This window comes from Ambystoma mexicanum, chromosome 6p (assembly GCF_040938575.1).
Source record: "Ambystoma mexicanum isolate Mex_15411 chromosome 6p, UKY_AmexF1_1, whole genome shotgun sequence".
Lineage (NCBI taxonomy): Eukaryota > Metazoa > Chordata > Amphibia > Caudata > Ambystomatidae > Ambystoma > Ambystoma mexicanum.
In genome coordinates, this window is record NC_090935.1 from 1,549,623,730 (window position 1) to 1,550,200,445 (window position 576,716).

The window sequence follows — 576,716 nt, forward strand, 5'->3', positions numbered from 1 at the left end:
TCCAACTCCTTCCCATTCCAATCCTGATACCCTTCTGATAGCATGAGATGTGATATCTCAATGCCTCTAATACCAAACCTGAGATCCTACCTCTAACATGAAATGTGATATCCAACTCCTTCCTTTTCCAAACCTGAGACCCTTCCTACAGCATGAGATGTGTTAAGACGGATTTCTGAACTCTGTCCTGGTGGCGCAGAAGTTCAGAAGGCCAACCTAATTACTTGGAACAGGGTAACCTCTGGACGAGCCAGACCAATCAAGGTAGCGATCGCGGCGGTCAAGACTAGGTCTCAAGAGGGGTGAGGGTGACTGAAAGCCCGCAATGAGCACACAAAGCAAGAGCGCTTACAAACTACTCCAAACAGTTGTTATATCAAAAATAGATACACATTTATTTTAAGGCCTTTAAAATAATGACCGTAGCGAGAAAATCACAATATCACAATATTAAACCAACACATACCATATCAACACAATATATATACAAATACACAGTCGCAAGCGTTTAAAGCACGAAATATGTAGTCCACCTGAAAGGAAAGGAAAACAGGCAGTGCGATAACGCTTTAGACTCAGTTCGCCTTCAGAGGCACCTAACTAGCTGGAAGTCCGAGCCCTGCGAAGAGTGGAGCCTTGTGCTCAAAGTACCTGCCACGCCGGTGCCAACGGGCAAAAGGGGAAGCTCTTCGGAGGAAGTCAGGCAGTTCGGGTTAGTGCACAGCAGAAGGAGAACAGGTTCCGCAACTCAAGCGCAGCCTCCACAGCGGGCAGAAGCAGAGCGCGAGTACGGCCAAAAGGGTGCTGTTTTTACACAGCAGGGAAAGCAATGGGATACTGCAGGAGGGCGACCAGATCCTAGCTAAACTACTCACCGGTCCCCGAAGCAAGCAGACCCAGGCTTCTCCACGTTAGTTTCAGCAGCTGGCAGGTTCAGAAGAGCAGGGAACGCCTCGAAGTCGTGTAGAGCAAAAAGACGTCCCAATCGACGAAACCAGCACAGTTTGTTGCCGCAGCAGGACAACGGAGCGGCCGTGTGTATTCAAGCCAAATGTACACTCCTCCCTTCAGACTTGGGAACGCCAAGTGTACGAAGCGTGGGAGAGTGACAAGGACTCGAAATACAACACAACCTGGCGGCAGTTACAGAGCAGGACTCCCTTGTAAGCTGGTCAGTCAACTGGATGGCCCAGAGACACTTCCGAAGGCTTACTTGGAGGGGGTGATGAAGTCGCCGGGAATAGCTGTTCCTGCTATTCCAAAGGTCGAAGCACCAGTACAGACACTTCTGGTTCGATCCAAGGAGGAAAGGGTTTCACAGGACGACAGCAGTGCAAAGGAGGATTCCTTCAGCGGGTCACCAGCAATTCCTCGGTCCAGCCTCTTGGTTGCAGGATACTTGGCTCCTGTATTCCTTCGTTCGTGAGAACTCAGGAGATCAACATGGTAGTGGTGTTTCCAGCTCCCTCTTATCCACGGTTCCCTTCGCGCCAAAACGGAGGGGAGCCAATGGGAGATCCGCACATCAACACACATACCATACGTGGACCAATCACGGACCACGGTGGTCCCAGGCATTCACACCACCCCAGACTCTCTGGCACCCAGGATGTGTATTGGGACCAGACATCCCAGCCCACACCCTGGAGGCACACAAACGACATGTAGAAGCCCGCGAAAGCAACCACGTTTCGCGGGAAAGTACATGCCCAAATAAGGAAGGCCCCGGGTCGCCCGACCTGGGGAAGGTGAAGGGAGCAAGACGGTCAGTGGACAGGACAAAGGAGCCTTGTGGACTGGCCATTTTGGGAGCCAGGCCACCATTTTGGGTTCAGTGCGAAAAACGTGCTCAGAACGCCAAAAGGAGCTCAAAATAAACAAAACGATCGCTGCCACCATTCCAGTCCCTGAATGACTTGCACCGATCAAATACCATCCTAAAAGAGTATCTAGGGCCCGTAGAAGGCTAGAGACCCAAGAGAGCTGTAACTTAGCTTACAGTGCCCTCTTGTGTCATGTTGCACTAAAGCCGCAACATGATAAACGAAACTACGGGAAACAGCGTTCCCCGGTACTGAATGTCTTAAGGGCATGTCAGTTTCCCCGTAAGAAAAGGAGCGAAAGCCCAGAGAAGTGCGGCAGAAGGCTGTACTTCTCTGGCAAAGTCAAGAACAAGGTTAAAAACAATAGCAAAAAGTTTAGGGGTTGCTACATGGAAGGAAAATTCCCTACAATTACGAAATCTTTCCTAACACTCGCCCCTCCCAGACTATGGACAGGGGGAACTAATCCACCCCTGGATGTGTCTCTTGTTCAGGTCGGTTAAACATTCTGGACAACCCATCAGCATTGCTATGTTGGACACCTGGCCTATGCTTAATAGTGAAGTCGAAGCCTTGTAGACTTATGGACCACCTAAGCAACTTTGGATTCTCCCCCTTCATGTTCATTAGCCACTTTAACGGCTTATGGTCAGTCTGCACAGTGAAGTGGGTCCCATAGAGGTAGGGCCTCAGCTTCCTTAGGGCCCACACAACAGAGAAACATTCTTTCTCTACCGTGGACCATCTGAGCTCTCTGTCCTTAAGCTGGCGACTAATAAAACCGATAGGGTGTTCCTTACCCTTCTCATGTACTTGTGATAGTACAGCTCCTATCCCAGTGTCAGAGGCATCCGTCTGCACGATAAAAGGTCTTTGATAATCAGGGGCCCTGAGCACAGGGGCCTGGCACAAGGAGTCTTTTAAGCCATTGAAGGCCTTCTCACACTCGTCAGTCCAAGTTGCCTTCTTGGGTTTCTTCGGAGTTGTGAGGGCAGTCAGAGGAGCAGCTATGGTGCCATAGTCTGCCACAAAATTGCGATAATAACCCGTGAGTCCTAAGAAGGCTCTCACTTGGGTTTGCGTAGTGGGGGTAGGCCAGTCTTGTACTGCTTGTACTTTACTGGGTAGAGGCTGTATCCTCCCTCCACCTACTTCATGTCCAAGGTAAACCACTGAGCCTTGTCCAATCTGGCATTTACTAGCCTTTATGGTCAAGTGGGCTTTCTGAAGGGCCTGGAGCACAATCCTGAGGTGTTTCACATGGTCTTCCCAGGTGGCACTGAAAACTGCTATATCGTCTAGATATGCAAGACAGAATTCGTCCAACCCATTCAACACATGATTCACAAGCCTCTGGAAAGTGGCAGGTGCATTCTTCAACCCGAACGGCATTACCCGGAATTGGTAAAGGCCGTCTGGAGTAGAAAATGCTGTCTTCTCCTTGGCATGTTCTGCTAAAGCTATTTGCCAATAGCCAGCAGTGAGGTCAAACGTGCTGAGGTACTTGGAGGCACCCAACGTATCCACCAGCTCATCTGTTCGAGGCAAGGGGTGTGCATCTGTCTTGGTGACAGCATTCAGAGCCCTGTAATCCACGCAGAACCTCAATTCAGAAGTGCCTGCTTTTGGAACCAAAACCACAGGACTGGACCCAGGACTACTAGAGGGTTCAATCACCCCAAGGTCTAACATCTTGTTGACCTTGGTCTTAATATAAGACCGTACTTTATCTGACATCCTGTATCCCCTACTTTTGGTAGGTACACTGTCTCCTGTGTCAATGTTATGTTTGCACCAAGGTGTCAAACCAGGGGACTGTGAAAACAGGGGGGAAAACTGCCTAAGCAAACTTTTCACCTCAGCCTGCTGATCAGAAGTCAGGTGAGGGGCCACTCGGACACCCTCAACGGAGCCATCTGAAGGACCGCTTTGGAACAGGTCGGGGAGAGGTTCTGACTCCTCTTCCTCAACATCTGAAGCCAGTAGCAGTGCTGCGATTTCGACTCTTGGGACGAAAGCCTTCAGCCTATTCACGTGAAACACTTTTGGAGCCTGTCCAGGCCTTCCAAGGTCCACTAAATAGTTCACCTCACCCAGGGGCTCCACCACTGTGTAAGGGCCTGACCATTTGTCCTGTAAAGCGCGAGGCCTTATTGGATTCATGATCAGGACGTGCTGACCAGGTGTAAAGTTGATGAGGGAAGCTTTCTGGTCGTACCAATGTTTCACCAGCGCTTGCCCTGCCTTCAATTTATCACTAGCCAAGCCCATCAGAAGTACCATCCGTTTTCTGAGCCCTAGCACATAATCAACTACATTGGTAGTAACAGGGGGAGTGGGCATCTCCCATCCCTCTTTGACGATGGCTAAGGGTCCCCGTACGGGATGACCGAACAGAAGTTCGAAGGGGCTGAAGCCAACACCCTCCTGTGGTACCTCTCGGTAGGCAAACAGTAGGCATGGTAAAAGAAGATCCCATTTTCTTCTCTGGGGCTCCTCCAGAGCCCCAATCATGCTTTTTAACGTTCTGTTGAAACGTTCCACCAGACCATTGGTCTGGGGGTGGTATGCAGAAGAGAACTTGTAGGTGACCCCACATTCTTTCCACATAGCCTGCATATACTTCGACATAAAGTTGCTGCCACGATCTGACACAACTTCTTTAGGGAAGCCAACCCTAGTAAATATGCCGAGTAAAGCTTTTGCAACTGACTTGGCAGTTACAGTTTTCAATGGGATGGCCTCAGGATATCTGGTTGCATGGTCGACCAGCACCAGGATAAACCTATTGCCCGAGGATGTTTGCGGGTCAAGGGGACCAACGATGTCGATCCCTACCCTTTCAAATGGTACCCCCACAACTGGGAGCGGTACCAACGGAGCTTGGATTGTCGCGCCAACCTTACCAGACAACTGGCAGGAGGCACAACTCCTGCAGTGACTTTCTACTTGCACCCCCATCTTGGGCCAGTAGAAGTGCATGGATAACCTTTGCTTGGTCCTCTTCATACCAAGGTGACCAGCAAGGGGAACTTCATGCGCCAACTGCAGGAGGAAGGGCCTAACAGCAAGGGGAACCACCAACCTCCTATGGTCTCCTTCTGTAGACTCTGTGGGCTCACTATACAGGAGTCCACCTTCCCAATAAATCCTATGCTTCCCAGGAGGCTCACCCTCAAGCTGGGAGCAGGCCTGTCTCCTTAGGCCTTCCAGAGATGGGCACTCACGTTGGCCTTTACTGAATTCGTCCCTATCAGGACCTCCTTCAACTAACAAGTCTTTTAGTTCAGGATGATCGTTGGGGTCAAAAACTTCAGGCATCGCCACCTCCTCGTCAGGCCCGGGCGATTGACCAACTTCCTCCACCGCAGTGGTAGGCGAGCTCGGGGGAATATTCTCTTTCCCTCGTCTTGACTTGTAGACTCCCTTCGCCTTGGGTTTCCCCTTCGGCTGGGGCGGCGTATTGGACTTGGCCAATGCTGCCCGTGCTTGAGACCGTGTGTAGGGTCTTTCGGCAGTGTCTCCTACGAGCCCTAAAGCTCTGAGATCATTACCCAGCAAGACCTTTCCCGGGACGTTTCTCTGAATGCTCACTGGAATCCTGACTGCTGTACCATTTAAAGTAAGATTTACAGGGATCACGGGAAACATACGGAGGGGGCCGTCAGCAAACTTAGTGGGCATCAGAGTAGCTCTGGCAACTTCCTCTGAGTCTACCAAGGTAGAATCCACTACTGTTCGACTGCACCCACTATCCCTAAGAGCTGGAGTATCCACTCCATTGATCAGCACGCTGTCTTTAAAGTAGTGCTTGGTATTATCCGGAATCCTAGCATAAGCCTCTGCGACTTTAGGCTCCCAGGAACCCAGGGACACTAAAACTACCTCAGCCTCTATCCCGCTGGGAAATGAGTCTGAGGAGAAGGATGCTCCTGTAATCTCTTCTTCCTCGTAGGAGGAGAAGGCCAGATTAGCGGAGTGGACCCCCAAAGGTCTAACCTTACACCGGGGATCCCCCTTCACATGGTCAGTTGCTCCACAAGAAAAACAAGCCCCAGTGGGTCTGTTTACGTAGGGAGGCTTATTGTAACCAGAGTTCTGTTTCGGAGGCGAACCTCCACTACCCTGTGAGTTCTCTTGTGTCTTACCCTTGTTTTTCTTTTTGTGGCCCTTATGGGAAGAAGATTTAGCAGATTCCCCACCCTCCATATCTTTGGACTTTTCCCTTCCTCCTGCTTACCAGGATTTTTGTCCTTATGGGACACTCGATGTGACACCCATAAGTCTGCTGCAATGGCCAGCTTCTTAGGATCTATCTCCTTCGAATCGGCCAAATGCTGCTTAAGCTCCGGGGAAGAAGAAGCAAAAATGTGTTCCAGCATGACCAGATTGATCATGCCTTCGAAGGTAGAAGCCTTATAACCTTCGACCCAGCCAGTTAAGTTTTTCAAAGATTCAGCGACATAAGATACCCAAGTACCACCTTCCTTTTTCTTATACTCTCGAAAACGCTTTAAATATTGGGCCGGAGTCTTCCCAAACTTTAAAATGAGAGTTTGCTTTAACATTGCGAAATCAGCCCGCTCAGCCTTCGACATTTCCATAATGGCACTGCAGCCAGAATGGGGCAGTCTACTGAGCAACCAAGCAATCTTATCAGCATTGTCAACTTCTTGAACCTCGCATGCATACTCAAACGCATTCAGCCAGTCCATAATGTCATTCCTTTCTTCATACACACTGAGCAGATCTTTCGGAAACCGTGGATGAGAGGAAGCCCCAGAGCCATGTCCAGGACCCTTGGACCCATTTGCAACCTGAAGCTTGGCCAGTTCCAACTGGTGATCCCTGTCTTTCTGTTTTTCTGCCTGTTCGATTTTTAGTTTGGCTATGCTGAATTCAAGCTCCTGCTGCCTAAACCGCAGCTCTTGCTTCTTGAATTCAAGCATAGCCTCCCCATCAACACTGGCAGAGGAAACATTAGACATCACATCCTCCCTGTCCTCGTGGTCGCGATGGATCAGTGCAGCGGCAGAACCGTCGGTTCTACCAGTGAGAGCAGCCCCACCACCTTCTGCACTGTCCTCGGAAGTTATAGCGTCAAGCTGCGCTTCTTGCCACGCCACGATTCTCTGGATCATTTCCAATTTAGTGCCTTGAGAGGAAACACCTCTCTCCGCACACATCTTCTTCAATGTTTCTGATTTGGAAGCATTTAAAGTTAACAAGGTATTTGCTTCCATACTGTTTGATAGGACTATGGCCTTTTTAAAGTTATATTACAACAATTCACTACGTGTACTGTTTGGAATAACCTGAAATGCCTTAGTTCGAGCGCAACACTGGATACCTTCAGTCGTATCCCACCGCTGTACACCAATTTGTTAAGACGGATTTCTGAACTCTGTCCTGGTGGCGCAGAAGTTCAGAAGGCCAACCTAATTACTTGGAACAGGGTAACCTCTGGACAAGCCAGACCAATCAAGGTAGCGATCGCGGCGGTCAAGACTAGGTCTCAAGAGGGGTGAGGGTGACTGAAAGCCCGCAATGAGCACACAAAGCAAGAGCGCTTACAAACTACTCCAAACAGTTGTTATATCAAAAATAGATACACATTTATTTTAAGGCCTTTAAAATAATGACCGTAGCGAGAAAATCACAATATCACAATATTAAACCAACACATACCATATCAACACAATATATATACAAATACACAGTCGCAAGCGTTTAAAGCACGAAATATGTAGTCCACCTGAAAGGAAAGGAAAACAGGCAGTGCGATAACGCTTTAGACTCAGTTCGCCTTCAGAGGCACCTAACTAGATGGAAGTCCGAGCCCTGCGAAGAGTGGAGCCTTGTGCTCAAAGTACCTGCCACGCCGGTGCCAACGGGCAAAAGGGGAAGCTCTTCGGAGGAAGTCAGGCAGTTCGGGTTAGTGCACAGCAGAAGGAGAACAGGTTCCGCAACTCAAGCGCAGCCTCCACAGCGGGCAGAAGGAGAGCGCGAGTACGGCCAAAAGGGTGCTGTTTTTACACAGCAGGGAAAGCAATGGGATACTGCAGGAGGGCGACCAGATCCTAGCTAAACTACTCACCGGTCCCCGAAGCAAGCAGACCCAGGCTTCTCCACGTTAGTTTCAGCAGCTGGCAGGTTCAGAAGAGCAGGGAACGCCTCGAAGTCGTGTAGAGCAAAAAGACGTCCCAATCGACGAAACCAGCACAGTTTGTTGCCGCAGCAGGACAACGGAGCGGCCGTGTGTATTCAAGCCAAATGTATACTCCTCCCTTCAGACTTGGGAACGCCAAGTGTACGAAGCGTGGGAGAGTGACAAGGACTCGAAATACAACACAACCTGGCGGCAGTTACAGAGCAGGACTCCCTTGTAAGCTGGTCAGTCAACTGGATGGCCCAGAGACACTTCCGAAGGCTTACTTGGCAGGAGATGATGAAGTCGCCGGGAATAGCTGTTCCTGCTATTCCAAAGGTCGAAGCACCAGTACAGGCCTTCTGGTTCGATCCAAGGAGGAAAGGGTTTCACAGGACGACAGCAGTGCAAAGGAGGATTCCTTCAGCGGGTCACCAGCGATTCCTCGGTCCAGCCTCTTGGTTGCAGGATACTTGGCTCCTGTATTCCTTCGTTCGTGAGAACTCAGGAGATCGACATGGTAGTGGTGTTTCCAGCTCCCTCTTATCCATGGTTCCCTTCGCGCCAAAACGGAGGGGAGCCAATGGGAGATCCGCACATCAACACACATACCATACGTGGACCAATCACGGACCACGGTGGTCCCAGGCATTCACACCACCCCAGACTCTCTGGCACCCAGGATGTGTATTGGGACCAGACATCCCAGCCCACACCCTGGAGGCACACAAACGACATGTAGAAGCCCGCGAAAGCAACCACGTTTCGCGGGAAAGTACATGCCCAAATAAGGAAGGCCCCGGGTCGCCCGACCTGGGGAAGGTGAAGGGAGCAAGACGGTCAGTGGACAGGACAAAGGAGCCTCGTGGACTGGCCATTTTGGGAGCCAGGCCACCATTTTGGGTTCAGTGCGAAAAACGTGCTCAGAACGCCAAAAGGAGCTCAAAATAAACAAAACGATCGCTGCCACCATTCCAGTCCCTGAATGACTTGCACCGATCAAATACCATCCTAAAAGAGTATCTAGGGCCCGTAGAAGGCTAGAGACCCAAGAGAGCTGTAACTTAGCTTACAGTGCCCTCTTGTGTCATGTTGCACTAAAGCCGCAACATGATAAACGAAACTACGGGAAACAGCGTTCCCCGGTACTGACTGTCTTAAGGGCATGTCAGTTTCCCCGTAAGAAAAGGAGCGAAAGCCCAGAGAAGTGCGGCAGAAGGCTGTACTTCTCTGGCAAAGTCAAGAACAAGGTTAAAAACAATAGCAAAAAGTTTAGGGGTTGCCACATGGAAGGAAAATTCCCTACAATTACGAAATCTTTCCTAACAAGATGTGATATCCAAGTCCTTCCCATTCCAATCCTGAGACCCTTCCTATAACATGAGATGTGATATCCAACTCCTTCTATTCCAACCTGAGACCCTTCCTATAGCATGAGATGGGATATCCAACTCCTTCCAAATCCAATCCTGATACCCTTCCGATAGCATGAGATGTGATATCCCAATGCTTCTACAAAACCTGACACCCATACCATGGCATGAGATGTGATATCAAACTCCCGTCCTATACCATGAGACTTGATATCTCAATGCTTCTAATACCAAACCTGAGACCGGTCCAATAACATGAGATGTGATATCCAAATCCTTCCCCTTCCAAACCTTAGACCCTTCCTTTATCATGAGATGTGATATCCAAGTCCTTTCCATTCCATTCCTGAGACCCTTCCTATAGCATGAGATGTGATATCCAAGTCCTTCCCATTCCAATCCTGAGACCCTTCCTATAGCATGAGATGTGATATCTCAATGCTTCTAATACCAAACCTGAGACCCTTCCTATAACATGAGATGTGATATCCAAGTCCTTCCCATTCCAATCCTGAGACCCTTCCTATAGCATGAGATGTGATATCTCAATGCTTCTAATACCAAACCTGAGACCCTTCCTATAACATGAATTGTGATGTCCAAATCCTTCCCATTCCAATCCTTAGACCCTTCCGATAGCAGAGATGTGATATCTCAATGCTTATACCAAACCTAAGACCCTTCCGATAGCATGAGATGTGATATCTCAATGCTTCTAATACCAAACCTGAGATCCTTCCAATAACATGAGATATGATGTCCAAATCCCTCCCCTTCCAAACCTTAGACCATCCCTTTAGCATGAGATTTGATATCCAACTCCTTCCCATTCCAATCCTGAGACCCTTCTGATGGCATGAGATGTGATATCTCAATGCCTCTAAAACCAAACCTGAGATCCTACCTCTAACATGAAATGTGATATCCAACTCCTTCCCCTTCCAACCCTGAGAGCCTTCGTATAGAATGAGATGTGATATCCAAGTCCTTCCCATTCCAATCCTGAGACCCTTCCTATAACATGAGATGTGATATCCAACTCCTTCCCATTCCAATCATGAGACCCTTCCTATAGCTTGAGATGTGATATCCAACTCCTTCTCATTCCAATTCTGAGACCCGTCCTATACCATGAGACTTGATATCTCAATGCTTCAAATACCAAACCTGAGACCGGTCCTATAACATGAGATGTGATACCCAAATCCGTCCCCTTCCAAACCTTAGACCCTTCCTATAGCATGAGATGTGATATCTCATTGCTTCTAATACCAAACCTGAGACCCTTCCTATAACGAGATGGGATATCCAACTCCTTCCCATTCCAATCCTGAGACCCTTCAGATAGCAGAGATGTGATATCCAACTCCTTCCCATTCCAAACCTGAGACCCTTCCGATAGCATGAGATGTGATATCTCAATGCTTCTAAAACCAAACATGAGAACCATCCTATAACATGAGATGTGAAATCCAAATCCTTCCCTTTCCAAACCTGAGACCCTTCCTATAGCTTGAGATGAAATATCAAACTCCTTCCCATTCCAATCCTGAGATAGCTTGAGATGTGATATCCAACTCCATCCGATTCCAATCCTGAGACCCTTCCGATAGCATGAGATGTGATAGCTCAATGCTTCTAATATCAAAACTGAGACCCTCCCTATAGTATGAGATGTGAATTCTAAGTCCTCCCCATTCCTATCCTGAGACCCTTCCGATAGCAGAGATGTGATATCTCAATGCTTATACCAAACCTGATGACCCTTCCTATGGCATTAGATGTGATATCCAACTCCTTCCCATTCCAATCCTGAGTTCCTTCCTATAGCATGAGATGTGATATCTCAATGCTTCTATCAAACCTGATACCCTTCCTTTAGCATGAGATGTGATATTCAACTCCTTCCCATTCCAATCCTGAGACCCTTCGTATAACATGAAACGTGATATCCAACTCCTTCCCATTCCAATCCTGAGACTCCTCCTATAGCATGAGATGTGATATCTCAATGCTTCTAATACCAGACCTGGGACCGGTCCTATAACATGAGATATGATATCCAATTCCTTCCCATTCCAATCCTGAGACCCTTCCTATAACGAGATGTGATATCCAACTCCTTCCCATTCCAATTCTGAGACCCTTCCTATACCATGAGACTTGATATCTCAATGCTTCTAATACCAAACCTGAGACCTGTCCTATAACATGAGATGTGATATCCAAATCCTTCCCCTTCCAAACCTTAGACCCTTCCTTTATCATGAGATGTGATATCCAACTCCTTCCCATTCCAATCCTGAGACCCTTCCGATATCATGAGGTGTGATATCTCAATGCTTCTAATATCAAACTCGAGACCCTCACTATAGCATGAGATGTGATATCCAAGTCCTTCCCATTCCAATCCTGAGACCCTTCCTACAGCATGAGATGTGATGTCTCAATGCTTCTAATATCAAACCTGAGACCCTTCCTGTAACATGAGATGGGAATATCCAACTCCTTCCCATTATAATCCTGAGACCCTTCCGATAGCAAACATGTGATATCTCAATGCTTATACCAAACCTGAGATCCTTCCTATAACATGGGATGTGATATCCAACTCCTTCCCATTCCAATCCTGAGACACTTCCTATAGCATGAGATGTGATATCTCACTGCTTATACCAAACCTGAGACCCTTCCTATAGCATGAGATGTGATATCCAAGTCCTTCCCATTCCAATCCTGAGACACTTCCTATAGCATGAGATGTGATATCTCAATGCTTCTAATACCAAACCTGAGACCCTTCCTATGGCATGAGATGTCATATACAGATCCTTCCCATTCCAATCCTGAGACCCTTCCTATAGCATGAGATGTGATATCTCAATGCTTATACCAAACCTAAAACCCTTCCTATAGCATGAGATGTGATATCCAACTCCTTCCCATTCCAATCCTGAGACCCTTCCTATAGCATGAGATGTGATATCCAATGGCTCTAATATCAAACCTGAGATCCTTCCTCTAACATTAAATGTGATATCCAACTCCTTCCCTTTCCAAACCTGAGAGCCTACCTATAGCATGAGATGTGATATCCAAGTCCTTCCATTCCAATCCTTAGACCCTTCCTACAGCATGCAATATGATATCTCAATGATTCTAATAACAAACCTGAGACCCGTCCTATAACATGAGATATGATATCCAACTCCTTCCCATTCCAATCCTGAGACACTTCCGATAGCAGAGATGTGATATCTCAATGCTTCTAATACCAAACCTGAGACCAGTCCTATAACATGAGATGGGATATCCAACTCCTTCCCGTTCCAAACCTGAGACCCTTCCTATAGCATGAGATGTGATATCCAACTCCTTCCCATCCCAATCCTGAGACACTTCCGATTGCAGAGATTTGATATCTCAATGCTTATACCAAACCTGAGACTCTTCCTATAACATGAGATGTGATATCCAACTCCTTCCCGTTCCAAACCTGAGACCCTTCCTATAGCATGAGATGTGATATCCAACTCCTTCCCATTCCAATCCTGAGACCCTTATGATAGCATGAGATGTGATATCTCAATGCCTCTAATACCAAATCTGAGATTCTTCCGATAGCATGAGATGTGATATCTCAATGCTTCTTATACCAAACCTGAGATCCTTCCTATAACATGAGATGTGATATCCAAATCCTTCCCCTTCCAAACCTGAGACCCTCCCTTTAGCATGAGATGTGATATCCAACTCCTTCCCATTCCAACCTGAGACCCTTCCTATAGCATGAGATGGGATATCCAACTCCTTGGAATTCCAATCCTGATACCCTTCCGATAGCATGAGATTTGATATCCCAATGCTTATACCAAACCTGAGACCCATACTATGGCATGAGATGTGATATCAAACTCCTTCCCATTCCAATCCTGAGACCCTTCCTATAGCTTGAGATGTGATATCCAACTCCTTCCCATTCCAATTCTGAGACCCTTCCTATACCATGAGACTTGATATCTCAATGCTTCTAATACCAAACCTGAGACCCGTCCTATAACATGAGATGTGATATCCAAATCCTTCCCCTTCCAAACCTTAGACCCTTCCTTTATCATGAGATGTGATATCCAACTCCTTCCCATTCCAATCCTGAGACCCTTCCGATATCATGAGATGTGATATGTCAATGCTTCTAATATCAAACTCGAGACCCTCCCTATAGCATGAGATGTGATATCCAAGTCCTTCCCATTCCAATCCTGAGACCCTTCCTATAGCATGAGATGTGATGTCTCAATGCTTCTAATACCAAACCTGAGACCCTTCCTATAACATGAGATGGGAATATACAACTCCTTCCCATTCCAATCCTGAGACCCTTCCGATAGCAAACATGTGATATCTCAATGCTTATACCAAACCTGAGATCCTTCCTATAACATGAGATGTGATATCCAACTCCTTCCCATTCCAATCCTGAGACACGTCCTATAGCATGAGATGTGATATCTCACTGCTTATACCAAACCTGAGACCCTTCCTATAGCATGAGATGTGATATCCAACTCCTTCCCATTCCAATCCTGAGACCCTTCTGATAGCTTGAGATGTGATATCTCAATGCTTCTAATATCAATACTGAGACCCTCCCTATAGCATGAGATGTGATATCTAAGTCCTTCCCATTCCAATCCTGAGACCCTTACGATAGCAGAGATGTGATATCTCAATGCTTATACCAAACCTGAGACCCTTCCTATAGCATGAGATGTGATATCCAACTCCTTCTCATTCCAATCCTGAGACCCTTCCTATAGCATGATATGTGAAATCTCAATGCTTCTACCAAAACTGAGACCCTTCCTTTAGCATGAGATGTGATATCCAACTCCTTCCCATTCCAATCCTGAGACCAGTCCTATAGCATGAGATGTGATATCTCAATGCTTCTAATACCAAACCTGAGATCCTTCCTATAACATGAGATGTGATATCCAACTCCTTCCCATTCCAATCCTGAGACCCTTCCTATAGCATGAGATGTGATATCTCAATGCTTCTAATACCAAACCTGAGATCCTTCCGATAGCATGAGATGTGATATCTCAATGCTTCTAATACCAAACCTGAGATACTTCCTATAACATGAGATGTGATATCCAAATCCTTCCCCTTCCGAACCTGAGACCCTCCCTTTAGCATGAGATGTGATATCTCAATGCTTATACCAAACCTGAGACCCTTCCTATAGCATGAGATGTGATATCCAACTCCTTCCCATTCCAATCCTGAGACCCTTCCTATAGCATGATATGTGAAATCTCAATGCTTCTACCAAAACTGAGACCCTTCTTTTAGCATGAGATGTGATATCCAACTCCTTCCCATTCCAATCCTGAGACCAGTCCTATAGCATGAGATGTGATATCTCAATGCTTCTAATGCCAAACCTGAGATCCTTCCTATAACATGAGATGTGATATCCAACTCCTTCCCATTCCAATCCTGAGACCCTTCCTATAGCATGAGATGTGATATCTCAATGCTTCTAATACCAAACCTGAGATCCTTCCGATAGCATGAGATGTGATATCTCAATGCTTCTAATACCAAACCTGAGATACTTCCTATAACATGAGATGTGATATCCAAATCCTTCCCCTTCCGAACCTGAGACCCTCCCTTTAGCATGAGATGTGATATCCAACTCCTTCTCGTTCCAATCCTGATACCCTTCTGATAGCATGAGATGTGATATCTCAATGCCTCTAATACCAAACCTGAGATCCTACCTCTAACATGAAATGTGATATCCAACTCCTTCCCTTTCCAAACCTGAGAGCCTTCCTACAGCATGAGATGTGATATCCAAGTCCTTCCCATTCCAATCCTGAGACCCTTCCTATAACATGAGATGTCATATCCAACTCCTTCCCATTCCAACCTGATACCCTTCCTATAGCATGAGATGGGATATCCAACTCCTTCCAAATCCAATCCTGATACCCTTCCGATAGCATGAGATGTGATATCCCAATGCTTCTACAAAACCTGATACCCATACCATGGCATGAGATGTGATATCAAACTCCCGTCCCATACCATGAGACTTGATATCTCAATGCTTCTAATACCAAACCTGAGACCGGTCCAATAACATGAGATGTGATATCCAAATCCTTCCCCTTCCAAACCTTAGACCCTTCCTTTATCATGAGATGTGATATCCAAGTCCTTCCCATTCCATTCCTGAGACCCTTCCTATAGCATGAGATGTGATATCTCAATGCTTCTAATACCAAACCTGAGACCCTTCCTATAACATGAGATGTGATATCCAAGTCCTTCCCATTTCAATCCTGAGACCCTTCCTATAGCATGAGATGTGATATCTCAATGCTTCTAATACCAAACCTGAGACCCTTCCTATAACATGAATTCTGATATCCAAGTCCTTCCCATTCCAATCCTGAGACCCTTCCAATAGCAGAGATGTGATATCTCAATGCTTCTAATATCAAACCTGAGACCTGTCCTATAACATGAGATGGGATATCCAACTCCTTCCCGTTCCAAACCTGATACCCTTCCTATAGCATGAGATGTGATATCCAATTCCTTCCCATCCCAATCCTGAGACACCTCCGATAGCAGAGATGTGATATCTCAATGCTTATACCAAACCTGAGACTCTTCCTATAACATGAGATGTGATATCTAACTCCTTTCCGTTCCAAACCTGAGACCCTTCCTATAGCATGAGATGTGATATCCAACTCCTTCCCGTTCCAAACCTGATACCCTTCCTATAGCATGAGATGTGATATCCAATTCCTTCCCATCCCAATCCTGAGACACCTCCGATAGCAGAGATGTGATATCTCAATGCTTATACCAAACCTGAGACTCTTCCTATAACATGAGATGTGATATCTAACTCCTTTCCGTTCCAATCCTGAGACCCTTCCTATAGAATGAGATGTGATATCTCAATGCTTATACCAAATCTGAGACCCTTCCTATAGCATGAGATGTGATATCCAACTCCTTCCCATTCCAATCCTGAGACCCTTCCTATAGCATGAGATGTGATATCTCAATGCTTCTAATACCAAACCTGAGATCCTTCCTATAACAAGAGATGTGATATCCAACTCCTTCCCATTCCAATCCTGAGACCCTTATGATAGCATGAGATGTGATATCTCAATGCCTCTAATACCAAACCTGAGATACTTCCGATAGCATGAGATGTGATATCTCAATGCTTCTAATACCAAACCTGAGATCCTTCCTATAACATGAGATGTGATTTCCAAATCCTTCCCCTTCCAAACCTGAGACCCTCCCTTTAGCATGAGATGTGATATACAATTCCTTCCCATTCCAATCCTGAGACCCTTCCTATAGCATGATATGTGAAATCTCAATGCTTCTACCAAAACTGAGACCCTTCCTTTAGCATGAGATGTGATATCCAACTCCTTCCCATTCCAATCTTGAGACCAGTCCTATAGCATGAGATGTGATATCTCAATGCTTCTAATACCAAACCTGAGATCCTTCCTATAACATGAGATGTGATATCCAACTCCTTCCCATTCCAATCCTGAGACCCTTCCTATAGCATGAGATGTGATATCTCAATGCTTCTAATACCAAACCTGAGATCCTTCCGATAGCATGAGATGTGATATCTCAATGCTTCTAATACCAAACCTGAGATACTTCCTATAACATGAGATGTGATATCCAAATCCTTCCCCTTCCGAACCTGAGACCCTCCCTTTAGCATGAGATGTGATATCCAACTCCGTCTCATTCCAATCCTGATACCCTTCTGATAGCATGAGATGTGATATCTCAATGCCTCTAATACCAAACCTGAGATCCTACCTCTAACATGAAATGTGATATCCAACTCCTTCCCTTTCCAAACCTGAGAGCCTTCCTACAGCATGAGATGTGATATCCAAGTCCTTCCCATTCCAATCCTGAGGCCCTTCCTATAACATGAGATGTCATATCCAACTCCTTCCCATTCCAACCTGATACCCTTCCTATAGCATGAGATGGGATATCCAACTCCTTCCAAATCCAATCCTGATACCCTTCCGATAGCATGAGATGTGATATCCCAATGCTTCTACAAAACCTGATACCCATACCATGGCATGAGATGTGATATCAAACTCCCATCCCATACCATGAGACTTGATATCTCAATGCTTCTAATACCAAACCTGAGACCGGTCCAATAACATGAGATGTGATATCCAAATCCTTCCCCTTCCAAACGTTAGACCCTTCCTTTATCATGAGATGTGATATCCAAGTCCTTCCCATTCCATTCCTGAGACCCTTCCTATAGCATGAGATGTGATATCTCAATGCTTATACCAAATCTGAGACCCTTCCTATAGCATGAGATGTGATATCCACCTCCTTCCCATTCCAATCCTGAGACCCTTCCTATAGCATGAGATGTGATATCTCAATGCTTCTAATACCAAACCTGAGATCCTTCCTATAACATGAGATGTGATATCCAACTCCTTCCCATTCCAATCCTGAGACCCTTATGATAGCATGAGATGTGATATCTCAATGCCTCTAATACCAAACCTGAGATACTTCCGATAGCATGAGATGTGATATCTCAATGCCTCTAATACCAAACCTGAGATCCTACCTCTAACATGAAATGTGATATCCATCTCCTTCCCTTTCCAAACCTGAGACCCTGCCTATAGCATGAGATGTGATATTCAAGTCCTTCCCATTCCAATCCTGAGACCCTTCCTATAGCATGTAATGTGATACCTCAATACTTATACCAAACCTGAGACCCTTCCTATGGCATGAGATGTCATATACAACTCCTTCCCATTCCAATCCTGAGACCCTTCCTATAGCATGAGATCTGATATCTCAATGCTTATACCAAACCTGAGACCCTTCCTATAGCATGAGATGTGATATCCAACTTCTTCCCATTCCAATCCTAAGACCCTTCCTATAACATGAGATGTGATGTCTCAATGCTTCTAATACCAATCCTGAGATCTTTCCTATAATATGAGATGTGATATCCAACTCCTTCCCATTCCAATCCTGAGACCCTTCCTATAGCATGAGATGTGATATCTCAATGCTTATACCAAACCTGAGACCCTTCCTATAGCTTGAGATGTGATATCGAACTCCTTAACATTCCAATCCCGAGACCCTTCCTATAGCATGAGATGTGATATCTCAAGGCCTCTAATACCAAACCTGAGATCCTTCCTCTAACATGAAATGTGATATCCAACTCCTTCCCCTTCCAAACCTGAGAGCCTTCCTATAGCATGAGATATGATATCCAAGTCCTTCCCATTCCAATCCTGAGACCCTTCCTATAACATGAAATGTGATATCCAACTCCTTCCCATTCCAACCTGAGACCCTTCCTATAGCATGAGATGGGCTATCCAACTCCTTCCAAATCCAATACTGATACCCTTCCAATAGCATGAGATGTGATATCCCAATGCTTCTACCAAACCTGAGACCCATACTATGGCATAAGATGTGATATCAAACGCCTTCCCATTCCAATCCTGAGACCCTTCCTATAGCTTGAGATGTGATATCCAACTCCTTCCCATTCCAATTCTGAGACCCTACCTATACCATGAGACTTGATATCTCAATGCTTCTAATACCAAACCTGAGACCCGTCCTATAACATGAGATGTGATATCCAAATCCTTCCCCTTCCAAACCTTAGACCCTTCCTTTATCATGAGATGTGATATCCAACTCCTTCCCATTCCAATCCTGAGACCCTTCCGATATCATGAGATTTGTTATCTCAATGCTTCTAATATCAAACTTGAGACCCTCCCTATAGCATGAGATGTGACATCCAAGCCCTCCCCATTCCAATCCTGAGACCCTTCCTATAGCATGAGATGTGATATCTCAATGCTTCTAATACCAAACCTGAGACCCTTCCTATAACATGAGATGGGATATCCAACTCCTTCCCATTCCAATCCTGAGACCCTTCCGATAGCAGAGATGTGATATCTCAATGCGTATACCAACCTGAGACCCTTCCTATAACATGAGATGTGATATCCAACTCCTTCCCATTCCAAACCTGAGACCCTTCCTATAGCATATGTGATATCCAACTCCTTCCAATTCCAAACATGAGACCCTTCCCATAGCAAGAATGTAATATCCAACTCCTTCCCATTCTAATCCTGAGACCATTCCTATAGCATGAGATGTGATATCTCAATGCTTCTAATACCAAACCTGAGATCCTTCCTATGACATGAGATGTGCTATCCAATTCCTTCCCATTCCAAACCTGAGACCCTTCCTACAGCATGCGATGTGATATCTCAATGCTTCTAATACCAAACCTGAGACCAGTCCTATAACATGAGATGGGATATCCAACTCCTTCCCGTTCCAATCCTGAGACACTTCCGATTGCAGAGATTTGATATCTCAATGCTTATACCAAACCTGAGACTCTTCCTATAACATGAGATGTGATATCCAACTCCTTCCCGTTCAAAACCTGAGACCCTTCCTATAGCATGAGATGTGATATCCAAATCCTTCCCATCCCAATCCTGAGACACTTCCAATTGCAGAGATGTGATATCTCAATGCTTATACCAAACCTGAGACTCTTCCTATAACACGAGATGTGATATCCAACTCCTTCCCGTTCCAAACCTGAGACCCTTCCTATAGCATGAGATGTGATATCCAACTCCTTCCCATTCCAATCCTGAGACCCTTCCAATAGCATGAGATGTGATATCTCAATGCCTCTAATACCAAACCTGAGATCCTTCCTATAACATGTGATGTGATATTCAAATCCTTCCCCTTCCAAACCTGAGACCCTCCCTTTAGCATGGGATGTGATATACAACTCCTTCCCATTCCAATCCTGAGACCCTTCTGATAGCATGAGATGTGATATCTCAATGCCTCTAATACCAAACCTGAGATCCTACCTCTAACATGAAATGTGATATCCATCTCCTTCCCTTTCCAGACCTGAGACCCTGCCTATAGCATGAGCTGTGATATCCAAGTCCTTCCCATTCCAATCCTGAGACCCTTCCTATAGCATGTGATGTGATATCTCAATGCGTATACCAAACCTGAGACCCTTCTTATGGCATGAGATGTCATATACAACTCCTTCCCATTCCAATCCTGGGACCCTTCCTATAGCATGAGATGTGATATCTCAATGCTTATACCAAACCTGAGACCCTTCCTATAGCATGAGATGTGATATCTCAAGGCCTCTAATACCAAACCTGAGATCCTTCCTCTAACATGAGATGTGATATCCAACTCCTACCCATTCCAATCCTGAGACCCTTCCTATAGCAAGAGATGTGATATCCAAATCCTTCCAATTCCAATCCTGAGACCCTTCCTATAACAAGAGATGTGATATCCAACTCCTTCCCATTCCAACCTGAGACACTTCCTATAGCATGAGAAGGGATATCCAACTCCTCCGCAATCCAATCCGGAGACCCTTCCGATAGCAGAGATGTGATATCTCAATGCTTATACCAAACCTGAGACCCTTCCTATGGCATGATATGTGATATCCAACTCCTTGCCATTCAAATCCTGAGACCCTTTTATAGCATGGGAAGGGATATCCAACTCCTTCCCAATCCAATCCTGAGACCCTTCCGATAGCAGAGATGTGATATCTCAACGCTTCTACCAAACCTGAGACCCTTCCTTTAGCATGAGATGTGATATCCAAATCCTTCGCATTCCAATCCTGAGACCCTTCCTATAGCATGAGATGTGATATCTCAATGGTTCTAATACCAAACCTGAGATCCTTCCTATAACATGAGATGTGATATCCAATTCCTTCCCATTCCAAACCTGAGACCCTTCCTATAACATGAAATGTGATGTCTCAAGGCCTCTAATACCAAACCTGAGATCCTTCCTCTAACATGAAATGTGATATCCAACTCCTTCCCATTCCAAACCTGAGACCCTTCCTATAACATGAAATGTGATATCCAACTCCATCCCATTCCAACCTGAGACCTTTCCTATAGCATGAGATGGGATATCCAACTCCTTCCAAATCCAATACTGATACCATTCCGATAGCATGAGATGTGATATCCCAATGCTTCTACCAAATCTGAGACCCATACTATGGCATGAGATGGGAATATCCAACTCCTTCCCATTCCAATCCTGAGACCCTTCCGATAGCAAACATGTGATATCTCAATGCTTATACCAAACCTGAGATCCTTCCTATAACATGAGATGTGATATCCAACTCCTTCCCATTCCAATCCTGAGACACTTCCTATAGCATGAGATGTGATATCTCACTGCTTATACCAAACCTGAGACCCTTCCTATAACATGAGATGTGATATCCAACTCCTTCCCATTCCAATCCTGAGACCCTTCCTATAGCATGAGATGTGATATCTCAATGCTTCTAATATCAAACTTGAGACCCTCCCTATAGCATGAGATGTGATATCCAAGTCCTTCCCATTCCAATCTTGAGACACTTCCTATAGCATGAGATGTGATATCTCAATGCTTCTAATACCAAACCTGAGACTCTTCCTATAACATGAGATGGGATATCCAACTCCTTCCCATTGCAATCCTGAGACCCTTCCGATAGCAGAGATGTGATATCTCAATGCTTATACCAAACCTGGGACCCTTCCTACGGCATGAGATGTCATATACAACTCCTTCCCATTCCAATCCTGAGACCCTTCCTATAGCATGAGATGTGATATCTCAATGCTTATACCAAACCTGAGACCCTTCCTATGGCATGAGATGTCATATACAGATCCTTCCCATTCCAATCCTGAGACCCTTCCTATAGCATGAGATGTGATATCTCAATGCTTATACCAAACCTAAAACCCTTCCTATAGCATGAGATGTGATATCCAACTCCTTCCCATTCCAATCCTGAGACCATTCCTATAGCATGAGATGTGATATCCAATGGCTCTAATATCAAACCTGAGATCCTTCCTCTAACATTAAATGTGATATCCAACTCCTTCCCTTTCCAAACCTGAGAGCCTACCTAGAGCATGAGATGTGATATCCAAGTCCTTCCCATTTCAATCCTTAGACCCTTCCTACAGCATGCAATATGATATCTCAATGATTCTAATAACAAACCTGAGACCCGTCCTATAACATGAGATGTGATATCCAACTCCTTCCCATTCCAATCCTGAGACACTTCCGATAGCAGAGATGTGATATCTCAATGCTTCTAATACCAAACCTGAGACCAGTCCTATAACATGAGATGGGATATCCAACTCCTTCCCGTTCCAAACCTGAGACCCTTCCTATAGCATGAGATGTGATATCCAACTCCTTCCCATCCCAATCCTGAGACACTTCCGATTGCAGAGATTTGATATCTCAATGCTTATACCAAACCTGAGACTCTTCCTATAACATGAGATGTGATATCCAACTCCTTCCCATTCCAAACCTGAGACCCTTCCTATAGCATGAGATGTGATATCCAACTCCTTCCCATTCCAATCCTGAGACCCTTATGATAGCATGAGATGTGATATCTCAATGCCTCTAATACCAAATCTGAGATTCTTCCGATAGCATGAGATGTGATATCCAAATCCTTCCCCTTCCAAACCTGAGACCCTCCCTTTAGCATGAGATGTGATATCCAACTCCTTCCCATTCCAACCTGAGACCCTTCCTATAGCATGAGATGGGATATCCAACTCCTTGGAATTCCAATCCTGATACCCTTCCGATAGCATGAGATTTGATATCCCAATGCTTATACCAAACCTGAGACCCATACTATGGCATGAGATGTGATATCAAACTCCTTCCCATTCTAATCCTGAAATCCTGAGACCCTTCCTATAGCTTGAGATGTGATATCCAACTCCTTCCCATTCCAATTCTGAGACCCTTCCTATACCATGAGACTTGATATCTCAATGCTTCTAATACCAAACCTGAGTCCTGTCCTATAACATGAGATGTGATAGCCAAATCCTTCCCCTTCCAAACCTTAGACCCTTCCTTTATCATGAGATGTGATATCCAACTCCTTCCCATTCCAATCCTGAGACCCTTCCGATATCATGAGATGTGATATCTCAATGCTTCTAATATCAAACTCGAGACCCTCCCTATAGCATGAGATGTGATATCCAAGTCCTTCCCATTCCAATCCTGAGACCCTTCCTATAGCATGAGATGTGATGTCTCAATGCTTCTAATACCAAACCTGAGACCCTTCCTATAACATGAGATGGGAATATCCAACTCCTTCCCATTATAATCCTGAGACCCTTCCGATAGCAAACATGTGATATCTCAATGCTTATACCAAACCTGAGATCCTTCCTATAACATGAGATGTGATATCCAACTCCTTCCCATTCCAATCCTGAGACACTTCCTATAGCATGAGATGTGATATCTCACTGCTTATACCAAACCTGAGACCCTTCCTATAGCATGAGATGTGATATCCAAGTCCTTCCCATTCCAATCCTGAGACACTTCCTATAGCATGAGATGTGATATCTCAATGCTTCTAATACCAAATCTGAGACTCTTCCTATAACATGAGATGGGATATCCAACTCCTTCCCATTACAATCCTGAGACCCTTCCGAAAGCAGAGATGTGATATCTCAATGCTTATACCAAACCTGAGACCCTTCCTATGGCATGAGATGTGATATCTCAATGCTTATACCAATCCTAAAACCCTTCCTATAGCATGAGATGTGATATCCAACTCCTTCCCATTCCAATCCTGAGACCCTTCCTATAGCATGAGATGTGATATCCAATGGCTCTAATATCAAACCTGAGATCCTTCCTCTAACATTAAATGTGATATCCAACTCCTTCTCTTTCCAAACCTGAGAGCCTACCTATAGCATGAGATGTGATATCCAAGTCCTTCCATTCCAATCCTTAGACCCTTCCTACAGCATGCAATATGATATCTCAATGATTCTAATAACAAACCTGAGACCCGTCCTATAACATGAGATGTGATATCCAACTCAATCCCATTCCAATCCTGAGACACTTCCGATAGCAGAGATGTGATATCTCAATGCTTCTAATACCAAACCTGAGACCAGTCCTATAACATGAGATGGGATATCCAACTCCTTCCCGTTCCAAACCTGAGACCCTTCCTATAGCATGAGATGTGATATCCAACTCCTTCCCATCCCAATCCTGAGACACTTCCGATTGCAGAGATTTGATATCTCAATGCTTATACCAAACCTGAGACTCTTCCTATAACATGAGATGTGATATCCAACTCCTTCCCGTTCCAAACCTGAGACCCTTCCTATAGCATGAGATGTGATATCCAACTCCTTCCCATTCCAATCCTGAGACCCTTATGATAGCATGAGATGTGATATCTCAATGCCTCTAATACCAAATCTGAGATTCTTCCGATAGCATGAGATGTGATATCTCAATGCTTCTTATACCAAACCTGAGATCCTTCCTATAACATGAGATGTGATATCCAAATCCTTCCCCTTCCAAACTTGAGACCCTCCCTTTAGCATGAGATGTGATATCCAACTCCTTCCCATTCCAACCTGAGACCCTTCCTATAGCATGAGATGGGATATCCAACTCCTTGGAATTCCAATCCTGATACCCTTCCGATAGCATGAGATTTGATATCCCAATGCTTATACCAAACCTGAGACCCATACTATGGCATGAGATGTGATATCAAACTCCTTCCCATTCCAATCCTGAGACCCTTCCTATAGCTTGAGATGTGATATCCAACTCCTTCCCATTCCAATTCTGAGACCCTTCCTATACCATGAGACTTGATATCTCAATGCTTCTAATACCAAACCTGAGACCCGTCCTATAACATGAGATGTGATATCCAAATCCTTCCCCTTCCAAACCTTAGACCCTTCCTTTATCATGAGATGTGATATCCAACTCCTTCCCATTCCAATCCTGAGACCCTTCCGATATCATGAGATGTGATATCTCAATGCTTCTAATATCAAACTCGAGACCCTCCCTATAGCATGAGATGTGATATCCAAGTCCTTCCCATTCCAATCCTGAGACCCTTCCTATAGCATGAGATGTGATGTCTCAATGCTTCTAATACCAAACCTGAGACCCTTCCTATAACATGAGATGGGAATATCCAACTCCTTCCCATTCCAATCCTGAGACCCTTCCGATAGCAAACATGTGATATCTCAATGCTTATACCAAACCTGAGATCCTTCCTATAACATGAGATGTGATATCCAACTCCTTCCCATTCCAATCCTGAGACACTTCCTATAGCATGAGATGTGATATCTCACTGCTTATACCAAACCTGAGACCCTTCCTATAACATGAGATGTGATATCCAACTCCTTCCCATTCCAATCCTGAGACCCTTCCTATAGCATGAGATGTGATATCTCAATGCTTCTAATATCAAACTTGAGACCCTCCCTATAGCATGAGATGTGATATCCAAGTCCTTCCCATTCCAATCTTGAGACACTTCCTATAGCATGAGATGTGATATCTCAATGCTTCTAATACCAAACCTGAGACTCTTCCTATAACATGAGATGGGATATCCAACTCCTTCCCATTGCAATCCTGAGACCCTTCCGATAGCAGAGATGTGATATCTCAATGCTTATACCAAACCTGGGACCCTTCCTACGGCATGAGATGTCATATACAACTCCTTCCCATTCCAATCCTGAGACCCTTCCTATAGCATGAGATGTGATATCTCAATGCTTATACCAAACCTGAGACCCTTCCTATAGCATGAGATGTGATATCCAACTCCTTCCCATTCCAATCCTGAGACCCTTCCTATAGCATGAGATGTGATGTCTCAATGCTTCTAATACCAAACCTGAGATCCTTCCTATAACATGAGATGTGAAATCCAACTCCTTCCATTCCAATCCTGAGACCCTTCCTATAGCATGAGATGTGATATCTCAATGCTTATACTAAACCTGAGACCCTTCCTATAGCATGAGATGTGATATCCAATGGCTCTAATATCAAACCTGAGATCCTTCCTCTAACATTAAATGTGATATCCAACTCCTTCCCTTTCCAAACCTGAGAGCCTACCTATAGCATGAGATGTGATATCCAAGTCCTTCCATTCCAATCCTTAGACCCTTCCTACAGCATGCAATATGATATCTCAATGATTCTAATAACAAACCTGAGACCTGTCCTATAACATGAGATGTGATATCCAACTCAATCCCATTCCAATCCTGAGACACTTCCGATAGCAGAGATGTGATATCTCAATGCTTCTAATACCAAACCTGAGACCAGTCCTATAACATGAGATGGGATATCCAACTCCTTCCCGTTCCAAACCTGAGACCCTTCCTATAGCATGAGATGTGATATCCAACTCCTTCCCATCCCAATCCTGAGACACTTCCGATTGCAGAGATTTGATATCTCAATGCTTATACCAAACCTGAGACTCTTCCTATAACATGAGATGTGATATCCAACTCCTTCCCGTTCCAAACCTGAGACCCTTCCTATAGCATGAGATGTGATATCCAACTCCTTCCCATTCCAATCCTGAGACCCTTATGATAGCATGAGATGTGATATCTCAATGCCTCTAATACCAAATCTGAGATTCTTCCGATAGCATGAGATGTGATATCTCAATGCTTCTTATACCAAACCTGAGATCCTTCCTATAACATGAGATGTGATATCCAAATCCTTCCCCTTCCAAACCTGAGACCCTCCCTTTAGCATGAGATGTGATATCCAACTCCTTCCCATTCCAACCTGAGACCCTTCCTATAGCATGAGATGGGATATCCAACTCCTTGGAATTCCAATCCTGATACCCTTCCGATAGCATGAGATTTGATATCCCAATGCTTATACCAAACCTGAGACCCATACTATGGCATGAGATGTGATATCAAACTCCTTCCCATTCCAATCCTGAGACCCTTCCTATAGCTTGAGATGTGATATCCAACTCCTTCCCATTCCAATTCTGAGACCCTTCCTATACCATGAGACTTGATATCTCAATGCTTCTAATACCAAACCTGAGACCCGTCCTATAACATGAGATGTGATATCCAAATCCTTCCCCTTCCAAACCTTAGACCCTTCCTTTATCATGAGATGTGATATCCAACTCCTTCCCATTCCAATCCTGAGACCCTTCCGATATCATGAGATGTGATATCTCAATGCTTCTAATATCAAACTCGAGACCCTCCCTATAGCATGAGATGTGATATCCAAGTCCTTCCCATTCCAATCCTGAGACCCTTCCTATAGCATGAGATGTGATGTCTCAATGCTTCTAATACCAAACCTGAGACCCTTCCTATAACATGAGATGGGAATATCCAACTCCTTCCCATTCCAATCCTGAGACCCTTCCGATAGCAAACATGTGATATCTCAATGCTTATACCAAACCTGAGATCCTTCCTATAACATGAGATGTGATATCCAACTCCTTCCCATTCCAATCCTGAGACACTTCCTATAGCATGAGATGTGATATCTCACTGCTTATACCAAACCTGAGACCCTTCCTATAACATGAGATGTGATATCCAACTCCTTCCCATTCCAATCCTGAGACCCTTCCTATAGCATGAGATGTGATATCTCAATGCTTCTAATATCAAACTTGAGACCCTCCCTATAGCATGAGATGTGATATCCAAGTCCTTCCCATTCCAATCTTGAGACACTTCCTATAGCATGAGATGTGATATCTCAATGCTTCTAATACCAAACCTGAGACTCTTCCTATAACATGAGATGGGATATCCAACTCCTTCCCATTGCAATCCTGAGACCCTTCCGATAGCAGAGATGTGATATCTCAATGCTTATACCAAACCTGGGACCCTTCCTACGGCATGAGATGTCATATACAACTCCTTCCCATTCCAATCCTGAGACCCTTCCTATAGCATGAGATGTGATATCTCAATGCTTATACCAAACCTGAGACCCTTCCTATAGCATGAGATGTGATATCCAACTCCTTCCCATTCCAATCCTGAGACCCTTCCTATAGCATGAGATGTGATGTCTCAATGCTTCTAATACCAAACCTGAGATCCTTCCTATAACATGAGATGTGAAATCCAACTCCTTCCATTCCAATCCTGAGACCCTTCCTATAGCATGAGATGTGATATCTCAATGCTTATACTAAACCTGAGACCCTTCCTTTAGCATGAGATGTGATATCCAACTCCTTCCGATTCCAATCCTGAGACCCTTCCTATAGCATGAGATGTGATATCTCATTGCCTCTAATACCAAACCTGAGATCCTTCCTCTAACATGAAATGTGATATCCAACTCCTTCCCTTTCCAAACCTGAGAGCCTATCCATAGCATGAGATGTGATATCCAAGTCCTTCCCATTCCAATCCTTAGACCCTTCCTACAGCATGCAATAACACTACTCACTTCAGACCTGGGAACGCCAAGTGTACGAATCATGTGAGAGTGACAAGGACTTGATATACTACACAACCTGGCGGCGGTTACAGAGCAAGACTCCTGTGTAGGCTGGTCAGTCTGCTGGATGGCCCAGAGACGCTTCCGAAGGCTTACTAGCAGGAGATGGTGAAAATGCCGAGAATAGCTGTCCCCGCTATTCCAAGGGTCGAAGTACCAGTACAGGCCTTCTGGTTCGATCAAAGGTGAAAAGGGTTTCACAAGGCGACAGCAGTGCAGCGGAGCAGTCCTTCAGCGGGTCACCAGCATTTCCTCGGTTCAGCCTCTTGGTTGCAGGATACTTGGCTCCTGTATTCCTTCGTTCGTGAGAACTCAGGAGATTGACATGGTAGTGGTGTTTCCAGCCCCCTCTTATCCATGGTTCCCTTCGCGCCAAAACGGAGGGGACCCAATGGGAGATCCGCTCATCAACACTCACACCATTCGTGGACCTATCACGGACCACGGTGGTCCCAGGCATTCACACCACCCTAGACTCTCTGGCACCCAGGATGTGTATTGGGACCAGACATCCCAGCCCACATCCTGGAGGCACACACAAGACATGTAGAAGCCTGCGAAAGCATCTGTGTTTCGCGGGAAAGCACATGCCCAAATAAGGAAGGCCCCACGTCGGCTCGACCTGGGGAAGGTGAAGGGAGCAAGACGGTCAGCGGACAGGACAAAGGAGCCTCGTGGTCTGGCCATTTTGGGATCTAGGCCACCATTTTGGGTTAAGCGCGAGAAACGCGCTTAGCACGCCAAAAGGATCTCAAAACACAAGAAACGATCGCTGCCACCATTCCCGTCCGTGAATCACTTGCACCGATCAGTTACAATCCTGAAAGAGTATCTAGGGCCTGTAGAAGGCTAGAGACCCAAGAGAGCAGTAACTTAGTTTACAGTGCCCTCTTGGGTCATGTTGCACGAAAGCTGCAACATGATACAAGAAACTACGGAAACCAGCGTTTCCTGGTACTGACTGTCTTAAGGGCATGACAGTTTCCCCGTAAGAAATGAGCGAAAGCCCAGAGGAGTGCGGCAGAAGGCTGCACTTCTCGGGCAAAGTCGAGAACAAGGTGAAAAACAACAGCAAAAAGTTTAGGGGTTGCCACATGGAAGGAAAATTACCTACAATTACGAAATCTTTCCTAACACTCGCCCCTCCCAGACTATGGACAGGGGGAACTAATCCACCCCTGGATGAGTCTCTTGTTCAGGTCGGTTAAACATTCTCCACAACCCATCAGCATTGCTATGTTGGACACCTGGCCTATGCTCAATAGTGAAGTCGAAGCCTTGTAGACTTATGGACCACCTAAGCAACTTTGGATTCTCCCCCTTCATGTTTATTAGCCACTTTAAGGGCTTATGGTCAGTTTGCACAGTGAAGTGGGTCCCATAGAGGTAGGGCCTCAGCTTCCTTAGGGCCCACACAACAGAGAAACATTCTTTCTCTACCGTGGACCATCTGAGCTCTCTGTCCTTAAACTGGCGACTAATAAAACCAATAGGGTGTTCCTTACCCTTCTCATCTACTTGCGATAGTACAGCTCCTATCCCAGTGTCAGAGGCGTCCGTCTGCACGATAAAAGGTCTTTGATAATCAGGGGCCCTGAGGACAGGGGCCTGGCACAAGGAGTCTTTTAAGCCATTGAAGGCCTTCTCACACTCGTCGGTCCAAGTTACCTTCTTGGGTTTCTTCAGAGTTGTGAGGGCAGTCAGAGGGGCAGCTATGGTGCCATAGTCTGCCACAAAATTGCGGTAATACCCCGTGAGTCCTAAGAAGGCTAGCACTTGGGTTTGTGTAGTGGGGGTAGGCCAGTCTTGTACTGCTTGTACTTTACTGGGTAGAGGCTGTATCCTCCCTCCACCTACTTCATGTCCAAGGTAAAACACTGAGCCTTGTCCAATCTGGCGTTTACTAGCCTTTATGGTCAAGTGTGCTTTCTGAAGAGCCTGGAGCACAATCCCGAGGTGTTTCACATGGTCAGGTGGCACTGAAAACTGCTATATCGTCCAGATATGCAAGACAGAATTCGTCCAACCCATTCAAAACATGATGCACAAGCCTCTGGAAAGTGGCAGGTGCATTCTTCAACCCGAACGGCATTACCCGGAATTGGTAAAGGCCGTCTGGAGTAGAAAACGCTGTCTTCTCCTTGGCATGTTCTGCTAAAGCTATTTGCCAATAGCCAGCAGTGAGGTCAAACGTGCTGAGGTACTTGGAGGCACCCAAAGTATCCACCAGCTCATCTGTTCGAGGCAAGGGGTGTGCATCTGTCTTGGTGACAGCATTCAGAGCCCTGTAATCCACACAGAACCTCAATTCAGAAGTGCCTGCCTTTGGAACGAAAACCACAGGGCTGGACCAAGGACTACTAGAGGGTTCAATCACCCCAAGGTCTAACATCTTGTTGACCTCGGTCTTAATATAAGACCGTACTTTGTCTGACATCCTGTATCCCCTACTTTTGGTAGGTACTGTAGGGTATTTTGTGGAGATTTGGGGCCTGACGGTATTTTATTACCGCCGAAAAATAACTTAGCAATAATCACTCTTTGTATTCAGATTTGGCCATGTGCAACAATAATACAATGGACATGCATTATTTCAGCACCCAGACCTGCATATTTGGTATACGTGGTTGGTGGTATTTTGGTGAGCATAATTCCCTTGTTTTATTTGTGGCCCCAATGTCCAGAATCCCTTATCTTCGCTTAGATTTTTCGTGTGATCACTAGAGAGACCTCAGACCTGCATTCTAGAGATACCACAATTTCCAGTGATAGTGTTGGTGCGCCACCATGGGCAAACTCACTGACTTATTTACGACAGAGAGCTATATGTGGTAGTCTTGTGGTAATTTCCACTACCTTATATACGGTAGGGAGCTATGTTCAGAGAGTCTCTCTTCCCGTTGGCTCATGTACCTCCAACAAGTTATACTACAGTCACTCACAATTATTCATACTGATTCTGACATACACACATCTGTCTTAAAATGACCATTGCACTGTTTAAAAATCTCCCCACATCATTGGCATTGTAATGGTAAATAGAAAATAAACCACCCGTCTGTTTTCAAATATTTTCTGTATTATAAAAGTTGCATTTAGACATGATCTCATTCTTTACAGCAATAAAATGGAACAATCAAAGCATTTTCAATGACACACTGCAATTATAGTGGCGGAGAACAGAACTTAAATTGCAACATTAGCACTTGATTAAGACACGCACGGGACTTTCATTTTTCTACACTGACTGCATACTTTCGTGCACACACACAGCTCCCCCAGTTAGGTAATTACCTTATCTGTTCAGAGGCTTCTCTCTGTGAATGTGGCTCTCTTGGCTTAATTCCAGCAAAAAGGAACGCTTGCCTTCTCAAACCGGGGTCATTGCCTGGAATTCTCAGCTTTTTCAGATAGGACTGCCTCTGCCAGTGGAAAGGTAATTCTTTCAGCTTTCCCCAGTCTCGACTGCAGCAGGACACCCCCACAGCCAGGTCTTCTCCCCAGTAGTGCAGAAAGATGTCTGCCTGTCTTTTTCCCTGCTACTGCCCACTAAAACTTTCCTCTCAGCCCTCTTTATGACGTGTTCCAATGAAATCCATCATCTCTCATCCTCCTACTCTTCAACAATAGCTTCGCTTATACATTTGCAATTGTTGCAAATCTGACTTCCTTCCTCCTGCAGTTACTGTGCACAACAACACGGATAATCAGGCAGAGAAGAGAGGAAAAAAAAATCTGCACACTCATTTAACTGGTTTTCAAAGTATGCCTAATTCTGCAGTAGAGAACACATTTTATTAGTGAGTTATATTAAAATAAGGTTTTATTAGTCGGGTTAATGGTTAATATGTTAGCTGTTAATTTTCAAATGTGTCTCTAGCAATATAGGCATTTCAGGTGAAAAATAGTGTGCATTTTTAAATGAACACGTGTGCTTTTAACTGTAAAAATAGATTTGCATCTTATATGTTAAAATCGTTTTTGACTGAATAGTCTGTCTTTCCTTGTTAATCTGCTAACCCATATAGCAATGCACCGCACCCTTGTGGTGGTGCTGCAAAAAAAAAAATGCTACTTGTGCAGTAGTGCTGTACTCTGTGCTGTAACATGCCAAATATCCTTACATATACCCTCCTTTTGTTTTTAGAACTTGGCTATAATCCAAGCCAATCTCTAAAAACAACTTGTTCTTTTTTTTTTTATACAATATATCAATCCAACAAAATGAATATTCATATGCATCAATGAAAATTTGCAATCAATATTTCATCTGAGTCCATAAGTCCATAAAATGTTCCACATTTGCCTTCTCAGTGGAAGTGGCATTACTTTAAGTTTAAATTTTCCAAGTCAATTAAAAACAATGAAATAAAACAACTAACTAAAACAAATAAGTAATATAACAAGTTAAAATAAATAATTAAAATAATAAATACGTGGAACTTCATATGCCAGAACTTTTGTTTTGTCTCTTTTGGTATGTCCCGACCAGCGATGTTATTCGGTTCATTCGAGTACTCTTTCATCTTGGCAATCTTGAATCCACAGTAGTCATCTCTTTTGGCATTCCGGTTATTTTGTCTTCACCTCCACCTGGAGGCAGGCATCTTTTGGTCTTCATCCAGGGGACTCCAGGACTCCATCGTCTCCCGTGGCCTCTGATCCCGGAACCTCCGATCAAATAATGTTAATTGTCTAAATCAAAATAGAAAATAAACAGATTAAGTACATAGCACAATACTAACTTCATCCTTTTGCCATACCTTACTCATTAGAGTACTTGTGAAATGACTTCCTCTGTCTGACTCAATTCTTTGTGGCAACCCAAACCTTGAGAACACATGGTTCACCAGCAATGTGGCTGCTGTTTGCGCACTACAATCTGGTGCAGGAATGCACTCAATCCACTTTGACATCAAACATACCACACTCAAAATATAACGGTGTCCCCTGCTCGACCTTTTTAAAGGACCTACATAGTCTATTTGCAAATCTGACCATGGGAGAGTTAGGCCTCTTTTCATCAATGGTGCTCTATGCATTGGTGAAGCAGGTTTAAATTGGGCGCATACTAGACATCCTCTAGTATATAATTCCACATCTTGGGACATATGTGGCCAGTAAGCATAATCTTTTAATATTTCTAATGTCTTTTGTGAACCCCTATGGCCTGCAGTTATGGCATCATGTGCATGGTGTAGCATTAGTCCTCTGAATGAAAGGGGTACTACCCACTGTATTTGCCCTGTTATGGACTCTCTAATCATGAGCCCATCCTGTAATCTAATTCGTGTTTTGTTCTTTAATAACACCCTCAACTCTTCTTTTCCCATGCAATCTTTTTCTGTTAAAGGATTTTGTTCAGGATCTATCAAATGATTATAATAGATTCCCAAAATTTGATCATTTTTTTGTGCCTCAATCAAATCTTGGTCTGGCGTGTCATGACTCCACTGCACCACCGGTTGATCTACCTCCTTTGGTGCTTTAGAACGTGTGACTGCATCAATTTGTATTTCACCCATTAAATAATCAATAGGTAGCAATTCTCCCATCACAGCCCCAATCTTAGCCAGATGGTCTGCCTTATCATTTCCCTCCTTATCCTCTCCTGGTGTTTTTAAATGCCCACGAATTTTTCTCCAGTATATTGTTAAATTATTTTCTGACGCCAATTTGTCTATGGCTTGTATCATTTTTCCATGTTTAAGTGGCTTTTTGTTGTATGTAACCATGCCTCTTGCTTTCCAACCAGGCAAATACTCCACAAAGCTATTCCGTGCATAGTCAGAATCAGTCACCAGGACAATTTCACTGAACTTTTTATCAACTGCAGTAGCAATTGCTTTATAGATGGCTGCCAATTCCGCCACCTGACTGCTCCTATCTCCAATCCTCATCCCTATACTAGGAACGCCTTCACATTTCAACCAGACATTTCCTATTCCTGCCACTAATTGTTTATTACTGTCATTTTCAATGTGAAAAGCACAACCATCCACATATACAGTTGGCAAATCCTTGCATGTTTTTTCATCAAAAGCTTTGTGTGGTGATTGTTCAAATTCCTGTAAACTAGCTTCCACATCCATTTCATTTGTTATTTGTTCAGCTGCACAGTCATGTAAATCAGCTAACCCTTGAGCAATTGGGCTCTTTTTATTTTGTCCATATCTTACTTCTACGGGAAAACCTTGTAATGCCAGTGTCCATGAAGTGATTCTGGATTGCGCTAGATTGCCTGATCTAATTCTTTTACTCTCTAAAAATTGCAAAGGTTGATGATTTGTTTCAATAATCACCTTTTCTCCCTGAACAATGGGGCGGAAATGTTGTAGCGCCCACACAGTGGTTAATAGGGCCTTTTCGCATTCATTAAATTTCATTTCAACTTGGGAAAATGCCTTACTTGCATATGCAATGGTTTTGTGATTCAAATCGTGTTTTTGTGATAACACTGCTGACATACAATGTTCAGAAAAGCCTATTTCTATAAAGAAATCCCTGTCCTTTATGGGGTATGCTAAACATGGTGCCTTTACAAGACATTCCTTCAATCTAGCCACTGCATCAGATTGCTCTCTTTCCCATCTCCAGGGAGTATTTAGTTTAAGCAGTTTAGTCAATGGTTGAGTGATTTCTGCATAATTCTCAATGAACTTTCTGTTATAGCCTGTCATCCCTAATAAACTTTTTACTCCTTTCACATTTTTAGGATCTTTTAATCTTTGTATGGCCTCTATTTTCTTCCTTTGTGGATTTAGCCCATGTTCAGTCACTTCATGCCCTAGAAAGTTCACTTTTTTCTTGCACCATTGTGCTTTTTGCAAAGATACTTTGGCGCCTGCTTTCTGCAATTGGCCAAGCACATGTCTTATTTCATCAAAATGGCTTTTAAGGTTTTCATTTTTTATCAAGACATCATCCACATAAACTATTGTCCCTCTTTCCGCTGCATCCGGCATGGCCTTTCTCAAAAATATGCCAAATTCACTCCCACTATTGATGTACCCGAACGGAGCTCTAAGCCAGGCATATTGAGTCCTGTCAAATGTAAAGGAAAATAGGTGTTGTATCTCCTCTGCCAATGGCACACACCAATATCCAGATGTGAGATCTAATGTGGTAAATACATTTGAACCATGTATCTGAGCTAGGCCCTGATCAATGAATGGTAGTGGCCATCTAGATACTGGTACTCTTTTATTTAACTCTCTTAAGTCTGCACACAGCCGCCATTGACCATTTGGCTTTAACACACCTAAAATAGGCGTATTGGATGTGCTATGAATGGGCCTAATTATTCCCCGTGATTCCAAATTTTTAATAATCTCTGCCAATGATTCTAAACATGCCAGCGGTAGTCTATACTGGCGTACAAACACTGGATTTCTGCTACAACCTTCTGGTAGTGTGGCCACATGTAAATCAGTTAAACCACAATCATAAGCATCTTTTGCAAATACATCCTTAAACTCCATAAATATTTCCCTCAGATTGCGTCGATCCTCATCGCTGTTACATGCATCCGCTAAGGAGATCTGCTCTTCTACCATTCTGGAAAATTCTGGAAACTCTTCTGGTAAAGGAATCTCAGCGCTTTCCTCTAACTGTGTGGCTGTGTCTTTTTGTAGAGCTGCCACTTTCAAATATTTTGGCATATCAGCTTCCACTTCAATGGGCTGATTTCCTGTTTCATTTTCATTTAAATTAAATATTATGCAATCCTCTTGATGGCAGCACACTGTCTCATTTGAATCATAAGGATACACAGAGTGAATTTTAAATATTCCTTTGGGCTGAGAGTCCAGGTGTTCTGGCAACTCGCCCTTGGCATCTACATATTTTTCAGGAATATTCCCAATCACCATGTTATTTAAATCTGCCGTATAATGTGATTTTTGTATGGCCATTCCTAATGGGGAGTTTTCCTCTAAATGAACGTCCTGACAACCTTTATTATTTACCATGATTTTTACGGATCCCTCACCAATGTCTACCAATGGAATGTATTCATAATCCAGGCCTTGCTGTTTTATGGATTCATTCAGGCATACAAATGCATCATAGCCTTTCATCTGCTGTCCATTTTTGCATTTCAGTGTTATTGCAAACTGTTTTGTAAATGCAGGAACAATAGTATTTTTCCTCATTTGTAATTCGACTGCATAAGGAACTAGTTGTGCACAATGATAAGCCCTTCTTTTGTCTTCAAATTCAGGCGCCCATGTAAAATTCATTTTGTGCTCCACTCACTATCCATACATTATGGTAAATTGTTTTCTGCCCAATGCTAATTTTAAGCATGCATCTGCCTGTAATTCGGTTTTCAAAATCTGGACTGTCCAACCCAGAAACATATTGGTTTTTAATCCTAAATTTCGGGATTTCTTCCCTCTCCATAATTTTTTGCAACAATTTCTCATTAATGAAACTCCTTTCATGTTCAAGCGCTAAAGTGGCTTTTATTGTTTTAAGATAATCATTTATACCAACGTGAACCCATGGTTGCTCATCTTCCATGTGTATCTCTGCCAGAGTGGTAATGTGTTTTTCTGAATCTGTTTTAGGAACAATATTCTGTTTGCATGTATTCTCTTTTAAGTAGAAACGTAATGTGTACTCATCTATGGCAGTCTGCCAATCTTTCCTTGGGTCCAAGTATATTTGTACAGGTAGTTTTTCATTGTCGCTCTGATCTTTGTCTTGACACATTAATATAACAGTGACACTAGGTATGCAGCTATTCTGGAGATATACCTCCACAGCATCATTTGTTTTGGCAACGGTGTGACATTCTTTTATATTGCTGTTTTGTGATTTTAGTTTCTTAGGCCTCAATGGTTTTTTGGTTAAGGACCACAGCACTCCATTCACCCCATCTATGAGAGGAGACAATCTTTTCAGGCAATCTGTCCCCATCAGAAATGGAATTTCACAAATAGATGTGATCAATACCTCTTGTTTCATTCTGTGCTTTCCTATTTTTATGTCAACCTCAGTTACACCTATGATGGGCACCTCCTCCCCATTAAAGTTATGCACTGGGCCTTGATTTGCCTTCACTGTGATCTGACTCTGGGGAGTTCTCCCTTCATTGATACTCTTTACCAGCTCCTTGGACATAATTGTGGCCTGTGCGCCAGTGTCAATCATAGCGAAGGTGTGGCATCTTTCTTCTACAGTGATGGGTGCATAATATCTGTCCTCAACTTCCTCTAATACACATAAGAAATGTGAATTCTTACTGATTTCAGGGCTCACCTTTCTCAGGTCTTTTTTACTTCTGGCTAAGCACATTGGTAAATGAAAAGACATTTTTCCCTCCTTTTTACCCATTTCTGTGCGAGATATTTTATTCATTTCTCCATGTTCAGAGGTTTTTTGGAGTGTGGCCACCGTTCGCCCATCCATCTGGGTAACATCAGAGGCCACATTACAACCTTCCAACTGAACATGTGTAACAACATCATTCAGCAATTTGTCATTTTTTAATTCTGTGCATTTGTGATCATTTAGTGTAATACCAGCCCTTTCAGCCTCTTCAAAAATATGTGGCTCAAAGAATTTTTCAGGTGATTGACTTGTACCCTCCTTGTGAGTATTTCCTTTTTCTGTCTGTGTTTGGTCATTGTTTTTCTTGCCCAGGGAAGGAGCTATGGCATCCCCACTTACTCCCTGTTCACTGGTATTCCCCATGCATGAGTCATTTTTCTTAAATCTGTCCCTTTGTTCTTTTGGAATTCCTAATGTTTCTTTTTCATTTGTGCAAATCTTTACTGTTTTATTTAGCTCTAAGTTAAACCGTACCTCTTTTTTAGAAGTATTTGATTTGTTCACAATTTCATTTACTGGTACTTTCATTTTTAATCCATTAGACATCTCAGAGTCGTTATGCAAAATTATATCAGAGCAATCTGTCATTTTGGCACTGCAGTTATCATGAGTACTTAGTCACTTTTCGGAAGCCCCCCGGTCATTGCTATGGCCATCAGCCCCCTCTTTGGAAGGTTGTTTTTGCGCTGTATAGAGCTTTCCTATTTGCTCAGCTAACATTTTCACTTGGGCCTCAAGGCACTGGAACCTTTCCATCTCTCTAGGATCCTCTTTCTGTGGCCTAGGTCGATATTGGTTGTTTTCCCCCTGATTGGATCTATTCTGATACCTCTCAGGTGATTGATACCGGTTGGGATGGTTTCTGAACTCTTGATTCATTTGTGGAGGGGAGCGGGTTGCACCCATCCTTTGATTATAGTCCCCTGGTGGGGAATCATTGTACTGGCGTGGACTGTAGTTCACGTTTTGCCTCATGTCCTGTCTCTCGGATTGTGGGTACTGGCCCCTATGTTGATTTCCATTATCAGTAAATCGATCCACATATCGGGGCCTATCCTGATTACCATATATCATGGTGTTGGGATCAAACCTACTCTGTGTCCCCAATGACTGGTAGGGACCATCGTTTCTTTGATCTTGATTTTGTCTCTGGTTATTATTCATACCTGCCATATCAGACCGGTATCTTACCCGGGGTCTATCTCCTAAATATCTAGGGCTGATGTAGCTCTCTCTATTACTAGGATCATGTGATTGGAACATTGGTACAGGAAATGGCGATCTTTGTTGATTACCCCTTTGTTCAGGTGTCACATTATTTTTACCTTGGCTTTGAGCAGACTCAAGGGACATTTTGGCTGACCTGATTTCCATTACTGTGGCTGAGGGTTCTTTAGATTTAGGCCTAGTATCTTTCATTTTATCACTTTCTCTACCCTGACAATAGAGTACCTCATATAGCTTGGTGCTTTGATGTACAATCCATTCAAGGGACTTGTCACGGTCAAATTCACGGACCAATTGGGATATGATGTCTTTCTGTAGCCCATAGAAGTATGCGGTTTTAAACTCATTGGAATTTGAGTCAAAAGATACATCAAAGCGAGAGAATGCTCTTTTCAAGTCTTGTAAAAATTGGCGAGGTGATGTATTAGGTCCAGCAGTAATAGTGTACGCGACTTTCTTTGCCTCCTGCAATGACTGAAAAGGAGAAAAATGACGCCTAATTTCTTTTTCAAACTCCAGCCATGTCATATTCTGCTGTTCATTTAATCCCCTTATGATGCTGGCCGTCGGGGCATCTAAAGTTAAATGAAAATATTGTCTGTACTGTTCCTTAGGTATCTGGAGCGCTTTAAAAATGTCATGCACCGCTTCTAAGTGATCCTCAATGCAGCATTCACCTCCCTTTTTAAATGGTTTGATCAGGGCTTTAATGGATTTCATTATTTTTATGGGGCTACTTGTTGCAATGCATGGAATTGCACTATTTTGTGATTCAATCCTGTTTTCAGGTGTATGAGATTGTTGGCTGCCCCCAATGGGAGTATCAAATCCCCCAAGGGCGCTGCAACCAAGTTCAGTCACCGGTCCTGTCACTGGGGCACTAGCTCTTTGGGCAGAGCTAGAATTCACCTCCACTCCATTGAATGTGGTACCCTGCCGCCTCTCCTGGGACCTGGGAATGCACATTTGCTGTTCTAAGTCCTTACACTTTTTAAGGAGTCTGTTGGCTTCATCATGCAAATAATTATTTTCATCACTCATTTTATTAATTGCCTCCTGCATATCGCACATTTGCATTTGGCATTCATTGAACTCTTTACTTCTCTTGTCTCTTTCTTGGATCATTTTAATCATTTCTTGTTCTACACTCTGGAGATCACCTTCTTTTTCGCAATGTTCTTTTTGTAAAATCTGCATTTCTGAAACAACCTCATCTTTATCCTGCCTAATGTGATCCACTAAGGCTTTTAAGTGTGTCAATTCTTGCTCACTATCTTCAAATTGTTTCTTGCTTTTGGATAACTGAGTATCAAAGTCTCTGCATTTTAATTGCATGTCTTTTTGGCATACATCCAATTCTGCTCTCAACATTTCCTGATTTTTACTTGCCCCATCTAATTCAGTCTTTAACCTGTTAATTAGCTGAGTATCATTCTCTTGCATTCGCAGGGACTTGTTTAAAATAAACCATATTTTGCCGCATAGCCGTATTAAACAGTCTTTCTCTGCACTTTTATCGGCTGCATTCAATAATCTTGTAAGGCAGACCTGAATTATGCTGCCTTCTGCAAAAATATTGTCTAGTTTTTCTTTCTGCACCTCACCCTGAATGCGGTTACTCCATTCTAAGGTACTGTTCAAAGACCAATTCCCATGTGCATATAACTTTGCCTCTAAATATTGCACTAGATCTGAGAATGTGGTTTCCCTTTGTGACATTCTGAAATTCGTTTTTAGTGGCACACTGCTATTATAAAATGGGTTCCCTTTAATGTGCAAATGGCAGTGTGAGACACGCTTGCCACGCCCAGTAGGTACTCTATGATCACTTTCCCGGCCTGCAACGCACCATAAATATGTAGGGTATTTTGTGGAGATTTGGGGCCTGACGGTATTTTATTACCGCCGAAAAATAACTTAGCAATAATCACTCTTTGTATTCAGATTTGGCCATGTGCAACAATAATACAATGGACATGCATTATTTCAGCACCCAGACCTGCATATTTGGTATACGTGGTTGGTGGTATTTTGGTGAGCATAATTCCCTTGTTTTATTTGTGGCCCCAATGTCCAGAATCCCTTATCTTCGCTTAGATTTTTCGTGTGATCACTAGAGAGACCTCAGACCTGCATTCTAGAGATACCACAATTTCCAGTGATAGTGTTGGTGCGCCACCATGGGCAAACTCACTGACTTATTTACGACAGAGAGCTATATGTGGTAGTCTTGTGGTAATTTCCACTACCTTATATACGGTAGGGAGCTATGTTCAGAGAGTCTCTCTTCCCGTTGGCTCATGTACCTCCAACAAGTTATACTACAGTCACTCACAATTATTCATACTGATTCTGACATACACACATCTGTCTTAAAATGACCATTGCACTGTTTAAAAATCTCCCCACATCATTGGCATTGTAATGGTAAATAGAAAATAAACCACCCGTCTGTTTTCAAATATTTTCTGTATTATAAAAGTTGCATTTAGACATGATCTCATTCTTTACAGCAATAAAATGGAACAATCAAAGCATTTTCAATGACACACTGCAATTATAGTGGCGGAGAACAGAACTTAAATTGCAACATTAGCACTTGATTAAGACACGCACGGGACTTTCATTTTTCTACACTGACTGCATACTTTCGTGCACACACACAGCTCCCCCAGTTAGGTAATTACCTTATCTGTTCAGAGGCTTCTCTCTGTGAATGTGGCTCTCTTGGCTTAATTCCAGCAAAAAGGAACGCTTGCCTTCTCAAACCGGGGTCATTGCCTGGAATTCTCAGCTTTTTCAGATAGGACTGCCTCTGCCAGTGGAAAGGTAATTCTTTCAGCTTTCCCCAGTCTCGACTGCAGCAGGACACCCCCACAGCCAGGTCTTCTCCCCAGTAGTGCAGAAAGATGTCTGCCTGTCTTTTTCCCTGCTACTGCCCACTAAAACTTTCCTCTCAGCCCTCTTTATGACGTGTTCCAATGAAATCCATCATCTCTCATCCTCCTACTCTTCAACAATAGCTTCGCTTATACATTTGCAATTGTTGCAAATCTGACTTCCTTCCTCCTGCAGTTACTGTGCACAACAACACGGATAATCAGGCAGAGAAGAGAGGAAAAAAAAATCTGCACACTCATTTAACTGGTTTTCAAAGTATGCCTAATTCTGCAGTAGAGAACACATTTTATTAGTGAGTTATATTAAAATAAGGTTTTATTAGTCGGGTTAATGGTTAATATGTTAGCTGTTAATTTTCAAATGTGTCTCTAGCAATATAGGCATTTCAGGTGAAAAATAGTGTGCATTTTTAAATGAACACGTGTGCTTTTAACTGTAAAAATAGATTTGCATCTTATATGTTAAAATCGTTTTTGACTGAATAGTCTGTCTTTCCTTGTTAATCTGCTAACCCATATAGCAATGCACCGCACCCTTGTGGTGGTGCTGCAAAAAAAAAAATGCTACTTGTGCAGTAGTGCTGTACTCTGTGCTGTAACATGCCAAATATCCTTACAGTACACTGTCTCCTGTGTCTATGTTATGTTTGCACCAAGGTGTCAAACCAGGCGACTGTGAAAACAGGGGGGAAAACTGCCTAAGCAAACTTTTCACCTCAGCCTGCTGATCAGAAGTCAGGTGAGGGGCCACTCGGACACCCTCAAAGGAGCTATCTGAAGGACCGCTTTGGAACAGGTCGGGGAGAGGTTCAGACTCCTCTTCCTCAACATCTGAAGCCAGTAACAGTGCTGCGATTTCGACTCTTGGGACGAAAGCCTTCAGCCTATTCACGTGAAACACTTTTGGAGCCTGTCCAGGCCTTCCAAGGTCTACTAAATAGTTAACCTCACCCAGGGGCTCCACCACTGTGTAAGGGCCTGACCATTTGTCCTGTAAAGCTCAAGGCCTTATGGGATTCATGATCAGGACTTGCTGACCAGGTGTAAAGTTGATGAGGGAAGCTTTCTGGTCGTACCAATGTTTCACCAGCGCTTGTACTGCCTTCAATTTATCACTAGCCAAGCCCATCAGAAGTACCATCCGTTTTCTGAGCCCTAGCACATAATCAACTACGTTGGTAGTAACAGGGGGAGTGGGCATCTCCCATCCCTCTTTGACTATGGCTAAGGGTCCCCGTACAGGATGACCAAACAGAAGTTTGAAGGGGCTGAAGCCAACACCCTCCTGTGGTACCTCTCGGTAGGCAAACAGTAAGCATGGTAAAAGAAGATCCCATTGTCTTCTCTGAAGCTTCTCCAGAGCCCCAATCATGCTTTTTAACATTCTGTTGAAACGTTCCACCAGACCATTGGTCTGGGGGTGGTATGCAGAAGAGAACTTGTAGGTGACCCCACATTCTTTCCACATAGCCTGCATATACTTCGACATAAAGTTGCTGCCACGATCTGACACAACTTCTTTAGGGAAGCCAACCCTAGTAAATATGCCAAGTAAAGCTTTTGCAACTGATTTGGCAGTTACAGTTTTCAATGGGATGGCCTCAGGATATCTGGTTGCATGGTCGACCAGCACCAGGATAAACCTATTGCCCGAGGATGTTTGCGGGTCAAGGGGACCAACGATGTCGATCCCTACCCTTTCAAATGGTACCCCCACAACTGGGAGCGGTACCAACGGAGCTTGGATTGTCGAGCCAACCTTACCAGATAACTGGCAGGAGGCACAACTCCTGCAGTGACTTTCTACTTGCACCCCCATCTTGGGCCAGTAGAAGTGCATGGATAACCTTTGCTTGGTCCTCTTAATACCAAGGTGACCAGCAAGGAGCACTTCATGCGCCAACTGCAGGAGGAAGGGCCTAACAGCAAGGGGAACCACCAACCTCCTATGGTCTCCTTCTGTAGACTCTGTGGGCTCACTATACAGGAGTCCACCTTCCCAATAAATCCTATGCGTCCCAGGAGGTTCACCCTCAAGCTGGGAGCAGGCCTGTCTCCTTAGGCCTTCCAGAGATGGGCACTCACGTTGGCCTTTACTGAATTCGTCCCTATCAGGACCTCCTTCAACTAACAAGTCTTTTAGTTCAGGATGGTCGTTGGGGTCAAATACTTCAGGCATCGCCACCTCCTCCTCAGGCCCGGGCGATTGACCAACTTCCTCCACCGCAGTGGTAGGCGAGCTCGGGGGAATATTCTCTTTCCCTCGTCTTGACTTGTTGACTCCTTTCGCCTTGGGTTTCCCCTTCGGCTGGGGCGGCGTATTGGTCTTGGCCAATGCTGCCCGTGCTTGAGACCGTGTGTAGGGTCTTTCGGCAGTGTCTCCTACGAGCCCTAAAGCTCTGAGATCATTACCTAACAAGACCTTTCCCGGGACGTTTCTCTGAATGCTCACTGGAATCCTGACTGCTGTACCATTTAAAGTAAGATTTACAGGTATTACTGGGAACATACGGAGTGGGCCGTCATCCAACTTAGTGGGCATCAGAGTAGCTCTGGCAACTTCCTCTGAGTCTACCAAGGTAGAATCCACTACAGTTCGACTGCACCCACTATCCCTAAGAGCTGGAGTATCTACTCCATTGATCAGCACACTGTCTTTAAAGTAGTGCTTGGTATTATCTGGAATCCTAGCATAAGCCTCTGCGACTTTAGGCTCCCAGGAACCCAGGGAAACTAAAACTACCTCAGCCTCTATCCCGCTGGGAAATGAGTCTGAGGAGAAGGATGCTCCTGTAATCTCTTCTTCCTCGTAGGAGGAGAAGGCCAGATTAGCGGAGTGGACCCCCAAAGGTCTAACCTTACACCGGGGATCCCCCTTCACGTGGTCAGTTGCTCCACAAGCAAAACAAGATCCATTGGGTCTGTTTACATAGGGAGGCTTATTGTAACCAGAGTTCTGTTTCGGAGGCTGACCTCCACTACCCTGTGAGTTCTCTTGTGTCTTACCCTTATTTTTCTTTTTGTGGCCCTTTTGAGAAGAAGATTTATCAGATTCTCCACCCTCCTTATCTTTGGACTTTTTCCCTTCCTCCTGCTTACCAGGATGAGTTTTGTCCTTATGGGACACTCGATGTGACACCCATAAGTCTGCTGCAATGGCCAGCTTCTTAGGATCTATCTCCTTCGAATCGGCCAAATGCTGCTTAAGCTCCGGGGAAGAAGATGCAAAAATGTGTTCCAGCATGACAAGATTTATCATGCCTTCGAAGGTAGAAACCTTATAACCTTCGACCCAGCCAGTTAAGTTTTTCAAAGATTCAGTGACATAAGATACCCAAGTACCACCTTCCTTTTTCTTATACTCTATGAATCGTTTCAAATATTGGGCCGGAGTCTTCCCAAACTTTAAAATGAGAGTTTGCTTTAACATTGCGAAATCAGCTCGCTCAGCCTTCGACATTTCCATAATGGCACTACAGCCAGAATGGGGCAGTCTGCTGAGTAACCAGGCAATCTTATCAGCATTGTCAACTTGTTGAACTTCGCATGCATACTCAAACGCATTCAGCCAGTCCATAATGTCATTCCTTTCCTCATACACACTGACCAGATCTTTCGGAAACCGTGGATGAGAGGAGGCCCCAGACCCATGTCCAGGACCCTTGGACCCATTTGCAACCTGAAGCTTGGCCAGTTCCAACTGGTGATCCCTGTCTTTCTGTTTTTCTGACTGTTCGATTTTTAGTTTGGCTATGCTGAATTCAAGCTCCTTCTGCCTAAACCGCAGCTCTTGCTTCTTGAATTCAAGCATAGCCTCCCCATCAACACTGGCAGAGGAAACATTAGACATCTCATCCTCCCTGTCCTCGTGGTCGCGGGGATCAGTGCAGCGGCAGAACCCTCGGTTCTACCAGTGAGAGCAGCCCCACCTCCTTCCGCACTGTCCTCAGAAGTTATAGCGTCAAGCTGCGCTTCTTGCCACGCCACGATTCTTTGGATCATATCCAATTTCGTGCCTTGAGAGGAAACACCTCTCTCCGCACACATCTTTTTCAATGTTTCTGATTTGGAAGCATTTAAAGTTAACAAGGTATTTGTTTCCATACTGTTAGATAGGACTATGGCCTTTTTAAAGTTATACTACAACAATTCACTACGTGTCCTGGTAGGAATAACTTGAAATGCCTTAGTTCGTGCGCAACACTGGATACCTTCAGTGGTATCCCACCGCTGTACACCAATTTCTTAAGATGGATTTCTGAACTCTGTCCTGGTGGCACAGAAGTTCAGGAGGCCAACCTAATTACTTGGAACAGGGTAACCTCTGGACAAGCCAGACCAATCAAGGTAGCGATCGCGGCGGTCAAGACTAGGTCTCAAGAGGGGTGAGGGTGACTGAAAGCCTGCAATGAGCACACAAAGCAAGGACACTTACAAACTACTCCAAACAGGTGCTATATTAAAAATATATACACATTTATTCCAAGGCCTTTAAAACAATGACCGTAGCGAGAAATCACAATACAACTCTAGTAAACCAACACATACCATACCAATACAATATATACACAAATACAAACAAGTCTCAAGCGTTAGATGCACGAAATTTGCAGTCCACCTAAAAGGGAAGGAAAACAGGCAGTGCGAAATAATGCTTAGACCCAGTCCGCCTTCAGAGGCACCTAACTAAAAGGAAGTCCGAGCCCTACGAAGAGTGGAGCCTTGTGCTCAAAAGTACCTGCACACGCTGGTGCCAACGGGCAAAAGGGGAGTCTCTTCGAGGGAGATCAGGCAGTTCAGTTTAGTGCACAAACGAAGAAGAACAGTGTTCCGCGACTCAAGCGCAGCCTCCACTGTGGGCAGAAGCAGAGCGCGAGTACGGAAAGGCGTGCTGTTTTGACACAGCGGGGAAAAGCTATGGGCTCCTGCAGGAGGGCGCCCAGTTCCTAGCTATGCTACTCACCGGTCCCCGATGCAAGCAGACCCAGGCTTCTCCGCGTCAGTTTCAGTCGCTGGCAGGTTCAGAAGAGCAGGGGACGTCTCGTCGTCGTGTTGAGTCTGCAGCAGCAGAGTTGAGTAAAAGACGTCCCAAACGAAGGAACCCGCACAGTTTGTTACCACAGCAGGGCAACGGAGCGGCCGTGTGTATCTGAGCCAAATGTACACTACTCACTTCAGACCTGGGAACGCCAAGTGTACGAATCGTGTGAGAGTGACAAGGACTCGATATACTACACAACCTGGTGGCAGTTACAGAGCAAGACTCCTGTGTAGGCTGGTCAGTCTGCTGGATGGCCCAGAGACGCTTCCGAAGGCTTACTAGCAGGAGCTGGTGAAGATGCCGAGAATAGCTGTCCCCGCTATTCCAAGGGTCGAAGTACTAGTACAGGCCTTCTGGTTCGATCAAAGGTGAAAAGGGTTTCACAAGGCGACAGCAGTGCAGAGGAGCAGTCCTTCAGCTGGTCACCAGCGATTCCTCGGTTCAGCCTCTTGGTTGCAGGATACTTGGCTCCTGTATTCCTTCGTTCGTGAGAACTCAGGAGATCGACATGGTAGTGGTGTTTCCAGCCCCCTCTTATCCATGGTTCCCTTCGCGCCAAAACGGTGGGTACCCAATGGGAGATCCGCTCATCAACACTCACACCATTCGTGGACCTATCACGGACCACGGTGGTCCCAGGCATTCACACAGGACCAGACATCCCAGCCCACATCCTGGAGGCACACACAAGACATGTAGAAGCCCGCGAAAGCATCCGTGTTTCGCGGGAAAGTACATGCCCAAATAAGGAAGGCCCCGGGTCGGCTCGACCTGGGGAAGGTGAAGGGAGCAAGACGGTCAGCGGACAGGACAAAGGAGCCTCGTGGTCTGGCCATTTTGGGAGCCAGGCCACCATTTTGGGTTAAGTGCGAGAAACGCGCTTAGAACGCCAAAAGGAGCTCAAAACACAAGAAACGATCGCTGCCACCATTCCCGTCCGTGAATCACTTGCACCGATCAGTTACAATCCTGAAAGAGTATCTAGGGCCTGTAGAAGGCTAGAATCCCAAGAGAGCAGTAACTTAGCTTACAGTGCCCTCTTGTGTCATGTTGCACGAAAGCCGCAACATGATAAAAGAAACTACGGAAAACAGCGTTTCCCGGTACTGACTGTCTTAAGGCCATGTCAGTTTCCCCGTAGGAAAGGAGCGAAAGCCCAGAGGAGTGCGGCAGAAGGCTGCACTTCTCTGGCAAAGTCGAGAACAAGGTGAAAAACAACAGCAAAAAGTTTAGGGGTTGCCACATGGAAGGAAAATTACCTACAATTACGAAATCTTTCCTAACAGATATCACATCTCATGTTATAGGAAGAGTCTCAGGTTTGGTATAAGCATTGAGATATCACATCTCTGCAATCGGAAGTGTCTCAGGATTGGGATGGGAAGGAGTTGGATATCCCATCTCATGTTATAGGACGGGTCTCAGGATTGTTATTAGAATCATTGAGATATCATATATATTGCATGCTGTAGGAAGGGTCTAAGGATTGGAATGGGAAGGACTTGGATATTACATCTCATGCTATGGATAGGCTCTCAGGTTTGGAAAGGGAAGGAGTTGGATATCACATTTCATGTTAGAGGAAGGATCTCAGGTTTGGTATTAGAGGCATTGAGATATCACATCTCATGCTATAGGAAGGGTCTCAGGATTGGAATGGGAAGGAGCTGGATATCACATCTCATGCTATAGGAAGGGTCTCAGGTTTGGTATAAGCATTGAGATATCACATCTCATGCTATAGGAAGGGTCCCAGGATTGGAATGGAAGGAGTTGGATATCACATCTCATGTTAAACGAAGGATCTCAGGTTTGGTATTAGAAGCATTGAGACATCACGTCTCATGTTATAGGAAGGGTCTCAGGATTGGAATGGGAAGGAGTTGGATATCACATCTCATGATATAGGAAGGGTCTCAGGTTTGGTATAAGCATTGAGATATCACATCTCATGCTATCGGAAGGGTCTCAGGATTGGAATGGGAAGGAGTTGTATATGACATCTCAAGCCATAGGAAGGGTCTCAGGTTTGGTATAAGCTTTGAGATATCACATCTCTGCTATCGGAAGGGTCTCAGGATTGGAATGGGAAGGAGTTGGATATCCCATCTCATGTTATAGGAAGAGTCTCAGGTTTGGTATTAGAAGCATTGAGATATCACATCTCATGCTATAGGAAGTGTCTCAGGATTGGAATGGGAATGACTTGGATATCACATCTCATGCTATAGGGAGGGTCTCAAGTTTGATATTAGAATCATTGAGATATCACATCTTATGCTATAGGAAGGGTCTCAGGATTGGAATGGGAAGGAGTAGGATATCACATCTCATGCTATAGGAAGGATCTCAGGTTTGGTATAAGCACTGAGATATCACATCTCTTCTATCGGAAGGGTCTCAGGATTGGAATGGGAAGGAGTTGGATATTCCCATCTCATGTTATAGGAAGGGTCTCAGGTTTGGTATTAGAAGCATTGAGATATCACATCTCATGCTATAGGAAGGGTCTCAGGATTGGAATGGGAAGGACTTGGATAATCCATCTCATGCTATAGGGAGAGTCTCAAGTTTGATATTAGAAGCATTGAGATATCACATCTCACAATATCGGAAGGGTCTCAGGATTGGAATGGGAAGGAGTTGGATATCACATCTCATGATAAAGGAAGGGTCTAAGGTTTGGAAGGGGAAGGATTTGGATATCACATCTCATGTTATAGGACGGGTCTCAGGTTTGGTATTAGAAGCACTGAGATATCAAGTCTTATGGTATAGGAAGGGTCTCAGAATTGGAATGAGAAGGAGTTGGATATCACATCTCAAGCTATAGGAAGGGTCTCAGGATTGGAATGGGAAGGAGTTTGATATCACATCTCATGCAATAGTATGGGTCTCAGGTTTGGTATAAGCATTGGGATATCACATCTCATGCTATCGGAAGGGTATCAGGATTGGATTTGGAAGGAGCTGGATATCCCATCTCATGCTATAGGAAGGGTCTCAGGTTGGAATGGGAAGGAGTTGGATATCACATCTCATGTTATAGGAAGGGTCTCAGGATTGGAATGGGAAGGACTTGGATATCACATCTCATGCTATAGGAAGGCTCTCAGGTTTGGAAGGGGAAAGAGTTGGATATCACATTTCATGTTAGAGGTAGGATCTCAGGTTTGGTATTAGAGGCATTGAGATATCACATTTCATGCTATCAGAAGGGTCTCAGGATTGGAATGGGAAGGAGTTGGATATCACATCTCATGCTAAAGGGAGGGTCTCAGGTTTGGAAGGGGAAGGATTTGGATATCACATCTCATGTTATAGGAAGGATCTCAGGTTTGGTATTAGAAGCATTGAGATATCACATCTCATGCTATCGGAAGGATCTCAGGTTTGGTATTAGAAGCATTGAGATATCACATCTCATGCTATCAGAATGGTCTCAGGATTGGAATCGGAAGGAGTTGGATATCACATCTCATGCTAAAGGGAGGGTCTCAGGTTTGGAAGGGGAAGGATTTGGATATCACATCTCATGTTATCAGAAGGATCTCAGGTTTGGTATTAGAAGTATTGAGATATCACATCTCATGCTATAGGAAGGGTCTCAGGATTGGAATGGGAAGGAGTTGGATATCACATCTCAAGCTATAGGAAGGGTCTCAGGTTTGGTATAAGCATTGAGATATCACATCACATGCTATAGGAAGGGCCTCAGGATTGGAATGGGAAGGAGTTGGATATCACATCTCATGTAATAGGAAAGATCTCAGGTTTGGTATTAGAAGCATTGAGACATCACATCTCATGTTATTGGAAGGGTCTCAGGATTGGAATGGGAAGGACTTGGATATCACATCTCATGCTATGGATAGGCTCTCAGGTTTGGAAAGGGAAGGAGTTGGATATCACATTTCATGTTAGAGGAAGGATCTCAGGTTTGGTATTAGAGGCATTGAGATATCACATCTCATGCTATAGGAAGGGTCTCAGGATTGGAATGGGAAGGAGTTGGATATCACATCTCATGCTATAGGAAGGGTCTCAGGTTTGGTATAAGCATTGAGATATCACATCTCATGCTATAGGAAGGGTCTCAGGATTGGAATGGAAGGAGTTGGATATCACATCTCATGTTAAACGAAGGATCTCAGGTTTGGTATTAGAAGCATTGAGACATCACATCTCATGCTATAGGAAGGGTCTCAGGATTGGAATGGGAAGGAGTTGGATATCACATCTCATGCTATACGAAGGGTCTCAGGTTTGGTATAAGCATTGAGATATCACATCTCATGCTATCGGAAGGGTCTCAGGATTGGAATGGGAAGGAGTTGTATATGACATCTCAAGCCATAGGAAGGGTCTCAGGTTTGGTATAAGCTTTGAGATATCACATCTCTGCTATCGGAAGGGTCTCAGGATTGGAATGGGAAGGAGTTGGATATCCCATCTCATGTTATAGGAAGAGTCTCAGGTTTGGTATTAGAAGCATTGAGATATCACATCTCATGCTATAGGAAGTGTCTCAGGATTGGAATGGGAATGACTTGGATATCACATCTCATGCTATAGGGAGGGTCTCAAGTTTGATATTAGAATCATTGAGATATCACATCTTATGCTATAGGAAGGGTCTCAGGATTGGAATGGGAAGGAGTAGGATATCACATCTCATGCTATAGGAAGGATCTCAGGTTTGGTATAAGCATTGAGATATCACATCTCTTCTATCGGAAGGGTCTCAGGATTGGAATGGGAAGGAGTTGGATATTCCCATCTCATGTTATAGGAAGGGTCTCAGGTTTGGTATTAGAAGCATTGAGATATCACATCTCATGCTATAGGAAGGGTGTCAGGATTGGAATGCGAAGGACTTGGATAATCCATCTCATGCTATAGGGAGGGTCTCAAGTTTGATATTAGAAGCATTGAGATATCACATCTCACCATATCGGAAGGGTCTCAGGATTGGAATGGGAAGGAGTTGGATATCACATCTCATGATAAAGGAAGGGTCTAAGGTTTGGAAGGGGAAGGATTTGGATATCACATCTCATGTTATAGGACGGGTCTCAGGTTTGGTATTAGAAGCACTGAGATATCAAGTCTTATGGTATAGGAAGGGTCTCAGAATTGGAATGAGAAGGAGTTGGATATCACATCTCAAGCTATAGGAAGGGTCTCAGGATTGGAATGGGAAGGAGTTTGATATCACATCTCATGCAATAGTATGGGTCTCAGGTTTGGTATAAGCATTGGGATATCACATCTCATGCTATCGGAAGGGTATCAGGATTGGATTTGGAAGGAGCTGGATATCCCATCTCATGCTATAGGAAGGGTCTCAGGTTGGAATGGGAAGGAGTTGGATATCACATCTCATGTTATAGGAAGGGTCTCAGGATTGGAATGGGAAGGACTTGGATATCACATCTCATGCTATAGGAAGGATCTCAGGTTTGGAAGGGGAAAGAGTTGGATATCACATTTCATGTTAGAGGTAGGATCTCAGGTTTGGTATTAGAGGCATTGAGATATCACATCTCATGCTATCAGAAGGGTCTCAGGATTGGAATGGGAAGGAGTTGGATATCACATCTCATGCTAAAGGGAGGGTCTCAGGTTTGGAAGGGGAAGGATTTGGATATCACATCTCATGTTATAGGAAGGATCTTAGGTTTGGTATTAGAAGCATTGAGATATCACATCTCATGCTATCGGAAGGATCTCAGGTTTGGTATTAGAAGCATTGAGATATCACATCTCATGCTATCAGAATGGTCCAGGATTGGAATCGGAAGGAGTTGGATATCACATCTCATGCTAAAGGGAGGGTCTCAGGTTTGGAAGGGGAAGGATTTGGATATCACATCTCATGTTATCAGAAGGATCTCAGGTTTGGTATTAGAAGTATTGAGATATCACATCTCATGCTATAGGAAGGGTCTCAGGATTGGAATGAGAAGGAGTTGGATATCACATCTCAAGCTATAGGAAGGGTCTCAGGTTTGGTATAAGCATTGGGATATCACATCACATGCTATAGGAAGGGCCTCAGGATTGGAATGGGAAGGAGTTGGATATCACACCTCATGTTATAGGAAAAATCTCAGGTTTGGTATTAGAAGCATTGAGACAACACATCTCATGTTATTGGAAGGGTCTCAGGATTGGAATGGGAAGAAGTTGGATATCATATCTCATGCTATAGGAAGAGTCTCAGGTTTGGTATAAGCATTGAGATATCACATCTCATGATATAGGAAGGGCTCAGGATTGGAATGGGAAGGAGTTGTATATGACATCTCATGCCATAGGAAGGGTCTCAGGTTTGGTATAAGCATTGAGATATCACATCACATGCTATAGGAAGGGTCTCAGGATTGGAATGGGAAGGACTTGGATATCACATCTCATGTTATAGGAAGGATCTCAGGTTTGGTATAAGAAGCATTGAGATATCACATCTCATGCTATCGGAAGAATCTCAGATTTGGTATTAGAGGCATTGAGATATCACATCTCATGCTATCATAAGGGTCTCAGGATTGGAATGGGAAGGAGTTGGATATCACATCTCATGCTATAGGAAGGATCTCAGGTTTGGAACGGGAAGGAGTTGGATATCACATCTCATGTTATAGGAAGAGTCTCACATTTGGTATAAGCATTGAGATATCACATCTCTGCAATCGGAAGTGTCTCAGGATTGGGATGGGAAGGAGTTGGATATCACATCTCATGCTATAGGAAGGGTCTCAGGTTTGGAACGGGAAGGAGTTGGATATCCCATCTCATGTTATAGGACTGGTCTCAGGTTTGGTATTAGAAGCATTGAGATATCACATCACATGCTGTAGGAAGGGTCTCAGGTTTGGAATGGGAAGGAATTGGATATCACATCTCATGTTATAGGAAGGGTCTCAGGTTTGGTATAAGCATTGAGATATCACATCTCTGCTATCGGAAGTGTCTCAGGATTGGAATGGGAAGGAGTTGGATATCACATCTCATGTTATAGGACGGGTCTCAGGTTTGTTATTAGAATCATTGAGATATCATATTGCATGCTGTAGGAAGGGTCTAAGGATTGGAATGGGAAGGACTTGGATATCACATCTCATGCTATAGGTAGGCTCTCAGGTTTGGAAAGGGAAGGAGTTGGATATCACATTTCATGTTAGAGGAAGGATCTCAGGTTTGGTATTAGAGCCATTGGATATCACATCTCATGCTATAGGAAGGGTCTCAGAATTGGAATGGGAAGGAGTTGGATATCACATCTCATGCTATAGGAAGGGTTTTAGGTTTGGTATAAGCATTGAGATATCACATCTCATGCTATAGGAAGGGTCTCAGGATTGGAATGGGAAGGATCTGTATATGACATCTCATGCCATAGGAAGGGTCTCAGGTTTGGTATAAGCATTGAGATATCACATCTCTGCTTTCGGAAGGGTCTCAGGATTGGAATGGGAAGGAGTTGGATATCCCATCTCATGTTATAGGAAGAATCTCAGGTTTGGTATTAGAAGCATTGAGATATCACATCTCATGCTATAGGAAGTGTCTCAGGATTGGAATGGGAAGGACTTGGATATCACATCTCATGCTATAGGGAGGGTCTCAAGTTTGATATTAGAAGCATTGAGATATCACATCTCATGCTATAGGAAGGGTCTCAGTATTGGAATGGGAAGGAGTTGGATATCACATCTCATGCTATAGGAAGGGTCTCAGGTTTGGTATAAGCATTGAGATATCACATCTCTGCTATCGGAAGGGTCTCAGGATTGGAATGGGAAGGAGTTGGATATTCCCATCTCATGTTATAGGAAGGGTCTATCAGGTCTTAGCATGAGACTCTTCCTATAACATGAGATGTGATATCCAACTCCTTCCCATTCCAATCCTGAGACCCTTCCGATAGCTTGAGATGTGATATCTCAATGCTTCTAATATCAATACTGAGACCCTCCCTATAGCATGAGATGTGATATCTAAGTCCTTCCCATTCCAATCCTGAGACCCTTCCGATAGCAGAGATGTGATATCTCAATGCTTATACCAAACCTGAGACCCTTCCTATAGCATGAGATGTGATATCCAACTCCTTCCCATTCCAATCCTGAGACCCTTCCTATAGCATGATATGTGAAATCTCAATGCTTCTACCAAAACTGAGACCCTTCCTTTAGCATGAGATGTGATATCCAACTCCTTCCCATTCCAATCCTGAGACCAGTCCTATAGCATGAGATGTGCTATCTCAATGCTTCTAATACCAAACCTGAGATCCTTCCTATAACATGAGATGTGATATCTAACTCCTTCCCATTCCAATCCTGAGACCCTTCCTATAGCATGAGATGTGATATCTCAATGCTTCTAATACCAAACCTGAGATCCTTCAGATAGCATGAGATATGATATCTCAATGCTTCTAATACCAAACCTGAGATCCTTCCTATAACATGAGATGTGATATCCAAATCCTTCCCCTTCCGAACCTGAGACCCTCCCTTTAGCATGAGATGTGATATCCAACTCCTTCCCATTCCAATCCTGATACCCTTCTGATAGCATGAGATGTGATATCTCAATGCCTCGAATAGCAAACCTGAGATCCTACCTCTAACATGAAATGTGATATCCAACTCCTTCCCTTTCCAAACCTGAGAGCCTTTCTACAGCATGAGATGTGATATCCAAGTCCTTCCCATTCCAATCCTGAGACCCTTCCTATAACATGAGATGTCATATCCAACTCCTTCCCATTCCAACCTGAGACCCTTCCTATAGCATGAGATGGGATATCCAACTCCTTCCAAATCCAATACTGATACCCTTCCGATAGCATGAGATGTGATATCCCAATGCTTCTACAAAACCTGAGACCCATACCATGGCATGAGATGTGATATCAAACTCCCGTCCTATACCATGAGACTTGATATCTCAATGCTTCTAATACCAAACCTGAGACCGGTCCAATAACATGAGATGTGATATCCAAATCCTTCCCCTTCCAAACCTTAGACCCTTCCTTTATCATGAGATGTGATATCCAAGTCCTTCCCATTCCATTCCTGAGACCCTTCCTATAGCATGAGATGTGATATCTCAATGCTTCTAATACCAAACCTGAGACCCTTCCTATAACATGAGATGTGATATCCAAGTCCTTCCCATTTCAATCCTGAGACCCTTCCTATAGCATGAGATGTGATATCTCAATGCTTCTAATACCAAACCTGAGACCCTTCCTATAACATGAATTCTGATATCCAAGTCCTTCCCATTCCAATCCTGAGACCCTTCCAATAGCAGAGATGTGATATCTCAATGCTTCTAATATCAAACCTGAGACCTGTCCTATAACATGAGATGGGATATCCAACTCCTTCCCGTTCCAAACCTGATACCCTTCCTATAGCATGAGATGTGATATCCAATTCCTTCCCATCCCAATCCTGAGACACCTCCGATAGCAGAGATGTGATATCTCAATGCTTATACCAAACCTGAGACTCTTCCTATAACATGAGATGTGATATCTAACTCCTTCCCGTTCCAAACCTGAGACCCTTCCTATAGCATGAGATGTGATATCCAACTCCTTCCCATTCCAATCCTGAGACCCTTCCTATAGCATGAGATGTGATATCTCAATTCTTATACCAAATCTGAGACCCTTCCTATAGCATAAGATGTGATATCCAACTCCTTCCCATTCCAATACTGAGACCCTTCCTATAGCATGAGATGTGATATCTCAATGCTTCTAATACCAAACCTGAGATCCTTCCTATAACATGAGATGTGATATCCAACTCCTTCCCATTCCAATCCTGAGACCCTTATGATAGCATGAGATGTGATATCTCAATGCCTCTAATACCAAACCTGAGATACTTCCGATAGCATGAGATGTGATATCTCAATGCTTTTAATACCAAACCTGAGATCCTTCCTATAACATGAGATGTGATTTCCAAATCCTTCCCCTTCCAAACCTGAGACCCTCCCTTTAGCATGAGATGTGATATACAACTCCATCCCATTCCAATCCTGAGACCCTTCTGATAGCATGAGATGTGATATCTCAATGCCTCTAATACCAAACCTGAGATCCTACCTCTAACATGAAATGTGATATCCATCTCCTTCCCTTTCCAAACCTGAGACCCTGCCTATAGCATGAGATGTGATATTCAAGTCCTTCCCATTCCAATCCTGAGACCCTTCCTATAGCATGTGATGTGATATCTCAATGCGTATACCAAACCTGAGACCCTTCCTATGGCATGAGATGTCATATACAACTCCTTCCCATTCCAATCCTAAGACCCTTCCTATAACATGAGATGTGATGTCTCAATGCTTCTAATACCAAACCTGAGATCTTTCCTATAACATGAGATGTGATATCCAACTCCTTCCCATTCCAATCCTGAGACCCTTCCTATAGCATGAGATGTGATATCTCAATGCTTATACCAAACCTGAGACCCTTCCTATAGCTTGAGATGTGATATCCAACTCCTTCCCATTCCAATCCTGAGACCCTTCCTATAGCATGAGATGTGATATCTTAAGGCCTCTAATACCAAACCTGAGATCCTTCCTCTAACATGAGATGTGATATCCAACTCCTTCCCATTCCAATCCTGAGACCCTTCCGATAGCTTGAGATGTGATATCTCAATGCTTCTAATATCAATACTGAGACCCTCCCTATAGCATGAGATGTGATATCTAAGTCCTTCCCATTCCAATCCTGAGACCCTTCCGATAGCAGAGATGTTATATCTCAATGCTTATACCAAACCTGAGACCCTTCCTATAGCATGAGATATGATATCCAACTCCTTCCCATTCCAATCCTGAGACCCTTCCTATAGCATGATATGTGAAATCTCAATGCTTCTACCAAAACTGAGACCCTTCCTTTAGCATGAGATGTGATATCCAACTCCTTCCCATTCCAATCCTGAGACCAGTCCTATAGCATGAGATGTGATATCTCAATGCTTCTAATACCAAACCTGAGATCCTTCCTATAACATGAGATGTGATATCCAACTCCTTCCCATTCCAATCCTGAGACCCTTCCTATAGCATGACATGTGATATCTCAATGCTTCTAATACCAAACCTGAGATCCTTCCGATAGCATGAGATGTGATATCTCAATGCTTCTAATACCAAACCTGAGATCCTTCCTATAACATGAGATGTGATATCCAAATCCTTCCCCTTCCAAACCTGAGACCCTCCGTTTAGCATGAGATGTGATATCCAACTCCTTCCCATTCCAATCCTGATACCCTTCTGATAGAATGAGATGTGATATCTCAATGCCTCTAATACCAAACCTGAGATCCTACCTCTAACATGAAATGTGATATCCAACTCCTTCCCTTTCCAAACCTGAGAGCCTTCCTACAGCATGAGATGTGATATCCAAGTCCTTCCCATTCCAATCCTGAGACCCTTCCTATAACATGAGATGTCATATCCAACTCCTTCCCATTCCAACCTGAGACCCTTCCTATAGCATGAGATGGGATATCCAACTCCTTCTTATGCCAAACCTGAGACCCTTCCTATGGCATGAGATGGGATATCCAACTCCTTGCCATTCAAATCCTGAGACCCTCCCTATAACAAGAGATGTCATATCCAACTCCTTCCCATTCCAAACCTGAGACCCTTCCTTTAGCATGAGATGTAATATCCAAATCCTTCACATTCCAATCCGGAGACCCTTCCTATAGCATGAGATGTGATATCTCAATATTTCTAATACCAAACATGAGATCCTTCCTATAACATGAGATGTGATATCCAACTCCTTCCCATTCCAAACCTGAGACCCTTCCGATAGCATGAGATGTGATATCTCAATGCTTCAAAAACCAAACATGAGAACCATCCTAAAACATGAGATGTGAAATCCAAATCCTTCCCTTCCCAAACCTGAGACTCTTCCTATAGCATGAGATGTGATATCTCAATGCTTCTACCAAACCTGAAACCCTTCCTATAGCATGAGTTGTGATATCCAACTCCTTCCCATTCCAATCCTGAGACACTTCCTATAGCATGAGATGTGATATCACAATGCTTCTAATACCAAACCTGAGACCCGTCCTATAACATGAAATGTGATATCCATCTCCTTCCCTTTCCAAACCTGAGACCCTGCCTATAGCATGAGATGTGATATTCAAGTCCTTCTCATTCCAATCCTGAGACCCTTCCTATAGCATGTGATGTGATATCTCAATGCGTATAGCAAACCTGAGACCCTTCCTATGGCATGAGATGTCATATACAACTCCTTCCCATTCCAATCCTAAGACCCTTCCTATAACATGAGATGTGATGTCTCAATGCTTCTAATACCAAACCTGAGATCTTTCCTATAACATGAGATGTGATATCCAACTCCTTCCCATTCCAATCCTGAGACCCTTCCTATAGCATGAGATGTGATATCTCAAGGCCTCTAACACCAAACCTGAGATCCTTCCTCTAACATGAAATGTGATATCCAACTCCTTTCCCTTCCTAACCTGAGACCCTTCCTATAGCATGAGATGTGATATCCAACTCCTTCCCATTCCAATCCTGAGACCCTTCTGATAGCTTGAGATGTGATATCTCAATGCTTCTAATATCAATACTGAGACCCTCCCTATAGCATGAGATGTGATATCTAAGTCCTTCCCATTCCAATCCTGAGACCCTTCCGATAGCAGAGATGTGATATCTCAATGCTTATACCAAACCTGAGACCCTTCCTATAGCATGAGATATGATATCCAACTCCTTCCCATTCCAATCCTGAGACCCTTCCTATAGCATGATATGTGAAATCTCAATGCTTCTACCAAAACTGAGACCCTTCCTTTAGCATGAGATGTGATATCCAACTCCTTCCCATTCCAATCCTGAGACCAGTCCTATAGCATGAGATTTGATATCTCAATGCTTCTAATACCAAACCTGAGATCCTTCCTATAACATGAGATGTGATATCCAACTCCTTCCCATTCCAATCCTGAGACCCTTCCTATAGCATGACATGTGATATCTCAATGCTTCTAATACCAAACCTGAGATCCTTCTGATAGCATGAGATGTGATATCTCAATGCTTCTAATACCAAACCTGAGATCCTTCCTATAACATGAGATGTGATATCCAAATCCTTCCCCTTCCGAACCTGAGACCCTCCGTTTAGCTTGAGATGTGATATCCAACTCCTTCCCATTCCAATCCTGATACCCTTCTGATAGAATGAGATGTGATATCTCAATGCCTCTAATACCAAACCTGAGATCCTACCTCTAACATGAAATGTGATATCCAACTCCTTCCCTTTCCAAACCTGAGAGCCTTCCTACAGCATGAAATGTGATATCCAAGTCCTTCCCATTCCAATCCTGAGACCCTTCCTATAACATGAGATGTCATATCCAACTCCTTCCCATTCCAACCTGAGACCCTTCCTATAGCATGAGATGGGATATCCAACTCCTTCTTATGCCAAACCTGAGACCCTTCCTATGGCATGAGATGGGATATCCAACTCCTTCCCAATCCAATCCTGAGACCCTTCCGATAGCAGAGATGTGATATCTCAACGCTTCTACCAAACCTGAGACCCTTCCTATAACATGAGATGTGATATCCAATTCCTTCCCATTCCAAACCTGAGACCCTTCCTATTGGATGAGATGTGATATCCAACTCCTTCCCATTCCAACCCTGAGACCCTTCCTATACCATGAGATGTGATATCTCAATGCTTCTAATACCAAACCTGGGTCCCGTCCTATAACATGAGATATGATATCCAAATCCTTCCCCTTCCAAACCTGAGACCCTTCCTTTAGCATGAGATGTGATATCCAAATACTTCCCATTCCAATCCTAAAACCCTTCCTATAGCATGAGATGTGATATCTCAATGTTTCTAATAAAAAACCTGAGACCCTTCCTATAGCAAGAGATGCGATATCCAAATCCTTCCCATTCCAATCCTGAGACCCTTCCTATAACATGAGATGTGATATCCAACTCCTTCCCATTCCAACCTGAGACCCTTCCTATAGCATGAGAAGGGATATCCAACTCCTTCCCAATCCAATCCTGAGACCCTTCCGATAGCAGAGATGTGATATCTCAATGCTTATACCAAACCTGAGACCCTTCCTATGGCATGAGATGTGATATCCAACTCCTTGCCATTCAAATCCTGAGACCCTCCCTATAACAAGAGATGTCATATCCAACTCCTTCCCATTCCAAACCTGAGACCCTTCCTTTAGCATGAGATGTAATATCCAAGTCCTTCACATTCCAATCCGGAGACCCTTCCTATAGCATGAGATGTGATATCTCAATGCTTCTAATACCAAACATGAGATCCTTCCTATAACATGAGATGTGATATCCAACTCCTTCCCATTCCAAACCTGAGACCCTTCCGATAGCATGAGATGTGATATCTCAATGCTTCAAAAACCAAACATGAGAACCATCCTATAACATGAGATGTGAAATCCAAATCCTTCCCTTCCCAAACCTGAGACTCTTCCTATAGCATGAGATGTGATATCTCAATGCTTCTACCAAACCTGAAACCCTTCCTATAGCATGAGATGTGATATCCAACTCCTTCCCATTCCAATCCTGAGACACTTCCTATAGCATGAGATGTGATATCACAATGCTTCTAATACCAAACCTGAGACCCGTCCTATAACATGAGATGTGATATCCAAATCCTTCCCCTTCCAAACCTTAGACCCTTCCTTTATCATGAGATGTGATATCGAAGTCCTTCCCATTCCATTCCTGAGACCCTTCCTATAGCATGAGATGTGATATCTCAATGCTTCTAATACCAAACCTGAGACCCTTCCTATAACATGAGATGTGATATCCAAGTCCTTCCCATTCCAATCCTGAGACCCTTCCTATAGCATGAGATGTGATATCCTAGTCCTTCCCATTCCAATCCTGAGACCCTTCCGATAGCAGAGATGTGATATCTCAATGCTTATACCAAACCTGAGACCCTTCCTATGGCATGAGATGTCATATACAACTCCTTCCCATTCCAATCCTGAGACCCTTCCTATAGCATGAGATGTGATATCTCAATGCTTATACCAAACCTGAGACCCTTCCTATAGCATGAGATGTGATATCCAACTCCTTCCCATTCCAATCCTGATACCCATCCTATAACATGAGATGTGATGTCTCAATGCTTCTAATACCAAACATGAGATCCTTCCTATGGCATGAGATGTCATATAAAACTCCTTCCCATTCCATTCCTGAGACCCTTCCTATAGCATGAGATATGATATCCAACTCCTTCCCATTCCAATCCTGAGACCCTTCCTATAGCATGAGATGTGATATCTCAATGCTTCTAATACCAATCCTGAGATCCTTCCTATAACATGAGATGTGATATCCAAATCCTTCCCCTTCCAAACCTGAGACCCTCCCTTTAGCATGAGGCCTCAGGTTTGGTATTAGAAGCATTGAGATATCACATCTCATGCTATAGGAAGGGTCTCAGGATTGGAATGGGAAGGACTTGGATGTCACATCTCATGCTATAGGGAGGGTCTCAAGTTTGATATTAGAAGCATTGAGATAACAAATCTCATGATATCGGAAGGGTCTCAGGATTGGAATGGGAAGGAGTTGGATATCACATCTCATGATAAAGGAAGGGTCTAAGGTTTGGAAGGGGAAGGATTTGGATATCACATCTCATGTTATAGGACGGGTCTCAGGTTTGGTATTAGAAGCATTGAGATATCAAGTCTCATGGTATAAGAAGGGTCTCAGAATTGGAATGGGAAGGAGTTGGATATCACACCTCAAGCTATAGGAAGCGTCTCAGGATTGGAATGGGAAGGAGTTTGATATCACATCTCATGCCATAGTATGGTTCTCAGGTTTGGTAGAAGCATTGGGATATCACATCTCATGCTATCGGAAGGGTATCAGTATTGGATTTGGAAGGAGTTGGATATCCCATCTCATGCTATAGGAAGGGTCTCAGGTTGGAATGGGAAGGAGGAGTTGGATATCATATCTCATGCTATAGGAAGGTTCTCAGGTTTGGAAGGGGAAGGAGTTGGATATCACATTTCATGTTAGAGGAAGGATCTCAGGTTTGGTATTAGAGGCCTTGAGATATCACATCTCATGCTATCGGAAGGGTCTCAGGATTGGAATGGGAAGGAGTTGGATATCACATCTCAAGCTATAGGAAGGGTCTCAGGTTTGGTATAAGCATTGAGATATCACATCTCATGCTATAGGAAGGGTCTCTGGATTGGAATGGGAAGAAGTTGGATATCACATCTCATGCTATAGGAAGGGTTTCAGGTTTGGTATAAGCATTGAGATATCACATCTCATGCTAAAGGAAGGGTCTCAGGATTGGAATGGGAAGGAGTTGTATATGACATCTCAGGCCATAGGAAGGGTCTCAGGTTTGGTATAAGCATTGAGATATCACATCTCTGCTATCGGAAGCGGCTCAGGATTGGAATGGGAAGGAGTTGGATATCCCATCTCATGTTATAGTAAGAGTCTCTGGTTTGGTATTAGAATCATTGAGATATCACATCGCATGCTGTAGGAAGGGTCTAAGAATTGGAATGGGATGGACTTGGATATCACATCTCATGCTATAGGTAGGCTCTCAGGTTTGGTATAAGCATTGAGATATCACATCTCATGCTATAGGAAGGGTTTCAGGATTGGAATGGGAAGGATTTGGATATCACATCTCATGCTATAGGAAGGGTCTCAGATTTGGTATAAGCATTGAGATATCACATCTCATGCTAAAGGAAGGGTCTCAGGATTGGAATGGGAAGGAGTTGTATATGACATCTCAGGCCATAGGAAGGGTCTCAGGTTTGGTATAAGCATTGAGATATCACATCTCTGCTATCGGAAGGGTCTCAGGATTGGAATGGGAAGGAGTTGGATATCCCATCTCATGTTATAGGAAGGGTCTCAGGTTTGGTATTAGAAGCATAGAGATATCACATCTCATGCTATAGGAAGGGTCTCAGGATTGGAATGGGAAGGACTTGGATGTCACATCTCATGCTTCCTATGACATGAGATGTGATATCCAATTCCTTCCCATTCCAAACCTGAGACCCTTCCTACAACATGCAATGTGATATCTCAATGCCTCTAATACCAAACCTGAGACCAGTCCTATAACATGAGATGGGATATCCAACTCCTTCCCGTTCCAAACCTGAGACCCTTCCTATAGCATGAGATGTGATATCTCAATGCTTCTAATGCCAAACCTGAGATCCTTCCGATAGCATGAGATGTGATATCTCAATGCTTCTAATACCAAACTTGAGATCCTTCCGATAGCATGAGATGTGATATCTCAATGCTTCTAATACCAATCCTGAGATCCTTCCTATAACATGAGATGTGATATCCAAATCCTTCCCCTTCCAAACCTGAGACCCTCCCTTTAGCATGAGGCCTCAGGTTTGGTATTAGAAGCATTGAGATATCACATCTCATGCTATAGGAAGGGTCTCAGGATTGGAATGGGAAGGACTTGGATGTCACATCTCATGCTATAGGGAGGGTCTCAAGTTTGATATTAGAAGCATTGAGATAACAAATCTCATGATATCGGAAGGGTCTCAGGATTGGAATGGGAAGGAGTTGGATATCACATCTCATGATAAAGGAAGGGTCTAAGGTTTGGAAGGGGAAGGATTTGGATATCACATCTCATGTTATAGGACGGGTCTCAGGTTTGGTATTAGAAGCATTGAGATATCAAGTCTCATGGTATAAGAAGGGTCTCAGAATTGGAATGGGAAGGAGTTGGATATCACACCTCAAGCTATAGGAAGCGTCTCAGGATTGGAATGGGAAGGAGTTTGATATCACATCTCATGCCATAGTATGGTTCTCAGGTTTGGTAGAAGCATTGGGATATCACATCTCATGCTATCGGAAGGGTATCAGTATTGGATTTGGAAGGAGTTGGATATCCCATCTCATGCTATAGGAAGGGTCTCAGGTTGGAATGGGAAGGAGTTGGATATCATATCTCATGCTATAGGAAGGTTCTCAGGTTTGGAAGGGGAAGGAGTTGGATATCACATTTCATGTTAGAGGAAGGATCTCAGGTTTGGTATTAGAGGCCTTGAGATATCACATCTCATGCTATCGGAAGGGTCTCAGGATTGGAATGGGAAGGAGTTGGATATCACATCTCAAGCTATAGGAAGGGTCTCAGGTTTGGTATAAGCATTGAGATATCACATCTCATGCTATAGGAAGGGTCTCTGGATTGGAATGGGAAGAAGTTGGATATCACATCTCATGCTATAGGAAGGGTCTCAGGTTTGGTATAAGCATTGAGATATCACATCTCATGCTATAGGAAGGGTCTCAGGATTGGAATGGGAAGGAGTTGTATATGACATCTCATGCCATAGGAAGGGTCTCATGTTTGGTATAAGCATTGAGATATCACATCACATGCTATAGGAAGGGTCTCAGGATTGGAATGGGAAGGACTTGGATATCACATCTCATGCTATAGGCAGGGTCTCAGGTTTGGAAAGGAAAGGAGATGGATATCACATTTCATGTTAGAGGTAGGATCTCAGGTTTGGTATTAGAGGCATTGAGATATCACATCTCATGCTATCAGAAGGGTCTCAGGATTGGAATGGGAAGGAGTTGGATATCACATCTCATGCTAAAGGGAGGGTCTCAGGTTTGGAAGGGGAAGGATTTGGAAATCACATTTCATATTATAGGAAGGATCTCAGGTTTGGTATTAGAAGCATTGAGATATCACATCTCATGCTATCGGAAGGATCTCAGGTTTGGTATAAGAGGCATTGAGATATCACATCTCATGCTATCATAAGGGTCTCAGGATTGGAATGGGAAGGAGTTGGATATCGCATCTCATGTTATAGGAAGGATCTCAGGTTTGGAATTAGAAGCATTGAGACATCACATCTCATGCTATAGGAAGGGTCTCAGGATTAGAATGGGAAGGAGTTGGATATCACATCTCATGCTATAGGAAGGGTCTCAGATTTGGTATAAGCATTGAGATATCACATCTCATGCTATAGGAAGGGTCTCAGGATTGGAATGGGAAGGAGTTGTATATGACATCTCATGCTAAAGGGAGGGTCTCAGGTTTGGAAGGGGAAGGATTTGGAAATCACATCTCATGTTATAGGAAGGATCTCAGGTTTGGTATTAGAAGCATTGAGATATCACATCTCATGCTATCGGAAGTATCTCAGGTTTGGTATTAGAGGCATTGAGATATCACATCTCATGCTATCATAAGGGTCTCAGGATTGGAATGGGAAGGAGTTGGATATCACATCTCTTGTTATAGGAAGGATCTCAGGTTTGGTATTAGAAGCATTGAGATATCACATCTCATGCTATAGGAAGGGTCTCAGGATTGGAATGGGAAGGAGTTGGATATCACATCTCATGCTATAGGAAGGGTCTCAGATTTGGTATAAGCATTGAGATATCACATCTCATGCTATAGGAAGAGTCTCAGGATTGGAATGGGAAGGAGTTGGATATCACATCTCATGCTATAGGAAGGGTCTCAGGTTTGGAAAGGGAAGGAGTTAGATATCACATCTCATGTTATAGGAAGAGTCTCAGGTTTGTTATAAGCATTGAGATATCACATCTCTGCTATCGGAGGTGTCTCAGGATTGGGATGGGAAGGAATTGGATATCACATCTCATGCTATAGGAAGGGTATCAGGTTTGGAACGGGAAGGAGTTGGATATCCCATCTCATGTTATAGGACAGGTCTCAGGTTTGATATTAGAAGCATTAGATATCACATCTCTGCTATTGGAAGGGTCTCAGGATTGGAATGGGAAGGACTTGGATATCAGAATTCATGTTATAGGAAGGGTCTCAGGTTTGGTATTAGAAGCATTGAGATATCACATCTCATGCTATAGGAAGGGTCTCAGGATTGAAATGGGAAGGACTTGGATATCACATCTCATGCTATAGGAAGGGTCTCAGGTTTAGTATAAGCATTGAGATATCACATCTCATGCTATAGGAAGGGTCTCAGGATTGGAATGGGAAGGATATGTATATGACATCTCATGCCATAGGAAGGGTCTCAGGTTTGGTATAAGCATTGAGATATCACATCTCTGCTTTTGGAAGGGTCTCAGGATTGGAATCGGAAGGAGTTGGATATCCCATCTCATGTTATAGGAAGTGTCTCAGGATTGGAATGGGAAGGAATTGGATATCACATCTCATGCTATAGGGAGGGTCTCAAGTTTGATATTAGAAGCATTGAGATATCACATCTCATGCTATAGGAAGGGTCTCAGGATTGGAATGGAAGGAGTTGGATATCACATCTCATGTTATAGGAAGGATCTCAGGTTTGGTATTAGAAGCATTGAGACATCACATCTCATGCTATAGGAAGGGTCTCAGGATTGTAATGGGAAGGAGTTGGATATCACATCTCATGCTATATGAAGGGTCTCAGGTTTGGTATAAGCATTCAGATATCACATGTCATGCTATAGGAAGGGTCTCAGGATTGGAATGGGAAGGAGTTGTATATGACATCTCATGCCGTAGGAAGGGTCTCAGGTTTGGTATAAGCATTGAGATATCACATCTCTGCTATCGGAAGGGTCTCAGGATTGGAATGGGAAGGAGTTGGATATCCCATCTCATGTTATAGGACGGGTCTCAGGTTTGTTATTAGAATCATTGAGATATCATATTGCATGCTATAGGAAGTGTCTAAGGATTGGAATTGGAAGGACTTGGATATCACATCTCATGCTATAGGAAGGGTCTCAGGATTGGAATGGGAAGGAGTTGGATATCACATTTCATGTTAGAGGAAGGATCTCAGGTTTGGTATTAGAGGCATTGAGATATCACATCTCATGCTATAGGAAGGGTCTCAGGATTGGAATGGGAAGGAGTTAGATATCACATCTCATGCTATAGGAAGGGTCTCAGGTTTGGTATAAGCATTGAGATATCACATCTCATGCTATAGGAAGGGTCTCAGGATTGGAATGGGAAGGATATGTATATGACATTTCATGCCATAGGAAGGGTCTCAGGTTTGGTATAAGCATTGAGATATCACATCTATGCTTTTGGAAGGGTCTCAGGATTGGAATGGGAAGGAGTTGGATATCCCATCTAATGTTATAGGAAGAGTCTCAGGTTTGGTATTAGAAGCATTGAGATATCACATCTCATGCTATAGGAAGTGTCTCAGGATTGGAATGGGAAGGACTTGGATATCACATCTCACGCTATAGGGAGGGTCTCAAGTTTGATATTAGAAGCATTGAGATATCATATCTCATGCTATAGGAAGGGTCTCAGGATTGGAATGGAAGGAGTTGGATATCACATCTCATGTTTTAGGAAGGATCTCAGGTTTGGTATTAGAAGCATTGAGACATCACATCTCATGCTATAGGAAGGGTCTCAGGATTGGAATGGGAAGGAGTTGGATATCACATCTCATGCTATATGAAGGGTCTCAGGTTTGGTATAAGCATTGAGATATCACATCTCATGCTATAGGAAGGGTCTCAGGATTGGAATGGGAAGGAGTTGTATATGACATCTCATGCCGTAGGAAGGGTCTCAGGTTTGGTATAAGCATTGAGATATCACATCTCTGCTATCGTAAGGGTCTCAGGATTGGAATGGGAAGGAGTTGGATATCCCATCTCATGTTATAGGAAGAGTCTCAGGTTTGGTATTAGAAGCATTGAGATATCACATCTCATGCTATAGGAAGGGTCTCAGGATTGGAATGGGAAGCTGTTGGATATCACATCTCATGCTATAGGAAGGGTCTCAGGTTTGGTATAAGCATTGAGATATCACATCTCAAGCTATAGGAAGGGTCTCAGGATTGGAATGGGAAGGAGTTGGCTATCACATCTCATGTTATATGAAGGATCTCAGGTTTGGTATTAGAAGCATTGAGACATCACATCTCATGCTATAGGAAGGGTCTCAGGATTGGAATGGGAAGGAGTTGTATATGACATCTCATGCCGTAGGAAGGGTCTCAGGTTTGGTATAAGCATTGAGATATCACATCTCTGCTATCGGAAGGGTCTCAGGATTGGAATGGGAAGGAGTTGGATATCCCATCTCATGTTATAGGAAGGGTCTCATGATTGGAATGGGAAGGACTTGGATATCACATCTCATGCTATAGGAAGGCTCTTAGGTTTGGAAGGGGAAAGAGTTGGATATCACATTTCATGTTAGAGGTAGGATCTCAGGTTTGGTATTAGAGGCATTGAGATATCACATCTCATGCTATCAGAAGGGTCTCAGGATTGGAATGGGAAGGAGTTGGATATCACATCTCATGCTAAAGGGAGGGTCTCAGGTTTGGAAGGGGAAGGATTTGGATATCACATCTCATGTTATAGGAAGGATCTCAAGTTTGGTATTAGAAGCATTGAGATATCACATCTCATGCTATCAGAAGGGTCTCAGGATAGGAATGGGAAGGAGTTGGATATCACATCTCATGCTAAAGGGAGGGTCTCAGGTTTGGAAGGGGAAGGATTTGGATATCACATCTCATGTTATCGGAAGGATCTCAGGTTTGGTATTAGAAGTATTGAGATATCACATCTCATGCTATAGGAAGGGTCTCAGGATTGGAATGGGAACGAGTTGGATATCACATCTCATGCTAAAGGAAGGGTCTCAGGTTTGGTAGAAGCATTGAGATATCACATCTCATGCTATAGGAAGGGTCTCAGGATTGGAATGGGAAGGAGTTGTATATGACATCTCATGCCGTAGGAAGGGTCTCGGGTTTGGTATAAGCATTGAGATATCACATCTATGCTATCGGAAGGGTCTCAGGATTGGAATGGGAAGGAGTTGGATATCCCATCTCATGTTATAGGAAGGGTCTCATGATTGGAATGGGAAGGACTTGGATATCACATCTCATGCTATAGGAAGGCTCTTAGGTTTGGAAGGGGAAAGAGTTGGATATCACATTTCATGTTAGAGGTAGGATCTCAGGTTTGGTATTAGAGGCATTGAGATATCACATCTCATGCTATCAGAAGGGTCTCAGGATTGGAATGGGAAGGAGTTGGATATCACATCTCATGCTAAAGGGAGGGTCTCAGGTTTGGAAGGGGAAGGATTTGGATATCACATCTCATGTTATAGGAAGGATCTCAAGTTTGGTATTAGAAGCATTGAGATATCACATCTCATGCTATCAGAAAGGTCTCAGAATAGGAATGGGAAGGAGTTGGATATCACATCTCATGCTAAAGGGAGGGTCTCAGGTTTGGAAGGGGAAGGATTTGGATATCACATCTCATGTTATCGGAAGGATCTCAGGTTTGGTATTAGAAGTATTGAGATATCACATCTCATGCTATAGGAAGGGTCTCAGGATTGGAATGGGAACGAGTTGGATATCACATCTCATGCTAAAGGAAGGGTCTCAGGTTTGGTAGAAGCATTGAGATATCACATCTCATGCTATAGGAAGGGTCTCAGGATTGGAATGGGAAGGACTTAGATATCACATATCATGCTATAGGGAGGGTCTCAGTTTTGATATTAGAAGCATTGAGATATCACATCTCATGCTATCGGAAGTGTCTCAGGATTGGAATGGGAAGGAGCTGGATATCACATCTCATGCTAAAGGAAGGGTCTCAGGTTTGGAACGGGAAGGAGTTGGATATCACATCTCATGTTATAGGAAGGGTCTCAGGTTGGTATAAGCATTGATATATCACATCTCTGCTATCGGAAGTGTCTCAGGATTGGAATGGGAAGGAGTTGGATATCCCATCTCATGTTATAGGACGGGTCTCAGGTTTGTTATTAGAATCATTGAGATATCATATTGCATGCTGTAGGAAGGGTCTAAGGATTGGAATGGGAAGGACTTGGATATCACATCTCATGCTATAGATAGGCTCTCAGGTTTGGAAAGGGAAGGAGTTGGATATCACATTTCATGTTAGAGGAAGGATCTCAGGTTTGGTATTAGAGGCATTGAGATATCACATCTCATGCTATAGGAAGGGTCTCAGGTTGGAATGGGAAGGAGTTGGATATCCCATCTCATGTTATAGGAAGGGTCTCATGATTGGAATAGGAAGGACTTGGATATCACATCTCATGCTATAGGAAGGCTCTTAGGTTTGGAAGGGGAAAGAGTTGGATATCACATTTCATGTTAGAGGTAGGATCTCAGGTTTGGTATTAGAGGCATTGAGATATCACATCTCATGCTATCAGAAGGGTCTCAGGATTGGAATGGGAAGGAGTTGGATATCACATCTCATGCAAAGGGAGGGTCTCAGGTTTGGAAGGGGAAGGATTTGGATATCACATCTCATGTTATAGGAAGGATCTCAAGTTTGGTATTAGAAGCATTGAGATATCACATCTCATGCTATCAGAAGGGTCTCAGGATAGGAATGGGAAGGAGTTGGATATCACATCTCATGCTAAAGGGAGGGTCTCAGGTTTGGAAGGGGAAGGATTTGGATATCACATCTCATGTTATCGGAAGGATCTCAGGTTTGGTATTAGAAGTATTGAGATATCACATCTCATGCTATAGGAAGGGTCTCAGGATTGGAATGGGAACGAGTTGGATATCACATCTCATGCTAAAGGAAGGGTCTCAGGTTTGGTAGAAGCATTGAGATATCACATCTCATGCTATAGGAAGGGTCTCAGGATTGGAATGGGAAGGAGTTGTATATGACATCTCATGCCGTAGGAAGGGTCTCGGGTTTGGTATAAGCATTGAGATATCACATCTCTGCTATCGGAAGGGTCTCAGGATTAGAATGGGAAGGAGTTGGATATCCCATCTCATGTTATAGGAAGGGTCTCGTGATTGGAATGGGAAGGACTTGGATATCACATCTCATGCTATAGGAAGGCTCTTAGGTTTGGAAGGGGAAAGAGTTGGATATCACATTTCATGTTAGAGGTAGGATCTCAGGTTTGGTATTAGAGGCATTGAGATATCACATCTCATGCTATCAGAAGGGTCTCAGGATTGGAATGGGAAGGAGTTGGATATCACATCTCATGCTAAAGGGAGGGTCTCAGGTTTGGAAGGGGAAGGATTTGGATATCACATCTCATGTTATAGGAAGGATCTCAAGTTTGGTATTAGAAGCATTGAGATATCACATCTCATGCTATCAGAAGGGTCTCAGGATAGGAATGGGAAGGAGTTGGATATCACATCTCATGCTAAAGGGAGGGTCTCAGGTTTGGAAGGGGAAGGATTTGGATATCACATCTCATGTTATCGGAAGGATCTCAGGTTTGGTATTAGAAGTATTGAGATATCACATCTCATGCTATAGGAAGGGTCTCAGGATTGGAATGGGAACGAGTTGGATATCACATCTCATGCTAAAGGAAGGGTCTCAGGTTTGGTAGAAGCATTGAGATATCACATCTCATGCTATAGGAAGTGTCTCAGGATTGGAATGGGAAGGAGCTGGATATCACATCTCATGCTAAAGGAAGGGTCTCAGGTTTGGTATAAGCATTGAGATATCACATCTCATGCTAAAGGGAGGGTCTCAGGTTCGGAAGGGGAAGGATTTGGATATCACATCTCATGTTATAGGAAGTATCTCAGGTTTGGTATTAGAAGCATTGAGATATCACATCTCATGCTATCGGAAGGATCTCAGGTTTGGTATTAGAAGCATTGAGATATCACATCTCATGCTATAGGAAGGGTCTCAGGATTGGAATGGGAAGGAGTTGGATATCACATCTCATGTTATAGGAAGGATCTCAGGTTTGGTATTAGAAGCATTGAGATATCACATCTCATGCTATAGGACTGGTCTCAGGATTGGAATGGGAAGGAGTTGGATATCACATCTCATGCTAAAGGAAGGGTCTCAGTTTTGGTAGAAGCATTGAGATTTCACATATCATGCTATAGGAAGGGTCTCAGGATTGGAATGAGAAGGAGTTGGATATCACATCTCATGCAATAGGAAGGGTCTCAGGTTTGGTATAAGCATTGAGATATCACATCTCTGCTATCGTAAGGGTCTCAGGATTGGAATGGGAAGGACTTAGATATCACATCTCATGCTATAGGGAGGGTCTCAGTATTGATATTAGAAGCATTGAGATATCACATCTCAAGCTATCGGAAGGGTCTCAGGATTGGAATGGGAAGGAGTTGGATATCACATCTCATGCTATAGGAAGGGTCTCAGGTTTGGTATAAGCAGTGAGATATCACATCTCATGCTATAGGAAGTGTCTCAGGATTGGAATGGGAAGGAGTTGGATATCACATCTCATGTTATAGGAAGGATCTCAGGTTTGGTATAAGCATTGAGATATCACATGTTTGCTATCGGAAGGGTCTCAGGATTGGAATGGGAAGGAGTTGTATATTCCCATCTCATGTTATAGGAAGGGTCTCAGGTTTGGTATTAGAAGCATTGAGACATCACATCTCATGCTATAGGAAGGGTCTCAGGATTGGAATGGGAAGGACTTGGATATCACATCTCATGCTATAGGGAGGGTCTCGAGTTTGATATTAGAAGCATTGACATATCACATCTCATGATATCGGAAGGGTCTCAGGATTGGAATGGGAAGGAGTTGGATATCACATCTCATGATAAAGGAAGGGTCTAAGGTTTGGAAGGGGAAGGATTTGGATATCACATCTCATGTTATAGGACGGGTCTCAGGTTTGGTATTAGAAGCATTGAGATATCAAGTCTCATGGTATAGGAAGGGTCTCAGAATTGGAATGGGAAGGAGTTGGATATCACATCTCAAGCTATAGGAAGGGTCTCAGGATTGGAATGGGAAGGAGTTTGATATCACATCTCATGCCATAGTATGGGTCTCAGGTTTGGTATAAGCATTGGGATATCAAATCTGATGCTATCGGAAGGGTATCAGGATTGGAATTCCAAGGAGTTGGATATCCCATCTCATGCTATAGGAAGGGTCTCAGGTTGGAATGGGAAGGAGTTGGATATCACATCTCATGCTAAAGGGAGGGTCTCAGGTTTGGAAGGGGAAGGATTTGGATATCACATCTCATGTTATAGGAAGGATCTCAGGTTTGGTATAAGAAGCATTGAGATATCACATCTCATGCTATCGGAAGAATCTCAGATTTGGTATTAGAGGCATTGAGATATCACATCTCATGCTATCATAAGGGTCTCAGGATTGGAATGGGAAGGAGTTGGATATCACATCTCATGCTATAGGAAGGGTCTCAGGTTTGGAACGGGAAGGAGTTGGATATCACATCTCATGTTATAGGAAGAGTCTCAGGTTTGGTATAAGCATTGAGATATCAAATCTCTGCAATCGGAAGTGTCTCAGGATTGGGATGGGAAGGAGTTGGATATCACATCTCATGCTATAGGAAGGGTCTCAGGTTTGGAACGGGAAGGAGTTGGATATCCCATCTCATGTTATAGGACTGGTCTCAGGTTTGGTATTAGAAGCATTGAGATATCACATCTCTGCTATCGGAAGTGTCTCAGGATTGGAATGGGAAGGAGTTGGATATCATATCTCATGTTATAGGACGGGTCTCAGGTTTGTTATTAGAATCATTGAGATATCATATTGCATGCTGTAGGAAGGGTCTAAGGATTGGAATGGAAGGACTTGGATATCACATCTCATGCTATAGGTAGGCTCTCAGGTTTGGAAAGGGAAGGAGTTGGATATCACATTTAATGTTAGAGGAAGGATCTCAGGTTTGATATTAGAGCCATTGGATATCACATCTCATGCTATAGGAAGGGTCTCAGGATTGGAATGGGAAGGAGTTGGATATCACATCTCATGCTATAGGAAGGGTTTTAGGTTTGGTATAAGCATTGAGATATCACATCTCATGCTATAGGAAGGGTCTCAGGATTGGAATGGGAAGGATCTGTATATGACATCTCATGCCATAGGAAGGGTCTCAGGTTTGGTATTAGAAGCATTGAGATATCACATCTCATGCTATAGGAAGTGTCTCAGGATTGGAATGGGAAGGACTTGGATATCACATCTCATGCTATAGGAAGGGTCTCAGGTTTGGTATAAGCAGTGAGATATCACATCTCATGCTATAGGAAGTGTCTCAGGATTGGAATGGGAAGGAGTTGGATATCACATCCCATGTTATAGGAAGGATCTCAGGTTTGGTATAAGCATTGAGATATCACATGTTTGCTATCAGAAGGGTCTCAGGATTATAATGGGAAGGAGTTGGATATTCCCATCTCATGTTACAGGAAGGGTCTCAGGTTTGATATTAGAAGCATTGAGACATCACATCTCATGCTGTAGGAAGGGTCTCAGGATTGGAATGGGAAGGACTTGGATATCACATCTCATGCTATAGTGAGGGTCTCGAGTTTGATATTAGAAGCATTGAGATATCACACCTCATGATATCGGAAGGGTCTCAGGATTGGAATGGGAAGGAGTTGGATATCACATCTCATGATAAAGGAAGGGTCTAAGGTTTGGAAGGGGAAGGATTTGGATATCACATCTCATGTTATAGGACAGGTCTCAGGTTTGGTATTAGAAGCATTGAGATATCAAGTCTCATGGTATAGGAAGGGTCTCAGAATTGGAATGGGAAGGAGTTGGATATCACATCTCGTTATAGGAAGGGTCTCAGGATTGGAATGGGAAGGAATTGGGTATCATATCTCATGTTATAGGACCGGTCCCAGGTCTGGTATTAGAAGCATTGAGATATCACATCTCATGCTATAGGAGGAGTCTCAGGATTGGAATGGGAAGGAGTTGGATATCACGTTTCATGTTATACGAAGGGTCTCAGGATTGGAATGGGAAGGAGTTGAATATCACATCTCATGCTAAAGGAAGGGTATCAGGTTTGATAGAAGCATTGAGATATCACATCTCATGCTATAGGAAGGAACTCAGGATTGGAATGGGAAGGAGTTGGATATCACATCTAATGCCATAGGAAGGGTCATCAGGTTTGGTATAAGCATTGAGATATCACATCTCTGCTATCGGAAGGGTCTCAGGATAGGAATAGGGAGGACTTAGAATTCACATCTCATACTATAGGGAGGGTCTCAGTTTTGATATTAGAAGCATTGAGCTATCACATCTCATGCTATCGGAAGGGTCTCAGGATTGGAATCGGATGGAGTTGGATATCACATCTCAAGCTATCTCAGGATTGGAATGGGAAGGAGTTTGATATTTCATCTCAAGCTATAGGAAGGGTCTCAGGTTTGGAAAGGGAAGGATTTGGATTTCACATCTCATGTTATAGGATGGTTCTCATGTTTGGTTTTAGAAGCATTGAGATATCACATCTCATGCTATCGGAAGGGTCTCAGGTTTGGAATGGGAAGGAGTTGGATATCACATCTCTGCTATCTGAAGGGTCTCAGGATTGGAATGGGAAGGAGTTGGATATCCCATCTCGTTATAGGAAGGGTCTCAGGTTTGGTATTAGAAGCAATGAGATATCACATCTCATGCTATAGGAAGGGTCTAAGGTTTGGAAGGGGACGGATTTGGGTATCACATCTCATGTTATAGGACCGGTCTCAGGTTTGGTATTTGAAGCATTGAGATATCAAGTCTCATGGTATAGGACGGGTCTCAGAATTGGAATGAGAAGGAGTTGGATATCACATCTCAAGCTATAGGAAGGGTCTCATGATTGGAATGGGAAGGAGTTGGATATCACATCTCATGTTATAGGAAGGGTCTCAGGATTGGAATGGGAAGGACTTGGATATCACATCTCATTCTATACGAAGGCTCTCAGGGTTGGAAGGGGAAGGAGTTGGATATCACATTTCATGTTAGAGGTAGGATCTCAGGTTTGGTTTTAGAGGCATTGAGATATCACATCTCATGCCATCAGAAGGGTCTCAGGATTGGAATGGGAAGGAGTTGGATATCAAATCTCATGCTAAAGGGATGGTCTAAGGTTTGGAAGGGGAGGGATTTGGACATCATATCTCATGTTATTGGAAGGATCTCAGGTTTGGTATTAGAAGCATTGAGATATCACATCTCATGCTATCGGAAGGGTCTTAGGTTTGGTATAAGCATTGAGATATCACATCTCTGCTATCGGAAGGGTCTCAGGATTGGAATGGGAAGGATTTGGACATCACAATTCATGTTATAGGAAGGGTCTCAGGTTTGGTATTAGAAGCATTGAGATATCACATCTCATGCTATAGGAAGGGTCTCAGGATTGGAATGGGAAGGACTTGGATATCACATCTCATGTTATAGGAAGGGTCTCAGGTTTGGTATTAGAAGCATTGAGATATCACATCTCATGCTATAGGAAGGGTCTCAGGATTGGAATGGGAAGGACTTGGATATCACATCTCATGCTATAGGAAGGGTCTCAGGAATGGAATGGAAAGGACTTGGACATCACATCTCATGATAAAGGAAGGGTCTAAGGTTTGGAAGGGGAAGGATTTGGATATCACATCTCATGTTATTGGACCGGTCTCAGGTTTGGTATTAGAAGCATTGAGATATCAAGTCTCATGGTATAGGACGGGAGTTTGATATCACATCTCATGCCATGGTATGGGTGTCAGGTTTTGTAGAAGCATTGGGATATCACATCTCATGCTATCGGAAGGGTATCAGGATTGGATTTGGAAGGAGTTGGATATCCCATCTCATGCTATAGGAAGGGTCTCAGGTTGGAATAGAAGGAGTTGGATATCACATCTCATGTTATAGGAAGGGTCTCAGGATTGGAATGGGAAGGACTTGGATATCACATCTTGTTAGGAAAGATTTCGTAATTGTAGGGAATTTTCCTTCCATGTGGCAACCCCTAAACTTTTTGCTATTGTTTTTAACCTTGTTCTTGACTTTGCCAGAGAAGTACAGCCTTCTGCCGCACTTCTCTGGGCTTTCGCTCCTTTTCTTACGGGGAAACTGACATGCCCTTAAGACAGTCAGTACCGGGGAACGCTGTTTCCCGTAGTTTCGTTTATCATGTTGCGGCTTTAGTGCAACATGACACAAGAGGGCACTGTAAGCTAAGTTACAGCTCTCTTGGGTCTCTAGCCTTCTACGGGCCCTAGATACTCTTTTAGGATGGTATTTGATCGGTGCAAGTCATTCAGGGACTGGAATGGTGGCAGCGATCGTTTTGTTTATTTTGAGCTCCTTTTGGCGTTCTGAGCACGTTTTTCGCACTGAACCCAAAATGGTGGCCTGGCTCCCAAAATGGCCAGTCCACGAGGCTCCTTTGTCCTGTCCACTGACCGTCTTGCTCCCTTCACCTTCCCCAGGTCGGGCGACCCGGGGCCTTCCTTATTTGGGCATGTACTTTCCCGCGAAACGTGGTTGCTTTCGCGGGCTTCTACATGTCGTTTGTGTGCCTCCAGGGTGTGGGCTGGGATGTCTGGTCCCAATACACATCCTGGGTGCCAGAGAGTCTGGGGTGGTGTGAATGCCTGGGACCACCGTGGTCCGTGATTGGTCCACGTATGGTATGTGTGTTGATGTGCGGATCTCCCATTGGCTCCCCTCCGTTTTGGCGCGAAGGGAACCGTGGATAAGAGGGAGCTGGAAACACCACTACCATGTCGATCTCCTGAGTTCTCACGAACGAAGGAATACAGGAGCCAAGTATCCTGCAACCAAGAGGCTGGACCGAGGAATCGCTGGTGACCCGCTGAAGGAATCCTCCTTTGCACTGCTGTCGTCCTGTGAAACCCTTTCCTCCTTGGATCGAACCAGAAGGCCTGTACTGGTGCTTCGACCTTTGGAATTGCAGGAACAGCTATTCCCGGCGACTTCATCATCTCCTGCCAAGTAAGCCTTCGGAAGTGTCTCTGGGCCATCCAGTTGACTGACCAGCTTACAAGGGAGTCCTGCTCTGTAACTGCCGCCAGGTTGTGTTGTATTTCGAGTCCTTGTCACTCTCCCACGCTTCGTACACTTGGCGTTCCCAAGTCTGAAGGGAGGAGTGTACATTTGGCTTGAATACACACGGCCGCTCCGTTGTCCTGCTGCGGCAACAAACTGTGCTGGTTTCGTCGATTGGGACGTCTTTTTGCTCTACACGACTTCGAGGCGTTCCCTGCTCTTCTGAACCTGCCAGCTGCTGAAACTAACGTGGAGAAGCCTGGGTCTGCTTGCTTCGGGGACCGGTGAGTAGTTTAGCTAGGATCTGGTCGCCCTCCTGCAGTATCCCATTGCTTTCCCTGCTGTGTAAAAACAGCACCCTTTTGGCCGTACTCGCGCTCTGCTTCTGCCCGCTGTGGAGGCTGCGCTTGAGTTGCGGAACCTGTTCTCCTTCTGCTGTGCACTAACCCGAACTGCCTGACTTCCTCCGAAGAGCTTCCCCTTTTGCCCGTTGGCACCGGCGTGGCAGGTACTTTGAGCACGAGGCTCCACTCTTCGCAGGGCTCGGACTTCCATCTAGTTAGGTGCCTCTGAAGGCGAACTGAGTCTAAAGCGTTATCGCACTGCCTGTTTTCCTTTCCTTTCAGGTGGACTACATATTTCGTGCTTTAAACGCTTGCGACTGTGTATTTGTATATATATTGTGTTGATATGGTATGTGTTGGTTTAATATTGTGATATTGTGATTTTCTCGCTACGGTCATTATTTTAAAGGCCTTAAAATAAATGTGTATCTATTTTTGATATAACAACTGTTTGGAGTAGTTTGTAAGCGCTCTTGCTTTGTGTGCTCATTGCGGGCTTTCAGTCACCCTCACCCCTCTTGAGACCTAGTCTTGACCGCCGCGATCGCTACCTTGATTGGTCTGGCTTGTCCAGAGGTTACCCTGTTCCAAGTAATTAGGTTGGCCTTCTGAACTTCTGCGCCACCAGGACAGAGTTCAGAAATCCGTCTTAACAAATTGGTGTACAGCGGTGGGATACGACTGAAGGTATCCAGTGTTGCGCTCGAACTAAGGCATTTCAGGTTATTCCAAACAGTACACGTAGTGAATTGTTGTAATATAACTTTAAAAAGGCCATAGTCCTATCAAACAGTATGGAAGCAAATACCTTGTTAACTTTAAATGCTTCCAAATCAGAAACATTGAAGAAGATGTGTGCGGAGAGAGGTGTTTCCTCTCAAGGCACTAAATTGGAAATGATCCAGAGAATCGTGGCGTGGCAAGAAGCGCAGCTTGACGCTATAACTTCCGAGGACAGTGCAGAAGGTGGTGGGGCTGCTCTCACTGGTAGAACCGACAGTTCTGCCGCTGCACTGATCCATCGCGACCACGAGGACAGGGAGGATGTGATGTCTAATGTTTCCTCTGCCAGTGTTGATGGGGAGGCTATGCTTGAATTCAAGAAGCAAGAGCTGCGGTTTAGGCAGCAGGAGCTTGAATTCAGCATAGCCAAACTAAAAATCGAACAGGCAGAAAAACAGAAAGACAGGGATCACCAGTTGGAACTGGCCAAGCTTCAGGTTGCAAATGGGTCCAAGGGTCCTGGACATGGCTCTGGGGCTTCCTCTCATCCACGGTTTCCGAAAGATCTGCTCAGTGTGTATGAAGAAAGGAATGACATTATGGACTGGCTGAATGCGTTTGAGTATGCATGCGAGGTTCAAGAAGTTGACAATGCTGATAAGATTGCTTGGTTGCTCAGTAGACTGCCCCATTCTGGCTGCAGTGCCATTATGGAAATGTCGAAGGCTGAGCGGGCTGATTTCGCAATGTTAAAGCAAACTCTCATTTTAAAGTTTGGGAAGACTCCGGCCCAATATTTAAAGCGTTTTCGAGAGTATAAGAAAAAGGAAGGTGGTACTTGGGTATCTTATGTCGCTGAATCTTTGAAAAACTTAACTGGCTGGGTCGAAGGTTATAAGGCTTCTACCTTCGAAGGCATGATCAATCTGGTCATGCTGGAACACATTTTTGCTTCTTCTTCCCCGGAGCTTAAGCAGCATTTGGCCGATTCGAAGGAGATAGATCCTAAGAAGCTGGCCATTGCAGCAGACTTATGGGTGTCACATCGAGTGTCCCATAAGGACAAAAATCCTGGTAAGCAGGAGGAAGGGAAAAGTCCAAAGATATGGAGGGTGGGGAATCTGCTAAATCTTCTTCCCATAAGGGCCACAAAAAGAAAAACAAGGGTAAGACACAAGAGAACTCACAGGGTAGTGGAGGTTCGCCTCCGAAACAGAACTCTGGTTACAATAAGCCTCCCTACGTAAACAGACCCACTGGGGCTTGTTTTTCTTGTGGAGCAACTGACCATGTGAAGGGGGATCCCCGGTGTAAGGTTAGACCTTTGGGGGTCCACTCCGCTAATCTGGCCTTCTCCTCCTACGAGGAAGAAGAGATTACAGGAGCATCCTTCTCCTCAGACTCATTTCCCAGCGGGATAGAGGCTGAGGTAGTTTTAGTGTCCCTGGGTTCCTGGGAGCCTAAAGTCGCAGAGGCTTATGCTAGGATTCCGGATAATACCAAGCACTACTTTAAAGACAGCGTGCTGATCAATGGAGTGGATACTCCAGCTCTTAGGGATAGTGGGTGCAGTCGAACAGTAGTGGATTCTACCTTGGTAGACTCAGAGGAAGTTGCCAGAGCTACTCTGATGCCCACTAAGTTTGCTGACGGCCCCCTCCGTATGTTTCCCGTGATCCCTGTAAATCTTACTTTAAATGGTACAGCAGTCAGGATTCCAGTGAGCATTCAGAGAAACGTCCCGGGAAAGGTCTTGCTGGGTAATGATCTCAGAGCTTTAGGGCTCGTAGGAGACACTGCCGAAAGACCCTACACACGGTCTCAAGCACGGGCAGCATTGGCCAAGTCCAATACGCCGCCCCAGCCGAAGGGGAAACCCAAGGCGAAGGGAGTCTACAAGTCAAGACGAGGGAAAGAGAATATTCCCCCGAGCTCGCCTACCACTGCGGTGGAGGAAGTTGGTCAATCGCCCGGGCCTGACGAGGAGGTGGCGATGCCTGAAGTTTTTGACCCCAACGATCATCCTGAACTAAAAGACTTGTTAGTTGAAGGAGGTCCTGATAGGGACGAATTCAGTAAAGGCCAACGTGAGTGCCCATCTCTGGAAGGCCTAAGGAGACAGGCCTGCTCCCAGCTTGAGGGTGAGCCTCCTGGGAAGCATAGGATTTATTGGGAAGGTGGACTCCTGTATAGTGAGCCCACAGAGTCTACAGAAGGAGACCATAGGAGGTTGGTGGTTCCCCTTGCTGTTAGGCCCTTCCTCCTGCAGTTGGCGCATGAAGTTCCCCTTGCTGGTCACCTTGGTATGAAGAGGACCAAGCAAAGGTTATCCATGCACTTCTACTGGCCCAAGATGGGGGTGCAAGTAGAAAGTCACTGCAGGAGTTGTGCCTCCTGCCAGTTGTCTGGTAAGGTTGGCGCGACAATCCAAGCTCCGTTGGTACCGCTCCCAGTTGTGGGGGTACCATTTGAAAGGGTAGGGATCGACATCGTTGGTCCCCTTGACCCGCAAACATCCTCGGGCAATAGGTTTATCCTGGTGCTGGTCGACCATGCAACCAGATATCCTGAGGCCATCCCATTGAAAACTGTAACTGCCAAGTCAGTTGCAAAAGCTTTACTCGGCATATTTACTAGGGTTGGCTTCCCTAAAGAAGTTGTGTCAGATCGTGGCAGCAACTTTATGTCGAAGTATATGCAGGCTATGTGGAAAGAATGTGGGGTCACCTACAAGTTCTCTTCTGCATACCACCCCCAGACCAATGGTCTGGTGGAACGTTTCAACAGAACGTTAAAAAGCATGATTGGGGCTCTGGAGGAGCCCCAGAGAAGAAAATGGGATCTTCTTTTACCATGCCTACTGTTTGCCTACCGAGAGGTACCACAGGAGGGTGTTGGCTTCAGCCCCTTCGAACTTCTGTTCGGTCATCCCGTACGGGGACCCTTAGCCATCGTCAAAGAGGGATGGGAGATGCCCACTCCCCCTGTTACTACCAATGTAGTTGATTATGTGCTAGGGCTCAGAAAACGGATGGTACTTCTGATGGGCTTGGCTAGTGATAAATTGAAGGCAGGGCAAGCGCTGGTGAAACATTGGTACGACCAGAAAGCTTCCCTCATCAACTTTACACCTGGTCAGCACGTCCTGATCATGAATCCAATAAGGCCTCGCGCTTTACAGGACAAATGGTCAGGCCCTTACACAGTGGTGGAGCCCCTGGGTGAGGTGAACTATTTAGTGGACCTTGGAAGGCCTGGACAGGCTCCAAAAGTGTTTCACGTGAATAGGCTGAAGGCTTTCGTCCCAAGAGTCGAAATCGCAGCACTGCTACTGGCTTCAGATGTTGAGGAAGAGGAGTCAGAACCTCTCCACGACCTGTTCCAAAGCGGTCCTTCAGATGGCTCCGTTGAGGGTGTCCGAGTGGCCCCTCACCTGACTTCTGATCAGCAGGCTGAGGTGAAAAGTTTGCTTAGGCAGTTTTCCCCCCTGTTTTCACAGTCCCCTGGTTTGACACCTTGGTGCAAACATAACATTGACACAGGAGACAGTGTACCTACCAAAAGTAGGGGATACAGGATGTCAGATAAAGTACGGTTTTATATTAAGACCAAGGTCAACAAGATGTTAGACCTTGGGGTGATTGAACCCTCTAGTAGTCCTGGGTCCAGTCCTGTGGTTTTGGTTCCAAAAGCAGGCACTTCTGAATTGAGGTTCTGCGTGGATTACAGGGCTCTGAATGCTGTCACCAAGACAGATGCACACCCCTTGCCTCGAACAGATGAGCTGGTGGATACGTTGGGTGCCTCCAAGTACCTCAGCACGTTTGACCTCACTGCTGGCTATTGGCAAATAGCTTTAGCAGAACATGCCAAGGAGAAGACAGCATTTTCTACTCCAGACGGCCTTTACCAATTCCGGGTAATGCCGTTCGGGTTGAAGAATGCACCTGCCACTTTCCAGAGGCTTGTGAATCATGTGTTGAATGGGTTGGACGAATTCTGTCTTGCATATCTAGACGATATAGCAGTTTTCAGTGCCACCTGGGAAGACCATGTGAAACACCTCAGGATTGTGCTCCAGGCCCTTCAGAAAGCCCACTTGACCATAAAGGCTAGTAAATGCCAGATTGGACAAGGCTCAGTGGTTTACCTTGGACATGAAGTAGGTGGAGGGAGGATACAGCCTCTACCCAGTAAAGTACAAGCAGTACAAGACTGGCCTACCCCCACTACGCAAACCCAAGTGAGAGCCTTCTTAGGACTCACGGGTTATTATCGCAATTTTGTGGCAGACTATGGCACCATAGCTGCTCCTCTGACTGCCCTCACAACTCCGAAGAAACCCAAGAAGGCAACTTGAACTGACGAGTGTGAGAAGGCCTTCAATGGCTTAAAAGACTCCTTGTGCCAGGCCCCTGTGCTCAGGGCCCCTGATTATCAAAGACCTTTTATCGTGCAGACGGATGCCTCTGACACTGGGATAGGAGCTGTACTATCACAAGTACATGAGAAGGGTAAGGAACACCCTATCGGTTTTATTAGTCACCAGCTTAAGGACAGAGAGCTCAGATGGTCCACGGTAGAGAAAGAATGTTTCTCTGTTGTGTGGGCCCTAAGGAAGCTGAGGCCCTACCTCTATGGGACCCACTTCACTGTGCAGACTGACCATAAGCCGTTAAAGTGGCTAATGAACATGAAGGGGGAGAATCCAAAGTTGCTTAGGTGGTCCATAAGTCTACAAGGCTTCGACTTCACTATTGAGCATAGGCCAGGTGTCCAAAATAGCAATGCTGATGGGTTGTCCAGAATGTTTAACCGACCTGAGCAAGAGACTCATCCAGGGGTGGATTAGTTCCCCCTGTCCATAGTCTGGGAGGGGCGAGTGTTAGGAAAGATTTCGTAATTGTAGGGAATTTTCCTTCCATGTAGCAACCCCTAAACTTTTTGCTATTGTTTTTAACCTTGTTCTTGACTTTGCCAGAGAAGTACAGCCTTCTGCCGCACTTCTCTGGGCTTTCGCTCCTTTTCTTACGGGGAAACTGACATGCCCTTAAGACATTCAGTACCGGGGAACGCTGTTTCCCGTAGTTTCGTTTATCATGTTGCGGCTTTAGTGCAACATGACACAAGAGGGCACTGTAAGCTAAGTTACAGCTCTCTTGGGTCTCTAGCCTTCTACGGGCCCTAGATACTCTTTTAGGATGGTATTTGATCGGTGCAAGTCATTCAGGGACTGGAATGGTGGCAGCGATCGTTTTGTTTATTTTGAGCTCCTTTTGGCGTTCTGAGCACGTTTTTCGCACTGAACCCAAAATGGTGGCCTGGCTCCCAAAATGGCCAGTCCACAAGGCTCCTTTGTCCTGTCCACTGACCGTCTTGCTCCCTTCACCTTCCCCAGGTCGGGCGACCCGGGGCCTTCCTTATTTGGGCATGTACTTTCCCGCGAAACGTGGTTGCTTTCGCGGGCTTCTACATGTCGTTTGTGTGCCTCCAGGGTGTGGGCTGGGATGTCTGGTCCCAATACACATCCTGGGTGCCAGAGAGTCTGGGGTGGTGTGAATGCCTGGGACCACCGTGGTCCGTGATTGGTCCACGTATGGTATGTGTGTTGATGTGCGGATCTCCCATTGGCTCCCCTCCGTTTTGGCGCGAAGGGAACCGTGGATAAGAGGGAGCTGGAAACACCACTACCATGTCGATCTCCTGAGTTCTCACGAACGAAGGAATACAGGAGCCAAGTATCCTGCAACCAAGAGGCTGGACCGAGGAATTGCTGGTGACCCGCTGAAGGAATCCTCCTTTGCACTGCTGTCGTCCTGTGAAACCCTTTCCTCCTTGGATCGAACCAGAAGTGTCTGTACTGGTGCTTCGACCTTTGGAATAGCAGGAACAGCTATTCCGGCGACTTCATCACCCCCTCCAAGTAAGCCTTCGGAAGTGTCTCTGGGCCATCCAGTTGACTGACCAGCTTACAAGGGAGTCCTGCTCTGTAACTGCCGCCAGGTTGTGTTGTATTTCGAGTCCTTGTCACTCTCCCACGCTTCGTACACTTGGCGTTCCCAAGTCTGAAGGGAGGAGTGTACATTTGGCTTGAATACACACGGCCGCTCCGTTGTCCTGCTGCGGCAACAAACTGTGCTGGTTTCGTCGATTGGGACGTCTTTTTGCTCTACACGACTTCGAGGCGTTCCCTGCTCTTCTGAACCTGCCAGCTGCTGAAACTAACGTGGAGAAGCCTGGGTCTGCTTGCTTCGGGGACCGGTGAGTAGTTTAGCTAGGATCTGGTCGCCCTCCTGCAGTATCCCATTGCTTTCCCTGCTGTGTAAAAACAGCACCCTTTTGGCCGTACTCGCGCTCTGCTTCTGCCCGCTGTGGAGGCTGCGCTTGAGTTGCGGAACCTGTTCTCCTTCTGCTGTGCACTAACCCGAACTGCCTGACTTCCTCCGAAGAGCTTCCCCTTTTGCCCGTTGGCACCGGCGTGGCAGGTACTTTGAGCACAAGGCTCCACTCTTCGCAGGGCTCGGACTTCCAGCTAGTTAGGTGCCTCTGAAGGCGAACTGAGTCTAAAGCGTTATCGCACTGCCTGTTTTCCTTTCCTTTCAGGTGGACTACATATTTCGTGCTTTAAACGCTTGCGACTGTGTATTTGTATATATATTGTGTTGATATGGTATGTGTTGGTTTAATATTGTGATATTGTGATTTTCTCGCTACGGTCATTATTTTAAAGGCCTTAAAATAAATGTGTATCTATTTTTGATATAACAACTGTTTGGAGTAGTTTGTAAGCGCTCTTGCTTTGTGTGCTCATTGCGGGCTTTCAGTCACCCTCACCCCTCTTGAGACCTAGTCTTGACCGCCGCGATCGCTACCTTGATTGGTCTGGCTCGTCCAGAGGTTACCCTGTTCCAAGTAATTAGGTTGGCCTTCTGAACTTCTGCGCCACCAGGACAGAGTTCAGAAATCCGTCTTAACACATCTCATGCTGTAGGAAGGGTCTCAGGTTTGGAAAAGGAAGGAGTTGGATATCACATTTCATGTTAGAGGTAGGATCTCAGGTTTGGTATTAGAGGCATTGAGATATCACATCTCATGCTATCAGAAGGGTATCAGGATTGGAATGGGAAGGAGTTGGATATCACATCTCATGCTAAAGGGAGGGTCTCAGGTTTGGAATGGGAAGGATTTGGATATCACATCTCATGTTATAGGAAGGACCTTAGGTTTGGTATTAGAAGCATTGAGATATCACATCTCATGCTATAGGAAGGGTCTCGGGATTGGAATGGGAAGGAGTTGGATATCACATCTCATGTTATAGGAAGGATCTCAGGTTTGGTATTAGAAACATTGAGATATAACATCTCATGCTATAGGAAGGGTCTCAGGATTGGAATGGGAAGGAGTTGGATATCACATCTCATGCTATGGGAAGGGTCTCAGGTTTGGTATTAGAAGCATTGTGATATCACATCTCATGCTATAGGAAGGGTTTCAGGTTTGGTAGAAGCATTGAGATATCACATCTCATGCTATAGGAAGAGTCTCAGGTTTGGGAAGGGAAGGATTTGGATTTCACATCTCATGTTATAGGATGGTTCTCATGTTTGGTTTTTGAAGCATTGAGATATCACATCTCATGCTATCGGAAGGGTCTCAGGTTTGGAATGGGAAGGAGTTGGATATCACATCTCATGTTATAGGAAGGGTCTCAGGTTTGGAATGGGAAGGAGTTGGATATGACATCTCTTGTTATAGGGAGGGTCTCAGGATTTGAATGGTAAGGAGTTGGATATCACATCTCATGCTATAGGAAGGGTCTCAGGCTGGAATGGGAAGGAGTTGGATATCACATCTCATGTTATATACAGGAAGGGTCTCAGGATTGGAATGGGAAGGATTTGGATATCACATCTCTTGCTATAGGAAGGGTCTCAGGTTTTTTATTAGAAACATTGAGATATCACATCTCATGCTATAGGAAGGGTTTTAGGATTGGAATGGGAAGTATTTGGATATCACATCTCATGCTAAAGGAAGGGTCTCAGGTCTGGAATGGGAAGGAATTGGATATCACATCTCATGTTATAGGAAGGGTCTCAGGTTTTTTATTAGAAACATTGAGATATCACATCTCATGTTATAGGACGGTTCCCAGGTTTGGTATTAGAAGCATTGAGATATCACATCTCATGGTATAGGAAGGGTCTCAGGGTTGGAATGGGAAGGAGTTGGATATCACATCTCATCCAATAGGAAGGGTCTCAGGTTTGGAATGGGAAGGAATTGGATATCACATCTCATGTTATAGGAAGGATCTCAGGTTTGGTATTAGAAGCATTGAGATATCACATCTCATGCTATAGGAAGGGTATCAGGATTGGAATGTGAAGGATTTGGATATCACATCTCATGCTAAAGGAAGGGTCTCAGGATTGGAATGGGAAGGACTTGGATATCACATCTCATGCTATAGGGAGGGTCTCAAGTTTGATATTAGAAGCTTTGAGATATCACATCTCATGATATCGGAAGGGTCTCAGGATTGGAATGGGAATGAGTTGGATATCACATCTCATGATAAAGGAAGGGTCTAAGGTTTGGAAGGGGAAGGATTTGGATATCACATCTCATGTTATATTACGGGTCTCAGGTTTGGTATTAGAAGCATTGAGATATCAAGTCTCATAGTATAGGAAGGGTCTCAGAATTGGAATGGGAAGGAGTTGGATATCCCATCTCATGTTATAGGAAGAGTCTCGGGTTTGGTATTAGAATCATTGAGATATCACATCGCATGCTGTAGGGAGGGTCTAAGGATTGGAATGGGATGGACTTGGATATCACATCTCATGTTATAGGTAGGCTCTCAGGTTTGGTATAAGCATTGAGATATCACATCTCATGCTATAGGAAGGGTCTCAGAATTGGAATGGGAAGGAGTTGGATATCACATCTCAAGCTATAGGAAGGATCTCAGTATTGAAATGGGAAGGACTTGGATATCACATCTCATGCTATAGGAAGGCTCTCAGGTTTGGAAGGGGAAAGAGTTGGATATCTCATTTCATGTTAGAGGTAGGATCTCAGGTTTGGTATTAGAGGCATTGAGATATCACATCTCATGCTATCAGAAGGGTCTCAGGAATGGAATGGGAAGGAGTTAGATATCACATCTCATGCTAAAGGGAGGGTCTCAGGTTTGGAAGGGGAAGGATTTGGATATCACATCTCATGTTATAGGAAGGATCTCAGGTTTGGTATTAGAAGCATTGAGATATCACATCTCATGCTATCGGAAGGATCTCAGGTTTGGTATTAGAAGCATTGAGATATCACATCTCATGCTATCAGAAGAGTCTCAGGATTGGAATAGGAAGGAGTTGGATATCACATTTCATGCTAAAGGGAGGGTCTCAGGTTTGGAAGGGGAAGGATTTGGATATCACATCTCATGTTATCGGAAGGATCTCACGTTTGGTATTAGAAGTATTGAGATATCATATCTCATGCTATAGGAAGGGTCTCAGGATTGGAATGGGAAGGAGTTGGATATCACATCTCATGCTATAGGGAGGGTCTCAGGATTGGAATGGGAAGGACTTAGATATCACATATCATGCTATAGGGAGGGTCTCAACCTGAGACCCTTCCTATAACATGAGATGGGAATATCCAACTCCTTCCCATTCCAATCTTGAGACCCTTCCGATAGCAGAGATGTGATATCTCAATGCTTATACCAAACCTGAGATCCTTCCTATAACATGAGATGTGATATCCAACTCCTTCCCATTCCAATCCTGAGACACTTCCTATAGCATGAGATGTGATATCTCACTGCTTATACCAAACCTGAGACCCTTCCCATAGCTGGAGATGTGATATCCAACTCCTTCCCATTCCAATCCTCAGACCCTTCCTATAGCATGAGATGTGATATCTCAATGCTTCTAATGTCAAACTTGAGACCCTACCTATAGCATGAGATGTGATATCCAAGTCCTTCCCATTCCAATCCTGAGACACTTCCTATAGCATGAGATGTGATATCTCAATGCTTCTAATACCAAACCTGAGACTCTTCCTATAACATGAGATGGGATATCCAACTCCTTCCCATTCCAATCCTGAGACCCTTTTGATAGCAGAGATGTGATATCTCAATGTTTATACCAAACCTGAGACCCTTCCTACGGCATGAGATGTCATATTCAACTCCTTCCCATTCCAATCCTGAGACCCTTCCTATAGCATGAGATTTGATATCCAACTCCTTCCCATTCCAATCCTGAGACCCTTCCTATAGCATGAGATGTGATGTCTCAATGCTTCTAATACCAAACCTGAGATCCTTCCTATAACATGAGATGTGATATCCAACTCCTTCCATTCCAATCCTGAGACCCTTCCTATAGCATGAGATGTGATATCTCAATGCTTATACCAAACCTGAGACCCTTCCTATAGCATGAGATGTGATATCCAACTCCTTCCCATTCCAATCATGAGACCCTTCCTATAGCATGAGATGTGATATCTCAATGCTTCTAATACCAAACCTGAGATCCTTCCTATAACATGAGATGTGATATCCAAATCCTTCCCCTTCCAAACCTGAGACCCTCCCTTTAGCATGAGATGTGATATCTAACTCCTTCCCATTCCATTCCTGAGACCCTTCTGATAGCATGAGATGTGATATCTCAATGCCTCTAATACCAAACCTGAGATCCTACCTCTAACATGAAATGAGATATCCAACTCTTTCCCCTTCCAAACCTGAGAGCCTTCCTATAGCATGAGATGTGATATCCAAGTCCTTCCCATTTCAATACTGAGACCCTTCCTATAGCTTGAGATGTGATATCCAACCTCTTCCCATTCCAATTCTGAGACCCTTCCTATAGCATGAGATGTGCTATCCAAGTCCTTCCCATTTCAATACTGAGACCCTTCCTATAGCTTGAGATGTGATATCCAAGTCCATCCCATTCCAATCCTTAGACCCTTCCTACAGCATGCGATGTGATATCTCAATGATTCTAATACCAAACCAGAGACTCTTCCTATAACATGAGATGGGATATCCAACTCCTTCCCATTCCAATTCTGAGACCCTTCCTATACTATGAGACTTGATATCTCAATGCTTCTAATACCAAACCTGAGACCCGTAATATAACATGAGATGTGATATCCAAATCCTTCCCCTTCCAAACCTTAGACCCTTCCTTTATCATGAGATGTGATATCCAACTCATTCCCATTCCAATCCTGAGACCCTTCCGATATCATGAGATGTGATATCTCAAAGCTTCTAATATCAAACTTGAGACCCTCCCTATAGCATGAGATGTGATATCCAAGTCCTTCCCATTCCAATCCTGAGACCCTTCCTATAGCATGAGATGTGATATCTCAATGCTTCTAATACCAAACCTGAGACCCTTCCTATAACATGAGATGGGAATATCCAACTCCTTCCCATTCCAATCTTGAGACCCTTCCGATAGCAGAGATGTGATATCTCAATGCTTATACCAAACCTGAGATCCTTCCTATAACATGAGATGTGATATCCAACTCCTTCCCATTCCAATCCTGAGACACTTCCTATAGCATGAGATGTGATATCTCACTGCTTATACCAAACCTGAGACCCTTCCCATAGCAGGAGATGTGATATCCAACTCATTCCCATTCCAATCCTCAGACCCTTCCTATAGCATGAGATGTGATATCTCAATGCTTCTAATGTCAAACTTGAGACCCTACCTATAGCATGAGATGTGATATCCAAGTCCTTCCCATTCCAATCCTGAGACACTTCCTATAGCATGAGATGTGATATCTCAATGCTTCTAATACCAAACCTGAGACTCTTCCTATAACATGAGATGGGATATCCAACTCCTTCCCATTCCAATCCTGAGACCCTTTTGATAGCAGAGATGTGATATCTCAATGTTTATACCAAACCTGAGACCCTTCCTACGGCATGAGATGTCATATTCAACTCCTTCCCATTCCAATCCTGAGACCCTTCCTATAGCATGAGATTTGATATCCAACTCCTTCCCATTCCAATCCTGAGACCCTTCCTATAGCATGAGATGTGATGTCTCAATGCTTCTAATACCAAACCTGAGATCCTTCCTATAACATGAGATGTGATATCCAACTCCTTCCATTCCAATCCTGAGACCCTTCCTATAGCATGAGATGTGATATCTCAATGCTTATACCAAACCTGAGACCCTTCCTATAGCATGAGATGTGATATCCAACTCCTTCCCATTCCAATCATGAGACCCTTCCTATAGCATGAGATGTGATATCTCAATGCTTCTAATACCAAACCTGAGATCCTTCCTCTAACATGAAATGTGAGATCCAACTCCTTCCCTTTCCAAACCTAAGAGCCTATCTATAGCATGAGATGTGATATCCAAGTCCTTCACATTCCAACCCTTAGACCCTTCCTACAGCATGCAATATGATATATCAATGATTCTAATAACAAACCTGAGACCTGTCCTATAACATGAGATGGGATATCCAACTCCTTCCCATTCCAATCCTGAGACACTTCCGATAGCAGAGATGTGATATCTCAATGTTTATACCAAACCTGAGACCCTTCCTATAACATGAGATGTGATATCCAACTCCTTCCCGTTCCAAACCTGAGACCCTTCCTTTAGCATGAGATGTGATATCCAGCTCCTTCCCATTCCAATCCTGAGACACTTCCGATAGCATGAGATGTGATATCTCAATGCTTCTAATATCAAAACTGAGACCCTCCCTATAGCATGATATGTGATATCTAAGTCCTTCCCATTCCAATCCTGAGACCCTTCCTATAGCATGAGATGTGATATCTCAATGCTTCTACCAAACCTGAGACCCTTCCTTTAGCATGAGATGTAATATCCAACTCCTTCCCATTCCAATCCTGAGACCCTTCCTATAGCATGAGATGTGATATCTCAATACTTCTAATACCAAACCTGAGATCCATCCTATAACATCAGATGTGATATCCAACTCCTTCCCTTTCCAAACCTGAGAGCCGTTCTATAGCATGAGATGTGATATCCAGGTCCTTCCCATTCCAATCCTTAGACCCTTCCTACAGCATGCAATATGATATCTCAATGATTCTAATAGCAAACCTGAGACCCGTCCTATAGCATGAGATATGATATCCAAGTCCTTCCCATTCCAATCCTGAGACCCTTCCTATAACATGAAATTTGATATCCAACTCCTTCCCATTCCAACCTGAGACCCTTCCTATAGCATGAGATGGGATATCCAACTTCTTCCAAATCCAATACTGATACCCTTCCGATAGCATGAGATGTGATATCCCAATGCTTCTACCAAACCTGAGACCCATACTATGGCATGAGATGTGATATCAAACTCCTTCCCATTCCAATCCTGAGACCCTTCCTATAGCTTGAGGTGTGATATCCAACTCCTTCCCATTCCAATTCTGAGACCCTTCTTATACCATGAGACTTGATATCTCAATGCTTCTAATATTAAACCTGAGACCCGTCCTATAACATGAGATGTGATATCCAAATCCTTCCCCTTCCAAACCTTAGACCCTTCCTTTATCATGAGATGTGATATCCAACTCCTTCCCATTCCAATCCTGAGACCCTTCCGATATCATGAGATTTGTTATCTCAATGCTTCTAATATCAAACTTGAGACCCTCCCTATAGCATGAGATGTGACATCCAAGTCCTTCCCATTCCAATCCTGAGACCCTTCCTATAGCATGAGATGTGATATTTCTATGCTTCTAATACCAAACCTGAGACCCTTCCTATAACATGAGATGGGATATCCAACTCCTTCCCATTCCAATCCTGAGACCTTTCCGATAGCAGAGATGTGATATCTCAATGCTTATACCAAACCTGAGAACCTTCCTATGGCCTGAGATGTCATATACAACTCCTTCCCATTCCAATCCTGAGACCCTTACTTTAGCATGAGATGTGATATCTCAATGCTTATACCAAATCTGAGACCCTTCCTATAGCATGAGATGTGATATCCAATTCCTTCCCATTCCAATCCTGAGACCCTTCCTATAGCATGAGATGTGATATCTCAATGCTTATACCAAACCTGAGAGCCTACCTATAACATGAGATGTGATATCCAAGTCCATCCCATTCCAATCCTTAGACCCTTCCTACAGCATGCGATGTGATATCTCAATGATTCTAATACCAAACCAGAGACTCTTCCTATAACATGAGATGGGATATCCAACTCCTTCCCATTCCAATCCTGAGCCGCGTCCGATAGCAGAGATGTGATATCTCAATGCTTATACCAAACCTGAGACCCTTCCTATAACATGAGATGTGATATCCAACTCCTTCCCGTTCCAAACCTGAGACACTAACTATAGCATATGTGATATCCAACTCCTTCCCATTCCAAACATGAGACCCTTCCTATAGCAAGAAAGTAATATCCAACTCCTACCCATTCCAATCCTGAGACCCTTCCTATAGCAAGAGATGTGATATCCAAATCCTTCCCATTCCAATCCTGAGACCCTTCCTATAACATGAGATGTGATATCCAACTCCTTCCCATTCCAATCCTGAGACACTTCCTATAGCATGAGATGTGATATCTCAATGCTTCTAATACCAAACCTGAGACTCTTCCTATAACATGAGATGGGATATCCAACTCCTTCCCATTCCAATCCTGAGACCCTTTTGATAGCAGAGATGTGATATCTCAATGTTTATACCAAACCTGAGACCCTTCCTACGGCATGAGATGTCATATTCAACTCCATCCCATTCCAATCCTGAGACGCTTCCTATAGCATGAGATTTGATATCCAACTCCTTCCCATTCCAATCCTGAGACCCTTCCTATAGCATGAGATGTGATGTCTCAATGCTTCTAATACCAAACCTGAGATCCTTCCTATAACATGAGATGTGATATCCAACTCCTTCCATTCCAATCCTGAGACCCTTCCTATAGCATGAGATGTGATATCTCAATGCTTATACCAAACCTGAGACCCTTCCTATAGCATGAGATGTGATATCCAACTCCTTCCCATTCCAATCCTGAGACCCTTCCTATAGCATGAGATGTGATATCTCAATGCTTCTAATACCAAACCTGAGATCCTTCCTCTAACATGAAATGTGAGATCCAACTCCTTCCCTTTCCAAACCTAAGAGCCTATCTATAGCATGAGATGTGATATCCAAGTCCTTCACATTCCAACCCTTAGACCCTTCCTACAGCATGCAATATGATATCTCAATGATTCTAATAACAAACCTGAGACCCGTCCTATAACATGAGATGGGATATCCAACTCCTTCCCATTCCAATCCTGAGACACTTCCGATAGCAGAGATGTGATATCTCAATGTTTATACCAAACCTGAGACCCTTCCTATAACATGAGATGTGATATCCAACTCCTTCCCGTTCCAAACCTGACACCCTTCCTTTAGCATGAGATGTGATATCCAGCTCCTTCCCATTCCAATCCTGAGACACTTCCGATAGCATGAGATGTGATATCTCAATGCTTCTAATATCAAAACTGAGACCCTCCCTATAGCATGATATGTGATATCTAAGTCCTTCCCATTCCAATCCTGAGACCCTTCCTATAGCATGAGATGTGATATCTCAATGCTTCTACCAAACCTGAGACCCTTCCTTTAGCATGAGATGTGATATCCAACTCCTTCCCATTCCCATCCTGAAACCCTTCCTATAGCATGAGATGTGATATCTCAATACTTCTAATACCAAACCTGAGATCCTTCCGATAACATGAGATGTGATATCTCAATACTTCTAATACCAAACCTGAGATCCATCCTATAACATGAGATGTGATATCCAACTCCTTCCCTTTCCAAACCTGAGAGCCGTTCTATAGCATGAGATGTGATATCCAGGTCCTTCCCATTCCAATCCTTAACCCTTCCTACAGCATGCAATATGATATCTCAATGATTCTAATAACAAACCTGAGACCCGTCCTATAGCATGAGATATGATATCCAAGTCCTTCCCATTCCAATCCTGAGACCCTTCCTATAACATGAAATGTGATATCCAACTCCTTCCCATTCCAACCTGAGACCCTTCCTATAGCATGAGATGGGATATCCAACTTCTTCCAAATCCAATACTGATACCCTTCCGATAGCATGAGATGTGATATCCCAATGCTTCTACCAAACCTGAGACCCATACTATGGCATGAGATGTGATATCAAACTCCTTCCCATTCCAATCCTGAGACCCTTCCTATAGCTTGAGGTGTGATATCCAACTCCTTCCCATTCCAATTCTGAGACCCTTCTTATACCATGAGACTTGATATCTCAATGCTTCTAATATTAAACCTGAGACCTGTCCTATAACATGAGATGTGATATCCAAATCCTTCCCCTTCCAAACCTTAGACCCTTCCTTTATCATGAGATGTGATATCCAACTCCTTCCCATTCCAATCCTGAGACCCTTCCGATATCATGAGATTTGTTATCTCAATGCTTCTAATATCAAACTTGAGACCCTCCCTATAGCATGAGATGTGACATCCAAGTCCTTCCCATTCCAATCCTGAGACCCTTCCTATAGCATGAGATGTGATATCTCTATGCTTCTAATACCAAACCTGAGACCCTTCCTATAACATGAGATGGGATATCCAACTCCTTCCCATTCCAATCCTGAGACCTTTCCGATAGCAGAGATGTGATATCTCAATGCTTATACCAAACCTGAGAACCTTCCTATGGCCTGAGATGTCATATACAACTCCTTCCCATTCCAATCCTGAGACCCTTCCTTTAGCATGAGATGTGATATCTCAATGCTTATACCAAATCTGAGACCCTTCCTATAGCATGAGATGTGATATCCAATTCCTTCCCATTCCAATCCTGAGACCCTTCCTATAGCATGAGATGTGATATCTCAATGCTTATACCAAACCTGAGAGCCTACCTATAACATGAGATGTGATATCCAAGTCTATCCCATTCCAATCCTTAGACCCTTCCTACAGCATGCGATGTGATATCTCAATAATTCTAATACCAAACCAGAGACTCTTCCTATAACATGAGATGGGATATCCAACTCCTTCCCATTCCAATCCTGAGCCGCTTCCGATAGCAGAGATGTGATATCTCAATGCTTATACCAAACCTGAGACCCTTCCTATAACATGAGATGTGATATCCAACTCCTTCCCGTTCCAAACCTGAGACACTAACTATAGCATATGTGATATCCAACTCCTTCCCATTCCAAACATGAGACCCTTCCTATAGCAAGAAAGTAATATCCAACTCCTACCCATTCCAATCCTGAGACCCTTCCTATAGCAAGAGATGTGATATCCAAATCCTTCCCATTCCAATCCTGAGACCCTTCCTATAACATGAGATGTGATATCCAACTCCTTCCCATTCCAACCTGAGACATTTCCTATATCATGAGAAGGGATATCCAACTCCTTCCCAATCCAATCCTGAGACCCTTCCGATAGCAGAGATGTGATATCTCAATGCTTATACCAAACCTGAGACCCTTCCTATGGCATGAGATGTGATATCCAACTCCTTGCCATTCAAATCCTGAGACCCTTCCTATAGCATGAGAAGGGATATCCAACTCCTTCCCAATCCAATCCTGAGACCCTTCCGATAGCAGCGACGTGATATCTCAATGCTTCTACCAAACCTGAGACGCTTCCTTTAGCATGAGATGTGATATCCAAATCCTTCACATTCCAATCCTGAGACCCTTCCTATAGCATGAGATGTGATATCTCAATGCTTCTAATACCAAACCTGAGATCCTTCCTATAACATGAGATGTGATATCCAATTCCTTCCCATTCCAAACCTGAGACCCTTCCTATTGGATGAGATGTGATATCCAACTCCTTCCCATTCCAACCTTGAGACCCTTCCTATAGCATGAGATGTGATGTCTCAATGCTTCTAATACCAAACCTGAGATCCTTCCTATAACATGAGATGTGATATCCAACTCCTTCTATTCCAATCCTGAGACCCGTCCTATAGCATGAGATGTGATATCTCAAGGCTTATACCAAACCTGAGACCCTTCCTATAGCATGAGATGTGATATCCAACTGCTTCCCATTCCAATCCTGAGACCCTTCCTATAGCATGCAATATGATATCTCAATGATTCTAATAACAAACCTGAGACCCGTCCTATAGCATGAGATATGATATCCAAGTCCTTCCCATTCCAATCCTGAGACCCTTCCTATAACATGAAATGTGATATCCAACTCCTTCCCATTCCAACCTGAGACCCTTCCTATAGCATGAGATGGGATATCCAACTTCTTCCAAATCCAATACTGATACCCTTCCGATAGCATGAGATGTGATATCCCAATGCTTCTACCAAACCTGAGACCCATACTATGGCATGAGATGTGATATCAAACTCCTTCCCATTCCAATCCTGAGACCCTTCCTATAGCTTGAGGTGTGATATCCAACTCCTTCCCATTCCAATTCTGAGACCCTTCTTATACCATGAGACTTGATATCTCAATGCTTCTAATATTAAACCTGAAACCCGTCCTATAACATGAGATGTGATATCCAAATCCTTCCCCTTCCAAACCTTAGACCCTTCCTTTATCATGAGATGTGATATCCAACTCCTTCCCATTCCAATCCTGAGACCCTTCCGATATCATGAGATTTGTTATCTCAATGCTTCTAATATCAAACTTGAGACCCTCCCTATAGCATGAGATGTGACATCCAAGTCCTTCCCATTCCAATCCTGAGACCCTTCCTATAGCATGAGATGTGATATCTCTATGCTTCTAATACCAAACCTGAGACCCTTCCAATAACATGAGATGGGATATCCAACTCCTTCCCATTCCAATCCTGAGACCTTTCCGATAGCAGAGATGTGATATCTCAATGCTTATACCAAACCTGAGAACCTTCCTATGGCCTGAGATGTCATATACAACTCCTTCCCATTCCAATCCTGAGACCCTTCCTTTAGCATGAGATGTGATATCTCAATGCTTATACCAAATCTGAGACCCTTCCTATAGCATGAGATGTGATATCCAATTCCTTCCCATTCCAATCCTGAGACCCTTCCTATAGCATGAGATGTGATATCTCAATGCTTATACCAAACCTGAGAGCCTACCTATAACATGAGATGTGATATCCAAGTCTATCCCATTCCAATCCTTAGACCCTTCCTACAGCATGCGATGTGATATCTCAATAATTCTAATACCAAACCAGAGACTCTTCCTATAACATGAGATGGGATATCCAACTCCTTCCCATTCCAATCCTGAGCCGCTTCCGATAGCAGAGATGTGATATCTCAATGCTTATACCAAACCTGAGACCCTTCCTATAACATGAGATGTGATATCCAACTCCTTCCCGTTCCAAACCTGAGACACTAACTATAGCATATGTGATATCCAACTCCTTCCCATTCCAAACATGAGACCCTTCCTATAGCAAGAAAGTAATATCCAACTCCTACCCATTCCAATCCTGAGACCCTTCCTATAGCAAGAGATGTGATATCCAAATCCTTCCCATTCCAATCCTGAGACCCTTCCTATAACATGAGATGTGATATCCAACTCCTTCCCATTCCAACCTGAGAAACTTCCTATAGCATGAGAAGGGATATCCAACTCCTTCCCAATCCAATCCTGAGACCCTTCCGATAGCAGAGATGTGATATCTCAATGCTTATACCAAACCTGAGACCCTTCCTATGGCATGAGATGTGATATCCAACTCCTTGCCATTCAAATCCTGAGACCCTTCCTATAGCATGAGAAGGGATATCCAACTCCTTCCCAATCCAATCCTGAGACCCTTCCGATAGCAGCGACGTGATATCTCAATGCTTCTACCAAACCTGAGACCCTTCCTTTAGCATGAGATGTGATATCCAAATCCTTCACATTCCAATCCTGAGACCCTTCCTATAGCATGAGATGTGATATCTCAATGCTTCTAATACCAAACCTGAGATCCTTCCTATAACATGAGATGTGATATCCAATTCCTTCCCATTCCAAACCTGAGACCCTTCCTATTGGATGACATGTGATATCCAACTCCTTCCCATTCCAACCTTGAGACCCTTCCTATAGCATGAGATGTGATGTCTCAATGCTTCTAATACCAAACCTGAGATCCTTCCTATAACATGAGATGTGATATCCAACTCCTTCTATTCCAATCCTGAGACCCGTCCTATAGCATGAGATGTGATATCTCAAGGCTTATACCAAACCTGAGACCCTTCCTATAGCATGAGATGTGATATCCAACTGCTTCCCATTCCAATCCTGAGACCCTTCCTATAGCATGCAATATGATATCTCAATGATTCTAATAACAAACCTGAGACCCGTCCTATAGCATGAGATATGATATCCAAGTCCTTCGCATTCCAATCCTGAGACCCTTCCTATAACATGAAATGTGATATCCAACTCCTTCCCATTCCAACCTGAGACCATTCCTATAACATGAGATGGGATATCCAACTTCTTCCAAATCCAATACTGATACCCTTCCGATAGCATGAGATGTGATATCCCAATGCTTCTACCAAACCTGAGACCCATACTATGGCATGAGATGTGATATCAAACTCCTTCCCATTCCAATCCTGAGACCCTTCCTATAGCTTGAGGTGTGATATCCAACTCCTTCCCATTCCAATTCTGAGACCCTTCTTATACCATGAGACTTGATATCTCAATGCTTCTAATATTAAACCTGAGACCCGTCCTATAACATGAGATGTGATATCCAAATCCTTCCCCTTCCAAACCTTAGACCCTTCCTTTATCATGAGATGTGATATCCAACTCCTTCCCATTCCAATCCTGAGACCCTTCCGATATCATGAGATTTGTTATCTCAATGCTTCTAATATCAAACTTGAGACCCTCCCTATAGCATGAGATGTGACATCCAAGTCCTTCCCATTCCAATCCTGAGACCCTTCCTATAGCATGAGATGTGATATCTCTATGCTTCTAATACCAAACCTGAGACCCTTCCTATAACATGAGATGGGATATCCAACTCCTTCCCATTCCAATCCTGAGACCTTTCCGATAGCAGAGATGTGATATCTCAATGCTTATACCAAACCTGAGAACCTTCCTATGGCCTGAGATGTCATATACAACTCCTTCCCATTCCAATCCTGAGACCCTTCCTTAGCATGAGATGTGATATCTCAATGCTTATACCAAATCTGAGACCCTTCCTATAGCATGAGATGTGATATCCAATTCCTTCCCATTCCAATCCTGAGACCCTTCCTATAGCATGAGATGTGATATCTCAATGCTTATACCAAACCTGAGAGCCTACCTATAACATGAGATGTGATATCCAAGTCTATCCCATTCCAATCCTTAGACCCTTCCTACAGCATGCGATGTGATATCTCAATAATTCTAATACCAAACCAGAGACTCTTCCTATAACATGAGATGGGATATCCAACTCCTTCCCATTCCAATCCTGAGCCGCTTCCGATAGCAGAGATGTGATATCTCAATGCTTATACCAAACCTGAGACCCTTCCTATAACATGAGATGTGATATCCAACTCCTTCCCGTTCCAAACCTGAGACACTAACTATAGCATATGTGATATCCAACTCCTTCCCATTCCAAACATGAGACCCTTCCTATAGCAAGAAAGTAATATCCAACTCCTACCCATTCCAATCCTGAGACCCTTCCTATAGCAAGAGATGTGATATCCAAATCCTTCCCATTCCAATCCTGAGACCCTTCCTATAACATGAGATGTGATATCCAACTCCTTCCCATTCCAACCTGAGACACTTCCTATAGCATGAGAAGGGATATCCAACTCCTTCCCAATCCAATCCTGAGACCCTTCCGATAGCAGAGATGTGATATCTCAATGCTTATACCAAACCTGAGTCCCTTCCTATGGCATGAGATGTGATATCCAACTCCTTGCCATTCAAATCCTGAGACCCCTCCTATAGCATGAGAAGGGATATCCAACTCCTTCCCAATCCAATCCTGAGACCCTTCCGATAGCAGCGACGTGATATCTCAATGCTTCTACCAAACCTGAGACCCTTCCTTTAGCATGAGATGTGATATCCAAATCCTTCACATTCCAATCCTGAGACCCTTCCTATAGCATGAGATGTGATATCTCAATGCTTCTAATACCAAACCTGAGATCCTTCCTATAACATGAGATGTGATATCGAATTCCTTCCCATTCCAAACCTGAGACCCTTCCTATTGGATGAGATGTGATATCCAACTCCTTCCCATTCCAACCTTGAGACCCTTCCTATAGCATGAGATGTGATGTCTCAATGCTTCTAATACCAAACCTGAGATCCTTCCTATAACATGAGATGTGATATCCAACTCCTTCCATTCCAATCCTGAGACCCGTCCTATAGCATGAGATGTGATATCTCAAGGCTTATACCAAACCTGAGACCCTTCCTATAGCATGAGATGTGATATCCAACTGCTTCCCATTCCAATCCTGAGACCCTTCCTATAGCATGAGATGTGATATCTCAATGCTTCTAATAGCAAACCTGAGATCCTTCCTCTAACATGAAATGTGATATCCAACTCCTTCCCTTTCCAAACCTAAGAGCCTATCTGTAGCATGAGATGTGATATCCAAGTCCTTCACATTCCAACCCTTAGACCCTTCCTACAGCATGCAATATGATATCTCAATGATTCTAATAACAAACCTGAGACCCGTCCTATAACATGAGATGGGATATCCAACTCCTTCCCATTCCAATCCTGAGACACTTCCGATAGCAGAGATGTGATATCTCAATGCTTATACCAAACCTGAGACCCTTCCTATAACATGAGATGTGATATCCAAATCCTTCCCGTTCCAAACCTGAGACCCTTCCTTTAGCATGAGATGTGATATCCAGCTCCTTCCCATTCCAATCCTGAGACACTTCCGATAGCATGAGATGTGATATCTCAATGCTTCTAATATCAAAACTGAGACCCTCCCTATAGCATGATATGTGATATCTAAGTCCTTCCCATTCCAATCCTGAGACCCTCCCTATAGCATGAGATGTGATATCCAACTCCTTCCCATTCCAATCCTGAGACCCTTCCTATAGCATGAGATATGATATCTCAATACTTCTAATACCAAACGTGAGATCCTTCCGATAACATGAGATGTGATATCCAAATCCTTCCCCTTCCAAACCTGAGACCCTCCCTTTAGCATGAAATGTGATATCCAACTCCTTCCTATTCCAATCCTGAGACTCTTCTGATAGCATGAGATGTGATATCTCAATGCTTCTAATACCAAACCTGAGATCCTTCCGATAGCATGAGATGTGATATCCAACTGCTTCCCATTCCAATCCTGAGACCCTTCCTATAGCATGAGATGTGATATCTCAATGCTTCTAATACCAAACCTGAGATCCTTCCTCTAACATGAAATGTGATATCCAACTCCTTCCCATTCCAACCTTGAGACCCTTCCTATAGCATGAGATGTGATGTCTCAATGCTTCTAATACCAAACCTGAGATCCTTCCTATAACATGAGATGTGATATCCAACTCCTTCCATTCCAATCCTGAGACCCGTCCTATAGCATGAGATGTGATATCTCAAGGCTTATACCAAACCTGAGACCCTTCCTATAGCATGAGATGTGATATCCAACTGCTTCCCATTCCAATCCTGAGACCCTTCCTATAGCATGAGATGTGATATCTCAATGCTTCTAATACCAAACCTGAGATCCTTCCTCTAACATGAAATGTGATATCCAACTCCTTCCCTTTCCAAACCTAAGAGCCTATCTATAGCATGAGATGTGATATCCAAGTCCTTCACATTCCAACCCTTAGACCCTTCCTACAGCATGCAATATGATATCTCAATGATTCTAATAACAAACCTGAGACCCGTCCTATAACATGAGATGGGATATCCAACTCCTTCCCATTCCAATCCTAAGACACTTCCGATAGCAGAGATGTGATATCTCAATGCTTATACCAAACCTGAGACCCTTCCTATAACATGAGATGTGATATCCAAATCCTTCCCGTTCCAAACCTGAGACCCTTCCTTTAGCATGAGATGTGATATCCAGCTCATTCCCATTCCAATCCTGAGACACTTCCGATAGCATGAGATGTGATATCTCAATGCTTCTAATATCAAAACTGAGACCCTCCCTATAGCATGATATGTGATATCTAAGTCCTTCCCATTCCAATCCTGAGACCCTCCCTATAGCATGAGATGTGATATCCAACTCCTTCCCATTCCAATCCTGAGACCCTTCCTATAGCATGAGATATGATATCTCAATACTTCTAATACCAAACGTGAGATCCTTCCGATAACATGAGATGTGATATCCAAATCCTTCCCCTTCCAAACCTGAGACCCTCCCTTTAGCATGAAATGTGATATCCAACTCCTTCCTATTCCAATCCTGAGACTCTTCTGATAGCATGAGATGTGATATCTCAATGCTTCTAATACCAAACCTGAGATCCTTCCGATAGCATGAGATGTGATATCTCAATGCTTCTAATACCAAACCTGAGATCCTTCCTATAACATGAGATGTGATATCCAAATCCTTCCCCTTCCAAACCTGAGACCCTCCCTTTAGCATGAGATGTGATATCTAACTCCTTCCCATTCCATTCCTGAGACCCTTCTGATAGCATGAGATGTGATATCTCAATGCCTCTAATACCAAACTTGAGATCCTACCTCTAACATGAAATGAGATATCCAACTCTTTCCCCTTCCAAACCTGAGAGCCTTCCTATAGCATGAGATGTGATATCCAAGTCCTTCCCATTCCAATACTGAGACCCTTCCTATAGCTTGAGATGTGATATCCAACTCCTTCCCATTCCAATTCTGAGACCCTTCCTATAGCATGAGATGTGATATATCAATGCTTATACCAAACCTGAGAGCCTACCTATAACATGAGATGTGATATCCAAGTCCATCCCATTCCAATCCTTAGACCCTTCCTACAGCATGCGATGTGATATCTCAATGATTCTAATACCAAACCAGAGACTCTTCCTATAACATGAGATGGGATATCCAACTCCTTCCCATTCCAATTCTGAGACCCTTCCTATACTATGAGACTTGATATCTCAATGCTTCTAATACCAAACCTGAGACCCGTAATATAACATGAGATGTGATATCCAAATCCTTCCCCTTCCAAACCTTAGACCCTTCCTTTATCATGAGATGTGATATCCAACTCCTTCCCATTCCAATCCTGAGACCCTTCCGATATCATGAGATGTGATATCTCAAAGCTTCTAATATCAAACTTGAGACCCTCCCTATAGCATGAGATGTGATATCCAAGTCCTTCCCATTCCAATCCTGAGACCCTTCCTATAGCATGAGATGTGATATCTCAATGCTTCTAATACCAAACCTGAGACCCTTCCTATAACATGAGATGGGAATATCCAACTCCTTCCCATTCCAATCTTGAGACCCTTCCGATAGCAGAGATGTGATATCTCAATGCTTATACCAAACATGAGATCCTTCCTATAACATGAGATGTGATATCCAACTCCTTCCCATTCCAATCCTGAGACACTTCCTATAGCATGAGATGTGATATCTCACTGCTTATACCAAACCTGAGACCCTTCCCATAGCAGGAGATGTGATATCCAACTCCTTCCCATTCCAATCCTCAGACCCTTCCTATAGCATGAGATGTGATATCTCAATGCTTCTAATGTCAAACTTGAGACCCTACCTATAGAATGAGATGTGATATCCAAGTCCTTCCCATTCCAATCCTGAGACACTTCCTATAGCATGAGATGTGATATCTCAATGCTTCTAATACCAAACTTGAGACTCTTCCTATAACATGAGATGGGATATCCAACTCCTTCCCATTCCAATCCTGAGACCCTTTTGATAGCAGAGATGTGATATCTCAATGTTTATACCAAACCTGAGACCCTTCCTACGGCATGAGATGTCATATTCAACTCCTTCCCATTCCAATCCTGAGACCCTTCCTATAGCATGAGATTTGATATCCAACTCCTTCCCATTCCAATCCTGAGACCCTTCCTATAGCATGAGATGTGATATTTCTATGCTTCTAATACCAAACCTGAGACCCTTCCTATAACATGAGATGGGATATCCAACTCCTTCCCATTCCAATCCTGAGACCTTTCCGATAGCAGAGATGTGATATCTCAATGCTTATACCAAACCTGAGAACCTTCCTATGGCCTGAGATGTCATATACAACTCCTTCCCATTCCAATCCTGAGACCCTTCCTTTAGCATGAGATGTGATATCTCAATGCTTATCCCAAATCTGAGACCCTTCCTATAGCATGAGATGTGATATCCAATTCCTTCCCATTCCAATCCTGAGACCCTTCCTATAGCATGAGATGTGATATCTCAATGCTTATACCAAACCTGAGAGCCTACCTATAACATGAGATGTGATATCCAAGTCCATCCCATTCCAATCCTTAGACCCTTCCTACAGCATGCGATGTGATATCTCAATGATTCTAATACCAAACCAGAGACTCTTCCTATAACATGAGATGTGATATCCAACTCCTTCCATTCCAATCCTGAGACCCGTCCTATAGCATGAGATGTGATATCTCAAGGCTTATACCAAACCTGAGACCCTTCCTATAGCATGAGATGTGATATCCAACTGCTTCCCATTCCAATCCTGAGACCCTTCCTATAGCATGAGATGTGATATCTCAATGCTTCTAATACCAAACCTGAGATCCTTCCTCTAACATGAAATGTGATATCCAACTCCTTCCCTTTCCAAACCTAAGAGCCTATCTGTAGCATGAGATGTGATATCCAAGTCCTTCACATTCCAACCCTTAGACCCTTCCTACAGCATGCAATATGATATCTCAATGATTCTAATAACAAACCTGAGACCCGTCCTATAACATGAGATGGGATATCCAACTCCTTCCCATTCCAATCCTGAGACACTTCCGATAGCAGAGATGTGATATCTCAATGCTTATACCAAACCTGAGACCCTTCCTATAACATGAGATGTGATATCCAAATCCTTCCCGTTCCAAACCTGAGACCCTTCCTTTAGCATGAGATGTGATATCCAGCTCCTTCCCATTCCAATCCTGAGACACTTCCGATAGCATGAGATGTGATATCTCAATGCTTCTAATATCAAAACTGAGACCCTCCCTATAGCATGATATGTGATATCTAAGTCCTTCCCATTCCAATCCTGAGACCCTCCCTATAGCATGAGATGTGATATCCAACTCCTTCCCATTCCAATCCTGAGACCCTTCCTATAGCATGAGATATGATATCTCAATACTTCTAATACCAAACGTGAGATCCTTCCGATAACATGAGATGTGATATCCAAATCCTTCCCCTTCCAAACCTGAGACCCTCCCTTTAGCATGAAATGTGATATCCAACTCCTTCCTATTCCAATCCTGAGACTCTTCTGATAGCATGAGATGTGATATCTCAATGCTTCTAATACCAAACCTGAGATCCTTCCGATAGCATGAGATGTGATATCCAACTGCTTCCCATTCCAATCCTGAGACCCTTCCTATAGCATGAGATGTGATATCTCAATGCTTCTAATACCAAACCTGAGATCCTTCCTCTAACATGAAATGTGATATCCAACTCCTTCCCATTCCAACCTTGAGACCCTTCCTATAGCATGAGATGTGATGTCTCAATGCTTCTAATACCAAACCTGAGATCCTTCCTATAACATGAGATGTGATATCCAACTCCTTCCATTCCAATCCTGAGACCCGTCCTATAGCATGAGATGTGATATCTCAAGGCTTATACCAAACCTGAGACCCTTCCTATAGCATGAGATGTGATATCCAACTGCTTCCCATTCCAATCCTGAGACCCTTCCTATAGCATGAGATGTGATATCTCAATGCTTCTAATACCAAACCTGAGATCCTTCCTCTAACATGAAATGTGATATCCAACTCCTTCCCTTTCCAAACCTAAGAGCCTATCTATAGCATGAGATGTGATATCCAAGTCCTTCACATTCCAACCCTTAGACCCTTCCTACAGCATGCAATATGATATCTCAATGATTCTAATAACAAACCTGAGACCCGTCCTATAACATGAGATGGGATATCCAACTCCTTCCCATTCCAATCCTAAGACACTTCCGATAGCAGAGATGTGATATCTCAATGCTTATACCAAACCTGAGACCCTTCCTATAACATGAGATGTGATATCCAAATCCTTCCCGTTCCAAACCTGAGACCCTTCCTTTAGCATGAGATGTGATATCCAGCTCATTCCCATTCCAATCCTGAGACACTTCCGATAGCATGAGATGTGATATCTCAATGCTTCTAATATCAAAACTGAGACCCTCCCTATAGCATGATATGTGATATCTAAGTCCTTCCCATTCCAATCCTGAGACCCTCCCTATAGCATGAGATGTGATATCCAACTCCTTCCCATTCCAATCCTGAGACCCTTCCTATAGCATGAGATATGATATCTCAATACTTCTAATACCAAACGTGAGATCCTTCCGATAACATGAGATGTGATATCCAAATCCTTCCCCTTCCAAACCTGAGACCCTCCCTTTAGCATGAAATGTGATATCCAACTCCTTCCTATTCCAATCCTGAGACTCTTCTGATAGCATGAGATGTGATATCTCAATGCTTCTAATACCAAACCTGAGATCCTTCCGATAGCATGAGATGTGATATCTCAATGCTTCTAATACCAAACCTGAGATCCTTCCTATAACATGAGATGTGATATCCAAATCCTTCCCCTTCCAAACCTGAGACCCTCCCTTTAGCATGAGATGTGATATCTAACTCCTTCCCATTCCATTCCTGAGACCCTTCTGATAGCATGAGATGTGATATCTCAATGCCTCTAATACCAAACTTGAGATCCTACCTCTAACATGAAATGAGATATCCAACTCTTTCCCCTTCCAAACCTGAGAGCCTTCCTATAGCATGAGATGTGATATCCAAGTCCTTCCCATTCCAATACTGAGACCCTTCCTATAGCTTGAGATGTGATATCCAACTCCTTCCCATTCCAATTCTGAGACCCTTCCTATAGCATGAGATGTGATATATCAATGCTTATACCAAACCTGAGAGCCTACCTATAACATGAGATGTGATATCCAAGTCCATCCCATTCCAATCCTTAGACCCTTCCTACAGCATGCGATGTGATATCTCAATGATTCTAATACCAAACCAGAGACTCTTCCTATAACATGAGATGGGATATCCAACTCCTTCCCATTCCAATTCTGAGACCCTTCCTATACTATGAGACTTGATATCTCAATGCTTCTAATACCAAACCTGAGACCCGTAATATAACATGAGATGTGATATCCAAATCCTTCCCCTTCCAAACCTTAGACCCTTCCTTTATCATGAGATGTGATATCCAACTCCTTCCCATTCCAATCCTGAGACCCTTCCGATATCATGAGATGTGATATCTCAAAGCTTCTAATATCAAACTTGAGACCCTCCCTATAGCATGAGATGTGATATCCAAGTCCTTCCCATTCCAATCCTGAGACCCTTCCTATAGCATGAGATGTGATATCTCAATGCTTCTAATACCAAACCTGAGACCCTTCCTATAACATGAGATGGGAATATCCAACTCCTTCCCATTCCAATCTTGAGACCCTTCCGATAGCAGAGATGTGATATCTCAATGCTTATACCAAACATGAGATCCTTCCTATAACATGAGATGTGATATCCAACTCCTTCCCATTCCAATCCTGAGACACTTCCTATAGCATGAGATGTGATATCTCACTGCTTATACCAAACCTGAGACCCTTCCCATAGCAGGAGATGTGATATCCAACTCCTTCCCATTCCAATCCTCAGACCCTTCCTATAGCATGAGATGTGATATCTCAATGCTTCTAATGTCAAACTTGAGACCCTACCTATAGAATGAGATGTGATATCCAAGTCCTTCCCATTCCAATCCTGAGACACTTCCTATAGCATGAGATGTGATATCTCAATGCTTCTAATACCAAACTTGAGACTCTTCCTATAACATGAGATGGGATATCCAACTCCTTCCCATTCCAATCCTGAGACCCTTTTGATAGCAGAGATGTGATATCTCAATGTTTATACCAAACCTGAGACCCTTCCTACGGCATGAGATGTCATATTCAACTCCTTCCCATTCCAATCCTGAGACCCTTCCTATAGCATGAGATTTGATATCCAACTCCTTCCCATTCCAATCCTGAGACCCTTCCTATAGCATGAGATGTGATATTTCTATGCTTCTAATACCAAACCTGAGACCCTTCCTATAACATGAGATGGGATATCCAACTCCTTCCCATTCCAATCCTGAGACCTTTCCGATAGCAGAGATGTGATATCTCAATGCTTATACCAAACCTGAGAACCTTCCTATGGCCTGAGATGTCATATACAACTCCTTCCCATTCCAATCCTGAGACCCTTCCTTTAGCATGAGATGTGATATCTCAATGCTTATCCCAAATCTGAGACCCTTCCTATAGCATGAGATGTGATATCCAATTCCTTCCCATTCCAATCCTGAGACCCTTCCTATAGCATGAGATGTGATATCTCAATGCTTATACCAAACCTGAGAGCCTACCTATAACATGAGATGTGATATCCAAGTCCATCCCATTCCAATCCTTAGACCCTTCCTACAGCATGCGATGTGATATCTCAATGATTCTAATACCAAACCAGAGACTCTTCCTATAACATGAGATGGGATATCCAACTCCTTCCCATTCCAATCCTGAGCCGCTTCCGATAGCAGAGATGTGATATCTCAATGCTTATACCAAACCTGAGACCCTTCCTATAACATGAGATGTGATATCCAACTCCTTCCCGTTCCAAACCTGAGACACTAACTATAGCATATGTGATATCCAACTTCTTCCCATTCCAAACATGAGACCCTTCCTATAGCAAGAAAGTAATATCCAACTCCTACCCATTCCAATCCTGAGACCCTTCCTATAGCAAGAGATGTGATATCCAAATCCTTCCCATTCCAATCCTGAGACCCTTCCTATAACATGAGATGTGATATCCAACTCCTTCCCATTCCAATCCTGAGACACTTCCTATAGCATGAGATGTGATATCTCAATGCTTCTAATACCAAACCTGAGACTCTTCCTATAACATGAGATGGGATATCCAACTCCTTCCCATTCCAATCCTGAGACCCTTTTGATAGCAGAGATGTGATATCTCAATGTTTATACCAAACCTGAGACCCTTCCTACGGCATGAGATGTCATATTCAACTCCTTCCCATTCCAATCCTGAGACGCTTCCTATAGCATGAGATTTGATATCCAACTCCTTCCCATTCCAATCCTGAGACCCTTCCTATAGCATGAGATGTGATGTCTCAATGCTTCTAATACCAAACCTGAGATCCTTCCTATAACATGAGATGTGATATCCAACTCCTTCCATTCCAATCCTGAGACCCTTCCTATAGCATGAGATGTGATATCTCAATGCTTATACCAAACCTGAGACCCTTCCTATAGCATGAGATGTGATATCCAACTCCTTCCCATTCCAATCCTGAGACCCTTCCTATAGCATGAGATGTGATATCTCAATGCTTCTAATACCAAACCTGAGATCCTTCCTCTAACATGAAATGTGAGATCCAACTCCTTCCCTTTCCAAACCTAAGAGCCTATCTATAGCATGAGATGTGATATCCAAGTCCTTCACATTCCAACCCTTAGACCCTTCCAACAGCATGCAATATGATATCTCAATGATTCTAATAACAAACCTGAGACCCGTCCTATAACATGAGATGGGATATCCAACTCCTTCCCATTCCAATCCTGAGACACTTCCGATAGCAGAGATGTGATATCTCAATGTTTATACCAAACCTGAGACCCTTCCTATAACATGAGATGTGATATCCAACTCCTTCCCGTTCCAAACCTGACACCCTTCCTTTAGCATGAGATGTGATATCCAACTCCTTCCCATTCCAATCCTGAAACCCTTCCTATAGCATGAGATGTGATATCTCAATACTTCTAATACCAAACCTGAGATCCTTCCGATAATATGAGATGTGATATCTCAATACTTCTAATACCAAACCTGAGATCCATCCTATAACATGAGATGTGATATCCAACTCCTTCCCTTTCCAAACCTGAGAGCCGTTCTATAGCATGAGATGTGTTATCCAGGTCCTTCCCATTCCAATCCTTAACCCTTCCTACAGCATGCAATATGATATCTCAATGATTCTAATAACAAACCTGAGACCCGTCCTATAGCATGAGATATGATATCCAAGTCCTTCCCATTCCAATCCTGAGACCCTTCCTATAACATGAAATGTGATATCCAACTCCTTCCCATTCCAACCTGAGACCCTTCCTATAGCATGAGATGGGATATCCAACTTCTTCCAAATCCAATACTGATACCCTTCCGATAGCATGAGATGTGATATCCCAATGCTTCTACCAAACCTGAGACCCATACTATGGCATGAGATGTGATATCAAACTCCTTCCCATTCCAATCCTGAGACCCTTCCTATAGCTTGAGGTGTGATATCCAACTCCTTCCCATTCCAATTCTGAGACCCTTCTTATACCATGAGACTTGATATCTCAATGCTTCTAATATTAAACCTGAGACCCGTCCTATAACATGAGATGTGATATCCAAATCCTTCCCCTTCCAAACCTTAGACCCTTCCTTTATCATGAGATGTGATATCCAACTCCTTCCCATTCCAATCCTGAGACCCTTCCGATATCATGAGATTTGTTATCTCAATGCTTCTAATATCAAACTTGAGACCCTCCCTATAGCATGAGATGTGACATCCAAGTCCTTCCCATTCCAATCCTGAGACCCTTCCTATAGCATGAGATGTGATATCTCTATGCTTCTAATACCAAACCTGAGACCCTTCCTATAACATGAGATGGGATATCCAACTCCTTCCCATTCCAATCCTGAGACCTTTCCGATAGCAGAGATGTGATATCTCAATGCTTATACCAAACCTGAGAACCTTCCTATGGCCTGAGATGTCATATACAACTCCTTCCCATTCCAATCCTGAGACCCTTCCTTTAGCATGAGATGTGATATCTCAATGCTTATACCAAATCTGAGACCCTTCCTATAGCATGAGATGTGATATCCAATTCCTTCCCATTCCAATCCTGAGACCCTTCCTATAGCATGAGATGTGATATCTCAATGCTTATACCAAACCTGAGAGCCTACCTATAACATGAGATGTGATATCCAAGTCTATCCCATTCCAATCCTTAGACCCTTCCTACAGCATGCGATGTGATATCTCAATAATTCTAATACCAAACCAGAGACTCTTCCTATAACATGAGATGGGATATCCAACTCCTTCCCATTCCAATCCTGAGCCGCTTCCGATAGCAGAGATGTGATATCTCAATGCTTATACCAAACCTGAGACCCTTCCTATAACATGAGATGTGATATCCAACTCCTTCCCGTTCCAAACCCGAGACACTAACTATAGCATATGTGATATCCAACTCCTTCCCATTCCAAACATGAGACCCTTCCTATAGCAAGAAAGTAATATCCAACTCCTACCCATTCCAATCCTGAGACCCTTCCTATAGCAAGAGATGTGATATCCAAATCCTTCCCATTCCAATCCTGAGACCCTTCCTATAACATGAGATGTGATATCCAACTCCTTCCCATTCCAACCTGAGACACTTCCTATAGCATGAGAAGGGATATCCAACTCCTTCCCAATCCAATCCTGAGACCCTTCCGATAGCAGAGATGTGATATCTCAATGCTTATACCAAACCTGAGACCCTTCCTATGGCATGAGATGTGATATCCAACTCCTTGCCATTCAAATCCTGAGACCCTTCCTATAGCATGAGAAGGGATATCCAACTCCTTCCCAATCCAATCCTGAGACCCTTCCGATAGCAGCGACGTGATATCTCAATGCTTCTACCAAACCTGAGACCCTTCCTTTAGCATGAGATGTGATATCCAAATCCTTCACATTCCAATCCTGAGACCCTTCCTATAGCATGAGATGTGATATCTCAATGCTTCTAATACCAAACCTGAGATCCTTCCTATAACATGAGATGTGATATCCAATTCCTTCCCATTCCAAACCTGAGACCCTTCCTATTGGATGAGATGTGATATCCAACTCCTTCCCATTCCAACCTTGAGACCCTTCCTATAGCATGAGATGTGATGTCTCAATGCTTCTAATACCAAACCTGAGATCCTTCCTATAACATGAGATGTGATATCCAACTCCTTCTATTCCAATCCTGAGACCCGTCCTATAGCATGAGATGTGATATCTCAAGGCTTATACCAAACCTGAGACCCTTCCTATAGCATGAGATGTGATATCCAACTGCTTCCCATTCCAATCCTGAGACCCTTCCTATAGCATGCAATATGATATCTCAATGATTCTAATAACAAACCTGAGACCCGTCCTATAGCATGAGATATGATATCCAAGTCCTTCCCATTCCAATCCTGAGACCCTTCCTATAACATGAAATGTGATATCCAACTCCTTCCCATTCCAACCTGAGACCCTTCCTATAGCATGAGATGGGATATCCAACTTCTTCCAAATCCAATACTGATACCCTTCCGATAGCATGAGATGTGATATCCCAATGCTTCTACCAAACCTGAGACCCATACTATGGCATGAGATGTGATATCAAACTCCTTCCCATTCCAATCCTGAGACCCTTCCTATAGCTTGAGGTGTGATATCCAACTCCTTCCCATTCCAATTCTGAGACCCTTCTTATACCATGAGACTTGATATCTCAATGCTTCTAATATTAAACCTGAGACCCGTCCTATAACATGAGATGTGATATCCAAATCCTTCCCCTTCCAAACCTTAGACCCTTCCTTTATCATGAGATGTGATATCCAACTCCTTCCCATTCCAATCCTGAGACCCTTCCGATATCATGAGATTTGTTATCTCAATGCTTCTAATATCAAACTTGAGACCCTCCCTATAGCATGAGATGTGACATCCAAGTCCTTCCCATTCCAATCCTGAGACCCTTCCTATAGCATGAGATGTGATATCTCTATGCTTCTAATACCAAACCTGAGACCCTTCCAATAACATGAGATGGGATATCCAACTCCTTCCCATTCCAATCCTGAGACCTTTCCGATAGCAGAGATGTGATATCTCAATGCTTATACCAAACCTGAGAACCTTCCTATGGCCTGAGATGTCATATACAACTCCTTCCCATTCCAATCCTGAGACCCTTCCTTTAGCATGAGATGTGATATCTCAATGCTTATACCAAATCTGAGACCCTTCCTATAGCATGAGATGTGATATCCAATTCCTTCCCATTCCAATCCTGAGACCCTTCCTATAGCATGAGATGTGATATCTCAATGCTTATACCAAACCTGAGAGCCTACCTATAACATGAGATGTGATATCCAAGTCTATCCCATTCCAATCCTTAGACCCTTCCGACAGCATGCGATGTGATATCTCAATAATTCTAATACCAAACCAGAGACTCTTCCTATAACATGAGATGGGATATCCAACTCCTTCCCATTCCAATCCTGAGCCGCTTCCGATAGCAGAGATGTGATATCTCAATGCTTATACCAAACCTGAGACCCTTCCTATAACATGAGATGTGATATCCAACTCCTTCCCGTTCCAAACCTGAGACACTAACTATAGCATATGTGATATCCAACTCCTTCCCATTCCAAACATGAGACCCTTCCTATAGCAAGAAAGTAATATCCAACTCCTACCCATTCCAATCCTGAGACCCTTCCTATAGCAAGAGATGTGATATCCAAATCCTTCCCATTCCAATCCTGAGACCCTTCCTATAACATGAGATGTGATATCCAACTCCTTCCCATTCCAACCTGAGACACTTCCTATAGCATGAGAAGGGATATCCAACTCCTTCCCAATCCAATCCTGAGACCCTTCCGATAGCAGAGATGTGATATCTCAATGCTTATACCAAACCTGAGACCCTTCCTATGGCATGAGATGTGATATCCAACTCCTTGCCATTCAAATCCTGAGACCCTTCCTATAGCATGAGAAGGGATATCCAACTCCTTCCCAGTCCAATCCTGAGACCCTTCCGATAGCAGCGACGTGATATCTCAATGCTTCTACCAAACCTGAGACCCTTCCTTTAGCATGAGATGTGATATCCAAATCCTTCACATTCCAATCCTGAGACCCTTCCTATAGCATGAGATGTGATATCTCAATGCTTCTAATACCAAACCTGAGATCCTTCCTATAACATGAGATGTGATATCCAATTCCTTCCCATTCCAAACCTGAGACCCTTCCTATTGGATGACATGTGATATCCAACTCCTTCCCATTCCAACCTTGATACCCTTCCTATAGCATGAGATGTGATGTCTCAATGCTTCTAATACCAAACCTGAGATCCTTCCTATAACATGAGATGTGATATCCAACTCCTTCTATTCCAATCCTGAGACCCGTCCTGTAGCATGAGATGTGATATCTCAAGGCTTATACCAAACCTGAGACCCTTCCTATAGCATGAGATGTGATATCCAACTGCTTCCCATTCCAATCCTGAGACCCTTCCTATAGCATGCAATATGATATCTCAATGATTCTAATAACAAACCTGAGACCCGTCCTATAGCATGAGATATGATATCCAAGTCCTTCGCATTCCAATCCTGAGACCCTTCCTATAACATGAAATGTGATATCCAACTCCTTCCCATTCCAACCTGAGACCATTCCTATAACATGAGATGGGATATCCAACTTCTTCCAAATCCAATACTGATACCCTTCCGATAGCATGAGATGTGATATCCCAATGCTTCTACCAAACCTGAGACCCATACTATGGCATGAGATGTGATATCAAACTCCTTCCCATTCCAATCCTGAGACCCTTCCTATAGCTTGAGGTGTGATATCCAACTCCTTCCCATTCCAATTCTGAGACCCTTCTTATACCATGAGACTTGATATCTCAATGCTTCTAATATTAAACCTGAGACCCGTCCTATAACATGAGATGTGATATCCAAATCCTTCCCCTTCCAAACCTTAGACCCTTCCTTTATCATGAGATGTGATATCCAACTCCTTCCCATTCCAATCCTGAGACCCTTCCGATATCATGAGATTTGTTATCTCAATGCTTCTAATATCAAACTTGAGACCCTCCCTATAGCATGAGATGTGACATCCAAGTCCTTCCCATTCCAATCCTGAGACCCTTCCTATAGCATGAGATGTGATATCTCTATGCTTCTAATACCAAACCTGAGACCCTTCCTATAACATGAGATGGGATATCCAACTCCTTCCCATTCCAATCCTGAGACCTTTCCGATAGCAGAGATGTGATATCTCAATGCTTATACCAAACCTGAGAACCTTCCTATGGCCTGAGATGTCATATACAACTCCTTCCCATTCCAATCCTGAGACCCTTCCTTTAGCATGAGATGTGATATCTCAATGCTTATACCAAATCTGAGACCCTTCCTATAGCATGAGATGTGATATCCAATTCCTTCCCATTCCAATCCTGAGACCCTTCCTATAGCATGAGATGTGATATCTCAATGCTTATACCAAACCTGAGAGCCTACCTATAACATGAGATGTGATATCCAAGTCTATCCCATTCCAATCCTTAGACCCTTCCTACAGCATGCGATGTGATATCTCAAAAATTCTAATACCAAACCAGAGACTCTTCCTATAACATGAGATGGGATATCCAACTCCTTCCCATTCCAATCCTGAGCCGCTTCCGATAGCAGAGATGTGATATCTCAATGCTTATACCAAACCTGAGACCCTTCCTATAACATGAGATGTGATATCCAACTCCTTCCCGTTCCAAACCTGAGACACTAACTATAGCATATGTGATATCCAACTCCTTCCCATTCCAAACATGAGACCCTTCCTATAGCAAGAAAGTAATATCCAACTCCTACCCATTCCAATCCTGAGACCCTTCCTATAGCAAGAGATGTGATATCCAAATCCTTCCCATTCCAATCCTGAGACCCTTCCTATAACATGAGATGTGATATCCAACTCCTTCCCATTCCAACCTGAGACACTTCCTATAGCATGAGAAGGGATATCCAACTCCTTCCCAATCCAATCCTGAGACCCTTCCGATAGCAGAGATGTGATATCTCAATGCTTATACCAAACCTGAGTCCCTTCCTATGGCATGAGATGTGATATCCAACTCCTTGCCATTCAAATCCTGAGACCCTTCCTATAGCATGAGAAGGGATATCCAACTCCTTCCCAATCCAATCCTGAGACCCTTCCGATAGCAGCGACGTGATATCTCAATGCTTCTACCAAACCTGAGACCCTTCCTTTAGCATGAGATGTGATATCCAAATCCTTCACATTCCAATCCTGAGACCCTTCCTATAGCATGAGATGTGATATCTCAATGCTTCTAATACCAAACCTGAGATCCTTCCTATAACATGAGATGTGATATCGAATTCCTTCCCATTCCAAACCTGAGACCCTTCCTATTGGATGAGATGTGATATCCAACTCCTTCCCATTCCAACCTTGAGACCCTTCCTATAGCATGAGATGTGATGTCTCAATGCTTCTAATACCAAACCTGAGATCCTTCCTATAACATGAGATGTGATATCCAACTCCTTCCATTCCAATCCTGAGACCCGTCCTATAGCATGAGATGTGATATCTCAAGGCTTATACCAAACCTGAGACCAATCCTATAGCATGAGATGTGATATCCAACTGCTTCCCATTCCAATCCTGAGACCCTTCCTATAGCATGAGATGTGATATCTCAATGCTTCTAATACCAAACCTGAGATCCTTCCTCTAACATGAAATGTGATATCCAACTCCTTCCCTTTCCAAACCTAAGAGCCTATCTATAGCATGAGATGTGATATCCAAGTCCTTCACATTCCAACCCTTAGACCCTTCCTACAGCATGCAATATGATATCTCAATGATTCTAATAACAAACCTGAGACCCGTCCTATAACATGAGATGGGATATCCAACTCCTTCCCATTCCAATCCTGAGACACTTCCGATAGCAGAGATGTGATATCTCAATGCTTATACCAAACCTGAGACCCTTCCTATAACATGAGATGTGATATCCAAATCCTTCCCGTTCCAAACCTGAGACCCTTCCTTTAGCATGAGATGAGATATCCAGCTCCTTCCCATTCCAATCCTGAGACACTTCCGATAGCATGAGATGTGATATCTCAATGCTTCTAATATCAAAACTGAGACCCTCCCTATAGCATGATATGTGATATCTAAGTCCTTCCCATTCCAATCCTGAGACCCTCCCTATAGCATGAGATGTGATATCCAAATCCTTCCCATTCCAATCCTGAGACCCTTCCTATAGCATGAGATATGATATCTCAATACTTCTAATACCAAACGTGAGATCCTTCCGATAACATGAGATGTGATATCCAAATCCTTCCCCTTCCAAACCTGAGACCCTCCCTTTAGCATGAAATGTGATATCCAACTCCTTCCTATTCCAATCCTGAGACTCTTCTGATAGCATGAGATGTGATATCTCAATGCTTCTAATACCAAACCTGAGATCCTTCCGATAGCATGAGATGTGATATCCAACTGCTTCCCATTCCAATCCTGAGACCCTTCCTATAGCATGAGATGTGATATCTCAATGCTTCTAATACCAAACCTGAGATCCTTCCTCTAACATGAAATGTGATATCCAACTCCTTCCCATTCCAACCTTGAGACCCTTCCTATAGCATGAGATGTGATGTCTCAATGCTTCTAATACCAAACCTGAGATCCTTCCTATAACATGAGATGTGATATCCAACTCCTTCCATTCCAATCCTGAGACCCGTCCTATAGCATGAGATGTGATATCTCAAGGCTTATACCAAACCTGAGACCCTTCCTATAGCATGAGATGTGATATCCAACTGCTTCCCATTCCAATCCTGAGACCCTTCCTATAGCATGAGATGTGATATCTCAATGCTTCTAATACCAAACCTGAGATCCTTCCTCTAACATGAAATGTGATATCCAACTCCTTCCCTTTCCAAACCTAAGAGCCTATCTATAGCATGAGATGTGATATCCAAGTCCTTCACATTCCAACCCTTAGACCCTTCCTACAGCATGCAATATGATATCTCAATGATTCTAATAACAAACCTGAGACCCGTCCTATAACATGAGATGGGATATCCAACTCCTTCCCATTCCAATCCTGAGACACTTCCGATAGCAGAGATGTGATATCTCAATGCTTATACCAAACCTGAGACCCTTCCTATAACATGAGATGTGATATCCAAATCCTTCCCGTTCCAAACCTGAGACCCTTCCTTTAGCATGAGATGTGATATCCAGCTCCTTCCCATTCCAATCCTGAGACACTTCCGATAGCATGAGATGTGATATCTCAATGCTTCTAATATCAAAACTGAGACCCTCCCTATAGCATGATATGTGATATCTAAGTCCTTCCCATTCCAATCCTGAGACCCTCCCTATAGCATGAGATGTGATATCCAACTCCTTCCCATTCCAATCCTGAGACCCTTCCTATAGCATGAGATATGATATCTCAATACTTCTAATACCAAACGTGAGATCCTTCCGATAACATGAGATGTGATATCCAAATCCTTCCCCTTCCAAACCTGAGACCCTCCCTTTAGCATGAAATGTGATATCCAACTCCTTCCTATTCCAATCCTGAGACTCTTCTGATAGCATGAGATGTGATATCTCAATGCTTCTAATACCAAATCTGAGATCCTTCCGATAGCATGAGATGTGATATCTCAATGCTTCTAATACCAAACCTGAGATCCTTCCTATAACATGAGATGTGATATCCAAATCCTTCCCCTTCCAAACCTGAGACCCTCCCTTTAGCATGAGATGTGATATCTAACTCCTTCCCATTCCATTCCTGAGACCCTTCTGATAGCATGAGATGTGATATCTCAATGCCTCTAATACCAAACCTGAGATCCTACCTCTAACATGAAATGAGATATCCAACTCTTTCCCCTTCCAAACCTGAGAGCCTTCCTATAGCATGAGATGTGATATCCAAGTCCTTCCCATTCCAATACTGAGACCCTTCCTATAGCTTGAGATGTGATATCCAACTCCTTCCCATTCCAATTCTGAGACCCTTCCTATAGCATGAGATGTGATATCTCAATGCTTATACCAAACCTGAGAGCCTACCTATAACATGAGATGTGATATCCAAGTCCATCCCATTCCAATCCTTAGACCCTTCCTACAGCATGCGATGTGATATCTCAATGATTCTAATACCAAACCAGAGACTCTTCCTATAACATGAGATGGGATATCCAACTCCTTCCCATTCCAATTCTGACACCCTTCCTATACTATGAGACTTGATATCTCAATGCTTCTAATACCAAACCTGAGACCCGTAATATAACATGAGATGTGATATCCAAATCCTTCCCCTTCCAAACCTTAGACCCTTCCTTTATCATGAGATGTGATATCCAACTCCTTCCCATTCCAATCCTGAGACCCTTCCGATATCATGAGATGTGATATCTCAAAGCTTCTAATATCAAACTTGAGACCCTCCCTATAGCATGAGATGTGATATCCAAGTCCTTCCCATTCCAATCCTGAGACCCTTCCTATAGCATGAGATGTGATATCTCAATGCTTCTAATACCAAACCTGAGACCCTTCCTATAACATGAGATGGGAATATCCAACTCCTTCCCATTCCAATCTTGAGACCCTTCCGATAGCAGAGATGTGATATCTCAATGCTTATACCAAACCTGAGATCCTTCCTATAACATGAGATGTGATATCCAACTCCTTCCCATTCCAATCCTGAGACCCTTCCTTTAGCATGAGATGTGATATCTCACTGCTTATACCAAACCTGAGACCCTTCCCATAGCAGGAGATGTGATATCCAACTCCTTCCCATTCCAATCCTCAGACCCTTCCTGTAGCATGAGATGTGATATCTCAATGCTTCTAATGTCAAACTTGAGACCCTACCTATAGAATGAGATGTGATATCCAAGTCCTTCCCATTCCAATCCTGAGACACTTCCTATAGCATGAGATGTGATATCTCAATGCTTCTAATACCAAACTTGAGACTCTTCCTATAACATGAGATGGGATATCCAACTCCTTCCCATTCCAATCCTGAGACCCTTTTGATAGCAGAGATGTGATATCTCAATGTTTATACCAAACCTGAGACCCTTCCTACGGCATGAGATGTCATATTCAACTCCTTCCCATTCCAATCCTGAGACCCTTCCTATAGCATGAGATTTGATATCCAACTCCTTCCCATTCCAATCCTGAGACCCTTCCTATAGCATGAGATGTGATGTCTCAATGCTTCTAATACCAAACCTGAGATCCTTCCTATAACATGAGATCTGATATCCAACTCCTTCCATTCCAATCCTGAGACCCTTCCTATAGCATGAGATGTGATATCTCAATGCTTATACCAAACCTGAGACCCTTCCTATAGCATGAGATGTGATATCCAACTCCTTCCCATTCCAATCCTGAGACCCTTCCTATAGCATGAGATGTGATATCTCAATGCTTCTAATACCAAACCTGAGACCCGTCCTATAACATGAGATGGGATATCCAACTCCTTCCCATTCCAATCCTGAGACACTTCCGATAGCAGAGATGTGATATCTCAATGTTTATACCAAACCTGAGACCCTTCCTATAACATGAGATGTGATATCCAACTCCTTCCCGTTCCAAACCTGAGACCCTTCCTTTAGCATGAGATGTGATATCCAGCTCCTTCCCATTCCAATCCTGAGACACTTCCGATAGCATGAGATGTGATATCTCAATGCTTCTACCAAACCTGAGACCCTTCTTTAGCATGAGATGTGATATCCAACTCCTTCCCATTCCAATCCTGAGACCCTTCCTATAGCATGAGATGTGATATCTCAATACTTCTAATACCAAACCTGAGATCCTTCCGATAACATGAGATGTGATATCTCAATACTTCTAATACCAAACCTGAGATCCATCCTATAACATGAGATGTGATATCCAACTCCTTCCCTTTCCAAACCTGAGAGCTGTTCTATAGCATGAGATGTGATAACCAGGTCCTTCCCATTCCAATCCTTAGACCCTTCCTACAGCATGCAATATGATATCTCAATGATTCTAATAACAAACCTGAGACCCGTCCTATAGCATGAGATATGATATCCAAGTCCTTCCCATTCCAATCCTGAGACCCTTCCTATAACACGAAATGTGATATCCAACTCCTTCCCATTCCAACCTGAGACCCTTCCTATAGCATGAGATGGGATATCCAACTTCTTCCAAATCCAATACTGATACCCTTCCGATAGCATGAGATGTGATATCCCAATGCTTCTACCAAACCTGAGACCCATACTATGGCATGAGATGTGATATCAAACTCCTTCCCATTCCAATCCTGAGACCCTTCCTATAGCTTGAGGTGTGATATCCAAATCCTTCCCATTCCAATTCTGAGACCCTTCTTATACCATGAGACTTGATATCTCAATGCTTCTAATATTAAACCTGAGACCCGTCCTATAACATGAGATGTGATATCCAAATCCTTCCCCTTCCAAACCTTAGACCCTTCCTTTATCATGAGATGTGATATCCAACTCCTTCCCATTCCAATCCTGAGACCCTTCCGATATCATGAGATTTGTTATCTCAATGCTTCTAATATCAAACTTGAGACCCTACCTATAGCATGAGATGTGACATCCAAGTCCTTCCCATTCCAATCCTGAGACCCTTCCTATAGCATGAGATGTGATATCTCTATGCTTCTAATACCAAACCTGAGACCCTTCCTATAACATGAGATGGGATATCCAACTCCTTCCCATTCCAATCCTGAGACCTTTCCGATAGCAGAGATGTGATATCTCAATGCTTATACCAAACCTGAGAACCTTCCTATGGCCTGAGATGTCATATACAACTCCTTCCCATTCCAATCCTGAGACCCTTCCTTTAGCATGAGATGTGATATCTCAATGCTTATACCAAATCTGAGACCCTTCCTATAGCATGAGATGTGATATCCAATTCCTTCCCATTCCAATCCTGTGACCCTTCCTATAGCATGAGATGTGATATCTCAATGCTTATAGCAAACCTGAGAGCCTACCTATAACATGAGATGTGATATCCAAGTCCATCCCATTCCAATCCTGAGACTCTTCTGATAGCATGAGATGTGATATCTCAATGCTTCTAATACCAAACCTGAGATCCTTCCGATAGCATGAGATGTGATATCTCAATGCTTCTAATACCAAACCTGAGATCCTTCCTATAACATGAGATGTGATATCCAAATCCTTCCCCTTCCAAACCTGAGACCCTCCCTTTAGCATGAGATGTGATATCTAACTCCTTCCCATTCCCATTCCATTCCTGAGACCCTTCTGATAGCATGAGATGTGATATCTCAATGCCTCTAATACCAAACCTGAGATCCTACCTCTAACATGAAATGAGATATCCAACTCTTTCCCCTTCCAAACCTGAGAGCCTTCCTATAGCATGAGATGTGATATCCAAGTCCTTCCCATTCCAATACTGAGACCCTTCCTATAGCTTGAGATGTGGTATCCAACTCCTTCCCATTCCAATTCTGAGACCCTTCCTATAGCATGAGATGTGATATCTCAATGCTTATACCAAACCTGAGAGCCTACCTATAGCATGAGATGTGATATCCAAGTCCATCCCATTCCAATCCTTAGACCCTTCCTACAGCATGCGATGTGATATCTCAATGATTCTAATACCAAACCAGAGACTCTTCCTATAACATGAGATGGGATATCCAACTCCTTCCCATTCCAATTCTGAGACCCTTCCTATACTATGAGACTTGATATCTCAATGCTTCTAATACCAAACCTGAGACCCGTAATATAACATGAGATGTGATATCCAAATCCTTCCCCTTCCAAACCTTAGACCCTTCCTTTATCATGAGATGTGATATCCAACTCCTTCCCATTCCAATCCTGAGACCCTTCCGATATCATGAGATGTGATATCTCAAAGCTTCTAATATCAAACTTGAGACCCTCCCTATAGCATGAGATGTGATATCCAAGTCCTTCCCATTCCAATCCTGAGACCCTTCCTATAGCATGAGATGTGATATCTCAATGCTTCTAATACCAAACCTGAGACCCTTCCTATAACATGAGATGGGAATATCCAACTCCTTCCCATTCCAATCTTCAGACCCTTCCGATAGCAGAGATGTGATATCTCAATGCTTATACCACACCTGAGATCCTTCCTATAACATGAGATGTGATATCCAACTCCTTCCCATTCCAATCCTGAGACACTTCCTATAGCATGAGATGTGATATCTCACTGCTTATACCATACCTGAGACCCTTCCCATAGCAGATGTGATATCCAACTCCTTCCCATTCCAATCCTCAGACCCTTCCTATAGCATGAGATGTGATATCTCAATGCTTCTAATGTCAAACTTGAGACCCTACCTATAGCAGGAGATGTGATATCCAAGTCCTTCCCATTCCAATCCTGAGACACTTCCTATAGCATGAGATGTGATATCTCAATGCTTCTAATACCAAACCTGAGACTCTTCCTATAACATGAGATGGGATATCCAACTCCTTCCAATTCCAATCCTGAGACCCTTTTGATAGCAGAGATGTGATATCTCAATGTTTATACCAAACCTGAGACCCTTCCTACGGCATGAGATGTCATATTCAACTCCTACCCATTCCAATCCTGAGACCCTTCCTATAGCATGAGATTTGATATCCAACTCCTTCCCATTCCAATCCTGAGACCCTTCCTATAGCATGAGATGTGATGTCTCAATGCCTCTAATACCAAACCTGAGATCCTTCCTATAACATGAGATGTGATATCCAACTCCTTCCATTCCAATCCTGAGACCCTTCCTATAGCATGAGATGTGATATATCAATGCTTATACCAAACCTGAGACCCTTCCAATAGCATGAGATGTGATATCCAACTCCTTCCCATTCCAATCCTGAGACCCTTCCTATAGCCTGAGATGTGATATCCAATTCCTTCCCATTCCAATCCTGAGACCCTTCCTATAGCATGAGATGTGATATCTCAATGCTTATACCAAACCTGAGAGCCTACCTATAACATGAGATGTGATATCCAAGTCCATCCCATTCCAATCCTTAGACCCTTCCTACATCATGCGATGTGATATCTCAATGATTCTAATACCAAACCAGAGACTCTTCCTATAACATGAGATGGGATATCCAACTCCTTCCCATTCCAATCCTGAGCCGCTTCCGATAGCAGAGATGTGATATCTCAATGCTTATACCAAACCTGAGACCCTTCCTATAACATGAGATGTGATATCCAACTCCTTCCCGTTCCAAACCTGAGACACTAACTATAGCATATGTGATATCCAACTCCTTCCCATTCCAAACATGAGACCCTTCCTATAGCAAGAAAGTAATATCCAACTCCTACCCATTCCAATCCTGAGACCCTTCCTATAGCAAGAGATGTGATATCCAAATCCTTCCCATTCCAATCCTGAGACCCTTCCTATAACATGAGATGTGATATCCAACTCCTTCCCATTCCAACCTGAGACACTTCCTATAGCATGAGAAGGGATATCCAACTCCTTCCCAATCCAATCCTGAGACCCTTCCGATAGCAGAGATGTGATATCTCAATGCTTATACCAAACCTGAGAACCTTCCTATGGCATGAGATGTGATATCCAACTCCTTGCCATTCAAATCCTGAGACCCTTCCTATAGCATGAGAAGGGATATCCAACTCCTTCCCAATCCAATCCTGAGACCCTTCCGATAGCAGCGACGTGATATCTCAATGCTTCTACCAAACCTGAGACCCTTCCTTTAGCATGAGATGTGATATCCAAATCCTTCACATTCCAATCCTGAGACCCTTCCTATAGCATGAGATGTGATATCTCAATGCTTCTAATACCAAACCTGAGATCCTTCCTATAACATGAGATGTGATATCCAATTCCTTCCCATTCCAAACCTGAGACCCTTCCTATTGGATGAGATGTGATATCCAACTCCTTCCCATTCCAACCCTGAGACCCTTCCTATAGCATGAGATGTGATGTCTCAATGCTTCTAATACCAAACCTGAGATCCTTCCTATAACATGAGATGTGATATCCAACTCCTTCCATTCCAATCCTGAGACCCGTCCTATAGCATGAGATGTGATATCTCAATGCTTATACCAAACCTGAGACCCTTCCTATAGCATGAGATGTGATATCCAACTGCTTCCCATTCCAATCCTGAGACCCTTCCTATAGCATGAGATGTGATATCTCAATGCTTCTAATACCAAACCTGAGATCCTTCCTCTAACATGAAATATGATATCCAACTCCTTCCCTTTCCAAACCTAAGAGCCTATCTATAGCATGAGATGTGATATCCAAGTCCTTCACATTCCAACCCTTAGACCCTTCCTACAGCATGCAATATGATATCTCAATGATTCTAATAACAAACCTGAGACCCGTCCTATAACATGAGATGGGATATCCAACTCCTTCCCATTCCAATCCTGAGACACTTCCGATAGCAGAGATGTGATATCTCAATGCTTATACCAAACCTGAGACCCTTCCTATAACATGAGATGTGATATCCAAATCCTTCTCGTTCCAAACCTGAGACCCTTCCTTTAGCATGAGATGTTATATCCAGCTCCTTCCCATTCCAATCCTGAGACACTTCCGATAGCATGAGATGTGATATCTCAATGCTTCTAATATCAAAACTGAGACCCTCCCTATAGCATGATATGTGATATCTAAGTCCTTCCCATTCCAATCCTGAGACCCTCCCTATATCATGAGATGTGATATCCAACTCCTTCCCATTCCAATCCTGAGACCCTTCCTATAGCATGAGATATGATATCTCAATACTTCTAATACCAAACGTGAGATCCTTCCGATAACATGAGATGTGATATCCAAATCCTTCCCCTTCCAAACCTGAGACCCTCCCTTTAGCATGAAATGTGATATCCAACTCCTTCCTATTCCAATCCAGAGACTCTTCTGATAGCATGAGATGTGATATCTCAATGCTTCTAATACCAAACCTGAGATCCTTCCGATAGCATGAGATGTGATATCTCAATGCTTCTAATACCAAACCTGAGATCCTTCCTATAACATGAGATGTGATATCCAAATCCTTCCCCTTCCAAACCTGAGACCCTCCCTTTAGCATGAGATGTGATATCTAACTCCTTCCCATTCCATTCCTGAGACCCTTCTGATAGCATGAGATGTGATATCTCAATGTCATAATACCAAACCTGAGATCCTACCTCTAACATGAAATGAGATATCCAACTCTTTCCCCTTCCAAACCTGAGAGCCTTCCTATAGCATGAGATGTGATATCCAAGTCCTTCCCATTCCAATACTGAGACCCTTCCTATAGCTTGAGATGTGATATCCAACTCCTTACCATTCCAATTCTGAGACCCTTCCTACAGCATGCGATGTGAATATCTCAATGATTCTAATACCAAACCAGAGACTCTTCCTATAACATGAGATGGGATATCCAACTCCTTCCCATTCCAATTCTGAGACCCTTCCTATACTATGAGACTTGATATCTCAATGCTTCTAATACCAAACCTGAGACCCGTAATATAACATGAGATGTGATATCCAAATCCTTCCCCTTCCAAACCTTAGACCCGTCCTTTATCATGAGATGTGATATCCAACTCCTTCCCATTCCAATCCTGAGACCCTTCCGATATCATGAGATGTGATATCTCAAAGCTTCTAATATCAAACTTGAGACCCTCCCTATAGCATGAGATGTGATAACCAAGTCCTTCCCATTCCAATCCTGAGACCCTTCCTATAGCATGAGATGTGATATCTCAATGCTTCTAATACCAAACCTGAGACCCTTCCTATAACATGAGATGGGAATATCCAACTCCTTCCCATTCCAATCTTGAGACCCTTCCGATAGCAGAGATGTGATATCTCAATGCTTATACCACACCTGAGATCCTTCCTATAACATGAGATGTGATATCCAACTCCTTCCCATTCCAATCCTGAGACACTTCCTATAGCATGAGATGTGATATCTCACTGCTTATACCAAACCTGAGACCCTTCCCATAGCAGGAGATGTGATATCCAACTCCTTCCCATTCCAATCCTCAGACCCTTCCTATAGCATGAGATGTGATATCTCAATGCTTCTAATGTCAAACTTGAGACCCTACCTATAGGATGAGATGTGATATCCAAGTCCTTCCCATTCCAATCCTGAGACACTTCCTATAGCATGAGATGTGATATCTCAATGCTTCTAATACCAAACCTGAGACTCTTCCTATAACATGAGATGGGATATCCAACTCCTTCCAATTCCAATCCTGAGACCCTTTTGATAGCAGAGATGTGATATCTCAATGTGTATACCAAACCTGAGACCCTTCCTACGGCATGAGATGTCATATTCAACTCCTTCCCATTCCAATCCTGAGACCCTTCCTATAGCATGAGATTTGATATCCAACTCCTTCCCATTCCAATCCTGAGACCCTTCCTATAGCATGAGATGTGATGTCTCAATGCTTCTAATACCAAACCTGAGATCCTTCCTATAACATGAGATGTGATATCCAACTCCTTCCATTCCAATCCTGAGACCCTTCCTATAGCATGAGATGTGATATCTCAATGCTTATACCAAACCTGAGACCCTTCCTATAGCATGAGATGTGATATCCAACTCCTTCCCATTCCAATCCTGAGACCCTTCCTATAGCCTGAGATGTGATATCCAATTCCTTCCCATTCCAATCCTGAGACCCTTCCTATAGCATGAGATGTGATATCTCAATGCTTATACCAAACCTGAGAGCCTACCTATAACATGAGATGTGATATCCAAGTCCATCCCATTCCAATCCTTAGACCCTTCCTACAGCATGCGATGTGATATCTCAATGATTCTAATACCAAACCAGAGACTCTTCCTATAACATGAGATGGGATATCCAACTCCTTCCCATTCCAATCCTGAGCCGCTTCTGATAGCAGAGATGTGATATCTCAATGCTTATACCAAACCTGAGACCCTTCCTATAACATGAGATGTGATATCCAACTCCTTCCCGTTCCAAACCTGAGACACTAACTATAGCATATGTGATATCCAACTCCTTCCCATTCCAAACATGAGACCCTTCCTATAGCAAGAAAATAATATCCAACTCCTACCCATTCCAATACTGAGACCCTTCCTATAGCAAGAGATGTGATATCCAAATCCTTCCCATTCCAATCCTGAGACCCTTCCTATAACATGAGATGTGATATCCAACTCCTTCCCATTCCAACCTGAGACACTTCCTATAGCATGAGAAGGGATATCCAACTCCTTCCCAATCCAATCCTGAGACCCTTTCGATAGCAGAGATGTGATATCTCAATGCTTATACCAAACCTGAGACCCTTCCTATGGCATGAGATGTGATATCCAACTCCTTGCCATTCAAATCCTGAGACCCTTCCTATAGCATGAGAAGGGATATCCAACTCCTTCCCAATCCAATCCTGAGACCCTTCCGATAGCAGCGACGTGATATCTCAATGCTTCTACCAAACCTGAGACCCTTCCTTTAGCATGAGATGTGATATCCAAATCCTTCACATTCCAATCCTGAGACCCTTCCTATAGCATGAGATGTGATATCTCAATGCTTCTAATACCAAACCTGAGATCCTTCCTATAACATGAGATGTGATATCCAATTCCTTCCCATTCCAAACCTGAGACCCTTCCTATTGGATGAGATGTGATAACCAACTCCTTCCCATTCCAACCCTGAGACCCTTCCTATAGCATGAGATGTGATGTCTCAATGCTTCTAATACCAAACCTGAGATCCTTCCTATAACATGAGATGTGATATCCAACTCCTTCCATTCCAATCCTGAGACCCGTCCTATAGCATGAGATGTGATATCTCAATGCTTATACCAAACCTGAGACCCTTCCTATAGCATGAGATGTCATATCCAACTGCTTCCCATTCCAATCCTGAGACCCTTCCTATAGCATGAGATGTGATATCTCAATGCTTCTAATACCAAACCTGAGATCCTTCCTCTAACATGAAATGTGATATCCAACTCCTTCCCTTTCCAAACCTAAGAGCCTATCTATAGCATGAGATGTGATATCCAAGTCCTTCACATTCCAACCCTTAGACCCTTCCTACAGCATGCAATATGATATCTCAATGATTCTAATAACAAACCTGAGACCCGTCCTATAACATGAGATGGGATATCCAACTCCTTCCCATTCCAATCCTGAGACACTTCCGATAGCAGAGATGTGATATCTCAATGCTTATACCAAACCTGAGACCCTTCCTATAACATGAGATGTGATATCCAAATCCTTCTTGTTCCAAACCTGAGACCCTTCCTTTAGCATGAGATGTGATATCCAGCTCCTTCCCATTCCAATCCTGAGACACTTCCGATAGCATGAGATGTGATATCTCAATGCTTCTAATATCAAAACTGAGACCCTCCCTATAGCATGATATGTGATATCTAAGTCCTTCCCATTCCAATCCTGAGACCCTCCCTATAGCATGAGATGTGATATCCAACTCCTTCCCATTCCAATCCTGAGACCCTTCCTATAGCATGAGATATGATATCTCAATACTTCTAATACCAAACGTGAGATCCTTCCGATAACATGAGATGTGATATCCAAATCCTTCCCCTTCCAAACCTGAGACCCTCCCTTTAGCATGAAATGTGATATCCAACTCCTTCCTATTCCAATCCTGAGACTCTTCTGATAGCATGAGATGTGATATCTCAATGCTTCTAATACCAAACCTGAGATCCTTCCGATAGCATGAGATGTGATATCTCAATGCTTCTAATACCAAACCTGAGATCCTTCCTATAACATGAGATGTGATATCCAAATCCTTCCCCTTCCAAACCTGAGACCCTCCCTTTAGCATGAGATGTGATATCTAACTCCTTCCCATTCCATTCCTGAGACCCTTCTGATAGCATGAGATGTGATATCTCAATGCCTCTAATACCAAACCTGAGATCCTACCTCTAACATGAAATGAGATATCCAACTCTTTCCCCTTCCAAACCTGAGAGCCTTCCTATAGCATGAGATGTGATATCCAAGTCCTTCCCATTCCAATACTGAGACCCTTCCTATAGCTTGAGATGTGATATCCAACTCCTTCCCATTCCAATTCTGAGACCCTTCCTATAGCATGAGATGTGATATCTCAATGCTTATACCAAACCTGAGAGCCTACCTATAGCATGAGATGTGATATCCAAGTCCATCCCATTCCAATCCTTAGACCCTTCCTACAGCATGCGATGTGAATATCTCAATGATTCTAATACCAAACCAGAGACTCTTCCTATAACATGAGATGGGATATCCAACTCCTTCCCATTCCAATTCTGAGACCCTTCCTATACTATGAGACTTGATATCTCAATGCTTCTAATACCAAACCTGAGACCCATAATATAACATGAGATGTGATATCCAAATCCTTCCCCTTCCAAACCTTATACCCTTCCTTTATCATGAGATGTGATATCCAACTCCTTCCCATTCCAATCCTGAGACCCTTCCGATATCATGAGATGTGATATCTCAAAGCTTCTAATATCAAACTTGAGACCCTCCCTATAGCATGAGATGTGATATCCAAGTCCTTCCCATTCCAATCCTGAGACCCTTCCTATAGCATGAGATGTGATATCTCAATGCTTCTAATACCAAACCTGAGACCCTTCCTATAACATGAGATGGGAATATCCAACTCCTTCCCATTCCAATCTTGAGACCCTTCCGATAGCAGAGATGTGATATCTCAATGCTTATACCACACCTGAGATCCTTCCTATAACATGAGATGTGATATCCAACTCCTTCCCATTCCAATCCTGAGACACTTCCTATAGCATGAGATGTGATATCTCACTGCTTATACCAAACCTGAGACCCTTCCCATAGCAGGAGATGTGATATCCAACTCCTTCCCATTCCAATCCTCAGACCCTTCCTATAGCATGAGATGTGATATCTCAATGCTTCTAATGTCAAACTTGAGACCCTACATATAGCATGAGATGTGATATCCAAGTCCTTCCCATTCCAATCCTGAGACACTTCCTATAGCATGAGATGTGATATCTCAATGCTTCTAATACCAAACCTGAGACTCTTCCTATAACATGAGATGTGATATCCAACTCCTTCCATTCCAATCCTGAGATCCTTCCTATAGCATGAGATGTGATATATCAATGCTTATACCAAACCTGAGAGCCTACCTATAACATGAGATGTGATATCCAAGTCCATCCCATTCCAATCCTTAGACCCTTCCTACAGCATGCGATGTGATATCCAACTCCTTCCCATTCCAATCCTGAGACCCTTCCTATAGCCTGAGATGTGATATCCAATTCCTTCCCATTCCAATCCTGAGACCCTTCCTATAGCATGAGATGTGATATCTCAATGCTTATACCAAACCTGAGAGCCTACCTATAACATGAGATGTGATATCCAAGTCCATCCCATTCCAATCCTTAGACCCTTCCTACAGCATGCAATGTGATATCTCAATGATTCTAATACCAAACCAGAGACTCTTCCTATAACATGAGATGGGATATCCAACTCCTTCCCATTCCAATCCTGAGCCGCTTCCGATAGCAGAGATGTGATATCTCAATGCTTATACCAAACCTGAGACCCTTCCTATAACATGAGATGTGATATCCAACTCCTTCCCGTTCCAAACCTGAGACACTAACTATAGCATATGTGATATCCAACTCCTTCCCATTCCAAACATGAGACCCTTCCTATAGCAAGAAAGTAATATCCAACTCCTACCCATTCCAATCCTGAGACCCTTCCTATAGCAAGAGATGTGATATCCAAAACCTTCCCATTCCAATCCTGAGACCCTTCCTATAACATGAGATGTGATATCCAACTTCTTCCCATTCCAACCTGAGACACTTCCTATAGCATGAGAAGGGATATCCAACTCCTTCCCAATCCAAACCTGAGACCCTTCCTATGGCATGAGATGTGATATCCAACTCCTTGCCATTCAAATCCTGAGACCCTTCCTATAGCATGAGAAGGGATATCCAACTCCTTCCGAATCCAATCCTGAGACCCTTCCGATAGCAGCGACGTGATATCTCAATGCTTCTACCAAACCTGAGACCCTTCCTTTAGCATGAGATGTGATATCCAAATCCTTCACATTCCAATCCTGAGACCCTTCCTATAGCATGAGATGTGATATCTCAATGCTTCTAATACCAAACCTGAGATCCTTCCTATAACATGAGATGTGATATCCAATTCCTTCCCATTCCAAACCTGAGACCCTTCCTATTGGATGAGATGTGATATCCAACTCCTTCCCATTCCAACCCTGAGACCCTTCCTATAGCATGAGATGTGATGTCTCAATGCTTCTAATACCAAACCTGAGATCCTTCCTATAACATGAGATGTGATATCCAACTCCTTCCATTCCAATCCTGAGACCCGTCCTATAGCATGAGATGTGATATCTCAATGCTTATACCAAACCTGAGACCCTTCCTATAGCATGAGATGTGATATCCAACTGCTTCCCATTCCAATCCTGAGACCCTTCCTATAGCATGAGATGTGATATCTCAATGCTTCTAATACCAAACCTGAGATCCTTCCTCTAACATGAAATGTGATATCCAACTCCTTCCCTTTCCAAACCTAAGAGCCTATCTATAGCATGAGATGTGATATCCAAGTCCTTCACATTCCAACCCTTAGACCCTTCCTACAGCATGCAATATGATATCTCAATGATTCTAATAACAAACCTGAGACCCGTCCTATAACATGAGATGGGATATCCAACTCCTTCCCATTCCAATCCTGAGACACTTCCGATAGCAGAGATGTGATATCTCAATGCTTATACCAAACCTGAGACCCTTCCTATAACATGAGATGTGATATCCAAATCCTTCTCGTTCCAAACCTGAGACCCTTCCTTTAGCATGAGATGTGATATCCAGCTCCTTCCCATTCCAATCCTGAGACACTTCCGATAGCATGAGATGTGATATCTCAATGCTTCTAATATCAAAACTGAGACCCTCCCTATAGCATGATATGTGATATCTAAGTCCTTCCCATTCCAATCCTGAGACCCTCCTTATATCATGAGATGTGATATCCAACTCCTTTCCATTCCAATCCTGAGACCCTTCCTATAGCATGAGATATGATATCTCAATACTTCTAATACCAAACGTGAGATCCTTCCGATAACATGAGATGTGATATCCAAATCCTTCCCCTTCCAAACCTGAGACCCTCCCTTTAGCATGAAATGTGATATCCAACTCCTTCCTATTCCAATCCTGAGACTCTTCTGATAGCATGAGATGTGATATCTCAATGCTTCTAATACCAAACCTGAGATCCTTCCGATAGCGAGATGTGATATCTCAATGCTTCTAATACCAAACCTGAGATCCTTCCTATAACATGAGATGTGATATCCAAATCCTTCCCCTTCCAAACCTGAGACCCTCCCTTTAGCATGAGATGTGATATCTAACTCCTTCCCATTCCATTCCTGAGACCCTTCTGATAGCATGAGATGTGATATCTCAATGCCTCTAATACCAAACCTGAGATCCTACCTCTAACATGAAATGAGATATCCAACTCTTTCCCCTTCCAAACCTGAGAGCCTTCCTATAGCATGAGATGTGATATCCAAGTCCTTCCCATTCCAATACTGAGACCCTTCCTATAGCTTGAGATGTGATATCCAACTCCTTCCCATTCCAATTCTGAGACCCTTCCTATAGCATGAGATGTGATATCTCAATGCTTATACCAAACCTGAGAGCCTACCTATAGCATGAGATGTGATATCCAAGTCCATCCCATTCCAATCCTTAGACCCTTCCTACAGCATGCGATGTGAATATCTCAATGATTCTAATACCAAACCAGAGACTCTTCCTATAACATGAGATGGGATATCCAACTCCTTCCCATTCCAATTCTGAGACCCTTCCTATACTATGAGACTTGATATCTCAATGCTTCTAATACCAAACCTGAGACCCGTAATATAACATGAGATGTGATATCCAAATCCTTCCCCTTCCAAACCTTAGACCCGTCCTTTATCATGAGATGTGATATCCAACTCCTTCCCATTCCAATCCTGAGACCCTTCCGATATCATGAGATGTGATATCTCAATGCTTCTAATACCAAACCTGAGACCCTTCCTATAACATGAGATGGGAATATCCAACTCCTTCCCATTCCAATCTTGAGACCCTTCCGATAGCAGAGATGTGATATCTCAATGCTTATACCACACCTGAGATCCTTCCTATAACATGAGATGTGATATCCAACTCCTTCCCATTCCAATCCTGAGACACTTCCTATAGCATGAGATGTGATATCTCACTGCTTATACCAAACCTGAGACCCTTCCCATAGCAGGAGATGTGATATCCAACTCCTTCCCATTCCAATCCTCAGACCCTTCCTATAGCATGAGATGTGATATCTCAATGCTTCTAATGTCAAACTTGAGACCCTACCTATAGCATGAGATGTGATATCCAAGTCCTTCCCATTCCAATCCTGAGACACTTCCTATAGCATGAGATGTGATATCTCAATGCTTCTAATACCAAACCTGAGACTCTTCCTATAACATGAGATGGGATATCCAACTCCTTCCAATTCCAATCCTGAGACCCTTTTGATAGCAGAGATGTGATATCTCAATGTTTATACCAAACCTGAGACCCTTCCTACGGCATGAGATGTCATATTCAACTCCTTCCCATTCCAATCATGAGACCCTTCCTATAGCATGAGATTTGATATCCAACTCCTTCCCATTCCAATCCTGAGACCCTTCCTATAGCATGAGATGTGATGTCTCAATGCTTCTAATACCAAACCTGAGATCCTTCCTATAACATGAGATGTGATATCCAACTCCTTCCATTCCAATCCTGAGACCCTTCCTATAGCATGAGATGTGATATCTCAATGCTTATACCAAACCTGAGACCCTTCCTATAGCATGAGATGTGATATCCAACTCCTTCCCATTCCAATCCTGAGAACCTTCCTATAGCCTGAGATGTGATATCCAATTCCTTCCCATTCCAATCCTGAGACCCTTCCTATAGCATGAGATGTGATATCTCAATGCTTATACCAAACCTGAGAGCCTACCTATAACATGAGATGTGATATCCAAGTCCATCCCATTCCAATCCTTAGACCCTTCCTACAGCATGCGATGTGATATCTCAATGATTCTAATACCAAACCAGAGACTCTTCCTATAACATGAGATGGGATATCCAACTCCTTCCCATTCCAATCCTGAGCCGCTTCCGATAGCAGAGATGTGATATCTCAATGCTTATACCAAACCTGAGACCCTTCCTATAACATGAGATGTGATATCCAACTCCTTCCCGTTCCAAACCTGAGACACTAACTATAGCATATGTGATATCCAACTCCTTCCCATTCCAAACACGAGACCCTTCCTATAGCAAGAAAGTAATATCCAACTCCTACCCATTCCAATCCTGAGACCCTTCCTATAGCAAGAGATGTGATATCCAAATCCTTCCCATTCCAATCCTGAGACCCTTCCTATAACATGAGATGTGATATCCAACTCCTTCCCATTCCAATCCTGAGACACTTCCTATAGCATGAGATGTGATATCTCGATGCTTCTAATACCAAACCTGAGACTCTTCCTATAACATGAGATGGGATATCCAACTCCTTCCCATTCCAATCCTGAGACCCTTTTGATAGCAGAGATGTGATATCTCAATGTTTATACCAAACCTGAGACCCTTCCTACGGCATGAGATGTCATATTCAACTCCTTCCCATTCCAATCCTGAGACGCTTCCTATAGCATGAGATTTAATATCCAACTCCTTCCCATTCCAATCCTGAGACCCTTCCTATAGCATGAGATGTGATGTCTCAATGCTTCTAATACCAAACCTGAGATCCTTCCTATAACATGAGATGTGATATCCAACTCCTTCCATTCCAATCCTGAGACCCTTCCTATAGCATGAGATGTGATATCTCAATGCTTATACCAAACCTGAGACCCTTCCTATAGCATGAGATGTGATATCCAACTCCTTCCCATTCCAATCCTGAGACCCTTCCTATAGCATGAGATGTGATATCTCAATGCTTCTAATACCAAACCTGAGATCCTTCCTCTAACATGAAATGTGAGATCCAACTCCTTCCCTTTCCAAACCTAAGAGCCTATCTATAGCATGAGATGTGATATCCAAGTCCTTCACATTCCAACCCTTAGACCCTTCCTACAGCATGCAATATGATATCTCAATGATTCTAATAACAAACCTGAGACCCGTCCTATAACATGAGATGGGATATCCAACTCCTTCCCATTCCAATCCTGAGACACTTCCGATAGCAGAGATGTGATATCTCAATGTTTATACCAAACCTGAGACCCTTCCTATAACATGAGATGTGATATCCAACTCCTTCCCGTTCCAAACCTGACACCCTTCCTTTAGCATGAGATGTGATATCCAGCTCCTTCCCATTCCAATCCTGAGACACTTCCGATAGCATGAGATGTGATATCTCAATGCTTCTAATATCAAAACTGAGACCCTCCCTATAGCATGATATGTGATATCTAAGTCCTTCCCATTCCAATCCTGAGACCCTTCCTATAGCATGAGATGTGATATCTCAATGCTTCTACCAAACCTGAGACCCTTCCTTTAGCATGAGATGTGATATCCAACTCCTTCCCATTCCAATCCTGAAACCCTTCCTATAGCATGAGATGTGATATCTCAATACTTCTAATACCAAACCTGAGATCCTTCCGATAACATGAGATGTGATATCTCAATACTTCTAATACCAAACCTGAGATCCATCCTATAACATGAGATGTGATATCCAACTCCTTCCCTTTCCAAACCTGAGAGCCGTTCTATAGCATGAGATGTGATATCCAGGTCCTTCCCATTCCAATCCTTAACCCTTCCTACAGCATGCAATATGATATCTCAATGATTCTAATAACAAACCTGAGACCCGTCCTATAGCATGAGATATGATATCCAAGTCCTTCCCATTCCAATCCTGAGACCCTTCCTATAACATGAAATGTGATATCCAACTCCTTCCCATTCCAACCTGAGACCCTTCCTATAGCATGAGATGGGATATCCAACTTCTTCCAAATCCAATACTGATACCCTTCCGATAGCATGAGATGTGATATCCCAATGCTTCTACCAAACCTGAGACCCATACTATGGCATGAGATGTGATATCAAACTCCTTCCCATTCCAATCCTGAGACCCTTCCTATAGCTTGAGGTGTGATATCCAACTCCTTCCCATTCCAATTCTGAGACCCTTCTTATACCATGAGACTTGATATCTCAATGCTTCTAATATTAAACCTGAGACCCGTCCTATAACATGAGATGTGATATCCAAATCCTTCCCCTTCCAAACCATAGACCCTTCCTTTATCATGAGATGTGATATCCAACTCCTTCCCATTCCAATCCTGAGACCCTTCCGATATCATGAGATTTGTTATCTCAATGCTTCTAATATCAAACTTGAGACCCTCCCTATAGCATGAGATGTGACATCCAAGTCCTTCCCATTCCAATCCTGAGACCCTTCCTATAGCATGAGATGTGATATCTCTATGCTTCTAATACCAAACCTGAGACCCTTCCTATAACATGAGATGGGATATCCAACTCCTTCCCATTCCAATCCTGAGACCTTTCCGATAGCAGAGATGTGATATCTCAATGCTTATACCAAACCTGAGAACCTTCCTATGGCCTGAGATGTCATATACAACTCCTTCCCATTCCAATCCTGAGACCCTTCCTTTAGCATGAGATGTGATATCTCAATGCTTATACCAAATCTGAGACCCTTCCTATAGCATGAGATGTGATATCCAATTCCTTCCCATTCCAATCCTGAGACCCTTCCTATAGCATGAGATGTGATATCTCAATGCTTATACCAAACCTGAGAGCCTACCTATAACATGAGATGTGATATCCAAGTCTATCCCATTCCAATCCTTAGACCCTTCCTACAGCATGCGATGTGATATCTCAATAATTCTAATACCAAACCAGAGACTCTTCCTATAACATGAGATGGGATATCCAACTCCTTCCCATTCCAATCCTGAGCCGCTTCCGATAGCAGAGATGTGATATCTCAATGCTTATACCAAACCTGAGACCCTTCCTATAACATGAGATGTGATATCCAACTCCTTCCCGTTCCAAACCTGAGACACTAACTATAGCATATGTGATATCCAACTCCTTCCCATTCCAAACATGAGACCCTTCCTATAGCAAGAAAGTAATATCCAACTCCTACCCATTCCAATCCTGAGACCCTTCCTATAGCAAGAGATGTGATATCCAAATCCTTCCCATTCCAATCCTGAGGCCCTTCCTATAACATGAGATGTGATATCCAACTCCTTCCCATTCCAACCTGAGACACTTCCTATAGCATGAGAAGGGATATCCAACTCCTTCCCAATCCAATCCTGAGACCCTTCCGATAGCAGAGATGTGATATCTCAATGCTTATACCAAACCTGAGACCCTTCCTATGGCATGAGATGTGATATCCAACTCCTTGCCATTCAAATCCTGAGACCCTTCCTATAGCATGAGAAGGGATATCCAACTCCTTCCCAATCCAATCCTGAGACCCTTCCGATAGCAGCGACGTGATATCTCAATGCTTCTACCAAACCTGAGACCCTTCCTTTAGCATGAGATGTGATATCCAAATCCTTCACATTCCAATCCTGAGACCCTTCCTATAGCATGAGATGTGATATCTCAATGCTTCTAATACCAAACCTGAGATCCTTCCTATAACATGAGATGTGATATCCAATTCCTTCCCATTCCAAACCTGAGACCCTTCCTATTGGATGAGATGTGATATCCAACTCCTTCCCATTCCAACCTTGAGACCCTTCCTATAGCATGAGATGTGATGTCTCAATGCTTCTAATACCAAACCTGAGATCCTTCCTATAACATGAGATGTGATATCCAACTCCTTCTATTCCAATCCTGAGACCCGTCTATAGCATGAGATGTGATATCTCAAGGCTTATACCAAACCTGAGACCCTTCCTATAGCATGAGATGTGATATCCAACTGCTTCCCATTCCAATCCTGAGACCCTTCCTATAGCATGCAATATGATATCTCAATGATTCTAATAACAAACCTGAGACCCGTCCTATAGCATGAGATATGATATCCAAGTCCTTCCCATTCCAATCCTGAGACCCTTCCTATAACATGAAATGTGATATCCAACTCCTTCCCATTCCAACCTGAGACCCTTCCTATAGCATGAGATGGGATATCCAACTTCTTCCAAATCCAATACTGATACCCTTCCGATAGCATGAGATGTGATATCCCAATGCTTCTACCAAACCTGAGACCCATACTATGGCATGAGATGTGATATCAAACTCCTTCCCATTCCAATCCTGAGACCCTTCCTATAGCTTGAGGTGTGATATCCAACTCCTTCCCATTCCAATTCTGAGACCCTTCTTATACCATGAGACTTGATATCTCAATGCTTCTAATATTAAACCTGAGACCCGTCCTATAACATGAGATGTGATATCCAAATCCTTCCCCTTCCAAACCTTAGACCCTTCCTTTATCATGAGATGTGATATCCAACTCCTTCCCATTCCAATCCTGAGACCCTTCCGATATCATGAGATTTGTTATCTCAATGCTTCTAATATCAAACTTGAGACCCTCCCTATAGCATGAGATGTGACATCCAAGTCCTTCCCATTCCAATCCTGAGACCCTTCCTATAGCATGAGATGTGATATCTCTATGCTTCTAATACCAAACCTGAGACCCTTCCTATAACATGAGATGGGATATCCAACTCCTTCCCATTCCAATCCTGAGACCTTTCCGATAGCAGAGATGTGATATCTCAATGCTTATACCAAACCTGAGAACCTTCCTATGGCCTGAGATGTCATATACAACTCCTTCCCATTCCAATCCTGAGACCCTTCCTTTAGCATGAGATGTGATATCTCAATGCTTATACCAAATCTGAGACCCTTCCTATAGCATGAGATGTGATATCCAATTCCTTCCCATTCCAATCCTGAGACCCTTCCTATAGCATGAGATGTGATATCTCAATGCTTATACCAAACCTGAGAGCCTACCTATAACATGAGATGTGATATCCAAGTCTATCCCATTCCAATCCTTAGACCCTTCCTACAGCATGCGATGTGATATCTCAATAATTCTAATACCAAACCAGAGACTCTTCCTATAACATGAGATGGGATATCCAACTCCTTCCCATTCCAATCCTGAGCCGCTTCCGATAGCAGAGATGTGATATCTCAATGCTTATACCAAACCTGAGACCCTTCCTATAACATGAGATGTGATATCCAACTCCTTCCCGTTCCAAACCTGAGACACTAACTATAGCATATGTGATATCCAACTCCTTCCCATTCCAAACATGAGACCCTTCCTATAGCAAGAAAGTAATATCCAACTCCTACCCATTCCAATCCTGAGACCCTTCCTATAGCAAGAGATGTGATATCCAAATCCTTCCCATTCCAATCCTGAGACCCTTCCTATAACATGAGATGTGATATCCAACTCCTTCCCATTCCAACCTGAGACACTTCCTATAGCATGAGAAGGGATATCCAACTCCTTCCCAATCCAATCCTGAGACCCTTCCGATAGCAGAGATGTGATATCTCAATGCTTATACCAAACCTGAGACCCTTCCTATGGCATGAGATGTGATATCCAACTCCTTGCCATTCAAATCCTGAGACCCTTCCTATAGCATGAGAAGGGATATCCAACTCCTTCCCAATCCAATCCTGAGACCCTTCCGATAGCAGCGACGTGATATCTCAATGCTTCTACCAAACCTGAGACCCTTCCTTTAGCATGAGATGTGATATCCAAATCCTTCACATTCCAATCCTGAGACCCTTCCTATAGCATGAGATGTGATATCTCAATGCTTCTAATACCAAACCTGAGATCCTTCCTATAACATGAGATGTGATATCCAATTCCTTCCCATTTCAAACCTGAGACCCTTCCTATTGGATGAGATTTGATATCCAACTCCTTCCCATTCCAACCTTGAGACCCTTCCTATAGCATGAGATGTGATGTCTCAATGCTTCTAATACCAAACCTGAGATCCTTCCTATAACATGAGATGTGATATCCAACTCCTTCTATTCCAATCCTGAGACCCGTCCTATAGCATGAGATGTGATATCTCAAGGCTTATACCAAACCTGAGACCCTTCCTATAGCATGAGATGTGATATCCAACTGCTTCCCATTCCAATCCTGAGACCCTTCCTATAGCATGCAAAATGATATCTCAATGATTCTAATAACAAACCTGAGACCCGTCCTATAGCATGAGATATGATATCCAAGTCCTTCGCATTCCAATCCTGAGACCCTTCCTATAACATGAAATGTGATATCCAACTCCTTCCCATTCCAACCTGAGACCATTCCTATAACATGAGATGGGATATCCAACTTCTTCCAAATCCAATACTGATACCCTTCCGATAGCATGAGATGTGATATCCCAATGCTTCTACCAAACCTGAGACCCATACTATGGCATGAGATGTGATATCAAACTCCTTCCCATTCCAATCCTGAGACCCTTCCTATAGCTTGAGGTGTGATATCCAACTCCTTCCCATTCCAATTCTGAGACCCTTCTTATACCATGAGACTTGATATCTCAATGCTTCTAATATTAAACCTGAGACCCGTCCTATAACATGAGATGTGATATCCAAATCCTTCCCCTTCCAAACCTTAGACCCTTCCTTTATCATGAGATGTGATATCCAACTCCTTCCCATTCCAATCCTGAGACCCTTCCGATATCATGAGATTTGTTATCTCAATGCTTCTAATATCAAACTTGAGACCCTCCCTATAGCATGAGATGTGACATCCAAGTCCTTCCCATTCCAATCCTGAGACCCTTCCTATAGCATGAGATGTGATATCTCTATGCTTCTAATACCAAACCTGAGACCCTTCCTATAACATGAGATGGGATATCCAACTCCTTCCCATTCCAATCCTGAGACCTTTCCGATAGCAGAGATGTGATATCTCAATGCTTATACCAAACCTGAGAACCTTCCTATGGCCTGAGATGTCATATACAACTCCTTCCCATTCCAATCCTGAGACCCTTCCTTTAGCATGAGATGTGATATCTCAATGCTTATACCAAATCTGAGACCCTTCCTATAGCATGAGATGTGATATCCAATTCCTTCCCATTCCAATCCTGAGACCCTTCCTATAGCATGAGATGTGATATCTCAATGCTTATACCAAACCTGAGAGCCTACCTATAACATGAGATGTGATATCCAAGTCTATCCCATTCCAATCCTTAGACCCTTCCTACAGCATGCGATGTGATATCTCAATAATTCTAATACCAAACCAGAGACTCTTCCTATAACATGAGATGGGATATCCAACTCCTTCCCATTCCAATCCTGAGCCGCTTCCGATAGCAGAGATGTGATATCTCAATGCTTATACCAAACCTGAGACCCTTCCTATAACATGAGATGTGATATCCAACTCCTTCCCGTTCCAAACCTGAGACACTAACTATAGCATATGTGATATCCAACTCCTTCCCATTCCAAACATGAGACCCTTCCTATAGCAAGAAAGTAATATCCAACTCCTACCCATTCCAATCCTGAGACCCTTCCTATAGCAAGAGATGTGATATCCAACTCCTTCCCATTCCAACCTGAGACACTTCCTATAGCATGAGAAGGGATATCCAACTCCTTCCCAATCCAATCCTGAGACCCTTCCGATAGCAGAGATGTGATATCTCAATGCTTATACCAAACCTGAGACCCTTCCTATGGCATGAGATGTGATATCCAACTCCTTGCCATTCAAATCCTGAGACCCTTCCTATAGCATGAGAAGGGATATCCAACTCCTTCCCAATCCAATCCTGAGACCCTTCCGATAGCAGCGACGTGATATCTCAATGCTTCTACCAAACCTGAGACCCTTCCTTTAGCATGAGATGTGATATCCAAATCCTTCACATTCCAATCCTGAGACCCTTCCTATAGCATGAGATGTGATATCTCAATGCTTCTAATACCAAACCTGAGATCCTTCCTATAACATGAGATGTGATATCCAATTCCTTCCCATTTCAAACCTGAGACCCTTCCTATTGGATGAGATTTGATATCCAACTCCTTCCCATTCCAACCTTGAGACCCTTCCTATAGCATGAGATGTGATGTCTCAATGCTTCTAATACCAAACCTGAGATCCTTCCTATAACATGAGATGTGATATCCAACTCCTTCTATTCCAATCCTGAGACCCGTCCTATAGCATGAGATGTGATATCTCAAGGCTTATACCAAACCTGAGACCCTTCCTATAGCATGAGATGTGATATCCAACTGCTTCCCATTCCAATCCTGAGACCCTTCCTATAGCATGCAAAATGATATCTCAATGATTCTAATAACAAACCTGAGACCCGTCCTATAGCATGAGATATGATATCCAAGTCCTTCGCATTCCAATCCTGAGACCCTTCCTATAACATGAAATGTGATATCCAACTCCTTCCCATTCCAACCTGAGACCATTCCTATAACATGAGATGGGATATCCAACTTCTTCCAAATCCAATACTGATACCCTTCCGATAGCATGAGATGTGATATCCCAATGCTTCTACCAAACCTGAGACCCATACTATGGCATGAGATGTGATATCAAACTCCTTCCCATTCCAATCCTGAGACCCTTCCTATAGCTTGAGGTGTGATATCCAACTCCTTCCCATTCCAATTCTGAGACCCTTCTTATACCATGAGACTTGATATCTCAATGCTTCTAATATTAAACCTGAGACCCGTCCTATAACATGAGATGTGATATCCAAATCCTTCCCCTTCCAAACCTTAGACCCTTCCTTTATCATGAGATGTGATATCCAACTCCTTCCCATTCCAATCCTGAGACCCTTCCGATATCATGAGATTTGTTATCTCAATGCTTCTAATATCAAACTTGAGACCCTCCCTATAGCATGAGATGTGACATCCAAGTCCTTCCCATTCCAATCCTGAGACCCTTCCTATAGCATGAGATGTGATATCTCTATGCTTCTAATACCAAACCTGAGACCCTTCCTATAACATGAGATGGGATATCCAACTCCTTCCCATTCCAATCCTGAGACCTTTCCGATAGCAGAGATGTGATATCTCAATGCTTATACCAAACCTGAGAACCTTCCTATGGCCTGAGATGTCATATACAACTCCTTCCCATTCCAATCCTGAGACCCTTCCTTTAGCATGAGATGTGATATCTCAATGCTTATACCAAATCTGAGACCCTTCCTATAGCATGAGATGTGATATCCAATTCCTTCCCATTCCAATCCTGAGACCCTTCCTATAGCATGAGATGTGATATCTCAATGCTTATACCAAACCTGAGAGCCTACCTATAACATGAGATGTGATATCCAAGTCTATCCCATTCCAATCCTTAGACCCTTCCTACAGCATGCGATGTGATATCTCAATAATTCTAATACCAAACCAGAGACTCTTCCTATAACATGAGATGGGATATCCAACTCCTTCCCATTCCAATCCTGAGCCGCTTCCGATAGCAGAGATGTGATATCTCAATGCTTATACCAAACCTGAGACCCTTCCTATAACATGAGATGTGATATCCAACTCCTTCCCGTTCCAAACCTGAGACACTAACTATAGCATATGTGATATCCAACTCCTTCCCATTCCAAACATGAGACCCTTCCTATAGCAAGAAAGTAATATCCAACTCCTACCCATTCCAATCCTGAGACCCTTCCTATAGCAAGAGATGTGATATCCAACTCCTTCCCATTCCAACCTGAGACACTTCCTATAGCATGAGAAGGGATATCCAACTCCTTCCCAATCCAATCCTGAGACCCTTCCGATAGCAGAGATGTGATATCTCAATGCTTATACCAAACCTGAGACCCTTCCTATGGCATGAGATGTGATATCCAACTCCTTGCCATTCAAATCCTGAGACCCTTCCTATAGCATGAGAAGGGATATCCAACTCCTTCCCAATCCAATCCTGAGACCCTTCCGATAGCAGCGACGTGATATCTCAATGCTTCTACCAAACCTGAGACCCTTCCTTTAGCATGAGATGTGATATCCAAATCCTTCACATTCCAATCCTGAGACCCTTCCTATAGCATGAGATGTGATATCTCAATGCTTCTAATACCAAACCTGAGATCCTTCCTATAACATGAGATGTGATATCCAATTCCTTCCCATTTCAAACCTGAGACCCTTCCTATTGGATGAGATTTGATATCCAACTCCTTCCCATTCCAACCTTGAGACCCTTCCTATAGCATGAGATGTGATGTCTCAATGCTTCTAATACCAAACCTGAGATCCTTCCTATAACATGAGATGTGATATCCAACTCCTTCTATTCCAATCCTGAGACCCGTCCTATAGCATGAGATGTGATATCTCAAGGCTTATACCAAACCTGAGACCCTTCCTATAGCATGAGATGTGATATCCAACTGCTTCCCATTCCAATCCTGAGACCCTTCCTATAGCATGCAAAATGATATCTCAATGATTCTAATAACAAACCTGAGACCCGTCCTATAGCATGAGATATGATATCCAAGTCCTTCGCATTCCAATCCTGAGACCCTTCCTATAACATGAAATGTGATATCCAACTCCTTCCCATTCCAACCTGAGACCATTCCTATAACATGAGATGGGATATCCAACTTCTTCCAAATCCAATACTGATACCCTTCCGATAGCATGAGATGTGATATCCCAATGCTTCTACCAAACCTGAGACCCATACTATGGCATGAGATGTGATATCAAACTCCTTCCCATTCCAATCCTGAGACCCTTCCTATAGCTTGAGGTGTGATATCCAACTCCTTCCCATTCCAATTCTGAGACCCTTCTTATACCATGAGACTTGATATCTCAATGCTTCTAATATTAAACCTGAGACCCGTCCTATAACATGAGATGTGATATCCAAATCCTTCCCCTTCCAAACCTTAGACCCTTCCTTTATCATGAGATGTGATATCCAACTCCTTCCCATTCCAATCCTGAGACCCTTCCGATATCATGAGATTTGTTATCTCAATGCTTCTAATATCAAACTTGAGACCCTCCCTATAGCATGAGATGTGACATCCAAGTCCTTCCCATTCCAATCCTGAGACCCTTCCTATAGCATGAGATGTGATATCTCTATGCTTCTAATACCAAACCTGAGACCCTTCCTATAACATGAGATGGGATATCCAACTCCTTCCCATTCCAATCCTGAGACCTTTCCGATAGCAGAGATGTGATATCTCAATGCTTATACCAAACCTGAGAACCTTCCTATGGCCTGAGATGTCATATACAACTCCTTCCCATTCCAATCCTGAGACCCTTCCTTTAGCATGAGATGTGATATCTCAATGCTTATACCAAATCTGAGACCCTTCCTATAGCATGAGATGTGATATCCAATTCCTTCCCATTCCAATCCTGAGACCCTTCCTATAGCATGAGATGTGATATCTCAATGCTTATACCAAACCTGAGAGCCTACCTATAACATGAGATGTGATATCCAAGTCTATCCCATTCCAATCCTTAGACCCTTCCTACAGCATGCGATGTGATATCTCAATAATTCTAATACCAAACCAGAGACTCTTCCTATAACATGAGATGGGATATCCAACTCCTTCCCATTCCAATCCTGAGCCGCTTCCGATAGCAGAGATGTGATATCTCAATGCTTATACCAAACCTGAGACCCTTCCTATAACATGAGATGTGATATCCAACTCCTTCCCGTTCCAAACCTGAGACACTAACTATAGCATATGTGATATCCAACTCCTTCCCATTCCAAACATGAGACCCTTCCTATAGCAAGAAAGTAATATCCAACTCCTACCCATTCCAATCCTGAGACCCTTCCTATAGCAAGAGATGTGATATCCAAATCCTTCCCATTCCAATCCTGAGACCCTTCCTATAACATGAGATGTGATATCCAACTCCTTCCCATTCCAACCTGAGACACTTCCTATAGCATGAGAAGGGATATCCAACTCCTTCCCAATCCAATCCTGAGACCCTTCCGATAGCAGAGATGTGATATCTCAATGCTTATACCAAACCTGAGTCCCTTCCTATGGCATGAGATGTGATATCCAACTCCTTGCCATTCAAATCCTGAGACCCTTCCTATAGCATGAGAAGGGATATCCAACTCCTTCCCAATCCAATCCTGAGACCCTTCCGATAGCAGCGACGTGATATCTCAATGCTTCTACCAAACCTGAGACCCTTCCTTTAGCATGAGATGTGATATCCAAATCCTTCACATTCCAATCCTGAGACCCTTCCTATAGCATGAGATGTGATATCTCAATGCTTCTAATACCAAACCTGAGATCCGTCCTATAACATGAGATGTGATATCCAATTCCTTCCCATTCCAAACCTGAGACCCTTCCTATTGGATGAGATGTGATATCCAACTCCTTCCCATTCCAACCTTGAGACCCTTCCTATAGCATGAGATGTGATGTCTCAATGCTTCTAATACCAAACCTGAGATCCTTCCTATAACATGAGATGTGATATCCAACTCCTTCCATTCCAATCCTGAGACCCGTCCTATAGCATGAGATGTGATATCTCAAGGCTTATACCAAACCTGAGACCCTTCCTATAGCATGAGATGTGATATCCAACTGCTTCCCATTCCAATCCTGAGACCCTTCCTATAGCATGAGATGTGATATCTCAATGCTTCTAATACCAAACCTGAGATCCTTCCTCTAACATGAAATGTGATATCCAACTCCTTCCCTTTCCAAACCTAAGAGCCTATCTATAGCATGAGATGTGATATCCAAGTCCTTCACATTCCAACCCTTAGACCCTTCCTACAGCATGCAATATGATATCTCAATGATTCTAATAACAAACCTGAGACCCGTCCTATAACATGAGATGGGATATCCAACTCCTTCCCATTCCAATCCTGAGACACTTCCGATAGCAGAGATGTGATATCTCAATGCTTATACCAAACCTGAGACCCTTCCCATAACATGAGATGTGATATCCAAATCCTTCCCGTTCCAAACCTGAGACCCTTCCTTTAGCATGAGATGTGATATCCAGCTCCTTCCCATTCCAATCCTGAGACACTTCCGATAGCATGAGATGTGATATCTCAATGCTTCTAATATCAAAACTGAGACCCTCCCTATAGCATGATATGTGATATCTAAGTCCTTACCATTCCAATCCTGAGACCCTCCCTATAGCATGAGATGTGATATCCAACTCCTTCCCATTCCAATCCTGAGACCCTTCCTATAGCATGAGATATGATATCTCAATACTTCTAATACCAAACGTGAGATCCTTCCGATAACATGAGATGTGATATCCAAATCCTTCCCCTTCCAAACCTGAGACCCTCCCTTTAGCATGAAATGTGATATCCAGCTCCTTCCTATTCCAATCCTGAGACTCTTCTGATAGCATGAGATGTGATATCTCAATGCTTCTAATACCAAACCTGAGATCCTTCCGATAGCATGAGATGTGATATCTCAATGCTTCTAATACCAAACCTGAGATCCTTCCTATAACATGAGATGTGATATCCAAATCCTTCCCCTTCCAAACCTGAGACCCTCCCTTTAGCATGAGATGTGATATCTAACTCCTTCCCATTCCATTCCTGAGACCCTTCTGATAGCATGAGATGTGATATCTCAATGCCTCTAATACCAAACCTGAGATCCTACCTCTAACATGAAATGAGATATCCAACTCTTTCCCCTTCCAAACCTGAGAGCCTTCCTATAGCATGAGATGGGATATCCAAGTCCTTCCCATTCCAATACTGAGACCCTTCCTATAGCTTGAGATGTGATATCCAACTCCTTCCCATTCCAATTCTGAGACCCTTCCTATAGCATGAGATGTGATATCTCAATGCTTATACCAAACCTGAGAGCCTACCTATAACATGAGATGTGATATCCAAGTCCATCCCATTCCAATCCTTAGACCCTTCCTACAGCATGCGATGTGATATCTCAATGATTCTAATACCAAACCAGAGACTCTTCCTATAACATGAGATGGGATATCCAACTCCTTCCCATTCCAATTCTGAGACCCTTCCTATACTATGAGACTTGATATCTCAATGCTTCTAATACCAAACCTGAGACCCGTAATATAACATGAGATGTGATATCCAAATCCTTCCCCTTCCAAACCTTAGACCCTTCCTTTATCATGAGATGTGATATCCAACTCCTTCCCATTCCAATCCTGAGACCCTTCCGATATCATGAGATGTGATATCTCAAAGCTTCTAATATCAAACTTGAGACCCTCCCTATAGCATGAGATGTGATATCCAAGTCCTTCCCATTCCAATCCTGAGACCCTTCCTATAGCATGAGATGTGATATCTCAATGCTTCTAATACCAAACCTGAGACCCTTCCTATAACATGAGATGGGAATATCCAACTCCTTCCCATTCCAATCTTGAGACCCTTCCGATAGCAGAGATGTGATATCTCAATGCTTATACCAAACCTGAGATCCTTCCTATAACATGAGATGTGATATCCAACTCCTTCCCATTCCAATCCTGAGACACTTCCTATAGCATGAGATGTGATATCTCATTGCTTATACCAAACCTGAGACCCTTCCCATAGCAGGAGATGTGATATCCAACTCCTTCCCATTCCAATCCTCAGACCCTTCCTATAGCATGAGATGTGATATCTCAATGCTTCTAATGTCAAACTTGAGACCCTACCTATAGAATGAGATGTGATATCCAAGTCCTTCCCATTCCAATCCTGAGACACTTCCTATAGCATGAGATGTGATATCTCAATGCTTCTAATACCAAACTTGAGACTCTTCCTATAACATGAGATGGGATATCCAACTCCTTCCCATTCCAATCCTGAGACCCTTTTGATAGCAGAGATGTGATATCTCAATGTTTATACCAAACCTGAGACCCTTCCTACGGCATGAGATGTCATATTCAACTCCTTCCCATTCCAATCCTGAGACCCTTCCTATAGCATGAGATTTGATATCCAACTCCTTCCCATTCCAATCCTGAGACCCTTCCTATAGCATGAGATGTGATGTCTCAATGCTTCTAATACCAAACCTGAGTACCTTCCTATAACATGAGATCTGATATCCAACTCCTTCCATTCCAATCCTGAGACCCTTCCTATAGCATGAGATGTGATATCTCAATGCTTATACCAAACCTGAGACCCTTCCTATAGCATGAGATGTGATATCCAACTCCTTCCCATTCCAATCCTGAGACCCTTCCTATAGCATGAGATGTGATATCTCAATGCTTCTAATACCAAACCTGAGATCCTTCCTCTAACATGAAATGTGAGATCCAACTCCTTCCCTTTCCAAACCTAAGAGCCTATCTATAGCATGAGATGTGATATCCAAGTCCTTCACATTCCAACCCTTAGACCCTTCCTACAGCATGCAATATGATATCTCAATGATTCCAATAACAAACCTGAGACCCGTCCTATAACATGAGATGGGATATCCAACTCCTTCCCATTCCAATCCTGAGACACTTCCGATAGCAGAGATGTGATATCTCAATGTTTATACCAAACCTGAGACCCTTCCTATAACATGAGATGTGATATCCAACTCCTTCCCGTTCCAAACCTGAGACCCTTCCTTTAGCATGAGATGTGATATCCAGCTCCTTCCCATTCCAATCCTGAGACACTTCCGATAGCATGAGATGTGATATCTCAATGCTTCTACCAAACCTGAGACCCTTCCTTTAGCATGAGATGTGATATCCAACTCCTTCCCATTCCAATCCTGAGACCCTTCCTATAGCATGAGATGTGATATCTCAATACTTCTAATACCAAACCTGAGATCCTTCCGATAACATGAGATGTGATATCTCAATACTTCTAATACCAAACCTGAGATCCATCCTATAACATGAGATGTGATATCCAACTCCTTCCCTTTCCAAACCTGAGAGCCGTTCTATAGCATGAGATGTGATAACCAGGTCCTTCCCATTCCAATCCTTAGACCCTTCCTACAGCATGCAATATGATATCTCAATGATTCTAATAACAAACCTGAGACCCGTCCTATAGCATGAGATATGATATCCAAGTCCTTCCCATTCCAATCCTGAGACCCTTCCTATAACACGAAATGTGATATCCAACTCCTTCCCATTCCAACCTGAGACCCTTCCTATAGCATGAGATGGGATATCCAACTTCTTCCAAATCCAATACTGATACCCTTCCGATAGCATGAGATGTGATATCCCAATGCTTCTACCAAACCTGAGACCCATACTATGGCATGAGATGTGATATCAAACTCCTTCCCATTCCAATCCTGAGACCCTTCCTATAGCTTGAGGTGTGATATCCAACTCCTTCCCATTCCAATTCTGAGACCCTTCTTATACCATGAGACTTGATATCTCAATGCTTCTAATATTAAACCTGAGACCCGTCCTATAACATGAGATGTGATATCCAAATCCTTCCCCTTCCAAACCTTAGACCCTTCCTTTATCATGAGATGTGATATCCAACTCCTTCCCATTCCAATCCTGAGACCCTTCCGATATCATGAGATTTGTTATCTCAATGCTTCTAATATCAAACTTGAGACCCTACCTATAGCATGAGATGTGACATCCAAGTCCTTCCCATTCCAATCCTGAGACCCTTCCTATAGCATGAGATGTGATATCTCTATGCTTCTAATACCAAACCTGAGACCCTTCCTATAACATGAGATTGGATATCCAACTCCTTCCCATTCCAATCCTGAGACCTTTCCGATAGCAGAGATGTGATATCTCAATGCTTATACCAAACCTGAGAACCTTCCTATGGCCTGAGATGTCATATACAACTCCTTCCCATTCCAATCCTGAGACCCTTCCTTTAGCATGAGATGTGATATCTCAATGCTTATACCAAATCTGAGACCCTTCCTATAGCATGAGATGTGATATCCAATTCCTTCCCATTCCAATCCTGTGACCCTTCCTATAGCATGAGATGTGATATCTCAATGCTTATAGCAAACCTGAGAGCCTACCTATAACATGAGATGTGATATCCAAGTCCATCCCATTCCAATCCTTAGACCCTTCCTACAGCATGCGATGTGATATCTCAATGATTCTAATACCAAACCAGAGACTCTTCCTATAACATGAGATGGGATATCCAACTCCTTCCCATTCCAATCCTGAGCCGCTTCCGATAGCAGAGATGTGATATCTCAATGCTTATACCAAACCTGAGACCATTCCTATAACATGAGATGTGATATCCAACTCCTTCCCGTTCCAAACCTGAGACACTAACTATAGCATATGTGATATCCAACTCCTTCCCATTCCAAACATGAGACCCTTCCTATAGCAAGAAAGTAATATCCAACTCCTACCCATTCCAATCCTGAGACCCTTCCTATAGCAAGAGATGTGATATCCAAATCCTTCCCATTCCAATCCTGAGACCCTTCCTATAACATGAGATGTGATATCCAACTCCTTCCCATTCCAACCTGAGACACTTCCTATAGCATGAGAAGGGATATCCAACTCATTCCCAATCCAATCCTGAGACCCTTCCAATAGCAGAGATGTGATATCTCAATGCTTCTACCAAACCTGAGACCCTTCCTTTAGCATGAGATGTGATATCCAAATCCTTCACATTCCAATCCTGAGACCCTTCCTATAGCATGAGATGTGATATCTCAATGCTTCTAATACCAAACCTGAGATCCTTCCTATAACATGAGATGTGATATCCAATTCCTTCCCATTCCAAACCTGAGACCCTTCCTATTGGATGAGATGTGATATCCAACTCCTTCCCATTCCAACCCTGAGACCCTTCCTATAGCATGAGATGTGATGTCTCAATGCTTCTAATACCAAACCTGAGATCCTTCCTATAACATGAGATGTGATATCCAACTCCTTCCATTCCAATCCTGAGACCCGTCCTATAGCATGAGATGTGATATCTCAATGCTTATACCAAACCTGAGACCCTTCCTATAGCATGAGATGTGATATCCAACTGCTTCCCATTCCAATCCTGAGACCCTTCCTATAGCATGAGATGTGATATCTCAATGCTTCTAATACCAAACCTGAGATCCTTCCTCTAACATGAAATGTGATATCCAACTCCTTCCCTTTCCAAACCTAAGAGCCTATCTATAGCATGAGATGTGATATCCAAGTCCTTCACATTCCAACCCTTAGACCCTTCTACAGCATGCAATATGATATCTCAATGATTCTAATAACAAACCTGAGACCCGTCCTATAACATGAGATGGGATATCCAACTCCTTCCCATTCCAATCCTGAGACACTTCCGATAGCAGAGATGTGATATCTCAATGCTTATACCAAACCTGAGACCCTTCCTATAACATGAGATGTGATATCCAAATCCTTCCCGTTCCAAACCTGAGACCCTTCCTTTAGCATGAGATGTGATATCCAGCTCCTTCCCATTCCAATCCTGAGACACTTCCGATAGCATGAGATGTGATATCTCAATGCTTCTAATATCAAAACTGAGACCCTCCCTATAGCATGATATGTGATATCTAAGTCCTTCCCATTCCAATCCCGAGACCCTCCCTATAGCATGAGATGTGATATCCAACTCCTTCCCATTCCAATCCTGAGACCCTTCCTATAGCATGAGATGTGATATCTCAATGCTTCTACCAAACCTGAGACCCTTCCTTTAGCATGAGATGTGATATACAACTCCTTCCCATTCCAATCCTGAGACCCTTCCTATAGCATGAGATGTGATATCTCAATACTTCTAATACCAAACCTGAGATCCTTCCGATAACATGAGATGTGATATCTCAATACTTCTAATACCAAACCTGAGATCCATCCTATAACATGAGATGTGATATCCAACTCCTTCCCTTTCCAAACCTGAGAGCCGTTCTATAGCATGAGATGTGATAACCAGGTCCTTCCCATTCCAATCCTTAGACCCTTCCTACAGCATGCAATATGATATCTCAATGATTCTAATAACAAACCTGAGACCCGTCCTATAGCATGAGATATGATATCCAAGTCCTTCCCATTCCAATCCTGAGACCCTTCCTATAACACGAAATGTGATATCCAACTCCTTCCCATTCCAACCTGAGACCCTTCCTATAGCATGAGATGGGATATCCAACTTCTTCCAAATCCAATACTGATACCCTTCCGATAGCATGAGATGTGATATCCCAATGCTTCTACCAAACCTGAGACCCATACTATGGCATGAGATGTGATATCAAACTCCTTCCCATTCCAATCCTGAGACCCTTCCTATAGCTTGAGGTGTGATATCCAACTCCTTCCCATTCCAATTCTGAGACCCTTCTTATACCATGAGACTTGATATCTCAATGCTTCTAATATTAAACCTGAGACCCGTCCTATAACATGAGATGTGATATCCAAATCCTTCCCCTTCCAAACCTTAGACCCTTCCTTTATCATGAGATGTGATATCCAACTCCTTCCCATTCCAATCCTGAGACCCTTCCGATATCATGAGATTTGTTATCTCAATGCTTCTAATATCAAACTTGAGACCCTACCTATAGCATGAGATGTGACATCCAAGTCCTTCCCATTCCAATCCTGAGACCCTTCCTATAGCATGAGATGTGATATCTCTATGCTTCTAATACCAAACCTGAGACCCTTCCTATAACATGAGATGGGATATCCAACTCCTTCCCATTCCAATCCTGAGACCTTTCCGATAGCAGAGATGTGATATCTCAATGCTTATACCAAACCTGAGAACCTTCCTATGGCCTGAGATGTCATATACAACTCCTTCCCATTCCAATCCTGAGACCCTTCCTTTAGCATGAGATGTGATATCTCAATACTTATACCAAATCTGAGACCCTTCCTATAGCATGAGATGTGATATCCAATTCCTTCCCATTCCAATCCTGTGACCCTTCCTATAGCATGAGATGTGATATCTCAATGCTTATAGCAAACCTGAGAGCCTACCTATAACATGAGATGTGATATCCAAGTCCATCCCATTCCAATCCTTAGACCCTTCCTACAGCATGCTATGTGATATCTCAATGATTCTAATACCAAACCAGAGACTCTTCCTATAACATGAGATGGGATATCCAACTCCTTCCCATTCCAATCCTGAGCCGCTTCCGATAGCAGAGATGTGATACCTCAATGCTTATACCAAACCTGAGACCCTTCCTATAACATGAGATGTGATATCCAACTCCTTCCCGTTCCAAACCTGAGACCCTTCCTATAGCAAGAAAGTAATATCCAACTCCTACCCATTCCAATCCTGAGACCCTTCCTATAGCAAGAGATGTGATATCCAAATCCTTCCCATTCCAATCCTGAGACCCTTCCTATAACATGAGATGTGATATCCAACTCCTTCCCATTCCAACCTGAGACACTTCCTATAGCATGAGAAGGGATATCCAACTCCTTCCCAATCCAATCCTGAGACCCTTCCGATAGCAGAGATGTGATATCTCAATGCTTATACCAAACCTGAGACCCTTCCTATGGCATGAGATGTGATATCCAACTCCTTGCCATTCAAATCCTGAGACCCTTCCTATAGCATGAGAAGGGATATCCAACTCCTTCCCAATCCAATCCTGAGACCCTTCCGATAGCAGCGACGTGATATCTCAATGCTTCTACCAAACCTGAGACCCTTCCTTTAGCATGAGATGTGATATCCAAATCCTTCACATTCCAATCCTGAGACCCTTCCTATAGCATGAGATGTGATATCTCAATGCTTCTAATACCAAACCTGAGATCCTTCCTATAACATGAGATGTGATATCCAATTCCTTCCCATTCCAAACCTGAGACCCTTCCTATTGGATGAGATGTGATATCCAACTCCTTCCCATTCCAACCCTGAGACCCTTCCTATAGCATGAGATGTGATGTCTCAATGCTTCTAATACCAAACCTGAGATCCTTCCTATAACATGAGATGTGATATCCAACTCCTTCCATTCCAATCCTGAGACCCGTCCTATAGCATGAGATGTGATATCTCAATGCTTATACCAAACCTGAGACCCTTCCTATAGCATGAGATGTGATATCCAACTGCTTCCCATTCCAATCCTGAGACCCTTCCTATAGCATGAGATGTGATATCTCAATGCTTCTAATACCAAACCTGAGATCCTTCCTCTAACATGAAATGTGATATCCAACTCCTTCCCTTTCCAAACCTAAGAGCCTATCTATAGCATGAGATGTGATATCCAAGTCCTTCACATTCCAACCCTTAGACCCTTCCTACAGCATGCAATATGATATCTCAATGATTCTAATAACAAACCTGAGACCCGTCCTATAACATGAGATGGGATATCCAACTCCTTCCCATTCCAATCCTGAGACACTTCCGATAGCAGAGATGTGATATCTCAATGCTTATACCAAACCTGAGACCCTTCCTATAACATGAGATGTGATATCCAAATCCTTCCCGTTCCAAACCTGAGACCCTTCCTTTAGCATGAGATGTGATATCCAGCTCCTTCCCATTCCAATCCTGAGACACTTCCGATAGCATGAGATGTGATATCTCAATGCTTCTAATATCAAAACTGAGACCCTCCCTATAGCATGATATGTGATATCTAAGTCCTTCCCATTCCAATCCTGAGACCCTCCCTATAGCATGAGATGTGATATCCAACTCCTTCCCATTCCAATCCTGAGACCCTTCCTATAGCATGAGATATGATATCTCAATACTTCTAATACCAAACGTGAGATCCTTCCGATAACATGAGATGTGATATCCAAATCCTTCCCCTTCCAAACCTGAGACCCTCCCTTTAGCATGAAATGTGATATCCAACTCCTTCCTATTCCAATCCTGAGACTCTTCTGATAGCATGAGATGTGATATCTCAATGCTTCTAATACCAAACCTGAGATCCTTCCGATAGCATGAGATGTGATATCTCAATGCTTCTAATACCAAACCTGAGATCCTTCCTATAACATGAGATGTGATATCCAAATCCTTCCCCTTCCAAACCTGAGACCCTCCCTTTAGCATGAGATGTGATATCTAACTCCTTCCCATTCCATTCCTGAGACCCTTCTGATAGCATGAGATGTGATATCTCAATGCCTCTAATACCAAACCTGAGATCCTACCTCTAACATGAAATGAGATATCCAACTCTTTCCCCTTCCAAACCTGAGAGCCTTCCTATAGCATGAGATGTGATATCCAAGTCCTTCCCATTCCAATACTGAGACCCTTCCTATAGCTTGAGATGTGATATCCAACTCCTTCCCATTCCAATTCTGAGACCCTTCCTATAGCATGAGATGTGATATCTCAATGCTTATACCAAACCTGAGAGCCTACCTATAGCATGAGATGTGATATCCAAGTCCATCCCATTCCAATCCTTAGACCCTTCCTACAGCATGCGATGTGATATCTCAATGATTCTAATACCAAACCAGAGACTCTTCCTATAACATGAGATGGGATATCCAACTCCTTCCCATTCCAATTCTGAGACCCTTCCTATACTATGAGACTTGATATCTCAATGCTTCTAATACCAAACCTGAGACCCGTAATATAACATGAGATGTGATATCCAAATCCTTCCCCTTCCAAACCTTAGACCCTTCCTTTATCATGAGATGTGATATCCAACTCCTTCCCATTCCAATCCTGAGACCCTTCCGATATCATGAGATGTGATATCTCAAAGCTTCTAATATCAAACTTGAGACCCTCCCTATAGCATGAGATGTGATATCCAAGTCCTTCCCATTCCAATCCTGAGACCCTTCCTATAGCATGAGATGTGATATCTCAATGCTTCTAATACCAAACCTGAGACCCTTCCTATAACATGAGATGGGAATATCCAACTCCTTCCCATTCCAATCTTCAGACCCTTCCGATAGCAGAGATGTGATATCTCAATGCTTATACCACACCTGAGATCCTTCCTATAACATGAGATGTGATATCCAACTCCTTCCCATTCCAATCCTGAGACACTTCCTATAGCATGAGATGTGATATCTCACTGCTTATACCATACCTGAGACCCTTCCCATAGCAGATGTGATATCCAACTCCTTCCCATTCCAATCCTCAGACCCTTCCTATAGCATGAGATGTGATATCTCAATGCTTCTAATGTCAAACATGAGACCCTACCTATAGCAGGAGATGTGATATCCAAGTCCTTCCCATTCCAATCCTGAGACACTTCCTATAGCATGAGATGTGATATCTCAATGCTTCTAATACCAAACCTGAGACACTTCCTATAACATGAGATGGGATATCCAACTCCTTCCAATTCCAATCCTGAGACCCTTTTGATAGCAGAGATGTGATATCTCAATGTTTATACCAAACCTGAGACCCTTCCTACGGCATGAGATGTCATATTCAACTCCTACCCATTCCAATCCTGAGACCCTTCCTATAGCATGAGATTTGATATCCAACTCCTTCCCATTCCAATCCTGAGACCCTTCCTATAGCATGAGATGTGATGTCTCAATGCTTCTAATACCAAACCTGAGATCCTTCCTATAACATGAGATGTGATATCCAACTCCTTCCATTCCAATCCTGAGACCCTTCCTATAGCATGAGATGTGATATATCAATGCTTATACCAAACCTGAGACCCTTCCTATAGCATGAGATGTGATATCCAACTCCTTCCCATTCCAATCCTGAGACCCTTCCTATAGCCTGAGATGTGATATCCAATTCCTTCCCATTCCAATCCTGAGACCCTTCCTATAGCATGAGATGTGATATCTCAATGCTTATACCAAACCTGAGAGCCTACCTATAACATGAGATGTGATATCCAAGTCCATCCCATTCCAATCCTTAGACCCTTCCTACAGCATGCGATGTGATATCTCAATGATTCTAATACCAAACCAGAGACTCTTCCTATAACATGAGATGGGATATCCAACTCCTTCCCATTCCAATCCTGAGCCGCTTCCGATAGCAGAGATGTGATATCTCAATGCTTATACCAAACCTGAGACCCTTCCTATAACATGAGATGTGATATCCAACTCCTTCCCGTTCCAAACCTGAGACACTAACTATAGCATATGTGATATCCAACTCCTTCCCATTCCAAACATGAGACCCTTCCTATAGCAAGAAAGTAATATCCAACTCCTACCCATTCCAATCCTGAGACCCTTCCTATAGCAAGAGATGTGATATCCAAATCCTTCCCATTCCAATCCTGAGACCCTTCCTATAACATGAGATGTGATATCCAACTCCTTCCCATTCCAACCTGAGACACTTCCTATAGCATGAGAAGGGATATCCAACTCCTTCCCAATCCAATCCTGAGACCCTTCCGATAGCAGAGATGTGATATCTCAATGCTTATACCAAACCTGAGACCCTTCCTATGGCATGAGATGTGATATCCAACTCCTTGCCATTCAAATCCTGAGACCCTTCCTATAGCATGAGAAGGGATATCCAACTCCTTCCCAATCCAATCCTGAGACCCTTCCGATAGCAGCGACGTGATATCTCAATGCTTCTACCAAACCTGAGACCCTTCCTTTAGCATGAGATGTGATATCCAAATCCTTCACATTCCAATCCTGAGACCCTTCCTATAGCATGAGATGTGATATCTCAATGCTTCTAATACCAAACCTGAGATCCTTCCTATAACATGAGATGTGATATCCAATTCCTTCCCATTCCAAACCTGAGACCCTTCCTATTGGATGAGATGTGATATCCAACTCCTTCCCATTCCAACCCTGAGACCCGACCCTTCCTATAGCATGAGATGTGATGTCTCAATGCTTCTAATACCAAACCTGAGATCCTTCCTATAACATGAGATGTGATATCCAACTCCTTCCATTCCAATCCTGAGACCCGTCCTATAGCATGAGATGTGATATCTCAATGCTTATACCAAACCTGAGACCCTTCCTATAGCATGAGATGTGATATCCAACTGCTTCCCATTCCAATCCTGAGACCCTTCCTATAGCATGAGATGTGATATCTAAATGCTTCTAATACCAAACCTGAGATCCTTCCTCTAACATGAAATATGATATCCAACTCCTTCCCTTTCCAAACCTAAGAGCCTATCTATAGCATGAGATGTGATATCCAAGTCCTTCACATTCCAACCCTTAGACCCTTCCTACAGCATGCAATATGATATCTCAATGATTCTAATAACAAACCTGAGACCCGTCCTATAACATGAGATGGGATATCCAACTCGTTCCCATTCCAATCCTGAGACACTTCCGATAGCAGAGATGTGATATCTCAATGCTTATACCAAACCTGAGACCCTCCCTATAGCATGATATGTGATATCTAAGTCCTTCCCATTCCAATCCTGAGACCCTCCCTATATCATGAGATGTGATATCCAACTCCTTCCCATTCCAATCCTGAGACCCTTCCTATAGCATGAGATATGATATCTCAATACTTCTAATACAAAACGTGAGATCCTTCCGATAACATGAGATGTGATATCCAAATCCTTCCCCTTCCAAACCTGAGACCCTCCCTTTAGCATGAAATGTGATATCCAACTCCTTCCTATTCCAATCCTGAGACTCTTCTGATAGCATGAGATGTGATATCTCAATGCTTCTAATACCAAACCTGAGATCCTTCCGATAGCATGAGATGTGATATCTCAATGCTTCTAATACCAAACCTGAGATCCTTCCTATAACATGAGATGTGATATCCAAATCCTTCCCCTTCCAAACCTGAGACCCTCCCTTTAGCATGAGATGTGATATCTAACTCCTTCCCATTCCATTCCTGAGACCCTTCTGATAGCATGAGATGTGATATCTCAATGCCTCTAATACCAAACCTGAGATCCTACCTCTAACATGAAATGAGATATCCAACTCTTTCCCCTTCCAAACCTGAGAGCCTTCCTATAGCATGAGATGTGATATCCAAGTCCTTCCCATTCCAATACTGAGACCCTTCCTATAGCTTGAGATGTGATATCCAACTCCTTCCCATTCCAATTCTGAGACCCTTCCTACAGCATGCGATGTGAATATCTCAATGATTCTAATACCAAACCAGAGACTCTTCCTATAACATGAGATGGGATATCCAACTCCTTCCCATTCCAATTCTGAGACCCTTCCTATACTATGAGACTTGATATCTCAATGCTTCTAATACCAAACCTGAGACCCGTAATATAACATGAGATGTGATATCCAAATCCTTCCCCTTCCAAACCTTAGACCCGTCCTTTATCATGAGATGTGATATCCAACTCCTTCCCATTCCAATCCTGAGACCCTTCCGATATCATGAGATGTGATATCTCAAAGCTTCTAATATCAAACTTGAGACCCTCCCTATAGCATGAGATGTGATAACCAAGTCCTTCCCATTCCAATCCTGAGACCCTTCCTATAGCATGAGATGTGATATCTCAATGCTTCTAATACCAAACCTGAGACCCTTCCTATAACATGAGATGGGAATATCCAACTCCTTCCCATTCCAATCTTGAGACCCTTCCGATAGCAGAGATGTGATATCTCAATGCTTATACCACACCTGAGATCCTTCCTATAACATGAGATGTGATATCCAACTCCTTCCCATTCCAATCCTGAGACACTTCCTATAGCATGAGATGTGATATCTCACTGCTTATACCAAACCTGAGACCCTTCCCATAGCAGGAGATGTGATATCCAACTCCTTCCCATTCCAATCCTCAGACCCTTCCTATAGCATGAGATGTGATATCTCAATGCTTCTAATGTCAAACTTGAGACCCTACCTATAGGATGAGATGTGATATCCAAGTCCTTCCCATTCCAATCCTGAGACACTTCCTATAGCATGAGATGTGATATCTCAATGCTTCTAATACCAAACCTGAGACTCTTCCTATAACATGAGATGGGATATCCAACTCCTTCCAATTCCAATCCTGAGACCCTTTTGATAGCAGAGATGTGATATCTCAATGTTTATACCAAACCTGAGACCCTTCCTACGGCATGAGATGTCATATTCAACTCCTTCCCATTCCAATCCTGAGACCCTTCCTATAGCATGAGATTTGATATCCAACTCCTTCCCATTCCAATCCTGAGACCCTTCCTATAGCATGAGATGTGATGTCTCAATGCTTCTAATACCAAACCTGAGATCCTTCCTATAACATGAGATGTGATATCCAACTCCTTCCATTCCAATCCTGAGACCCTTCCTATAGCATGAGATGTGATATCTCAATGCTTATACCAAACCTGAGACCCTTCCTATAGCATGAGATGTGATATCCAACTCCTTCCCATTCCAATCCTGAGACCCTTCCTATAGCCTGAGATGTGATATCCAATTCCTTCCCATTCCAATCCTGAGACCCTTCCTATAGCATGAGATGTGATATCTCAATGCTTATACCAAACCTGAGAGCCTACCTATAACATGAGATGTGATATCCAAGTCCATCCCATTCCAATCCTTAGACCCTTCCTACAGCATGCGATGTGATATCTCAATGATTCTAATACCAAACCAGAGACTCTTCCTATAACATGAGATGGGATATCCAACTCCTTCCCATTCCAATCCTGAGCCGCTTCTGATAGCAGAGATGTGATATCTCAATGCTTATACCAAACCTGAGACCCTTCCTATAACATGAGATGTGATATCCAACTCCTTCCCGTTCCAAACCTGAGACACTAACTATAGCATATGTGATATCCAACTCCTTCCCATTCCAAACATGAGACCCTTCCTATAGCAAGAAAATAATATCCAACTCCTACCCATTCCAATCCTGAGACCCTTCCTATAGCAAGAGATGTGATATCCAAATCCTTCCCATTCCAATCCTGAGACCCTTCCTATAACATGAGATGTGATATCCAACTCCTTCCCATTCCAACCTGAGACACTTCCTATAGCATGAGAAGGGATATCCAACTCCTTCCCAATCCAATCCTGAGACCCTTCCGATAGCAGAGATGTGATATCTCAATGCTTATACCAAACCTGAGACCCTTCCTATGGCATGAGATGTGATATCCAACTCCTTGCCATTCAAATCCTGAGACCCTTCCTATAGCATGAGAAGGGATATCCAACTCCTTCCCAATCCAATCCTGATCCTGAGACCCTTCCGATAGCAGTGACGTGATATCTCAATGCTTCTACCAAACCTGAGACCCTTCCTTTAGCATGAGATGTGATATCCAAATCCTTCACATTCCAATCCTGAGACCCTTCCTATAGCATGAGATGTGATATCTCAATGCTTCTAATACCAAACCTGAGATCCTTCCTATAACATGAGATGTGATATCCAATTCCTTCCCATTCCAAACCTGAGACCCTTCCTATTGGGTGAGATGTGATAACCAACTCCTTCCCATTCCAACCCTCAGACCCTTCCTATAGCATGAGATGTGATGTCTCAATGCTTCTAATACCAAACCTGAGATCCTTCCTATAACATGAGATGTGATATCCAACTCCTTCCATTCCAATCCTGAGACCCGTCCTATAGCATGAGATGTGATATCTCAATGCTTATACCAAACCTGAGACCCTTCCTATAGCATGAGATGTCATATCCAACTGCTTCCCATTCCAATCCTGAGACCCTTCCTATAGCATGAGATGTGATATCTCAATGCTTCTAATACCAAACCTGAGATCCTTCCTCTAACATGAAATGTGATATCCAACACCTTCCCTTTCCAAACCTAAGAGCCTATCTATAGCATGAGATGTGATATCCAAGTCCTTCACATTCCAACCCTTAGACCCTTCCTACAGCATGCAATATGATATCTCAATGATTCTAATAACAAACCTGAGACCCGTCCTATAACATGAGATGGGATATCCAACTCCTTCCCATTCCAATCCTGAGACACTTCCGATAGCAGAGATGTGATATCTCAATGCTTATACCAAACCTGAGACCCTTCCTATAACATGAGATGTGATATCCAAATCCTTCTCGTTCCAAACCTGAGACCCTTCCTTTAGCATGAGATGTGATATCCAGCTCCTTCCCATTCCAATCCTGAGACACTTCCGATAGCATGAGATGTGATATCTCAATGCTTCTAATATCAAAACTGAGACCCTCCCTATAGCATGATATGTGATATCTAAGTCCTTCCCATTCCAATCCTGAGACCCTCCCTATAGCATGAGATGTGATATCCAACTCCTTCCCATTCCAATCCTGAGACCCTTCCTATAGCATGAGATATGATATCTCAATACTTCTAATACCAAACGTGAGATCCTTCCGATAACATGAGATGTGATATCCAAATCCTTCCCCTTCCAAACCTGAGACCCTCCCTTTAGCATGAAATGTGATATCCAACTCCTTCCTATTCCAATCCTGAGACTCTTCTGATAGCATGAGATGTGATATCTCAATGCTTCTAATACCAAACCTGAGATCCTTCCGATAGCATGAGATGTGATATCTCAACGCTTCTAATACCAAACCTGAGATCCTTCCTATAACATGAGATGTGATATCCAAATCCTTCCCCTTCCAAACCTGAGACCCTCCCTTTAGCATGAGACGTGATATCTAACTCCTTCCCATTCCATTCCTGAGACCCTTCTGATAGCATGAGATGTGATATCTCAATGCCTCTAATACCAAACCTGAGATCCTACCTCTAACATGAAATGAGATATCCAACTCTTTCCCCTTCCAAACCTGAGAGCCTTCCTATAGCATGAGATGTGATATCCAAGTCCTTCCCATTCCAATACTGAGACCCTTCCTATAGCTTGAGATGTGATATCCAACTCCTTCCCATTCCAATTCTGAGACCCTTCCTATAGCATGAGATGTGATATCTCAATGCTTATACCAAACCTGAGAGCCTACCTATAGCATGAGATGTGATATCCAAGTCCATCCCATTCCAATCCTTAGACCCTTCCTACAGCATGCGATGTGAATATCTCAATGATTCTAATACCAAACCAGAGACTCTTCCTATAACATGAGATGGGATATCCAACTCCTTCCCATTCCAATTCTGAGACCCTTCCTATACTATGAGACTTGATATCTCAATGCTTCTAATACCAAACCTGAGACCCATAATATAACATGAGATGTGATATCCAAATCCTTCCCCTTCCAAACCTTAGACCCTTCCTTTATCATGAGATGTGATATCCAACTCCTTCCCATTCCAATCCTGAGACCCTTCCGATATCATGAGATGTGATATCTCAAAGCTTCTAATATCAAACTTGAGACCCTCCCTATAGCATGAGATGTGATATCCAAGTCCTTCCCATTCCAATCCTGAGACCCTTCCTATAGCATGAGATGTGATATCTCAATGCTTGTAATACCAAACCTGAGACCCTTCCTATAACATGAGATGGGAATATCCAACTCCTTCCCATTCCAATCTTGAGACCCTTCCGATAGCAGAGATGTGATATCTCAATGCTTATACCACACCTGAGATCCTTCCTATAACATGAGATGTGATATCCAACTCCTTCCCATTCCAATCCTGAGACACTTCCTATAGCATGAGATGTGATATCTCACTGCTTATACCAAACCTGAGACCCTTCCCATAGCAGGAGATGTGATATCCAACTCCTTCCCATTCCAATCCTCAGACCCTTCCTATAGCATGAGATGTGATATCTCAATGCTTCTAATGTCAAACTTGAGACCCTACATATAGCATGAGATGTGATATCCAAGTCCTTCCCATTCCAATCCTGAGACACTTCCTATAGCATGAGATGTGATATCTCAATGCTTCTAATACCAAACCTGAGACTCTTCCTATAACATGAGATGGGATATCCAACTCCTTCCAATTCCAATCCTGAGACCCTTTTGATAGCAGAGATGTGATATCTCAATGTTTATACCAAACCTGAGACCCTTCCTACGGCATGAGATGTCATATTCAACTCCTTCCCATTCCAATCCTGAGACCCGTCCTATAGCATGAGATTTGATATCCAACTCCTTCCCATTCCAATCCTGAGACCCTTCCTATAGCATGAGATGTGATGTCTCAATGCTTCTAATACCAAACCTGAGATCCTTCCTATAACATGAGATGTGATATCCAACTCCTTCCATTCCAATCCTGAGATCCTTCCTATAGCATGAGATGTGATATATCAATGCTTATACCAAACCTGAGACCCTTCCTATAGCATGAGATGTGATATCCAACTCCTTCCCATTCCAATCCTGAGACCCTTCCTATAGCCTGAGATGTGATATCCAATTCCTTCCCATTCCAATCCTGAGACCCTTCCTATAGCATGAGATGTGATATCTCAATGCTTATACCAAACCTGAGAGCCTACCTATAACATGAGATGTGATATCCAAGTCCATCCCATTCCAATCCTTAGACCCTTCCTACAGCATGCGATGTGATATCTCAATGATTCTAATACCAAACCAGAGACTCTTCCTATAACATGAGATGGGATATCCAACTCCTTCCCATTCCAATCCTGAGCCGCTTCCGATAGCAGAGATGTGATATCTCAATGCTTATACCAAACCTGAGACCCTTCCTATAACATAAGATGTGATATCCAACTCCTTCCCGTTCCAAACCTGAGACACTAACTATAGCATATGTGATATCCAACTCCTTCCCATTCCAAACATGAGACCCTTCCTATAGCAAGAAAGTAATATCCAACTCCTACCCATTCCAATCCTGAGACCCTTCCTATAGCAAGAGATGTGATATCCAAATCCTTCCCATTCCAATCCTGAGACCCTTCCTATAACATGAGATGTGATATCCAACTTCTTCCCATTCCAACCTGAGACACTTCCTATAGCATGAGAAGGGATATCCAACTCCTTCCCAATCCAAACCTGAGACCCTTCCTATGGCATGAGATGTGATATCCAACTCCTTGCCATTCAAATCCTGAGACCCTTCCTATAGCATGAGAAGGGATATGCAACTCCTTCCCAATCCAATCCTGAGACCCTTCCGATAGCAGCGACGTGATATCTCAATGCTTCTACCAAACCTGAGATCCTTCCTATAACATGAGATGTGATATCCAATTCCTTCCCATTCCAAACCTGAGACCCTTCCTATTGGATGAGATGTGATATCCAACTCCTTCCCATTCCAACCCTGAGACCCTTCCTATAGCATGAGATGTGATGTCTCAATGCTTCTAATACCAAACCTGAGATCCTTCCTATAACATGAGATGTGATAACCAACTCCTTCCATTCCAATCCTGAGACCCGTCCTATAGCATGAGATGTGATATCTCAATGCTTATACCAAACCTGAGACCCTTCCTATAGCATGAGATGTGATATCCAACTGCTTCCCATTCCAATCCTGAGACCCTTCCTATAGCATGAGATGTGATATCTCAATGCTTCTAATACCAAACCTGAGATCCTTCCTCTAACATGAAATGTGATATCCAACTCCTTCCCTTTCCAAACCTAAGAGCCTATCTATAGCATGAGATGTGATATCCAAGTCCTTCACATTCCAACCCTTAGACCCTTCCTACAGCATGCAATATGATATCTCAATGATTCTAATAACAAACCTGAGACCCGTCCTATAACATGAGATGGGACATCCAACTCCTTCCCATTCCAATCCTGAAACACTTCCGATAGCAGAGATGTGATATCTCAATGCTTATACCAAACCTGAGACCCTTCCTATAACATGAGATGTGATATCCAAAATCTTCTCGTTCCAAACCTGAGACCCTTCCTTTAGCATGAGATGTGATATCCAGCTCCTTCCCATTCCAATCCTGAGACACTTCCGATAGCATGAGATGTGATATCTCAATGCTTCTAATATCAAAACTGAGACCCTCCCTATAGCATGATATGTGATATCTAAGTCCTTCCCATTCCAATCCTGAGACCCTCCCTATATCATGAGATGTGATATCCAACTCCTTCCCATTCCAATCCTGAGACCCTTCCTATAGCATGAGATATGATATCTCAATACTTCTAATACCAAACGTGAGATCCTTCCGATAACATGAGATGTGATATCCAAATCCTTCCCCTTCCAAACCTGAGACCCTCCCTTTAGCATGAAATGTGATATCCAACTCCTTCCTATTCCAATCCTGAGACTCTTCTGATAGCATGAGATGTGATATCTCAATGCTTCTAATACCAAACCTGAGATCCTTCCGATAGCGAGATGTGATATCTCAATGCTTCTAATACCAAACCTGAGATCCTTCCTATAACATGAGATGTGATATCCAAATCCTTCCCCTTCCAAACCTGAGACCCTCCCTTTAGCATGAGATGTGATATCTAACTCCTTCCCATTCCATTCCTGAGACCCTTCTGATAGCATGAGATGTGATATCTCAATGCCTCTAATACCAAACCTGAGATCCTACCTCTAACATGAAATGAGATATCCAACTCTTTCCCCTTCCAAACCTGAGAGCCTTCCTATAGCATGAGATGTGATATCCAAGTCCTTCCCATTCCAATACTGAGACCCTTCCTATAGCTTGAGATGTGATATCCAACTCCTTCCCATTCCAATTCTGAGACCCTTCCTATAGCATGAGATGTGATATCTCAATGCTTATACCAAACCTGAGAGCCTACCTATAGCATGAGATGTGATATCCAAGTCCATCCCATTCCAATCCTTAGACCCTTCCTACAGCATGCGATGTGAATATCTCAATGATTCTAATACCAAACCAGAGACTCTTCCTATAACATATGGGATATCCAACTCCTTCCCATTCCAATTCTGAGACCCTTCCTATACTATGAGACTTGATATCTCAATGCTTCTAATACCAAACCTGAGACCCGTAATATAACATGAGATGTGATATCCAAATCCTTCCCCTTCCAAACCTTAGACCCGTCCTTTATCATGAGATGTGATATCCAACTCCTTCCCATTCCAATCCTGAGACCCTTCCGATATCATGAGATGTGATATCTCAAAGCTTCTAATATCAAACTTGAGACCCTCCCTATAGCATGAGATGTGATATCCAAGTCCTTCCCATTCCAATCCTGAGACCCTTCCTATAGCATGAGATGTGATATCTCAATGCTTCTAATACCAAACCTGAGACCCTTCCTATAACATGAGATGGGAATATCCAACTCCTTCCCATTCCAATCTTGAGACCCTTCCGATAGCAGAAATGTGATATCTCAATGCTTATACCACACCTGAGATCCTTCCTATAACATGAGATGTGATATCCAACTCCTTCCCATTCCAATCCTGAGACACTTCCTATAGCATGAGATGTGATATCTCACTGCTTATACCAAACCTGAGACCCTTCCCATAGCAGGAGATGTGATATCCAACTCCTTCCCATTCCAATCCTCAGACCCTTCCTATAGCATGAGATGTGATATCTCAATGCTTCTAATGTCAAACTTGAGACCCTACCTATAGCATGAGATGTAATATCCAAGTCCTTCCCATTCCAATCCTGAGACACTTCCTATAGCATGAGATGTGATATCTCAATGCTTCTAATACCAAACCTGAGACTCTTCCTATAACATGAGATGGGATATCCAACTCCTTCCAATTCCAATCCTGAGACCCTTTTGATAGCAGAGATGTGATATCTCAATGTTTATACCAAACCTGAGACCCTTCCTACGGCATGAGATGTCATATTCAACTCCTTCCCATTCCAATCCTGAGACCCTTCCTATAGCATGAGATTTGATATCCAACTCCTTCCCATTCCAATCCTGAGACCCTTCCTATAGCATGAGATGTGATGTCTCAATGCTTCTAATACCAAACCTGAGATCCTTCCTATAACATGAGATGTGATATCCAACTCCTTCCATTCCAATCCTGAGACCCTTCCTATAGCATGAGATGTGATATCTCAATGCTTATACCAAACCTGAGACCCTTCCTATAGCATGAGATGTGATATCCAACTCCTTCCCATTCCAATCCTGAGACCCTTCCTATAGCCTGAGATGTGATATCTAATTCCTTCCCATTCCAATCCTGAGACCCTTCCTATAGCATGAGATGTGATATCTCAATGCTTATACCAAACCTGAGAGCCTACCTATAACATGAGATGTGATATCCAAGTCCATCCCATTCCAATCCTTAGACCCTTCCTACAGCATGCGATGTGATATCTCAATGATTCTAATACCAAACCAGAGACTCTTCCTATAACATGAGATGGGATATCCAACTCCTTCCCATTCCAATCCTGAGCCGCTTCCGATAGCAGAGATGTGATATCTCAATGCTTATACCAAACCTGAGACCCTTCCTATAACATGAGATGTGATATCCAACTCCTTCCCGTTCCAAACCTGAGACACTAACTATAGCATATGTGATATCCAACTCCTTCCCATTCCAAACATGAGACCCTTCCTATAGCAAGAAAGTAATATCCAACTCCTACCCATTCCAATCCTGAGACCCTTCCTATAGCAAGAGATGTGATATCCAAATCCTTCCCATTCCAATCCTGAGACCCTTCCTATAACATGAGAGGTGATATCCAACTCCTTCCCATTCCAACCTGAGAAACTTCCTATAGCATGAGAAGGGATATCCAACTCCTTCCCAATCCAATCCTGAGACCCTTCCGATAGCAGAGATGTGATATCTCAATGCTTATACCAAACCTGAGACCCTTCCTATGGCATGAGATGTGATATCCAACTCCTTGTCATTCAAATCCTGAGACCCTTCCTATAGCATGAGAAGGGATATCCAACTCCTTCCCAATCCAATCCTGAGACCCTTCCGATAGCAGCGACGTGATATCTCAATGCTTCTACCAAACCTGAGACCCTTCCTTTAGCATGAGATGTGATATCCAAATCCTTCACATTCCAATCCTGAGACCCTTCCTATAGCATGAGATGTGATATCTCAATGCTTCTAATACCAAACCTGAGATCCTTCCTATAACATGAGATGTGATATCCAATTCCTTCCCATTCCAAACCTGAGACCCTTCCTATTGGATGAGATGTGATATCCAACTCCTTCCTATTCCAACCCTGACACCCTTCCTATAGCATGAGATGTGATGTCTCAATGCTTCTAATACCAAACCTGAGATCCTTCCTATAACATGAGATGTGATATCCAACTCCTTCCATTCCAATCCTGAGACCCGTCCTATAGCATGAGATGTGATATCTCAATGCTTATACCAAACCTGAGACCCTTCCTATAGCATGAGATGTCATATCCAACTGCTTCCCATTCCAATCCTGAGGCCCTTCCTATAGCATGAGATGTGATATCTCAATGCTTCTAATACCAAACCTGAGATCCTTCCTCTAACATGAAATGTGATATCCAACTCCTTCCCTTTCCAAACCTAAGAGCCTATCTATAGCATGAGATGTGATATCCAAGTCCATCACATTCCAACCCTTAGACCCTTCCTACAGCATGCAATATGATATCTCAATGATTCTAATAACAAACCTGAGACCCGTCCTATAACATGAGATGGGATATCCAACTCCTTCCCATTCCAATCCTGAGACACTTCCGATAGCAGAGATGTGATATCTCAATGCTTATACCAAACCTGAGACCCTTCCTATAACATGAGATGTGATATCCAAATCCTTCTCGTTCCAAACCTGAGACCCTTCCTTTAGCATGAGATGTGATATCCAGCTCCTTCCCATTCCAATCCTGAGACACTTCCGATAGCATGAGATGTGATATCTCAATGCTTCTAATATCAAAACTGAGACCCTCCCTATAGCATGATATGTGATATCTAAGTCCTTCCCATTCCAATCCTGAGACCCTCCCTATAGCATGAGATGTGATATCCAACTCCTTCCCATTCCAATCCTGAGACCCTTCCTATAGCATGAGATATGATATCTCAATACTTCTAATACCAAACGTGAGATCCTTCCGATAACATGAGATGTGATATCCAAATCCTTCCCCGTCCAAACCTGAGACCCTCCCTTTAGCATGAAATGTGATATCCAACTCCTTCCTATTCCAATCCTGAGACTCTTCTGATAGCATGAGATGCGATATCTCAATGCTTCTAATACCAAACCTGAGATCCTTCCGATAGCATGAGATGTGATATCTCAATGCTTCTAATACCAAACCTGAGATCCTTCCTATAACATGAGATGTGATATCCAAATCCTTCCCCTTCCAAACCTGAGACCCTCCTTTTAGCATGAGATGTGATATCTAACTCCTTCCCATTCCATTCCTGAGACCCTTCTGATAGCATGAGATGTGATATCTCAATGCCTCTAATACCAAACCTGAGATCCTACCTCTAACATGAAATGAGATATCCAACTCTTTCCCCTTCCAAACCTGAGAGCCTTCCTATAGCATGAGATGTGATATCCAAGTCCTTCCCATTCCAATACTGAGACCCTTCCTATAGCTTGAGATGTGATATCCAACTCCTTCCCATTCCAATTCTGAGACCCTTCCTATAGCATGAGATGTGATATCTCAATGCTTATACCAAACCTGAGAGCCTACCTATAGCATGAGATGTGATATCCAAGTCCATCCCATTCCAATCCTTAGACCCTTCCTACAGCATGCGATGTGAATATCTCAATGATTCTAATACCAAACCAGAGACTCTTCCTATAACATGAGATGGGATATCCAACTCCTTCCCATTCCAATTCTGAGACCCTTCCTATACTATGAGACTTGATTTCTCAATGCTTCTAATACCAAACCTGAGACCCGTAATATAACATGAGATGTGATATCCAAATCCTTCCCCTTCCAAACCTTAGACCCTTCCTTTATCATGAGATGTGATATCCAACTCCTTCCCATTCCAATCCTGAGACCCTTCCGATATCATGAGATGTGATATCTCAATGCTTCTAATATCAAACTTGAGACCCTCCCTATAGCATGAGATGTGATATCCAAGTCCTTCCCATTCCAATCCTGAGACCCTTCCTATAGCATGAGATGTGATATCTCAATGCTTCTAATACCAAACCTGAGACCGTTCCTATAACATGAGATGGGAATATCCAACTCCTTCCCATTCCAATATTGAGACCCTTCCGATAGCAGAAATGTGATATCTCAATGCTTATACCACACCTGAGATCCTTCCTATAACATGAGATGTGATATCCAACTCCTTCCCATTCCAATCCTGAGACACTTCCTATAGCATGAGATGTGATATCTCACTGCTTATACCAAACCTGAGACCCTTCCCATAGCAGGAGATGTGATATCCAACTCCTTCCCATTCCAATCCTCAGACCCTTCCTATAGCATGAGATGTGATATCTCAATGCTTCTAATGTCAAACTTGAGACCCTACCTATAGCATGAGATGTGATATCCAAGTCCTTCCCATTCCAATCCTGAGACACTTCCTATAGCATGAGATGTGATACCTCAATGCTTCTAATACCAAACCTGAGACTCTTCCTATAACATGAGATGGGATATCCAACTCCTTCCAATTCCAATCCTGAGACCCTTTTGATAGCAGAGATGTGATATCTCAATGTTTATACCAAACCTGAGACCCTTCCTACGGCATGAGATGTCATATTCAACTCCTTCCCATTCCAATCCTGAGACCCTTCCTATAGCATGAGATTTGATATCCAACTCCTTCCCATTCCAATCCTGAGACCCTTCCTATAGCATGAGATGTGATGTCTCAATGCTTCTAATACCAAACCTGAGATCCTTCCTATAACATGAGATGTGATATCCAACTCATTCCATTCCAATCCTGAGACCCTTCCTATAGCATGAGATGTGATATCTCAATGCTTATACCAAACCTGAGACCCTTCCTATAGCATGAGATGTGATATCCAACTCCTTCCCATTCCAATCCTGAGACCCTTCCTATAGCCTGAGATGTGATATCCAATTCCTTCCCATTCCAATCCTGAGACCCTTCCTATAGCATGAGATGTGATATCTCAATGCTTATACCAAACCTGAGAGCCTACCTATAATATGAGATGTGATATCCAAGTCCATCCCATTCCAATCCTAGACCCTTCCTACAGCATGCGATGTGATATCTCAATGATTCTAATACCAAACCAGAGACTCTTCCTATAACATGAGATGGGATATCCAACTCCTTCCCATTCCAATCCTGAGCCGCTTCCGATAGCAGAGATGTGATATCTCAATGCTTATACCAAACCTGAGACCCTTCCTATAACATGAGATGTGATATCCAACTCCTTCCCGTTCCAAACCTGAGACACTAACTATAGCATATGTGATATCCAACTCCTTCCCATTCCAAACATGAGACCCTTCCTATAGCAAGAAAGTAATATCCAACTCCTACCCATTCCAATCCTGAGACCCTTCCTATAGCAAGAGATGTGATATCCAAATCCTTCCCATTCCAATCCTGAGACCCTTCCTATAACATGAGATGTGATATCCAACTCCTTCCCATTCCAACCTGAGACACTTCCTATAGCATGAGAAGGGATATCCAACTCCTTCCCAATCCAATCCTGAGACCCTTCCGATAGCAGAGATGTGATATCTCAATGCTTATACCAAACCTGAGACCCTTCCTATGGCATGAGATGTGATATCCAACTCCTTGCCATTCAAATCCTGAGACCCTTCCTATAGCATGAGAAGGGATATCCAACTCCTTCCCAATCCAATCCTGAGACCCTTCCGATAGCAGCGACGTGATATCTCAATGCTTCTACCAAACCTGAGACCCTTCCTTTAGCATGAGATGTGATATCCAAATCCTTCACATTCCAATCCTGAGACCCTTCCTATAGCATGAGATGTGATATCTCAATGCTTCTAATACCAAACCTGAGATCCTTCCTATAACATGAGATGTGATATCCAATTCCTTCCCATTCCAAACCTGAGACCCTTCCTATTGGATGAGATGTGATATCCAACTCCTTCCCATTCCAACCCTGAGACCCTTCCTATAGCATGAGATGTGATGTCTCAATGCTTCTAATACCAAACCTGAGATCCTTCCTATAACATGAGATGTGATATCCAACTCCTTCCATTCCAATCCTGAGACCCGTCCTATAGCATGAGATGTGATATCTCAATGCTTATACCAAACCTGAGACCCTTTCTATAGCATATGTCATATCCAACTGCTTCCCATTCCAATCCTGAGACCCTTCCTATAGCATAAGATGTGATATCTCAATGCTTCTAATACCAAACCTGAGATCCTTCCTCTAACATGAAATGTGATATCCAACTCCTTCCCTTTCCAAACCTAAGAGCCTATCTATAGCATGAGATGTGATATCCAAGTCCTTCACATTCCAACCCTTAGACCCTTCCTACAGCATGCAATATGATATCTCAATGATTCTAATAACAAACCTGAGACCCGTCCTATAACATGAGATGGGATATCCAACTCCTTCCCATTCCAATCCTGAGACACTTCCGATAGCAGAGATGTGATATCTCAATGCTTATACCAAACCTGAGACCCTTCCTATAACATGAGATGTGATATCCAAATCCTTCTCGTTCCAAACCTGAGACCCTTCCTTTAGCATGAGATGTGATATCCAGCTCCTTCCCATTCCAATCCTGAGACACTTCCGATAGCATGAGATGTGATATCTCAATGCTTCTAATATCAAAACTGAGACCCTCCCTATAGCATGATATGTGATATCTAAGTCCTTCCCATTCCAATCCTGAGACCCTCCCTATAGCATGAGATGTGATATCCAACTCCCTCCCATTCCAATCCTGAGACCCTTCCTATAGCATGAGATATGATATCTCAATACTTCTAATACCAAACGTGAGATCCTTCCGATAACATGAGATGTGATATCCAAATCCTTCCCCTTCCAAACCTGAGACCCTCCCTTTAGCATGAAATGTGATATCCAACTCCTTCCTATTCCAATCCTGAGACTCTTCTGATAGCATGAGATGTGATATCTCAATGCTTCTAATACCAAACCTGAGATCCTTCCGATAGCATGAGATGTGATATCTCAATGCTTCTAATACCAAACCTGAGATCCTTCCTATAACATGAGATGTGATATCCAAATCCTTCCCCTTCCAAACCTGAGACCCCCCCTTTAGCATGAGATGTGATATCTAACTCCTTCCCATTCCATTCCTGAGACCCTTCTGATAGCATGAGATGTGATATCTCAATACCTCTAATACCAAACCTGAGATCCTACCTCTAACATGAAATGAGATATCCAACTCTTTCCCCTTCCAAACCTGAGAGCCTTCCTATAGCATGAGATGTGATATCCAAGTCCTTCCCATTCCAATACTGAGACCCTTCCTATAGCTTGAGATGTGATATCCAACTCCTTCCCATTCCAATTCTGAGACCCTTCCTATAGCATGAGATGTGATATTTCAATGCTTATACCAAACCTGAGAGCCTACCTATAGCATGAGATGTGATATCCAAGTCCATCCCATTCCTATCCTTAGACCCTTCCTACAGCATGCGATGTGAATATCTCAATGATTCTAATACCAAACCAGAGACTCTTCCTATAACATGAGATGGGATATCCAACTCCTTCCCATTCCAATTATGAGACCCTTCCTATACTATGAGACTTGATATCTCAATGCTTCTAATACCAAACCTGAGACCCGTAATATAACATGAGATGTGATATCCAAATCCTTCCCCTTCCAAACCTTAGACCCTTCCTTTATCATGAGATGTGATATCCAACTCCTTCCCATTCCAATCCTGAGACCCTTCCGATATCATGAGATGTGATATCTCAAAGCTTCTAATATCAAACTTGAGACCCTCCCTATAGCATGAGATGGGATATCCAACTCCTTCCAATTCCAATCCTGAGACCCTTTTGATAGCAGAGATGTGATATCTCAATGTTTATACCAAACCTGAGACCCTTCCTACGGCATGAGATGTCATATTCAACTCCTTCCCATTCCAATCCTGAGACCCTTCCTATAGCATGAGATGTGATGTCTCAATGCTTCTAATACCAAACCTGAGATCCTTCCTATAACATGAGATGTGATATCCAACTCCTTCCATTCCAATCCTGAGACCCTTCCTATAGCATGAGATGTGATATCTCAATGCTTATACCAAACCTGAGATCCTTCCTCTAACATGAAATGTGATATCCAACTCCTTCACTTTCCAAACCTGAGAGCCTATCTATAGCATGAGATGTGATATCCAAGTCCTTCCCATTCCAATCCTTAGACCCTTCCTACAGCATGCAATATGATATCTCAATGATTCTAATAAAAAACCTGAGACCCGTCCTATAACATGAGATGGGATATCCAACTCCTTCCCATTCCAATCCTGAGACACGTCCGATAGCAGAGATGTGATATCTCAATGTTTATACCAAACCTGAGACCCTTCCTATAACATGAGATGTGATATCCAACTCCTTCCCGTTCCAAACCTGAGACCCTTCCTTTAGCATGAGATGTGATATCCAGCTCCTTCCCATTCCAATCCTGAGACACTTCTGATAGCATAAGATGTGATATCTCAATGCTTCTAATATCAAAACTGAGACCCTCCCTATAGCATATGTGATATCTAAGTCCTTCCCATTCCAATCCTGAGACCCTTCCTATAGCATGAGATGTGATATCTCAATGCTTCTACCAAACCTGAGACCCTTCCTTTAGCATGAGATGTGATATCCAACTCCTTCCCATTCCAATCCTGAGACCCTTCCTATAGCATGAGATGTGATATCTCAATACTTCTAATACCAAACCTGAGATCCTTCCGATAACATGAGATGTGATATCTCAATACTTCTAATACCAAACCTGAGATCCATCCTATAACATGAGATGTGATATCCAAATCCTTCCCCTTCCAAACCTGAGACCCTCCCTTTAGCATGAGATGTGATATCCAACTCCTTCCCATTCCAATCCTGAGACCCTTCTGATAGCATAAGATATGATATCTCAATGCTTCTATACCAAACCTGAGATCCTTCTGATAGCATGAGATGTGATATCTCAATGCTTCTAATACCAAACCTGAGATCCTACCTCTAACATGAAATGTGATATCCAACTCTTTCCCCTTGCAAACCTGAGAGCCTTCCTATAGCATGAGATGTGATATCCAAGTCCTTCCCATTCCAATCCTGAGACCCTTCCTATAACATGAGATGTGATATCCAACTCCTTCCCATTCCAACCTGAGACCCTTCCTATAGCATGAGATGGGATATCCAACTCCTTCCAAATCCAATCCCGATACCCTTCCGATAGCATGAGATGTGATATCCCAATGCTTCTACCAAACCTGAGACCCATATTATGGCATGAGATGTGATATCAAACTCCTTCCCATTCTAATCCTGAGACCCTTCCTATACCATGAGACTTGATATCTCAATGCTTCTAATACCAAACCTGAGACCCGTCCTATAACATGAGATGTGATATCCAAATCCTTCCCCTTCCAAACCTTAGACCCTTCCTTTATCATGAGATGTGATATCCAACTCCTTCCCATTCCAATCTTGAGACCCTTCCGATATCATGAAATGTGATATCTCAATGCTTCTATCAAACTTGAGACCCTCCCTATAGCATGAGATGTGATATCCAAGTCCTTCCCATTCCAATCCTGAGACCCTTCCTATAGCATGAGATGTGATATCTCAATGCTTCTAATACCAAACCTGAGACCCTTCCTATAACATGAGATGGGAATATCCAACTCCTTCCCATTCCAATCCTTAGACCCTTCCTACAGCATGCAATATGATATCTCAATGATTTTAATAAAAAACCTGAGACCCGTCCTATAACATGAGATGGGATATCCAACTCCTTCCCATTCCAATCCTGAGACACTTCCGATGGTAGAGATGTGATATCTCAATGTTTATACCAAACCTGAGACCTTTCCTATAACATGAGATGTGATATCCAACTCCTTCCCATTCCAATCCTGAGACCCTTCCTATAGCATGAGATGTGATATCCAACTCCATCCCATTCCAATCCTGAGACCCTTCTGATAGCATAAGATATGATATCTCAATGCTTCTATACCAAACCTGAGATCCTTCTGATAGCATATGTGATATCTCAATGCTTCTAATACCAAACCTGAGATCCTACATCTAACATGAAATGTGATATCCAACTCTTTCCCCTTGCAAACCTGAGAGCCTTCCTATAGCATGAGATGTGATATCCAAGTCCTTCCCATTCCAATCCTGAGACCCTTCCTATAACATGAGATGTGATATCCAACTCCTTCCCATTCCAACCTGAGACCCTTCCTATAGCATGAGATGGGATATCCAACTCCTTCCAAATCCAATCCCGATACCCTTCCGATAGCATGAGATGTGATATCCCAATGCTTCTACCAAACCTGAGACCCATATTATGGCATGAGATGTGATATCAAACTCCTTCCCATTCTAATCCTGAGACCCTTCCTATACCATGAGACTTGATATCTCAATGCTTCTAATACCAAACCTGAGACCCGTCCTATAACATGAGATGTGATATCCAAATCCTTCCCCTTCCAAACCTTAGACCCTTCCTTTATCATGAGATGTGATATCCAACTCCTTCCCATTCCAATCTTGAGACCCTTCCGATATCATGAAATGTGATATCTCAATGCTTCTATCAAACTTGAGACCCTCCCTATAGCATGAGATGTGATATCCAAGTCCTTCCCATTCCAATCCTGAGACCCTTCCTATAGCATGAGATGTGATATCTCAATGCTTCTAATACCAAACCTGAGACCCTTCCTATAACATGAGATGGGAATATCCAACTCCTTCCCATTCCAATCCTTAGACCCTTCCTACAGCATGCAATATGATATCTCAATGATTTTAATAAAAAACCTGAGACCCGTCCTATAACATGAGATGGGATATCCAACTCCTTCCCATTCCAATCCTGAGACACTTCCGATGGTAGAGATGTGATATCTCAATGTTTATACCAAACCTGAGACCTTTCCTATAACATGAGATGTGATATCCAACTCCTTCCCATTCCAATCCTGAGACCCTTCCTATAGCATGAGATGTGATATCCAACTCCATCCCATTCCAATCCTGAGACCCTTCTGATAGCATAAGATATGATATCTCAATGCTTCTATACCAAACCTGAGATCCTTCTGATAGCATATGTGATATCTCAATGCTTCTAATACCAAACCTGAGATCCTACATCTAACATGAAATGTGATATCCAACTCTTTCCCCTTGCAAACCTGAGAGCCTTCCTATAGCATGAGATGTGATATCCAAGTCCTTCCCATTCCAATCCTGAGACCCTTCCTATAACATGAGATGTGATATCCAACTCCTTCCCATTCCAACCTGAGACCCTTCCTATAGCATGAGATGGGATATCCAACTCCTTCCAAATCCAATCCCGATACCCTTCCGATAGCATGAGATGTGATATCCCAATGCTTCTACCAAACCTGAGACCCATATTATGGCATGAGATGTGATATCAAACTCCTTCCCATTCTAATCCTGAGACCCTTCCTATACCATGAGACTTGATATCTCAATGCTTCTAATACCAAACCTGAGACCCGTCCTATAACATGAGATGTGATATCCAAATCCTTCCCCTTCCAAACCTTAGACCCTTCCTTTATCATGAGATGTGATATCCAACTCCTTCCCATTCCAATCTTGAGACCCTTCCGATATCATGAAATGTGATATCTCAATGCTTCTATCAAACTTGAGACCCTCCCTATAGCATGAGATGTGATATCCAAGTCCTTCCCATTCCAATCCTGAGACCCTTCCTATAGCATGAGATGTGATATCTCAATGCTTCTAATACCAAACCTGAGACCCTTCCTATAACATGAGATGGGAATATCCAACTCCTTCCCATTCCAATCCTTAGACCCTTCCTACAGCATGCAATATGATATCTCAATGATTTTAATAAAAAACCTGAGACCCGTCCTATAACATGAGATGGGATATCCAACTCCTTCCCATTCCAATCCTGAGACACTTCCGATGGTAGAAATGTGATATCTCAATGTTTATACCAAACCTGAGACCTTTCCTATAACATGAGATGTGATATCCAACTCCTTCCCATTCCAATCCTGAGACCCTTCCTATAGCATGAGATGTGATATCCAACTCCATCCCATTCCAATCCTGAGACCCTTCTGATAGCATAAGATATATCTCAATGCTTCTATACCAAACCTGAGATCCTTCTGATAGCATATGTGATATCTCAATGCTTCTAATACCAAACCTGAGATCCTACATCTAACATGAAATGTGATATCCAACTCTTTCCCCTTGCAAACCTGAGAGCCTTCCTATAGCATGAGATGTGATATCCAAGTCCTTACCATTCCAATCCTGAGACCCTTCCTATAACATGAGATGTGATATCCAACTCCTTCCCATTCCAACCTGAGACCCTTCCTATAGCATGAGATGGGATATCCAACTCCTTCCAAATCCAATCCCGATACCCTTCCGATAGCATGAGATGTGATATCCCAATGCTTCTACCAAACCTGAGACCCATATTATGGCATGAGATGTGATATCAAACTCCTTCCCATTCTAATCCTGAGACCCTTCATATACCATGAGACTTGATATCTCAATGCTTCTAATACCAAACCTGAGACCCGTCCTATAACATGAGATGTGATATCCAAATCCTTCCCCTTCCAAACCTTAGACCCTTCCTTTATCATGAGATGTGATATCCAACTCCTTCCCATTCCAATCTTGAGACCCTTCCGATATCATGAAATGTGATATCTCAATGCTTCTATCAAACTTGAGACCCTCCCTATAGCATGAGATGTGATATCCAAGTCCTTCCCATTCCAATCCTGAGACCCTTCCTATAGCATGAGATGTGATATCTCAATGCTTCTAATACCAAACCTGAGACCCTTCCTATAACATGAGATGGGAATATCCAACTCCTTCCCATTCCAATCCTTAGACCCTTCCTACAGCATGCAATATGATATCTCAATGATTTTAATAAAAAACCTGAGACCCGTCCTATAACATGAGATGGGATATCCAACTCCTTCCCATTCCAATCCTGAGACACTTCCGATGGTAGAGATGTGATATCTCAATGTTTATACCAAACCTGAGACCTTTCCTATAACATGAGATGTGATATCCAACTCCTTCCCATTCCAATTCTGAGACCCTTCCTATAGCATGAGATGTGATATCCAACTCCATCCCATTCCAATCCTGAGACCCTTCTGATAGCATAAGATATGATATCTCAATGCTTCTATACCAAACCTGAGATCCTTCTGATAGCATATGTGATATCTCAATGCTTCTAATACCAAACCTGAGATCCTACATCTAACATGAAATGTGATATCCAACTCTTTCCCCTTGCAAACCTGAGAGCCTTCCTATAGCATGAGATGTGATATCCAAGTCCTTCCCATTCCAATCCTGAGACCCTTCCTATAACATGAGATGTGATATCCAACTCCTTCCCATTCCAACCTGAGACCCTTCCTATAGCATGAGATGGGATATCCAACTCCTTCCAAATCCAATCCCGATACCCTTCCGATAGCATGAGATGTGATATCCCAATGCTTCTACCAAACCTGAGACCCATATTATGGCATGAGATGTGATATCAAACTCCTTCCCATTCTAATCCTGAGACCCTTCCTATACCATGAGACTTGATATCTCAATGCTTCTAATACCAAACCTGAGACCCGTCCTATAACATGAGATGTGATATCCAAATCCTTCCCCTTCCAAACCTTAGACCCTTCCTTTATCATGAGATGTGATATCCAACTCCTTCCCATTCCAATCTTGAGACCCTTCCGATATCATGAAATGTGATATCTCAATGCTTCTATCAAACTTGAGACCCTCCCTATAGCATGAGATGTGATATCCAAGTCCTTCCCATTCCAATCCTGAGACCCTTCCTATAGCATGAGATGTGATATCTCAATGCTTCTAATACCAAACCTGAGACCCTTCCTATAACATGAGATGGGAATATCCAACTCCTTCCCATTCCAATCCTTAGACCCTTCCTACAGCATGCAATATGATATCTCAATGATTTTAATAAAAAACCTGAGACCCGTCCTATAACATGAGATGGGATATCCAACTCCTTCCCATTCCAATCCTGAGACACTTCCGATGGTAGAGATGTGATATCTCAATGTTTATACCAAACCTGAGACCCTTCCTATAACATGAGATGTGATATCCAACTCCTTCCCATTCCAATCCTGAGACCCTTCCTATAGCATGAGATGTGATATCCAACTCCATCCCATTCCAATCCTGAGACCCTTCCTATAGCATGAGATGTGATGTCTCAATGCTTCTAATACCAAACCTGAGATCCTTCCTTTAACATGAGATGTGATATCCAACTCCTTCCATTCCAATCCTTAGACCCTTCCTACAGCATGCAATATGATATCTCAATGATTTTAATAAAAAACCTGAGACCCGTCCTATAACATGAGATGGGATATCCAACTCCTTCCCATTCCAATCCTGAGACACTTCCGATAGCAGAGATGTGATATCTCAATGTTTATACCAAACCCGAGACCCTTCCTATAACATGAGATGTGATATCCAACTCCTTCCCGTTCCAAACCTGAGACCCTTCCTTTAGCATGAGATGTGATATCCAGCTCCTTCCCATTCCAATCCTGAGACACTTCCGATAGCATGAGATGTGATATCTCAAGGCTTCTAATATCAAAACTGAGACCCTCTCTATAGCATGATATGTGATATCTAAGTCCTTCCCATTCCAATCCTGAGACCCTATAGCATGAGATGTGATATCTCAATGCTTATCCTTGATTCCTGTAGTAAATTGATTTCCTTTGCAGGCCGACTCCTGTCACGAATGCCTTGTCTGCATGCATTCTCCCCTGGCCATTCGCTCACCGTGGCTATTTGCCTACCCCCTTCCTCTCTCAGTGGATGGACTTCTCCATCCTTGCCTCCTACCACTCAACTCCGCCTACTTGGAGAATTCAACATGAACCTGTATGCTTCCTGACCTGGACTTTTACGAGATCTGCAACTCTTCATGTCGCTGGCCCTACACACTGCAGGGAATACTCGGGATTTTCAGATCTCAGACCTCCCCCTCTGTAACCCTCTCAACAATCCTCTCCCGTGGTGATCAAGTTCTCATCTCCAAAGAAGGCTAACTGCCAGCTATTCCTCCTCAGAGGAGTTCTCCCTTTCTGTCCCTGCTCCCTGCACAGTTTCGCGTTGCAAACACTCGCTTTCCAGCTCTCTGGTTTAGACGCTTTTCCTTCTCAGAGGCCTTCTTCCTTTCTGCCCTTTTCGCGTTGCAAGTACTCGCTTCCCAGCTCTCTGGTTTAGACGCGTGTTCCCTGCCTTCTCTCCTCTTCCCGCTGCCTTCAAATCAAAAAATGAGCTCCAAAAGATACACAGTGCTCAGAATGCTCTATAACACCCATTATTCAACATATAGCCGTAACCCGCTAGACGTATTGAAACGTGCTGTAAACTAGCAAAAACAGCTAGAAAATGTACTTTCCTCGCGTTTTTGTAAATGCTAATTCTGATGGGTTCCCATGTATGTACTGTCCGTGCGTTTGTTGTCGAATCCTGAAGTTTTTAACCACTGTTCTCCCATACAAGGGGGGGGTCAACGTCTACTGCTGTTCACAGGCTGAATGTATACGGCTGAAATCTTCAAGGCATTATCAGCTTTCCTGACTGTTTTGGAACGTGTATTTGCCATCTGTTAATGCAGTCGCCCTGTGTTCATCGTCCCTTCTACTTCACAGGCTGCACTCCCCTGGTGATCACATTCTCCTCTCCAGAGCAGGCTGACTACCAGCTGCTCCTCCTCATAGGCGTTCATCCTTTCTGTCCCTGCTCCCTGCACCGTTCCGCGTTGCATGTACTCGCTTCCCAGCTCTCTGGTTTAGATGCGTGTTCCCTGCCTTCTCTCCTCTTCCTACAGCCTTCCAATGAGCTCCACAAGATAGTGTTCAGAATGCTTTATAACCCCATTATTCAACATATAGCTGTAACCCGCTAGACGTATTGAAACGTGCTAAAAACGAGCAGAAACAGCTCGAAAATATACTTTTCTCGCGTTTTGGTAAATGCGAATTCTGGTGGATTCCCATTTTGTACTCTGTTCGTGCGTTTGTTCAGTCGAATGCTGGTCTTTTGAACCACTCTTCTCCCATACAAAGGAGGGTCAAAATGTGTTGTTCACAGGCTGAATTTATACTGCTGAAATGCTCGCTTCCCTGCTCTCTGGTTTAGATGCGTGTTCCCTGCCTTCTCTCCTCTTCCTACAGCCTTCCAATGAGCTCCACTAGATAGTGTTCAGAATGCTTTATAACCCCATTATTCAACATATAGCTGTAACCCGCTAGACGTATTGAAACGTGCTAAAAACTAGCAAAAATAGCTAGAAAATGTACTTCCCTCGCGTTTTTGTAAAGGCGAATTCTGGTGGGTTCCCATGTTGTATGTACTGTCCGTGCGTTTGTTGTCGAATCCTGATGTTTTTAACCACTGTTCTCCCATACAGGGGGGGGGGGGGCGGTCAACGTCTACTGCTGTTCACAGGCTGAATGTATACGGCTGAAATCTTCAAGCCATTATCAGCTTTCCTGACTGTTTTGGAACGTGTATTTGCCATCTGTTAAAGCAGTCACCCTGTGTTCATCGTCCCTTCTACTTCACAGGCTGCACTCCCCTGGTGATCACATTCTCCTCTCCAGAGCAGGCTGACTACCAGCTGCTCCTCCTCATAGGCGTTCATCCTTTCTGTCCCTGCTCCCTGCACCGTTCCGCGTTGTATGTACTCGCTTCCCAGCTCTCTGGTTTAGATGCGTGTTCCCTGCCTTCTCTCCTCTTCCTACAGCCTTCCAATGAGCTCCACAAGATAGTGTTCAGAATGCTTCATAACCCCATTATTCAACATATAGCTGTAACCCGCTAGACGTATTGAAACGTGCTAAAAACGAGCAGAAACAGCTCGAAAATGTACTCTGCTCGCGTTTTGGTAAATGCGAATTCTGATGGATTCCCATTTTGTACTCTGTTCGTGCGTTTGTTCAGTCGAATCCTGGTCTTTTGAACCACTCTTCTCCCATACAAAGGAGGGTCAAAATGTGTTGTTCACAGGCTGAATTTATACTGCTGAAATGCTCGCTTCCCTGCTCTCTGGTTTAGACGCGTGTACCCTGCATTTACCAAAACGCGAGGGAAGTACATTTTCTAGCTGTTTTTGCTAGTTTTTAGCACGTTTCAATACGTCTAGCGGGTTACAGCTATATGTTGAATAATGGGTGTTATAAAGCATTCTGAACACTATCTTGTGGAGCAAATTGGAAGGCTGTAGCAAGAGGAGAGAAGGCAGGGAACACGCATCTCAACCAGAGAGCTGGGACGCGAGTACATGCAACGCGAAACGGTGCAGGGAGCAGGGACAGAAAGGATGAACACCTATGAGGAGGAGCAGCTGGTAGTTAGCCTGCAAAGGAGAAAGAATGTGATGACTAGGGGAGTGCAGCCTGTAAACTAGAAGGAACGATGAACAAAGGGCGACTGCATTAACAGATGGCAAATACACGTTCCAAAACAGTCAGGAAAGCTGATAATGCCTTGAAGATTTCAGCCGTATACATTCAGCCTGTGAACAGCAGATGTTGACCCCCCCCCTCCCTAGTATGGGAGAACAGTGGTTAAAAACTTCAGGATTCGACACAAAGGCACGGACACAGTACATACAACATGGGAACCCACCAGAATTCGCCTTTACAAAAACGCGAGGGAAGTACATTTTCTAGCTATTTTTGCTAGTTTTTAGCACGTTTCAATACGTCTAGCGGGTTACAGCTATATGTTGAATAATGGGTGTTATAAAGCATTCTGAACACTATCTTGTGGAGCAAATTGGAAGGCTGTAGCAAGAGGAGAGAAGGCAGGGAACACGCATCTCAACCAGAGAGCTGGGACGCGAGTACATGCAACGCGAAACGGTGCAGGGAGCAGGGACAGAAAGGATGAACACTTATGAGGAGGAGCAGCTGGTAGTTAGCCTGCAAAGGAGAGAAGAATGTGATCACTAGGGGAGTGCAGCCTGTAAACTAGAAGGAACGATGAACAAAGGGCGACTGCATTAACAGATGGCAAATACACGTTCCAAAACAGTCAGGAAAGCTGATAATGCCTTGAAGATTTCAGCCGTATACATTCAGCCTGTGAACAGCAGATGTTGACCCCCCCTCCCTAGTATGGGAGAACAGTGGTTAAAAACTTCAGGATTCGACACAAAGGCACGGACACAGTACATACAACATGGGAACCCACCAGAATTCGCCTTTACAAAAACGCGAGGGAAGTACATTTTCTAGCTATTTTTGTAGTTTTTAGCACGTTTCAATACGTCTAGCGGGTTACAGCTATATGTTGAATAATGGGGTTATAAAGCATTCTGAACACTATCTAGTGGAGCTCATAGGAAGGCTGTAGGAAGAGGAGAGAAGGCAGGGAACACGCATCTAAACCAGAGAGCAGGGAAGCGAGCATTTCAGCAGTATAAATTCAGCCTGTGAACAACACATTTTGACCCTCCTTTGTATGGGAGAAGAGTGGTTCAAAAGACCAGCATTCGACTGAACAAACGCACGAACAGAGTACAAAATGGGAATCCACCAGAATTCGCATTTACCAAAACGCGAGAAAAGTATATTTTCGAGCTGTTTCTGCTCGTTTTTAGCACGTTTCAATACGTCTAGCGGGTTACAGCTATATGTTGAATAATGGGGTTATAAAGCATTCTGAACACTATCTTGTGGAGCTCATTGGAAGGCTGTAGGAAGAGGAGAGAAGGCAGGGAACACGCATCTAAACCAGAGAGCTGGGAAGCGAGTACATGCAACGCGGAACGGTGCAGGGAGCAGGGACAGAAAGGATGAACGCCGTATACATTCAGCCTGTGAACAGCAGTAGACGTTGACCCCCCCCCCCCCCTTGTATGGGAGAACAGTGGTTAAAAACATCAGGATTGGACAACAAACGCACGGACAGTACATACATGGGAACCCATCAGAATTAGCATTTACAAAAACGCGAGGAAAGTACATTTTCTAGCTGTTTTTGCTAGTTTACAGCACGTTTCAATACGTCTAGCGGATTGCGGCTATATGTTGAATAATGGGTGTTATAGAGCATTCTGAGCACTGTGTATCTTTTGGAGCTCATTTTTTGATTTGAAGGCAGCGGGAAGAGGAGAGAAGGCAGGGAACACGCGTCTAAACCAGAGAGCTGGGAAGCGAGTACTTGCAACGCGAAAAGGGCAGAAAGGAAGAAGGCCTCTGAGAAGGAAAAGCGTCTAAACCAGAGAGCAGGAAAGCGAGTGTTTGCAACGCGAAACTGTGCAGGGAGCGGGGAAAGAAAGGGAGAACTCCTCTGAGGAGGAATAGCTGGCAGTTAGCCTTCTTTGGAGATGAGAACTTGATCACCACGGGAGAGGATTGTTGAGAGGTTTACAGAGGGGGAGGTCTGAGATCAGAAAATCCCGAGTATTCCCTGCAGTGTGTAGGGCCAGCGACATGAGGAGTTGCAGATCTCGTAAAAGTCCAGGTCAGGAAGCATACAGGTTCATGTTGAATTCTCCAAGTAGGCGGAGTTGAGTGGTAGGAGGCAAGGATGGAGAAGTCCATCCACTGAGAGAGGAAGGGGGTAGGCAAATAGCCACGGTGAGCGAATGGCCAGGGGAGAATGCATGCAGACAAGGCATTCGTGACAGGAGTCGGCCTGCAAAGGAAATCAATTTACTACAGGAATCAAGGATAAGCATTGAGATATCACATCTCATGCTATAGGGTCTCAGGATTGGAATGGGAAGGACTTAGATATCACATATCATGCTATAGAGAGGGTCTCAGTTTTGATATTAGAAGCCTTGAGATATCACATCTCATGCTATCGGAAGTGTCTCAGGATTGGAATGGGAAGGAGCTGGATATCACATCTCATGCTAAAGGAAGGGTCTCAGGTTTGGAACGGGAAGGAGTTGGATATCACATCTCATGTTATAGGAAGGGTCTCGGGTTTGGTATAAACATTGAGATATCACATCTCTGCTATCGGAAGTGTCTCAGGATTGGAATGGGAAGGAGTTGGATATCCCATCTCATGTTATAGGACGGGTCTCAGGTTTTTTATTAAAATCATTGAGATATCATATTGCATGCTGTAGGAAGGGTCTAAGGATTGGAATGGAAGGAGTTGGATATCACATCTCATGTTAAAGGAAGGATCTCAGGTTTGGTATTAGAAGCATTGAGACATCACATCTCATGCTATAGGAAGGGTCTCAGGATTGGAATGGGATGGAGTTGGATATCACATCTCATGCTATAGGAAGGGTCTCAGGATTGGAATGGGAAGGAGTTGGATATCACATCTCATGTTATAGGAAGGGTCTCAGGTTTGGTATAAACATTGAGATATCACATCTCTACCATCGGAAGTGTCTCAGGATTGGAATGGGAAGGAGTTGGATATCCCATCTCATGTTATAGGACGGGTCTCAGGTTTTTTATTAAAATCATTGAGATATCATATTGCATGCTGTAGGAAGGGTCTAAGGATTGGAATGGAAGGAGTTGGATATCACATCTCATGTTAAAGGAAGGATCTCAGGTTTGGTATTAGAATCATTGAGACATCACATCTCATGCTATAGGAAGGGTCTCAGGATTGGAATGGGATGGAGTTGGATATCACATCTCATGCTATAGGAAGGGTCTCAGGATTGGAATGGGAAGGAGTTGGATATCACATCTCATGTTATAGGAAGGGTCTCAGGTTTGGTATAAACATTGAGATATCACATCTCTACCATCGGAAGTGTCTCAGGATTGGAATGGGAAGGAGTTGGATATCCCATCTCATGTTATAGGACGGGTCTCAGGTTTTTTATTAAAATCATTGAGATATCATATTGCATGCTGTAGGAAGGGTCTAAGGATTGGAATGGGAAGGAGTTGGATATTCCCATCTCATGCTATAGGAAGGGTCTCAGGATTGGAATGGGAAGGACTTGGATATCACATCTCATGCTATAGGGAGGGTCTCAAGTTTGATAGAAGCATTGAGATATCACATTTCATGATATCGGAAGGGTCTCAAGATTGGAATGGGAAGGAGTTGGATATCACATCTCATGATAAAGGAAGGGTCTAAGGTTTGGAAGGGGAAGGATTTGGATATCACATCTCATGTTATAGGACGGGTCTCAGGTTTGGTATTAGAAGCATTGAGATATCAAGTCTCATGGTATAGGAAGGGTCTCAGGATTAGAATGGGAAGGAGTTTGATATCACATCTCATGCCATAATATGGGTCTCAGGTTTGGTAGAAGCATTGGGATATCACATCTCATGCTATCGGAAGGGTATCGGGATTGGATTTGGAAGGAGTTGGATATCCCATCTCATGCTATAGGAAGGGTCTCAGGTTGGAATGGGAAGGAGTTGGATATCACATCTCATGTTATAGGAAGGGTCTCAGGATTGGAATGGGAAGGACTTGGATATCACATCTCATGCTATAGGAAGGCTCTCAGGTTTGCAAGGGGAAAGAGTTGGATATCACATTTCATGTTAGAGGTAGGATCTCAGGTTTGGTATTAGAAGCATTGAGATATCACATCTCATGCTATCAGAAGGATCTCAGGTTTGGTATAGAAGCATTGAGATATCATATCTTATGCTATCAGAAGGGTCTCAGGATTGGAATGGGAAGGAGTTGGATATCACATCTCATGCTAAAGGGAGGGTCTCAGGTTTGGAAGGGGAAGGATTTGGATATCACATCTCATGTTATAGGATGGATCTCAGGTTTGGTATTAGAAGTATTGAGATATCACATCTCATGTTATCGGAAGGATCTCAGGTTTGGTATTAGAAGTAATGAGATATCACATCTCATGCTATAGGAAGGGTCTCAGGATTGGAATGGGAAGGAGTTGGATATCACATCTCATGCTAAAGGAAGGGTCTCAGGTTTGGTAGAAGCATTGAGATATCACATCTCATGCTATAGGAAGGGTCTCAGGATTGGAATGGGAAGGACTTAGATATCACATATGCTATAGGGAGGGTCTCAGTTTTGATATTAGAAGCATTGAGATATCACATCTTATGCTATCAGAAGTGTCTCAGGATTGGAATGGGAAGGAGCTGGATATCACATCTCATGCTAAAGGAAGGGTCTCAGGTTTGGAACGGGAAGGAGTTGGATATCACATCTCATGTTATAGGAAGGGTCTCAGGTTTGGTATAAACATTGAGATATCACATCTCTGCTATCGGACGTGTCTCAGGATTGGAATGGGAAGGAGTTGGATATCCCATCTCATGTTATAGGACGGGTCTCAGGTTTTTTATTAGAATCATTGAGATATCATATTGCATGCTGTAGGAAGGGTCTAAGGATTGGAATGGGAAGGACTTGGATATCACATCTCATGCTATAGATAGGCTCTCAGGTTTGGAAAGTGAAGGAGTTGGATATCACATTTCATGTTAGAGGAAGGATCTCAGGTTTGGTATTAGAGGCATTGAGATATCACATCTCATGCTATAGGAAGGGTCTCAGGATTGGAATGGGAAGGAGTTGGATATCACATCTCATGCTATAGGAAGGGTCTCAGGTTTGGTATAAGCATTGAGATATCACATCTCATGCTATAGGAAGGGTCTCAGGATTGGAATGGAAGGAGTTGGATATCACATCTCATGTTATAGGAAGGATCTCAGGTTTGGTATTAGAAGCATTGAGACATCACATCTCATGCTATAGGAAGGGTCTCAGGATTGGAATGGGAAGGAGTTGAATATGACATCTCATGCCGTAGGAAGGGTCTCAGGTTTGGTATAAACATTGAGATATCACATCTCTGCTATCAAAAGGGTCTCAGGATTGGAATTGGAAGGAGTTGGATATCCCATCTCATGTTATAGGAAGAGTCTCAGGTTTGGTATTAGAAGCATTGAGATATCACATCTCATGCTATAGGAAGTGTCTCAGGATTGGAATGGGAAGGACTTGGATATCACATCTCATGCTATAGGTAGGGTCTCAAGTTTGACATTAGAAGCATTGAGATATCACATCTCATGCTATAGGAAGGGTCTGAGGATTGGAATGGGAAGGAGTTGGATATCACATCTCCTGCTATGGGAAGGGTCTCAGGTTTGGAACGGGAAGGAGTTGGATATCACATCTCATGTTATAGGAAGGGTCTCGGGTTTGGTATAAACATTGAGATATCACATCTCTGCTATCGGAAGTGTCTCAGGATTGGAATGGGAAGGAGTTGGATATCCCATCTCATGTTATAGGACGGGTCTCAGGTTTTTTATTAAAATCATTGAGATATCATATTGCATGCTGTAGGAAGGGTCTAAGGATTGGAATGGAAGGAGTTGGATATCACATCTCATGTTAAAGGAAGGATCTCAGGTGTGGTATAAGCATTGAGATATCACATCTCTGCTATCGGAAGGGTCTCAAGATTGGAATGGGAAGGAGTTGGATATTCCCATCTCATGTTATAGGAAGGGTCTCAGGTTTGGTATTAGAAGCATTGAGATATCACATCTCATGCTATAGGAAGGGTCTCAGGATTGGAATGGGAAGGACTTGGATATCACATCTCATGCTATAGGGAGGGTCTCAAGTTTGATATTAGAAGCTTTGAGATATCACATCTCATGATATCGGAAGGGTCTCAGGATTGGAATGGGAAGGAGTTGGATATCACATCTCATGATAAAGGAAGGGTCTAAGGTTTTGAAGGGGAAGGATTTGGATATCACATCTCATGTTATATTACGGGTCTCAGGTTTGGTATTAGAAGCATTGAGATATCAAGTCTCATAGTATAGGAAGGGTCTCATAATTGGAATGGGAAGGAGTTGGATATCCCATCTCATGTTATAGGAAGAGTCTCTGGTTTGGTATTAGAATCATTGAGATATTCACATCGCATGCTGTAGGAAGGGTCTAAGGATTGGAATGGGATGGACTTGGATATCACATCTCATGCTATAGGTAGGCTCTCAGGTTTGGTATAAGCATTGAGATATCACATCTCATGCTATAGGAAGGGTCTCAGGATTGGAATGGGAAGGAATTGGATATCACATCTCAGGCTATAGGAAGGGTCTCAGGATTGGAATGGGAAGGAGTTGGATATCACATCTCATGCTATAGGAAGGGTCTCAGGTTTGGTATAAGCATTGAGATATCACATCTCATGCTATAGGAAGGGTCTCAGGATTGGAATGGAAGGAGTTGGATATCACATCTCATGTTATAGGAAGGATCTCAGGTTTGGTATTAGAAGCATTGAGACATCACATCTCATGCTATAGGAAGGGTCTCAGGATTGGAATGGGAAGGAGTTGGATATCAAATCTCATGCTATAGGAAGGGTCTCAGGATTGGAATGGGAAGAATTGAATATGACATCTCATGCCGTAGGAAGGGTCTCAGGTTTGGTATAAACATTGAGATATCACATGTCTGCTATCAAAAGGGTCTCAGGATTGGAATTGGAAGGAGTTGGATATCCCATCTCATGTTATAGGAAGAGTCTCAGGTTTGGTATTAGAAGCATTGAGATATCACATCTCATGCTATAGGAAGTGTCTCAGGATTGGAATGGGAAGGACTTGGATATCACATCTCATGCTATAGGTAGGGTCTCAAGTTTGACATTAGAAGCATTGAGATATCACATCTCATGCTATAGGAAGGGTCTGAGGATTGGAATGGGAAGGAGTTGGATATCACATCTCCTGCTATGGGAAGGGTCTCAGGTTTGGTATAAGCAGTGAGATATCACATCTCATGCTATAGGAAGTGTCTCAGGATTGGAATGGGAAGGAGTTGGATATCACATCTCATGTTATAGGAAGGATCTCAGGTGTGGTATAAGCATTGAGATATCACATCTCTGCTATCGGAAGGGTCTCAAGATTGGAATGGGAAGGAGTTGGATATTCGCATCTCATGTTATAGGAAGGGTCTCAGGTTTGGTATTAGAAGCATTGAGATATCACATCTCATGCTATAGGAAGGGTCTCAGGATTGGCATGGGAAGGACTTGGATGTCACATCTCATGCTATAGGGAGGGTCTCAAGTTTGATATTAGAAGCTTTGAGATATCACATCTCATGATATCGGAAGGGTGTCAGGATTGGAATGGGAAGGAGTTGGATATCACATCTCATGATAAAGGACGGGTCTAAGGTTTGGAAGGGGAAGGATTTGGATATCACATCTCATGTTATATTACGGGTCTCAGGTTTGGTATTAGAAGCATTGAGATATCAAGTCTCATAGTATAGGAAGGGTCTCAGAATTGGAATGGGAAGGAGTTGGATATCCCATCTCATGTTATAGGAAGAGTCTCTGGTTTGGTATTAGAATCATTGAGATATTCACATCGCATGCTGTAGGAAGGGTCTAAGGATTGGAATGGGATGGACTTGGATATCACATCTCATGCTATAGGTAGGCTCTCAGGTTTGGTATAAGCATTGAGATATCACATCTCATGCTATAGGAAGGGTCTCAGAATTGGAATGGGAAGGAGTTGGATATCACATCTCAAGCTATAGGAAGGGTCTCAGTATTGGAATGGGAAGGACTTGGATATCACATCTCATGCTATAGGAAGGCTCTCAGGTTTGGAAGGGGAAAGAGTTGGATATCTCATTTCATGTTAGAGGTAGGATCTCAGGTTTGGTATTAGAGGCATTGAGATATCACATCTCATGCTATCCGAAGGGTCTCAGGAATGGAATGGGAAGGAGTTAGATATCACATCTCATGCTAAAGGGAGGGTCTCAGGTTTGGAAGGGGAAGGATTTGGATATCACATCTCATGTTATAGGAAGGATCTCAGGTTTGGTATTAGAAGCATTGAGATATCACATCTCATGCTATCGGAAGGATCTCAGGTTTGGTATTAGAAGCATTGAGATATCACATCTCATGCTATCAGAAGAGTCTCAGGATTGGAATAGGAAGGAGTTGGATATCACATTTCATGCTAAAGGGAGGGTCTCAGGTTTGGAAGGGGAAGGATTTGGATATCAAATCTCATGTTATCGGAAGGATCTCACGTTTGGTATTAGAAGTATTGAGATATCATATCTCATGCTATAGGAAGGGTCTCAGGATTGGAATGGGAAGGAGTTGGATATCACATCTCATGATATAGGGAGGGTCTCAGGATTGGAATGGGAAGGACTTAGATATCACATATCATGCTATAGGGAGGGTCTCAGTTTTGATATTAGAAGCATTGAGATATCACATCTCATGCTATCGGAAGTGTCTCAGGATTGGAATGGGAAGGAGCTGGATATCACATCTCATGCTAAAGGAAAGGTCTCAGGTTTGGAACGAGAAGGATTTGGATATCACATCTCATGTTATAGGAAGGGTCTCAAGTTTGGTATAAGCATTGAGATATCACATCTCTGCTATCGGAAGTATCTCAGGATTGGAATGGGAAGGAGTTGGATATCCCATCTCATGTTATAGGACGGGTCTCAGGTTTGTTATTAGAATCATTGAGATATCATATTGCATGCTGTGGGAAGGGTCTAAGGGTTGGAATGTGAAGGACTTGGATATCACATCTCATGCTATAGATAGGCTCTTAGGTTTGGAAAGGGAAGGAGTTGGATATCACATTTCATGTTAGAGGAAGGATCTCAGGTTTGGTATTAGAAGCATTGAGATATCACATCTCATGCTATAGGAAGGGTCTCAGGATTGGAATGGGAAGCAGTTGGATATCACATCTCATGCTATAGGAAGGGTCTCAGGTTTGGTATAAGCATTGAGATATCACATCTCATGCTATAGGACGGGTCTCAGGATTGGAATGGAAGGAGTTGGATATCACATCTCATGTTATAGGAAGGATCTCAGGTTTGGTATTAGAAGCATTGAGACATCACATCTCATGCTATAGGAAGGGTCTCAGGGTTGGAATGGGAAGGAGTTGGATATCACATCTCATCCAATAGGAAGGGTCTCAGGTTTGGAATGGGAAGGAATTGGATATCACATCTCATGTTATAGGAAGGATCTCAGGTTTGGTATTAGAAGCATTGAGATATCACATCTCATGCTATAGGAAGGGTCTCAGGATTGGAATGTGAAGGATTTGGATATCACATCTCATGCTAAAGGAAGGGTCTCAGGTTTGGTAGAAGCATTGAGATATCACGTCGCTGCTATCGGAAGGGTCTCAGGATTGGATTGGGAAGGAGTTGGATATCCCTTCTCATGCTATAGGAAGGGTCTCAGGATTTGAATGGCAAGGAGTTGGATATCACATCTCATGCCATAGGAAGGGTCTCAGGTTTGGTATAAGCATTGAGATATCACATCTCTGCTATCGGAAGGGTCTCAGGATTGGATTGGGAAGGAGTTGGATATCCCTTCTCATGCTATAGGAAGGGTCTCAGGATTTGAATGGCAAGGAGTTGGATATCACATCTCATGCCATAGGAAGGGTCTCAGGTTTGGTATAAGCATTGAGATATCACATCTCTGCTATCGGAAGGGTCTCAGGATTGGATTGGGAAGGAGTTGGATATCCCTTCTCATGCTATAGGAAGTGTCTCAGGTTGGAATGGGAAGAAGTTGGATATCACATCTCATGTTATAGGAAGGGTCTCAGGATTGGAATGGGAAGGATTTGGATATCACATCTCTTGCTATAGGAAGGGTCTCAGGATTGGAATGGGTAGGAGTTGGATATTACTTTCTTGCTATAGGAAGGGTCTCATGTTTGGAATGGGAAGGAGTTGGATATCACATATGCTATAGTTAGTGTCTCAGGTTTGGAACGGGAAGGAGTTGGATATCACATCTCATGTTATAGGAAGGGTCTCAGGTTTGGTATAAGCATTGAGATATCACATCTCTGCTATCGGAAGCGGCTCAGGATTGGAATGGGAAGAAGTTGGATATCCCATCTCATGTTATAGGAAGAGTCTCTGGTTTGGTATTAGAATCATTGAGATATCACATCGCATGCTGTAGGAAGGGTCTAAGGATTGGAATGGGATGGACTTGGATATCACATCTCATGTTATAGGTAGGCTCTCAGGTTTGGTTTAAGCATTGAGATATCACATCTCATGCTATAGGAAGGATCTCAGGATTGGAATGGAAGGAGTTGGATATCACATCTCATGTTATAGGAAGGATCTCAGGTTTGGTATTAGAAGCATTGAGACATCACATCTCTGCTATCGGAAGCGGCTCAGGATTGGAATGGGAAGAAGTTGGATATCCCATCTCATGTTATAGGAAGAGTCTCTGGTTTGGTATTAGAATCATTGAGATATCACATCGCATGCTGTAGGAAGGGTCTAAGGATTGGAATGGGATGGACTTGGATATCACATCTCATGTTATAGGTAGGCTCTCAGGTTTGGTTTAAGCATTGAGATATCACATCTCATGCTATAGTAAGGGTCTCAGGATTGGAATGGGAAGGAATTGGATATCACATCTCAGGCTATAGGAAGGGTCTCAGGATTGGAATGGGAAGGAGTTGGATATCACATCTCATGCTATAGGAAGGGTCTCAGGTTTGGTATAAGCATTGATATATCACATCTCATGCTATAGGAAGGATCTCAGGATTGGAATGGAAGGAGTTGGATATCACATCTCATGTTATAGGAAGGATCTCAGGTTTGGTATTAGAAGCATTGAGACATCACATCGCATGCTATAGGAAGGGTCTCAGGTTTGGAATGGGAAGGAGTTGGATATCAAATCTCATGCTATAGGAAGGGTCTCAGGATTGGAATGGGAAGGGGTTGAATATGACATCTCATGCCGTAGGAAGGGTCTCAGGTTTGGTATAAACATTGAGATATCACATCTCTGCTATCAAAAGGGTCTCAGGATTGGAATTGGAAGGAGTTGGATATCCCATCTCATGTTATAGGAAGAGTCTCAGGTTTGGTATTAGAAGCATTGAGATATCACATCTCATGCTATAGGAAGTGTCTCAGGATTGGAATGGGAAGGACTTGGATATCACATCTCATGCTATATGTAGGGTCTCAAGTTTGACATTAGAAGCATTGAGATATCACATCTCATGCTATAGGAAGGGTCTGAGGATTGGAATGGGAAGGAGTTGGATATCACATCTCCTGCTATGGGAAGGGTCTCAGGTTTGGTATAAGCAGTGAGATATCACATCTCATGCTATAGGAAGTGTCTCAGGATTGGAATGGGAAGGAGTTGGATATCACATCCCATGTTATAGGAAGGGTCTCAGGTTTGGTATAAGCATTGAGATATCACATCTCTGCTATCGGAAGCGGCTCAGGATTGGAATGGGAAGGAGTTGGATATCCCATCTCATGTTATAGGAAGAGTCTCTGGTTTGGTATTAGAATCATTGAGATATCACATCGCATGCTGTAGGAAGGGTCTAAGGATTGGAATGGGATGGACTTGGATATCACATCTCATGTTATAGGTAGGCTCTCAGGTTTGGTATAAGCATTGAGATATCACATCTCATGCTATAGGAAGGGTCTCAGGATTGGAATGGGAAGGAATTGGATATCACATCTCAGGCTATAGGAAGGGTCTCAGGATTGGAATGGGAAGGAGTTGGATATCACATCTCATGCTATAGGAAGGGTCTCAGGTTTGGTATAAGCATTGATATATCACATCTCATGCTATAGGAAGGATCTCAGGATTGGAATGGAAGGAGTTGGATATCACATCTCATGTTATAGGAAGGATCTCAGGTTTGGTATTAGAAGCATTGAGACATCACATATCATGCTATAGGAAGGGTCTCAGGATTGGAATGGGAAGGAGTTGGATATCAAATCTCATGCTATAGGAAGGGTCTCAGGATTGGAATGGGAAGGGGTTGAATATGACATCTCATGCCGTAGGAAGGGTCTCAGGTTTGGTATAAACATTGAGATATCACATCTCTGCTATCAAAAGGGTCTCAGGATTGGAATTGGAAGGAGTTGGATATCCCATCTCATGTTATAGGAAGAGTCTCAGGTTTGGTATTAGAAGCATTGAGATATCACATCTCATGCTATAGGAAGTGTCTCAGGATTGGAATGGGAAGGACTTGGATATCACATCTCATGCTATATGTAGGGTCTCAAGTTTGACATTAGAAGCATTGAGATATCACATCTCATGCTATAGGAAGGGTCTGAGGATTGGAATGGGAAGGAGTTGGATATCACATCTCCTGCTATGGGAAGGGTCTCAGGTTTGGTATAAGCAGTGAGATATCACATCTCATGCTATAGGAAGTGTCTCAGGATTGGAATGGGAAGGAGTTGGATATCACATCTCATGTTATAGGAAGGATCTCAGGTGTGGTATAAGCATTGAGATATCACATCTCTGCTATCGGAAGGGTCTCAAGATTGGAATGGGAAGGAGTTGGATATTCCCATCTCATGTTATAGGAAGGGTCTCAGGTTTGGTATTAGAAGCATTGAGATATCACATCTCATGCTATAGGAAGGGTCTCAGGATTGGAATGGGAAGGACTTGGATATCACATCTCATGCTATAGGGAGGGTCTCAAGTTTGATATTAGAAGCTTTGAGATATCACATCTCATGATATCGGAAGGGTCTCAGGATTGGAATGGGAAGGAGTTGGATATCACATCTCATGATAAAGGAAGGGTCTAAGGTTTGGAAGGGGAAGGATTTGGATATCACATCTCATGTTATATTACGGGTCTCAGGTTTGGTATTAGAAGCATTGAGATATCACATCTCATGCTATAGGAAGGGTCTCAGGATTGGAATGGGAAGCAGTTGGATATCACATCTCATGCTATAGGAAGGGTCTCAGGTTTGGTATAAGCATTGAGATATCACATCTCATGCTATAGGACGGGTCTCAGGATTGGAATGGAAGGAGTTGGATATCACATCTCATGTTATAGGAAGGATCTCAGGTTTGGTATTAGAAGCATTGAGACATCACATCTCATGCTATAGGAAGGGTCTCAGGGTTGGAATGGGAAGGAGTTGGATATCACATCTCATCCAATAGGAAGGGTCTCAGGTTTGGAATGGGAAGGAATTGGATATCACATCTCATGTTATAGGAAGGATCTCAGGTTTGGTATTAGAAGCATTGAGATATCACATCTCATGCTATAGGAAGGGTCTCAGGATTGGAATGTGAAGGATTTGGATATCACATCTCATGCTAAAGGAAGGGTCTCAGGTTTGGTAGAAGCATTGAGATATCACGTCGCTGCTATCGGAAGGGTCTCAGGATTGGATTGGGAAGGAGTTGGATATCCCTTCTCATGCTATAGGAAGGGTCTCAGGATTTGAATGGCAAGGAGTTGGATATCACATCTCATGCCATAGGAAGGGTCTCAGGTTTGGTATAAGCATTGAGATATCACATCTCTGCTATCGGAAGGGTCTCAGGATTGGATTGGGAAGGAGTTGGATATCCCTTCTCATGCTATAGGAAGGGTCTCAGGATTTGAATGGCAAGGAGTTGGATATCACATCTCATGCCATAGGAAGGGTCTCAGGTTTGGTATAAGCATTGAGATATCACATCTCTGCTATCGGAAGGGTCTCAGGATTGGATTGGGAAGGAGTTGGATATCCCTTCTCATGCTATAGGAAGTGTCTCAGGTTGGAATGGGAAGAAGTTGGATATCACATCTCATGTTATAGGAAGGGTCTCAGGATTGGAATGGGAAGGATTTGGATATCACATCTCTTGCTATAGGAAGGGTCTCAGGATTGGAATGGGTAGGAGTTGGATATTACTTTCTTGCTATAGGAAGGGTCTCATGTTTGGAATGGGAAGGAGTTGGATATCACATATGCTATAGTTAGTGTCTCAGGTTTGGAACGGGAAGGAGTTGGATATCACATCTCATGTTATAGGAAGGGTCTCAGGTTTGGTATAAGCATTGAGATATCACATCTCTGCTATCGGAAGCGGCTCAGGATTGGAATGGGAAGGAGTTGGATATCCCATCTCATGTTATAGGAAGAGTCTCTGGTTTGGTATTAGAATCATTGAGATATCACATCGCATGCTGTAGGAAGGGTCTAAGGATTGGAATGGGATGGACTTGGATATCACATCTCATGTTATAGGTAGGCTCTCAGGTTTGGTTTAAGCATTGAGATATCACATCTCATGCTATAGTAAGGGTCTCAGGATTGGAATGGGAAGGAATTGGATATCACATCTCAGGCTATAGGAAGGGTCTCAGGATTGGAATGGGAAGGAGTTGGATATCACATCTCATGCTATAGGAAGGGTCTCAGGTTTGGTATAAGCATTGATATATCACATCTCATGCTATAGGAAGGATCTCAGGATTGGAATGGAAGGAGTTGGATATCACATCTCATGTTATAGGAAGGATCTCAGGTTTGGTATTAGAAGCATTGAGACATCACATCGCATGCTATAGGAAGGGTCTCAGGATTGGAATGGGAAGGAGTTGGATATCAAATCTCATGCTATAGGAAGGGTCTCAGGATTGGAATGGGAAGGGGTTGAATATGACATCTCATGCCGTAGGAAGGGTCTCAGGTTTGGTATAAACATTGAGATATCACATCTCTGCTATCAAAAGGGTCTCAGGATTGGAATTGGAAGGAGTTGGATATCCCATCTCATGTTATAGGAAGAGTCTCAGGTTTGGTATTAGAAGCATTGAGATATCACATCTCATGCTATAGGAAGTGTCTCAGGATTGGAATGGGAAGGACTTGGATATCACATCTCATGCTATATGTAGGGTCTCAAGTTTGACATTAGAAGCATTGAGATATCACATCTCATGCTATAGGAAGGGTCTGAGGATTGGAATGGGAAGGAGTTGGATATCACATCTCCTGCTATGGGAAGGGTCTCAGGTTTGGTATAAGCAGTGAGATATCACATCTCATGCTATAGGAAGTGTCTCAGGATTGTAATGGGAAGGAGTTGGATATCACATCTCATGTTATAGGAAGGGTCTCAGGTTTGGTATAAGCATTGAGATATCACATCTCTGCTATCGGAAGCGGCTCAGGATTGGAATGGGAAGGAGTTGGATATCCCATCTCATGTTATAGGAAGAGTCTCTGGTTTGGTATTAGAATCATTGAGATATCACATCGCATGCTGTAGGAAGGGTCTAAGGATTGGAATGGGATGGACTTGGATATCACATCTCATGTTATAGGTAGGCTCTCAGGTTTGGTATAAGCATTGAGATATCACATCTCATGCTATAGGAAGGGTCTCAGGATTGGAATGGGAAGGAATTGGATATCACATCTCAGGCTATAGGAAGGGTCTCAGGATTGGAATGGGAAGGAGTTGGATATCACATCTCATGCTATAGGAAGGGTCTCAGGTTTGGTATAAGCATTGATATATCACATCTCATGCTATAGGAAGGATCTCAGGATTGGAATGGAAGGAGTTGGATATCACATCTCATGTTATAGGAAGGATCTCAGGTTTGGTATTAGAAGCATTGAGACATCACATCTCATGCTATAGGAAGGGTCTCAGGATTGGAATGGGAAGGAGTTGGATATCAAATCTCATGCTATAGGAAGGGTCTCAGGATTGGAATGGGAAGGGGTTGAATATGACATCTCATGCCGTAGGAAGGGTCTCAGGTTTGGTATAAACATTGAGATATCACATCTCTGCTATCAAAAGGGTCTCAGGATTGGAATTGGAAGGAGTTGGATATCCCATCTCATGTTATAGGAAGAGTCTCAGGTTTGGTATTAGAAGCATTGAGATATCACATCTCATGCTATAGGAAGTGTCTCAGGATTGGAATGGGAAGGACTTGGATATCACATCTCATGCTATATGTAGGGTCTCAAGTTTGACATTAGAAGCATTGAGATATCACATCTCATGCTATAGGAAGGGTCTGAGGATTGGAATGGGAAGGAGTTGGATATCACATCTCCTGCTATGGGAAGGGTCTCAGGTTTGGTATAAGCAGTGAGATATCACATCTCATGCTATAGGAAGTGTCTCAGGATTGGAATGGGAAGGAGTTGGATATCACATCTCATGTTATAGGAAGGATCTCAGGTTTGGTATTAGAAGCATTGAGATATCACATCTCATGCTATAGGAAGGGTCTCAGGATTGGAATGGGAAGGACTTGGATATCACATCTCATGCTATAGGGAGGGTCTCAAGTTTGATATTAGAAGCTTTGAGATATCACATCTCATGATATCGGAAGGGTCTCAGGATTGGAATGGGAAGGAGTTGGATATCACATCTCATGATAAAGGAAGGGTCTAAGGTTTGGAAGGGGAAGGATTTGGATATCACATCTCATGTTATATTACGGGTCTCAGGTTTGGTATTAGAAGCATTGAGATATCAAGTCTCATAGTATAGGAAGGGTCTCAGAATTGGAATGGGAAGGAGTTGGATATCCCATCTCATGTTATAGGAAGAGTCTCTGGTTTGGTATTAGAATCATTGAGATATTCACATCGCATGCTGTAGGAAGGGTCTAAGGATTGGAATGGGATGGACTTGGATATCACATCTCATGCTATAGGTAGGCTCTCAGGTTTGGTATAAGCATTGAGATATCACATCTCATGCTATAGGAAGGGTCTCAGAATTGGAATGGGAAGGAGTTGGATATCACATCTCAAGCTATAGGAAGGGTCTCAGTATTGGAATGGGAAGGACTTGGATATCACATCTCATGCTATAGGAAGGCTCTCAGGTTTGGAAGGGGAAAGAGTTGGATATCTCATTTCATGTTAGAGGTAGGATCTCAGGTTTGGTATTAGAGGCATTGAGATATCACATCTCATGCTATCAGAAGGGTCTCAGGAATGGAATGGGAAGGAGTTAGATATCACATCTCATGCTAAAGGGAGGGTCTCAGGTTTGGAAGGGGAAGGATTTGGATATCACATCTCATGTTATAGGAAGGATCTCAGGTTTGGTATTAGAAGCATTGAGATATCACATCTCATGCTATCGGAAGGATCTCAGGTTTGGTATTAGAAGCATTGAGATATCACATCTCATGCTATCAGAAGAGTCTCAGGATTGGAATAGGAAGGAGTTGGATATCACATTTCATGCTAAAGGGAGGGTCTCAGGTTTGGAAGGGGAAGGATTTGGATATCACATCTCATGTTATCGGAAGGATCTCACGTTTGGTATTAGAAGTATTGAGATATCATATCTCATGCTATAGGAAGGGTCTCAGGATTGGAATGGGAAGGAGTTGGATATCACATCTCATGCTATAGGGAGGGTCTCAGGATTGGAATGGGAAGGACTTAGATATCACATATCATGTTATAGGAAGGGTCTCAGGTTTGGTATAAGCATTGAGACATCACATCTCTGCTATCGGAAGCGGCTCAGGATTGGAATGGGAAGGAGTTGGATATCCCATCTCATGTTATAGGAAGAGTCTCTGGTTTGGTATTAGAATCATTGAGATATCACATCGCATGCTGTAGGAAGGGTCTAAGGATTGGAATGGGATGGACTTGGATATCACATCTCATGTTATAGGTAGGCTCTCAGGTTTGGTATAAGCATTGAGATATCACATCTCATGCTATAGGAAGGGTCTCAGGATTGGAATGGGAAGGAATTGGATATCACATCTCAGGCTATAGGAAGGGTCTCAGGATTGGAATGGGAAGGAGTTGGATATCACATCTCATGCTATAGGAAGGGTCTCAGGTTTGGTATAAGCATTGATATATCACATCTCATGCTATAGGAAGGATCTCAGGATTGGAATGGAAGGAGTTGGATATCACATCTCATGTTATAGGAAGGATCTCAGGTTTGGTATTAGAAGCATTGAGACATCACATCTCATGCTATAGGAAGGGTCTCAGGATTGGAATGGGAAGGAGTTGGATATCAAATCTCATGCTATAGGAAGGGTCTCAGGATTGGAATGGGAAGGGGTTGAATATGACATCTCATGCCGTAGGAAGGGTCTCAGGTTTGGTATAAACATTGAGATATCACATCTCTGCTATCAAAAGGGTCTCAGGATTGGAATTGGAAGGAGTTGGATATCCCATCTCATGTTATAGGAAGAGTCTCAGGTTTGGTATTAGAAGCATTGAGATATCACATCTCATGCTATAGGAAGTGTCTCAGGATTGGAATGGGAAGGACTTGGATATCACATCTCATGCTATATGTAGGGTCTCAAGTTTGACATTAGAAGCATTGAGATATCACATCTCATGCTATAGGAAGGGTCTGAGGATTGGAATGGGAAGGAGTTGGATATCACATCTCCTGCTATGGGAAGGGTCTCAGGTTTGGTATAAGCAGTGAGATATCACATCTCATGCTATAGGAAGTGTCTCAGGATTGGAATGGGAAGGAGTTGGATATCACATCTCATGTTATAGGAAGGATCTCAGGTGTGGTATAAGCATTGAGATATCACATCTCTGCTATCGGAAGGGTCTCAAGATTGGAATGGGAAGGAGTTGGATATTCCCATCTCATGTTATAGGAAGGGTCTCAGGTTTGGTATTAGAAGCATTGAGATATCACATCTCATGCTATAGGAAGGGTCTCAGGATTGGAATGGGAAGGACTTGGATATCACATCTCATGCTATAGGGAGGGTCTCAAGTTTGATATTAGAAGCTTTGAGATATCACATCTCATGATATCGGAAGGGTCTCAGGATTGGAATGGGAAGGAGTTGGATATCACATCTCATGATAAAGGAAGGGTCTAAGGTTTGGAAGGGGAAGGATTTGGATATCACATCTCATGTTATATTACGGGTCTCAGGTTTGGTATTAGAAGCATTGAGATATCAAGTCTCATAGTATAGGAAGGGTCTCAGAATTGGAATGGGAAGGAGTTGGATATCCCATCTCATGTTATAGGAAGAGTCTCTGGTTTGGTATTAGAATCATTGAGATATTCACATCGCATGCTGTAGGAAGGGTCTAAGGATTGGAATGGGATGGACTTGGATATCACATCTCATGCTATAGGTAGGCTCTCAGGTTTGGTATAAGCATTGAGATATCACATCTCATGCTATAGGAAGGGTCTCAGAATTGGAATGGGAAGGAGTTGGATATCACATCTCAAGCTATAGGAAGGGTCTCAGTATTGGAATGGGAAGGACTTGGATATCACATCTCATGCTATAGGAAGGCTCTCAGGTTTGGAAGGGGAAAGAGTTGGATATCTCATTTCATGTTAGAGGTAGGATCTCAGGTTTGGTATTAGAGGCATTGAGATATCACATCTCATGCTATCAGAAGGGTCTCAGGAATGGAATGGGAAGGAGTTAGATATCACATCTCATGCTAAAGGGAGGGTCTCAGGTTTGGAAGGGGAAGGATTTGGATATCACATCTCATGTTATAGGAAGGATCTCAGGTTTGGTATTAGAAGCATTGAGATATCACATCTCATGCTATCGGAAGGATCTCAGGTTTGGTATTAGAAGCATTGAGATATCACATCTCATGCTATCAGAAGAGTCTCAGGATTGGAATAGGAAGGAGTTGGATATCACATTTCATGCTAAAGGGAGGGTCTCAGGTTTGGAAGGGGAAGGATTTGGATATCACATCTCATGTTATCGGAAGGATCTCACGTTTGGTATTAGAAGTATTGAGATATCATATCTCATGCTATAGGAAGGGTCTCAGGATTGGAATGGGAAGGAGTTGGATATCACATCTCATGCTATAGGGAGGGTCTCAGGATTGGAATGGGAAGGACTTAGATATCACATATCATGCTATAGGGAGGGTCTCAGTTTTGATATTAGAAGCATTGAGATATCACATCTCATGCTATCGGAAGTGTCTCAGGATTGGAATGGGAAGGAGCTGGATATCACATCTCATGCTAAAGGAAGGGTCTCAGGTTTGGAACGAGAAGGATTTGGATATCACATCTCATGTTATAGGAAGGGTCTCAGGTTTGGTATAAGCATTGAGATATCACATCTCTGCTATCGGAAGTGTCTCAGGATTGGAATGGGAAGGAGTTGGATATCCCATCTCATGTTATAGGAAGGGTCTCAGGTTTGTTATTAGAATCATTGAGATATCATATTGCATGCTGTAGGAAGGGTCTAAGGGTTGGAATGTGAAGGACTTGGATATCACATCTCATGCTATAGATAGGCTCTTAGGTTTGGAAAGGGAAGGAGTTGGATATCACATTTCATGTTAGAGGAAGGATCTCAGGTTTGGTATTAGAAGCATTGAGATATCACATCTCATGCTATAGGAAGGGTCTCAGGATTGGAATGGGAAGCAGTTGGATATGATATCTCATGCTATAGGAAGGGTCTCAGGTTTGGTATAAGCATTGAGATATCACATCTCATGCTATAGGACGGGTCTCAGGATTGGAATGGAAGGAGTTGGATATCACATCTCATGTTATAGGAAGGATCTCAGGTTTGGTATTAGAAGCATTGAGACATCACATCTCATGCTATAGGAAGGGTCTCAGGGTTGGAATGGGAAGGAGTTGGTTATCACATCTCATCCAATAGGAAGGGTCTCAGGTTTGGAATGGGAAGGAATTGGATATCACATCTCATGTTATAGGAAGGATCTCAGGTTTGGTATTAGAAGCATTGAGATATCACATCTCATGCTATAGGAAGGGTCTCAGGATTGGAATGTGAAGGATTTGGATATCACATCTCATGCTAAAGGAAGGGTCTCAGGTTTGGTAGAAGCATTGAGATATCACGTCGCTGCTATCGGAAGGGTCTCAGGATTGGATTGGGAAGGAGTTGGATATCCCTTCTCATGCTATAGGAAGGGTCTCAGGATTTGAATGGCAAGGAGTTGGATATCACATCTCATGCCATAGGAAGGGTCTCAGGTTTGGTATAAGCATTGAGATATCACATCTCTGCTATCGGAAGGGTCTCAGGATTGGATTGGGAAGGAGTTGGATATCCCTTCTCATGCTATAGGAAGTGTCTCAGGTTGGAATGGGAAGGAGTTGGATATCACATCTCATGTTATAGGAAGGGTCTCAGGATTGGAATGGGAAGGATTTGGATATCACATCTCTTGCTATAGGAAGGGTCTCAGGATTGGAATGGGTAGGAGTTGGATATTATTTTCTTGCTATAGGAAGGGTCTCATGTTTGGAATGGGAAGGAGTTGGATATCACATATGCTATAGTTAGTGTCTCAGGTTTGGAACGGGAAGGAGTTGGATATCACATCTCATGTTATAGGAAGGGTCTCAGGTTTGGTATAAGCATTGAGATATCACATCTCTGCTATCAGAAGCGGCTCAGGATTGGAATGGGAAGGAGTTGGATATCCCATCTCATGTTATAGGAAGAGTCTCTGGTTTGGTATTAGAATCATTGAGATATCACATCGCATGCTGTAGGAAGGGTCTAAGGATTGGAATGGGATGGACTTGGATATCACATCTCATGTTATAGGTAGGCTCTCAGGTTTGGTATAAGCATTGAGATATCACATCTCATGCTATAGGAAGGGTCTCAGGATTGGAATGGGAAGGAATTGGATATCACATCTCAGGCTATAGGAAGGGTCTCAGGATTGGAATGGGAAGGAGTTGGATATCACATCTCATGCTATAGGAAGGGTCTCAGGTTTGGTATAAGCATTGAGATATCACATCTCATGCTATAGGAAGGGTCTCAGGATTGGAATGGAAGGAGTTGGATATCACATCTCATGTTATAGGAAGGATCTCAGGTTTGGTATTAGAAGCATTGAGACATCACATCTCATGCTATAGGAAGGGTCTCAGGATTGGAATGGGAAGGAGTTGGATATCCCATCTCATGTTATAGGAAGAGTCTCTGGTTTGGTATTAGAATCATTGAGATATCACATCGCATGCTGTAGGAAGGGTCTAAGGATTGGAATGGGATGGACTTGGATATCACATCTCATGTTATAGGTAGGCTCTCAGGTTTGGTATAAGCATTGAGATATCACATCTCATGCTATAGGAAGGGTCTCAGGATTGGAATGGGAAGGAATTGGATATCACATCTCAGGCTATAGGAAGGGTCTCAGGATTGGAATGGGAAGGAGTTGGATATCACATCTCATGCTATAGGAAGGGTCTCAGGTTTGGTATAAGCATTGAGATATCACATCTCATGCTATAGGAAGGGTCTCAGGATTGGAATGGAAGGAGTTGGATATCACATCTCATGTTATAGGAAGGATCTCAGGTTTGGTATTAGAAGCATTGAGACATCACATCTCATGCTATAGGAAGGGTCTCAGGATTGGAATGGGAAGGAGTTGGATATCAAATCCCATGCTATAGGAAGGGTCTCAGGATTGGAATGGGAAGGAGTTGAATATGACATCTCATGCCGTAGGAAGGGTCTCAGGTTTGGTATAAACATTGAGATATCACATCTCTGCTATCAAAAGGGTCTCAGGATTGGAATTGGAAGGAGTTGGATATCCCATCTCATGTTATAGGAAGAGTCTCAGGTTTGGTATTAGAAGCATTGAGATATCACATCTCATGCTATAGGAAGTGTCTCAGGATTGGAATGGGAAGGACTTGGATATCACATCTCATGCTATAGGTAGGGTCTCAAGTTTGACATTAGAAGCATTGAGATATCACATCTCATGCTATAGGAAGGGTCTGAGGATTGGAATGGGAAGGAGTTGGATATCACATCTCCTGCTATGGGAAGGGTCTCAGGTTTGGTATAAGCAGTGAGATATCACATCTCATGCTATAGGAAGTGTCTCAGGATTGGAATGGGAAGGAGTTGGATATCACATCTCATGTTATAGGAAGGATCTCAGGTGTGGTATAAGCATTGAGATATCACATCTCTGCTATCGGAAGGGTCTCAAGATTGGAATGGGAAGGAGTTGGATATTCCCATCTCATGTTATAGGAAGGGTCTCAGGTTTGGTATTAGAAGCATTGAGATATCACATCTCATGCTATAGGAAGGGTCTCAGGATTGGAATGGGAAGGACTTGGATATCACATCTCATGCTATAGGGAGGGTCTCAAGTTTGATATTAGAAGCTTTGAGATATCACATCTCATGATATCGGAAGGGTCTCAGGATTGGAATGGGAAGGAGTTGGATATCACATCTCATGATAAAGGACGGGTCTAAGGTTTGGAAGGGGAAGGATTTGGATATCACATCTCATGTTATATTACGGGTCTCAGGTTTGGTATTAGAAGCATTGAGATATCAAGTCTCATAGTATAGGAAGGGTCTCAGAATTGGAATGGGAAGGAGTTGGATATCCCATCTCATGTTATAGGAAGAGTCTCTGGTTTGGTATTAGAATCATTGAGATATTCACATCGCATGCTGTAGGAAGGGTCTAAGGATTGGAATGGGATGGACTTGGATATCACATCTCATGCTATAGGTAGGCTCTCAGGTTTGGTATAAGCATTGAGATATCACATCTCATGCTATAGGAAGGGTCTCAGAATTGGAATGGGAAGGAGTTGGATATCACATCTCAAGCTATAGGAAGGGTCTCAGTATTGGAATGGGAAGGACCTGGATATCACATCTCATGCTATAGGAAGGCTCTCAGGTTTGGAAGGGGAAAGAGTTGGATATCTCATTTCATGTTAGAGGTAGGATCTCAGGTTTGGTATTAGAGGCATTGAGATATCACATCTCATGCTATCAGAAGGGTCTCAGGAATGGAATGGGAAGGAGTTAGATATCACATCTCATGCTAAAGGGAGGGTCTCAGGTTTGGAAGGGGAAGGATTTGGATATCACATCTCATGTTATAGGAAGGATCTCAGGTTTGGTATTAGAAGCATTGAGATATCACATCTCATGCTATCGGAAGGATCTCAGGTTTGGTATTAGAAGCATTGAGATATCACATCTCATGCTATCAGAAGAGTCTCAGGATTGGAATAGTAACATGTTACTGACCCTTCCTATAGCTTGAGATGTGATATCCAACTCCTTCCCTTTCCAATCCTGAGACCCTTCCTATAGCATGAGATGTGATATCTCAATGCTTCTAATACCAAACCTGAGATCCTTCCTATAACATGAGATGTGATATCCAAATCCTTCCACTTCCAAACCTGAGACCCTCCCTTTAGCATGAGATGTGATATCCGACTCCTTCCCATTCCAATCCTGAGACCCTTCTGATAGCATGAGATGTGATATCTCAATGCCTATAATACCAAACCTGAGATCCTTCCGATAGCATGAGATGTGATATCTCAATGCTTCTAATACCAAACCTGAGATCCTTCCTATAACATGAAATGTGATATCCAAATCCTTCCAAATCCAATCCTGATACCCTTCCGATAGCATGAGATGTGATATCCCAATGCTTCTACAAAACCTGAAACCCATACATGGCATGAGATTTGATATCAAACTCCTTCCCATTCCAATCCTGAGACACTTCCTATAGCATGAGATGTGATATCTCAATGCTTCTAATACCAAACCTGAGACTCTTCCTATAACATGAGATGGGATATCCAACTCCTTCCCATTCCAATCCTGAGACCCTTCCGATAGCAGAGATGTGATATCTCAATGCTTATACCAAACCTGAGACCCTTCCTATGGCATGAGATGTCATATACAACTCCTTCCCATTCCAATCCTGAGACCCTTCCTATAGCATGAGATGTGATATCTCAATGCTTATACCAAACCTGAGACCCATACATGGCATGAGATGTGATATCAAACTCCTTCCCATTCCAATCCTGAGACCATTCCTATAGCATGAGATGTGATATCTCAATGCTTCTAATACCAAACCTGAGACTCTTCCTATAACATGAGATGGGATATCCAACTCCTTCCCATTCCAATCCTGAGACCCTTCCGATAGCAGAGATGTGATATCTCAATGCTTATACCAATCCTGAGACCCTTCCTATAGCATGAGATGTGATGTCTCAATGCTTCTAATACCAAACCTGAGATCCTTCCTATAACATCAGATGTGATATCCAACTCCTTCCCATTCCAATCCTGAGACCCTTCCTATAGCATGAGATGTGATATCTCAATGTTCTTACCAAACCTGAGACCCTTCCTATAGCATGAGATGTGATATCCAACTCCTTCCCATTCCAATCCTGAGACCCTTCCTATAGCATTAGATGTGATATCTCAATGCCTCTAATACCAAATCTGAGATGCTTCCTCTAACATGAAATGTGATATCCAACTCCTTCCCTTTCCAAACCTGAGAGCCTACCTATAGCATGAGATGTGATATCCAAGACCTTCCCATTCCAATCCTTAGACCCTTCCTACAGCATACAATATGATATCTCAATGATTCTAATAACAAACCTGAGACCCGTCCTATAACATGAGATGTGATATCCAACTCCTGCCCATTCCAATCCTGAGACACTTCCGATAGCAGAGATGTGATATCTCAATGCTTATTCCAAACCTGAGACCCTTCCTATAGCATGAGATGTGATATCCAACTCCTTCCCGTTCCAAACCTGAGACCCTTCCTATAGCATATGTGATATCCAACTCCTTCCCATTCCAAACATGAGACCCTCCCTATAGCATGATATGTGATATCTAAGTCCTTCCCATTCCAATCCTGAGACCCTTCCTATAGCATGAGATGTGATATCTGAATGCCTCTAATACCAAACCTGAAATCCTTCCTCTAACATGAAATGTCATATCCAACTCCTTCCCTTTCCAAACCTGAGAGCCTACCTATAGCATGAGATGTGATATCCAAGACCTTCCCATTCCAATCCTTAGACCCTTCCTACAGCATACAATATGATATCTCAATGATTCTAATAACAAACCTGAGACCCGTCCTATAACATGAGATGTGATATCCAACTCCTTCCCATTCCAATCCTGAGACACTTCCGATAGCAGAGATGTGATATCTCAATGCTTATTCCAAACCTGAGACCCTTCCTATAGCATGAGATGTGATATCCAACTTCTTCCCGTTCCAAACCTGAGACCCTTCCTATAGCATATGTGATATCCAACTCCTTCCCATTCCAAACATGAGACCCTTCCTATAGCAAGAATGTAATATCCAACTCCTTCCCATTCCAATCCTGAGACCCTTCCTACAGCATGCGATGTGATATCTCAATGCTTCTAATACCAAACCTGAGACCCGTCCTATAACATGAGATGGGATATCCAACTCCTTCCCGTTCCAAACCTGAGACCCTTCCTATAGCATGAGATGTGATATCCAACTCCTTCCCATCCCAATCCTGAGACACTTCCGATTGCAGAGATGTGATATCTCAATGCTTATACCAAACCTGAGACTCTTCCTATAACATGAGATGTGATATCCAACTCCTTCCCGTTCCAAACCTGAGACCCTTCCTGTAGCATAAGATGTGATATCCAACTCCTTCCCATTCCAATCCTTAGACCCTTCCGATAGCATGAGATGTGATATCTCAATGCTTCTAATACCAAACCTGAGATCCTTCCTATAACATGAGATGTGATATCCAAATCCTTCCCCTTCCAAACCTGAGACCCTCCCTTTAGCATGAGATGTGATATCCAACTCCTTCCCATTCCAATCCTGAGACCCTTCTGATAGCATGAGATGTGATATCTCAATGCCTCTAATACCAAACCTGAGATCCTACCTCTAACATGAAATATGATATCCAACTCCTTCCCTTTCCAAACCTGAGATCCTGCCTATAGCATGAGATGTGATATCCAAGTCCTTCCCATTCCAATCCTGAGACCCTTCCTATAGCATGAGATGTGATATCTCAATGCTTATACCAAACCTGAGACCCTTCCTATGGCTTGAGATGCCATATACAACTCCTTCCCATTCCAATCCTGAGACCCTGCTTATAGCATGAGATGTGATATCTCAATGCTTCTAATACCAAACCTGAGATCTTTCCTATAACATGAGATGTGATATCCAACTCCTTCCCATTCCAATCCTGAGACCATTCCTATAGCATGAGATGTGATATCTCAATGCTTATACCAAACCTGAGACAGTTCCTATAGCTTGAGATGTGATATCCAACTCCTTCCCCTTCCAAACCTGAGAGCCTTCCTATAGCATGAGATATGATATCCAAGTCCTTTCCATTCCAATCCTGAGACCCTTCCTATAACATGAGATGTGATATCCAACTCCTTCCCATTCCAACCTGAAACCCTTCCTATAGCATGAGATGGGATATCCAACTCCTTCCAAATTCAATCCTGATACCCTTCCGATAGCATGAGATGTGATATCCCAATGCTTCTACCAAACCTGAGACCCATACTATGGCATGAGATGTGATATCAAACTCCTTCCCATTCCAACCTGAGACCCTTCCTATAGCATGAGATGGGATATCCAACTCCTTCCAAATCCAATCCTGAAATCCTTCCGATAGCATGAGATGTGATATCCCAATGCTTCTACCAAACCTGAGACCCATACTATGACATGAGATGTGATATCCAACTCCTTCCCATTCCAATTCTGAGACTCTTCTGATAGCATGAGATGTGATATCTCAATGCCTCTAATACCAAACCTGAGATCCTGCCTCTAACATGAAATGTGATATCCAACTATTTCCCGTTGCAAACCTGAGAGCCTTCCTATAGCATGAGATGTGATATCCAAGTCCTTCCCATTCCAATCCTGAGACCCTTCCTATAACATGAGATGGGATATCCAACTCCTTCCAAATCCAATCCTGATACCCTTCCGATAGCATGAGATGTGATATCCCAATGCTTCTACCAAACCTGAGACCCATACTATGGCATGAGATGTGATATCAAACTCCTTCCCATTCCAATCCTGTGACCCTTCCTATAGCTTGAGATGTGATATCCAACTCCTTCCCATTCCAATTCTGAGACCCTTCCTATACAATGAGACTTGATATCTCAATGCTTCTAATACCAAACCTGAGACCCGTCCTATAACATGAGATGTGATATCCAAATCCTTCCCCTTCCAAACCTTAGACCCTTCCTTTATCATGAGATGTGATATCCAACTCCTTCCCATTCCAATCCTGAGACTCTTCCTATAGCATGAGATGTGATATCTCAATGCTTCTAATACCAAACCTGAGACCCTTCCTATAACATGAGATGGGAATATCCAACTCCTTCCCATTCCAATCCTGAGACCCTTCCGATAGCAGAGATGTGATATCTCAATGCTTATACCAAACCTGAGATCCTTCCTATAACATGAGATGTGATATCCAACTCCTTCCCATTCCAATCCTGAGACAATTCCTATAGCATGAGATATTATATCTCACTGCTTATACCAAACCTGAGACCCTTCCTATAGCATGAGATGTGATATCCAACTCCTTCCCATTCCAATCCTGAGACCCTTATGATAGCATGAAATGTGATATCTCAATGCCTCTAATACCAAACCTGAGATCCTTCCTATAACATGAGATGTGATATCCAAATCCTTCCCCTTCCAAACCTGAGACCCTCCCTTTAGCATGAGATGTGATATCCAACTCCTTTCCATTCCAATCCTGAGACCCTTCTGATAGCATGAGATGTGATATCTCAATGCCTCTAATACCAAACCTGATATCCTACCTCTAACATGAAATGTGATATCCAACTCCTTCCCTTTCCAAACCTGAGACCCTGCCTATAGCATGAGATGTGATATCCAAGTCCTTCCCATTCCAATCCTGAGACCCTTCCTATAGCATGTGATGTGATATCTCAATGCTTATACCAAACCTGAGACCCTTCCTATGGCATGAGATGTCATATACAACTCCTTCCCATTCCAATCCTGAGACCCTTCCTATAGCATGTGATGTGATATCTCAATGCTTATACCAAACCTGAGACCCTTCCTATAGCTTGAGATGTGATATCCAACTCCTTCCCATTCCAATCCTGAGACCCTTCCGATAGCATGAGATGTGATATCTCAATACTTCTAATACCAAACCTGAGATCCTTCCGATAACATGAGATGTGATATCCAAATCCTTCCCCTTCCAAACCTGAGACCCTCCCTTTAGCATGAGATGTGATATCCAACTCCTTCCCATTCCAATCCTGAGACCCTTCTGATAGCATGAGATGTGATATCTCAATGCTTCTAATACCAAACCTGAGATCCTTCCGATAGCATGAGATGTGATATCTCAATGCTTCTAATACCAAACCTGAGCTCCTTCTTATAACATGAGATGTGATATCCAAATCCTTCCCCTTCCAAACCTGAGACCCTCCCTTTAGCATGAGATGTGATATCCAACTCCTTCCCATTCCAATCCTGAGACCCTTCTGATAGCATGAGATGTGATATCTCAATGCCTCTAATACCAAACCTGAGATCCTACCTCTAACATGAAATGTGATATCCAACTCTTTCCCCTTCCAAACCTGAGAGCCTTCCTATAGCATGAGATTTGATATCCAACTCCTTCCCGTTCCAAACCTGAGACCCTTCCTATAGCATGAGATGTGATATCCAACTCCTTCCCATCCCAATCCTGAGACATTTCCGATTGCAGAGATGTGATATCTCAATGCTTATACCAAACCTGAGACTCTTCCTATAACATGAGATGTGATATCCAACTCCTTCCCGTTCCAAACCTGAGACCCTTCCTATAGCATGAGATGTGATTTCCAACTCCTTCCCATTCCAATCCTGAGACCCTTCCGATAGCATGAGATGTGATATCTCAATGCTTCTAATACCAAACCTGAGATCCTTCCTATAACATGTGATGTGATATCCAAATTCTTCCCCTTCCAAACCTGAGACCCTCCCTTTAGCATGAGATGTGATATCCAACTCCTTCCCATTCCAATCCTGAGACCCTTATGATAGCATGAGATGTGATATCTCAATGCCTCTAATACCAAACCTGAGATCCTTCCTATAACATGAGATGTGATATCCAAATCCTTTCCCTTCCAAACCTGAGACCCTCCCTTTAGCATGAGATGTGATATCCAACTCCTTCCCATTCCAATCCTGAGACCCTTCTGATAGCATGAGATGTGATATCTCAATGCCTCTAATACCAAACCTGATATCCTACCTCTAACATGAAATGTGATATCCAACTCCTTCCCTTTCCAAACCTGAGACCCTGCCTATAGCATGAGATGTGATATCCAAGTCCTTCCCATTCCAATCCTGAGACCCTTCCTATAGCATGTGATGTGATATCTCAATGCTTATGCCAAACCTGAGACCCTTCCTATGACATGAGATGTCATATACAACACCTTCCCATTCCAATCCTGAGACCCTTCCTATAGCATGTGATGTGATATCTCAATGCTTATACCAAACCTGAGACCCTTTCTATAGCTTGAGATTTGATATCCAACTCCTTCCCATTCCAATCCTGAGACCCTTCCTATAGCATGAGATGTGATATCTCAATACTTCTAATACCAAACCTGAGATCCTTCCGATAACATGAGATGTGATATCCAAATCCTTCCCCTTCCAAACCTGAGACCCTCCCTTTAGCATGAGATGTGATATCCAACTCCTTCCCATTCCAATCCTGAGACCCTTCTGATAGCATGAGATGTGATATCTCAATGCTTCTAATACCAAACCTGAGATCCTTCTGATAGCATGAGATGTGATATCTCAATGCTTCTAATACCAAACCTGAGCTCCTTCTTATAACATGAGATGTGATATCCAAATCCTTCCCCTTCCAAACCTGAGACCCTCCCTTTAGCATAAGATGTGATATCCAACTCCTTCCCATTCCAATCCTGAGACCCTTCTGATAGCATGAGATGTGATATCTCAATGCCTCCAATACCAAACCTGAGATCCTACCTCTAACATGAAATGTGATATCCAACTCTTTCCCCTTCCAAACCTGAGAGCCTTCCTATAGCATGAGATGTGATATCCAAGTCCTTCCCATTCCAATCCCGAGACCCTTCCTATAACATGAGATGTGATATCCAACTCCTTCCCATTCCAACCTGAGACCCTTTCTATAGCATGAGATGGGATATCCAACTCCTTCCAAATCCAATCCTGATACCCTTCCGATAGCATGAGATGTGATATCCCAATGCTTATACCAAACCTGAGACCCATATTATGGCATGAGATGTGATATCAAACTCCTTCCCATTCCAATCCTGAGACCCTTCCTATAGCTTGAGATGTGATATCCAACTCCTTCCAATTCCAATTCTGAGACCCTTCCTATACCATGAGACTTGATATCTCAATGCTTCTAATACCAAACCTGAGACCCGCCCTATAACATGAGATGTGATATCCAAATCCTTCCCCTTCCAAACCTTAGACCCTTACTTTATCATGAGATGTGATATCCAACTCCTTCCCATTCCAATCCTGAGACCCTTCCGATATCATGAGATGTGATATCTCAATGCTTCTAATATCAAACTTGAGACCCTCCCTATAGCATGAGATGTGATATCCAAGTCCTTCCCATTCCAATCCTGAGACCCTTCCTATAGCATGAGATGTGATGTCTCAATGCTTCTAATACCAAACCTGAGACCCTTCCTATAACATGAGATGGGAATATCCAACTCCTTCCCATTCCAATCCTGAGACCCTTCCGATAGCAGAGATGTGATATCTCAATGCTTATACCAAACCTGAGATCCTTCCTATAACATGAGATGTGATATCCAACTCCTTCCCATTCCAATCATGAGACACTTCCTATAGCATGAGATGTGATATCTCACTGCTTATACCAAACCTGAGACCTTTCCTATAGCATGAGATGTGATATCCAACTCCTTCCCATTCCAATCCTGAGACCCTTCCTATAGCATGAGATGTGATATCTCAATGCTTCTAATATCAAACGTGAGACCCTCCCTATAGCATGAGATGTGATATCCAAGTCCTTCCGATTCCAATCCTGAGACACTTCCTATAGCATGAGATGTGATATCTCAATGCTTTAATACCAAACCTGAGACTCTTCCTATAACATGAGATGGGATATCCAACTCCTTCCCATTCCAATCCTGAGACCTTTCCGATAGCAGAGATGTGATATCTCAATGCTTATACTAAACCTGAGACCCTTCCTACGGCATGAGATGTCATATACAACTCCTTCCCATTCTAATCCTGAGACCCTTCCTATAGCATGAGATGTGATATCTCAATGCTTATACAAAACCAGAGACCCTTCCTATAGCATGAGATGTGATATCCAACTCCTTCCCATTCCAATCCTGAGACCCTTCCTATAGCATGAGATGTGATGTCTCAATGCTTCTAATACCAAACCTGAGATCCTTCCTATAACATGAGATGTGATATCCAACTCCTTCCATTCCAATCCTGAGACGCTTCCTATAGCATGAGATGTGATATCTCAATGCCTCTAATACCAAACCTGAGATCCTTCCTCTAACATGAAATGTGATATCCAACTCCTTCCCTTTCCAAACCTGAGAGCCTATCCATAGCATGAGATGTGATATCCAAGTCCTTCCCATTCCAATCCTTAGACCCTTCCTACAGCATGCAATATGATATCTCAATGATTCTAATAACAATCCTGAGACCCGTCCTATAACATGAGATGGGATATCCAACTCCTTCCCATTCCAATCCTGAGACACTTCCGATAGCAGAGATGTGATATCTCAATGCTTATACCAAACCTGAGACCCTTCCTATAACATGAGATCGGCTATCCAACTCCTTCCCGTTCCAAACCTGAGACCCTTCCTTTAGCATGAGATGTGATATCCAGCTCCTTCCCATTCCAATCCTGAGACACTTCCGATAGCATGAGATGTGATATCTCAATGCTTCTAATATCAAAACTGAGACCCTCCCTATAGCATGATATGTGATATCTAAGTCCTTCCCATTCCAATCCTGAGACCCTTCCTATAGCATGAGATGTGATATCTCAATGCTTCTACCAAACCTGAGACCCTTCCTTTAGCATGAGATGTGATATCCAACTCCTTCCCATTCCAATCCTGAGACCCTTCATATAGCATGAGATGTGATATCTCAATACTTCTAATACCAAACCTGAGATCCTTCCGATAACATGAGATGTGATATCCAAATCCTTCCCCTTCCAAACCTGAGACCCTCCCTTTAGCATGAGATGTGATATCCAACTCCTTCCCATTCCAATCCTGAGAACCTTCTGATAGCATGAGATGTGATATCTCAATGCTTCTAATACCAAACCTGAGATCCTTCCGATAGCATGAGATGTGATATCTCAATGCTTCTAATACCAAACCTGAGATCCTTCCTATAACATGAGATGTGATATCCAAATCCTTCCCCTTCCAAACCTGAGACCCTCCCTTTAGCATGAGATGTGATATCTCATTGCCTCTAATACCAAACCTGAGATCCTACCTCTAACATGAAATGTGATATCCAACTCTTTCCCCTTCCAAACCTGAGAGCCTTCCTATAGCATGAGATGTGATATCCAAGTCCTTCCCATTCCAATCCTGAGACCCTTCCTATAACATGAGATGTGAAATCCAACTCCTTCCCATTCCAACCTGAGACCCTTCCTATAGCATGAGATGTGATATCTCAATGCCTCTAATACCAAACCTGAGATCCTTCCTCTAACATGAAATGTGATATCCAACTCCTTCCCTTTCCAAACCTGAGAGCCTATCTATAGCATGAGATGTGATATCCAAGTCCTTCCCATTCCAATCCTTAGACCCTTCCTACAGCATGCAATATGATATCTCAATGATTCTAATAACAAACCTGAGACCCGTCCTATAACATGAGATGGGATATCCAACTCCTTCCCATTCCAATCCTGAGACACTTCCTATAGCAGAGATGTGATATCTCAATGCTTATACCAAACCTGAGACCCTTCCTATAACATGAGATGTGATATCCAACTCCTTCCCGTTCCAAACCTGAGACCCTTCCTTTAGCATGAGATGTGATATCCAGCTCCTTCCCATTCCAAACCTGAGACACTTCCGATAGCATGAGATGTGATATCTCAATGCTTCTAATATCAAAACTGAGACCCTCCCTATAGCATGATATGTGATATCTAAGTCCTTCCCATTCCAATCCTGAGACCCTTCCTATAGCATGAGATGTGATATATCAATGCTTCTACCAAACCTGAGACCCTTCCTTTAGCATGAGATGTGATATCCAACTCCTTCCCATTCCAATCCTGAGACCCTTCCTATAGCATGAGATGTGATATCTCAATACTTCTAATACCAAACCTGAGATCCTTCCGATAACATGAGATGTGATATCCAAATCCTTCCCCTTCCAAACCGGGAACCCTCCCTTTAGTATGAGATGTGATATCCAACTCCTTCCCATTCCAATCCTGAGACCATTCTGATAGCAGGAGATGTGATATCTCAATGCTTCTAATACCAAACCTGAGATCCTTCCTATAACATGAGATGTGATATCCAAATCCTTCCCCTTCCAAACCTGAGACCGTCCCTTTAGCATGAGATGTGATATCCAACTCCTTCCCATTCCAATCCTGAGACCCTTCTGATAGCATGAGATGTGATATCTCAATGCCTCTAATACCAAACCTGAGATCCTACCTCTAACATGAAATGTGATATCCAACTCTTTCCCCTTCCAAACCTGAGAGCCTTCCTATAGCATGAGATGTGATATCCAAGTCCTTCCCATTCCAATCATGAGACCCTTCCTATAACATGAGATGGGATATCCAACTCCTTCCCATTCCAATCCTGAGACCCTTCCTATAGCAGAGATGTGATATCTCAATGCTTATACCAAACCTGAGACCCTTCCTACGGCATGAGATGTCATATACAACTCCTTCCCATTCCAATCCTGAGACCCTTCCTATAGCATGAGATGTGATGTCTCAATGCTTCTAATACCAAACCTGAGATCCTTCCTATAACATGAGATGTGATATCCAACTCCTTCCCATTCCAATCCTGAGACCCTTCCTATAGCATGAGATGTGATATCCAATGCTTATACCAAACCTGAGACCCTTCCTATAGCATGAGATGTGATATCCAACTCCTTCCCATTCCAATCCTGAGACCCTTCCTATAGCATGAGATGTGATATCCAACGCCTTCCCTTTCCAAACCTGAGAGCCTACCTATAGCATGAGATGTGATATCCAAGTCCTTCCCATTCCAATCCTTAGACCCTTCCTACAGCATGCAATATGATATCTCAATGATTCTAATAACAAACCTGAGACCCATCCTATAACATGAGATGGGATATCCAACTTCTTCCCATTCCAATCCTGAGACACTTCCGATAGCAGAGATGTGATATCTCAATCCTTATATCAAACCTGAGACGCTTCCTACAACATGAGATGTGATATCCAACTCCTTCCCGTTCCAAACCTGAGACCCTTCCTATACCATATGTGATATCCAACTCCTTCCCATTCCAAACATGAGACCCTTCCTATAGCAAGAATGTAATATCCAACTCCTTCCCATTCCAATCCTGAGACCATTCCTATAGCATGAGATGTGATATCTCAATGCTTCTAATACCAAACCTGAGATCCTTCTTATGACATGAGATGTGATATCCAATTCCTTCCCATTCCAAACCTGAGACCCTTCCTACAACATGCAATGTGATATCTCAATGCTTCTAATACCAAACCTGAGACCAGTCCTATAACATGAGATGGGATATCCAACTCCTTCCCGTTCCAAACCTGAGACCCTTGCTATAGCATGAGATGTGATATCTCAATGCTTCTAATGCCAAACCTGAGATCCTTCCGATAGCATGAGATGTGATATCTCAATGCTTCTAATACCAAACTTGAGATCCTTCCGATAGCATGAGATGTGATATCTCAATGCTTCTAATACCAATCCTGAGATCCTTCCTATAACATGAGATGTGATATCCAAATCCTTCCCCTTCCAAACCTGAGACCCTCCCTTTAGCATGAGTTCTCAGGTTTGGTATTAGAAGCATTGAGATATCACATCTCATGCTATAGGAAGGGTCTCAGGATTGGAATGGGAAGGACTTGGATCTCACATCTCATGCTATAGGGAGGGTCTCAAGTTTGATATTAGAAGCATTGAGATAACAAATCTCATGATATCGGAAGGGTCTCAGGATTGGAATGGGAAGGAGTTGGATATCACATCTCATGATAAAGGAAGGGTCTAAGGTTTGGAAGGGGAAGGATTTGGATATCACATCTCATGTTATAGGACGGGTCTCAGGTTTGGTATTAGAAGCATTGAGATATCAAGTCTCATGGTATAAGAAGGGTCTCAGAATTGGAATGGGAAGGAGTTGGATATCACATCTCAAGCTATAGGAAGCGTCTCAGGATTGGAATGGGAAGGAGTTTGATATCACATCTCATGCCATAGTATGGTTCTCAGGTTTGGTAGAAGCATTGGGATATCACATCTCATGCTATCGGAAGGGTATCAGTATTGGATTTGGAAGGAGTTGGATATCCCATCTCATGCTATAAGAAGGGTCTCAGGTTGGAATGGGAAGGAGTTGGATATCATATCTCATGCTATAGGAAGGTTCTCAGGTTTGGAAAGGGAAGGAGTTGGATATCACATTTCATGTTAGAGGAAGGATCTCAGGTTTGGTATTAGAGGCCTTGAGATATCACATCTCATGCTATCGGAAGGGTCTCAGGATTGGAATGGGAAGGAGTTGGATATCACATCTCAAGCTATAGGAAGGGTCTCAGGTTTGGTATAAGCATTGAGATATCACATCTCATGCTATAGGAAGGGTCTCTGGATTGGAATGGGAAGAAGTTGGATATCACATCTCATGCTATAGGAAGGGTCTCAGGTTTGGTATAAGCATTGAGATATCACATCTCATGCTATAGGAAGGGTCTCAGGATTGGAATGGGAAGGAGTTGTACATGACATCTCATGCCATAGGAAGGGTCTCAGGTTTGGTATAAACATTGAGATATCACATCACATGCTATAGGAAGGGTCTCAGGATTGGAATGGGAAGGACTTGGATATCACATCTCATGCTATAGGCAGGGTCTCAGGTTTGGAAAGGGAAGGAGATGGATATCACATTTCATGTTAGAGGTAGGATCTCAGGTTTGGTATTAGAGGCATTGAGATATCACATCTCATGCTATCAGAAGGGTCTCAGGATTGGAATGGGAAGGAGTTGGATATCACATCTCATGCTAAAGGGAGGGTCTCAGGTTTGGAAGGGGAAGGATTTGGAAATCACATCTCATATTATAGGAAGGATCTCAGGTTTGGTATTAGAAGCATTGAGATATCACATCTCATGCTATCGGAAGGATCTCAGGTTTGGTATAAGAGGCATTGAGATATCACATCTCATGCTATCATAAGGGTCTCAGGATTGGAATGGGAAGGAGTTGGATATCACATCTCATGTTATAGGAAGGATCTCAGGTTTGGTATTAGAAGCATTGAGACATCACATCTCATGCTATAGGAATGGTCTCAGGATTGGAATGGGAAGGAGTTGGATATCACATCTCATGCTATAGGAAGGGTCTCAGATTTGGTATAAGGATTGAGATATCACATCTCATGCTATAGGAAGGGTCTCAGGATTGGAATGGGAAGGAGTTGTATATGACATCTCAGGCCATAGGAAGGGTCTCAGGTTTGATATAAGAATTGAGATATCACATCTCTGCTATCGGAAGGGTCTCATGATTGGAATGGGAAGGAGTTGGATATCCCATCTGAGTTGGATATCCCATCTCATGTTATAGGAAGGGTCTCAGGTTTGGTATTAGAAGCATTGAGATATCACATCTCATGCTATAGGAAGGGTCTCAGGATTGGAATGGGGAGGACTTGGATGTCACATCTCATGCTATAGGGAGGGTCTCAAGTTTGATATTAGAAGCATTGAGATAACAAATCTCATGATATCGGAAGGGTCTCAGGATTGGAATGGGAAGGAGTTGGATATCACATCTCATGATAAAGGAAGGGTCTAAGGTTTGGAAGGGGAAGGATTTGGATATCACATCTCATGTTATAGGACGGGTCTCAGGTTTGGTATTAGAAGCATTGAGATATCAAGTCTCATGGTATAGGAAGGGTCTCAGAATTGGAATGGGAAGAAATTGGATATCACATCTCAAGCTATAGGAAGGGTCTCAGGATTGGAATGGGAAGGAGTTTGATATCACATCTCATGCCATAGTATGGGTCTCAGATTTGGTAGAAGCATTGGGATATCACATCTCATGCTATCGGAATGGTATCAGTATTGGATTTGGAAGGAGTTGGATATCCCATCTCATGCTATAGGAAAGGTCTCAGGTTGGAATGGGATGGAGTTGGATATCACATTTCATGTTATAGGAAGGGTCTCAGGTTTGGAATGGGAAGGAGTTGGATATCACATTTCATGTTAGAGGAAGGATCTCAGGTTTGGTATTAGAGGCCTTGAGATATCACATTTCATGTTATAGGAAGGGTCTCAGGTTTGGAATGGGAAGGAATTGGATATCACATCTCATGTTATAGGAAGGATCTCAGGTTTGGTATTAGAACCATTGAGATATCACATCTCATGCTATAGGAAGGGTCTCAGGATTGGAATGCGAAGGATTTGGATATCACATCTCATGCTAAAGGAAGGGTCTCAGGTTTGGTAGAAGCGTTGAGATATCACATCTCTGCTATCGGAAGGGTCTCAGGATTGGATTGGGAAGGAGTTGGATATCCCTTCCCATGCTATAAAAGGGTCTCAGGATTTGAATGGCAAGGAGTTGGATATCACATATCATGCCATAGGAAGGGTCTCAGGTTTGGTATAAGCATTGAGATATCACATCTCTGCTATCGGAAGGGTCTCCGGATTGGATTGCGAAGGAGTTGGATATCCCTTCTCATGCTATAGGAAGTGTCTCAGGTTGGAATGGGAAGGAGTTGGATATCACATCTCATGTTATAGGAAGGGTCTCAGGATTGGAATGGGAAGGATTTGGATATCACATCTCTTGCTATAGGAAGGGTCTCAGGATTGGAATGGGTAAGAGTTGGATATTACATTCTTGCTATAGGAAGGGTCTCATGTTTGGAATGGAAGGAGTTGGATATCACATATGCTATAGGAAGTGTCTCAGGTTTGGAACGGGAAGGAGTTGGATATCACATCTCATGTTAGAGGAAGGATCTCAGGTTTGGTATTAGAGGCCTTGAGATATCACATCTCATGCTATAGGAAGGGTCTCAGGTTTGGTATAAGCATTGAGATATCACATCTCATGCTATAGGAAGGGTCCCAGGATTGGAATGGGAAGGAGTTGTATATGACATCTCATGCCATAAGAAGGGTCTCAGGTTTGGTATAAGCATTGAGATATCACATCACATGCTATAGGAAGGGTCTCAGGATTGGAATGGGAAGGAATTGGATATCACAGCTCATGCTATAGGCAGGGTCTCAGGTTTGGAAAGGGAAGGAGATGGATATCACATTTCATGTTAGAGGTAGGATCTCAGGTTTGGTATTAGAGGCATTGAGATATCACATCTCATGCTATCAGAAGGGTCTCAGGATTGGAATGGGAAGGAGTTGTATATCACATCTCATGCTAAAGGGAGGGTCTCAGGTTTGGAAGGGGAAGGATTTGAATATCACATCACATGTTATAGGAAGGATCTCAGGTTTGGTATTAGAGGCATTGAGATATCACATCTCATGCTATCGGAAGGGTCTCAGGATTGGAATGGGAAGGAGTTGGATATCACATCTCATGCTATAGGAAGGGTCTCAGGTTTGGAACGGGAAGGAGTTGGATATCACATCTCGTGTTATAGGAAGAGTCTCAGGTTTGGTATAAGCATTGAGATATCACATCTCTGCAATTGGAAGTGTCTCAGGATTGGGATGGGAAGGATTTGGATATCACATCTCATGCTATAGGAAGGGTCTCAGGTTTGGAACGGGAAGGAGTTGGATATCACATCTCATGCTATAGGAAGGGTCTCAGGTTTGGAACGGGAAGGAGTTGGATATCACATCTCGTGTTATAGGAAGAGTCTCAGGTTTGGTATAAGCATTGAGATATCAAATCTCTGCAATCGGAAGTGTCTCAGGATTGGAACGGGAAGGAGTTGGATATCCCATCTCATGTTATAGGACTGGTCTCAGGGATGGTATTAGAAGCATTGAGATATCACATCGCATGCTGTAGGAAGGGTCTCAGGTTTGGAATGGGAAGGAATTGGATATCACATCTCATGTCATAGGAAGGATCTCAGGTTTGGTATTAGAAGCATTGAGATATCACATCTCATGCTATAGGAATGGTCTCAGGATTGGAATGGGAAGGAGTTGGATATTACATTCTTGCTATGGGAAGGGTCTCATGTTTGGAATTGGAAGGAGTTGGATATCACATATGCTATAGGAAGGGTCTCAGGTTTGGAATGGGAAGGAGTTGGATATCACATCTCATGTTATAGGAAGGGTCTCAGGTTGGTATACGCATTGAGATATCACATCTCTGCTATCGGAAGGGTCTCAGGATTGGAATGGGAAGGAGTTGGATATCCCATCTCATGTTATAGGACGGGTCTCAGGTTTGGTATTAGAAGCATTGAGATATCACATCTCATGCTATAGGAAGGGTCTCAGGATTGGAATGGGGAGGACTTGGATGTCACATCTCTTGCTATAGGGAGGGTCTCAAGTTTGATATTAGAAGCATTGAGATAACAAATCTCATGATATCGGAAGGGTCTCAGGATTGGAATGGGAAGGAGTTGGATATCACATCTCATGATAAAGGAAGGGTCTAAGGTTTGGAAGGGGAAGGATTTGGATATCACATCTCATGTTATAGGACGGGTCTCAGGTTTGGTATTAGAAGCATTGAGATATCAAGTCTCATGGTATAGGAAGGGTCTCAGAATTGGAATGGGAAGGAGTTGGATATCACATCTCAAGCTATAGGAAGGGTCTCAGGATTGGAATGGGAAGGCGTTTGATATCACATCTTATGCCATAGTATGGGTCTCAGGTTTGGTAGAAGCATTGGGATATCACATCTCATGCTATTGGAAGGGTATCAGTATTGGATTTGGAAGGAGTTGGATATCCCATCTCATGCTATAGGAAGGGTCTCAGGTTGGAATGGGAAGGAGTTGGATTTCACATTTCATGTTATAGGAAGGGTCTCAGGATTGGAATGGGAAGGACTTGGATATCATATCTCATGCTATAGGAAGGCTCTCAGGTTTGGAAGGGGAAGGAGTTGGATATCACATTTCATGTTAGAGGAAGGATCTCAGGTTTGGTATTAGAGGCCTTGAGATATCACATCTCATGCTATAGGAAGGGTCTCGGGATTGGAATGGGAAGGAGTTCGATATCACATCTCAAGCTATAGGAAGGGTCTCAGGTTTGGTATAAGCATTGAGATATCACATCTCATGCTATAGGAAGGGTCTCAGGATTGGAATGGGAAGGAGTTGGATATCACATCTCATATTATAGGAAAGATCTCAGGTTTGGTATTAGAAGCATTGAGACATCACATCTCATGTTATAGGAAGGGTCTTAGGATTGGAATGGGAAGAAGTTGGATATCACATCTCATGCTATAGGAAGGGTCTCAGGTTTGGTATAAGCATTGAGATATCACATCTCATGCTATAGGAAGGGTCCCAGGATTGGAATGGGAAGGAGTTGTATATGACATCTCATGCCATAAGAAGGGTCTCAGGTTTGGTATAAGCATTGAGATATCACATCACATGCTATAGGAAGGGTCTCAGGATTGGAATGGGAAGGAATTGGATATCACAGCTCATGCTATAGGCAGGGTCTCAGGTTTGGAAAGGGAAGGAGATGGATATCACATTTCATGTTAGAGGTAGGATCTCAGGTTTGGTATTAGAGGCATTGAGATATCACATCTCATGCTATCAGAAGGGTCTCAGGATTGGAATGGGAAGGAGTTGTATATCACATCTCATGCTAAAGGGAGGGTCTCAGGTTTGGAAGGGGAAGGATTTGAATATCACATCACATGTTATAGGAAGGATCTCAGGTTTGGTATTAGAGGCATTGAGATATCACATCTCATGCTATCGGAAGGGTCTCAGGATTGGAATGGGAAGGAGTTGGATATCACATCTCATGCTATAGGAAGGGTCTCAGGTTTGGAACGGGAAGGAGTTGGATATCACATCTCGTGTTATAGGAAGAGTCTCAGGTTTGGTATAAGCATTGAGATATCACATCTCTGCAATTGGAAGTGTCTCAGGATTGGGATGGGAAGGATTTGGATATCACATCTCATGCTATAGGAAGGGTCTCAGGTTTGGAACGGGAAGGAGTTGGATATCACATCTCATGCTATAGGAAGGGTCTCAGGTTTGGAACGGGAAGGAGTTGGATATCACATCTCGTGTTATAGGAAGAGTCTCAGGTTTGGTATAAGCATTGAGATATCAAATCTCTGCAATCGGAAGTGTCTCAGGATTGGAACGGGAAGGAGTTGGATATCCCATCTCATGTTATAGGACTGGTCTCAGGGTTGGTATTAGAAGCATTGAGATATCACATCGCATGCTGTAGGAAGGGTCTCAGGTTTGGAATGGGAAGGAATTGGATATCACATCTCATGTCATAGGAAGGATCTCAGGTTTGGTATTAGAAGCATTGAGATATCACATCTCATGCTATAGGAATGGTCTCAGGATTGGAATGGGAAGGAGTTGGATATTACATTCTTGCTATGGGAAGGGTCTCATGTTTGGAATTGGAAGGAGTTGGATATCACATATGCTATAGGAAGGGTCTCAGGTTTGGAATGGGAAGGAGTTGGATATCACATCTCATGTTATAGGAAGGGTCTCAGGTTGGTATACGCATTGAGATATCACATCTCTGCTATCGGAAGGGTCTCAGGATTGGAATGGGAAGGAGTTGGATATCCCATCTCATGTTATAGGACGGGTCTCAGGTTTGGTATTAGAAGCATTGAGATATCACATCTCATGCTATAGGAAGGGTCTCAGGATTGGAATGGGGAGGACTTGGATGTCACATCTCTTGCTATAGGGAGGGTCTCAAGTTTGATATTAGAAGCATTGAGATAACAAATCTCATGATATCGGAAGGGTCTCAGGATTGGAATGGGAAGGAGTTGGATATCACATCTCATGATAAAGGAAGGGTCTAAGGTTTGGAAGGGGAAGGATTTGGATATCACATCTCATGTTATAGGACGGGTCTCAGGTTTGGTATTAGAAGCATTGAGATATCAAGTCTCATGGTATAGGAAGGGTCTCAGAATTGGAATGGGAAGGAGTTGGATATCACATCTCAAGCTATAGGAAGGGTCTCAGGATTGGAATGGGAAGGCGTTTGATATCACATCTTATGCCATAGTATGGGTCTCAGGTTTGGTAGAAGCATTGGGATATCACATCTCATGCTATTGGAAGGGTATCAGTATTGGATTTGGAAGGAGTTGGATATCCCATCTCATGCTATAGGAAGGGTCTCAGGTTGGAATGGGAAGGAGTTGGATTTCACATTTCATGTTATAGGAAGGGTCTCAGGATTGGAATGGGAAGGACTTGGATATCATATCTCATGCTATAGGAAGGCTCTCAGGTTTGGAAGGGGAAGGAGTTGGATATCACATTTCATGTTAGAGGAAGGATCTCAGGTTTGGTATTAGAGGCCTTGAGATATCACATCTCATGCTATAGGAAGGGTCTCGGGATTGGAATGGGAAGGAGTTCGATATCACATCTCAAGCTATAGGAAGGGTCTCAGGTTTGGTATAAGCATTGAGATATCACATCTCATGCTATAGGAAGGGTCTCAGGATTGGAATGGGAAGGAGTTGGATATCACATCTCATATTATAGGAAAGATCTCAGGTTTGGTATTAGAAGCATTGAGACATCACATCTCATGTTATAGGAAGGGTCTTAGGATTGGAATGGGAAGAAGTTGGATATCACATCTCATGCTATAGGAAGGGTCTCAGGTTTGGTATAAGCATTGAGATATCACATCTCATGCTATAGGAAGGGTCTCAGGATTGGAATGGGAAGGAGTTGTATATGACATCTCATGCCATAGGAAGGGTCTCAGGTTTGGTATAAGTATTGAGATATCACATCACATGCTATAGGAAGGGTCTCAGGATTGGAATGGGAAGGACTTGAATATCACATCTCATGCTATAGGCAGGGTCTCAGGTTTGGAAAGGGAAGGAGATGGATATCACATTTCATGTTAGAGGTAGGATCTCAGGTTTGGTATTAGAGGCATTGAGATATCACATCTCATGCTATCAGAAGGGTCTCAGGATTGGAATGGGAAGGAGTTGGATATCACATCTCATGCTAAAGGGAGGGTCTCAGGTTCGGAAGGGGAAGGATTTGGATATCACATCTCATGTTATAGGAAGGATCTCAGGTTTGGTATTAGAAGCATTGAGATATCACATCTCATGCTATCGAAAGGATCTCAGGTTTGGTATTAGAAGCATTGAGATATCACATCTCATGCTATAGGAAGGGTCTCAGGATTGGAAAGGGAAGGAGTTGGATATCACATCTCATGATAAAGGAAGGGTCTAAGGTTTGGAAGGGGAAGGGTTTGGATATCACATCTCATGTTATAGGACAGGTCTCAGGTTTGGTATTAGAAGCATTGAGATATCAAGTCTCATGGTATAGGAGGGGTCTCAGAATTGGAATGGGAAGGAGTTGGATATCACATCTCATGTTATAGGAAGGGTCTCAGGTTTGGTATAAACATTGAGATATCACATCTCTACCATCGGAAGTGTCTCAGGATTGGAATGGGAAGGAGTTGGATATCCCATCTCATGTTATAGGACGGGTCTCAGGTTTTTTATTAAAATCATTGAGATATCATATTGCATGCTGTAGGAAGGGTCTAAGGATTGGAATGGGAAGGAGTTGGATATTCCCATCTCATGTTATAGGAAGGGTCTCAGGTTTGGTATTAGAAGCATTGAGATATCACATCTCATGCTATAGGAAGGGTCTCAGGATTGGAATGGGAAGGACTTGGATATCACATCTCATGCTATAGGGAGGGTCTCAAGTTTGATAGAAGCATTGAGATATCACATTTCATGATATCGGAAGGGTCTCAAGATTGGAATGGGAAGGAGTTGGATATCACATCTCATGATAAAGGAAGGGTCTAAGGTTTGGAAGGGGAAGGATTTGGATATCACATCTCATGTTATAGGACGGGTCTCAGGTTTGGTATTAGAAGCATTGAGATATCAAGTCTCATGGTATAGGAAGGGTCTCAGGATTAGAATGGGAAGGAGTTTGATATCACATCTCATGCCATAATATGGGTCTCAGGTTTGGTAGAAGCATTGGGATATCACATCTCATGCTATCGGAAGGGTATCGGGATTGGATTTGGAAGGAGTTGGATATCCCATCTCATGCTATAGGAAGGGTCTCAGGTTGGAATGGGAAGGAGTTGGATATCACATCTCATAGGAAGGGTCTCAGGATTGGAATGGGAAGGACTTGGATATCACATCTCATGCTATAGGAAGGCTCTCAGGTTTGCAAGGGGAAAGAGTTGGATATCACATTTCATGTTAGAGGTAGGATCTCAGGTTTGGTATTAGAAGCATTGAGATATCACATCTCATGCTATCAGAAGGATCTCAGGTTTGGTATAGAAGCATTGAGATATCATATCTTATGCTATCAGAAGGGTCTCAGGATTGGAATGGGATGGAGTTGGATATCACATCTCCTGCTATAGGAAGGGTCTCAGGATTGGAATGGGAAGGAGTTGTATATCACATCTCATGTTATAGGAAGGGTCTCAGGTTTGGTATAAACATTGAGATATCACATCTCTACCATCGGAAGTGTCTCAGGATTGGAATGGGAAGGAGTTGGATATCCCATCTCATGTTATAGGACGGGTCTCAGGTTTTTCATTAAAATCATTGAGATATCATATTGCATGCTGTAGGAAGGGTCTAAGGATTGGAATGGGAAGGAGTTGGATATTCCCATCTCATGTTATAGTAAGGGTCTCAGGTTTGGTATTAGAAGCATTGAGATATCACATCTCATGCTATAGGAAGGGTCTCAGGATTGGAATGGGAAGGACTTGGATATCACATCTCATGCTATAGGGAGGGTCTCAAGTTTGATAGAAGCATTGAGATATCACATTTCATGATATCGGAAGGGTCTCAAGATTGGAATGGGAAGGAGTTGGATATCACATCTCATGATAAAGGAAGGGTCTAAGGTTTTGAAGGGGAAGGATTTGGATATCACATCTCATGTTATAGGACGGGTCTCAGGTTTGGTATTAGAAGCATTGAGATATCAAGTCTCATGGTATAGGAAGGGTCTCAGGATTAGAATGGGAAGGAGTTTGATATCACATCTCATGCCATAATATGGGTCTCAGGTTTGGTAGAAGCATTGGGATATCACATCTCATGCTATCGGAAGGGTATCGGGATTGGATTTGGAAGGAGTTGGATATCCCATCTCATGCTATAGGAAGGGTCTCAGGTTGGAATGGGAAGGAGTTGGATATCACATCTCATGTTATAGGAAGGGTCTCAGGATTGGAATGGGAAGGACTTGGATATCACATCTCATGCTATAGGAAGGCTCTCAGGTTTGCAAGGGGAAAGAGTTGGATATCACATTTCATGTTAGAGGTAGGATCTCAGGTTTGGTATTAGAAGCATTGAGATATCACATCTCATGCTATCAGAAGGATCTCAGGTTTGGTATAGAAGCATTGAGATATCATATCTTATGCTATCAGAAGGGTCTCAGGATTGGAATGGGAAGGAGTTGGATATCACATCTCATGCTAAAGGGAGGGTCTCAGGTTTGGAAGGGGAAGGATTTGGATATCACATCTCATGTTATAGGATGGATCTCAGGTTTGGTATTAGAAGTATTGAGATATCACATCTCATGTTATCGGAAGGATCTCAGGTTTGGTATTAGAAGTATTGAGATATCACATCTCATGCTATAGGAAGGGTCTCAGGATTGGAATGGGAAGGAGTTGGATATCACATCTCATGCTAAAGGAAGGGTCTCAGGTTTGGTAGAAGCATTGAGATATCACATCTCATGCTATAGGAAGGGTCTCAGGATTGGAATGGGAAGGACTTAGATATCACATATGCTATAGGGAGGGTCTCAGTTTTGATATTAGAAGCATTGAGATATCACATCTTATGCTATCAGAAGTGTCTCAGGATTGGAATGGGAAGGAGCTGGATGTCACATCTCATGCTAAAGGAAGGGTCTCAGGTTTGGAACGGGAAGGAGTTGGATATCACATCTCATGTTATAGGAAGGGTCTCAGGTTTGGTATAAACATTGAGATATCACATCTCTGCTATCAGACGTGTCTCAGGATTGGAATGGGAAGGAGTTGGATATCCCATCTCATGTTATAGGACGGGTCTCAGGTTTTTTATTAGAATCATTGAGATATCATATTGCATGCTGTAGGAAGGGTCTAAGGATTGGAATGGGAAGGACTTGGATATCACATCTCATGCTATAGATAGGCTCTCAGGTTTGGAAAGTGAAGGAGTTGGATATCACATTTCATGTTAGAGGAAGGATCTCAGGTTTGGTATTAGAGGCATTGAGATATCACATCTCATGCTATAGGAAGGGTCTCAGGATTGGAATGGGAAGGAGTTGGATATCACATCTCATGCTATAGGAAGGGTCTCAGGTTTGGTATAAGCATTGAGATATCACATCTCATGCTATAGGAAGGGTCTCAGGATTGGAATGGAAGGAGTTGGATATCACATCTCATGTTATAGGAAGGATCTCAGGTTTGGTATTAGAAGCATTGAGACATCTCATCTCATGCTATAGGAAGGGTCTCAGGATTGGAATGGGAAGGAGTTGAATATGACATCTCATGCCGTAGGAAGGGTCTCAGGTTTGGTATAAACATTGAGATATCACATCTCTGCTATCAAAAGGGTCTCAGGATTGGAATTGGAAGGAGTTGGATATCCCATCTCATGTTATAGGAAGAGTCTCAGGTTTGGTATTAGAAGCATTGAGATATCACATCTCATGCTATAGGAAGTGTCTCAGGATTGGAATGGGAAGGACTTGGATATCACATCTCATGCTATAGGTAGGGTCTCAAGTTTGACATTAGAAGCATTGAGATATCACATCTCATGCTATAGGAAGGGTCTGAGGATTGGAATGGGAAGGAGTTGGATATCACATCTCCTGCTATGGGAAGGGTCTCAGGTTTGGTATAAGCAGTGAGATATCACATCTCATGCTATAGGAAGTGTCTCAGGATTGGAATGGGAAGGAGTTGGATATCACATCTCATGTTATAGGAAGGATCTCAGGTGTGGTATAAGCATTGAGATATCACATCTCTGCTATCGGAAGGGTCTCAAGATTGGAATGGGAAGGAGTTGGATATTCCCATCTCATGTTATAGGAAGGGTCTCAGGTTTGGTATTAGAAGCATTGAGATATCACATCTCATGCTATAGGAAGGGTCTCAGGATTGGAATGGGAAGGACTTGGATATCACATCTCATGCTATAGGGAGGGTCTCAAGTTTGATATTAGAAGCTTTGAGATATCACATCTCATGATATCGGAAGGGTCTCAGGATTGGAATGGGAAGGAGTTGGATATCACATCTCATGATAAAGGAAGGGTCTAAGGTTTGGAAGGGGAAGGATTTGGATATCACATCTCATGTTATATTACGGGTCTCAGGTTTGGTATTAGAAGCATTGAGATATCAAGTCTCATAGTATAGGAAGGGTCTCATAATTGGAATGGGAAGGAGTTGGATATCCCATCTCATGTTATAGGAAGAGTCTCTGGTTTGGTATTAGAATCATTGAGATATTCACATCGCATGCTGTAGGAAGGGTCTAAGGATTGGAATGGGATGGACTTGGATATCACATCTCATGCTATAGGTAGGCTCTCAGGTTTGGTATAAGCATTGAGATATCACATCTCATGCTATAGGAAGGGTCTCAGAATTGGAATGGGAAGGAGTTGGATATCACATCTCAAGCTATAGGAAGGGTCTCAGTATTGGAATGGGAAGGACTTGGATATCACATCTCATGCTATAGGAAGGCTCTCAGGTTTGGAAGGGGAAAGAGTTGGATATCTCATTTCATGTTAGAGGTATGATCTCAGGTTTGGTATTAGAGGCATTGAGATATCACATCTCATGCTATCAGAAGGGTCTCAGGAATGGAATGGGAAGGAGTTAGATATCACATCTCATGCTAAAGGGGGGGTCTCAGGTTTGGAAGGGGAAGGATTTGGATATCACATCTCATGTTATAGGAAGGATCTCAGGTTTGGTATTAGAAGCATTGAGATATCACATCTCATGCTATCGGAAGGATCTCAGGTTTGGTATTAGAAGCATTGAGATATCACATCTCATGCTATCAGAAGAGTCTCAGGATTGGAATAGGAAGGAGTTGGATATCACATTTCATGCTAAAGGGAGGGTCTCAGGTTTGGAAGGGGAAGGATTTGGATATCACATCTCATGTTATCGGAAGGATCTCACGTTTGGTATTAGAAGTATTGAGATATCATATCTCATGCTATAGGAAGGGTCTCAGGATTGGAATGGGAAGGAGTTGGATATCACATCTCATGCTATAGGGAGGGTCTCAGGATTGGAATGGGAAGGACTTAGATATCACATATCATGCTATAGGGAGGGTCTCAGTTTTGATATTAGAAGCATTGAGATATCACATCTCATGCTATCGGAAGTGTCTCAGGATTGGAATGGGAAGGAGCTGGATATCACATCTCATGCTAAAAGGAAGGGTCTCAGGTTTGGAACGAGAAGGATTTGGATATCACATCTCATGTTATAGGAAGGGTCTCAGGTTTGGTATAAGCATTGAGATATCACATCTCTGCTATCGGAAGTGTCTCAGGATTGGAATGGGAAGGAGTTGGATATCCCATCTCATGTTATAGGACGGGTCTCAGGTTTGTTATTAGAATCATTGAGATATCATATTGCATGCTGTAGGAAGGGTCTAAGGGTTGGAATGTGAAGGACTTGGATATCACATCTCATGCTATAGATAGGCTCTTAGGTTTGGAAAGGGAAGGAGTTGGATATCACATTTCATGTTAGAGGAAGGATCTCAGGTTTGGTATTAGAAGCATTGAGATATCACATCTTATGCTATAGGAAGGGTCTCAGGATTGGAATGGGAAGCAGTTGGATATGACATATGCTATAGGAAGGGTCTCAGGTTTGGTATAAGCATTGAGATATCACATCTCATGCTATAGGACGGGTCTCAGGATTGGAATGGAAGGAGTTGGATATCACATCTCATGTTATAGGAAGGATCTCAGGTTTGGTATTAGAAGCATTGAGACATCACATCTCATGCTATAGGAAGGGTCTCAGGGTTGGAATGGGAAGGAGTTGGATATCACATCTCATCCAATAGGAAGGGTCTCAGGTTTGGAATGGGAAGGAATTGGATATCACATCTCATGTTATAGGAAGGATCTCAGGTTTGGTATTAGAAGCATTGAGATATCACATCTCATGCTATAGGAAGGGTCTCAGGATTGGAATGTGAAGGATTTGGATATCACATCTCATGCTAAAGGAAGGGTCTCAGGTTTGGTAGAAGCATTGAGATATCACGTCGCTGCTATCGGAAGGGTCTCAGGATTGGATTGGGAAGGAGTTGGATATCCCTTCTCATGCTATAGGAAGGGTCTCAGGATTTGAATGGCAAGGAGTTGGATATCACATCTCATGCCATAGGAATGGTCTCAGGTTTGGTATAAGCATTGAGATATCACATCTCTGCTATCGGAAGGGTCTCAGGATTGGATTGGGAAGGAGTTGGATATCCCTTCTCATGCTATAGGAAGTGTCTCAGGTTGGAATGGGAAGGAGTTGGATATCACATCTCATGTTATAGGAAGGGTCTCAGGATTGGAATGGGAAGGATTTGGATATCACATCTCTTGCTATAGGAAGGGTCTCAGGATTGGAATGGGTAGGAGTTGGATATTACTTTCTTGCTATAGGAAGGGTCTCATGTTTGGAATGGGAAGGAGTTGGATATCACATATGCTATAGTTAGTGTCTCAGGTTTGGAACGGGAAGGAGTTGGATATCACATCTCATGTTATAGGAAGGGTCTCAGGTTTGGTATAAGCATTGAGATATCACATCTCTGCTATCGGAAGCGGCTCAGGATTGGAATGGGAAGGAGTTGGATATCCCATCTCATGTTATAGGAAGAGTCTCTGGTTTGGTATTAGAATCATTGAGATATCACATCGCATGCTGTAGGAAGGGTCTAAGGATTGGAATGGGATGGACTTGGATATCACATCTCATATTATAGGTAGGCTCTCAGGTTTGGTATAAGCATTGAGATATCACATCTCATGCTATAGGAAGGGTCTCAGGATTGGAATGGGAAGGAATTGGATATCACATCTCAGGCTATAGGAAGGGTCTCAGGATTGGAATGGGAAGGAGTTGGATATCACATCTCATGCTATAGGAAGGGTCTCAGGTTTGGTATAAGCATTGAGATATCACATCTCATGCTATAGGAAGGGTCTCAGGATTGGAATGGAAGGAGTTGGATATCACATCTCATGTTATAGGAAGGATCTCAGGTTTGGTATTAGAAGCATTGAGACATCACATCTCATGCTATAGGAAGGGTCTCAGGATTGGAATGGGAAGGAGTTGGATATCAAATCTCATGCTATAGGAAGGGTCTCAGGATTGGAATGGGAAGGAGTTGAATATGACATCTCATGCCGTAGGAAGGGTCTCAGGTTTGGTATAAACATTGAGATATCACATCTCTGCTATCAAAAGGGTCTCAGGATTGGAATTGGAAGGAGTTGGATATCCCATCTCATGTTATAGGAAGAGTCTCAGGTTTGGTATTAGAAGCATTGAGATATCACATCTCATGCTATAGGAAGTGTCTCAGGATTGGAATGGGAAGGACCTGGATGTCACATCTCATGCTATAGGTAGGGTCTCAAGTTTGACATTAGAAGCATTGAGATATCACATCTCATGCTATAGGAAGGGTCTGAGGATTGGAATGGGAAGGAGTTGGATATCACATCTCCTGCTATGGGAAGGGTCTCAGGTTTGGTATAAGCAGTGAGATATCACATCTCATGCTATATGAAGTGTCTCAGGATTGGAATGGGAAGGAGTTGGATATCACATCTCATGTTATAGGAAGGATCTCAGGTGTGGTATAAGCATTGAGATATCACATCTCTGCTATCGGAAGGGTCTCAAGATTGGAATGGGAAGGAGTTGGATATTCCCATCTCATGTTATAGGAACGGTCTCAGGTTTGGTATTAGAAGCATTGAGATATCACATCTCATGCTATAGGAAGGGTCTCAGGATTGGAATGGGAAGGACTTGGATATCACATCTCATGCTATAGGGAGGGTCTCAAGTTTGATATTAGAAGCTTTGAGATATCACATCTCATGATATCGGAAGGGTCTCAGGATTGGAATGGGAAGGAGTTGGATATCACATCTCATGATAAAGGAAGGGTCTAAGGTTTGGAAGGGGAAGGATTTGGATATCACATCTCATGTTATATTACGGGTCTCAGGTTTGGTATTAGAAGCATTGAGATATCAAGTCTCATAGTATAGGAAGGGTCTCAGAATTGGAATGGGAAGGAGTTGGATATCCCATCTCATGTTATAGGAAGAGTCTCTGGTTTGGTATTAGAATCATTGAGATATTCACATCGCATGCTGTAGGAAGGGTCTAAGGATTGGAATGGGATGGACTTGGATATCACATCTCATGCTATAGGTAGGCTCTCAGGTTTGGTATAAGCATTGAGATATCACATCTCATGCTATAGGAAGGGTCTCAGAATTGGAATGGGAAGGAGTTGGATATCACATCTCAAGCTATAGGAAGGGTCTCAGTATTGGAATGGGAAGGACTTGGATATCACATCTCATGCTATAGGAAGGCTCTCAGGTTTGGAAGGGGAAAGAGTTGGATATCTCATTTCATGTTAGAGGTAGGATCTCAGGTTTGGTATTAGAGGCATTGAGATATCACATCTCATGCTATCAGAAGGGTCTCAGGAATGGAATGGGAAGGAGTTAGATATCACATCTCATGCTAAAGGGAGGGTCTCAGGTTTGGAAGGGGAAGGATTTGGATATCACATCTCATGTTATAGGAAGGATCTCAGGTTTGGTATTAGAAGCATTGAGATATCACATCTCATGCTATCGGAAGGATCTCAGGTTTGGTATTAGAAGCATTGAGATATCACATCTCATGCTATCGGAAGAGTCTCAGGATTGGAATAGGAAGGAGTTGGATATCACATTTCATGCTAAAGGGAGGGTCTCAGGTTTGGAAGGGGAAGGATTTGGATATCACATCTCATGTTATCGGAAGGATCTCACGTTTGGTATTAGAAGTATTGAGATATCATATCTCATGCTATAGGAAGGGTCTCAGGATTGGAATGGGAAGGAGTTAGATATCACATCTCATGCTATAGGGAGGGTCTCAGGATTGGAATGGGAAGGACTTAGATATCACATATCATGCTATAGGGAGGGTCTCAGTTTTGATATTAGAAGCATTGAGATATCACATCTCATGCTATCGGAAGTGTCTCAGGATTGGAATGGGAAGGAGCTGGATATCACATCTCATGCTAAAGGAAGGGTCTCAGGTTTGGAACGAGAAGGATTTGGATATCACATCTCATGTTATAGGAAGGGTCTCAGGTTTGGTATAAGCATTGAGATATCACATCTCTGCTATCGGAAGTGTCTCAGGATTGGAATGGGAAGGAGTTGGATATCCCATCTCATGTTATAGGACGGGTCTCAGGTTTGTTATTAGAATCATTGAGATATCATATTGCATGCTGTAGGAAGGGTCTAAGGGTTGGAATGTGAAGGACTTGGATATCACATCTCATGCTATAGATAGGCTCTTAGGTTTGGAAAGGGAAGGAGTTGGATTTCACATTTCATGTTAGAGGAAGGATCTCAGGTTTGGTATTAGAAGCATTGAGATATCACATCTCATGCTATAGGAAGGGTCTCAGGATTGGAATGGGAAGCAGTTGGATATGACATCTCATGCTATAGGAAGGGTCTCAGGTTTGGTATAAGCATTGAGATATCACATCTCATGCTATAGGACGGGTCTCAGGATTGGAATGGAAGGAGTTGGATATCACATCTCATGTTATAGGAAGGATCTCAGGTTTGGTATTAGAAGCATTGAGACATCACATCTCATGCTATAGGAAGGGTGTCAGGGTTGGAATAGGAAGGAGTTGGATATCACATCTCATCCAATAGGAAGGGTCTCAGGTTTGGAATGGGAAGGAATTGGATATCACATCTCATGTTATAGGAAGGATCTCAGGTTTGGTATTAGAAGCATTGAGATATCACATCTCATGCTATAGGAAGGGTCTCAGGATTGGAATGTGAAGGATTTGGATATCACATCTCATGCTAAAGGAAGGGTCTCAGGTTTGGTAGAAGCATTGAGATATCACGTCGCTGCTATCGGAAGGGTCTCAGGATTGGATTGGGAAGGAGTTGGATATCCCTTCTCATGCTATAGGAAGGGTCTCAGGATTTGAATGGCAAGGAGTTGGATATCACATCTCATGCCATAGGAAGGGTCTCAGGTTTGGTATAAGCATTGAGATATCACATCTCTGCTATCGGAAGGGTCTCAGGATTGGATTGGGAAGGAGTTGGATATCCCTTCTCATGCTATAGGAAGTGTCTCAGGTTGGAATGGGAAGGAGTTGGATATCACATCTCATGTTATAGGAAGGGTCTCAGGATTGGAATGGGAAGGATTTGGATATCACATCTCTTGCTATAGGAAGGGTCTCAGGATTGGAATGGGTAGGAGTTGGATATCACATATGCTATAGTTAGTGTCTCAGGTTTGGAACGGGAAGGAGTTGGATATCACATCTCATGTTATAGGAAGGGTCTCAGGTTTGGTATAAGCATTGAGATATCACATCTCTGCTATCGGAAGCGGCTCAGGATTGGAATGGGAAGGAGTTGGATATCCCATCTCATGTTATAGGAAGAGTCTCTGGTTTGGTATTAGAATCATTGAGATATCACATCGCATGCTGTAGGAAGGGTCTAAGGATTGGAATGGGATGGACTTGGATATCACATCTCATGTTATAGGTAGGCTCTCAGGTTTAGTATAAGCATTGAGATATCACATCTCATGCTATAGGAAGGGTCTCAGGATTGGAATGGGAAGGAATTGGATATCACATCTCAGGCTATAGGAAGGGTCTCAGGATTGGAATGGGAAGGAGTTGGATATCACATCTCATGCTATAGGAAGGGTCTCAGGTTTGGTATAAGCATTGAGATATCACATCTCATGCTATAGGAAGGGTCTCAGGATTGGAATGGAAGGAGTTGGATATCACATCTCATGTTATAGGAAGGATCTCAGGTTTGGTATTAGAAGCATTGAGACATCACATCTCATGCTATAGGAAGGGTCTCAGGATTGGAATGGGAAGGAGTTGGATATCAAATCTCATACTATAGGAAGGGTCTCAGGATTGGAATGGGAAGGAGTTGAATATGACATCTCATGCCGTAGGAAGGGTCTCAGGTTTGGTATAAACATTGAGATATCACATCTCTGCTATCAAAAGGGTGTCAGGATTGGAATTGGAAGGAGTTGGATATCCCATCTCATGTTATAGGAAGAGTCTCAGGTTTGGTATTAGAAGCATTGAGATATCACATCTCATGCTATAGGAAGTGTCTCAGGATTGGAATGGGAAGGACTTGGATATCACATCTCATGCTATAGGTAGGGTCTCAAGTTTGACATTAGAAGCATTGAGATATCACATCTCATGCTATAGGAAGGGTCTGAGGATTGGAATGGGAAGGAGTTGGATATCACATCTCCTGCTATGGGAAGGGTCTCAGGTTTGGTATAAGCAGTGTTATATCACATCTCATGCTATAGGAAGTGTCTCAGGATTGGAATGGGAAGGAGTTGGATATCACATCTCATGTTATAGGAAGGATCTCAGGTGTGGTATAAGCATTGAGATATCACATCTCTGCTATCGGAAGGGTCTCAAGATTGGAATGGGAAGGAGTTGGATATTCGCATCTCATGTTATAGGAAGGGTCTCAGGTTTGGTATTAGAAGCATTGAGATATCACATCTCATGCTATAGGAAGGGTCTCAGGATTGGAATGGGAAGGACTTGGATATCACATCTCATGCTATAGGGAGGGTCTCAAGTTTGATATTAGAAGCTTTGAGATATCACATCTCATGATATCGGAAGGGTCTCAGGATTGGAATGGGAAGGAGTTGGATATCACATCTCATGATAAAGGACGGGTCTAAGGTTTGGAAGGGGAAGGATTTGGATATCACATCTCATGTTATATTACGGGTCTCAGGTTTGGTATTAGAAGCATTGAGATATCAAGTCTCATAGTATAGGAAGGGTCTCAGAATTGGAATGGGAAGGAGTTGGATATCCCATCTCATGTTATAGGAAGAGTCTCTGGTTTGGTATTAGAATCATTGAGATATTCACATCGCATGCTGTAGGAAGGGTCTAAGGATTGGAATGGGATGGACTTGGATATCACATCTCATGCTATAGGTAGGCTCTCAGGTTTGGTATAAGCATTGAGATATCACATCTCATGCTATAGGAAGGGTCTCAGAATTGGAATGGGAAGGAGTTGGATATCACATCTCAAGCTATAGGAAGGGTCTCAGTATTGGAATGGGAAGGACTTGGATATCACATCTCATGCTATAGGAAGTGTCTCAGGATTGGAAGGGGAAGGAGTTGGATATCACATCTCATGTTATAGGAAGGATCTCAGGTGTGGTATAAGCATTGAGATATCACATCTCTGCTATCGGAAGGGTCTCAAGATTGGAATGGGAAGGAGTTGGATATTCGCATCTCATGTTATAGGAAGGGTCTCAGGTTTGGTATTAGAAGCATTGAGATATCACATCTCATGCTATAGGAAGGGTCTCAGGATTGGAATGGGAAGGACTTGGATATCACATCTCATGCTATAGGGAGGGTCTCAAGTTTGATATTAGAAGCTTTGAGATATCACATCTCATGATATCGGAAGGGTCTCAGGATTGGAATGGGAAGGAGTTGGATATCACATCTCATGATAAAGGACGGGTCTAAGGTTTGGAAGGGGAAGGATTTGGATATCACATCTCATGTTATATTACGGGTCTCAGGTTTGGTATTAGAAGCATTGAGATATCAAGTCTCATAGTATAGGAAGGGTCTCAGAATTGGAATGGGAAGGAGTTGGATATCCCATCTCATGTTATAGGAAGAGTCTCTGGTTTGGTATTAGAATCATTGAGATATTCACATCGCATGCTGTAGGAAGGGTCTAAGGATTGGAATGGGATGGACTTGGATATCACATCTCATGCTATAGGTAGGCTCTCAGGTTTGGTATAAGCATTGAGATATCACATCTCATGCTATAGGAAGGGTCTCAGAATTGGAATGGGAAGGAGTTGGATATCACATCTCAAGCTATAGGAAGGGTCTCAGTATTGGAATGGGAAGGACTTGGATATCACATCTCATGCTATAGGAAGGCTCTCAGGTTTGGAAGGGGAAAGAGTTGGATATCTCATTTCATGTTAGAGGTAGGATCTCAGGTTTGGTATTAGAGGCATTGAGATATCACATCTCATGCTATCAGAAGGGTCTCAGGAATGGAATGGGAAGGAGTTAGATATCACATCTCATGCTAAAGGGAGGGTCTCAGGTTTGGAAGGGGAAGGATTTGGATATCACATCTCATGTTATAGGAAGGATCTCAGGTTTGGTATTAGAAGCATTGAGATATCACATCTCATGCTATCGGAAGGATCTCAGGTTTGGTATTAGAAGCATTGAGATATCACATCTCATGCTATCAGAAGAGTCTCAGGATTGGAATAGGAAGGAGTTGGATATCACATTTCATGCTAAAGGGAGGGTCTCAGGTTTGGAAGGGGAAGGATTTGGATATCAAATCTCATGTTGTCGGAAGGATCTCACGTTTGGTATTAGAAGTATTGAGATATCATATCTCATGCTATAGGAAGGGTCTCAGGATTGGAATGGGAAGGAGTTGGATATCACATCTCATGATATAGGGAGGGTCTCAGGATTGGAATGGGAAGGACTTAGATATCACATATCATGCTATAGGGAGGGTCTCAGTTTTGATATTAGAAGCATTGAGATATCACATCTCATGCTATCGGAAGTGTCTCAGGATTGGAATGGGAAGGAGCTGGATATCACATCTCATGCTAAAGGAAAGGTCTCAGGTTTGGAACGAGAAGGATTTGGATATCACATCTCATGTTATAGGAAGGGTCTCAAGTTTGGTATAAGCATTGAGATATCACATCTCTGCTATCGGAAGTGTCTCAGGATTGGAATGGGAAGGAGTTGGATATCCCATCTCATGTTATAGGACGGGTCACAGGTTTGTTATTAGAATCATTGAGATATCATATTGCATGCTGTAGGAAGGGTCTAAGGGTTGGAATGTGAAGGACTTGGATATCACATCTCATGCTATAGATAGGCTCTTAGGTTTGGAAAGGGAAGGAGTTGGATATCACATTTCATGTTAGAGGAAGGATCTCAGGTTTGGTATTAGAAGCATTGAGATATCACATCTCATGCTATAGGAAGGGTCTCAGGATTGGAATGGGAAGCAGTTGGATATGACATCTCATGCTATAGGAAGGGTCTCAGGTTTGGTATAAGCATTGAGATATCACATCTCATGCTATAGGACGGGTCTCAGGATTGGAATGGAAGGAGTTGGATATCACATCTCATGTTATAGGAAGGATCTCAGGTTTGGTATTAGAAGCATTGAGACATCACATCTCATGCTATAGGAAGGGTCTCAGGGTTGGAATGGGAAGGAGTTGGTTATCACATCTCATCCAATAGGAAGGGTCTCAGGTTTGGAATGGGAAGGAATTGGATATCACATCTCATGTTATAGGAAGGATCTCAGGTTTGGTATTAGAAGCATTGAGATATCACATCTCATGCTATAGGAAGGGTCTCAGGATTGGAATGTGAAGGATTTGGATATCACATCTCATGCTAAAGGAAGGGTCTCAGGTTTGGTAGAAGCATTGAGATATCACGTCGCTGCTATCGGAAGGGTCTCAGGATTGGATTGGGAAGGAGTTGGATATCCCTTCTCATGCTATAGGAAGGGTCTCAGGATTTGAATGGCAAGGAGTTGGATATCACATCTCATGCCATAGGAAGGGTCTCAGGTTTGGTATAAGCATTGAGATATCACATCTCTGCTATCGGAAGGGTCTCAGGATTGGATTGGGAAGGAGTTGGATATCCCTTCTCATGCTATAGGAAGTGTCTCAGGTTGGAATGGGAAGGAGTTGGATATCACATCTCATGTTATAGGAAGGGTCTCAGGATTGGAATGGGAAGGATTTGGATATCACATCTCTTGCTATAGGAAGGGTCTCAGGATTGGAATGGGTAGGAGTTGGATATTATTTTCTTGCTATAGGAAGGGTCTCATGTTTGGAATGGGAAGGAGTTGGATATCACATATGCTATAGTTAGTGTCTCAGGTTTGGAACGGGAAGGAGTTGGATATCACATCTCATGTTATAGGAAGGGTCTCAGGTTTGGTATAAGCATTGAGATATCACATCTCTGCTATCAGAAGCGGCTCAGGATTGGAAAGGGAAGGAGTTGGATATCCCATCTCATGTTATAGGAAGAGTCTCTGGTTTGGTATTAGAATCATTGAGATATCACATCGCATGCTGTAGGAAGGGTCTAAGGATTGGAATGGGATGGACTTGGATATCACGTCTCATGTTATAGGTAGGCTCTCAGGTTTGGTATAAGCATTGAGATATCACATCTCATGCTATAGGAAGGGTCTCAGGATTGGAATGGGAAGGAATTGGATATCACATCTCAGGCTATAGGAAGGGTCTCAGGATTGGAATGGGAAGGAGTTGGATATCACATCTCATGCTATAGGAAGGGTCTCAGGTTTGGTATAAGCATTGAGATATCACATCTCATGCTATAGGAAGGGTCTCAGGATTGGAATGGAAGGAGTTGGATATCACATCTCATGTTATAGGAAGGATCTCAGGTTTGGTATTAGAAGCATTGAGACATCACATCTCATGCTATAGGAAGGGTCTCAGGATTGGAATGGGAAGGAGTTGGATATCAAATCCCATGCTATAGGAAGGGTCTCAGGATTGGAATGGGAAGGAGTTGAATATGACATCTCATGCCGTAGGAAGGGTCTCAGGTTTGGTATAAACATTGAGATATCACATCTCTGCTATCAAAAGGGTCTCAGGATTGGAATTGGAAGGAGTTGGATATCCCATCTCATGTTATAGGAAGAGTCTCAGGTTTGGTATTAGAAGCATTGAGATATCACATCTCATGCTATAGGAAGTGTCTCAGGATTGGAATGGGAAGGACTTGGATATCACATCTCATGCTATAGGTAGGGTCTCAAGTTTGACATTAGAAGCATTGAGATATCACATCTCATGCTATAGGAAGGGTCTGAGGATTGGAATGGGAAGGAGTTGGATATCACATCTCCTGCTATGGGAAGGGTCTCAGGTTTGGTATAAGCAGTGAGATATCACATCTCATGCTATAGGAAGTGTCTCAGGATTGGAATGGGAAGGAGTTGGATATCACATCTCATGTTATAGGAAGGATCTCAGGTGTGGTATAAGCATTGAGATATCACATCTCTGCTATCGGAAGGGTCTCAAGATTGGAATGGGAAGGAGTTGGATATTCCCATCTCATGTTATAGGAAGGGTCTCAGGTTTGGTATTAGAAGCATTGAGATATCACATCTCATGCTATAGGAAGGGTCTCAGGATTGGAATGGGAAGGACTTGGATATCACATCTCATGCTATAGGGAGGGTCTCAAGTTTGATATTAGAAGCTTTGAGATATCACATCTCATGATATCGGAAGGGTCTCAGGATTGGAATGGGAAGGAGTTGGATATCACATCTCATGATAAAGGACGGGTCTAAGGTTTGGAAGGGGAAGGATTTGGATATCACATCTCATGTTATATTACGGGTCTCAGGTTTGGTATTAGAAGCATTGAGATATCAAGTCTCATAGTATAGGAAGGGTCTCAGAATTGGAATGGGAAGGAGTTGGATATCCCATCTCATGTTATAGGAAGAGTCTCTGGTTTGGTATTAGAATCATTGAGATATTCACATCGCATGCTGTAGGAAGGGTCTAAGGATTGGAATGGGATGGACTTGGATATCACATCTCATGCTATAGGTAGGCTCTCAGGTTTGGTATAAGCATTGAGATATCACATCTCATGCTATAGGAAGGGTCTCAGAATTGGAATGGGAAGGAGTTGGATATCACATCTCAAGCTATAGGAAGGGTCTCAGTATTGGAATGGGAAGGACTTGGATATCACATCTCATGCTATAGGAAGGCTCTCAGGTTTGGAAGGGGAAAGAGTTGGATATCTCATTTCATGTTAGAGGTAGGATCTCAGGTTTGGTATTAGAGGCATTGAGATATCACATCTCATGCTATCAGAAGGGTCTCAGGAATGGAATGGGAAGGAGTTAGATATCACATCTCATGCTAAAGGGAGGGTCTCAGGTTTGGAAGGGGAAGGATTTGGATATCACATCTCATGTTATAGGAAGGATCTCAGGTTTGGTATTAGAAGCATTGAGATATCACATCTCATGCTATCGGAAGGATCTCAGGTTTGGTATTAGAAGCATTGAGATATCACATCTCATGCTATCAGAAGAGTCTCAGGATTGGAATAGTAACATGTTACTGACCCTTCCTATAGCTTGAGATGTGATATCCAACTCCTTCCCTTTCCAATCCTGAGACCCTTCCTATAGCATGAGATGTGATATCTCAACGCTTCTAATACCAAACCTGAGATCCTTCCTATAACATGAGATGTGATATCCAAATCCTTCCACTTCCAAACCTGAGACCCTCCCTTTAGCATGAGATGTGATATCCGACTCCTTCCCATTCCAATCCTGAGACCCTTTTGATAGCATGAGATGTGATATCTCAATGCCTATAATACCAAACCTGAGATCCTTCCGATAGCATGAGATGTGATATCTCAATGCTTCTAATACCAAACCTGAGATCCTTCCTATAACATGAAATGTGATATCCAAATCCTTCCAAATCCAATCCTGATACCCTTCCGATAGCATGAGATGTGATATCCCAATGCTTCTACAAAACCTGAAACCCATACATGGCATGAGATTTGATATCAAACTCCTTCCCATTCCAATCCTGAGACACTTCCTATAGCATGAGATGTGATATCTCAATGCTTCTAATACCAAACCTGAGACTCTTCCTATAACATGAGATGGGATATCCAACTCCTTCCCATTCCAATCCTGAGACCCTTCCGATAGCAGAGATGTGATATCTCAATGCTTATACCAAACCTGAGACCCTTCCTATGGCATGAGATGTCATATACAACTCCTTCCCATTCCAATCCTGAGACCCTTCCTATAGCATGAGATGTGATATCTCAATGCTTATACCAAACCTGAGACCCATACATGGCATGAGATGTGATATCAAACTCCTTCCCATTCCAATCCTGAGACCATTCCTATAGCATGAGATGTGATATCTCAATGCTTCTAATACCAAACCTGAGACTCTTCCTATAACATGAGATGGGATATCCAACTCCTTCCCATTCCAATCCTGAGACCCTTCCGATAGCAGAGATGTGATATCTCAATGCTTATACCAATCCTGAGACCCTTCCTATAGCATGAGATGTGATGTCTCAATGCTTCTAATACCAAACCTGAGATCCTTCCTATAACATCAGATGTGATATCCAACTCCTTCCCATTCCAATCCTGAGACCCTTCCTATAGCATGAGATGTGATATCTCAATGTTCTTACCAAACCTGAGACCCTTCCTATAGCATGAGATGTGATATCCAACTCCTTCCCATTCCAATCCTGAGACCCTTCCTATAGCATTAGATGTGATATCTCAATGCCTCTAATACCAAATCTGAGATCCTTCCTCTAACATGAAATGTGATATCCAACTCCTTCCCTTTCCAAACCTGAGAGCCTACCTATAGCATGAGATGTGATATCCAAGACCTTCCCATTCCAATCCTTAGACCCTTCCTACAGCATACAATATGATATCTCAATGATTCTAATAACAAACCTGAGACCCGTCCTATAACATGAGATGTGATATCCAACTCCTTCCCATTCCAATCCTGAGACACTTCCGATAGCAGAGATGTGATATCTCAATGCTTATTCCAAACCTGAGACCCTTCCTATAGCATGAGATATGATATCCAACTCCTTCCCGTTCCAAACCTGAGACCCTTCCTATAGCATATGTGATATCCAACTCCTTCCCATTCCAAACATGAGACCCTCCCTATAGCATGATATGTGATATCTAAGTCCTTCCCATTCCAATCCTGAGACCCTTCCTATAGCATGAGATGTGATATCTGAATGCCTCTAATACCAAACCTGAAATCCTTCCTCTAACATGAAATGTCATATCCAACTCCTTCCCTTTCCAAACCTGAGAGCCTACCTATAGCATGAGATGTGATATCCAAGACCTTCCCATTCCAATCCTTAGACCCTTCCTACAGCATACAATATGATATCTCAATGATTCTAATAACAAACCTGAGACCCGTCCTATAACATGAGATGTGATATCCAACTCCTTCCCATTCCAATCCTGAGACACTTCCGATAGCAGAGATGTGATATCTCAATGCTTATTCCAAACCTGAGACCCTTCCTATAGCATGAGATGTGATATCCAACTTCTTCCCGTTCCAAACCTGAGACCCTTCCTATAGCATATGTGATATCCAACTCCTTCCCATTCCAAACATGAGACCCTTCCTATAGCAAGAATGTAATATCCAACTCCTTCCCATTCCAATCCTGAGACCCTTCCTACAGCATGCGATGTGATATCTCAATGCTTCTAATACCAAACCTGAGACCCGTCCTATAACATGAGATGGGATATCCAACTCCTTCCCGTTCCAAACCTGAGACCCTTCCTATAGCATGAGATGTGATATCCAACTCCTTCCCATCCCAATCCTGAGACACTTCCGATTGCAGAGATGTGATATCTCAATGCTTATACCAAACCTGAGACTCTTCCTATAACATGAGATGTGATATCCAACTCCTTCCCGTTCCAAACCTGAGACCCTTCCTATAGCATAAGATGTGATATCCAACTCCTTCCCATTCCAATCCTTAGACCCTTCCGATAGCATGAGATGTGATATCTCAATGCTTCTAATACCAAACCTGAGATCCTTCCTATAACATGAGATGTGATATCCAAATCCTTCCCCTTCCAAACCTGAGACCCTCCCTTTAGCATGAGATGTGATATCCAACTCCTTCCCATTCCAATCCTGAGACCCTTCTGATAGCATGAGATGTGATATCTCAATGCCTCTAATACCAAACCTGAGATCCTACCTCTAACATGAAATATGATATCCAACTCCTTCCCTTTCCAAACCTGAGATCCTGCCTATAGCATGAGATGTGATATCCAAGTCCTTCCCATTCCAATCCTGAGACCCTTCCTATAGCATGAGATGTGATATCTCAATGCTTATACCAAACCTGAGACCCTTCCTATGGCATGAGATGCCATATACAACTCCTTCCCATTCCAATCCTGAGACCCTGCTTATAGCATGAGATGTGATATCTCAATGCTTCTAATACCAAACCTGAGATCTTTCCTATAACATGAGATGTGATATCCAACTCCTTCCCATTCCAATCCTGAGACCATTCCTATAGCATGAGATGTGATATCTCAATGCTTATACCAAACCTGAGACCGTTCCTATAGCTTGAGATGTGATATCCAACTCCTTCCCCTTCCAAACCTGAGAGCCTTCCTCTAGCATGAGATATGATATCCAAGTCCTTTCCATTCCAATCCTGAGACCCTTCCTATAACATGAGATGTGATATCCAACTCCTTCCCATTCCAACCTGAGACCCTTCCTATAGCATGAGATGGGATATCCAACTCCTTCCAAATCCAATCCTGATACCCTTCCGATAGCATGAGATGTGATATCCCAATGCTTCTACCAAACCTGAGACCCATACTATGGCATGAGATGTGATATCAAACTCCTTCCCATTCCAACCTGAGACCCTTCCTATAGCATGAGATGGGATATCCAACTCCTTCCAAATCCAATCCTGAAATCCTTCCGATAGCATGAGATGTGATATCCCAATGCTTCTACCAAACCTGAGACCCATACTATGGCATGAGATGTGATATCCAACTCCTTCCCATTCCAATTCTGAGACTCTTCTGATAGCATGAGATGTGATATCTCAATGCCTCTAATACCAAACCTGAGATCCTACCTCTAACATGAAATGTGATATCCAACTCTTTCCCGTTGCAAACCTGAGAGCCTTCCTATAGCATGAGATGTGATATCCAAGTCCTTCCCATTCCAATCCTGAGACCCTTCCTATAACATGAGATGTGATATCCAACTCCTTCCCATTCCAACCTGAGACCCTTCCTATAGCATGAGATGGGATATCCAACTCCTTCCAAATCCAATCCTGATACCCTTCCGATAGCATGAGATGTGATATCCCAATGCTTCTACCAAACCTGAGACCCATACTATGGCATGAGATGTGATATCAAACTCCTTCCCATTCCAATCCTGTGACCCTTCCTATAGCTTGAGATGTGATATCCAACTCCTTCCCATTCCAATTCTGAGACCCTTCCTATACAATGAGACTTGATATCTCAATGCTTCTAATATCAAACCTGAGACCCGTCCTATAACATGAGATGTGATATCCAAATCCTTCCCCTTCCAAACCTTAGACCCTTCCTTTATCATGAGATGTGATATCCAACTCCTTCCCATTCCAATCCTGAGACTCTTCCTATAGCATGAGATGTGATATCCAACTCCTTCCCATTCCAATCCTGAGACCCTTCCGATAGCAGAGATGTGATATCTCAATGCTTATACCAAACCTGAGATCCTTCCTATAACATGAGATGTGATATCCAACTCCTTCCCATTCCAATCCTGAGACAATTCCTATAGCATGAGATGTGATATCTCACTGCTTATACCAAACCTGAGACCCTTCCTATAGCATGAGATGTGATATCCAACTCCTTCCCATTCCAATCCTGAGACCCTTATGATAGCATGAAATGTGATATCTCAATGCCTCTAATACCAAACCTGAGGTCCTTCCTATAACATGAGATGTGATATCCAAATCCTTCCCCTTCCAAACCTGAGACCCTCCCTTTAGCATGAGATGTGATATCCAACTCCTTCCCATTCCAATCCTGAGACCCTTCTGATAGCATGAGATGTGATATCTCAATGCCTCTAATACCAAACCTGATATCCTACCTCTAACATGAAATGTGATATCCAACTCCTTCCCTTTCCAAACCTGAGACCCTGCCTATAGCATGAGATGTGATATCCAAGTCCTTCCCATTCCAATCCTGAGACCCTTCCTATAGCATGTGATGTGATATCTCAATGCTTATACCAAACCTGAGACCCTTCCTATGGCATGAGATGTCATATACAACTCCTTCCCATTCCAATCCTGAGACCCTTCCTATAGCATGTGATGTGATATCTCAATGCTTATACCAAACCTGAGACCCTTCCTATAGCTTGAGATGTGATATCCAACTCCTTCCCATTCCAATCCTGAGACCCTTCCGATAGCATGAGATGTGATATCTCAATACTTCTAATACCAAACCTGAGATCCTTCCGATAACATGAGATGTGATATCCAAATCCTTCCCCTTCCAAACCTGAGACCCTCCCTTTAGCATGAGATGTGATATCCAACTCCTTCCCATTCCAATCCTGAGACCCTTCTGATAGCATGAGATGTGATATCTCAATGCTTCTAATACCAAACCTGAGATCCTTCCGATAGCATGAGATGTGATATCTCAATGCTTCTAATACCAAACCTGAGCTCCTTCTTATAACATGAGATGTGATATCCAAATCCTTCCCCTTCCAAACCTGAGACCCTCCCTTTAGCATGAGATGTGATATCCAACTCCTTCCCATTCCAATCCTGAGACCCTTCTGATAGCATGAGATGTGATATCTCAATGCCTCTAATACCAAACCTGAGATCCTACCTCTAACATGAAATGTGATATCCAACTCTTTCCCCTTCCAAACCTGAGAGCCTTCCTATAGCATGAGATTTGATATCCAACTCCTTCCCTTTCCAAACCTGAGACCCTGCCTATAGCATGAGATGTGATATCCAAGTCCTTCCCATTCCAATCCTGAGACCCTTCCTATAGCATGAGATGTGATGTCTCAATGCTTCTAATACCAAACCTGAGACCCTTCCTATAACATGAGATGGGATATCCAACTCCTTCCCATTCCAATTCTGAGACCCTTCCTATACTATGAGACTTGATATCTCAATGCTTCTAATACCAAACCTGAGACCCGTAATATAACATGAGATGTGATATCCAAATCCTTCCCCTTCCAAACCTTAGACCCGTCCTTTATCATGAGATGTGATATCCAACTCCTTCCCATTCCAATCCTGAGACCCTTCCGATAGCAGAGATGTGATATCTCAATGCTTATACCAAACCTGAGATCCTTCCTATAACATGAGATGTGATATCCAACTCCTTCCCATTCCAATCATGAGACACTTCCTATAGCATGAGATGTGATATCTCACTGCTTATACCAAACCTGAGACCTTTCCTATAGCATGAGATGTGATATCCAACTCCTTCCCATTCCAATCCTGAGACCCTTCCTATAGCATGAGATGTGATATCTCAATGCTTCTAATATCAAACGTGAGACCCTCCCTATAGCATGAGATGTGATATCCAAGTCCTTCCGATTCCAATCCTGAGACACTTCCTATAGCATGAGATGTGATATCTCAATGCTTTAATACCAAACCTGAGACTCTTCCTATAACATGAGATGGGATATCCAACTCCTTCCCATTCCAATCCTGAGACCTTTCCGATAGCAGAGATGTGATATCTCAATGCTTATACTAAACCTGAGACCCTTCCTACGGCATGAGATGTCATATACAACTCCTTCCCATTCCAATCCTGAGACCCTTCCTATAGCATGAGATGTGATATCTCAATGCTTATACAAAACCAGAGACCCTTCCTATAGCATGAGATGTGATATCCAACTCCTTCCCATTCCAATCCTGAGACCCTTCCTATAGCATGAGATGTGATGTCTCAATGCTTCTAATACCAAACCTGAGATCCTTCCTATAACATGAGATGTGATATCCAACTCCTTCCATTCCAATCCTGAGACGCTTCCTATAGCATGAGATGTGATATCTCAATGCCTCTAATACCAAACCTGAGATCCTTCCTCTAACATGAAATGTGATATCCAACTCCTTCCCTTTCCAAACCTGAGAGCCTATCCATAGCATGAGATGTGATATCCAAGTCCTTCCCATTCCAATCCTTAGACCCTTCCTACAGCATGCAATATGATATCTCAATGATTCTAATAACAATCCTGAGACCCGTCCTATAACATGAGATGGGATATCCAACTCCTTCCCATTCCAATCCTGAGACACTTCCGATAGCAGAGATGTGATATCTCAATGCTTATACCAAACCTGAGACCCTTCCTATAACATGAGATCGGCTATCCAACTCCTTCCCGTTCCAAACCTGAGACCCTTCCTTTAGCATGAGATGTGATATCCAGCTCCTTCCCATTCCAATCCTGAGACACTTCCGATAGCATGAGATGTGATATCTCAATGCTTCTAATATCAAAACTGAGACCCTCCCTATAGCATGATATGTGATATCTAAGTCCTTCCCATTCCAATCCTGAGACCCTTCCTATAGCATGAGATGTGATATCTCAATGCTTCTACCAAACCTGAGATCCTTCCTTTAGCATGAGATGTGATATCCAACTCCTTCCCATTCCAATCCTGAGACCCTTCCTATAACATGAGATCGGCTATCCAACTCCTTCCCGTTCCAAACCTGAGACCCTTCCTTTAGCATGAGATGTGATATCCAGCTCCTTCCCATTCCAATCCTGAGACACTTCCGATAGCATGAGATGTGATATCTCAATGCTTCTAATATCAAAACTGAGACCCTCCCTATAGCATGATATGTGATATCTAAGTCCTTCCCATTCCAATCCTGAGACCCTTCCTATAGCATGAGATGTGATATCTCAATGCTTCTACCAAACCTGAGATCCTTCCTTTAGCATGAGATGTGATATCCAACTCCTTCCCATTCCAATCCTGAGACCCTTCATATAGCATGAGATGTGATATCTCAATACTTCTAATACCAAACCTGAGATCCTTCCGATAACATGAGATGTGATATCCAAATCCTTCCCCTTCCAAACCTGAGACCCTCCCTTTAGCATGAGATGTGATATCCAACTCCTTCCCATTCCAATCCTGAGAACCTTCTGATAGCATGAGATGTGATATCTCAATGCTTCTAATACCAAACCTGAGATCCTTCCGATAGCATGAGATGTGATATCTCAATGCTTCTAATACCAAACCTGAGATCCTTCCTATAACATGAGATGTGATATCCAAATCCTTCCCCTTCCAAACCTGAGACCCTCCCTTTAGCATGAGATGTGATATCTCATTGCCTCTAATACCAAACCTGAGATCCTACCTCTAACATGAAATGTGATATCCAACTCTTTCCCCTTCCAAACCTGAGAGCCTTCCTATAGCATGAGATGTGATATCCAAGTCCTTCCCATTCCAATCCTGAGACCCTTCCTATAACATGAGATGTGAAATCCAACTGCTTCCCATTCCAACCTGAGACCCTTCCTATAGCATGAGATGTGATATCTCAATGCCTCTAATACCAAACCTGAGATCCTTCCTCTAACATGAAATGTGATATCCAACTCCTTCCCTTTCCAAACCTGAGAGCCTATCTATAGCATGAGATGTGATATCCAAGTCCTTCCCATTCCAATCCTTAGACCCTTCCTACAGCATGCAATATGATATCTCAATGATTCTAATAACAAACCTGAGACCCGTCCTATAACATGAGATGGGATATCCAACTCCTTCCCATTCCAATCCTGAGACACTTCCTATAGCAGAGATGTGATATCTCAATGCTTATACCAAACCTGAGACCCTTCCTATAACATGAGATGTGATATCCAACTCCTTCCCGTTCCAAACCTGAGACCCTTCCTTTAGCATGAGATGTGATATCCAGCTCCTTCCCATTCCAAACCTGAGACACTTCCGATAGCATGAGATGTGATATCTCAATGCTTCTAATATCAAAACTGAGACCCTCCCTATAGCATGATATGTGATATCTAAGTCCTTCCCATTCCAATCCTGAGACCCTTCCTATAGCATGAGATGTGATATCTCAATGCTTCTACCAAACCTGAGACCCTTCCTTTAGCATGAGATGTGATATCCAACTCCTTCCCATTCCAATCCTGAGACCCTTCCTATAGCATGAGATGTGATATCTCAATACTTCTAATACCAAACCTGAGATCCTTCCGATAACATGAGATGTGATATCCAAATCCTTCCCCTTCCAAACCGGGAACCCTCCCTTTAGTATGAGATGTGATATCCAACTCCTTCCCATTCCAATCCTGAGACCATTCTGATAGCAGGAGATGTGATATCTCAATGCTTCTAATACCAAACCTGAGATCCTTCCTATAACATGAGATGTGATATCCAAATCCTTCCCCTTCCAAACCTGAGACCCTCCCTTTAGCATGAGATGTGATATCCAACTCCTTCCCATTCCAATCCTGAGACCCTTCTGATAGCATGAGATGTGATATCTCAATGCCTCTAATACCAAACCCGAGATCCTACCTCTAACATGAAATGTGATATCCAACTCTTTCCCCTTCCAAACCTGAGAGCCTTCCTATAGCATGAGATGTGATATCCAAGTCCTTCCCATTCCAATCATGAGACCCTTCCTATAACATGAGATGGGATATCCAACTCCTTCCCATTCCAATCCTGAGACCCTTCCTATAGCAGAGATGTGATATCTCAATGCTTATACCAAACCTGAGACCCTTCCTACAGCATGAGATGTCATATACAACTCCTTCCCATTCCAATCCTGAGACCCTTCCTATAGCATGAGATGTGATGTCTCAATGCTTCTAATACCAAACCTGAGATCCTTCCTATAACATGAGATGTGATATCCAACTCCTTCCCATTCCAATCCTGAGACCCTTCCTATAGCATGAGATGTGATATCCAATGCTTATACCAAACCTGAGACCCTTCCTATAGCATGAGATGTGATATCCAACTCCTTCCCATTCCAATCCTGAGACCCTTCCTATAGCATGAGATGTGATATCCAACGCCTTCCCTTTCCAAACCTGAGAGCCTACCTATAGCATGAGATGTGATATCCAAGTCCTTCCCATTCCAATCCTTAGACCCTTCCTACAGCATGCAATATGATATCTCAATGATTCTAATAACAAACCTGAGACCCATCCTATAACATGAGATGGGATATCCAACTTCTTCCCATTCCAATCCTGAGACACTTCCGATAGCAGAGATGTGATATCTCAATCCTTATATCAAACCTGAGACGCTTCCTACAACATGAGATGTGATATCCAACTCCTTCCCGTTCCAAACCTGAGACCCTTCCTATACCATATGTGATATCCAACTCCTTCCCATTCCAAACATGAGACCCTTCCTATAGCAAGAATGTAATATCCAACTCCTTCCCATTCCAATCCTGAGACCATTCCTATAGCATGAGATGTGATATCTCAATGCTTCTAATACCAAACCTGAGATCCTTCCTATGACATGAGATGTGATATCCAATTCCTTCCCATTCCAAACCTGAGACCCTTCCTACAACATGCAATGTGATATCTCAATGCTTCTAATACCAAACCTGAGACCAGTCCTATAACATGAGATGGGATATCCAACTCCTTCCCGTTCCAAACCTGAGACCCTTGCTATAGCATGAGATGTGATATCTCAATGCTTCTAATGCCAAACCTGAGATCCTTCCGATAGCATGAGATGTGATATCTCAATGCTTCTAATACCAAACTTGAGATCCTTCCGATAGCATGAGATGTGATATCTCAATGCTTCTAATACCAATCCTGAGATCCTTCCTATAACATGAGATGTGATATCCAAATCCTTCCCCTTCCAAACCTGAGACCCTCCCTTTAGCATGAGTTCTCAGGTTTGGTATTAGAAGCATTGAGATATCACATCTCATGCTATAGGAAGGGTCTCAGGATTGGAATGGGAAGGACTTGGATGTCACATCTCATGCTATAGGGAGGGTCTCAAGTTTGATATTAGAAGCATTGAGATAACAAATCTCATGATATCGGAAGGGTCTCAGGATTGGAATGGGAAGGAGTTGGATATCACATCTCATGATAAAGGAAGGGTCTAAGGTTTGGAAGGGGAAGGATTTGGATATCACATCTCATGTTATAGGACGGGTCTCAGGTTTGGTATTAGAAGCATTGAGATATCAAGTCTCATGGTATAAGAAGGGTCTCAGAATTGGAATGGGAAGGAGTTGGATATCACATCTCAAGCTATAGGAAGCGTCTCAGGATTGGAATGGGAAGGAGTTTGATATCACATCTCATGCCATAGTATGGTTCTCAGGTTTGGTAGAAGCATTGGGATATCACATCTCATGCTATCGGAAGGGTATCAGTATTGGATTTGGAAGGAGTTGGTTATCCCATCTCATGCTATAGGAAGGGTCTCAGGTTGGAATGGGAAGGAGTTGGATATCATATCTCATGCTATAGGAAGGTTCTCAGGTTTGGAAAGGGAAGGAGTTGGATATCACATTTCATGTTAGAGGAAGGATCTCAGGTTTGGTATTAGAGGCCTTGAGATATCACATCTCATGCTATCGGAAGGGTCTCAGGATTGGAATGGGAAGGAGTTGGATATCACATCTCAAGCTATAGGAAGGGTCTCAGGTTTGGTATAAGCATTGAGATATCACATCTCATGCTATAGGAAGGGTCTCTGGATTGGAATGGGAAGAAGTTGGATATCACATCTCATGCTATAGGAAGGGTCTCAGGTTTGGTATAAGCATTGAGATATCACATCTCATGCTATAGGAAGGGTCTCAGGATTGGAATGGGAAGGAGTTGTACATGACATCTCATGCCATAGGAAGGGTCTCAGGTTTGGTATAAACATTGAGATATCACATCACATGCTATAGGAAGGGTCTCAGGATTGGAATGGGAAGGACTTGGATATCACATCACATGCTATAGGCAGGGTCTCAGGTTTGGAAAGGGAAGGAGATGGATATCATATTTCATGTTAGAGGTAGGATCTCAGGTTTGGTATTAGAGGCATTGAGATATCACATCTCATGCTATCAGAAGGGTCTCAGGATTGGAATGGGAAGGAGTTGGATATCACATCTCATACTAAAGGGAGGGTCTCAGGTTTGGAAGGGGAAGGATTTGGAAATCACATCTCATATTATAGGAAGGATCTCAGGTTTGGTATTAGAAGCATTGAGATATCACATCTCATGCTATCGGAAGGATCTCAGGTTTGGTATAAGAGGCATTGAGATATCACATCTCATGCTATCATAAGGGTCTCAGGATTGGAATGGGAAGGAGTTGGATATCACATCTCATGTTATAGGAAGGATCCCAGGTTTGGTATTAGAAGCATTGAGACATCACATCTCATGCTATAGGAAGGGTCTCAGGATTGGAATGGGAAGGAGTTGGATATCACATCTCATGCTATAGGAAGGGTCTCAGATTTGGTATAAGGATTGAGATATCACATCTCATGCTATAGGAAGGGTCTCAGGATTGGAATGGGAAGGAGTTGTATATGACATCTCAGGCCATAGGAAGGGTCTCAGGTTTGATATAAGAATTGAGATATCACATCTCTGCTATCGGAAGGGTCTCAGGATTGGAATGGGAAGGAGTTGGATATCCCATCTGAGTTGGATATCCCATCTCATGTTATAGGAAGGGTCTCAGGTTTGGTATTAGAAGCATTGAGATATCACATCTCATGCTATAGGAAGGGTCTCAGGATTGGAATGGGGAGGACTTGGATGTCACATCTCATGCTATAGGGAGGGTCTCAAGTTTGATATTAGAAGCATTGAGATAACAAATCTCATGATATCGGAAGGGTCGCAGGATTGGAATGGGAAGGAGTTGGATATCACATCTCATGATAAAGGAAGGGTCTAAGGTTTGGAAGGGGAAGGATTTGGATATCACATCTCATGTTATAGGACGGGTCTCAGGTTTGGTATTAGAAGCATTGAGATATCAAGTCTCATGGTATAGGAAGGGTCTCAGAATTGGAATGGGAAGAAATTGGATATCACATCTCAAGCTATAGGAAGGGTCTCAGGATTGGAATGGGAAGGAGTTTGATATCACATCTCATGCCATAGTATGGGTCTCAGATTTGGTAGAAGCATTGGGATATCACATCTCATGCTATCGGAATGGTATCAGTATTGGATTTGGAAGGAGTTGGATATCCCATCTCATGCTATAGGAAAGGTCTCAGGTTGGAATGGGATGGAGTTGGATATCACATTTCATGTTATAGGAAGGGTCTCAGGTTTGGAATGGGAAGGAGTTGGATATCACATTTCATGTTAGAGGAAGGATCTCAGGTTTGGTATTAGAGGCCTTGAGATATCACATTTCATGTTATAGGAAGGGTCTCAGGTTTGGAATGGGAAGGAATTGGATATCACATCTCATGTTATAGGAAGGATCTCAGGTTTGGTATTAGAACCATTGAGATATCACATCTCATGCTATAGGAAGGGTCTCAGGATTGGAATGCGAAGGATTTGGATATCACATCTCATGCTAAAGGAAGGGTCTCAGGTTTGGTAGAAGCGTTGAGATATCACATCTCTGCTATCGGAAGGGTCTCAGGATTGGATTGGGAAGGAGTTGGATATCCCTTCCCATGCTATAAAAGGGTCTCAGGATTTGAATGGCAAGGAGTTGGATATCACATATCATGCCATAGGAAGGGTCTCAGGTTTGGTATAAGCATTGAGATATCACATCTCTGCTATCGGAAGGGTCTCCGGATTGGATTGCGAAGGAGTTGGATATCCCTTCTCATGCTATAGGAAGTGTCTCAGGTTGGAATGGGAAGGAGTTGGATATCACATCTCATGTTATAGGAAGGGTCTCAGGATTGGAATGGGAAGGATTTGGATATCACATCTCTTGCTATAGGAAGGGTCTCAGGATTGGAATGGGTAAGAGTTGGATATTACATTCTTGCTATAGGAAGGGTCTCATGTTTGGAATGGAAGGAGTTGGATATCACATATGCTATAGGAAGTGTCTCAGGTTTGGAACGGGAAGGAGTTGGATATCACATCTCATGTTAGAGGAAGGATCTCAGGTTTGGTATTAGAGGCCTTGAGATATCACATCTCATGCTATAGGAAGGGTCTCAGGTTTGGTATGAGCATTGAGATATCACATCTCATGCTATAGGAAGGGTCCCAGGATTGGAATGGGAAGGAGTTGTATATGACATCTCATGCCATAAGAAGGGTCTCAGGTTTGGTATAAGCATTGAGATATCACATCACATGCTATAGGAAGGGTCTCAGGATTGGAATGGGAAGGAATTGGATATCACAGCTCATGCTATAGGCAGGGTCTCAGGTTTGGAAAGGGAAGGAGATGGATATCACATTTCATGTTAGAGGTAGGATCTCAGGTTTGGTATTAGAGGCATTGAGATATCACATCTCATGCTATCAGAAGGGTCTCAGGATTGGAATGAGAAGGAGTTGTATATCACATCTCATGCTAAAGGGAGGGTCTCGGGTTTGGAAGGGGAAGGATTTGAATATCACATCACATGTTATAGGAAGGATCTCAGGTTTGGTATTAGAGGCATTGAGATATCACATCTCATGCTATCGGAAGGGTCTCAGGATTGGAATGGGAAGGAGTTGGATATCACATCTCATGCTATAGGAAGGGTCTCAGGTTTGGAACGGGAAGGAGTTGGATATCAAATCTCGTGTTATAGGAAGAGTCTCAGGTTTGGTATAAGCATTGAGATATCACATCTCTGCAATTGGAAGTGTCTCAGGATTGGGATGGGAAGGATTTGGATATCACATCTCATGCTATAGGAAGGGTCTCAGGTTTGGAACGGGAAGGAGTTGGATATCACATCTCATGTTATAGGAAGAGTCTCAGGTTTGGTATAAGCATTGAGATATCAAATCTCTGCAATCGGAAGTGTCTCAGGATTGGAACGGGAAGGAGTTGGATATCCCATCTCATGTTATAGGACTGGTCTCAGGTTTGGCATTAGAAGCATTGAGATATCACATCGCATGCTGTAGGAAGGGTCTCAGGTTTGGAATGGGAAGGAATTGGATATCACATCTCATGTCATAGGAAGGATCTCAGGTTTGGTATTAGAAGCATTGAGATATCACATCTCATGCTATAGGAATGGTCTCAGGATTGGAATGGGAAGGAGTTGGATATTACATTCTTGCTATGGGAAGGGTCTCATGTTTGGAATTGGAAGGAGTTGGATATCACATATGCTATAGGAAGGGTCTCAGGTTTGGAATGGGAAGGAGTTGGATATCACATCTCATGTTATAGGAAGGGTCTCAGGTTGGTATACGCATTGAGATATCACATCTCTGCTATCGGAAGGGTCTCAGGATTGGAATGGGAAGGAGTTGGATATCCCATCTCATGTTATAGGAAGGGTCTCAGGTTTGGTATTAGAAGCATTGAGATATCACATCTCATGCTATAGGAAGGGTCTCAGGATTGGAATGGGGAGGACTTGGATGTCACATCTCTTGCTATAGGGAGGGTCTCAAGTTTGATATTAGAAGCATTGAGATAACAAATCTCATGATATCGGAAGGGTCTCAGGATTGGAATGGGAAGGAGTTGGATATCACATCTCATGATAAAGGAAGGGTCTAAGGTTTGGAAGGGGAAGGATTTGGATATCACATCTCATGTTATAGGACGGGTCTCAGGTTTGGTATTAGAAGCATTGAGATATCAAGTCTCATGGTATAGGAAGGGTCTCAGAATTGGAATGGGAAGGAGTTGGATATCACATCTCAAGCTATAGGAAGGGTCTCAGGATTGGAATGGGAAGGCGTTTGATATCACATCTTATGCCATAGTATGGGTCTCAGGTTTGGTAGAAGCATTGGGATATCACATCTCATGCTATTGGAAGGGTATCAGTATTGGATTTGGAAGGAGTTGGATATCCCATCTCATGCTATAGGAAGGGTCTCAGGTTGGAATGGGAAGGAGTTGGATTTCACATTTCATGTTATAGGAAGTGTCTCAGGATTGGAATGGGAAGGACTTGGATATCATATCTCATGCTATAGGAAGGCTCTCAGGTTTGGAAGGGGAAGGAGTTGGATATCACATTTCATGTTAGAGGAAGGATCTCAGGTTTGGTATTAGAGGCCTTGAGATATCACATCTCATGCTATAGGAAGGGTCTCGGGATTGGAATGGGAAGGAGTTCGATATCACATCTCAAGCTATAGGAAGGGTCTCAGGTTTGGTATAAGCATTGAGATATCACATCTCATGCTATAGGAAGGGTCTCAGGATTTGAATGGGAAGGAGTTGGATATCACATCTCATATTATAGGAAAGATCTCAGGTTTGGTATTAGAAGCATTGAGACATCACATCTCATGTTATAGGAAGGGTTTTAGGATTGGAATGGGAAGAAGTTGGATATCACATCTCATGCTATAGGAAGGGTCTCAGGTTTGGTATAAGCATTGAGATATCACATCTCATGCTATAGGAAGGGTCTCAGGATTGGAATGGGAAGGAGTTGTATATGACATCTCATGCCATAGGAAGGGTCTCAGGTTTGGTATAAGTATTGAGATATCACATCACATGCTATAGGAAGGGTCTCAGGATTGGAATGGGAAGGACTTGAATATCACATCTCATGCTATAGGCAGGGTCTCAGGTTTGGAAAGGGAAGGAGATGGATATCACATTTCATGTTAGAGGTAGGATCTCAGGTTTGGTATTAGAGGCATTGAGATATCACATCTCATGCTATCAGAAGGGTCTCAGGATTGGAATGGGAAGGAGTTGGATATCACATCTCATGCTAAAGGGAGGGTCTCAGGTTCGGAAGGGGAAGGATTTGGATATCACATCTCATGTTATAGGAAGGATCTCAGGTTTGGTATTAGAAGCATTGAGATATCACATCTCATGCTATCGAAAGGATCTCAGGTTTGGTATTAGAAGCATTGAGATATCACATCTCATGCTATAGGAAGGGTCTCAGGATTGGAATGGGAAGGAGTTGGATATCACATCTCATGATAAAGGAAGGGTCTAAGGTTTGGAAGGGGAAGGGTTTGGATATCACATCTCATGTTATAGGACGGGTCTCAGGTTTGGTATTAGAAGCATTGAGATATCAAGTCTCATGGTATGGGAGGGGTCTCAGAATTGGAATGGGAAGGAGTTGGATATCACATCTCAAGCTATAGGAAGGGTCTCAGGATTGGAATGGGAAGGAGTTTGATGTCACATCTTATGCCATAGTATGGGTCTCAGGTTTGGTAGAAGCATTGGGATATCACATCTCATGCTATTGGAAGGGTATCAGTATTGGATTTGGAAGGAGTTGGATATCCCATCTCATACTATAGGAAGGGTCTCAGGTTGGAATGGGAAGGAGTTGGATATCACATTTCATGTTATAGGAAGGGTCTCAGGATTGGAATGGGAAGGACTTGGATATCATATCTCATGCTATAGGAAGGCTCTCAGGTTTGGAAGGGGAAGGAGTTGGATATCACATTTCATGTTAGAGGAAGGATCTCAGGTTTGGTATTAGAGGCCTTGAGATATCACATCTCATGCTATAGGAAGGGTCTCAGGATTGGAATGGGAAGGAGTTGGATATCACATATCAAGCTATAGGAAGGGTCTCAGGTTTGGTATAAGCATTGAGATATCACATCTCATGCTATAGGAAGGGTCTCAGGATTGGAATGGGAAGGAGTTGGATATCACATCTCATGTTATAGGAAAGATCTCAGGTTTGGTATTAGAAGCATTGAGACATCACATCTCATGTTATAGGAAGGGTCTTAGGATTGGAATGGGAAGACGTTGGATATCACATCTCATGCTATAGGAAGGGTCTCAGGTTTGGTATAAGCATTGAGATATCACATCTCATGCTATAGGAAGGGTCTCATGATTGGAATGGGAAGGAGTTGTATATAACATCTCATGCCATAGGAAGGGTCTCAGGTTTGGTATAAGCATTGAGATATCACATCACATTCTATATGAAGGGTCTCAGGATTGGAATGGGAAGGACTTGGATATCACATCTCATGCTGTAGGCAGGGTCTCGGGTTTGGAAAGGGAAGGAGATGGATATCACATTTCATGTTAGAGGTAGGATCTCAGGTTTGGTATTATAGGCATTGAGATATCACATCTCATGCTATCAGAAGGGTCTCAGGATTGGAATGGGAAGGAGTTGTATATCACATCTCATGCTAAAGGGAGGGTCTCAGGTTTGGAAGGGGAAGGATTTGGAAATCACATCTCATGTTATAGAAAGGATCTCAGGTTTGGTATTAGAAGCATTGAGATATCACATCTCATGCTATCGGAAGTATCTCAGGTTTGGTATTAGAGGCATTGAGATATCACATCTCATGCTATCATAAGGGTCTCAGGATTGGAATGGGAAGGAGTTGGATATCACATCTCTTGTTATAGGAAGGATCTCAGGTTTGGTATTAGAAGCATTGAGATATCACATCTCATGCTATAGGAAGGGTCTCAGGATTGGAATGGGAAGGAGTTGGATATCACATCTCATGCTATAGTTACATCTCATGCTAAAGGAAGGGTCTCAGGTTTGGAATGGGAAGGAGTTGGATATGACATCTCTTGTTATAGGGAGGGTCTCAGGATTTGAATGGCAAGGAGTTGGATATCACATCTCATGCCATAGGAAGGGTCTCAGGTTTGGTATAAGCATTGAGATATCACATCTCTGCTATCGGAAGGGTCTCAGGATTGGATTGGGAAGGAGTTGGATATCCCTTCTCATGCTATAGGAAGGGTCTCAGGTTGGAATGGGAAGGAGTTGGATATCACATCTCATGTTATAGGAAGGGTCTCAGGATTGGAATGGGAAGGATTTGGATATCGCATCTCTTGCTATAGGAAGGGTCTCAGGATTGGAATGGGAAGGAGTTGGATATCATATCTCATGCTATAGGAAGGGTCTCAGGAATGGAATGGGAAGGAGTTTTATATGACATCTCATGCCATAGGAAGGATCTCATGTTTGGTATTAGAAGCATTGGGACATCACATCTCATGTTATAGGAAGGGTATCAGGATTGGAATGGGAAGGAGTTGGATATCACATCTCATGCTATAGGAAGGGTCTCAGGTTTGGTATAAGCATTGAGATATCACATCTCATGCTATAGGAAGGGTCTCAGGATTGGAATGGGAAGGAGTTGTATATGACATCTCATGCCATAGGAAGGGTCTCAGGTTTGGTATAAGCATTGAGATATCACATCTCTGCTATCGGAAGGGTCTCAGGATTGGAATGGGAAGGACTAGGATATCACATCTCATGCTATAGGAAGGGTCTCAGGATTGGAATGGGAAGGACTTGGATATCACATCTCATGTTATAGGAAGGGTCTCAGGTTTGGTATTAGAAGCATTGAGATATCACATCTCATGCTATAGGAAGGGTCTCAGGAATGGAATGGGAATGACTTCGATATCACATCTCATGATAAAGGAAGGGTCTAAGGTTTGGAAGGGGAAGGATTTGGATATCACATCTCATGTTATAGGACGGGTCTCAGGTTTGGTATTAGAAGCATTGTGATATCACATCTCATGCTATAGGAAGTGTCTCAGGATTGGAATGGGAAGGAGTTGGATATCACATCTCATGCTATAGGAAGGGTTTCAGGTTTGGTAGAAGCATTGAGATATCACATCTCATGCTATAGGAAGAGTCTCATGTTTGGGAAGGGAAGGATTTGGATTTCACATCTCATGTTATAGGATGGTTCTCATGTTTGGTTTTTGAAGCATTGAGATATCACATCTCATGCTATCGGAAGGGTCTCAGGTTTGGAATGGGAAGGAGTTGGATATCACATCTCATGTTATAGGAAGGATCTCATGTTTGGTATTAGAAGCATTGAGATATCACATCTCATGCTATAGGAAGGGTCTCCGGATTGGAATGTGAAGGATTTGGATATTACATCTCATGCTAAAGGAAGGGTCTTAGGTTTGGAATGGGAAGGAGTTGGATATGACATCTCTTGTTATAGGGAGGGTCTCAGGATTTGAATGGCAAGGAGTTGGATATCACATCTCATGCCATAGGAAGGGTCTCAGGTTTGGTATAAGCATTGAGATATCACATCTCTGCTATCGGAAGGGTCTCAGGATTGGATTGGGAAGGAGTTGGATATCCCTTCTCATGCTATAGGAAGGGTCTCAGGTTGGAATGGGAAGGAGTTGGATATCACATCTCATGTTATAGGAAGGGTCTCAGGATTGGAATGGGAAGGATTTGGATATCGCATCTCTTGCTATAGGAAGGGTCTCAGGTTTTTTATTAGAAACATTGAGATATCACATGTCATGCTATAGGAAGTGTTAGGAAAGATTTCGTTATTGTAGGGAACTTTCCTTCCATGTGGCAACCCCTAAACTTTTTGCTATTGTTTTCAACCTGTTTTCTTGACTTTGCCAGAGAAGTGCAGCCTTCTGCCGTACTCCTCTGGGCTTTCGCTCCTTTCTTACGGGGAAACTGACATGCCCTTAAGACAGTCAGTACCGGGGAACGCTGTTTCCCGTAGTTTCTTTATCGTGTCGCCATTTTAGTGCAACACGACACAAGAGGGCACTGTAAGCTAAGTTACAGCTCTCTTGGGTCTCTAGCCTTCTACAGACCCTAGACACTCTTGTAGGATGGTTTTTGGATCGGTGCAAGTCATTCAGGGACTGGGCTGGTGGCAGCGATCATTTGGTTTATTTTGAGCTCCTTTTGCCGTTCTGAGCACGTTTTTGCCGCGAACACAAAAGGGTGGCCCGGCTACACAAAATGGCCGGACCACGAGGCTCCTTTGTCTAGTCCACTGTCCGTCTTGCTCCCTTTACCTTCCCCCGGGTCAGGCGACCCGGGGCCTTCCTTATTTGGGCATGTAGTTTCCCGCGAAACACGGTTGCTTTCGCGGGCTTCTACATGTCGTTTGAGTGCCCCCAGGATGTGGGATGGGCTGTCTGGTCCCAATACACATCCTGGGTGCCAGAGAGTCTAGGGTGGTGTGAATGCCTGGGACCACTGTGGTCCGTGATTGGTCCACGTATGGTATGTGTGTTGATGAGCGGATCTCCCATTGGCTCCCCTCCGTTTTGGCGCGAAGGGAACCGTGGATAAGAGGGAGCTGGAAACACCACTACCATGTCGATCTCCTGAGTTCTTGCGAACCCAGGGATACAGGAGCCAAGTATCCTGCGAACACGAGGCTGGACCGAGGAATCACTGGTGACCCCCTGAAGAACTTCTGCTCCTCATTGCTGTCGTCCGGTGAAGCCCTTTCCACCTAAGATCGAACAAGAAGGCCTGTACTGGCGCTTCGACCTATTGGAATAGCAGGACCAGCTATTCCCGGCACCTTCATCAACTCCTGCTGTAAGCCTTCGGAAGTGTCTCTGGGCCATCCAGTTGACTGACCAGCTTACTAAGGAGGCCTGCTCTGTAATCGCCGACAGGTTGGGTGGTATTCTGAGTCCGGGGCATGCTCACACGCTTCGTTTGCTTAGCAGTCCTAAGCTAGAGGTGAGCGGTGCTCGTTTGGCTTGAATACACCCGGCCGTTCCGTTGCCCTGCGGTGGCGACAAAACTGTGCTTGTTTCTTCGATCGGGACGTCTTTTTACTCTGCACGACGACGAGACGTTCCCTGCTCTTCAGAACCTGCCAGAAGCTGCATCTATCGAGGAGAAGCTCGGGCCTGCTTGCTTCGGGGACCGGTGAGTAGATTAGCTAGGATCTGGTCGCCCTCCTGCAGTGCCCTTTGCTTTTCCCCGCTGTGAATACAGCACCCCTTGTCCGTACTCGCGCCCTGCTTCTGCCTCACAGTGGAGGCTGCGCTAGAGTCGCGGACCGTGTTCTCCTTCATTAGGGCACCCTACAGAGCTGTCCAACGTCCTCCGAAGAGCTTCACCTTCTGCCCATTGGCACCGGCGTGTGCAGGTACTTTTGAGCGCTAGGCTCCACTCTTCGTAGGGATTGGACTACCATCCAGTTAGGGGCCTCAGAAGGCGGACATAGCACACGCATTGGTTCGCACTGCCTGTTTTCCTTCCCCTGCAGGTGGATAACATATTTCGTGCTGCTAATGCTGTGAAACTGTGTATTCTGTATATATATTGGGTGGATAGTGTATGTGTTGGTTTAATATCGTTGTATATTGCTGCTTTTACTGTGGTTATTAGTTTCAAGGCCTTATAATAAATGTGTATCTATTTTTGATATAAACAACTGTTTGGAGTAGTTTGTAACGCGCTCTTGCTTTGTGTGCTCACTGTGGGCTTTCAGTCACCCTCACCCCTCTTGAGACCTAGTCTTGACCGCCGTGATCGCTACCTTGATTGGTCTGGCTTGTCCAGAGGTTACCCTGTTCCAAGTAATTAGGTTGGCCTTCTGAACCTCTGCGCCACCAGGACAGAGTTCAGAAATCCGTCTTAACAAATTGGTGGCAGCGGTGGGATACGACTGAAGGTATCCAGTGTTGCGCACGAGCTAAGGCGTTTTCAGGTTATTCCAACCAGGACACGCAGTAAAGTATTGAATATAACGTTAAAAAGGCCATAGTCCTATCAACAGTATGGAAACGAATACTTTATTAACCTTAAATGCTTCGAAATCTGAAACATTGAAGAAGATGTGTGCGGAGAGAGGGGTTTCCTCTCAAGGCACTAAATTGGAAATGATCCAGAGAATCGTGGCGTGGCAAGAAGCGCAGCTTGACGCTATAACTTCCGAGGACAGTGCAGAAGGTGGTGGGGCTGCTCTCACTGGCAGAACCGACGGTTCTGCCGCTGCACTGATCCATCACGACCACGAGGACAGGGAGGATGTAATGTCTAACGTTTCCTCTGCCAGTGTTGATGGGGAGGCTATGCTTGAATTCAAGAAGCAAGAGCTGCGGTTTAGGCAGCAGGAGCTTGAATTCAGCATAGCCAAACTGAAAATCGACCAGGCAGAAAAACAAAAAGACAGGGATCACCAGTTGGAACTGGCCAAGCTTCAGTTCGCAAATGGGTCCAAGGGTCCTGGACATGGTTCTGGGGCTTCCTCTCATCCACGGTTTCCAAAAGATCTGCTCAGTGTGTATGAGGAACGAAATGACATTATGGACTGGTTAAATGCGTTTGAGTATGCATGCGAGGTTCAAGAGGTTGATAATGCGGATAAGATTGCATGGTTACTCAGCAGACTGCCCCATTCTGGTTGCAGTGCCATTATGGAAATGTCGAAGGCTGAGCGCGCTGATTTTGCAATGTTGAAGCAGACTCTCATTTTAAAGTTTGGGAAGACTCCGACCCAATATTTGAAAAGGTTTAGAGAGTATAAGAAAAAGGAAGGTGGTACTTGGGTGTCGTATGTAGCTGAGTCCCTGAAAAACTTAACTGGCTGGGTTGAAGGTTATAAGGTTTCTACCTTCGAAGGCATGATCAATCTGGTCATGCTGGAACACATTTTTGCTTCTTCTTCCCCGGAGCTTAAGCAGCATTTGGCCGATTCGAAGGAGATAGATCCTAAGAAGCTGGCCATTGCAGCAGATTTATGGGTGTCACATCGAGTGTCCCATAAGGACAAAACTCATCCTGGTAAGCAGGAGGAAGGGAAAAAGTCCAAAGATATGGAGGATGGGGAATCTGCTAAATCTTCTTCCCATAAGGGCCACAAAAAGAAAAATAAGGGTAAGCCATACGAGAACTCACAGGGTAGCGGAGGTTCGCCTCCGAAACAGAACTCTGGTTATAATAAGCCTCCCTACGTAAACAGACCCAATGGGGCTTGTTTTTCTTGTGGAGCAACTGACCATGTGAAGGGGGATCCCCGTTGTAAGGTTAGACCTTTGGGGGTCCACTCCGCTAATCTGGCCTTCTCCTCCTACGAGGAAGAAGAGATTACAGGAGCATCCTTCTCCTCAGACTCATTTCCCAGCGGAATAGAGGCTGAGGTAGTTTTAGTGTCCCTGGGTTCCTGGGAGCCTAAAGTCGCAGAGGCGTATGCTAGGATTCCGGATAATACCAAGCACTACTTTAAAGACAGTGTGCTGATCAATGGAGTGGATACTCCAGCTCTTAGGGATAGTGGGTGCAGTCGAACTGTAGTGGATTCTACCTTGGTAGACTCAGAGGAAGTTGCCAGAGCTACTCTGATGCCCACTAAGTTGGCTGACGGCCCCCTCCGTATGTTTCCCGTGATCCCTGTTAATCTAACTTTAAATGGTACAGCAGTTAGGATTCCAGTGAGCATTCAGAGAAACGTCCCGGGAAAGGTCTTGTTGGGCAATGATCTCAGAGCTCTAGGGCTCGTAGGAGACACTGCCGAAAGACCCTACACACGGTCTCAAGCACGGGCAGCATTGGCCAAGTCCAATACGCCGCCCCAGCCGAAGGGGAAACCCAAGGCGAAAGGAGTCAACAAGTCCCGACGGGGGAAAGAGAATATTCCCCCGAGCTCGCCTACCACTGCGGTGGAGGGAGTTGGTCAATCGCCCGAGCCTGACGAGGAGGTGGCGATGCCTGAAGTGTTCGACCCCAACGACCATCCTGAACTAAAAGACTTGTTAGTTGAAGGAGGTCCTGATAGGGACGACTTCAGTAAGGGCCAACGTGAGTGCCCATCTCTGGAAGGCCTAAGGAGACAGGCCTGCTCCCAGCTTGAGGGTGAACCTCCTGGGAAGCATCGGATTTATTGGGAAGGTGGACTCCTGTACAGTGAGCCCACAGAGTCTACAGAAGGAGACCATAGGAGGTTGGTGGTTCCCCTTTCTGTTAGACCCTTCCTCCTGCAGTTGGCGCATGAAGTTCCCCTTGCTGGTCACCTTGGAATGAAGAGGACCAAGCAAAGGTTATCTATGCACTTCTACTGGCCCAAGATGGGGGTGCAAGTAGAAAGTCACTGCAGGAGTTGTGCCTCCTGCCAGTTGTCTGGTAAGGTTGGCGCGACAATCCAAGCTCCGTTGGTACCGCTCCCAGTTGTGGGGGTACCATTTGAAAGGGTAGGGATCGACATCGTTGGTCCCCTTGACCCGCAAACATCCTCAGGCAATAGGTTTATCCTGGTGCTGGTCGACCATGCAACCAGGTATCCTGAGGCCATCCCATTAAAGACTGTAACTGCCAAGTCAGTTGCAAAAGCTTTACTCGGCATATTTACTAGGGTTGGCTTCCCTAAAGAAGTTGTGTCAGATCGTGGCAGCAACTTTATGTCGAAGTATATGCAGGCTATGTGGAAAGAATGTGGGGTCACCTACAAGTTCTCTTCTGCATACCACCCCCAGACCAATGGTCTGGTGGAGCGTTTCAACAGAACGCTAAAGAGCATGATTGGGGCTCTGGAGGAGCCCCAGAGAAGAAAATGGGATCTTCTTTTACCATGCTTGCTGTTTGCCTACAGAGAGGTACCACAGGAGGGTGTTGGCTTCAGCCCCTTCGAACTTCTGTTCGGTCATCCCGTACGGGGACCCTTAGCCATCGTCAAAGAGGGATGGGAGATGCCCACTCCCCCTGTTACTACCAATGTAGTTGACTATGTGCTAGGGCTCAGAAAACGGATGGTACTCCTGATGGGCTCATGCTAAAGGAAGGGTCTCAGGTTTGGAAGGGGAAGGATTTGGATATCATATCTCATGTTATAGGACGGGACCCAGGTTTGGTATTAGAAGCATTGAGATATCACATCTCATGGTATAGGAAGGGTCTCAGGGTTGGAATGGGAAGGAGTTGGATATCACATCTCATCCAATAGGAAGGGTCTCAGGTTTGGAATGGGAAGGAATTGGATATCACATCTCATGTTATAGGAAGGGTCTCAGGTTTGGTAGAAGCGTTGAGATATCACATCTCTGCTATCGGAAGGGTCTCAGGATTGGATTGGGAAGGAGTTGGATATCCCATCTCATGCCATAGGAAGGGTCTCAGGTTTGGCATAAGAAGGAGTTGGATATCCCATCTCATGCTATAGGAAGGGTCTCAGGTTGGAATGGGAAGGAGTTGGATATGACATCTCATGTTATAGGAAGGGTCTCAGGATTGGAATGGGAAGGACTTGGATATCACATTTCATGCTGTAGGAAGGCTCTCAGGTTTGGAAAGGGAAGGAGTTGGATATCACATTTCATGTTAGAGGTAGGATCTCAGGTTTGGTATTAGAGGCATTGAGATATCACATCTCATTCTATCAGAAGGGTATCAGGATTGGAATGGGAAGGAGTTGGATATCACATCTCATGCTAAACGGAGGGTCTCAGGTTCGGAAGGGGAAGGATTTGGATATCACATCTCATGTTATAGGAAGGATCTCAGGTTTGGTATTAGAAGCATTGAGATATCACATCTCATGCTATCGGAAGGATCTCAGGTTTGCTATTAGAAGCATTGAGATATCACATGTCATGCTATAGGAAGGGTCTCAGGATTGGAATGGGAAGGAGTTGGATATCACATCTCATGTTATAGGAAGGATCTCAGGTTTGGTATTAGAAGCATTGAGATATCACATCTCATGCTATAGGACTGGTCTCAGGATTGGAATGGGAAGGAGTTGGATATCACATCTCATGCTAAAGGAAGGGTCTCAGTTTTGGTAGAAGCATTGAGATTTCACATATCATGCTATAGGAAGGGTCTCAGGATTGGAATGGGAAGGAGTTGGATATCATATCTCATGCTATAGGAAGGGTCTCAGGTTTGGTATAAGCATTGAGATATCACATCTCTGCTATCGGAAGGGTCTCAGGATTGGAATGGGAAGGACTTAGATATCACATCTCATGCTATAGGGAGGGTCTCAGTATTGATATTAGAAGCATTGAGATATCACATCTCAAGCTATCAGAAGGGTCTCAGGATTGGAATGGGAAGGAGTTGGATATCACATCTCATGCTATAGGAAGGGTCTCAGGTTAGGAAGGGAAAGGAGTTGGATATCACATTTCATGTTAGAGGAAGGATCTCAGGTTTGGTATTAGAGGCCTTGAGATATCACATCTCATGCTATAGGAAGGGTCTCAGGATTGGAATGGGAAGGAGTTGGATATCACATCTCATGTTATAGGAAAGATCTCAGGTTTGGTATTAGAAGCATTGAGACATCACATCTCATGTTATAGGAAGGGTCTTAGGATTGGAATGGGAAGGAGTTGTATATGACATCTCATGCCATAGGAAGGGTCTCAGGTTTGCTATACGCATTGAGATATCACATCACATGCTATAGGAAGGGTCTCAGGATTGGAATGAGAAGGACTTGAATATCACATCTCATGCTATAGGCAGGGTCTCAGGTTTGGAAAGGGAAGGAGATGGATATCACATTTCATGTTATAGGACGGGTCTCAGGTTTGGTATTAGAAGCATTGTGATATCACATCTCATGCTATAGGAAGTGTCTCAGGATTGGAATGGGAAGGAGTTGGATATCACAACTCATGCTATAGGAAGGGTTTCAGGTTTGGTAGAAGCATTGAGATATCACATCTCATGCTATAGGAAGAGTCTCAGGTTTGGGAAGGGAAGGATTTGGATTTCACATCTCATGTTTTAGGATGGTTCTCATGTTTGGTTTTTGAAGCATTGAGATATCACATCTCATGCTATCGGAAGGGTCTCAGGTTTGGAATGGGAAGGAGTTGGATATCACATCTCGTGTTATAGGAAGGATCTCATGTTTGGTATTAGAAATATTGAGATATCACATCTCATGCTATAGGAAGGGTCTCCGGATTGGAATGTGAAGGATTTGGATATTACATCTCATGCTAAAGGAAGGGTCTCAGGTTTGGAATGGGAAGGAGTTGGATATGACATCTCTTGTTATAGGGAGGGTCTCAGGATTTGAATGGCAAGGAGTTGGATACCCCATCTCATGCCATAGGAAGGGTCTCAGGTTTGGCATAAGAAGGAGTTGGATATCCCATCTCATGCTATAGGAAGGGTCTCAGGTTGGAATGGGAAGGAGTTGGATATGACATCTCATGTTATAGGACGGGTCTCAGGATTGGAATGGGAAGGACTTGGATATCACATCTCATGCTGTAGGAAGGCTCTCAGGTTTGGAAAGGGAAGGAGTTGGATATCACATTTCATGTTAGAGGTAGGATCTCAAGTTTGGTATTAGAGGCATTGAGATATCACATCTCATTCTATCAGAAGGGTATCAGGATTGGAATGGGAAGGAGTTGGATATCACATCTCATGCTAAACGGAGGGTCTCAGGTTCGGAAGGGGAAGGATTTGGATATCACATCTCATGTTATAGGAAGGATCTCAGGTTTGGTATTAGAAGCATTGAGATATCACATCTCATGCTATCGGAAGGATCTCAGGTTTGGTATTAGAAGCATTGAGATATCACATGTCATGCTATAGGAAGGGTCTCAGGATTGGAATGGGAAGGAGTTGGATATCACATCTCATGTTATAGGAAGGATCTCAGGTTTGGTATTAGAAGCATTGAGATATCACATCTCATGCTATAGGACTGGTCTCAGGATTGGAATGGGAAGGAGTTGGATATCACATCTCATGCTAAAGGAAGGGTCTCAGTTTTGGTAGAAGCATTGAGATTTCACATATCATGCTATAGGAAGGGTCTCAGGATTGGAATGGGAAGGAGTTGGATATCATATCTCATGCTATAGGAAGGGTCTCAGGTTTGGTATAAGCATTGAGATATCACATCTCTGCTATCGGAAGGGTCTCAGGATTGGAATGGGAAGGACTTAGATATCACATCTCATGCTATAGGGAGGGTCTCAGTATTGATATTAGAAGCATTGAGATATCACATCTCAAGCTATCGGAAGGGTCTCAGGATTGGAATGGGAAGGAGTTGGATATCACATCTCATGTTAGAGGAAGGATCTCAGGTTTGGTATTAGAGGCCTTAAGATATCACATCTCATGCTATAGGAAGGGTCTCAGGATTGGAATGGGAAGGAGTTGGATATCACATCTCAAGCTATAGGAAGGGTCTCAGGTTTGGTATAAGCATTGAGATATCACATCTCATGCTATAGGAAGGGTCTCAGGATTGGAATGGGAAGGAGTTGGATATCACATCTCATGTTATAGGAAAGATCTCAGGTTTGGTATTAGAAGCATTGAGACATCACATCTCATGTTATAGGAAGGGTCTTAGGATTGGAATGGGAAGGAGTTGTATATGACATCTCATGCCATAGGAAGGGTCTCAGGTTTGGTATACGCATTGAGATATCACATCACATGCTATAGGAATGGTCTCAGGATTCGAATGGGAAGGACTTGAATATCACATCTCATGCTATAGGCAGGGTCTCAGGTTTGGAAAGGGAAGGAGATGGATATCACATTTCATGTTAGAGGTAGGATCTCAGGTTTGGTATTAGAGGCATTGAGATATCACATCTCATGCTATCAGAAGGGTCTCAGGATTGGAATGGGATGGAGTTGTATATCACATCTCATGCTAAAGGGAGGGTCTCAGGTTTGGAAGGGGAAGGATTTGGAAATCACATCTCATGTTATAGGAAGGATCTCAGGTTTGGTATTAAAAGCATTGAGATATCACATCTCATGCTATCGGAAGTATCTCAGGTTTGGTATTAGAGGCATTGAGATATCACATCTCATGCTATCATAAGGGTCTCAGGATTGGAATGGGAAGGAGTTGGATATCACATCTCATGTTATAGGAAGGATCTCAGGTTTGGTATTAGAAGCATTGAGATATCACATCTCATGCTATAGGAAGGGTCTCAGTATTGGAATGGGAAGGAGTTGGATATCACATCTTATGCTATAGGAAGGGTCTCAGATTTGGTATAAGAATTGAGATATCACATCTCATGCTATAGGAAGGGTCTCAGGATTGGAATGGGAAGGAGTTGGATATCACATCTCATGCTATAGGAAGGGTCTCAGGTTTGGAACGGGAAGGAGTTAGATATCACATCTCATGTTATAGGAAGAGTCTCAGGTTTGGTATAAGCATTGAGATATCACATCTCTGCTATCGGAGGTGTCTCAGGATTGGGATGGGAAGGAATTGGATATCACATCTCATGCTATAGGAAGGGTATCAGGTTTGGAACGGGAAGGAGTTGGATATCCCATCTCATGTTATAGGACAGGTCTCAGGTTTGATATTAGAAGCATTGAGATATCACATCTCTGCTATTGGAAGGGTCTCAGGATTGGAATGGGAAGGACTTGGATATCAGAATTCATGTTATAGGAAGGGTCTCAGGTTTGGTATTAGAAGCATTGAGATATCACATCTCATGCTATAGGAAGGGTCTCAGGATTGAAATGGGAAGGACTTGGATATCACATCTCATGTTATAGGAAGGGTCTCAGGTTTGGTATTAGAAGCATTGAGATATCACATCTCATGCTATAGGAAGGGTCTCAGGAATGGAATGGGAAGGACTTGGATATCACATCTCATGATAAAGGAAGGGTCTAAGGTTTGGAAGGGGAAGGATTTGGATATCACATCTCATGTTATTGGACCGGTCTCAGGTTTGGTATTAGAAGCATTGAGATATCAAGTCTCATGGTATAGGACGGGAGTTTGATATCACATCTCATGCCATGGTATGGGTCTCAGGTTTTGTAGAAGCATTGGGATATCACATCTCATGCTATCGGAAGGGTATCAGGATTGGATTTGGAAGGAGTTGGATATCCCATCTCATGCTATAGGAAGGGTCTCAGGTTGGAATGGGAAGGAGTTGGATATGACATCTCATGTTATAGGAAGGGTCTCAGGATTGGAATGGGAAGGACTTGGATATCACATCTCATGCTGTAGGACGGCTCTCAGGTTTGGAAAGGGAAGGAGTTGGATATCACATTTCATGTTAGAGGTAGGATCTCAGGTTTGCTATTCGAGGCATTGAGATATCACATCTCATGCTATCAGAAGGGTATCAGGATTGGAATGGGAAGGAGTTGGATATCACATCTCATGCTAAAGGGAGGGTCTCAGGTTCGGAAGGGGAAGGATTTGGATATCACATCTCATGTTATAGGAAGGATCTCAGGTTTGGTATTAGAAGCATTGAGATATCATATCTCATGCTATCTGAAGGATCTCAGGTTTGGTATTAGAAGCATTGAGATATCACATCTCATGCTATAGGAAGGGTCTCAGGATTGGAATGGGAAGGAGTTAGATATCACATCTCATGTTATAGGAAGGATCTCAGGTTTGGTATTAGAAGCATTGAGATAGCACATCTCATGCTATAGGACTGGTCTCAGGATTGGAATGGGAAGGAGTTGGATATCACATCTCATGCTAAAGGAAGGGTCTCAGTTTTGGTAGAAGCATTGAGATTTCACATATCATGCTATAGGAAGGGTCTCAGGATTGGAATGGGAAGGAGTTGGATATCACATCTCATGCTATAGGAAGGGTCTCAGGTTTGGTATAAGCATTGAGATATCACATCTCTGCTATCGGAAGGGTCTCAGGATTGGAATGGGAAGGACTTAGATATCACATCTCATGCTATAGGGAGGGTCTCAGTATTGATATTAGAAGCATTGAGATATCACATCTCAAGCTATCGGAAGGGTCTCAGGATTGGAATGGGAAGGAGTTGGATATCACATCTCATGTTATAGGAAGAGTCTCATGCTAAGACCTGATAGACCCTTCCTATAACATGAGATGGGAATATCCAACTCCTTCCCATTCCAATCCTGAGACCCTTCCGATAGCAGAGATGTGATATCTCAATGCTTATACCAAACCTGAGACCCTTCCTATAGCATGAGATGTGATATCCAACTCCTTCCCATTCCAATACTGAGACCCTTCCTATAGCATGAGATGTGATATCTCAATGCTTCTAATATCAAACTTGAGACCCTCCCTATAGCATGAGATGTGATATCCAAGTCCTTCCCATTCCAATCCTGAGACACTTCCTATAGCATGAGATGTGATATCTCAATGCTTCTAATACCAAACCTGAGATTCTTCCTATAACATGAGATGGGATATCCAACTCCTTCCCATTCCAATCCTGAGACCCTTCCGAAAGCAGAGATGTGATATCTCAATGCTTATACCAAACCTGAGACCCTTCCTATGGCATGAGATGTCATATACAGATCCTTCCCATTCCAATCCTGAGACCCTTCCTATAGCAAGAGATGTGATATCTCAATGCTTATACCAAACCTAAAACCCTTCCTATAGCATGAGATGTGATATCCAACTCCTTCCCATTCCAATCCTGAGACCCTTCCTATAGCATGAGATGTGATATCCAATGGCTCTAATACCAAACCTGAGATCCTTCCTCTAACATGAAATGTGATATCCAACTCCTTCCCTTTCCAAACCTGAGAGCCTACCTATAGCATGAGATGTGATATCCAAGTCCTTCCCATTCCAATCCTTAGACCCTTCCTACAGCATGCAATATGATATCTCAATGATTCTAATAACAAACCTGAGACCCGTCCTATAACATGAGATGTGATATCCAACTATTTCCCATTCCAATCCTGAGACACTTCCGATAGCAGAGATGTGATATCTCAATGCTTATACCAAACCTGAGACCCTTCCTATAACATGAGATGTGATATCCAATTCCTTCCCATTCCAAACCTGAGACCCTTCCTACAGCATGTGATGTGATATCTCAATGCTTCTAATACCAAACCTGAGACCAGTCCTATAACATGAGATGGGATATCCAACTCCTTCCCGTTCCAAACCTGAGACCCTTCCTATAGCATGAGATGTGATATCCAACTCCTTCCCATCCCAATCCTGAGACACTTCCGATTGCAGAGATGTGATATCTCAATGCTTATACCAAATGTGAGACTCTTCCTATAACATGAGATGTGATATCCAACTCCTTCCCGTTCCAAACCTGAGATCCTTCCTATAGCATGAGATGTGATATCCAACTCCTTCCCATTCCAATCCTGAGACCCTTATGATAGCATGAGATGTGATATCTCAATGCTTCTAATACCAAATCTGAGATTCTTCCGATAGCATGAGATGTGATATCTCAATGCTTCTTATACCAAACCTGAGATCCTTCCTATAACATGAGATGTGATTTCCAAATCCTTCCCCTTCCAAACCTGAGACCCTCCCTTTAGCATGAGATGTGATATCCAAGTCCTTCCCATTCCAATCCTGAGCCCTTCCTATATCATGAGATGTGATATCTCAATGCTTATACCAAACCTGAGACCCTTCCTATGGCATGAGATGTCATATACAACTCCTTCCCATTCCAATCCTGAGCCCTTACTATATCATGAGAAGTGATATCTCAATGCTTATACCAAACCTGAGACTCTTCCTATAGCATGAGATGTGATATCCAACTTCTTCCCATTCCAATCCTGAGACCCTTCCAATAACATGAGATGTGTTGTCTCAATGCTTCTAATACCAAACCTGAGATCTTTCCTATAACATGAGGTGTGATATCCAACTCCTTCCCATTCCAATCCTGAGGCCCTTCCTATAGCATGTGATGTGATATCCCAATGCTTATACCAAACCTGAGACCCTTCCTATAGCTTGAGATGTGATATCCAACTCCTTCCCATTCCAATCCTGAGACCCTTCCTATAGCATGAGATGTGATATCTCAATACTTCTAATACCAAACCTGAGATCCTTCTGATAACATGAGATGTGATATCCAAATCCTTCCCCTTCCAAACCTGAGACCCTCCCTTTAGCATGAGATGTGATATCCAACTCCTTCCGATTCCAATCCTGTACCATTCTGATAGCATGAGATGTGATATCTCAATGCTTCTAATACCAAACCTGAGATCCTTCCGATAGCATGAGATGTGATATCTCAATGCTTCTAATACCAAACCTAAGATCCTTCCTATAACATGAGATGTGATATCCAAATCCTTCCCCTTCCAAACCTGAGACCCTCCCTTTAGCATGAGATGTGATATCCAACTCCTTCCCATTCCAATCCTGAGACCCTTCTGATAGCATGAGATGTGATATCTCAATGCCTCTAATACCAAACCTGAGATCCTACCTCTAACATGAAATGTGATATCCAACTCTTTCCCCTTCCAAACCTGAGAGCCTTCCTATAGCATGAGATGTGATATCCAAGTCCTTCCCATTCCAATCCTGAGACCCTTCCTATAACATGAGATGTGATATCCAACTCCTTCCCATTCCAACCTGAGACCCTTCCTATAGCATGAGATGGGATATCCAGCTCCTTCCAAATCCAATCCTGATACCCTTCCGATAGCATGAGATGTGATATCCCAATGCTTATACCAAACCTGAGACCCATACTATTGCATGAGATGTGATATCAAACTCCTTCCCATTCCAATCCTGAGACCCTTCCTATAGCTTGAGATGTGATATCCAACTCCTTCTCATTCCAATTCGGAGACCCTTCCTATACCATAAGACTTGATATCTCAGTGCTTCTAATACCAAACCTGAGACCCGTCCTATAACATGAGATGTGATATCCAAATCCTTCCCCTTCCAAACCTTAGACCCTTCCTTTATCATGAGATGTGATATCCAACTCCTTCCCATTCCAATCCTGAGACCCTTCCGATATCGTGAGATGTGATATCTCAATGCTTCTAATATCAAACTTGAGACCCTCCCTATAGCATGAGATGGATTATCCAAGTCCTTCCCATTCCAATCCTGAGACCCTTCCTATAGCATGAGATGTGATATCTCAATGCTTCTAATACCAAACCTGAGACCCTTCCTATAACATGAGATGGGAATATCCAACTCCTTCCCATTCCAATCCTGAGACCCTTCCGATAGAAGAGATGTGATATCTCAATGCTTATACCAAACCTGAGATCCTTCCTATAGCATGAGATGTGATATCCTACTCCTTCCCATTCCAATCCTGAGACCCTTCCTATAGCATAAGATGTGATATCTCAATGATTCTAATATCAAACTTGAGACCCTCCCTATAGCATGAGATGCGATATCCAAGTCATTCCCATTCCAATCCTGAGACACTTCCTATAGCATGAGATGTGATATCTCAATGCTTCTAATACCAAACCTGAGACTCTTCCTATAACATGAGATGGGATATCCAACTCCTTCCCATTCCAATCCTGAGACCCTTCCGATAGCAGAGATGTGATATCTCAAAGCTTATACCAAACCTGAGACCCTTCCTATGGCTTGAGATGTCATATACAACTCCTTCCCATTCCAATCCTGAGACCCTTCCGATAGCATGAGATGTGATATCTCAATGCTTATACCAAACCTGAGACCCTTCGTATAGCATGAGATGTGATATCCAACTCCTTCCCATTCCAATCCTGAGACCCTTCCTATAGCATGAGATGTGATGTCTCAATGCTTCTAATGCCAAACCTGAGATCCTTCGTTTAACATGAGATGTGATATCCAACTCCTTCCATTCCAATCCTGAGACCCTTCCTATAGCATGAGATGTGATATCTCAATGCTTATACCAAACCTGAGACCCTTCCTATAGCATGAGATGTGATATCCAACTCCTTCCCATTCCAATCCTGAGACCCTTCCTATAGCATGAGATGTGATATCTCAATGCCTCTAATACCAAACCTGAGATCCTTCCTCTAACATGAAATGTGATATCCAACTCCTTCCCTTTCCAAACCTGAGAGCCTATCCATAGCATGAGATGTGATATCCAAGTCCTTCCCATTCCAATCCTGAGACCCTTCCAATAACATGAGATGTGATGTCTCAATGCTTCTAATACCAAACCTGAGATCTTTCCTATAACATGAGATGTGATATCCAACTCCTTCCCATTCCAATCCTGAGGCCCTTCCTATAGCATGTGATGTGATATCTCAATGCTTATACCAAACCTGAGACCCTTCCTATAGCTTGAGATGTGATATCCAACTCCTTCCCATTCCAATCCTGAGACCCTTCCTATAGCATGAGATGTGATATCTCAATACTTCTAATACCAAACCTGAGATCCTTCTGATAACATGAGATGTGATATCCAAATCCTTCCCCTTCCAAACCTGAGACCCTCCCTTTAGCATGAGATGTGATATCCAACTCCTTCCGATTCCAATCCTGAGACCATTCTGATAGCATGAGATGTGATATCTCAATGCTTCTAATACCAAACCTGAGATCCTTCCGATAGCATGAGATGTGATATCTCAATGCTTCTAATACCAAACCTGAGATCCTTCCTATAACATGAGATGTGATATCCAAATCCTTCCCCTTCCAAACCTGAGACCCTCCCTTTAGCATGAGATGTGATATCCAACTCCTTCCCATTCCAATCCTGAGACCCTTCTGATAGCATGAAATGTGATATCTCAATGCCTCTAATACCAAACCTGAGATCCTACCTCTAACATGAAATGTGATATCCAACTCTTTCCCCTTCCAAACCTGAGAGCCTTCCTATAGCATGAGATGTGATATCCAAGTCCTTCCCATTCCAATCCTGAGACCCTTCCTATAACATGAGATGTGATATCCAACTCCTTCCCATTCCAACCTGAGACCCTTCCTATAGCATGAGATGGGATATCCAGCTCCTTCCAAATCCAATCCTGATACCCTTCCGATAGCATGAGATGTGATATCCCAATGCTTATACCAAACCTGAGACCCATACTATTGCATGAGATGTGATATCAAACTCCTTCCCATTCCAATCCTGAGACCCTTCCTATAGCTTGAGATGTGATATCCAACTCCTTCTCATTCCAATTCTGAGACCCTTCCTATACCATAAGACTTGATATCTCAGTGCTTCTAATCCCAAACCTGAGACCCGTCCTATAACATGAGATGTGATATCCAAATCCTTCCCCTTCCAAAGCTTAGACCCTTCCTTTATCATGAGATGTGATATCCAACTCCTTCCCATTCCAATCCTGAGACCCTTCCGATATTGTGAGATGTGATATCTCAATGCTTCTAATATCAAACTTGAGACTCTCCCTATAGCATGAGATGGATTATCCAAGTCCTTCCCATTCCAATCCTGAGACCCTTCCTATAGCATGAGATGTGATATCTCAATGCTTCTAATACCAAACCTGAGACCCTTCCTATAACATGAGATGGGAATATCCAACTCCTTCCCATTCCAATCCTGAGACCCTTCCGATAGAAGAGATGTGATATCTCAGTGCTTATACCAAACCTGAGATCCTTCCTATAGCATGAGATGTGATATCCTACTCCTTCCCATTCCAATCCTGAGACCCTTCCTATAGCATAAGATTTGATATCTCAATGATTCTAATATCAAACTTGAGACCCTCCCTATAGCATGAGATGTGATATCCAAGTCATTCCCATTCCAATCCTGAGACACTTCCTATAGCATGAGATGTGATATCTCAATGCTTCTAATACCAAACCTGAGACTCTTCCTATAACATGAGATGGGATATCCAACTCCTTCCCATTCCAATCCTGAGACCCTTCCGATAGCAGAGATGTGATATCTCAAAGCTTATACCAAACCTGAGACCCTTCCTATGGCTTGAGATGTCATATACAACTCCTTCCCATTCCAATCCTGAGACCCTTCCGATAGCATGAGATGTGATATCTCAATGCTTATACCAAACCTGAGACCCTTCCTATATCATGAGATGTGATATCCAACTCCTTCCCATTCCAATCCTGAGACCCTTCCTATAACATGAGATGTGATGTCTCAATGCTTCTAATACCAAACCTGAGATCCTTCGTTTAACATGAGATGTGATATCCAACTCCTTCCATTCCAATCCTGGGACCCTTCCTATAGCATGAGATGTGATATCTCAATGCTTATACCAAACCTGAGACCCTTCCTATAGCATGAGATGTGATATCCAACTCCTTCCATTCCAATCCTGGGACCCTTCCTATAGCATGAGATGTGATATCTCAAAGCTTATACCAAACCTGAGACCCTTCCTATGGCTTGAGATGTCATATACAACTCCTTCCCATTCCAATCCTGAGACCCTTCCGATAGCATGAGATGTGATATCTCAATGCTTATACCAAACCTGAGACCCTTCCTATAGCATGAGATGTAATATCCAAGTCCTTCCCATTCCAATCCTTAGACCCTTCCTACAGCATGCAATATATATGATATCTCAATGATTCTAATAACAATCCTGAGACCCGTCCTATAACATGAGATGGGATATCCAACTCCTTCCCATCCCAATCCTGAGACACTTCCGATTGCAGAGATGTGATATCTCAATGCTTATACCAAACCTGAGACTCTTCCTATAACATGAGATGTGATATCTGTTAGGAAAGATTTCGTAATTGTAGGTAATTTTCCTTCCATGTGGCAACCCCTAAACTTTTTGCTGTTGTTTTTCACCTTGTTCTCGACTTTGCCAGAGAAGTGCAGCCTTCTGCCGCACTCCTCTGGGCTTTCGCTCCTTTCCTACGGGGAAACTGACATGGCCTTAAGACAGTCAGTACCGGGAAACGCTGTTTTCCGTAGTTTCTTTTATCATGTTGCGGCTTTCGTGCAACATGACACAAGAGGGCACTGTAAGCTAAGTTACTGCTCTCTTGGGATTCTAGCCTTCTACAGGCCCTAGATACTCTTTCAGGATTGTAACTGATCGGTGCAAGTGATTCACGGACGGGAATGGTGGCAGCGATCGTTTCTTGTGTTTTGAGCTCCTTTTGGCGTTCTAAGCGCGTTTCTCGCACTTAACCCAAAATGGTGGCCTGGCTCCCAAAATGGCCAGACCACGAGGCTCCTTTGTCCTGTCCGCTGACCGTCTTGCTCCCTTCACCTTCCCCAGGTCGAGCCGACCCGGGGCCTTCCTTATTTGGGCATGTACTTTCCCGCGAAACACGGATGCTTTCGCGGGCTTCTACATGTCTTGTGTGTGCCTCCAGGATGTGGGCTGGGATGTCTGGTCCTGTGTGAATGCCTGGGACCACCGTGGTCCGTGATAGGTCCACGAATGGTGTGAGTGTTGATGAGCGGATCTCCCATTGGGTCCCCACCGTTTTGGCGCGAAGGGAACCGTGGATAAGAGGGGGCTGGAAACACCACTACCATGTCGATCTCCTGAGTTCTCACGAACGAAGGAATACAGGAGCCAAGTATCCTGCAACCAAGAGGCTGAACCGAGGAATCGCTGGTGACCAGCTGAAGGACTGCTCCTCTGCACTACTGTTGCCTTGTGAAACCCTTTTCACCTTTGATCGAACCAGAAGGCCTGTACTAGTACTTCGACCCTTGGAATAGCGGGGACAGCTATTCTCGGCATCTTCACCAGCTCCTGCTAGTAAGCCTTCGGAAGCGTCTCTGGGCCATCCAGCAGACTGACCAGCCTACACAGGAGTCTTGCTCTGTAACTGCCACCAGGTTGTGTAGTATATCGAGTCCTTGTCACTCTCACACGATTCGTACACTTGGCGTTCCCAGGTCTGAAGTGAGTAGTGTACATTTGGCTCAGATACACACGGCCGCTCCGTTGCCCTGCTGTGGTAACAAACTGTGCGGGTTCCTTCGTTTGGGACGTCTTTTACTCAACTCTGCTGCTGCAGACTCAACACGACGACGAGACGTCCCCTGCTCTTCTGAACCTGCCAGCGACTGAAACTGACGCGGAGAAGCCTGGGTCTGCTTGCATCGGGGACCGGTGAGTAGCATAGCTAGGAACTGGTCGCCCTCCTGCAGGAGCCCATAGCTTTTCCCCGCTGTGTCAAAACAGCACGCCTTTCCGTACTCGCGCTCTGCTTCTGCCCACAGTGGAGGCTGCGCTTGAGTCGCGGAACACTGTTCTTCTTCGTTTGTGCACTAAACTGAACTGCCTGATCTCCCTCGAAGAGACTCCCCTTTTGCCCGTTGGCACCAGCGTGTGCAGGTACTTTTGAGCACAAGGCTCCACTCTTCGTAGGGCTCGGACTTCCTTTTAGTTAGGTGCCTCTGAAGGCGGACTGGGTCTAAGCATTATTTCGCACTGCCTGTTTTCCTTCCCTTTTAGGTGGACTACACATTTCGTGCATCTAACGCTTGAGACTTGTTTGTATTTGTGTATATATTGTATTGGTATGGTATGTGTTGGTTTACTAGAGTTGTATTGTGATTTCTCGCTACGGTCATTGTTTTAAAGGCCTTGGAATAAATGTGTATATATTTTTAATATAGCACCTGTTTGGAGTAGTTTGTAAGTGTCCTTGCTTTGTGTGCTCATTGCAGGCTTTCAGTCACCCTCACCCCTCTTGAGACCTAGTCTTGACCGCCGCGATCGCTACCTTGATTGGTCTGGCTTGTCCAGAGGTTACCCTGTTCCAAGTAATTAGGTTGGCCTCCTGAACTTCTGCGCCACCAGGACAGAGTTCAGAAATCCGTCTTAAGAAATTGGTGTACAGCGGTGGGATACCACTGAAGGTATCCAGTGTTGCGCACAAACTAAGGCATTTCAAGTTATTCCTACCAGGACATGTAGTGAATTGTTGTAGTATAACTTTAAAAAGGCCATAGTCCTATCTAACAGTATGGAAACAAATACCTTGTTAACTTTAAATGCTTCCAAATCAGAAACATTGAAAAAGATGTGTGCGGAGAGAGGTGTTTCCTCTCAAGGCACGAAATTGGATATGATCCAAAGAATCGTGTCGTGGCAAGAAGCGCAGCTTGACGCTATAACTTCTGAGGACAGTGCGGAAGGAGGTGGGGCTGCTCTCACTGGTAGAACCGAGGGTTCTGCCGCTGCACTGATCCCCGCGACCACGAGGACAGGGAGGATGAGATGTCTAATGTTTCCTCTGCCAGTGTTGATGGGGAGGCTATGCTTGAATTCAAGAAGCAAGAGCTGCGGTTTAGGCAGAAGGAGCTTGAATTCAGCATAGCCAAACTAAAAATCGAACAGTCAGAAAAACAGAAAGACAGGGATCACCAGTTGGAACTGGCCAAGCTTCAGGTTGCAAATGGGTCCAAGGGTCCTGGACATGGGTCTGGGGCCTCCTCTCATCCACGGTTTCCGAAAGATCTGGTCAGTGTGTATGAGGAAAGGAATGACATTATGGACTGGCTGAATGCGTTTGAGTATGCATGCGAAGTTCAACAAGTTGACAATGCTGATAAGATTGCCTGGTTACTCAGCAGACTGCCCCATTCTGGCTGTAGTGCCATTATGGAAATGTCGAAGGCTGAGCGAGCTGATTTCGCAATGTTAAAGCAAACTCTCATTTTAAAGTTTGGGAAGACTCCGGCCCAATATTTGAAACGATTCATAGAGTATAAGAAAAAGGAAGGTGGTACTTGGGTATCTTATGTCACTGAATCCTTGAAAAACTTAACTGGCTGGGTCGAAGGTTATAAGGTTTCTACCTTCGAAGGCATGATAAATCTTGTCATGCTGGAACACATTTTTGCATCTTCTTCCCCGGAGCTTAAGCAGCATTTGGCCGATTCGAAGGAGATAGATCCTAAGAAGCTGGCCATTGCAGCAGACTTATGGGTGTCACATCGAGTGTCCCATAAGGACAAAACTCATCCTGGTAAGCAGGAGGAAGGGAAAAAGTCCAAAGATAAGGAGGGTGGAGAATCTGATAAATCTTCTTCTCAAAAGGGCCACAAAAAGAAAAATAAGGGTAAGACACAAGAGAACTCACAGGGTAGTGGAGGTCAGCCTCCGAAACAGAACTCAGGTTACAATAAGCCTCCCTATGTAAACAGACCCAATGGATCTTGTTTTGCTTGTGGAGCAACTGACCACGTGAAGGGGCATCCCCGGTGTAAGGTTAGACCTTTGGGGGTCCACTCCGCTAATCTGGCCTTCTCCTCCTACGAGGAAGAAGAGATTACAGGAGCATCCTTCTCCTCAGACTCATTTCCCAGCGGGATAGAGGCTGAGGTAGTTTTAGTTTCCCTGGGTTCCTGGGAGCCTAAAGTCGCAGAGGCTTATGCTAGGATTCCAGATAATACCAAGCACTACTTTAAAGACAGTGTGCTGATCAATGGAGTAGATACTCCAGCTCTTAGGGATAGTGGGTGCAGTCGAACTGTAGTGGATTCTACCTTGGTAGACTCAGAGGAAGTTGCCAGAGCTACTCTGATGCCCACTAAGTTGGCTGACGGCCCACTCCGTATGTTCCCAGTAATACCTGTAAATCTTACTTTAAATGGTACAGCAGTCAGGATTCCAGTGAGCATTCAGAGAAACGTCCCGGGAAAGGTCTTGTTAGGTAATGATCTCAGAGCTTTAGGGCTCGTAGGAGACACTGCCGAAAGACCCTACACACGGTCTCAAGCACGGGCAGCATTGGCCAAGACCAATACGCCGCCCCAGCCGAAGGGGAAACCCAAGGCGAAAGGAGTCAACAAGTCAAGACGAGGGAAAGAGAATATTCCCCCGAGCTCGCCTACCACTGCGGTGGAGGAAGTTGGTCAATCGCCCGGGCCTGAGGAGGAGGTGGCGATGCCTGAAGTATTTGACCCCAACGACCATCCTGAACTAAAAGACTTGTTAGTTGAAGGAGGTCCTGATAGGGACGAATTCAGTAAAGGCCAACGTGAGTGCCCATCTCTGGAAGGCCTAAGGAGACAGGCCTGCTCCCAGCTTGAGGGTGAACCTCCTGGGACGCATAGGATTTATTGGGAAGGTGGACTCCTGTATAGTGAGCCCACAGAGTCTACAGAAGGAGACCATAGGAGGTTGGTGGTTCCCCTTGCTGTTAGGCCCTTCCTCCTGCAGTTGGCGCATGAAGTGCTCCTTGCTGGTCACCTTGGTATTAAGAGGACCAAGCAAAGGTTATCCATGCACTTCTACTGGCCCAAGATGGGGGTGCAAGTAGAAAGTCACTGCAGGAGTTGTGCCTCCTGCCAGTTATCTGGTAAGGTTGGCTCGACAATCCAAGCTCCGTTGGTACCGCTCCCAGTTGTGGGGGTACCATTTGAAAGGGTAGGGATCGACATCGTTGGTCCCCTTGACCCGCAAACATCCTCGGGCAATAGGTTTATCCTGGTGCTGGTCGACCATGCAACCAGATATCCTGAGGCCATCCCATTGAAAACTGTAACTGCCAAGTCAGTTGCAAAAGCTTTACTTGGCATATTTACTAGGGTTGGCTTCCCTAAAGAAGTTGTGTCGTATCGTGGCAGCAACTTTATGTCGAAGTATATGCAGGCTATGTGGAAAGAATGTGGGGTCACCTACAAGTTCTCTTCTGCATACCACCCCCAGACCAATGGTCTGGTGGAACGTTTCAACAGAACGTTAAAAAGCATGATTGGGGCTCTGGAGAAGCTTCAGAGAAGACAATGGGATCTTCTTTTACCATGCTTACTGTTTGCCTACCGAGAGGTACCACAGGAGGGTGTTGGCTTCAGCCCCTTCAAACTTCTGTTTGGTCATCCTGTACGGGGACCCTTAGCCATAGTCAAAGAGGGATGGGAGATGCCCACTCCCCCTGTTACTACCAACGTAGTTGATTATGTGCTAGGGCTCAGAAAACGGATGGTACTTCTGATGGGCTTGGCTAGTGATAAATTGAAGGCAGTACAAGCGCTGGTGAAACATTGGTACGACCAGAAAGCTTCCCTCATCAACTTTACACCTGGTCAGCAAGTCCTGATCATGAATCCCATAAGGCCTTGAGCTTTACAGGACAAATGGTCAGGCCCTTACACAGTGGTGGAGCCCCTGGGTGAGGTTAACTATTTAGTGGACCTTGGAAGGCCTGGACAGGCTCCAAAAGTGTTTCACGTGAATAGGCTGAAGGCTTTCGTCCCAAGAGTCGAAATCGCAGCACTGTTACTGGCTTCAGATGTTGAGGAAGAGGAGTCTGAACCTCTCCCCGACCTGTTCCAAAGCGGTCCTTCAGATAGCTCCTTTGAGGGTGTCCGAGTGGCCCCTCACCTGACTTCTGATCAGCAGGCTGAGGTGAAAAGTTTGCTTAGGCAGTTTTCCCCCCTGTTTTCACAGTCGCCTGGTTTGACACCTTGGTGCAAACATAACATAGACTCAGGAGACAGTGTACCTACCAAAAGTAGGGGATACAGGATGTCAGACAAAGTACGGTCTTATATTAAGACCGAGGTCAACAAGATGTTAGACCTTGGGGTGATTGAACCCTCTAGTAGTCCTTGGTCCAGCCCTGTGGTTTTCGTTCCAAAGGCAGGCACTTCTGAATTGAGGTTCTGTGTGGATTACAGGGCTCTGAATGCTGTCACCAAGACAGATGCACACCCCTTGCCTCGAACAGATGAGCTGGTGGATACTTTGGGTGCCTCCAAGTACCTCAGCACGTTTGACCTCACTGCTGGCTATTGGCAAATAGCTTTAGCAGAACATGCCAAGGAGAAGACAGCGTTTTCTACTCCAGACGGCCTTTACCAATTCCGGGTAATGCCGTTCGGGTTGAAGAATGCACCTGCCACTTTCCAGAGGCTTGTGCATCATGTTTTGAATGGGTTGGACGAATTCTGTCTTGCATATCTGGACGATATAGCAGTTTTCAGTGCCACCTGACCATGTGAAACACCTCGGGATTGTGCTCCAGGCTCTTCAGAAAGCACACTTGACCATAAAGGCTAGTAAACGCCAGATTGGACAAGGCTCAGTGTTTTACCTTGGACATGAAGTAGGTGGAGGGAGGATACAGCCTCTACCCAGTAAAGTACAAGCAGTACAAGACTGGCCTACCCCCACTACACAAACCCAAGTGAGAGCCTTCTTAGGACTCACGGGGTATTACCGCAATTTTGTGGCAGACTATGGCACCATAGCTGCCCCTCTGACTGCCCTCACAACTCTGAAGAAACCCAAGAAGGTAACTTGGACCGACGAGTGTGAGAAGGCCTTCAATGGCTTAAAAGACTCCTTGTGCCAGGCCCCTGTCCTCAGGGCCCCTGATTATCAAAGACCTTTTATCGTGCAGACGGACGCCTCTGACACTGGGATAGGAGCTGTACTATCGCAAGTAGATGAGAAGGGTAAGGAACACCCTATTGGTTTTATTAGTCGCCAGTTTAAGGACAGAGAGCTCAGATGGTCCACGGTAGAGAAAGAATGTTTCTCTGTTGTGTGGGCCCTAAGGAAGCTGAGGCCCTACCTCTATGGGACCCACTTCACTGTGCAAACTGACCATACGCCCTTAAAGTGGCTAATAAACATGAAGGGGGAGAATCCAAAGTTGCTTAGGTGGTCCATAAGTCTACAAGGCTTCGACTTCACTATTGAGCATAGGCCAGGTGTCCAACATAGCAATGCTGATGGGTTGTGGAGAATGTTTAACCGACCTGAACAAGAGACTCATCCAGGGGTGGATTAGTTCCCCCTGTCCATAGTCTGGGAGGGGCGAGAGTTAGGAAAGATTTCGTAATTGTAGGTAATTTTCCTTCCATGTGGCAACCCCTAAACTTTTTGCTGTTGTTTTTCACCTTGTTCTCGACTTTGCCCGAGAAGTGCAGCCTTCTGCCGCACTCCTCTGGGCTTTCGCTCATTTCTTACGGGGAAACTGTCATGCCCTTAAGACAGTCAGTACCAGGAAACGCTGGTTTCCGTAGTTTCTTGTATCATGTTGCAGCTTTCGTGCAACATGACACAAGAGGGCACTGTAAGCTAAGTTACTACTCTCTTGGGTCTCTAGCCTTCTACAGGCCCTAGATACTCTTTCAGGATTGTAACTGATCGGTGCAAGTGATTCACAGACGGGAATGGTGGCAGCGATCGTTTCTTGTGTTTTGAGATCCTTTTGGCGTGCTAAGCGCGTTTCTCGCGCTTAACCCAAAATGGTGGCCTAGATCCCAAAATGGCCAGACCACGAGGCTCCTTTGTCCTGTCCGCTGACCGTCTTGCTCCCTTCACCTTCCCCAGGTCGAGCCGACGTGGGGCCTTCCTTATTTGGGCATGTGCTTTCCCGCGAAACACAGATGCTTTCGCAGGCTTCTACATGTCTTGTGTGTGCCTCCAGGATGTGGGCTGGGATGTCTGGTCCCAATACACATCCTGGGTGCCAGAGAGTCTAGGGTGGTGTGAATGCCTGGGACCACCGTGGTCCGTGATAGGTCCACGAATGGTGTGAGTGTTGATGAGCGGATCTCCCATTGGGTCCCCTCCGTTTTGGCGCGAAGGGAACCGTGGATAAGAGGGGGCTGGAAACACCACTACCATGTCAATCTCCTGAGTTCTCACGAACGAAGGAATACAGGAGCCAAGTATCCTGCAACCAAGAGGCTGAACCGAGGAATCGCTGGTGACCCGCTGAAGGACTGCTCCTCTGCACTGCTGTCGCCTTGTGAAACCCTTTTCACCTTTGATCGAACCAGAAGGCCTGTACTGGTACTTCGACCCTTGGAATAGCGGGGACAGCTATTCTCGGCATTTTCACCATCTCCTGCTAGTAAGCCTTCGGAAGCGTCTCTGGGCCATCCAGCAGACTGACCAGCCTACACAGGAGTCTTGCTCTGTAACCGCCGCCAGGTTGTGTAGTATATCAAGTCCTTGTCACTCTCACATGATTCGTACACTTGGCGTTCCCAGGTCTGAAGTGAGTAGTGTTATTGCATGCTGTAGGAAGGGTCTAAGGATTGGAATGGGAAGGACTTGGATATCACATCTCATGCTATGGATAGGCTCTCAGGTTTGGAAAGGGAAGGAGTTGGATATCACATTTCATGTTAGAGGAAGGATCTCAGGTTTGGTATTAGAGGCATTGAGATATCACATCTCATGCTATAGGAAGGGTCTCAGGATTGGAATCGGAAGGAGTTGGATATCACATCTCATGCTAAAGGAAGGGTCTCAGGTTTAGTATAAGCATTGAGATATCACATCTCATGCTATAGGAAGGGTCTCAGGATTGGAATGGAAGAGTTGGATTTCACATCTCATGTTATAGGAAGGATCTCAGGTTTGGTATTAGAAGCATTGAGACATCATATCTCATGCTATAGGAAGGGTCTCAGGATTGGAATGGGAAGGAGTTGGATATCACATCTCATGCTATAGGAAGGGTCTCAGGTTTGGTATAAGCATTGAGATATCACATCTCATGCTATAGGAAGGGTCTCAGGATTGGAATGGGAAGGAGTTGTATATGACATCTCATGCCGTAGGAAGGGTCCCAGGTTTGGTATAAGCATTGAGATATCACATCTCTGCTATCGGAAGGGTCTCAGGATTGCAATGGGAAGGAGTTGGATATCCCATCTCATGTTATAGGAAGAGTCTCAGGTTTGGTATTAGAAGCATTGAGATATCACATCTCATGCTATAGGAAGTGTCTCAAGATTGGAATGGGAAGGACTTGGATATCACATCTCATGCTATAGGGAGGGTCTCAAGTTTGATATTAGAAGCATTGAGATATCACATCTCATGCTATAGGAAGGGTCTCAGGATTGGAATGGGAAGGAGTTGGATATCACATCTCATGTTATAGGAAGGGTCTCAGGTTTGGTATAAGCAGTGAGATATCACATCTCATGCTATAGGAAGTGTCTCAGGATTGGAATGGGAAGGAGTTGGATATCACATCTCATGTTATAGGAAGGATCTCAGGTTTGGTATAAGCATTGAGATATCACATGTTTGCTATCGGAAGGGTCTCAGGATTGGAATGGGAAGGAGTTGGATATTCCCATCTCATGTTATAGGAAGGGTCTCAGGTTTGGTATTAGAAGCATTGAGACATCACATCTCATGCTATAGGAAGGGTCTCAGGATTGGAATGGGAAGGACTTGGATATCACATCTCATGCTATAGGGAGGGTCTCGAGTTTGATATTAGAAGCATTGAGATATCACATCTCATGATATCGGAAGGGTCTCAGGATTGGAATGGGAAGGAGTTGGATATCACATCTCATGATAAAGGAAGGGTCTAAGGTTTGGAAGGGGAAGGATTTGGATATCACATCTCATGTTATAGGACGGGTCTCAGGTTTGGTATTAGAAGCATTGAGATATCAAGTCTCATGGTATAGGAAGGGTCTCAGAATTGGAATGGGAAGGAGTTGGATATCACATCTCAAGCTATAGGAAGGGTCTCAGGATTGGAATGGGAGGGAGTTTGATATCACATCTCATGCCATAGTATGGGTCTCAGGTTTGGTATAAGCATTGGGATATCAAATCTCATGCTATCGGAAGGGTATCAGGATTGGAATTCCAAGGAGTTGGATATCCCATCTCATGCTATAGGAAGGGTCTCAGGTTGGAATGGGAAGGAGTTGGATATCACATCTCATGCTAAAGGGAGGGTCTCAGGTTTGGAAGGGGAAGGATTTGGATATCACATCTCATGTTATAGGAAGGATCTCAGGTTTGGTATAAGAAGCATTGAGATATCACATCTCATGCTATCGGAAGAATCTCAGATTTGGTATTAGAGGCATTGAGATATCACATCTCATGCTATCATAAGGGTCTCAGGATTGGAATGGGAAGGAGTTGGATATCACATCTCATGCTATAGGAAGGGTCTCAAGATTGGAATGGGAAGGACTTGGATATCACATCTCATGCTATAGGGAGGGTCTCAAGTTTGATATTAGAAGCATTGAGATATCACATCTCATGCTATAGGAAGGGTCTCAGGATTGGAATGGGAAGGAGTTGGATATCACATCTCATGTTATAGGAAGGGTCTCAGGTTTGGTATAAGCAGTGAGATATCACATCTCATGCTATAGGAAGTGTCTCAGGATTGGAATGGGAAGGAGTTGGATATCACATCTCAAGCTATAGGAAGGGTCTCAGGATTGGAATGGGAGGGAGTTTGATATCACATCTCATGCCATAGTATGGGTCTCAGGTTTGGTATAAGCATTGGGATATCAAATCTCATGCTATCGGAAGGGTATCAGGATTGGAATTCCAAGGAGTTGGATATCCCATCTCATGCTATAGGAAGGGTCTCAGGTTGGAATGGGAAGGAGTTGGATATCACATCTCATGCTAAAGGGAGGGTCTCAGGTTTGGAAGGGGAAGGATTTGGATATCACATCTCATGTTATAGGAAGGATCTCAGGTTTGGTATAAGAAGCATTGAGATATCACATCTCATGCTATCGGAAGAATCTCAGATTTGGTATTAGAGGCATTGAGATATCACATCTCATGCTATCATAAGGGTCTCAGGATTGGAATGGGAAGGAGTTGGATATCACATCTCATGCTATAGGAAGGGTCTCAGGTTTGGAACGGGAAGGAGTTGGATATCACATCTCATGTTATAGGAAGAGTCTCAGGTTTGGTATAAGCATTGAGATATCAAATCTCTGCAATCGGAAGTGTCTCAGGATTGGGATGGGAAGGAGTTGGATATCACATCTCATGCTATAGGAAGGGTCTCAGGTTTGGAACGGGAAGGAGTTGGATATCCCATCTCATGTTATAGGACTGGTCTCAGGTTTGGTATTAGAAGCATTGAGATATCACATCTCTGCTATCGGAAGTGTCTCAGGATTGGAATGGGATTGAGTTGGATATCACATCTCATGTTATAGGACGGGTCTCAGTTTTGTTATTAGAATCATTGAGATATCATATTGCATGCTGTAGGAAGGGTCTAAGGATTGGAATGGAAGGACTTGGATATCACATCTCATGCTATAGGTAGGCTCTCAGGTTTGGAAAGGGAAGGAGTTGGATATCACATTTAATGTTAGAGGAAGGATCTCAGGTTTGATATTAGAGCCATTGGATATCACATCTCATGCTATAGGAAGGGTCTCAGGATTGGAATGGGAAGGAGTTGGATATCACATCTCATGCTATAGGAAGGGTTTTAGGTTTGGTATAAGCATTGAGATATCACATCTCATGCCATAGGAAGGGTCTCAGGTTTGGTATAAGCATTGAGATATCACATCTCTGCTTTCGGAAGGGTCTCAGGATTGTAATGGGAAGGAGTTGGATATCCCATCTCATGTTATAGGAAGAGTCTCAGATTTGGTATTAGAAGCATTGAGATATCACATCTCATGCTATAGGAAGTGTCTCAGGATTGGAATGGGAAGGACTTGGATATCACATCTCATGCTATAGGAAGGGTCTCAGGTTTGGTATAAGCAGTGAGATATCACATCTCATGCTATAGGAAGTGTCTCAGGATTGGAATGGGAAGGAGTTGGATATCACATCTCATGTTATAGGAAGGATCTCAGGTTTGGTATAAGCATTGAGATATCACATGTTTGCTATCGGAAGGGTCTCAGGATTATAATGGGAAGGAGTTGGATATTCCCATCTCATGTTATAGGAAGGGTCTCAGGTTTGGTATTAGAAGCATTGAGACATCACATCTCATGCTATAGGAAGAGTCTCAGGATTGGAATGGGAAGGACTTGGATACCACATCTCATGCTATAGGGAGGGTCTCGAGTTTGATATTAGAAGCATTGAGATATCACATCTCATGATATCGGAAGGGTCTCAGGATTGGAATGGGAAGGAGTTGGATATCACATCTCATGATAAAGGAAGGGTCTAAGGTTTGGAAGGGGAAGGATTTGGCTATCACATCTCATGTTATAGGACAGGACTCAGGTTTGGTATTAGAAGCATTGAGATATCAAGTCTCATGGTATAGGAAGGGTCTCAGAATTGGAATGGGAAGGAGTTGGATATCACATCTCAAGCTATAGGAAGGGTCTCAGGATTTCAGGATTAGAATGGGAAGGAGTTTGATATCACATCTCATGCCATAGTATGGGTCTCAGGTTTGGTATAAGGATTGGGATATCAAATCTCATGCTATCGGAAGGGTATCAGGATTGGAATTCCAAGGAGTTGGATATCCCATCTCATGCTATAGGAAGGGTCTCAGGTTGGAATGCGAAGGAGTTGGATATCACATCTCATGCTAAAGGGAGGGTCTCAGGTTTGGAAGGGGAAGGATTTGGATATCACATCTCATGCTATCGGAAGAATCTCAGATTTGGTATTAGAGGCATTGAGATATCACATCTCATGCTATCATAAGGGTCTCAGGATTGGAATGGGAAGGAGTTGGATATCACATCTCATGCTATAGGAAGGGTCTCAGGTTTGGAATGGGAAGGAGTTGGATATCACATCTCATGTTATAGGAAGAGTCTCAGGTTTGGTATAAGCATTGAGATATCAAATCTCTGCAATCGGAAGTGTCTCAGGATTGGGATGGGAAGGAGTTGGATATCACATCTCATGCTATAGGAAGGGTCTCAGGTTTGGAACGGGAAGGAGTTGGATATCCCATCTCATGTTATAGGACTGGTCTCAGGTTTGGTATTAGAAGCATTGAGATATCACATCTCTGCTATCGGAAGTGTCTCAGGATTGGAATGGGAAGGAGTTGGATATCACATCTCATGTTATAGGACGGGTCTCAGGTTTGTTATTAGAATCATTGAGATATCATATTGCATGCTGTAGGAAGGGTCTAAGGATTGAAATGGGAAGGACTTGGATATCACATCTCATGCTATAGGTAGGCTCTCAGGTTTGGAAAGGGAAGGAGTTGGATATCACATTTAATGTTAGAGGAAGGATCTCAGGTTTGATATTAGAGCCATTGGATATCACATCTCATGCTATAGGAATGGTCTCAGGATTGGAATGGGAAGGAGTTGGATATCACATCTCATGCTATAGGAAGGGTTTTAGGTTTGGTATAAGCATTGAGATATCACAACTCATGCTATAGGAAGGGTCTCAGGATTGGAATGGGAAGGATCTGTATATGACATCTCATGCCATAGGAAGGGTCTCAGGTTTGGTATAAGCATTGAGATATCACATCTCTGCTTTCGGAAGGGTCTCAGGATTGTAATGGGAAGGAGTTGGATATCCCATCTCATGTTATAGGAAGAGTCTCAGGTTTGGTATTAGAAGCATTGAGATATCACATCTCATGCTATAGGAAGTGTCTCAGGATTGGAATGGGAAGGACTTGGATATCACATCTCATGCTATAGGGAGGGTCTCAAGTTTGATATTAGAAGCATTGAGATATCACATCTCATGCTATAGGAAGGGTCTCAGTATTGGAATGGGAAGGAGTTGGATATCACATCTCATGCTATAGGAAGGGTCTCAGGTTTGGTATAAGCATTGAGATATCACATCTCTGCTATGGGAAGGGTCTCAGGATTGGAATGGGAAGGAGTTGGATATTCCCATCCCATGTTATAGGAAGGGTCTATCAGGTCTTAGCATGAGACTCTTCCTATAACATGAGATGTGATATCCAACTCCTTCCCATTCCAATCCTGAGACCCTTCCTATAGCATGAGATGTGATATATCAATGCTTCTAATACCAAACCTGAGATCCTTCCGATAGCATGAGATGTGATATCTCAATGCTTATACCAAACCTGAGACCCTTCCTATAGCATGAGATGTGATATCCAACTCCTTCCCATTCCAATCCTGAGACCCTTCCTATAGCATGATATGTGAAATCTCGGAAGGGTCTCAGGATTGGAATGGGAAGGACTTAGATATCACATCTCATGTGTTAGGAAAGATTTCGTTATTGTAGGGAACTTTCCTTCCATGTGGCAACCCCTAAACTTTTTGCTATTGTTTTCAACCTGTTTTCTTGACTTTGCCAGAGAAGTGCAGCCTTCTGCTGTACTCCTCTGGGCTTTCGCTCCTTTCTTACGGGGAAACTGACATGCCCTTAAGACAGTCAGTACCGGGGAACGCTGTTTCCCGTAGTTTCTTTTATCGTGTCGCCATTTTAGTGCAACACGACACAAGAGGGCACTGTAAGCTAAGTTACAGCTCTCTTGGGTCTCTAGCCTTCTACAGACCCTAGACACTCTTATAGGATGGTTTTTGGATCGGTGCAAGTCATTCAGGGACTGGGCTGGTGGCAGCGATCATTTGGTTTATTTTGAGCTCCTTTTGCCGTTCTGAGCACCTTTTTGCCGCGAACACAAAAGGGTGGCCCGGCTACCCAAAATGGCCGGACCACGAGGCTCCTTTGTCTCGTCCACTGTCCGTCTTGCTCCCTTTACCTTCCCCCGGGTCAGGCGACCCGGGGCCTTCCTTATTTGGGCATGTAGTTTCCCGCGAAACACGGTTGCTTTCGCGGGCTTCTACATGTCGTTTGAGTGCCCCCAGGATGTGGGCTGGGCTGTCTGGTCCCAATACACATCCTGGGTGCCAGAGAGTCTAGGGTGGTGTGAATGCCTGGGACCACTGTGGTCCGTGATTGGTCCACGTATGGTATGTGTGTTGATGAGCGGATCTCCCATTGGCTCCCCTCCGTTTTGGCGCGAAGGGAACCGTGGATAAGAGGGAGCTGGAAACACCACTACCATGTCGATCTCCTGAGTTCTTACGAACCCAGGGATACAGGAGCCAAGTATCCTGCGAACACGAGGCTGGACCGAGGAATCGCTGGTGACCCCCTGAAGAACTTCTGCTCCTCATTGCTGTCGTCCGGTGAAGCCCTTTCCACCTAAGATCGAACAAGAAGGCCTGTACTGGCGCTTCGACCTATTGGAATAGCAGGACCAGCTATTCCCGGCACCTTCATCAACTCCTGCTGTAAGCCTTCGGAAGTGTCTCTGGGCCATCCAGTTGACTGACCAGCTTACTAAGGAGGCCTGCTCTGTAATCGCCGACAGGTTGGGCAGAAAAACAAAAAGACAGGGATCACCAGTTGGAACTGGCCAAGCTTCAGTTCGCAAATGGGTCCAAGGGTCCTGGACATGGTTCTGGGGCTTCCTCTCATCCACGGTTTCCAAAAGATCTGCTCAGTGTGTATGAGGAACGAAATGACATTATGGACTGGTTGAATGCGTTTGAATATGCATGCGAGGTTCAAGAGGTTGATAATGCGGATAAGATTGCATGGTTACTCAGCAGACTGCCCCATTCTGGTTGCAGTGTCATTATGGAAATGTCGAAGGCTGAGCGCGCTGATTTTGCAATGTTGAAGCAGACTCTCATTTTAAAGTTTGGGAAGACTCCGACCCAATATTTGAAAAGGTTTAGAGAGTATAAGAAAAAGGAAGGTGGTACTTGGGTGTCGTATGTAGCTGAGTCCCTGAAAAACTTGACTGGCTGGGTTGAAGGTTATAAGGTTTCTACCTTCGAAGGCATGATCAATCTGGTCATGCTGGAACACATTTTTGCTTCTTCTTCCCCGGAGCTTAAGCAGCATTTGGCCGATTCAAAGGAGATAGATCCTAAGAAGCTGGCCATTGCAGCAGACTTATGGGTGTCACATCGAGTGTCCCATAAGGACAAAACTCATCCTGGTAAGCAGGAGGAAGGGAAAAAGTCCAAAGATGTGGAGGGTGGGGAATCTGCTAAATCTTCTTCCCATAAGGGCCACAAAAAGAAAAATAAGGGTAAGCCATCCGAGAACTCACAGGGTAGTGGAGGTTCGCCTCCGAAACAGAACTCTGGTTATAATAAGCCTCCCTACGTAAACAGACCCAATGGGGCTTGTTTTTCTTGTGGAGCAACTGACCATGTGAAGGGGGATCCCCGTTGTAAGGTTAGACCTTTGGGGGTCCACTCCGCTAATCTGGCCTTCTCCTCCTACGAGGAAGAAGAGATTACAGGAGCATCCTTCTCCTCAGACTCATTTCCCAGCGGAATAGAGGCTGAGGTAGTTTTAGTGTCCCTGGGTTCCTGGGAGCCTAAAGTCGCAGAGGCGTATGCTAGGATTCCGGATAATACCAAGCACTACTTTAAAGACAGTGTGCTGATCAATGGAGTGGATACTCCAGCTCTTAGGGATAGTGGGTGCAGTCGAACTGTAGTGGATTCTACCTTGGTAGACTCAGAGGAAGTTGCCAGAGCTACTCTGATGCCCACTAAGTTGGCTGACGGCCCCCTCCGTATGTTTCCCGTGATCCCTGTTAATCTAACTTTAAATGGTACAGCAGTTAGGATTCTAGTGAGCATTCAGAGAAACGTCCCGGGAAAGGTCTTGTTGGGCAATGATCTCAGAGCTCTAGGGCTCGTAGGAGACACTGCCGAAAGACCCTACACACGGTCTCAAGCACGGGCAGCATTGGCCAAGTCCAATACGCCGCCCCAGCCGAAGGGGAAACCCAAGGCGAAAGGAGTCAACAAGTCCCGACGGGGGAAAGAGAATATTCCCCCGAACTCGCCTACCACTGCGGTGGAGGGAGTTGGTCAATCGCCCGAGCCTGACGAGGAGGTGGCGATGCCTGAAGTGTTCGACCCCAACGACCATCCTGAACTAAAAGACTTGTTAGTTGAAGGAGGTCCTGATAGGGACGACTTCAGTAAGGGCCAACGTGAGTGCCCATCTCTGGAAGGCCTAAGGAGACAGGCCTGCTCCCAGCTTGAGGGTGAACCTCCTGGGAAGCATCGGATTTATTGGGAAGGTGGACTCCTGTACAGTGAGCCCACAGAGTCTACAGAAGGAGACCATAGGAGGTTGGTGGTTCCCCTTTCTGTTAGACCCTTCCTCCTGCAGTTGGCGCATGAAGTTCCCCTTGCTGGTCACCTTGGAATGAAGAGGACCAAGCAAAGGTTATCTATGCACTTCTACTGGCCCAAGATGGGGGTGCAAGTAGAAAGTCACTGCCGGAGTTGTGCCTCCTGCCAGTTGTCTGGTAAGGTTGGCGCGACAATCCAAGCTCCGTTGGTACCGCTCCCAGTTGTGGGGGTACCATTTGAAAGGGTAGGGATCGACATCGTTGGTCCCCTTGACCCGCAAACATCCTCAGGCAATAGGTTTATCCTGGTGCTGGTCGACCATGCAACCAGGTATCCTGAGGCCATCCCATTAAAGACTGTAACTGCCAAGTCAGTTACAAAAGCGTTACTCAGCATATTTACTAGGGTTGGCTTCCCTAAAGAAGTTGTGTCAGATCGTGGCAGCAACTTTATGTCGAAGTATATGCAGGCTATGTGGAAAGAATGTGGGGTCACCTACAAGTTCTCTTCTGCATACCACCCCCAGACCAATGGTCTGGTGGAGCGTTTCAACAGAACGCTAAAGAGCATGATTGGGGCTCTGGAGGAGCCCCAGAGGAGGAAATGGGACCTTCTTTTACCATGCTTGTTGTTTGCCTACAGAGAGGTACCACAGGAGGGTGTTGGCTTCAGCCCCTTCGAACTTCTGTTCGGTCATCCCGTACGGGGACCCTTAGCCATCGTCAAAGAGGGATGGGAGATGCCCACTCCCCCTGTTACTACCAATGTAGTTGACTATGTGCTAGGGCTCAGAAAACGGATGGTACTCCTGATGGGCTTGGCTAGTGAAAAGTTGAAGGCCGGACAAGCGCTGGTGAAACATTGGTACGACCAGAAAGCTTCCTTAATTCACTTTACCCCTGGTCAGCAAGTCCTGATCATGAACCCTATAAGGCCTCGCGCTTTACAGGACAAATGGTCAGGCCCTTACACAGTGGTGGAGCCCCTGGGTGAGGTGAACTATTTAGTGGACCTTGGAAGGCCTGGACAGGCTCCAAAAGTGTTCCACGTAAATAGGCTGAAGGCTTTCGTCCCAAGAGTCGAAATCGCAGCACTGCTACTGGCGTCAGACGTTGAGGAAGAGGAGTCAGAACCTCTTCCCGACCTGTTCCAAAGCGGTCCTTCAGATAGCTCCGTTGAGGGTGTCCGAGTGGCCCCTCACCTGACTTCTGATCAGCAGGCTGAGGTGAAAAGTTTGCTTAGGCAGTTTTCCCCCCTGTTTTCACAGTCGCCTGGTTTGACACCTTGGTGCAAACATAACATTGACACAGGAGACAGTGTACCTACCAAAAGTAGGGGATACAGGATGTCGGATAAAGTACGGTCTTATATTAAGACCGAGGTCAACAAGATGTTAGACCTTGGGGTGATTGAACCCTCTAGTAGTCCTTGGTCCAGTCCTGTGGTTCTGGTTCCAAAAGCAGGCACTTCTGAATTGAGGTTCTGCGTGGATTACAGGGCTCTGAATGCTGTCACCAAGACAGACGCTCACCCCTTGCCTCGAACTGACGAGCTGGTGGATACCTTGGGTGCCTCCAAGTACCTCAGCACGTTTGACCTGACTGCGGGCTATTGGCAAATAGCTTTAGCAGAACATGCCAAGGAGAAGACAGCATTTTCAACTCCCGACGGGCTTTACCAATTCCGGGTAATGCCGTTCGGATTGAAGAATGCACCTGCCACTTTCCAGAGGCTTGTGAATCATGTGTTGAATGGGTTGGACGAATTCTGTCTTGCATATCTGGACGATATAGCAGTTTTCAGTGCCACCTGGGAAGACCATGTGAAACACCTCGGGATTGTGCTCCAGGCTCTTCAGAAAGCCCACTTGACCATAAAGGCGAGTAAATGCCAGATTGGACAAGGCTCAGTGGTTTACCTTGGGCATGAAGTAGGTGGAGGAAGGATACAGCCTCTCCCCAGTAAAGTACAAGCAGTACAAGACTGGCCTACCCCCACTACACAAACCCAAGTGAGAGCCTTCTTAGGACTCACGGGTTATTACCGCAATTTTATGGCAGACGATGGCACCATAGCTGCTCCTCTGACTGCCCTCACAACTCCGAAGAAACCCAAGAAGGTAACTTGGACTGACGAGTGTGAGAAGGCCTTCAATGGCTTGAAAGACTCCTTGTGCCAGGCCCCTGTGCTCAGGGCCCCTGATTATCAAAGACCTTTTATCGTGCAGACGGATGCCTCTGACACTGGGATAGGAGCTGTACTATCGCAAGTAGATGAGAAGGGTAAGGAACACCCTATCGGTTTTATTAGTCGCCAGCTTAAGGACAGAGAGCTCAGATGGTCCACGGTAGAGAAAGAATGTTTCTCTGTTGTGTGGGCCCTAAGGAAGCTGCGGCCCTACCTCTATGGGACCCACTTCACTGTGCAGACTGACCATAAGCCGTTAAAGTGGCTAATGAACATGAAGGGGGAGAATCCAAAGTTGCTTAGGTGGTCCATAAGTCTACAAGGCTTCGACTTCACTATTGAGCATAGGCCAGGTGTCCAACATAGCAATGCTGATGGGTTGTCCAGAATGTTTTACCGACCTGAACAAGAGACTCATCCAGGGGTGGATTAGTTCCCCCTGTCCATAGTCTGGGAGGGGCGAGTGTTAGGAAAGATTTCGTTATTGTAGGGAACTTTCCTTCCATGTGGCAACCCCTAAACTTTTTGCTATTGTTTTCAACCTGTTTTCTTGACTTTGCCAGAGAAGTGCAGCCTTCTGCTGTACTCCTCTGGGCTTTCGCTCCTTTCTTACGGGGAAACTGACATGCCCTTAAGACAGTCAGTACCGGGGAACGCTGTTTCCCGTAGTTTCTTTTATCGTGTCGCCATTTTAGTGCAACACGACACAAGAGGGCACTGTAAGCTAAGTTACAGCTCTCTTGGGTCTCTAGCCTTCTACAGACCCTAGACACTCTTATAGGATGGTTTTTGGATCGGTGCAAGTCATTCAGGGACTGGGCTGGTGGCAGCGATCATTTGGTTTATTTTGAGCTCCTTTTGCCGTTCTGAGCACCTTTTTGCCGCGAACACAAAAGGGTGGCCCGGCTACCCAAAATGGCCGGACCACGAGGCTCCTTTGTCTCGTCCACTGTCCGTCTTGCTCCCTTTACCTTCCCCCGGGTCAGGCGACCCGGGGCCTTCCTTATTTGGGCATGTAGTTTCCCGCGAAACACGGTTGCTTTCGCGGGCTTCTACATGTCGTTTGAGTGCCCCCAGGATGTGGGCTGGGCTGTCTGGTCCCAATACACATCCTGGGTGCCAGAGAGTCTAGGGTGGTGTGAATGCCTGGGACCACTGTGGTCCGTGATTGGTCCACGTATGGTATGTGTGTTGATGAGCGGATCTCCCATTGGCTCCCCTCCGTTTTGGCGCGAAGGGAACCGTGGATAAGAGGGAGCTGGAAACACCACTACCATGTCGATCTCCTGAGTTCTTACGAACCCAGGGATACAGGAGCCAAGTATCCTGCGAACACGAGGCTGGACCGAGGAATCGCTGGTGACCCCCTGAAGAACTTCTGCTCCTCATTGCTGTCGTCCGGTGAAGCCCTTTCCACCTAAGATCGAACAAGAAGGCCTGTACTGGCGCTTCGACCTATTGGAATAGCAGGACCAGCTATTCCCGGCACCTTCATCAACTCCTGCTGTAAGCCTTCGGAAGTGTCTCTGGGCCATCCAGTTGACTGACCAGCTTACTAAGGAGGCCTGCTCTGTAATCGCCGACAGGTTGGGTGGTATTCTGAGTCCGGGGCATGCTCACACGCTTCGTTTGCTTAGCAGTCCTAAGCTAGAGGTGAGCAGTGCTCGTTTGGCTTGAATACACCCGGCCGTTCCGTTGCCCTGCTGTGGCGACAAAACTGTGCTTGTTTCTTCGATCGGGACGTCTTTTTACTCTGCACGACGACGAGACGTTCCCTGCTCTTCAGAACCTGCCAGAAGCTGTATCTATCGAGGAGAAGCTCGGGCCTGCTTGCTTCGGGGACCGGTGAGTAGATTAGCTAGGATCTGGTCGCCCTCCTGCAGTGCCCCTTGCTTTTCCCCGCTGTAAATACAGCACCCCTTGTCCGTACTCGCGCCCTGCTTCTGCCTCACAGTGGAGGCTGCGCTAGAGTCGCGGACCGTGTTCTCCTTCATTAGAGCTCCCTACAGAGCTGTTCAACGTCCTCCGAAGAGCTTCACCTTCTGCCCATTGGCACCGGCGTGTGCAGGTACTTTTGAGCGCTAGGCTCCACTCTTCGTAGGGATTGGACTACCATCCAGTTAGGGGCCTCAGAAGGCGGACATATCACTCGCATTGGTTCGCACTGCCTGTTTTCCTTCCCCTGCAGGTGGATAACATATTTCGTGCTGCTAATGCTGTGAAACTGTGTATTCTGTATATATATTGGGTGGATAGTGTATGTGTTGGTTTAATATCGTTGTATATTGCTGCTTTTACTGTGGTTATTAGTTTCAAGGCCTTATAATAAATGTGTATCTATTTTTGATATAAACAACTGTTTGGAGTAGTTTGTAAGCGCTCTTGCTTTGTGTGCTCATTGCGGGCTTTCAGTCACCCTCACCCCTCTTGAGACCTAGTCTTGACCGCCGCGATCGCTACCTTGATTGGTCTGGCTTGTCCAGAGGTTACCCTGTTCCAAGTAATTAGGTTGGCCTTCTGAACCTCTGCGCCACCAGGACAGAGTTCGGAAATCCGTCTTAACATCATGCTATAGGGAGGTCTCAGTATTGATATTAGAAGCATTGAGATATCATATCTCAAGCTATCGGAAGGGTTTTAGGTTTGGTATAAGCAGGTCTCAGGATTGGAATGGGAAGGAGTTGGATATCACATCTCATGCTATAGGAAGGGTCTCAGGTTAGGAACAGGAAGGAGTTGGATATCACATCTCATGTTATAGGAAGAGTCTCATGCTAAGACCTGATAGACCCTTCCTATAACATGAGATGGGAATATCCAACTCCTTCCCATTCCAATCCTGAGACCCTTCCCATAGCAGAGATGTGATATCTCAATGCTTATACCAAACCTGAGACCCTTCCTATAGCATGAGATGTGATATCCAACTCCTTCCCATTCCAATACTGAGACCCTTCCTATAGCATGAGATGTGATATCTCAATGCTTCTAATATCAAACTTGAGACCCTCCCTATAGCATGAGATGTGATATCCAAGTCCTTCCCATTCCAATCCTGAGACACTTCCTATAGCATGAGATGTGATATCTCAATGCTTCTAATACCAAACCTGAGACTCTTCCTATAACATGAGATGGGATATCCAACTCCTTCCCATTACAATCCTGAGACCCTTCCGAAAGCAGAGATGTGATATCTCAATGCTTATACCAAACCTGAGACCCTTCCTATGGCATGAGATGTCATATACAGATCCTTCCCATTCCAATCCTGAGACCCTTCCTATAGCATGAGATGTGATATCTCAATGCTTATACCAAACCTAAAACCCTTCCTATAGCATGAGATGTGATATCCAACTCCTTCCCATTCCAATCCTGAGACCATTCCTATAGCATGAGATGTGATATCCAATGGCTCTAATATCAAACCTGAGATCCTTCCTCTAACATTAAATGTGATATCCAACTCCTTCCCTTTCCAAACCTGAGAGCCTACCTATAGCATGAGATGTGATATCCAAGTCCTTCCCATTTCAATCCTTAGACCCTTCCTACAGCATGCAATATGATATCTCAATGATTCTAATAACAAACCTGAGATCCGTCCTATAACATGAGATGTGATATCCAACTCCTTCCCATTCCAATCCTGAGACACTTCCGATAGCAGAGATGTGATATCTCAATGCTTCTAATACCAAACCTGAGACCAGTCCTATAACATGAGATGGGATATCCAACTCCTTCCCGTTCCAAACCTGAGACCCTTCCTATAGCATGAGATGTGATATCCAACTCCTTCCCATCCCAATCCTGAGACACTTCCGATTGCAGAGATTTGATATCTCAATGCTTATACCAAACCTGAGACTCTTCCTATAACATGAGATGTGATATCCAACTCCTTCCCATTCCAATCCTGAGACCCTTCCTATAGCATGAGATGTGATATCTCAATGCTTCTAATACCAAACCTGAGATCCTTCCGATAGCATGAGATGTGATATCTCAATGCTTATACCAAACCTGAGACCCTTCCTATAGCATGAGATGTGATATCCAACTCCTTCCCATTTCAATCCTGAGACCCTTCCTATAGCATGATATGTGAAATCTCGGAAGGGTCTCAGGATTGGAATGGGAAGGACTTAGATATCACATCTCATGCTATAGGGAGGTCTCAGTATTGATATTAGAAGCATTGAGATATCATATCTCAAGCTATCGGAAGGGTTTTAGGTTTGGTATAAGCAGGTCTCAGGATTGGAATGGGAAGGAGTTGGATATCACATCTCATGCTATAGGAAGGGTCTCAGGTTAGGAACAGGAAGGAGTTGGATATCACATCTCATGTTATAGGAAGAGTCTCATGCTAAGACCTGATAGACCCTTCCTATAACATGGGTGGGAATATCCAACTCCTTCCCATTCCAATCCTGAGACCCTTCCCATAGCAGAGATGTGATATCTCAATGCTTATACCAAACCTGAGACCCTTCCTATAGCATGAGATGTGATATCCAACTCCTTCCCATTCCAATACTGAGACCCTTCCTATAGCATGAGATGTGATATCTCAATGCTTCTAATATCAAACTTGAGACCCTCCCTATAGCATGAGATGTGATATCCAAGTCCTTCCCATTCCAATCCTGAGACACTTCCTATAGCATGAGATGTGATATCTCAATGCTTCTAATACCAAACCTGAGACTCTTCCTATAACATGAGATGGGATATCCAACTCCTTCCCATTACAATCCTGAGACCCTTCCGAAAGCAGAGATGTGATATCTCAATGCTTATACCAAACCTGAGACCCTTCCTATGGCATGAGATGTCATATACAGATCCTTCCCATTCCAATCCTGAGACCCTTCCTATAGCATGAGATGTGATATCTCAATGCTTATACCAAACCTAAAACCCTTCCTATAGCATGAGATGTGATATCCAACTCCTTCCCATTCCAATCCTGAGACCATTCCTATAGCATGAGATGTGATATCCAATGGCTCTAATATCAAACCTGAGATCCTTCCTCTAACATTAAATGTGATATCCAACTCCTTCCCTTTCCAAACCTGAGAGCCTACCTATAGCATGAGATGTGATATCCAAGTCCTTCCCATTTCAATCCTTAGACCCTTCCTACAGCATGCAATATGATATCTCAATGATTCTAATAACAAACCTGAGACCCGTCCTATAACATGAGATGTGATATCCAACTCCTTCCCATTCCAATCCTGAGACACTTCCGATAGCACAGATGTGATATCTCAATGCTTCTAATACCAAACCTGAGACCAGTCCTATAACATGAGATGGGATATCCAACTCCTTCCCGTTCCAAACCTGAGACCCTTCCTATAGCATGAGATGTGATATCCAACTCCTTCCCATCCCAATCCTGAGACACTTCCGATTGCAGAGATTTGATATCTCAATGCTTATACCAAACCTGAGACTCTTCCTATAACATGAGATGTGATATCCAACTCCTTCCCATTCCAAACCTGAGACCCTTCCTATAGCATGAGATGTGATATCCAACTCCTTCCCATTCCAATCCTGAGACCCTTATGATAGCATGAGATGTGATATCTCAATGCCTCTAATACCAAATCTGAGACTCTTCCGATAGCATGAGATGTGATATCCAAATCCTTCCCCTTCCAAACCTGAGACCCTCCCTTTAGCATGAGATGTGATATCCAACTCCTTCGCATTCCAACCTGAGACCCTTCCTATAGCATGAGATGGGATATCCAACTCCTTGGAATTCCAATCCTGATACCCTTCCGATAGCATGAGATTTGATATCCCAATGCTTATACCAAACCTGAGACCCATACTATGGCATGAGATGTGATATCAAACTCCTTCCCATTCTAATCCTGAAATCCTGAGACCCTTCCTATAGCTTGAGATGTGATATCCAACTCCTTCCCATTCCAATTCTGAGACCCTTCCTATACCATGAGACTTGATATCTCAATGCTTCTAATACCAAACCTGAGTCCTGTCCTATAACATGAGATGTGATAGCCAAATCCTTCCCCTTCCAAACCTTAGACCCTTCCTTTATCATGAGATGTGATATCCAACTCCTTCCCATTCCAATCCTGAGACCCTTCCTATAGCATGAGATGTGATGTCTCAATGCTTCTAATACCAAACATGAGACCCTTCCTATAACATGAGATGGGAATATCCAACTCCTTCCCATTATAATCCTGAGACCCTTCCGATAACAAACATGTGATATCTCAATGCTTATACCAAACCTGAGATCCTTCCTATAACATGAGATGTGATATCCAACTCCTTCCCATTCCAATCCTGAGACACTTCCTATAGCATGAGATGTGATATCTCACTGCTTATACCAAACCTGAGACCCTTCCTATAGCATGAGATGTGATATCCAAGTCCTTCCCATTCCAATCCTGAGACACTTCCTATAGCATGAGATGTGATATCTCAATGCTTCTAATACCAAATCTGAGACTCTTCCTATAACATGAGATGGGATATCCAACTCCTTCCCATTACAATCCTGAGACCCTTCCGAAAGCAGAGATGTGATATCTCAATGCTTATACCAAACCTGAGACCCTTCCTATGGCATGAGATGTGATATCTCAATGCTTATACCAAACCTAAAACCCTTCCTATAGCATGAGATGTGATATCCAACTCCTTCCCATTCCAATCCTGAGACCCTTCCTATAGCATGAGATGTGATATCCAATGGCTCTAATATCAAACCTGAGATCCTTCCTCTAACATTAAATGTGATATCCAACTCCTTCCCTTTCCAAACCTGAGAGCCTACCTATAGCATGAGATGTGATATCCAAGTCCTTCCATTCCAATCCTTAGACCCTTCCTACAGCATGCAATATGATATCTCAATGATTCTAATAACAAACCTGAGACCCGTCCTATAACATGAGATGTGATATCCAACTCAATCCCATTCCAATCCTGAGACACTTCCGATAGCAGAGATGTGATATCTCAATGCTTCTAATACCAAACCTGAGACCAGTCCTATAACATGAGATGGGATATCCAACTCCTTCCCGTTCCAAACCTGAGACCCTTCCTATAGCATGAGATGTGATATCCAACTCCTTCCCATCCCAATCCTGAGACACTTCCGATTGCAGAGATTTGATATCTCAATGCTTATACCAAACCTGAGACTCTTCCTATAACATGAGATGTGATATCCAACTCCTTCCCGTTCCAAACCTGAGACCCTTCCTATAGCATGAGATGTGATATCCAACTCCTTCCCATTCCAATCCTGAGACCCTTATGATAGCATGAGATGTGATATCTCAATGCCTCTAATACCAAATCTGAGATTCTTCCGATAGCATGAGATGTGATATCTCAATGCTTCTTATACCAAACCTGAGATCCTTCCTATAACATGAGATGTGATATCCAAATCCTTCCCCTTCCAAACCTGAGACCCTCCCTTTAGCATGAGATGTGATATCCAACTCCTTCCCATTCCAACCTGAGACCCTTCCTATAGCATGAGATGGGATATCCAACTCCTTGGAATTCCAATCCTGATACCCTTCCGATAGCATGAGATTTGATATCCCAATGCTTATACCAAACCTGAGACCCATACTATGGCATGAGATGTGATATCAAACTCCTTCCCATTCCAATCCTGAGACCCTTCCTATAGCTTGAGATGTGATATCCAACTCCTTCCCATTCCAATTCTGAGATCCTTCCTATACCATGAGACTTGATATCTCAATGCTTCTAATACCAAACCTGAGACCCGTCCTATAACATGAGATATGATATCCAAATCCTTCCCCTTCCAAACCTTAGACCCTTCCTTTATCATGAGATGTGATATCCAACTCCTTCCCATTCCAATCCTGAGACCCTTCCGATATCATGAGATGTGATATCTCAATGCTTCTAATATCAAACTCGAGACCCTCCCTATAGCATGAGATGTGATATCCAAGTCCTTCCCATTCCAATCCTGAGACCCTTCCTATAGCATGAGATGTGATGTCTCAATGCTTCTAATACCAAACCTGAGACCCTTCCTATAACATGAGATGGGAATATCCAACTCCTTCCCATTCCAATCCTGAGACCCTTCCGATAGCAAACATGTGATATCTCAATGCTTATACCAAACCTGAGATCCTTCCTATAACATGAGATGTGATATCCAACTCCTTCCCATTCCAATCCTGAGACACTTCCTATAGCATGAGATGTGATATCTCACTGCTTATACCAAACCTGAGACCCTTCCTATAACATGAGATGTGATATCCAACTCCTTCCCATTCCAATCCTGAGACCCTTCCTATAGCATGAGATGTGATATCTCAATGCTTCTAATATCAAACTTGAGACCCTCCCTATAGCATGAGATGTGATATCCAAGTCCTTCCCATTCCAATCTTGAGACACTTCCTATAGCATGAGATGTGATATCTCAATGCTTCTAATACCAAACCTGAGACTCTTCCTATAACATGAGATGGGATATCCAACTCCTTCCCATTGCAATCCTGAGACCCTTCCGATAGCAGAGATGTGATATCTCAATGCTTATACCAAACCTGGGACCCTTCCTACGGCATGAGATGTCATATACAACTCCTTCCCATTCCAATCCTGAGACCCTTCCTATAGCATGAGATGTGATATCTCAATGCTTATACCAAACCTGAGACCCTTCCTATAGCATGAGATGTGATATCCAACTCCTTCCCATTCCAATCCTGAGACCCTTCCTATAGCATGAGATATGATGTCTCAATGCTTCTAATACCAAACCTGAGATCCTTCCTATAACATGAGATGTGAAATCCAACTCCTTCCATTCCAATCCTGAGACCCTTCCTATAGCATGAGATGTGATATCTCAATGCTTATACTAAACCTGAGACCCTTCCTTTAGCATGAGATGTGATATCCAACTCCTTCCGATTCCAATCCTGAGACCCTTCCTATAGCATGAGATGTGATATCTCAATGCCTCTAATACCAAACCTGAGATCCTTCCTCTAACATGAAATGTGATATCCAACTCCTTCCCTTTCCAAACCTGAGAGCCTATCCATAGCATGAGATGTGATATCCAAGTCCTTCCCATTCCAATCCTTAGACCCTTCCTACAGCATGCAATAACACTACTCACTTCAGACCTGGGAACGCCAAGTGTACGAATCATGTGAGAGTGACAAGGACTTGATATACTACACAACCTGGCGGCGGTTACAGAGCAAGACTCCTGTGTAGGCTGGTCAGTCTGCTGGATGGCCCAGAGACGCTTCCGAAGGCTTACTAGCAGGAGATGGTGAAAATGCCGAGAATAGCTGTCCCCGTTATTCCAAGGGTCGAAGTACCAGTACAGGCCTTCTGGTTCGATCAAAGGTGAAAAGGGTTTCACAAGGCGACAGCAGTGCAGAGGAGCAGTCCTTCAGCGGGTCACCAGCGATTCCTCGGTTCAGCCTCTTGGTTGCAGGATACTTGGCTCCTGTATTCCTTCGTTCGTGAGAACTCAGGAGATTGACATGGTAGTGGTGTTTCCAGCCCCCTCTTATCCACGGTTCCCTTCGTGCCAAAACGGAGGGGACCCAATGGGAGATCCGCTCATCAACACTCACACCATTCGTGGACCTATCACGGACCACGGTGGTCCCAGGCATTCACACCACCCTAGACTCTCTGGCACCCAGGATGTGTATTGGGACCAGACATCCCAGCCCACATCCTGGAGGCACACACAAGACATGTAGAAGCCTGCGAAAGCATCTGTGTTTCGCGGGAAAGCACATGCCCAAATAAGGAAGGCCCCACGTCGGCTCGACCTGGGGAAGGTGAAGGGAGCAAGACGGTCAGCGGACAGGACAAAGGAGCCTCGTGGTCTGGCCATTTTGGGATCTAGGCCACCATTTTGGGTTAAGCGCGAGAAACGCGCTTAGCACGCCAAAAGGATCTCAAAACACAAGAAACGATCGCTGCCACCATTCCCGTCCGTGAATCACTTGCACCGATCAGTTACAATCCTGAAAGAGTATCTAGGGCCTGTAGAAGGCTAGAGACCCAAGAGAGCAGTAACTTAGCTTACAGTGCCCTCTTGTGTCATGTTGCACGAAAGCTGCAACATGATACAAGAAACTACGGAAACCAGCGTTTCCTGGTACTGACTGTCTTAAGGGCATGACAGTTTCCCCGTAAGAAATGAGCGAAAGCCCAGAGGAGTGCGGCAGAAGGCTGCACTTCTCGGGCAAAGTCGAGAACAAGGTGAAAAACAACAGCAAAAAGTTTAGGGGTTGCCACATGGAAGGAAAATTACCTACAATTACGAAATCTTTCCTAACACTCGCCCCTCCCAGACTATGGACAGGGGGAAATAATCCACCCCTGGATGAGTCTCTTGTTCAGGTCGGTTAAACATTCTCCACAACCCATCAGCATTGCTATGTTGGACACCTGGCCTATGCTCAATAGTGAAGTCGAAGCCTTGTAGACTTATGGACCACCTAAGCAACTTTGGATTCTCCCCCTTCATGTTTATTAGCCACTTTAAGGGCGTATGGTCAGTTTGCACAGTGAAGTGGGTCCCATAGAGGTAGGGCCTCAGCTTCCTTAGGGCCCACACAACAGAGAAACATTCTTTCTCTACTGTGGACCATCTGAGCTCTCTGTCCTTAAACTGGCGACTAATAAAACCAATAGGGTGTTCCTTACCCTTCTCATCTACTTGCGATAGTACAGCTCCTATCCCAGTGTCAGAGGCGTCCGTCTGCACGATAAAAGGTCTTTGATAATCAGGGGCCCTGAGGACAGGGGCCTGGCACAAGGAGTCTTTTAAGCCATTGAAGGCCTTCTCACACTCGTCGGTCCAAGTTACCTTCTTGGGTTTCTTCAGAGTTGTGAGGGCAGTCAGAGGGGCAGCTATGGTGCCATAGTCTGCCACAAAATTGCGGTAATACCCCGTGAGTCCTAAGAAGGCTCTCACTTGGGTTTGTGTAGTGGGGGTAGGCCAGTCTTGTACTGCTTGTACTTTACTGGGTAGAGGCTGTATCCTCCCTCCACCTACTTCATGTCCAAGGTAAAACACTGAGCCTTGTCCAATCTGGCGTTTACTAGCCTTTATGGTCAAGTGTGCTTTCTGAAGAGCCTGGAGCACAATCCCGAGGTGTTTCACATGGTCAGGTGGCACTGAAAACTGCTATATCGTCCAGATATGCAAGACAGAATTCGTCCAACCCATTCAAAACATGATGCACAAGCCTCTGGAAAGTGGCAGGTGCATTCTTCAACCCGAACGGCATTACCCGGAATTGGTAAAGGCCGTCTGGAGTAGAAAACGCTGTCTTCTCCTTGGCATGTTCTGCTAAAGCTATTTGCCAATAGCCAGCAGTGAGGTCAAACGTGCTGAGGTACTTGGAGGCACCCAAAGTATCCACCAGCTCATCTGTTCGAGGCAAGGGGTGTGCATCTGTCTTGGTGACAGCATTCAGAGCCCTGTAATCCACACAGAACCTCAATTCAGAAGTGCCTGCCTTTGGAACGAAAACCACAGGGCTGGACCAAGGACTACTAGAGGGTTCAATCACCCCAAGGTCTAACATCTTGTTGACCTCGGTCTTAATATAAGACCGTACTTTGTCTGACATCCTGTATCCCCTACTTTTGGTAGGTACACTGTCTCCTGAGTCTATGTTATGTTTGCACCAAGGTGTCAAACCAGGCGACTGTGAAAACAGGGGGGAAAACTGCCTAAGCAAACTTTTCACCTCAGCCTGCTGATCAGAAGTCAGGTGAGGGGCCACTCGGACACCCTCAAAGGAGCTATCTGAAGGACCGCTTTGGAACAGGTCGGGGAGAGGTTCAGACTCCTCTTCCTCAACATCTGAAGCCAGTAACAGTGCTGCGATTTCGACTCTTGGGACGAAAGCCTTCAGCCTATTCACGTGAAACACTTTTGGAGCCTGTCCAGGCCTTCCAAGGTCCACTAAATAGTTAACCTCACCCAGGGGCTCCACCACTGTGTAAGGGCCTGACCATTTGTCCTGTAAAGCTCAAGGCCTTATGGGATTCATGATCAGGACTTGCTGACCAGGTGTAAAGTTGATGAGGGAAGCTTTCTGGTCGTACCAATGTTTCACCAGCGCTTGTACTGCCTTCAATTTATCACTAGCCAAGCCCATCAGAAGTACCATCCGTTTTCTGAGCCCTAGCACATAATCAACTACGTTGGTAGTAACAGGGGGAGTGGGCATCTCCCATCCCTCTTTGACTATGGCTAAGGGTCCTCGTACAGGATGACCAAACAGAAGTTTGAAGGGGCTGAAGCCAACACCCTCCTGTGGTACCTCTCGGTAGGCAAACAGTAAGCATGGTAAAAGAAGATCCCATTGTCTTCTCTGAAGCTTCTCCAGAGCCCCAATCATGCTTTCTAACGTTCTGTTGAAACGTTCCACCAGACCATTGGTCTGGGGGTGGTATGCAGAAGAGAACTTGTAGGTGACCCCACATTCTTTCCACATAGCCTGCATATACTTCGACATAAAGTTGCTGCCACGATCTGACACAACTTCTTTAGGGAAGCCAACCCTAGTAAATATGCCAAGTAAAGCTTTTGCAACTGACTTGGCAGTTACAGTTTTCAATGGGATGGCCTCAGGATATCTGGTTGCATGGTCGACCAGCACCAGGATAAACCTATTGCCTGAGGATGTTTGCGGGTCAAGGGGACCAACGATGTCGATCCCTACCCTTTCAAATGGTACCCCCACAACTGGGAGCGGTACCAACGGAGCTTGGATTGTCGAGCCAACCTTACCAGATAACTGGCAGGAGGCACAACTCCTGCAGTGACTTTCTACTTGCACCCCCATCTTGGGCCAGTAGAAGTGCATGGATAACCTTTGCTTGGTCCTCTTAATACCAAGGTGACCAGCAAGGAGCACTTCATGCGCCAACTGCAGGAGGAAGGGCCTAACAGCAAGGGGAACCACCAACCTCCTATGGTCTCCTTCTGTAGACTCTGTGGGCTCACTATACAGGAGTCCACCTTCCCAATAAATCCTATGCGTCCCAGGAGGTTCACCCTCAAGCTGGGAGCAGGCCTGTCTCCTTAGGCCTTCCAGAGATGGGCACTCACGTTGGCCTTTACTGAATTCGTCCCTATCAGGACCTCCTTCAACTAACAAGTCTTTTAGTTCAGGATGGTCGTTGGGGTCAAATACTTCAGGCATCGCCACCTCCTCCTCAGGCCCGGGCGATTGACCAACTTCCTCCACCGCAGTGGTAGGCGAGCTCGGGGGAATATTCTCTTTCCCTCGTCTTGACTTGTTGACTCCTTTCGCCTTGGGTTTCCCCTTCGGCTGGGGCGGCGTATTGGTCTTGGCCAATGCTGCCCGTGCTTGAGACCGTGTGTAGGGTCTTTCGGCAGTGTCTCCTACGAGCCCTAAAGCTCTGAGATCATTACCTAACAAGACCTTTCCCGGGACGTTTCTCTGAATGCTCACTGGAATCCTGACTGCTGTACCATTTAAAGTAAGATTTACAGGTATTACTGGGAACATACGGAGTGGGCCGTCAGCCAACTTAGTGGGCATCAGAGTAGCTCTGGCAACTTCCTCTGAGTCTACCAAGGTAGAATCCACTACAGTTCGACTGCACCCACTATCCCTAAGAGCTGGAGTATCTACTCCATTGATCAGCACACTGTCTTTAAAGTAGTGCTTGGTATTATCTGGAATCCTAGCATAAGCCTCTGCGACTTTAGGCTCCCAGGAACCCAGGGAAACTAAAACTACCTCAGCCTCTATCCCGCTGGGAAATGAGTCTGAGGAGAAGGATGCTCCTGTAATCTCTTCTTCCTCGTAGGAGGAGAAGGCCAGATTAGCGGAGTGGACCCCCAAAGGTCTAACCTTACACCGGGGATCCCCCTTCACGTGGTCAGTTGCTCCACAAGCAAAACAAGATCCATTGGGTCTGTTTACATAGGGAGGCTTATTGTAACCAGAGTTCTGTTTCGGAGGCTGACCTCCACTACCCTGTGAGTTCTCTTGTGTCTTACCCTTAATTTTCTTTTTGTGGCCCTTTTGAGAAGAAGATTTATCAGATTCTCCACCCTCCTTATCTTTGGACTTTTTCCCTTCCTCCTGCTTACCAGGATGAGTTTTGTCCTTATGGGACACTCGATGTGACACCCATAAGTCTGCTGCAATGGCCAGCTTCTTAGGATCTATCTCCTTCGAATCGGCCAAATGCTGCTTAAGCTCCGGGGAAGAAGATGCAAAAATGTGTTCCAGCATGACAAGATTTATCATGCCTTCGAAGGTAGAAACCTTATAACCTTCGACCCAGCCAGTTAAGTTTTTCAAGGATTCAGTGACATAAGATACCCAAGTACCACCTTCCTTTTTCTTATACTCTATGAATCGTTTCAAATATTGGGAGGGAGTCTTCCCAAACTTTAAAATGAGAGTTTGCTTTAACATTGCGAAATCAGCTCGCTCAGCCTTCGACATTTCCATAATGGCACTACAGCCAGAATGGGGCAGTCTGCTGAGTAACCAGGCAATCTTATCAGCATTGTCAACTTGTTGAACTTCGCATGCATACTCAAACGCATTCAGCCAGTCAATAATGTCATTCCTTTCCTCATACACACTGACCAGATCTTTCGGAAACCGTGGATGAGAGGAGGCCCCAGACCCATGTCCAGGACCCTTGGACCCATTTGCAACCTGAAGCTTGGCCAGTTCCAACTGGTGATCCCTGTCTTTCTGTTTTTCTGACTGTTCGATTTTTAGTTTGGCTATGCTGAATTCAAGCTCCTTCTGCCTAAACCGCAGCTCTTGCTTCTTGAATTCAAGCATAGCCTCCCCATCAACACTGGCAGAGGAAACATTAGACATCTCATCCTCCCTGTCCTCGTGGTCGCGGGGATCAGTGCAGCGGCAGAACCCTCGGTTCTACCAGTGAGAGCAGCCCCACCTCCTTCCGCACTGTCCTCAGAAGTTATAGCGTCAAGCTGCGCTTCTTGCCACGCCACGATTCTTTGGATCATATCCAATTTCGTGCCTTGAGAGGAAACACCTCTCTCCGCACACATCTTTTTCAATGTTTCTGATTTGGAAGCATTTAAAGTTAACAAGGTATTTGTTTCCATACTGTTAGATAGGACTATGGCCTTTTTAAAGTTATACTACAACAATTCACTACGTGTCCTGGTAGGAATAACTTGAAATGCCTTAGTTCGTGCGCAACACTGGATACCTTCAGTGGTATCCCACCGCTGTACACCAATTTCTTAAGACGGATTTCTGAACTCTGTCCTGGTGGCGCAGAAGTTCAGGAGGCCAACCTAATTACTTGGAACAGGGTAACCTCTGGACAAGCCAGACCAATCAAGGTAGCGATCGCGGCGGTCAAGACTAGGTCTCAAGAGGGGTGAGGGTGACTGAAAGCCTGCAATGAGCACACAAAGCAAGGACACTTACAAACTACTCCAAACAGGTGCTATATTAAAAATATATACACATTTATTCCAAGGCCTTTAAAACAATGACCGTAGCGAGAAATCACAATACAACTCTAGTAAACCAACACATACCATACCAATACAATATATACACAAATACAAACAAGTCTCAAGCGTTAGATGCACGAAATGTGTAGTCCACCTAAAAGGGAAGGAAAACAGGCAGTGCGAAATAATGCTTAGACCCAGTCCGCCTTCAGAGGCACCTAACTAAAAGGAAGTCCGAGCCCTACGAAGAGTGGAGCCTTGTGCTCAAAAGTACCTGCACACGCTGGTGCCAACGGGCAAAAGGGGAGTCTCTTCGAGGGAGATCAGGCAGTTCAGTTTAGTGCACAAACGAAGAAGAACAGTGTTCCGCGACTCAAGCGCAGCCTCCACTGTGGGCAGAAGCAGAGCGCGAGTACGGAAAGGCGTGCTGTTTTGACACAGCGGGGAAAAGCTATGGGCTCCTGCAGGAGGGCGACCAGTTCCTAGCTATGCTACTCACCGGTCCCCGATGCAAGCAGACCCAGGCTTCTCCGCGTCAGTTTCAGTCGCTGGCAGGTTCAGAAGAGCAGGGGACGTCTCGTCGTCGTGTTGAGTCTGCAGCAGCAGAGTTGAGTAAAAGACGTCCCAAACGAAGGAACCCGCACAGTTTGTTACCACAGCAGGGCAACGGCGCGGCCGTGTGTATCTGAGCCAAATGTACACTACTCACTTCAGACCTGGGAACGCCAAGTGTACGAATCGTGTGAGAGTGACAAGGACTCGATATACTACACAACCTGGTGGCAGTTACAGAGTAAGACTCCTGTGTAGGCTGGTCAGTCTGCTGGATGGCCCAGAGACGCTTCCGAAGGCTTACTAGCAGGAGCTGGTGAAGATGCCGAGAATAGCTGTCCCCGCTATTCCAAGGGTCGAAGTACTAGTACAGGCCTTCTGGTTCGATCAAAGGTGAAAAGGGTTTCACAAGGCAACAGCAGTGCAGAGGAGCAGTCCTTCAGCTGGTCACCAGCGATTCCTCGGTTCAGCCTCTTGGTTGCAGGATACTTAGCTCCTGTATTCCTTCGTTCGTGAGAACTCAGGAGATCGACATGGTAGTGGTGTTTCCAGCCCCCTCATATCCACGGTTCCCTTCGCGCCAAAACGGTGGGGACCCAATGGGAGATCCGCTCATCAACACTCACACCATTCGTGGACCTATCACGGACCACGGTGGTCCCAGGCATTCACACAGGACCAGACATCCCAGCCCACATCCTGGAGGCACACACAAGACATGTAGAAGCCCGCGAAAGCATCCGTGTTTCGCGGGAAAGTACATGCCCAAATAAGGAAGGCCCCGGGTCGGCTCGACCTGGGGAAGGTGAAGGGAGCAAGACGGTCAGTGGACAGGACAAAGGAGCCTCGTGGTCTGGCCATTTTGGGAGCCAGGCCACCATTTTGGGTTAAGTGCGAGAAACGCGCTTAGAACGCCAAAAGGAGCTCAAAACACAAGAAACGATCGCTGCCACCATTCCCGTCCGTGAATCACTTGCACCGATCAGTTACAATCCTGAAAGAGTATCTAGGGCCTGTAGAAGGCTAGAATCCCAAGAGAGCAGTAACTTAGCTTACAGTGCCCTCTTGTGTCATGTTGCACGAAAGCCGCAACATGATAAAAGAAACTACGGAAAACAGCGTTTCCCGGTACTGACTGTCTTAAGGCCATGTCAGTTTCCCCGTAGGAAAGGAGCGAAAGCCCAGAGGAGTGCGGCAGAAGGCTGCACTTCTCTGGCAAAGTCGAGAACAAGGTGAAAAACAACAGCAAAAAGTTTAGGGGTTGCCACATGGAAGGAAAATTACCTACAATTACGAAATCTTTCCTAACAGATATCACATCTCATGTTATAGGAAGAGTCTCAGGTTTGGTATAAGCATTGAGATATCACATCTCTGCAATCGGAAGTGTCTCAGGATTGGGATGGGAAGGAGTTGGATATCCCATCTCATGTTATAGGACGGGTCTCAGGATTGTTATTAGAATCATTGAGATATCATATATATTGCATGCTGTAGGAAGGGTCTAAGGATTGGATTGGGAAGGACTTGGATATTACATCTCATGCTATGGATAGGCTCTCAGGTTTGGAAAGGGAAGGAGTTGGATATCACATTTCATGTTAGAGGAAGGATCTCAGGTTTGGTATTAGAGGCATTGAGATATCACATCTCATGCTATAGGAAGGGTCTCAGGATTGGAATGGGAAGGAGTTGGATATCACATCTCATGCTATAGGAAGGGTCTCAGGTTTGGTATAAGCATTGAGATATCACATCTCATGCTATAGGAAGGGTCCCAGGATTGGAATGGAAGGAGTTGGATATCACATCTCATGTTAAACGAAGGATCTCAGGTTTGGTATTAGAAGCATTGAGACATCACATCTCGTGTTATAGGAAGGGTCTCAGGATTGGAATGGGAAGGAGTTGGATATCACATCTCATGATATAGGAAGGGTCTCAGGTTTGGTATTAGAAGCATTGAGATATCACATCTCATGCTATAGGAAGTGTCTCAGGATTGGAATGGGAATGACTTGGATATCACATCTCATGCTATAGGGAGGGTCTCAAGTTTGATATTAGAATCATTGAGATATCACATCTTATGCTATAGGAAGGGTCTCAGGATTGGAATGGGAAGGAGTAGGATATCACATCTCATGCTATAGGAAGGATCTCAGGTTTGGTATAAGCACTGAGATATCACATCTCTTCTATCTGAAGGGTCTCAGGATTGGAATGGGAAGGAGTTGGATATTCCCATCTCATGTTATAGGAAGGGTCTCAGGTTTGGTATTAGAAGCATTGAGATATCACATCTCATGCTATAGGAAGGGTCTCAGGATTGGAATGGGAAGGACTTGGATAATCCATCTCATGCTATAGGGAGAGTCTCAAGTTTGATATTAGAAGCATTGAGATATCACATCTCACAATATCGGAAGGGTCTCAGGATTGGAATGGGAAGGAGTTGGATATCACATCTCATGATAAAGGAAGGTTCTAAGCTTTGGAAGGGGAAGGATTTGGATATCACATCTCATGTTATAGGACGGGTCTCAGGTTTGGTATTAGAAGCACTGAGATATCAAGTCTTATGGTATAGGAAGGGTCTCAGAATTGGAATGAGAAGGAGTTGGATATCACATCTCAAGCTATAGGAAGGGTCTCAGGATTGGAATGGGAAGGAGTTTGATATCACATCTCATGCAATAGTATGGGTCTCAGGTTTGGTATAAGCATTGGGATATCACATCTCATGCTATCGGAAGGGTATCAGGATTGGATTTGGAAGGAGCTGGATATCCCATCTCATGCTATAGGAAGGGTCTCAGGTTGGAATGGGAAGGAGTTGGATATCACATCTCATGTTATAGGAAGGGTCTCAGGATTGGAATGGGAAGGACTTGGATATCACATCTCATGCTATAGGAAGACTCTCAGGTTTGGAAGGGGAAAGAGTTGGATATCACATTTCATGTTAGAGGTAGGATCTCAGGTTTGGTATTAGAGGCATTGAGATATCACATTTCATGCTATCAGAAGGGTCTCAGGATTGGAATGGGAAGGAGTTGGATATCACATCTCATGCTAAAGGGAGGGTCTCAGGTTTGGAAGGGGAAGGATTTGGATATCACATCTCATGTTATAGGAAGGATCTCAGGTTTGGTATTAGAAGCATTGAGATATCACATCTCATGCTATCGGAAGGATCTCAGGTTTGGTATTAGAAGCATTGAGATATCACATCTCATGCTATCAGAATGGTCTCAGGATTGGAATCGGAAGGAGTTGGATATCACATCTCATGCTAAAGGGAGGGTCTCAGGTTTGGAAGGGGAAGGATTTGGATATCACATCTCATGTTATCAGAAGGATCTCAGGTTTGGTATTAGAAGTATTGAGATATCACATCTCATGCTATAGGAAGGGTCTCAGGATTGGAATGGGAAGGAGTTGGATATCACATCTCAAGCTATAGGAAGGGTCTCAGGTTTGGTATAAGCATTGAGATATCACATCACATGCTATAGGAAGGGCCTCAGGATTGGAATGGGAAGGAGTTGGATATCACATCTCATGTTATAGGAAAGATCTCAGGTTTGGTATTAGAAGCATTGAGACATCACATCTCATGTTATTGGAAGGGTCTCAGGATTGGAATGGGAAGGACTTGGATATCACATCTCATGTAATGGATAGGCTCTCAGGTTTGGAAAGGGAAGGAGTTGGATATCACATTTCATGTTAGAGGAAGGATCTCAGGTTTGGTATTAGAGGCATTGAGATATCACATCTCATGCTATAGGAAGGGTCTCAGGATTGGAATGGGAAGGAGTTGGATATCACATCTCATGCTATAGGAAGGGTCTCAGGTTTGGTATAAGCATTGAGATATCACATCTCATGCTATAGGAAGGGTCTCAGGATTGGAATGGAAGGAGTTGGATATCACATCTCATGTTAAACGAAGGATCTCAGGTTTGGTATTAGAAGCATTGAGACATCACATCTCATGCTATAGGAAGGGTCTCAGGATTGGAATGGGAAGGAGTTGGATATCACATCTCATGCTATACGAAGGGTCTCAGGTTTGGTATAAGCATTGAGATATCACATCTCATGCTATCGGAAGGGTCTCAGGATTGGAATGGGAAGGAGTTGTATATGACATCTCAAGCCATAGGAAGGGTCTCAGGTTTGGTATAAGCTTTGAGATATCACATCTCTGCTATCGGAAGGGTCTCAGGATTAGAATGGGAAGGAGTTGGATATCCCATCTCATGTTATAGGAAGAGTCTCAGGTTTGGTATTAGAAGCATTGAGATATCACATCTCATGCTATAGGAAGTGTCTCAGGATTGGAATGGGAATGACTTGGATATCACATCTCATGCTATAGGGAGGGTCTCAAGTTTGATATTAGAATCATTGAGATATCACATCTTATGCTATAGGAAGGGTCTCAGGATTGGAATGGGAAGGAGTAGGATATCACATCTCATGCTATAGGAAGGATCTCAGGTTTGGTATAAGCATTGAGATATCACATCTCTTCTATCGGAAGGGTCTCAGGATTGGAATGGGAAGGAGTTGGATATTCCCATCTCATGTTATAGGAAGGGTCTCAGGTTTGGTATTAGAAGCATTGAGATATCACATCTCATGCTATAGGAAGGGTCTCAGGATTGGAATGGGAAGGACTTGGATAATCCATCTCATGCTATAGGGAGGGTCTCAAGTTTGATATTAGAAGCATTGAGATATCACATCTCACGATATCGGAACGGTCTCAGGATTGGAATGGGAAGGAGTTGGATATCACATCTCATGATAAAGGAAGGGTCTAAGGTTTGGAAGGGGAAGGATTTGGATATCACATCTCATGTTATAGGACGGGTCTCAGGTTTGGTATTAGAAGCACTGAGATATCAAGTCTTATGGTATAGGAAGGGTCTCAGAATTGGAATGAGAAGGAGTTGGATATCACATCTCAAGCTATAGGAAGGGTCTCAGGATTGGAATGGGAAGGAGTTTGATATCACATCTCATGCAATAGTATGGGTCTCAGGTTTGGTATAAGCATTGGGATATCACATCTCATGCTATCGGAAGGGTATCAGGATTGGATTTGGAAGGAGCTGGATATCCCATCTCATGCTATAGGAAGGGTCTCAGGTTGGAATGGGAAGGAGTTGGATATCACATCTCATGTTATAGGAAGGGTCTCAGGATTGGAATGGGAAGGCCTTGGATATCACATCTCATGCTATAGGAAGGCTCTCAGGTTTGGAAGGGGAAAGAGTTGGATATCACATTTCATGTTAGAGGTAGGATCTCAGGTTTGGTATTAGAGGCATTGAGATATCACATCTCATGCTATCAGAAGGGTCTCAGGATTGGAATGGGAAGGAGTTGGATATCACATCTCATGCTAAAGGGAGGGTCTCAGGTTTGGAAGGGGAAGGATTTGGATATCACATCTCATGTTATAGGAAGGATCTTAGGTTTGGTATTAGAAGCATTGAGATATCACATCTCATGCTATCGGAAGGATCTCAGGTTTGGTATTAGAAGCATTGAGATATCACATCTCATGCTATCAGAATGGTCCAGGATTGGAATCGGAAGGAGTTGGATATCACATCTCATGCTAAAGGGAGGGTCTCAGGTTTGGAAGGGGAAGGATTTGGATATCACATCTCATGTTATCAGAAGGATCTCAGGTTTGGTATTAGAAGTATTGAGATATCACATCTCATGCTATAGGAAGGGTCTCAGGATTGGAATGGGAAGGAGTTGGATATCACATCTCAAGCTATAGGAAGGGTCTCAGGTTTGGTATAAGCATTGGGATATCACATCACATGCTATAGGAAGGGCCTCAGGATTGGAATGGGAAGGAGTTGGATATCACACCTCATGTTATAGGAAAGATCTCAGGTTTGGTATTAGAAGCATTGAGACAACACATCTCATGTTATTGGAAGGGTCTCAGGATTGGAATGGGAAGAAGTTGGATATCACATCTCATGCTATAGGAAGAGTCTCAGGTTTGGTATAAGCATTGAGATATCACATCTCATGATATAGGAAGGGCTCAGGATTGGAATGGGAAGGAGTTGTATATGACATCTCATGCCATAGGAAGGGTCTCAGGTTTGGTATAAGCATTGAGATATCACATCACATGCTATAGGAAGGGTCTCAGGATTGGAATGGGAAGGACTTGGATATCACATCTCATGCTAAAGGGAGGGTCTCAGGTTTGGAAGGGGAAGGATTTGGAAATCACATCTCATGTAATAGGAAGGATCTCAGGTTTGGTATAAGAAGCATTGAGATATCACATCTCATGCTATCGGAAGAATCTCAGATTTGGTATTAGAGGCATTGAGATATCACATCTCATGCTATCATAAGGGTCTCAGGATTGGAATGGGAAGGAGTTGGATATCACATCTCATGCTATAGGAAGGATCTCAGGTTTGGAACGGGAAGGAGTTGGATATCACATCTCATGTTATAGGAAGAGTCTCACATTTGGTATAAGCATTGAGATATCACATCTCTGCAATCGGAAGTGTCTCAGGATTGGGATGGGAAGGAGTTGGATATCACATCTCATGCTATAGGAAGGGTCTCAGGTTTGGAACGGGAATGAGTTGGATATCCCATCTCATGTTATAGGACTGGTCTCAGGTTTGGTATTAGAAGCATTGAGATATCACATCACATGCTGTAGGAAGGGTCTCAGGTTTGGAATGGGAAGGAATTGGATATCACATCTCATGTTATAGGAAGGGTCTCAGGTTTGGTATAAGCATTGAGATATCACATCTCTGCTATCGGAAGTGTCTCAGGATTGGAATGGGAAGGAGTTGGATATCACATCTCATGTTATAGGACGGGTCTCAGGTTTGTTATTAGAATCATTGAGATATCATATTGCATGCTGTAGGAAGGGTCTAAGGATTGGAATGGGATAGACTTGGATATCACATCTCATGCTATAGGTAGGCTCTCAGGTTTGGAAAGGGAAGGAGTTGGATATCACATTTCATGTTAGAGGAAGGATCTCAGGTTTGGTATTAGAGCCATTGGATATCACATCTCATGCTATAGGAAGGGTCTCAGGATTGGAATGGGAAGGAGTTGGATATCACATCTCATGCTATAGGAAGGGTTTTAGGTTTGGTATAAGCATTGAGATATCACATCTCATGCTATAGGAAGGGTCTCAGGATTGGAATGGGAAGGATCTGTATATGACATCTCATGCCATAGGAAGGGTCTCAGGTTTGGTATAAGCATTGAGATATCACATCTCTGCTTTCGGAAGGGTCTCAGGATTGGAATGGGAAGGAGTTGGATATCCCATCTCATGTTATAGGAAGAATCTCAGGTTTGGTATTAGAAGCATTGAGATATCACATCTCATGCTATAGGAAGTGTCTCAGGATTGGAATGGGAAGGACTTGGATATCACATCTCATGCTATAGGGAGGGTCTAAAGTTTGATATTAGAAGCATTGAGATATCACATCTCATGCTATAGGAAGGGTCTCAGTATTGGAATGGGAAGGAGTTGGATATCACATCTCATGCTATAGGAAGGGTCTCAGGTTTGGTATAAGCATTGAGATATCACATCTCTGCTATCGGAAGGGTCTCAGGATTGGAATGGGAAGGAGTTGGATATTCCCATCTCATGTTATAGGAAGGGTCTATCAGGTTTTAGCATGAGACTCTTCCTATAACATGAGATGTGATATCCAACTCCTTCCCATTCCAATCCTGAGACCCTTCCGATAGCTTGAGATGTGATATCTCAATGCTTCTAATATCAATACTGAGACCCTCCCTATAGCATGAGATGTGATATCTAAGTCCTTCCCATTCCAATCCTGAGACCCTTCCGATAGCAGAGATGTGATATCTCAATGCTTATACCAAACCTGAGACCCTTCCTATAGCATGAGATATGATATCCAACTCCTTCCCATTCCAATCCTGAGACCCTTCCTATAGCATGATATGTGAAATCTCAATGCTTCTACCAAAACTGAGACCCTTCCTTTAGCATGAGATGTGATATCCAACTCCTTCCCATTCCAATCCTGAGACCAGTCCTATAGCATGAGATGTGCTATCTCAATGCTTCTAATACCAAACCTGAGATCCTTCCTATAACATGAGATGTGATATCTAACTCCTTCCCATTCCAATCCTGAGACCCTTCCTATAGCATGAGATGTGATATCTCAATGCTTCTAATACCAAACCTGAGATCCTTCAGATAGCATGAGATGTGATATCTCAATGCTTCTAATACCAAACCTGAGATCCTTCCTATAACATGAGATGTGATATCCAAATCCTTCCCCTTCCGAACCTGAGACCCTCCCTTTAGCATGAGATGTGATATCCAACTCCTTCCCATTCCAATCCTGATACCCTTCTGATAGAATGAGATGTGATATCTCAATGCCTCTAATACCAAACTTGAGATCCTACCTCTAACATGAAATGTGATATCCAACTCCTTCCCTTTCCAAACCTGAGAGCCTTCCTACAGCATGAGATGTGATATCCAAGTCCTTCCCATTCCAATCCTGAGACCCTTCCTATAACATGAGATGTCATATCCAACTCCTTCCCATTCCAACCTGAGACCCTTCCTATAGCATGAGATGGGATATCCAACTCCTTCTTATGCCAAACCTGAGACCCTTCCTATGGCATGAGATGGGGTATCCAACTCCTTGCCATTCAAATCCTGAGACCCTCCCTATAACAAGAGATGTCATATCCAACTCCTTCCCATTCCAAACCTGAGACCCTTCCTTTAGCATGAGATGTAATATCCAAATCCTTCACATTCCAATCCGGAGACCCTTCCTATAGCATGAGATGTGATATCTCAATATTTCTAATACCAAACATGAGATCCTTCCTATAACACGAGATGTGATATCCAACTCCTTCCCATTCCAAACCTGAGACCCTTCCGATAGCATGAGATGTGATATCTCAATGCTTCAAAAACCAAACATGAGAACCATCCTAAAACATGAGATGTGAAATCCAAATCCTTCCCTTCCCAAACCTGAGACTCTTCCTATAGCATGAGATGTGATATCTCAATGCTTCTACCAAACCTGAACCCCTTCTTATAGCATGAGTTGTGATATCCAACTCCTTCCCATTCCAATCCTGAGACACTTCCTATAGCATGAGATGTGATATCACAATGCTTCTAATACCAAACCTGAGACCCGTCCTATAACATGAAATGTGATATCCATCTCCTTCCCTTTCCAAACCTGAGACCCTGCCTATAGCATGAGATGTGATATTCAAGTCCTTCTCATTCCAATCCTGAGACCCTTCCTATAGCATGTGATGTGATATCTCAATGCGTATAGCAAACCTGAGACCCTTCCTATGGCATGAGATGTCATATACAACTCCTTCCCATTCCAATCCTAAGACCCTTCCTATAACATGAGATGTGATGTCTCAATGCTTCTAATACCAAACCTGAGATCTTTCCTATAACATGAGATGTGATATCCAACTCCTTCCCATTCCAATCCTGAGACCCTTCCTATAGCATGAGATGTGATATCTCAAGGCCTCTAATACCAAACCTGAGATCCTTCCTCTAACATGAAATGTGATATCCAACTCCTTTCCCTTCCTAACCTGAGACCCTTCCTATGGCATGAGATGTGATATCCAACTCCTTCCCATTCCAATCCTGAGACCCTTCTGATAGAATGAGATGTGATATCTCAATGCCTCTAATACCAAACCTGAGATCCTACCTCTAACATGAAATGTGATATCCAACTCCTTCCCTTTCCAAACCTGGGAGCCTTCCTACAGCATGAAATGTGATATCCAAGTCCTTCCCATTCCAATCCTGAGACCCTTCCTATAACATGAGATGTCATATCCAACTCCTTCCCATTCCAACCTGAGACCCTTCCTATAGCATGAGATGGGATATCCAACTCCTTCTTATGCCAAACCTGAGACCCTTCCTATGGCATGAGATGGTATATCCAACTCCTTCCCAATCCAATCCTGAGACCCTTCCGATAGCAGAGATGTGATATCTCAACGCTTCTACCAAACCTGAGACCCTTCCTATAACATGAGATGTGATATCCAATTCCTTCCCATTCCAAACCTGAGACCCTTCCTATTGGATGAGATGTGATATCCAACTCCTTCCCATTCCAACCCTGAGACCCCTCCTATACCATGAGATGTGATATCTCAATGCTTCTAATACCAAACCTGGGTCCCGTCCTATAACATGAGATATGATATCCAAATCCTTCCACTTCCAAACCTGAGACCCTTCCTTTAGCATGAGATGTGATATCCAAATACTTCCCATTCCAATCCTAAAACCCTTCCTATAGCATGAGATGTGATATCTCAATGTTTCTAATAAAAAACCTGAGACCCTTCCTATAGCAAGAGATGCGATATCCAAATCCTTCCCATTCCAATCCTGAGACCCTTCCTATAACATGAGATGTGATATCCAACTCCTTCCCATTCCAACCTGAGACCCTTCCTATAGCATGAGAAGGGATATCCAACTCCTTCCCAATCCAATCCTGAGACACTTCCAATAGCAGAGATGTGATATCTCAATGCTTATACCAAACCTGAGACCCTTCCTATGGCATGAGATGTGATATCCAACTCCTTGCCATTCAAATCCTGAGACCCTCCCTATAACAAGAGATGTCATATCCAACTCCTTCCCATTCCAAACCTGAGACCCTTCCTTTAGCATGAGATGTAATATCCAAATCCTTCACATTCCAATCCGGAGACCCTTCCTATAGCATGAGATGTGATATCTCAATGCTTCTAATACCAAACATGAGATCCTTCCTATAACATGAGATGTGATATCCAACTCCTTCCCATTCCAAACCTGAGACCCTTCCGATAGCATGAGATGTGATATCTCAATGCTTCAAAAACCAAACATGAGAACCATCCTATAACATGAGATGTGAAATCCAAATCCTTCCCTTCCCAAACCTGATACTCTTCCTATAGCATGAGATGTGATATCTCAATGCTTCTACCAAACCTGAAACCCTTCCTATAGCATGAGATGTGATATCCAACTCCTTCCCATTCCAATCCTGAGACACTTCCTATAGCATGAGATGTGATATCACAATGCTTCTAATACCAAACCTGAGACCCGTCCTATAACATGAGATGTGATATCCAAATCCTTCCCCTTCCAAACCTTAGACCCTTCCTTTATCATGAGATGTGATATCGAAGTCCTTCCCATTCCATTCCTGAGACCCTTCCTATAGCATGAGATGTGATATCTCAATGCTTCTAATACCAAACCTGAGACCCTTCCTATAACATGAGATGTGATATCCAAGTCCTTCCCATTCCAATCCTGAGACCCTTCCTATAGCATGAGATGTGATGTCCTAGTCCTTCCCATTCCAATCCTGAGACCCTTCCGATAGCAGAGATGTGATATCTCAATGCTTATACCAAACCTGAGACCCTTCCTATGGCATGAGATGTCATATACAACTCCTTCCCATTCCAATCCTGAGACCCTTCCTATAGCATGAGATGTGATATCTCAATGCTTATACCAAACCTGAGACCCTTCCTATAGCATGAGATGTGATATCCAACTCCTTCCCATTCCAATCCTGATACCCTTCCTATAACATGAGATGTGATGTCTCAATGCTTCTAATACCAAACATGAGATCCTTCCTATGGCATGAGATGTCATATAAAACTCCTTCCCATTCCATTCCTGAGACCCTTCCTATAGCATGAGATATGATATCCAACTCCTTCCCATTCCAATCCTGAGACCCTTCCTATAGCAAGAGATGCGATATCCAAATCCTTCCCATTCCAATCCTGAGACCCTTCCTATAACATGAGATGTGATATCCAACTCCTTCCCATTCCAACCTGAGACCCTTCCTATAGCATGAGAAGGGATATCCAACTCCTTCCCAATCCAATCCTGAGACCCTTCCGATAGCAGAGATGTGATATCTCAATGCTTATACCAAACCTGAGACCCTTCCTATGGCATGAGATGTGATATCCAACTCCTTGCCATTCAAATCCTGAGACCCTCCCTATAACAAGAGATGTCATATCCAACTCCTTCCCATTCCAAACCTGAGACCCTTCCTTTAGCATGAGATGTAACTATAGCATGAGATGTGATATCCAACTCCTTCCCATTCCAATCCTGAGACCCTTCCTATAGCATGAGATGTGATATCTCAATGCTTCTAATACCAAACCTGAGATCCTTCCTATAACAAGAGATGTGATATCCAACTCCTTCCCATTCCAATCCTGAGACCCTTATGATAGCATGAGATGTGATATCTCAATGCCTCTAATACCAAACCTGAGATACTTCCGATAGCATGAGATGTGATATCTCAATGCTTCTAATACCAAACCTGAGATCCTTTCTATAACATGAGATGTGATTTCCAAATCCTTCCCCTTCCAAACCTGAGACCCTCCCTTTAGCATGAGATGTGATATACAACTCCTTCCCATTCCAATCCTGAGACCCTTCTGATAGCATGAGATGTGATATCTCAATGCTTCTAATACCAAACCTGAGATCCTTCCTATAACAAGAGATGTGATATCCAACTCCTTCCCATTCCAATCCTGAGACCCTTATGATAGCATGAGATGTGATATCTCAATGCCTCTAATACCAAACCTGAGATACTTCCGATAGCATGAGATGTGATATCTCAATGCTTCTAATACCAAACCTGAGATCCTTTCTATAACATGAGATGTGATTTCCAAATCCTTCCCCTTCCAAACCTGAGACCCTCCCTTTAGCATGAAATGTGATATCCATCTCCTTCCCTTTCCAAACCTGAGACCCTGCCTATAGCATGAGATGTGATATCCAAGTCCTTCCCATTCCAATCCTGAGACCCTTCATATAGAATGTGATGTGATATCTCAATGCTTATACCAAACCTGAGACCCTTCCTATGGCATGAGATGTCATATACAACTCCTTCCCATTCCAATCATGAGACCCTTCCTATAGCATGAGATGTGATATCTCAATGCTTATACCAAACCTGAGACCCTTCCTATAGCATGAGATGTGATATCCAACGTCTTCCCATTCCAATCCTAAGACCCTTCCTATAACATGAAATGTGATGTCTCAATGCTTCTAATACCAAACCTGAGATCTTTCCTATAACATGAGATGTGATATCCAACTCCTTCCCATTCCAATCCTGAGACCCTTCCTATAGCATGAGATGTGATATCTCAATGCTTATACCAAACCTGAGACCCTTCCTATAGCTTGAGATGTGATATCCAACTCCTTCCCATTCCAATCCTGAGACCCTTCCTATAGCATGAGATGTGATATCTCAAGGCCTCTAATACCAAACCTGAGATCCTTCCGCTAACATGAAATGGGATATCCAACTCCTTCCCCTTCCAAACCTGAGAGCCTTCCTATAGCATGAGATATGATATCCAAGTCCTTCCCATTCCAATCCTGAGACCCTTCCTATAACATGAAATGTGATATCCAACTCCTTCCCATTCCAACCTGAGACCCTTCCTATAGTATGAGATGGGATATCCAACTCCTTCCAAATCCAATACTGATACCCTTCCAATAGCATGAGATGTGATATCCCAATGCTTCTACCAAACCTGAGACCCATACTATGGCATGAGATGTGACATCAAACTCCTTCCCATTCCAATCCTGAGACCCTTCCTATAGCTTGAGATGTGATATCCAACTCCTTCCCATTCCAATTCTGAGACCCCTCCTATACCATGAGACTTGATATCTCAATGCTTCTAATACCAAACCTGAGACCCGTCCTATAACATGAGATGTGATATCCAAACCCTTCCCCTTCCAAACCTGAGACCCTCCCTTTAGCATGAGATGTGATATCCAACTCCTTCCCATTCCATTCCTGAGACCCTTCTGATAGCATGAGATGTGATATCTCAATGCCTCTAATACCAAACCTGAGATCCTACCTCTAACATGAAATGTGATATCCATCTCCTTCCCTTTCCAAACCTGAGACCCTGCCTATAGCATGAGCTGTGATATCCAATTCCTTCCCATTCCAATCCTGAGACCCTTCCTATAGCATGTGATGTGATATCTCAATGCTTATACCAAACCTGAGACCCTTCTTATGGCATGAGATGTCATATACAACTCCTTCCCATTCCAATCCTGGGACCCTTCCTATAGCATGAGATGTGATATCTCAATGCTTATACCAAACCTGAGACCCTTCCTATAGCATGAGATGTGATATCTCAAGGCCTCTAATACCAAACCTGAGATCCTTCCTCTAACATGAGATGTGATATCCAACTCCTTCCCGTTCCAAACCTGAGACACTTCCTATAGCATATGTGATATCCAACTCCTTCCATTCCAAACATGAGACCCTTCCTATAGCAAGAATGTAATATCCAACTCTTACCCATTCCAATCCTGAGACCCTTCCTATAGCAAGAGATGTGATATCCAAATCCTTCCCATTCCAATCCTGAGACCCTTCCTATAACATGAGATGTGATATCCAACTCCTTCCCATTCCAACCTGAGACACTTCCTATAGCATGAGAAGGGATATCCAACTCCTTCGCAATCCAATCCGGAGACCCTTCCGATAGCAGAGATGTGATATCTCAATGCTTATACCAAACCTGAGACCCTTCCTATGGCATGATATGTGATATCCAACTCCTTGCCATTCAAATCCTGAGACCCTTTTATAGCATGGGAAGGGATATCCAACTCCTTCCCAATCCAATCCTGAGACCCTTCCGATAGCAGAGATGTGATATCTCAACGCTTCTACCAAACCTGAGACCCTTCCTTTAGCATGAGATGTGATATCCAAATCCTTCGCATTCCAATCCTGAGACCCTTCCTATAGCATGAGATGTGATATCTCAATGGTTCTAATACCAAACCTGAGATCCTTCCTATAACATGAGATGTGATATCCAATTCCTTCCCATTCCAAACCTGAGACCCTTCCTATAACATGAAATGTGTTATCTCAAGGCCTCTAATACCAAACCTGAGATCCTTCCTCTAACATGAAATGTGATATCCAACTCCTTCCCATTCCAAACCTGAGACCCTTCCTATAACATGAAATGTGATATCCAACTCCATCCCATTCCAACCTGAGACCTTTCCTATAGCATGAGATGGGATATCCAACTCCTTCCAAATCCAATACTGATACCATTCCGATAGCATGAGATGTGATATCCCAATGCTTCTACCAAATCTGAGACCCATACTATGGCATGAGATGTGATATCAAACTCCTTCCCATTCCAATCCTGAGACCCTTCCTATAGCTTGAGATGTGATATCCAATTTCTTCCCATTCCAATTCTGAGACCCTTCCTATACCATGAGACTTGATATCTCAATGCTTCTAATACCAAAGCTGAGACCCGTCCTATAACATGAGATGTGATATCCAAATCCTTCCCCTTCCAAACCTTAGACCCTTCCTTTATCATGAGATGTGATATCCAACTCCTTCCCATTCCAATCCTGAGACCCTTCCGATATCATGAGATTTGTTATCTCAATGCTTCTAATATCAAACTTGAGACCCTCCCTATAGCATGAGATGTGACATCCAAGTCCTCCCCATTCCAATCCTGAGACCCTTCCTATAGCATGAGATGTGATATCTCAATGCTTCTAATACCAAACCTGAGACCCTTCCTATAACATGAGATGGGATATCCAACTCAGATGGGATATCCAACTCCTTCCCATTCCAATCCTGAGACCCTTCCGATAGCAGAGATGTGATATCTCAATTCTTATATCAAACCTGAGACCCTTCCTATGGCCTGAGATGTCATATACAACTCCTTCCCATTCCAATCCTGAGACCCTTCCTATAGCATGAGATGTGATATCTCAATCCTTATACCAAATCTGAGACCCTTCCTATAGCATGAGATGTGATATCCAACTCCTTCCCATTCCAATCCTGAGACCCTTCCTATAGCATGAGATGTGATGTCTCAATGCTTCTAATACCAAACCTGAGATCCTTCCTATAACATGAGATGTGATATCCAACTCCTTCCCATTCCAATCCTGAGACCCTTATGATAGCATGAGATGTGATATCTCAATGCCTCTTATACCAAACCTGAGATCCTTCCGATAGCATGAGATGTGATATCTCAATGCTTCTAATACCAAACCTGAGATCCTTCCTATAATATGAGATGTGATTTCCAAATCCTTCCCCTTCCAAACCTGAGACCCTCCCTTTAGCATGAGATGTGATATCCAACTCCTTCCCATTCCAATCCTGAGACCCTTCTGATAGCATGAGATGTGATATCTCAATGCCTCTAATACCAAACCTGAGATCCTACCTCTAACATGAAATGTGATATCCATCTCCTTCCCTTTCCAAACCTGAGACCCTGCCTATAGCATGAGATGTGATATCCAAGTCCTTCCCATTCCAATCCTGAGACCCTTCCTATAACATGTGATGTGATATCTCAATGTTTATACCAAACCTGAGACCCTTCCTATGGCATGAGATGTCATGTACAACTCCTTCCCATTCCAATCCTGAGACCCTTCCTATAGCATGAGATGTGATATCTCAATGCTTATACCAAACCTGTGACCCTTCCTATAGCATGAGATGTGATATCCAACTTCTTCCCATTCCAATCCAGAGACCCTTCCTATAGCATGAGATGTGATATCTCAATGCTTATACCAAACCTGAGACCCTTCCTATAGCTTGAGATGTGATATCCAACTCCTTCCCATTCCAATCCTGAGACCCTTCCGATAGCATGAGATGTGATATCTCAAGGCCTCTAATACCAAACCTGAGATCCTTCCTCTAACATGAAATGTGATATCCAACTCCTTCCCTTTCCAAACCTGAGAACCTTCCTATAGCATGAGATATGATATCCAACTCCTTCCCATTCCAACCTGAGACCCTTCCTATAGCATGAGATGGGATATCCAACTCCTTCCAAATCCAATACTGATACCCTTCCGATAGCATGAGATGTGATATCCCAATGCTTCTACCAAACCTGAGAACCATACTATGGCATGAGATGTGATATCAAACTCCTTCCCATTCCAATCCTGAGACGCTTCCTATAGCTTGAGATGTGATATCCAACTCCTTCCCATTCCAATTCTGAGACCCTTCTTATACCATGAGACTTGATATCTCAATGCTTCTAATACCAAACCTGAGACCCGTCCTATAACATGAGATGTGATATCCAAATCCTTCCCCTTCCAAACCTTAGACCCTTCCTTTATCATGAGATGTGATATCCAACTCCTTCCCATTCCAATCCTGAGACCCTTCCGATATCATGAGATTTGTTATCTCAATGCTTCTAATATCAAACTTGAGACCCTCCCTCTAGCATGAGATGTGACATCCAAGTCCTTCCCATTCCAATCCTGAGACCCTTCCTATAGCATGAGATGTGATATCTCAATGCTTCTAATACCAAACCTGAGAACTCATGCTAAAGGGAGGGTCTCAGGTTTGGAAGGGGAAGGATTTGGATATCACATCTCATGTTATAGGAAGGATCTCAGGATTGGTATTAGAAGCATTGAGATATCACATCTCATGCTATCGGAAGGATCTCAAGTTTGGTATTAGAAGCATTGAGATATCACATCTCATGCTATCGGAAGGATCTCAGGTTTGGCATTAGAAGCATTGAGATATCACATCTCATGCTATAGCAAGGGTCTCAGGTTTGGAACGGGAAGGAGTTGGATATCCCATCTCATGTTATAGGACTGGTCTCAGGTTTGGTATTAGAAGCATTGAGATATCACATTGCATGTTGTAGGAAGGGTCTCAGGTTTGGAATGGGAAGGAATTGGATATCACATCTCATGTCATAGGAAGGATCTCAGGTTTGGTATTAGAAGCATTGAGATATCACATCTCATGCTATAGGAATGGTCTCAGGATTGGAATGGGAAGGAGTTGGATATTACATTCTTGCTATAGGAAGGGTCTCATGTTTGGAATGGGAAGGAGTTGGATATCACATATGGTATAGGAAGGGTCTCAGGTTTGAAACGGGAAGGAGTTGGATATCACATCTCATGTTGTAGGAAGCGTCTCAGGTTTGATATAAGGATTGAGATATCACATCTCTGCTATCGGAAGTGTCTCAGGATTGGAATGGGAAGAAGTTGGATATCCCATCTCATGTTATAGGATGGGTCTCAGGTTTGTTATTAGAATCATTGAGATATCATATTGCATGCTGTAGGAAGGGTCTAAGGATTGGAATGGGAAGGACTTGGATATCACATCTCATGCTATAGGTAGGCTCTCAGGTTTGGAAAGGGAAGGCGTTGGATATCACATCTCATGCTATAGGAAGGGTCTCAGGATTGGAATGGGAAGGAGTTGGATATCACATCTCATGCTATAGGAAGGGTCTCAGGTTTGGTATAAGCATTGGATATCACATCTCATGCTATAGGAAGGGTCTCAGGATTGGAATGGGAAGGAGTTGGATATCACATCTCATGTTATAGGAAGGATCTCAGGTTTGGTATTAGAAGCATTGAGACATCACATCTCATGCTATAGGAAGGGTCTCAGGATTGGAATGGGAAGGAGTTGTATATGACATCTCATGCCGTAGGAAGGGTCTCAGGTTTGGTATAAGCATTGAGATATCACATCTCTGCTATAGGAAGGGTCTCAGGATTGGAATGGGAAGGAGTTGGATATCCCATCTCATGTTATAGGAAGGGTCTCATAATTGGAATGGGAAGGACTTGGATATCACATCTCATGCTATAGGAAGGCTCTCAGGTTTGGAAGGGGAAAGAGTTGGATATCACATTTCATGTTAGAGGTAGGATCTCAGGTTTGGTATTAGAGGCATTGAGATATCACATCTCATGCTATCAGAAGGGTCTCAGGATTGGAATGGGAAGGAGTTGGATATCACATCTCATGCTAAAGGGACGGTCTCAGGTTTGGAAGGGGAAGGATTTGGATATCACATCTCATGTTATAGGAAGGATCTCAGGTTTGGTATTAGAAGCATTGAGATATCACATCTCCTGCTATCAGAATGGTCTCAGGATTGGAATGGGAAGGAGTTGGATATCACATCTCATACTAAAGGGAGGGTTCCCGGTTTGGAAGGGGAAGGATTTGGATATCACATCTCATGTTATCGGAAGGATCTCAGGTTTGGTATTAGAAGTATTGAGATATCACATCTCATGCTATAGGAAGGGTCTCAGGATTGGAATGGGAAGGAGTTGGATATCACATCTCATGCTAAAGGAAGGGTCTCAGGTTTGGTAGAAGCATTGATATATCACATCTCATGCTATAGGAAGGGTCTCAGGATTGGAATGGGAAGGACTTAGATATCACATATCATGCTATAGGGAGGGTCTCAGTTTTGATATTAGAAGCATTGAGATATCACATCTCATGCTATCGGAAGTGTCTCAGGTTTGGAATGGGAAGGAGCTGGATATCACATCTCATGCTAAAGGAAGGGTCTCAGGTTTGGAACGGGAAGGAGTTGGATATCACATCTCATGTTATAGGAAGGGTCTCAGGTTTGGTATAAGCATTGAGATATCACATCTCTGCTATAGGAAGTGTCTCAGGATTGGAATGGGAAGGAGTTGGATATCCCATCTCATGTTATAGGACGGGTCTCAGGTTTGTTATTAGAATCATTGAGATATCATATTGCATGCTGTAGGAAGGGTCTAAGGATTGGAATGGGAAGGACTTGGATATCACATCTCATGCTATAGATAGGCTCTCAGGTTTGGAAAGGGAAGGAGTTGGATATCACATTTCATGTTAGAGGAAGGATCTCAGGTTTGGTATTAGAGGCATTGAGATATCACATCTCATGCTATAGGAAGGGTCTCAGGTTGGAATGGGAAGGAGTTGGATTTCACATCTCATGTTATAGGAAGGGTCTCAGGATTGGAATGGGAAGGACTTGGATATCACATCTCATGCTATAGGAAGGCTCTCAGGTTTGGAAGGGGAAAGAGTTGGATATCACATTTCATGTTAGAGGTAGGATCTCAGGTTTGGTATTAGAGGCAATGAGATATCACATCTCATGCTAAAGGGAGGGTCTCAGGTTTGGAAGGGGAAGGATTTGGATATCACATCTCATGTTATAGGAAGGATCTCAGGTTTGGTATTAGAAGCATTGAGATATCACATCTCATGCTATCGGAAGGATCTCAGGTTTGGTATTAGAAGCATTGAGATATCACATCTCATGCTATCAGAAGGTTCTCAGGATTGGAATGGGAAGGAGTTGGATATCACATCTCATGCTAAAGGGAGGGTCTCAGGTTTGGAAGGGGAAGGATTTGGATATCACATCTCATGTTATCGGAAGGATCTCAGGTTTGGTATTAGAAGTATTGAGATATCACATCTCATGCTATATGAAGGGTCTCAGGATTGGAATGGGAAGGAGTTGGATATCACATCTCATGCTAAAGGAAGGGTCTCAGGTTTGGTAGAAGCATTGAGATATCACATCTCATGCTATAGGAAGGGTCTCAGGATTGGAATGGGAAGGACTTAGATATCACATATCATGCTATAGGGAGGGTCTCAGTTTTGATATTAGAAGCATTGAGATATCACATCTCATGCTATCGGAAGTGTCTCAGGATTGGAATGGGAAGGAGCTGGATATCACATCTCATGCTAAAGGAAGGGTCTCAGGTTTGGAACGGGAAGGAGTTGGATAGCCGATCTCATGTTATAGGAAGGGTCTCAGGTTTGGTATAAGCATTGAGATATCACATCTCTGCTATCGGAAGTGTCTCAGGATTGGAATGGGAAGGAGTTGGATATCCCATCTCATGTTATAGGACGGGTCTCAGGATTGTTATTAGAATCATTGAGATATCATATTGCATGCTGTAGGAAGGGTCTAAGGATTGGAATGGGAAGGACTTGGATATCACATCTCATGCTATGGATAGGCTCTCAGGTTTGGAAAGGGAAGGAGTTGGATATCACATTTCATGTTAGAGGAAGGATCTCAGGTTTGGTATTAGAGGCATTGAGATATCACATCTCATGCTATAGGAAGCGTCTCAGGATTGGAATGGAAGGAGTTGGATATCACATCTCATGTTATAGGAAGGATCTCAGGTTTGGTATTAGAAGCATTGAGACATCACATCTCATGCTATAGGAAGGGTCTCAGGATTGGAATGGGAAGGAGTTGGATATCACATCTCATGCTATAGGAAGGGTCTCTGGTTTTGTATAAGCATTGAGATATCACATCTCATGCTATAGGAAGGGTCTCAGGATTGGAATGGGAAGGAGTTGTATATGACATCTCATGCCGTAGGAAGGGTCTCAGGTTTAGTATAAGCATTGAGATATCACATCTCTGCTATCGGAAAGGTCTCAGGATTGGAATGGGAAGGAGTTGGATATCCCATCTCATGTTATAGGAAGAGTCTCAGGTTTGGTATTAAAGCATTGAGATATCACATCTCATGCTATAGGAAGTGTCTCAGGATTGGAATCGGAAGGACTTGGATATCACATCTCATGCTATAGGGAGGGTCTCACGTTTGATATTAGAAGCATTGAGATATCACATCTCATGCTATAGGAAGGGTCTCAGGATTGGAATGGGAAGGAGTTGGATATCACATCTCATGCTATAGGAAAGGTCTCAGGTTTGGTATAAGCAGTGAGATATCACATCTCATGCTATAGGAAGTGTCTCATGATTGGAATGGGAAGGAGTTGGATATCACATCTCATGTTATAGGAAGGATCTCAGGTTTGGTATAAGCATTGAGATATCACATCTCTGCTATCGGAAGGGTCTCAGGATTGGAATGGGAAGGAGTTGGATATTCCCATCTCATGTTATAGGAAGGGTCTCAGGTTTGGTATTAGAAGCATTGAGACATCACATCTCATGCTATAGGAAGGGTCTCAGGATTGGAATGGGAAGGACTTGGATATCACATCTCACGCTATAGGGAGGGTCTCAAGTTTGATATTAGAAGCATTGAGATATCACATCTCATGATATCGGAAGGGTCTCAGGATTGGAATGGGAAGGAGTTGGATATCACATCTCATGATAAAGGAAGGGTCTAAGGTTTGGAAGGGGAAGGATTTGGATATCACATCTCATGTTATAGGGCGGGTCTCAGGTTTGGTATTAGAAGCATTGAGATATCAAGTCTCATGGTATAGGAAGGGTCTCAGAATTGGAATTGGAAGGAGTTGGATATCACATCTCAAGCTATAGGAAGGGTCTCAGGATTGGAATGGGAAGGAGTTTGATATCACATCTCATGCCATAGTATGGGTCTCAGGTTTGGTATAAGCATTGGGATATCACATCTCATGCTATCGGAAGGGTATCAGGATTGGATTTGGAAGGAGTTGGATATCCCATCTCATGCTATAGAAAGGGTCTCAGGTTGGAATGGGAAGGAGTTGGATATCACATCTCATGTTATAGGAAGGGTCTCGGGATTGGAATGGGAAGGACTTGGATATCACATATCATGCTATAGGAAGGCTCTCAGGTTTGGAAGGGGAAAGAGTTGGATATCACATTTCATGTTAGAGGTAGGATCTCAGGTTTGGTATTAGAGGCATTGAGATATCACATCTCATGCTATCAGAAGGGTCTCAGGATTGGAATGGGAAGGAGTTGGATATCACATCTTATGCTAAAGGGAGGATCTCAGGTTTGGAAGGGGAAGGATTTGGATATCACATCTCATGTTATAAGAAGGAGCTCAGGTTTGGTATTAGAAGCATTGAGATATCACATCTCATGCTATCAGAAGGATCTCAGGTTTGGTATTAGAAGCATTGAGATATCACATCTCATGCTATCAGAAGGGTCTCAGGATTGGAATGGGAAGGATTTGGATATCACATCTCATGCTAAAGGGAGGGTCTCAGGTTTGGAAGGGGAAGGATTTGGATATCACATCTCATGTTATCGGAAGGATCTCAGGTTTGGTATTAGAAGCATTGAGATATCACATCTCATGCTATAGGAAGGGTCTCAGGATTGGAATGGGAAGGAGTTGGATATCAAATCTCAAGCTATAGAAAGGGTCTCAGGTTTGGTATAAGCATTGAGATATCACATCACATGCTATAGGAAGGGTCTCAGGATTGGAATGGGAAGGTGTTGTATATGACATCTCATGTCATAGGAAGGGTCTCAGGTTTGGCATAAGCATTGAGATATCACATCACATGCTATAGGAAGGGTCTCAGGATTGGAATGGGAAGGACTTGGATATCACATCTCATGCTATAGGCAGGGTCTCAGGTTTGGAAAGGGAAGGAGTTGGATATCACATTTCATGTTAGAGGTAGGATATCAGGTTTGGTATTAGAGGCATTGAGATATCACATCTCATGCTATCAGAAGGGTCTCAGGATTGGAATGGGAAGGAGTTGGATATCAAATCTCATGCTAAAGGGAGGGTCTCAGGTTTGGAAGGGAAAGGATTTGGATATCACATCTCATGTTATAGGAAGGATCTCAGGTTTGGTATTAGAGGCATTGAGATATCACATCTCATGCTATCATAAGGGTCTCAGGATTGGAATGGGAAGGAGTTGGATATCACATCTCATGCTAAAGGGAGGGTCTCAGGTTTGGAAGGGGAAGAATTTGGATATCACATCACATGTTATAGGAAGGATCTCAGGTTTGGTATTAGAAGCATTGAGATATCACATCTCATGCTATCGGAAGGGTCTCAGGATTGGAATGGGAAGGAGTTGGAAATCACATCTCATGCTATAGGAAGGGTCTCAGGTTTGGAACGGGAAGGAGTTGGATATCACATCTCATGTTATAGGAAGAGTCTCAGGTTTGGTATAAGCATTGAGATATCACATCTCTGCAATCGGAAATGTCTCAGGATTGGGATGGGAAGGAGTTGGATATCACATCTCATGCTATAGGAAGGGTCTCAGGTTTGGAACGGGAAGGAGTTGGATATCAAATCTCATGCTATAGGAAGGCTCTCAGGTTTGGAAGGGGAAAGAGTTGGATATCACATTTCATGTTAGAGGTAGGATCTCAGGTTTGGTATTAGAGGCATTGAGATATCACATCTCATGCTATCAGAAGGGTCTCAGGATTGGAATGGGAAGGAGTTGGATATCACATATCATGCTAAAGGGAGGGTCTCAGGTTTGGAAGGGGAAGGATTTGGATATCACATCTCATGTTATAAGAAGGGGCTCAGGTTTGGTATTAGAAGCATTGAGATATCACATCTCATGCTATCGGAAGGATCTCAGGTTTGGTATTAGAAGCATTGAGATATCACATCTCATGCTATCAGAAGGGTCTCAGGATTGGAATGGGAAGGAGTTGGATAACACATCTCATGCTAAAGGGAGGGTCTCAGGTTTGGAAGGGGAAGGATTTGGATATCACATCTCATGTTATCGGCAGGATCTCAGGTTTGGTATTAGAAGTATTGAGATATCACATCTCATGCTATCGGAAGGGTCTCAGGATTGGAATGGGAAGGAGTTGGATATCACATCTCAAGCTATAGGAAGGGTCTCAGGTTTGGTATAAGCATTGAGATATCACATCACATGCTATAGGAAGGGTCTCAGGATTGGAATGGGAAGGAGTTGTATATGACATCTCATGCCATAGGAAGGGTCACAGGTTTGGTATAAGCATTGAGATATCACATCACATGCTATAGGAAGGGTCTCAGGATTGGAATGGGAAGGACTTGGATATCACATCTCATGCTATAGGCAGGGTCTCAGGTTTGGAAAGGGAAGGAGTTGGATATCACATTTCATGTTAGAGGTAGGATATCAGGTTTGGTATTAGAGGCATTGAGATATCACATCTCATGCTATCAGAAGGGTCTCAGGATTGGAATGGGAAGGAGTTGGATATCACATCTCATGCTAAAGGGAGGGTCTCGGGTTTGGAAGGGGAAGGATTTGGATATCACATCTCATGTTATAGGAAGGATCTCAGGTTTGGTATTAGAGGCATTGAGATATCACATTTCATGCTATCATAAGGGTCTCAGGATTGGAATGGGAAGGAGTTGGATATCACATCTCATGCTATAGGAAGGGTCTCAGGTTTGGTATAAGCAGTGAGATATCATATCTCATGCTATAGGAATTGTCTCAGGATTGGAATGGGAAGGAGTTGGATATCACATCTCATGTTATAGGAAGGATCTCAGGTTTGGTATAAGCATTGAGATATCACATCTCTGCTATCGGAAGGGTCTCAGGATTGGAATGGGAAGGAGTTGGATATTCCCATCTCATGTTATAGGAAGGGTCTCAGGTTTGGTATTAGAAGCATTGAGATATCACATCTCATGCTATAGGAAGAGTCTCAGGATTGGAATGGGAAGGAGTTGGATATCACATCTCATGATAAAGGAAGGGTCTAAGGTTTGGAAGGGGAAGGATTTGGATATCACATCTCATGTTATAGGACGGGTCTCAGGTTTGGTATTAGAAGCATTGAGATATCAAGTCTCATTGTATAGGAAGGGTCTCAGAATTGGAATGGGAAGGAGTTGGATATCACATCTCAAGCTATAGGAAGGGTCACAGGATTGGAATGGGAAGGAGTTTGATATCACATCTCATGCCATAGTATGGGTCTCAGGTTTGGTAGAAGCATTGGGATATCACATCTCAATCTATCGGAAGGGTATCAGGATTGGATTTGGAAGGAGTTGGATATCCCATCTCATGTTATAGGAAGGGTCTCAGGTTGGAATGGGAAGGAGTTGGATATCACATCTCATGTTATAGGAAGGGTCTCAGGATTGGAATGGGAAGGACTTGGATATCACATCTCATGCTATAGGAAGGCTCTCAGGTTTGCAACGGGAAAGAGTTGGATATCACATTTCATGTTAGAGGTAGGATCTCAGGTTTGGTATTAGAGGCATTGAGATATCACATCTCATGCTATCAGAAGAGTCTCAGAATTGGAATGGGAAGGAGTTGGATATCACATCTCATGCCATAGTATGGGTCTCAGGTTTGGTAGAAGCATTGGGATATCACATCTCATGCTATCGGAAGGATTTCAGGATTGGATTTGGAAGGAGTTGGATATCCCATCTCATGCTATAGGAAGGGTCTCAGGTTGGAATGGGAAGGAGTTTGATATCACATCTCATGCCATAGTATGGGTCTCAGGTTTGGTAGAAGCATTGGGATATCACATCTCATGCTATCGGAAGGGTATCAGGATTGGATTTGGAAGGAGTTGGATATCCAATCTCATGCTATAGGAAGGGTTTCAGGTTGGAATGGGAAGGAGTTGGATATCACATCTCATGTTATAGGAAGGGTCTCAGGATTGGAATGGAAAGGACTTGGATATCATATCTCATGCTATAGGAAGGCTCTCAGGTTTGGAAGGGGAAGGAGTTGGATATCACATCTCAAGCTATAGGAACGGTCTCAGGTTTGGTATAAGCATTGAGATATCACATCTCATGCTATAGGAATGGTCTCAGGATTGGAATGGGAAGGAGTTGGATATCACATCTCATGTTATAGGAAAGATCTCAGGTTTGGTATTAGAAGCATTGAGATATCACATCTCATGCTATAAGCAGGGTCTCAGGATTGGAATGGGAAGGAGTTGTATATGGCATCTCAAGCCATAGGAAGGGTCTCAGGTTTGGTATAAGCATTGAGATATCACATCTCATGCTATAGGAAGGGTCTCAGGATTGGAATGGGAAGGACTTGGATATCACATCTCATGCTATAGGCAGGATCTCAGGTTTGGAAAGGGAAGGAGTTGGATATCATATTTCATGTTAGCGGTAGGATCTCAGGTTTGGTATTAGAGGCATTGAGATATCACATCTCATGCTATCAGAAGGGTCTCAGGATTGGAATGGGAAGGAGTTGGATATCACATCTCATGCTAAAGGGAGGGTCTCAGGTTTGGAAGGGGAAGGATTTGGATATCACATCTCATGTTATAGGAAGGATCTCAGGTTTGGTATTAGAAGCATTGAGATATCACATCTCATGCTATCGGAAGGGTCTAAGGATTGGAATGGGAAGGAGTTGGATATCACATCTTATGCTATAGGAAGGGTCTCAGGTTTGGAACGGGAAGGAGTTGGATATCACATCTCATGTTATAGGAAGAGTCTCAGGTTTGGTATAAGCATTGAGATATCACATCTCTGCAATCGGAAGTGTCTCAGGATTGGGATGGGAAGGAGTTGGATATCACATCTCATGCTATAGGAAGGGTCTCAGGTTTGGAACGGGAAGGAGTTGGATATCCCATCTCATGTTATAGGACGGGTCTCAGGTTTGGTATTAGAAGCATTGAGATATCACATCGCATGCTGTAGGAAGGGTCTCAGGATTGGAATGGGAAGGAGTTGGATATTACATTCTTGCTATAGGAAGGGTCTCATGTTTGGAATGGGAAGGAGTTGGATATCACATATGCTATAGGAAGGGTCTCAGGTTTGGAACGGGAAGAAGTTGGATATCACATCTCATGCTATAGGAAGGGTCTCAGGTTTGGAATAAGCATTGAGATATCACATCTCTGCTATCGGAAGTGTCTCAGGATTGGAATGGGAAGGAGTTGGATATCACATCTCATGTTATAGGACGGGTCTCAGGTTTGTTATTAGAATCATTGAGATATCATATTGTATGCTGTAGGAAGGGTCTAAGGATTGGAATGGGAAGGTCTTGGATATCACATCTCATGCTATAGGTAGGCTCTCAGGTTTGGAAAGGGAAGGAGTTGGATATGACATTTCATGTTAGAGGAAGGATTTCAGGTTTGGTATTAGAGGCATTCAGATATCACATCTCATGCTATAGGAAGGGTCTCAGGATTGGAATGGGAAGGACTTAGATATCACATATCATGCTATAGGGAGGGTCTCATGTTTGGAATGGGAAGGAGTTGGATATCACATATGCTATAGGAAGGGTCTCAGGTTTGGAACGGGAAGGAGTTGGATATCACATCTCATGCTATAGGAAGGGTCTCAGGTTTGGAATAAGCATTGAGATATCACATCTCTGCTATCGGAAGTGTCTCAGGATTGGAATGGGAAGGAGTTGGATATCACATCTCATGTTATAGGACGGGTCTCAGGTTTGTTATTAGAATCATTGAGATATCATATTGTATGCTGTAGGAAGGGTCTAAGGATTGGAATGGGAAGGTCTTGGATATCACATCTCATGCTATAGGTAGGCTCTCAGGTTTGGAAAGGGAAGGAGTTGGATATCACATTTCATGTTAGAGGAAGGATCTCAGATTTGGTATTAGAGGCATTGAGATATCACATCTAATGCTATAGGAAGGGTCTCAGGATTGGAATGGGAAGGAGTTGGATATCACATCTCATGCTATAGGAAGGGTCTCAGGTTTGGTAAGAACATTGAGATATCACATCTCATGCTATAGGAAGGGTCTCAGGATTGGAATGGGAAGGAGTTGGATATCACATCTGATGTTATAGGAAGGATCTCAGGTTTGGTATTAGAAGCATTGAGACATCACATCTCATGCTATAGGAAGGGTCTCAGGATTGGTATAAGCATTGAGATATCACATCTCTGCTATCGGAAGGGTCTCAGGATTGGAATGGGAAGGAGTTGGATATCCCATCTCATGTTATAGGAAGAGTCTCAGGTTTGGTATTAGAAGCATTGAGATATCACATCTCATGCTATAGGAATGGTCTCAGGATTGGAATGGGAAGGAGTTTGATATCACATCTCATGCCATGTATGGGTCTCAGGTTTGGTATAAGCATTGAGATATCACATCTCATGCTATAGGAAGGGTCTCAGGATTGGAATGGGAAGGAGTTGTATATGACATCTCATGCCATAGGAAGGGTCTCAGGTTTGGTATAAGCATTGAGATATCACATCTCTGCTATCGGAAGGGTCTCAGGATTGGAATGGGAAGGAGTTGGATATCCCATCTCATGTTATAGGAAGAGTCTCAGGTTTGGTATTAGAAGCATTGAGATATCACATCTCATGCTATAGGAAGTGTCTCAGGATTGGAATGGGAAGGAGTTTGATATCAAATCTCATGCCATGTATGGGTTTCAGGTTTTGTAGAAGCATTGGGATATCACATCTCATGCTATCGGAAGGGTATCAGGATTGGATTTGGAAGGATTTGGATATCACATTTCATGTTATAGGAAGGATCTCAGGTTTGGTATTAGAAGCATTGAGATATCACATCTCATGCTATCGGAAGGATCTCAGGTTTGGTATTATAGGCATTGAGATATCACATCTCATGCTATCAGAAGGGTCTCAGGATTGGAATGGGAAGGAGTCGGATATCACATCTCATGCTAAAGGGAGGGTCTCAGGTTTGGAAGTGGAAGGATTTGGATATCACATCTCATGTTATAGGAAGGATCTCAGGTTTGGCATTAGAAGCATTGAGATATCACATCTCATGCTATAGGAAGGGTCTCAGGATTGGAAAGGGAAGGAGTTGGATATCACATCTCAAGCTATAGGAAGGGTCAGTAACATGTTACTATTCCAATCCTGAGACTCTTCTGATAGCATGAGATGTGATATCTCAATGCTTCTAATACCAAACCTGAGATCCTTCCGATAGCATGAGATGTGATATCTCAATGCTTCTAATACCAAACCTGAGATCCTTCCTATAACATGAGATGTGATATCCAAATCCTTCCCCTTCCAAACCTGAGACCCTCCCTTTAGCATGAGATGTGATATCTAACTCCTTCCCATTCCATTCCTGAGACCCTTCTGATAGCATGAGATGTGATATCTCAATGCCTCTAATACCAAACCTGAGATCCTACCTCTAACATGAAATGAGATATCCAACTCTTTCCCCTTCCAAACCTGAGAGCCTTCCTATAGCATGAGATGTGATATCCAGGTCCTTCCCATTCCAATACTGAGACCCTTCCTATAGCTTGAGATGTGATATCCAACTCCTTCCCATTCCAATTCTGAGACCCTTCCTATAGCATGAGATGTGATATCTCAATGCTTATACCAAACCTGAGAGCCTACCTATAGCATGAGATGTGATATCCAAGTCCATCCCATTCCAATCCTTAGACCCTTCCTACAGCATGCGATGTGAATATCTCAATGATTCTAATACCAAACCAGAGACTCTTCCTATAACATGAGATGGGATATCCAACTCCTTCCCATTCCAATTCTGAGACCCTTCCTATACTATGAGACTTGATATCTCAATGCTTCTAATACCAAACATGAGACCCGTAATATAACATGAGATGTGATATCCAAATCCTTCCCCTTCCAAACCTTAGACCCGTCCTTTATCATGAGATGTGATATCCAACTCCTTCCCATTCCAATCCTGAGACCCTTCCGATATCATGAGATGTGATATCTCAAAGCTTCTAATATCAAACTTGAGACCCTCCCTATAGCATGAGATGTGATATCCAAGTCCTTCCCATTCCAATCCTGAGACCCTTCCTATAGCATGAGATGTGATATCTCAATGCTTCTAATACCAAACCTGAGACCCTTCCTATAACATGAGATGGGAATATCCAACTCCTTCCCATTCCAATCTTGAGACCCTTCCGATAGCAGAGATGTGATATCTCAATGCTTATACCACACCTGAGATCCTTCCTATAACATGAGATGTGATATCCAACTCCTTCCCATTCCAATCCTGAGACACTTCCTATAGCATGAGATGTGATATCTCACTGCTTATACCAAACCTGAGACCCTTCCCATAGCAGGAGATGTGATATCCAACTCCTTCCCATTCCAATCCTCAGACCCTTCCTATAGCATGAGATGTGATATCGCAATGCTTCTAATGTCAAACTTGAGACCCTACCTATAGCATGAGATGTGATATCCAAGTCCTTCCCATTCCAATCCTGAGACACTTCCTATAGCATGAGATGTGATATCTCAATGCTTCTAATACCAAACCTGAGACTCTTCCTATAACATGAGATGGGATATCCAACTCCTTCCAATTCCAATCCTGAGACCCTTTTGATAGCAGAGATGTGATATCTCAATGTTTATACCAAACCTGAGACCCTTCCTACGGCATGAGATGTCATATTCAACTCCTTCCCATTCCAATCCTGAGACCCTTCCTATAGCATGGGATTTGATATCCAACTCCTTCCCATTCCAATCCTGAGACCCTTCCTATAGCATGAGATGTGATGTCTCAATGCTTCTAATACCAAACCTGAGATCCTTCCTATAACATGAGATGTGATATCCAACTCCTTCCATTCCAATCCTGAGACCCTTCCTATAGCATGAGATGTGATATCTCAATGCTTATACCAAACCTGAGACCCTTCCTATAGCATGAGATGTGATATCCAACTCCTTCCCATTCCAATCCTGAGACCCTTCCTATAGCCTGAGATGTGATATCCAATTCCTTCCCATTCCAATCCTGAGACCCTTCCTATAGCATGAGATGTGATATCTCAATGCTTATACCAAACCTGAGAGCCTACCTATAACATGAGATGTGATATCCAAGTCCATCCCATTCCAATCCTTAGACCCTTCCTACAGCATGCGATGTGATATCTCAATGATTCTAATACCAAACCAGAGACTCTTCCTATAACATGAGATGGGATATCCAACTCCTTCCCATTCCAATCCTGAGCCGCTTCTGATAGCAGAGATGTGATATCTCAATGCTTATACCAAACCTGAGACCCTTCCTATAACATGAGATGTGATATCCAACTCCTTCCCGTTCCAAACCTGAGACACTAACTATAGCATATGTGATATCCAACTCCTTCCCATTCCAAACATGAGACCCTTCCTATAGCAAGAAAATAATATCCAACTCCTACCCATTCCAATCCTGAGACCCTTCCTATAGCAAGAGATGTGATATCCAAATCCTTCCCATTCCAATCCTGAGACCCTTCCTATAACATGAGATGTGATATCCAACTCCTTCCCATTCCAACCTGAGACACTTCCTATAGCATGAGAAGGGATATCCAACTCCTTCCCAATCCAATCCTGAGACCCTTCCGATAGCAGAGATGTGATATCTCAATGCTTATACCAAACCTGAGACCCTTCCTATGGCATGAGATGTGATATCCAACTCCTTGCCATTCAAATCCTGAGACCCTTCCTATAGCATGAGAAGGGATATCCAACTCCTTCCCAATCCAATCCTGAGACCCTTCCGATAGCAGCGACGTGATATCTCAATGCTTCTACCAAACCTGAGACCCTTCCTTTAGCATGAGATGTGATATCCAAATCCTTCACATTCCAATCCTGAGACCCTTCCTATAGCATGAGATGTGATATCTCAATGCTTCTAATACCAAACCTGAGATCCTTCCTATAACATGAGATGTGATATCCAATTCCTTCCCATTCCAAACCTGAGACCCTTCCTATTGGATGAGATGTGATAACCAACTCCTTCCCATTCCAACCCTGAGACCCTTCCTATAGCATGAGATGTGATGTCTCAATGCTTCTAATACCAAACCTGAGATCCTTCCTATAACATGAGATGTGATATCCAACTCCTTCCATTCCAATCCTGAGACCCGTCCTATAGCATGAGATGTGATATCTCAATGCTTATACCAAACCTGAGACCCTTCCTATAGCATGAGATGTCATATCCAACTGCTTCCCATTCCAATCCTGAGACCCTTCCTATAGCATGAGATGTGATATCTCAATGCTTCTAATACCAAACCTGAGATCCTTCCTCTAACATGAAATGTGATATCCAACTCCTTCCCTTTCCAAACCTAAGAGCCTATCTATAGCATGAGATGTGATATCCAAGTCCTTCACATTCCAACCCTTAGACCCTTCCTACAGCATGCAATATGATATCTCAATGATTCTAATAACAAACCTGAGACCCTTCCTATAACATGAGATGGGATATCCAACTCCTTCCCATTCCAATCCTGAGACACTTCCGATAGCAGAGATGTGATATCTCAATGCTTATACCAAACCTGAGACCCTTCCTATAACATGAGATGTGATATCCAAATCCTTCTCGTTCCAAACCTGAGACCCTTCCTTTAGCATGAGATGTGATATCCAGCTCCTTCCCATTCCAATCCTGAGACACTTCCGATAGCATGAGATGTGATATCTCAATGCTTCTAATATCAAAACTGAGACCCTCCCTATAGCATGATATGTGATATCTAAGTCCTTCCCATTCCAATCCTGAGACCCTCCCTATAGCATGAGATGTGATATCCAACTCCTTCCCATTCCAATCCTGAGACCCTTCCTATAGCATGAGATATGATATCTCAATACTTCTAATACCAAACGTGAGATCCTTCCGATAACATGAGATGTGATATCCAAATCCTTCCCCTTCCAAACCTGAGACCCTCCCTTTAGCATGAAATGTGATATCCAACTCCTTCCTATTCCAATCCTGAGACTCTTCCGATAGCATGAGATGTGATATCTCAATGCTTCTAATACCAAACCTGAGATCCTTCCGATAGCATGAGATGTGATATCTCAATGCTTCTAATACCAAACCTGAGATCCTTCCTATAACATGAGATGTGATATCCAAATCCTTCCCCTTCCAAACCTGAGACCCTCCCTTTAGCATGAGATGTGATATCTAACTCCTTCCCATTCCATTCCTGAGACCCTTCTGATAGCATGAGATGTGATATCTCAATGCCTCTAATACCAAACCTGAGATCCTACCTCTAACATGAAATGAGATATCCAACTCTTTCCCCTTCCAAACCTGAGAGCCTTCCTATAGCATGAGATGTGATATCCAAGTCCTTCCCATTCCAATACTGAGACCCTTCCTATAGCTTGAGATGTGATATCCAACTCCTTCCCATTCCAATTCTGAGACCCTTCCTATAGCATGAGATGTGATATCTCAATGCTTATACCAAACCTGAGAGCCTACCTATAGCATGAGATGTGATATCCAAGTCCATCCCATTCCAATCCTTAGACCCTTCCTACAGCATGCGATGTGAATATCTCAATGATTCTAATACCAAACCAGAGACTCTTCCTATAACATGAGATGGGATATCCAACTCCTTCCCATTCCAATTCTGAGACCCTTCCTATACTATGAGACTTGATATCTCAATGCTTCTAATACCAAACCTGAGACCCGTAATATAACATGAGATGTGATATCCAAATCCTTCCCCTTCCAAACCTTAGACCCTTCCTTTATCATGAGATGTGATATCCAACTCCTTCCCATTCCAATCCTGAGACCCTTCCAATATCATGAGATGTGATATCTCAAAGCTTCTAATATCAAACTTGAGACCCTCCCTATAGCATGAGATGTGATATCCAAGTCCTTCCCATTCCAATCCTGAGACCCTTCCTATAGCATGAGATGTGATATCTCAATGCTTCTAATACCAAACCTGAGACCCTTCCTATAACATGAGATGGGAATATCCAACTCCTTCCCATTCCAATCTTGAGACCCTTCCGATAGCAGAGATGTGATATCTCAATGCTTATACCACACCTGAGATCCTTCCTATAACATGAGATGTGATATCCAACTCCTTCCCATTCCAATCCTGAGACTCTTCCTATAGCATGAGATGTGATATCTCACTGCTTATACCAAACCTGAGACCCTTCCCATAGCAGGAGATGTGATATCCAACTCCTTCCCATTCCAATCCTCAGACCCTTCCTATTGCATGAGATGTGATATCTCAATGCTTCTAATGTCAAACTTGAGACCCTACATATAGCATGAGATGTGATATCCAAGTCCTTCCCATTCCAATCCTGAGACACTTCCTATAGCATGAGATGTGATATCTCAATGCTTCTAATACCAAACCTGAGACTCTTCCTATAACATGAGATGGGATATCCAACTCCTTCCAATTCCAATCCTGAGACCCTTTTGATAGCAGAGATGTGATATCTCAATGTTTATACCAAACCTGAGACCCTTCCTACGGCATGAGATGTCATATTCAACCCCTTCCCATTCCAATCCTGAGACCCTTCCTATAGCATGAGATTTGATATCCAACTCCTTCCCATTCCAATCCTGAGACCCTTCCTATAGCATGAGATGTGATGTCTCAATGCTTCTAATACCAAACCTGAGATCCTTCCTATAACATGAGATGTGATATCCAACTCCTTCCATTCTAATCCTGAGATCCTTCCTATAGCATGAGATGTGATATATCAATGCTTATACCAAACCTGAGACCCTTCCTATAGCATGAGATGTGATATCCAACTCCTTCCCATTCCAATCCTGAGACCCTTCCTATAGCCTGAGATGTGATATCCAATTCCTTCCCATTCCAATCCTGAGACCCTTCCTATAGCATGAGATGTGATATCTCAACGCTTATACCAAACCTGAGAGCCTACCTATAACATGAGATGTGATATCCAAGTCCATCCCATTCCAATCCTTAGACCCTTCCTACAGCATGCGATGTGATATCTCAATGATTCTAATACCAAACCAGAGACTCTTCCTATAACATGAGATGGGATATCCAACTCCTTCCCATTCCAATCCTGAGCCGCTTCCGATAGCAGAGATGTGATATCTCAATGCTTATACCAAACCTGAGACCCTTCCTATAACATGAGATGTGATATCCAACTCCTTCCCGTTCCAAACCTGAGACAATAACTATAGCATATGTGATATCCAACTCCTTCCCATTCCAAACATGAGACCCTTCCTATAGCAAGAAAGTAATATCCAACTCCTACCCATTCCAATCCTGAGACCCTTCCTATAGCAAGAGATGTGATATCCAAATCCTTCCCATTCCAATCCTGAGACCCTTCCTATAACATGAGATGTGATATCCAACTTCTTCCCATTCCAACCTGAGACACTTCCTATAGCATGAGAAGGGATATCCAACTCCTTCCCAATCCAATCCTGAGACCCTTCCGATAGCAGAGATGTGATATCTCAATGCTTATACCAAACCTGAGACCCTTCCTATGGCATGAGATGTGATATCCAACTCCTTGCCATTCAAATCCTGAGACCCTTCCTATAGCATGAGAAGGGATATCCAACTCCTTCCCAATCCAATCCTGAGACCCTTCCGATAGCAGCGACGTGATATCTCAATGCTTCTACCAAACCTGAGACCCTTCCTTTAGCATGAGATGTGATATCCAAATCCTTCACATTCCAATCCTGAGACCCTTCCTATAGCATGAGATGTGATATCTCAATGCTTCTAATACCAAACCTGAGATCCTTCCTATAACATGAGATGTGATATCCAATTCCTTCCCATTCCAAACCTGAGACCCTTCCTATTGGATGAGATGTGATATCCAACTCCTTCCCATTCCAACCCTGAGACCCTTCCTATAGCATGAGATGTGATGTCTCAATGCTTCTAATACCAAACCTGAGATCCTTCCTATAACATGAGATGTGATATCCAACTCCTTCCATTCCAATCCTGAGACCCGTCCTATAGCATGAGATGTGATATCTCAATGCTTATACCAAACCTGAGACCCTTCCTATAGCATGAGATGTGATATCCAACTGCTTCCCATTCCAATCCTGAGACCCTTCCTATAGCATGAGATGTGATATCTCAATGCTTCTAATACCAAACCTGAGATCCTTCCTCTAACATGAAATGTGATATCCAACTCCTTCCCTTTCCAAACCTAAGAGCCTATCTATAGCATGAGATGTGATATCCAAGTCCTTCACATTCCAACCCTTAGACCCTTCCTACAGCATGCAATATGATATCTCAATGATTCTAATAACAAACCTGAGACCCGTCCTATAACATGAGATGGGATATCCAACTCCTTCCCATTCCAATCCTGAGACACTTCCGATAGCAGAGATGTGATATCTCAATGCTTATACCAAACCTGAGACCCTTCCTATAACATGAGATGTGATATCCAAATCCTTCTCGTTCCAAACCTGAGACCCTTCCTTTAGCATGAGATGTGATATCCAGCTCCTTCCCATTCCAATCCTGAGACACTTCCGATAGCATGAGATGTGATATCTCAATGCTTCTAATATCAAAACTGAGACCCTCCCTATAGCATGATATGTGATATCTAAGTCCTTCCCATTCCAATCCTGAGACCCTCCCTATAGCATGAGATGTGATATCCAACTCCTTCCCATTCCAATCCTGAGACCCTTCCTATAGCATGAGATATGATATCTCGATACTTCTAATACCAAACGTGAGATCCTTCCGATAACATGAGATGTGATATCCAAATCCTTCCCCTTCCAAACCTGAGACCCTCCCTTTAGCATGAAATGTGATATCCAACTCCTTCCTATTCCAATCCTGAGACTCTTCTGATAGCATGAGATGTGATATCTCAATGCTTCTAATACCAAACCTGAGATCCTTCCGATAGCATGAGATGTGATATCTCAATGCTTCTAATACCAAACCTGAGATCCTTCCTATAACATGAGATGTGATATCCAAATCCTTCCCCTTCCAAACCTGAGACCCTCCCTTTAGCATGAGATGTGATATCTAACTCCTTCCCATTCCATTCCTGAGACCCTTCTGATAGCATGAGATGTGATATCTCAATGCCTCTAATACCAAACCTGAGATCCTACCTCTAACATGAAATGAGATATCCAACTCTTTCCCCTTCCAAACCTGAGAGCCTTCCTATAGCATGAGATGTGATATCCAAGTCCTTCCCATTCCAATACTGAGACCCTTCCTATAGCTTGAGATGTGATATCCAACTCCTTCCCATTCCAATTCTGAGACCCTTCCTATAGCATGAGATGTGATATCTCAATGCTTATACCAAACCTGAGAGCCTACCTATAGCATGAGATGTGATATCCAAGTCCATCCCATTCCAATCCTTAGACCCTTCCTACAGCATGCGATGTGAATATCTCAATGATTCTAATACCAAACCAGAGACTCTTCCTATAACATGAGATGGGATATCCAACTCCTTCCCATTCCAATTCTGAGACCCTTCCTATACTATGAGACTTGATATCTCAATGCTTCTAATACCAAACCTGAGACCCGTAATATAACATGAGATGTGATATCCAAATCCTTCCCCTTCCAAACCTTAGACCCTTCCTTTATCATGAGATGTGATATCCAACTCCTTCCCATTCCAATCCTGAGACCCTTCCGATATCATGAGATGTGATATCTCAAAGCTTCTAATATCAAACTTGAGACCCTCCCTATAGCATGAGATGTGATATCCAAGTCCTTCCCATTCCAATCCTGAGACCCTTCCTATAGCATGAGATGTGATATCTCAATGCTTCTAATACCAAACCTGAGACCCTTCCTATAACATGAGATGGGAATATCCAACTCCTTCCCATTCCAATCTTGAGACCCTTCCGATAGCAGAGATGTGATATCTCAATGCTTATACCACACCTGAGATCCTTCCTATAACATGAGATGTGATATCCAACTCCTTCCCATTCCAATCCTGAGACACTTTCTATAGCATGAGATGTGATATCTCACTGCTTATACCAAACCTGAGACCCTTCCCATAGCAGGAGATGTGATATCCAACTCCTTCCCATTCCAATCCTCAGACCCTTCCTATAGCATGAGATGTGATATCTCAATGCTTCTAATGTCAAACTTGAGACCCTACATATAGCATGAGATGTGATATCCAAGTCCTTCCCATTCCAATCCTGAGACACTTCCTATAGCATGAGATGTGATATCTCAATGCTTCTAATACCAAACCTGAGACTCTTCCTATAACATGAGATGGGATATCCAACTCCTTCCAATTCCAATCCTGAGACCCTTTTGATAGCAGAGATGTGATATCTCAATGTTTATACCAAACCTGAGACCCTTCCTACGGCATGAGATGTCATATTCAACCCCTTCCCATTCCAATCCTGAGACCCTTCCTATAGCATGAGATTTGATATCCAACTCCTTCCCATTCCAATCCTGAGACCCTTCCTATAGCATGAAATGTGATGTCTCAATGCTTCTAATACCAAACCTGAGATCCTTCCTATAACATGAGATGTGATATCCAACTCCTTCCATTCCAATCCTGAGATCCTTCCTATAGCATGAGATGTGATATATCAATGCTTATACCAAACCTGAGACCCTTCCTATAGCATGAGATGTGATATCCAACTCCTTCCCATTCCAATCCTGAGACCTTTCCTATAGCCTGAGATGTGATATCCAATTCCTTCCCATTCCAATCCTGAGACCCTTACTATAGCATGAGATGTGATATCTCAATGCTTATACCAAACCTGAGAGCCTACCTATAACATGAGATGTGATATCCAAGTCCATCCCATTCCAATCCTTAGACCCTTCCTACAGCATGCGATGTGATATCTCAATGATTCTAATACCAAACCAGAGACTCTTCCTATAACATGAGATGGGATATCCAACTCCTTCCCATTCCAATCCTGAGCCGCTTCCGATAGCAGAGATGTGATATCTCAATGCTTATACCAAACCTGAGACCCTTCCTATAACATGAGATGTGATATCCAACTCCTTCCCGTTCCAAACCTGAGACACTAACTATAGCATATGTGATATCCAACTCCTTCCCATTCCAAACATGAGACCCTTCCTATAGCAAGAAAGTAATATCCAACTCCTACCCATTCCAATCCTGAGACCCTTCCTATAGCAAGAGATGTGATATCCAAATCCTTCCCATTCCAATCCTGAGACCCTTCCTATAACATGAGATGTGATATCCAACTTCTTCCCATTCCAACCTGAGACACTTCCTATAGCATGAGAAGGGATATCCAACTCCTTCCCAATCCAATCCTGAGACCCTTCCGATAGCAGAGATGTGATATCTCAATGCTTATACCAAACCTGAGACCCTTCCTATGGCATGAGATGTGATATCCAACTCCTTGCCATTCAAATCCTGAGACCCTTCCTATAGCATGAGAAGGGATATCCAACTCCTTCCCAATCCAATCCTGAGACCCTTCCGATAGCAGCGACGTGATATCTCAATGCTTCTACCAAACCTGAGACCCTTCCTTTAGCATGAGATGTGATATCCAAATCCTTCACATTCCAATCCTGAGACCCTTCCTATAGCATGAGATGTGATATCTCAATGCTTCTAATACCAAACCTGAGATCCTTCCTATAACATGAGATGTGATATCCAATTCCTTCCCATTCCAAACCTGAGACCCTTCCTATTGGATGAGATGTGATATCCAACTCCTTCCCATTCCAACCCTGAGACCCTTCCTATAGCATGAGATGTGATGTCTCAATGCTTCTAATACCAAACCTGAGATCCTTCCTATAACATGAGATGTGATATCCAACTCCTTCCATTCCAATCCTGAGACCCGTCCTATAGCATGAGATGTGATATCTCAATGCTTATACCAAACCTGAGACCCTTCCTATAGCATGAGATGTGATATCCAACTGCTTCCCATTCCAATCCTGAGACCCTTCCTATAGCATGAGATGTGATATCTCAAAGCTTCTAATATCAAACTTGAGACCCTCCCTATAGCATGAGATGTGATATCCAAGTCCTTCCCATGCCAATCCTGAGACCCTTCCTATAGCATGAGATGTGATATCTCAATGCTTCTAATACCAAACCTGAGACCCTTCCTATAACATGAGATGCGAATATCCAACTCCTTCCCATTCCAATCTTGAGACCCTTCCGATAGCAGAGATGTGATATCTCAATGCTTATACCACACCTGAGATCCTTCCTATAACATGAGATGTGATATCCAACTCCTTCCCATTCCAATCCTGAGACACTTCCTATAGCATGCGATGTGATATCTCACTGCTTATACCAAACCTGAGACCCTTCCCATAGCAGGAGATGTGATATCCAACTCCTTCCCATTCCAATCCTCAGACCCTTCCTATAGCATGAGATGTGATATCTCAATGCTTCTAATGTCAAACTTGAGACCCTACCTATAGCATGAGATGTGATATCCAAGTCCTTCCCATTCCAATCCTGAGACACTTCCTATAGCATGAGATGTGATATCTCAATGCTTCTAATACCAAACCTGAGACTCTTCCTATAACATGAGATGGGATATCCAACTCCTTCCAATTCCAATCCTGAGACCCTTTTGATAGCAGAGATGTGATATCTCAATGTTTATACCAAACCTGAGACCCTTCCTACGGCATGAGGTGTCATATTCAACTCCTTCCCATTCCAATCCTGAGACCCTTCCTATAGCATGAGATTTGATATCCAACTCCTTCCCATTCCAATCCTGAGACCCTTCCTATAGCATGAGATGTGATGTCTCAATGCTTCTAATACCAAACCTGAGATCCTTCCTATAACATGAGATGTGATATCCAACTCCTTCCATTCCAATCCTGAGACCCTTCCTATAGCATGAGATGTGATATCTCAATGCTTATACCAAACCTGAGACCCTTCCTATAGCATGAGATGTGATATCCAACTCCTTCCCATTCCAATCCTGAGACCCTTCCTATAGCCTGAGATGTGATATCCAATTCCTTCCCATTCCAATCCTGAGACCCTTCCTATAGCATGAGATGTGATATCTCAATGCTTATACCAAACCTGAGAGCCTACCTATAACATGAGATGTGATATCCAAGTCCATCCCATTCCAATCCTTAGACCCTTCCTACAGCATGCGATGTGATATCTCAATGATTCTAATACCAAACCAGAGACTCTTCCTATAACATGAGATGGGATATCCAACTCCTTCCCATTCCAATCCTGAGCCGCTTCTGATAGCAGAGATGTGATATCTCAATGCTTATACCAAACCTGAGACCCTTCCTATAACATGAGATGTGATATCCAACTCCTTCCCGTTCCAAACCTGAGACACTAACTATAGCATATGTGATATCCAACTCCTTCCCATTCCAAACATGAGACCCTTCCTATAGCAAGAAAATAATATCCAACTCCTACCCATTCCAATCCTGAGACCCTTCCTATAGCAAGAGATGTGATATCCAAATCCTTCCCATTCCAATCCTGAGACCCTTCCTATAACATGAGATGTGATATCCAACTCCTTCCCATTCCAACCTGAGACACTTCCTATAGCATGAGAAGGGATATCCAACTCCTTCCCAATCCAATCCTGAGACCCTTCCGATAGCAGAGATGTGATATCTCAATGCTTATACCAAACCTGAGACCCTTCCTATGGCATGAGATGTGATATCCAACTCCTTGCCATTCAAATCCTGAGACCCTTCCTATAGCATGAGAAGGGATATCCAACTCCTTCCCAATCCAATCCTGAGACCCTTCCGATAGCAGAGATGTGATATCTCAATGCTTCTACCAAACCTGAGACCCTTCCTTTAGCATGAGATGTGATATCCAAATCCTTCACATTCCAATCCTGAGACCCTTCCTATAGCATGAGATGTGATATCTCAATGCTTCTAATACCAAACCTGAGATCCTTCCTATAACATGAGATGTGATATCCAATTCCTTCCCATTCCAAACCTGAGACCCTTCCTATTGGATGAGATGTGATAACCAACTCCTTCCCATTCCAACCCTGAGACCCTTCCTATAGCATGAGATGTGATGTCTCAATGCTTCTAATACCAAACCTGAGATCCTTCCTATAACATGAGATGTGATATCCAACTCCTTCCATTCCAATCCTGAGACCCGTCCTATAGCATGAGATGTGATATCTCAATGCTTATACCAAACCTGAGACCCTTCCTATAGCATGAGATGTCATATCCAACTGCTTCCCATTCCAATCCTGAGACCCTTCCTATAGCATGAGATGTGATATCTCAATGCTTCTAATACCAAACCTGAGATCCTTCCTCTAACATGAAATGTGATATCCAACTCCTTCCCTTTCCAAACCTAAGAGCCTATCTATAGCATGAGATGTGATATCCAAGTCCTTCACATTCCAACCCTTAGACCCTTCCTACAGCATGCAATATGATATCTCAATGATTCTAATAACAAACCTGAGACCCTTCCTATAACATGAGATGGGATATCCAACTCCTTCCCATTCCAATCCTGAGACACTTCCGATAGCAGAGATGTGATATCTCAATGCTTATACCAAACCTGAGACCCTTCCTATAACATGAGATGTGATATCCAAATCCTTCTCGTTCCAAACCTGAGACCCTTCCTTTAGCATGAGATGTGATATCCAGCTCCTTCCCATTCCAATCCTGAGACACTTCCGATAGCATGAGATGTGATATCTCAATGCTTCTAATATCAAAACTGAGACCCTCCCTATAGCATGATATGTGATATCTAAGTCCTTCCCATTCCAATCCTGAGACCCTCCCTATAGCATGAGATGTGATATCCAACTCCTTCCCATTCCAATCCTGAGACCCTTCCTATAGCATGAGATATGATATCTCAATACTTCTAATACCAAACGTGAGATCCTTCCGATAACATGAGATGTGATATCCAAATCCTTCCCCTTCCAAACCTGAGACCCTCCCTTTAGCATGAAATGTGATATCCAACTCCTTCCTATTCCAATCCTGAGACTCTTCCGATAGCATGAGATGTGATATCTCAATGCTTCTAATACCAAACCTGAGATCCTTCCGATAGCATGAGATGTGATATCTCAATGCTTCTAATACCAAACCTGAGATCCTTCCTATAACATGAGATGTGATATCCAAATCCTTCCCCTTCCAAACCTGAGACCCTCCCTTTAGCATGAGATGTGATATCTAACTCCTTCCCATTCCATTCCTGAGACCCTTCTGATAGCATGAGATGTGATATCTCAATGCCTCTAATACCAAACCTGAGATCCTACCTCTAACATGAAATGAGATATCCAACTCTTTCCCCTTCCAAACCTGAGAGCCTTCCTATAGCATGAGATGTGATATCCAAGTCCTTCCCATTCCAATACTGAGACCCTTCCTATAGCTTGAGATGTGATATCCAACTCCTTCCCATTCCAATTCTGAGACCCTTCCTATAGCATGAGATGTGATATCTCAATGCTTATACCAAACCTGAGAGCCTACCTATAGCATGAGATGTGATATCCAAGTCCATCCCATTCCAATCCTTAGACCCTTCCTACAGCATGCGATGTGAATATCTCAATGATTCTAATACCAAACCAGAGACTCTTCCTATAACATGAGATGGGATATCCAACTCCTTCCCATTCCAATTCTGAGACCCTTCCTATACTATGAGACTTGATATCTCAATGCTTCTAATACCAAACCTGAGACCCGTAATATAACATGAGATGTGATATCCAAATCCTTCCCCTTCCAAACCTTAGACCCTTCCTTTATCATGAGATGTGATATCCAACTCCTTCCCATTCCAATCCTGAGACCCTTCCAATATCATGAGATGTGATATCTCAAAGCTTCTAATATCAAACTTGAGACCCTCCCTATAGCATGAGATGTGATATCCAAGTCCTTCCCATTCCAATCCTGAGACCCTTCCTATAGCATGAGATGTGATATCTCAATGCTTCTAATACCAAACCTGAGACCCTTCCTATAACATGAGATGGGAATATCCAACTCCTTCCCATTCCAATCTTGAGACCCTTCCGATAGCAGAGATGTGATATCTCAATGCTTATACCACACCTGAGATCCTTCCTATAACATGAGATGTGATATCCAACTCCTTCCCATTCCAATCCTGAGACTCTTCCTATAGCATGAGATGTGATATCTCACTGCTTATACCAAACCTGAGACCCTTCCCATAGCAGGAGATGTGATATCCAACTCCTTCCCATTCCAATCCTCAGACCCTTCCTATTGCATGAGATGTGATATCTCAATGCTTCTAATGTCAAACTTGAGACCCTACATATAGCATGAGATGTGATATCCAAGTCCTTCCCATTCCAATCCTGAGACACTTCCTATAGCATGAGATGTGATATCTCAATGCTTCTAATACCAAACCTGAGACTCTTCCTATAACATGAGATGGGATATCCAACTCCTTCCAATTCCAATCCTGAGACCCTTTTGATAGCAGAGATGTGATATCTCAATGTTTATACCAAACCTGAGACCCTTCCTACGGCATGAGATGTCATATTCAACCCCTTCCCATTCCAATCCTGAGACCCTTCCTATAGCATGAGATTTGATATCCAACTCCTTCCCATTCCAATCCTGAGACCCTTCCTATAGCATGAGATGTGATGTCTCAATGCTTCTAATACCAAACCTGAGATCCTTCCTATAACATGAGATGTGATATCCAACTCCTTCCATTCTAATCCTGAGATCCTTCCTATAGCATGAGATGTGATATATCAATGCTTATACCAAACCTGAGACCCTTCCTATAGCATGAGATGTGATATCCAACTCCTTCCCATTCCAATCCTGAGACCCTTCCTATAGCCTGAGATGTGATATCCAATTCCTTCCCATTCCAATCCTGAGACCCTTCCTATAGCATGAGATGTGATATCTCAACGCTTATACCAAACCTGAGAGCCTACCTATAACATGAGATGTGATATCCAAGTCCATCCCATTCCAATCCTTAGACCCTTCCTACAGCATGCGATGTGATATCTCAATGATTCTAATACCAAACCAGAGACTCTTCCTATAACATGAGATGGGATATCCAACTCCTTCCCATTCCAATCCTGAGCCGCTTCCGATAGCAGAGATGTGATATCTCAATGCTTATACCAAACCTGAGACCCTTCCTATAACATGAGATGTGATATCCAACTCCTTCCCGTTCCAAACCTGAGACAATAACTATAGCATATGTGATATCCAACTCCTTCCCATTCCAAACATGAGACCCTTCCTATAGCAAGAAAGTAATATCCAACTCCTACCCATTCCAATCCTGAGACCCTTCCTATAGCAAGAGATGTGATATCCAAATCCTTCCCATTCCAATCCTGAGACCCTTCCTATAACATGAGATGTGATATCCAACTTCTTCCCATTCCAACCTGAGACACTTCCTATAGCATGAGAAGGGATATCCAACTCCTTCCCAATCCAATCCTGAGACCCTTCCGATAGCAGAGATGTGATATCTCAATGCTTATACCAAACCTGAGACCCTTCCTATGGCATGAGATGTGATATCCAACTCCTTGCCATTCAAATCCTGAGACCCTTCCTATAGCATGAGAAGGGATATCCAACTCCTTCCCAATCCAATCCTGAGACCCTTCCGATAGCAGCGACGTGATATCTCAATGCTTCTACCAAACCTGAGACCCTTCCTTTAGCATGAGATGTGATATCCAAATCCTTCACATTCCAATCCTGAGACCCTTCCTATAGCATGAGATGTGATATCTCAATGCTTCTAATACCAAACCTGAGATCCTTCCTATAACATGAGATGTGATATCCAATTCCTTCCCATTCCAAACCTGAGACCCTTCCTATTGGATGAGATGTGATATCCAACTCCTTCCCATTCCAACCCTGAGACCCTTCCTATAGCATGAGATGTGATGTCTCAATGCTTCTAATACCAAACCTGAGATCCTTCCTATAACATGAGATGTGATATCCAACTCCTTCCATTCCAATCCTGAGACCCGTCCTATAGCATGAGATGTGATATCTCAATGCTTATACCAAACCTGAGACCCTTCCTATAGCATGAGATGTGATATCCAACTGCTTCCCATTCCAATCCTGAGACCCTTCCTATAGCATGAGATGTGATATCTCAATGCTTCTAATACCAAACCTGAGATCCTTCCTCTAACATGAAATGTGATATCCAACTCCTTCCCTTTCCAAACCTAAGAGCCTATCTATAGCATGAGATGTGATATCCAAGTCCTTCACATTCCAACCCTTAGACCCTTCCTACAGCATGCAATATGATATCTCAATGATTCTAATAACAAACCTGAGACCCGTCCTATAACATGAGATGGGATATCCAACTCCTTCCCATTCCAATCCTGAGACACTTCCGATAGCAGAGATGTGATATCTCAATGCTTATACCAAACCTGAGACCCTTCCTATAACATGAGATGTGATATCCAAATCCTTCTCGTTCCAAACCTGAGACCCTTCCTTTAGCATGAGATGTGATATCCAGCTCCTTCCCATTCCAATCCTGAGACACTTCCGATAGCATGAGATGTGATATCTCAATGCTTCTAATATCAAAACTGAGACCCTCCCTATAGCATGATATGTGATATCTAAGTCCTTCCCATTCCAATCCTGAGACCCTCCCTATAGCATGAGATGTGATATCCAACTCCTTCCCATTCCAATCCTGAGACCCTTCCTATAGCATGAGATATGATATCTCGATACTTCTAATACCAAACGTGAGATCCTTCCGATAACATGAGATGTGATATCCAAATCCTTCCCCTTCCAAACCTGAGACCCTCCCTTTAGCATGAAATGTGATATCCAACTCCTTCCTATTCCAATCCTGAGACTCTTCTGATAGCATGAGATGTGATATCTCAATGCTTCTAATACCAAACCTGAGATCCTTCCGATAGCATGAGATGTGATATCTCAATGCTTCTAATACCAAACCTGAGATCCTTCCTATAACATGAGATGTGATATCCAAATCCTTCCCCTTCCAAACCTGAGACCCTCCCTTTAGCATGAGATGTGATATCTAACTCCTTCCCATTCCATTCCTGAGACCCTTCTGATAGCATGAGATGTGATATCTCAATGCCTCTAATACCAAACCTGAGATCCTACCTCTAACATGAAATGAGATATCCAACTCTTTCCCCTTCCAAACCTGAGAGCCTTCCTATAGCATGAGATGTGATATCCAAGTCCTTCCCATTCCAATACTGAGACCCTTCCTATAGCTTGAGATGTGATATCCAACTCCTTCCCATTCCAATTCTGAGACCCTTCCTATAGCATGAGATGTGATATCTCAATGCTTATACCAAACCTGAGAGCCTACCTATAGCATGAGATGTGATATCCAAGTCCATCCCATTCCAATCCTTAGACCCTTCCTACAGCATGCGATGTGAATATCTCAATGATTCTAATACCAAACCAGAGACTCTTCCTATAACATGAGATGGGATATCCAACTCCTTCCCATTCCAATTCTGAGACCCTTCCTATACTATGAGACTTGATATCTCAATGCTTCTAATACCAAACCTGAGACCCGTAATATAACATGAGATGTGATATCCAAATCCTTCCCCTTCCAAACCTTAGACCCTTCCTTTATCATGAGATGTGATATCCAACTCCTTCCCATTCCAATCCTGAGACCCTTCCGATATCATGAGATGTGATATCTCAAAGCTTCTAATATCAAACTTGAGACCCTCCCTATAGCATGAGATGTGATATCCAAGTCCTTCCCATTCCAATCCTGAGACCCTTCCTATAGCATGAGATGTGATATCTCAATGCTTCTAATACCAAACCTGAGACCCTTCCTATAACATGAGATGGGAATATCCAACTCCTTCCCATTCCAATCTTGAGACCCTTCCGATAGCAGAGATGTGATATCTCAATGCTTATACCACACCTGAGATCCTTCCTATAACATGAGATGTGATATCCAACTCCTTCCCATTCCAATCCTGAGACACTTTCTATAGCATGAGATGTGATATCTCACTGCTTATACCAAACCTGAGACCCTTCCCATAGCAGGAGATGTGATATCCAACTCCTTCCCATTCCAATCCTCAGACCCTTCCTATAGCATGAGATGTGATATCTCAATGCTTCTAATGTCAAACTTGAGACCCTACATATAGCATGAGATGTGATATCCAAGTCCTTCCCATTCCAATCCTGAGACACTTCCTATAGCATGAGATGTGATATCTCAATGCTTCTAATACCAAACCTGAGACTCTTCCTATAACATGAGATGGGATATCCAACTCCTTCCAATTCCAATCCTGAGACCCTTTTGATAGCAGAGATGTGATATCTCAATGTTTATACCAAACCTGAGACCCTTCCTACGGCATGAGATGTCATATTCAACCCCTTCCCATTCCAATCCTGAGACCCTTCCTATAGCATGAGATTTGATATCCAACTCCTTCCCATTCCAATCCTGAGACCCTTCCTATAGCATGAAATGTGATGTCTCAATGCTTCTAATACCAAACCTGAGATCCTTCCTATAACATGAGATGTGATATCCAACTCCTTCCATTCCAATCCTGAGATCCTTCCTATAGCATGAGATGTGATATATCAATGCTTATACCAAACCTGAGACCCTTCCTATAGCATGAGATGTGATATCCAACTCCTTCCCATTCCAATCCTGAGACCTTTCCTATAGCCTGAGATGTGATATCCAATTCCTTCCCATTCCAATCCTGAGACCCTTACTATAGCATGAGATGTGATATCTCAATGCTTATACCAAACCTGAGAGCCTACCTATAACATGAGATGTGATATCCAAGTCCATCCCATTCCAATCCTTAGACCCTTCCTACAGCATGCGATGTGATATCTCAATGATTCTAATACCAAACCAGAGACTTTTCCTATAACATGAGATGGGATATCCAACTCCTTCCCATTCCAATCCTGAGCCGCTTCCGATAGCAGAGATGTGATATCTCAATGCTTATACCAAACCTGAGACCCTTCCTATAACATGAGATGTGATATCCAACTCCTTCCCGTTCCAAACCTGAGACACTAACTATAGCATATGTGATATCCAACTCCTTCCCATTCCAAACATGAGACCCTTCCTATAGCAAGAAAGTAATATCCAACTCCTACCCATTCCAATCCTGAGACCCTTCCTATAGCAAGAGATGTGATATCCAAATCCTTCCCATTCCAATCCTGAGACCCTTCCTATAACATGAGATGTGATATCCAACTTCTTCCCATTCCAACCTGAGACACTTCCTATAGCATGAGAAGGGATATCCAACTCCTTCCCAATCCAATCCTGAGACCCTTCCGATAGCAGAGATGTGATATCTCAATGCTTATACCAAACCTGAGACCCTTCCTATGGCATGAGATGTGATATCCAACTCCTTGCCATTCAAATCCTGAGACCCTTCCTATAGCATGAGAAGGGATATCCAACTCCTTCCCAATCCAATCCTGAGACCCTTCCGATAGCAGCGACGTGATATCTCAATGCTTCTACCAAACCTGAGACCCTTCCTTTAGCATGAGATGTGATATCCAAATCCTTCACATTCCAATCCTGAGACCCTTCCTATAGCATGAGATGTGATATCTCAATGCTTCTAATACCAAACCTGAGATCCTTCCTATAACATGAGATGTGATATCCAATTCCTTCCCATTCCAAACCTGAGACCCTTCCTATTGGATGAGATGTGATATCCAACTCCTTCCCATTCCAACCCTGAGACCCTTCCTATAGCATGAGATGTGATGTCTCAATGCTTCTAATACCAAACCTGAGATCCTTCCTATAACATGAGATGTGATATCCAACTCCTTCCATTCCAATCCTGAGACCCGTCCTATAGCATGAGATGTGATATCTCAATGCTTATACCAAACCTGAGACCCTTCCTATAGCATGAGATGTGATATCCAACTGCTTCCCATTCCAATCCTGAGACCCTTCCTATAGCATGAGATGTGATATCTCAAAGCTTCTAATATCAAACTTGAGACCCTCCCTATAGCATGAGATGTGATATCCAAGTCCTTCCCATGCCAATCCTGAGACCCTTCCTATAGCATGAGATGTGATATCTCAATGCTTCTAATACCAAACCTGAGACCCTTCCTATAACATGAGATGCGAATATCCAACTCCTTCCCATTCCAATCTTGAGACCCTTCCGATAGCAGAGATGTGATATCTCAATGCTTATACCACACCTGAGATCCTTCCTATAACATGAGATGTGATATCCAACTCCTTCCCATTCCAATCCTGAGACACTTCCTATAGCATGCGATGTGATATCTCACTGCTTATACCAAACCTGAGACCCTTCCCATAGCAGGAGATGTGATATCCAACTCCTTCCCATTCCAATCCTCAGACCCTTCCTATAGCATGAGATGTGATATCTCAATGCTTCTAATGTCAAACTTGAGACCCTACCTATAGCATGAGATGTGATATCCAAGTCCTTCCCATTCCAATCCTGAGACACTTCCTATAGCATGAGATGTGATATCTCAATGCTTCTAATACCAAACCTGAGACTCTTCCTATAACATGAGATGGGATATCCAACTCCTTCCAATTCCAATCCTGAGACCCTTTTGATAGCAGAGATGTGATATCTCAATGTTTATACCAAACCTGAGACCCTTCCTACGGCATGAGGTGTCATATTCAACTCCTTCCCATTCCAATCCTGAGACCCTTCCTATAGCATGAGATTTGATATCCAACTCCTTCCCATTCCAATCCTGAGACCCTTCCTATAGCATGAGATGTGATGTCTCAATGCTTCTAATACCAAACCTGAGATCCTTCCTATAACATGAGATGTGATATCCAACTCCTTCCATTCCAATCCTGAGACCCTTCCTATAGCATGAGATGTGATATCTCAATGCTTATACCAAACCTGAGACCCTTCCTATAGCATGAGATGTGATATCCAACTCCTTCCCATTCCAATCCTGAGACCCTTCCTATAGCCTGAGATGTGATATCCAATTCCTTCCCATTCCAATCCTGAGACCCTTCCTATAGCATGAGATGTGATATCTCAATGCTTATACCAAACCTGAGAGCCTACCTATAACATGAGATGTGATATCCAAGTCCATCCCATTCCAATCCTTAGACCCTTCCTACAGCATGCGATGTGATATCTCAATGATTCTAATACCAAACCAGAGACTCTTCCTATAACATGAGATGGGATATCCAACTCCTTCCCATTCCAATCCTGAGCCGCTTCCGATAGCAGAGATGTGATATCTCAATGCTTATACCAAACCTGAGACCCTTCCTATAACATGAGATGTGATATCCAACTCCTTCCCGTTCCAAACCTGAGACAATAACTATAGCATATGTGATATCCAACTCCTTCCCATTCCAAACATGAGACCCTTCCTATAGCAAGAAAGTAATATCCAACTCCTACCCATTCCAATCCTGAGACCCTTCCTATAGCAAGAGATGTGATATCCAAATCCTTCCCATTCCAATCCTGAGACCCTTCCTATAACATGAGATGTGATATCCAACTCCTTCCCATTCCAACCTGAGACACTTCCTATAGCATGAGAAGGGATATCCAACTCCTTCCCAATCCAATCCTGAGACCCTTCCGATAGCAGAGATGTGATATCTCAATGCTTATACCAAACCTGAGACCCTTCCTATGGCATGAGATGTGATATCCAACTCCTTGCCATTCAAATCCTGAGACCCTTCCTATAGCATGAGAAGGGATATCCAACTCTTTCCCAATCCAATCCTGAGACCCTTCCGATAGCAGCGACGTGATATCTCAATGCTTCTACCAAACCTGAGACCCTTCCTTTAGCATGAGATGTGATATCCAAATCCTTCACATTCCAATCCTGAGACCCTTCCTATAGCATAAGATGCTATATCTCAATGCTTCTAATACCAAACCTGAGATCCTTCCTATAACATGAGATGTGATATCCAATTCCTTCCCATTCCAAACCTGAGACCCTTCCTATTGGATGAGATGTGATATCCAACTCCTTCCTATTCCAACCCTGACACCCTTCCTATAGCATGAGATGTGATATCTCAATGCTTCTAATACCAAACCTGAGATCCTTCCTCTAACATGAAATGTGATATCCAACTCCTTCCCTTTCCAAACCTAAGAGCCTTCCTATTGGATGAGATGTGATATCCAACTCCTTCCCATTCCAATCCTGAGACCCTTCCTATAGCAAGAGATGTGATATCCAAATCCTTCCCATTCCAATCCTGAGACCCTTCCTATAACATGAGATGTGATATCCAACTCCTTCCCATTCCAACCTGAGACACTTCCTATAGCATGAGAAGGGATATCCAACTCCTTCCCAATCCAATCCTGAGACCCTTCCGATAGCAGAGATGTGATATCTCAATGCTTATACCAAACCTGAGACCCTTCCTATGGCATGAGATGTGATATCCAACTCCTTGCCATTCAAATCCTGAGACCCTTCCTATAGCATGAGAAGGGATATCCAACTCCTTCCCAATCCAATCCTGAGACCCTTCCGATAGCAGCGACGTGATATCTCAATGCTTCTACCAAACCTGAGACCCTTCCTTTAGCATGAGATGTGATATCCAAATCCTTCACATTCCAATCCTGAGACCCTTCCTATAGCATAAGATGCTATATCTCAATGCTTCTAATACCAAACCTGAGATCCTTCCTATAACATGAGATGTGATATCCAATTCCTTCCCATTCCAAACCTGAGACCCTTCCTATTGGATGAGATGTGATATCCAACTCCTTCCCATTCCAACCCTGAGACCCTTCCTATAGCATGAGATGTGATGTCTCAATGCTTCTAATACCAAACCTGAGATCCTTCCTATAACATGAGATGTGATATCCAACTCCTTCCATTCCAATCCTGAGACCCGTCCTATAGCATGAGATGTGATATCTCAATGCTTATACCAAACCTGAGACCCTTCCTATAGCATGAGATGTCATATCCAACTGCTTCCCATTCCAATCCTGAGACCCTTCCTATAGCATGAGATGTGATATCTCAATGCTTCTAATACCAAACCTGAGATCCTTCCTCTAACATGAAATGTGATATCCAACTCCTTCCCTTTCCAAACCTAAGAGCCTATCTATAGCATGAGATGTGATATCCAAGTCCTTCACATTCCAACCCTTAGACCCTTCCTACAGCATGCAATATGATATCTCAATGATTCTAATAACAAACCTGAGACCCGTCCTATAACATGAGATGGGATATCCAACTCCTTCCCATTCCAATCCTGAGACACTTCCGATAGCAGAGATGTGATATCTCAATGCTTATACCAAACCTGAGACCCTTCCTATAACATGAGATGTGATATCCAAATCCTTCTCGTTCCAAACCTGAGACCCTTCCTTTAGCATGAGATGTGATATCCAGCTCCTTCCCATTCCAATCCTGAGACACTTCCGATAGCATGAGATGTGATATCTCAATGCTTCTAATATCAAAACTGAGACCCTCCCTATAGCATGATATGTGATATCTAAGTCCTTCCCATTCCAATCCTGAGACCCTCCCTATAGCATGAGATGTGATATCCAACTCCTTCCCATTCCAATCCTGAGACCCTTCCTATAGCATGAGATATGATATATCAATACTTCTAATACCAAACGTGAGATCCTTCCGATAACATGAGATGTGATATCCAAATCCTTCCCCTTCCAAACCTGAGACCCTCCCTTTAGCATGAAATGTGATATCCAACTCCTTCCTATTCCAATCATGAGACTCTTCTGATAGCATGAGATGTGATATCTCAATGCTTCTAATACCAAACCTGAGATCCTTCCGATAGCATGAGATGTGATATCTCAATGCTTCTAATACCAAACCTGAGATCCTTCCTATAACATGAGATGTGATATCCAAATCCTTCCCCTTCCAAACCTGAGACCCTCCCTTTAGCATGAGATGTGATATCTAACTCCTTCCCATTCCATTCCTGAGACCCTTCTGATAGCATGAGATGTGATATCTCAATGCCTCTAATACCAAACCTGAGATCCTACCTCTAACATGAAATGAGATATCCAACTCTTTCCCCTTCCAAACCTGAGAGCCTTCCTATAGCATGAGATGTGATATCCAAGTCCTTCCCATTCCAATACTGAGACCCTTCCTATAGCTTGAGATGTGATATCCAACTCCTTCCCATTCCAATTCTGAGACCCTTCCTATAGCATGAGATGTGATATCTCAATGCTTATACCAAACCTGAGAGCCTACCTATAGCATGAGATGTGATATCCAAGTCCATCCCATTCCAATCCTTAGACCCTTCCTACAGCATGCGATGTGAATATCTCAATGATTCTAATACCAAACCAGAGACTCTTCCTATAACATGAGATGGGATATCCAACTCCTTCCCATTCCAATTCTGAGACCCTTCCTATACTATGAGACTTGATATCTCAATGCTTCTAATACCAAACCTGAGACCCGTAATATGACATGAGATGTGATATCCAAATCCTTCCCCTTCCAAACCTTAGACCCTTCCTTTATCATGAGATGTGATATCCAACTCCTTCCCATTCCAATCCTGAGACCCTTCCGATATCATGAGATGTGATATCTCAAAGCTTCTAATATCAAACTTGAGACCCTCCCTATAGCATGAGATGTGATATCCAAGTCCTTCCCATTCCAATCCTGAGACCCTTCCTATAGCATGAGATGTGATATCTCAATGCTTCTAATACCAAACCTGAGACCGTTCCTATAACATGAGATGGGAATATCCAACTCCTTCCCATTCCAATCTTGAGACCCTTCCGATAGCAGAGATGTGATATCTCAATGCTTATACCACACCTGAGATCCTTCCTATAACATGAGATGTGATATCCAACTCCTTCCCATTCCAATCCTGAGACACTTCCTATAGCATGAGATGTGATATCTCACTGCTTATACCAAACCTGAGACCCTTCCCATAGCAGGAGATGTGATATCCAACTCCTTCCCATTCCAATCCTCAGACCCTTCCTATAGCATGAGATGTGATATCTCAATGCTTCTAATGTCAAACTTGAGACCCTACCTATAGCATGAGATGTGATATCCAAGTCCTCCCCATTCCAATCCTGAGACACTTCCTATAGCATGAGATGTGATATCTCAATGCTTCTAATACCAAACCTGAGACTCTTCCTATAACATGAGATGGGATATCCAACTCCTTCCAATTCCAATCCTGAGACCCTTTTGATAGCAGAGATGTGATATCTCAATGTTTATACCAAACCTGAGACCCTTCCTACGGCATGAGATGTCATATTCAACTCCTTCCCATTCCAATCCTGAGACCCTTCCTATAGCATGAGATTTGATATCCAACTCCTTCCCATTCCAATCCTGAGACCCTTCCTATAGCATGAGATGTGATGTCTCAATGCTTCTAATACCAAACCTGAGATCCTTCCTATAACATGAGATGTGATATCCAACTCCTTCCATTCCAATCCTGAGACCCTTCCTATAGCATGAGATGTGATATCTCAATGCTTATACCAAACCTGAGACCCTTCCTATAGCATGAGATGTGATATCCAACTCCTTCCCATTCCAATCCTGAGACCCTTCCTATAGCCTGAGATGTGATATCCAATTCCTTCCCATTCCAATCCTGAGACCCTTCCTATAGCATGAGATGTGATATCTCAATGCTTATACCAAACCTGAGAGCCTACCTATAATATGAGATGTGATATCCAAGTCCATCCCATTCCAATCCTTAGACCCTTCCTACAGCATGCGATGTGATATCTCAATGATTCTAATACCAAACCAGAGACTCTTCCTATAACATGAGATGAGATATCCAACTCCTTCCCATTCCAATCCTGAGCCGCTTCCGATAGCAGAGATGTGATATCTCAATGCTTATACCAAACCTGAGACCCTTCCTATAACATGAGATGTGATATCCAACTCCTTCCCGTTCCAAACCTGAGACACTAACTATAGCATATGTGATATCCAACTCCTTCCCATTCCAAACATGAGACCCTTCCTATAGCAAGAAAGTAATATCCAACTCCTACCCATTCCAATCCTGAGACCCTTCCTATAGCAAGAGATGTGATATCCAAATCCTTCCCATTCCAATCCTGAGACCCTTCCTATAACATGAGATGTGATATCCAACTCCTTCCCATTCCAACCTGAGACACTTCCTATAGCATGAGATTGGATATCCAACTCCTTCCCAATCCAATCCTGAGACCCTTCCGATAGCAGAGATGTGATATCTCAATGCTTATACCAAACCTGAGACCCTTCCTATGGCATGAGATGTGATATCCAACTCCTTGCCATTCAAATCCTGAGACCCTTCCTATAGCATGAGAAGGGATATCCAACTCCTTCCCAATCCAATCCTGAGACCCTTCCGATAGCAGCGACGTGATATCTCAATGCTTCTACCAAACCTGAGACCCTTCCTTTAGCATGAGATGTGATATCCAAATCCTTCACATTCCAATCCTGAGACCCTTCCTATAGCATGAGATGTGATATCTCAATGCTTCTAATACCAAACCTGAGATCCTTCCTATAACATGAGATGTGATATCCAATTCCTTCCCATTCCAAACCTGAGACCCTTCCTATTGGATGAGATGTGATATCCAACTCCTTCCTATTCCAACCCTGACACCCTTCCTATAGCATGAGATGTGATGTCTCAATGCTTCTAATACCAAACCTGAGATCCTTCCTATAACATGAGATGTGATATCCAACTCCTTCCATTCCAATCCTGAGACCCGTCCTATAGCATGAGATGTGATATCTCAATGCTTATACCAAACCTGAGACCCTTCCTATAGCTTGAGATGTCATATCCAACTGCTTCCCATTCCAATCCTGAGACCCTTCCTATAGCATGAGATGTGATATCTCAATGCTTCTAATACCAAACCTGAGATCCTTCCTCTAACATGAAATGTGATATCCAACTCCTTCCCTTTCCAAACCTAAGAGCCTATCTATAGCATGAGATGTGATATCCAAGTCCTTCACATTCCAACCCTTAGACCCTTCCTACAGCATGCAAAATGATATCTCAATGATTCTAATAACAAACCTGAGACCCGTCCTATAACATGAGATGGGATATCCAACTCCTTCCCATTCCAATCCTGAGACACTTCCGATAGCAGAGATGTGATATCTCAATGCTTATACCAAACCTGAGACCCTTCCTATAACATGAGATGTGATATCCAAATCCTTCTCGTTCCAAACCTGAGACCCTTCCTTTAGCATGAGATGTGATATCCAGCTCCTTCCCATTCCAATCCTGAGACACTTCCGATAGAATGAGATGTGATATCTCAATGCTTCTAATATCAAAACTGAGACCCTCCCTATAGCATGATATGTGATATCTAAGTCCTTCCCATTCCAATCCTGAGACCCTCCCTATAGCATGAGATGTGATATCCAACTCCTTCCCATTCCAATCCTGAGACCCTTCCTATAGCATGAGATATGATATCTCAATACTTCTAATACCAAACGTGAGATCCTTCCGATAACATGAGATGTGATATCCAAATCCTTCCCCTTCCAAACCTGAGACCCTCCCTTTAGCATGAAATGTGATATCCAACTCCTTCCTATTCCAATCCTGAGACTCTTCTGATAGCATGAGATGTGATATCTCAATGCTTCTAATACCAAACCTGAGATCCTTCCGATAGCATGAGATGTGATATCTCAATGCTTCTAATACCAAACCTGAGATCCTTCCTATAACATGAGATGTGATATCCAAATCCTTCCCCTTCCAAACCTGAGACCCTCCCTTTAGCATGAGATGTGATATCTAACTCCTTCCCATTCCATTCCTGAGACCCTTCTGATAGCATGAGATGTGATATCTCAATGCCTCTAATACCAAACCTGAGATCCTACCTCTAACATGAAATGAGATATCCAACTCTTTCCCCTTCCAAACCTGAGAGCCTTCCTATAGCATGAGATGTGATATCCAAGTCCTTCCCATTCCAATACTGAGACCCTTCCTATAGCTTGAGATGTGATATCCAACTCCTTCCCATTCCAATTCTGAGACCCTTCCTATAGCATGAGATGTGATATCTCAATGCTTATACCAAACCTGAGAGCCTACCTATAGCATGAGATGTGATATCCAAGTCCATCCCATTCCAATCCTTAGACCCTTCCTACAGCATGCGATGTGAATATCTCAATGATTCTAATACCATACCAGAAACTCTTCCTATAACATGAGATGGGATATCCAACTCCTTCCCATTCCAATTCTGAGACCCTTCCTATACTATGAGACTTGATATCTCAATGCTTCTAATACCAAACCTGAGACCCGTAATATAACATGAGATGTGATATCCAAATCCTTCCCCTTCCAAACCTTAGACCCTTCCTTTATCATGAGATGTGATATCCAACTCCTTCCCATTCCAATCCTGAGACCCTTCCGATATCATGAGATGTGATATCTCAAAGCTTCTAATATCAAACTTGAGACCCTTCCTATAGCATGAGATGTGATATCTCAATGCTTCTAATACCAAACCTGAGACCGTTCCTATAACATGAGATGGGAATATCCAACTCCTTCCCATTCCAATCTTGAGACCCTTCCGATAGCAGAGATGTGATATCTCAATGCTTATACCACACCTGAGATCCTTCCTATAACATGAGATGTGATATCCAACTCCTTCCCATTCCAATCCTGAGACACTTCCTATAGCATGAGATGTGATATCTCACTGCTTATACCAAACCTGAGACCCTTCCCATAGCAGGAGATGTGATATCCAACTCCTTCCCATTCCAATCCTCAGACCCTTCCTATAGCATGAGATGTGATATCTCAATGCTTCTAATGTCAAACTTGAGACCCTACCTATAGCATGAGATGTGATATCCAAGTCCTTCCCATTCCAATCCTGAGACACTTCCTATAGCATGAGATGTGATATCTCAATGCTTCTAATACCAAACCTGAGACTCTTCCTATAACATGAGATGGGATATCCAACTCCTTCCAATTCCAATCCTGAGACCCTTTTGATAGCAGAGATGTGATATCTCAATGTTTATACCAAACCTGAGACCCTTCCTACGGCATGAGATGTCATATTCAACTCCTTCCCATTCCAATCCTGAGACCCTTCCTATAGCATGAGATTTGATATCCAACTCCTTCCCATTCCAATCCTGAGACCCTTCCTATAGCATGAGATGTGATGTCTCAATGCTTCTAATACCAAACCTGAGATCCTTCCTATAACATGAGATGTGATATCCAACTCCTTCCATTCCAATCCTGAGACCCTTCCTATAGCATGAGATGTGATATCTCAATGCTTATACCAAACCTGAGACCCTTCCTATAGCATGAGATGTGATATCCAACTCCTTCCCATTCCAATCCTGAGACCCTTCCTATAGCCTGAGATGTGATATCCAATTCCTTCCCATTCCAATCCTGAGACCCTTCCTATAGCATGAGATGTGATATCTCAATGCTTATACCAAACCTGAGAGCCTACCTATAATATGAGATGTGATATCCAAGTCCATCCCATTCCAATCCTTAGACCCTTCCTACAGCATGCGATGTGATATCTCAATGATTCTAATACCAAACCAGAGACTCTTCCTATAACATGAGATGAGATATCCAACTCCTTCCCATTCCAATCCTGAGCCGCTTCCGATAGCAGAGATGTGATATCTCAATGCTTATACCAAACCTGAGACCCTTCCTATAACATGAGATGTGATATCCAACTCCTTCCCGTTCCAAACCTGAGACACTAACTATAGCATATGTGATATCCAACTCCTTCCCATTCCAAACATGAGACCCTTCCTATAGCAAGAAAGTAATATCCAACTCCTACCCATTCCAATCCTGAGACCCTTCCTATAGCAAGAGATGTGATATCCAAATCCTTCCCATTCCAATCCTGAGACCCTTCCTATAACATGAGATGTGATATCCAACTCCTTCCCATTCCAACCTGAGACACTTCCTATAGCATGAGAAGGGATATCCAACTCCTTCCCAATCCAATCCTGAGACCCTTCCGATAGCAGAGATGTGATATCTCAATGCTTATACCAAACCTGAGACCCTTCCTATGGCATGAGATGTGATATCCAACTCCTTGCCATTCAAATCCTGAGACCCTTCCTATAGCATGAGAAGGGATATCCAACTCCTTCCCAATCCAATCCTGAGACCCTTCCGATAGCAGCGACGTGATATCTCAATGCTTCTACCAAACCTGAGACCCTTCCTTTAGCATGAGATGTGATATCCAAATCCTTCACATTCCAATCCTGAGACCCTTCCTATAGCATGAGATGTGATATCTCAATGCTTCTAATACCAAACCTGAGATCCTTCCAATAACATGAGATGTGATATCCAATTCCTTCCCATTCCAAACCTGAGACCCTTCCTATTGGATGAGATGTGATATCCAACTCCTTCCCATTCCAACCCTGAGACCCTTCCTATAGCATGAGATGTGATGTCTCAATGCTTCTAATACCAAACCTGAGATCCTTCCTATAACATGAGATGTGATATCCAACTCCTTCCATTCCAATCCTGAGACCCGTCCTATAGCATGAGATGTGATATCTCAATGCTTATACCAAACCTGAGACCCTTCCTATAGCATATGTCATATCCAACTGCTTCCCATTCCAATCCTGAGACCCTTCCTATAGCATAAGATGTGATATCTCAATGCTTCTAATACCAAACCTGAGATCCTTCCTCTAACATGAAATGTGATATCCAACTCCTTCCCTTTCCAAACCTAAGAGCCTATCTATAGCATGAGATGTGATATCCAAGTCCTTCACATTCCAACCCTTAGACCCTTCCTACAGCATGCAATATGACATCTCAATGATTCTAATAACAAACCTGAGACCCGTCCTATAACATGAGATGGGATATCCAAATCCTTCCCATTCCAATCCTGAGACACTTCCGATAGCAGAGATGTGATATCTCAATGCTTATACCAAACCTGAGACCCTTCCTATAACATGAGATGTGATATCCAAATCCTTCTCGTTCCAAACCTGAGACCCTTCCTTTAGCATGAGATGTGATATCCAGCTCCTTCCCATTCCAATCCTGAGACACTTCCGATAGCATGAGATGTGATATCTCAATGCTTCTAATATCAAAACTGAGACCCTCCCTATAGCATGATATGTGATATCTAAGTCCTTCCCATTCCAATCCTGAGACCCTCCCTATAGCATGAGATGTGATATCCAACTCCTTCCCATTCCAATCCTGAGACCCTTCCTATAGCATGAGATATGATATCTCAATACTTCTAATACCAAACGTGAGATCCTTCCGATAACATGAGATGTGATATCCAAATCCTTCCCCTTCCAAACCTGAGACCCTCCCTTTAGCATGAAATGTGATATCCAACTCCTTCCTATTCCAATCCTGAGACTCTTCTGATAGCATGAGATGTGATATCTCAATGCTTCTAATACCAAACCTGAGATCCTTCCGATAGCATGAGATGTGATATCTCAATGCTTCTAATACCAAACCTGAGATCCTTCCTATAACATGAGATGTGATATCCAAATCCTTCCCCTTCCAAACCTGAGACCCCCCCTTTAGCATGAGATGTGATATCTAACTCCTTCCCATTCCATTCCTGAGACCCTTCTGATAGCATGAGATGTGATATCTCAATGCCTCTAATACCAAACCTGAGATCATACCTCTAACATGAAATGAGATATCCAACTCTTTCCCCTTCCAAACCTGAGAGCCTTCCTATAGCATGAGATGTGATATCCAAGTCCTTCCCATTCCAATACTGAGACCCTTCCTATAGCTTGAGATGTGATATCCAACTCCTTCCCATTCCAATTCTGAGACCCTTCCTATAGCATGAGATGTGATATCTCAATGCTTATACCAAACCTGAGAGCCTACCTATAGCATGAGATGTGATATCCAAGTCCATCCCATTCCAATCCTTAGACCCTTCCTACAGCATGCGATGTGAATATCTCAATGATTCTAATACCAAACCAGAGACTCTTCCTATAACATGAGATGGGATATCCAACTCCTTCCCATTCCAATTATGAGACCCTTCCTATACTATGAGACTTGATATCTCAATGCTTCTAATACCAAACCTGAGACCCGTAATATAACATGAGATGTGATATCCAAATCCTTCCCCTTCCAAACCTTAGACCCTTCCTTTATCATGAGATGTGATATCCAACTCCTTCCCATTCCAATCCTGAGACCCTTCCGATATCATGAGATGTGATATCTCAAAGCTTCTAATATCAAACTTGAGACCCTCCCTATAGCATGAGATGTGATATCCAAGTCCTTCCCATTCCAATCCTGAGACCCTTCCTATAGCATGAGATGTGATATCTCAATGCTTCTAATACCAAACCTGAGACCCTTCCTATAACATGAGATGGGAATATCCAACTCCTTCCCATTCCAATCTTGAGACCCTTCCGATAGCAGAGATGTGATATCTCAATGCTTATACCACACCTGAGATCCTTCCTATAACATGAGATGTGATATCCAACTCCTTCCCATTCCAATCCTGAGACACTTCCTATAGCATGAGATGTGATATCTCACTGCTTATACCAAACCTGAGACCCTTCCCATAGCAGGAGATGTGATATCCAACTCCTTCCCATTCCAATCCTCAGACCCTTCCTATAGCATGAGATGTGATATCTCAATGCTTCTAATGTCAAACTTGAGACCCTACCTATAGCATGAGATGTGATATCCAAGTCCTTCCCATTCCAATCCTGAGACACTTCCTATAGCATGAGATGTGATATCTCAATGCTTCTAATACCAAACCTGAGACTCTTCCTATAACATGAGATGGGATATCCAACTCCTTCCAATTCCAATCCTGAGACCCTTTTGATAGCAGAGATGTGATATCTCAATGTTTATACCAAACCTGAGACCCTTCCTACGGCATGAGATGTCATATTCAACTCCTTCCCATTCCAATCCTGAGACCCTTCCTATAGCATGAGATGTGATGTCTCAATGCTTCTAATACCAAACCTGAGATCCTTCCTATAACATGAGATGTGATATCCAACTCCTTCCATTCCAATCCTGAGACCCTTCCTATAGCATGAGATGTGATATCTCAATGCTTATACCAAACCTGAGACCCTTCCTATAGCATGAGATGTGATATCCAACTCCTTCCCATTCCAATCCTGAGACCCTTCCTATAGCATGAGATGTGATATCTCAATGCCTCTAATACCAAACCTGAGATCCTTCCTCTAACATGAAATGTGATATCCAACTCCTTCACTTTCCAAACCTGAGAGCCTATCTATAGCATGAGATGTGATATCCAAGTCCTTCCCATTCCAATCCTTAGACCCTTCCTACAGCATGCAATATGATATCTCAATGATTCTAATAAAAAACCTGAGACCCGTCCTATAACATGAGATGGGATATCCAACTCCTTCCCATTCCAATCCTGAGACACGTCCGATAGCAGAGATGTGATATCTCAATGTTTATACCAAACCTGAGACACTTCCTATAACATGAGATGTGATATCCAACTCCTTCCCGTTCCAAACCTGAGACCCTTCCTTTAGCATGAGATGTGATATCCAGCTCCTTCCCATTCCAATCCTGAGACACTTCTGATAGCATAAGATGTGATATCTCAATGCTTCTAATATCAAAACTGAGACCCTCCCTATAGCATATGTGATATCTAAGTCCTTCCCATTCCAATCCTGAGACCCTTCCTATAGCATGAGATGTGATATCTCAATGCTTCTACCAAACCTGAGACGCTTCCTTTAGCATGAGATGTGATATCCAACTCCTTCCCATTCCAATCCTGAGACCCTTCCTATAGCATGAGATGTGATATCTCAATACTTCTAATACCAAACCTGAGATCCTTCCGATAACATGAGATGTGATATCTCAATACTTCTAATACCAAACCTGAGATCCATCCTATAACATGAGATGTGATATCCAAATCCTTCCCCTTCCAAACCTGAGACCCTCCCTTTAGCATGAGATGTGATATCCAACTCCTTCCCATTCCAATCCTGAGACCCTTCTGATAGCATAAGATATGATATCTCAATGCTTCTATACCAAACCTGAGATCCTTCTGATAGCATGAGATGTGATATCTCAATGCTTCTAATACCAAACCTGAGATCCTACCTCTAACATGAAATGTGATACCCAACTCTTTCCCCTTGCAAACCTGAGAGCCTTCCTATAGCATGAGATGTGATATCCAAGTCCTTCCCATTCCAATCCTGAGACCCTTCCTATAACATGAGATGTGATATCCAACTCCTTCCCATTCCAACCTGAGACCCTTCCTATAGCATGAGATGGGATATCCAACTCCTTCCAAATCCAATCCCGATACCCTTCCGATAGCATGAGATGTGATATCCCAATGCTTCTACCAAACCTGAGACCCATATTATGGCATGAGATGTGATATCAAACTCCTTCCCATTCTAATCCTGAGACCCTTCCTATACCATGAGACTTGATATCTCAATGCTTCTAATACCAAACCTGAGACCCGTCCTATAACATGAGATGTGATATCCAAATCCTTCCCCTTCCAAACCTTAGACCCTTCCTTTATCATGAGATGTGATATCCAACTCCTTCCCATTCCAATCTTGAGACCCTTCCGATATCATGAAATGTGATATCTCAATGCTTCTATCAAACTTGAGACCCTCCCTATAGCATGAGATGTGATATCCAAGTCCTTCCCATTCCAATCCTGAGACCCTTCCTATAGCATGAGATGTGATATCGCAATGCTTCTAATACCAAACCTGAGACCCTTCCTATAACATGAGATGGGAATATCCAACTCCTTCCCATTCCAATCCTTAGACCCTTCCTACAGCATGCAATATGATATCTCAATGATTTTAATAAAAAACCTGAGACCCGTCCTATAACATGAGATGGGATATCCAACTCCTTCCCATTCCAATCCTGAGACACTTCCGATGGTAGAGATGTGATATCTCAATGTTTATACCAAACCTGAGACCCTTCCTATAACATGAGATGTGATATCCAACTCCTTCCCATTCCAATCCTGAGACCCTTCCTATAGCATGAGATGTGATATCCAACTCCATCCCATTCCAATCCTGAGACCCTTCTGATAGCATAAGATATGATATCTCAATGCTTCTATACCAAACCTGAGATCCTTCTGATAGCATGAGATGTGATATCTCAATGCTTCTAATACCAAACCTGAGATCCTACCTCTAACATGAAATGTGATATCCAACTCTTTCCCCTTGCAAACCTGAGAGCCTTCCTATAGCATGAGAGGTGATATCCAAGTCCTTCCCATTCCAATCCTGAGACCCTTCCTATGAGATGTGATATCCAACTCCTTCCCATTCCAACCTGAGACCCTTCCTTTAGCATGAGATGGGATATCCAACTCCTTCCAAATCCAATCCCGATACCCTTCCGATAGCATGAGATGTGATATCCCAATGCTTCTACCAAACCTGAGACCCATATTATGGCATGAGATGTGATATCAAACTCCTTCCCATTCTAATCCTGAGACCCTTCCTATACCATGAGACTTGATATCTCAATGCTTCTAATACCAAACCTGAGACCCGTCCTATAACATGAGATGTGATATCCAAATCCTTCCCCTTCCAAACCTTAGACCCTTCCTTTATCATGAGATGTGATATCCAACTCCTTCCCATTCCAATCTTGAGACCCTTCCGATATCATGAAATGTGATATCTCAATGCTTCTATCAAACTTGAGACCCTCCCTATAGCATGAGATGTGATATCCAAGTCCTTCCCATTCCAATCCTGAGACCCTTCCTATAGCATGAGATGTGATATCTCAATGCTTCTAATACCAAACCTGAGACCCTTCCTATAACATGAGATGGGAATATCCAACTCCTTCCCATTCCAATCCTTAGACCCTTCCTACAGCATGCAATATGATATCTCAATGATTTTAATAAAAAACCTGAGACCCGTCCTATAACATGAGATGGGATATCCAACTCCTTCCCATTCCAATCCTGAGACACTTCCGATGGTAGAGATGTGATATCTCAATGTTTATACCAAACCTGAGACCCTTCCTATAACATGAGATGTGATATCCAACTCCTTCCCATTCCAATCCTGAGACCCTTCCTATAGCATGAGATGTGATATCCAACTCCATCCCATTCCAATCCTGAGACCCTTCCTATAGCATGAGATGTGATGTCTCAATGCTTCTAATACCAAACCTGAGATCCTTCCTTTAACATGAGATGTGATATCCAACTCCTTCCATTCCAATCCTTAGACCCTTCCTACAGCATGCAATATGATATCTCAATGATTTTAATAAAAAACCTGAGACCCGTCCTATAACATGAGATGGGATATCCAAGTCCTTCCCATTCCAATCCTGAGACACTTCCGATAGCAGAGATGTGATATCTCAATGTTTATACCAAACCCGAGACCCTTCCTATAACATGAGATGTGATATCCAACTCCTTCCCGTTCCAAACCTGAGACCCTTCCTTTAGCATGAGATGTTATATCCAGCTCCTTCCCATTCCAATCCTGAGACACTTCCGATAGCATGAGATGTGATATCTCAAGGCTTCTAATATCAAAACTGAGACCCTCTCTATAGCATGATATGTGATATCTAAGTCCTTCCCATTCCAATCCTGAGACCCTATAGCATGAGATGTGATATCTCAATGCTTATCCTTGATTCCTGTAGTAAATTGATTTCCTTTGCAGGCCGACTCCTGTCACGAATGCCTTGTCTGCATGCATTCTCCCCTGGCCATTCACTCACCGTGGCTATTTGCCTACCCCCTTCCTCTCTCAGTGGATGGACTTCTCCATCCTTGCCTCCTACCACTCAACTCCGCCTACTTGGAGAATTCAACATGAACCTGTATGCTTCCTGACCTGGACTTTTACGAGATCTGCAACTCCTCATGTCGCTGGCCCTACACACTGCAGGGAATACTCGGATTTTCTGATCTCAGACCTCCCCCTCTGTAAACCTCTCAACAATCCTCTCCCGTGGTGATCAAGTTCTCATCTCCAAAGAAGGCTAACTGCCAGCTATTCCTCCTCAGAGGAGTTCTCCCTTTCTGTCCCTGCTCCCTGCACAGTTTCGCGTTGCAAACACTCGCTTTCCTGCTCTCTGGTTTAGACGCTTTTCCTTCTCAGAGGCCTTCTTCCTTTCTGCCCTTTTCGCGTTGCAAGTACTCGCTTCCCAGCTCTCTGGTTTAGACGCGTGTTCCCTGCCTTCTCTCCTCTTCCCGCTGCCTTCAAATCAAAAAATGAGCTCCAAAAGATACACAGTGCTCAGAATGCTCTATAACACCCATTATTCAACATATAGCCGTAATCCGCTAGACGTATTGAAACGTGCTGTAAACTAGCAAAAACAGCTAGAAAATGTACTTTCCTCGCGTTTTTGTAAATGCTAATTCTGATGGGTTCCCATGTATGTACTGTTGTTAAGACGGATTTCTGAACTCTGTCCTGGTGGCGCAGAGGTTCAGAAGGCCAACCTAATTACTTGGAACAGGGTAACCTCTGGACAAGCCAGACCAATCAAGGTAGCGATCGCGGCGGTCAAGACTAGGTCTCAAGAGGGGTGAGGGTGACTGAAAGCCCGCAATGAGCACACAAAGCAAGAGCGCTTACAAACTACTCCAAACAGTTGTTTATATCAAAAATAGATACACATTTATTATAAGGCCTTGAAACTAATAACTACAGTAAAAGCAGCAATATACAACGATATTAAACCAACACATACACTATCCACCCAATATATATACAGAATACACAGTTTCACAGCATTAGCAGCACGAAATATGTTATCCACCTGCAGGGGAAGGAAAACAGGCAGTGCGAACCAATGCGAGTGATATGTCCGCCTTCTGAGGCCCCTAACTAGATGGTAGTCCAATCCCTACGAAGAGTGGAGCCTAGCGCTCAAAAGTACCTGCACACGCCGGTGCCAATGGGCAGAAGGTGAAGCTCTTCGGAGGACGTTGAACAGCTCTGTAGGGAGCTCTAATGAAGGAGAACACGGTCCGCGACTCTAGCGCAGCCTCCACTGTGAGGCAGAAGCAGGGCGCGAGTACGGACAAGGGGTGCTGTATTTACAGCGGGGAAAAGCAAGGGGCACTGCAGGAGGGCGACCAGATCCTAGCTAATCTACTCACCGGTCCCCGAAGCAAGCAGGCCCGAGCTTCTCCTCGACAGATACAGCTTCTGGCAGGTTCTGAAGAGCAGGGAACGTCTCGTCGTCGTGCAGAGTAAAAAGACGTCTCGATCGAAGAAACAAGCACAGTTTTGTCGCCACAGCAGGGCAACGGAACGGCCGGGTGTATTCAAGCCAAACGAGCACTGCTCACCTCTAGCTTAGGACTGCTAAGCAAACGAAGCGTGTGAGCATGCCCCGGACTCAGAATACCACCCAACCTGTCGGCGATTACAGAGCAGGCCTCCTTAGTAAGCTGGTCAGTCAACTGGATGGCCCAGAGACACTTCCGAAGGCTTACAGCAGGAGTTGATGAAGGTGCCGGGAATAGCTGGTCCGGCTTATGGTCAGTCTGCACAGTGAAGTGGGTCCCATAGAGGTAGGGCCGCAGCTTCCTTAGGGCCCACACAACAGAGAAACATTCTTTCTCTACCGTGGACCATCTGAGCTCTCTGTCCTTAAGCTGGCGACTAATAAAACCGATAGGGTGTTCCTTACCCTTCTCATCTACTTGTGATAGTACAGCTCCTATCCCAGTGTCAGAGGCATCCGTCTGCACGATAAAAGGTCTTTGATAATCAGGGGCCCTGAGCACAGGGGCCTGGCACAAGGAGTCTTTCAAGCCATTGAAGGCCTTCTCACACTCGTCAGTCCAAGTTACCTTCTTGGGTTTCTTCGGAGTTGTGAGGGCAGTCAGAGGAGCAGCTATGGTGCCATAGTCTGCCATAAAATTGCGGTAATAACCCGTGAGTCCTAAGAAGGCTCTCACTTGGGTTTGTGTAGTGGGGGTAGGCCAGTCTTGTACTGCTTGTACTTTACTGGGGAGAGGCTGTATCCTTCCTCCACCTACTTCATGCCCAAGGTAAACCACTGAGCCTTGTCCAATCTGGCATTTACTCGCCTTTATGGTCAAGTGGGCTTTCTGAAGAGCCTGGAGCACAATCCCGAGGTGTTTCACATGGTCTTCCCAGGTGGCACTGAAAACTGCTATATCGTCCAGATATGCAAGACAGAATTCGTCCAACCCATTCAACACATGATTCACAAGCCTCTGGAAAGTGGCAGGTGCATTCTTCAATCCGAACGGCATTACCCGGAATTGGTAAAGCCCGTCGGGAGTTGAAAATGCTGTCTTCTCCTTGGCATGTTCTGCTAAAGCTATTTGCCAATAGCCCGCAGTCAGGTCAAACGTGCTGAGGTACTTGGAGGCACCCAAGGTATCCACCAGCTCGTCAGTTCGAGGCAAGGGGTGAGCGTCTGTCTTGGTGACAGCATTCAGAGCCCTGTAATCCACGCAGAACCTCAATTCAGAAGTGCCTGCTTTTGGAACCAGAACCACAGGACTGGACCAAGGACTACTAGAGGGTTCAATCACCCCAAGGTCTAACATCTTGTTGACCTCGGTCTTAATATAAGACCGTACTTTATCCGACATCCTGTATCCCCTACTTTTGGTAGGTACACTGTCTCCTGTGTCAATGTCATGTTTGCACCAAGGTGTCAAACCAGGCGACTGTGAAAACAGGGGGGAAAACTGCCTAAGCAAACTTTTCACCTCAGCCTGCTGATCAGAAGTCAGGTGAGGGGCCACTCGGACACCCTCAACGGAGCTATCTGAAGGACCGCTTTGGAACAGGTCGGGAAGAGGTTCTGACTCCTCTTCCTCAACGTCTGACGCCAGTAGCAGTGCTGCGATTTCGACTCTTGGGACGAAAGCCTTCAGCCTATTTACGTGGAACACTTTTGGAGCCTGTCCAGGCCTTCCAAGGTCCACTAAATAGTTCACCTCACCCAGGGGCTCCACCACTGTGTAAGGGCCTGACCATTTGTCCTGTAAAGCGCGAGGCCTTATAGGGTTCATGATCAGGACTTGCTGACCAGGGGTAAAGTGAATTAAGGAAGCTTTCTGGTCGTACCAATGTTTCACCAGCGCTTGTCCTGCCTTCAACTTTTCACTAGCCAAGCCCATCAGGAGTACCATCCGTTTTCTGAGCCCTAGCACATAGTCAACTACATTGGTAGTAACAGGGGGAGTGGGCATCTCCCATCCCTCTTTGACGATGGCTAAGGGTCCCCGTACGGGATGACCGAACAGAAGTTCGAAGGGGCTGAAGCCAACACCCTCCTGTGGTACCTCTCTGTAGGCAAACAACAAGCATGGTAAAAGAAGGTCCCATTTCCTCCTCTGGGGCTCCTCCAGAGCCCCAATCATGCTCTTTAGCGTTCTGTTGAAACGCTCCACCAGACCATTGGTCTGGGGGTGGTATGCAGAAGAGAACTTGTAGGTGACCCCACATTCTTTCCACATAGCCTGCATATACTTCGACATAAAGTTGCTGCCACGATCTGACACAACTTCTTTAGGGAAGCCAACCCTAGTAAATATGCCGAGTAACGCTTTTGCAACTGACTTGGCAGTTACAGTCTTTAATGGGATGGCCTCAGGATACCTGGTTGCATGGTCGACCAGCACCAGGATAAACCTATTGCCTGAGGATGTTTGCGGGTCAAGGGGACCAACGATGTCGATCCCTACCCTTTCAAATGGTACCCCCACAACTGGGAGCGGTACCAACGGAGCTTGGATTGTCGCGCCAACCTTACCAGACAACTGGCAGGAGGCACAACTCCTGCAGTGACTTTCTACTTGCACCCCCATCTTGGGCCAGTAGAAGTGCATAGATAACCTTTGCTTGGTCCTCTTCATTCCAAGGTGACCAGCAAGGGGAACTTCATGCGCCAACTGCAGGAGGAAGGGTCTAACAGAAAGGGGAACCACCAACCTCCTATGGTCTCCTTCTGTAGACTCTGTGGGCTCACTGTACAGGAGTCCACCTTCCCAATAAATCCGATGCTTCCCAGGAGGTTCACCCTCAAGCTGGGAGCAGGCCTGTCTCCTTAGGCCTTCCAGAGATGGGCACTCACGTTGGCCCTTACTGAAGTCGTCCCTATCAGGACCTCCTTCAACTAACAAGTCTTTTAGTTCAGGATGGTCGTTGGGGTCGAACACTTCAGGCATCGCCACCTCCTCGTCAGGCTCGGGCGATTGACCAACTCCCTCCACCGCAGTGGTAGGCGAGTTCGGGGGAATATTCTCTTTCCCCCGTCGGGACTTGTTGACTCCTTTCGCCTTGGGTTTCCCCTTCGGCTGGGGCGGCGTATTGGACTTGGCCAATGCTGCCCGTGCTTGAGACCGTGTGTAGGGTCTTTCGGCAGTGTCTCCTACGAGCCCTAGAGCTCTGAGATCATTGCCCAACAAGACCTTTCCCGGGACGTTTCTCTGAATGCTCACTGGAATCCTAACTGCTGTACCATTTAAAGTTAGATTAACAGGGATCACGGGAAACATACGGAGGGGGCCGTCAGCCAACTTAGTGGGCATCAGAGTAGCTCTGGCAACTTCCTCTGAGTCTACCAAGGTAGAATCCACTACAGTTCGACTGCACCCACTATCCCTAAGAGCTGGAGTATCCACTCCATTGATCAGCACACTGTCTTTAAAGTAGTGCTTGGTATTATCCGGAATCCTAGCATACGCCTCTGCGACTTTAGGCTCCCAGGAACCCAGGGACACTAAAACTACCTCAGCCTCTATTCCGCTGGGAAATGAGTCTGAGGAGAAGGATGCTCCTGTAATCTCTTCTTCCTCGTAGGAGGAGAAGGCCAGATTAGCGGAGTGGACCCCCAAAGGTCTAACCTTACAACGGGGATCCCCCTTCACATGGTCAGTTGCTCCACAAGAAAAACAAGCCCCATTGGGTCTGTTTACGTAGGGAGGCTTATTATAACCAGAGTTCTGTTTCGGAGGCGAACCTCCACTACCCTGTGAGTTCTCGGATGGCTTACCCTTATTTTTCTTTTTGTGGCCCTTATGGGAAGAAGATTTAGCAGATTCCCCACCCTCCACATCTTTGGACTTTTTCCCTTCCTCCTGCTTACCAGGATGAGTTTTGTCCTTATGGGACACTCGATGTGACACCCATAAATCTGCTGCAATGGCCAGCTTCTTAGGATCTATCTCCTTCGAATCGGCCAAATGCTGCTTAAGCTCCGGGGAAGAAGAAGCAAAAATGTGTTCCAGCATGACCAGATTGATCATGCCTTCGAAGGTAGAAACCTTATAACCTTCAACCCAGCCAGTCAAGTTTTTCAGGGACTCAGCTACATACGACACCCAAGTACCACCTTCCTTTTTCTTATACTCTCTAAACCTTTTCAAATATTGGGTCGGAGTCTTCCCAAACTTTAAAATGAGAGTCTGCTTCAACATTGCAAAATCAGCGCGCTCAGCCTTCGACATTTCCATAATGGCACTGCAACCAGAATGGGGCAGTCTGCTGAGTAACCATGCAATCTTATCCGCATTATCAACCTCTTGAACCTCGCATGCATACTCAAACGCATTTAACCAGTCCATAATGTCATTTCGTTCCTCATACACACTGAGCAGATCTTTTGGAAACCGTGGATGAGAGGAAGCCCCAGAACCATGTCCAGGACCCTTGGACCCATTTGCGAACTGAAGCTTGGCCAGTTCCAACTGGTGATCCCTGTCTTTTTGTTTTTCTGCCTGGTCGATTTTCAGTTTGGCTATGCTGAATTCAAGCTCCTGCTGCCTAAACCGCAGCTCTTGCTTCTTGAATTCAAGCATAGCCTCCCCATCAACACTGGCAGAGGAAACGTTAGACATTACATCCTCCCTGTCCTCGTGGTCGTGATGGATCAGTGCAGCGGCAGAACCGTCGGTTCTGCCAGTGAGAGCAGCCCCACCACCTTCTGCACTGTCCTCGGAAGTTATAGCGTCAAGCTGCGCTTCTTGCCACGCCACGATTCTCTGGATCATTTCCAATTTAGTGCCTTGAGAGGAAACCCCTCTCTCCGCACACATCTTCTTCAATGTTTCAGATTTCGAAGCATTTAAGGTTAATAAAGTATTCGTTTCCATACTGTCGATAGGACTATGGCCTTTTTAACGTTATATTCAATACTTTACTGCGTGTCCTGGTTGGAATAACCTGAAAACGCCTTAGCTCGTGCGCAACACTGGATACCTTCAGTCGTATCCCACCGCTGCCACCAATTTGTTAAGACGGATTTCTGAACTCTGTCCTGGTGGCGCAGAGGTTCAGAAGGCCAACCTAATTACTTGGAACAGGGTAACCTCTGGACAAGCCAGACCAATCAAGGTAGCGATCGCGGCGGTCAAGACTAGGTCTCAAGAGGGGTGAGGGTGACTGAAAGCCCGCAATGAGCACACAAAGCAAGAGCGCTTACAAACTACTCCAAACAGTTGTTTATATCAAAAATAGATACACATTTATTATAAGGCCTTGAAACTAATAACTACAGTAAAAGCAGCAATATACAACGATATTAAACCAACACATACACTATCCACCCAATATATATACAGAATACACAGTTTCACAGCATTAGCAGCACGAAATATGTTATCCACCTGCAGGGGAAGGAAAACAGGCAGTGCGAACCAATGCGAGTGATATGTCCGCCTTCTGAGGCCCCTAACTAGATGGTAGTCCAATCCCTACGAAGAGTGGAGCCTAGCGCTCAAAAGTACCTGCACACGCCGGTGCCAATGGGCAGAAGGTGAAGCTCTTCGGAGGACGTTGAACAGCTCTGTAGGGAGCTCTAATGAAGGAGAACACGGTCCGCGACTCTAGCGCAGCCTCCACTGTGAGGCAGAAGCAGGGCGCGAGTACGGACAAGGGGTGCTGTATTTACAGCGGGGAAAAGCAAGGGGCACTGCAGGAGGGCGACCAGATCCTAGCTAATCTACTCACCGGTCCCCGAAGCAAGCAGGCCCGAGCTTCTCCTCGACAGATACAGCTTCTGGCAGGTTCTGAAGAGCAGGGAACGTCTCGTCGTCGTGCAGAGTAAAAAGACGTCCCGATCGAAGAAACAAGCACAGTTTTGTCGCCACAGCAGGGCAACGGAACGGCCGGGTGTATTCAAGCCAAACGAGCACTGCTCACCTCTAGCTTAGGACTGCTAAGCAAACGAAGCGTGTGAGCATGCCCCGGACTCAGAATACCACCCAACCTGTCGGCGATTACAGAGCAGGCCTCCTTAGTAAGCTGGTCAGTCAACTGGATGGCCCAGAGACACTTCCGAAGGCTTACAGCAGGAGTTGATGAAGGTGCCGGGAATAGCTGGTCCTGCTATTCCAATAGGTCGAAGCGCCAGTACAGGCCTTCTTGTTCGATCTTAGGTGGAAAGGGCTTCACCGGACGACAGCAATGAGGAGCAGAAGTTCTTCAGGGGGTCACCAGCGATTCCTCGGTCCAGCCTCGTGTTCGCAGGATGCTTGGCTCCTGTATCCCTGGGTTCGTAAGAACTCAGGAGATCGACCTGGTAGTGGTGTTTCCAGCTCCCTCTTATCCACGGTTCCCTTCGCGCCAAAACGGAGGGGAGCCAATGGGAGATCCGCTCATCAACACACATACCATACGTGGACCAATCACGGACCACAGTGGTCCCAGGCATTCACACCACCCTAGACTCTCTGGCACCCAGGATGTGTATTGGGACCAGACAGCCCAGCCCACATCCTGGGGGCACTCAAACGACATGTAGAAGCCCGCGAAAGCAACCGTGTTTCGCGGGAAACTACATGCCCAAATAAGGAAGGCCCCGGGTCGCCTGACCCGGGGGAAGGTAAAGGGAGCAAGACGGACAGTGGACGAGACAAAGGAGCCTCGTGGTCCGGCCATTTTGGGTAGCCGGGCCACCCTTTTGTGTTCGCGGCAAAAAGGTGCTCAGAACGGCAAAAGGAGCTCAAAATAAACCAAATGATCGCTGCCACCAGCCCAGTCCCTGAATGACTTGCACCGATCCAAAAACCATCCTATAAGAGTGTCTAGGGTCTGTAGAAGGCTAGAGACCCAAGAGAGCTGTAACTTAGCTTACAGTGCCCTCTTGTGTCGTGTTGCACTAAAATGGCGACACGATAAAAGAAACTACGGGAAACAGCGTTCCCCGGTACTGACTGTCTTAAGGGCATGTCAGTTTCCCCGTAAGAAAGGAGCGAAAGCCCAGAGGAGTACAGCAGAAGGCTGCACTTCTCTGGCAAAGTCAAGAAAACAGGTTGAAAACAATAGCAAAAAGTTTAGGGGTTGCCACATGGAAGGAAAGTTCCCTACAATAACGAAATCTTTCCTAACAACTGTCCGTGCGTTTGTTGTCGAATCCTGATGTTTTTAACCACTGTTCTCCCATACAAGGGGGGGGGGGGTCAACGTCTACTGCTGTTCACAGGCTGAATGTATACGGCTGAAATCTTCAAGGCATTATCAGCTTTCCTGACTGTTTTGGAACGTGTATTTGCCATCTGTTAATGCAGTCGCCCTGTGTTCATCGTCCCTTCTACTTCACAGGCTGCACTCCCCTGGTGATCACATTCTCCTCTCCAGAGCAGGCTGACTACCAGCTGCTCCTCCTCATAGGCGTTCATCCTTTCTGTCCCTGCTCCCTGCCCCGTTCCGCGTTGCATGTACTCGCTTCCCAGCTCTCTGGTTTAGATGCGTGTTCCCTGCCTTCTCTCCTCTTCCCGCTGCCTTCAAATCAAAAAATGAGCTCCAAAAGATACACAGTGCTCAGAATGCTCTATAACACCCATTATTCAACATATAGCCGTAATCCGCTAGACGTATTGAAACGTGCTGTAAACTAGCAAAAACAGCTAGAAAATGTACTTTCCTCGCGTTTTTGTAAATGCTAATTCTGATGGGTTCCCATGTATGTACTGTCCGTGCGTTTGTTGTCCAATCCTGATGTTTTTAACCACTGTTCTCCCATACAAGGGGGGGGGGGGGTCAACGTCTACTGCTGTTCACAGGCTGAATGTATACGGCGTTCATCCTTTCTGTCCCTGCTCCCTGCACCGTTCCGCGTTGCATGTACTCGCTTCCCAGCTCTCTGGTTTAGATGCGTGTTCCCTGCCTTCTCTCCTCTTCCTACAGCCTTCCAATGAGCTCCACAAGATAGTGTTCAGAATGCTTTATAACCCCATTATTCAACATATAGCTGTAACCCGCTAGACGTATTGAAACGTGCTAAAAACGAGCAGAAACAGCTCGAAAATATACTTTTCTCGCGTTTTGGTAAATGCGAATTCTGGTGGATTCCCATTTTGTACTCTGTTCGTGCGTTTGTTCAGTCGAATGCTGGTCTTTTGAACCACTCTTCTCCCATACAAAGGAGGGTCAAAATGTGTTGTTCACAGGCTGAATTTATACTGCTGAAATGCTCGCTTCCCTGCTCTCTGGTTTAGATGCGTGTTCCCTGCCTTCTCTCCTCTTCCTACAGCCTTCCTATGAGCTCCACTAGATAGTGTTCAGAATGCTTTATAACACCCATTATTCAACATATAGCTGTAACCCGCTAGACGTATTGAAACGTGCTAAAAACTAGCAAAAATAGCTAGAAAATGTACTTCCCTCGCGTTTTTGTAAAGGCGAATTCTGGTGGGTTCCCATGTTGTATGTACTGTGTCCGTGCCTTTGTGTCGAATCCTGAAGTTTTTAACCACTGTTCTCCCATACTAGGGAGGGGGGGGGTCAACATCTGCTGTTCACAGGCTGAATGTATACGGCTGAAATCTTCAAGGCATTATCAGCTTTCCTGACTGTTTTGGAACGTGTATTTGCCATCTGTTAATGCAGTCGCCCTTTGTTCATCGTTCCTTCTAGTTTACAGGCTGCACTCCCCTAGTCATCACATTCTTTCTCCTTTGCAGGCTAACTACCAGCTGCTCCTCCTCATAGGTGTTCATCCTTTCTGTCCCTGCTCCCTGCACCGTTTCGCGTTGCATGTACTCGCGTCCCAGCTCTCTGGTTGAGATGCGTGTTCCCTGCCTTCTCTCCTCTTGCTACAGCCTTCCAATTTGCTCCACAAGATAGTGTTCAGAATGCTTTATAACACCCATTATTCAACATATAGCTGTAACCCGCTAGACGTATTGAAACGTGCTAAAAACTAGCAAAAACAGCTAGAAAATGTACTTCCCTCGCGTTTTGGTAAATGCAGGGTACACGCGTCTAAACCAGAGAGCAGGGAAGCGAGCATTTCAGCAGTATAAATTCAGCCTGTGAACAACACATTTTGACCCTCCTTTGTATGGGAGAAGAGTGGTTCAAAAGACCAGGATTCGACTGAACAAACGCACGAACAGAGTACAAAATGGGAATCCATCAGAATTCGCATTTACCAAAACGCGAGCAGAGTACATTTTCGAGCTGTTTCTGCTCGTTTTTAGCACGTTTCAATACGTCTAGCGGGTTACAGCTATATGTTGAATAATGGGGTTATGAAGCATTCTGAACACTATCTTGTGGAGCTCATTGGAAGGCTGTAGGAAGAGGAGAGAAGGCAGGGAACACGCATCTAAACCAGAGAGCTGGGAAGCGAGTACATACAACGCGGAACGGTGCAGGGAGCAGGGACAGAAAGGATGAACGCCTATGAGGAGGAGCAGCTGGTAGTCAGCCTGCTCTGGAGAGGAGAATGTGATCACCAGGGGAGTGCAGCCTGTGAAGTAGAAGGGACGATGAACACAGGGTGACTGCTTTAACAGATGGCAAATACACGTTCCAAAACAGTCAGGAAAGCTGATAATGGCTTGAAGATTTCAGCCGTATACATTCAGCCTGTGAACAGCAGTAGACGTTGACCGCCCCCCCCCCCTGTATGGGAGAACAGTGGTTAAAAACATCAGGATTCGACAACAAACGCACGGACAGTACATACAACATGGGAACCCACCAGAATTCGCCTTTACAAAAACGCGAGGGAAGTACATTTTCTAGCTATTTTTGCTAGTTTTTAGCACGTTTCAATACGTCTAGCGGGTTACAGCTATATGTTGAATAATGGGGTTATAAAGCATTCTGAACACTATCTAGTGGAGCTCATTGGAAGGCTGTAGGAAGAGGAGAGAAGGCAGGGAACACGCATCTAAACCAGAGAGCAGGGAAGCGAGCATTTCAGCAGTATAAATTCAGCCTGTGAACAACACATTTTGACCCTCCTTTGTATGGGAGAAGAGTGGTTCAAAAGACCAGGATTCGACTGAACAAACGCACGAACAGAGTACAAAATGGGAATCCACCAGAATTCGCATTTACCAAAACGCGAGAAAAGTACATTTTCGAGCTGTTTCTGCTAGTTTACAGCACGTTTCAATACGTCTAGCGGATTACGGCTATATGTTGAATAATGGGTGTTATAGAGCATTCTGAGCACTGTGTATCTTTTGGAGCTCATTTTTTGATTTGAAGGCAGCGGGAAGAGGAGAGAAGGCAGGGAACACGCGTCTAAACCAGAGAGCTGGGAAGCGAGTACTTGCAACGCGAAAAGGGCAGAAAGGAAGAAGGCCTCTGAGAAGGAAAAGCGTCTAAACCAGAGAGCAGGAAAGCGAGTGTTTGCAACGCGAAACTGTGCAGGGAGCAGGGACAGAAAGGGAGAACTCCTCTGAGGAGGAATAGCTGGCAGTTAGCCTTCTTTGGAGATGAGAACTTGATCACCACGGGAGAGGATTGTTGAGAGGGTTACAGAGGGGGGGGGGTCTCAGATCAGAAAATCCCGAGTGTGTAGGGCCAGCGACATGAAGAGTTGCAGATCTCGTAAAAGTCCAGGTCAGGAAGCATACAGGTTCATGTTGAATTCTCCAAGTAGGCGGAGTTGAGTGGTAGGAGGCAAGGATGGAGAAGTCCATCCACTGAGAGAGGAAGGGGGTAGGCAAATAGCCACGGTGAGCGAATGGCCAGGGGAGAATGCATGCAGACAAGGCATTCGTGACAGGAGTCGGCCTGCAAAGGAAATCAATTTACTACAGGAATCAAGGATAAGCATTGAGATATCACATCTCATGCTATAGGGTCTCAGGATTGGAATGGGAAGGACTTAGATATCACATATCATGCTATAGAGAGGGTCTCAGTTTTGATATTAGAAGCCTTGAGATATCACATCTCATGCTATCGGAAGTGTCTCAGGATTGGAATGGGAAGGAGCTGGATATCACATCTCATGCTAAAGGAAGGGTCTCAGGTTTGGAACGGGAAGGAGTTGGATATCACATCTCATGTTATAGGAAGGGTCTCGGGTTTGGTGTAAACATTGAGATATCACATCTCTGCTATCGGAAGTGTCTCAGGATTGGAATGGGAAGGAGTTGGATATCCCATCTCATGTTATAGGACGGGTCTCGGGTTTTTTATTAAAATCATTGAGATATCATATTGCATGCTGTAGGAAGGGTCTAAGGATTGGAATGGAAGGAGTTGGATATCACATCTCATGTTAAAGGAAGGATCTCAGGTTTGGTATTAGAAGCATTGAGACATCACATCTCATGCTATAGGAAGGGTCTCAGGATTGGAATGGGATGGAGTTGGATATCACATCTCATGCTATAGGAAGGGTCTCAGGATTGGAATGGGAAGGAGTTGGATATCACATCTCATGTTATAGGAAGGGTCTCAGGTTTGGTATAAACATTGAGATATCACATCTCTACCATCGGAAGTGTCTCAGGATTGGAATGGGAAGGAGTTGGATATCCCATCTCATGTTATAGGACGGGTCTCAGGTTTTTTATTAAAATCATTGAGATATCATATTGCATGCTGTAGGAAGGGTCTAAGGATTGGAATGGGAAGGAGTTGGATATTCCCATCTCATGTTATAGGAAGGGTCTCAGGTTTGGTATTAGAAGCATTGAGATATCACATCTCATGCTATAGGAAGGGTCTCAGGATTGGAATGGGAAGGACTTGGATATCACATCTCATGCTATAGGGAGGGTCTCAAGTTTGATAGAAGCATTGAGATATCACATTTCATGATATCGGAAGGGTCTCAAGATTGGAATGGGAAGGAGTTGGATATTACATCTCATGATAAAGGAAGGGTCTAAGGTTTGGAAGGGGAAGGATTTGGATATCACATCTCATGTTATAGGACGGGTCTCAGGTTTGGTATTAGAAGCATTGAGATATCAAATCTCATGGTATAGGAAGGGTCTCAGGATTAGAATGGGAAGGAGTTTGATATCACATCTCATGTCATAATATGGGTCTCAGGTTTGGTAGAAGCATTGGGATATCACATCTCATGCTATTGGAAGGGTATCGGGATTGGATTTGGAAGGAGTTGGATATCCCATCTCATGCTATAGGAAGGGTCTCAGGTTGGAATGGGAAAGAGTTGGATATCACATTTCATGTTAGAGGTAGGATCTCAGGTTTGGTATTAGAAGCATTGAGATATCACATCTCATGCTATCAGAAGGATCTCAGGTTTGGTATAGAAGCATTGAGATATCATATCTCATGCTATAGGAAGGGTCTCAGGATTGGAATGGGATGGAGTTGGATATCACATCTCATGTTATAGGACGGGTCTCAGGTTTTTTATTAAAATCATTGAGATATCATATTGCATGCTGTAGGAAGGGTCTAAGGATTGGAATGGAAGGAGTTGGATATCACATCTCATGTTAAAAGAAGGATCTCAGGTTTGGTATTAGAAGCATTGAGACATCACATCTCATGCTATAGGAAGGGTCTCAGGATTGGAATGGGAAGGAGTTGGATATCACATCTCATGTTATAGGAAGGGTCTCAGGTTTGGTATAAACATTGAGATATCACATCTCTACCATCGGAAGTGTCTCAGGATTGGAATGGGAAGGAGTTGGATATCACATCTCATGCTATAGGAAGCCTCTCAGGTTTGCAAGGGGAAAGAGTTGGATATCACATTTCATGTTAGAGGTAGGATCTCAGGTTTGGTATTAGAAGCATTGAGATATCACATCTCATGCTATCAGAAGGATCTCAGGTTTGGTATAGAAGCATTGAGATATCACATCTCATGCTATAGGAAGGGTCTCAGGATTGGAATGGAAGGAGTTGGATATCACATCTCATGTTATAGGAAGGATCTCAGGTTTGGTATTAGAAGCATTGAGACATCACATCTCATGCTATAGGAAGGGTCTCAGGATTGGAATGGGAAGGAGTTGAATATGACATCTCATGCCGTAGGAAGGGTCTCAGGTTTGGTATAAACATTGAGATATCACATCTCTGCTATCAAAAGGGTCTCAGGATTGGAATTGGAAGGAGTTGGATATCCCATCTCATGCTATAGGGAGGGTCTCAAGTTTGATATTAGAAGCTTTGAGATATCACATCTCATGATATCGGAAGGGTCTCAGGATTGGAATGGGAAGGAGTTGGATATCACATCTCATGATAAAGGAAGGGTCTAAGGTTTGGAAGGGGAAGGATTTGGATATCACATCTCATGTTATATTACGGGTCTCAGGTTTGGTATTAGAAGCATTGAGATATCAAGTCTCATAGTATAGGAAGGGTCTCATAATTGGAATGGGAAGGAGTTGGATATCCCATCTCATGTTATAGGAAGAGTCTCTGGTTTGGTATTAGAATCATTGAGATATTCACATCGCATGCTGTAGGAAGGGTCTAAGGATTGGAATGGGATGGACTTGGATATCACATCTCATGCTATAGGTAGGCTCTCAGGTTTGGTATAAGCATTGAGATATCACATCTCATGCTATAGGAAGGGTCTCAGAATTGGAATGGGAAGGAGTTGGATATCACATCTCAAGCTATAGGAAGGGTCTCAGTATTGGAATGGGAAGGACTTGGATATCACATCTCATGCTATAGGAAGGCTCTCAGGTTTGGAAGGGGAAAGAGTTGGATATCTCATTTCATGTTAGAGGTAGGATCTCAGGTTTGGTATTAGAGGCATTGAGATATCACATCTCATGCTATCAGAAGGGTCTCAGGAATGGAATGGGAAGGAGTTAGATATCACATCTCATGCTAAAGGGGGGGTCTCAGGTTTGGAAGGGGAAGGATTTGGATATCACATCTCATGTTATAGGAAGGATCTCAGGTTTGGTATTAGAAGCATTGAGATATCACATCTCATGCTATCGGAAGGATCTCAGGTTTGGTATTAGAAGCATTGAGATATCACATCTCATGCTATCAGAAGAGTCTCAGGATTGGAATAGGAAGGAGTTGGATATCACATTTCATGCTAAAGGGAGGGTCTCAGGTTTGGAAGGGGAAGGATTTGGATATCACATCTCATGTTATCGGAAGGATCTCACGTTTGGTATTAGAAGTATTGAGATATCATATCTCATGCTATAGGAAGGGTCTCAGGATTGGAATGGGAAGGAGTTGGATATCACATCTCATGCTATAGGGAGGGTCTCAGGATTGGAATGGGAAGGACTTAGATATCACATATCATGCTATAGGGAGGGTCTCAGTTTTGATATTAGAAGCATTGAGATATCACATCTCATGCTATCGGAAGTGTCTCAGGATTGGAATGGGAAGGAGCTGGATATCACATCTCATGCTAAAGGAAGGGTCTCAGGTTTGGAACGAGAAGGATTTGGATATCACATCTCATGTTATAGGAAGGGTCTCAGGTTTGGTATAAGAATTGAGATATCACATCTCTGCTATCGGAAGTGTCTCAGGATTGGAATGGGAAGGAGTTGGATATCCCATCTCATGTTATAGGACGGGTCTCAGGTTTGTTATTAGAATCATTGAGATATCATATTGCATGCTGTAGGAAGGGTCTAAGGGTTGGAATGTGAAGGACTTGGATATCACATCTCATGCTATAGATAGGCTCTTAGGTTTGGAAAGGGAAGGAGTTGGATATCACATTTCATGTTAGAGGAAGGATCTCAGGTTTGGTATTAGAAGCATTGAGATATCACATCTTATGCTATAGGAAGGGTCTCAGGATTGGAATGGGAAGCAGTTGGATATGACATATGCTATAGGAAGGGTCTCAGGTTTGGTATAAGCACTGAGATATCACATCTCATGCTATAGGACGGATCTCAGGATTGGATTGGGAAGGAGTTGGATATCCCTTCTCATGCTATAGGAAGGGTCTCAGGTTGGAATGGGAAGGAGTTGGATATCACATCTCATGTTATAGGAAGGGTCTCACGATTGGAATGGGAAGGATTTGGATATCACATCTCTTGCTATAGGAAGGGTCTCAGGATTGGAATGGGTAGGAGTTGGATATTACTTTCTTGCTATAGGAAGGGTCTCATGTTTGGAATGGGAAGGAGTTGGATATCACATATGCTATAGTTAGTGTCTCAGGTTTGGAACGGGAAGGAGTTGGATATCACATCTCATGTTATAGGAAGGGTCTCAGGTTTGGTATAAGCATTGAGATATCACATCTCTGCTATCGGAAGCGGCTCAGGATTGGAATGGGAAGGAGTTGGATATCCCATCTCATGTTATAGGAAGAGTCTCTGGTTTGGTATTAGAATCATTGAGATATCACATCGCATGCTGTAGGAAGGGTCCAAGGATTGGAATGGGATGGACTTGGATATCACATCTCATATTATAGGTAGGCTCTCAGGTTTGGTATAAGCATTGAGATATCACATCTCATGCTATAGGAAGGGTCTCAGGATTGGAATGGGAAGGAATTGGATATCACATCTCAGGCTATAGGAAGGGTCTCAGGATTGGAATGGGAAGGAGTTGGATATCACATCTCATGCTATAGGAAGGGTCTCAGGTTTGGTATAAGCATTGAGATATCACATCTCATGCTATAGGAAGGGTCTCAGGATTGGAATGGAAGGAGTTGGATATCACATCTCATGTTATAGGAAGGATCTCAGGTTTGGTATTAGAAGCATTGAGACATCACATCTCATGCTATAGGAAGGGTCTCAGGATTGGAATGGGAAGGAGTTGGATATCAAATCTAATGCTATAGGAAGGGTCTCAGGATTGGAATGGGAAGGAGTTGAATATGACATCTCATGCCGTAGGAAGGGTCTCAGGTTTGGTATAAACATTGAGATATCACATCTCTGCTATCAAAAGGGTCTCAGGATTGGAATTGGAAGGAGTTGGATATCCCATCTCATGTTATAGGAAGAGTCTCAGGTTTGGTATTAGAAGCATTGAGATATCACATCTCATGCTATAGGAAGTGTCTCAGGATTGGAATGGGAAGGACTTGGATATCACATCTCATGCTATAGGTAGGGTCTCAAGTTTGACATTAGAAGCATTGAGATATCACATCTCATGCTATAGGAAGGGTCTGAGGATTGGAATGGGAAGGAGTTGGATATCACATCTCCTGCTATGGGAAGGGTCTCAGGTTTGGTATAAGCAGTGAGATATCACATCTCATGCTATCGGAAGGGTCTCAATATTGGAATGGGAAGGAGTTGGATATTCCCATCTCATGTTATAGGAACGGTCTCAGGTTTGGTATTAGAAGCATTGAGATATCACATCTCATGCTATAGGAAGGGTCTCAGGATTGGAATGGGAAGGACTTGGATATCACATCTCATGCTATAGGGAGGGTCTCAAGTTTGATATTAGAAGCTTTGAGATATCACATCTCATGATATCGGAAGGGTCTCAGGATTGGAATGGGAAGGAGTTGGATATCACATCTCATGATAAAGGAAGGGTCTAAGGTTTGGAAGGGGAAGGATTTGGATATCACATCTCATGTTATATTACGGGTCTCAGGTTTGGTATTAGAAGCATTGAGAAATCAAGTCTCATAGTATAGGAAGGGTCTCAGAATTGGAATGGGAAGGAGTTGGATATCCCATCTCATGTTATAGGAAGAGTCTCTGGTTTGGTATTAGAATCATTGAGATATTCACATCGCATGCTGTAGGAAGGGTCTAAGGATTGGAATGGGATGGACTTGGATATCACATCTCATGCTATAGGTAGGCTCTCAGGTTTGGTATAAGCATTGAGATATCACATCTCAAGCTATAGGAAGGGTCTCAGAATTGGAATGGGAAGGAGTTGGATATCACATCTCAAGCTATAGGAAGGGTCTCAGTATTGGAATGGGAAGGACTTGGATATCACATCTCATGCTATAGGAAGGCTCTCAGGTTTGGAAGGGGAAAGAGTTGGATATCTCATTTCATGTTAGAGGTAGGATCTCAGGTTTGGTATTAGAGGCATTGAGATATCACATCTCATGCTATCAGAAGGGTCTCAGGAATGGAATGGGAAGGAGTTAGATATCACATCTCATGCTAAAGGGAGGGTCTCAGGTTTGGAAGGGGAAGGATTTGGATATCACATCTCATGTTATAGGAAGGATCTCAGGTTTGGTATTAGAAGCATTGAGATATCACATCTCATGCTATCGGAAGGATCTCAGGTTTGGTATTAGAAGCATTGAGATATCGCATCTCATGCTATCAGAAGAGTCTCAGGATTGGAATAGGAAGGAGTTGGATATCACATTTCATGCTAAAGGGAGGGTCTCAGGTTTGGAAGGGGAAGGATTTGGATATCACATCTCATGTTATCGGAAGGATCTCACGTTTGGTATTAGAAGTATTGAGATATCATATCTCATGCTATAGGAAGGGTCTCAGGATTGGAATGGGAAGGAGTTGGATATCACATCTCATGCTATAGGGAGGGTCTCAGGATTGGAATGGGAAGGACTTAGATATCACATATCATGCTATAGGGAGGGTCTCAGTTTTGATATTAGAAGCATTGAGATATCACATCTCATGCTATCGGAAGTGTCTCAGGATTGGAATGGGAAGGAGCTGGATATCACATCTCATGCTAAAGGAAGGGTCTCAGGTTTGGAACGAGAAGGATTTGGATATCACGTCTCATGTTATAGGAAGGGTCTCAGGTTTGGTATAAGCATTGAGATATCACATCTCTGCTATCGGAAGTGTCTCAGGATTGGAATGGGAAGGAGTTGGATATCCCATCTCATGTTATAGGACGGGTCTCAGGTTTGTTATTAGAATCATTGAGATATCATATTGCATGCTGTAGGAAGGGTCTAAGGGTTGGAATGTGATGGACTTGGATATCACATCTCATGCTATAGATAGGCTCTTAGGTTTGGAAAGGGAAGGAGTTGGATATCACATTTCATGTTAGAGGAAGGATCTCAGGTTTGGTATTAGAAGCATTGAGATATCACATCTCATGCTATAGGAAGGGTCTCAGGATTGGAATGGGAAGCAGTTGGATATGACATCTCATGCTATAGGAAGGGTCTCAGGTTTGGTATAAGCATTGAGATATCACATCTCATGCTATAGGACGGGTCTCAGGATTGGAATGGAAGGAGTTGGATATCACATCTCATGTTATAGGAAGGATCTCAGGTTTGGTATTAGAAGCATTGAGACATCACATCTCATGCTATAGGAAGGGTGTCAGGGTTGGAATAGGAAGGAGTTGGATATCACATCTCATCCAATAGGAAGGGTCTCAGGTTTGGAATGGGAAGGAATTGGATATCACATCTCATGTTATAGGAAGGATCTCAGGTTTGGTATTAGAAGCATTGAGATATCACATCTCATGCTATAGGAAGGGTCTCAGGATTGGAATGTGAAGGATTTGGATATCACATCTCATGCTAAAGGAAGGGTCTCAGGTTTGGTAGAAGCATTGAGATATCACGTCGCTGCTATCGGAAGGGTCTCAGGATTGGATTGGGAAGGAGTTGGATATCCCTTCTCATGCTATAGGAAGGGTCTCAGGATTTGAATGGCAAGGAGTTGGATATCACATCTCATGCCATAGGAAGGGTCTCAGGTTTGGTATAAGCATTGAGATATCACATCTCTGCTATCGGAAGGATCTCAGGATTGGATTGGGAAGGAGTTGGATATCCCTTCTCATGCTATAGGAAGTTTCTCAGGTTGGAATGGGAAGGAGTTGGATATCACATCTCATGTTATAGGAAGGGTCTCAGGATTGGAATGGGAAGGATTTGGATATCACATCTCTTGCTATAGGAAGGGTCTCAGGATTGGAATGGGAAGGAGTTGGATATCACATCTCATGATAAAGGACGGGTCTAAGGTTTGGAAGGGGAAGGATTTGGATATCACATCTCATGTTATATTACGGGTCTCAGGTTTGGTATTAGAAGCATTGAGATATCAAGTCTCATAGTATAGGAAGGGTCTCAGAATTGGAATGGGAAGGAGTTGGATATCCCATATGTTATAGGAAGAGTCTCTGGTTTGGTATTAGAATCATTGAGATATTCACATCGCATGCTGTAGGAAGGGTCTAAGGATTGGAATGGGATGGACTTGGATATCACATCTCATGCTATAGGTAGGCTCTCAGGTTTGGTATAAGCATTGAGATATCACATCTCATGCTATAGGAAGGGTCTCAGAATTGGAATGGGAAGGAGTTGGATATCACATCTCAAGCTATAGGAAGGGTCTCAGTATTGGAATGGGAAGGACTTGGATATCACATCTCATGCTATAGGAAGGCTCTCAGGTTTGGAAGGGGAAAGAGTTGGATATCTCATTTCATGTTAGAGGTAGGATCTCAGGTTTGGTATTAGAGGCATTGAGATATCACATCTCATGCTATCAGAAGGGTCTCAGGAATGGAATGGGAAGGAGTTAGATATCACATCTCATGCTAAAGGGAGGGTCTCAGGTTTGGAAGGGGAAGGATTTGGATATCACATCTCATGTTATAGGAAGGATCTCAGGTTTGGTATTAGAAGCATTGAGATATCACATCTCGCTATCGGAAGGATCTCAGGTTTGGTATTAGAAGCATTGAGATATCACATCTCATGCTATCAGAAGAGTCTCAGGATTGGAATAGGAAGGAGTTGGATATCACATTTCATGCTAAAGGGAGGGTCTCAGGTTTGGAAGGGGAAGGATTTGGATATCACATCTCATGTTATCGGAAGGATCTCACGTTTGGTATTAGAAGTATTGAGATATCATATCTCATGCTATAGGAAGGGTCTCAGGATTGGAATGGGAAGGAGTTGGATATCACATCTCATGATATAGGGAGGGTCTCAGGATTGGAATGGGAAGGACTTAGATATCACATATCATGCTATAGGGAGGGTCTCAGTTTTGATATTAGAAGCATTGAGATATCACATCTCATGCTATCGGAAGTGTCTCAGGATTGGAATGGGAAGGAGCTGGATATCACATCTCATGCTAAAGGAAGGGTCTCAGGTTTGGAACGAGAAGGATTTGGATATCACATCTAATGTTATAGGAAGGGTCTCAGGTTTGGTAGAAGCATTGAGATATCACATCTCTGCTATCGGAAGTGTTTCAGGATTGGAATGGGAAGGAGTTGGATATCCCATCTCATGTTATAGGACGGGTCTCAGGTTTGTTATTAGAATCATTGAGATATCATATTGCATGCTGTAGGAAGGGTCTAAGGGTTGGAATGTGAAGGACTTGGATATCACATCTCATGCTATAGATAGGCTCTTAGGTTTGGAAAGGGAAGGAGTTGGATATCACATTTCATGTTAGAGGAAGGATCTCAGGTTTGGTATTAGAAGCATTGAGATATCACATCTCATGCTATAGGAAGGGTCTCAGGATTGGAATGGGAAGCAGTTGGATATCACATCTCATGCTATAGGAAGGGTCTCAGGTTTGGTATAAGCATTGAGACATCACATCTCATGCTATAGGACGGGTCTCAGGATTGGAATGGAAGGAGTTGGATATCACATCTCATGTTATAGGAAGGATCTCAGGTTTGGTATTAGAAGCATTGAGACATCACATCTCATGCTATAGGAAGGGTCTCAGGGTTGGAATGGGAAGGAGTTGGATATCACATCTCATCCAATAGGAAGGGTCTCAGGTTTGGAATGGGAAGGAATTGGATATCACATCTCATGTTATAGGAAGGATCTCAGGTTTGGTAGAAGCATTGAGATATCACGTCGCTGCTATCGGAAGGGTCTCAGGATTGGATTGGGAAGGAGTTGGATATCCCTTCTCATGCTATAGGAAGGGTCTCAGGATTTGAATGGCAAGGAGTTGGATATCACATCTCATGCCATAGGAAGGGTCTCAGGTTTGGATTGGGAAGGAGTTGGATATCCCTTCTCATGCTATAGGAAGTGTCTCAGGTTGGAATGGGAAGAAGTTGGATATCACATCTCATGTTATAGGAAGGGTCTCAGGATTGGAATGGGAAGGATTTGGATATCACATCTCTTGCTATAGGAAGGGTCTCAGGATTGGAATGGGTAGGAGTTGGATATTACTTTCTTGCTATAGGAAGGGTCTCATGTTTGGAATGGGAAGGAGTTGGATATCACATATGCTATAGTTAGTGTCTCAGGTTTGGAACGGGAAGGAGTTGGATATCACATCTCATGTTATAGGAAGGGTCTCAGGTTTGGTATAAGCATTGAGATATCACATCTCTGCTATCGGAAGCGGCTCAGGATTGGAATGGGAAGGAGTTGGATATCCCATCTCATGTTATAGGAAGAGTCTCTGGTTTGGTATTAGAATCATTGAGATATCACATCGCATGCTGTAGGAAGGGTCTAAGGATTGGAATGGGATGGACTTGGATATCACATCTCATGTTATAGGTAGGCTCTCAGGTTTGGTATAAGCATTGAGATATCACATCTCATGCTATAGGAAGGGTCTCAGGATTGGAATGGGAAGGAATTGGATATCACATCTCAGGCTATAGGAAGGGTCTCAGGATTGGAATGGGAAGGAGTTGGATATCACATCTCATGCTATAGGAAGGGTCTCAGGTTTGGTATAAGCATTGATATATCACATCTCATGCTATAGGAAGGATCTCAGGATTGGAATGGAAGGAGTTGGATATCACATCTCATGTTATAGGAAGGATCTCAGGTTTGGTATTAGAAGCATTGAGACATCACATCTCATGCTATAGGAAGGGTCTCAGGATTGGAATGGGAAGGAGTTGGATATCAAATCTCATGCTATAGGAAGGGTCTCAGGATTGGAATGGGAAGGAGTTGAATATGACATCTCATGCCGTAGGAAGGGTCTCAGGTTTGGTATAAACATTGAGATATCACATCTCTGCTATCAAAAGGGTCTCAGGATTGGAATTGGAAGGAGTTGGATATCCCATCTCATGTTATAGGAAGAGTCTCAGGTTTGGTATTAGAAGCATTGAGATATCACATCTCATGCTATAGGAAGTGTCTCAGGATTGGAATGGGAAGGACTTGGATATCACATCTCATGCTATATGTAGGGTCTCAAGTTTGACATTAGAAGCATTGAGATATCACATCTCATGCTATAGGAAGGGTCTGAGGATTGGAATGGGAAGGAGTTGGATATCACATCTCCTGCTATGGGAAGGGTCTCAGGTTTGGTATAAGCAGTGAGATATCACATCTCATGCTATAGGAAGTGTCTCAGGATTGGAATGGGAAGGAGTTGGATATCACATTTCATGCTAAAGGGAGGGTCTCAGGTTTGGAAGGGGAAGGATTTGGATATCACATCTCATGTTATCGGAAGGATCTCACGTTTGGTATTAGAAGTATTGAGATATCATATCTCATGCTATAGGAAGGGTCTCAGGATTGGAATGGGAAGGAGTTGGATATCACATCTCATGCTATAGGGAGGGTCTCAGGATTGGAATGGGAAGGACTTAGATATCACATATCATGCTATAGGGAGGGTCTCAGTTTTGATATTAGAAGCATTGAGATATCACATCTCATGCTATCGGAAGTGTCTCAGGATTGGAATGGGAAGGAGCTGGATATCACATCTCATGCTAAAGGAAGGGTCTCAGGTTTGGAACGAGAAGGATTTGGATATCACGTCTCATGTTATAGGAAGGGTCTCAGGTTTGGTATAAGCATTGAGATATCACATCTCTGCTATCGGAAGTGTCTCAGGATTGGAATGGGAAGGAGTTGGATATCCCATCTCATGTTATAGGACGGGTCTCAGGTTTGTTATTAGAATCATTGAGATATCATATTGCATGCTGTAGGAAGGGTCTAAGGGTTGGAATGTGATGGACTTGGATATCACATCTCATGCTATAGATAGGCTCTTAGGTTTGGAAAGGGAAGGAGTTGGATATCACATTTCATGTTAGAGGAAGGATCTCAGGTTTGGTATTAGAAGCATTGAGATATCACATCTCATGCTATAGGAAGGGTCTCAGGATTGGAATGGGAAGCAGTTGGATATGACATCTCATGCTATAGGAAGGGTCTCAGGTTTGGTATAAGCATTGAGATATCACATCTCATGCTATAGGACGGGTCTCAGGATTGGAATGGAAGGAGTTGGATATCACATCTCATGTTATAGGAAGGATCTCAGGTTTGGTATTAGAAGCATTGAGACATCACATCTCATGCTATAGGAAGGGTGTCAGGGTTGGAATAGGAAGGAGTTGGATATCACATCTCATCCAATAGGAAGGGTCTCAGGTTTGGAATGGGAAGGAATTGGATATCACATCTCATGTTATAGGAAGGATCTCAGGTTTGGTATTAGAAGCATTGAGATATCACATCTCATGCTATAGGAAGGGTCTCAGGATTGGAATGTGAAGGATTTGGATATCACATCTCATGCTAAAGGAAGGGTCTCAGGTTTGGTAGAAGCATTGAGATATCACGTCGCTGCTATCGGAAGGGTCTCAGGATTGGATTGGGAAGGAGTTGGATATCCCTTCTCATGCTATAGGAAGGGTCTCAGGATTTGAATGGCAAGGAGTTGGATATCACATCTCATGCCATAGGAAGGGTCTCAGGTTTGGTATAAGCATTGAGATATCACATCTCTGCTATCGGAAGGGTCTCAGGATTGGATTGGGAAGGAGTTGGATATCCCTTCGCATGCTATAGGAAGTTTCTCAGGTTGGAATGGGAAGGAGTTGGATATCACATCTCATGTTATAGGAAGGGTCTCAGGATTGGAATGGGAAGGATTTGGATATCACATCTCTTGCTATAGGAAGGGTCTCAGGATTGGAATGGGTAGGAGTTGGATATTACTTTCTTGCTATAGGAAGGGTCTCATGTTTGGAATGGGAAGGAGTTGGATATCACATATGCTATAGTTAGTGTCTCAGGTTTGGAACGGGAAGGAGTTGGATATCACATCTCATGTTATAGGAAGGGTCTCAGGTTTGGTATAAGCATTGAGATATCACATCTCTGCTATCGGAAGCGGCTCAGGATTGGAATGGGAAGGAGTTGGATATCCCATCTCATGTTATAGGAAGAGTCTCTGGTTTGGTATTAGAATCATTGAGATATCACATCGCATGCTGTAGGAAGGGTCTAAGGATTGGAATGGGATGGACTTGGATATCACATCTCATGTTATAGGTAGGCTCTCAGGTTTGGTATAAGCATTGAGATATCACATCTCATGCTATAGGAAGGGTCTCAGGATTGGAATGGGAAGGAATTGGATATCACATCTCAGGCTATAGGAAGGGTCTCAGGATTGGAATGGGAAGGAGTTGGATATCACATCTCATGCTATAGGAAGGGTCTCAGGTTTGGTATAAGCATTGAGATATCACATCTCATGCTATAGGAAGGGTCTCAGGATTGGAATGGAAGGAGTTGGATATCACATCTCATGTTATAGGAAGGATCTCAGGTTTGGTATTAGAAGCATTGAGACATCACATCTCATGCTATAGGAAGGGTCTCAGGATTGGAATGGGAAGGAGTTGGATATCAAATCTCATGCTATAGGAAGGGTCTCAGGATTGGAATGGGAAGGAGTTGAATATGACATCTCATGCCGTAGGAAGGGTCTCAGGTTTGGTATAAACATTGAGATATCACATCTCTGCTATCAAAAGGGTCTCAGGATTGGAATTGGAAGGAGTTGGATATCCCATCTCATGTTATAGGAAGAGTCTCAGGTTTGGTATTAGAAGCATTGAGATATCACATCTCATGCTATAGGAAGTGTCTCAGGATTGGAATGGGAAGGACTTGGATATCACATCTCATGCTATAGGTAGGGTCTCAAGTTTGACATTAGAAGCATTGAGATATCACATCTCATGCTATAGGAAGGGTCTGAGGATTGGAATGGGAAGGAGTTGGATATCACATCTCCTGCTATGGGAAGGGTCTCAGGTTTGGTATAAGCAGTGAGATATCACATCTCATGCTATAGGAAGTGTCTCAGGATTGGAATGGGAAGGAGTTGGATATCACATCTCATGTTATAGGAAGGATCTCAGGTGTGGTATAAGCATTGAAATATCACATCTCTGCTATCGGAAGGGTCTCAAGATTGGAATGGGAAGGAGTTGGATATTCCCATCTCATGTTATAGGAAGGGTCTCAGGTTTGGTATTAGAAGCATTGAGATATCACATCTCATGCTATAGGAAGGGTCTCAGGATTGGAATGGGAAGGACTTGGATATCACATCTCATGCTATAGGGAGGGTCTCAAGTTTGATATTAGAAGCTTTGAGATATCACATCTCATGATATTGGAAGGGTCTCAGGATTGGAATGGGAAGGAGTTGGATATCACATCTCATGATAAAGGACGGGTCTAAGGTTTGGAAGGGGAAGGATTTGGATATCACATCTCATGTTATATTACGGGTCTCAGGTTTGGTATTAGAAGCATTGAGATATCAAGTCTCATAGTATAGGAAGGGTCTCAGAATTGGAATGGGAAGGAGTTGGATATCCCATATGTTATAGGAAGAGTCTCTGGTTTGGTATTAGAATCATTGAGATATTCACATCGCATGCTGTAGGAAGGGTCTAAGGATTGGAATGGGATGGACTTGGATATCACATCTCATGCTATAGGTAGGCTCTCAGGTTTGGTATAAGCATTGAGATATCACATCTCATGCTATAGGAAGGGTCTCAGAATTGGAATGGGAAGGAGTTGGATATCACATCTCAAGCTATAGGAAGGGTCTCAGTATTGGAATGGGAAGGACTTGGATATCACATCTCATGCTATAGGAAGGCTCTCAGGTTTGGAAGGGGAAAGAGTTGGATATCTCATTTCATGTTAGAGGTAGGATCTCAGGTTTGGTATTAGAGGCATTGAGATATCACATCTCATGCTATCAGAAGGGTCTCAGGAATGGAATGGGAAGGAGTTAGATATCACATCTCATGCTAAAGGGAGGGTCTCAGGTTTGGAAGGGGAAGGATTTGGATATCACATCTCATGTTATAGGAAGGATCTCAGGTTTGGTATTAGAAGCTTTGAGATATCACATCTCGCTATCGGAAGGATCTCAGGTTTGGTATTAGAAGCATTGAGATATCACATCTCATGCTATCAGAAGAGTCTCAGGATTGGAATAGGAAGGAGTTGGATATCACATTTCATGCTAAAGGGAGGGTCTCAGGTTTGGAAGGGGAAGGATTTGGATATCACATCTCATGTTATCGGAAGGATCTCACGTTTGGTATTAGAAGTATTGAGATATCATATCTCATGCTATAGGAAGGGTCTCAGGATTGGAATGGGAAGGAGTTGGATATCACATCTCATGATATAGGGAGGGTCTCAGGATTGGAATGGGAAGGACTTAGATATCACATATCATGCTATAGGGAGGGTCTCAGTTTTGATATTAGAAGCATTGAGATATCACATCTCATGCTATCGGAAGTGTCTCAGGATTGGAATGGGAAGGAGCTGGATATCACATCTCATGCTAAAGGAAGGGTCTCAGGTTTGGAACGAGAAGGATTTGGATATCACATCTCATGTTATAGGAAGGGTCTCAGGTTTGGTATAAGCATTGAGATATCACATCTCTGCTATCGGAAGTGTTTCAGGATTGGAATGGGAAGGAGTTGGATATCCCATCTCATGTTATAGGACGGGTCTCAGGTTTGTTATTAGAATCATTGAGATATCATATTGCATGCTGTAGGAAGGGTCTAAGGGTTGGAATGTGAAGGACTTGGATATCACATCTCATGCTATAGATAGGCTCTTAGGTTTGGAAAGGGAAGGAGTTGGATATCACATTTCATGTTAGAGGAAGGATCTCAGGTTTGGTATTAGAAGCATTGAGATATCACATCTCATGCTATAGGAAGGGTCTCAGGATTGGAATGGGAAGCAGTTGGATATCACATCTCATGCTATAGGAAGGGTCTCAGGTTTGGTATAAGCATTGAGACATCACATCTCATGCTATAGGACGGGTCTCAGGATTGGAATGGAAGGAGTTGGATATCACATCTCATGTTATAGGAAGGATCTCAGGTTTGGTATTAGAAGCATTGAGACATCACATCTCATGCTATAGGAAGGGTCTCAGGGTTGGAATGGGAAGGAGTTGGATATCACATCTCATCCAATAGGAAGGGTCTCAGGTTTGGAATGGGAAGGAATTGGATATCACATCTCATGTTATAGGAAGGATCTCAGGTTTGGTAGAAGCATTGAGATATCACGTCGCTGCTATCGGAAGGGTCTCAGGATTGGATTGGGAAGGAGTTGGATATCCCTTCTCATGCTATAGGAAGGGTCTCAGGATTTGAATGGCAAGGAGTTGGATATCACATCTCATGCCATAGGAAGGGTCTCAGGTTTGGATTGGGAAGGAGTTGGATATCCCTTCTCATGCTATAGGAAGTGTCTCAGGTTGGAATGGGAAGAAGTTGGATATCACATCTCATGTTATAGGAAGGGTCTCAGGATTGGAATGGGAAGGATTTGGATATCACATCTCTTGCTATAGGAAGGGTCTCAGGATTGGAATGGGTAGGAGTTGGATATTACTTTCTTGCTATAGGAAGGGTCTCATGTTTGGAATGGGAAGGAGTTGGATATCACATATGCTATAGTTAGTGTCTCAGGTTTGGAACGGGAAGGAGTTGGATATCACATCTCATGTTATAGGAAGGGTCTCAGGTTTGGTATAAGCATTGAGATATCACATCTCTGCTATCGGAAGCGGCTCAGGATTGGAATGGGAAGGAGTTGGATATCCCATCTCATGTTATAGGAAGAGTCTCTGGTTTGGTATTAGAATCATTGAGATATCACATCGCATGCTGTAGGAAGGGTCTAAGGATTGGAATGGGATGGACTTGGATATCACATCTCATGTTATAGGTAGGCTCTCAGGTTTGGTATAAGCATTGAGATATCACATCTCATGCTATAGGAAGGGTCTCAGGATTGGAATGGGAAGGAATTGGATATCACATCTCAGGCTATAGGAAGGGTCTCAGGATTGGAATGGGAAGGAGTTGGATATCACATCTCATGCTATAGGAAGGGTCTCAGGTTTGGTATAAGCATTGATATATCACATCTCATGCTATAGGAAGGATCTCAGGATTGGAATGGAAGGAGTTGGATATCACATCTCATGTTATAGGAAGGATCTCAGGTTTGGTATTAGAAGCATTGAGACATCACATCTCATGCTATAGGAAGGGTCTCAGGATTGGAATGGGAAGGAGTTGGATATCAAATCTCATGCTATAGGAAGGGTCTCAGGATTGGAATGGGAAGGAGTTGAATATGACATCTCATGCCGTAGGAAGGGTCTCAGGTTTGGTATAAACATTGAGATATCACATCTCTGCTATCAAAAGGGTCTCAGGATTGGAATTGGAAGGAGTTGGATATCCCATCTCATGTTATAGGAAGAGTCTCAGGTTTGGTATTAGAAGCATTGAGATATCACATCTCATGCTATAGGAAGTGTCTCAGGATTGGAATGGGAAGGACTTGGATATCACATCTCATGCTATATGTAGGGTCTCAAGTTTGACATTAGAAGCATTGAGATATCACATCTCATGCTATAGGAAGGGTCTGAGGATTGGAATGGGAAGGAGTTGGATATCACATCTCCTGCTATGGGAAGGGTCTCAGGTTTGGTATAAGCAGTGAGATATCACATCTCATGCTATAGGAAGTGTCTCAGGATTGGAATGGGAAGGAGTTGGATATCACATCTCATGTTATAGGAAGGATCTCAGGTGTGGTATAAGCATTGAGATATCACATCTCTGCTATCGGAAGGGTCTCAAGATTGGAATGGGAAGGAGTTGGATATTCCCATCTCATGTTATAGGAAGGGTCTCAGGTTTGGTATTAGAAGCATTGAGATATCACATCTCATGCTATAGGAAGGGTCTCAGGATTGGAATGGGAAGGACTTGGATATCACATCTCATGCTATAGGGAGGGTCTCAAGTTTGATATTAGAAGCTTTGAGATATCACATCTCATGATATCGGAAGGGTCTCAGGATTGGAATGGGAAGGAGTTGGATATCACATCTCATGATAAAGGAAGGGTCTAAGGTTTGGAAGGGGAAGGATTTGGATATCACATCTCATGTTATATTATGGGTCTCAGGTTTGGTATTAGAAGCATTGAGATATCAAGTCTCATAGTATAGGAAGGGTCTCAGAATTGGAATGGGAAGGAGTTGGATATCCCATCTCATGTTATAGGAAGAGTCTCTGGTTTGGTATTAGAATCATTGAGATATTCACATCGCATGCTGTAGGAAGGGTCTAAGGATTGGAATGGGATGGACTTGGATATCACATCTCATGCTATAGGCAGGCTCTCAGGTTTGGTATAAGCATTGAGATATCACATCTCATGCTATAGGAAGGGTCTCAGAATTGGAATGGGAAGGAGTTGGATATCACATCTCAAGCTATAGGAAGGGTCTCAGTATTGGAATGGGAAGGACTTGGATATCACATTTCATGCTATAGGAAGGCTCTCAGGTTTGGAAGGGGAAAGAGTTGGATATCTCATTTCATGTTAGAGGTAGGATCTCAGGTTTGGTATTAGAGGCATTGAGATATCACATCTCATGCTATCAGAAGAGTCTCAGGAATGGAATGGGAAGGAGTTAGATATCACATCTCATGCTAAAGGGAGGGTCTCAGGTTTGGAAGGGGAAGGATTTGGATATCACATCTCATGTTATAGGAAGGATCTCAGGTTTGGTATTAGAAGCATTGAGATATCACATCTCATGCTATCGGAAGGATCTCAGGTTTGGTATTAGAAGCATTGAGATATCACATCTCATGCTATCAGAAGAGTCTCAGTATTGGAATAGGAAGGAGTTGGATATCACATTTCATGCTAAAGGGAGGGTCTCAGGTTTGGAAGGGGAAGGATTTGGATATCACATCTCATGTTATCGGAAGGATCTCACGTTTGGTATTAGAAGTATTGAGATATCATATCTCATGCTATAGGAAGGGTCTCAGGATTGGAATGGGAAGGAGTTGGATATCACATCTCATGCTATAGGGAGGGTCTCAGGATTGCAATGGGAAGGACTTAGATATCACATATCATGCTATAGGGAGGGTCTCAGTTTTGATATTAGAAGCATTGAGATATCACATCTCATGCTATCGGAAGTGTCTCAGGATTGGAATGGGAAGGAGCTGGATATCACATCTCATGCTAAAGGAAGGGTCTCAGGTTTGGAACGAGAAGGATTTGGATATCACATCTCATGTTATAGGAAGGGTCTCAGGTTTGGTATAAGCATTGAGATATCACATCTCTGCTATCGGAAGTGTCTCAGGATTGGAATGGGAAGGAGTTGGATATCCCATCTCATGTTATAGGACGGGTCTCAGGTTTGTTATTAGAATCATTGAGATATCATATTGCATGCTGTAGGAAGGGTCTAAGGGTTGGAATGTGAAGGACTTGGATATCACATCTCATGCTATAGATAGGCTCTTAGGTTTGGAAAGGGAAGGTGTTGGATATCACATTTCATGTTAGAGGAAGGATCTCAGGTTTGGTATTAGAAGCATTGAGATATCACATCTCATGCTATAGGAAGGGTCTCAGGATTGGAATGGGAAGCAGTTGGATATGACATCTCATGCTATAGGAAGGGTCTCAGGTTTGGTATAAGCATTGAGATATCACATCTCATGCTATAGGACGGGTCTCAGGATTGGAATGGAAGGAGTTGGATATCACATCTCATGTTATAGGAAGGATCTCAGGTTTGGTATTAGAAGCATTGAGACATCACATCTCATGCTATAGGAAGGGTCTCAGGGTTGGAATGGGAAGGAGTTGGTTATCACATCTCATCCAATAGGAAGGGTCTCAGGTTTGGAATGGGAAGGAATTGGATATCACATCTCATGTTATAGGAAGGATCTCAGGTTTGGTATTAGAAGCATTGAGATATCACATCTCATGCTATAGGAAGGGTCTCAGGATTGGAATGTGAAGGATTTGGATATCACATCTCATGCTAAAGGAAGGGTCTCAGGTTTGGTAGAAGCATTGAGATATCACGTCGCTGCTATCGGAAGGGTCTCAGGATTGGATTGGGAAGGAGTTGGATATCCCTTCTCATGCTATAGGAAGGGTCTCAGGATTTGAATGGCAAGGAGTTGGATATCACATCTCATGCCATAGGAAGGGTCTCAGGTTTGGTATAAGCATTGAGATATCACATCTCTGCTATCGGAAGGGTCTCAGGATTGGATTGGGAAGGAGTTGGATATCCCTTCTCATGCTATAGGAAGTGTCTCAGGTTGGAATGGGAAGGAGTTGGATATCACATCTCATGTTATAGGAAGGGTCTCAGGATTGGAATGGGAAGGATTTGGATATCACATCTCTTGCTATAGGAAGGGTCTCAGGATTGGAATGGGTAGGAGTTGGATATTATTTTCTTGCTATAGGAAGGGTCTCATGTTTGGAATGGGAAGGAGTTGGATATCACATATGCTATAGTTAGTGTCTCAGGTTTGGAACGGGAAGGAGTTGGATATCACATCTCATGTTATAGGAAGGGTCTCAGGTTTGTTATAAGCATTGAGATATCACATCTCTGCTATCAGAAGCGGCTCAGGATTGGAATGGGAAGGAGTTGGATATCCCATCTCATGTTATAGGAAGAGTCTCTGGTTTGGTATTAGAATCATTGAGATATCACATCGCATGCTGTAGGAAGGGTCTAAGGATTGGAATGGGATGGACTTGGATATCACATCTCATGTTATAGGTAGGCTCTCAGGTTTGGTATAAGCATTGAGATATCACATCTCATGCTATAGGAAGGGTCTCAGGATTGGAATGGGAAGGAATTGGATATCACATCTCAGGCTATAGGAAGGGTCTCAGGATTGGAATGGGAAGGAGTTGGATATCACATCTCATGCTATAGGAAGGGTCTCAGGTTTGGTATAAGCATTGAGATATCACATCTCATGCTATAGGAAGGGTCTCAGGATTGGAATGGAAGGAGTTGGATATCACATCTCATGTTATAGGAAGGATCTCAGGTTTGGTATTAGAAGCATTGAGACATCACATCTCATGCTATAGGAAGGGTCTCAGGATTGGAATGGGAAGGAGTTGGATATCAAATCTCATGCTATAGGAAGGGTCTCAGGATTGGAATGGGAAGGAGTTGAATATGACATCTCATGCCGTAGGAAGGGTCTCAGGTTTGGTATAAACATTGAGATATCACATCTCTGCTATCAAAAGGGTCTCAGGATTGGAATTGGAAGGAGTTGGATATCCCATCTCATGTTATAGGAAGAGTCTCAGGTTTGGTATTAGAAGCATTGAGATATCACATCTCATGCTATAGGAAGTGTCTCAGGATTGGAATGGGAAGGACTTGGATATCACATCTCATCCTATAGGTAGGGTCTCAAGTTTGACATTAGAAGCATTGAGATATCACATCTCATGCTATAGGAAGGGTCTGAGGATTGGAATGGGAAGGAGTTGGATATCACATCTGCTGCTATGGGAAGGGTCTCAGGTTTGGTATAAGCAGTGAGATATCACATCTCATGCTATAGGAAGTGTCTCAGGATTGGAATGGGAAGGAGTTGGATATCACATCTCATGTTATAGGAAGGATCTCAGGTGTGGTATAAGCATTGAGATATCACATCTCTGCTATCGGAAGGGTCTCAAGATTGGAATGGGAAGGAGTTGGATATTCCCATCTCATGTTATAGGAAGGGTCTCAGGTTTGGTATTAGAAGCATTGAGATATCACATCTCATGCTATAGGAAGGGTCTCAGGATTGGAATGGGAAGGACTTGGTTATCACATCTCATGCTATAGGGAGGGTCTCAAGTTTGATATTAGAAGCTTTGAGATATCACATCTCATGATATCGGAAGGGTCTCAGGATTGGAATGGGAAGGAGTTGGATATCACATCTCATGATAAAGGACGGGTCTAAGGTTTGGAAGGGGAGGGATTTGGATATCACATCTCATGTTATATTACGGGTCTCAGGTTTGGTATTAGAAGCATTGAGATATCAAGTCTCATAGTATAGGAAGGGTCTCAGAATTGGAATGGGAAGGAGTTGGATATCCCATCTCATGTTATAGGAAGAGTCTCTGGTTTGGTATTAGAATCATTGAGATATTCACATCGCATGCTGTAGGAAGGGTCTCAGAATTGGAATGGGAAGGAGTTGGATATCACATCTCAAGCTATAGGAAGGGTCTCAGTATTGGAATGGGAAGGACTTGGATATCACATCTCATGCTATAGGAAGGCTCTCAGGTTTGGAAGGGGAAAGAGTTGGATATCTCATTTCATGTTAGAGGTAGGATCTCAGGTTTGGTATTAGAGGCATTGAGATATCACATCTCATGCTATCAGAAGGGTCTCAGGAATGGAATGGGAAGGAGTTAGATATCACATCTCATGCTAAAGGGAGGGTCTCAGGTTTGGAAGGGGAAGGATTTGGATATCACATCTCATGTTATAGGAAGGATCTCAGGTTTGGTATTAGAAGCATTGAGATATCACATCTCATGCTATCGGAAGGATCTCAGGTTTGGTATTAGAAGCATTGAGATATCACATCTCATGCTATCAGAAGAGTCTCAGGATTGGAATAGGAAGGAGTTGGATATCACATTTCATGCTAAAGGGAGGGTCTCAGGTTTGGAAGGGGAAGGATTTGGATATCACATCTCATGTTATCGGAAGGATCTCACGTTTGGTATTAGAAGTATTGAGATATCATATCTCATGCTATAGGAAGGGTCTCAGGATTGGAATGGGAAGGAGTTGGATATCACATCTCATGATATAGGGAGGGTCTCAGGATTGGAATGGGAAGGACTTAGATATCACATATCATGCTATAGGGAGGGTCTCAGTTTTGATATTAGAAGCATTGAGATATCACATCTCATGCTATCGGAAGTGTCTCAGGATTGGAATGGGAAGGAGCTGGATATCACATCTCATGCTAAAGGAAGGGTCTCAGGTTTGGAACGAGAAGGATTTGGATATCACATCTCATGTTATAGGAAGGGTCTCAGGTTCGGTATAAGCATTGAGATATCACATCTCTGCTATCGGAAGTGTCTCAGGATTGGAATGGGAAGGAGTTGGATATCCCATCTCATGTTATAGGACGGGTCTCAGGTTTGTTATTAGAATCATTGAGATATCATATTGCATGCTGTAGGAAGGGTCTAAGGGTTGGAATGTGAAGGACTTGGATATCACATCTCATGCTATAGATAGGCTCTTAGGTTTGGAAAGGGAAGGAGTTGGATATCATATTTCATGTTAGAGGAAGGATCTCAGGTTTGGTATTAGAAGCATTGAGATATCACATCTCATGCTATAGGAAGGGTCTCAGGATTGGAATGGGAAGCAGTTGGATATCACATCTCATGCTAAAGGAAGGGTCTCAGGTTTGGTATAAGCATTGAGATATCACATCTCATGCTATAGGACGGGTCTCAGGATTGGAATGGAAGGAGTTGGATATCACATCTCATGTTATAGGAAGGATCTCAGGTTTGGTATTAGAAGCATTGAGACATCACATCTCATGCTATAGGAAGGGTCTCAGGGTTGGAATGGGAAGGAGTTGGATATCACATCTCATCCAATAGGAAGGGTCTCAGGTTTGGAATGGGAAGGAATTGGATATCACATCTCATGTTATAGGAAGGATCTCAGGTTTGGTATTAGAAGCATTGAGATATCACATCTCATGCTATAGGAAGGGTCTCAGGATTGGAATGTGAAGGATTTGGATATCACATCTCATGCTAAAGGAAGGGTCTCAGGTTTGGTAGAAGCATTGAGATATCACGTTGCTGCTATCGGAAGGGTCTCAGGATTGGATTGGGAAGGAGTTGGATATCCCTTCTCATGCTATAGGAAGGGTCTCAGGATTTGAATGGCAAGGAGTTGGATATCACATCTCATGCCATAGGAAGGGTCTCAGGTTTGGTATAAGCATTGAGATATCACATCTCTGCTATCGGAAGGGTCTCAGGATTGGATTGGGAAGGAGTTGGATATCCCTTCTCATGCTATAGGAAGTGTCTCAGGTTGGAATGGGAAGGAGTTGGATATCACATCTCATGTTATAGGAAGGGTCTCAGGATTGGAATGGGAAGGATTTGGATATCACATCTCTTGCTATAGGAAGGGTCTCAGGATTGGAATGGGTAGGAGTTGGATATTACTTTCTTGCTATAGGAAGGGTCTCATGTTTGGAATGGGAAGGAGTTGGATATCACATATGCTATAGTTAGTGTCTCAGGTTTGGAACGGGAAGGAGTCGGATATCACATCTCATGTTATAGGAAGGGTCTCAGGTTTGGTATAAGCATTGAGATATCACATCTCTGCTATCGGAAGCGGCTCAGGATTGGAATGGGAAGGAGTTGGATATCCCATCTCATGTTATAGGAAGAGTCTCTGGTTTGGTATTAGAATCATTGAGATATCACATCGCATGCTGTAGGAAGGGTCTAAGGATTGGAATGGGATGGACTTGGATATCACATCTCATGTTATAGGTAGGCTCTCAGGTTTGGTATAAGCATTGAGATATCACATCTCATGCTATAGGAAGGGTCTCAGGATTGGAATGGGAAGGAATTAGATATCACATCTCAGGCTATAGGAAGGGTCTCAGGATTGGAATGGGAAGGAGTTGGATATCACATCTCATGCTATAGGAAGGGTCTCAGGTTTGGTATAAGCATTGATATATCACATCTCATGCTATAGGAAGGGTCTCAGGATTGGAATGGAAGGAGTTGGATATCACATCTCATGTTATAGGAAGGATCTCAGGTTTGGTATTAGAAGCATTGAGACATCACATCTCATGCTATAGGAAGGGTCTCAGGATTGGAATGGGAAGGAGTTGGATATCAAATCTCATGCTATAGGAAGGGTCTCAGGATTGGAATGGGTAGGAGTTGAATATGACATCTCATGCCGTAGGAAGGGTCTCAGGTTTGGTATAAACATTGAGATATCACATCTCTGCTATCAAAAGGGTCTCAGGATTGGAATTGGAAGGAGTTGGATATCCCATCTCATGTTATAGGAAGTGTCTCAGGTTTGGTATTAGAAGCATTGAGATATCACATCTCATGCTATAGGAAGTGTCTCAGGATTGGAATGGGAAGGACTTGGATATCACATCTCCTGCTATAGGTAGGGTCTCAAGTTTGACATTAGAAGCATTGAGATATCACATCTCATGCTATAGGAAGGGTCTGAGGATTGGAATGGGAAGGAGTTGGATATCACATCTGCTATGGGAAGGGTCTCAGGTATGGTATAAGCAGTGAGATATCACATCTCATGCTATAGGAAGTGTCTCAGGATTGGAATGGGAAGGAGTTGGATATCACATCTCATGTTATAGGAAGGATCTCAGGTGTGGTATAAGCATTGAGATATCACATCTCTGCTATCGGAAGGGTCTGAAGATTGGAATGGGAAGGAGTTGGATATTCCCATCTCATGTTATAGGAAGGGTCTCAGGTTTGGTATTAGAAGCATTGAGATATCACATCTCATGCTATAGGAAGGGTCTCAGGATTGGAATGGGAAGGACTTGGATATCACATCTCATGCTATAGGGAGGGTCTCAAGTTTGATATTAGAAGCTTTGAGATATCACATCTCATGATATCGGAAGGGTCTCAGGATTGGAATGGGAAGGAGTTGGATATCACATCTCATGATAAAGGAAGGGTCTAAGGTTTGGAAGGGGAAGGATTTGGATATCACATCTCATGTTATATTACAGGTCTCAGGTTTGGTATTAGAAGCATTGAGATATCAAGTCTCATAGTATAGGAAGGGTCTCAGAATTGGAATGGGAAGGAGTTGGATATCCCATCTCATGTTATAGGAAGAGTCTCTGGTTTGGTATTAGAATCATTGAGATATCACATCGCATGCTGTAGGAAGGGTCTAAGGATTGGAATGGGATGGACTTGGATATCACATCTCATGCTATAGGTAGGCTCTCAGGTTTGGTATAAGCATTGAGATATCACATCTCATGCTATAGGAAGGGTCTCAGAATTGGAATGGGAAGGAGTTGGATATCACATCTCAAGCTATAGGAAGGGTCTCAGTATTGGAATGGGAAGGACTTGGATATCACATCTCATGCTATAGGAAGGCTCTCAGGTTTGGAAGGGGAAAGAGTTGGATATCTCATTTCATGTTAGAGGTAGGATCTCAGGTTTGGTATTAGAGGCATTGAGATATCACATCTCATGCTATCAGAAGGGTCTCAGGAATGGAATGGGAAGGAGTTAGATATCACATCTCATGCTAAAGGGAGGGTCTCAGGTTTGGAAGGGGAAGGATTTGGATATCACATCTCATGTTATAGGAAGGATCTCAGGTTTGGTATTAGAAGCATTGAGATATCACATCTCATGCTATCGGAAGGATCTCAGGTTTGGTATTAGAAGCATTGAGATATCACATCTCATGCTATCAGAAGAGTCTCAGGATTGGAATAGGAAGGAGTTGGATATCACATTTCATGCTAAAGGGAGGGTCTCAGGTTTGGAAGGGGAAGGATTTGGATATCACATCTCATGTTATCGGAAGGATCTCACGTTTGGTATTAGAAGTATTGAGATATCATATCTCATGCTATAGGAAGGGTCTCAGGATTGGAATGGGAAGGAGTTGGATATCACATCTCATGCTATAGGGAGGGTCTCAGGATTGGAATGGGAAGGACTTAGATATCACATATCATGCTATAGGGAGGGTCTCAGTTTTGATATTAGAAGCATTGAGATATCACATCTCATGCTATCGGAAGTGTCTCAGGATTGGAATGGGAAGGAGCTGGATATCACATCTCATGCTAAAGGAAGGGTCTCAGGTTTGGAACGGGAAGGATTTGGATATCACATCTCATGTTATAGGAAGGGTCTAAGGTTTGGTATAAGCATTGAGATATCACATCTCTGCTATCGGAAGTGTCTCAGGATTGGAATGGGAAGGAGTTGGATATCCCATCTCATGTTATAGGACGGGTCTCAGGTTTGTTATTAGAATCATTGAGATATCATATTGCATGCTGTAGGAAGGGTCTAAGGGTTGGAATGTGAAGGACTTGGATATCACATCTCATGCTATAGATAGGCTCTTAGGTTTGGAAAGGGAAGGAGTTGGATATCACATCTCATGCTATAGGAAGGGTCTCAGGTTTGGTATAAGCATTGAGATATCACATCTCATGCTATAGGACGGGTCTCAGGATTGGAATGGAAGGAGTTGGATATCACATCTCATGTTAGAGGAAGGATCTCAGGTTTGGTATTAGAAGCATTGAGATATCACATCTCATGCTATAGGAAGGGTCTCAGGATTGGAATGGGAAGCAGTTGGATATCACATCTCATGCTATAGGAAGGGTCTCAGGTTTGGTATAAGCATTGAGATATCACATCTCATGCTATAGGACGGGTCTCAGGATTGGAATGGAAGGAGTTGGATATCACATCTCATGTTATAGGAAGGATCTCAGGTTTGGTATTAGAAGCATTGAGACATCACATCTCATGCTATAGGAAGGGTCTCAGGGTTGGAATGGGAAGGAGTTGGATATCACATCTCATCCAATAGGAAGGGTCTCAGGTTTGGAATGGGAAGGAATTGGATATCACATCTCATGTTATAGGAAGGATCTCAGGTTTGGTATTAGAAGCATTGAGATATCACATCTCATGCTATCAGAAGGGTCTCAGGAATGGAATGGGAAGGAGTTAGATATCACATCTCATGCTAAAGGGAGGGTCTCAGGTTTGGAAGGGGAAGGATTTGGATATCACATCTCATGTTATAGGAAGGATCTCAGGTTTGGTATTAGAAGCATTGAGATATCACATCTCATGCTATCGGAAGGATCTCAGGTTTGGTATTAGAAGCATTGAGATATCACATCTCATGCTATCAGAAGAGTCTCAGGATTGGAATAGGAAGGAGTTGGATATCACATTTCATGCTAAAGGGAGGGTCTCAGGTTTGGAAGGGGAAGGATTTGGATATCACATCTCATGTTATCGGAAGGATCTCACGTTTGGTATTAGAAGTATTGAGATATCATATCTCATGCTATAGGAAGGGTCTCAGGATTGGAATGGGAAGGAGTTGGATATCACATCTCATGCTATAGGGAGGGTCTCAGGATTGGAATGGGAAGGACTTAGATATCACATATCATGCTATAGGGAGGGTCTCAGTTTTGATATTAGAAGCATTGAGATATCACATCTCATGCTATCGGAAGTGTCTCAGGATTGGAATGGGAAGGAGCTGGATATCACATCTCATGCTAAAGGAAGGGTCTCAGGTTTGGAACGGGAAGGATTTGGATATCACATCTCATGTTATAGGAAGGGTCTCAGGTTTGGTATAAGCATTGAGATATCACATCTCTGCTATCGGAAGTGTCTCAGGATTGGAATGGGAAGGAGTTGGATATCCCATCTCATGTTATAGGACGGGTCTCAGGTTTGTTATTAGAATCATTGAGATATCATATTGCATGCTGTAGGAAGGGTCTAAGGGTTGGAATGTGAAGGACTTGGATATCACATCTCATGCTATAGATAGGCTCTTAGGTTTGGAAAGGGAAGGAGTTGGATATCACATCTCATGCTATAGGAAGGGTCTCAGGTTTGGTATAAGCATTGAGATATCACATCTCATGCTATAGGACGGGTCTCAGGATTGGAATGGAAGGAGTTGGATATCACATCTCATGTTAGAGGAAGGATCTCAGGTTTGGTATTAGAAGCATTGAGATATCACATCTCATGCTATAGGAAGGGTCTCAGGATTGGAATGGGAAGCAGTTGCATATCACATCTCATGCTATAGGAAGGGTCTCAGGTTTGGTATAAGCATTGAGATATCACATCTCATGCTATAGGACGGGTCTCAGGATTGGAATGGAAGGAGTTGGATATCACATCTCATGTTATAGGAAGGATCTCAAGTTTGGTATTAGAAGCATTGAGACATCACATCTCATGCTATAGGAAGGGTCTCAGGGTTGGAATGGGAAGGAGTTGGATATCACATCTCATCCAATAGGAAGGGTCTCAGGTTTGGAATGGGAAGGAATTGGATATCACATCTCATGTTATAGGAAGGATCTCAGGTTTGGTATTAGAAGCATTGAGATATCACATCTCATGCTATAGGAAGGGTCTCAGGATTGGAATGTGAAGGATTTGGATATCACATCTCATGCTAAAGGAAGGGTCTCAGGTTTGGTATAAGCATTGAGATATCACATCTCATGCTATAGGACGGGTCTCAGGATTGGAATGGAAGGAGTTGGATATCACATCTCATGTTAGAGGAAGGATCTCAGGTTTGGTATTAGAAGCATTGAGATATCACATCTCATGCTATCGGAAGTGTCTCAGGATTGGAATGGGAAGGAGCTGGATATCACATCTCATGCTAAAGGAAGGGTCTCAGGTTTGGAACGGGAAGGAGTTGGATATCACATCTCATGCTATAGGAAGGGTCTCAGGTTTGGTATAAGCATTGAGATATCACATCTCATGCTATAGGACGGGTCTCAGGATTGGAATGGAAGGAGTTGGATATCACATCTCATGTTAGAGGAAGGATCTCAGGTTTGGTATTAGAAGCATTGAGATATCACATCTCATGCTATAGGAAGGGTCTCAGGATTGGAATGGGAAGCAGTTGGATATCACATCTCATGCTATAGGAAGGGTCTCAGGTTTGGTATAAGCATTGAGATATCACATCTCATGCTATAGGACGGGTCTCAGGATTGGAATGGAAGGAGTTGGATATCACATCTCATGTTATAGGAAGGATCTCAGGTTTGGTATTAGAAGCATTGAGACATCACATCTCATGCTATAGGAAGGGTCTCAGGGTTGGAATGGGAAGGAGTTGGATATCACATCTCATCCAATAGGAAGGGTCTCAGGTTTGGAATGGGAAGGAATTGGATATCACATCTCATGTTATAGGAAGGATCTCAGGTTTGGTATTAGAAGCATTGAGATATCACATCACATGCTATCAGAAGGGTCTCAGGAATGGAATGGGAAGGAGTTAGATATCACATCTCATGCTAAAGGGAGGGTCTCAGGTTTGGAAGGGGAAGGATTTGGATATCACATCTCATGTTATAGGAAGGATCTCAGGTTTGGTATTAGAAGCATTGAGATATCACATCTCATGCTATCGGAAGGATCTCAGGTTTGGTATTAGAAGCATTGAGATATCACATCTCATGCTATCAGAAGAGTCTCAGGATTGGAATAGGAAGGAGTTGGATATCACATTTCATGCTAAAGGGAGGGTCTCAGGTTTGGAAGGGGAAGGATTTGGATATCACATCTCATGTTATCGGAAGGATCTCACGTTTGGTATTAGAAGTATTGAGATATCATATCTCATGCTATAGGAAGGGTCTCAGGATTGGAATGGGAAGGAGTTGGATATCACATCTCATGCTATAGGGAGGGTCTCAGGATTGGAATGGGAAGGACTTAGATATCACATATCATGCTATAGGGAGGGTCTCAGTTTTGATATTAGAAGCATTGAGATATCACATCTCATGCTATCGGAAGTGTCTCAGGATTGGAATGGGAAGGAGCTGGATATCACATCTCATGCTAAAGGAAGGGTCTCAGGTTTGGAACGGGAAGGATTTGGATATCACATCTCATGTTATAGGAAGGGTCTCAGGTTTGGTATAAGCATTGAGATATCACATCTCTGCTATCGGAAGTGTCTCAGGATTGGAATGGGAAGGAGTTGGATATCCCATCTCATGTTATAGGACGGGTCTCAGGTTTGTTATTAGAATCATTGAGATATCATATTGCATGCTGTAGGAAGGGTCTAAGGGTTGGAATGTGAAGGACTTGGATATCACATCTCATGCTATAGATAGGCTCTTAGGTTTGGAAAGGGAAGGAGTTGGATATCACATCTCATGCTATAGGAAGGGTCTCAGGTTTGGTATAAGCATTGAGATATCACATCTCATGCTATAGGACGGGTCTCAGGATTGGAATGGAAGGAGTTGGATATCACATCTCATGTTAGAGGAAGGATCTCAGGTTTGGTATTAGAAGCATTGAGATATCACATCTCATGCTATAGGAAGGGTCTCAGGATTGGAATGGGAAGCAGTTGGATATCACATCTCATGCTATAGGAAGGGTCTCAGGTTTGGTATAAGCATTGAGATATCACATCTCATGCTATAGGACGGGTCTCAGGATTGGAATGGAAGGAGTTGGATATCACATCTCATGTTATAGGAAGGATCTCAGGTTTGGTATTAGAAGCATTGAGACATCACATCTCATGCTATAGGAAGGGTCTCAGGGTTGGAATGGGAAGGAGTTGGATATCACATCTCATCCAATAGGAAGGGTCTCAGGTTTGGAATGGGAAGGAATTGGATATCACATCTCATGTTATAGGAAGGATCTCAGGTTTGGTATTAGAAGCATTGAGATATCACATCTCATGCTATAGGAAGGGTCTCAGGATTGGAATGTGAAGGATTTGGATATCACATCTCATGCTAAAGGAAGGGTCTCAGGTTTGGTAGAAGCATTGAGATATCACGTCGCTGCTATCGGAAGGGTCTCAGGATTGGATTGGGAAGGAGTTGGATATCCCTTCTCATGCTATAGGAAGGGTCTCAGGATTTGAATGGCAAGGAGTTGGATATCACATCTCATGCCATAGGAAGGGTCTCAGGTTTGGTATAAGCATTGAGATATCACATCTCTGCTATCGGAAGGGTCTCAGGATTGGATTGGGAAGGAGTTGGATATCCCTTCTCATGCTATAGGAAGTGTCTCAGGTTGGAATGGGAAGGAGTTGGATATCACATCTCATGTTATAGGAAGGGTCTCAGGATTGGAATGGGAAGGATTTGGATATCACATCTCTTGCTATAGGAAGGGTCTCAGGATTGGAATGGGTAGGAGTTGGATATTACTTTCTTGCTATAGGAAGGGTCTCATGTTTGGAATGGGAAGGAGTTGGATATCACATATGCTATAGTTAGTGTCTCAGGTTTGGAACGGGAAGGAGTTGGATATCACATCTCATGTTATAGGAAGGGTCTCAGGTTTGGTATAAGCATTGAGATATCACATCTCTGCTATCGGAAGCGGCTCAGGATTGGAATGGGAAGGAGTTGGATATCCCATCTCATGTTATAGGAAGAGTCTTTGGTTTGGTATTAGAATCATTGAGATATCACATAGCATGCTGTAGGAAGGGTCTAAGGATTGGAATGGGATGGACTTGGATATCACATCTCATGTTATAGGTAGGCTCTCAGGTTTGCTATAAGCATTGAGATATCACATCTCATGCTATAGGAAGGGTCTCAGGATTGGAATGTGAAGGATTTGGATATCACATCTCATGCTAAAGGAAGGGTCTCAGGTTTGGTAGAAGCATTGAGATATCACGTCGCTGCTATCGGAAGGGTCTCAGGATTGGATTGGGAAGGAGTTGGATATCCCTTCTCATGCTATAGGAAGGGTCTCAGAATTTGAATGGCAAGGAGTTGGATATCACATCTCATGCCATAGGAAGGGTCTCAGGTTTGGTATAAGCATTGAGATATCACATCTCTGCTATCGGAAGGGTCTCAGGATTGGATTGGGAAGGAGTTGGATATCCCTTCTCATGCTATAGGAAGTGTCTCAGGTTGGAATGGGAAGGAGTTGGATATCACATCTCATGTTATAGGAAGGGTCTCAGGATTGGAATGGGAAGGATTTGGATATCACATCTCTTGCTATAGGAAGGGTCTCAGGATTGGAATGGGTAGGAGTTGGATATTACTTTCTTGCTATAGGAAGGGTCTCATGTTTGGAATGGGAAGGAGTTGGATATCACATATGCTATAGTTAGTGTCTCAGGTTTGGAACGGGAAGGAGTTGGATATCACATCTCATGTTATAGGAAGGGTCTCAGGTTTGGTATAAGCATTGAGATATCATATCTCTGCTATCGGAAGCGGCTCAGGATTGGAATGGGAAGGAGTTGGATATCCCATCTCATGTTATAGGAAGAGTCTCTGGTTTGGTATTAGAATCATTGAGATATCACATAGCATGCTGTAGGAAGGGTCTAAGGATTGGAATGGGATGGACTTGGATATCACATCTCATGTTATAGGTAGGCTCTCAGGTTTGCTATAAGCATTGAGATATCACATCTCATGCTATAGGAAGGGTCACAGGATTGGAATGGGAAGGAATTGGATATCACATCTCATGCTATAGGAAGGGTCTCAGATTTGGTATAAGCATTGAGATATCACATCTCATGCTAAAGGAAGGGTCTCAGGATTGGAATGGGAAGGAGTTGTATATGACATCTCAGGCCATAGGAAGGTTCTCAGGTTTGGTATAAGCATTAAGATATCACATCTCTGCTATCGGAAAGGTCTCAGGATTGGAATGGGAAGGAGTTGGATATCCCATCTCATGTTATAGGAAGGGTCTCAGGTTTGGTATTAGAAGCATAGAGATATCACATCTCATGCTATAGGAAGGGTCTCAGGATTGGAATGGGAAGGACTTGGATGTCACATCTCATGTTATAGGTAGGGTCTCAAGTTTGATATTAGAAGCATTGAGATAACAAATCTCATGATATCGGAAGGGTCTCAGGATTGGAATGGGAAGGAGTTGGATATCACATCTCATGATAAAGGAAGGGTCTAAGGTTTGGAAGGGGAAGGATTTGGATATCACATCTCATGTTATGGGATGGGTCTCAGGTTTAATATTAGAAGCATTGAGATATCAAGTCTCATGGTATAAGAAGGGTTTCAGAATTGGAATGGGAAGGAGTTGGATATCACACCTCAAGCTATAGGAAGGGTCTCAGGATTGGAATGGGAAGGAGTTTGATATCACATCTCATGCCATAGTATGGGTCTCAGGTTTGGTAGAAGCATTGGGATATCACATCTCATGCTATCGGAAGGGTATCAGTATTGGATTTGGAAGAAGTTGGATATCCCATCTCAAGCTATAGGAAGGGTCTCAGGTTGGAATGGGAAGGAATTGGATATCACATTTCGTGTTATAGGAAGGGTCTCAGGATTGGAATGGGAAGGACTTGGATATCATATCTTATGCTATAGGACGGGTCTCAGGTTTGTTATTAGAATCATTGAGATATCATATTGCATGCTGTAGGAAGGGTCTAAGGATTGGAATGGGAAGGACCTGGTTATCACATCTCATGCTATAGAACGGCTCTCAGGTTTGGAAAGGGAAGGAGTTGGATATCACATCTCATGTTATAGGATGGATCTCAGGTTTGGTATTAGAAGTATTGAGATATCACATCTCATGTTATCGGAAGGATCTCAGGTTTGGTATTAGAAGTATTGAGATATCACATCTCATGCTATAGGAAGGGTCTCAGGATTGGAATGGGAAGGAGTTGTATATCACATCTCATGCTAAAGGAAGGGTCTCAGGTTTGGTAGAAGCATTGAGATATCACATCTCATGCTATAGGAAGGGTCTCAGGATTGGAATGGGAAGGAGTTGGATATCACATCTCATGCTATAGGGAGGGTCTCGGGATTGGAATGGGAAGGACTTAGATATCACATATCATGCTATAGGGAGGGTCTCAGTTTTGATATTAGAAGCATTGAGATATCACATCTCATGCTATCGGAAGTGTCTCAGGATTGGAATGGGAAGGAGCTGGATATCACATCTCATGCTAAAGGAAGGGTCTCAGGTTTGGAACGGGAAGGATTTGGATATCACATCTCATGTTATAGGAAGGGTCTCAGGTTTGGTATAAGCATTGAGATATCACATCTCTGCTATCGGAAGTGTCTCAGGATTGGAATGGGAAGGAGTTGGATATCCCATCTCATGTTATAGGACGGGTCTCAGGTTTGTTATTAGAATCATTGAGATATCATATTGCATGCTGTAGGAAGGGTCTAAGGGTTGGAATGTGAAGGACTTGGATATCACATCTCATGCTATAGATAGGCTCTTAGGTTTGGAAAGGGAAGGAGTTGGATATCACATTTCATGTTAGAGGAAGGATCTCAGGTTTGGTATTAGAAGCATTGAGATATCACATCTCATGCTATAGGAAGGGTCTCAGGATTGGAATGGGAAGCAGTTGGATATCACATCTCATGCTAAAGGAAGGGTCTCAGGTTTGGTATAAGCATTGAGATATCACATCTCATGCTATAGGACGGGTCTCAGGATTGGAATGGAAGGAGTTGGATATCACATCTCATGTTATAGGAAGGATCTCAGGTTTGGTATTAGAAGCATTGAGACATCACATCTCATGCTATAGGAAGGGTCTCAGGGTTGGAATGGGAAGGAGTTGGATATCACATCTCATCCAATAGGAAGGGTCTCAGGTTTGGAATGGGAAGGAATTGGATATCACATCTCATGTTATAGGAAGGATCTCAGGTTTGGTATTAGAAGCATTGAGATATCACATCTCATGCTATAGGAAGGGTCTCAGGATTGGAATGTGAAGGATTTGGATATCACATCTCATGCTAAAGGAAGGGTCTCAGGTTTGGTAGAAGCATTGAGATATCACGTCGCTGTATCGGAAGGGTCTCAGGATTGGATTGGGAAGGAGTTGGATATCCCTTCTCATGCTATAGGAAGGGTCTCAGGATTTGAATGGCAAGGAGTTGGATATCACATCTCATGCCATAGGAAGGGTCTCAGGTTTGGTATAAGCATTGAGATATCACATCTCTGCTATCGGAAGGGTCTCAGGATTGGATTGGGAATGAGTTGGATATCCCTTCTCATGCTATAGGAAGTGTCTCAGGTTGGAATGGGAAGGAGTTGGATATCACATCTCATGTTATAGGAAGGGTCTCAGGATTGGAATGGGAAGGATTTGGATATCACATCTCTTGCTATAGGAAGGGTCTCAGGATTGGAATGGGTAGGAGTTGGATATTACTTTCTTGCTATAGGAAGGGTCTCATGTTTGGAATGGGAAGGAGTTGGATATCACATATGCTATAGTTAGTGTCTCAGGTTTGGAACGGGAAGGAGTTGGATATCACATCTCATGTTATAGGAAGGGTCTCAGGTTTGGTATAAGCATTGAGATATCACATCTCTGCTATCGGAAGCGGCTCAGGATTGGAATGGGAAGGAGTTGGATATCCCATCTCATGTTATAGGAAGAGTCTCTGGTTTGGTATTAGAATCATTGAGATATCACATCGCATGCTGTAGGAAGGGTCTAAGGATTGGAATGGGATGGACTTGGATATCACATCTCATGTTATAGGTAGGCTCTCAGGTTTGCTATAAGCATTGAGATATCACATCTCATGCTATAGGAAGGGTCACAGGATTGGAATGGGAAGGAATTGGATATCACATCTCATGCTATAGGGAGGGTCTCAGATTTGGTATAAGCATTGAGATATCACATCTCATGCTAAAGGAAGGGTCTCAGGATTGGAATGGGAAGGAGTTGTATATGACATCTCAGGCCATAGGAAGGTTCTCAGGTTTGGTATAAGCATTGAGATATCACATCTCTGCTATCGGAAAGGTCTCAGGATTGGAATGGGAAGGAGTTGGATATCCCATCTCATGTTATAGGAAGGGTCTCAGGTTTGGTATTAGAAGCATAGAGATATCACATCTCATGCTATAGGAAGGGTCTCAGGATTGGAATGGTAAGGACTTGGATGTCACATCTCATGCTATAGGTAGGGTCTCAAGTTTGATATTAGAAGCATTGAGATAACAAATCTCATGATATCGGAAGGGTCTCAGGATTGGAATGGGAAGGAGTTGGATATCACATCTCATGATAAAGGAAGGGTCTAAGGTTTGGAAGGGGAAGGATTTGGATATCACATCTCATGTTATAGGACGGGTCTCAGGTTTAATATTAGAAGCATTGAGATATCAAGTCTCATGGTATAAGAAGGGTCTCAGAATTGGAATGGGAAGGAGTTGGATATCACACCTCAAGCTATAGGAAGGGTCTCAGGATTGGAATGGGAAGGAGTTTGATATCACATCTCATGCCATAGTATGGGTCTCAGGTTTGGTAGAAGCATTGGGATATCACATCTCATGCTATCGGAAGGGTATCAGTATTGGATTTGGAAGAAGTTGGATATCCCATCTCATGCTATAGGAAGGGTCTCAGGTTGGAATGGGAAGGAGTTGGATATCACATTTCGTGTTATAGGAAGGGTCTCAGGATTGGAATGGGAAGGACTTGGATATCATATCTCATGCTATAGGACGGGTCTCAGGTTTGTTATTAGAATCATTGAGATATCATATTGCATGCTGTAGGAAGGGTCTAAGGATTGGAATGGGAAGGACCTGGTTATCACATCTCATGCTATAGAACGGCTCTCAGGTTTGGAAAGGGAAGGAGTTGGATATCACATCTCATGTTATAGGATGGATCTCAGGTTTGGTATTAGAAGTATTGAGATATCACATCTCATGTTATCGGAAGGATCTCAGGTTTGGTATTAGAAGTATTGAGATATCACATCTCATGCTATAGGAAGGGTCTCAGGATTGGAATGGGAAGGAGTTGGATATCACATCTCATGCTAAAGGAAGGGTCTCAGGTTTGGTAGAAGCATTGAGATATCACATCTCATGCTATCGGAAGTGTCTCAGGATTGGAATGGGAAGGAGCTGGATATCACATCTCATGCTAAAGGAAGGGTCTCAGGTTTGGAACGGGAAGGAGTTGGATATCACATCTCATGTTATAGGAAGGGTCTCAGGTTTGGTATAAACATTGAGATATCACATCTCTGCTATCGGAAGTGTCTCAGGATTGGAATGGGAAGGAGTTGGATATCCCATCTCATGTTATAGGACGGGTCTCAGGTTTGTTATTGGAATCATTGAGATATCATATTGCATGCTGTAGGAAGGGTCTAAGGGTTGGAATGTGAAGGACTTGGATATCACATCTCATGCTATAGATAGGCTCTTAGGTTTGGAAAGGGAAGGAGTTGGATCTCACATTTCATGTTAGAGGAAGGATCTCAGGTTTGGTATTAGAAGCATTGAGATATCACATCTCATGCTATAGGAAGGGTCTCAGGATTGGAATGGGAAGGAGTTGGATATCACATCTCATGCTATAGGAAGGGTCTCAGGTTTGGTATAAGCATTGAGACATCACATCTCATGCTATAGGAAGGGTCTCAGGATTGGAATGGGAAGGAGTTGGATATCAAATCTCATGCTATAGGAAGGGTCTCAGGATTGGAATGGGAAGGAGTTGAATATGACATCTCATGCCGTAGGAAGGGTCTCAGGTTTGGTATAAACATTGAGATATCACATCTCTGCTATCAAAAGGGTCTCAGGATTGGAATGGGAAGGAGTTGGATATCCCATCTCATGTTATAGGAAGAGTCTCAAGTTTGGTATTAGAAGCATTGAGATATCACATCTCATGCTATAGGAAGTGTCTCAGGATTGGAATGGGAAGGACTTGGATATCACATCTCATGCTATAGGTAGGGTCTCAAGTTTGACATTAGAAGCATTGAGATATCACATCTCATGCTATAGGAAGGGTCTGAGGATTGGAATGGGAAGGAGTTGGATATCACATCTCCTGCTATGGGAAGGGTCTCAGGTTTGGTATAAGCAGTGAGATATCACATCTCATGCTATAGGAAGTGTCTCAGGATTGGAATGGGAAGGAGTTGGATATCACATCTCATGTTATAGGAAGGATCTCAGGTTTGGTATAAGCATTGAGATATCACATCTCTGCTATCGGAAGGGTCTCAAGATTGGAATGGGAAGGAGTTGGATATTCCCATCTCATGTTATAGGAAGGGTCTCAGGTTTGGTATTAGAAGCATTGAGATATCACATCTCATGCTATAGGAAGGGTCTCAGGATTGGAATGGGAAGGACTTGGATATCACATCTCATGCTATAGGGAGGGTCTCAAGTTTGATATTAGAAGCTTTGAGATATCACATCTCATGATATCGGAAGGGTCTCAGGATTGGAATGGGAAGGAGTTGGATATCACATCTCATGATAAAGGAAGGGTCTAAGGTTTGGAAGGGGAAGGATTTGGATATCACATCTCATGTTATATTACGGGTCTCAGGTTTGGTATTAGAAGCATTGAGATATCAAGTCTCATAGTATAGGAAGGGTCTCAGAATTGGAATGGGAAGGAGTTGGATATCCCATCTCATGTTATAGGAAGAGTCTCTGGTTTGGTATTAGAATCATTGAGATATCACATCGCATGCTGTAGGAAGGGTCTAAGGATTGGAATGGGATGGACTTGGATATCACATCTCATGTTATAGGTAGGCTCTCAGGTTTGGTATAAGCATTGAGATATCACATCTCATGCTATAGGAAGGGTCTCAGAATTGGAATGGGAAGGAGTTGGATATCACATCTCAAGCTATAGGAAGGGTCTCAGTATTGGAATGGGAAGGACTTGGATATCACATCTCATGCTATAGGAAGGCTCTCAGGTTTGGAAGGGGAAAGAGTTGGATATCTCATTTCATGTTAGAGGTAGGATCTCAGGTTTGGTATTAGAGGCATTGAGATATCACATCTCATGCTATCAGAAGGGTCTCAGGAATGGAATGGGAAGGAGTTAGATATCACATCTCATGCTAAAGGGAGGGTCTCAGGTTTGGAAGGGGAAGGATTTGGATATCACATCTCATGTTATAGGAAGGATCTCAGGTTTGGTATTAGAAGCATTGAGATATCACATCTCATGCTATCGGAAGGATCTCAGGTTTGGTATTAGAAGCATTGAGATATCACATCTCATGCTATCAGAAGAGTCTCAGGATTGGAATAGGAAGGAGTTGGATATCACATTTCATGCTAAAGGGAGGGTCTCAGGTTTGGAAGGGGAAGGATTTGGATATCACATCTCATGTTATCGGAAGGATCTCACGTTTGGTATTAGAAGTATTGAGATATCATATCTCATGCTATAGGAAGGGTCTCAGGATTGGAATGGGAAGGAGTTGGATATCACATCTCATGCTATAGGGAGGGTCTCAGGATTGGAATGGGAAGGACTTAGATATCACATATCATGCTATAGGGAGGGTCTCAGTTTTGATATTAGAAGCATTGAGATATCACATCTCATGCTATCGGAAGTGTCTCAGGATTGGAATGGGAAGGAGCTGGATATCACATCTCATGCTAAAGGAAGGGTCTCAGGTTTGGAACGGGAAGGATTTGGATATCACATCTCATGTTATAGGAAGGGTCTCAGGTTTGGTATAAGCATTGAGATATCACATCTCTGCTATCGGAAGTGTCTCAGGATTGGAATGGGAAGGAGTTGGATATCCCATCTCATGTTATAGGACGGGTCTCAGGTTTGTTATTAGAATCATTGAGATATCATATTGCATGCTGTAGGAAGGGTCTAAGGGTTGGAATGTGAAGGACTTGGATATCACATCTCATGCTATAGATAGGCTCTTAGGTTTGGAAAGGGAAGGAGTTGGATATCACATTTCATGTTAGAGGAAGGATCTCAGGTTTGGTATTAGAAGCATTGAGATATCACATCTCATGCTATAGGAAGGGTCTCAGGATTGGATTGGGAAGCAGTTGGATATCACATCTCATGCTATAGGAAGGGTCTCAGGTTTGGTATAAGCCTTGAGATATCACATCTCATGCTATAGGACGGGTCTCAGGATTGGAATGGAAGGAGTTGGATATCACATCTCATGTTATAGGAAGGATCTCAGGTTTGGTATTAGAAGCATTGAGACATCACATCTCATGCTATAGGAAGGGTCTCAAGGTTGGAATGGGAAGGAGTTGGATATCACATCTCATCCAATAGGAAGGGTCTCAGGTTTGGAATGGGAAGGAATTGGATATCACATCTCATGTTATAGGAAGGATCTCAGGTTTGGTATTAGAAGCATTGAGATATCACATCTCATGCTATAGGAAGGGTCTCAGGATTGGAATGTGAAGGATTTGGATATCACATCTCATGCTAAAGGAAGGGTCTCAGGTTTGGTAGAAGCATTGAGATATCACGTCGCTGCTATCGGAAGGGTCTCAGGATTGGAATGGGAAGGAGTTGGATATCAAATCTCATGCTATAGGAAGGGTCTCAGGATTGGAATGGGAAGGAGTTGAATATGACATCTCATGCCGTAGGAAGGGTCTCAGGTTTGGTATAAACATTGAGATATCACATCTCTGCTATCAAAAGGGTCTCAGGATTGGAATTGGAAGGAGTTGGATATCCCATCTCATGTTATAGGAAGAGTCTCCTTTCGCCTTGGGTTTCCCCTTCGGCTGGGGCGGCGTATTGGTCTTGGCCAATGCTGCCCGTGCTTGAGACCGTGTGTAGGGTCTTTCGGCAGTGTCTCCTACGAGCCCTAAAGCTCTGAGATCATTACCTAACAAGACCTTTCCCGGGACGTTTCTCTGAATGCTCACTGGAATCCTGACTGCTGTACCATTTAAAGTAAGATTTACAGGTATTACTGGGAACATACGGAGTGGGCCGTCAGCCAACTTAGTGGGCATCAGAGTAGCTCTGGCAACTTCCTCTGAGTCTACCAAGGTAGAATCCACTACAGTTCGACTGCACCCACTATCCCTAAGAGCTGGAGTATCTACTCCATTGATCAGCACACTGTCTTTAAAGTAGTGCTTGGTATTATCTGGAATCCTAGCATAAGCCTCTGCGACTTTAGGCTCCCAGGAACCCAGGGAAACTAAAACTACCTCAGCCTCTATCCCGCTGGGAAATGAGTCTGAGGAGAAGGATGCTCCTGTAATCTCTTCTTCCTCGTAGGAGGAGAAGGCCAGATTAGCGGAGTGGACCCCCAAAGGTCTAACCTTACACCGGGGATCCCCCTTCACGTGGTCAGTTGCTCCACAAGCAAAACAAGATCCATTGGGTCTGTTTACATAGGGAGGCTTATTGTAACCAGAGTTCTGTTTCGGAGGCTGACCTCCACTACCCTGTGAGTTCTCTTGTGTCTACACCCTCATTTTTCTTTTTGTGGCCCTTTTGAGAAGAAGATTTATCAGATTCTCCACCCTCCTTATCTTTGGACTTTTTCCCTTCCTCCTGCTTACCAGGATGAGTTTTGTCCTTATGGGACACTCGATGTGACACCCATAAGTCTGCTGCAATGGCCAGCTTCTTAGGATCTATCTCCTTCGAATCGGCCAAATGCTGCTTAAGCTCCGGGGAAGAAGATGCAAAAATGTGTTCCAGCATGACAAGATTTATCATGCCTTCGAAGGTAGAAACCTTATAACCTTCGACCCAGCCAGTTAAGTTTTTCAAGGATTCAGTGACATAAGATACCCAAGTACCACCTTCCTTTTTCTTATACTCTATGAATCGTTTCAAATATTGGGCCGGAGTCTTCCCAAACTTTAAAATGAGAGTTTGCTTTAACATTGCAAAATCAGCTCGCTCAGCCTTCGACATTTCCATAATGGCACTACAGCCAGAATGGGGCAGTCTGCTGAGTAACCAGGCAATCTTATCAGCATTGTCAACTTGTTGAACTTCGCATGCATACTCAAACGCATTCAGCCAGTCCATAATGTCATTCCTTTCCTCATACACACTGACCAGATCTTTCGGAAACCGTGGATGAGAGGAGGCCCCAGACCCATGTCCAGGACCCTTGGACCCATTTGCAACCTGAAGCTTGGCCAGTTCCAACTGGTGATCCCTGTCTTTCTGTTTTTCTGACTGTTCGATTTTTAGTTTGGCTATGCTGAATTCAAGCTCCTTCTGCCTAAACCGCAGCTCTTGCTTCTTGAATTCAAGCATAGCCTCCCCATCAACACTGGCAGAGGAAACATTAGACATCTCATCCTCCCTGTCCTCGTGGTCGCGGGGATCAGTGCAGCGGCAGAACCCTCGGTTCTACCAGTGAGAGCAGCCCCACCTCCTTCCGCACTGTCCTCAGAAGTTATAGCGTCAAGCTGCGCTTCTTGCCACGCCACGATTCTTTGGATCATATCCAATTTCGTGCCTTGAGAGGAAACACCTCTCTCCGCACACATCTTTTTCAATGTTTCTGATTTGGAAGCATTTAAAGTTAACAAGGTATTTGTTTCCATACTGTTAGATAGGACTATGGCCTTTTTAAAGTTATACTACAACAATTCACTACGTGTCCTGGTAGGAATAACTTGAAATGCCTTAGTTCGTGCGCAACACTGGATACCTTCAGTGGTATCCCACCGCTGTACACCAATTTCTTAAGACGGATTTCTGAACTCTGTCCTGGTGGCGCAGAAGTTCAGGAGGCCAACCTAATTACTTGGAACAGGGTAACCTCTGGACAAGCCAGACCAATCAAGGTAGCGATCGCGGCGGTCAAGACTAGGTCTCAAGAGGGGTGAGGGTGACTGAAAGCCTGCAATGAGCACACAAAGCAAGGACACTTACAAACTACTCCAAACAGGTGCTATATTAAAAATATATACACATTTATTCCAAGGCCTTTAAAACAATGACCGTAGCGAGAAATCACAATACAACTCTAGTAAACCAACACATACCATACCAATACAATATATACACAAATACAAACAAGTCTCAAGCGTTAGATGCACGAAATGTGTAGTCCACCTAAAAGGGAAGGAAAACAGGCAGTGCCAAATAATGCTTAGACCCAGTCCGCCTTCAGAGGCACCTAACTAAAAGGAAGTCCGAGCCCTACGAAGAGTGGAGCCTTGTGCTCAAAAGTACCTGCACACGCTGGTGCCAACGGGCAAAAGGGGAGTCTCTTCGAGGGAGATCAGGCAGTTCAGTTTAGTGCACAAACGAAGAACTGTTACATAACAGTAAGGGAAGTAACATAACATGAGATGGGAATATCCAACTACTTCCCATTCCAATCCTGAGACCCTTCCGATAGCAAACATGTGATATCTCAATGCTTATACCAAACCTGAGATCCTTCCTATAACATGAGATGTGATATCCAACTCCTTCCCATTCCAATCCTGAGACACTTCCTATAGCATGAGATGTGATATTTCAATGCTTCTATACCAAACCTGAGACTCTTCCTATAACATGAGATGGGATATCCAACTCCTTCCCATTACAATCCTGAGACCCTTCCGAAAGCAGAGATGTGATATCTCAATGCTTATACCAAACCTGAGACCCTTCCTATGGCATGAGATGTCATATACAGATCCTTCCCATTCCAATCCTGAGACCCTTCCTATAGCATGAGATGTGATATCTCAATGCTTATACCAAACCTAAAACCCTTCCTATAGCATGAGATGTGATATCCAACTCCTTCCCATTCCAATCCTGAGACCCTTCCTATAGCATGAGATGTGATATCCAATGGCTCTAATATCAAACCTGAGATCCTTCCTCTAACATTAAATGTGATATCCAACTCCTTCCCTTTCCAAACCTGAGAGCCTACCTATAGCATGAGATGTGATATCCAAGTCCTTCCATTCCAATCCTTAGACCCTTCCTACAGCATGCAATATGATATCTCAATGATTCTAATAACAAACCTGAGACCCGTCCTATAACATGAGATGTGATATCCAACTCCTTTCCATTCCAATCCTGAGACACTTCCGATAGCAGAGATGTGATATCTCAATGCTTCTAATACCAAACATGAGACCAGTCCTATAACATGAGATGGGATATCCAACTCCTTCCCGTTCCAAACCTGAGACCCTTCCTATAGCATGAGATGTGATATCCAACTCCTTCCCATCCCAATCCTGAGACACTTCCGATTGCAGAGATTTGATATCTCAATGCTTATACCAAATCTGAGACTCTTCCTATAACATGAGATGTGATATCCAACTCCTTCCCGTTCCAAACCTGAGACCCTTCCTATAGCATGAGATGTGATATCCAACTCCTTCCCATTCCAATCCTGAGACCCTTATGATGGCATGAGATGTGATATCTCAATGCCTCTAATACCAAATCTGAGATTCTTCCGATAGCATGAGATGTGATATCTCAATGCTTCTTATACCAAACCTGAGATCCTTCCTATAACATGAGATGTGATATCCAAATCCTTCCCCTTCCAAACCTGAGACCCTCCCTTTAGCATGAGATGTGATATCCAACTCCTTCCCATTCCAACCTGAGACCCTTCCTATAGCATGAGATGGGATATCCAACTCCTTGGAATTCCAATCCTGATACCCTTCCGATAGCATGAGATTTGATATCCCAATGCTTATACCAAACCTGAGACCCATACTATGGCATGAAATGTGATATCAAACTCCTTCCCATTCCAATCCTGAGACCCTTCCTATAGCTTGAGATGTGATATCCAACTCCTTCCCATTCCAATTCTGAGACCCTTCCTATACCATGAGACTTGATATCTCAATGCTTCTAATACCAAACCTGAGACCCGTCCTATAACATGAGATGTGATATCCAAATCCTTCCCCTTCCAAACCTTAGACCCTTCCTTTATCATGAGATGTGATATCCAACTCCTTCCCATTCCAATCCTGAGACCCTTCCGATATCATGAGATGTGATATCTCAATGCTTCTAATATCAAACTCGAGACCCTCCCTATAGCATGAGATGTGATATCCAAGTCCTTCCCATTCCAATCCTGAGACCCTTCCTATAGCATGAGATGTGATGTCTCAATGCTTCTAATACCAAACCTGAGACCCTTCCTATAACATGAGATGGGAATATACAACTCCTTCCCATTCCAATCCTGAGACCCTTCCGATAGCAAACATGTGATATCGCAATGCTTATACCAAACCTGAGATCCTTCCTATAACATGAGATGTGATATCCAACTCCTTCCCATTCCAATCCTGAGACACTTCCTATAGCATGAGATGTGATATCTCACTGCTTATACCAAACCTGAGACCCTTCCTATAGCATGAGATGTGATATCCAACTCCTTCCCATTCCAATCCTGAGACCCTTCCGATAGCTTGAGATGTGATATCTCAATGCTTCTAATATCAATACTGAGACCCTCCCTATAGCATGAGATGTGATATCTAAGTCCTTCCCATTCCAATCCTGAGACCCTTACGATAGCAGAGATGTGATATCTCAATGCTTATACCAAACCTGAGACCCTTCCTATAGCATGAGATGTGAGATCCAACTCCTTCTTATTCCAATCCTGAGACCCTTCCTATAGCATGATATGTGAAATCTCAATGCTTCTACCAAAACTGAGACCCTTCCTTTAGCATGAGATGTGATATCCAACTCCTTCCCATTCCAATCCTGAGACCAGTCCTATAGCATGAGATGTGATATCTCAATGCTTCTAATACCAAACCTGAGATCCTTCCTATAACATGAGATGTGATATCCAACTCCTTCCCATTCCAATCCTGAGACCCTTCCTATAGCATGAGATGTGATATCTCAATGCTTCTAATACCAAACCTGAGATCCTTCCGATAGCATGAGATGTGATATCTCAATGCTTCTAATACCAAACCTGAGATACTTCCTATAACATGAGATGTGATATCCAAATCCTTCCCCTTCCGAACCTGAGACCCTCCCTTTAGCATGAGATGTGATATCTCAATGCTTATACCAAACCTGAGACCCTTCCTATAGCATGAGATGTGATATCCAACTCCTTCCCATTCCAATCCTGAGACCCTTCCTATAGCATGATATGTGAAATCTCAATGCTTCTACCAAAACTGAGACCCTTCCTTTAGCATGAGATGTGATATCCAACTCCTTCCCATTCCAATCCTGAGACCAGTCCTATAGCATGAGATGTGATATCTCAATGCTTCTAATGCCAAACCTGAGATCCTTCCTATAACATGAGATGTGATATCCAACTCCTTCCCATTCCAATCCTGAGACCCTTCCTATAGCATGAGATGTGATATCTCAATGCTTCTAATACCAAACCTGAGATCCTTCCGATAGCATGAGATGTGATATCTCAATGCTTCTAATACCAAACCTGAGATACTTCCTATAACATGAGATGTGATATCCAAATCCTTCCCCTTCCGAACCTGAGACCCTCCCTTTAGCATGAGATGTGATATCCAACTCCTTCTCGTTCCAATCCTGATACCCTTCTGATAGCATGAGATGTGATATCTCAATGCCTCTAATACCAAACCTGAGATCCTACCTCTAACATGAAATGTGATATCCAACTCCTTCCCTTTCCAAACCTGAGAGCCTTCCTACAGCATGAGATGTGATATCCAAGTCCTTCCCATTCCAATCCTGAGACCCTTCCTATAACATGAGATGTCATATCCAACTCCTTCCCATTCCAACCTGATACCCTTCCTATAGCATGAGATGGGATATCCAACTCCTTCCAAATCCAATCCTGATACCCTTCCGATAGCATGAGATGTGATATCCCAATGCTTCTACAAAACCTGATACCCATACCATGGCATGAGATGTGATATCAAACTCCCGTCCCATACCATGAGACTTGATATCTCAATGCTTCTAATACCAAACCTGAGACCGGTCCAATAACATGAGATGTGATATCCAAATCCTTCCCCTTCCAAACCTTAGACCCTTCCTTTATCATGAGATGTGATATCCAAGTCCTTCCCATTCCATTCCTGAGACCCTTCCTATAGCATGAGATGTGATATCTCAATGCTTCTAATACCAAACCTGAGACCCTTCCTATAACATGAGATGTGATATCCAAGTCCTTCCCATTTCAATCCTGAGACCCTTCCTATAGCATGAGATGTGATATCTCAATGCTTCTAATACCAAACCTGAGACCCTTCCTATAACATGAATTCTGATATCCAAGTCCTTCCCATTCCAATCCTGAGACCCTTCCAATAGCAGAGATGTGATATCTCAATGCTTCTAATATCAAACCTGAGACCTGTCCTATAACATGAGATGGGATATCCAACTCCTTCCCGTTCCAAACCTGATACCCTTCCTATAGCATGAGATGTGATATCCAATTCCTTCCCATCCCAATCCTGAGACACCTCCGATAGCAGAGATGTGATATCTCAATGCTTATACCAAACCTGAGACTCTTCCTATAACATGAGATGTGATATCTAACTCCTTTCCGTTCCAAACCTGAGACCCTTCCTATAGCATGAGATGTGATATCCAACTCCTTCCCGTTCCAAACCTGATACCCTTCCTATAGCATGAGATGTGATATCCAATTCCTTCCCATCCCAATCCTGAGACACCTCCGATAGCAGAGATGTGATATCTCAATGCTTATACCAAACCTGAGACTCTTCCTATAACATGAGATGTGATATCTAACTCCTTTCCGTTCCAATCCTGAGACCCTTCCTATAGCATGGGATGTGATATCTCAATGCTTATACCAAATCTGAGACCCTTCCTATAGCATGAGATGTGATATCCAACTCCTTCCCATTCCAATCCTGAGACCCTTCCTATAGCATGAGATGTGATATCTCAATGCTTCTAATACCAAACCTGAGATCCTTCCTATAACAAGAGATGTGATATCCAACTCCTTCCCATTCCAATCCTGAGACCCTTATGATAGCATGAGATGTGATATCTCAATGCCTCTAATACCAAACCTGAGATACTTCCGATAGCATGAGATGTGATATCTCAATGCTTCTAATACCAAACCTGAGATCCTTCCTATAACATGAGATGTGATTTCCAAATCCTTCCCCTTCCAAACCTGAGACCCTCCCTTTAGCATGAGATGTGATATACAATTCCTTCCCATTCCAATCCTGAGACCCTTCCTATAGCATGATATGTGAAATCTCAATGCTTCTACCAAAACTGAGACCCTTCCTTTAGCATGAGATGTGATATCCAACTCCTTCCCATTCCAATCTTGAGACCAGTCCTATAGCATGAGCTGTGATATCTCAATGCTTCTAATACCAAACCTGAGATCCTTCCTATAACATGAGATGTGATATCCAACTCCTTCCCATTCCAATCCTGAGACCCTTCCTATAGCATGAGATGTGATATCTCAATGCCTCTAATACCAAATCTGAGATTCTTCCGATAGCATGAGATGTGATATCTCAATGCTTCTTATACCAAACCTGAGATCCTTCCTATAACATGAGATGTGATATCCAAATCCTTCCCCTTCCAAACCTGAGACCCTCCCTTTAGCATGAGATGTGATATCCAACTCCTTCCCATTCCAACCTGAGACCCTTCCTATAGCATGAGATGGGATATCCAACTCCTTGGAATTCCAATCCTGATACCCTTCCGATAGCATGAGATTTGATATCCCAATGCTTATACCAAACCTGAGACCCATACTATGGCATGAAATGTGATATCAAACTCCTTCCCATTCCAATCCTGAGACCCTTCCTATAGCTTGAGATGTGATATCCAACTCCTTCCCATTCCAATTCTGAGACCCTTCCTATACCATGAGACTTGATATATCAATGCTTCTAATACCAAACCTGAGACCCGTCCTATAACATGAGATGTGATATCCAAATCCTTCCCCTTCCAAACCTTAGACCCTTCCTTTATCATGAGATGTGATATCCAACTCCTTCCCATTCCAATCCTGAGACCCTTCCGATATCATGAGATGTGATATCTCAATGCTTCTAATATCAAACTCGAGACCCTCCCTATAGCATGAGATGTGATATCCAAGTCCTTCCCATTCCAATCCTGAGACCCTTCCTATAGCATGAGATGTGATGTCTCAATGCTTCTAATACCAAACCTGAGACCCTTCCTATAACATGAGATGGGAATATACAACTCCTTCCCATTCCAATCCTGAGACCCTTCCGATAGCAAACATGTGATATCGCAATGCTTATACCAAACCTGAGATCCTTCCTATAACATGAGATGTGATATCCAACTCCTTCCCATTCCAATCCTGAGACACTTCCTATAGCATGAGATGTGATATCTCACTGCTTATACCAAACCTGAGACCCTTCCTATAGCATGAGATGTGATATCCAACTCCTTCCCATTCCAATCCTGAGACCCTTCCGATAGCTTGAGATGTGATATCTCAATGCTTCTAATATCAATACTGAGACCCTCCCTATAGCATGAGATGTGATATCTAAGTCCTTCCCATTCCAATCCTGAGACCCTTACGATAGCAGAGATGTGATATCTCAATGCTTATACCAAACCTGAGACCCTTCCTATAGCATGAGATGTGATATCCAACTCCTTCTCATTCCAATCCTGAGACCCTTCCTATAGCATGATATGTGAAATCTCAATGCTTCTACCAAAACTGAGACCCTTCCTTTAGCATGAGTTGTGATATCCAACTCCTTCCCATTCCAATCCTGAGACCAGTCCTATAGCATGAGATGTGATATCTCAATGCTTCTAATACCAAACCTGAGATCCTTCCTATAACATGAGATGTGATATCCAACTCCTTCCCATTCCAATCCTGAGACCCTTCCTATAGCATGAGATGTGATATCTCAATGCTTCTAATACCAAACCTGAGATCCTTCCGATAGCATGAGATGTGATATCTCAATGCTTCTAATACCAAACCTGAGATACTTCCTATAACATGAGATGTGATATCCAAATCCTTCCCCTTCCGAACCTGAGACCCTCCCTTTAGCATGAGATGTGATATCTCAATGCTTATACCAAACCTGAGACCCTTCCTATAGCATGAGATGTGATATCCAACTCCTTCCCATTCCAATCCTGAGACCCTCCCTATAGCATGATATGTGAAATCTCAATGCTTCTACCAAAACTGAGACCCTTCCTTTAGCATGAGATGTGATATCCAACTCCTTCCCATTCCAATCCTGAGACCAGTCCTATAGCATGAGATGTGATATCTCAATGCTTCTAATGCCAAACCTGAGATCCTTCCTATAACATGAGATGTGATATCCAACTCCTTCCCATTCCAATCCTGAGACCCTTCCTATAGCATGAGATGTGATATCTCAATGCTTCTAATACCAAACCTGAGATCCTTCCGATAGCATGAGATGTGATATCTCAATGCTTCTAATACCAAACCTGAGATACTTCCTATAACATGAGATGTGATATCCAAATCCTTCCCCTTCCGAACCTGAGACCCTCCCTTTAGCATGAGATGTGATATCCAACTCCTTCTCGTTCCAATCCTGATACCCTTCTGATAGCATGAGATGTGATATCTCAATGCCTCTAATACCAAACCTGAGATCCTACCTCTAACATGAAATGTGATATCCAACTCCTTCCCTTTCCAAACCTGAGAGCCTTCCTACAGCATGAGATGTGATATCCAAGTCCTTCCCATTCCAATCCTGAGACCCTTCCTATAACATGAGATGTCATATCCAACTCCTTCCCATTCCAACCTGATACCCTTCCTATAGCATGAGATGGGATATCCAACTCCTTCCAAATCCAATCCTGATACCCTTCCGATAGCATGAGATGTGATATCCCAATGCTTCTACAAAACCTGATACCCATACCATGGCATGAGATGTGATATCAAACTCCCGTCCCATACCATGAGACTTGATATCTCAATGCTTCTAATACCAAACCTGAGACCGGTCCAATAACATGAGATGTGATATCCAAATCCTTCCCCTTCCAAACCTTAGACCCTTCCTTTATCATGAGATGTGATATCCAAGTCCTTCCCATTCCATTCCTGAGACCCTTCCTATAGCATGAGATGTGATATCTCAATGCTTCTAATACCAAACCTGAGACCCTTCCTATAACATGAATTCTGATATCCAAGTCCTTCCCATTCCAATCCTGAGACCCTTCCAATAGCAGAGATGTGATATATCAATGCTTCTAATATCAAACCTGAGACCTGTCCTATAACATGAGATGGGATATCCAACTCCTTCCCGTTCCAAACCTGATACCCTTCCTATAGCATGTGATGTGATATCCAATTCCTTCCCATCCCAATCCTGAGACACCTCCGATAGCAGAGATGTGATATCTCAATGCTTATACCAAACGTGAGACTCTTCCTATAACATGAGATGTGATATCTAACTCCTTTCCGTTCCAAACCTGAGACCCTTCCTATAGCATGAGATGTGATATCCAACTCCTTCCCGTTCCAAACCTGATACCCTTCCTATAGCATGAGATGTGATATCCAATTCCTTCCCATCCCAATCCTGAGACACCTCCGATAGCAGAGATGTGATATCTCAATGCTTATACCAAACCTGAGACTCTTCCTATAACATGAGATGTGATATCTAACTCCTTTCCGTTCCAATCCTGAGACCCTTCCTATAGCATGAGATGTGATATCTCAATGCTTATACCAAATCTGAGACCCTTCCTATAGCATGAGATGTGATATCCAACTCCTTCCCATTCCAATCCTGAGACCCTTCCTATGGCATGAGATGTGATATCTCAATGCTTCTAATACCAAACCTGAGATCCTTCCTATAACAAGAGATGTGATATCCAACTCCTTCCCATTCCAATCCTGAGACCCTTATGATAGCATGAGATGTGATATCTCAATGCCTCTAATACCAAACCTGAGATACTTCCGATAGCATGAGATGTGATATCTCAATGCTTCTAATACCAAACCTGAGATCCTTCCTATAACATGAGATGTGATTTCCAAATCCTTCCCCTTCCAAACCTGAGACCCTCCCTTTAGCATGAGATGTGATATACAATTCCTTCCCATTCCAATCCTGAGACCCTTCCTATAGCATGATATGTGAAATCTCAATGCTTCTACCAAAACTGAGACCCTTCCTTTAGCATGAGATGTGATATCCAACTCCTTCCCATTCCAATCTTGAGACCCGTCCTATAGCATAAGATGTGATATCTCAATGCTTCTAATACCAAACCTGAGATCCTTCCTATAACATGAGATGTGATATCCAACTCCTTCCCATTCCAATCCTTAGACCCTTCCTATAGCATGAGATGTGATATCTCAATGCTTCTAATACCAAACCTGAGATCCTTCCGATAGCATGAGATGTGATATCTCAATGCTTCTAATACCAAACCTGAGATACTTCCTATAACATGAGATGTGATATCCAAATCCTTCCCCTTCCGAACCTGAGACCCTCCCTTTAGCATGAGATGTGATATCCAACTCCTTCTCATTCCAATCCTGATACCCTTCTGATAGCATGAGATGTGATATCTCAATGCCTCTAATACCAAACCTGAGATCCTACCTCTAACATGAAATGTGATATCCAACTCCTTCCCTTTCCAAACCTGAGAGCCTTCCTACAGCATGAGATGTGATATCCAAGTCCTTCCCATTCCAATCCTGAGACCCTTCCTATAACATGAGATGTCATATCCAACTCCTTCCCATTCCAACCTGATACCCTTCCTATAGCATGAGATGGGATATCCAACTCCTTCCAAATCCAATCCTGATACCCTTCCGATAGCATGAGATGTGATATCCCAATGCTTCTACAAAACCTGATACCCATACCATGGCATGAGATGTGATATCAAACTCCCATCCCATACCATGAGACTTGATATCTCAATGCTTCTAATACCAAACCTGAGACCAGTCCAATAACATGAGATGTGATATCCAAATCCTTCCCCTTCCAAATGTTAGACCCTTCCTTTATCATGAGATGTGATATCCAAGTCCTTCCCATTCCATTCCTGAGACCCTTCCTATAGCATGAGATGTGATATCTCAATGCTTATACCAAATCTGAGACCCTTCCTATAGCATGAGATGTGATATCCACCTCCTTCCCATTCCAATCCTGAGACCCTTCCTATAGCATGAGATGTGATATCTCAATGCTTCTAATACCAAACCTGAGATCCTTCCTATAACATGAGATGTGATATCCAACTCCTTCCCATTCCAATCCTGAGACCCTTATGATAGCATGAGATGTGATATCTCAATGCCTCTAATACCAAACCTGAGATACTTCCGATAGCATGAGATGTGATATCTCAATGCTTCTAATACCAAACCTGAGATCCTTCCTATAACATGAGATGTGATTTCCAAATCCTTCCCCTACCAAACCTGAGACCATCCCTTTAGCATGAGATGTGATATACAACTCCTTCCCATTCCAATCCTGAGACCCTTCTGATAGCATGAGATGTGATATCTCAATGCCTCTAATACCAAACCTGAGATCCTACCTCTAACATGAAATGTGATATCCATCTCCTTCCCTTTCCAAACCTGAGACCCTGCCTATAGCATGAGATGTGATATTCAAGTCCTTCCCATTCCAATCCTGAGACCCTTCCTATAGCATGTGATGTGATACCTCAATACTTATACCAAACCTGAGACCCTTCCTATGGCATGAGATGTCATATACAACTCCTTCCCATTCCAATCCTGAGACCCTTCCTATAGCATGAGATCTGATATCTCAATGCTTATACCAAACCTGAGACCCTTCCTATAGCATGAGATGTGATATCCAACTTCTTCCCATTCCAATCCTAAGACCCTTCCTATAACATGAGATGTGATGTCTCAATTCTTCTAATACAAAACCTGAGATCTTTCCTATAATATGAGATGTGATATCCAACTCCTTCCCATTCCAATCCTGAGACCCTTCCTATAGCATGAGATGTGATATCTCAATGCTTATACCAAACCTGAGACCCTTCCTATAGCTTGAGATGTGATATCGAACTCCTTAACATTCCAATCCCGAGACCCTTCCTATAGCATGAGATGTGATATCTCAAGGCCTCTAATACCAAACCTGAGATCCTTCCTCTAACATGAAATGTGATATCCAACTCCTTCCCCTTCCAAACCTGAGAGCCTTCCTATAGCATGAGATATGATATCCAGGTCCTTCCCATTCCAATCCTGAGACCCTTCCTATAACAAGAAATGTGATATCCAACTCCTTCCCATTCCAACCTGAGACCCTTCCTATAGCATGAGATGGGCTATCCAACTCCTTCCAAATCCAATACTGATACTTTTCCAATAGCATGAGATGTGATATCCCAATGCTTCTACCAAACCTGAGACCCATACTATGGCATAAGATGTGATATCAAACGCCTTCCCATTCCAATCCTGAGACCCTTCCTATAGCTTGAGATGTGATATCCAACTCCTTCCCATTCCAACTCTGAGACCCTACCTATACCATGAGACTTGATATCTCAATGCTTCTAATACCAAACCTGAGACCCGTCCTATAACATGAGATGTGATATCCAAATCCTTCCCCTTCCAAACCTTAGACCCTTCCTTTATCATGAGATGTGATATCCAACTCCTTCCCATTCCAATCCTGAGACCCTTCCGATATCATGAGATTTGTTATCTCAATGCTTCTAATATCAAACTTGAGACCCTCCCTATAGCATGAGATGTGACATCCAAGCCCTCCCCATTCCAATCCTGAGACCCTTCCTATAGCATGAGATGTGATATCTCAATGCTTCTAATACCAAACCTGAGACCCTTCCTATAACATGAGATGGGATATCCAACTCCTTCCCATTCCAATCCTGAGACCCTTCCGATAGCAGAGATGTGATATCTCAATGCGTATACCAACCTGAGACCCTTCCTATAACATGAGATGTGATATCCAACTCCTTCCCATTCCAAACCTGAGACCCTTCCTATAGCATATGTGATATCCAACTCCTTCCAATTCCAAACATGAGACCCTTCCCATAGCAAGAATGTAATATCCAACTCCTTCCCATTCTAATCCTGAGACCATTCCTATAGCATGAGATGTGATATCTCAATGCTTCTAATACCAAACCTGAGATCCTTCCTATGACATGAGATGTGCTATCCAATTCCTTCCCATTCCAAACCTGAGACCCTTCCTACAGCATGCGATGTGATATCTCAATGCTTCTAATACCAAACCTGAGACCAGTCCTATAACATGAGATGGGATATCCAACTCCTTCCCGTTCCAATCCTGAGACACTTCCGATTGCAGAGATTTGATATCTCAATGCTTATACCAAACCTGAGACTCTTCCTCTAACATGAGATGTGATATCCAACTCCTTCCCGTTCCAAACCTGAGACCCTTCCTATAGCATGAGATGTGATATCCAAATCCTTCCCATCCCAATCCTGAGACACTTCCAATTGCAGAGATGTGATATCTCAATGCTTATACCAAACCTGAGACTCTTCCTATGACACGAGATGTGATATCCAACTCCTTCCCGTTCCAAACCTGAGACCCTTCCTATAGCATGAGATGTGATATCCACCTCCTTCCCATTCCAATCCTGAGACCCTTCCAATAGCATGAGATGTGATATCTCAATGCCTCTAATACCAAACCTGAGATCCTTCCTATAACATGTGATGTGATATTCAAATCCTTCCCCTTCCAAACCTGAGACCCTCCCTTTAGCATGAGATGTGATATACAACTCCTTCCCATTCCAATCCTGAGACCCTTCTGATAGCATGAGATGTGATATCTCAATGCCTCTAATACCAAACCTGAGATCCTACCTCTAACATGAAATGTGATATCCATCTCCTTCCCTTTCCAGACCTGAGACCCTGCCTATAGCATGAGCTGTGATATCCAAGTCCTTCCCATTCCAATCCTGAGACCCTTCCTATAGCATGTGATGTGATATCTCAATGCTTATACCAAACCTGAGACCCTTCTTATGGCATGAGATGTCATATACAACTCCTTCCCATTCCAATCCTGGGACCCTTCCTATAGCATGAGATGTGATATCTCAATGCTTATACCAAACCTGAGACCCTTCCTATAGCATGAGATGTGATATCTCAAGGCCTCTAATACCAAACCTGAGATCCTTCCTCTAACATGAGATGTGATATCCAACTCCTACCCATTCCAATCCTGAGACCCTTCCTATAGCAAGAGATGTGATATCCAAATCCTTCCAATTCCAATCCTGAGACCCTTCCTATAACAAGAGATGTGATATCCAACTCCTTCCCATTCCAACCTGAGACACTTCCTATAGCATGAGAAGGGATATCCAACTCCTCCGCAATCCAATCCGGAGACCCTTCCGATAGCAGAGATGTGATATCTCAATGCTTATACCAAACCTGAGACCCTTCCTATGGCATGATATGTGATATCCAACTCCTTGCCATTCAAATCCTGAGACCCTTTTATAGCATGGGAAGGGATATCCAACTCCTTCCCAATCCAATCCTGAGACCCTTCCGATAGCAGAGATGTGATATCTCAACGCTTCTACCAAACCTGAGACCCTTCCTTTAGCATGAGATGTGATATCCAAATCCTTCGCATTCCAATCCTGAGACCCTTCCTATAGCATGAGATGTGATATCTCAATGGTTCTAATACCAAACCTGAGATCCTTCCTATAACATGAGATGTGATATCCAAATCCTTCGCATTCCAATCCTGAGACCCTTCCTATAGCATGAGATGTGATATCTCAATGGTTCTAATACCAAACCTGAGATCCTTCCTATAACATGAAATGTGATATCCAACTCCTTCCCATTCCAAACCTGAGACCCTTCCTATAACATGAAATGTGATATCCAACTCCATCCCATTCCAACCTGAGACCTTTCCTATAGCATGAGATGGGATATCCAACTCCTTCCAAATCCAATACTGATACCATTCCGATAGCATGAGATGTGATATCCCAATGCTTCTACCAAATCTGAGACCCATACTATGGCATGAGATGTGATATCAAACTCCTTCCCATTCCAACCCTGAGACCCTTCCTAAAGCTTGAGATGTGATATCCAATTTCTTCCCATTCCAATTCTGAGACCCTTCCTATACCATGAGACTTGATATCTCAATGCTTCTAATACCAAACCTGAGACCCGTCCTATAACATGAGATGTGATATCCAAATCCTTCCCCTTCCAAACCTTAGACCCTTCCTTTATCATGAGATGTGATATCCAACTCCTTCCCATTCCAATCCTGAGACCCTTCCGATATCATGAGATTTGTTATCTCAATGCTTCTAATATCACACCTGAGACCGTCCCTATAGCATGAGATGTGACATCCAAGTCCTCCCCATTCCAATCCTGAGACCCTTCCTATAGCATGAGATGTGATATCTCAATGCTTCTAATACCAAACCTGAGACCCTTCCTATAACATGAGATGGGATATCCAACTCAGATGGGATATCCAACTCCTTCCCATTCCAATCCTGAGACCCTTCCGATAGCAGAGATGTGATATCTCAATGCTTATATCAAACCTGAGACCCTTCCTATGGCCTGAGATGTCATATACAACTCCTTCCCATTCCAATCCTGAGACCCTTCCTATAGCATGAGATGTGATATCTCAATGCTTATACCAAATCTGAGACCCTTCCTATAGCATGAGATGTGATATCCAACTCCTTCCCATTTCAATCCTGAGACCCTTCCTATAGCATGAGATGTGATGTCTCAATGCTTCTAATACCAAACCTGAGATCCTTCCTATAACATGAGATGTGATATCCAACTCCTTCCCATTCCAATCCTGAGACCCTTATGATAGCATGAGATGTGATATCTCAATTCCTCTTATACCAAACCTGAGATCCTTCCGATAGCATGAGATGTGATATCTCAATGCTTCTAATACCAAACCTGAGATCCTTCCTATAATATGAGATGTGATTTCCAAATCCTTCCCCTTCCAAACCTGAGACCCTCCCTTTAGCATGAGATGTGATATCCAACTTCTTCCCATTCCAATCCAGAGACCCTTCTGATAGCATGAGATGTGATATCTCAATGCCTCTAATTCCAAACCTGAGATCCTACCTCTAACATGAAATGTGATATCCATCTCCTTCCCTTTCCAAACCTGAGACCCTGCCTATAGCATGAGATGTGATATCCAAGTCCTTCCCATTCCAATCCTGAGACCCTTCCTATAGCATGTGATGTGATATCTCAATGCTTATACGAAACCTGAGACCCTTCCTATGGCATGAGATGTCATATACAACGCCTTCCCATTCCAATCCTGAGACCCTTCCTATAGCATGAGATGTGATATCTCAATGCTTATACCAAACCTGAGACCCTTCCTATAGCATGAGATGTGATATCCAACTTCTTCCCATTCCAATCCAGAGACCCTTCCTATAGCATGAGATGTGATATCTCAATGCTTATACCAAACCTGAGACCCTTCCTATAGCTTGAGATGTGATATCCAACTCCTTCCCATTCCAATCCTGTGACCCTTCCGATAGCATGAGATGTGATATCTCAAGGCCTCTAATACCAAACCTGAGATCCTTCCTCTAACATGAAATGTGATATCCAACTCCTTCCCTTTCCAAACCTGAGAACCTTCCTATAGCATGAGATATGATATCCAACTCCTTCCCATTCCAACCTGAGACCCTTCCTATAGCATGAGATGGGATATCCAACTCCTTCCAAATCCAATACTGATACCCTTCCGATAGCATGAGATGTGATATCCCAATGCTTCTACCAAACCTGAGAACCATACTATGGCATGAGATGTGATATCAAACTCCTTCCCATTCCAATCCTGAGACGCTTCCTATAGCTTGAGATGTGATATCCAACTCCTTCCCATTCCAATTCTGAGACCCTTCTTATACCATGAGACTTGATATCTCAATGCTTCTAATACCAAACCTGAGACCCGTCCTATAACATGAGATGTGATATCCAAATCCTTCCCCTTCCAAACCTTAGACTCTTCCTTTATCATGAGATGTGATATCCAACTCCTTCCCATTCCAATCCTGAGACCCTTCCGATATCATGAGATTTGTTATCTCAATGCTTCTAATATCAAACTTGAGACCCTCCCTATAGCATGAGATGTGACATCCAAGTTCTTCCCATTCCAATCCTGAGACCCTTCCTATAGCATGAGATGTGATATCTCAATGCTTCTAATAACAAACCTGAGACCTCATGCTAAAGGGAGGGTCTCAGGTTTGAAAGGGGAAGGATTTGGATATCACATCTCATGTTATAGGAAGGATCTCAGGATTGGTATTAGAAGCATTGAGATATCACATCTCATCCTATCGGAAGGATCTCAGGTTTGGTATTAGAAGCATTGAGATATCACATCTCATGCTATCGGAAGGATCTCAGGTTTGGCATTAGAAGCATTGAGATATCACATCTCATGCTATAGCAAGGGTCTCAGGTTTGGAACGGGAAGGAGTTGGATATCCCATCTCATGTTATAGGACTGGTCTCAGGTTTGGTATTAGAAGCATTGAGATATCACATTGCATGTTGTAGGAAGGGTCTCAGGTTTGGAATGGGAAGGAATTGGATATCACATCTCATGTCATAGGAAGGATCTCAGGTTTGGTATTAGAAGCATTGAGATATCACATCTCATGCTCTAGGAATGGTCTCAGGATTGGAATGGGAAGGAGTTGGATATTACATTCTTGCTATAGGAAGGGTCTCATGTTTGGAATGGGAAGGAGTTGGATATCACATATGGTATAGGAAGGGTCTCAGGTTTGGAACGGGAAGGAGTTGGATATCACATCTCATGTTGTAGGAAGCGTCTCAGGTTTGATAGAAGCATTGAGATATCACATCTCTGCTATCGGAAGTGTCTCAGGATTGGAATGGGAAGAAGTTGGATATCCCATCTCATGTTATAGGATGGGTCTCAGGTTTGTTATTAGAATCATTGAGATATCATATTGCATGCTGTAGGAAGGGTCTAAGGATTGGAATGGGAAGGACTTGGATATCACATCTCATTCTATAGGTAGGCTCTCAGGTTTGGAAAGGGAAGGCGTTGGATATCACATCTCATGCTATAGGAAGGGTCTCAGGATTGGAATGGGAAGGAGTTGGATATCACATCTCATGCTATAGGAAGGGTCTCAGGTTTGGTATAAGCATTGAGATATCACATCTCATGCTATAGGAAGGGTCTCAGGATTGGAATGGGAAGGAGTTGGATATCACATCTCATGTTATAGGAAGGATCTCAGGTTTGGTATTAGAAGCATTGAGACATCACATCTCATGCTATAGGAAGGGTCTCAGGATTGGAATGGGAAGGAGTTGTATATGACATCTCATGCCGTAGGAAGGGTCTCAGGTTTGGTATAAGCATTGAGATATCACATCTCTGCTATAGGAAGGGTCTCAGGATTGGAATGGGAAGGAGTTGGATATCCCATCTCATGTTATAGGAAGGGTCTCATGATTGGAATGGGAAGGACTTGGATATCACATCTCATGCTATAGGAAGGCTCTCAGGTTTGGAAGGGGAAAGAGTTGGATATTACATTTCATGTTAGAGGTAGGATCTCAGGTTTGGTATTAGAGGCATTGAGATAACACATCTCATGCTATCAGAAGGGTCTCAGGATTGGAATGGGAAGGAGTTGGATATCACATTTCATGCTAAAGGGAGGGTCTCAGGTTTGGAAGGGGAAGGATTTGGATATCACATCTCATGTTATAGGAAGGATCTCAGGTTTGGTATTAGAAGCATTGAGATATCACATCTCATGCTATCAGAATGGTCTCAGGATTGGAATGGGAAGGAGTTGGATATCACATCTCATACTAAAGGGAGGGTTCCAGGTTTGGAAGGGGAAGGATTTGGATATCACATCTCATGTTATCGGAAGGATCTCAGGTTTGGTATTAGAAGTATTGAGATATCACATCTCATGCTATAGGAAGGGTCTCAGGATTGGAATGGGAAGGAGTTGGATATCACATCTCATGCTAAAGGAAGGGTCTCAGGTTTGGTAGAAGCATTGAGATATCACATCTCATGCTATAGGAAGGGTCTCAGGATTGGAATGGGAAGGACTTAGATATCACATATCATGCTATAGGGAGGGTCTCAGTTTTGATATTAGAAGTATTGAGATATCACATCTCATGCTATCGGAAGTGTCTCAGGTTTGGAATGGGAAGGAGCTGGATATCACATCTCATGCTAAAGGAAGGGTCTCAGGTTTGGTAGAAGCATTGAGATATCACATCGCATGCTATAGGAAGGGTCTCAGGATTGGAATGGGAAGGACTTAGATATCACATATCATGCTATAGGGAGGGTCTCAGTTTTGATATTAGAAGCATTGAGATATCACTTCTCATGCTATAGGAAGGGTCTCAGGAATGGAATGGGAAGGACTTGGATATCACATCTCATGATAAAGGAAGGGTCTAACGTTTGGAAGGGGAAGGATTTGGATATCACATCTCATGTTATTGAACCGGTCTCAGGTTTGGTATTAGAAGCATTGAGATATCAAGTCTCATGGTATGGGACGGGAGTTTGATATCACATCTCATGCCATGGTATGGGTATCAGGTTTTGTAGAAGCATTGGGATATCACATCTCATGCTATCGGAAGGGTATCAGGATTGGATTTGGAAGGAGTTGGATATCCCATCTCATGCTATGTGAAGGGTATCAGGTTGGAATGGGAAGGAGTTGGATATGACATCTCATGTTATAGGAAGGGTCTCAGGATTGGAATGGGAAGGACTTGGATATCACATCTCATGCTGTAGGAAGGCTCTCAGGTTTGGAAAGGGAAGGAGTTGGATATCACATTTCATGTTAGAGGTAGGATCTCAGGTTTGGTATTAGAGGCATTGAGATATCACATCTCATGCTATCAGAAGGGTATCAGGATTGGAATGAGAAGGAGTTGGATATCACATCTCATGCTAAAGGGAGGGTCTCAGGTTCAGAAGGGGAAGGATTTGGATATCACATCTCATGTTATAGGAAGTATCTCAGGTTTGGTATTAGAAGCATTGAGATATCACATCTCATGCTATCGGAAGGATCTCAGGTTTGGTATTAGAAGCATTGAGATATCACATCTTATGCTATAGGAAGGGTCTCAGGATTGGAATGGGAAGGAGTTGGATATCACATCTCATGTTATAGGAAGGATCTCAGGTTTGCTATTAGAAGCATTGAGATATCACATCTCATGCTATAGGACTGGTCTCAGGATTGGAATGGGAAGGAGTTGGATATCACATCTCATGCTAAAGGAAGGGTCTCAGTTTTGGTAGAAGCATTGAGATTTCACATATCATGCTATAGGAAGGGTCTGAGGATTGGAATGGGAAGGAGTTGGAAATCACATCTCATGTTATAGGAAGGATCTCAGGTTTGGTATTAGAAGCATTGAGATATCACATCTCATGCTATCGGAAGTATCTCAGGTTTGGTATTAGAGGCATTGAGATATCACATCTCATGCTATCATAAGGGTCTCAGGATTGGAATGGGAAGGAGTTGGATATCACATCTCTTGTTATAGGAAGGATCTCAGGTTTGGTATTAGAAGCATTGAGATATCACATCTCATGCTATAGGAAGGGTCTCAGGATTGGAATGGGAAGGAGTTGGATATCACATCTCATGCAATAGGAAGGGTCTCAGATTTGGTATAAGCATTGAGATATCACATCTCATGCTATAGGAAGGGTCTCAGGATTGGAACGGAAAGGAGTTAGATATCACATCTCATGTTATAGGAAGAGTCTCAGGTTTGGTATAAGCATTGAGATATCACATCTCTGCTATCGGAGGTGTCTCAGGATTGGGATGGGAAGGAATTGGATATCACATCTCATGCTATAGGAAGGGTATCAGGTTTGGAACGGGAAGGAGTTGGATATCACATCTCATGCTATAGGAAGGGTCTCAGGTTTGGAACGGAAAGGAGTTGGATATCCCATCTCATGTTATAGGACAGGTCTCAGGTTTGATATTAGAAGCATTGAGATATCACATCTCTGCTATTGGAAGGGTCTCAGGATTGGAATGGGAAGGACTTGGATATCAGAATTCATGTTATAGGAAGGGTCTCAGGTTTGGTATTAGAAGCATTGAGATATCACATCTCATGCTATAGGAAGGGTCTCAGGATTGAAATGGGAAGGACTTGGATATCACATCTCATGTTATAGGAAGGGTCTCAGGTTTGGTATTAGAAGCATTGAGATATCACATCTCATGCTATAGGAAGGGTCTCAGGAATGGAATGGGAAGGACTTGGATATCACATCTCATGATAAAGGAATCGTCTAAGGTTTGGAAGGGGAAGGATTTGGATATCACATCTCATGTTATTGGACCGGTCTCAGGTTTGGTATTAGAAGCATTGAGATATCAAGTCTCATGGTATGGGACGGGAGTTTGATATCACATCTCATGCCACAGTATGGGTATCAGGTTTTGTAGAAGCATTGGGATATCACATCTCATGCTATCGGAAGGGTATCAGGATTGGATTTGGAAGGAGTTGGATATCCCATCTCATGCTATAGGAAGGGTATCAGGTTGGAATGGGAAGGAGTTGGATATGACATCTCATGTTATAGGTAGGGTCTCAGGATTGGAATGGGAAGGACTTGGATATCACATCTCATGCTGTAGGAAGGCTCTCAGGTTTGGAAAGGGAAGGAGTTGGATATCACATTTCATGTTAGAGGTAGGATCTCAGGTTTGGTATTAGAGGCATTGAGATATCACATCTCATGCTATCAGAAGGGTATCAGGATTGGAATGAGAAGGAGTTGGATATCACATCTCATGCTAAAGGGAGGGTCTCAGGTTCGGAAGGGGAAGGATTTGGATATCACATCTCATGTTATAGGAAGTACCTCAGGTTTGGTATTAGAAGCATTGAGATATCACATCTCATGCTATCGGAAGGATCTCAGGTTTGGTATTAGAAGCATTGAGATATCACATCTCATGCTATAGGAAGGGTCTCAGGATTGGAATGGGAAGGAGTTGGATATCACATCTCATGTTATAGGAAGGATCTCAGGTTTGGTATTAGAAGCATTGAGATATCACATCTCATGCTATAGGACTGGTCTCAGGATTGGAATGGGAAGGAGTTGTATATCACATCTCATGCTAAAGGAAGGGTCTCAGTTTTGGTAGAAGCATTGAGATTTCACATATCATGCTATAGGAAGGGTCTCAGGATTGGAATGGGAAGGAGTTGGATATCACATCTCATGCTATAGGAAGGGTCTCAGGTTTGGTATAAGCATTGAGATATCACATCTCATGCTATCGGAAGGATCTCAGGTTTGGTATTAGAAGCATTGAGATATCACATCTCATGCTATAGGAAGGGTCTCAGGATTGGAATGGGAAGGAGTTGGATATCACATCTCATGTTATAGGAAGGATCTCAGGTTTGGTATTAGAAGCATTGAGATATCACATCTCATGCTATAGGACTGGTCTCAGGATTGGAATGGGAAGGAGTTGGATATCACATCTCATGCTAAAGGAAGGGTCTCAGTTTTGGTAGAAGCATTGAGATTTCACATATCATGCTATAGGAAGGGTCTCAGGATTGGAATGGGAAGGAGTTGGATATCACATCTCATGCTATAGGAAGGGTCTCAGGTTAGGAACAGGAAGGAGTTGGATATCACATCTCATGTTATAGGAAGAGTCTCATGCTAAGACCTGATAGACCCTTCCTATAACATGGGATGGGAATATCCAACTCCTTCCCATTCCAATCCTGAGACCCTTCCCATAGCAGAGATGTGATATCTCAATGCTTATACCAAACCTGAGACCCTTCCTATAGCATGAGATGTGATATCCAACTCCTTCCCATTCCAATACTGAGACCCTTCCTATAGCATGAGATGTGATATCTCAATGCTTCTAATATCAAACTTGAGACCCTCCCTATAGCATGAGATGTGATATCCAAGTCCTTCCCATTCCAATCCTGAGACACTTCCTATAGCATGAGATGTGATATCTCAATGCTTCTAATACCAAACCTGAGACTCTTCCTATAACATGAGATGGCATATCCAACTCCTTCCCATTACAATCCTGAGACCCTTCCGAAAGCAGAGATGTGATATCTCAATGCTTATACCAAACCTGAGACCATTCCTATAGCATGAGATGTGATATCCAATGGCTCTAATATCAAACCTGAGATCCTTCCTCTAACATTAAATGTGATATCCAACTCCTTCCCTTTCCAAACCTGAGAGCCTACCTAGAGCATGAGATGTGATATCCAAGTCCTTCCAATTTCAATCCTTAGACCCTTCCTACAGCATGCAATATGATATGTCAATGATTCTAATAACAAACCTGAGACCCGTCCTATAACATGAGATGTGATATCCAACTCCTTCCCATTCCAATCCTGAGACACTTCCGATAGCAGAGATGTGATATCTCAATGCTTCTAATACCAAACCTGAGACCAGTCCTATAACATGAGATGGGATATCCAAATCCTTCCCGTTCCAAACCTGAGACCCTTCCTATAGCATGAGATGTGATATCCAACTCCTTCCCATCCCAATCCTGAGACACTTCCGATTGCAGAGATTTGATATCTCAATGCTTATACCAAACCTGAGACTCTTCCTATAACATGAGATGTGATATCCAACTCCTTCCCATTCCAAACCTGAGACCCTTCCTATAGCATGAGATGTGATATCCAACTCCTTCCCATTCCAATCCTGAGACCCTTATGATAGCATGAGATGTGATATCTCAATGCCTCTAATACCAAATCTGAGATTCTTCCGATAGCATGAGATGTGATATCCAAATCCTTCCCCTTCCAAACCTGAGACCCTCCCTTTAGCATGAGATGTGATATCCAACTCCTTCCCATTCCAACCTGAGACCCTTCCTATAGCATGAGATGGGATATCCAACTCCTTGGAATTCCAATCCTGATACCCTTCCGATAGCATGAGATTTGATATCCCAATGCTTATACCAAACCTGAGACCCATACTATGGCATGAGATGTGATATCAAACTCCTTCCCATTCTAATCCTGAAATCCTGAGACCCTTCCTATAGCTTGAGATGTGATATCCAACTCCTTCCCATTCCAATTCTGAGACCCTTCCTATACCATGAGACTTGATATCTCAATGCTTCTAATACCAAACCTGAGTCCTGTCCTATAACATGAGATGTGATAGCCAAATCCTTCCCCTTCCAAACCTTAGACCCTTCCTTTATCATGAGATGTGATATCCAACTCCTTCCCATTCCAATCCTGAGACCCTTCCGATATCATGAGATGTGATATCTCAATGCTTCTAATATCAAACTCGAGACCCTCCCTATAGCATGAGATGTGATATCCAAGTCCTTCCCATTCCAATCCTGAGACCCTTCCTATAGCATGAGATGTGATGTCTCAATGCTTCTAATACCAAACCTGAGACCCTTCCTATAACATGAGATGGGAATATCCAACTCCTTCCCATTATAATCCTGAGACCCTTCCGATAGCAAACATGTGATATCTCAATGCTTATACCAAACCTGAGATCCTTCCTATAACATGAGATGTGATATCCAACTCCTTCCCATTCCAATCCTGAGACACTTCCTATAGCATGAGATGTGATATCTCACTGCTTATACCAAACCTGAGACCCTTCCTATAGCATGAGATGTGATATCCAAGTCCTTCCCATTCCAATCCTGAGACACTTCCTATAGCATGAGATGTGATCTCTCAATGCTTCTAATACCAAATCTGAGACTCTTCCTATAACATGAGATGGGATATCCAACTCCTTCCCATTACAATCCTGAGACCCTTCCGAAAGCAGAGATGTGATATCTCAATGCTTATACCAAACCTGAGACCCTTCCTATGGCATGAGATGTGATATCTCAATGCTTATACCAAACCTAAAACCCTTCCTATAGCATGAGATGTGATATCCAACTCCTTCCCATTCCAATCCTGAGACCCTTCCTATAGCATGAGATGTGATATCCAATGGCTCTAATATCAAACCTGAGATCCTTCCTCTAACATTAAATGTGATATCCAACTACTTCTCTTTCCAAACCTGAGAGCCTACCTATAGCATGAGATGTGATATCCAAGTCCTTCCATTCCAATCCTTAGACCCTTCCTACAGCATGCAATATGATATCTCAATGATTCTAATAACAAACCTGAGACCCGTCCTATAACATGAGATGTGATATCCAACTCAATCCCATTCCAATCCTGAGACACTTCCGATAGCAGAGATGTGATATCTCAATGCTTCTGTTAGGAAAGATTTCGTTATTGTAGGGAACTTTCCTTCCATGTGGCAACCCCTAAACTTTTTGCTATTGTTTTCAACCTGTTTTCTTGACTTTGCCAGAGAAGTGCAGCCTTCTGCCGTACTCCTCTGGGCTTTCGCTCCTTTCTTACGGGGAAACTGACATGCCCTTAAGACAGTCAGTACCGGGGAACGCTGTTTCCCGTAGTTTCTTTTATCGTGTCGCCATTTTAGTGCAACACGACACAAGAGGGCACTGTAAGCTAAGTTACAGCCCTCTTGGGTCTCTAGCCTTCTACAGACCCTAGACACTCTTATAGGATGGTTTTTGGATCGGTGCAAGTCATTCAGGGACTGGGCTGGTGGCAGCGATCATTTGGTTTATTTTGAGCTCCTTTTGCCGTTCTGAGCACCTTTTTGCCGCGAACACAAAAGGGTGGCCCGGCTACACAAAATGGCCGGACCACGAGGCTCCTTTGTCTCGTCCACTGTCCGTCTTGCTCCCTTTACCTTCCCCCAGGTCAGGCGACCCGGGGCCTTCCTTATTTGGGCATGTAGTTTCCCGCGAAACACGGTTGCTTTCGCGGGCTTCTACATGTCGTTTGAGTGCCCCCAGGATGTGGGATGGGCTGTCTGGTCCCAATACACATCCTGGGTGCCAGAGAGTCTAGGGTGGTGTGAATGCCTGGGACCACCGTGGTCCGTGATTGGTCCACGTATGGTATGTGTGTTGATGTGCGGATCTCCCATTGGCTCCCCTCCGTTTTGGCGCGAAGGGAACCGTGGATAAGAGGGAGCTGGAAACACCACTACCATGTCGATCTCCTGAGTTCTTACGAACCCAGGGATACAGGAGCCAAGTATCCTGCGAACACGAGGCTGGACCGAGGAATCGCTGGTGACCCCCTGAAGAACTTCTGCTCCTCATTGCTGTCGTCCGGTGAAGCCCTTTCCACCTAAGATCGAACAAGAAGGCCTGTACTGGCGCTTCGACCTATTGGAATAGCAGGACCAGCTATTCCCGGCACCTTCATCAACTCCTGCCGTAAGCCTTCGGAAGTGTCTCTGGGCCATCCAGTTGACTGACCAGCTTACTAAGGAGTCCTGCTCTGTAATCGCCGACAGGTTGGGTGGTATTCTGAGTCCGGGGCACGCTCACACGCTTCGTTTGCTTAGCAACCCTAAGCTAGAGGTGAGCAGTGCTCGTTTGGCTTGAATACACCCGGCCGTTCCGTTGCCCTGCTGTGGCGACAAAACTGTGCTTGTTTCTTCGATCGGGACGTCTTTTTACTCTGCACGACGACGAGACGTTCCCTGCTCTTCAGAACCTGCCAGAAGCTGCATCTATCGAGGAGAAGCTCGGGCCTGCTTGCTTCGGGGACCGGTGAGTAGATTAGCTAGGATCTGGTCGCCCTCCTGCAGTGCCCTTTGCTTTTCCCCGCTGTGAATACAGCACCCCTTGTCCGTACTCGTGCCCTGCTTCTGCCTCACAGTGAAGGCTGCGCTAGAGTCGCGGACCGTGTTCTCCTTCATTAGAGCTCCCTACAGAGCTGTTCAACGTCCTCCGAAGAGCTTCACCTTCTGCCCATTGGCACCGGCGTGTGCAGGTACTTTTGAGCGCTAGGCTCCACTCTTCGTAGGGATTGGACTACCATCCAGTTAGGGGCCTCAGAAGGCGGACATATCACTCGCATTGGTTCGCACTGCCTGTTTTCCTTCCCCTGCAGGTGGATAACATATTTCGTGCTGCTAATGCTGTGAAACTGTGTATTCTGTATATATATTGGGTGGATAGTGTATGTGTTGGTTTAATATCGTTGTATATTGCTGCTTTTACTGTGGTTATTAGTTTCAAGGCCTTATAATAAATGTGTATCTATTTTTGATATAAACAACTGTTTGGAGTAGTTTGTAAGCGCTCTTGCTTTGTGTGCTCATTGCGGGCTTTCAGTCACCCTCACCCCTCTTGAGACCTAGTCTTGACCGCCGCGATCGCTACCTTGATTGGTCTGGCTTGTCCAGAGGTTACCCTGTTCCAAGTAATTAGGTTGGCCTTCTGAACTTCTGCGCCACCAGGACAGAGTTCAGAAATCCGTCTTAACAAATTGGTGTACAGCGGTGGGATACGACTGAAGGTATCCAGTGTTGCGCACGAGCTAAGGCGTTTTCAGGTTATTCCAACCAGGACACGCAGTAGAGTATTGAATATAACGTTAAAAAGGCCATAGTCCTATCAACAGTATGGAAACGAATACTTTATTAACCTTAAATGCTTCGAAATCTGAAACATTGAAGAAGATGTGTGCGGAGAGAGGGGTTTCCTCTCAAGGCACTAAATTGGAAATGATCCAGAGAATCGTGGCGTGGCAAGAAGCGCAGCTTGACGCTATAACTTCCGAGGACAGTGCAGAAGGTGGTGGGGCTGCTCTCACTGGCAGAACCGACGGTTCTGCCGCTGCACTGATCCATCACGACCACGAGGACAGGGAGGATGTAATGTCTAATGTTTCCTCTGCCAGTATTGATGGGGAGGCTATGCTTGAATTCAAGAAGCAAGAGCTGCGGTTTAGGCAGCAGGAGCTTGAATTCAGCATAGCCAAACTGAAAATCGACCAGGCAGAAAAACAAAAAGACAGGGATCACCAGTTGGAACTGGCCAAGCTTCAGTTCGCAAATGGGTCCAAGGGTCCTGGACATGGTTCTGGGGCTTCCTCTCATCCACGGTTTCCAAAAGATCTGCTCAGTGTATATGAGGAACGAAATGACATTATGGACTGGTTAAATGCGTTTGAGTATGCATGCGAGGTTCAGGAGGTTGATAATGCGGATAAGATTGCATGGTTACTCAGCAGACTGCCCCATTCTGGTTGCAGTGCCATTATGGAAATGTCGAAGGCTGAGCGCGCTGATTTTGCAATGTTGAAGCAGACTCTCATTTTAAAGTTTGGGAAGACTCCGACCCAATATTTGAAAAGGTTTAGAGAGTATAAGAAAAAGGAAGGTGGTACTTGGGTGTCGTATGTAGCTGAGTCCCTGAAAAACTTGACTGGCTGGGTTGAAGGTTATAAGGTTTCTACCTTCGAAGGCATGATCAATCTGGTCATGCTGGAACACATTTTTGCTTCTTCTTCCCCGGAGCTTAAGCAGCATTTGGCCGATTCGAAGGAGATAGATCCTAAGAAGCTGGCCATTGCAGCAGACTTATGGGTGTCACATCGAGTGTCCCATAAGGACAAAACTCATCCTGGTAAGCAGGAGGAAGGGAAAAAGACCAAAGATATGGAGGGTGGGGAATCTGCTAAATCATCTTCCCATAAGGGCCACAAAAAGAAAAATAAGGGTAAGCCATCCGAGAACTCACAGGGTAGTGGAGGTTCGCCTCCGAAACAGAACTCTGGTTATAATAAGCCTCCCTACGTAAACAGACCCAATGGGGCTTGTTTTTCTTGTGGAGCAACTGACCATGTGAAGGGGGATCCCCGTTGTAAGGTTAGACCTTTGGGGGTCCACTCCGCTAATCTGGCCTTCTCCTCCTACGAGGAAGAAGAGATTACAGGAGCATCCTTCTCCTCAGACTCATTTCCCAGCGGAATAGAGGCTGAGGTAGTTTTAGTGTCCCTGGGTTCCTGGGAGCCTAAAGTCGCAGAGGCGTATGCTAGGATTCCGGATAATACCAAGCACTACTTTAAAGACAGTGTGCTGATCAATGGAGTGGATACTCCAGCTCTTAGGGATAGTGGGTGCAGTCGAACTGTAGTGGATTCTACCTTGGTAGACTCAGAGGAAGTTGCCAGAGCTACTCTGATGCCCACTAAGTTGGCTGACGGCCCCCTCCGTATGTTTCCCGTGATCCCTGTTAATCTAACTTTAAATGGTACAGCAGTTAGGATTCCAGTGAGCATTCAGAGAAACGTCCCGGGAAAGGTCTTGTTGGGCAATGATCTCAGAGCTCTAGGGCTCGTAGGAGACACTGCCGAAAGACCCTACACACGGTCTCAAGCACGGGCAGCATTGGCCAAGTCCAATACGCCGCCCCAGCCGAAGGGGAAACCCAAGGCGAAAGGAGTCAACAAGTCCCGACGGGGGAAAGAGAATATTCCCCCGAGCTCGCCTACCACTGCGGTGGAGGGAGTTGGTCAATCGCCCGAGCCTGACGAGGAGGTGGCGATGCCTGAAGTGTTCGACCCCAACGACCATCCTGAACTAAAAGACTTGTTAGTTGAAGGAGGTCCTGATAGGGACGACTTCAGTAAGGGCCAACGTGAGTGCCCATCTCTGGAAGGCCTAAGGAGACAGGCCTGCTCCCAGCTTGAGGGTGAACCTCCTGGGAAGCATCGGATTTATTGGGAAGGTGGACTCCTGTACAGTGAGCCCACAGAGTCTACAGAAGGAGACCATAGGAGGTTGGTGGTTCCCCTTTCTGTTAGACCCTTCCTCCTGCAGTTGGCGCATGAAGTTCCCCTTGCTGGTCACCTTGGAATGAAGAGGACCAAGCAAAGGTTATCTATGCACTTCTACTGGCCCAAGATGGGGGTGCAAGTAGAAAGTCACTGCAGGAGTTGTGCCTCCTGCCAGTTGTCTGGTAAGGTTGGCGCGACAATCCAAGCTCCGTTGGTACCGCTCCCAGTTGTGGGGGTACCATTTGAAAGGGTAGGGATCGACATCGTTGGTCCCCTTGACCCGCAAACATCCTCAGGCAATAGGTTTATCCTGGTGCTGGTCGACCATGCAACCAGGTATCCTGAGGCCATCCCATTAAAGACTGTAACTGCCAAGTCAGTTGCAAAAGCTTTACTCGGCATATTTACTAGGGTTGGCTTCCCTAAAGAAGTTGTGTCAGATCGTGGCAGCAACTTTATGTCGAAGTATATGCAGGCTATGTGGAAAGAATGTGGGGTCACCTACAAGTTCTCTTCTGCATACCACCCCCAGACCAATGGTCTGGTGGAGCGTTTCAACAGAACGCTAAAGAGCATGATTGGGGCTCTGGAGGAGCCCCAGAGGAGGAAATGGGACCTTCTTTTACCATGCTTGTTGTTTGCCTACAGAGAGGTACCACAGGAGGGTGTTGGCTTCAGCCCCTTCGAACTTCTGTTCGGTCATCCCGTACGGGGACCCTTAGCCATCGTCAAAGAGGGATGGGAGATGCCCACTCCCCCTGTTACTACCAATGTAGTTGACTATGTGCTAGGGCTCAGAAAACGGATGGTACTCCTGATGGGCTTGGCTAGTGAAAAGTTGAAGGCAGGACAAGCGCTGGTGAAACATTGGTACGACCAGAAAGCTTCCTTAATTCACTTTACCCCTGGTCAGCAAGTCCTGATCATGAACCCTATAAGGCCTCGCGCTTTACAGGACAAATGGTCAGGCCCTTACACAGTGGTGGAGCCCCTGGGTGAGGTGAACTATTTAGTGGACCTTGGAAGGCCTGGACAGGCTCCAAAAGTGTTCCACGTAAATAGGCTGAAGGCTTTCGTCCCAAGAGTCGAAATCGCAGCACTGCTACTGGCGTCAGACGTTGAGGAAGAGGAGTCAGAACCTCTTCCCGACCTGTTCCAAAGCGGTCCTTCAGATAGCTCCGTTGAGGGTGTCCGAGTGGCCTCACCTGACTTCTGATCAGCAGGCTGAGGTGAAAAGTTTGCTTAGGCAGTTTTCCCCCCTGTTTTCACAGTCGCCTGGTTTGACACCTTGGTGCAAACATAACATTGACACAGGAGACAGTGTACCTACCAAAAGTAGGGGATACAGGATGTCGGATAAAGTACGGTCTTATATTAAGACCGAGGTCAACAAGATGTTAGACCTTGGGGTGATTGAACCCTCTAGTAGTCCTTGGTCCAGTCCTGTGGTATTGGTTCCAAAAGCAGGCACTTCTGAATTGAGGTTCTGCGTGGATTACAGGGCTCTGAATGCTGTCACCAAGACAGACGCTCACCCCTTGCCTCGAACTGACGAGCTGGTGGATACCTTGGGTGCCTCCAAGTACCTCAGCACGTTTGACCTGACTGCGGGCTATTGGCAAATAGCTTTAGCAGAACATGCCAAGGAGAAGACAGCATTTTCAACTCCCGACGGGCTTTACCAATTCCGGGTAATGCCGTTCGGATTGAAGAATGCACCTGCCACTTTCCAGAGGCTTGTGAATCATGTGTTGAATGGGTTGGACGAATTCTGTCTTGCATATCTGGACGATATAGCAGTTTTCAGTGCCACCTGGGAAGACCATGTGAAACACCTCGGGATTGTGCTCCAGGCTCTTCAGAAAGCCCACTTGACCATCAAGGCGAGTAAATGCCAGATTGGACAAGGCTCAGTGGTTTACCTTGGGCATGAAGTAGGTGGAGGAAGGATACAGCCTCTCCCCAGTAAAGTACAAGCAGTACAAGACTGGCCTACCCCCACTACACAAACCCAAGTGAGAGCCTTCTTAGGACTCACGGGTTATTACCGCAATTTTATGGCAGACTATGGCACCATAGCTGCTCCTCTGACTGCCCTCACAACTCCGAAGAAACCCAAGAAGGTAACTTGGACTGACGAGTGTGAGAAGGCCTTCAATGGCTTGAAAGACTCCTTGTGCCAGGCCCCTGTGCTCAGGGCCCCTGATTATCAAAGACCTTTTATCGTGCAGACGGATGCCTCTGACACTGGGATAGGAGCTGTACTATCACAAGTAGATGAGAAGGGTAAGGAACACCCTATCGGTTTTATTAGTCGCCAGCTTAAGGACAGAGAGCTCAGATGGTCCACGGTAGAGAAAGAATGTTTCTCTGTTGTGTGGGCCCTAAGGAAGCTGCGGCCCTACCTCTATGGGACCCACTTCACTGTGCAGACTGACCATAAGCCGTTAAAGTGGCTAATGAACATGAAGGGGGAGAATCCAAAGTTGCTTAGGTGGTCCATAAGTCTACAAGGCTTCGACTTCACTATTGAGCATAGGCCAGGTGTCCAACATAGCAATGCTGATGGGTTGTCCAGAATGTTTTACCGACCTGAACAAGAGACTCATCCAGGGGTGGATTAGTTCCCCCTGTCCATAGTCTGGGAGGGGCGAGTGTTAGGAAAGATTTCGTTATTGTAGGGAACTTTCCTTCCATGTGGCAACCCCTAAACTTTTTGCTATTGTTTTCAACCTGTTTTCTTGACTTTGCCAGAGAAGTGCAGCCTTCTGCCGTACTCCTCTGGGCTTTCGCTCCTTTCTTACGGGGAAACTGACATGCCCTTAAGACAGTCAGTACCGGGGAACGCTGTTTCCCGTAGTTTCTTTTATCGTGTCGCCATTTTAGTGCAACACGACACAAGAGGGCACTGTAAGCTAAGTTACAGCCCTCTTGGGTCTCTAGCCTTCTACAGACCCTAGACACTCTTATAGGATGGTTTTTGGATCGGTGCAAGTCATTCAGGGACTGGGCTGGTGGCAGCGATCATTTGGTTTATTTTGAGCTCCTTTTGCCGTTCTGAGCACCTTTTTGCCGCGAACACAAAAGGGTGGCCCGGCTACACAAAATGGCCGGACCACGAGGCTCCTTTGTCTCGTCCACTGTCCGTCTTGCTCCCTTTACCTTCCCCCAGGTCAGGCGACCCGGGGCCTTCCTTATTTGGGCATGTAGTTTCCCGCGAAACACGGTTGCTTTCGCGGGCTTCTACATGTCGTTTGAGTGCCCCCAGGATGTGGGATGGGCTGTCTGGTCCCAATACACATCCTGGGTGCCAGAGAGTCTAGGGTGGTGTGAATGCCTGGGACCACCGTGGTCCGTGATTGGTCCACGTATGGTATGTGTGTTGATGTGCGGATCTCCCATTGGCTCCCCTCCGTTTTGGCGCGAAGGGAACCGTGGATAAGAGGGAGCTGGAAACACCACTACCATGTCGATCTCCTGAGTTCTTACGAACCCAGGGATACAGGAGCCAAGTATCCTGCGAACACGAGGCTGGACCGAGGAATCGCTGGTGACCCCCTGAAGAACTTCTGCTCCTCATTGCTGTCGTCCGGTGAAGCCCTTTCCACCTAAGATCGAACAAGAAGGCCTGTACTGGCGCTTCGACCTATTGGAATAGCAGGACCAGCTATTCCCGGCACCTTCATCAACTCCTGCCGTAAGCCTTCGGAAGTGTCTCTGGGCCATCCAGTTGACTGACCAGCTTACTAAGGAGTCCTGCTCTGTAATCGCCGACAGGTTGGGTGGTATTCTGAGTCCGGGGCACGCTCACACGCTTCGTTTGCTTAGCAACCCTAAGCTAGAGGTGAGCAGTGCTCGTTTGGCTTGAATACACCCGGCCGTTCCGTTGCCCTGCTGTGGCGACAAAACTGTGCTTGTTTCTTCGATCGGGACGTCTTTTTACTCTGCACGACGACGAGACGTTCCCTGCTCTTCAGAACCTGCCAGAAGCTGCATCTATCGAGGAGAAGCTCGGGCCTGCTTGCTTCGGGGACCGGTGAGTAGATTAGCTAGGATCTGGTCGCCCTCCTGCAGTGCCCTTTGCTTTTCCCCGCTGTGAATACAGCACCCCTTGTCCGTACTCGTGCCCTGCTTCTGCCTCACAGTGAAGGCTGCGCTAGAGTCGCGGACCGTGTTCTCCTTCATTAGAGCTCCCTACAGAGCTGTTCAACGTCCTCCGAAGAGCTTCACCTTCTGCCCATTGGCACCGGCGTGTGCAGGTACTTTTGAGCGCTAGGCTCCACTCTTCGTAGGGATTGGACTACCATCCAGTTAGGGGCCTCAGAAGGCGGACATATCACTCGCATTGGTTCGCACTGCCTGTTTTCCTTCCCCTGCAGGTGGATAACATATTTCGTGCTGCTAATGCTGTGAAACTGTGTATTCTGTATATATATTGGGTGGATAGTGTATGTGTTGGTTTAATATCGTTGTATATTGCTGCTTTTACTGTGGTTATTAGTTTCAAGGCCTTATAATAAATGTGTATCTATTTTTGATATAAACAACTGTTTGGAGTAGTTTGTAAGCGCTCTTGCTTTGTGTGCTCATTGCGGGCTTTCAGTCACCCTCACCCCTCTTGAGACCTAGTCTTGACCGCCGCGATCGCTACCTTGATTGGTCTGGCTTGTCCAGAGGTTACCCTGTTCCAAGTAATTAGGTTGGCCTTCTGAACTTCTGCGCCACCAGGACAGAGTTCAGAAATCCGTCTTAACAGCTTCTAATACCAAACCTGAGACCAGTCCTATAACATGAGATGGGATATCCAACTCCTTCCCGTTCCAAACCTGAGACCCTTCCTATAGCATGAGATGTGATATCCAACTCCTTCCCATCCCAATCCTGAGACACTTCCGATTGCAGAGATTTGATATCTCAATGCTTATACCAAACCTGAGACTCTTCCTATAACATGAGATGTGATATCCAACTCCTTCCCGTTCCAAACCTGAGACCCTTCCTATAGCATGAGATGTGAGATCCAACTCCTTCCCATTCCAATCCTGAGACCCTTATGATAGCATGAGATGTGATATCTCAATGCCTCTAATACCAAATCTGAGATTATTCCGATAGCATGAGATGTGATATCTCAATGCTTCTTATACCAAACCTGAGATCCTTCCTATAACATGAGATGTGATATCCAAATCCTTCCCCTTCCAAACCTGAGACCCTCCCTTTAGCATGAGATGTGATATCCAACTCCTTCCCATTCCAACCTGAGACCCTTCCTATAGCATGAGATGGGATATCCAACTCCTTGGAATTCCAATCCTGATACCCTTCCGATAGCATGAGATTTGATATCCCAATGCTTATACCAAACCTGAGACCCATACTATGGCATGAGATGTGATATCAAACTCCTTCCCATTCCAATCCTGAGACCCTTCCTATAGCTTGAGATGTGATATCCAACTCCTTCCCATTCCAATTCTGAGACCCTTCCTATACCATGAGACTTGATATCTCAATGCTTCTAATACCAAACCTGAGACCCGTCCTATAACATGAGATGTGATATCCAAATCCTTCCCCTTCCAAACGTTAGACCCTTCCTTTATCATGAGATGTGATATCCAACTCCTTCCCATTCCAATCCTGAGACCCTTCCGATATCATGAGATGTGATATCTCAATGCTTCTAATATCAAACTCGAGACCCTCCCTATAGCATGAGATGTGATATCCAAGTCCTTCCCATTCCAATCCTGAGACCCTTCCTATAGCATGAGATGTGATGTCTCAATGCTTCTAATACCAAACCTGAGACCCTTCCTATAACATGAGATGGGAATATCCAACTCCTTCCCATTCCAATCCTGAGACCCTTCTGATAGCAAACATGTGATATCTCAATGCTTATACCAAACCTGAGATCCTTCCTATAACATGAGATGTGATATCCAACTCCTTCCCATTCCAATCCTGAGACACTTCCTATAGCATGAGATGTGATATCTCACTGCTTATACCAAACCTGAGACCCTTCCTATAACATGAGATGTGATATCCAAGTCCTTCCCATTCCAATCCTGAGACCCTTCCTATAGCATGAGATGTGATATCTCAATGCTTCTAATATCAAACTTGAGACTCTTCCTATAACATGAGATGGGATATCCAACTCCTTCCCATTGCAATCCTGAGACCCTTCCGATAGCAGAGATGTGATATCTCAATGCTTATACCAAACCTGGGACCCTTCCTACGGCATGAGATGTCATATACAACTCCTTCCCATTCCAATCCTGAGACCCTTCCTATAGCATGAGATGTGATATCTCAATGCTTATACCAAACCTGAGACCCTTCCTATAGCATGAGATGTGATATCCAACTCCTTCCCATTCCAATCCTGAGACCCTTCCTATAGCATGAGATGTGATGTCTCAATGCTTCTAATACCAAACCTGAGATCCTTCCTATAACATGAGATTTGAAATCCAACTCCTTCCATTCCAATCCTGAGACCCTTCCTATAGCATGAGATGTGATATCTCAATGCTTATACTAAACCTGAGACCCTTCCTATAGCATGAGATGTGATATCCAATGGCTCTAATATCAAACCTGAGATCCTTCCTCTAACATTAAATGTGATATCCAACTCCTTCCCTTTCCAAACCTGAGAGCCTACCTATAGCATGAGATGTGATATCCAAGTCCTTCCATTCCAATCCTTAGACCCTTCCTACAGCATGCAATATGATATCTCAATGATTCTAATAACAAACCTGAGACCCGTCCTATAACATGAGATGTGATATCCAACTCAATCCCATTCCAATCCTGAGACACTTCCGATAGCAGAGATGTGATATCTCAATGCTTCTAATACCAAACCTGAGACCAGTCCTATAACATGAGATGGGATATCCAACTCCTTCCCGTTCCAAACCTGAGACCCTTCCTATAGCATGAGATGTGATATCCAACTCCTTCCCATCCCAATCCTGAGACACTTCCGATTGCAGAGATTTGATATCTCAATGCTTATACCAAACCTGAGACTCTTCCTATAACATGAGATGTGATATCCAACTCCTTCCCGTTCCAAACCTGAGACCCTTCCTATAGCATGAGATGTGATATCCAACTCCTTCCCATTCCAATCCTGAGACCCTTATGATAGCATGAGATGTGATATCTCAATGCCTCTAATACCAAATCTGAGATTCTTCCGATAGCATGAGATGTGATATCTCAATGCTTCTTATACCAAACCTGAGATCCTTCCTATAACATGAGATGTGATATCCAAATCCTTCCCCTTCCAAACCTGAGACCCTCCCTTTAGCATGAGATGTGATATCCAACTCCTTCCCATTCCAACCTGAGACCCTTCCTATAGCATGAGATGGGATATCCAACTCCTTGGAATTCCAATCCTGATACCCTTCCGATAGCATGAGATTTGATATCCCAATGCTTATACCAAACCTGAGACCCATACTATGGCATGAGATGTGATATCAAACTCCTTCCCATTCCAATCCTGAGACCCTTCCTATAGCTTGAGATGTGATATCCAACTCCTTCCCATTCCAATTCTGAGACCCTTCCTATACCATGAGATTTGATATCTAAATGCTTCTAATGCCAAACCTGAGACCCGTCCTATAACATGAGATGTGATATCCAAATCCTTCCCCTTCCAAACCTTAGACCCTTCCTTTATCATGAGATGTGATATCCAACTCCTTCCCATTCCAATCCTGAGACCCTTCCGATATCATGAGATGTGATATCTCAATGCTTCTAATATCAAACTCGAGACCCTCCCTATAGCATGAGATGTGATATCCAACTCCTTCCATTCCAATCCTTAGACCCTTCCTACAGCATGCAATATGATATCTCAATGATTTTAATAAATAACCTGAGACCCGTCCTATAACATGAGATGGGATATCCAACTCCTTCCCATTCCAATCCTGAGACACTTCCGATAGCAGAGATGTGATATCTCAATGTTTATACCAAACCCGAGACCCTTCCTATAACATGAGATGTGATATCCAACTCCTTCCCGTTCCAAACCTGAGACCCTTCCTTTAGCATGAGATGTGATATCCAGCTCCTTCCCATTCCAATCCTGAGACACTTCCGATAGCATGAGATGTGATATCTCAAGGCTTCTAATATCAAAACTGAGACCCTCTCTATAGCATGATATGTGATATCTAAGTCCTTCCCATTCCAATCCTGAGACCCTATAGCATGAGATGTGATATCTCAATGCTTATCCTTGATTCCTGTAGTAAATTGATTTCTTTGCAGGCCGACTCCTGTCACGAATGCCTTGTCTGCATGCATTCTCCCCTGGCCATTCGCTCACCGTGGCTATTTGCCTACCCCCTTCCTCTCTCAGTGGATGGACTTCTCCATCCTTGCCTCCTACCACTCAACTCCGCCTACTTGGAGAATTCAACATGAACCTGTATGCTTCCTGACCTGGACTTTTACGAGATCTGCAACTCTTCATGTCGCTGGCCCTACACACTGCAGGGAATACTCGGGATTTTCTGATCTCAGACCTCCCCCTCTGTAACCCTCTCAACAATCCTCTCCCGTGGTGATCAAGTTCTCATCTCCAAAGAAGGCTAACTGCCAGCTATTCCTCCTCAGAGGAGTTCTCCCTTTCTTTCCCCGCTCCCTGCACAGTTTCGCGTTGCAAACACTCGCTTTCCTGCTCTCTGGTTTAGACGCTTTTCCTTCTCAGAGGCCTTCTTCCTTTCTGCCCTTTTCGCGTTGCAAGTACTCGCTTCCCAGCTCTCTGGTTTAGACGCGTGTTCCCTGCCTTCTCTCCTCTTCCCGCTGCCTTCAAATCAAAAAATGAGCTCCAAAAGATACACAGTGCTCAGAATGCTCTATAACACCCATTATTCAACATATAGCCGTAATCCGCTAGACGTATTGAAACGTGCTGTAAACTAGCAAAAACAGCTAGAAAATGTACTTTCCTCGCGTTTTTGTAAATGCTAATTCTGATGGGTTCCCATGTATGTACTGTCCGTGCGTTTGTTGTCGAATCCTGATGTTTTTAACCACTGTTCTCCCATACAAGGGGGGGGGGGGGTCAACGTCTACTGCTGTTCACAGGCTGAATGTATACGGCTGAAATCTTCAAGGCATTATCAGCTTTCCTGACTGTTTTGGAACGTGTATTTGCCATCTGTTAATGCAGTCGCCCTGTGTTCATCGTCCCTTCTACTTCACAGGCTGCACTCCCCTGGTGATCACATTCTCCTCTCCAGAGCAGGCTGACTACCAGCTGCTCCTCCTCATAGGCGTTCATCCTTTCTGTCCCTGCTCCCTGCCCCGTTCCGCGTTGCATGTACTCGCTTCCCAGCTCTCTGGTTTAGATGCGTGTTCCCTGCCTTCTCTCCTCTTCCTACAGCCTTCCAATGAGCTCCACAAGATAGTGTTCAGAATGCTTTATAACCCCATTATTCAACATATAGCTGTAACCCGCTAGACGTATTGAAACGTGCTAAAAACGAGCAGAAACAGCTCGAAAATGTACTTTTCTCGCGTTTTGGTAAATGCGAATTCTGGTGGATTCCCATTTTGTACTCTGTTCGTGCGTTTGTTCAATCGAATCCTGGTCTTTTGAACCACTCTTCTCCCATACAAAGGAGGGTCAAAATGTGTTGTTCACAGGCTGAATTTATACTGCTGAAATGCTCGCTTCCCTGCTCTCTGGTTTAGATGCGTGTTCCCTGCCTTCTCTCCTCTTCCTACAGCCTTCCAATGAGCTCCACTAGATAGTGTTCAGAATGCTTTATAACCCCATTATTCAACATATAGCTGTAACCCGCTAGACGTATTGAAACGTGCTAAAAACTAGCAAAAATAGCTAGAAAATGTACTTCCCTCGCGTTTTTGTAAAGGCGAATTCTGGTGGGTTCCCATGTTGTATGTACTGTGTCCGTGCCTTTGTGTCGAATCCTGAAGTTTTTAACCACTGTTCTCCCATACTAGGGAGGGGGGGGGTCAACATCTGCTGTTCACAGGCTGAATGTATACGGCTGAAATCTTCAAGGCATTATCAGCTTTCCTGACTGTTTTGGAACGTGTATTTGCCATCTGTTAATGCAGTCGCCCTTTGTTCATCGTTCCTTCTAGTTTACAGGCTGCACTCCCCTAGTCATCACATTCTTTCTCCTTTGCAGGCTAACTACCAGCTGCTCCTCCTCATAGGTGTTCATCCTTTCTGTCCCTGCTCCCTGCACCGTTTCGCGTTGCATGTACTCGCGTCCCAGCTCTCTGGTTGAGATGCGTGTTCCCTGCCTTCTCTCCTCTTGCTACAGCCTTCCAATTTGCTCCACAAGATAGTGTTCAGAATGCTTTATAACACCCATTATTCAACATATAGCTGTAACCCGCTAGACGTATTGAAACGTGCTAAAAACTAGCAAAAACAGCTAGAAAATGTACTTCCCTCGCGTTTTGGTAAATGCAGGGTACACGCGTCTAAACCAGAGAGCAGGGAAGCGAGCATTTCAGCAGTATAAATTCAGCCTGTGAACAACACATTTTGACCCTCCTTTGTATGGGAGAAGAGTGGTTCAAAAGACCAGGATTCGACTGAACAAACGCACGAACAGAGTACAAAATGGGAATCCATCAGAATTCGCATTTACCAAAACGCGAGCAGAGTACATTTTCGAGCTGTTTCTGCTCGTTTTTAGCACGTTTCAATACGTCTAGCGGGTTACAGCTATATGTTGAATAATGGGGTTATGAAGCATTCTGAACACTATCTTGTGGAGCTCATTGGAAGGCTGTAGGAAGAGGAGAGAAGGCAGGGAACACGCATCTAAACCAGAGAGCTGGGAAGCGAGTACATACAACGCGGAACGGTGCAGGGAGCAGGGACAGAAAGGATGAACGCCTATGAGGAGGAGCAGCTGGTAGTCAGCCTGCTCTGGAGAGGAGAATGTGATCACCAGGGGAGTGCAGCCTGTGAAGTAGAAGGGACGATGAACACAGGGTGACTGCTTTAACAGATGGCAAATACACGTTCCAAAACAGTCAGGAAAGCTGATAATGGCTTGAAGATTTCAGCCGTATACATTCAGCCTGTGAACAGCAGTAGACGTTGACCGCCCCCCCCCCTGTATGGGAGAACAGTGGTTAAAAACATCAGGATTCGACAACAAACGCACGGACAGTACATACAACATGGGAACCCACCAGAATTCGCCTTTACAAAAACGCGAGGGAAGTACATTTTCTAGCTATTTTTGCTAGTTTTTAGCACGTTTCAATACGTCTAGCGGGTTACAGCTATATGTTGAATAATGGGGTTATAAAGCATTCTGAACACTATCTAGTGGAGCTCATTGGAAGGCTGTAGGAAGAGGAGAGAAGGCAGGGAACACGCATCTAAACCAGAGAGCAGGGAAGCGAGCATTTCAGCAGTATAAATTCAGCCTGTGAACAACACATTTTGACCCTCCTTTGTATGGGAGAAGAGTGGTTCAAAAGACCAGGATTCGACTGAACAAACGCACGAACAGAGTACAAAATGGGAATCCACCAGAATTCGCATTTACCAAAACGCGAGAAAAGTACATTTTCGAGCTGTTTCTGCTAGTTTACAGCACGTTTCAATACGTCTAGCGGATTACGGCTATATGTTGAATAATGGGTGTTATAGAGCATTCTGAGCACTGTGTATCTTTTGGAGCTCATTTTTTGATTTGAAGGCAGCGGGAAGAGGAGAGAAGGCAGGGAACACGCGTCTAAACCAGAGAGCTGGGAAGCGAGTACTTGCAACGCGAAAAGGGCAGAAAGGAAGAAGGCCTCTGAGAAGGAAAAGCGTCTAAACCAGAGAGCAGGAAAGCGAGTGTTTGCAACGCGAAACTGTGCAGGGAGCAGGGACAGAAAGGGAGAACTCCTCTGAGGAGGAATAGCTGGCAGTTAGCCTTCGTTGGAGATGAGAACTTGATCACCACGGGAGAGGATTGTTGAGAGGGTTACAGAGGGGGGGGGTCTCAGATCAGAAAATCCCGAGTGTGTAGGGCCAGCGACATGAAGAGTTGCAGATCTCGTAAAAGTCCAGGTCAGGAAGCATACAGGTTCATGTTGAATTCTCCAAGTAGGCGGAGTTGAGTGGTAGGAGGCAAGGATGGAGAAGTCCATCCACTGAGAGAGGAAGGGGGTAGGCAAATAGCCACGGTGAGCGAATGGCCAGGGGAGAATGCATGCAGACAAGGCATTCGTGACAGGAGTCGGCCTGCAAAGGAAATCAATTTACTACAGGAATCAAGGATAAGCATTGAGATATCACATCTCATGCTATAGGGTCTCAGGATTGGAATGGGAAGGACTTAGATATCACATATCATGCTATAGAGAGGGTCTCAGTTTTGATATTAGAAGCCTTGAGATATCACATCTCATGCTATCGGAAGTGTCTCAGGATTGGAATGGGAAGGAGCTGGATATCACATCTCATGCTAAAGGAAGGGTCTCAGGTTTGGAACGGGAAGGAGTTGGATATCACATCTCATGTTATAGGAAGGGTCTCGGGTTTGGTGTAAACATTGAGATATCACATCTCTGCTATCGGAAGTGTCTCAGGATTGGAATGGGAAGGAGTTGGATATCCCATCTCATGTTATAGGACGGGTCTCGGGTTTTTTATTAAAATCATTGAGATATCATATTGCATGCTGTAGGAAGGGTCTAAGGATTGGAATGGAAGGAGTTGGATATCACATCTCATGTTAAAGGAAGGATCTCAGGTTTGGTATTAGAAGCATTGAGACATCACATCTCATGCTATAGGAAGGGTCTCAGGATTGGAATGGGATGGAGTTGGATATCACATCTCATGCTATAGGAAGGGTCTCAGGATTGGAATGGGAAGGAGTTGGATATCACATCTCATGTTATAGGAAGGGTCTCAGGTTTGGTATAAACATTGAGATATCACATCTCTACCATCGGAAGTGTCTCAGGATTGGAATGGGAAGGAGTTGGATATCCCATCTCATGTTATAGGACGGGTCTCAGGTTTTTTATTAAAATCATTGAGATATCATATTGCATGCTGTAGGAAGGGTCTAAGGATTGGAATGGGAAGGAGTTGGATATTCCCATCTCATGTTATAGGAAGGGTCTCAGGTTTGGTATTAGAAGCATTGAGATATCACATCTCATGCTATAGGAAGGGTCTCAGGATTGGAATGGGAAGGACTTGGATATCACATCTCATGCTATAGGGAGGGTCTCAAGTTTGATAGAAGCATTGAGATATCACATTTCATGATATCGGAAGGGTCTCAAGATTGGAATGGGAAGGAGTTGGATATTACATCTCATGATAAAGGAAGGGTCTAAGGTTTGGAAGGGGAAGGATTTGGATATCACATCTCATGTTATAGGACGGGTCTCAGGTTTGGTATTAGAAGCATTGAGATATCAAATCTCATGGTATAGGAAGGGTCTCAGGATTAGAATGGGAAGGAGTTTGATATCACATCTCATGTCATAATATGGGTCTCAGGTTTGGTAGAAGCATTGGGATATCACATCTCATGCTATTGGAAGGGTATCGGGATTGGATTTGGAAGGAGTTGGATATCCCATCTCATGCTATAGGAAGGGTCTCAGGTTGGAATGGGAAAGAGTTGGATATCACATTTCATGTTAGAGGTAGGATCTCAGGTTTGGTATTAGAAGCATTGAGATATCACATCTCATGCTATCAGAAGGATCTCAGGTTTGGTATAGAAGCATTGAGATATCATATCTCATGCTATAGGAAGGGTCTCAGGATTGGAATGGGATGGAGTTGGATATCACATCTCATGTTATAGGACGGGTCTCAGGTTTTTTATTAAAATCATTGAGATATCATATTGCATGCTGTAGGAAGGGTCTAAGGATTGGAATGGAAGGAGTTGGATATCACATCTCATGTTAAAAGAAGGATCTCAGGTTTGGTATTAGAAGCATTGAGACATCACATCTCATGCTATAGGAAGGGTCTCAGGATTGGAATGGGATGGAGTTGGATATCACATCTCATGCTATAGGAAGGGTCTCAGGATTGGAATGGGAAGGAGTTGGATATCACATCTCATGTTATAGGAAGGGTCTCAGGTTTGGTATAAACATTGAGATATCACATCTCTACCATCGGAAGTGTCTCAGGATTGGAATGGGAAGGAGTTGGATATCACATCTCATGCTATAGGAAGCCTCTCAGGTTTGCAAGGGGAAAGAGTTGGATATCACATTTCATGTTAGAGGTAGGATCTCAGGTTTGGTATTAGAAGCATTGAGATATCACATCTCATGCTATCAGAAGGATCTCAGGTTTGGTATAGAAGCATTGAGATATCATATCTTATGCTATCAGAAGGGTCTCAGGATTGGAATGGGATGGAGTTGGATATCACATCTCATGCTATAGGAAGGGTCTCAGGATTGGAATGGGAAGGAGTTGGATATCACATCTCATGTTATAGGAAGGGTCTCAGGTTTGGTATAAACATTGAGATATCACATCTCTACCATCGGAAGTGTCTCAGGATTGGAATGGGAAGGAGTTGGATATCCCATCTCATGTTATAGGACGGGTCTCAGGTTTTTTATTAAAATCATTGAGATATCATATTGCATGCTGTAGGAACGGTCTAAGGATTGGAATGGGAAGGAGTTGGATATTCCCATCTCATGTTATAGGAAGGGTCTCAGGTTTGGTATTAGAAGCATTGAGATATCACATCTCATGCTATAGGAAGGGTCTCAGGATTGGAATGGGAAGGACTTGGATATCACATCTCATGCTATAGGGAGGGTCTCAAGTTTGATAGAAGCATTGAGATATTACATTTCATGATATCGGAAGGGTCTCAAGTTTGGAATGGGAAGGAGTTGGATATCACATCTCATGATAAAGGAAGGGTCTAAGGTTTGGAAGGGGAAGGATTTGGATATCACATCTCATGTTATAGGACGGGTCTCAGGTTTGGTATTAGAAGCATTGAGATATCAAGTCTCATGGTATAGGAAGGGTCTCAGGATTAGAATGGGAAGGAGTTTGATATCACATCTCATGCCATAATATGGGTCTCAGGTTTGGTAGAAGCATTGGGATATCACATCTCTTGCTATCGGAAGGGTATCGGGATTGGATTTGGAAGGAGTTGGATATCCCATCTCATGCTATAGGAAGGGTCTCAGGTTGGAATGGGAAGGAGTTGGATATCACATCTCATGGAAGGGTCTCAGGATTGGAATGGGAAGGACTTGGATATCACATCTCATGCTATAGGAAGGCTCTCAGGTTTGCAAGGGGAAAGAGTTGGATATCACATTTCATGTTAGAGGTAGGATCTCAGGTTTGGTATTAGAAGCATTGAGATATCACATCTCATGCTATCAGAAGGATCTCAGGTTTGGTATAGAAGCATTGAGATATATCTTATGCTATCAGAAGGGTCTCAGGATTGGAATGGGAAGGAGTTGGATATCACATCTCATGCTAAAGGGAGGGTCTCAGGTTTGGAAGGGGAAGGATTTGGATATCACATCTCATGTTATAGGATGGATCTCAGGTTTGGTATTAGAAGTATTGAGATATCACATCTCATGTTATCGGAAGGATCTCAGGTTTGGTATTAGTATTGAGATATCACATCTCATGCTATAGGAAGGGTCTCAGGATTGGAATGGGAAGGAGTTGGATATCACATCTCATGCTAAAGGAAGGGTCTCAGGTTTGGTAGAAGCATTGAGATATCACATCTCATGCTATAGGAAGGGTCTCAGGATTGGAATGGGAAGGACTTAGATATCACATATGCTATAGGGAGGGTCTCAGTTTTGATATTAGAAGCATTGAGATATCACATCTTATGCTATCAGAAGTGTCTCAGGATTGGAATGGGAAGGAGCTGGATATCACATCTCATGCTAAAGGAAGGGTCTCAGGTTTGGAACGGGAAGGAGTTGGATATCACATCTCATGTTATAGGAAGGGTCTCAGGTTTGGTATAAACATTGAGATATCACATCTCTGCTATCGGACGTGTCTCAGGATTGGAATGGGAAGGAGTTGGATATCCCATCTCATGTTGTAGGACGGGTCTCGGGTTTTTTATTAGAATCATTGAGATATCATATTGCATGCTGTAGGAAGGGTCTAAGGATTGGAATGGGAAGGACTTGGATATCACATCTCATGCTATAGATAGGCTCTCAGGTTTGGAAAGTGAAGGAGTTGGATATCACATTTCATGTTAGAGGAAGGATCTCAGGTTTGGTATTAGAGGCATTGAGATATCACATCTCATGCTATAGGAAGGGTCTCAGGATTGGAATGGGAAGGAGTTGGATATCACATCTCATGCTATAGGAAGGGTCTCAGGTTTGGTATAAGCATTGAGATATCACATCTCATGGTATAGGAAGGGTCTCAGGATTGGAATGGAAGGAGTTGGATATCACATCTCATGTTATAGGAAGGATCTCAGGTTTGGTATTAGAAGCATTGAGACATCACATCTCATGCTATAGGAAGGGTCTCAGGATTGGAATGGGAAGGAGTTGAATATGACATCTCATGCCGTAGGAAGGGTCTCAGGTTTGGTATAAACATTGAGATATCACATCTCTGCTATCAAAAGGGTCTCAGGATTGGAATTGGAAGGAGTTGGATATCCCATCTCATGTTATAGGAAGAGTCTCAGGTTTGGTATTAGAAGCATTGAGATATCACATCTCATGCTATAGGAAGTGTCTCAGGATTGGAATGGGAAGGAGTTGGATATCACATCTCCTGCTATGGGAAGGGTCTCAGGTTTGGTATAAGCAGTGAGATATCACATCTCATGCTATAGGAAGTGTCTCAGGATTGGAATGGGAAGGAGTTGGATATCACATCTCATGTTATAGGAAGGATCTCAGGTGTGGTATAAGCATTGAGATATCACATCTCTGCTATCGGAAGGGTCTCAAGATTGGAATGGGAAAGAGTTGGATATCACATCTCATGATAAAGGAAGGGTCTAAGGTTTGGAAGGGGAAGGATTTGGATATCACATCTCATGTTATATGACGGGTCTCAGGTTTGGTATTAGAAGCATTGAGATATCAAGTCTCATAGTATAGGAAGGGTCTCATAATTGGAATGGGAAGGAGTTGGATATCCCATCTCATGTTATAGGAAGAGTCTCTGGTTTGGTATTAGAATCATTGAGATATCACATCGCATGCTGTAGGAAGGGTCTAAGGATTGGAATGGGATGGACTTGGATATCACATCTCATATTATAGGTAGGCTCTCAGGTTTGGTATAAGCATTGAGATATCACATCTCATGCTATAGGAAGGGTCTCAGGATTGGAATGGGAAGGACTTGGATATCACATCTCATGCTATAGGGAGGGTCTCAAGTTTGATATTAGAAGCTTTGAGATATCACATCTCATGATATCGGAAGGGTCTCAGGATTGGAATGGGAAAGAGTTGGATATCACATCTCATGATAAAGGAAGGGTCTAAGGTTTGGAAGGGGAAGGATTTGGATATCACATCTCATGTTATATGACGGGTCTCAGGTTTGGTATTAGAAGCATTGAGATATCAAGTCTCATAGTATAGGAAGGGTCTCATAATTGGAATGGGAAGGAGTTGGATATCCCATCTCATGTTATAGGAAGAGTCTCTGGTTTGGTATTAGAATCATTGAGATATCACATCGCATGCTGTAGGAAGGGTCTAAGGATTGGAATGGGATGGACTTGGATATCACATCTCATATTATAGGTAGGCTCTCAGGTTTGGTATAAGCATTGAGATATCACATCTCATGCTATAGGAAGGGTCTCAATATTGGAATGGGAAGGAATTGGATATCACATCTCAGGCTATAGGAAGGGTCTCAGGATTGGAATGGGAAGGAGTTGGATATCACATCTCATGCTATAGGAAGGGTCTCAGGTTTGGTATAAGCATTGAGATATCACATCTCATGCTATAGGAAGGGTCTCAGGATTGGAATGGAAGGAGTTGGATATCACATCTCATGTTATAGGAAGGATCTCAGGTTTGGTATTAGAAGCATTGAGACATCACATCTCATGCTATAGGAAGGGTCTCAGGATTGGAATGGGAAGGAGTTGGATATCAAATCTCATGCTATAGGAAGGGTCTCAGGATTGGAATGGGAAGGAGTTGAATATGACATCTCATGCCGTAGGAAGGGTCTCAGGTTTGGTATAAACATTGAGATATCACATCTCTGCTATCAAAAGGGTCTTCAGGATTGGAATTGGAAGGAGTTGGATATCCCATCTCATGTTATAGGAAGAGTCTCAGGTTTGGTATTAGAAGCATTGAGATATCACATCTCATGCTATAGGAAGTGTCTCAGGATTGGAATGGGAAGGACTTGGATATCACATCTCATGCTATAGGTAGGGTCTCAAGTTTGACATTAGAAGCATTGAGATATCACATCTCATGCTATAGGAAGGGTCTGAGGATTGGAATGGGAAGGAGTTGGATATCACATCTCCTGCTAGGGGAAGGGTCTCAGGTTTGGTATAAGCAGTGAGATATCACATCTCATGCTATAGGAAGTGTTTCAGGATTGGAATGGGAAGGAGTTGGATATCACATCTCATGTTATAGGAAGGATCTCAGGTGTGGTATAAGCATTGAGATATCACATCTCTGCTATCGGAAGGGTCTCAATATTGGAATGGGAAGGAGTTGGATATTCCCATCTCATGTTATAGGAAGGGTCTCAGGTTTGGTATTAGAAGCATTGAGATATCACATCTCATGCTATAGGAAGGGTCTCAGGATTGGAATGGGAAGGACTTGGATATCACATCTCATGCTATAGGGAGGGTCTCAAGTTTGATATTAGAAGCTTTGAGATATGACATCTCATGATATCGGAAGGGTCTCAGGATTGGAATGGGAAGGAGTTGGATATCACATCTCATGATAAAGGACGGGTCTAAGGTTTGGAAGGGGAAGGATTTGGATATCACATCTCATGTTATATTACGGGTCTCAGGTTTGGTATTAGAAGCATTGAGATATCAAGTCTCATAGTATAGGAAGGGTCTCAGAATTGGAATGGGAAGGAGTTGGATATCCCATCTCATGTTATAGGAAGAGTCTCTGGTTTGGTATTAGAATCATTGAGATATTCACATCGCATGCTGTAGGAAGGGTCTAAGGATTGGAATGGGATGGACTTGGATATCACATCTCATGCTATAGGTAGGCTCTCAGGTTTGGTATAAGCATTGAGATATCACATCTCATGCTACAGGAAGGGTCTCAGAATTGGAATGGGAAGGAGTTGGATATCACATCTCAAGCTATAGGAAGGGTCTCAGTATTGGAATGGGAAGGACTTGAATATCACATCTCATGCTATAGGAAGGCTCTCAGGTTTGGAAGGGGAAAGAGTTGGATATCTCATTTCATGTTAGAGGTAGGATCTCAGGTTTGGTATTAGAGGCATTGAGATATCACATCTCATGCTATCAGAAGGGTCTCAGGAATGGAATGGGAAGGAGTTAGATATCACATCTCATGCTAAAGGGAGGGTCTCAGGTTTGGAAGGGGAAGGATTTGGATATCACATCTCATGTTATAGGAAGGATCTCAGGTTTGGTATTAGAAGCATTGAGATATCACATCTCATGCTATCGGAAGGATCTCAGGTTTGGTATTAGAAGCATTGAGATATCACATCTCATGCTATCAGAAGAGTCTCAGGATTGGAATAGGAAGGAGTTGGATATCACATTTCATGCTAAAGGGAGGGTCTCAGGTTTGGAAGGGGAAGGATTTGGATATCACATCTCATGTTATCGGAAGGATCTCACGTTTGGTATTAGAAGTATTGAGATATCATATCTCATGCTATAGGAAGGGTCTCAGGATTGGAATGTGAAGGATTTGGATATCCCATCTCATGCTAAAGGAAGGGTCTCAGGTTTGGTAGAAGCATTGAGATATCACGTCGCTGCTATCGGAAGGGTCTCAGGATTGGATTGGGAAGGAGTTGGATATCCCTTCTCATGCTATAGGAAGGGTCTCAGGATTTGAATGGCAAGGAGTTGGATATCACATCTCATGCCATAGGAAGGGTCTCAGGTTTGGTATAAGCATTGAGATATCACATCTCTGCTATCGGAAGGGTCTCAGGATTGGATTGGGAAGGAGTTGGATATCCCTTCTCATGCTATAGGAAGTGTCTCAGGTTGGAATGGGAAGGAGTTGGATATCACATCTCATGTTATAGGAAGGGTCTCAGGATTGGTATTAGAATCATTGAGATATTCACATCGCATGCTGTAGGAAGGGTCTAAGGATTGGAATGGGATGGACTTGGATATCACATCTCATGCTATAGGTAGGCTCTCAGGTTTGGTATAAGCATTGAGATATCACATCTCATGCTACAGGAAGGGTCTCAGAATTGGAATGGGAAGGAGTTGGATATCACATCTCAAGCTATAGGAAGGGTCTCAGTATTGGAATGGGAAGGACTTGAATATCACATCTCATGCTATAGGAAGGCTCTCAGGTTTGGAAGGGGAAAGAGTTGGATATCTCATTTCATGTTAGAGGTAGGATCTCAGGTTTGGTATTAGAGGCATTGAGATATCACATCTCATGCTATCAGAAGGGTCTCAGGAATGGAATGGGAAGGAGTTAGATATCACATCTCATGCTAAAGGGAGGGTCTCAGGTTTGGAAGGGGAAGGATTTGGATATCACATCTCATGTTATAGGAAGGATCTCAGGTTTGGTATTAGAAGCATTGAGATATCACATCTCATGCTATCGGAAGGATCTCAGGTTTGGTATTAGAAGCATTGAGATATCACATCTCATGCTATCAGAAGAGTCTCAGGATTGGAATAGGAAGGAGTTGGATATCACATTTCATGCTAAAGGGAGGGTCTCAGGTTTGGAAGGGGAAGGATTTGGATATCACATCTCATGTTATAGGAAGGATCTCAGGTTTGGTATTAGAAGCACTGAGATATCACATCTCATGCTATAGGAAGGGTCTCAGGATTGGAATGTGAAGGATTTGGATATCACATCTCATGCTAAAGGAAGGGTCTCAGGTTTGGTAGAAGCATTGAGATATCACGTCGCTGCTATCGGAAGGGTCTCAGGATTGGATTGGGAAGGAGTTGGATATCCCTTCTCATGCTATAGGAAGGGTCTCAGGATTTGAATGGCAAGGAGTTGGATATCACATCTCATGCCATAGGAAGGGTCTCAGGTTTGGTATAAGCATTGAGATATCACATCTCTGCTATCGGAAGGGTCTCAGGATTGGATTGGGAAGGAGTTGGATATCCCTTCTCATGCTATAGGAAGTGTCTCAGGTTGGAATGGGAAGGAGTTGGATATCACATCTCATGTTATAGGAAGGGTCTCAGGATTGGAATGGGAAGGATTTGGATATCACATCTCTTGCTATAGGAAGGGTCTCAGGATTGGAATGGGTAGGAGTTGGATATTACTTTCTTGCTATAGGAAGGGTCTCATGTTTGGAATGGGAAGGAGTTGGATATCACATATGCTATAGTTAGTGTCTCAGGTTTGGAACGGGAAGGAGTTGGATATCACATCTCATGTTATAGGAAGGGTCTCAGGTTTGGTATAAGCATTGAGATATCACATCTCTGCTATCGGAAGCGGCTCAGGATTGGAATGGGAAGGAGTTGGATATCCCATCTCATGTTATAGGAAGAGTCTCTGGTTTGGTATTAGAATCATTGAGATATCACATCTCATGCTATAGGAAGGGTCACAGGATTGGAATGGGAAGGAATTGGATATCACATCTCATGCTATAGGAAGGGTCTCAGATTTGGTATAAGCATTGAGATATCACATCTCATGCTAAAGGAAGGGTCTCAGGATTGGAATGGGAAGGAGTTGTATATGACATCTCAGGCCATAGGAAGGTTCTCAGGTTTGGTATAAGCATTGAGATATCACATCTGTGCTATCAGAAAGGTCTCAGGATTGGAATGGGAAGGAGTTGGATATCCCATCTCATGTTATAGGAAGGGTCTCAGGTTTGGTATTAGAAGCATAGAGATATCACATCTCATGCTATAGGAAGGGTCTCAGGATTGGAATGGGAAGGACTTGGATGTCACATCTCATGCTATAGGTAGGGTCTCAAGTTTGATATTAGAAGCATTGAGATAACAAATCTCATGATATCGGAAGGGTCTCAGGATTGGAATGGGAAGGAGTTGGATATCACATCTCATGATAAAGGAAGGGTCTAAGGTTTGGAAGGGGAAGGATTTGGATATCACATCTCATGTTATAGGACGGGTCTCAGGTATAATATTAGAAGCATTGAGATATCAAGTCTCATGGTATAAGAAGGGTCTCAGAATTGGAATGGGAAGGAGTTGGATATCACACCTCAAGCTATAGGAAGGGTCTCAGGATTGGAATGGGAAGGAGTTTGATATCACATCTCATGCCATAGTATGGGTCTCAGGTTTGGTAGAAGCATTGGGATATCACATCACATGCTATCGGAAGGGTATCAGTATTGGATTTGGAAGAAGTTGGATATCCCATCTCATGCTATAGGAAGGGTCTCAGGTTGGAATGGGAAGGAGTTGGATATCACATTTCGTGTTATAGGAAGGGTCTCAGGATTGGAATGGGAAGGACCTGGTTATCACATCTCATGCTATAGGACGGCTCTCAGGTTTGGAAAGGGAAGGAGTTGGATATCAAATCTCATGTTATAGGATGGATCTCAGGTTTGGTATTAGAAGTATTGAGATATCACATCTCATGTTATCGGAAGGATCTCAGGTTTGGTATTAGAAGTATTGAGATATCACATCTCATGCTATAGGAAGGGTCTCAGGATTGGAATGGGAAGGAGTTGGATATCACATCTCATGCTAAAGGAAGGGTCTCAGGTTTGGTAGAAGCATTGAGATATCACATCTCATGCTATAGGAAGGGTCTCAGGATTGGAATGGGAAGGAGTTGGATATCACATCTCATGCTATAGGGAGGGTCTCAGGATTGGAATGGGAAGGACTTAGATATCACATATCATGCTATAGGGAGGGTCTCAGTTTTGATATTAGAAGCATTGAGATATCACATCTCATGCTATCGGAAGTGTCTCAGGATTGGAATGGGAAGGAGCTGGATATCACATCTCATGCTAAAGGAAGGGTCTCAGGTTTGGAACGGGAAGGATTTGGATATCACATCTCATGTTATAGGAAGGGTCTCAGGTTTGGTATAAGCATTGAGATATCACATCTCTGCTATCGGAAGTGTCTCAGGATTGGAATGGGAAGGAGTTGGATATCCCATCTCATGTTATAGGACGGGTCTCAGGTTTGTTATTAGAATCATTGAGATATCATATTGCATGCTGTAGGAAGGGTCTAAGGGTTGGAATGTGAAGGACTTGGATATCACATCTCATGCTATAGATAGGCTCTTAGGTTTGGAAAGGGAAGGAGTTGGATATCACATTTCATGTTAGAGGAAGATCTCAGGTTTGGTATTAGAAGCATTGAGATATCACATCTCATGCTATAGGAAGGGTCTCAGGATTGGAATGGGAAGCAGTTGGATATCACATCTCATGCTATAGGAAGGTTCTCAGGTTTGGTATAAGCATTGAGATATCACATCTCATGCTATAGGACGGGTCTCAGGATTGGAATGGAAGGAGTTGGATTTCACATCTCATGTTATAGGAAGGATCTCAGGTTTGGTATTAGAAGCATTGAGACATCACATCTCATGCTATAGGAAGGGTCTCAGGGTTGGAATGGGAAGGAGTTGGATATCACATCTCATCCAATAGGAAGGGTCTCAGGTTTGGAATGGGAAGGAATTGGATATCACATCTCATGTTATAGGAAGGATCTCAGGTTTGGTATTAGAAGTATTGAGATATCACATCTCATGCTATAGGAAGGGTCTCAGGATTGGAATGTGAAGGATTTGGATATCACATCTCATGCTAAAGGAAGGGTCTCAGGTTTGGAACGGGAAGGATTTGGATATCACATCTCATGTTATAGGAAGGGTCTCAGGTTTGGTATAAGCATTGAGATATCACATCTCTGCTATCGGAAGTGTCTCAGGATTGGAATGGGAAGGAGTTGGATATCCCATCTCATGTTATAGGACGGGTCTCAGGTTTGTTATTAGAATCATTGAGATATCATATTGCATGCTGTAGGAAGGGTCTAAGGGTTGGAATGTGAAGGACTTGGATATCACATCTCACGCTATAGATAGGCTCTTAGGTTTGGAAAGGGAAGGAGTTGGATATCACATTTCATGTTAGAGGAAGGATCTCAGGTTTGGTATTAGAAGCATTGAGATATCACATCTCATGCTATAGGAAGGGTCTCAGGATTGGAATGGGAAGCAGTTGGATATCACATCTCATGCTATAGGAAGGGTCTCAGGTTTGGTATAAGCATTGAGATATCACATCTCATGCTATAGGACGGGTCTCAGGATTGGAATGGAAGGAGTTGGATATCACATCTCATGTTATAGGAAGGATCTCAGGTTTGGTATTAGAAGCATTGAGACATCACATCTCATGCTATAGGAAGGGTCTCAGGGTTGGAATGGGAAGGAGTTGGATATCACATCTCATCCAATAGGAAGGGTCTCAGGTTTGGAATGGGAAGGAATTGGATATCACATCTCATGTTATAGGAAGGATCTCAGGTTTGGTATTAGAAGCATTGAGATATCACATCTCATGCTATAGGAAGGGTCTCAGGATTGGAATGTGAAGGATTTGGATATCACATCTCATGCTAAAGGAAGGGTCTCAGGTTTGGTAGAAGCATTGAGATATCACGTCGCTGCTATCGGAAGGGTCTCAGGATTGGAATGGGAAGGAGTTGGATATCAAATCTCATGCTATAGGAAGGGTCTCAGGATTGGAATGGGAAGGAGTTGAATATGACATCTCATGCCGTAGGAAGGGTCTCAGGTTTGGTATAAACATTGAGATATCACATCTCTGCTATCAAAAGGGTCTCAGGATTGGAATTGGAAGGAGTTGGATATCCCATCTCATGTTATAGGAAGAGTCTCCTTTCGCCTTGGGTTTCCCCTTCGGCTGGGGCGGCGTATTGGTCTTGGCCAATGCTGCCCGTGCTTGAGACCGTGTGTAGGGTCTTTCGGCAGTGTCTCCTACGAGCCCTAAAGCTCTGAGATCATTACCTAACAAGACCTTTCCCGGGACGTTTCTCTGAATGCTCACTGGAATCCTGACTGCTGTACCATTTAAAGTAAGATTTACAGGTATTACTGGGAACATACGGAGTGGGCCGTCAGCCAACTTAGTGGGCATCAGAGTAGCTCTGGCAACTTCCTCTGAGTCTACCAAGGTAGAATCCACTACAGTTCGACTGCACCCACTATCCCTAAGAGCTGGAGTATCTACTCCATTGATCAGCACACTGTCTTTAAAGTAGTGCTTGGTATTATCTGGAATCCTAGCATAAGCCTCTGCGACTTTAGGCTCCCAGGAACCCAGGGAAACTAAAACTACCTCAGCCTCTATCCCGCTGGGAAATGAGTCTGAGGAGAAGGATGCTCCTGTAATCTCTTCTTCCTCGTAGGAGGAGAAGGCCAGATTAGCGGAGTGGACCCCCAAAGGTCTAACCTTACACCGGGGATCCCCCTTCACGTGGTCAGTTGCTCCACAAGCAAAACAAGATCCATTGGGTCTGTTTACATAGGGAGGCTTATTGTAACCAGAGTTCTGTTTCGGAGGCTGACCTCCACTACCCTGTGAGTTCTCTTGTGTCTTACCCTTATTTTTCTTTTTGTGGCCCTTTTGAGAAGAAGATTTATCAGATTCTCCACCCTCCTTATCTTTGGACTTTTTCCCTTCCTCCTGCTTACCAGGATGAGTTTTGTCCTTATGGGACACTCGATGTGACACCCATAAGTCTGCTGCAATGGCCAGCTTCTTAGGATCTATCTCCTTCGAATCGGCCAAATGCTGCTTAAGCTCCGGGGAAGAAGATGCAAAAATGTGTTCCAGCATGACAAGATTTATCATGCCTTCGAAGGTAGAAACCTTATAACCTTCGACCCAGCCAGTTAAGTTTTTCAAGGATTCAGTGACATAAGATACCCAAGTACCACCTTCCTTTTTCTTATACTCTATGAATCGTTTCAAATATTGGGCCGGAGTCTTCCCAAACTTTAAAATGAGAGTTTGCTTTAACATTGCGAAATCAGCTCGCTCAGCCTTCGACATTTCCATAATGGCACTACAGCCAGAATGGGGCAGTCTGCTGAGTAACCAGGCAATCTTATCAGCATTGTCAACTTGTTGAACTTCGCATGCATACTCAAACGCATTCAGCCAGTCCATAATGTCATTCCTTTCCTCATACACACTGACCAGATCTTTCGGAAACCGTGGATGAGAGGAGGCCCCAGACCCATGTCCAGGACCCTTGGACCCATTTGCAACCTGAAGCTTGGCCAGTTCCAACTGGTGATCCCTGTCTTTCTGTTTTTCTGACTGTTCGATTTTTAGTTTGGCTATGCTGAATTCAAGCTCCTTCTGCCTAAACCGCAGCTCTTGCTTCTTGAATTCAAGCATAGCCTCCCCATCAACACTGGCAGAGGAAACATTAGACATCTCATCCTCCCTGTCCTCGTGGTCGCGGGGATCAGTGCAGCGGCAGAACCCTCGGTTCGACCAGTGAGAGCAGCCCCACCTCCTTCCGCACTGTCCTCAGAAGTTATAGCGTCAAGCTGCGCTTCTTGCCACGCCACGATTCTTTGGATCATATCCAATTTCGTGCCTTGAGAGGAAACACCTCTCTCCGCACACATCTTTTTCAATGTTTCTGATTTGGAAGCATTTAAAGTTAACAAGGTATTTGTTTCCATACTGTTAGATAGGACTATGGCCTTTTTAAAGTTATACTACAACAATTCACTACGTGTCCTGGTAGGAATAACTTGAAATGCCTTAGTTCGTGCGCAACACTGGATACCTTCAGTGGTATCCCACCGCTGTACACCAATTTCTTAAGACGGATTTCTAAACTCTGTCCTGGTGGCGCAGAAGTTCAGGAGGCCAACCTAATTACTTGGAACAGGGTAACCTCTGGACAAGCCAGACCAATCAAGGTAGCGATCGCGGCGGTCAAGACTAGGTCTCAAGAGGGGTGAGGGTGACTGAAAGCCTGCAATGAGCACACAAAGCAAGGACACTTACAAACTACTCCAAACAGGTGCTATATTAAAAATATATACACATTTATTCCAAGGCCTTTAAAACAATGACCGTAGCGAGAAATCACAATACAACTCTAGTAAACCAACACATACCATACCAATACAATATATACACAAATACAAACAAGTCTCAAGCGTTAGATGCACGAAATGTGTAGTCCACCTAAAAGGGAAGGAAAACAGGCAGTGCCAAATAATGCTTAGACCCAGTCCGCCTTCAGAGGCACCTAACTAAAAGGAAGTCCGAGCCCTACGAAGAGTGGAGCCTTGTGCTCAAAAGTACCTGCACACGCTGGTGCCAACGGGCAAAAGGGGAGTCTCTTCGAGGGAGATCAGGCAGTTCAGTTTAGTGCACAAACGAAGAACTGTTACATAACAGTAAGGGAAGTAACATAACATGAGATGGGAATATCCAACTCCTTCCCATTCCAATCCTGAGACCCTTCCGATAGCAAACATGTGATATCTCAATGCTTATACCAAACCTGAGATCCTTCCTATAACATGAGATGTGATATCCAACTCCTTCCCATTCCAATCCTGAGACACTTCCTATAGCATGAGATGTGATATCTCACTGCTTATACCAAACCTGAGACCCTTCCTATAGCATGAGATGTGATATCCAAGTCCTTCCCATTCCAATATTGAGACACTTCCTATAGCATGAGATGTGATATTTCAATGCTTCTATACCAAACCTGAGACTCTTCCTATAACATGAGATGGGATATCCAACTCCTTCCCATTACAATCCTGAGACCCTTCCGAAAGCAGAGATGTGATATCTCAATGCTTATACCAAACCTGAGACCCTTCCTATGGCATGAGATGTCATATACAGATCCTTCCCATTCCAATCCTGAGACCCTTCCTATAGCATGAGATGTGATATCTCAATGCTTATACCAAACCTAAAACCCTTCCTATAGCATGAGATGTGATATCCAACTCCTTCCCATTCCAATCCTGAGACCCTTCCTATAGCATGAGATGTGATATCCAATGGCTCTAATATCAAACCTGAGATCCTTCCTCTAACATTAAATGTGATATCCAACTCCTTCCCTTTCCAAACCTGAGAGCCTACCTATAGCATGAGATGTGATATCCAAGTCCTTCCATTCCAATCCTTAGACCCTTCCTACAGCATGCAATATGATATCTCAATGATTCTAATAACAAACCTGAGACCCGTCCTATAACATGAGATGTGATATCCAACTCCTTTCCATTCCAATCCTGAGACACTTCCGATAGCAGAGATGTGATATCTCAATGCTTCTAATACCAAACATGAGACCAGTCCTATAACATGAGATGGGATATCCAACTCCTTCCCGTTCCAAACCTGAGACCCTTCCTATAGCATGAGATGTGATATCCAACTCCTTCCCATCCCAATCCTGAGACACTTCCGATTGCAGAGATTTGATATCTCAATGCTTATACCAAATCTGAGACTCTTCCTATAACATGAGATGTGATATCCAACTCCTTCCCGTTCCAAACCTGAGACCCTTCCTATAGCATGAGATGTGATATCCAACTCCTTCCCATTCCAATCCTGAGACCCTTATGATGGCATGAGATGTGATATCTCAATGCCTCTAATACCAAATCTGAGATTCTTCCGATAGCATGAGATGTGATATCTCAATGCTTCTTATACCAAACCTGAGATCCTTCCTATAACATGAGATGTGATATCCAAATCCTTCCCCTTCCAAACCTGAGACCCTCCCTTTAGCATGAGATGTGATATCCAACTCCTTCCCATTCCAACCTGAGACCCTTCCTATAGCATGAGATGGGATATCCAACTCCTTGGAATTCCAATCCTGATACCCTTCCGATAGCATGAGATTTGATATCCCAATGCTTATACCAAACCTGAGACCCATACTATGGCATGAAATGTGATATCAAACTCCTTCCCATTCCAATCCTGAGACCCTTCCTATAGCTTGAGATGTGATATCCAACTCCTTCCCATTCCAATTCTGAGACCCTTCCTATACCATGAGACTTGATATCTCAATGCTTCTAATACCAAACCTGAGACAAGTCCTATAACATGAGATGTGATATCCAAATCCTTCCCCTTCCAAACCTTAGACCCTTCCTTTATCATGAGATGTGATATCCAACTCCTTCCCATTCCAATCCTGAGACCCTTCCGATATCATGAGATGTGATATCTCAATGCTTCTAATATCAAACTCGAGACCCTCCCTATAGCATGAGATGTGATATCCAAGTCCTTCCCATTCCAATCCTGAGACCCTTCCTATAGCATGAGATGTGATGTCTCAATGCTTCTAATACCAAACCTGAGACCCTTCCTATAACATGAGATGGGAATATACAACTCCTTCCCATTCCAATCCTGAGACCCTTCCGATAGCAAACATGTGATATCGCAATGCTTATACCAAACCTGAGATCCTTCCTATAACATGAGATGTGATATCCAACTCCTTCCCATTCCAATCCTGAGACACTTCCTATAGCATGAGATGTGATATCTCACTGCTTATACCAAACCTGAGACCCTTCCTATAGCATGAGATGTGATATCCAACTCCTTCCCATTCCAATCCTGAGACCCTTCCGATAGCTTGAGATGTGATATCTCAATGCTTCTAATATCAATACTGAGACCCTCTCTATAGCATGAGATGTGATATCTTAGTCCTTCCCATTCCAATCCTGAGACCCTTACGATAGCAGAGATGTGATATCTCAATGCTTATACCAAACCTGAGACCCTTCCTATAGCATGAGATGTGATATCCAACTCCTTCTCATTCCAATCCTGAGACCCTTCCTATAGCATGATATGTGAAATCTCAATGCTTCTACCAAAACTGAGACCCTTCCTTTAGCATGAGATGTGATATCCAACTCCTTCCCATTCCAATCCTGAGACCAGTCCTATAGCATGAGATGTGATATCTCAATGCTTCTAATACCAAACCTGAGATCCTTCCTATAACATGAGATGTGAGATCCAACTCCTTCCCATTCCAATCCTGAGACCCTTCCTATAGCATGAGATGTGATATCTCAATGCTTCTAATACCAAACCTGAGATCCTTCCGATAGCATGAGATGTGATATCTCAATGCTTCTAATACCAAACCTGAGATACTTCCTATAACATGAGATGTGATATCCAAATCCTTCCCCTTCCGAACCTGAGACCCTCCCTTTAGCATGAGATGTGATATCTCAATGCTTATACCAAACCTGAGACCCTTCCTATAGCATGAGATGTGATATCCAACTCCTTCCCATTCCAAACCTGAGACCCTTCCTATAGCATGATATGTGAAATCTCAATGCTTCTACCAAAACTGAGACCCTTCCTTTAGCATGAGATGTGATATCCAACTCCTTCCCATTCCAATCCTGAGACCAGTCCTATAGCATGAGATGTGATATCTCAATGCTTCTAATGCCAAACCTGAGATCCTTCCTATAACATGAGATGTGATATCCAACTCCTTCCCATTCCAATCCTGAGACCCTTCCTATAGCATGAGATGTGATATCTCAATGCTTCTAATACCAAACCTGAGATCCTTCCGATAGCATGAGATGTGATATCTCAATGCTTCTAATACCAAACCTGAGATACTTCCTATAACATGAGATGTGATATCCAAATCCTTCCCCTTCCGAACCTGAGACCCTCCCTTTAGCATGAGATGTGATATCCAACTCCTTCTCGTTCCAATCCTGATACCCTTCTGATAGCATGAGATGTGATATCTCAATGCCTCTAATACCAAACCTGAGATCCTACCTCTAACATGAAATGTGATATCCAACTCCTTCCCTTTCCAAACCTGAGAGCCTTCCTACAGCATGAGATGTGATATCCAAGTCCTTCCCATTCCAATCCTGAGACCCTTCCTATAACATGAGATGTCATATCCAACTCCTTCCCATTCCAACCTGATACCCTTCCTATAGCATGAGATGGGATATCCAACTCCTTCCAAATCCAATCCTGATACCCTTCCGATAGCATGAGATGTGATATCCCAATGCTTCTACAAAACCTGATACCCATACCATGGCATGAGATGTGATATCAAACTCCCGTCCCATACCATGAGACTTGATATCTCAATGCTTCTAATACCAAACCTGAGACCGGTCCAATAACATGAGATGTGATATCCAAATCCTTCCCCTTCCAAACCTTAGACCCTTCCTTTATCATGAGATGTGATATCCAAGGCCTTCCCATTCCATTCCTGAGACCCTTCCTATAGCATGAGATGTGATATCTCAATGCTTCTAATACCAAACCTGAGACCCTTCCTATAACATGAGATGTGATATCCAAGTCCTTCCCATTTCAATCCTGAGACCCTTCCTATAGCATGAGATGTGATATCTCAATGCTTCTAATACCAAACCTGAGACCCTTCCTATAACATGAATTCTGATATCCAAGTCCTTCCCATTCCAATCCTGAGACCCTTCCAATAGCAGAGATGTGATATCTCAATGCTTCTAATATCAAACCTGAGACCTGTCCTATAACATGAGATGGGATATCCAACTCCTTCCCGTTCCAAACCTGATACCCTTCCTATAGCATGAGATGTGATATCCAATTCCTTCCCATCCCAATCCTGAGACACCTCCGATAGCAGAGATGTGATATCTCAATGCTTATACCAAACCTGAGACTCTTCCTATAACATGAGATGTGATATCTAACTCCTTTCCGTTCCAAACCTGAGACCCTTCCTATAGCATGAGATGTGATATCCAACTCCTTCCCGTTCCAAACCTGATACCCTTCCTATAGCATGAGATGTGATATCCAATTCCTTCCCATCCCAATCCTGAGACACCTCCGATAGCAGAGATGTGATATCTCAATGCTTATACCAAACCTGAGACTCTTCCTATAACATGAGATGTGATATCTAACTCCTTTCCATTCCAATCCTGAGACCCTTCCTATAGCATGAGATTTGATATCTCAATGCTTATACCAAATCTGAGACCCTTCCTATAGCATGAGATGTGATATCCAACTCCTTCCCATTCCAATCCTGAGACCCTTCCTATAGCATGAGATGTGATATCTCAATGCTTCTAATACCAAACCTGAGATCCTTCCTATAACAAGAGATGTGATATCCAACTCCTTCCCATTCCAATCCTGAGACCCTTATGATAGCATGAGATGTGATATCTCAATGCCTCTAATACCAAACCTGAGATACTTCCGATAGCATGAGATGTGATATCTCAATGCTTCTAATACCAAACCTGAGATCCTTCCTATAACATGAGATGTGATTTCCAAATCCTTCCCCTTCCAAACCTGAGACCCTCCCTTTAGCATGAGATGTGATATACAATTCCTTCCCATTCCAATCCTGAGACCCTTCCTATAGCATGATATGTGAAATCTCAATGCTTCTACCAAAACTGAGACCCTTCCTTTAGCATGAGATGTGATATCCAACTCCTTCCCATTCCAATCCTGAGACCCTTCCTATAGCATGAGATGTGATATCTCAATGCCTCTAATACCAAATCTGAGATTCTTCCGATAGCAAGAGATGTGATATCTCAATGCTTCTTATACCAAACCTGAGATCCTTCCTATAACATGAGATGTGATATCCAAATCCTTCCCCTTCCAAACCTGAGACCCTCCCTTTAGCATGAGATGTGATATCCAACTCCTTCCCATTCCAACCTGAGACCCTTCCTATAGCATGAGATGGGATATCCAACTCCTTGGAATTCCAATCCTGATACCCTTCCGATAGCATGAGATTTGATATCCCAATGCTTATACCAAACCTGAGACCCATACTATGGCATGAAATGTGATATCAAACTCCTTCCCATTCCAATCCTGAGACCCTTCCTATAGCTTGAGATGTGATATCCAACTCCTTCCCATTCCAATTCTGAGACCCTTCCTATACCATGAGACTTGATATCTCAATGCTTCTAATACCAAACCTGAGACCCGTCCTATAACATGAGATGTGATATCCAAATCCTTCCCCTTCCAAACCTTAGACCCTTCCTTTATCATGAGATGTGATATCCAACTCCTTCCCATTCCAATCCTGAGACCCTTCCGATATCATGAGATGTGATATCTCAATGCTTCTAATATCAAACCCGAGACCCTCCCTATAGCATGAGATGTGATATCCAAGTCCTTCCCATTCCAATCCTGAGACCCTTCCTATAGCATGAGATGTGATGTCTCAATGCTTCTAATACCAAACCTGAGACCCGTCCTATAACATGAGATGGGATATCCAACTCCTTCCCATTCCAATCCTGAGACACTTCCGATAGCAGAGATGTGATATCTCAATGCTTATACCAAACCTGAGACCCTTCCTATAACATGAGATGTGATATCCAAATCCTTCCCGTTCCAAACCTAAGACCCTTCCTTTAGCATGAGATGTGATATCCAAATCCTTCACATTCCAATCCTGAGACCCTTCCTATAGCATGAGATGTGATATCTCAATGCTTCTAATACCAAACCTGAGATCCTTCCTATAACATGAGATGTGATATCCAATTCCTTCCCATTCCAAACCTGAGACCCTTCCTATTGGATGAGATGTGATATCCAACTCCTTCCCATTCCAACCCTGAGACCCTTCCTATAGCATGAGATGTGATGTCTCAATGCTTCTAATACCAAACCTGAGATCCTTCCTATAACATGAGATGTGATATCCAACTCCTTCCATTCCAATCCTGAGACCCGTCCTATAGCATGAGATGTGATATCTCAATGCTTATACCAAACCTGAGAACCTTCCTATAGCATGAGATGTGATATCCAACTGCTTCCCATTCCAATCCTGAGACCCTTCCTATAGCATGAGATGTGATATCTCAATGCTTCTAATACCAAACCTGAGATCCTTCCTCTAACATGAAATGTGATATCCAACTCCTTCCCTTTCCAAACCTAAGAGCCTATCTATAGCATGAGATGTGATATCCAAGTCCTTCACATTCCAACCCTTAGACCCTTCCTACAGCATGCAATATGATATCTCAATGATTCTAATAACAAACCTGAGACCCGTCCTATAACATGAGATGGGATATCCAACTCCTTCCCATTCCAATCCTGAGACACTTCCGATAGCAGAGATGTGATATCTCAATGCTTATACCAAACCTGAGACCCTTCCTATAACATGAGATGTGATATCCAAATCCTTCCCGTTCCAAACCTGAGACCCTTCCTTTAGCATGAGATGTGATATCCAGCTCCTTCCCATTCCAATCCTGAGACACTTCCGATAGCATGAGATGTGATATCTCAATGCTTCTAATATCAAAACTGAGACCCTCCCTATAGCATGATATGTGATATCCAACTCCTTCCCATTCCAATCCTGAGACCCTCCCTATAGCATGAGATGTGATATCCAACTCCTTCCCATTCCAATCCTGAGACCCTTCCTATAGCATGAGATGTGATATCTCAATGCTTCTACCAAACCTGAGACCCTTCCTTTAGCATGAGATGTGATATCCAACTCCTTCCCATTCCAATCCTGAGACCCTTCCTATAGCATGAGATGTGATATCTCAATACTTCTAATACCAAACCTGAGATCCTTCCGATAACATGAGATGTGATATCTCAATACTTCTAATACCAAACCTGAGATCCATCCTATAACATGAGATTTGATATCCAACTCCTTCCCTTTCCAAACCTGAGAGCCGTTCTATAGCATGAGATGTGATAACCAGGTCCTTCCCATTCCAATCCTTAGACCCTTCCTACAGCATGCAATATGATATCTCAATGATTCTAATAACAAACCTGAGACCCGTCCTATAGCATGAGATATGATATCCAAGTCCTTCCCATTCCAATCCTGAGACCCTTCCTATAACACGAAATGTGATATCCAACTCCTTCCCATTCCAACCTGAGACCCTTCCTATAGCATGAGATGGGATATCCAACTTCTTCCAAATCCAATACTGATACCCTTCCGATAGCATGTGATGTGATATCCCAATGCTTCTACCAAACCTGAGACCCATACTATGGCATGAGATGTGATATCAAACTCCTTCCCATTCCGATCCTGAGACCCTTCCTATAGCTTGAGGTGTGATATCCAACTCCTTCCCATTCCAATTCTGAGACCCTTCTTATACCATGAGACTTGATATCTCAATGCTTCTAATATTAAACCTGAGACCCGTCCTATAACATGAGATGTGATATCCAAATCCTTCCCCTTCCAAACCTTAGACCCTTCCTTTATCATGAGATGTGATATCCAACTCCTTCCCATTCCAATCCTGAGACCCTTCCGATATCATGAGATTTGTTATCTCAATGCTTCTAATATCAAACTTGAGACCCTACCTATAGCATGAGATGTGACATCCAAGTCCTTCCCATTCCAATCCTGAGACCCTTCCTATAGCATGAGATGTGATATCTCTATGCTTCTAATACCAAACCTGAGACCCTTCCTATAACATGAGATGGGATATCCAACTCCTTCCCATTCCAATCCTGAGACCTTTCCGATAGCAGAGATGTGATATCTCAATGCTTATACCAAACCTGAGAACCTTCCTATGGCCTGAGATGTCATATACAACTCCTTCCCATTCCAATCCTGAGACCCTTCCTTTAGCATGAGATGTGATATCTCAATGCTTATACCAAATCTGAGACCCTTCCTATAGCATGAGATGTGATATCCAATTCCTTCCCATTCCAATCCTGTGACCCTTCCTATAGCATGAGATGTGATATCTCAATGCTTATAGCAAACCTGAGAGCCTACCTATAACATGAGATGTGATATCCAAGTCCATCCCATTCCAATCCTTAGACCCTTCCTACAGCATGCTATGTGATATCTCAATGATTCTAATACTAAACCAGAGACTCTTCCTATAACATGAGATGGGATATCCAACTCCTTCCCATTCCAATCCTGAGCCGCTTCCGATAGCAGAGATGTGATATCTCAATGCTTATACCAAACCTGAGACCCTTCCTATAACATGAGATGTGATATCCAACTCCTTCCCGTTCCAAACCTGAGACACTAACTATAGCATATGTGATATCCAACTCCTTCCCATTCCAAACATGAGACCCTTCCTATAGCAAGAAAGTAATATCCAACTCCTACCCATTCCAATCCTGAGACCCTTCCTATAGCAAGAGATGTGATATCCAAATCCTTCCCATTCCAATCCTGAGACCCTTCCTATAACATGAGATGTGATATCCAACTCCTTCCCATTCCAACCTGAGACACTTCCTATAGCATGAGAAGGGATATCCAACTCCTTCCCAATCCAATCCTGAGACCCTTCCGATAGCAGAGATGTGATATCTCAATGCTTATACCAAACCTGAGACCCTTCCTATGGCATGAGATGTGATATCCAACTCCTTGCCATTCAAATCCTGAGACCCTTCCTATAGCATGAGAAGGGATATCCAACTCCTTCCCAATCCAATCCTGAGACCCTTCCGATAGCAGCGACGTGATATCTCAATGCTTCTACCAAACCTGAGACCCTTCCTTTAGCATGAGATGTGATATCCAAATCCTTCACATTCCAATCCTGAGACCCTTCCTATAGCATGAGATGTGATATCTCAGTGCTTCTAATACCAAACCTGAGATCCTTCCTATAACATGAGATGTGATATCCAATTCCTTCCCATTCCAAACCTGAGACCCTTCCTATTGGATGAGATGTGATATCCAACTCCTTCCCATTCCAACCCTGAGACCCTTCCTATAGCATGAGATGTGATGTCTCAATGCTTCTAATACCAAACCTGAGATCCTTCCTATAACATGAGATGTGATATCCAACTCCTTCCATTCCAATCCTGAGACCCGTCCTATAGCATGAGATGTGATATCTCAATGCTTATACCAAACCTGAGACCCTTCCTATAGCATGAGATGTGATATCCAACTGCTTCCCATTCCAATCCTGAGACCCTTCCTATAGCATGAGATGTGATATCTCAATGCTTCTAATACCAAACCTGAGATCCTTCCTCTAACATGAAATGTGATATCCAACTCCTTCCCTTTCCAAACCTAAGAGCCTATCTATAGCATGAGATGTGATATCCAAGTCCTTCACATTCCAACCCTTAGACCCTTCCTACAGCATGCAATATGATATCTCAATGATTCTAATAACAAACCTGAGACCCGTCCTATAACATGAGATGGGATATCCAACTCCTTCCCATTCCAATCCTGAGACACTTCCGATAGCAGAGATGTGATATCTCAATGCTTATACCAAACCTGAGACCCTTCCTATAACATGAGATGTGATATCCAAATCCTTCCCGTTCCAAACCTGAGACCCTTCCTTTAGCATGAGATGTGATATCCAGCTCCTTCCCATTCCAATCCTGAGACACTTCCGATAGCATGAGATGTGATATCTCAATGCTTCTAATACCAAACCTGAGATCCTTCCTCTAACATGAAATGTGATATCCAACTCCTTCCCTTTCCAAACCTAAGAGCCTATCTATAGCATGAGATGTGATATCCAAGTCCTTCACATTCCAACCCTTAGACCCTTCCTACAGCATGCAATATGATATCTCAATGATTCTAATAACAAACCTGAGACCCGTCCTATAACATGAGATGGGATATCCAACTCCTTCCCATTCCAATCCTGAGACACTTCCGATAGCAGAGATGTGATATCTCAATGCTTATACCAAACCTGAGACCCTTCCTATAACATGAGATGTGATATCCAAATCCTTCCCGTTCCAAACCTGAGACCCTTCCTTTAGCATGAGATGTGATATCCAGCTCCTTCCCATTCCAATCCTGAGACACTTCCGATAGCATGAGATGTGATATCTCAATGCTTCTAATATCAAAACTGAGACCCTCCCTATAGCATGATATGTGATATCTAAGTCCTTCCCATTCCAATCCTGAGACCCTCCCTATAGCATAAGATGTGATATCCAACTCCTTCCCATTCCAATCCTGAGACCCTTCCTATAGCATGAGATATGATATCTCAATACTTCTAATACCAAACGTGAGATCCTTCCGATAACATGAGATGTGATATCCAAATCCTTCCCCTTCCAAACCTGAGACCCTCCCTTTAGCATGAAATGTGATATCCAACTCCTTCCTATTCCAATCCTGAGACTCTTCTGATAGCATGAGATGTGATATCTCAATGCTTCTAATACCAAACCTGAGATCCTTCCGATAGCATGAGATGTGATATCTCAATGCTTCTAATACCAAACCTGAGATCCTTCCTATAACATGAGATGTGATATCCAAATCCTTCCCCTTCCAAACCTGAGACCCTCCCTTTAGCATGAGATGTGATATCTAACTCCTTCCCATTCCATTCCTGAGACCCTTCTGATAGCATGAGATGTGATATCTCAAGGCCTCTAATACCAAACCTGAGATCCTACCTCTAACATGAAATGAGATATCCAACTCTTTCCCCTTCCAAACCTGAGAGCCTTCCTATAGCATGAGATGTGATATCCAAGTCCTTCCCATTCCAATACTGAGACCCTTCCTATAGCTTGAGATGTGATATCCAACTCCTTCCCATTCCAATTCTGAGACCCTTCCTATAGCATGAGATGTGATATCTCAATGCTTATACCAAACCTGAGAGCCTACCTATAGCATGAGATGTGATATCCAAGTCCATCCCATTCCAATCCTTAGACCCTTCCTACAGCATGCGATGTGATATCTCAATGATTCTAATACCAAACCAGAGACTCTTCCTATAACATGAGATGGGATATCCAACTCCTTCCCATTCCAATTCTGAGACCCTTCCTATACTATGAGACTTGATATCTCAATGCTTCTAATACCAAACCTGAGACCCGTAATATAACATGAGATGTGATATCCAAATCCTTCCCCTTCCAAACCTTAGACCCTTCCTTTATCATGAGATGTGATATCCAACTCCTTCCCATTCCAATCCTGAGACCCTTCCGATATCATGAGATGTGATATCTCAAAGCTTCTAATATCAAACTTGAGACCCTCCCTATAGCATGAGATGTGATATCCAAGTCCTTCCCATTCCAATCCTGAGACCCTTCCTATAGCATGAGATGTGATATCTCAATGCTTCTAATACCAAACCTGAGACCCTTCCTATAACATGAGATGGGAATATCCAACTCCTTCCCATTCCAATTTTCAGACCCTTCCGATAGCAGAGATGTGATATCTCAATGCTTATACCACACCTGAGATCCTTCCTATAACATGAGATGTGATATCCAACTCCTTCCCATTCCAATCCTGAGACACTTCCTATAGCATGAGATGTGATATCTCACTGCTTATACCAAACCTGAGACCCTTCCCATAGCAGATGTGATATCCAACTCCTTCCCATTCCAATCCTCAGACCCTTCCTATAGCATGAGATGTGATATCTCAATGCTTCTAATGTCAAACTTGAGACCCTACCTATAGCAGGAGATGTGATATACAAGTCCTTCCCATTCCAATCCTGAGACACTTCCTATAGCATGAGATGTGATATCTCAATGCTTCTAATACCAAACCTGAGACTCTTCCTATAACATGAGATGGGATATCCAACTCCTTCCAATTCCAATCCTGAGACCCTTTTGATAGCAGAGATGTGATATCTCAATGTTTATACCAAACCTGAGACCCTTCCTACGGCATGAGATGTCATATTCAACTCCTTCCCATTCCAATCCTGAGACCCTTCCTATAGCATGAGATTTGATATCCAACTCCTTCCCATTCCAATCCTGAGACCCTTCCTATAGCATGAGATCTGATGTCTCAATGCTTCTAATACCAAACCTGAGATCCTTCCTATAACATGAGATGTGATATCCAACTCCTTCCATTCCAATCCTGAGACCCTTCCTATAGCATGAGATGTGATATATCAATGCTTATACCAAACCTGAGACCCTTCCTATAGCATGAGATGTGATATCCAACTCCTTCCCATTCCAATCCTGAGACCCTTCCTATAGCCTGAGATGTGATATCCAATTCCTTCCCATTCCAATCCTGAGACCCTTCCTATAGCATGAGATGTGATATCTCAATGCTTATACCAAACCTGAGAGCCTACCTATAACATGAGATGTGATATCCAAGTCCATCCCATTCCAATCCTTAGACCCTTCCTACAGCATGCGATGTGATATCTCAATGATTCTAATACCAAACCAGAGACTCTTCCTATAACATGAGATGGGATATCCAACTCCTTCCCATTCCAATCCTGAGCCGCTTCCGATAGCAGAGATGTGATATCTCAATGCTTATACCAAACCTGAGACCCTTCCTATAACATGAGATGTGATATCCAACTCCTTCCCGTTCCAAACCTGAGACACTAACTATAGCATATGTGATATCCAACTCCTTCCCATTCCAAACATGAGACCCTTCCTATAGCAAGAAAGTAATATCCAACTCCTACCCATTCCAATCCTGAGACCCTTCCTATAGCAAGAGATGTGATATCCAAATCCTTCCCATTCCAATCCTGAGACCCTTCCTATAACATGAGATGTGATATCCAACTCCTTCCCATTCCAACCTGAGACACTTCCTATAGCATGAGAAGGGATATCCAACTCCTTCCCAATCCAATCCTGAGACCCTTCCGATAGCAGAGATGTGATATCTCAATGCTTATACCAAACCTGAGACCCTTCCTATGGCATGAGATGTGATATCCAACTCCTTGCCATTCAAATCCTGAGACCCTTCCTATAGCATGAGAAGGGATATCCAACTCCTTCCCAATCCAATCCTGAGACCCTTCCGATAGCAGCGACGTGAAATCTCAATGCTTCTACCAAACCTGAGACCCTTCCTTTAGCATGAGATGTGATATCCAAATCCTTCACATTCCAATCCTGAGACCCTTCCTATAGCATGAGATGTGATATCTCAATGCTTCTAATACCAAACCTGAGATCCTTCCTATAACATGAGATGTGATATCCAATTCCTTCCCATTCCAAACCTGAGACCCTTCCTATTGGATGAGATGTGATATCCACTCCTTCCCATTCCAACCCTGAGACCCTTCCTATAGCATGAGATGTGATGTCTCAATGCTTCTAATACCAAACCTGAGATCCTTCCTATAACATGAGATGTGATATCCAACTCCTTCCATTCCAATCCTGAGACCCGTCCTATAGCATGAGATGTGATATCTCAATGCTTATACCAAACCTGAGACCCTTCCTATAGCATGAGATGTGATATCCAACTGCTTCCCATTCCAATCCTGAGACCCTTCCTATAGCATGAGATGTGATATCTCAATGCTTCTAATACCAAACCTGAGATCCTTCCTCTAACATGAAATATGATATCCAACTCCTTCCCTTTCCAAACCTAAGAGCCTATCTATAGCATGAGATGTGATATCCAAGTCCTTCACATTCCAACCCTTAGACCCTTCCTACAGCATGTAATATGATATCTCAATGATTCTAATAACAAACCTGAGACCCGTCCTATAACATGAGATGGGATATCCAACTCCTTCCCATTCCAATCCTGAGACACTTCCGATAGCAGAGATGTGATATCTCAATGCTTATACCAAACCTGAGACCCTTCCTATAACATGAAATGTGATATCCAAATCCTTCTCGTTCCAAACCTGAGACCCTTCCTTTAGCATGAGATGTGATATCCAGCTCCTTCCCATTCCAATCCTGAGACACTTCCGATAGCATGAGATGTGATATCTCAATGCTTCTAATATCAAAACTGAGACCCTCCCTATAGCATGATATGTGATATCTAAGTCCTTCCCATTCCAATCCTGAGACCCTCCCTATATAATGAGATGTGATATCCAACTCCTTCCCATTTCAATCCTGAGACCCTTCCTATAGCATGAGATATGATATCTCAATACTTCTAATACCAAACGTGAGATCCTTCCGATAACATGAGATGTGATATCCAAATCCTTCCCCTTCCAAACCTGAGACCCTCCCTTTAGCATGAAATGTGATATCCAACTCCTTCCTATTCCAATCCTGAGACTCTTCTGATAGCATGAGATGTGATATCTCAATGCTTCTAATACCAAACCTGAGATCCTTCCGATAGCATGAGATGTGATATCTCAATGCTTCTAATACCAAACCTGAGATCCTTCCTATAACATGAGATGTGATATCCAAATCCTTCCCCTTCCAAACCTGAGACCCTCCCTTTAGCATGAGATGTGATATCTAACTCCTTCCCATTCCATTCCTGAGACCCTTCTGATAGCATGAGATGTGATATCTCAATGCCTCTAATACCAAACCTGAGATCCTACCTCTAACATGAAATGAGATATCCAACTCTTTCCCCTTCCAAACCTGAGAGCCTTCCTATAGCATGAGATGTGATATCCAAGTCCTTCCCATTCCAATACTGAGACCCTTCCTATAGCTTGAGATGTGATATCCAACTCCTTCCCATTCCAATTCTGAGACCCTTCCTACAGCATGCGATGTGAATATCTCAATGATTCTAATACCAAACCAGAGACTCTTCCTATAACATGAGATGGGATATCCAACTCCTTCCCATTCCAATTCTGAGACCCTTCCTATACTATGAGACTTGATATCTCAATGCTTCTAATACCAAACCTGAGACCCGTAATATAACATGAGATGTGATATCCAAATCCTTCCCCTTCCAAACCTTAGACCCGTCCTTTATCATGAGATGTGATATCCAACTCCTTCCCATTCCAATCCTGAGACCCTTCCGATATCATGAGATGTGATATCTCAAAGCTTCTAATATCAAACTTGAGACCCTCCCTATAGCATGAGATGTGATAACCAAGTCCTTCCCATTCCAATCCTGAGACCCTTCCTATAGCATGAGATGTGATATCTCAATGCTTCTAATACCAAACCTGAGACCCTTCCTATAACATGAGATGGGAATATCCAACTCCTTCCCATTCCAATCTTGAGACCCTTCCGATAGCAGAGATGTGATATCTCAATGCTTATACCACACCTGAGATCCTTCCTATAACATGAGATGTGATATCCAACTCCTTCCCATTCCAATCCTGAGACACTTCCTATAGCATGAGATGTGATATCTCACTGCTTATACCAAACCTGAGACCCTTCCCATAGCAGGAGATGTGATATCCAACTCCTTCCCATTCCAAATCTCAGACCCTTCCTATAGCATGAGATGTGATATCTCAATGCTTCTAATGTCAAACTTGAGACCCTACCTATAGGATGAGATGTGATATCCAAGTCCTTCCCATTCCAATCCTGAGACACTTCCTATAGCATGAGATGTGATATCTCAATGCTTCTAATACCAAACCTGAGATCCTTCCTATAACATGAGATGTGATATCCAAATCCTTCCCCTTCCAAACCTGAGACCCTCCCTTTAGCATGAGATGTGATATCTAACTCCTTCCCATTCCATTCCTGAGACCCTTCTGATAGCATGAGATGTGATATCTCAATGCCTCTAATACCAAACCTGAGATCCTACCTCTAACATGAAATGAGATATCCAACTCTTTCCCCTTCCAAACCTGAGAGCCTTCCTATAGCATGAGATGTGATATCCAAGTCCTTCCCATTCCAATACTGAGACCCTTCCTATAGCTTGAGATGTGATATCCAACTCCTTCCCATTCCAATTCTGAGACCCTTCCTACAGCATGCGATGTGAATATCTCAATGATTCTAATACCAAACCAGAGACTCTTCCTATAACATGAGATGGGATATCCAACTCCTTCCCATTCCAATTCTGAGACCCTTCCTATACTATGAGACTTGATATCTCAATGCTTCTAATACCAAACCTGAGACCCGTAATATAACATGAGATGTGATATCCAAATCCTTCCCCTTCCAAACCTTAGACCCGTCCTTTATCATGAGATGTGATATCCAACTCCTTCCCATTCCAATCCTGAGACCCTTCCGATATCATGAGATGTGATATCTCAAAGCTTCTAATATCAAACTTGAGACCCTCCCTATAGCATGAGATGTGATAACCAAGTCCTTCCCATTCCAATCCTGAGACCCTTCCTATAGCATGAGATGTGATATCTCAATGCTTCTAATACCAAACCTGAGACCCTTCCTATAACATGAGATGGGAATATCCAACTCCTTCCCATTCCAATCTTGAGACCCTTCCGATAGCAGAGATGTGATATCTCAATGCTTATACCACACCTGAGATCCTTCCTATAACATGAGATGTGATATCCAACTCCTTCCCATTCCAATCCTGAGACACTTCCTATAGCATGAGATGTGATATCTCACTGCTTATACCAAACCTGAGACCCTTCCCATAGCAGGAGATGTGATATCCAACTCCTTCCCATTCCAAATCTCAGACCCTTCCTATAGCATGAGATGTGATATCTCAATGCTTCTAATGTCAAACTTGAGACCCTACCTATAGGATGAGATGTGATATCCAAGTCCTTCCCATTCCAATCCTGAGACACTTCCTATAGCATGAGATGTGATATCTCAATGCTTCTAATACCAAACCTGAGACTCTTCCTATAACATGAGATGGGATATCCAACTCCTTCCAATTCCAATCCTGAGACCCTTTTGATAGCAGAGATGTGATATCTCAATGTTTATACCAAACCTGAGACCCTTCCTACGGCATGAGATGTCATATTCAACTCCTTCCCATTCCAATCCTGAGACCCTTCCTATAGCATGAGATTTGATATCCAACTCCTTCCCATTCCAATCCTGAGACCCTTCCTATAGCATGAGATGTGATGTCTCAATGCTTCTAATACCAAACCTGAGATCCTTCCTATAACATGAGATGTGATATCCAACTCCTTCCATTCCAATCCTGAGACCCTTCCTATAGCATGAGATGTGATATCTCAATGCTTATACCAAACCTGAGACCCTTCCTATAGCATGAGATGTGATATCCAACTCCTTCCCATTCCAATCCTGAGACCCTTCCTATAGCCTGAGATGTGATATCCAATTCCTTCCCATTCCAATCCTGAGACCCTTCCTATAGCATGAGATGTGATATCTCAATGCTTATACCAAACCTGAGAGCCTACCTATAACATGAGATGTGATATCCAAGTCCATCCCATTCCAATCCTTAGACCCTTCCTACAGCATGCGATGTGATATCTCAATGATTCTAATACCAAACCAGAGACTCTTCCTATAACATGAGATGGGATATCCAACTCCTTCCCATTCCAATCCTGAGCCGCTTCTGATAGCAGAGATGTGATATCTCAATGCTTATACCAAACCTGAGACCCTTCCTATAACATGAGATGTGATATCCAACTCCTTCCCGTTCCAAACATGAGACCCTTCCTATAGCAAGAAAATAATATCCAACTCCTACCCATTCCAATCCTGAGACCCTTCCTATAGCAAGAGATGTGATATCCAAATCCTTCCCATTCCAATCCTGAGACCCTTCCTATAACATGAGATGTGATATCCAACTCCTTCCCATTCCAACCTGAGACACTTCCTATAGCATGAGAAGGGATATCCAACTCCTTCCCAATCCAATCCTGAGACCCTTCCGATAGCAGAGATGTGATATCTCAATGCTTATACCAAACCTGAGACCCTTCCTATGGCATGAGATGTGATATCCAACTCCTTGCCATTCAAATCCTGAGACCCTTCCTATAGCATGAGAAGGGATATCCAACTCCTTCCCAATCCAATCCTTAGACCCTTCCGATAGCAGCGACGTGATATCTCAATGCTTCTACCAAACCTGAGACCCTTCCTTTAGCATGAGATGTGATATCCAAATCCTTCACATTCCAATCCTGAGACCCTTCCTATAGCATGAGATGTGATATCTCAATGCTTCTAATACCAAACCTGAGATCCTTCCTATAACATGAGATGTGATATCCAATTCCTTCCCATTCCAAACCTGAGACCCTTCCTATTGGATGAGATGTGATAACCAACTCCTTCCCATTCCAACCCTGAGACCCTTCCTATAGCATGAGATGTGATGTCTCAATGCTTCTAATACCAAACCTGAGATCCTTCCTATAACATGAGATGTGATATCCAACTCCTTCCATTCCAATCCTGAGACCCGTCCTATAGCATGAGATGTGATATCTCAAGGCTTATACCAAACCTGAGACCCTTCCTATAGCATGAGATGTCATATCCAACTGCTTCCCATTCCAATCCTGAGACCCTTCCTATAGCATGAGATGTGATATCTCAATGCTTCTAATACCAAACCTGAGATCCTTCCTCTAACATGAAATGTGATATCCAACTCCTTCCCTTTCCAAACCTAAGAGCCTATCTATAGCATGAGATGTGATATCCAAGTCCTTCACATTCCAACCCTTAGACCCTTCCTACAGCATGCAATATGATATCTCAATGATTCTAATAACAAACCTGAGACCCGTCCTATAACATGAGATGGGATATCCAACTCCTTCCCATTCCAATCCTGAGACACTTCCGATAGCAGAGATGTGATATCTCAATGCTTATACCAAACCTGAGACCCTTCCTATAACATGAGATGTGATATCCAAATCCTTCTCGTTCCAAACCTGAGACCCTTCCTTTAGCATGAGATGTGATATCCAGCTCCTTCCCATTCCAATCCTGAGACACTTCCGATAGCATGAGATGTGATATCTCAATGCTTCTAATATCAAAACTGAGACCCTCCCTATAGCATGATATGTGATATCTAAGTCCTTCCCATTCCAATCCTGAGACCCTCCCTATAGCATGAGATGTGATATCCAACTCCTTCCCATTCCAATCCTGAGACCCTTCCTATAGCATGAGATATGATATCTCAATACTTCTAATACCAAACGTGAGATCCTTCCGATAACATGAGATGTGATATCCAAATCCTTCCCCTTCCAAACCTGAGACCCTCCCTTTAGCATGAAATGTGATATCCAACTCCTTCCTATTCCAATCCTGAGACTCTTCTGATAGCATGAGATGTGATATCTCAATGCTTCTAATACCAAACCTGAGATCCTTCCGATAGCATGAGATGTGATATCTCAATGCTTCTAATACCAAACCTGAGATCCTTCCTATAACATGAGATGTGATATCCAAATCCTTCCCCTTCCAAACCTGAGACCCTCCCTTTAGCATGAGATGTGATATCTAACTCCTTCCCATTCCATTCCTGAGACCCTTCTGATAGCATGAGATGTGATATCTCAATGCCTCTAATACCAAACCTGAGATCCTACCTCTAACATGAAATGAGATATCCAACTCTTTCCCCTTCCAAACCTGAGAGCCTTCCTATAGCATGAGATGTGATATCCAAGTCCTTCCCATTCCAATACTGAGACCCTTCCTATAGCTTGAGATGTGATATCCAACTCCTTCCCATTCCAATTCTGAGACCCTTCCTATAGCATGAGATGTGATATCTCAATGCTTATACCAAACCTGAGAGCCTACCTATAGCATGAGATGTGATATCCAAGTCCATCCCATTCCAATCCTTAGACCCTTCCTACAGCATGCGATGTGAATATCTCAATGATTCTAATACCAAACCAGAGACTCTTCCTATAACATGAGATGGGATATCCAACTCCTTCCCATTCCAATTCTGAGACCCTTCCTATACTATGAGACTTGATATCTCAATGCTTCTAATACCAAACCTGAGACCCGTAATATAACATGAGATGTGATATCCAAATCCTTCCCCTTCCAAACCTTAGACCCGTCCTTTATCATGAGATGTGATATCCAACTCCTTCCCATTCCAATCCTGAGACCCTTCCGATATCATGAGATGTCATATCTCAAAGCTTCTAATATCAAACTTGAGACCCTCCCTATAGCATGAGATGTGATATCCAAGTCCTTCCCATTCCAATCCTGAGACCCTTCCTATAGCATGAGATGTGATATCTCAATGCTTCTAATACCAAACCTGAGACCCTTCCTATAACATGAGATGGGAATATCCAACTCCTTCCCATTCCAATCTTGAGACCCTTCCGATAGCAGAGATGTGATATCTCAATGCTTATACCACACCTGAGATCCTTCCTATAACATGAGATGTGATATCCAACTCCTTCCCATTCCAATCCTGAGACACTTCCTATAGCATGAGATGTGATATCTCACTGCTTATACCAAACCTGAGACCCTTCCCATAGCAGGAGATGTGATATCCAACTCCTTCCCATTCCAATCCTCAGACCCTTCCTATAGCATGAGATGTGATATCTCAATGCTTCTAATGTCAAACTTGAGACCCTACCTATAGCATGAGATGTGATATCCAAGTCCTTCCCATTCCAATCCTGAGACACTTCCTATAGCATGAGATGTGATATCTCAATGCTTCTAATACCAAACCTGAGACTCTTCCTATAACATGAGATGGGATATCCAACTCCTTCCCATTCCAATCCTGAGACCCTTTTGATAGCAGAGATGTGATATCTCAATGTTTATACCAAACCTGAGACCCTTCCTACGGCATGAGATGTCATATTCAACTCCTTCCCATTCCAATCCTGAGACCCTTCCTATAGCATGAGATTTGATATCCAACTCCTTCCCATTCCAATCCTGAGACCCTTCCTATAGCATGAGATGTGATGTCTCAATGCTTATACCAAACCTGAGACCCTTCCTATAGCATGAGATGTGATATCCAACTCCTTCCCATTCCAATCCTGAGACCCTTCCTATAGCATGAGATGTGATATCTCAATGCTTCTAATACCAAACCTGAGATCCTTCCTCTAACATGAAATGTGAGATCCGACTCCTTCCCTTTCCAAACCTAAGAGCCTATCTATAGCATGAGATGTGATATCCAAGTCCTTCACATTCCAACCCTTAGACCCTTCCTACAGCATGCAATATGATATCTCAATGATTCCAATAACAAACCTGAGACCCGTCCTATAACATGAGATGGGATATCCAACTCCTTCCCATTCCAATCCTGAGACACTTCCGATAGCAGAGATGTGATATCTCAATGTTTATACCAAACCTGAGACCCTTCCTATAACATGAGATGTGATATCCAACTCCTTCCCGTTCCAAACCTGAGACCCTTCCTTTAGCATGAGATGTGATATCCAGCTCCTTCCCATTCCAATCCTGAGACACTTCCGATAGCATGAGATGTGATATCTCAATGCTTCTACCAAACCTGAGACCCTTCCTTTAGCATGAGATGTGATATCCAACTCCTTCCCATTCCAATCCTGAGACCCTTCCTATAGCATGAGATGTGATATCTCAATACTTCTAATACCAAACCTGAGATCCTTCCGATAACATGAGATGTGATATCTCAATACTTCTAATACCAAACCTGAGATCCATCCTATAACATGAGATGTGATATCCAACTCCTTCCCTTTCCAAACCTGAGAGCCGTTCTATAGCATGAGATGTGATAACCAGGTCCTTCCCATTCCAATCCTTAGACCCTTCCTACAGCATGCAATATGATATCTCAATGATTCTAATAACAAACCTGAGACCCGTCCTATAGCATGAGATATGATATCCAAGTCCTTCCCATTCCAATCCTGAGACCCTTCCTATAACACGAAATGTGATATCCAACTCCTTCCCATTCCAACCTGAGACCCTTCCTATAGCATGAGATGGGATATCCAACTTCTTCCAAATCCAATACTGATACCCTTCCGATAGCATGAGATGTGATATCCCAATGCTTCTACCAAACCTGAGACCCATACTATGGCATGAGATGTGATATCAAACTCCTTCCCATTCCAATCCTGAGACCCTTCCTATAGCTTGAGGTGTGATATCCAACTCCTTCCCATTCCAATTCTGAGACCCTTCTTATACCATGAGACTTGATATCTCAATGCTTCTAATATTAAACCTGAGACCCGTCCTATAACATGAGATGTGATATCCAAATCCTTCCCCTTCCAAACCTTAGACCCTTCCTTTATCATGAGATGTGATATCCAACTCCTTCCCATTCCAATCCTGAGACCCTTCCGATATCATGAGATTTGTTATCTCAATGCTTCTAATATCAAACTTGAGACCCTACCTATAGCATGAGATGTGACATCCAAGTCCTTCCCATTCCAATCCTGAGACCCTTCCTATAGCATGAGATGTGATATCTCTATGCTTCTAATACCAAACCTGAGACCCTTCCTATAACATGAGATGGGATATCCAACTCCTTTCCATTCCAATCCTGAGACCTTTCCGATAGCAGAGATGTGATATCTCAATGCTTATACCAAACCTGAGAACCTTCCTATGGCCTGAGATGTCATATACAACTCCTTCCCATTCCAATCCTGAGACCCTTCCTTTAGCATGAGATGTGATATCTCAATGCTTATACCAAATCTGAGACCCTTCCTATAGCATGAGATGTGATATCCATTTCCTTCCCATTCCAATCCTGTGACCCTTCCTATAGCATGAGATGTGATATCTCAATGCTTATAGCAAACCTGAGAGCCTACCTATAACATGAGATGTGATATCCAAGTCCATCCCATTCCAATCCTTAGACCCTTCCTACAGCATGCGATGTGATATCTCAATGATTCTAATACCAAACCAGAGACTCTTCCTATAACATGAGATGGGATATCCAACTCCTTCCCATTCCAATCCTGAGCCGCTTCCGATAGCAGAGATGTGATATCTCAATGCTTATACCAAACCTGAGACCCTTCCTATAACATGAGATGTGATATCCAACTCCTTCCCGTTCCAAACCTGAGACACTAACTATAGCATATGTGATATCCAACTCCTTCCCATTCCAAACATGAGACCCTTCCTATAGCAAGAAAGTAATATCCAACTCCTACCCATTCCAATCCTGAGACCCTTCCTATAGCAAGAGATGTGATATCCAAATCCTTCCCATTCCAATCCTGAGACCCTTCCTATAACATGAGATGTGATATCCAACTCCTTCCCATTCCAACCTGAGACACTTCCTATAGCATGAGAAGGGATATCCAACTCATTCCCAATCCAATCCTGAGACCCTTCCGATAGCAGAGATGTGATATCTCAATGCTTATACCAAACCTGAGACCCTTCCTATGGCATGAGATGTGATATCCAACTCCTTGCCATTCAAATCCTGAGACCCTTCCTATAGCATGAGAAGGGATATCCAACTCCTTCCCAATCCAATCCTGAGACCCTTCCGATAGCAGCGACGTGATATCTCAATGCTTCTACCAAACCTGAGACCCTTCCTTTAGCATGAGATGTGATATCCAAATCCTTCACATTCCAATCCTGAGACCCTTCCTATAGCATGAGATGTGATATCTCAATGCTTCTAATACCAAACCTGAGATCCTTCCTATAACATGAGATGTGATATCCAATTCCTTCCCATTCCAAACCTGAAACCCTTCCTATTGGATGAGATGTGATATCCAACTCCTTCCCATTCCAACCCTGAGACCCTTCCTATAGCATGAGATGTGATGTCTCAATGCTTCTAATACCAAACCTGAGATCCTTCCTATAACATGAGATGTGATATCCAACTCCTTCCATTCCAATCCTGAGACCCGTCCTATAGCATGAGATGTGATATCTCAATGCTTATACCAAACCTGAGACCCTTCCTATAGCATGAGATGTGATATCCAACTGCTTCCCATTCCAATCCTGAGACCCTTCCTATAGCATGAGATGTGATATCTCAATGCTTCTAATACCAAACCTGAGATCCTTCCTCTAACATGAAATGTGATATCCAACTCCTTCCCTTTCCAAACCTAAGAGCCTATCTATAGCATGAGATGTGATATCCAAGTCCTTCACATTCCAACCCTTAGACCCTTCCTACAGCATGCAATATGATATCTCAATGATTCTAATAACAAACCTGAGACCCGTCCTATAACATGAGATGGGATATCCAACTCCTTCCCATTCCAATCCTGAGACACTTCCGATAGCAGAGATGTGATATCTCAATGCTTATACCAAACCTGAGACCCTTCCTATAACATGAGATGTGATATCCAAATCCTTCCCGTTCCAAACCTGAGACCCTTCCTTTAGCATGAGATGTGATATCCAGCTCCTTCCCATTCCAATCCTGAGACACTTCCGATAGCATGAGATGTGATATCTCAATGCTTCTAATATCAAAACTGAGACCCTCCCTATAGCATGATATGTGATATCTAAGTCCTTCCCATTCCAATCCTGAGACCCTCCCTATAGCATGAGATGTGATATCCAACTCCTTCCCATTCCAATCCTGAGACCCTTCCTATAGCATGAGATGTGATATCTCAATGCTTCTACCAAACCTGAGACCCTTCCTTTAGCATGAGATGTGATATCCAACTCCTTCCCATTCCAATCCTGAGACCCTTCCTATAGCATGAGATGTGATATCTCAATACTTCTAATACCAAACCTGAGATCCTTCCGATAACATGAGATGTGATATCTCAATACTTCTAATACCAAACCTGAGATCCATCCTATAACATGAGATTTGATATCCAACTCCTTCCCTTTCCAAACCTGAGAGCCGTTCTATAGCATGAGATGTGATAACCAGGTCCTTCCCATTCCAATCCTTAGACCCTTCCTACAGCATGCAATATGATATCTCAATGATTCTAATAACAAACCTGAGACCCGTCCTATAGCATGAGATATGATATCCAAGTCCTTCCCATTCCAATCCTGAGACCCTTCCTATAACACGAAATGTGATATCCAACTCCTTCCCATTCCAACCTGAGACCCTTCCTATAGCATGAGATGGGATATCCAACTTCTTCCAAATCCAATACTGATACCCTTCCGATAGCATGTGATGTGATATCCCAATGCTTCTACCAAACCTGAGACCCATACTATGGCATGAGATGTGATATCAAACTCCTTCCCATTCCAATCCTGAGACCCTTCCTATAGCTTGAGGTGTGATATCCAACTCCTTCCCATTCCAATTCTGAGACCCTTCTTATACCATGAGACTTGATATCTCAATGCTTCTAATATTAAACCTGAGACCCATCCTATAACATGAGATGTGATATCCAAATCCTTCCCCTTCCAAACCTTAGACCCTTCCTTTATCATGAGATGTGATATCCAACTCCTTCCCATTCCAATCCTGAGACCCTTCCGATATCATGAGATTTGTTATCTCAATGCTTCTAATATCAAACTTGAGACCCTACCTATAGCATGAGATGTGACATCCAAGTCCTTCCCATTCCAATCCTGAGACCCTTCCTATAGCATGAGATGTGATATCTCTATGCTTCTAATACCAAACCTGAGACCCTTCCTATAACATGAGATGGGATATCCAACTCCTTCCCATTCCAATCCTGAGACCTTTCCGATAGCAGAGATGTGATATCTCAATGCTTATACCAAACCTGAGAACCTTCCTATGGCCTGAGATGTCATATACAACTCCTTCCCATTCCAATCCTGAGACCCTTCCTTTAGCATGAGATGTGATATCTCAATGCTTATACCAAATCTGAGACCCTTCCTATAGCATGAGATGTGATATCCAATTCCTTCCCATTCCAATCCTGTGACCCTTCCTATAGCATGAGATGTGATATCTCAATGCTTATAGCAAACCTGAGAGCCTACCTATAACATGAGTTGTGATATCCAAGTCCATCCCATTCCAATCCTTAGACCCTTCCTACAGCATGCTATGTGATATCTCAATGATTCTAATACCAAACCAGAGACTCTTCCTATAACATGAGATGGGATATCCAACTCCTTCCCATTCCAATCCTGAGCCGCTTCCGATAGCAGAGATGTGATATCTCAATGCTTATACCAAACCTGAGACCCTTCCTATAACATGAGATGTGATATCCAACTCCTTCCCGTTCCAAACCTGAGACACTAACTATAGCATATGTGATATCCAACTCCTTCCCATTCCAAACATGAGACCCTTCCTATAGCAAGAAAGTAATATCCAACTCCTACCCATTCCAATCCTGAGACCCTTCCTATAGCAAGAGATGTGATATCCAAATCCTTCCCATTCCAATCCTGAGACCCTTCCTATAACATGAGATGTGATATCCAACTCCTTCCCATTCCAACCTGAGACACTTCCTATAGCATGAGAAGGGATATCCAACTCCTTCCCAATCCAATCCTGAGACCCTTCCGATAGCAGAGATGTGATATCTCAATGCTTATACCAAACCTGAGACCCTTCCTATGGCATGAGATGTGATATCCAACTCCTTGTCATTCAAATCCTGAGACCCTTCCTATAGCATGAGAAGGGATATCCAACTCCTTCCCAATCCAATCCTGAGACCCTTCCGATAGCAGCGACGTGATATCTCAATGCTTCTACCAAACCTGAGACCCTTCCTTTAGCATGAGATGTGATATCCAAATCCTTCACATTCCAATCCTGAGACCCTTCCTATAGCATGAGATGTGATATCTCAGTGCTTCTAATACCAAACCTGAGATCCTTCCTATAACATGAGATGTGATATCCAATTCCTTCCCATTCCAAACCTGAGACCCTTCCTATTGGATGAGATGTGATATCCAACTCCTTCCCATTCCAACCCTGAGACCCTTCCTATAGCATGAGATGTGATGTCTCAATGCTTCTAATACCAAACCTGAGATCCTTCCTATAACATGAGATGTGATATCCAACTCCTTCCATTCCAATCCTGAGACCCGTCCTATAGCATGAGATGTGATATCTCAATGCTTATACCAAACCTGAGACCCTTCCTATAGCATGAGATGTGATATCCAACTGCTTCCCATTCCAATCCTGAGACCCTTCCTATAGCATGAGATGTTATATCTCAATGCTTCTAATACCAAACCTGAGATCCTTCCTCTAACATGAAATGTGATATCCAACTCCTTCCCTTTCCAAACCTAAGAGCCTATCTATAGCATGAGATGTGATATCCAAGTCCTTCACATTCCAACCCTTAGACCCTTCCTACAGCATGCAATATGATATCTCAATGATTCTAATAACAAACCTGAGACCCGTCCTATAACATGAGATGGGATATCCAACTCCTTCCCATTCCAATCCTGAGACACTTCCGATAGCAGAGATGTGATATCTCAATGCTTATACCAAACCTGAGACCCTTCCTATAACATGAGATGTGATATCCATATCCTTCCCGTTCCAAACCTGAGACCCTTCCTTTAGCATGAGATGTGATATCCAGCTCCTTCCCATTCCAATCCTGAGACACTTCCGATAGCATGAGATGTGATATCTCAATGCTTCTAATATCAAAACTGAGACCCTCCCTATAGCATGATATGTGATATCTAAGTCCTTCCCATTCCAATCCTGAGACCCTCCCTATAGCATGAGATGTGATATCCAACTCCTTCCCATTCCAATCCTGAGACCCTTCCTATAGCATGAGATATGATATCTCAATACTTCTAATACCAAACGTGAGATCCTTCCGATAACATGAGATGTGATATCCAAATCCTTCCCCTTCCAAACCTGAGACCCTCCCTTTAGCATGAAATGTGATATCCAACTCCTTCCTATTCCAATCCTGAGACTCTTCTGATAGCATGAGATGTGATATCTCAATGCTTCTAATACCAAACCTGAGATCCTTCCGATAGCATGAGATGTGATATCTCAATGCTTCTAATACCAAACCTGAGATCCTTCCTATAACATGAGATGTGATATCCAAATCCTTCCCCTTCCAAATTGAGACCCTCCCTTTAGCATGAGATGTGATATCTAACTCCTTCCCATTCCATTCCTGAGACCCTTCTGATAGCATGAGATGTGATATCTCAATGCCTCTAATACCAAACCTGAGATCCTACCTCTAACATGAAATGAGATATCCAACTCTTTCCCCTTCCAAACCTGAGAGCCTTCCTATAGCATGAGATGTGATATCCAAGTCCTTCCCATTCCAATACTGAGACCCTTCCTATAGCTTGAGATGTGATATCCAACTCCTTCCCATTCCAATTCTGAGACCCTTCCTATAGCATGAGATGTGATATCTCAATGCTTATACCAAACCTGAGAGCCTACCTATAGCATGAGATGTGATATCCAAGTCCATCCCATTCCAATCCTTAGACCCTTCCTACAGCATGCGATGTGATATCTCAATGATTCTAATACCAAACCAGAGACTCTTCCTATAACATGAGATGGGATATCCAACTCCTTCCCATTCCAATTCTGAGACCCTTCCTATACTATGAGACTTGATATCTCAATGCTTCTAATACCAAACCTGAGACCCGTAATATAACATGAGATGTGATATCCAAATCCTTCCCCTTCCAAACCTTAGACCCTTCCTTTATCATGAGATGTGATATCCAACTCCTTCCCATTCCAATCCTGAGACCCTTCCGATATCATGAGATGTGATATCTCAAAGCTTCTAATATCAAACTTGAGACCCTCCCTATAGCATGAGATGTGATATCCAAGTCCTTCCCATTCCAATCCTGAGACCCTTCCTATAGCATGAGATGTGATATCTCAATGCTTCTAATACCAAACCTGAGACCCTTCCTATAACATGAGATGGGAATATCCAACTCCTTCCCATTCCAATTTTCAGACCCTTCCGATAGCAGAGATGTGATATCTCAATGCTTATACCACACCTGAGATCCTTCCTATAACATGAGATGTGATATCCAACTCCTTCCCATTCCAATCCTGAGACACTTCCTATAGCATGAGATGTGATATCTCACTGCTTATACCAAACCTGAGACCCTTCCCATAGCAGATGTGATATCCAACTCCTTCCCATTCCAATCCTCAGACCCTTCCTATAGCATGAGATGTGATATCTCAATGCTTCTAATGTCAAACTTGAGACCCTACCTATAGCAGGAGATGTGATATCCAAGTCCTTCCCATTCCAATCCTGAGACACTTCCTATAGCATGAGATGTGATATCTCAATGCTTCTAATACCAAACCTGAGACTCTTCCTATAACATGAGATGGGATATCCAACTCCTTCCAATTCCAATCCTGAGACCCTTTTGATAGCAGAGATATGATATCTCAATGTTTATACCAAACCTGAGACCCTTCCTACGGCATGAGATGTCATATTCAACTCCTTCCCATTCCAATCCTGAGACCCTTCCTATAGCATGAGATTTGATATCCAACTCCTTCCCATTCCAATCCTTAGACCCTTCCTATAGCATGAGATCTGATGTCTCAATGCTTCTAATACCAAACCTGAGACCCTTCCTATAGCATGAGATGTGATATCCAACTCCTTCCCATTCCAATCCTGAGACCCTTCCTATAGCCTGAGATGTGATATCCAATTCCTTCCCATTCCAATCCTGAGACCCTTCCTATAGCATGAGATGTGATATCTCAATGCTTATACCAAACCTGAGAGCCTACCTATAACATGAGATGTGATATCCAAGTCCATCCCATTCCAATCCTTAGACCCTTCCTACAGCATGCGATGTGATATCTCAATGATTCTAATACCAAACCAGAGACTCTTCCTATAACATGAGATGGGATATCCAACTCCTTCCCATTCCAATCCTGAGCCGCTTCCGATAGCAGAGATGTGATATCTCAATGCTTATACCAAACCTGAGACCCTTCCTATAACATGAGATGTGATATCCAACTCCTTCCCGTTCCAAACCTGAGACACTAACTATAGCATATGTGATATCCAACTCCTTCCCATTCCAAACATGAGACCCTTCCTATAGCAAGAAAGTAATATCCAACTCCTACCCATTCCAATCCTGAGACCCTTCCTATAACATGAGATGTGATATCCAACTCCTTCCCATTCCAACCTGAGACACTTCCTATAGCATGAGAAGGGATATCCAACTCCTTCCCAATCCAATCCTGAGACCCTTCCGATAGCAGAGATGTGATATCTCAAAGCTTATACCAAACCTGAGACCCTTCCTATGGCATGAGATGTGATATCCAACTCCTTGCCATTCAAATCCTGAGACCCTTCCTATAGCATGAGAAGGGATATCCAACTCCTTCCCAATCCAATCCTGAGACCCTTCCGATAGCAGCGACGTGATATCTCAATGCTTCTACCAAACCTGAGACCCTTCCTTTAGCATGAGATGTGATATCCAAATCCTTCACATTCCAATCCTGAGACCCTTCCTATAGCATGAGATGTGATATCTCAATGCTTCTAATACCAAACCTGAGATCCTTCCTATAACATGAGATGTGATATCCAATTCCTTCCCATTCCAAACCTGAGACCCTTCCTATTGGATGAGATGTGATATCCAACTCCTTCCCATTCCAACCCTGAGACCCTTCCTATAGCATGAGATGTGATGTCTCAATGCTTCTAATACCAAACCTGAGATCCTTCCTATAACATGAGATGTGATATCCAACTCCGTCCATTCCAATCCTGAGACCCGTCCTATAGCATGAGAGGTGATATCTCAATGCTTATACCAAACCTGAGACCCTTCCTATAGCATGAGATGTGATATCCAACTGCTTCCCATTCCAATCCTGAGACCCTTCCTATAGCATGAGATGTGATATCTCAATGCTTCTAATACCAAACCTGAGATCCTTCCTCTAACATGAAATATGATATCCAACTCCTTCCCTTTCCAAACCTAAGAGCCTATCTATAGCATGAGATGTGATATCCAAGTCCTTCACATTCCAACCCTTAGACCCTTCCTACAGCATGCAATATGATATCTCAATGATTCTAATAACAAACCTGAGACCCGTCCTATAACATGAGATGGGATATCCAACTCCTTCCCATTCCAATCCTGAGACACTTCCGATAGCAGAGATGTGATATCTCAATGCTTATACCAAACCTGAGACCCTTCCTATAACATGAGATGTGATATCCAAATCCTTCTCGTTCCAAACCTGAGACCCTTCCTTTAGCATGAGATGTGATATCCAGCTCCTTCCCATTCCAATCCTGAGACACTTCCGATAGCATGAGATGTGATATCTCAATGCTTCTAATATCAAAACTGAGACCCTCCCTATAGCATGATATGTGATATCTAAGTCCTTCCCATTCCAATCCTGAGACCCTCCCTATATAATGAGATGTGATATCCAACTCCTTCCCATTCCAATCCTGAGACCCTTCCGATAGCATGAGATGTGATATCTCAATGCTTCTAATACCAAACCTGAGATCCTTCCTATAACATGAGATGTGATATCCAAATCCTTCCCCTTCCAAACCTGAGACCCTCCCTTTAGCATGAGATGTGATATCTAACTCCTTCCCATTCCATTCCTGAGACCCTTCTGATAGCATGAGATGTGATATCTCAATGCCTCTAATACCAAACCTGAGATCCTACCTCTAACATGAAATGAGATATCCAACTCTTTCCCCTTCCAAACCTGAGAGCCTTCCTATAGCATGAGATGTGATATCTAACTCCTTCCCATTCCATTCCTGAGACCCTTCTGATAGCATGAGATGTGATATCTCAATGCCTCTAATACCAAACCTTAGACCCGTCCTTTATCATGAGATGTGATATCCAACTCCTTCCCATTCCAATCCTCAGACCCTTCCTATAGCATGAGATGTGATATCTCAATGCTTCTAATGTCAAACTTGAGACCCTACCTATAGGATGAGATGTGATATCCAAGTCCTTCCCATTCCAATACTGAGACCCTTCCTATAGCTTGAGATGTGATATCCAACTCCTTCCCATTCCAATTCTGAGACCCTTCCTACAGCATGCGATGTGAATATCTCAATGATTCTAATACCAAACCAGAGACTCTTCCTATAACATGAGATGGGATATCCAACTCCTTCCCATTCCAATTCTGAGACCCTTCCTATACTATGAGACTTGATATCTCAATGCTTCTAATACCAAACCTGAGACCCGTAATATAACATGAGATGTGATATCCAAATCCTTCCCCTTCCAAACCTTAGACCCGTCCTTTATCATGAGATGTGATATCCAACTCCTTCCCATTCCAATCCTGAGACCCTTCCGATATCATGAGATGTGATATCTCAAAGCTTCTAATATCAAACTTGAGACCCTCCCTATAGCATGAGATGTGATAACCAAGTCCTTCCCATTCCAATCCTGAGACCCTTCCTATAGCATGAGATGTGATATCTCAATGCTTCTAATACCAAACCTGAGACCCTTCCTATAACATGAGATGGGAATATCCAACTCCTTCCCATTCCAATCTTGAGACCCTTCCGATAGCAGAGATGTGATATCTCAATGCTTATACCACACCTGAGATCCTTCCTATAACATGAGATGTGATATCCAACTCCTTCCCATTCCAATCCTGAGACACTTCCTATAGCATGAGATGTGATATCTCACTGCTTATACCAAACCTGAGACCCTTCCCATAGCAGGAGATGTGATATCCAACTCCTTCCCATTCCAATCCTCAGACCCTTCCTATAGCATGAGATGTGATATCTCAATGCTTCTAATGTCAAACTTGAGACCCTACCTATAGGATGAGATGTGATATCCAAGTCCTTCCCATTCCAATCCTGAGACACTTCCTATAGCATGAGATGTGATATCTCAATGCTTCTAATACCAAACCTGAGACTCTTCCTATAACATGAGATGGGATATCCAACTCCTTCCAATTCCAATCCTGAGACCCTTTTGATAGCAGAGATGTGATATCTCAATGTTTATACCAAACCTGAGACCCTTCCTACGGCATGAGATGTCATATTCAACTCCTTCCCATTCCAATCCTGAGACCCTTCCTATAGCATGAGATTTGATATCCAACTCCTTCCCATTCCAATCCTGAGACCCTTCCTATAGCATGAGATGTGATGTCTCAATGCTTCTAATACCAAACCTGAGATCCTTCCTATAACATGAGATGTGATATCCAACTCCTTCCATTCCAATCCTGAGACCCTTCCTATAGCATGAGATGTGATATCTCAATGCTTATACCAAACCTGAGACCTTTCCTATAGCATGAGATGTGATATCCAACTCCTTCCCATTCCAATCCTGAGACCCTTCCTATAGCCTGAGATGTGATATCCAATTCCTTCCCATTCCAATCCTGAGACCCTTCCTATAGCATGAGATGTGATATCTCAATGCTTATACCAAACCTGAGAGCCTACCTATAACATGAGATGTGATATCCAAGTCCATCCCATTCCAATCCTTAGACCCTTCCTACAGCATGCGATGTGATATCTCAATGATTCTAATACCAAACCAGAGACTCTTCCTATAACATGAGATGGGATATCCAACTCCTTCCCATTCCAATCCTGAGCCGCTTCTGATAGCAGAGATGTGATATCTCAATGCTTATACCAAACCTGAGACCCTTCCTATAACATGAGATGTGATATCCAACTCCTTCCCGTTCCAAACCTGAGACACTAACTATAGCATATGTGATATCCAACTCCTTCCCATTCCAAACATGAGACCCTTCCTATAGCAAGAAAATAATATCCAACTCCTACCCATTCCAATCCTGAGACCCTTCCTATAGCAAGAGATGTGATATCCAAATCCTTCCCATTCCAATCCTGAGACCCTTCCTATAACATGAGATGTGATATCCAACTCCTTCCCATTCCAACCTGAGACACTTCCTATAGCATGAGAAGGGATATCCAACTCCTTCCCAATCCAATCCTGAGACCCTTCCGATAGCAGAGATGTGATATCTCAATGCTTATACCAAACCTGAGACCCTTCCTATGGCATGAGATGTGATATCCAACTCCTTGCCATTCAAATCCTGAGACCCTTCCTATAGCATGAGAAGGGATATCCAACTCCTTCCCAATCCAATCCTGAGACCCTTCCGATAGCAGCGACGTGATATCTCAATGCTTCTACCAAACCTGAGACCCTTCCTTTAGCATGAGATGTGATATCCAAATCCTTCACATTCCAATCCTGAGACCCTTCCTATAGCATGAGATGTGATATCTCAATGCTTCTAATACCAAACCTGAGATCCTTCCTATAACATGAGATGTGATATCCAATTCCTTCCCATTCCAAACCTGAGACCCTTCCTATTGGATGAGATGTGATAACCAACTCCTTCCCATTCCAACCCTGAGACCCTTCCTATAGCATGAGATGTGATGTCTCAATGCTTCTAATACCAAACCTGAGATCCTTCCTATAACATGAGATGTGATATCCAACTCCTTCCATTCCAATCCTGAGACCCGTCCTATAGCATGAGATGTGATATCTCAATGCTTATACCAAACCTGAGACCCTTCCTATAGCATGAGATGTCATATCCAACTGCTTCCCATTCCAATCCTGAGACCCTTCCAATAGCATGAGATGTGATATCTCAATGCTTCCAATACCAAACCTGAGATCCTTCCTCTAACATGAAATGTGATATCCAACTCCTTCCCTTTCCAAACCTAAGAGCCTATCTATAGCATGAGATGTGATATCCAAGTCCTTCACATTCCAACCCTTAGAACCCGTCCTATAACATGAGATGGGATATCCAACTCCTTCCCATTCCAATCCTGAGACACTTCCGATAGCAGAGATGTGATATCTCAATGCTTATACCAAACCTGAGACCCTTCCTATAACATGAGATGTGATATCCAAATCCTTCTCGTTCCAAACCTGAGACCCTTCCTTTAGCATGAGATGTGATATCCAGCTCCTTCCCATTCCAATCCTGAGACACTTCCGATAGCATGAGATGTGATATCTCAATGCTTCTAATATCAAAACTGAGACCCTCCCTATAGCATGATATGTGATATCTAAGTCCTTCCCATTCCAATCCTGAGACCCTCCCTATAGCATGAGATGTGAATATCTCAATGATTCTAATACCAAACCAGAGACTCTTCCTATAACATGAGATGGGATATCCAACTCCTTCCCATTCCAATTCTGAGACCCTTCCTATACTATGAGACTTGATATCTCAATGCTTCTAATACCAAACCTGAGACCCGTAATATAACATGAGATGTGATATCCAAATCCTTCCCCTTCCAAACCTTAGACCCGTCCTTTATCATGAGATGTGATATCCAACTCCTTCCCATTCCAATCCTCAGACCCTTCCTATAGCATGAGATGTGATATCTCAATGCTTCTAATGTCAAACTTGAGACCCTACCTATAGGATGAGATGTGATATCCAAGTCCTTCCCATTCCAATCCTGAGACACTTCCTATAGCATGAGATGTGATATCTCAATGCTTCTAATACCAAACCTGAGACTCTTCCTATAACATGAGATGGGATATCCAACTCCTTCCAATTCCAATCCTGAGACCCTTTTGATAGCAGAGATGTGATATCTCAATGTTTATACCAAACCTGAGACCCTTCCTACGGCATGAGATGTCATATTCAACTCCTTCCCATTCCAATCCTGAGACCCTTCCTATAGCATGAGATTTGATATCCAACTCCTTCCCATTCCAATCCTGAGACCCTTCCTATAGCATGAGATGTGATGTCTCAATGCTTCTAATACCAAACCTGAGATCCTTCCTATAACATGAGATGTGATATCCAACTCCTTCCATTCCAATCCTGAGACCCTTCCTATAGCATGAGATGTGATATCTCAATGCTTATACCAAACCTGAGACCTTTCCTATAGCATGAGATGTGATATCCAACTCCTTCCCATTCCAATCCTGAGACCCTTCCTATAGCCTGAGATGTGATATCCAATTCCTTCCCATTCCAATCCTGAGACCCTTCCTATAGCATGAGATGTGATATCTCAATGCTTATACCAAACCTGAGAGCCTACCTATAACATGAGATGTGATATCCAAGTCCATCCCATTCCAATCCTTAGACCCTTCCTACAGCATGCGATGTGATATCTCAATGATTCTAATACCAAACCAGAGACTCTTCCTATAACATGAGATGGGATATCCAACTCCTTCCCATTCCAATCCTGAGCCGCTTCTGATAGCAGAGATGTGATATCTCAATGCTTATACCAAACCTGAGACCCTTCCTATAACATGAGATGTGATATCCAACTCCTTCCCGTTCCAAACCTGAGACACTAACTATAGCATATGTGATATCCAACTCCTTCCCATTCCAAACATGAGGCCCTTCCTATAGCAAGAAAATAATATCCAACTCCTACCCATTCCAATCCTGAGACCCTTCCTATAGCAAGAGATGTGATATCCAAATCCTTCCCATTCCAATCCTGAGACCCTTCCTATAACATGAGATGTGATATCCAACTCCTTCCCATTCCAACCTGAGACACTTCCTATAGCATGAGAAGGGATATCCAACTCCTTCCCAATCCAATCCTGAGACCCTTCCGATAGCAGAGATGTGATATCTCAATGCTTATACCAAACCTGAGACCCTTCCTATGGCATGAGATGTGATATCCAACTCCTTGCCATTCAAATCCTGAGACCCTTCCTATAGCATGAGAAGGGATATCCAACTCCTTCCCAATCCAATCCTGAGACCCTTCCGATAGCAGCGACGTGATATCTCAATGCTTCTACCAAACCTGAGACCCTTCCTTTAGCATGAGATGTGATATCCAAATCCTTCACATTCCAATCCTGAGACCCTTCCTATAGCATGAGATGTGATATCTCAATGCTTCTAATACCAAACCTGAGATCCTTCCTATAACATGAGATGTGATATCCAATTCCTTCCCATTCCAAACCTGAGACCCTTCCTATTGGATGAGATGTGATAAACAACTCCTTCCCATTCCAACCCTGAGACCCTTCCTATAGCATGAGATGTGATGTCTCAATGCTTCTAATACCAAACCTGAGATCCTTCCTATAACATGAGATGTGATATCCAACTCCTTCCATTCCAATCCTGAGACCCGTCCTATAGCATGAGATGTGATATCTCAATGCTTATACCAAACCTGAGACCCTCCCTATAGCATGAGATGTGAATATCTCAATGATTCTAATACCAAACCAGAGACTCTTCCTATAACATGAGATGGGATATCCAACTCCTTCCCATTCCAATTCTGAGACCCTTCCTATACTATGAGACTTGATATCTCAATGCTTCTAATACCAAACCTGAGACCCGTAATATAACATGAGATGTGATATCCAAATCCTTCCCCTTCCAAACCTTAGACCCGTCCTTTATCATGAGATGTGATATCCAACTCCTTCCCATTCCAATCCTCAGACCCTTCCTATAGCATGAGATGTGATATCTCAATGCTTCTAATGTCAAACTTGAGACCCTACCTATAGGATGAGATGTGATATCCAAGTCCTTCCCATTCCAATCCTGAGACACTTCCTATAGCATGAGATGTGATATCTCAATGCTTCTAATACCAAACCTGAGACTCTTCCTATAACATGAGATGGGATATCCAACTCCTTCCAATTCCAATCCTGAGACCCTTTTTATAGCAGAGATGTGATATCTCAATGTTTATACCAAACCTGAGACCCTTCCTACGGCATGAGATGTCATATTCAACTCCTTCCCATTCCAATCCTGAGACCCTTCCTATAGCATGAGATTTGATATCCAACTCCTTCCCATTCCAATCCTGAGACCCTTCCTATAGCATGAGATGTGATGTCTCAATGCTTCTAATACCAAACCTGAGATCCTTCCTATAACATGAGATGTGATATCCAACTCCTTCCATTCCAATCCTGAGACCCTTCCTATAGCATGAGATGTGATATCTCAATGCTTATACCAAACCTGAGACCTTTCCTATAGCATGAGATGTGATATCCAACTCCTTCCCATTCCAATCCTGAGACCCTTCCTATAGCCTGAGATGTGATATCCAATTCCTTCCCATTCCAATCCTGAGACCCTTCCTATAGCATGAGATGTGATATCTCAATGCTTATACCAAACCTGAGAGCCTACCTATAACATGAGATGTGATATCCAAGTCCATCCCATTCCAATCCTTAGACCCTTCCTACAGCATGCGATGTGATATCTCAATGATTCTAATACCAAACCAGAGACTCTTCCTATAACATGAGATGGGATATCCAACTCCTTCCCATTCCAATCCTGAGCCGCTTCTGATAGCAGAGATGTGATATCTCAATGCTTATACCAAACCTGAGACCCTTCCTATAACATGAGATGTGATATCCAACTCCTTCCCGTTCCAAACCTGAGACACTAACTATAGCATATGTGATATCCAACTCCTTCCCATTCCAAACATGAGGCCCTTCCTATAGCAAGAAAATAATATCCAACTCCTACCCATTCCAATCCTGAGACCCTTCCTATAGCAAGAGATGTGATATCCAAATCCTTCCCATTCCAATCCTGAGACCCTTCCTATAACATGAGATGTGATATCCAACTCCTTCCCATTCCAACCTGAGACACTTCCTATAGCATGAGAAGGGATATCCAACTCCTTCCCAATCCAATCCTGAGACCCTTCCGATAGCAGAGATGTGATATCTCAATGCTTATACCAAACCTGAGACCCTTCCTATGGCATGAGATGTGATATCCAACTCCTTGCCATTCAAATCCTGAGACCCTTCCTATAGCAAGAGAAGGGATATCCAACTCCTTCCCAATCCAATCCTGAGACCCTTCCGATAGCAGCGACGTGATATCTCAATGCTTCTACCAAACCTGAGACCCTTCCTTTAGCATGAGATGTGATATCCAAATCCTTCACATTCCAATCCTGAGACCCTTCCTATAGCATGAGATGTGATATCTCAATGCTTCTAATACCAAACCTGAGATCCTTCCTATAACATGAGATGTGATATCCAATTCCTTCCCATTCCAAACCTGAGACCCTTCCTATTGGATGAGATGTGATAACCAACTCCTTCCCATTCCAACCCTGAGACCCTTCCTATAGCATGAGATGTGATGTCTCAATGCTTCTAATACCAAACCTGAGATCCTTCCTATAACATGAGATGTGATATCCAACTCCTTCCATTCCAATCCTGAGACCCGTCCTATAGCATGAGATGTGATATCTCAATGCTTATACCAAACCTGAGACCCTTCCTATAGCATGAGATGTCATATCCAACTGCTTCCCATTCCAATCCTGAGACCCTTCCTATAGCATGAGATGTGATATCTCAATGCTTCCAATACCAAACCTGAGATCCTTCCTCTAACATGAAATGTGATATCCAACTCCTTCCATTCCAATCCTGAGACCCGTCCTATAGCATGAGATGTGATATCTCAATGCTTATACCAAACCTAAGAGCCTATCTATAGCATGAGATGTGATATCCAAGTCCTTCACATTCCAACCCTTAGACCCTTCCTACAGCATGCAATATGATATCTCAATGTTTATACCAAACCTGAGACCCTTCCTACGGCATGAGATGTCATATTCAACTCCTTCCCATTCCAATCCTGAGACCCTTCCTATAGCATGAGATTTGATATCCAACTCCTTCCCATTCCAATCCTGAGACCCTTCCTATAGCATGAGATGTGATGTCTCAATGCTTCTAATACCAAACCTGAGATCCTTCCTATAACATGAGATGTGATATCCAACTCCTTCCATTCCAATCCTGAGACCCTTCCTATAGCATGAGATGTGATATCTCAATGCTTATACCAAACCTGAGACCTTTCCTATAGCATGAGATGTGATATCCAACTCCTTCCCATTCCAATCCTGAGACCCTTCCTATAGCCTGAGATGTGATATCCAATTCCTTCCCATTCCAATCCTGAGACCCTTCCTATAGCATGAGATGTGATATCTCAATGCTTATACCAAACCTGAGAGCCTACCTATAACATGAGATGTGATATCCAAGTCCATCCCATTCCAATCCTTAGACCCTTCCTACAGCATGCGATGTGATATCTCAATGATTCTAATACCAAACCAGAGACTCTTCCTATAACATGAGATGGGATATCCAACTCCTTCCCATTCCAATCCTGAGCCGCTTCTGATAGCAGAGATGTGATATCTCAATGCTTATACCAAACCTGAGACCCTTCCTATAACATGAGATGTGATATCCAACTCCTTCCCGTTCCAAACCTGAGACACTAACTATAGCATATGTGATATCCAACTCCTTCCCATTCCAAACATGAGGCCCTTCCTATAGCAAGAAAATAATATCCAACTCCTACCCATTCCAATCCTGAGACCCTTCCTATAGCAAGAGATGTGATATCCAAATCCTTCCCATTCCAATCCTGAGACCCTTCCTATAACATGAGATGTGATATCCAACTCCTTCCCATTCCAACCTGAGACACTTCCTATAGCATGAGAAGGGATATCCAACTCCTTCCCAATCCAATCCTGAGACCCTTCCGATAGCAGAGATGTGATATCTCAATGCTTATACCAAACCTGAGACCCTTCCTATGGCATGAGATGTGATATCCAACTCCTTGCCATTCAAATCCTGAGACCCTTCCTATAGCAAGAGAAGGGATATCCAACTCCTTCCCAATCCAATCCTGAGACCCTTCCGATAGCAGCGACGTGATATCTCAATGCTTCTACCAAACCTGAGACCCTTCCTTTAGCATGAGATGTGATATCCAAATCCTTCACATTCCAATCCTGAGACCCTTCCTATAGCATGAGATGTGATATCTCAATGCTTCTAATACCAAACCTGAGATCCTTCCTATAACATGAGATGTGATATCCAATTCCTTCCCATTCCAAACCTGAGACCCTTCCTATTGGATGAGATGTGATAACCAACTCCTTCCCATTCCAACCCTGAGACCCTTCCTATAGCATGAGATGTGATGTCTCAATGCTTCTAATACCAAACCTGAGATCCTTCCTATAACATGAGATGTGATATCCAACTCCTTCCATTCCAATCCTGAGACCCGTCCTATAGCATGAGATGTGATATCTCAATGCTTATACCAAACCTGAGACCCTTCCTATAGCATGAGATGTCATATCCAACTGCTTCCCATTCCAATCCTGAGACCCTTCCTATAGCATGAGATGTGATATCTCAATGCTTCCAATACCAAACCTGAGATCCTTCCTCTAACATGAAATGTGATATCCAACTCCTTCCATTCCAATCCTGAGACCCGTCCTATAGCATGAGATGTGATATCTCAATGCTTATACCAAACCTAAGAGCCTATCTATAGCATGAGATGTGATATCCAAGTCCTTCACATTCCAACCCTTAGACCCTTCCTACAGCATGCAATATGATATCTCAATGATTCTAATAACAAACCTGAGACCCGTCCTATAACATGAGATGGGATATCCAACTCCTTCCCATTCCAATCCTGAGACACTTCCGATAGCAGAGATGTGATATCTCAATGCTTATACCAAACCTGAGACCCTTCCTATAACATGAGATGTGATATCCAAATCCTTCTCGTTCCAAACCTGAGACCCTTCCTTTAGCATGAGATGTGATATCCAGCTCCTTCCCATTCCAATCCTGAGACACTTCCGATAGCATGAGATGTGATATCTCAATGCTTCTAATACCAAACCTGAGATCCTTCCTATAACATGAGATGCGATATCCAAATCCTTCCCCTTCCAAACCTGAGACCCTCCCTTTAGCATGAGATGTGATATCTAACTCCTTCCCATTCCATTCCTGAGACCCTTCTGATAGCATGAGATGTGATATCTCAATGCCTCTAATACCAAACCTGAGATCCTACCTCTAACATGAAATGAGATATCCAACTCTTTCCCCTTCCAAACCTGAGAGCCTTCCTATAGCATGAGATGTGATTTCCAAGTCCTTCCCATTCCAATACTGAGACCCTTCCTATAGCTTGAGATGTGATATCCAACTCCTTCCCATTCCAATTCTGAGACCCTTCCTATAGCATGAGATGTGATATCTCAATGCTTATACCAAACCTGAGAGCCTACCTATAGCATGAGATGTGATATCCAAGTCCATCCCATTCCAATCCTTAGACCCTTCCTACAGCATGAGATGTGATATCTCAATGCTTATACCAAACCTGAGAGCCTACCTATAGCATGAGATGTGATATCCAACTCCTTCCCATTCCAATTCTGAGACCCTTCCGATACCATGAGACTTGATATCTCAATGCTTCTAATACCAAACCTGAGACCCGTAATATAACATGAGATGTGATATCCAAATCCTTCCCCTTCCAAACCTTAGACCCGTCCTTTATCATGAGATGTGATATCCAACTCCTTCCCATTCCAATCCTGAGACCCTTCCGATATCATGAGATGTCATATCTCAAAGCTTCTAATATCAAACTTGAGACCCTCCCTATAGCATGAGATGTGATATCCAAGTCCTTCCCATTCCAATCCTGAGACCCTTCCTATAGCATGAGATGTGATATCTCAATGCTTCTAATACCAAACCTGAGACCCTTCCTATAACATGAGATGGGAATATCCAACTCCTTCCCATTCCAATCTTGAGACCCTTCCGATAGCAGAGATGTGATATCTCAATGCTTATACCACACCTGAGATCCTTCCTATAACATGAGATGTGATATCCAACTCCTTCCCATTCCAATCCTGAGACACTTCCTATAGCATGAGATGTGATATCTCACTGCTTATACCAAACCTGAGACCCTTCCCATAGCAGGAGATGTGATATCCAACTCCTTCCCATTCCAATCCTCAGACCCTTCCTATAGCATGAGATGTGATATCTCAATGCTTCTAATGTCAAACTTGAGACCCTACCTATAGCATGAGATGTGATATCCAAGTCCTTCCCATTCCAATCCTGAGACACTTCCTATAGCATGAGATGTGATATCTCAATGCTTTTAATACCAAACCTGAGACTCTTCCTATAACATGAGATGGGATATCCAACTCCTTCCAATTCCAATCCTGAGACCCTTTTGATAGCAGAGATGTGATATCTCAATGTTTATACCAAACCTGAGACCCTTCCTACGGCATGAGATGTCATATTCAACTCCTTCCCATTCCAATCCTGAGACCCTTCCTATAGCATGAGATTTGATATCCAACTCCTTCCCATTCCAATCCTGAGACCCTTCCTATAGCATGAGATGTGATGTCTCAATGCTTCTAATACCAAACCTGAGATCCTTCCTATAACATGAGATGTGATATCCAACTCCTTCCATTCCAATCCTGAGACCCTTCCTATAGCATGAGATGTGATATCTCAATGCTTATACCAAACCTGAGACCCTTCCTATAGCATGAGATGTGATATCCAACTCCTTCCCATTCCAATCCTGAGACCCTTCCTATAGCCTGAGATGTGATATCCAATTCCTTCCCATTCCAATATTGAGACCCTTCCTATAGCATGAGATGTGATATCTCAATGCTTATACCAAACCTGAGAGCCTACCTATAATATGAGATGTGATATCCAAGTCCATCCCATTCCAATCCTTAGACCCTTCCTACAGCATGCGATGTGATATCTCAATGATTCTAATACCAAACCAGAGACTCTTCCTATAACATGAGATGGGATATCCAACTCCTTCCCATTCCAATTATGAGACCCTTCCTATGCTATGAGACTTGATATCTCAATGCTTCTAATACCAAACCTGAGACCCGTCATATAACATGAGATGTGATATCCAAATCCTTCCCCTTCCAAACCTTAGACCCTTCCTTTATCATGAGATGTGATATCCAACTCCTTCCCATTCCAATCCTGAGACCCTTCCGATATCATGAGATGTGATATCTCAAAGCTTCTAATATCAAACTTGAGACCCTCCCTATAGCATGAGATGTGATATCCAAGTCCTTCCCATTCCAATCCTGAGACCCTTCCTATAGCATGAGATGTGATATCTCAATGCTTCTAATACCAAACCTGAGACCCTTCCTATAACATGAGATGGGAATATCCAACTCCTTCCCATTCCAATCTTGAGACCCTTCCGATAGCAGAGATGTGATATCTCAATGCTTATACCACACCTGAGATCCTTCCTATAACATGAGATGTGATATCCAACTCCTTCCCATTCCAATCCTGAGACACTTCCTATAGCATGAGATGTGATATCTCACTGCTTATACCAAACCTGAGACCCTTCCCATAGCAGGAGATGTGATATCCAACTCCTTCCCATTCCAATCCTCAGACCCTTCCTATAGCATGAGATGTGATATCTCAATGCTTCTAATGTCAAACTTGAGACCCTACCTATAGCATGAGATGTGATATCCAAGTCCTTCCCATTCCAATCCTGAGACACTTCCTATAGCATGAGATGTGATATCTCAATGCTTCTAATACCAAACCTGAGACTCTTCCTATAACATGAGATGGGATATCCAACTCCTTCCAATTCCAATCCTGAGACCCTTTTGATAGCAGAGATGTGATATCTCAATGTTTATACCAAACCTGAGACCCTTCCTACGGCATGAGATGTCATATTCAACTCCTTCCCATTCCAATCCTGAGACCCTTCCTGTAGCATGAGATGTGATGTCTCAATGCTTCTAATACCAAACCTGAGATCCTTCCTATAACATGAGATGTGATATCCAACTCCTTCCATTCCAATCCTGAGACCCTTCCTATAGCATGAGATGTGATATCTCAATGCTTATACCAAACCTGAGACCCTTCCTATAGCATGAGATGTGATATCCAACTCCTTCCCATTCCAATCCTGAGACCCTTCCTATAGCATGAGATGTGATATCTCAATGCCTCTAATACCAAACCTGAGATCCTTCCTCTAACATGAAATGTGATATCCAACTCCTTCACTTTCCAAACCTGAGAGCCTATCTATAGCATGAGATGTGATATCCAAGTCCTTCCCATTCCAATCCTTAGACCCTTCCTACAGCATGCAATATGATATCTCAATGATTCTAATAAAAAACCCGAGACCCGTCCTATAACATGAGATGGGATATCCAACTCCTTCCCATTCCAATCCTGAGACACGTCCGATAGCAGAGATGTGATATCTCAATGTTTATACCAAACCTGAGACCCTTCCTATAACATGAGATGTGATATCCAACTCCTTCCCGTTCCAAACCTGAGACCCTTCCTTTAGCATGAGATGTGATATCCAGCTCCTTCCCATTCCAATCCTGAGACACTTCTGATAGCATAAGATGTGATATCTCAATGCTTCTAAAATCAAAACTGAGACCCTCCCTATAGCATATGTGATATCTAAGTCCTTCCCATTCCAATCCTGAGACCCTTCCTATAGCATGAGATGTGATATCTCAATGCTTCTACCAAACCTGAGACCCTTCCTTTAGCATGAGATGTGATATCCAACTCCTTCCCATTCCAATCCTGAGACCCTTCCTATAGCATGAGATGTGATATCTCAATACTTCTAATACCAAACCTGAGATCCTTCCGATAACATGAGATGTGATATCTCAATACTTCTAATACCAAACCTGAGATCCATCCTATAACATGAGATGTGATATCCAAATCCTTCCCCTTCCAAACCTGAGACCCTCCCTTTAGCATGAGATGTGATATCCAACTACTTCCCATTCCAATCCTGAGACCCTTCTGATAGCATAAGATATATCTCAATGCTTCTATACCAAACCTGAGATCCTTCTGATAGCATGAGATGTGATATCTCAATGCTTCTAATACCAAACCTGAGATCCTACCTCTAACATGAAATGTGATATCCAATTCTTTCCCCTTGCAAACCTGAGAGCCTTCCTATAGCATGAGATGTGATATCCAAGTCCTTCCCATTCCAATCCTGAGACCCTTCCTATAACATGAGATGTGATATCCAACTCCTTCCCATTCCAACCTGAGACCCTTCCTATAGCATGAGATGGGATATCCAACTCCTTCCAAATCCAATCCCGATACCCTTCCGATAGCATGAGATGTGATATCCCAATGCTTCTACCAAACCTGAGACCCATATTATGGCATGAGATGTGATATCAAACTCCTTCCCATTCTAATCCTGAGACCCTTCCTATACCATGAGACTTGATATCTCAATGCTTCTAATACCAAACCTGAGACCCGTCCTATAACATGAGATGTGATATCCAAATCCTTCCCCTTCCAAACCTTAGACCCTTCCTTTATCATGAGATGTGATATCCAACTCCTTCCCATTCCAATCTTGAGACCCTTCCGATATCATGAAATGTGATATCTCAATGCTTCTATCAAACTTGAGACCCTCCCTATTGCATGAGATGTGATATCCAAGTCCTTCCCATTCCAATCCTGAGACCCTTCCTATAGCATGAGATGTGATATCTCAATGCTTCTAATACCAAACCTGAGACCCTTCCTATAACATGAGATGGGAATATCCAACTCCTTCCCATTCCAATCCTTAGACCCTTCCTACAGCATGCAATATGATATCTCAATGATTTTAATAAAAAACCTGAGACCCGTCCTATAACATGAGATGGGATATCCAACTCCTTCCCATTCCAATCCTGAGACACTTCCGATGGTAGAGATGTGATATCTCAATGTTTATACCAAACCTGAGACCCTTCCTATAACATGAGATGTGATATCCAACTCCTTCCCATTCCAATCCTGAGACCCTTCCTATAGTATGAGATGTGATATCCAACTCCATCCCATTCCAATCCTGAGACCCTTCTGATAGCATAAGATATGATATCTCAATGCTTCTATACCAAACCTGAGATCCTTCTGATAGCATGAGATGTGATATCTCAATGCTTCTAATACCAAACCTGAGATCCTACCTCTAACATGAAATGTGATATCCAACTCTTTCCCCTTGCAAACCTGAGAGCCTTCCTATAGCATGAGATGTGATATCCAACTCCTTCCCATTCCAATCCTGAGACACTTCCGATGGTAGAGATGTGATATCTCAATGTTTATACCAAACCTGAGACCCTTCCTATAACATGAGATGTGATATCCAACTCCTTCCCATTCCAATCCTGAGACCCTTCCTATAGCATGAGATGTGATATCCAACTCCATCCCATTCCAATCCTGAGACCCTTCCTATAGCATGAGATGTGATGTCTCAATGCTTCTAATACCAAACCTGAGATCCTTCCTTTAACATGAGATGTGATATCCAACTCCTTCCATTCCAAGCCTTAGACCCTTCCTACAGCATGCAATATGATATCTCAATGATTTTAATAAAAAACCTGAGACCCGTCCTATAACATGAGATGTGATATCCAACTCCATCCCATTCCAATCCTGAGACCCTTCCTATAGCATGAGATATGATATCTCAATGCTTCTATACCAAACCTGAGATCCTTCTGATAGCATGAGATGTGATATCTCAATGCTTCTAATACCAAACCTGAGAAACTACCTCTAACATGAAATGTGATATCCAACTCTTTCCCATTCCAACCTGAGACCCTTCCTATAGCATGAGATGGGATATCCAACTCCTTCCAAATCCAATCCCGATACCCTTCCAATAGCATGAGATGTGATATCCCAATGCTTCTACCAAACCTGAGACCCTTATTATGACATGAGATGTGATATCAAACTCCTTCCCATTCTAATCCTGAGACCCTTCCTATACCATGAGACTTGATATCTCAATGCTTCTAATACCAAACCTGAGACCCGTCCTATAACATGAGATGTGATATCCAAATCCTTCCCCTTCCAAACCTTAGACCCTTCCTTTATCATGAGATGTGATATCCAACTCCTTCCCATTCCAATCTTGAGACCCTTCCGATATCATGAAATGTGATATCTCAATGCTTCTATCAAACTTGAGACCCTCCCTATAGCATGAGATGTGATATCCAAGTCCTTCCCATTCCAATCCTGAGACCCTTCCTATAGCATGAGATGTGATATCTCAATGCTTCTAATACCAAACCTGAGACCCTTCCTATAACATGAGATGGGATATCCAACTCCTTCCCATTCCAATCCTGAGACACTTCCGATGGTAGAGATGTGATATCTCAATGTTTATACCAAACCTGAGACCCTTCCTATAACATGAGATGTGATATCCAACTCCATCCCATTCCAATCCTGAGACCCTTCCTATAGCATGAGATGTGATGTCTCAATGCTTCTAATACCAAACCTGAGATCCTTCCTTTAACATGAGATGTGATATCCAACTCCTTCCATTCCAATCCTGAGACACTTCCGATAGCAGAGATGTGATATCTCAATGTTTATACCAAACCCGAGACCCTTCCTATAACATGAGATGTGATATCCAACTCCTTCCCGTTCCAAACCTGAGACCCTTCCTTTAGCATGAGATGTGATATCCAGCTCCTTCCCATTCCAATCCTGAGACACTTCCGATAGCATGAGATGTGATATCTCAAGGCTTCTAATATCAAAACTGAGACCCTCTCTATAGCATGATATGTGATATCTAAGTCCTTCCCATTCCAATCCTGAGACCCTATAGCATGAGATGTGATATCTCAATGCTTATCCTTGATTCCTGTAGTAAATTGATTTCCTTTGCAGGCCGACTCCTGTCACGAATGCCTTGTCTGCATGCATTCTCCCCTGGCCATTCGCTCACCGTGGCTATTTGCCTATCCCCTTCCTCTCTCAGTGGATGGACTTCTCCATCCTTGCCTCCTACCACTCAACTCCGCCTACTTGGAGAATTCAACATGAACCTGTATGCTTCCTGACCTGGACTTTTACGAGATCTGCAACTCTTCATGTCGCTGGCCCTACACACTGCAGGGAATACTCGGGATTTTCTGATCTGAGACCCCCCCCCCCTCTGTAACCCTCTCAACAATCCTCTCCCGTGGTGATCAAGTTCTCATCTCCAAAGAAGGCTGACAGCTATTCCTCCTCAGAGGAGTTCTCCCTTTCTGTCCCTGCTCCCTGCACAGTTTCGCGTTGCAAACACTCGCTTTCCTGCTCTCTGGTTTAGACGCTTTTCCTTCTCAGAGGCCTTCTTCCTTTCTGCCCTTTTCGCGTTGCAAGTACTCGCTTCCCAGCTCTCTGGTTTAGACGCGTGTTCCCTGCCTTCTCTCCTCTTCCCGCTGCCTTCAAATCAAAAAATGAGCTCCAAAAGATACACAGTGCTCAGAATGCTCTATAACACCCATTATTCAACATATAGCCGTAATCCGCTAGACGTATTGAAACGTGCTGTAAACTAGCAAAAACAGCTAGAAAATGTACTTTCCTCGCGTTTTTGTAAATGCTAATTCTGATGGGTTTCCATGTATGTACTGTCCGTGCGTTTGTTGTCGAATCCTGATGTTTTTAACCACTGTTCTCCCATACAAAGGGGGGGGGGGGTCAACGTCTACTGCTGTTCACAGGCTGAATGTATACGGCTCAAATCTTCAAGGCATTATCAGCTTTCCTGACTGTTTTGGAACGTGTATTTGCCATCTGTTAATGCAGTCGCCCTGTGTTCATCGTCCCTTCTACTTCACAGGCTGCACTCCCCTGGTGATCATTCTCCTCTCCAGAGCAGGCTGACTACCAGCTGCTCCTCCTCATAGGCGTTCATCCTTTCTGTCCCTGCTCCCTGCACCGTTCCGCGTAGCATGTACTCGCTTCCCAGCTCTCTGGTTTAGATGCGTGTTCCCTGCCTTCTCTCCTCTTCCTACAGCCTTCCAATGAGCTCCACAAGATAGTGTTCAGAATGCTTTATAACCCCATTATTCAACATATAGCTGTAACGTGCTAAAAACGAGCAGAAACAGCTCGAAAATGTACTTTTCTCGCGTTTTGGTAAATGCGAATTCTGGTGGATTCCCATTTTGTACTCTGTTCGTGCGTTTGTTCAGTCGAATCCTGGTCTTTTGAACCACTCTTCTCCCATACAAAGGAGGGTCAAAATGTGTTGTTCACAGGCTGAATTTATACTGCTGAAATGCTCGCTTCCCTGCTCTCTGGTTTAGATGCGTGTTCCCTGCCTTCTCTCCTCTTCCTACAGCCTTGCAATGAGCTCCACTAGATAGTGTTCAGAATGCTTTATAACCCCATTATTCAACATATAGCTGTAACCCGCTAGACGTATTGAAACGTGCTAAAAACTAGCAAAAATAGCTAGAAAATGTACTTCCCTCGCGTTTTTGTAAAGGCGAATTCTGGTGGGTTCCCATGTTGTATGTACTGTCCGTGCGAATCCTGATGTTTTTAACCACTGTTCTCCCATACAAGGGGGGGGCGGTCAACGTCTACTGCTGTTCACAGGCTGAATGTATACGGCTGAAATCTTCAAGCCATTATCAGCTTTCCTGACTGTTTTGGAACGTGTATTTGCCATCTGTTAATGCAGTCGCCCTGTGTTCATCGTCCCTTCTACTTCACAGGCTGCACGCCCCTGGTGATCACATTCTCCTCTCCAGAGCAGGCTGACTACCAGCTGCTCCTCCTCATAGGCGTTCATCCTTTCTGTCCCTGCTCCCTGCACCGTTCCGCGTTGTATGTACTCGCTTCCCAGCTCTCTGGTTTAGACGCGTGTACCCTGCATTTACCAAAACGCGAGGGAAGTACATTTTCTAGCTGTTTTTGCTAGTTTTTAGCACGTTTCAATACGTCTAGCGGGTTACAGCTATATGTTGAATAATGGGTGTTATAAAGCATTCTGAACACTATCTTGTGGAGCAAATTGGAAGGCTGTAGCAAGAGGAGAGAAGGCAGGGAACACGCATCTCAACCAGAGAGCTGGGACGCGAGTACATGCAACGCAAAACGGTGCAGGGAGCAGGGACAGAAAGGATGAACACCTATGAGGAGGAGCAGCTGGTAGTTAGCCTGCAAAGGAGAAAGAATGTGATCACTAGGGGAGTGCAGCCTGTAAACTAGAAGGAACGATGAACAAAGGGCGACTGCATTAACAGATGGCAAATACACGTTCCAAAACAGTCACGAAAGCTGATAATGCCTTGAAGATTTCAGCCGTATTCAGCCTGTGAACAGCAGATGTTGACCCCCCCCCCCTCCCTAGTATGGGAGAACAGTGGTTAAAAACTTCAGGATTCGACACAAAGGCACGGACACAGTACATACAACATGGGAACCCACCAGAATTCGCCTTTACAAAAACGCGAGGGAAGTACATTTTCTAGCTATTTTTGCTAGTTTTTAGCACGTTTCAATACGTCTTGCGGGTTACAGCTATATGTTGAATAATGGGGTTATAAAGCATTCTGAACACTATCTAGTGGAGCTCATTGGAAGGCTGTAGGAAGAGGAGAGAAGGCAGGGAACACGCATCTAAACCAGAGAGCAGGGAAGCGAGCATTTCAGCAGTATAAATTCAGCCTGTGAACAACACATTTTGACCCTCCTTTGTATGGGAGAAGAGTGGTTCAAAAGACCAGGATTCGACTGAACAAACGCACGAACAGAGTACAAAATGGGAATCCACCAGAATTCGCATTTACCAAAACGCGAGAAAAGTACATTTTCGAGCTGTTTCTGCTCGTTTTTAGCACGTTTCAATACGTCTAGCGGGTTACAGCTATATGTTGAATAATGGGGTTATAAAGCATTCTGAACACTATCTTGTGGAGCTCATTGGAAGGCTGTAGGAAGAGGAGAGAAGGCAGGGAACACGCATCTAAACCAGAGAGCTGGGAAGCGAGTACATGCAACGCGGAACGGTGCAGGGAGCAGGGACAGAAAGGATGAACGCCTATGAGGAGGAGCAGCTGGTAGTCAGACTGCTCTGGAGAGGAGAATGTGATCACCAGGGGAGTGCAGCCTGTGAAGTAGAAGGGACGATGAACACAGGGCGACTGCATTAACAGATGGCAAATACACGTTCCAAAACAGTCAGGAAAGCTGATAATGCCTTGAAGATTTCAGCCGTATACATTCAGCCTGTGAACAGCAGTAGACGTTGACCCCCCCCCCCCCCCCTTGTATGGGAGAACAGTGGTTAAAAACATCAGGATTCGACAACAAACGCACGGACAGTACATACATGGGAACCCATCAGAATTAGCATTTACAAAAACGCGAGGAAAGTACATTTTCTAGCTGTTTTTGCTAGTTTACAGCACGTTTCAATACGTCTAGCGGATTACGGCTATATGTTGAATAATGGGTGTTATAGAGCATTCTGAGCACTGTGTATCTTTTGGAGCTCATTTTTTGATTTGAAGGCAGCGGGAAGAGGAGAGAAGGCAGGGAACACGCGTCTAAACCAGAGAGCTGGGAAGCGAGTACTTGCAACGCGAAAAGGGCAGAAAGGAAGAAGGCCTCTGAGAAGGAAAAGCGTCTAAACCGGAGAGCAGGAAAGCGAGTGTTTGCAACGCGAAACTGTGCAGGGAGCAGGGACAGAAAGGGAGAACTCCTCTGAGGAGGAATAGCTGGCAGTTAGCCTTCTTTGGAGATGAGAACTTGATCACCACGGGAGAGGATTGTTGAGAGGGTTACAGAGGGGGAGGTCTGAGATCAGAAAATCCCGAGTATTCCCTGCAGTGTGTAGGGCCAGCGACATGAAGAGTTGCAGATCTCGTAAAAGTCCAGGTCAGGAAGCATACAGGTTCATGTTGAATTCTCCAAGTAGGCGGAGTTGAGTGGTAGGAGGCAAGGATGGAGAAGTCCATCCACTGAGAGAGGAAGGGGGTAGGCAAATAGCCACGGTGAGCGAATGGCCAGGGGAGAATGCATGCAGACAAGGCATTCGTGACAGGAGTTGGCCTGCAAAGAAATCAATTTACTACAGGAATCAAGGATAAGCATTGAGATATCACATCTCATGCTATAGGGTCTCAGGATTGGAATGGGAAGGACTTAGATATCACATATCATGCTATAGAGAGGGTCTCAGTTTTGATATTAGAAGCCTTGAGATATCACATCTCATGCTATCGGAAGTGTCTCAGGATTGGAATGGGAAGGAGCTGGATATCACATCTCATGCTAAAGGAAGGGTCTCAGGTTTGGAACGGGAAGGAGTTGGATATCACATCTCATGTTGTAGGAAGGGTCTCGGGTTTGGTATAAACATTGAGATATCACATCTCTGCTATCGGAAGTGTCTCAGGATTGGAATGGGAAGGAGTTGGATATCCCATCTCATGTTATAGGACGGGTCTCAGGTTTTTTATTAAAATCATTGAGATATATTGCATGCTGTAGGAAGGGTCTAAGGATTGGAATGGAAGGAGTTGGATATCACATCTCATGTTAAAGGAAGGATCTCAGGTTTGGTATTAGAAGCATTGAGACATCACATCTCATGCTATAGGAAGGGTCTCAGGATTGGAATGGGATGGAGTTGGATATCACATCTCATGCTATAGGAAGGGTCTCAGGATTGGAATGGGAAGGAGTTGGATATCACATCTCATGTTATAGGAAGCGTCTCAGGTTTGGTATAAACATTGGGATTACACATCTCTACCATCGGAAGTGTCTCAGGATTGGAATGGGAAGGAGTTGGATATCCCATCTCATGTTATAGGACGGGTCTCAGGTTTTTTATTAAAATCATTGAGATATCATATTGCATGCTGTAGGAAGGGTCTAAGGATTGGAATGGGAAGGAGTTGGATATTCCCATCTCATGTTATAGGAAGGGTCTCAGGTTTGGTATTAGAAGCATTGAGATATCACATCTCATGCTATAGGAAGGGTCTCAGGATTGGAATGGGAAGGACTTGGATATCACATCTCATGCTATAGGGAGGGTCTCAAGTTTGATAGAAGCATTGAGATATCACATTTCATGATATCGGAAGGGTCTCAAGATTGGAATGGGAAGGAGTTGGATATCACATCTCATGATAAAGGAAGGGTCTAAGGTTTGGAAGGGGAAGGATTTGGATATCACATCTCATGTTATAGGACGGGTCTCAGGTTTGGTATTAGAAGCATTGAGATATCAAGTCTCATGGTATAGGAAGGGTCTCAGGATTAGAATGGGAAGGAGTTTGATATCACATCTCATGCCATAATATGGGTCTCAGGTTTGGTAGAAGCATTGGGATATCACATCTCATGCTATCGGAAGGGTATCGGGATTGGATTTGGAAGGAGTTGGATATCCCATCTCATGCTATAGGAAGGGTCTCAGGTTGGAATGGGAAGGAGTTGGAAATCACATCTCATGTTATAGGAAGGGTCTCAGGATTGGAATGGGAAGGACTTGGATATCACATCTCATGCTATAGGAAGGCTCTCAGGTTTGCAAGGGGAAAGAGTTGGATATCACATTTCATGTTAGAGGTAGGATCTCAGGTTTGGTATTAGAAGCATTGAGATATCACATCTCATGCTATCAGAAGGATCTCAGGTTTGGTATAGAAGCATTGAGATATCATATCTTATGCTATCAGAAGGGTCTCAGGATTGGAATGGGATGGAGTTGGATATCACATCTCATGCTATAGGAAGGGTCTCAGGATTGGAATGGGAAGGAGTTGGATATCACATCTCATGTTATAGGAAGGGTCTCAGGTTTGGTATAAACATTGAGATATCACATCTCTACCATCGGAAGTGTCTCAGGATTGGAATGGGAAGGAGTTGGATATCCCTTCTCATGTTATAGGACGGGTCTCAGGTTTTTTATTAAAATCATTGAGATATCATATTGCATGCTGTAGGAAGGGTCTAAGGATTGGAATGGGAAGGAGTTGGATATTCCCATCTCATGTTATAGGAAGGGTCTCAGGTTTGGTATTAGAAGCATTGAGATATCACATCTCATGCTATAGGAAGGGTCTCAGGATTGGAAAGGGAAGGACTTGGATATCACATCTCATGCTATAGGGAGGGTCTCAAGTTTGATAGAAGCATTGAGATATCACATTTCATGATATCGGAAGGGTCTCAAAATTGGAATGGGAAGGAGTTGGATATCACATCTCATGATAAAGGAAGGGTCTAAGGTTTGGAAGGGGAAGGATTTGGATATCACATCTCATGTTATAGGACGGGTCTCAGGTTTGGTATTAGAAGCATTGAGATATCAAGTCTCATGGTATAGGAAGGGTCTCAGGATTAGAATGGGAAGGAGTTTGATATCACATCTCATGCCATAATATGGGTCTCAGGTTTGGTAGAAGCATTGGGATATCACATCTCATGCTATCGGAAGGGTATCGGGATTGGATTTGGAAGTTGGATATCCCATCTCATGCTATAGGAAGGGTCTCAGGTTGGAATGGGAAGGAGTTGGATATCACATCTCATGTTATAGGAAGGGTCTCAGGATTGGAATGGGAAGGACTTGGATATCACATCTCATGCTATAGGAAGGCTCTCAGGTTTGCAAGGGGAAAGAGTTGGATATCACATTTCATGTTAGAGGTAGGATCTCGGGTTTGGTATTAGAAGCATTGAGATATCACATCTCATGCTATCAGAAGGATCTCAGGTTTGGTATAGAAGCATTGAGATATCATATCTTATGCTATCAGAAGGGTCTCAGGATTGGAATGGGAAGGAGTTGGATATCACATCTCATGCTAAAGGGAGGGTCTCAGGTTTGGAAGGGGAAGGATTTGGATATCACATCTCATGTTATAGGATGGATCTCAGGTTTGGTATTAGAAGTATTGAGATATCACATCTCATGTTATCGGAAGGATCTCAGGTTTGGTATTAGAAGTATTGAGATATCACATCTCATGCTATAGGAAGGGTCTCAGGATTGGAATGGGAAGGAGTTGGATATCACATCTCATGCTAAAGGAAGGGTCTCAGGTTTGGTAGAAGCATTGAGATATACATCTCATGCTATAGGAAGGGTCTCAGGATTGGAATGGGAAGGACTTAGATATCACATATGCTATAGGGAGGGTCTCAGTTTTGATATTAGAAGCATTGAGATATCACATCTTATGCTATCAGAAGTGTCTCAGGATTGGAATGGGAAGGAGCTGGATATCACATCTCATGCTAAAGGAAGGGTCTCAGGTTTGGAACGGGAAGGAGTTGGATATCACATCTCATGTTATAGGAAGGGTCTCAGGTTTGGTATAAACATTGAGATATCACATCTCTGCTATCGGACGTGTCTCAGGATTGGAATGGGAAGGAGTTGGATATCCCATCTCATGTTATAGGACGGGTCTCAGGTTTTTTATTAGAATCATTGAGATATCATATTGCATGCTGTAGGAAGGGTCTAAGGATTGGAATGGGAAGGACTTGGATATCACATCTCATGCTATAGATAGGCTCTCAGGTTTGGAAAGTGAAGGAGTTGGATATCACATTTCATGTTAGAGGAAGGATCTCAGGTTTGGTATTAGAGGCATTGAGATATCACATCTCATGCTATAGGAAGGGTCTCAGGATTGGAATGGGAAGGAGTTGGATATCACATCTCATGCTATAGGAAGGGTCTCAGGTTTGGTATAAGCATTGAGATATCACATCTCATGCTATAGGAAGGGTCTCAGGATTGGAATGGGAAGGAGTTGAATATGACATCTCATGCCGTAGGAAGGGTCTCAGGTTTGGTATAAACATTGAGATATCACATCTCTGCTATCAAAAGGGTCTCAGGATTGGAATTGGAAGGAGTTGGATATCCCATCTCATGTTATAGGAAGAGTCTCAGGTTTGGTATTAGAAGCATTGAGATATCACATCTCATGCTATAGGAAGTGTCTCAGGATTGGAATGGGAAGGACTTGGATATCACATCTCATGCTATAGGTACGGTCTCAAGTTTGACATTAGAAGCATTGAGATATCACATCTCATGCTATAGGAAGGGTCTGAGGATTGGAATGGGAAGGAGTTGGATATCACATCTCCTGCTATGGGAAGGGTCTCAGGTTTGGTATAAGCAGTGAGATATCACATCTCATGCTATAGGAAGTGTCTCAGGATTGGAATGGGAAGGAGTTGGATATCATATCTCATGTTATAGGAAGGATCTCAGGTGTGGTATAAGCATTGAGATATCACATCTCTGCTATCGGAAGGGTCTCAAGATTGGAATGGGAAGGAGTTGGATATTCCCATCTCATGTTATAGGAAGGGTCTCAGGTTTGGTATTAGAAGCATTGAGATATCACATCTCATGCTGTAGGAAGGGTCTCAGGATTGGAATGGGAAGGACTTGGATATCACATCTCATGCTATAGGGAGGGTCTCAAGTTTGATATTAGAAGCTTTGAGATATCACATCTCATGATATCGGAAGGGTCTCAGGATTGGAATGGGAAGGAGTTGGATATCACATCTCATGATAAAGGAAGGGTCTAAGGTTTGGAAGGGGAAGGATTTGGATATCACATCTCATGTTATATTACGGGTCTCAGGTTTGGTATTAGAAGCATTGAGATATCAAGTCTCATAGTATAGGAAGGGTCTCATAATTGGAATGGGAAGGAGTTGGATATCCCATCTCATGTTATAGGAAGAGTCTCTGGTTTGGTATTAGAATCATTGAGATATTCACATCGCATGCTGTAGGAAGGGTCTAAGGATTGGAATGGGATGGACTTGGATATCACATCTCATGCTATAGGTAGGCTCTCAGGTTTGGTATAAGCATTGAGATATCACATCTCATGCTATAGGAAGGGTCTCAGAATTGGAATGGGAAGGAGTTGGATATCACATCTCAAGCTATAGGAAGGGTCTCAGTATTGGAATGGGAAGGACTTGGATATCACATCTCATGCTATAGGAAGGCTCTCAGGTTTGGAAGGGGAAAGAGTTGGATATCTCATTTCATGTTAGAGGTAGGATCTCAGGTTTGGTATTAGAGGCATTGAGATATCACATCTCATGCTATCAGAAGGGTCTCAGGAATGGAATGGGAAGGAGTTAGATATCACATCTCATGCTAAAGGGAGGGTCTCAGGTTTGGAAGGGGAAGGATTTGGATATCACATCTCATGTTATAGGAAGGATCTCAGGTTTGGTATTAGAAGCATTGAGATATCACATCTCATGCTATCGGAAGGATCTCAGGTTTGGTATTAGAAGCATTGAGATATCACATCTCATGCTATCAGAAGAGTCTCAGGATTGGAATAGGAAGGAGTTGGATATCACATTTCATGCTAAAGGGAGGGTCTCAGGTTTGGAAGGGGAAGGATTTGGATATCACATCTCATGTTATCGGAAGGATCTCACGTTTGGTATTAGAAGTATTGAGATATCATATCTCATGCTATAGGAAGGGTCTCAGGATTGGAATGGGAAGGAGTTGGATATCACATCTCATGCTATAGGGAGGGTCTCAGGATTGGAATGGGAAGGACTTAGATATCACATATGCTATAGGGAGGGTCTCAGTTTTGATATTAGAAGCATTGAGATATCACATCTCATGCTATCGGAAGTGTCTCAGGATTGGAATGGGAAGGAGCTGGATATCACATCTCATGCTAAAGGAAGGGTCTCAGGTTTGGAACGAGAAGGATTTGGATATCACATCTCATGTTATAGGAAGGGTCTCAGGTTTGGTATAAGCATTGAGATATCACATCTCTGCTATCGGAAGTGTCTCAGGATTGGAATGGGAAGGAGTTGGATATCCCATCTCATGTTATGGGACGGGTCTCAGGTTTGTTATTAGAATCATTGAGATATCATATTGCATGCTGTAGGAAGGGTCTAAGGGTTGGAATGTGAAGGACTTGGATATCACATCTCATGCTATAGATAGGCTCTTAGGTTTGGAAAGGGAAGGAGTTGGATATCACATTTCATGTTAGAGGAAGGATCTCAGGTTTGGTATTAGAAGCATTGAGATATCACATCTTATGCTATAGGAAGGGTCTCAGGATTGGAATGGGAAGCAGTTGGATATGACATATGCTATAGGAAGGGTCTCAGGTTTGGTATAAGCATTGAGATATCACATCTCATGCTATAGGACGGGTCTCAGGATTGGAATGGAAGGAGTTGGATATCACATCTCATGTTATAGGAAGGATCTCAGGATTGGAATGGGAAGGAGTTGGATATCATATCTCATGTTATAGGAAGGATCTCAGGTGTGGTATAAGCATTGAGATATCACATCTCTGCTATCGGAAGGGTCTCAAGATTGGAATGGGAAGGAGTTGGATATTCCCATCTCATGTTATAGGAAGGGTCTCAGGTTTGGTATTAGAAGCATTGAGATATCACATCTCATGCTGTAGGAAGGGTCTCAGGATTGGAATGGGAAGGACTTGGATATCACATCTCATGCTATAGGGAGGGTCTCAAGTTTGATATTAGAAGCTTTGAGATATCACATCTCATGATATCGGAAGGGTCTCAGGATTGGAATGGGAAGGAGTTGGATATCACATCTCATGATAAAGGAAGGGTCTAAGGTTTGGAAGGGGAAGGATTTGGATATCACATCTCATGTTATATTACGGGTCTCAGGTTTGGTATTAGAAGCATTGAGATATCAAGTCTCATAGTATAGGAAGGGTCTCATAATTGGAATGGGAAGGAGTTGGATATCCCATCTCATGTTATAGGAAGAGTCTCTGGTTTGGTATTAGAATCATTGAGATATTCACATCGCATGCTGTAGGAAGGGTCTAAGGATTGGAATGGGATGGACTTGGATATCACATCTCATGCTATAGGTAGGCTCTCAGGTTTGGTATAAGCATTGAGATATCACATCTCATGCTATAGGAAGGGTCTCAGAATTGGAATGGGAAGGAGTTGGATATCACATCTCAAGCTATAGGAAGGGTCTCAGTATTGGAATGGGAAGGACTTGGATATCACATCTCATGCTATAGGAAGGCTCTCAGGTTTGGAAGGGGAAAGAGTTGGATATCTCATTTCATGTTAGAGGTAGGATCTCAGGTTTGGTATTAGAGGCATTGAGATATCACATCTCATGCTATCAGAAGGGTCTCAGGAATGGAATGGGAAGGAGTTAGATATCACATCTCATGCTAAAGGGAGGGTCTCAGGTTTGGAAGGGGAAGGATTTGGATATCACATCTCATGTTATAGGAAGGATCTCAGGTTTGGTATTAGAAGCATTGAGATATCACATCTCATGCTATCGGAAGGATCTCAGGTTTGGTATTAGAAGCATTGAGATATCACATCTCATGCTATCAGAAGAGTCTCAGGATTGGAATAGGAAGGAGTTGGATATCACATTTCATGCTAAAGGGAGGGTCTCAGGTTTGGAAGGGGAAGGATTTGGATATCACATCTCATGTTATCGGAAGGATCTCACGTTTGGTATTAGAAGTATTGAGATATCATATCTCATGCTATAGGAAGGGTCTCAGGATTGGAATGGGAAGGAGTTGGATATCACATCTCATGCTATAGGGAGGGTCTCAGGATTGGAATGGGAAGGACTTAGATATCACATATGCTATAGGGAGGGTCTCAGTTTTGATATTAGAAGCATTGAGATATCACATCTCATGCTATCGGAAGTGTCTCAGGATTGGAATGGGAAGGAGCTGGATATCACATCTCATGCTAAAGGAAGGGTCTCAGGTTTGGAACGAGAAGGATTTGGATATCACATCTCATGTTATAGGAAGGGTCTCAGGTTTGGTATAAGCATTGAGATATCACATCTCTGCTATCGGAAGTGTCTCAGGATTGGAATGGGAAGGAGTTGGATATCCCATCTCATGTTATGGGACGGGTCTCAGGTTTGTTATTAGAATCATTGAGATATCATATTGCATGCTGTAGGAAGGGTCTAAGGGTTGGAATGTGAAGGACTTGGATATCACATCTCATGCTATAGATAGGCTCTTAGGTTTGGAAAGGGAAGGAGTTGGATATCACATTTCATGTTAGAGGAAGGATCTCAGGTTTGGTATTAGAAGCATTGAGATATCACATCTTATGCTATAGGAAGGGTCTCAGGATTGGAATGGGAAGCAGTTGGATATGACATATGCTATAGGAAGGGTCTCAGGTTTGGTATAAGCATTGAGATATCACATCTCATGCTATAGGACGGGTCTCAGGATTGGAATGGAAGGAGTTGGATATCACATCTCATGTTATAGGAAGGATCTCAGGATTGGAATGGGAAGGAGTTGAATATGACATCTCATGCCGTAGGAAGGGTCTCAGGTTTGGTATAAACATTGAGATATCACATCTCTGCTATCAAAAGGGTCTCAGGATTGGAATGGGAAGGAGTTGGATATCCCATCTCATGTTATAGGAAGAGTCTCAGGTTTGGTATTAGAAGCATTGAGACATCACATCTCATGCTATAGGAAGGGTCTCAGGGTTGGAATGGGAAGGAGTTGGATATCACATCTCATCCAATAGGAAGGGTCTCAGGTTTGGAATGGGAAGGAATTGGATATCACATCTCATGTTATAGGAAGGATCTCAGGTTTGGTATTAGAAGCATTGAGATATCACATCTCATGCTATAGGAAGGGTCTCAGGATTGGAATGGGAAGGAATTGGATATCACATCTCATGTTATAGGAAGGATCTCAGGTTTGGTATTAGAAGCATTGAGATATCACATGGGGAAGGGTCCAGGATTGGAATGGAAGGAGTTGGATATCACATCTCATGTTATAGGAAGGATCTCAGGTTTGGTATTAGAAGCATTGAGACATCACATCTCATGCTATAGGAAGGGTCTCAGGATTGGAATGGGAAGGAGTTGGATATCACATCTCATGCTATAGGAAGGGTCTCAGGATTGGAATGGGAAGGAGTTGAATATGACATGTCATGCCGTAGGAAGGGTCTCAGGTTTGGTATAAACATTGAGATATCACATCTCTGCTATCAAAAGGGTCTCAGGATTGGAATGGGAAGGATTTGGATATCACATCTCATGCTAAAGAAAGGGTCTCAGGTTTGGTAGAAGCATTGAGATATCACGTCGCTGCTATCGGAAGGGTCTCAGGATTGGATTGGGAAGGAGTTGGATATCCCATCTCATGTTATAGGACGGGTCTCAGGTTTTTTATTAAAATCATTGAGACATCACATCTCATGCTATAGGAAGGGTCTCAGGATTGGAATGGGAAGGAGTTGGATATCACATCTCATGGTATAGGAAGGGTCTCAGGATTAGAATGGGAAGGAGTTTGATATCACATCTCATGCCATAATATGGGTCTCAGGTTTGGTAGAAGCATTGGGATATCACATCTCATGCTATCGGAAGGGTATCGGGATTGGATTTGGAAGGAGTTGGATATCCCATCTCATGCTATAGGAAGGGTCTCAGGTTGGAATGGGAAGGAGTTGGATATCACATCTCATGTTATAGGAAGGGTCTCAGGATTGGAATGAGAAGGACTTGGATATCACATCTCATGCTATAGGAAGGCTCTCAGGTTTGCAAGGGGAAAGAGTTGGATATCACATTTCATGTTAGAGGTAGGATCTCAGGTTTGGTATTAGAAGCATTGAGATATCACATCTCATGCTATCAGAAGGATCTCAGGTTTGGTATAGAAGCATTGAGATATCATATCTTATGCTATCAGAAGGGTCTCAGGATTGGAATGGGATGGAGTTGGATATCACATCTCATGCTATAGGAAGGGTCTCAGGATTGGAATGGGAAGGAGTTGGATATCACATCTCATGTTATAGGAAGGGTCTCAGGTTTGGTATAAACATTGAGATATCACATCTCTACCATCGGAAGTGTCTCAGGATTGGAATGGGAAGGAGTTGGATATCCCTTCTCATGTTATAGGACGGGTCTCAGGTTTTTTATTAAAATCATTGAGATATCATATTGCATGCTGTAGGAAGGGTCTAAGGATTGGAATGGGAAGGAGTTGGATATTCCCATCTCATGTTATAGGAAGGGTCTCAGGTTTGGTATTAGAAGCATTGAGATATCACATCTCATGCTATAGGAAGGGTCTCAGGATTGGAATGGGAAGGACTTGGATATCACATCTCATGCTATAGGGAGGGTCTCAAGTTTGATAGAAGCATTGAGATATCACATTTCATGATATCGGAAGGGTCTCAAAATTGGAATGGGAAGGAGTTGGATATCACATCTCATGATAAAGGAAGGGTCTAAGGTTTGGAAGGGGAAGGATTTGGATATCACATCTCATGTTATAGGACGGGTCTCAGGTTTGGTATTAGAAGCATTGAGATATCAAGTCTCATGGTATAGGAAGGGTCTCAGGATTAGAATGGGAAGGAATTTGATATCACATCTCATGCCATAATATGGGTCTCAGGTTTGGTAGAAGCATTGGGATATCACATCTCATGCTATCGGAAGGGTATCGGGATTGGATTTGGAAGTTGGATATCCCATCTCATGCTATAGGAAGGGTCTCAGGTTGGAATGGGAAGGAGTTGGATATCACATCTCATGTTATAGGAAGGGTCTCAGGATTGGAATGGGAAGGACTTGGATATCACATCTCATGCTATAGGAAGGCTCTCAGGTTTGCAAGGGGAAAGAGTTGGATATCACATTTCATGTTAGAGGTAGGATCTCAGGTTTGGTATTAGAAGCATTGAGATATCACATCTCATGCTATCAGAAGGATCTCAGGTTTGGTATAGAAGCATTGAGATATCATATCTTATGCTATCAGAAGGGTCTCAGGATTGGAATGGGAAGGAGTTGGATATCACATCTCATGCTAAAGGGAGGGTCTCAGGTTTGGAAGGGGAAGGATTTGGATATCACATCTCATGTTATAGGATGGATCTCAGGTTTGGTATTAGAAGTATTGAGATATCACATCTCATGTTATCGGAAGGATCTCAGGTTTGGTATTAGAAGTATTGAGATATCACATCTCATGCTATAGGAAGGGTCTCAGGATTGGAATGGGAAGGAGTTGGATATCACATCTCATGCTAAAGGAAGGGTCTCAGGTTTGGTAGAAGCATTGAGATATCACATCTCATGCTATAGGAAGGGTCTCAGGATTGGAATGGGAAGGACTTAGATATCACATATGCTATAGGGAGGGTCTCAGTTTTGATATTAGAAGCATTGAGATATCACATCTTATGCTATCAGAAGTGTCTCAGGATTGGAATGGGAAGGAGCTGGATATCACATCTCATGCTAAAGGAAGGGTCTCAGGTTTGGAACGGGAAGGAGTTGGATATCACATCTCATGTTATAGGAAGGGTCTCAGGTTTGGTATAAACATTGAGATATCACATCTCTGCTATCGGACGTGTCTCAGGATTGGAATGGGAAGGAGTTGGATATCCCATCTCATGTTATAGGACGGGTCTCAGGTTTTTTATTAGAATCATTGAGATATCATATTGCATGCTGTAGGAAGGGTCTAAGGATTGGAATGGGAAGGACTTGGATATCACATCTCATGCTATAGATAGGCTCTCAGGTTTGGAAAGTGAAGGAGTTGGATATCACATTTCATGTTAGAGGAAGGATCTCAGGTTTGGTATTAGAGGCATTGAGATATCACTTCTCATGCTATAGGAAGGGTCTCAGGATTGGAATGGGAAGGAGTTGGATATCACATCTCATGCTATAGGAAGGGTCTCAGGTTTGGTATAAGCATTGAGATATCACATCTCATGCTATAGGAAGGGTCTCAGGATTGGAATGGAAGGAGTTGGATATCACATCTCATGTTATAGGAAGGATCTCAGGTTTGGTATTAGAAGCATTGAGACATCACATCTCATGCTATAGGAAGGGTCTCATGATTGGAATGGGAAGGAGTTGAATATGACATCTCATGCCGTAGGAAGGGTCTCAGGTTTGGTATAAACATTGAGATATCACATCTCTGCTATCAAAAGGGTCTCAGGATTGGAATTGGAAGGAGTTGGATATCCCATCTCATGTTATAGGAAGAGTCTCAGGTTTGGTATTAGAAGCATTGAGATATCACATCTCATGCTATAGGAAGTGTCTCAGGATTGGAATGGGAAGGACTTGGATATCACATCTCATGCTATAGGTAGGGTCTCAAGTTTGACATTAGAAGCATTGAGATATCACATCTCATGCTATAGGAAGGGTCTGAGGATTGGAATGGGAAGGAGTTGGATATCACATCTCCTGCTATGGGAAGGGTCTCAGGTTTGGTATAAGCAGTGAGATATCACATCTCATGCTATAGGAAGTGTCTCAGGATTGGAATGGGAAGGAGTTGGATATCATATCTCATGTTATAGGAAGGATCTCAGGTGTGGTATAAGCATTGAGATATCACATCTCTGCTATCGGAAGGGTCTCAAGATTGGAATGGGAAGGAGTTGGATATTCCCATCTCATGTTATAGGAAGGGTCTCAGGTTTGGTATTAGAAGCATTGAGATATCACATCTCATGCTGTAGGAAGGGTCTCAGGATTGGAATGGGAAGGACTTGGATATCACATCTCATGCTATAGGGAGGGTCTCAAGTTTGATATTAGAAGCTTTGAGATATCACATCTCATGATATCGGAAGGGTCTCAGGATTGGAATGGGAAGGAGTTGGATATCACATCTCATGATAAAGGAAGGGTCTAAGGTTTGGAAGGGGAAGGATTTGGATATCACATCTCATGTTATATTACGGGTCTCAGGTTTGGTATTAGAAGCATTGAGATATCAAGTCTCATAGTATAGGAAGGGTCTCATAATTGGAATGGGAAGGAGTTGGATATCCCATCTCATGTTATAGGAAGAGTCTCTGGTTTGGTATTAGAATCATTGAGAAATTCACATCGCATGCTGTAGGAAGGGTCTAAGGATTGGAATGGGATGGACTTGGATATCACATCTCATGCTATAGGTAGGCTCTCAGGTTTGGTATAAGCATTGAGATATCACATCTCATGCTATAGGAAGGGTCTCAGAATTGGAATGGGAAGGAGTTGGATATCACATCTCAAGCTATAGGAAGGGTCTCAGTATTGGAATGGGAAGGACTTGAATATCACATCTCATGCTATAGGAAGGCTCTCAGGTTTGGAAGGGGAAAGAGTTGGATATCTCATTTCATGTTAGAGGTAGGATCTCAGGTTTGGTATTAGAGGCATTGAGATATCACATCTCATGCTATCAGAAGGGTCTCAGGAATGGAATGGGAAGGAGTTAGATATCACATCTCATGCTAAAGGGAGGGTCTCAGGTTTGGAAGGGGAAGGATTTGGATATCACATCTCATGTTATAGGAAGGATCTCAGGTTTGGTATTAGAAGCATTGAGATATCACATCTCATGCTATAGGAAGGGTCTCAGGTTTGGAAGGGGAAGGATTTGGATATCACATCTCATGTTATCGGAAGGATCTCACGTTTGGTATTAGAAGTATTGAGATATCATATCTCATGCTATAGGAAGGGTCTCAGGATTGGAATGGGAAGGAGTTGGATATCACATCTCATGCTATAGGGAGGGTCTCAGGATTGGAATGGGAAGGACTTAGATATCACATATGCTATAGGGAGGGTCTCAGGTTTGTTATTAGAATCATTGAGATATCATATTGCATGCTGTAGGAAGGGTCTAAGGGTTGGAATGTGAAGGACTTGGATATCACATCTCATGCTATAGATAGGCTCTTAGGTTTGGAAAGGGAAGGAGTTGGATATCACATTTCATGTTAGAGGAAGGATCTCAGGTTTGGTATTAGAAGCATTGAGACATCACATCTCATGCTATAGGAAGGGTCTCAGGATTGGAATGGGAAGGAGTTGGATATCACATCTCATGCTATAGGAAGGGTCTCAGGATTGGAATGGGAAGGAGTTGAATATGACATCTCATGCCGTAGGAAGGGTCTCAGGTTTGGTATAAACATTGAGATATCACATCTCTGCTATCAAAAGGGTCTCAGGATTGGAATGGGAAGGATTTGGATATCACATCTCATGCTAAAGGAAGGGTCTCAGGTTTGGTAGAAGCATTGAGATATCACGTCGCTGCTATCGGAAGGGTCTCAGGATTGGATTGGGAAGGAGTTGGATATCCCTTCTCATGCTATAGGAAGGGTCTCAGGATTTGAATGGCAAGGAGTTGGATATCACATCTCATGCCATAGGAAGGGTCTCAGGTTTGGTATAAGCATTGAGATATCACATCTCTGCTATCGGAAGGGTCTCAGGATTGGATTGGGAAGGAGTTGGATATCCCTTCTCATGCTATAGGAAGTGTCTCAGGTTGGAATGGGAAGTAGTTGGATATCACATCTCATGTTATAGGAAGGGTCTCAGGATTGGAATGGGAAGGATTTGGATATCAAATCTCTTGCTATAGGAAGGGTCTCAGGATTGGAATGGGTAGGAGTTGGATATTACTTTCTTGCTATAGGAAGGGTCTCATGTTTGGAATGGGAAGGAGTTGGATATCACATATGCTATAGTTAGTGTCTCAGGTTTGGAACGGGAAGGAGTTGGATATCACATCTCATGTTATAGGAAGGGTCTCAGGTTTGGTATAAGCATTGAGATATCACATCTCTGCTATCGGAAGCGGCTCAGGATTGGAATGGGAAGGAGTTGGATATCCCATCTCATGTTATAGGAAGAGTCTCTGGTTTGGTATTAGAATCATTGAGATATCACATCGCATGCTGTAGGAAGGGTCTAAGGATTGGAATGGGATGGACTTGGATATCACATCTCATATTATAGGTAGGCTCTCAGGTTTGGTATAAGCATTGAGATATCACATCTCATGCTATAGGAAGGGTCTCAGGATTGGAATGGGAAGGAATTGGATATCACATCTCAGGCTATAGGAAGGGTCTCAGGATTGGAATGGGAAGGAGTTGGATATCACATCTCATGCTATAGGAAGGGTCTCAGGTTTGGTATAAGCATTGAGATATCACATCTCATGCTATAGGAAGGGTCTCAGGATTGGAATGGAAGGAGTTGGATATCACATCTCATGTTATAGGAAGGATCTCAGGTTTGGTATTAGAAGCATTGAGACATCACATCTCATGCTATAGGAAGGGTCTCAGGATTGGAATGGGAAGGAGTTGGATATCAAATCTCATGCTATAGGAAGGGTCTCAGGATTGGAATGGGAAGGAGTTGAATATGACATCTCATGCCGTAGGAAGGGTCTCAGGTTTGGTATAAACATTGAGATATCACATCTCTGCTATCAAAAGGGTCTCAGGATTGGAATTGGAAGGAGTTGGATATCCCATCTCATGTTATAGGAAGAGTCTCAGGTTTGGTATTAGAAGCATTGAGATATCACATCTCATGCTATAGGAAGTGTCTCAGGATTGGAATGGGAAGGACTTGGATATCACATCTCATGCTATAGGTAGGGTCTCAAGTTTGACATTAGAAGCATTGAGATATCACATCTCATGCTATAGGAAGGGTCTGAGGATTGGAATGGGAAGGAGTTGGATATCACATCTCCTGCTATGGGAA